The sequence below is a fragment of the Dreissena polymorpha genome, chromosome 11, assembly GCF_020536995.1.
Source record: "Dreissena polymorpha isolate Duluth1 chromosome 11, UMN_Dpol_1.0, whole genome shotgun sequence".
Classification (NCBI taxonomy): domain Eukaryota; kingdom Metazoa; phylum Mollusca; class Bivalvia; order Myida; family Dreissenidae; genus Dreissena; species Dreissena polymorpha.
Genome location: NC_068365.1, coordinates 26,087,083 through 26,637,133, shown reverse-complemented (window position 1 = coordinate 26,637,133; position 550,051 = coordinate 26,087,083). Strand labels below are relative to the sequence as shown.

Sequence of the window (550,051 nt, the reverse complement as noted above, 5' to 3'; positions counted from 1 at the left end):
CAAGGTCGTCTACAAACTAAGTACACGTAGATCAACGTGAATTTCTTGAAGCAGATATCGTATTGTTTTAAAAACCATTATTTATAAACCAAACGACATTTGCAATTTACTCGTATGCTCATATATTGTGCATTGCACGTAACACCCGAAAATGATTGTCTCGTATGTATGTTGACTTATTTAGTTCAAATTGCGGAATAACAGACACACAACTTGACTACAGTTCAATGCGGCACACCAAACATAATGATTACATTTAGTGTCAACGTCAGTTCACTTTGTTTTTATAGCCATTGGCAATTTTCATTGAACTTTTTTCAATTGCAATAATGCGTTGTCACCTCTTGCCCGGGTCTGTTTTCATCTTGCGCATTTATTGTATGGGAATGAGTGCATGTGGCACATGCTTACACAGGATTGAAGGATTAATAGAGTAGTTGAGATATTATATGAAACTCACACCCGAAATGCTAGCTATGTTTTATATCTACACCAATTCAGTAATTAAATGTTATTGTAATGTAAATTATTGGGTTTAATGTATTAAACGCTTAAATTGTATGAGAAATGAAAATGCCTTTATTCAAAAAGTGTCGAAAATATTATTATTCATGAAAATTGTAAAACACTTCAATATCAAAACAAAATACCAATTATAATTATGTGATGACATATCGGATGGAAAATCGTTAACATATTTAAAACAAACACCCTTGTATCAATTGTAAAAATGTTGTCATAAATTATGATTTTTACTTTAATTAATAGGTTTTGGTAGATTGTACCGACACCAACGTATCAATGTTATTGTTGTTTTTAAACACTCTGAATATTCAAATATTTACGAATTCAGAAATGTATGAGCGTATGAATATTAATGAATAAGGATATGTTAAGATGCACGTATAAACCATGCAGTTAATATAGGCAACGAATGGCGATTGTGTTATTCAGACATATCTCGAACTGAAGCGTGTCGGGATCCGAGTACTTATCAAGAGAAGAGATATTGGTGTTGGCGGAATGTTTTAAAGTTGCTGTTGATACTGTTTTGCCGTGTGCTACGTCATTAGGCGCATACATGGTGATGCCTGCATATATACCAGGTTTCCGAACATGCGATGGGTATTGTTCAATTGCTTAATGTGATATTCGCTATATTGACATATATTTTTAGAGTAACTGAGCACTGCATATAAAAGGTTTTTGGAGTAGTTTTAAGCGAATAATGTATACTTTTCAAGTTGTTAGTGTGAATTCTCGTATTCTAGATGTGTGCGAAGATTTGTATGTAGATGATATACCAATATTCGGTCCTAACATCCATATATGATGAACATATTGCATTCATGATTAACTTGTGCAAAAGTGTGTCTTTCCAAAACAACGGTAACGTTTGTGTTTTTGTCGTCGTAATCGATTTAAAATTGATATCATACAATCCGTTTGCTATTACCTCGTAAATCACCATATTTATTTTTTTTCCGCAACATAGACACTTATACGGATATCTAGCATATATCAAAGACAATAAGGAAATAGTTAAACACTAATAAACATATATTGAGTTTGCTTAATGTGTGACCCAACGTGTATTCACGCACTTTCACGTCAACCGAGTGCATGTGGTTGAACGGAAAATGCACGAAAACCAAGCCATGTGGGAAACATTCGGCTTGATTGCGTCTGTATTACCCGGTCATATATCAAGCGCGTCACAATAACTCACACATGTTAAGTAAAGAACCAACACATAATTGTATACCCGCGAAAACATGAACATGGATCGCTTGAGTAATTCCGCATTGTAAATGACGCGCGGAATGAAAGCATTCATATTTTTACAGGTTGTACGTTGGTGCTTATATTACTTGTATTAATAAATGTAATTCAGTTCACTGAAAAGCACGTGTACAAATGCGACAAGGTTAATTCACATGTGTTTGTTTAATAACTTGAACATATGTTCCCCCATAGTCTTTAACTGTAAACATAGTCTTCACAAACACAATCGCAATGTAGGAATGGCGTAATTAACATTAAACGGAAGTAATGAAACTGTATGATTTTATGGTCCTTAAAACGCTTAACGGTGTTATGATAATTAGACACATTGCCTAATTGTCATAAACATGTGTTTTATGTTTATGTGTATATGTGCACTATGGTTGTTAATCATGTTTATGATTTCAAGACTAAGGTTCAAAGGTAGAAAAGGTAATAGCAAATAACTGAGTCAAGATGTACCGCAATCGCTTCATTCTTATGAAAAATAGTGTCTTACTCTAGGGGATTGATTATATTGGAGACACACAACTAGCGCGATGGTAAGCTTCATAAAGTGGGCTAAACGCATGTGAGATATGATGCATTTGGCTAAAGACAAAATACTGAGCATTACACAGGACGTATTTAACTGTATACTAATGTTCAAAAAGAATCCAGTACATACAGTTTTACAGATTCTCAGATAAATGGAGCCAGAAATGATGGGTTGCCCAATATTATGACAAGTGTTCACATTCAGTGCTGAAAGACTCGTCTTTACATGCTTCGTTTAGAAAGCAATTTTTGCTGCTAAAGCTATTATTCACTGGCTGTTTCTATAAATAAGGTTTCGTCGGACACTTTCTTTAACACAAGCCATATTACTGAAAACAAAATTCAATGAATACAATGTTGTAGCAACAACGGCGTCTGTATGTGTTTACATCATATTGTTCAACACAGACGAACTAAATTATATGAGAGGTTCCATAATTTAGTCATGTCAAGCTCATGTAAACGGACATGTATATAGTGAGTATATTTATTCAAACTTATGAAAATAAATAAAATATATAAAAATCAGTATATATTAGGTATACAAATAATAATATTAGACCGTAGGAGGATTATTGACGTTCAAAACTGCAATCTATATTAATACCGGTATTGTTATATATATATTGTTGACATTATGAAGCTTTGTTAAAACTAAACACGTTTATATGATTGATTATGAAAATTATTGATTCACTAATTGGTGTCAATTCATAATTCACTTAACCACAGCTGTATATTCAAACTAAATGGTGACAATTGGCTCAAATTTTAAAGCAAAGAAATCAAAATTTCTACAATTTAAGTGTTTATTAAAAATCCTTCAACAATTATCAAAAGCTTTTACGTAATCCGTGGTCATAGTACATCATTATGATATATATCGGTGAACACAATTAAAACACAAATGAATTATTTTACATGTATAGCCTACACAGCCTTTGGCAATAAGTAATTAGCGGTTTGGTGCATACAGCGGTTGAATATGAAAGTGGTATCTTATCGTCATGTCTCATATCCAGGAAAGTTTAACCAAATCAAGTATGTATGAAAATGTATTGTTTGCATACCAACCATTCTTAAAAAATAAGGCGTTTCGGAAGCAATATTACAAAATACCGTTCAAGTATTGATTTAGCTTGCATAGTGAGATGATTGATTAGTTGATAATGGTGTACATGGGAAAAGTTTCCTTAAAGATCACGTATGTTTTATTGTACACTGTATGAATAGTAAAACATGTGTTGTATAAACACTACAGCACTTTTAACATTTTACAAAAAACAGCTAAAACTTTGGCTCTTTTATTTGTAATGTCTGGATACTAACGAAATTGTTGTTGTTCAGAAACGTCTTTGCGTAAACCCGAATTCATTAAATGTATAGATGTCGCTCTATTATAATTTAAGCAGACTTACTATTTTATGTCGAATATTTTTGTATAGACTTTTCGTTATCATGATTTGCTGTGAAGAAAGACAATATCTATAATCGACAATCAAATTAATGGAAAGCGTGTGTCCGCTTTTATTGAATATTCTGATTATTAACTAATTGCCGTAAGTTTGCGCACAGTTGTGAATGAATAACAACCCGCGATGTTATTTATTTTTGTTCGAGTATAAATATTTGATAGCTAAAATATATTTCCTAAAAAACAAACAAGGACTTAAGCAACGCATGTATATTATCATTAATGTGTATTTCTTCCTTAATTTTTCATGACATGTCCACTATATCCCCAATCGAAAACAATCTCCCCAGCTATGTCTGTTTTTGTAGTGTCAATGTATTTTCTCAAACGTCTACAAATATTGCAAAAATTTACAAAGCAACTACACTGCCAACGATTTACCATTTACTAGTTATTAACTAGTATGTGAACACACAAAACATATTATCCTTTCGCAGCTTGTCATGAACCTTAACAGTGTGAATTTAAATATCAAATTGACCACGGTTAAACAACATATATTAAACAAACTTATATTTCTGCACATTAGAATGAATGCGTCATTTCCTGAATTGTCACTTAAAAAACGCATTATGATTTTCTAAATAAGGGCATGACTTTATAACCTTATTTTGTAATTCATGTGCTCATCTCTCGTCAATTTATGTTCTCATTATGCTCTAACATCGCTCAATTGATTTGTTCTGACCTAAAGAGCGTCATATTACATAATGAAACTTATCATTTAAACTCAACCTGCAAACAATAATGAATTAAACATAAATTGATAAATACTATTTTGTTATAAAGAAGTTAAAATGTATTTTATAATCTGTCGTCACTTACATCATGCATAATGCCGTATCAGCAACTTAATAGAAACAAGAGATTTGTTTGTCAGAAACACAATGCCCCCTTCTGCGCCGCTTTGAAGCCATATATTTGAACTTGAAGGAAGACCTTTACCTTTCACCACTCAAAATGTGCAGCTCCATCGGATACACATGCATGTCAAATATCAAGTTGTTATCTCCAATATTGTAAAAGTTTTGACCAATGTTAAAGTTTTCGGAGGGACGGACAGACAGACTGTTAAAAAACTATATGCCACTCTTCGGGGGTATATATATGTGTAGCTTCATGTTTAATAAATGACTTTATATTAAATAATAGCCATTTACATTATTTATTACCAATTATGTTATGTACTTTTTTATTAAAAAAAATGCAAACCTTGCGTTCAATGCCCTTCATTGTCTTATGGTAAAGACTTAGGACTTCCATGGCCGACATGAAGCTGCTGACCTAATTCATACCCAGTCCAGAGTGCATCATTCCTGAAAAAACAAAATAAAATTACAACCATATATTTTTCTTGTGAATTAGATGTAATGTGAATGTAAATAACATATTGTATCAATAGCATTATATTTATTATGTTATTGTATTCTACCCAAATAAATTGCATGCATTACAAACAAATATTTGACAAGAGATGGATACTACACTTATGTTTTTTCAATACTGAACAATTACTTTTAAAAATATGCAAAACATGAACTACAGAAAGCAATATTAAAGTATGTGAATATACATTAATTATAATTATTTACACTTATTATATTGCTTTAATATTAACTACCATTCCACCACCACCAATTATTAGATATGACAATATAAACATGAATGACGCAATATAAAATTATTTAAATCAGCACATTAAAGGTGTTTTGATAAGGCACTGCACACATGATAGTATAATGTAGACAGCAGCATGCACCATTGAAAGTACTACTGTTGTTTACAGAGGTGTTGCTGAGGAGGGAATATGCTATGCCATAAGTTGAAGGATAATGTTAGGTATAATTGAGGTAATCTGACTATGTTAAGACTAATGGCTACACAGACTGACATAAGTATTTACTGCATATGAATTATCCCCTGTATTAACATAATATTGTATTAAATAATGATTGCATGGAGCGGGTACTTTTGAAACATCAAATATTTTGAAAATTTTATTGTATGTAGTTAAAACAAAAATGAATCTTTAATTAAAGTTGAAAAGATGTATACACATAGAATATGAATAATTGTAAAGTTAGTATATATCAATTTGCAAGTGTTAATAATTTAATTACAGGTGTATGGCAGTTGATATTTTTAACATGCCTATTGTAGCTTTTGTGTTAACAACAAATCCTGGAGGACCTCGTGATGCTTCAGTAATACGCTTACGTTTATCGCTTTTCATCTTTAGTTCTGATTAAATTCAGTTCAAAACCACAGAAAGAACACTGTTTCAATTGGTTAACATCATGATCCAATTCCACGATTCTTCTGACAGTAAAGTTGAATTTGGTGAATTGTCATTGTCTTCTACACTAACTTTGTCCGAATTTTGAACATCCGAAACATAGGTCTCGTTCTTTTTTTGCTCAAAATTATGTACTGTATTTCGTTGGATACATCGCTTTGACGATTATATGTTCCTATTTTTAATTTTCAAGGACAAAAACTGTCCATTGTTTTCCTTGCGTTCATTTTAAGCATGTTTTGTTGTTCTTTCGTTCTCACATTGTTTACATCATTTTTATCCAAATATCCGAAATGTATATGATACTTATTTGGCAGCCGGTGTTTTAGTTAAAACAAATTGGCGTGAAACTAAACTGACTCGTACGTCCTTTACTAGAGAAACATAAATATGCCTTTCAAATAATTAGTCTGTAATCGGAAAACGACATAAACCCATCGTATATGCATATATATAAGTGGTATAAAAAGACATCATTGCAGCGATAGTTTTCATGATATAAACGCCTCGACAAATTTGTTTTACAAAGATCTAATAAATGTAAGGGTTTCGTTCTGTGAAACAAACCGGACTTTGTTAACAACATCAACAAAGATATAAACGCAATTTATATATAATTAAGGTAAAGCATAAAAGTAGTAGAAATAGAAGTAGTAGTAGTTGTTGTTGTAGTAATAGAAGTTTTAGTAGAAATAGTAGAAGTAGTAGTAGAAGTAGTAGTAGAAGCAGAAGTAGTAGTAGCAGGAGTAGTAGTAGTAGTAGTAGTAGTAGTAGAAGTAGTAGTAGTAGTAGTAGTAGTAGTAGTAGTAGTAGTAGTAAAAGTAGTAGTGGTAGTAGTAGTAAAAGTAGTAGTAGTAGTAGTAGTAGTGGTGATGGTAAAGGTAGTAGTAGTAGAAGTTGTAGTAAATGTAGTAGTTGAAGTAGTAGTAGTAGTTGTTGTAGTAGAAGGAGTAGTAGTTGTATTAGAAATAGTAGTAGTAGAAGTAGTAGTAGAAGTAGTAGTAGTAGTAGTAGTAGTAGTAGTAGTAGTAGTAGTAGTAGTAGTTTTAGTAGTAGCAGTAATAGTAGTAGTAATTGTAGTAGTAATTGTAGTAGTAGTAGTAGTAGTAGTAGTAGTAGTAGTAGTAGTAGTAGTAGTAGTAGTAGAAGTAGTAGTAGTAGTAGTAGTAGTAGTAGAAGTAGTAGTAGTAGTTGTTGTTGTTGTTGTTGTTGTAGTAGTAGAAGTAGTAGTAGTAGTAGAAGTAGAAGTAGTAGTAGTAGTTGATAGTAGAAGTAGTTGTAGTAGAAGTAGTGTCCCACTTCATTTAATTTCAGACATGCATATTTCTTTCAAAGTAATATTCAGAACCACAGCGTTTTAGCAAAATGATATAGACGCATGCTTGTATGGAGATTTATATAACAGTTTTCCAATATCCAACTGTTTTCCCTTTCCATTTTTATTATATAGAACAGAACATAACAGAACAGCGGCATCCGATTTGAACCAGTGCACAGATCCCCTGGGCAACCAGTTCCGGGAAGGGTGCGTACTTTGTTGCCAAATTCACGTACTTTCAACACCGAGAGCTCGTGCGGAAGCAATGGAAATCAGGTACAAACTTTAAAATGTATGAAAAACTTCCACAAGAGGTACTAGCCAAGCGCCGTAAACTGGGTCCCAAGTTAAAAGCGGCTAGAGACGAGGGGAATAGGGCATGGATCGTGTACGATACACTCTATGTGGACGGACGCCCGGTACGTGACTAGGGACACGACGGAGGTGCGCTGTCAGTTCTGTCGTGGAATGTGCACGGTCTCACATGTGACAAGAAACAATCTACATACTTTGTAAATATTTTGTCATGTAATGACATTTTCTTTTTTATGAATTTTGGATAAATTCAAAAAGTAATGTTTCTGTAAATAGGTATATATGTCATAATTTTTACCGAAAATTCCAAAATAGAAATGCTAAAAGATGCAGTGGTGGATTAGTTCTTTATTCAACTCATTTAAAGTCACTATGACACAATAATATGGCTTAAACTTGATAAAACATTCTTCAATACCGATCAGGATATTTATTTATGCGGAACGTATTTATGGTGCGAATATTCACCTGCGTAAAATATTGTTAATGTCGATGTGTTTGATGTTCTGGAAAGTGACATTTTTACTTATATCAACAAGGGTGCTGTTTTTCTTGTTGGTGACTTCAACAGTAGAGTTTGTAATGAAAATGATTTTATAACCCATGATAAGTTTAATGTATTAATTGATGACAACGAATATGAACCCGACTGTACTCCATTACGGGCCTTTGTTGATCGTTCACATAATAATCATGGTGTTAAACTGCTAGATGTGTGTAAATCTCTTAACATTCGTATTGTTAATGGTCGTGTTGGCAATAGTAATAAATTTACATTTTTGTGACATAACGGTTCAACTGTGATTGATTATGTTCTGTGCATTGAACGTCACTTTTCATTGATAGGGGATTTAAATATTGGTCCATTTAATGAGTGGAGCGATCACGCACCGATACAATTAACATTGCTGTGTAATACGTCCAAAAATTGTTATGATAGATACTCAGAAAGTATAAATGGAATGATGCGTTTTTAAAACAGTTCCGATCTGGTTTAACTGCTAGTTTACCGAGATTAAATTCGATTGTTCATGATATAAGCTTTGACATTAGGCAGTCAATAAATAAGGCTCTGAATGATTTTACCACTGTTTTACGCAACGTTGCGGACCCATTGTTTTCTAAACAACGGATTGTTACAGTCAAATGTTACTTTGATAATGAATCTCCTATGAAACATTCTGATTGGTTTGACACCGAACGCATACGTATTCGCAACGAATATCTTGAACATCTGAGTCGTTTTAATGTTCGTCCGTCGGACTTAAATAAGGCACAATTATACGAAAGTAAAACAAGATATAAAACGTTTATACGCAAAAAGAAGTAAATTTTTTATGCGCGTAAAATGAATGAAAGTCAAAACCTAAAAAAATGTAAACCAAAAGAATTTTGGAAATACTTTAGAAAACGAAAAGATAATTTTAATAATAATTTATCATTAGACGAGTTGAGAAATTTTTTTAAACATATATAACGAAATTTTTGAGTGCACAAATGTTCAGGCGGAAGCTTTTTGTGAAAGTAATGATTTTAATATTCCAAATGAATCTTTCCCCGAGTTAGATCGACATTTAACCGTTAATTGTTTCTGCAGTTAAATCTTTAAAAAAGAACAAAGCGTATGGTAGTGATTGTGTTCTAAATGAATATTTTATCGAAAGTATTGATATTTTGTCAGCACATCTATGTGATATTTTTAATTCTATACTTAATGCAGTTTTTTTCCTGACAATTGGACTGAAGGTATAATAATTCCGCTACACAAAAAGGGTGATAAAAACGATGTGAATAATTATAGAGGTATTACTTTGGTTAGTTGTCTAGAAAAATATTTTACCACCGTTTTAAACAAGCGAATAGAGCAATTTTGTAGCGAAAATAACACTATTTCGGACGCACAGTTCGGATTTCGTAAGGGACGATCAACTGTTGATGCAATATATGTACTTATGTCTATTGTTCAAAAATATATAAATGAAAATAAAAGATAACATGTTATTTTTGTTGATATGATGAAATGTTTTGATTCTATTTATAGAAATGGCTTATGGTTTAAATTGTATAATAGTGGAATATGTGGACAGCTTTTAAGAATTATAAGAGATATGTATCAGCATGTTAAATCTCGAGTTAAATTGTATTCTAATTTTTCCGATTACGTTGAATACGCAGTTGGATTACGTCAAGGTGAGGTATTGTCACCTCTTTTGTTTTCTATCTTTGTTGAAGATTTGGAGTTGTTTTTGCAAAAGGATACAAATTGTGGCCTTATGTTTGGTGATATTGTTTTAATACTTTTACTTTTTGCAGATGATATGGCAATTATAGGTACTGGACATACAATTGGGAAAACATAGAAGTTGTGAGTGATTTTAACTACTTAGGAAGAGTCTTTAATTACACTGGTAAATTTATCTTAAATCAAGAACATCTAGTTGGAAAAGCGTTAAAATCTATGAATGTTATTTTGTGTAAGTGTAAGGAATTTGACTTAAGACCTAAGACAATGTGTCAGTTATGTGATGCCTTTGTGAGTCCTATTTTGAAGTATTCCTGTGAGGTTTGGGAATATACTAAGTCAAAGGAACTGGAAAGAGTGCATCTCAAGTTCTGTAAGCGGTTATTGAATGTTAAAATAAATACATGTAATGCAGTCACATATAGTGAATTAGGACGATACCCTTTGTTTTTTAATAGGTATTTTAGAATGATTAAATACTGGTTGAAAATTGTAACCTCAAACAATATAATTATTAAAACTATGTATTCACAATCTGTAGCAGATTGTTATAACGGTCATTTGAATTGGGCCGCAAATATCAGAAAATTGTTAACAGAATATGGCTTTGCATATATATTTGACAACCCTAACGTTATCGATCAGTATACATTTTTGAATGAAGTTAAAACCTGTATTATAGACACTTTTAAGCAAAAAACTATGTTTAAAATAGAAAATAGCTCTATGTTAAATCTATACAAGTATGGTTAACAATCACATGACTATGAACCATATCTTGATATTTTGTCCAAAAGTAATCGGTTGTTTATGAGCAAACTAAGATTTAACGGACTTCTTCTAAATATACAACTAGGCCGTTATAAACCAATTCCTAGAGAAGAAAGATATTGTACCTTTTGCAATTCTAGAGATATAGAGGACGAGTACCATTATGTCATTGTATGCATTTGTTATACTGTAATTTGAAAGAAGAATATTAAACAATTTTACTATGTTAAACTGTCTGTATTTACATTTACACAACTTTTGACCTCATGTAATAAGACAGATATAAATAATCATTGTAAGTTTGTTAAGGAAGCTCTAAACTACAGAAATGCACTTAATTTTGTAAATAACTAAAACACATTGTATTGTTTAGCAAAAACATGTAAATTCGTATAACTCTTTCATTTAATGATATGTCATGTTGTTTTATGTTTTATACATGTTATGTGTTGAAGACGATGTACATGTACAAGTCTTAAATAAAATGTTCTGTTCTGTTCATTTTTATTATAAAGAGAATACATGGTTGGTGCCGAGATGGAGAAAGTTTATCCGGTGAGGCTTAGAAAAATAAAATAGGGCGAGCTTAAGCTTTTTCGTGCCGAACCGGATACACTTTCTCTATCTCGGCACCAACCATGTATTCGCTGTATCCTGCTTCATTTTAATTTGTGTTTTTAACACATTTTATCAATGACAAATGATTAATCGACATAACAAAATAATTATTCAAGTCGGGCTTCCAACATGTACAAAACAATCCTTTCGACCAAATAACCACCGATTATGACACGTAAACAATAGTTCTACATTAAACTATTTTTTTTAAATAATTTCCTATTGGAAATATTAAAAGATATAAAAAATGAATCGAGAATATAATATGTTTATTGCTAGATATTAAAAAATAATCAACATCAAAACAAAAACTCAATTTTTGTTCAAGTTCAAGGTCGTTGACTGAAGCAAGTGACAAGTGTCTGTTAAAACGGATGAACAGTTACAGTAAATTTTACACTTCACGTGAATTATTTCATGTAAACTGAACAATTGTGGATATTAACATTTGCGCCTGCAAATAAGGATTGGACGCTTTGATTGATTCGTCCATCCATGTTAACGGAGACGTTTGAAGCTGCTGTCATGGTGGGAGTCCCTGAAGATGGCAGATTTGAGACGTGGACTGGACGAACATGTGGGTCAGTTGCTTCGGGAGGATATGAAGTTGCCTGTTGTTGGAGATGCAGTGTTCCTTGAACATCAGATGAGGTACAATTTTTGTGATGGTCGGCACAATTTCATTTTTCATCATTTTATTGTTGCTTTTATTTAAAAAAAAGGTTCTCCTTCTCTATTTTTTGTGAACTATTTATCATCTTCATTGGCGGCTGGAATTGTTTTTGGGGCTAAATAAAATGGATCATCAGGATTTTAATTGCATAGAGTTTGTACATGTTCACTGGGCATCTCTGTGGGTCACTGGTCGCCTAAACTTTAGGCCTTACTTTCCGGATTTCGGACACAATATCGCCTGTGCGTGTTTTTGTCTGCCTTTCATTCAGTTGAAGGTATTCAACCCCATTGGAATCTTTCTAAAGTGTTATATCACCCCATCTGTAAGTGAAAGTTGTTTCGTGTCAAATAAGGTAACATTGTATAAATTTAGTTTAAAACAGTATGACTAAACACAGAAAACCTGTGAAAACCCAGACTAAACCAAACTTTGCATCTGTTTTAAGGTCGTGTTTGTAGGTGTTTGCTTGATGTTAAAAACTATTACAGTGATAAATAATTTTAAACAAGAAACCGTCGGAGACGGGTGATGCTCCCCTAAGGTTTTTTGGTCACAATATTGCACTATATATTCAGATAAAAGGAAACGTCTAGTAGTTGGGGGGACAAGAATTGCACTATATGTACAGTTAATGGAAAATTTCAAAGGGCCATAACTGTGTGAAACACTATCCGACCAAAACCCGCTAATAATATGCACATCTCCTCTTGGTAGTGAAGCTTCCCATAAAGTTTCATTGAATTCCGGACATAAGTTGCTGAGAAATAACCCGGACAAAAATTTTGCACGCACGGAAGGACACATGGACAGACGAAGCGGCGACTATATGCTCCCCCCCCCAAAAAAAAAATAAAAGCATAAAAATATATAAACGTATGTTGGCTATTGTTAGTTTTCTGTGTTTAATTACTTGCAATCCATTATAATATGTTTATCATGGTTCAACTTTTGTTATTATAATCATATATTCACTGCAATTATTTGCAATAATTAATAATATAATGTGTTTTGAAATCTATAATAGGTAGACATATTTTAATAATTTTTTAATAGCGTTTAAATTGAACTATAGATATGTTTTTTTGAATCTCCTGTTTAATGGATAGTTTTGTTTTAGTACAGGACTTTTTATTTATAATACTTAATATTGAGACGCATCAAATGACATATGTTGTCTGTGTGAGTTTCATTTATTTTATTCTTTTTTAATTGTAACTTATTAGATATCAGTGATTTTATTTGCCCATTTAGGAAAAACACCGGTACCAGCCCAATCAGTAAAATATGTGTTAAAAAACACTGAAATTGGAAAAAATCTTCATATCGGAAAATTGGTGTCATTTAGTTTTGTCTCCCAAAGACTTAAAGATTGTTAACTAAGTGTTTTCAAGTTGTCAATATTATATTAATTTATGTTCAAGCTAAAGAGCTGCATAGGGAAACTATCTAAATGTTGCATTGAAAAAAAAAATTAATTGGGATTTTTTGACAGACTTTGCGATAATTGTTGGGTTTTTATGAGGAAAGTGCAATTTTCTGGTACTTTATAAAAAGCTTAATTGCTGGATATTGTGATCATGCTACATCTGTCGGGTAGTTATTGGTGATATATTTAATACTTATTGCAAAGCCATTCAATTTTAAAATCAGTTCTGTAGTACAATGGAGAACAACATGTCTTCATAAAAGATAGGGATATCTGAGTTCAAGTCTCAGCAGAAACTTTACATTTGACTTTGCAATATGACAGCTCAATATAATATTTGATTAATACGTGTCTGTTTTATGCATAATTACCTCAAATTATAAAATCTCCGTTGTTCCAAGTGCAACGCAATTTTAAAACTTCAATGTGTTTAATAATGCCTTTGGCGATGTACCACCAAGCATTCCAAGGTCATAGAGTATATCGATTTCCTCGTCACTTATTGGATCTGTGGCATTTGGTTTGTTGCCCTTTCCCATTTTTAAGAGTTCTTTGTTTTGCCTATAAAGCATCCCTTATCAGCTGAAAGTGATTGGTGTTGTTTTCTTGCATAATTTGTACAGGATATTTGTTGCACTTGAGTTTCCGGTCGATGCTTGAGATCATGTTTCTTATTGTGCTCGGTTCGTATTCAGAACCATCGCATTTTCTAACTGAAAGAACATAATTTGCCAAGTATTCATCCAACATATCCGGGCCTATGTCATGTATTTCCATTTTTCTTGTTTTGTCAATAAGAATCGTTTGAACTTGTTTACATCAATCATTGTTTTCTTTAGAGTGTTCTTGTTTTATGCTTGACATATTTGTTGTTTTACTTCTTCATTTGTTAGTTGTTTAAAACAGTCCTTTACATTGAGGGTTGAGGGCTTGTTAACTGGAGAGGTACTTATCAGATCACTTTCGGATGGCCCATGGCAGTTAAAGTCATTAAAATCAATGCCATACATAGTTTGGAAATCAGATAGACTTATTTCAGTGACATTTGTTTTCAAGTTTTCAACATTTGAAGACCTACATTTCCAATGTTCACCATGCCCGTAGAGTTTTCCTTATTGATTTCATCCTTCCTGTTATGATCAACATCTTGTTCCTTATTTTTGACAATTGCGTTTTTATTTTCTTCACTTTCAGCCATTAAATCTTTCCAAATTACATTAAAAAAAACATTCGATCAATACAGTCCGACATTTTTCATTCAAATATAGTGTTATTTTATTTTATTTAAATTTTAATGATATTTCTTTGAAAAATAAAAAAACAATTGCAGACGACCGAAAATAAGTGTGTATTAGTGGAGTGTAACCTTTCTATTTATATAAAGAAACACCGTATATTAAAAGTTATGTGTAAATAAATTTAAAGGCAAAATTTATTACTTCATTGCCATAACTTTGCTTAAAATTTACGCATGCATTACTTTTAAGATCATTTTGTTTTTACAAAACAATTCGCAAGAACTTCGCATGTACATTTTTTAAAAGGTCGAAAATTATAACGTTTTAATCGGCTCGTAGGAATACGTTATACGGTTAGATCGCGGTCACTTGAGGTACTGCCGGAGATCAACTAGTTTATCCGACCTTGCTTTATTCGGTCAATGTTTACAACAGAGGCAGGATAAAAAATGATAGTGCAGACTAAGTGTTTATATATTCATCTCTATCAGGAAATTGTATGGCTCATCAGTTGATTACGCCAGATGCTAGTTGCGAATATAGCAGAAAGGCTCTCTTTTCGGCTCTCTTGCGTGACACGACTCTTACAAAAGATGAAACGCTCGGGAGATTATCTTATAACTATGTGTACTTATTTATAACATTCCTTTTCCTATATTTCGAAAATATAATAAATCATTTTTAACGACACTTCAATGCACAACATTTATGTAGCAAAATAGTAATGCACTGAAGAAGCATCGTAGTCAAGCATGACATGACAAGAAAATGATTTATGACAATCAAATGTTCACTCTCACGGCATCATTATCTTATCTTTAAACAAATTGTTTAATTGTTTGTAGTTTTGTTTAGTTTGGTAATGAAAACAGAAACATTTTAAGAACAACATGGGATAAAAAGATTACAATGCAAGTGTCCAACATTGATAAGTTTATTTTTTTGGTTGCTATAAACTTATTTGCTTGCCAAACCTAGTGATATTTACTAATGCTGTTTTAAACACTAACCTTTATTTACTGCATTACAAATTCATTATCGTTTAAGAGGGCAGGTTCAAGTTGATAGCTGAGACGAAATGTGATTTCATTTCTTTTACAGAATAAGCGAATGTTTTGACTGTTATAACGAATATAACTTATTAGTACTGTGCTTTTTGTTTCATCTAATGTTGCTAACAAATACACATTATACAAGCAACACCATGTCAAAACAGATTGTTTTTAATTGTTATTGTTAATTTCTACTCGGTCGCTATATATTAACACTATCCTTGCAGCAAATAACCTCACCAGGGAATTGAACCACACGCCTACATTGTCCTTTTTCTCGCATACCAGACTGGCAGAGGCAACCGGTCAGACTTCGTGAGACAACAAATGCTAATAACGTCTGTCTTCAACACTAGCAAGGTGTGTTTCTAACGGACATCTGCATCTCCACAGTCGAAAACACTACAAATCAGACCGAAACGCATGCATATAAGTTAACAGTTTTTAGTTGTATTAGCGGACAACCTAGTTCAATATTTTGGACCAGTTACGGAACTGTCGGATTCTTAATAATTAGTGTAGGCATCCGTAAGTCTCGAGAGAAAATGGACTTGTCCATTAAGGTTGTCACAGTTGTTTTTGTGTGCAGTATTTATTGTGGATGTAAAGGCCCGCTCGGGAGTTGCAGTCTTTGTCGCAATTTACTCATATATAGGCCGAGTCGGCTACCGGTCGCAATTGTTTTCCATTTCTTATGTTTCGATCGTCGTTGGCAAGCTTACGAATCCTCACCTCCTGCAGACCAACAAACATAGCAACTCTCTATTGCATCGGTCCTGAGCATGCACTCCTAGGTGATGCAGTTTACCTGAATTGTTTTAGGTCGCGTTATCCAGCACATTGTTTTTTGTCACGGAGTCGATTTATGAAATTCCAAGTACGCGTTGGAGGAAGGGCATAAGAAAGGCGTTTAGTTGTTTCTCCTGGGGCGCATGCACGGTCCAGAATTTACTGGCATATAGAAGAGTGCTAAGCACGAAGGCCTGGTTAACAGAAATGTTGGTGTGTTTAGTAAGCATGCTGTTGTTGCACACTCTGAATAACCTGCCCGGAGTTTTTGAGTCATAGTCAATTCTCTGATTATTGTCTTCATCCAGTGAGGATATTCATTGATGATAGATCCGTAAAATGTGATCTTTCTTACGACCTCTAATTAATAGTTGTTGATGGAAATATGCGGTGGTTCGGCATTTTAAGCAATCACCTGTGTTTTCTTTAGGCTTCTCGTCAGACCGAGCTCGTAACATGCCTAAGAAAAGCGGTCCAACAGTCTCTGCAGTTCTGTTGTTGTGGAGGTGACCAGAGAAGCAATTTTTGCAAACAGCATGTCCCTGATGGTCATTTCCGTACTTTGCTCTTTGCCTTAAGTCGAGTCATGTATAACACAGTGCTGTCTGACCGTTTGCGGTGGTAGACACCCTTGTGGATGTTCCGAAGGTATGCTGCAGTAGGACAGCAAAGAAGATGCAGATGAGAGTGAGAGCGAGGACGCAGCCTTGTTAGACGCCGCTTCGGTTGTCGAATGCATCTGACAACGAGCCGTTATACTTCAATGTACCGTTTATGCTGTCGAGGAGCCAGGAAGGGGAAGAGTCGATCCCTGCTGAAAAGGTCGTATGCTTTGGTCAGACTGTTATCACTCCGCCCCTTCTTGATGGCAAGTCATCCTGATCAGTATTATGCAACAACGCAAAGTTCCACCAAGGATTCCAAGGAATGGAGTTTAAGATTTGTGACCGGCGCCCACTCAAGTCACCGAGCCGTTACATGTGCTCTTATTTCGGAATCCTGTTGATACACGCGTCTAGATGACTGTAGAATTATTATGAATTAAATTAAGTTCCTTTCTTCGTTGTTCGGATGTCGATATATCGATATATGCGGACAAAATATATTGAAACAAATCACACTTTAGTTGCAAGATACCAGTAAATACAACACAAAAAAGTAAATACAATAAAAATTACATATATTTGGTTTTTAAGACTAGTACATGTACATGTAGTAAGTAATATACATGTTATTATATGATTTATCGTGTTGACGCTGAACAATATCATAACACATACTCAATATTTAGCTTTGTCGGTATTTGCTTTATGTTTGTGTAAGCCATGCAGTGCGTGTTGTTTTAAAAAGGCCGTATATAATATTTGACAATGGGAACTTTACAATTGTACGTTACTAAGTTAAACGGACATAAGTTACGAAAATATATAACAAGCCTAAAGCAAATAACGTTTTAATTTCTTTGACAACATTCACACTCTGTGTGAGGCTCAAATTGTTGGCGAGAGTAGCGAAATTTCAAATAATTGTATGTACTTACTCCACAATTTTGTGTGCATGACGTCGCAGTTTTATGCACGTGACAATGTCACAATTTTTCCACGTTTGTCCCTTGAACGCCTTGATGTTATATTAGAAGTTTAGAACACATGCCTGTGAATAGGGGACTTCAGACGAAGGAATATTTGTAACGTTATTTTATAGTTAAAACAATGCGTAAGTGTATATTGTGTAAGTTTACTTACATATTACTTACTTTTATAAGTAACTGCAGCTTGAAATTGATATTTTATTATTTATTTGTTTATATATATTGCTATATGTATATATATGTTTATCAGTGTTGACATTTAAACTATTTCCTTTTGTCTTCGATATATGCTAGATATCCGTATAATTGTCGATGTTATGGAAAAAAAATACATATGGCGCTTGATGAGGTAATGGCACACGGGTTGCCTAATTTTATTTTTTATTTAATCGATTTCACGACGACAATAACACAAACGTTACCGTTGTTACGGAATGACACAATTATGCACACGTTTATAATAACTGCAATATGTTCATCATATATTAATGTTAGGACCGAATACTATTATATTCTCTAAATACAAATCTTCGCACACATCTAGAATAAGAAAGTTCACACTAATAAATCGAGCACTACAAATTTCCCGCGTAAAACTACTAACGAACCTTGCAAATGAAGTGATCAGTTACTCTAAACATCTGTGTCAATATACCGAAAATCACATTACGCAATTGAACAATACCTTTAGCATGTTCGGGAACCTGGCATTTACAGGTATCACCAGTTGTTCGCCTAATTTCTGTGCGCGTAGCACAAGACCATACAGTAGCAATACCAACTTTAACACATTCCGATAACATCAAACCCTCTACTCTCGGTAATTGCACTGATCTCGACACGCTGCCGTTCGAAATAGGTCTGAATAACGCAGTCAACATTCCTTATACGCGCATCTTAACACATCTTTATTTATTGATATACGTTTATACATTTTTGAATTCCTCATTATTGGGAATTTTCCAGAGTGTTTTTATCTAAACATGGATACGATAGTGTCGATACGATCTACGAAAACCTAATAATTTAAATAAAAAGGATTACAAATGACAACATTTCGGCAATTTATACAAGGTTGTGTGTTGTTGTTGTTGTTTTTTTACGAATTTCCATGCGATAGTTCATGTCATCGTTATAATTGGTGTTGATATCGAAGTGTATTAAAATTTTGCTATTCAAGAATTCAATTGAGGAAACCTTCCGAATAAAAGTATTTTCATTGCACATAAAATGTTAACGTTTAATACACTCCACCCAATAACTTACATTACAATGGCATTTAATTACTGAATTGATACATATATAAAACATAACTAGCAATTCGGGTTTTAGTTTCATATAATCTCTAAATTGTATTATAAATCCTTCATTCCTGTGACAAGTGCACTCATTCCCGTACAATAAATTTGCCAGATGAAAATGGTCCCGGGCAAGAGGTGGCAATCCATTATTGCAATTGAAAAGAGTTTCATGAAACTTGGAAAACACGGTGAACGGACGTTGACACTAAATGTAATTAATATATATGTTGTGCTTCATAGGACTGTAGGCAATATGTTTGTCTGTTATTCGGCAATTTGCGGTCAACCATTCGACATGCATACGAGGCAAACAATTTCAGGGTTAAGTGCAATGTGCAATATAAGAACAAACGAGTGTTAATGCAAGTGTCGTTTGGTATAATAGATAATTTAATTTCAAACACAACGATTGTAACTTTAAGAAATACCCGTTGATCAACGTTAACTGATAATATGTAAACACCTTGATGTATTGATATTTTGAAGATTATAAGGACTTTCCGCGTCTAATGTGACATTATGTGAATATGCCCCAGCACTCATGTTCATCATTTTGTTACTGAAAGATCTTTCTAAATTTTGATGTGGTCTTCTGCTGTGGAAGGATAGTCGGAGTTCGCAGAGAAACAACCATTATGCCCGGTATGGGGACCACAAAACCAAACGCAAATGCTTCCGAGGACGGGGATTTAACGCTAGATGAGAATCGCGTGTACCAACCACTGCGCGAGACGACCTTTATCTAGTGACAATACCCACTAGAACCTAAGGGCATAAGATAAGTAACCTTCAAGCATGTTTTCCTGTGAATGACAAACAACGAGTTTGGGAATTCCAAATTATGATGCATTATACGCATTTGACTTACGAATTCTTTCACATCGAGCATAAAATTCATGAAATATATACTACCATGTGTTTCTTTTTCCGAATATGCCTATTGTACACAGATTCCTTCATACAGTAAAAATGTGCACAGGCAAGACAACTTGTCAAGGTAAAACAGTACAGAGATATGTCTTAAATTTCGAGCAGTTTAAGCATTTTATTTTTAGGGACTTGAATGAGTTTACGTACTACTTTATAAATTGTCTTAGAGATAGCTTTCTGGTTAAATATGTAATCGGATGTTTCTGTATGTATGCTTGAAATTGTATGACATTGCGTAGATCATGGTCCACGCTCTAATACAGTTATAATTGCATGGCAGACAACTAAACTACAACAATTTCCGTGCAAATACCTAATAATATGTCTTTCTGAAATAAATAGCATTTTATAGTGAACTTAAATATTGAATTGGCGACACAACGCATTTTAGATCTCCGCGGGCACAAAACGTTTCGAAAACGAATTGCCTAAATTTAAACAGCTTATAGCATGTAGTCTTTATTTTTTGTATATACCATCTTTTTTTGTACTAAAATGCACAACAGCTTTATATGTCTATATTATACATATTATATGTGTGTTTTCATATGTTTGTTAAGTTAAGACTTACAACTGGCGATTGTTTTATAATTTAATTCAATTAATTACGTGTGTTATAAATAAATAAAAACACTTAAAATGAACAATACATAATTAATCAATTAATTAATAAAACCACGACAGGTCTGATCGCCTTTAGGCGATATTAAATGTAAGTTTGAACATGAAACAACACTTTATATGTACAATATTACTTTTAGAGGCAACTAATAGTTGAAACTGCAATTTTTGTGTTCCAGTATGAATCATATCGTCAACCTCCTGCATAATTAATACGATTACACAGAAACTATAATATTTTAATTGCACAGGCCTTAATATATATGCTATTTAAGTGCATCGTATTAACATGTTTTAATACTCACACTGACAGTTTGGAAAAGAAGCTGCGAAATAATTCGATAAGCTTAATCTAATATCTAACATAATTTCCGTACGGCCTAAAACAACCAATATGCCCTTAAGTATATAAACACAGTTGTTGTTGATTATGTTGGTTTTCCCATGAGTAATATTAAATAGCGCACATTGAATTTAAAATTAATGTTCTCTCAGCGACACATTAACTCTTTTTTTAATTGATTTACACCAAACGCTCAAAATCCAATTATGAATGTAAAGTTTTCGCATATGAAAATCAATACACAAATAGTAAGGGAAATATGTCATTTTTATTAGCTCGGCTGTTTCCGGAGAAAATTCGAGGTATAGAAAATAATAGGTTGGTGACGTGGATGGAGAATGGTTATCAAGGAAGTCGGAGGAAGTTATAGGGTGAGCCGAAGGCGAACCCGATAAGATCCTCCGACGAGCCAGATAACCATTCTCCATCCACGTCACAAACCTATTATTCTATTTATCCTGTCACATTTACAACATTCGTTGAAATGTTTCTAAAATATATAGTTTTCCAGTATTTAGTGTTTAAATATTTAATATGGGGAAAAATACGCCGCAGCAAAAACATTGGGACGTCACATCATGCAAAACGCTAAGACCAGCTTCCGTCTTGTTAAACAACACAGAAATCGAGTCAATCGTTATTAATTCAATACACAAAGACGAAATTATGCTGTTTAAATAATAATTTTTAAACAAACAGTACTTTACACGTATGTTGTAATTTTTTTAATTGAAAACAAGTATATTTTATAAATAGAAAATAGTACAGCCGTGCGCATGCGCGGACAGCAACTGACGGATATTCGAGGTCACATGGTCATCTCGCCTAATATCTTTTTGGATATTAGGTTACCTGGTTATCGGCTGATTTAAAGGCATGTGACAGGATAAATTGTCATATTAGCCAGCTCGTCGTGTCGTCCGCCGTTCACCGTAGGCGTCGTGCTAAAACCTTGACATTTTGCTCTAAAATCAAAATGCTTTCACCTACAACTTCATATGTAGATGCACCGTGATGAATTCTACACGCCACACCCATTCTTGGGTCACTAGGTCAAAGGCCAATGTCACTGTGATCCTTTATTCAAAAATGCACCCGCAGCCGAGCATTGGAACCCGTTATGCGGTGCTCTTGTTTACTTCATAGAATAATTTAAGCCACGATGCACTGGGAATTGCAATATTACAGTAAGGAGAAAACCACTATTTATTGTAACACACGTTTTCGATAAAATAGTATTCGTCTTGTTATGAAATTGTCATCCTGGCAAACTTTCTGCATATTATTTATTCAGCTATATTTTTTTGAAATATCCATCTACTTTTTACAGTTTGCTTTTCTTATCCGATTTTTAATTAACATTCGATTGCATTTAAAGGCATTGGAATTCAAACTACTTAATTTAAACATAATTTACGAGGCTATTTATTCTATATATGAGCATTGCACAGCATTTTTTTAAGATATCAAGAATCAACGATATTAAATATGAATAGAGTGAGGAAAATATATAAAATATTACACAACAAATACATATTACAATTACACAGTCAAACATATACATTAATTAAATAATATATTTTTCGAAGAACAAGCCGACATCAGGCCAATACGAGGCACTATTGAACTTCTCTCTCAGACTTATAGCGGAAAAGTATCTATACAGGACAGAAAGCTTACTTGACCCTCATTGAGTGTGGGATCATGGCCTCTTGAGAGTATGACACAACTTCAACATCAATTTAAAGCTGAACGGTCTTATGCAGAACCTGTACAAACGAACGCCACAAAAGAGACTAATGTTGCAGACTGGTGTCAACAAGCAAACGGTGTTCGACAAGGCGGCATGTTGCCACAAGATCTCTTCAACATCGATCTTTTGAAAATCAAGCGGGAGACACTCGAAGGAATAAAAGACAATGGAGCTTGTGTTCATAACAGAACGATTGACAACCTACGTATTAGTGCCTACATAGGCCTCGTGGCTGAACTTTGCAGTCACGTTTCAATCCTCCTGGATATATTGGATAGCGCATGCTCAAGTAACGGGCAAGTGATTAGCTTCACCAAGAGTTCGAAATCAAGAGGGAATGCTGCTCACAGGGAAAACACTACAACAAAAGGCAGCTTTAAGTATCTCTGTTCGACATAAACCACACAATGTGACAGTGGGAAAGATATCAAATGATAACATCCTTCAAAATGAGCTCAATTAGTGACAACATCTGACAAACAAGAACATTAATCAGGAAACTAGAATGAGACTGCCAATGCTCTCATTGTTCCGATTGCACAGTACGGTTGCTGAACGTGGACTCTAAGACAAGATGAGGAAAGACAATGCTTGTGTTAGAGATGGCAGCGCTCAGATAGATACATAGAAGCATGACGAAGATGAGAAATGACGACACCATGAAGGCCCTTAATCAGACAGAAACAATAGTACAAAGAGTACAGGTACGACAACACCAGTGGTTCGATCAGGTACTCTGAATGGACAACAACAGTATCACAAACATTATACACCACGGAAGAGCTTCTCCAGATACGATGATGGTCAGCAAATCCTAACATGGACGCAACGAGATCAATTGCGTTTATTGTCAAATCATCTTAGGGCCCACGTCAATGTGACAAAGCATAGAGATATGGCGAAGAATACGAAGAATATTAATATTAATTACAACTGAATTCAACTTAATATCAATGCATACAAGCCCATCGTATATATGAAAGATAAAATTGTATCTGCGACAAAAATATCAAAAACATGAATTGTGTATTATATCTCGAATATCTATTCCCATTACTATGGATGATATTGTTGATATTGACTAATATGGTGTCTTACAACAAGGGCAAATGCAAGGGGTATTGGCAAGGAAAACCACATTTCAATCTTGTACTATAAAAAACATATATTAACACTTATCAAGTAATAACAGTTACACAAACCCAGTGAGCTTGTGATATAGGAACAGCGATTAAAATAAGCAGTGCAAACTGTAAAACAACATTGCTAATATTGTGTGTGTAAATACTTTTATATATACATCATATATATTGTTTGTATATAAATCGACTCTTAATGCGCTCTTTTCCGAAAACATGTTTTAACAATTGATAGGAAATGCGCGGTATTTACCGAACAGGAATGAGTCCGGTATATTACTACATTAAATTTGATGAGTTCTATAAAAAAAAACGAAACAAAGTATGTGCTAAATGCATTTAAATTTGAGAAAATATACATATAAAAAAATGTGTTATGTTAGAATTTTGCTCGAATCAATAAATCGTAGTTTCTTCATATAATTTATAATTCTTTATTTAACTATTTGTACAAATAGTTTTTATTGTTTCATTAATATTTAAATATTTTTTTTACATGTACGTGTTTTTCTGTTCTAAAAGGACTCCAAAATGTTGTTTTTTTAAGAATAGAATGTTAACGATCACAACTGAACAAGAAATTATATAGGCAAATATTTCCATTATGATTTACTAGCATACATATTAAATAATGTGTGTTCTATAAAATAACTATATTATTTAATAAACACTGCGCGGATATCTTTACTGAGATGAGACATTTTTTTGTTTGAAAGCAAGCAAGCGTGTGTTAATTCATCTGTTCAATTACATCATTGATTAATATTCCATTTAGATACAGCCTTATATGAACAACACATGTGGGCTATATATTCATAGTATGACCAGAAAACATGATCGCTATCGGAAATCTTACTTGTTTAGAATACGTTGTTTTTTTGGTCGTGGCCTTGTAAGTCTTACTTTAAGCAACAGTGTAAGGACGACTAGAAATTATGTTTGAGCGATTTTTTATATCAATCGATTCAATATGATCATTTTTAATAATTACCGGTTAAAAAACATTTTTAAATTATGTATATGACATTATAAATAATAAAAAGAAAATTAATAATAATTATCTTTTTTCTTCTTCTTCTTCTCCTTCTTCTTCTACTTCCTCTTCATTTTCATCTTTTTATTCTTCTTTTCCTTCTTTTCCTTCTTCTTTTTCTTCTTCTTTTTCTTAAAACACAAATCGCTCACAATATGCAAATAATGATGCACTGTATGAAGCTGTGATTTGCCAAGAGTGATATCATATTGTTAACACTCCTGAAAAAAGCGTGTGCTAAAGTATAATTGTTGTAGTATAAGAAAACGGAATAGCTCAAACGAATCATTAAGTATTTAAGGACATATCCACATACTTAATCTATAATAATTTTTTCAAAAAAGCTGTATGTCCCGTTTATATAAATATGTTAAGAGAGCTGATTCAAATATTAATGATCGATTTGAGTTAAATAGCATTTAATTTACAATTTATGCATATTAAAAACCTAACAAAATAACATGTTTTTTCAGTTATTGTGGTTAATGATAGGAAAGAAAAAATGTACACAACACAAAAATGTTCTTATATGACTACATGTACACACATTATGATTAGTCTTTCATCGTAAATACGACATTCCATAATGTTTGAAGAAACAAAAAGCGAAAAAAGGTACATACATTTGCTTTAATCTTTTTCTTACATGTTACATTGCATCGCGTTCGATTTGTTTCAAAACCATTACAAAAACACCCGAAGAATGAAATCTCCTGAATAATGATTGTGATCCAAACTAATTTTTCTTTCAAGCAGTCGTTTGTCCTGTTACATCATCAAATAAATATATTGCACATGTTTCATCGGGGTATTGCATGCAAGAGCGTCGAGGAATTGTAATTTGTAACCTGATTTTGTTTTCGATATTTGCAATTATGGGAGAAAATTCAATACATTTTCACTAGCAATATGTTATATAATTATTGATTAATCATCGATTTTACCAAATTGAATATGATTGCAGTTGTATAAAATGATTTAATGAACTATTTATAGATACATGTCCTGCATGATTTTATTATCAGTTCATTACAATACATAACACAATATGTGAACAATATGAGTACATCCAGCAAGTTTAATGAGAGACGTTCGTTTTACCATTCGTTAGTAAATGTTATTCTTTTCAAACTTAAGTTGTCTCACAACTGACTGATCCTTTATGAAGAAGAATTATACTATAAAATGTTACAACTTTGCTTATCTGATTTTAATAGTGTTTTTATCCGTATCGTTTTGTTTCAAAACCACGTCTTAAACTTTACCGAATAATTAAACCCCAAGTGTTTTTCGCATGCAGTCGGTATGTCCCTGTTGTATCGTGATATCTTGACATACTGCCTTGGGCTCCAACGCGCTCGATCATCCCGGCATTGTGATGGTGAAATTTAATGTCGTTTTGAGTAGATAACTAAGGGTGACTCTTCGGTGAATGTTTAATAAATATTTTTCAAACATCATCGATTTATCAGACTATGAATTGAACTCAACTATGTTTTTAAAGGGGCCTTTTCAAAGATTTTGGCGTGTTTTGAAGTTTGTCATTAAATGCTTTATATTGATAAAGGTAAACATTAAATTTTAAAAGCTCCAGTTAAAAATCAAAAATAAAATTAAAAAAAAGGAAAAAAAAGTAGCCCGCAGCAGGGCTCGAACCAGTGACCCCTGAATCCTGAAGTAAAAACGCATTAGCCAACTGAGCTATCCTGCCAAGCATACATAAAATGCGTATTTTATACCATATATAAGCAATCTTCGTAGTTTCACAAATTTAAACGACAACAACAGAACTCTCCAAATTATTCAATCGTTTCGCGTTGCAACGCTTTATAATTTTTAGGTTTTTAAATCGTCAAAAGATGCATATTATGGCTATATTAGACCATGGCAAATGTTCAGTAATACATTTTCTTCACAAATATCATAACTAAACCGAAAATGTGCAAATCGGAAACAACTTTTTTGTAATTTTGTCAATTTACCAAACCGTGAAAAGATCTCTTTGAAATTATTGTATACATATGACCTATATATTTTGAATTCATAATTGAAAAACCTGTCAACTACTTACCACACCAAATGATTACACAATACACGAATAATACTGCTATCAGGAGATCAATTTTTTTCCACCGGCTAGTCTACTTCTAAAAAATCACACCAGCAACTGCCATTGCAATACATGATAAATCATGCAACATATTTGAAAATGAACAAAACAGATTATAGCTAGGATGACCGTCCTGGCACGGTCAGAAAAAAAATCGGGGATTCAAACGTTCTGTAAAAGATTTATTTAAATAAACCAATCTTTATCGTTTGAATAAAACACCTTTGAAATATTTTTTTGTATTTGTTTTTATAAATTACCGAAACATGTGTACAAATTAATAACGTGTTCAGTTGTTTTTGAGGCATTGCGAAATTTACAAATGCTTAGAGCATTTAGGGAAACATATTATGTGTAACAGCCATGGTTATATTAGAATTTGTTGTCCCATGGGATTTTGTCGGTGGTCGTAACCGTCTGTTAAACGCAGAATAACGCAATTCAAGCGTCGGTAGTTTGCTTAAAGATTAATATGTTAACACATCGACCAAAATAACACTATCAAATACATTCAAAATTGAATTACTACATGTGTAATATGTTTGTACTAATACCTTAGACAGGAAGCAAGAAAATCCATTTTTAAAAAGTTATATTTGTTATCATAATAACTTAAATGAAGGATCAGATGTAAAATTGTTAAAATTTGAAGACAATTAATGTCTTTAGGTCTTATTAAGACAATAAACAATAATACTCATAATAATTTCATATTTTTTGCAATATATATATATATATATATATATATATATATATATATATATATATATATATATATATATATATATATCATCACATAACTGTTGTCGTCAAGCAAAATTAAGTTCAAAGACACATCATTTTAAAAGTGTATATTAAATTAAAATGCTTCAGTAGCTACTAAAATATATTTAAGTGAATGCAAAACGGAATCGCATTCGGATTATTATCATGCTTGAATACATGGTATGTAATACTTATTTTGTATTCACTTTTTATTCGATTTCCTGTTGTTGGTGATTTGCTTAAATCTGACTCATTGTATAACCCAATTATTTCGTCATATTATCAATAAAAGGAAACAACACGTACACACGTCATGATAAGCCGGATTCATATAAGCAATTGCGAAACGGGGTTTGAATTGCCAAACTATTATACGGAATATGTTTGACACATGTACACCTTGTGAGTACAGTATTACTCTTATTTATATTTCGAAAAGGCGAAAATTGATATGTTCAGTTAGAAACCTATTAAAGAATAAATAATATTTTATAAACTGTTTGTTGCATTAAAGAGTTTAGATCCATATCAAATTTCAGCACGAATAGTTCATGATTGTTAGAGCGGGTTTTAATTAAATGCAACCAACATGTTCAACTTATAATACTTTTTTATACTTCTCAGTAAGGATAGTTATTACATATCTCATATATCACATATATAAATATTATGGTTTGGTCGCATCTATTAAAGCTATCGTAACCCATTTTGGTGGATCGATAATTCAGTAAAGTGCTCAATGTCTGCGTACGAAGAGGTCAGTACATTTTCATTTTCATGATGAATATGACACTGTTATATCAAATGATAGCATGTACACGGCCATATTCCGGGATTCTTTCAGTATATTTTCGGTACGTATCCCCGGGTACTTTGAAGTAACCTAATAGTAGGCGGGGAAACTAAAATTAGTTCCTTAGACGAAAAAAACAATACAGCACGAAGACCAGCGTATTGGCGTATTGCTTGTAACCAACAACTTAAATGAGGAAATAACAATGCAGCTATCTGTACATTGAAATCGTTCTTGTTTTTTGTTTCACTATTTGTTCAGTTATAATATGTATGCACAAATTTACATGTAATCCTTTCATTGTATCAATTCATTTGACTATGCCTTGATAATTGCATACAAGGGCCCAATTTCAAAAACTGTCTAGCTTACAAATCTCATTAACTACATTAAGTCGATAACGAATCGTCATCAGCTTACGATTGAAATGCCCGTTTGATTAAAATGATTCACATACAGTTAGATATACTATTAAAATAATATCGCGTTCATGGAATAAAAAATGATAATGTATTGAAACGAATACCTAAGACATTATGGCAGATTATCTGAAATGTATGAGAAATAAAGATTCGCTGTGTTAGAAATACAAATATTCTCTTGGTAGATTAACTTGGAAGAAAACGTTGGAACATAATCGACAGACATCGAAATTGATGGAACGTCTATGTCCTTTATAAATGTGTAATGATTTTAATACATAGATTCATATAAGTTATTGATCAGGCTGGACTGACTAAAGGTTTGTATGCATGATTGTAATATAATGCTCTGATTAGTTTTTCTTTAACTAAACTTAAATGAGAATTATCCGTCAGTTTATACGTGTGTTATCTGTAAAAAAAAAAGTACTTACATACATTTGTTTTGCCATATTTGCAAATCGTATTTCTTTTGTGTTCTTCATATGATTAATAATTTCACTTGCTATAAACACTTTTCTCGAACGTTTTAATATTTCTTAATGAGGTAGAGCATATAAAGAGAGTCTTTGTTCTAAGCTTCATATATTATCTAGCGAACTTCAAATAGCGAATACGTTAAAAATTCTTTTAATGTTTATAAATAGCATACGGATGATTGCAAATATGCGATAACAGCAATCACTACAACAATATTCATTTGCTACCACTGCGACAACAACAAGAACAAATTTTGTACCATATCAAAGACTACTTATTCTTCTACTATTTAAAGCATCGACGAATGCGACTGATATTCTACTATTTAAAGCATCGACGAATGCGACTGATAAAGATGTTAATTGGATTGCTGAATCGCATGCTACTGCTACTACTCCTTCCACCACCATCATAACCATCATTACTACAACTATGAAACTTTCATCACGTGCTAACAGATTATTAAGCCATGTATATGTACTGACCTTCTAGATAAAATACATAGGATTAAATATGCAAGAGATAACTAAATAGGAGCAGCAAGACACGTTCCGTTATTTATGGTAAAACGACCAACTTAAAAACTTCGATATTTCGAAAATTTAATAGCTTAACTACCCTTTCCCTTTAAAAAATGATTATACGATTTGCATATGTGTTAAAGTGTAATATATTGATAAAAAAATATATTACAATTACACAAAATATGCAAGAAAAATTGAACATTTATTTTTTACACATTTTATATAAATTCATAAACATTTGACAAAATCGTATAATCTTCCTTTAAGATGTGCCTCTTTGAGATAAAAGGTCAGCAAAAAAGCAATACAAAAAATCATAACTAATAGTTGTTTATTTCGCTTGAAAATTTGTTTTTTCACTATGAAATTGGCGAGCAACGATTTTCATCTCATGGGCTATTTCCTTTTGCCAATGTAATTTTCGTTTTCTAATGGAATTTTCTTGTTATTTCAGGCAGTTTTCTTTCATTTTTTTACGGATTTTTCAAATTTTGTTTTGTTACGTTATATATGTTAAATTATCAATTTTAATCATTGAACATGTATTTGTGCAGATTTTCGTTCACTGGTCCTTGATAACAAAAAATTCATTTTGTATTTATGGGAAAACATCCCATGGAAAAACAAAAAACAAAAACTCTCATGGGAAAAGGAAAAAATCCAATTTAATAAAATAATTTGAAATATATTATACAAATCATCGTTGAATGATCAAAAAAGCATTTTCTCGTAAATTTAAGCTTAACTGTTAATATTGTAGCGTTCTACTGACTGTGTAGATCTATGAGTGTTACTGTACAGATAACGGCTTAGTATATTCTGGGCTGTAAATAAAATGACTATAAGACAATGAACATTTTCAAACTGAATATTTATTCGCTATTTCCGCTCATCTTGTGTTCAAGAATAACATAATAAAGGACAATATTACACGTATGCAGGCGACCACTGGCTAACAAATTATGCGTACAATTTCCCCTGATCTTTTTAAACAGATGCAGATTGTTTCCAATATAGCGATATTAGGAATCTTCAATATATTCGACTGGTCAAAGACAAATCAATTCACACAAGTGCATTTATATAATACATGCAGATTCCATTTAAACAGTAACGTTTTATGCTAGACTGTTAGTGAAACTCTAAAGTATTTAGATATGAACCATTTAAAAGTTTAAACATTCAAAACCACGTACTCGAAAGAATTTAAAGTTGTTTCTGTTGTGTTATTTTTAATGACGTGGTGGTGGTTCCAATAGAAAAAACTGAGCGAGACTGACACGGAGCAAAAAATCGGCTCCTTATATACTCTGGGATGGGATCGACCAAATATCTGGGGCGAAAAATGGTCAAAAGGTGGTCATTGGCGAAATGACCGGTCAATGACGTCATTACGACTTAACTACATTCGAACGTCAACTTAAAAACCGACTGAGTAAAACTGACAAAGTCATCTTGAATTTTAAATAAGAATTAAACATGAGTTCAGATAAATTATGACAATTTACAAGAGCGGTGCATAATACCGTGAAATGATGTGGGCGTTTTCTATTCATTGCCGATAACCTTGACTATAAACAATTCAACCGTTTCGAGCAAAGAGTTTTTACGATTGCACAGGGATAATGACATCAACATGTAATGCGGAAAGGATCAAACATATTAACAGACGAAGTAGGAATTGTTTACATGCAATGGATATTACCAATCACCAATGTGAGTAAGAAGTTTAATAGATGCTTTAAGGATCAGTGCAATAAAATTTTGCGAGTCGTAATGTCACTTGCAATGAAACATCGAAACAAAAACAAGTGCAGGATAAAATACATATGAAGTATAAAATTGTGCTTATCAAATAATAAAATTTGATGAGCATAGTTTATACTTAAACAACGCTGGACACAAAAACACGCGGTGGGTGCCTGTTTAAGACGACAAAACAACAACATTGAAAAGGTAAGAGATATTAAAACAAACGTCTGCAAAGTCATTCAGAAATGCTGAGGCATTTCAATATCTTTAAGGAAAAACAGGTACTAAAGTTTGCGAAATGTCGGTTTCCTGTGGCCGCTCTAAGTTTGTTTGGCATGGAGCAACCATTCAATATTAAAAACTCTCGAAAACAAACAGCACAATATTCATTTAATTAATAATAAATAACAGCAAATTGCCTGATTTTCAAGCACAGAAAAAAAAATAATAAATAATAAATATAAGCGAACAAGCAAAATATTTGACACAAATAAATAACCACGTTCATACAGCATGCGCTGCAATTCAAAGACATAAAATTTTCATAAATTTTATATTGTGTTTTCTCTGTTGAATTTTATAATAAATACATATTATATATATTTGATTGGTAAAACACAAAAATCTTGAACATCTATTGACCTTAAATGGAAGCATTGTCGATAACCAGTAAAATAGCATCAGACGCTTAACACGTATATCCGTTTGTTTATACAAAAAGCGAAATTCAGCTCTAATTCACTTTTAACCTAATCTTCACCAAGATTCCCACATATATTTGTTTCCATTAAATTGAAGACAAGATCGATGTCCATTTTTACGACAGTCGCATATTTGTCTCGCATGACCTCGTGAGCATGATACAAACATCGTTATATATTTCGCTTAAGAACCATAGTTAACATCAGTCATAATTATATACTTCTTTCTTACATGATACTTTCTAAAGGATAATAATAATAAACATGTCTGGATGTGGGTTTCAAAATGCATTAAGCAACGCAATAAATCTATATTCGTGGTTGTTAACGGTGAACCATAGAAAGAAACGCAGGTGTTATTTTGTTATTAGTATGCATCATCAGGAAAATGTAAGAAATTTATCCATGGAACTCCACAAACAATTGTATAATAAGACTTTATTAGAACTTTCAAGACCCACTAGTGTTATTTAGATGACATAATGAAGAAACCATGAACACGGAAATGCAGTTATCGCATAACTCATTACATGAGCAGAAATAGTTTGAACATGGTGTCAATAAAAGATATATATTATATAAATATTACATGGCTGACAGGGTGACAGTAAATTTGTCAACTTGAGGAAATACTGTCAACCGAGGCGAAGCCAAGGTTGACAGTATTTTTCCGAAAGTTGACAAATTTACTGTCACCCTGTCAGACATGTAATATTTATTTTATTATACCGAATAAACTATTTAAAAATGAACAATTTATATGAACCATGAACAATTTTAATATTCAATAATTGAATTTAATTTCAGCAATGAACAACCATTAATATGTTGAGTGGTTCAGATTTACGGGCAGAGCAATATGAACTTCGCTTTATTCGGCACCGACCTAGTAATCAATTTATCCCATCAATTTTCTTAGTCGTCAATTATTTCTTTAAAAATATATTACAGAACCAGCTTTCCGTATTTTATTTTCATCACTCGATTACGCACTTTATGACGTACTTGTGTGACGTCATTTCGGTGACGAAACATTTTGGGACAACAATATGGGCGTGGTGGGGTTTTTTTAACAGTAAAATATTTGTTTAAAGCATCAAACGAATCCAAAACGTATTTCGGATTGTGTGTTTGTCATGCATAACACCTTAAGAACAGACACTGGAAGTGTATATCGTTGTAACTTTATTGTTATTAGCATTGGATTAAAGTTGCCTTTGAGGTAAGCGTGTCGTTTATACTAAATTGATTTTCTTTTCGACTCCTGTCAAAGCTTAAATAATGGCATTAATCTATTCTACAGCACAGTTTCAGCTGCAATCGATATTTTAATTATCCAAATACAACGGACACGCAAAACTGCGTACTGCGCATGCGCGAATGGGACAGTATAATTTTCGAACATTCCGCACGTGATTGCTAAGGCAGCGGGATACAGTATTTTTTTGTCAGTAAATGTTTTCCCGCTGGTGGCACGTGGTTGCTACGGCAGCGGGATACAGTATATTTTGGACAGTAAATTTATTCCCGCTGGGTCTGACAGTATTTCTATGTCACGATGGCCTATGGGAGTTTAGCATTGTAAATAAAAGTGAGGTATAATAAAAAATTATATCCGACAAACCTTAATTAGTTCATTTGTTCTGTTCAAGCAATACGAATTAACACATGTCATTTCTATTTCTTTGATACCCGATCCCGTTCATACACCTGAAATGTACCATACTCACTGTTTAATACTTTGTTTCAATATAAGGTAATATAAAATTGTTAAAACATGTTATTATATGTAATAAATCCACAATGCACTCATTTGAAAGCAAGATAAAATCCTGCTAAAGTTCAGAATGAACACAATTGATATCCGTGGTAATTTTCAACCAAAGCAAAACACATCGATTTACGAAATTACAGCCATTATATTAACGCTTCACACAACACTGTAATACATAAAACATGTTTGATTACTGAGTACAATTACTAGCTACTTTAAAAAGCATTTACAAAAGTAAGCATTATAAATGAAAGCAGATCAAGATAATCATATTTCAAAGCAATCCATTTGGGCAATGTTATAGGATTACTGTGCATTATTTGAACCTTCAAGAAACCATTGAATTATTGTAAACAAAGGATGAAATATAGTTTAATATGTATTTCACCGGCAAAGTACAAACATGTTTACTTTATTACTTGTGCAAGACTATTAGCCATGCGCCTCAATTATATAAATACATTAGCAAGTTCATATATACTTTAATATTTCGACAAAATTTAGACAACAGTGAACATGTAATTGAAGACAATTAGCGGTTGTTAAAGTATAGCATGCATTTTATCAAATGTCATTTTAAAATACTTAAATAAAGATCAGTATTTAGAGTAATTATTAATGGAACATTGCATTAGTTATTATATACATGTCGGGTTGCTGAATCTATATTGTTTAACTATTGTTCACCTATATGACACTCGTCATAGAATTAGTTTTTAACAAACCACACTGTTATTGTAGTTAAATCAAGGAAAAAAGCAAACACAATTAGAAACATAATGCAATGTAAGCTTGTTGAAGCTTCATGATTCGATTCAATTATAGTGAATAGTGTATTGAACATCTTAAACTTTGTTTGCACTCAGAAACAGTGCGAACAAACGTTTTGACTCTGTTGGAAGTAGTGAGTAGATTCAACATTGATATTGTCTAATAATTGTGCAAACTAACAACAATTATTCGGAACGCTCTATTAAAATTTGATTTGGATTATTTCTTGGAGCATACTATACAAACGCTTTTTCTAAGCACATGTTCCTAACAAATATGTTTTTAAATATAGTGTGTGTGCATTAAATGGGAATACATGTCTAGCATTATTGAGGTAATTAACGGATATTATGTTTATTGATCTTGTTGTTATTGATTGCTGCTGAAACATTTTTGTGTGAATAATATTTGTAAATTAACAAACATCTGATATAAAAGAGGATAAAAGTTATGTAAAGATATATTTTTCCAGTTGGAATGTGTTTGTATGCTAACGCGCATACGTAATGAAACAAACTAATCTATTTATGTAGTCTATGTGTTAGTAATTAACAGTAAGTATACTTCAATACGGGCTATTTATGCAGTAAGTTGCATTAAAATTCATGACGAGCATGAAACTAATGTATTTTTCTCCAAAACGTGTTTATAATGCAATCGGTCAAAAGAAACTAAGAAAACACAAAATAGTATGCTGATCGCATTTAACAGGCGTATTGTGCATACAGGTTATTTGAGGATGCTCATACATGATAGGCTTTCGGAAATACCATAAGGGAGCGAGAAAACAGAGATAAGTACGTTGAACATAAGTGTTTCCAGTTCATCCATTTCCTTATCAGATGAAAACTCGTAATTTTGACATGTCTTTACATAGTTGTTATACGTTTGGTTGTTTACACCATTACAGCAGCGCTTCTAACTGACAGAAGAGAGACATAGTATAAGCCTCGAGCTTCCTTCTCGATTCTGTCCAATTGTATTTTACAGCCTTTATGTAAAGCAATACTGCAATTCTACCTGCCTAGCATATTGCTAAAATATAATATATATGTTTGTATTGTATTGCTTATATGTACTTTCAATGAACTAAATAAATAGTGTTTAAACCAAAACTCGGAATGACATTTCAATCAATTAGCAGCCACGTTCACAGTAACATCATTTTTGCCATCTTGAGAAGGCACGTACCTATATTATTTATGCAGGAAACATACGATATGTTAAAGCCACACACCTTATTTGTCATAGTAAATTAAAGTATAAATAAAAAACATATTTAATGTATGCCAATTACAATATATATGGTGGTAACAAGGTATAAATCCGTCTTTTTGGCGCTTTAAGACTTTAAAATAATCGCGTTTGTCGAAAAGGACGTATACGTCTAGAAATCCTACTTTCGGTTTTAAAAGCGGTTCCATTTGAAAAATAATAAATTACTTGCTAACTAGGTTATAGATTTAATTTTATCCATGCCAATTATAATATATCTGGGGGTTAAAAGGCAGAAATCGTAGAAAAAAAGTTTCTCGAATGTCGACACTATTGCATATTATTTACACTTAAAGCCACACAGAAATCCACAGAAATATTTTCAGGCGAGATATAACCTATTCTAGGATTTATTTTAAGGCTGTGTTTAATATCTTATAAAATAGAAGTAAATAATAAAACACATCATTAAATAGAAAGATGTACATGTATTAGTCGCTTTCTTTGTGCGATCACGATTGCTTTAAGGGCCCCTATGGTTGACTGTGGTCAATTGAAATTTACAACTAAGAAGAGCTGATGCAAAGTAAGTGTAACTACCCGTCACGTTCAAATCATTGACATCTGTATTACCATATTACCCACTTAGCATTTACTGTTCAATTATTTTACATTTCGTTGTTGATTTTTGTCAATATCAATCCTCGAGGTGCTTTTTTACACACACAGTGGTTCGCTTTATTTAATCTGAGTCACGTCTCGAAGGCCTTAATGTATATATTTTACGTAATAATTTGGAAAAGAAAACAAACTTTCGATCAAACAAAATATGTTTTAGATCTTTTTTATTTCTACAGGTATTAACATATTTTACGTTTGATAACTTGATTAAAACGACAAATGTAGATGCAATATTGATATTCACATATAACATTAAATGAATAAAACGTTTGTAACAGACGAAACTCTACATACACATAGGTATACATTTTAAACGAATGTTATCGTCATAACTCACAATTGTGTTAATGTGTTTCAAAACTTTAGTCTCCGAATCCCATACGTGTATTTTCTTCGCGGTTTGCAAATTCAACGCAATAATATTTCTAGTCGTAATAACGCTTTCTCTTGTTCGCACGAGAACTTTGAACTCACATTTAAGAGCATGACTTCCTGTTTATTTCAGACAAAATGCATCAATACTTATGTACGCAGTTTCCCTAAATATGAGCTAGGTTGGTGCTAAGCAAAAAAAGTAGTAGCCATATTTCAGCCTTACGATTACAACCCGCATCATAAGCAAATAAAAAATATTGTTTATGGATGGGTGCTTATCCCTTGATGTATGGTAGAATACTTAAAAATCACAGGGAAATGACTCTAAATTAAGAAAATTGTTATCATGACACCCATGAAAGTTCATGTTGGACGCATGTATCGTATTTGAGATATGGCCCTGACAATTAACATCATACAAAAACAACAAAAGTCAATAAGTCTTGTTTAAGAAAGTGTAGGGTCATAGTTCTTGTGCAAGGTACTTTTTCTCATTGATTATATATATATATATCCCTTGAGTTTTACGTAGATATCTTATTAAGTTTCTGAGATATAGCCCTGAAAAGTGTGTGACAGACGAACGGAGGTACAGACAGACTGACGGACAACGCCATGTTGGCGAATAGATAGAATCTATATCTCTCCGTCTTTGGTGTGGGATAACAATAATATAATAACGCTAATTAATAATCATTAATTTATTTGTATCAACAAACATTATTTATTTATCAATCAAAGCTCATTAAACACTTACTTTCACCTAAAATTAAATGCTTCATTGTATTTCTTTTCATAATTTCTTCTTTCCAATCGCTACCCTCATAATGAGTATGAGTTATCGTTTATGTGTTTTGAAATATACTATATTAACTGGTTGAAAGTAAATAATTGTTCTGACAGGTATGAGTTTTGAAGTACAACTTAATTAATTGCACCCGAAATGTCTGACATGTTTTAACTTCCATTATGTATAATAATTCCTTGAGGCTTGGCTGATTTAAAGTACGCTTCCTGAGGTTAGGACATTACCCACATGACTTTCTCTGAATAAAATGATCTATATTTGCTTTTATTAAGTTATCCATATTTTTGGAAATGCTAATTTAATGTGATATTATGCAGTAGCAAAAATGATCAATTTAAAGACATATTTTGTTCCGGAACAGACTGTACATTAATCTGTTGTGGATATTTTACTGGAGAGCATGTTCTTCTATTTTTAGGAATTAGAAAAAAATAGAGAAAACTCTTCTCGTGAATTGACAGCACTAATTACTTGTTTAAAAGTGGATGGAAACTGCGAAGCAAGGTTATTGCAATGTTAAACTCACCGTCAATTATTAAAGAAATAATGATTTCGTCTGCGTGATACCAGCCAGATCATGAGATCTTTTCTCCGAAACAAGCATTCAAAACACCCACTTGTCATGGTACTTCAAAACATAATTTCTGCAAAAACTTTCCTATTTTCTTGAAAGAGGGATAATGACAAGTTTCCGAACACTTCAAGAACATGAGTTCCATAGAATCGGACTTTCGTATTTCTCTAACTTATGTGGTACAAAATATTAAAAATGCTTCAAATTTAAACAATTTATTTACGCTTTGTCATTTGTTTTGTTTTGAGGCAGAGTAGTGTTTAAGTCTTTTCATTATGATTTATACCGCATTTATATACCGGAGTCCATTTATATACCGGAGTCCATTTATATACCGGAGTCCATTGACGTGCCATTACCGCATTTATATACCGGAGTCCATTGACGTGCTGTGAAGCACGGAACTTATTTGTGAAACCGGCCATTCTTTGTATTGCTGGAACAGGATAAACATTCTTTATATCATGTAAAGGGTTATAGAGATCATCCTTAAAGGTAGGTATGGCTTCTTCAAATGAAACGAACCTTACCGTGTCTCTTTAATGAACAGGCGTTCACTAATTGCGATCTTAAATAACCATGATTTAACTGAATAACTGATACAATATGGTTCAGAAGACTTTTGAATATATATAAACTGTGTTTAACAGTGATTAGTTTATCAAAACAATCAATGAACTTGATATCAAACGTGTATATTTACCAACAAAAAGGCATTCGATCAAATAAAATGTGTTATTATCAAATTTAACAATTCATTTGAAAAGGAATTTCAATAAGGATATATCGCATTTTTATATCCAAAGCTGAGCATATTTTTTTTTATAAGATCTCATTTCAAAATATCCATCTGCATAATTTATAATGATATTTTTTATAGCTAAACGACATAACATTATCCGAAAAAGTACTTCTCCGCGAGTTTTCAAACAATCAATTACCTTAAAAATTGCGTAGCACAATACGATGTTAATATTTGTAAAACAATATTAAATCAACCTATTCGTCAAGATCAATGAATATGATCAATAAATTTATTTAAAACATGATATTTCACGGACCATGCCCTATAAATCATCATGATACTCTCAACGTATTATATCCTGAGCATTTTACATAAGTATAGTTAACTCATCAAAGAAGTATACATTCTTGGTGAGTGTTAGAGATCCCCTTTAATCGTCTAGTGCCGTGGGCATTTACTTAGCAAATATTAGAAAATCTACAAGTGTTATTAATTCTCCCTGAATTTTTCTCAGAGCAAGCATATAAAACAAACGGTCACCATGCCAAAAATATGACATCATTTTATGAGTGCCGAGTCTTGTCTTAGCTTAGATAATACCAGAACTTTAAATTATGACTAAAATTGAAGCTTAAACATGGTTTCGTAACTGTATGTAATAAATTTAGATGTAAGACAGTACCTGTACTTTTATAAAGCATATTCTCAAGCTGCTAAGACTCTGAATTTTACGACATAAGGCGTTATGTCTCCCTCATTAGTTTTAGCATACGTCTACTAAGTAATACGTCTTTGTAAGATAATAAGTTTGAAATCTTCAGCCGTACACGTCGTCTTCAATATTTGACTTTCAGAGCTCCTTTGTAAACAGACGTTATATTGCCAAGAACTTTCATTACAATTACAATGTTCATTTTCAAATTGATCGTGAAGTGCTTATTCCGGAAACATACACTGTTTCGCTTTTAATTTTGGTCAGAAGGGGTATTGGCATGCACGTTTCTCAAGCAACGCGTCTCTTTAGTGTAAGAGGCATTTCGAGGATTGATATTGACTGTTGTATCTGTTAAACAATAAATTCTTGACCAGGTGCATTATTTTCTCATTCAAGCGTCGTTCAATGAAACGAGGTGGTAAATGAATTATGGACTTTGTACAAGAAATAGCCAAAGAAAAGCATTTATAAAAAATGACTGCTGATTTCAGTTGTTTGAAGCATGGCTAAATTAAATGACGATCGTGAGTATTTAAGGCATCAACACTAACAAAAATGCTAAAATATTTTTTTCTAGCGAGTGACCGACTGATAACTGAAATTTAGTATAAAAGAAAGTGGTGTCTGGAGCGTTTCTTCGTGAGTATGTGCTTTCTTTGCTTATATTAATGTTCAATGTCCTTTATTTGGCTATTTCGCAAATCGATTTGAAGCAGACCGATACAAAAGTATAATCCCTTTTGCTCCGGGCATTATTTTGTGTTAGCGTCTTCTCAGTCTTAGAAAATTATAAACTCTGAAGCACTGTCGACAAAACAAATTTTGTCTGAGCCTTCACGCCGTCGTCTTATCGCTTGGTTAGTGTGTCTAGGCAAATGTGCACACAGGAATTATGCTTTTAACGTTTAAATCGGAACAATTGTATTTAATGTATACTGATTATATCATCAATTACCAGCGCTAAAATGAAATTTTAATTTGCTAAATAACCAATGAACGCCTTTCAGCATTATGATTACAGCCTTCGGCTTGGTCGTACCAACGTTTTTCGGCTGAACGGTCGGCCACTATAATGCGAGGGTGTCACTGACTGGTCTGTTTGTGTTTCATATGTGTTCAGTTTGAAAAACAATTCGAAGAATAACTATCTGTGGTTTTATCTGCACTTTTTTGCAGTCTTTATTTAAGTATCTTTTGAAGATGGGATATTGCTATCGATATATTCTTTATAATGCACTTCCAGTATATAATATTAGATGCGGAATACTTTAAAGCATTAGTAAAACATTGCGCGAGTTCATGTTAAAACGTAATACGTATTATGCTTCTACCGTACTTCAATCTATGTACTAGTATTCCACGATGATGTTTTGAAATCATATTTCTGCTCCAGCAATTAGCCGAATAACTTAAGAAATGTGTGTTTGCTCTAACTATTACCACAGATAAACCAAAACATGCAGTGCATTCTCTGTGGAGATAACTTAATTGAGACCTTACAAACGTTTAAAATCAACACAATGTCAAACATGCAAATAATCGTATATTTTAAATGGTTCAGTCTGCAATATTGTACAGAAATATGGTTATACGTTAAGTTAGTTTTGTTATGCATCTTTACCAAGAAAATGTTTTCAAAAAAGTTGCGTATTAAATTGTTATGACGGTAGTTGTGAATATTGTATTACGACCGCTATATGCCTCGGTAAACGCCATAAAATAGGATTACTTGTAACTAAATCTAATCATGACAAAACCCTGTCATCGAATAGAGTCTATAATAGGACATGCATGGTAATAGAGACATGATTTAGAAACATATAACGTATGCCAGAATATACAGCAACGGTATAACAAAGGAATGCCTCCGTCGAGCTAAACTTTCATTCACTTACGTTATATACAATATAATACTAGTTTGCCTTGTATAGAAAAAAAGACATTATGAATAGTATACGCACCTTATTATTTTTCATATGCGACTCAAATGCAAACCTTTGCATTTAAAAATCGTACCATTTTATAATTATATATATAAAGTCATGATGGCTTTTACATCTTAACATTTCTCGAGTGTAATATTTTAGTTCCCATTTTAAAACTCACGTCTAACTCGTCTCGGCTCTTCGAAACTCAATTTATTCACCCAAATAAATCCGATGCAAATTTAATTACCGAGGCATATATGTATCTTAAATACGGAAGTAAATACAGCTCGTAATTTGGTTCAGCACACTTTTTTCTGATAAATTAATGATGTAAATAACCTGATAACTATCACAAACTGAATTAAAACTACATGTTGATATGCACCTAAATCCATCCCACACACCCTAAACAACAAACACCTGAAAAATAATAGACATCAACTATTGACCTGAACAAATTTACATTTAATGGCAATAAGCTAGTTTTGAGACAGGATACAGACTAGCAAAAATCTGATTGATATTTAAATGAAGAAGTCTGCAATATAATTTATCAAATGCACTTGAAAATAATTTTCTTTCATTGAGAGCATTTAAATTGTTCATTCAAAGCCTTTTTCACGTTGATTGTGATTTTTAGTGTTAGTTTTATGTTAGTTTGATAACTGTATATAAATGACAATGTTTTTTAAGATAAACATTTCATTTAGGTTATATACGTATATAATTATTGCACTTTATTGATTATCGCGTACTATAATTGCTGTTCTATTTCCGTCAACAAGATTAGCTTTCCGTACCTTGCTATACATATTTCCCAAAATATTCTAAATCAGAAGAAATTGCAGGATCGTTCTTAGAGGTGACAAAGCCGATCCGGTTTTCGTTGAGTGGAAAATGGTTAGTTTTATTTTCGGACGAATTGAATCACCTATTAAGATCTACATTAAAACAACTGAACATTTTATACAAATTAAAATACAAGTCGGATCAGCATATTAGCAAAAATGTTCATGCAAGAAACGAACATGCATAATGGCAACACACATTTTTCCAGAGCGAAAAACACACGTTAAAGACGACAAGGAAATAAATGTATCAATAAAAACTAATATGCATGCACACTCACGCGATAAGAAATACAATCAAAGCGCTGTAGACGCTGAAGGCCTGGGGCTAGGTTTGTGTGACGTTAAATGCATTTACGATGTTTTGTCCAAATTTCTCCCTTTGACCGAATTGATACCGTTTGACCCTAGCGACTGAGTGCAAAAGCTCAGAGACTGTGAGACAACACAAAAATTGTGTATATACTACAGTGTACATAGACGGTGGAGGACAACACGATACTGGTTGTGGAAACGATAACATTTTGTTCAACTCTACAGATCTGGTAGAGGTTAGTCTACATAGGCGGTGAAGATATACAACAACAACAGCATGGCCGCGAAAAAACTGTTATTGTTGGCGTCAAATAAATCACTTTTAATAGCCTAAAATATCTTTCTATTACATAATTAACAGATCAGGAAAACACTCATTCTTCCTTTGTAATGTGTATACAAAAGAAAATCAACTCACCCCAGGTCTCACTTTTGCCGGTAGAGCCCCGGTCCATCCCGGTTTGCTAACGCTAGTCGACCGGCGAGGACCGGGATGATTCGTAGAAATTTTTCAACGCAGTCACACTATTTCCCGGTGCCGCCCCGGTTGAAGCCGGTCAACAGCCCGGTAAGGTCCCGGTGAACCCGGACTGGCAACGGTTTATCCCGGTGAAGCCCCGGCAGAGCCCCGATTGTCGCCGGTAGTGCCCTAGTGAAAGCCGGCAGCGTCCCGACATAGCCCCGGTTGTCGCCGGAAGTGCCCCAGTGAAAACCAGCAGAGCCCCGGTATGCCGTAATAACCGCCAGCAATCACCGTGTCTATACCGGCATCAGACCCCGGCAGAGCTACGGCAACGCCCCGGATTCACCCCGGTCGTCGCCGGTAATGCCCGGCGGAGCCAAGGTGAATGCCGGTTGCGTTCCGGCAGAGCTCCTGTTTTCTTATATACCGTAGCTATACCGGCACTCTAACGGCATTCACCGGGGCGTTGCCGAAGCTCTGCAGGGGCTGTATGGGCCCCGGTGGAGCTTCGGTGCCGTCCCGGTTGTTCCCGGTGCCGCGCCGGTCGTTGCCGGTCCTTCCCAGTGACTCCCGGTTCATCCCGGAGGTATTAAACATTTTAGTACTTTTCCGGTGGAGCCCCGGTTTTCCACGGTTCGTCCCGGTTGTCCCCGATGGAGCTCCGGTTCATCCCGGTAGAGCCCTGGTAGATCCCGGATCACGCAAAGGGGCTCCGCCGGCATCATAGTGAGACTGGGCCTTTACCCTGATAAAAAAAATGGTGTACAGGCTGTGTACGTTGTCGCCTGTAGAACTTTTCGCGCTCGATCTGCGCAGTGAAATATCATATTCGGTAACTTCGTATATTTCAGAGAATGATTATGAATATTTGTTGTTGTTTTTTTTTTCATTTTATTTTTTCTTGAATGTCTCGTTCACGCAAAAAAATAACAGCGTCTTAAAATATGCTTATAAATACATTTTTGTAATGTCTTCAAAAAATGTATCAGAAAAAAATTATTTTTACTGTCTCCGTAGACACTCGTATCTTTTCGGCCTTGACCGTCTAGTGAGGAACTTATTCTCGCATGAATATGCAAAAAATAATCAAAACTATGTCGTAGCCAATGCTTAGTATTTTTGCTTCAATAATAGCTTTTTACACGTTTTATGACACTGTCATGTTATACAGTGATGTTCTGTATTTACAAGGCGGGTTATTGAGATCTGCGAAGAACTTCGTTGATTGCGCATGAATTACCGCCAAGTGGTAAATCGGACTTTTGGGAATTCATTTATTCGTGGGTTTTGGCAGCCAGCCAATTCTGACTGTCTCAAAAATTTGTTTCATTACTATGGCCTTAGGGGCTACGCCCCAGGCCTAAAACACATTTAAAAAAATCAATTGTGCGCAAGACATGGCGACTTCAAGCCATATAAAAGACTTTCCATCCATCCTAAATCCATTTCCCCCGTCCTAATCTTAATCCAATAAACATGCTTAAAGCGGGTATATACGATTTTTTATATGTGTTTTATTGTAATATATTGATAAAATATGTTACAATAACATAAAATGGGAAAGAAAAATTATACATTAAAGCCGAATTTCATAAAATGCAACAAAGACAAATTAGCGCCCCGAGCCGATTGTGACGTACATATTTTCCTACAATAACCGAAGCATTCGTCTTTGTATTAGGATCGGAGTTAGTGTTCGTGTGTCGTATGAATAGATATCGTTGCGGGAATTCAAATAAACCGTTAAACTAAGTTTAGATTCACATCGTAGATGTATGGTATACATGCTGGCGAATTCGGCTGTACAGCCGTTTTCAATTTCAGAATTAAATATCTGGCTTTTTTCGCATTTTTCGACACATGTTCTTCTTAACTTTTATTTTAATTTATATTGAAATATATATATAATATTTGTTTACACATTTTATATAAATTCATAAATATTTGACAAAATCGTATATACCCGCTTTAAAAGTAATACCATCCGAAAATTAGTATAATAACTTGTATGGCATATCGCTATTCCATAATGAGATTCGCGCTATCGATTGCGGATAACTATACAAATGAAAAGACCGTTGCCTTGCTGATGAGTTGAAGGGGTCAATTAAGTATGGTAAACACTTTAATACATACTCAATATTTAGAGAGTAAATGTGTTAAGAGACGGGACAATGCACTTTAATACAAAATTTTGTGTCCTTAATCTAAGCTTGCATTTACTGATTACCGTTAAATTCGTTGGGAAAATTTAATATAGATTGACTGCCATCTTTTCTAATCACGAACTGCAATTTATTGTGTTTTAATAATGGTTTATTATAATTACAGCATGCATTAATACCCAATATACAAAATGTGTCGCTGTTAAGGTTTTCTAGGTTTCCTGTTTTAGACTATGACTATGAAGACCTTTAATTGTACAATGTTAACGTATGTACATATAATTGTAGTTCTACATTCTATGCGGCTTAAAAAAATTATACACATCGCAACATCCCTAAGACGCACATATCACAACATAGTAAAATTGTGTAAAGTACTAGACAATGTTAACACTTACAAACAATGAAGCGCTACCGCCAAGTGTGCTTTAGGAATGGTTTACCTGACGGTATTCGTAAATATTTTGCTAGCGTGTAAATATTAGTGGCGCGCGGTCCATATACGAAAATAGTGACCCGTTAATAAACTGTTAATTGCTTTACTCCTGGCAACGGACCTTAACAGTTCATATAGTTTAAGAAGGACACATTCATTTGAGACACAATATTGTTTTATATTGAACCCCACATAAAAAAATTATTTGAAAATATGTTTAATATGTTCTGATTATAAAATTTCGTCGAGAGTTACATTTGTTGTCAGAAATGTTATTTTTTATTATTTTTAAAATACAGTTAGGGCCTTTGTAATTTAAGTTTTAGATTAAAATTGTGTGCAGCTGATTAACAAGCTCAAATACTGCGACAGTCAGTGTCGCGTAATTGTATGTCATTTATTTGATACGTTCAAAATACACTGGCATAAAGTCCCGTTGTTCGTGTGTGCATTGTTGAAATACTAACAAATGCCGGGTTTCGTACGTGTCAGTTGAATAACTCGATGTTTAGAACCAGTTGATGAATAACAATGTGTAGAAGGCAAGGAGATATAAAGTATGTATTTAGCTTAATATTTATGATTTCTAACATCTTCTCAGACCGCATACGGTTTGGCAAACGGATTGCTTGTCTCTACGCTTTTGAGAAACGCGTTTTGTTATCGATTGTTTTAGGGTTACACTGCATAAAAAACGTGCTAGTTGTTTTACTTAAGATTGTCATTTGCATGAATAATTCTAAAGAACATTAAATTGTAAATGTTTGTAAACATATCGGATAAATATATTGTAAGGTGTTAGTGAAGGTATCTATAAGTGTTTCTAGAATTACCTGTCAGCTTATCCATTTGCGGTTAGATATATTTTCAATACAATTTTGTTTCGTGTTTTCATATTGACAGGAGTTATACCATATAGTTGTGTACATTATTGGTAATGCTTTTGCACATAAGAACAAAATATTGCCCCCATAATACGAGTACCGAGAGTTAAACGTGTGAGTGGTATACATTGAGCACTGATTATAAAATAACGTTGTAACATCTGTAAAAGTACATGTGCCACCATAAACTAGTCCAGAGAAAAATTAGCTTTACAGTGATAAACTGTTTCATGCAAACTTAATAAGTCATTATTAAAAACGTATATTTTCTTTGAATACCCGAGTCTTATAAAATATACTGACTGTCGTTGGTCGTCTTATAGTGTATATGCATCCAAAGTAATTACTATTTTCTTCGCTGAATATGAATCTCAATAAAGAATATGTTAATATAGTCAATGTGCATAGTAATGCAGTATATCAATACATGCAATAACACCTTAGATACTATGGTAAAATGGGAGAGCTCCCAGCGACGAAGAAGATTACTTGTAATTATTGAATCACGTTGGCTAAATAACATTTAAGCATTCGGTCGTTGTTAAGATTTTTTAGATGTGCATTTATCATTTCAATATACGTGGATTGCAGCATAAACAAAGTATTAAAACCTCTTAAATGTAACGTCTCGTGCATAATTCATTTGCTGCAAAGCAGCATGGAATGCTTCGTGTCATTTAATCAATAACAAGATTGCAATTGCCTTTTGCTTATGCAATATGTCTACATTGTAAAGTTGAGTTGCCGTAACATGGGATTCATCGACGAACACATAGAGCGCAAACTCTGCAGTGCGAAATAACTAAAACATTATATGGTTTAAATAGAGACAATGTTTCATTGATTTGTCCCATATTAATTATACATATTAGTTTTAAGAAATAAACATCCAATTAGATTGAATAATGATGTACATCCTTATGAGTAACCGGGGTCCGTTTCCATTAATACCAATACTACATGTGCATTTAATACTGCAAACACTTAATATCATTCTTTGCAACAAACGTATTGCATCTGATTTACTTAGTTTGGTAATATTACGACTTATAGACATATCTTGCTTTTCAAACCTATGAATATACCGTAAATGCTTATTCCCAGATATTTCTGGTAGTACATTGATAAAAGTGCATTCATGTGCTTGATTATTTTCTGACAAGTTCTTGATTCTTGGATCAATCGACCGCGTGTTGCTCATGTACGCTTAAAACTGTGTTATTTTTTATTAATTGTTCTTATTAATATTTCAATATATTTGAATATATTAACATGTATTAGAAATATTAACTCTAATGTTATATTGTGTAAGATATTTCCTGTCACGTTTTGGTAAGGTCTTCAGTTTCTACATAATAAAAAAACTCCTAAAATCTTCCAGATAATATATATTGTTTAAATTTGATTCAGTATATTACATTTTTAGAAACATTTTAGAGCAATTAAATAGTGTTCCATATTACTTCAAATAGTCGAAGTACTTCATTGAAGATGTAGATGTTTGATGTCATGACATAATCTAAAAGCACACACGAGTGTTGCGGATCAAACAAACCAGTTCATTCAAACCATTCAATAAATCAAAGTATACTTTGGAAAGCATCAGGTACATATTATCTTTATCAATCTTCACGCTTAATTGCTAGTGTAGTAACGCAAATAGAAATGCCTATTTGTGTACAGTGGAAACATTCGGGCGATATTTTATAGTCGGAAGTAGTTGCCGCAGAACGAAATAAATTTGCAAACAATTATACATTTTTGTCAAAGACATTATCAAACAGCCAAATACGGTCATCATGTAATTTTAGCAAATAACTAAAAACTAACTTCCTCTGCCATAATATACGTTTGTATAACCAAATTAAATCCCGATATAGGAATTAGTAAAATTAATCGGATGCAAAGAAAAGTGTGCTCATTTTTGTTCACTCAATGATTTAAAATGTGGCAAACGTCATGGAAATGTGTTGTGGACTTACCGACACATTCTGCCTATCAAGTTATCTTAAATGTAAAAACAAACGTAAAAAGTGTAAACGGTTCACACTAAAGTAAACAGCTTGCTCTGTTGGTTAATGTCTGTATGTTTCAAAATTACATAACATATTAAGAGTATTGCATTCCATAAAAACAAACCGAACACATAATCCTAGCTCGTACGCTGACACCGAGGAAAATTGTATAGCTTGCTTTGTATTGGAAACACACAGCTTAAATACTCTCTGACCTACATTTTCGTTAAATTAAGGATATTCATCATAAACCAAAACAGAATTGTTGTTCATATCATCGTCATACAGACCCATCTCGATTTGAAAGTACATTTTTGAAGATGTTCAATTGTTTATTTCGGTCAGGATTACATCGTTAATAACATATTTAAAAAAATCGGCGATGATATTGTGTGTTCCTATTGTTTTGTAAGGATTTGTTTTAGCGAATGGAACAAGAATCCTTTCGATTATGAAAGTGTTTGTAACATATTGTATTCAACGTTGAAATTAAAGTTAATAGAATACTCATTGCATTAACAATTTAATAGATCACATAACAGTTTGACATACATAATGAGGATTGAAAGTTTATCATAACCCTTTATTGTCCTAAGACATAAATCATGATAGTAATAAGTAAATTACGATATATACTTAATTACTCCCAACTGACATTAAAATAATTGTCAATTTAAACGAGCTCGAATACGTCAGATGCTGAAATGTAGTTACATTCAAGTGTATGTACCTGCAAATATTGTTAAAAAGCATAATTAAGATTGTGTCATTCACTTCCTTTTTGACTATCCCATTAACACCAAATATATTTATTCACTAAATATATAATTATTACAAGTTTTCGCTATCGATTTTTTTTTCATGAGTTATTTAACTGATTACATGTTAAAGGTGTCTCTGTACTGAAATAAAATTAAGCCGATGAACGAATATTTGCCTTCTTTTGCCTATATATTTATTTGTACCCAAAGCGCTAAGTGTAACGGAAATTAAGAAATAATCGATTTTGAGTGTGACACATGTACTATTTAACCCCTATCGTTAACACTTATCCCTGGTTTATGAACGTTCAAAACAATCTGCATCACATGATGATCGAGAATGAGCCCATTTTTAGGGACGATAACCTCGTAATAATTCCCTTTGTCTTATCTACATTGCTTTTGTTTCGTCTGATGTATAGTAAAACTCATATTGGCTTTTTGTTTCCTCATTGGCTATCTATACTTATTTTCATGATTATTTCGTCGCAAATGGAATTGCAGACGGTCGTCTACATTATGTGATTTACTTGATCGTCGAATTGGTTAAATTACACTTGAAGTTTTCTTATCAAAACAATCAAAATTTCAGCGGCAGAGGCAGGTCAGAAACCATTTGTATACAATGCTGTCTTTTATAATTGACAAGGAGCCGATTGACAAGCAGAGGCACAAATTGTGCATACTAATAATCACATAGCCTAACAATTTAAATAATTTTTAATAATCATTAACTATTTAACCACTTTATGGCCATATAGAGACCTGAACACCAAATCGTGGCTTTCTGAGTTTGCAAGATGACATTTTGTTAGTGCTTTCTGAGGTTTGCAAGATGACATTTTGTTGGTGCTTTCTGAGTTTTGCAAGATGACATTTTGTTGGTGCTGTATGTTAATCTGAAGCCAGAGTATTAAGGCGAGTTAAAAGCTTTTCAATTCAGTTAACTTGTTTCAAATAGCTCAATTTTAACCCGCCATTTAATATATTATAACTGAACACAAAACCGACATTCGTAATCGTAAATGCATTTAAGCCAGCAATATGCATTGCAGGTGACCTTCATGTGTCAGTAAGAGTAAAATGTATTCAATTATGACGTAATTTGTACCCATTCTTGGTTGGAAAGCCATAAACGTCGTAAGTTTCAAACCTTCATTTGAAAGCTACATCCTTGCTTTTAGGGCAACATGACATCAACTTTTAGGGAATGGAAAAGACAGGCCGTATCGCAATAGGTCTTAAAACGAATATAACAACTAAACGCTCAGGCAAATGTATACAACACGCAAGACACATGTTGCTCTGAAAACCAACTTTTTTAAAGACTGACTTAAAAGATTAACATAAAAAAGTCATGGTCGATCCAATTCTGCCTGTTATTCATCCTTTTCTTTTCACAGATCATCATATTGATTGCGGATAACAAGTAAGGTGATTTATTTACCACAGGGAGTTTTGCCGCACTGATAATGAGATTTGAATCTCAACGTGGTATACTAAAACCACATTACATGTCCAGTATTTAGGAAAGATTAAGCGAGACAACTCACTGTTCTTGTAAAATGATGGATCTGTCCCTCAAATTACCAAAGGAAACATACAAGTGTTGTAATATGCTTTTTTGGCACATGCGTGCATTTACCGTTCAATGACAGAATGAACAGTGTAACAAATGTTCCATAAACTTGTCATTTTACCTTATCGTATCTGGTATTTCTGTGTCGTGTTATTATACTAAGGAGCAAATGGTATTTTAAAGTCTTTAATTTACAAACTTACTAACATGGCAAGGTTGTTAAATAACATTTATTCCAAAACAAATTCTATCTTCTCACGGCATATCCGCAACACCAATACGCTTCGAAAAACATTTAGAGAGTTTCAGCTTTAATCAGATGACCCGTTTGATTTATTCATTACGTTGATAAAATATCTTACTCATAAATTAAAACGGAAATACGTCAATAATGAAATAGAACAAGCGGCGAGTTAAAGCTTATTAAACAACATTATACTACTAACAAACAAACATTCAAAAATATTATTAAGAAAGTATTAATTATTAGCTCTACTTGTGGTTGTTTGCTATGTTAGTACACCATTGCGCGTTATTTACTAATAAATTGTCCACATACATTTCAAGACATAATATTTTAGAATCAACATCATCACCAACCAATTCCGATGGGTAAAACTATATGATATAAATTGAAATCTAAAATAATACTTAAACTTCTTCCTTTGCTTTTAAAAAAAGTTTTATCGGAATATGTTATAAATTGGCTCCTTGAAATTTTATGACCGTCTAACTATTACTTTATGAGTATTCTACGGAATCCGGATAGGGCAAAGTTGATTTTCGCACAACATTCAAGCGACATTCGCTCGGTGCACGATACGACGCGAGACAATCATGCGACAGTGAAGATTTGTGTGTCACATATCGCGCTGGGTTTTAGAGAAAAAAATATCGCAGAAAATCTTGACTGTCGACTGAATTGTCGCGCGTCGTATCGTGCGTCGAGAGAATGTCGCTTAAATATGTCTTGAATGTCGTGTGTCGACCTTCGAGCGCGACACTCGAAATTCTCTCGACGCACGATACGACGTGCGACATTCGATATGATATATCGCGCAAATGTCGTCTGTTGAACTAAAAATCCCTAGGTCAACACGCGAAATTTTCTCGACGCACGATACGACGCGAGACATTCTCTCGACGCACGATATGACACTCGACACTATATCGATCAAATATCGCGCAAGTGTCGAATGTCGACCTAAAAACCACTAGATCGACACACGACATTCTCACGACGCACGATACGACGCGCGACAATCTCTCGACGCACGATATGACACTCGCACGGAATCCGGATAGGGCCAAGTTGATTGTCGCGTGTCGACCTTCGAGGACTACGCACAACATTCAAGCGACATTCTCTCGACGCACGATACGACGCGCTACAATCATGCGACATTCAAGATTTAAGTGTCGCATATCGCGCTGGGTTTTATAAAAAAAAATCTTGTAGAAAATCTTGACTGTCGACTCAATTGTCGCGCGTCGTATCGTGCGTCGAGATAATGTCGCTTGAATGTCGCTTGAATGTCGCTTGAAAGTCGTGTGTCGACTTTCGAGCGCGACATTGGACATTCTCTCGACGCACGATACGATGCGCGACATTCGATATGATATATCGCGAAAATGTCGCCTGTCGACCTAAAAATCCTTAGGTCGACACGCGACATTCTCTCGACGCATGATACGACGCGCGACATCCTCGCGACGCACGATATGACACTCGACACTATATCGAGCAAATATCGCGCAAGTATCGCATGTCGACCGGTGTGGGAGTAATCTTTTAGAAGATGTAGTAGTAGTAGTAGTAGCAGCAGCAGCAGCAGTAGTAGAAGTAGTAGACGTAGTAGTAGTAGTAGTAGTACTAGTAGTAGTAGTAGTAGTAGTAGTAGTAGTAGTAGTAGTAGAAGTAGTAGTTGTAGTAGTAGCAGTAGCAGCAGTAGCAGCAGTAATAGCAGTAGCAACAGCAGCAGCATAAGCAGCATAAGCAGCAGCAGCTGAAGCAGCAGTAGCCGCAGAAGCAGCAGTAGTAGCAGTAACAACAGTAGCAGGAGTAGCAGTAGTAGAAGTAGTAGTAGTATTAGTAGCAGTAGTAGTAGTAGTAGTAGTAGTAGTAGTAGTAGTAGTAGTAGTAGTAGTAGTAGTAGTAGTAGTAGTAGTAGAAGAAGTAGTAGTAGTAGTAGTAGCAGCAGCAGCAGCAGCAGTAGAAGTAGTAATAGTAGTAGTAGTAGTAGTAGTAGTAGTAGTAGTAGTAGTAGTAGTAGAAGTAGTAGAAGTAGTAGTAGTAGAAGTAGTAGAAGTAGTAGTAGTAGTAGAAGTAGTAGTAGTGGTAGTAGCAGTAGTAGTAGTAGTAGTCGTAGTAGTAGTAGTAGTAGTAGTAGTAGTAGTAGTAGTAGTAGTAGTAGCAGCAGTAGCAGCAGCAATAGCAGCAGTAGCAACAGCAGCATCAGTAGCAGCATCAGTAGCAGCTGTAGCAACTATAGCAGCAACAGTAGCAGATGTAGCAGCAGTAGCTGCAGAAGCAGCAGTAGCAGCAATAGCAGCAGAAACAGCAGTAGCAGGAGTAGCAGTAGTAGTTGCAGTAGTAGAAGTAGTAGTAGAAGTAGCAGCAGCAGTAGTAGTAGTAGTAGTAGTAGTAAAAGTAGTAGTAGTAGTAGTAGTAGTAGTAGTAGTAGTAGTATAGTAGTAGTAGTAGTAGTAGTAGTAGTAGTAGAAGTAGTAGTAGTAGTAGTAGTAGTAGTAGTAGTAGTAGTAGTAGTAGTAGTAGTAGTAGTAGTAGTAGTAGTAGTAGCAGCAGTAGTAGAAGTAGTAGAAGTAGTAGTAGTAGTAGTGGTAGTAGTAGTAGTAGTAGTAGTAGTAGTAGTAGTAGTAGTAGTAGTAGTAGTAGTAATAGTAGTAGTAGTAGTAGCAGTAGTAGTAGTAGTAGTAGTAGTAGTAGTTGTAGTAGTAGTAGTAGTAGTAGTAGTAGTAGTAGTATTAATATTAGTAGTAGTAGTAGTAGTAGTAGTAGTAGTAGTAGTAGTAGTAGAAGTAGTAGTAGTAGTAGTAGAAGTAGTTGTAGAAGTAGTAGAGGTGGCAGCAGTAGCAGCAGTAGAAACAGCATAAGTAGCAGTAGTAGTAGTTGTTGTTGTAGTAGTAGTAGTAGTAGTGATAGTAGTAGAGATAGTGGTAGTGAGACTGGTAGTAGTGGTAGTGGTAGTGGGACTGGTACTAGTGGTAGTAGTATTCGTTGTAGTATTAATAGTAATAGAAGTAATAGTAGCAGTAGCAGTGCAGTAGCAGTACAGTAGCAGCACCAGCACCACCAGCAGTAGCAGTAGAAGTAGTTGTTGTTGTTGTAGTAGCTGCAGCAGTAATCGTAGCACTACTAGAGTAGTAGTCAAAATTCCGGCATTGTTGCGTGATTGTTGCGAGTATGGTCATTTGGGTTCACGCTATTTTACACCCACGTGTTAGTGTTCACGTCACATTAAGATGTTTATTCGGCTGAAATTCCATGCAATCAACACACATGTTTTCTTCTGGTTCTAAGCTCAGAGTGGAAGCCCATATGTTTTTGTTATTTTTATTTATTTTTTATATGCTATCAGCTATAATAGAGACACGGATTTCAACTTCGTTTGCCGTAAAACTATTCCATCTTTACTGTAAACTATTGTCGACTTCGATCGCGCACTTATGTCTGGAAACGGAAGTTGTAAAACGCATGTTTGGTAGAGTAAGTGATGCAATGCGCTTTAGTTTGGATGGATTATTTAAGAATTCAGTATACTAACTATTTTGAGCATACTCTCTCAAAACGAAACATCATACAGTACCAAATTACATGGGAATACCAGAAAATATCGACGATTTTCGCGCACACTATCGAGTAACAAGACATTTATTCGATATATTGCTTGAAATGAAAGTGCTGTTTAGTTACGCTTGAAACTTCATGTACATTTCCTGAATAATTTTACTTCAAGTCCAACTAATTTTGCTGCGCCTGCTATCAAATAAACATTTTTTACTGAGAGTTTTCTTAGTGTTTCTTTAAAAAAAGAATATAAGAAGACTTAATTAATCATTTAATAAATACATGTTCATGGAATAAGAACCAATATGATAATTATGATGTGCAGCTCGCACTCAACATTGACATATGCAGATAATACCTAAAAGAGCCAACAATTCCAGTTCAAGTTATAAACTCTTGATGAAAAATCTGGAAAATGCATAGCCCAATGTTTATGCAGTTATTTGATACTGCTGCTACTGCTGCCTGCTGCTACTACAACTTCTACTACTACTCCTACTACTACTACTGCAGCTACTACTACTACAACAACGGCTACTACTATTGCCACTGCTGCTGCTGCTACTGCTGCTACTGCTGCTACTTCTATTACTACTTCTACTACTACTATTACTACTACTACTACTACTACTACTACTACTACTACTACTACTGCTACTACTACTACTACTACTACTACTACTACTACTACTACTGATTCTACTACTACTACTACTACTACTACTACTACTACTACTACTACTACTACTACTACTACTACTACTACTTCTACTTGCTGCTGTTGCTACTGCTGTTACTGATGCTACTGCTGCTACTACTACTACTACTACTACTACTACTACTACTACTACTACTACTACTACTACTATTTCTACTACTGCTACTACTACTACTACTTTTACTACTACTACTACTGCTACTACCACTACTACTACTGCTACTTCTGCTACTACTGCTACTACTGCTACTCCTTCTGCTGCTGCTGCTTCTGCTGCTAGTGCTGCTGCTGCTACTGCTTCTACTGCTGCTACTTATGCTACCGCTTCTACTGCTGCTACTGCTTCTACTGCTGCTACTAATGCTACTGCTGCTTCTGCAGTTACTGCTGCTATAGCTGCTACTGCTGCTACAACTGCTACTGATGCTGCTGCTACTGCTGCTGCTGTTTCTACTCCTGTTACTGCAACTACTACTGCGACGACTTCTACTACTACTACTACTACTACTACTACTACTACTACTACTACTACTACTACTATTACTACTACTACTACTACTATTATTACTACTACTTCTACTATTACTACTACTACTACTTCTGCTACTACTTCTACTACTACTTCTATTACCACTACTGCTACTACTACTACTACTACTGCTTCTACTTCTGCTACCACTTCTACTACTTCTACTGCTTCTACTTCTTCTACTGCTGCTACTACTGCTGCTTCTGCGGCTACTGCTGCTACTGCTGTTGCTGCTTCTGCTTCTACTGCTGCTACTGCTTTTACTGCTGCTGCTGCTGCTGCTACTGCTGCTGTTGCTGCTACTACTGATGCTACTGCTTCTACTGCAGCTACTACTACTACTACAACAACTACTTCTACTGCTACTGATTCTTCTTCTGCTATTGCTTCTACTGCTGCTTCTGCTGTTACTGCTGTTGCTACTGCTGCTGTTGCTGCTACTGCTGCTGCTGCTACTGCTTCTACTCAAGCTACTGCTACTACTACTACTACAACTATTTGTACTGATACTGCTGCTGCTGCTACTACTGTCGCTACTGCTGCTACTGCTGCTGCTTGCTGCTACTGCTTCTACTGCAGCTACTACTACTACTACAAACACTTCTACTATTACCACTCCTGATTCTCCTACTACTGCAACAACTACTACCACTACCACCGGTCCCACTACCACTACCACTACTACCAGTCTCACTACCACTGCCGCTACTACTACTACTACTACAACTACTACTACTGCTACTACTACTTCTTCTACTACTACTACTACTACTACTACTACTATTACTACTACTAATACTACTACTACCACTACTACTACTACTACTACTACTGCTATTCTACTACTGCTACTACTTCTACTACTGCTGCTACTTTTGCTTCTACTGCTACTCCTGCTACTTTCGCTACTGCTACAGCTGCTGCTACTTCTGCTACTGCTGCTGCTACTGCTGCTCCTGCTGCTGCCACTGCTGCTGCTTCTACTGCTGCTGCTGCTACTTCTGCTGCTGTTATTGCTGCTACTAGATGCCGCTTTTTTAACTTTAGCTGAAAAAGTTACTATAACACCTTGCTTGCAGATGAAAAAAATACTCCCACACCGGTCGACATGCGAAACTTGCGCGATATTTGCTCGATATGGTTTCGAGTGTCATATCGTGCGTCGAGAGAATGTCGCGCGTCGTATCGTGCGTCGAGAGAATCAAGCGACATTCTCTCGACGCACGATACGACGCGCGACAATTCAGTCGACAGTCAAGATTTTCTGCAACATTTTTTTTCTAAAACCCAGCGCGATATGCGACACTCAAATATTGAATGTCGCATGATTGTCGCGCGTCGTATCGTGCGTCGAGAGAATGTCGCTTGAATGTTGTGCGTCGACCTCGAAGGTCGACACGCGACAATCAACTTGGCCCTATCCGGATTCCGTAGTATTCTGCACAGTCCAATAACTTGCACATTACAACAACCTGCTTATCGTTAAACATATCGGACATGGCTCTTTTATGCCTCTTTATTATTACGGCTATCACAAAGTCTCGCAGATACACGTATTAACAAGGATTAACGTGTGGCCCAATACTCAGATTGGCATACCCCGATTGCAGGTCATTTATTCTTTAAACTATTAACTCGAAGCTGGTATTTATCATACCACCGCATTGATATCTGCCTGATATAACGTTGCCTGATATATTTTTTATATCATGGTCAACAGGAAGTTCTTGTATCAGTCAATGTTTGGAGTTAGGTGGGATTTTCAATAAAGACAACAATTTATATCAACATGAATCAGGTTCAACAAAACAAACAATTTGATACCAATAACGTACATATTTTATTCTAGTTTAAAATCATAAATCACAAAAACGTTTATTTTAAAAAAATCACAACAGCCCGCACTGCATAAGTTAAATGACGTCATCAATGGGGCAATAAATCTTAAATATCGATATAGTCTTTGCACTCGCAAATTTTGCACAAAAAGTCAAGACAAATGATAACTGTATGCTTATCCTCAACTATTTAAACAAACGATTTAACACGCTTATGTCATTATTGAAACCATCATCAAAATGTCAATTTCAATACACATCTCCACAATGGCGTCTCCAAACTATTCGGTGAAGTGTGTTCTTAGATTGTCGCTGCAGTCCATTCTTGATCTCCAATTCAAACGTTTATAATTAAAGCGGTTGTACTCTTCCCATTCGTAGAGCAAACAACTTTTTTTCTCTATACGATGTTTAAAATAAGCGATTATTCGTGTTGTCTTTTCGAACGCCGTTTCTACATGTATGTCAACGTGTAAAAGCCGGATCAGCAAAATCAGCGGGGATCCGTACATATTAAATATAAAGAAATGGATTGTTTTGCAGATGTTTAGGATTATGTGGTATGATAAACAGAAAAACAGGTTACTGTCCCATCGTTGTGTTATATATCAGGCTCGGCACGAATAAAATAACGGCTCGGCAAGCCTCGCCGTTATATTATTCTAAGCCTCGCCTGATATATTACAAAAAGATGGGACAGTAACCTATAATTCTCTATATCTGATGTTTATGTCAATTTGTTATTTTCGCAATCATGCATATATTTATATCAATGACGATTGAGATATGCAAAAAAAATATTTAAATGATATCATAAATAAAATGGTGTTACTTCAATGAAGAAATCAAACAGCAAGTGGCTTGAACCGAGATGTTTATTCTTATTGTATGTAGACTTATAAACCAATCCGCACAGAACCATTGGGATTTAACAAAAAAGTACATACCTTGTGTACATGAATGCATTGTCGACTGTACATAAGAAATGTATTTCAGGTTGAATAAAACTCATATTTCTGAACTTTTAATCTAGGTTTTATTATCAATGTCACATCTGTAAAGAAATATTAAGGTTGTTTATACTCGGTTAAACGATCCATTTTTCCAACTACTCTTTCCTGTTTATTGGTGTCGATGTGACGTTACTATCCTTATAGGGTTTTGAACTGGAAGTTTATTGGTGATCGAGTATTACAGTACATTGTATGTCTAAGTAGACATCCAAAGAACAAATACTGTTCGGAAATCCGTTTTAAAATTCAATTCAAAATACAAACAAAACAAAGGACAAATTAGAGGCTGGTTTGTGTTGTTAACGTTAACATTGTATCTATATGCAGTACATCTTATGTGATGTCAATGCATGGAAGTACACACGTTACACATGCATAGTATCCTTAGATTAAAAGTCACGTTCATGCTGTTTCGAAATGCAAACGTGATCTTTGTCATGGTATTATATATTATATGTTCGTGCTGGCTTGTAGTTTGTTCTTTGATTGATTAGCTGCAGACACACGCGCCATCAATGGCATATTTTGTTGCAGGGTTTACAGGACGACCGGGCTTAAATTGCCATTCGATTGCCGAAATTACATTTCGATTTATGTATTGAGGATGTATTTAGCATTACAGTCAGTACAGAATCCGTATATAAATGTCTTTAAATTGATTTTTGTATGCAAATATCGTAAACAATAACGAGTACACGATTGCGAGTAACGAAAATAGGGCGTCATATATTCGTTAAATGCAACATAACGAACATACGAGTAGGGTATTATTATTCAATAGTTGGTTCGAACGTTAATTTATTTTTTTAATAGTTTCGGTTATGTCTGTGTTAAAGAATTAAAAGCACATTTACACGATTTAATAGTTTTAAATTTGTTATTTGCATTATATGAAAAATTCATTTACTTGTGTTCTAGTTATCTAAGAATAAACGGTTTGATTCAGATATTGATGATAGTTATCTTTATTTGCATAAGTTTATTTGTAAAAAAAAAACGAAAATAAGAACCGTTTGCAACACACTGAAAACATTTTGTAGTCGTATATTTTTATTCCGAATTTCCAGAGTCAAGTTTTTTAAGTCCATGCGTCTCCGATAATTTACTGCATAACAGTGTTCAGGAGGCATGCATACAATCTGCAGTACATGACAGCTAGCGTCCTATTGACACAAAGGGTTTTACTACTAAACATCTCCGTAGTTACATACCTAACATCAGAATTCGTTTGTGAAGTTCATTCACGGAGTAAGGAATCAGATAAAAAAAAGTCAGATCTTTCTATGTTTACTTTTATGATAAGTGCCAATTCGATTGACATTGCCAACAAAGTGACACACATTTAATGTCTTGTGAAATATTAGAGCTAAACATCACTTTTAAACAAAACCAAAGGTAGTTTATGTTGTCATATGCACTCATTAACGCTCTTATAAAAAACGTTATATGTAATTTTCAAAGGTTAAATGTTTATGTATTCAATCAGTGTTTTTACTATTGATATGACAACTTTAATTTGTTTGTAGAAATACAATATTATTGGAGTCTACATGTTGTTTTAATAGTGCCATGATTTGTTTTAGTAGTGTTGTTGTCTCATTTTTTAATCAAATTTAAAATCACCGAATCACCCTGGAACTGGCAATGGCATTTTCATTTCCTCTGAGACTTGCATTAGCCGAGAGCTAATATTATCGTTCAGAAATAACCCTTCAATTCAATTGTTATGGGTTTACTGAGTGTGTTAATCTTGTCTGAATGTATGCATGAATGAAAATAATCTTATCGAACGTATGTTCAATTCACTTGTTGTGTTTGTCGAAGCGTTTTCTTACTATTTTTTTCTTTTTTGCTACCTTCTGCAGTTGGTTTAATATGTGCAATACATTGATACACTTCTGCGGTCCAAAATGATTGCAAGCGTGGGGATTTTTTTCTTACTGTTCTAACCAACCAATTTGCAACTGAGTACCTCAGTAAATACACTATATCACGCGCCATAGAATTTCACACTTGCTTCACGTATTAGTTTAGCAAATTATGGGGATAGACAAGTTTATTACACCATCTCTGTTTAGCGTTTAAAACACAAAATCCCTCATGTAAACCGTAATCTTTACTACGGTTAACGTGTCAACTTTCCCCTTGTTACACTGTATTTTAGGTCTTCTCTGAAAAAAACAGAATGCATATGGCATAAGTTCTATAAAGTTTATTGATAATGTTCTTCACATAAACGAATATAGTCTTCATAAATATACAATATATACTGCAGTAGATTGTATTATTTCCATCAACACAAATCTCATAGTTCTGCTGTGGTAAATTGTCATCTAAAAGGATCCTGGGTTTTCTAAATATGATATGAATTTATTTTGACAACTGTAATGCTGTCTGGCGACGGGATGATTTTACGGACTTTCGATAAGGAAAAATAAATTTATTTTTATGTACCGAAATAAACTAATTTATAAACAATACAAACACGTTATGCACATGAAATAACAGACACAAGTTGTTACTATAATTGATGAATTGTAGACAACACTTAAACGATGCATTCACTGTTCTGACAAGAACCTTAAGGATACCGTAATGTCTCCACCACCATATATTGAAATGCTGCAGATACGTTTAAAATACGTCAGTCTACTAGAAAACCAAACCTTTGTTTACTAAATATTAGAAGTATTTGCACATAATCAAAGATCAACATCAGTTATGTTTCGATGACGAGAACATAATCAACCCTGTGAGGACACATATGATGTGATCTCATGTGGTAAAATTTGTATCTACGAACACTATTATATGGTTTTTTTATACTTGCACGTAATAGCAAAGATTTTCTTCGGTGTATATGCGACTATTAAGAGGAAAAACAACACAACAATACTTTATCCTTTGTTTTTATTTTAAGACATGCACATTTAGCGTGTGTGTGCATATCAGTCCAGACTTGTTTGTAACTTAAAACTTGGAAGTTATGTTTGATTTCCTACAATTGTGAGATTATTCACAACCTTAAAAATTTCGAACGAAGCGAGTTCGGAAGATATTAAATGATTCTTATCTTCTTCGTCTCGTAATCGGAAATTAGATTGTTGTGTTAGAGTAGTTATTACATTAAATAAATCAATGTGTTAAGCTTCTGAAATATGATTGGCCCAAATTGTAAAATAAAACAAAAAAGACGATTGGTTACACTTAACATAAGCGTAACATAATTATCGATATAGTTTTGACTGTTCGATCTCGATTAAATATATACTTTTCCATTTAGCTCATTAACGTTTTAAGAAGCTAGCTGCTACGTCATTGCATAGGGAAGGGACAACAATGACGTCTTTTGTTTAGTGTGGATGTTATGTTTTCAGAGAAACGGTTGGTTAATTGTCTAGGGACTGTAATGTGTCATGCACGAAAGTTGTTGACATTCACTTATATATGATTATGTGTTTACAAAGGAACATTTTTGAATATCAATTGAACAAGTCTTGGTCAATATTCAATTTTATCGTAGACATGATACATTATATCATGCGGTATATTTCTAATTAAATTTTTTGAAAATACTGTTTATTATGAGAATCAAATATTTTCATGTTCGTTTACTTCTGGCAGAATATAAATCTAGATCGGCTTGACTTATTATTCTCTCATAAGCAGCCGTGTTTGTTATATATATGAGTTCACCTGCATGACGATATTAATTCACATGTGTTTGTTTAATAACTTGAACATATGTTCCCTAGAGTTTCTAACTGTAAACATGGTCTTAAAAACACAATCACAATGTAGGAATGGTGTAATTAACATTAAACGGACGTAATGAAACTGTATGAGTTCATGGTCCTTTTAACGCTTAACGGTGTTATGATAATTCGACACATTACCTAATGTTCATAAACGCGTGTTTTATGTTCATGTGTCTGTATGCACTGGGGAGGCGGAAAACTACAACGGGCGAGGCATGGTCAGGGGTGATAACCCCAAAAAAGGGTTAGGGTAAGGGTTAGGGTTAGGGGTCGGGTTAGGGTTAGGTATTGGTTTAGGCTAACCTAAACCCTAACCCGACCCCTAACACTAACCCAAACCCTAACCCTAACCCTCTACCCCCCCCCCCCCCCCCCCGTTGTAGTTTTCCGCCTCCCGTATGCACTGTGGTTGTAAATCATCTTTATGATTACAAGACGTAATTTCAAAGTTAGAAAAGGTTATAGCATATAACAGAGTAAACGTTTTCCAGAATCGCTTCGTTCTTTTGAAACATATTGCCTTAATCTAGGGGATTTGTTCTATGGGATACACACAACTAGCACGATAGTAAGCTTCATAGAGTGGGCTAAACGCAAATTAGATATGATGTATTTGGCTAAAGACAAAATAGCAGTAAAAAGTTCTGTACAATACACAGGACGTATTTGATTGTATCCTGATGTTCAAAAAGAATCCAGTACATACAGTTTTACATATTCAAGATCAATGGAGCCAAAAATGATGGGTTGCCAATATTGAGACTAGTGTTCACATTCAGTGCTGAAAGACTCGTCTTTAAATGCTACGTTTAAAAAGCAAGTTTTGCTGCTAAAGCTATCATTCTCTTGCTGTTTCTATAAGACTCACTGTCTTCAAATACGTGATAATTATAATTTTCGTGTAAATAATGTAAACATACAATTTGATTTAAACAATTGCAGCTAAAATTGTAATTTTGCGATACAAATAATGATATATTTTGTGTATACATACATTCTTTCTTATAAAATTGGATTTGTAATGCAAGTGTACACTTTATATTGAATAATTCAAGCATATGGCTAACGAAAGCTAAATATTAAATATATGAACACATTTAAAATGAAACCGGAATTAGATGTCATTATGCTTATTAAAACTGCGTCTTTGTTACGACACATTAAGGTTCATGTAGAGGCTTAATTTTGAAAAATGTGGGACCCCTAGCATTGAACTCAAATTTGACTAAAGGAAGAGTGCCACATTGAAAATATATACATATATGCTTTAAAGGATGTTTTTCCTTCAAACTGCTACCAATTTTGTACATCAACGTTTCATAACATCAACAAAATCAATTAAAATACAAAGCGATTTTAACAATAAAATATACATTATTTTCAAAAATCTGAATCATGTTTATTCACGTATTTCGGCGGAAAATTATATAACTTGTGATTAATATCGACATTGACGAGGGCAAGTTACGCTTAAATAGTAAAAAAAAGTTTACATATCTAGAAATATCAAAACTCGAACACATGTCATTTCATCACCATGGGGGCAGCCATTTTTAAATAAATAAAATAGAAAGAAACATGCTAAAAACTCACTCCTCGCCTAATTGACATTCCAAACGGTTGACGATGACAAATGCATTGGATTGTAATCTTTCCGTTGATGTTTGCAAACTGCATGATCAGACCTCACAAACACTCAAAAGAATAACTATGTAAGAAGCATTTCACCAATGTTTACAATCGTTGTCGAATCACATGTATTATATTATTGCGCATAAAACAGTACGCTTACAGACTTACAGAAAGATCGATACGTAACTCCGTTCAATTCATCACGGTATACTATTCTAGTGATAATATATAATAATACATCGCTTTAACAATCTAAAATTATAAATAATTCTTTTAAACGGAGTTTTTAAAAACGAAAGTGAAAACAACGGAAGTTGGATGGATATTCTGTGAGATGCACTTCGGCTCCAGAAAAACAATACATATAAACTAAAAAAGACGTGTGGGGGACAATTGTCAGCTGGAAAATATTTGAAATAGGTCAATTGATGATATCTCTACGTGGTCATTTCTGTTATTTTGTGCGATCTCTTGCTGATTTATGTTAATAGTTGTTTTACTAGTTGCCACCCAACTGTCAAAATACGTATGTGTTTTCTCAGGTATGTGTATACACATACCCGGTTTTCTCACCACTGCACGTGGTTTCGACCGATTTGTTTTGCACGTTTTTCTACGGAGCACAGCGATGGCCACGCTTTCAAAATGGGTAGAAGGAATCGAAATATAAAATCAATTGGTTTGCCAATGTCTTTATATTCCTTTACAATTTTATATATCGTCTGCAATCTATTTCAATTTGAGATGGTTTAAAATTTGCAATATGGTTGAGAGGTAAATAACAAAATTGTTAAGCCTTTGAAGTAGAATTGTGACTTTTATTATGCACCATACCTGGATTTTTAAAAAGTAGTTACGTTTTAGTTATTTTTAGAACTTTGTTTAGGAAATTTACCCAAAAAAGGCAGTTGAATAAAAACTCATTTGTTGTTTTATGACAATATTTTTTGTGAAATGTTGCTAACTTGACCTTGTATATGTATATAGCTTTGTATTTATTCAACTTCAGGTAGTGCATATCCTTCCTAACTTTAGATTGAGATTTTGTAAATTAGTGTAAAAATGTATTGGTTTTAAACCAAAATATGAATAAAGCACACACATATTTAATGTCAAAAATGTGTTTATGTTATTCTATCCGTCTTAAGCTTTAAAATGATATATAGTTTGACCATAGTGTACCACATTGAATGAAGAAAAACCAAAGCGAAGTTTTAATGAATTTTATCCCCCCCCCCATGAACCTTAAACAAATGTAAATTCCTAAAATTGGTTTTATTTAATTCGTTCAACAATAAAAAAAATCACTTGTGTTCGTATAATGACACATGTTTTGTGTCCTTTTTTAGTCAATGAATACAATGTTCTTACAGAAACTGTGTCTGTTTGTGTCACAACATAGTGTTCAACACAGACGCATTAACGTATGAGCCTTTTCATAATTTTAAAATGTCAAACTCATGAATACTGACAGTTATATAGTGTGTATATTTATTCAGACTGATACAAATAAATAACACGTGCGTTTTTATGAAAAAATCAGTATCTACTATGTAAACACATACTAATATGATAACGTAAAGAGCTATGTTGACGTTTCAGACTGCAATGTATATTAATACCAGTACGTTTATGTATATTATTGACACCATGAAGCTTGGTTAAAAGTCAACATGTTTATTTGATGGCTTATGAAAATTATTGATTCATTCATTAGTGTCAATTTACTCATCCAGAGGTGTATATTCATGCTTAATGGTGAAACATCGGCACAAACTTTAAAGGCACAGAAATCCAAATGTATACAATGGTAAGCTCATTAAAACCCTTTCAACAATTATCAAAAGCTATTAATTTAATCACCGTACTCCGTAGTCATAGAACAGCATTATGATATATTTCAATAAACACAATTAAAACACAAATGAAATGAATTTTATGTTCTCAGTGTGCACTCACATCGTTTAATTGATTTGTTTCAGTCCTTAAGAGCGTCAGTTATATAAACAATAATTGTAATGTAATGTATGTTAATCACTTATTTAAAAAAACAAATTCTTAGTTTTTAAATTGTATACTTAATTTAACAATCTATAACCAGTAAGTCTTATCAAAAAGGATGTTTTATGGATTATAGTCTGCCAGTGTTGTTAGGCATAAGTTAAATATATTCTGCACTTTCGTTATGCTATAAAGTGAGCGCTTTTATAAATAAATTTCATCTATTGTATGTCTAGAGGCATTAAATTGCACTCCAAATACGTGATAATTATAATTTTCGTGTAAACAATGTAAACATACAATTTGATTTCAACAATTGCAGCTAAAATTGTAATTTTGCGATACAAATGATGATATATTTTGTGAATGTAATATTCTTTCTTATAAAATTGGATTTGTAATGACTCACTTTGTAAGTGAACATGTATAGTAAGTGTACACTTTATATTGAATAATTCAAGCATATGTCTAACGAAATCTAAATATTAAATATATGAACACATTTAAAATGAAACAGGAATTAGATGTCATTATGCTTATTAACAACGCGTCTTAGTTAAGACACATTAAACAAATGTGAATGTTTGAAATCGGTTTTATTTCATTCGTACAACAATCAAATAATCGCTTGTGTTCGTATAGTGAGAGGCTTAAAAAAACTTCCTATTTCCTTGACCACACTTTCTGTCATTGTTAACAGTTAAGCTTCATGTTAAATTGAACGTAACTAATCAACTTTATCAAATATGGTCATGCTTTGTATTCTGGTAGTTATGGATAACACGTATAATGTCTTATTGAATGAACATAAGGTAGATTATTAGATTTCCAATGGGAGTAATAAAGTGCAGTAGTACACACGATCTAGACATGGTGTTCGTGATAATCTTCTCTGATTGTATAATACAAGCTATTTTAAAGTAAACAATTGTAAACACAATATCATACAATTTCAGATCCTCACCACATTCCAAGATAAAAAAAATAGGGTGTGTGAATTTAGACAAAATATAGTATCAAACGAAATGATTGTGGTTATTATACCTAGATGATTACGTCAAAACACATATGTATCAAAAAATTAATACTCTTTTCAGATGATAAGTTTCTTATCGGAATACGATATATTTCCATTATATATATATATGAATATGAGTGATATTATATGACATCATTAAAATAAATAGAAGTTTCAGATTGTTTTAATGAAATTACCTCGTTGACCCTTTTGTTTACGTAGATAAGGTACATGCATGTGTTTGTCCTGTGAAACGCATCGGCTTTTGTAAACAAAGTAACAAAGATATAAACGTAATTTATATAATGACGTTTCGACATCACATATAAAATATAAGTTCTGCCATAACACCGGGGGACATAATGTCCTTTGCAAGACTATGGCTCATAAGTCTATATTGCACAGACATATATATGTCATAAAAAAATTCAATTTACAATAAGACACTCCTACACGTTTTTCAGTAAATGCATTATTCTAAAACGGATGTATTGAAAAACGATTTGTAACAATGCTATTCTATATAATGACAGTACTTTATCCGTGGAGCTGCCACAACTATTGACTTAAACTCTTAGTAAGTAAAACCAAACTCTAGTTGATTTTTAAGAAATTGCCTTATTTTTGCACACGCAAAAAATACATGAGCATGAATTAAATGGAGTTTCTGTGTTTGCTAACAAATATATAACAATAATTATTCAGTGAGGAAATAGTAGTAGCAGCAGCAGCAGCAGTAGTAAAAGTAGTAGTAGTAGTAGTAGTAGTAGTAGTAGTAGTAGTAGTAGTAGTAGTAGTAGTAGTAGTAGGAGTAGTAGTAGTAGTAGTAGTAGTAGTAGTAGTAGTAGTAGTAGTAGTAGTAGTAGTAGTAGTAGTAGTAGTAGTAGTAGTAGTAGTCGTAGTAGTAGTAGTAGTAGTAGTAGTAGTAGTAGTAGTAGTAGTAGTAGTAGTAGTTGTAGTAGTAGAAGTAGTAGTAGTAGTAGTAGTAGTAGTAGTAGTAGAAGTAGTAGTAGTAGTAGTAGTAGTAGTAGTAGTAGTAGTAGTAGCGGCAGTGGTAGTAGTAGTAGTAGTAGTAGTAGTAGTAGTAGTAGTAGTAGTAGTAGTAGTAGTAGTAGTAGTAGTTACTAGTAGTAGTAGTAGTAGTAGAAGTACTAGTAGCAGTAGTAGTAGTAGTAGTAGTAGTAGTAGTAGTAGTAGTAGTAGTAGTAGTAGTAGTAGAAGTAGTAGTAGTAGTAGTAGTAGAAGTAGTAGTAGTAGTAGTAGTAGTAGTAGAAGTAGTAGTAGTAGTAGTAGTAGTAGTAGTAGAAGAAGTAGTAGTAGTAGTGGTAGTAGTAGTAGTAGTAGAAGTAGTAGAAGTGGTAGTAGTAGTAGTAGTAGTAGTAGTTGTAGTAGTAGTAGTAGTAGTAGTAGTAGTAGTAGTAGTAGTAGTAGTAGTAGTAGTAGTAGTAGTAGTAGTAGTAGTAGTAGAAGTAGTAGAAGTAGTAGTAGAAGTAGTAGTAGTAGAAGTAGTAGTAGTAGTAGTAGTAGTAGTAGTAGTAGTAGTAGTAGTAGTAGTAGTAGTAGTAGTAATAGTAGTAGTAGTAGTAGTAGTAGTAGTAGTAATAGTAGTAGTAGTAGTAGTAGTAGTAGTAGTAGTAGTAGTAGTAGTAGTAGTAGTAGTAGTAGTAGTACCAAGTAAGTGCCATACGTTGATAAGTTGATTTGCTTGCTATAAACTTAAATGATTGCAAAGCTTATTGAAATTTACTAATGCTGTATTAAACACTAACATAATTTTCTCTACATTCCAAATGTGTATCGTTTGAGAAGGCAGTTTCTAGTTGATAGATTGAACGGAATGTTATTTCGTTGCTTTTACAGAATGAGCGAATGTTTTGACTCTAATGACGAATATAACTTACACATACTGGGGTTTTGTTTCATCTTATGTTGCTTATTAAATAAAAATACTATAGATAAAGTAACCTCATGTCGAAAAAAAGATTGTTTTATTATTATTGCTAATGTCTACGCGGTCGCTAGGTATCAATATTATCCCTGAAGCAAACAACCTGCCAGGGAGTTTAAATACACACCAACAATGTCTTTTTTTCGCGCATACCAGACGGGCAGAACCAAGCGTCAATAACTCGTGGGACAACAAATGCTAAAAACGTCATGTCTTAATCACTAACATGGTGTGTTTCTGACGGACATCTGTATCTACACAGTCAGAAACACTGCACATTAGGCCGAAACGCATGAATATAATGTTCACATCGTTTCATATTAACCAAAAACAAGTTTCCCAATATATATTTGTAATATTTTTAATCAGATCCATTTGGTTTACAAAGATAAGTCTTAACATTTTTGGTAAGCTTAGGTTACTGAGTATTCAATACAGTTGGCAACACATCTAGTTCATTAAATCGTCTAAAAGAAATTCACCGGTTACTTAAATCATACTTTTGCTCAGTATCGAATAAGTACATAATATGTTTTAAATATGATAGATCTAAAATTATTTTCGAAGTAGAAAGAATCGACAGGTTGCATCATACAATATGTAGATGCTGGAACATTTAAAACCCATGGAAACATTTTAGTGTCCTTATATGTTGATACGACGGGGATATAAGGACTGTTTGTTAAGCAAATGTTTGCTATCAAATAAATAAATAAGTAGGTGTAATTCTTCATGCAGTTTTACTATGCGGTTTGACAACAGAAAAATGCAAACAATCGCACATTGCAAAAAAGTGTGCTTTTAATGGTAACTTTAATAGATACATTTATTTACAAACATAGACATTTTTGCCATAGACAATGGCAAAATTGGGTTTCTTTAAAACAAGAATATAGTACCAACAGCAAAAGAGGATCTATAAATTACAATGTTTGTCAGTAAAAGGAAACGTTTTCTTCTTGTTTGCGAAAAGACCGAGAAGAGCTGACATTAAGATGTCTGTTTCATCACATCTAAGTCGTGTTAACCTATTTAGTCTTGTATTATTGTGTTATGTATCTCGGTAAAGTAATGGCTTAAACTGATGCTATATGAAACGAATTGTGTGTGCATTCAATTATATGTAAATAAATATAGAAACAAATGAAACTTCAGAAACATTATCTGTAGAGAACCTAAACTATAACCATGATAAAACTGGTATCACCGCAAAGTTTTGGGGTTTTAAGCGTTGGCGTTTTCAGGGCTTGCCGATCCTCATGCTTTACCCCAAAATTAATAAAAAAAACAGACGTGCGTCTCAAATATACCTTAAGAGACAGAAAATGAAAACATCAATGCCAAAATGTGACACGATATTCGAATAGTACACATTTTAGTGGCCCAATAAGCGTGATAATTTCGTTTTTCAACAAAAGGTAATATAGCCGATAGACCGATAGCGTCGTCTCTTGCCAATATACATTGAGTATGAAAAGGAAGGATTTCCTCAAATTAATCTTAAATAACTTAGCTTTTGTTATAGGTATATTTTTCGAAACATAACCGATTTTACAGACATAATTCGAGCCAGTTGGCAATACAATAGCATCAACAATTAATGTCATCTCTCCTCAATCTCTATTATGCAGTATCTTTTTCCTTCATGAAAGGAGAAAAATATGTAACAGTGAAAAATCATAATTATTATTTTTTGTTGACACCATTTAACGTTTTTGCTATTTAATAAAACAAAAAATAGTTCTACAGCGATGCATTGTAAATTTTAACTGAGGTATCAATATTATCCCTGAAGCAAACAACCTGCCAGGGAGTTTAAATACACACCAACAATGTCTTTTTTTCGCGCATACCAGACGGGCAGAACCAAGCGTCAATAACTCGTGAGACAACAAATGCTAAAAACGTCATGTCTTAATCACTAACATGGTGTGTTTCTGACGGACATCTGTATCTACACAGTCAGAAACACTGCACATTAGGCCGAAACGCATGAATATAATGTTCACATCGTTTCATATTAACCAAATACAAGTTTCCCAATATATATTTGTAATATGTTTACACAGATCCATTTGGTTTACAAAGATAAGTCTTAACATTTTTGGTAAGCTTAGGTTACTGAGTATTCAATACAGTTGGCAACACATCTAGTTCATTAAATCGTCTAAAAGAAATTCACCGGTTACTTAAATCATACTTTTGCTCAGTATCGAATAAGTACATAATATGTTTTAAATATGATAGATCTAAAATTATTTTCGAAGTAGAAAGAATCGACAGGTTGCATCATACAATATGTAGATGCTGGAACATTATAGAGCCCATGGAAACATTTTAGTGTCCTTATATGTTGATACGACGGGGATATAAGGACTGTTTGTTAAGCAAATGTTTGCTATCAAATAAATAAATAAGTAGGTGTAATTCTTCATGCAGTTTTACTATGCGGTTTGACAACAGAAAAATGCAAACAATCGCACATTGCAAAAAAGTGTGCTTTTAATGGTAACTTTAATAGATACATTTATTTACAAACATAGACATTTTTGCCATAAACAATGGCAAAATTGGGTTTCTTTAAAACAAGAATATAGTACCAACAGCAAAAGAGGATCTATAAATTACAATGTTTGTCAGTAAAAGGAAACGTTTTCTTCTTGTTTGCGAAAAGACCGAGAAGAGCTGACATTAAGATGTCTGTTTCATCACATCTAAGTCGTGTTAACCTATTTAGTCTTGTATTATTGTGTTATGTATCTCGGTAAAGTAATGGCTTAAACTGATGCTATATGAAACGAATTGTGTGTGCATTCAATTATATGTAAATAAATATAGAAACAAATGAAACTTCAGAAACATTATCTGGAGAGAACCTAAACTATAGACCTAAACTATAACCATGATAAAACTGGTATCACCGCAAAGTTTTGGGGTACATATTCACTTAAAGAATAGTTTAATGCTCAGTAAAACATAATTATATATATAATCTTAATGTTTTGGCAGAATAGAGCTGTGAATGAATGCACTTATACAATTACAAAATAACAATGTTACGTCCGTGACAAATATCTGTAACGCATCATTTGCGAACATGAATTCGTAGGCTATTTGGTAACTATTGTCAAATATGTTTACTTAGATCTAAATTAGATAAATGCGCCTTAAGTTAACTGTCCAGTAGAGAAAATCTAATAAACACGAATAATGCGCAACAACCTGTATGTTCATACTTTGTTGCGCTTTTTACTCAGCATCGTGTGTTGTATGCACAGCAATTTCTTTTTTTTAATTTGTTAGAATTTGGTTAAATCTGCATTTGACGTAGTAATCCTAAGTAAAACATGTGAATACCAAATACAACCGACACTAGTACATGTCTGAGAGTCTCGAAACTACCAAGTGAACATGGCCACATGACTTGGGCATTACCTGCCTTGTAATTGTTCTTGAATTTGACAAGTGCATAACAGGCTGTTTGTAGTTTTTGAATTTGTATTGAATTAAACAGTTGTTCAAAAGAGATCGACATAATTGCTTCGGAAAAAATATGACTCTTGTAGGAAAATATAAAGAAACGCGGAGCAAGGTTCTGCTTCAATAATCGAGACGTTATCACATTATTTTCAAGAGTATGTGTACTGTCAAAAATTAAACAAATGGACATCAAAAGTAATTTTCTAGTTTAAGTTACAATAGGTCTGAACTGGTATGCAAAAACACGTAAGTATGTGCATGTCTTTGATAAAGAACAGCATCAAGTTTAAGAAATAGCACCTAAATCTGTGCCTTTACCAATAAGAACAATCGTTTGCCATGACATATTTTTCATTGTATTGACATAACATGTATACATACGTATCATATATGTTATTAGTTACACACATAAATGACACAAAATGGCGTGATGACATTTCTTACACATCAATCAATTATAAACGGTAGAAGTGGTTTATGAACATGTTTAAGCAAATATTGAACACTATGTAGATTCAGAACTAATTTAAACTCCTATACTTGGACTTGTTGTGATTATGTTTTTATAGATTACGTTATAAATGGTAAATAGTTATTATAGTTCTTACATAGTCCGATTAACCAGGGTAGAATTGTTTTATGAACATGGATAAGGAATATTATAAAACATATAGTTATGAGCCTTAAACTAAAAGGACTTTTGAAAAGATGGTTCTCGAAAAGTCAGGCGTATTTTAAATGTTACTGCGCAATTTCAATAGATGGTGGTTGAGAACACGTGTTGTCTGCAATTAGTCAATTTTAGTACAACATTTTAGAGTTTGTTATTGCATATGTGGACTTAATTAAATTGATAATATTGTATATAAATACGTTTATGACGGTAAATTATTAAGAATTCGCTTCCTTATCGAAAGCACGCACAATCATCCCGTCGCCAGACAACATTACGGATGTCAAAATAAATTAATATCATGTTTACTTAGCCCTGGATCTATAAATATGACAATAAATAGACGGAACAATATAATCCATTTGTTTTTATGTATTTTGCAATACTAAGTTCGATGTTATGAGAACATCCTATCATTTTTATACGACGTTCGCGTGTGCGTTGATTTTTGGCATACCTCTGGTAATACTGTTTGGTATTAGCCGAGACGGCACACAAGGAGATGGCAATTTTCATATAAGTATGCATTTACAACGCTGACATACGCATTTAATTATTTGGTATAAATTTAAGTATTACAATAATTGTAGTGGCAAAATATATTGGTATGCTTGTATATGAACAAATATAATATGTATTTTAAACGATTTATTGTTCTGAATTACCCGTCAATTATATTGTGTCAATAAATAATCATTATGGTGCGCTTTTCAAATGTTAGAGTTCTTTTGCAGATTTTAGTGCCATTTATTTTATATTTCACAACTATGTTTAAAGTATATAATGAAATGCATAATTTAAGTTTATGTCACACCAACTTCACTAGGCGCATGTCTTCATGTAACAAAGTTTAACTGTAGCTCAAAGGAGTTCGTGCTAGCTTCACCTATGTGTTGAAATTCTAGAAAAGGCTACTTGTTTGTAGAATATATAATATGTGGAATATTTTTACAGAATATGCGTATATCTGTTGATTTATAAAAGAACGGTAACAGCTTCAGTTTTCTTCATTGTCGTCAAATAACCGTTCGGGATCATTTGATAAAATTACTGTTATAAAACGATACTTTCTTGTTAAGACTGAGAGAATGTTACAAATTTAGTTTCCTGTTATCTATGACTAAGCATCTATGAACAATCTGTGAACACAAATACTGACTTGTTGGATAGGCATACGATTGTTTGCCGTATATTAGAAATAAAAGTCCATATGTTTTCGAAACTTAGATATACTTCTGGCATAACAGATAAAACATTTAGATAATAAGCCTGCGTTCTGAACCAGTAGCAAGAACTATAAAAAGTATGTGTCCATCAAGTAGAATATAACAACATATGTACATGTCAATTTATCTATACTAACACACAAGAGGGTAACTGAGGTCGATGACCTACCTCTTATAATTGGGAATTCATTCATCATAATCATTACGGATTATTATATCTATCCTTAGAATGCTTTTAATATCGATCAAACTCCGTAATATTATGAATAGATGTACATTAATCATGTTTCTCATGATACAACATGTTTGTTATCATAATACATTAAATAAACTGCGTCGACAAACAAGTTATTTAAGGTATAATGTCGAGTAGAATTGTGAGACCTATTTCAAATACGTTCTATACAGTCAGCCTATTGTGACCGTTGATATTATTTTCTCAATATGTTAACATTAAGAAGTCATTTTGGCAAAGATAATTCATTTGTGTTCCATGTTACACAATTTATGTGAACGTGGGCAAGCCATATGTGGCATAAATTTCACTTAAATTGCCAAATAATTACATAGAGAGCAAAATGTATATGAAGAAATTATAATTTTCAGCTTGTTGCAATCTACTCAACTGCTTGCATCTAGCTGTTTCTCTACATGTATATAAATGTTTTATATAGAAGGGTTTGAATGCATGTCCTTTAAATTGTTAATGTCATTTTACGTAATTGATTACCTGACTCGCTTTGCGTCAAAGTTTCCGTATTGTTACTGGTTATACTAGGTCCGATAATAACGCAAGAAAAAAAACACTTTTTATAAAGACGTCTTCCAAAAGGATTTAAAAATATTTATAATGAAACAAAATAGCACGATTATACGAAAGCATTTTGGGTAATGTTTGCAGCTACAATTTAAGCAGATATTGTTATACCGTTCCCGCTGCCTATTTTCATTCATCGTTACGTTTCTATGTGTTCTCGTTTTGCTTTTGTAAAAGTTGTTACGACAGCAGGCGTGGTTTTATAAATTAGTTTATCACGGAACATTAAGGAAGTGTGTTTTTTGCTATCAATGGCCCATTCTTTGGTTCTCATTTTGAGACACCATTATGATGTCAATGTAGATCAATATCATCTTTATATAATTATGGTCATTTATTGCCGAGAAGTAATTCACCGTTCACATTAAATATATATATATGGCAATACTTACACAAGTATTTGGCAAGACAATTACTGATAGATATACATGCTTTCCAATGATACCTTGTGTATGTGTATTATCCATTATGTGTATTATAATAAGCGTGTATGCATATTATACACGGATTACAAGCAGGGTTTAACAATATATCATGAGGCGTTTATAAGTGTTTTCAATCAATATGAAGCTCGCCATGGCGTAATTGATAAGGTGTCCGCCTAGCGATCGGGAGGTCACGGGTTCGATCCCTACTCAAGGAGCGTTCTCTAGACACCATAAACACCAAGTACTGGTTATAGGACCAGGAAACGGACTCGAGAGCGTTTCTTAAAGCCTGAGGCTTTCGATGCAATAAAATAATCCGCATACAAAGAAGTAAACATTTCATGTGTGTGTATTATTTGAGGGCAAATTTGATTAGTTATCTTGTTCTGACATTGTTGCAATGTACATACATACATGCACGTATCATGTTAATATTCGACGTTCAGTAAACTGTTTATATTTATATTGATTGAATGATTTGGTGTATACCATAAACACACATACAGAATGTAAAAATGTATACACAAATTGTAGATACATTACTCGTGCAAATGTTTTGCAGTGTACATTTGGTCCGTGTCTAATTGATAGACACGTACTCATTAAAAAAACGGACCTAGTCGTGATAACATAGAGAATAATAGGTTAGTGTTGATTATAGATCAGGTTTATCATGCGAGGCTTAGAAAACAAAAAGCACGAGCCTTGGCGAGTGCTTTTTGTTTTCGTGCCGAGCATGATAAAACTGATCTATAATCAACACTTATCTATTATTCTATTTATCCCACTTTTTTATTTTGTAAACCTTTTTGTTTAAACAAAATTAGTTTGACTGGATAATTTCGCTGAATTTATGACGTCATTTCGTCGAAATATTGACGTCATTTCCTGCCGTTGATTATATATGATATTTACTCAACGGGGCTTCAATCAACCGAATGCGCTGTTAAAGTGGGATAAATACTATACACCGCGTCGTGATGATAAAACGGCCTCCGATAAACCGTGTAGTGATGACATTTAACTAATATATACCTCGTAGTTATAGTACAATGAATGTTCTGTATACCTCGTTAAGATGATATCATGTATCCCTTGGTGATGCCCCTGGAGCTTTACTTTAATTATAAATAAATAAATAATGTTGTGTTCGTTATATAATAATATATATCGAAGGCCTACGTTATATTAATACGTTACACTCAAGTGTAGAAATTGTAGGATACAAATCCGTATATTGTCGTATCTTTTAAAACAAACAGCAATGTTCGCTTGAAAATAACTTTGAAACATGAACAAATATGAGTATTTAAAGCGGCAGATATATTCAATACAAATAACGTTTCAAAACTACGAGAGGCAAATGAGTAAATATTCCATGGGGAAGCTTTGTGTCAATCCAAGACTTAGTACGTTTTCTTCCAACTGCAATATTCAAATTAACCATCACACAATATTTATGAAACAAAAGGAGTACCTTATATACAATGAAACTGTGGTTATTCTCTTCGTCAGGCATCTAAGCGCGTGAATTTGCGCATACATCGCATTTTGTGCAGGAAAACTACCACATACATTTGAGGGACATCTATTTACAGATTTTACTTTAACAATTCTGATTAGCTCAGAATGTCGTATAGACACATTTACCCATTCAATTAATGATTTCTCCAATATGCTACCTCTTTACCACTTTACAACTTCCATTTTATCTGACCGGTTACTTAATGTGTATAGAACAACTCAAATACTTGTATTATGTTTCTTCACTAAAAGTACACCATTGATTTTGCTTCACAATTACACCATTTGTACTCGAAAATTTAATTTTTAAAGTAGTATTGTCTACAAACGTGTGACGGGCTTTGATTTAGTCAATTACAGCTCGTCATTTTATATCTGCCGACGTAGACTACGATGCATTTTGAGAAATTACTTCTTTCGTAAAATGAATTATTGCATTGTTTGATTTAGGTGCTAAGAACATTTGTTAGAAATTAGAAATTACATTGCAATATCGATTGATTGGGTCCCATGTTTAATTCGATATATCTCGTTGAATGCAAATTTGAAAATGACTGCCAAAACAATTTACAATTGCATGCAATAGAATAAAAATACAGAATATGTTCAATAATAATGTTTTGACGGTAAACGTTAAGCTCCATTTGAAGCTTTACAATTGCATAGATAAATTATCACCTCTTGCTTGGAATCACTTTCACCCGGTTAATATATTGTATAAATTAATGTACTTGTACATGTTCATTAAATATTACAAAAGATGCGCTTTCTAAAACACCATCACACATAGTGCATGTTACATCTCTTGTGTGTGTGTCAAACAGGGGTCATAAAAGGTCATTCTATTATCAATGGTATGCAACATGCAGTAAAGCCTTCTACTGTGACAGCATAAACATGACGGTAAGATAATACAGAGGAATATTGATCTGTACGGAGAGCGAGAGATTTTTAAATGTCTAAATGATGTAATGGATAAAGTGCCTCACTTGGTCACGGGTTTAATCTCCATTCGGGTAGTGTTCTCGTAATAGTTTCTACGAAACCGAGAACACTTTTTCCCAGGAAACGGATCCGAGAGTGTATCTATTAATTCAAGCATATCGTTGCAATCAAACTAAATTTCAAGCTTCAAACTAAAATAAAAATACACCAAATATTTCGTTGTGCACGTGTAGTGATACTCAAACTTAACATAGGACAGTTTCAGAGTTTACATATTTACATGATTGTGTTTACTTAATTAAATGACTAAATTTAAATTTGAATGCACGATATCGTTGTTGTTGTATTGTCTTTAGTTTTAGCACACTTTAATTATAATGAGAATGAAAAATAACATAATTAAATAAATAAAACTTCATGTGATTATTGGTTTATAAATTTCTCAAAATGATAACATGTTCAGTAGTAAAATACATATCCTATTTGGTCGAGCATGTCTGAGCCTACAGAAGCATTTGCAAATTTGGAATGAAAATATGAAACATCAGATCAAAAGAAAAAAGTTTGTATTGAAACAAAAATTCCATAGTACTTTTTGACCGCATTGGAACGCCAAGCTTTTGGCCATTTTTTTTTGTAAAGTTTTGTTCTATAATTGTTTGCCTAAATGAAGGTCTTATGTACGTGCAGTGATCTATTGTTAGTAATATAAGGCTAGCAGACTTAAAAAGGTTTAAGAAAGTAATTTAATACAGCACATTATGAAAATTTCGTTACACATACATGTATTGGGAGCCTAATTCTCGCCACTAGACCATACACATTATGACTACATTGTCAATATATATCAATATCATATATTTATGTCAAAAATAGCCTCGAGATAATAAGTCATTCACAATTCTAGTATCACGGTAGTCTGCACGATTTTATGACAAGAAAGCAGTCTAAATAATTATAATCCTTGAATGAAGCGTCTGTGTGATCACGTGAATTCTCGATATTTTAGTTTCCATTGTAATAAAACATAAGTATTACAAACGTGTAATTAAAAAGCATAATAATTCTATTATCTATGTGACATATTTATATGTTATATCCATACATGTCCATTCAAATGTGTAAACTAAATAACATGTTGGCACAATAGCAAAATACAAATTCACGAATAATTGTACAAAAAGACAAAAAATTACACACAATTAGGTATCTACAATACACTTAAAGTGTGGTAATAATAGCCGTCACAGACGTCTACTATGCAATTGTGTTCATTGGTGCGTAGAAATCAGTTCCAGGCAACGCCGGTGCAAAATTTAAAAAATCTAATCGACTAATATACTATATCAGAATTATATTGTGTCGTATAGCGATAATAAAACCTTGAATTTCATAATGCGTTACCTGATATGCTTCTAACGATATAATATTCTAGAAGGCAACCTTCAGTTTACTGTAACTTGAATGCTCTAGTAAATCGTAACTTAAACTTAACAGTGAAAAATGTCTAGTAGGCTACCACACTGGACATATCTCCAACCAATAAAGAATACTGGGAAATATAACATGCATCAGACGACTAACCGGATCATTCCGCAAACCTTTTTTTATTGGCCCATATCAGAGCATCTCAGAAAATCTCGTGATAATGCTGTACAACATGTATATAATAAAAAAATTAAGACAGAGTGTCATATCATTGGAAAACAACAATCAATAACGAACTTGGTGGAACGAATTGCAAATATGCATGCTGTAACCGTTTCTCACATTAACGTGTGTAGCACGGTAAATTATTTTATTTTTATGGATATCGCCCTTGCCCTAAAAAAGTACTTTTATCACTTAATAAAAGACAACAGTTTTTAAACATAATGAAGTATTGTATTATTCATTTTTCTTTGCGCTAAATTGTACTTTAACAACTACTTTTGTACATGCACTGGTACTTCATTTCATAATAACCACATTGAACTTATGTTTACCCACGAAAGCACCGAGGTCGTCAGCATCTCATCGGTGGACGCATATCTACACGGCAATTTACAGAAAAAAACTCTTGAAGAATTTTTCTTTAACTATACTGTTGTACTTTACCATTGCATTTCGTATGTTTACACGTACTATGCACTGCGTGAACCCTATCGTATTTTAGAGAATTATGCAGGAGTTCAACCAATTTAAATGGTTTACTGCAAACTGTCGAATGATTGCTAGATAAATTGAGTACCATGCGTCAAACGCTATATTGATTCGTTTAATGTAAATGGCAGTTCAATGTTTTCATAGCCATCGGTGTGTTTCATGATACGCTTTTCACTTGCAGTAATGCATTACCACCTCTTCCCGGAACTATTTCCATCTGGCAAAATTATTGTATTTGAATGAATGCACTTGGCAGATGTTTACTAAGTTTGTTTGGATTGTTTCGGCTTTTTAGATATTACATCAAATTATTGACAAAATTTAGTAATAACATTAGTAACATTAATAAGACATTAAGAACAATGGAAATGCTTTCTTAAGGCAAGCTTTTGCATAAAGTTAACAGATTGTATTCAATAATGCAACAAATTGCAATATCCAGAAAGAATTAAAATGGTATCATTGGGGAATATTTAAAACTGAAAGAACTGAAATTGTATAATTGGGGAATATTTTCTAAATATTTAAATAGCAAGAAAAGCAACAAAAAATGAAATAGTTATAAGATGGTAACCTTAATACATTGTTTTGCACCTGTTTTTCCAATGCAAATACGTTTATTTTTGTGTAATGACGACTTAAAAATTGTCCACAAACATGAACTTCTCTTGACAAGAAACAATAGGCATTCTATTTAAACAAAAACGTGGGAAAATATATACATAATGTTAAACAGTATACTAAGTATACATAATGTTAAACAATTTTAATAAAATACCTGTGCGAGCATAGGACAATAAAGAGAAATAAAATATAAAGCGTGTGTACGTTTTGTTGTTGTCAGTGTTTTCAACTATTGTATAATGTGTGTTATTTGTTAAAACATGATATTGTTTTGTTTTATGGTTAAAACAACTATCGTTACATTGTAAAATAAAAATTTGACTCGTCAACAAAAAAAGAATTTACTTTGAAGGGTTGCGAAATACTAGACAATTTGATTTCGAATGATATGTAAAGACCTTAAGATGCAATGTCTAAATATAACAACTTAGTACATTTAATTAGTCTATGTCTATCCTATGCCACACGTATTCTCTGTATTATCCACATGTTAATTAGCAAGGCAGCTTGTCGGGTTCAGTGTCATTCCCAAGAATGTGGACATCGCGTCGAATGAATGTAAGAAAATTGCTGTAAGTTGACCTGGAACTACTTGCGGGGACGAAATGAGCACACGTTGTGATTACTGCATATGATTTGCCCCAAATAGGTCTGATAATCAAATATATATAGGATCTGGCACGAGTTGTCATATCATACCATATTTTATTAAACGACTTCAGGAATTTTGTTTGAAATGACAACGAGTATCAGATCTTTTTTATCACATGCTTTTAAATGAGCAAATTAAATAAATATATACGCAAACATAACGATAAATACCGAATGTTGTTTACATTATGTGACGTTATTTGACGTTGCACCGTCATTTCAGCAAAATAACAAAATGCGATTGGTCAATCGAACGAAAACTAAGCCAATGAAAACGCTTAAAAGGATTTTACACATGTGTAAGATAAAAATATTAGTTATGGTTATATGACATGGGAAACAGGGTGTGGCATGTGATAAAAACATGTTCGCAAATAGCCCTTAGCGCAAATGGCATTAGTGCGGTCTCGTTTTCAGATGTTCGGAATTAAAATAAAAAAGATGGACAAGTATTAATATATTCCATATGACCGTTTATTATAAAAAGTATTAACTCATCATCTGTATTGGGTTTTTTAATAACGACGTCGATATGTTTTCCATTGAGATGTAATTTATTCGAATCATTGACAAAACAAATTGATAACGATAAAGACATGTATGCCAATATATCTAAGAAAAAAATGCAAATATTCAAAATGTGATTATAACAACACGTGTAATTACCCTGTTTCACGTCAACCGATTGCACATGGCTGTACAGCAAATGTACGAGGATCAAGTCATGCAGGTAAAATGTGGCTTCCTTGTGTCGGTGTCTCTGGATCAATGCGGATGACGACATACAAAACGAGAGTCAAGAGAACTCGCTCATTAGTAGTAAACTACCGCAACTACTGTAATTGCCGGCGATAAATGAAGCACAAAACGATTGTATTAATCCGGTCTGTGAATGACACGCGGAATGTAGGCATTTATTTTTTCGCATGTCATTGTGTTGATGTAGTATTATTGATATTCAGTAATGTTCTTCATTTTACTGTTAAAACTTTATCAAAACGGCAAAATGAACGTTTTTATTTTAAGACGATGTATTGAATTCCAGCTGATTATTGGGTAGAAAAAAATGCGAATTTAGTATTTAATGTATAAAGTCACACGTATTACAGACTGTACAAAAAAAAATAACATAGCAAACACTAAACTATAAAATAGCAACGCCCATAAATAAATGTATGTTTTAGTCAGCTGTAAACAGGTAGCTGTAGCAAAATTATTTTAATAGTTATTAATAATACAACCACCGGTTTGGGTGTTTTGTTTATTTCGTAATAAATTATTAAATATTCACGTAATACTTTGTTAATTGCATTCATCCACCCGTAGAATGATTACGTTAATAAAGTTTAACGCCAAATTCAAAAGCCAAGTACTGGCATACAAGTGCCACACGACACATGTTTATTGACATTAAAGCACTCATGTTTTCTCGATGGAAGTCTGCCTTGACGTTACAACTAGACAGATCGCGTGGTCCGTAAAGCGGGGAGCGCCGTTTCATTGCAATGCAAGAGATGTATCGAGCTGGCAACATTGGATCCACATTTAAGGGTTTCCGTTGGCGGTGTGCGTTTGGGAGATTAGACAATGCTGCTCTATTGATAGCGTTGAGACTTATTGATTGGTGAAAGATATTGGTGAAAATGGTAAAAAAATAACAAAGGTGGACTATATATTCCAGTATATGAGTATATAGAATAAAAACAATGAATGATACAACATATTTGAATGATATTGCGCATTTGCGTATCTGTGTATAAAGTTTGCCGATATAATAAAACATTCAGTTATTAATTAACTAATGTTATTAATGCTAGTTGATATCCTTTTTGAATTATCCAAGACATCTTGGCTTTTCAAATATTCGCTTTTTTCAAATAACGAACTAGAATTAATTCCTTTATCTAAACTCGTACATGTTCGTGCATTATCTCCACGTGTTGTTTATCATAGAAGTACTAAAAACATGTAATTAATTAGATTTTAGCCTAGTCCTGACTAATATAGTATCGGATTTACGTTTTGGGATTTCCGTTGGAAGTCTGAGTTGAGGCGATTATACAGTGCTGCCCCATGGATTGCGTTCAGATTTATTGATTGGTGAAAGACATTGGTGAAAATGGTAAAAATAATAATACAGAGGATTATATATTAACCAGAATATAAGTATATAGAATTAAAGCTAATAATGGTACAACATATTTGAAAGATAATGCGCATTTGCGTAACTATGTATTAAGTTTGCTTAATATAATATATAATGGAGTTATTAAGTAACTAATGTTATTATTGCTAGATAATTTCCTTTCTGAAATGCAGGACATATTGGCTTTTGAAACATTGGCTGTTTTCAAATTACGACCTTTGTGTATTTTCTTTATTTATACTCTTACACAATCGTGCATAATCATCACGTGTTGTTGAGCATAATAGTACTGGAAATTAATTAAATTCTAAATTAGTCCTGATTAATATAATATCAATGTAACACAAGTGTAATATATTCATGTCTACAGGTCGGTGTCATTTTCATAAATCCATGTCATTGACCAGTGTCCGACAAATCCATTGCCCGGAATCCGGGGGCTACCGATTTTTTTTATCGGGCTACTGAAATTTTCCATCTCACGCCCGCCGGGCTTCTATAAATCTATAAGAGCGGTCGCCCGGTTTATTGACAGACATACGTAAAATAAACACGTTGACCTTGTGTTTGTACACTGTGTATTGATTATAATCCGATAACAAAGTGCTATCAATTATCTTATCAGTCACCCATCACTTGCGGTAATGACGATTGTAAACAGTAACAGCGTATTTTAATCACTCAATCAGCATCAACATTTGTCGTCTGCTAATAATGTAATGAGAGCCGATTGGATAGTTTGCACACGTGATGAAACGTCATTTCGCAATAAGGAATTCTTTGTTAACCGCAACAATGAGTTTGACAACGTTTTTGATTTCGTTAATCAAGGACACCGAAAATTAAAAAATTAAAAACAACGGATTCTTCAAAACGGCCACAACACAGAAAATTAATAGTAATTACAGTGGTGTAAACGCGGTTAACACCTGCTAATTAGTTTGCATTGTCAATAATGATAAGAGGGACCGTCAACCACGAATGACGAAAAAAGAAAAGTTCTAGAATACCGTATTTTTTTACAATTATTAGTTTAAATTTATTAAAATATCAAGACTGGTATATCACATTACATAAAAACAGTTCATATTTTCAGTATTTTCGGTAATAAAAATTCACGATGTGAAGTAAATCGGGGAAATAGGTGACATAACGATATACACACTATAAATAACGCAAGTAGATTGATCATTTTATATATAAAATATATACAATTCACTACGCATGCACAATTTGCATTCCTGTGTTTACTACGTGACGATGATGATCAATCTACTGGCGGTTTTTTATAGTGAACTAGTAGCTACCCGCCTGTACCCAGTAAAATTTATTACCGAATGTACTGAAAATATGAAAACTTAACAACTGTTTTCAAGTAAAGTAATATACCAGTCGTGATATTTTTATCAATAAAAACTAATTATTGTAAAAAAAATACGGTATTTAAGAAATTTTCTTTTTTCATCATTCGTGTTTGACGGTCCCTTTAAAGGAGCGACTGTTAATAATTAAGTTAAGTTTGATTTAAATTGAGACAAACAGTGCTTTAATCATTTGATCGAGTGGTATATAAGAAGCACCAATTTTGTATATTTTATTATAATGTATTAAATTAGTTTTGAAGGTGAAATACGATATATGACTGGATTAATTTTAAGTGATTGGATTTATTAGCTATTTAATTTGGATCAATGTGCACATGTGTTTAAATATATAAACTCTAGGATACTTCTTTAGATAGATTGAATTACAATTGGATGGACTGTGGACCTGGGACACGCCATCTCGCAGGCCACAATATATCGTCAGCTACTGACTAGAAATGATATTGACTGTGTACAATAACTATAACAGTGTACTGAGTGCAGTATAATAAGACTATTTGATATTGGACTCATCTGAATGAAATCATTGTGTCACTGTGTAATACTGTTTCTAAGTGATTCGTTATGTCTACTACATGTCACATCAGATTACTTGTTGTATTATGTGTATTTAAATGAATAAATAAAATAAAATAAAGATCAATACTTGCCTCTAACCATTTTGTAGGTAAATTATATGGGCTACAAAATAATTTTATTGGTAGCCCAGTGGGCTACCTGAGAAATAAGAATTTTTTCGGACACTGCCATTGACGTACAGGTAACATATAGATTAATGAAGCTGAGATAGAAGTGTATACCTCTGATATTTTAGATTTTACAAAGTATTACCGCCAGCCATCCTTACGTACTCGCTTTAAGTTCAAGATGATATAATTTGTGTTTCAACAGTGTTTATATTCGGTCTGATATACCAGAAGCAGAGCATCTTCCGGTCGGTAAATGTGTGTACCGGTTATATGCGTATATTTTTGCTATTATCGATGCCAGTTTTGCCAACAGTCTATAATTGTGTAACAACAGGGGTAAATATAAATCGTAAATTAAGTTAAGAAAAACACAACACACATGTCAAGTTACAAACAATACAGGTATGAATATTAGTAGATATATTTATTTGAAATTAATTATCTTTCACATGTATACGACTGTCCTAACAGACACTCTTTTGCTCACGTTTTTTATCAAACAGATACGGAGGTCTGTATTTTCAGTGTTCGCTGATAAAGTTAGTCGGCAACCGATGAGAGAAGGTCGTAAAATGGAAGTGCATCATGTCTAGTTTATTGCAAAATCGTCAGGGAAGCAATTTTCAATCAACCACAATTGCCAATAAAAGCCAATTAAGTATCCCCGATGGCTTCTGTTATCCAATACATTTTTACTTGACATATACCTGAATTTACAGATCAGACAAATATTAGTCCAACAGGAGCTGTTTGTCAAACTGTTTATTAACCCTTCATCATTTCAGTGAAAATTGGACGAAAACTTAAATATTGGCAATTCAAAAAAGGTCAACTTTATATAACTCAAGGTCATAAAATTTTCTATTTTCTCGTTTTATGTATTTTCTTAATTCTGTAATTTAACCATCAACATTGGTAAAAAAATAATTATGACGTTTCTCCAAAAGAGACTAGATATCCGAAAAATAAGGCTAACATGATGGCCGTTATGCCATTCCAAATCCTTATGATTTCCCTTCGTGTTTTTGTTTTTAACTTAATGTAAGAGACCATTGTGTAGTGTCACCAATCGAAAGACAAAAGATATCATCGAGCAAAATTAATTCACCGTAGTGTTTTGAAGCACGCAGCGGTTTTAATATTCTTTCATGCCTTAAGCAACATTTCAACGGGTTAAATTAACAATTATTGCATCATGATAGGGACGACAAAAACTGGGAACAAAAATGCATACCGTATCCGATATGAGTTCGCAACATATTACAGAAAACATGTTTCAATTCATGTTACTTGAAATGCAATAAAAAAAGCTAAATAAACAGAGTTAGTTGATTGTGTTTGGAATGTGATGATGACGCGGAAAATACTACGTGAGTTAGATGGTTCTAATTTCTGGCTATCAAAAGTTAAAGACCGTGAGACTCATACAAAAGCTTGATTGGTAATATTCAGAGGGGATAATCACGTGACAAACAAGATGGCGACGCTCAGGGAGAAACAGGTATCGTTTCGACGTTTTAAACACTTTTTACGTGTATTAATTGTTTAAATGCCGCTCACTTTCTAGCAATATTGGCAAGTAAGGGATTAGCGTTAGCATCGTATTAATATTAGCTCCATATCTCTACTTAACTCGCTGCAAACTTTAAAAGAGGGTCAAAACATACCAGCTCCCGCTAAGAAAATTCGCAGCGAGTAAAATCGAGATAGAGAACGAATATTTATACGATATTAAAGCTTATCACTTTCTTGCCGATATTGCTGGAACGTGATAGGTTATATAATATGTTCAAATTGCATTTTGTACATATATTAAGTTCAATTTTTAGCGACGAACAGGACAGCACAACAATCACTGAAGATCAATTTATGAGGATTAAATTCGATAGTAAAATATTGTATCTGACTTTATTGCACACATTGTCATTAAAAAATTTGAAGGAATAAAAAGGAAATACCAAAAAGGTGGACATAGTTATCACAAGATTATCAGTTGTTCCTTTTTATACAAGTATAAACTTGGGATAACAAGGATAAATCACCTATTGCCAATACTGCACATCAAAACGGAAGTTAATAGAATTTCTAATAAAGTAAATCAACATACCAGGTGTTTGATTGTAACACATGCAATGATTTCCAAGCAATTAACATGTCACTTATAGCAGCCCGTACCTTCTTCCTTCTCGCCTCCCGGGTCCAAGCGTTTGCAGCGCTTGAGGGGTAACTGTTTCCTGTTTTACAGTGGGTACATTCCAGTTTTAGCACAATGTTCTTTGTGGTCTTTGCCTTCAAACCAATGCTTGCGTGAAGAAAAATAATTCTCATATGTAATTAACTTTTTTTTAACAGGGGTAAAAATTTGAAATGTTCAATTGACCAGCGAAAGATATTGTCCACACAGTTTCATATAAGCGTTTACAGAGAGGTGGAATTTTTGAAGTTATAACACGTTCAATAAGCAATATTGGATATGGGCAGCCAATAAAAAATCATTGTAATTTGGATCTAAAATAGTTATACCACTCTATCGATATACAAGTACAACTGACAAAGTCCAAGAAACGATCATACCTAAAGGGGCTTGACCATCAATTTGTAGGCCTTTTTCAATTTCTTTATTACATTTTTCAAATTGATAAGTGTTGCTTACGGAATAAAAGAGCACCGATGTGATAACGAAACAAGACTTTGAACAATAGGGCCATCGTGACTTCTGAGGGCTCCACTGAGTTTACGGACACCAATTGTTGACCTTCACCTGATAAAACGCACGCACATAGAAAGTGATAAAAATGATAGAAATTAATAACCAAGACATGTGCCAATAGGAGCGGACTCTCTGACATATCAATATATCTCAAAGCACCGCTTATTTCAAACACAAGCCGTTTATTGCCAATTTTCCCTAATGAACTCAATTTGTGACCTTGATGTTTGAGGTAATTGGACTATGTTTGTAAACACGACACTAAGTATCCTTATAGTAATCATGTGGGGTTAGTTGCTGTTTTAACAATGAAGAATAAATGAAAATGTTACAGTCTGGACAAGCTGTTTCTGAGAAAAATGGCATCAATTGATCTCTAAATGTGACCGTGTCGCCTGCGGCAGAGAGACAGATTTTAGACGCGGGTGTCCTAACAGTTTTCATAGGTGATGAATTATCTTAAAAAAGCACTATTAATTAAAAACAGAAACATTCCGAAGAAACAGTGTTTTTGCCAAAATGTAGATCTACGAACTCTAACATGATCCCTTTACCTTTGTGTTAGCGTGGCAAGTTTTACATGCCACCTGTCACATTACGGTGTATTCCATTTGTGCCAAATTATTTTCCTGAATATATCGCAATTATGGTGGAAAAAAGGAATGTACACGCTGTGGTTTGGCCATATTAGACTTTCCGTTACCTTGACCTTTACGGTAGGGATACCATTGAAAATGCGAAACGCGATACGTCGTCTTTACTTTTATGCCAAATTATTTCAGAATCCCTACGACAGTGCAACTGTTATAAGACCCGTTCTAAGAAAAGCAAACGAAATAAGTCGAAATTCGCATGGCAATAATACACAAATTATATTCAGACAAGTAAAGAGAACTATAATGAATACAATTGCAGTCAAAGGGGAGTAACGCGCGCCAATCCAATATTCAATATAAAAAAGAGTAATCTTAAACGTTGCAAAAGCTGAATTTATCACTGAAGTGGTAAGAAGTTGTTTTTTCCAAGATCTGACCTGATTACCTAGTTTTTTAATGCACGCAACCTAGATTGGGACTCAGATTAAACATTGTCAAGATAAACATTCTGAACAAGTGTCATCAAAATTTAGTCATAATTTTGTCCGTGGGAATGATATCTCTTTTTTGACAAGGTGACCTAGTTTTACATAAGTAACCCAGATCCGAACTCAGCCTGTAAAATGTCAAGATAACATTCCGACCTATATATGTAGTTTTTACTACGATTTGACCCGGTGACATAGTTTTTGGACGCACGTAACCGAGATTTTGAATATATGCTATACATAATGTGTTGTCTTGCATTAACATATATTGACTGAAATTGCGTTATCACGAATTTTGTAAATACTATGCCCGATATATTCAAATCATTTCTCACCAACAACATCAAAAAGATCCTTCTGTCATGGGCAGAAAAGTTCTTGTGAAAGGAAAGAAAGAAGAACAAGCGATGGGCGAGAAAAAGAACAAGCGAATAGGCAGGTGATGATGACGATGAAAGAGGCCAAGGAGAAGTTAACTGATGAGCAATTTATCACCTTCAATAACCACAGGCAGTAGTTAGAAGGCTAACAAAACCTTAAAAACCCTCACAAAGATCAGTCAACCCAAGGTTAATTCTATGACAGACGATGACGGGAATTTCTTGATCGAGAGTTCAGTTGTCCTGAACAAGTAGACTGAATACACCAGCGACTTCTGTAACTACCCGCTTTAAAAACATCCATTCACCTTCAGAACTATCCAAGACCAGAAGCGGACGACAAATCAGCAACCGATTTAATAGTAAAACCAAAGAATTGTGGACGAGCAGGCTGGATTCAGATCTGAGCGGAGCACAGTGGAAGCGATCTTCATTTGCAGATTCATCATTGAGAAACACCTGCGACACCAACGTGAGCTTTTAAACAACTTCAATGACTTTAAGAAAGTATTCGAAAGGGTGTGGCATTATGGATTATGAAAGTTTCTGTGAGGATTTATCATTGACTGAGGGCGGAAGCCAACTATCAAATTACTATACGGAAGCGCCAGCAGCGCAATACCCAATGGGCGGAAGGTGATTTGATCAGGTTGTCATTCAGTGATGTCTGCTCTCTCCTGTTTTGCATAACCTTTCCCTTCAGAAGATCATGCTCGACATCCACCACCACGCCTCTTTTTCCATAGGTGGTGGACCCATTTCAAAATTGAAATTCGCTGGGTGGCACCAGCAGTGAACTCCAAGACTTCAGCAACAGATTCTGTGAAAAAGCAGGAAGCTATGCGATGGAGGTCAGCACGGAGACGTTGAAGACCGTAGTGAACAGTACAAACAACACCAGTGCAGACATTAACATGAACGGCGATAAACAGAAAGAAGAGACCAGCTTCAAGTACTTAGGAGAAACCCTGCCCAAGGATGGTACCGCTGTGGTCTTAATAGGAATAACCATGGAAACAGAAGCGATGGCCAGACGTAACATGTGATAGACAAGCAACTTCATCAGATTCCCCACCAAGTACAGTTCCTCGAAGTTTTCATCCTTCTATACGGCTGTGAGACCTGGACGATTTATGAAGGCACATAAGGCAGGACACAGGCCTTTGAACAAAAGAATCTCAGAAAAATGACCAGCATCTCATACATGGAGCGCAATAAAAACAAGTAAGTCCATAATATAACAGCAACACGTGTTGGCCCCTTTTTTCCGACAATGAGAAGATTGTTCTTCTGGGCACGGTAGTGGGAGGTCGCCGTCGGGTTTCAAAAGAGAAGCTGGGTGGACAATGTGAAAGAGTGGACGTCCCTTCCCATAAGTGAGGTACTCTCAGCAGCCGACAACAGGTCTGACTGGCGGAAAATTTCTGTGTCGTCGTCCCTCAATACCCCCCCCCCCCCCTAAACGTCCAGACCTAACCAACACGGATTATAAATCAAAAAATAGGTAATTAAATGTGTTGTGACTTGTTTGCAACACCCTTTAAAAACGACCGTTTCGTCGAAACAACCGCGACTGCTGGTGAGCAGGCAGGCGACGAGATGTTTTTGTCCGGAACATAACTGTTTTTCAGCATTGATAGATTTTTAAACAACTTGCCATTACAATCAACATGATAAGGAGGAATGTCTTTCGCCGGAACCAGATGCCAGTTGCCTTCCAAGGGTTAGGCCAAATTCAATGTCGAATGTCAAATTTAGGAAATTTGTACTTGACACTATGTGTACATATCAGTGTTCATTATGGCTTGCCTTCAAATAACTTGGCAAAAGTGATCACCTCGAAAAGATTCAATGTTAAATGTCAAATTTAGAAATAGGTACTACCCGCTTTGTCCGGAGCATAACATCCCGCGTGGAGGGATATTCAAATAATTTGGCACAATGATACTTATCAGAAACCAAGGACTTTGAACTGTTTCAGAACAATTTCGGGTTGAAAATGGATCGTTCTTGAAAACATCTTTGACAGAGGGGAACTGTACAGTTGTAAAACGCACACTGATCGGGTAATATTGTAACCAAGGCCATCGGTCAGGATCAACATTCTAAGTCAAAGTTTAAATACAGTCATTTGGTACTTTAATCTTTACCTTAATATGATTATACTAACGGGCGTATCTTGCGACAATGGCACTCGTTTTCACAAATGAAACAGTTAGCCTTTAATATTGTTACACTGACTGCCTGTGCTTTTCTTTAACAACGTTTATCCAGAATAATAGCTAAACATGCCAGTAAATAATTTGAAAGAACATATTGTTCTCCGTCAAGCAAAATTCCTGCCTACTGAAAAACCCGAGCTTCTCTTCGGGACTCAGATCTATACCGTATCTAACTAGCTGCTACGAAGTCTTAAACATGTATTAACAAGAAATTTTAAATGCCGTATCATGCTTCCATTGAACATATTCGAGTATATATTTTTTAAGTTATCTCTGGTACATTTTTTGGCTGGCAAGTGGACGAAAACTGTAAATCCCCCGTATTTTTTTTAACAAGGCGTGTCACAGTATGCGATCTATTTCCAGAAGCAGAATATTTTCATTGAAGATATGCATTGACAACTAATAAAAGGACTGACACGCAATGATTAACAATTAAAAGCGTAATTACAAATTCGTTAGTTTTGACATCGAAGTGTTACCTGTCACCTAGGAATATAACGTATGTTACACCATCTGGCCATGATATATAATAATTCAAGTTATAATAATGATCTTGAACGATTTATTTTTTTTTTTTTTTTTTTATTTTGAATTACGATACAAAGTTATATAATTACAATGTAGACAATTTTATCGGTTGACAATTGTCCTGGTCGACACATTTACGAGTTGCCGATTGTCCGGGAATGCAAAAAATGCAGGAAGCCGATAGCCAGGGTGCCGTTTGTCAAACGGGGTATTTTCACGTGCATGCACAACGGAAGCGCAATGAAGGGGAAAAACTAAAGCGTGTTAGTGGCAGTTTGGGGTTTAATATGAACAACTATAAACATTCACACATAAGCGTTATTGTTGTGTTATTTATTTGTTGAACTGTATTCTATAGATTTACCATTCAATGTGTCTGCACACTTTAATGTTATTGCTGTGTTATTAATGTATTTTACTGAGTTTAATTGGTGTATTTAATATGTTAACCATTCAGTACTCACATGCAACATTAAACTGTACACAGTGAAAACCTTAATAAATCAAAATATGCTATTCTTTATCTTATTTTGCAAATACATACTTATCAAACCATGTTAAAACTTTGCCTTTTTCGATTTTCGAACGATTATCTTGAAAAATGTTGTTGTTTTTTTTTCATTTTGAATAAACTAAACTCAATGTTACAAACAATTGTTCATAACTTGCATTCGCTGTGTACATTTTAAATAAATGTTTGCTGGTTGTATATTAAACGTAAACTCTGTCGTCGACGCATTTTATTATTCCTAGTTACATGTATACGATGCCCTTCTTTAATTCGATTGTTATTTGACATTATTGCCGATAATCGTTATATCGTTTTTCCAATTACCTACATCTTGGAATATTGATGTATGAGACATGTATGCATAGCAAAGTAAAATCATTCGGGAACCAATAATTATGTCTGATGACGTTCGGCGCCAATTTGAGCACTCGTGAGGAATTACTGTAATTTAAACATGCGCATCGGTTTGTTTTCGGTAAAAAAAAATCGTTACGGCTGTCGAATTCACACGATATTTACAAACGTATTTCTTTTTAACTGTTCAATATAAAGGCAATTTCGGGTTGAAAAGGGATCGTTTGTGAAAACATCTTTGACAGAGGGGAAAATTACGTCAAGAGGAGATTTTCGATGTTTGGCGGGTCTCAAATATTTATAACAAAAACACCTGCTGTAAATCAATAAGACGAGTACGTCTAAAGTCACTGTCTTTGCTGATATCTAGGCTAACCATTGTGGTAAAAAGGCAATTACGATTGTTATCGATAAGGATGCTTTGAGGTTTTCGCTTTTAAAAAAGGTCTATGCGGTGCTTTAAATAGTCGACGCGTCGCAGCGCCGCGCAAAAAAAAAGCTTTGGTATAACACTTTATTGAGAGATCGCAGTTTTCCTATTCGTAGAAATAGTGACCTCAATCTTGACTGAAGTGGCTCAAGAATGAATCCTTAGTTTGCTGTGCATGTAAGGGGCATACAAACACAATTTCAGCACAACATCTCGAGGTAGACCTGCTTGATTTTCACGACTAGTATGACCGATCCTGACAACTCGCGCATCCAGAAAGAGTGTATGAGAATATGGCTTTTTATTGCGATTATAAAGGGAATATAATGTGTAAGAACCATTACTGTGTTTAGCTACCGATTATATTCATATTCAAGGCTATTTGAAATACTACTTTAAAATTTTACCATGTTCTAAGCTACTCAAGTTTTCCGAAGCTTCTTGAAAGATTGCAAAAAATCCAATTTCCAAATATGGTTCATCAGAAATCGACCAAATTTCCAAGCACTTTCTTGCCTTATGTTTATTTTGTTTTGCACAAGCTTTGAAACTGAACGACCATACAATATCACCATGACAAATACCTGATCGTTTGTTCTTAAATAATTAAGCGAAAATCAGGGACTGTTTAAGCACTCGGCTAACAAGGCTTCATTCTCAGGCCCCGATTTTAAGGGGCTCCCAACGGCAGGCCAGTTTCCCAATGTATTATCTTTCTTTATTACGCCATTTATCGACTATATCGGATTGCTGTAGAAATTTCCTTTGTGATTTTACCAGTTCCCCGATGCATATCCAATTGCAACCGTTTAGTACGTTTTGATTTGATCTACTATGCTATAAATTTTCTTTGTGTGTTGTATATCCATTCAGAACCATAAGTTTCTCTGTTTATTATACGACTTGTCCGTATGGTCATGAAAACATCTGGATCGTTTAGTTCGCTTTGATTAACTATGTTATCTGGATGCACCAGTTTTGTGGGCCTCTTAAGATACACTATTTCTTCTTTGTGTTATCGGGCCTCTGATGTATATCCATTAGTAGCGGAGCCAATCATTGGATTCCTTATATTGTTAACACCGTGTCTCGATTTTCAAGCTCATTTACCCTTTGTTTATTACCTGTACAATTTTGTTCACGCACCATTCCTCGGTAAGTCTACAGACAGATAACCACACTAACCGATGGGTCCAAGAAAGAACCATCACCAACATGAGTGAACTGCTGAAGTAAGATGGACGTCAACTACAAACAACTTTTGCAAACGTTGCCATCGCTGAACGAATATACTTAAAAAATCAAGTTATTAACTGTAAAGGTGAGAGGTCATTTTCAACATTGTCATGCGTGGAAACTATTTCAGGAACACTATGAGTCAGGAAAGGTTGACAGTATTGGGGCTACTGTCTATTAAAGGTAAAGTTCTCCGAGAACTTCACACAGCCGATCGATGACTTCGGCCAGCTGAAGTGTCGTAAAAGAGACTTATAGGATGGGACCCGTTGCATGTTTCACGTTTGTTAAGTTCAGTTAATAAAATAGTTATACACTGTTTAACTTGTTTTGCTATATATAATGTTACGGTCAACTGTGTACAAATGTAACTTTTCTGATCTTTGTAATTGTAGTATCAAGTATGATTTTTTATATACAGAAGGAGACCAGAGAAAAGGGCCCCCCTGTCCGCCCCTGGAGGAAATATAAGGGCTATAACTATATTAAATGTGTCTTATTTTTTATCTATAGCAATAACTTCAGGAAAAACTGAATTGAAGCGAAGAAAACTTATAAGACTTGATATATCACTGATAGTGATAAAATCCCCAACATACCGTTATGCGGCAGACATTCAGTCTTTAAACTCACTGCTGCATTTTAACTTCGACTTTAACATTATTGATACTTGAGAGCAAAACTCTGTCTTATAGTTATGCCATGTTGTTTTATAATATTTTATGCACACATAAAAGATTGTATGTCAGTGTACGCCTTCTTAAATGATAATTTTCTGTTACCATTATACTTGTTCACACCTAATATTTAATTACTATTTAAAGGGATCTTTTCACGCTTTGGTAAATTGACAAAATTGAAAAAAGTTGTTTCAGATTCGTAAGTTTTCGTTTTAGTTATGATATTTGTGAGGAAACAGTAATACTGAACATTAACCATGCTCTAATATAGCCATTATATGCATCTTTTGACGATTTTAAAACCTAAAAATTATAAAGCGTTGCAACGCGAAACGATTGAATAATTTGGAGAGTTCTGTTTTTGTCGTTAAATTTTGTGAAACTACGAAGATTGCTTATATAACGTATAAAATACGTTAAGAATGTGTACTCGGCGGAATAGCTCAGTCGGCTAAAGCGTTTTTACTTCAGGACTCTGGCAGGACTCCAGGGGTCACTGGTTCGAAACCTGCTCCGGGCAATGTTCTTTTCCTTTTTTTATTTTTTTTCTTGATTTTTTACTGGAGCTTTTACGATCCAATGTTTACATTTATCAATATAAAGCATTTAATGAATAAGTTAAAAAAATGCCAAAATCTGTGAAAAGGCCCCTTTAATACCATATGACGCCGTTTGATTCCGTTTATGTGAAGGATTATCTTTCGTTATACAAAGACTAACACCAATGGTGTTATTTCGTGTGATATTTTTTTAATTTAAATGGCCGTTGTACGAATACAGATGCTTATTAGTTCCGTGTGCAGAGAACTTTGCGACGTTCATTACGCAATCTACCGTTTCTAAGATGGCGGCGCCCATAGCGATACTAGCGCATATCTTCGGTCAGTTTTCATGATGGTCATTACCTTTCACCTCGGCTCGGGGCCAGCTACGCGTCTTCCAAAATATCCGAGATGCAGTTGTCCCTGCCCTGTATCAGTCAAGCTGATTCAGTTCAGATAAGTATTCAAATATCGTTTAACATTTGTGTCTGATTTTATGTTCTGGCTGTTTTCATTTAGTCTGCCCAAAATATCTTATATATTTAGTTATTTTTGTCTGAGTTAATTTTTAGTTCAGAATGGGGTTATACTTTTTTGAATAGTTACGACGAATTTTTATCAGTTTAGCAGGGTTTTCAACTGTCACAATAACAGATGTCATCACGTTTTGGCGACATAAATGATTAAAAAAATCCTTTCATGTCGGTCAATACTACCGTACCTTATTTATATGGTCAATGGGTTTATTCTAAAATAATTGTGATGTGGTTTGTTTGGTTATTGTTGTTTATGATTTATTTATTATTATTAATGGCAATTATTTGGTTAACTATTATAATTGTTTCATTAACATATCCCTTTTAAGTATGTAAATAATTATAGTAATTTTATAAGTCTAAAAAGCTTCATATACATATATATATTATTTGTATACATATGACATGTGTGCATATTTTGTTATAAAATCCTCTATACAATAAAATACTAAATTACCCAAAAATGCGATCATGACCTCATATATTCATATATTGGCGTAGAGCTATTTATATATCGCTTAAGGCATGAGGAAGTTTTGGTCAGAACAATCCCTATTTGGACAATAAATCGCTACATTTTGACCATTAAAGAGGCCTTTTCACAGATTTTGGCATGTTTTGCAGTTTGTCATTAAATATTTTATATTGATAAATGTAAACATTGGATCTATAAAGCTTCAGTAAATGTTATAGACGTATTTCAATTGTCCTTGTTGTAAATATATTTATTTTATAAATATATTTATTCTGAATGAAATTGAAGTAAAGTATGTTTAAAAGGAAACTTTGCTCTAATCGTTTAATGATTGGGCAGAGTAGATTTTAACTGTAAATATGATAAGTAGCGTTCTTTTGTAGTGTTTGATTAGTTTTCAGTATGTAGAGACTGAGTAGAAAGTTAAACTCTTTGTACTTACACTTTTTGGCTTGTCACGCATGAGTTTATTCACTCAACCGAGTCCGTGTGCATGAATGACTATTTCAATTGTCATTCTTTGCATACGATTCATGATATTAAGATGTATATTTATGTTTAACATCGTAAATATAATAAATTTAGGTAAATATGCATTTAATATATATTTTATATTCATGTATGTCGGTTGTATTATTGTATTTACTTAGTTTTAATATTTGTATTTGTGTATTTGTGTATTAATTCAGTTGGTATCTTAGCGTCGGAACACATCATTTTACATATAATTGAAATGTATACTTATTATTAGAGAGTCATTCTTTGCATACGATTCATGATATTAAGATGTTTATTTATGATTAACATCGTAAATATAATATATTTAGAAAGCCAAACGTGTTGGTTGAAGAATGAACCCTAGACGCCCATACGGCAACACTGGCGCCCAACAACAAGTCTTCGGTATCAACAGCGTTTGGAGCAGAAAAACGGTAGTAGCGGACACGTTACTACGGCGAAAATCCCTTAACAGACAGGAGCCTCAGATCGGTAGCAAGGAGGGGGAGGAGTCCAGGAATTTAACACAGCGATTCCTTGGAAAGCGGTTTTGTAATTTTCCCGGGAAGAAGGAGTTCAATTTTTTGCGCGGCATCGAGCTCGAGCACCGGTGTGAGTACAACTACGTATTTCTTGTGCACAAAACTTTGACGTCAAAACCGTTAAAGCGTAAGTACAGGATTTCACGTTGTGCTACGCAAGGATGGATTCACGTTCGATCAGGACGGAGAGTGATGGACACTTAAATTGTTGTGGACATTGTGTTTCGTGTAATTCTTGTGTTTTTGGCTTGTACTTTGTAAGTGTTCCGACGGAGTTTGGTGAGTGTAAATTTTTTTGTAATTTTTTTGCAATGTACATTTATCTATTTATTGTAGTTTCATTGTCGTAAATGAGTATTTTGAAATACCAATCAGTTGACTTACAAAAACAACAACAACATATATAGCTAATTTAAGTTTATGTGGTCATGCATTTTACGAATTGGTCGAGATAAATGATACGACCTTTTGTCAGCTCATTGGTAAATTCGTGTCATATGAAGTTATGTTAAGGAAATTATAGTATCTTCACGAGCACAAAGTTTATTGCATGGCTCACCACCTACAAGAAGTAATGTAGTGTATAGGTACATGTACGATTTAAACTGAATTATGTAGTTAAATGCGTGTATTTGCAACTGTCGTCTTACCGATAAATGCACGTGCTCGCGATATCGTAGCGCAAGAAGAACGCTATTTCGGCAGTGTGGTAAACACGCGATAGTAAACCAGTTGCGGATTCGAATCGAAATAAAATCTAACTTAGTAAACACCTGGTACAAAATAAAAGAGTTTTGATTAGATATTTGTGATAGTCAGGCTGTTGACTTAAAATAAGTTCAAAGGGAGGTAATACAGGTATGTTGAGATAACTGTTTCGGTATACGTGTATTGCAAAAAGGGAAAATGTGAGTCGTTATTATTATAGCTTGTGTTGGGAATTTGTACATGTTACGACGCTTTCGCGCCATTGCGCGGAACGTCACGTGACGTTAACGTCATATCTGTGAGTACGTTGTTTTGACAATGAGATTTGAAAAAGATTCAGAACAAGAGACAACGCTTTCTTCCTTGTATACGATCACAAGACATTTTGGTGCCGTGAACAGGATTCAGGGAAGAGCTCGATGATCTCCACGTTGATTACATCGGACCGCACGATTCCCTGCAGCCAGTGGATGCCATTCAAAAGCGACAACGAGCCGGTTTTCAACCGTGCGCCGGAAGTGGATGAGAGCGGCGATACATTCCTCAAGCGCCTGCAGCGCTCCAAGCTCCAGAGTCCAAATGATTCGTGTAGGCCGTCGGGTCATTGGTTTTGCTTCGAGGCAGTAGTGAATAAACGTTACAACCGCTGGAAACGACGCCGACGGAAAAAGAACTCTGAGCACCGACAGCCGGTCGTCGTCCCTGGCAGCTCTGACGAAAATGACGAAAGAAACTCTGTTATAGAACGAATCATTGACACCATGTATGAACAAATCCACGGGCCCGTTCCGCATACCCCGAACGGATCCAGCGACACGCCAAAGCCGGGAAAAGGAATCGTCCACTAATCTCATTTCCGGCGACGATGGTGAGTGGCAATTACGACGCTAGTTCGTCTTCTTTATCGACAGACGCTCTACGCGTCCCATACGATAACATTCGGCATATAGCAGACGGCTCTGTGTACACCACTGATACTAAAGTGTATTCCCCACAGGGCTACCGCGTTTAACCGGAAGCGAGCGACAGTGGCGCCACCTCGGAAGATATGTGTGCCTGGACGCACATTGAACAATACAAACAAGAGATACTGATGCGCCTTAAATACACCCCGAGGTGGTCAAGGGAAACGATGGACTGGTGCAATCAGCAAAAATTCGTGTTGGAAATAAATTGACAAACAGACAAATTACGAAACTATATTCCCTGTAAGTGAAGTGAAAATAATGAAACATAAAACTTGTGATTGATTTCATATACTGAACGTTTTCATTGTGTTAAGTATGTTGCAAATTAAGTGGTGTTTATATTTTGTTTAAAATGTATTTTCGTCCCAGAAATAACATTAATGTTGAATTTATAAAATTATTTGTTTAATGCTTCGATATTTTAAGTGCATATTCATGTATTTCTATGTGTTTATTCATATTTTGCGGCCCCGAGTATGTTGGGAATATGTACATGTTACGACGCTTTCGCGCCATTGCGCGGAACGTCGTGAGACGTTAACGTCATATCTGTGAGTACGTTGTTTTGACAATGAGATTTGAAATAGATTCAGAACAAGACACAACGCTTTCTTCCTTGTATACGATCACAAGACAGCTTGATTAAACGAAATTTGACTTAGGTAAAAATGGGAGATAATTGAACTTGAATGTAAATTAAGAAAAAGAGAAATAAATGCAATATGCGTGAAATATTTTTCAATTTTCTGTTCATTAAATAAAAATGAACTAAAATTTATATTCATAAAATAAGAAATATAGCCTAAGGATTTAACCTACGTTTTTTTCAGAATAAATCCCTAGTTAGCAATTTTGCATACACATTTTTTTATTAATGCAACCGCATTTTAAAGCATGGCTACGGGTAGCGACCGCGAAACAAGGGGGAGGCGTAGCAATATTGATGATGAACTGTTAGAATTACAAAATGCCAGGCAAATGTTTATTGAAAGGGGCAGACGGGGCTTACATGTTGAGAACCAAAGCACTCCTTCACACAATATTAGGCCCGAGGAGGAAAGAGATCAGTTTAAAACTCCATGCAGAGCTAATCCCAGTGGAAATGAGCACATACAGGAAAATGGGTCTAAAACTCCAGTTGCAACCAGACTTTCTGAGTCGTTGATAAACAGAGTGCTGTCTGAAATGAGTACTATGAGAACGCAAATAGAAACAGAAAATCAAAACAAGGATACCGACGTGAAAGCGAGAGAATTGAAAATAAAAGAATTAGCACTTGTGGAACGCAAACGCAAAAATAAACAGGAAGAGTCCCGTTTAAAGCAATACTTTGAAGAAAAGGAATTCGAGTTGAAAATAAAAGAAGCTAAATTCAAACGGAAGTGCATCGAACAAACTGAAAGGATTGCCGAACAGGAAATAAGACTACGAGAAAAAGAAACTTTATTACTTGAAAGAATAAGTAGAATTGAAAGGAAGATAGAGTTGAAAGAAGAGGAATTAATCTGTAGAGAACGCTTTTTGAGTCAAAAATAAAGAGAAAGTGGAAGCCCACAAACAAAGACATCACGTGAGGAAAACAAATATTAAGCTGATATTGAAAGTCGAATAGAAATGCTCGAAAGGGAGAAACATGGTATGGAATTCGAAGATAGCGACAATTTTGTACTACATAGACAACGTAGCTATCAGGATACAGCTTACGAGAAATTGAACTTGAGCGCATTTTCCGGGGTAGTACCAGTGCCTAAAAACGAGGTCTCGTTCGAAGACCTGAAACTGGAAGTGGACAATGTCAAAGTGATATATTCACAAAACGCAGTTAACCAGAGTCTCAGAAAGGGGCCAAGCTAAACGCAAAATGCTGCACATGAAACCGGAAGCTACAGTAAATGAAATAATGTCCGAACTGATAATTTTGGAAACGTCGAAAGTATCGACACTATGCTTTCAAAATTTCTTATGGCAGAACAAGAACAAAATGAGACCATATCCGAATGGGGTTTGCGTATAGAAGAGTTGTTGCTGCATGTTACGAGAAAGACAAGGCTAGACGAACATGAAAAGAAGGATATGTTGCGAAAACGGTTTTGGCGAGGATTACGGAATGAAGAATTGAAAAATGCGAACCGAGTGCATTTTGAAAGTAAATTCTCATACGAAGAACTTAATATTAAGTTACGAGAAGAAGAATTCGAGATACAAATCTCAAAGGAGAGAGGAAAGCAGAAGTGTAGTAAAGTTCATCAGAGAGCTCTGAATGCCAAAGACGAAGGCGATGAGTTACTGAAGCAACTTATCAAAAAGATGGAGGATTTAGAGAAAAAGGTTGATGACTTTAAAAACGAGCGAAACCTAGAAAGCAGTGACCATAGAAACAGAGATACAACCCAGACACAGAGGGTGTTCACGAGGTCATGGGCGTGGAAACCACTATGTTCCATATAACCGCAGTAAAAACGAAGCGAGAAATAGACAAAGAACAGAAAGCTCAACGGGCACATCAGAAAATAACAAACATTTAAATGTTTCGACGCCGCTGTTGGGGGTCAAACGGACGTTGCCGAGAGTGGTGACCTGAACACAAAGAGACATACATTATTTGAACGATTGATTGGTGCGTGAAATGAAGCAGAGGTCTGTGTAAATGGCTTATGCACCAAAGCACTAATTGATACCGGTGCAATGGTTACGACCATATGTAAGTCTTTCTACGAACGTTTGCTGCCAAAGCCAACACTTCATAGCATTGAAGAGCTATCGGTTACAGGGGCCAATGGTATTGAAATACCATAAATTGGTTACATAGAAGTGAGCATTACCATTCCTGACATAACTGAGCAAATATTTCATGTTCCAGTTCTTGTCGTGAGGGATACCGATTTTAATTTGGCGGTAGCAATGATAGTAGGAACCAATGTTCTTCGCTTCTTACAAGCGTTGGAGTGCGAAGACATTTTCCCCGCTTGGCAATCGGCGATAGCCGCCGTGTCGTTAAGCTCGTCTTTAGGCAATGTTGTATCGACGAGTCATCGACCAATTGAGATTCAGCCTTATCAAACATTGACATTATCGGGAATGGTACGGAAACTGGACAACGAATGCATTGCTATCACCGAACCGTCCGAATCTTGTTGCAAAGGGTTAGGCGTCTGCCCGCGGGTAGTAGTCTCGGAAGTGTTGGTACAACAGCCAGCGTGCATGTTCGTTTTTTCAACATTTCAGCCAACACAATTCAAATAGCGCCCAAATCAGCTCTGTGCGAACTACAAGAGGCGAAAGTGCTGCGCAACTGGTCACCCGATTCAGGGTGCAAGACAGAAATAACATGTAAAACTGAACCATCACAGAAAGAAAAAGATGATGTAATCAATGAACTGAAACTAGATTTAAGCCATTAAGAACCTGAAATGCAAGAATCCTTGAAAGATTTAGTTTTTGAATTTCAAGATGTATTTTCAAAAGGGCCCCTAGATTTAGGAAGCACCGACAAAGTCAAATATAAAATACAGCTTGACAGTCCCGATCCGTTTAAGGAACCATACCGTAGAGTGCCACCAGGCCTAGTCAGTGAGGTAAGAGAACATGTACAGGAAATGCTAGACATGGGAACCATTCGACCGTCGAACAGTCCATTTTCATCGAATGTCGTAACAGTGCGAAAGCAAGACGGGTCGATACGATATTGTCTCGATTTCCGGAAGCTTAACAGACGGACACATAAAGAAGCATACGCACTTCCAAGGATCGACGATACCTTACACCTGTTAGCTAGTTCCCGTTATTTCAGTAAACTTGATTTAAAAGCCGGATATTGGCAAGTAGAAATCGAGGAACAGGATAAGGAGAAAACAGCGTTCCAAGTGGGAAACCTAGGTTTCTATTAATGCAACCGGATGCCGTTTGGGTGCTGCAATGCCCCCGCTACGTTTCAGAGGCTTATGGAGGCATGCATGGGTGAGATGAATCTGCGAGAATGCCTCATTTATCTTGATGACGTCATCATATTCTCCGTCGACTTCCGGTTCCACATATTGCGTCTCAGAGACTGTTTTGACCGGTTAAGAGAACATAACCTTAAACTAAAGGCATCCAAATGTGACTTTCTGAAAAGGGATGTTACCTATCTTGGTCACGTGGTGAGCGAAGAAGGTATCAAAACTGACCCATCCAAAACGGAAGCCATCCGCAACTGGAAAGTGCCAACCACCATCAAAGAAGTGAGAAGTTTTGTAGGCTTAGCGAGCTTTTATCGCAAATTTGTGGAAAATTTTGCTACAATAGCTCGACCATTAAACGACCTGTTGGCTGGGTACGAAAACAAATCGAAAAAACGTCCATTTGTTTGGGGTCAACAACAACAAAAATCGTTTGAAACGCTCATGGACAAATTATGAACGACGCCTGTTTTTGCATATGCCAATTACAATAAGCCGTTCATATTACACACGGACGCATCTTTGAATGGTCTCGGAGCCGTCTTGTGACAGATGCAGGACGACAATACAAAACGGGTTGTCGCATATGCGAGTAGAAGTTTAAAACCGTCAGAGAAAAATTATCACTCCAGCAAACTGGACTTTCTCGCTCTCAAGTGGTCAGTCACGGAAAAATTCCATGACTATCTGTAGGGAGTTCACTCTGAAGTTCTTACAGATAATAACCCCATCACATATGTAAAAACTACCGCAAAACTGGATGCGTGTGGTCTCTGATGGAAAGCGGCACTATCAAATTACGATTACTGTATAAAATACAAAAGAGGAAAATCAAATATTGACGCCGATGTGTTGTCAAGACAACCACATGCGATACCGTTTTGGTGGGAAATACTGTCATACGCGCTGTTCTCGCGGCACACGTTGTTGCTAATACACCGATTGCCGAGACGTTCACAGACACACGGCACGATCAAACAAAGTGCCAGACATTAAGCACGCATGACTGGGCACACGGTCAAAATGCGGATTATGTTATTTCCCGCGTTAAATCGTTCGTAGAAGGCTGACATTTTCCCGACATCGTTGACTATAAATGTCAACCGGAAGCAGTCAAAAAGTACTTACGGCATTTTAAACAGTTACATATATCCAATAGTGTTTTATACCATCGCACTACATCAGAAGAAGATCGCAGTTATTAGATTGTTTTGCCAGAGTCAGCTCGACAAGAAATTTTCCGTGCGTTACACGATGACCTAGGTTACTAAGGGCGTGATAGAACTCTGTCTCTGTTTAAAGAACGTTTTATTGGCCAGGGATGGCGGCAGACGTTGCTTTGTGGGTTAGCAGGTGTGGGAGATGCCTTCGAAGTAAAAGCCCGCCGATCATAGCAACAGGGCTTGTCAATATTGAATCAAGCTATCCAATGGAACTTTTATGCATTGACTACTTGTCACTGGAAGTATCTAAAGGCGGATATTAGAACGTACTGGTAATTACCGACCATTTTACGCGGTACGCTCAAGCCTTCCAAACGAAAAACTAGACCGCTCGGACCACCGCAAAAGTGTTATTTGAAAATGTGTTCGTTTACTATGGATTCCCCGAAAAACTACACAGTGACCGTGGACAGAACATTCTATGGAAAGTAATCCAGAGACTTTGTAAGATTGCTGGTGTTAAATGCACGCGTACCACCCCATATCATCCACAGGGAAATGGCCAATGTGAGCGTTTCAACCAAACACTCATCAAAATGCTGCGCACACTAGAGTCAGAGCGAAAGTCCGACTGGAAATCAGCAATTTCGGCATTGGTACACGCATATAATGTAACAAAATGTGAGGTTACGGGATACTCTCCGTACCACCTTATGTTTGATAGGACACCATGGCTCGCCATTGACGCTATACTGGGCATTCTAGATCAACGTGTTGGTGGCGCCTCGCCATCAGAATATATGCGACAACTTAGCTGCAATTAGCCGACGCATACAAATACGCAAACCGATGCGCTCTAGAAAAGGCTAATAAGGCTAAACAACGCTACGACATCAGGGTACAGGAGGCGAAATTACTTTCGGGGGACAGGTGTCTTCTTCGGAATAACGGAATAAAGGGAAAACACAAACTGAGTGATATATGGTCTTCTGACGTTTACGTTGTATTAGATCAGCCTAATTTAAGTTTTCCCGTATTTCGCATTCAAAAGGAAAACGGCGATGTGGGCATTTAAACCGTCCACCGGAATCATCTGCTGCCGAGTTCCTTCTTACCGATACAGGAAGTGCAGCGTGTTTCGTCGCCCGACAAGTTCGCCACGGACGTGGATGAACGCGCAGAGAACACGAATTCCGACAGCCAGCAGTCGGAAGTGGAAACAGATACACGAAGCTTCAAACGGAAGGAGATACCACGACGCCGCAGCCAACGTCAGACCCGTCGGCCGGCGTGGTTTACATCCGGGAGTATCAATTGTGATCGGTGTTGTTACGTATTTGCAATAATGAATGAAGTACAGTGACACCATTATTTTAACATGTGTGGATTTGTATTGGAAAGATATACAGCTGTTAACATTCACTTCGGAGTATTAAAATTCAAATTATTGTATTATGTATTTATTTGTCTAATTATCATTGTTTTCAAATTGAAAATAAACAGTTGCAAACAAAAACGGTTATATTGTTGATTGTCATTATTTTTTAACAACGATTCTTTCATAGATATTTTAATCACGAGATTAATCAAACCTCGCTTTACAAGCGGTGTTTGAATTTTAATCATGTCAAGGGCGACATTTTCTTAGAGAGGGGAAATGTGTTATAGACGTATTTCAATCGCGTTGTTGTAAATATATTTATTTCATAAATATATTTATTCTGAATGATATTGAAGTAAATTATGTTTAAAAGGAAACTTAGCTCTAATCGTTTAATGATTGGGCAGAGTAGATTTTAACTGTAAATATGATAAGTAGCGTTCTTTTGTAGTGTTTGATAAGTTTTCAGTATGTAGAGACTGAGTAGAAAGTTGAACTCTTTTTACTAACACTTTTTGGCTTGTCACGCATGAGTTTATTCACTCAACCGAATCCGTGTGCATAAATGACTATTTCAATTGTCATTCTTTGCATACGATTCATGATATTAAGATGTATATTTATGATTAACATCGTAAATATAATAAATTTAGGTATATATGCATTTGATGTATCTTTTATATTCATGTCTGTCGGTTGTATTATTGCATTTATTTTGTTTTAATAGTTGTATTTGTGTACTAATTCAGTTGGTATCTTTCCGTCGGAACACAGCATTATACATACAATTGAAATGTATACTTATTATTAGAGAGTCATTCTTTGCATACGATTCATGATATTAAGATGTATATTTATGATTAACATCGTAAATATAATATATTTAGAAAGCCAAACGTGTTGGTTGAAGAAAGAACCCTAGACGCCCATACGGCAGCATAAAAAAAAATCAAGAATAAAATTTTAAAAGAAAAAAAGTAACCCTAAGCAGGACTCGAACCACTGATCCCTGGAGTCCTTGAGTAGAAACCAATTAGACCACTCGGCCATCCTGTATGACAAGTGTATTTTATACTTCTTATAATCAATCGTTGTTGTTTCACAAATATATTGCGACAACAACAGAACTTTCCAAATTATTCAATCGTTTCGCGTTGAAACACTTTATACTTTTCAGGTTTTAAAATCGTGAAGAGATGCATATAATGGCTGTATAAGAGCATTGTAAATATTCAGCATTACTGTTTCATCACAAATATCATAACTAAAACAAACATTCGCGAATCTGAAACAACTTTTTTTTCAATTTTGTAAATTTACCAAAACGTGAAAAGGTCCCTTTAACCTTTAAGTTTGACTTTTTTTACTTATATATTGATAGCCGCTTATGTTCTTTGGACATCGCATTAAAGTGAACAAGTGTACCTTTTTTTAATTCCTTCAATGCGTTTGAAAGTCACAATCCGGATGATTATTGCAGAAAACCCCTCCTTTTTTATGCTCTGTCGATAAAAAAAAAACAAGCCACGTGTCGTGTCAGAATTTATTAACATACATTGACTAAATAAAATAAAAAATCATTTATCTAGAAACCTGAATGTACTTCCTGCCTGAACGCATTATGTAAGGCCATTATGTAACGCCATTATTTCGTCCTTCTTTTGACGTTTAATATTCCTATACTTCAGGTATAATGCAGCACTTGCCTTGGTCGAGCATTTACTTTCATAAGATTGTAAAAATATAATACTTACTTTTCAAAAATCACATGAATTCTAACATTTGAATGGCCGTTTAAAATCAAAATGATTCCGTTTTGACCATTTCATGTGTAATTTTAGGTCGGTTTGACTTGGGCCGCTTATTGTCATTTACACAGGGTCGACAGTCGTTACAAAATATTGTGCACGATATTTGCTCGGTAAAATGTCGTCCGTCGTTGGAAACGTCAAGCATCGCTAGAATGTCGTATTTCGTGCTCAATGGGTATAAGTCGACAGTCGACAATTGCTTGATATTTGTGCCATTTAATGTCGCTTGCCGTCTGAAATGGCGCGTTTCGTATCATGCGTCGCTTTGAAGGTAGCCTGTCGCCCTTTGAAGTTGAAACACGACAATCAGAAATGGCACGTGACATTTAACACGACAAGCGACAATTTAAGACGACACTCAATACTCGATTTTCGTTGCAACATTTCCATGCAAATATAGAAGCGACAACGCGACAATTAAATGTTTAAATGTAGAATGTCGTCTAAAGGTTCATGGGGGGGATAAAATTCATTAAAAATTCGCTTTGGTTTTTCTTCATTCAATGTGGTACAATATGGTCAAACTATATATCATTTTAAAGCTAAAGACGGATAGAATAACATCAACACATTTTTGACATTCAATATTTGTGTGCTTTATTCATATTTTGGTTTAAAACCAATACATTTTTACACTAATTTACAAAATCCCAATCTAATATTAGAAAGGATATGCACTACCTTAAGTTGAATAAATACAAAGCTATATACATATACAAGGTCAAGTTAGCAACATTTCACAGAAAATTATTGTCATAAAACAACAAATGAGTTTTTATTCAACTGCCTATTTTGGATAAATTTCCTCAACAAAGTTCTAAAAATAACTAAAAAGTAACTACTTTTTAAAAATCTAGTTATGGTGGATAATAAGAGTCAAAATTCTTTTTCAAAGGCTTAACAATTTTGTTATTTACCTCTCAACCAAATTGCAAATTTAAACCATCTCAAATTGAAATAGATTGCAGACGACATATAAAATTGTAAAGGAATATAAAGAAATTGGCAAACCGATTGATTTTATATTTCGATTCCTTCTACCCATTTTGAAAGCGTGGCCATCGCTGTGCTCCGTAGAAAAACGTGCAAAACAAATCGGTCGAAACCACGTGCAGTGGTGAGAAAACCGGGTATGTGTATACACATACCTGAGAAAACACAAACTTATTTTGACAGTTGGTTCGCAACTAGTAAAACAACTATTAACATTAATCAGCAAGAGATTGCACTCAATAACAGAAATGACCACGTACAGATATCATCACTTACCCTATTTCAAATATTTTCCAGCTGAAAATTGTCCCCCACACGTCTTTTTTAGTTTATTTGTATTGTTTTTTCTGGAGCCGAAGTGCATCTCACAGAATATCCATCTAACTTCTGTTGTTTTCACTTTCGTTATAAAAAACTTTGTTTAAAAGAATTATTTCTCCTTTTAGATTGTTAAAGCGATGTGTTATTATTTATTATCAACAGAATAGTATACCGTGATGAATTTAACGGAGTTACGTATCGATCTTTCTGTCAGTCAGCATACTATTTTATGCGCAATAATATAAGTATGGTGATTCGACAACAATTGTAAACATTGGTGAAATGCTTCTTACATAGTTATACTTTTGAGTGTTTATGAGGTCTGATCGTGCAGTTTGCAAACATCAACGGAAAGTTTACAATCCAATTCATTTGTCATCGTCAACCGTTTGGAATGTCAATTAGGCGATGAGTGAGTTTTTAGCATGTTTCTTTCTATTTTATGAATTTACAAATGGCTGCCCCCACGGTGATGAAATGACATGTGTTCGAGTTTTGATATTTCTAGATATGAAAACTTTTTTTTACTATTTAAGCGTAACTTGCCCTCGTCAATGTCGATATTATTCACTAGTTATATAATTTTCCGCCGAAATACATGGAATAAACATGATTCAGATTTTTGAAAATAATGAATATTTTAGTGTTAAAATCGCTTGGTATTTTGATTGATTTTGTGGATGGTATGATACGTTGATGTACAAAATTGGTAGAAGTTTGAAGGAAAAACATCCTTTAAAGCATATATGTATACGTTTTCAATGTGGCACTCTTCCTTTAGTCAAATTTGAGTTCAATGCTTGGGGTCCCACATTTTTCAAAATGAAGCCTCTACATGAACCTTAACTTGTCGCATGTCGTTTTAAAGTGTCGAGTATCGTATCGTGCGTCGATTTAATTGTCGTGCGACTACAATAAAGGTTGACAGGCGACATTAAATATGGAACTAGCTGGAAGAACTATTAGCGAAATCTAATTGATCCACTGGTTTAAATTTAACTACCAAATCGATTGTATAGCACTCACAGAAGGAGTTAGCAGCGTGCGTGTATACTTGTAAGAATAATATTGTTTACATTCAATGCAAGGATATGATTTATCTAAAGCCACACAACTTATTTGGCATAATAAATTTAAGTATAAATAAGAAACAAATTTTATCTATGCGACTTAGAATATATCTGGTGGTTACAAGGTAGAAATCCGTCGTTTTTGCGCTTTAAAACTTAAAAATAATCGCGTGTGTTGAAATGGACGTATACGTTTAGAAATCCTACCATAGGTTTTAAAAGCAGCATCGTTTGAAAAATAATAAATTTCTTGCTAACAAGGCTATTGATTTAATTTAACCTATGCCAATTAGAATATATCTGATGGTTACAAGGTAGAAATCCGTATTTTTGTTTGCTTTAAAACTTACAAATAATCGCGTTTGTCGAAATGGACGTATACGTTTAGAAATTCTTCTTTCGGTTTTAAAAGCGGTACCGTTTGAAAAATAATAAATAAATTATTTGCTAACAAGGTTATAGATTGAATGACAATTTTGCAAATTTTCAAATTGCATCTATATGCATTAATTAACATGTATTTCATTTCAAGGTGTGTGGCTTTAATCATATAGGTATTTTAATTAGTTTATGTAAGATTAAATATTTATGCATACCCGTTTTACTTATTATTTAACAAAATTATTTAAGAGCAGAATATTTGATACCTTTTTGCTTATCTTATTCATGAACGTAAAGAAAATTAAGATGTTAGATATACGTATATTAAAGGCATTACTTGTTCACTTAATGACTAAATGCGTACATGCGTTTAAATAAACTCAGTTCAATAATTGAACTGTAAACTATTTAGACTACTATCGTTATATAAACTAAAGTTGTAATGCTGTTGCTTTGCTTATTGTACATATTTTGTTTAGATTGGCATCAACGAGGTTGCATCGACTTTCATAACGAATATTTACGGAAAGAAATGTCTGAATGTATTACAATTCAAACAAACGATGCTGAAGGTAAACAATTACGGCTTAAAATTCAAAGCGAACGACCCAAGTTTGAGGGTGACACTGATGTGAACGAACCACAGTTAGAGAATGCCACTGATGTGAACGGACAACAATTAGAGAATGCCACTGATGTGAACAACTTAAAGTTAGAGAATTTCACTGATGTGAACGGACTACGTTTAGAGAATGCCACTAATGTGAACGGACCACAATTAGAGAATGTCACTTATGTGAACGACCTAAAGTTAGATAATGACACTGGTGTGAACGGACCACGATTAGAGAATGCCACTGATGAGAATGACCTACAGTTAGAGAAAGACGCTGATGTGAACTACCTAAAGTTAGAGAATGACACTGATTTGAACGGCCTAAAGTCAGAGAATGGCACTGATGTGAACGAACCACAGTTAGAGAATGACACTGATGTGAACGATCCGCAGTTAAAAAGTGACAATAAGCAAGCTGTTCAGGTCACAGAATCATTTTATGCTCACTGTTCTAAGAATGCAGTGTGTCGCAATTCGCAGCAAAAGATGTTTCGGGATCAAGTAAATGAATCAATTGAAAACATTATGTTTTTACTACGAAATCGTTTTCCATGCGCACAACTCGAAGATATTCAGTATAAAACTACGTTAACATTATCAAAAACGGGCGAAAAAAATACAATAGTAGACACGTATGAACGAGGAAGGAACATGTCTGAATGTATTACAATTCAAACGAACGATGCTGAAGGTAAACAATTACGGCTTAAAAGTCAAAGCGAACGACCCAAGTTTGAGGGTGACACTGATGTGAACGAACCACAGTTAGAGAATGCCACTGATGTGAACGGACAACAATTTGCAAATGCCACTGATGTGAACAACTTAAAGTTAGAGAATTACACTGATGTGAACGGACTACGTTTAGAGAATGCCACTGATGTGAACGGACCACAATTAGAGAATGCCACTTATGTGAACGACCTAAAGTTAGAGAAATACACTGGTGTGAACGGACCACGATTAGAGAATGCCACTGATGAGAATGACCTACAGTTAGAGAAAGACGCTGATGTGAACTACCTAAAGTTAGAGAATGACACTGATGTGAACGGCCTAAAGTCAGAGAATGGCACTGCTGTGAACGAACCACAGTTAGAGAATGACACTGATGTGAACGATCCGCAGTTAAAAAATGACAATAAGCAAGCTGTTCAGGTCACAGAATCATTTTGTACTCACTGTTCTAAGAATGCAGCGTGTCGCAATTCGCAGCAAAAGATGTTTTGGGATCAAGTAAATCAATCAATTGAAAACATTATGTTTTCACTACGAAATCGTTTTCCATGCGCACAACTCGAAGATATTCAGTATAAAACTACGTTAACATTATCCAAAACGGGCGAAAAATATAAAATAGTAGACACATTGAACGAACTTACTCGGACCAATAGTATTGGTGAGGGTGATATTGTGATTGCTACTAATGATTCCGTTATGATTTTGGACCTAAATATGTTGCATAAGCGGCTCAAAGATTCAGGAACTTCATTTCAAGAATGAAAAGAAACCACGACGCAAAACTTGTGTGAAGCTATGTCCAAAAATGGACTAGAAATCGATGAAAGCATATCAGGCGAAAAGCTCGTAAGAAGTGTTGGAAGATTAATTGCAAGAGTTGTTCCTATTGCATGGAGAGACGAAGATGAAACCATGCCAGCATTAATGATCGGTAACCACATTGATTCCCGTGCATTACACTCTTTAGTAGGACCATATACAGGTAGATTTTTTTCACAATTTTTGAAACGTGAGGACAGACCTGTTGTTGTTAGGGAAATTGAAATCGGTGATCATTTGATCATTCACGGAAATTACTTTCATCCAAAGTGTCACGTTATTGTTGTAGAAAATAGTAGTATCACACACGCATTAGGTGTTATCCGTAACACGTATGAACGAGGCGTTATTGAAGACACGATCTATTTCAATAATGATCAAGAGTTAATCTCCAAAGTTATTTATCCACAGACTGCAACTGTACCACCGAATGTTACTGTTATAAGAGCCATATCTCAACTTGGACGGCACTTTTACGACTTGTTTGAAAACAACTGCGCAGATTTTGCGTATTGGTGTAAGAGTCGTTCTTAAGTTCCTTACACTAAAAAGTGTTATGTTCATTAAACTGTTATTTAAGTCAGAAGCAATATGTTATTTAAATATTCTTATAGTTTTAATTATTCTAAGTGTGTGTACTTGTTTTTACGGAAATTATTTCATAGTGTACGCATAGAAGAACTAGACATAGTTAATGCGAGATATATTTGTTTAGTGTGTAGGCTAAATTTAGATCCTTAAGTGTATTAGTTTTACATCGAACAAAAGATGAAGGCTCTCGAAACTAAACACAAAATATAATATGTATAATATAACCAAACGATTAAATGAAAGTACGTTACATTACATGAGATACCATGGCATTTTATCTCTTCGGCAATTTTATAAAAAGGCTAAAAAGAAACAAATCGCATGCTATTCGACAAACATTTTAGTTAAAGCAATACGATACGTGTTGGGTTTAAGTAACATGTAAGTCAACCTTACAAATACAAGTATAATTTTAGTGAATTACTGTTAACAATGAGTTAATTACAGGAACGATATACAATTTCAAACCATTGTCTTCGTTTCAAAAAGCTTTATTGTTTAAGACATTTTACACAAAATAGATAGACAATGCGATCTTGCCTATTATTGCTGATTATTTTTTGAAATCTATCTTTTCATATTTTGTAAAGACTCCAAGGAACAAAATTACAGCGTTGTGCGTGTGTTTGTGTGTACAGTGACAAGTGAATTTATATTTGAACGAAGCTTTATATAGTATTGTATAGTTGATTCTAGACGGTGAAAACATAGTAGGGAACATTCATTTTAAATGATGCGCGAAAGGGGTGATCGAAAAGAAATAACTGCAAGTAATGCAACGTGCGTAAAACGTGGTGATCATATAATGTGGCAACGGACATACGTTATAAAACACCATGCACTTGTCGAGTGCGTCAACCAAACAGCAGAGAAACTCCATATCATCCATAACACAAAACATGGTTTGTTGTTTGGTAGAATTGTTGAAAGAAAAAACATTACAACTAAGGAAGAAAATGGTACATTGTACAAATTAAATTATTCCAATGGGAACAAATATCCACCAAATGAGGTATTACGAAGAGCCGAACGATGTATAGGAATGAAATCGTACAATTTGTTCTTCAACAATTGCGAGCATTTTGCAGAATTTTGTGCTAACGGCAATCTAAAATCGACACAGGTCAATGAAGAAGTTTTCAGCGCGCTGCCTTTAGTCTTGTTTGAAATAAGCATTGCAATTATACAAGCACTAAAGACTGATTATATAGGTATTATTACTATTATTTTTATAAGGGATAATATCAGAGTTATTCTAGGGTTTTCGGTAGACGTCCCTCATTTCACAACTGTAATACATGCATGTAGTGGAGATTTCTTTTTAACATCTTTTCGAAGGTACGAAAAGCATATTGCAGCCTATTCTAAAACAGTTTTTAAAAGATTGACGGAGCATACATGGAAATATTGTATATACTTTTACCTTGCAGAAATGTTTTTCGCGTATAATTAAATATACTTCATGTACACGTATGTATATAGATTAAGAGTGATACAGGACAATATCTCAAACGAAAGTTTGGAACAATTTACCATACGAATGACTATAGATGTTTTATTTGCAACAACAAGCGGCTTGATGTTCTCTGTTGGAGGTATATACATAGCAAATATCCACCCGATAAGTGTTTTTGGCACCGCAGGAGCCTTATTTGGCTATCGTGGTACAGAGTTTATGTGTTCAAAAATCCAGTTTTCAATAACAACTTCCAGACGTATTAAGGTCTTCGGTACATTTCTTGGGCTTATTACAGGAGCGACAATTGGCACAATAGTTCCTCTGATTAGCAAACCAGTAGCGATTGTGGCAATATATACATGCGGGAGATGGTGTGGGCGTTTTGTCGGGGATCAAGTGAGCAATATGATAAACAATGGGATTATTACAGGAGCGACAATGGGCGAAAGACTTCTTCTGACTAGGCAACCAGCAGATATTGTCGCAGGATATACATTGGCAAGATTGTGTGGGCGTTTAATCGGGGTTTACGTCAGCAACAGGATAAACAATACACTGATATGAACTGGTGTATAATGAACTGAGTTTAAAAAATAAAAACTTGTCTTTGCGACAACATCCCATAAATTATTGTATTTTAACGAACAGAATATGTAGAATAAGTCTTTGAATATGGCTATTCACATATCCATTGACATAAACATAAAACCATCTTTGTTGCTTGCCATTTTGACCAGGAATGTGCACTTGTTTTGAACAGTAATCTTGGAATTGGACCTGACTGTATGTTCAGAGAATCACGTTCGCTTCAGTTATTTACAACATGAAATTGTTGTTTTCCTAGGTTAATGAATACATTTTTAATTAATCCACGCGTATCACGCGATTGTATTAATTTTGTATTGCCCTTGGCAATTTGTATTGTAAATTATTATGTCATTTATCCAACGTAAACCGTCTTAGAATGTTGACTTTTTTGTAGGGATGCAACCGGTTACACAAACATTAAGCGGTTAACATATAATACTAAACTACTGTTTAAATTTGTTGAAATAATGGGTACGTCAAACAAAAAAACAAATTAAAAACCTGAGCAAGTTTAAAGGTAGAGCCTTAACACATGATCCTACCTAACTCATCCTGGACATAGTTGTTTAAATATTAATTAATATTTTTCTCTTCATCTATACGTGTTTTTTCTCACCAACTCCTCTTTTATAACTTTTTAAAAACTGTATTTTGTTTATGGTTTTTATCCTCCAACATTTCTGTGAAATTAAACAATTGAATTCATTTTATTCATCATCTGTATGTTAGTCGAGCTTGACTCTAATAGTATAAATGCATAAAAAATCAACGCAAATGTGTGTGCTAACTTTCATTTAAATTCATTTTATTCATCACGTATTATACTTGTTTGTCTAACAAAACGCTTTATAACTCATTTTTACTCTTGTACTATGTTAATGGTTTCGTCCTCGAAATTGTATGTACAATTTAATAATTGAATTCATTTCATCCATCATTTACACATGTATATATTTGTCGCGCAATATTGTAGTTGCATATTTTGTAATTTGCAAAGACGGGTTTGTCTAATGTATTATTTATTTTCAATTTATTAACCATTTATTAGTTGTACAAAACTCTTTATAACAGTTGCATATTTTGTTATTTGTGAAAAATCAAACAAAATGTATATATATATATTTGATATACTTTACGCAATTAAGATTATATTTATCTTAACGCAATTAAGTTAACGTTAACATAAGTATATGTCTAACTATTGTGAATGACAAAAAACTGTAAAAACTGTGGATAAATATTTCTTGATGTAGGTTCTGATGAGTCGAAATAAAAAATAAAAATAAACAATACAGGAATAACAATGGAAATGACGAGCGCATGTCGAGGCTCGAACACATCACCGAGGGGGCGGACATTGCGGCGGCACAGGTCACAAGTAGGATCGACGACCTTGAACGCGAGCACGACATCCTTCGCGCGGATCTCGTCTACATAAAATCACAAAGTATGCGGAACAATATTGTATTCACTGACGTACCGGAAGTGGATAAAGAGACGCCTGAGATCACGGAGTCGGTACTTAGAAAACACATTATCGAGGCCCTAAATATCGCAAAAGAAACGGCGGACACAATTAAGTTCGAGAGGGCTCATAAGGAAGAAAGAGCAAAAGGCAAGCGATCGTGGATCGCGTATGAAGCCCTGTACGTCGACGGGCGACCAGTGCGCGATTATGGACACGACGGGGAAGAAATTATCATTATTTCGTGGAATGTAACTGATCTTACAGATTGCAAGAAAAGTAATCCTTCCTTTGTAAATAGTTTAAGTGAGCATGATATATGTCTTATGTATGAATCCTGGACGAATAGAACCAGTGATATTGATTTGAGTGGATACTTGTATTCTCACTTCTTTTGAAAATGTAAGCATAGAAAATCTCGTATAAATAGCGATGGCATTGTTATAAATATTAAAGAAGAATTAGTCGATGGTGTTGTTATTGTAAAAAATCATTATGATACAAGTGTCTGGTTAAAACTAGACCACACATTTTTAAATACTTCTGATGATTTTTAAAGTTGTGAAACGTATATCTGGGGGCATGATTCTCCAGTCTATATAACACATTTAATGTAGATTTATTTGAAATTTTAGAAAATGATATCTCTTATTTTCCTGAAATTGGTAAAGTTTTTGTTGCAGGCGATCTCAATAGTAGAGTTGGTAATAAATGTGATTATATCGTTCATGATAGAATTAATACTGTTAATGATGATGTAGATTACTACCCAGACGACGCCTCTGTTAGGGCCTCAGTAGTTCATGAATAATCATGGAGTAAAATTACTAGATTTATGTAAATCCACATGTCTGCGTATTGTTAATGGTAGAGTTGGAAAAAGCTGTAAGCTAACTTTTTATTCAAATAACTTCTGTCATCGATTGTTTATTGGTAAATGAATACAGCTTTACAATATTTCAAATTTTACCGTGCATGATTTTAACAAATTAAGTGATCACGCCCCATTACAGTATTTGAAAAATCCAAATGTTGTGTAAATTAATAGTTTTGTTCAAATGAAGACTTATTGACAATTGTAAACAAGAGCGGTATGGTAAACAGAATGGCAGTCCTGTATATGTATACAGTTTTTAAAACCTCTGTTGAATATGAAGAATATTTAGACTTACTTCCTAGAAGTCTGTGTTTATTTTTTGTAAGAATAAGAGTCTCTGCACACCCACTAAGAATTCGAACTGGCAGATATACCTAGGACAACATTCCACGAAACGAACGGTTTTGTTTATGTTGTAATGTTACTGATTTAGAAGACGAATACCATTTCATATGTATATGCCGATGTTACATTGATTTAAGAAAAAATATATTAGAAGTATATTTTATATAAACCCATCTGTGTATAAATTTCACAAATTATTAGTTTCTTGTGAAAGATTAGTAATTGCCAATGTATGCAAATATACCAAAGAAGCTCTAGTTATAAGAAATACGATCCTAAATAATACAGTTTAACAGATTTCACCACCCCTCGATAGAACTTACGTGGTTTTACCATATATTATGTTTTTTGTATTTTAATTGACACTATGTTATATGATGTAATGTTATTATTCGCATTAACGTGACAGAATTGTATGTGTATTTTTGAGTATGAATTAAGACATGTACTATTTTATAAGTCTGAATAATCTGTGTATGCCTGTCTGTCGATCTGTCTGTAAAGTTTACGTAAATAAAAAAATCTGTCTGTATGTATGTATGTATGTATGTATGTATGTATGTATGTATGTATGTATGTATGTATGTATGTATGTATGTATGTATGTATGTATGTATGTATGTATGTATGTATGTATGTATGTATGTATGTATGTATGTATGTATGTATGTATGTATGTATGTATGTATGTATGTATGTATGTATTTATGTATGTCTGTCTCAATATATTAATGCATAATGCATACCTGAGAGTAATAAATTAATTGTCTGTTATGTTCTTATTTTATCACGGTTTAAAAAAAACGTGCCGATTACCGTAAATAGCCCCCATTCACGCAATCCACAAATTACCTTTTGCGGCGAGTACAGCAAAACTATACTGCCAATCAACAAAACTTAATCTCTGATCTTTAACAATCAAGGTACTGGTTTGCATTGTTTAATTCGTTGATTCCCGTAGTCGGCGTGGCTTGTTGTTTGGAGCGGGCAATATCGATAATTTGCAATATGTCGATAAATGAATAGTTTATTTATTGATATTTCAATAGCGTAGTGCGTCATGAAACTTATTGTGCTATATTAAGCGACTCGTTGTTTCGCATGGACGACCTATAAATAACAAGGGCGAGAATACGATCCGCATGAGTTTATTCATATACATGTAATTTATTCCATGGAAAATGCATTTAATTTATTTAAACAAAGTTTCAGGTAAATCTTTAAGAGGTTAATATAACAGGTACACCGATCGTTCAGAAGGTAAATCGGTAAAACCGATTGACCTGTTGCAGCTATACTTTTTGATAAGTTGTGCATGACAATACGCTACAGTATTTACAAGTGCAGCGAATCGATATATTCAATGCATGTTTGAATAGTAAGAGATTTCATTAGTAGCTTGGATATAAATTTGTATGATTTTGTAGTCAATTTTAAAACAGTCGTCGTATTATTCTCTATTTTACGATGACGATTTGTTCCTATGCTGACATTCTTTTATTGGTCACAATCGTTAATTTAACCTGGTTTGCTTCTCATTGTGAATAATTTAATAATACAGTGATCTAGTTTAGGTCGTAACCAATTTATGGTCGCAGAGAACAGATTCTGTTCAGGAATACAAATGCTCGGGTATATAAATGTGACTAAGTCGCGAGGGTCTGTCCAGTTCAACATTTTACAGAAGCAACGTATTGTTAAGACAATTAGTGCTTAAAGTGTAAAAATAATTAGTTCAATTGACTCATACCCATGATTTAAGCTTTCCATAATGTCAGTTGTGTGTTAGACTACGCCTAGGTATTTCTTTAATATGGAATCAGACTGCTAAACTGCATGCTGCGTAAGGATAACACCTTCGTAAATACACCGAGAGTTATACATTGCATATATTCATGACTTTGTAAACATCGTGTTTGAATAAAATAGTTGACAATTTAAAATGGGACTTGCCTCTGTAAGTTGTAGGCGTTTTACCACAGAATGCAATAGTATTAGCTTAGCTAATCAGTCTGTTTTCCACTGAATGCCAGAATATGTTGTTTGCATATTTGCTTAATTATACGTTATTGGTACTTTTTAAGAACCAAATACATTTTTATAAATGAAATCGCTTTGTTGCAATCATCGTACGTTTAGAATCGCCTTTATCTCAAGTCGTTTAAATTTTAATTAGATCCGAACAAATCAGTGCATTGAAATTAATGCCAATCTTATCAAATGGTCTTTAAATGCACGTGGGACATATTAACAAGACACATCATGAAATCCATATACTTAATGCAAATTGTTTGTAAACAAACTATCCAACAAGAAAGTGCAAGCACTAGTCACGCTGGAGATTAATTTAGGAATAATGAAACTATAATAAAGATATGTATTCTTTTTAACAGCCGTAAGTTCTTTACTTAAATCAAATTACCGATTACCTATGCTATACAGGACAAAACAAACAAAACAACATTTAATAGATAAAAGGATTATGACATGTCATACATGCGTTTGAATTAGAAGCCTTACAATGTGCCGTTTACTGTGTAGTTTGTGAGGGACACATGTCGTTTTAAAGGTAAAAATAAGTCGTAGCTGAAACATGCCCATCTGATGCCCGACAAGAAGCGAGATTATTCCTGCGTTTTTACCGCGAAGCACATAACACGGGTTTTCACATAACAGCGGAATATTAAAACACCTGCGACCTAAGCACGAGAGTGACTCTTCGCCACCCATGTAATATGTAATAAAAGAAACAATACATCATAAACAATTCCATAAGAGAAAGTAGTGTTATAATTATCATCCGCTTGCCGCTGTATGAATGCAAAAAAAAACAAGTGACAGGACAATACATACGGAGTCAATTTATGCCGAACCTCACAGTTAGCTCATGCTTTTGCCACAAGATACGAGTAATAATAATGACCCGATACCGCTGCAATTCGAATTAAACTGCCGTGTTGAGATTAATAAGTCGACAAGTGACACTCGTATCAGCTCCCTAAATAATATGTCGAATTTGCCTAGCAGCGGCCTTTACAGTCCATGCGTGCACTCGAACACATTATACCGACACTGTCGTTGAACAGTCAGTGCTGCTTGAACCATCTTTGCGATGTTTAAGGTTTTAGTGGTATGGTGTTCGTACGAATGAATAAATATATTTTGTTAATCCACTGTTATACGTACACGTTTAAAGAAGACGCGATCGATTCATTGTAAGGGTGCGTTTGCCTCAATCCCCTTGCATTGGCCGTAAGGTGTTTTTTTCGGACCTCCTTTCAATATCAGAATAACGCAAGTCAATATCAGTATCTTCGGGTAAGGCGAGCTAACGATTGGAGGAAAGACACACGGGCGTCGTACGTCAAACGCAGGTTTTTGACGAAAATCTTGACGCAAGCTGACGTAAGTTTGACGAATACCGGTCTTAATGGGGCCTAACGCCTTAATCTTGGCCTCATGCACACCATTCTATACATAGATGGTGACGTCACTACGTTATTGTCACGGTGTGTACACAATGTCATGCACACAACATGCAACGCTAATGAGGTCTTGATTTTATGTTTTAATATACTTTGTTTTATTAAAATACCTTAAATTATTCTCGAGTTATTGAGCAGGAACATTTTGAACTTGGAGTATAAGGCACGCTTGCCAAACGTTTTAAGAGTGATCGTATTCAAGATTCGAACGTTAAAACAACATAATTTAGCGAATCAAACGGTCGTCTTTCCCGATCTTGAAATTTTCGAGTCACGATTTATTTTAGAAAATAAAACAATTTTGTTCGGGGGTTTGTGAAAGAGGCGGGCGGAAATCAGAATGAAAAAAGAAACATATTTCAGTGATTAAAATGGAAAATACTAGCTAGATTACGTGAAAATAAATGTTACTGGGTGTGTAAATGAATCCTAGAAATATAGCTGGTATTGTGGAAATATTGCAATATCCGGTTTATGTGTTTGTGCTGCTTTTTGTTGTTCTTATGGCATCAACCAGGTTGCAAAAATGTTCCGGTCCGTTTAAAAACATGGCTCACAGCTGAGGGGTGTTTTCCTTTTCCCAATTATCATGAAACTTGCTTAGAACATTTGTTCTAATAACATTAAAGCAAAGGTTTAAAACGTTTCCTGTCGGTTGAAGAACATGGCCGTCAAGGTGCAGGGCAGTTTTCCTGATTTGGCTGTAGTGAAACATGTAAACACTGTACAAGTCACATCGTTCACCAAATTATCATGACACTTTCTGAAAACATTTTTACGAATGATTGCTCGGCCGAGCTCTTGATTGTTTCTTGAAACATCACGAAAGCTGCCCGAAAAAGTTCAGTTGCGCTGGGTCTCAGATGAGCGTCCTAGTGCATAAGGTCCATTCGTCCTTCAAAGAAAACAAGGCGGATCGACTCTAGATGTTGATGGGACCTGTTAAATACCTACAACAATACTTGTTTATACGTAGCAATCCTGACATTTTGCTCAAAATATTAGTTAATGTATTTCAAAGTTAATATACCAGTAATAACTACATGTATAGACACAATGGGTCGCGAAACAAATTTCGCAACGGAGTTGCAATTTCCACTTATTTTACCGAAAAACATTTAATATTGGCGTGGTTTAATGATGTGAGTTTTTTACCCGAAGGAAACCAAACTTGACCACCAACCAATCTCACATGTCATGATGCGTCATGAGCGGGATTCAACTCTAGTAATCTGGATGAATAGCGTGTATATCAAACCGTGCGATATATGCCCACATCATAACACTACTAATTCATCTAAGAAATGATGTTTTAGCATCATAACACACAGAGCATAAGAGTCTCTGAATAGCTCTAACCGTCACAAGTTTGTGACCAGTACCTTTTGGGATCTTTTTCGTGAATCTTGTCAGAGTCTCGGATAAAGTATATGGCAAGCAGTAAACGCTGACGTACATAGTCACTCGAATAAAAAAGCTGAAAACGGGTCATATTAGTTACTAATTTAAAACGTACTTGTATTATTTTGTAGTGTTCTGATTAGCTTTAATGAATCTTAAGGCATACTTGTATTGTTCACTGAAGCCTGCCATCACAACCCATGGTCACGAGATAGCTCTAGATAGAGCGAGGGAAGGAGCTCAAACGCATAAAGAATGTACATAATTTAAACTTCTTTACGCGAATTACAATATCCATAGTTGTTCCTTTTAAGGTATTTAAAAGGTCCATCGTAAGGTGAGCTATTATTGTGGCATTTGGTGGCGAACTTTTTATCGTTCAGCACACATTTTAACAAATCATGGACTCTCATCGACAGATCTGTATCTAAGACAAAATATTGTGCGCATAATATAAGCATCATCGGCAACAAAGTGACGCAGTCATTCACGCTTAAAGATTCTGTAAAAAAAACCCATCGATGCCAGTACGTTTGTGGTCAAATTTAATCAAAACATTTTGAAGACCGTTGCTAAGCTTAGAAAAAATAATTCAATAATAGTCGTCTCTTTTGAATCACTACAATTTTGAAAAAGTTTTAAAATACTAAGTCAAGCAAATCGCTCTCACAGCGCCCCAACGTAGATGCATTCCGATGGTTATGGGTAATCGTGATGAATCTTCTCAACTCGTACTGGAATCCAACGAGAGATGTTGGGATTCGTCTAGAATTGGCACACCGAAAGCTAGCGTAACCCAACCATTACAGATCTACGAGATTTCCGTACAAGAGCTGTCAGAGGACAGCGCGCTCGACTATTCGAGGGCTTGACAGTATAACGTAAGCCATCATGGGGAAATTGTTCATATTCAATAATTAATTTGACGATCTTTAAAAAATAAAAAAAAGGAAATTTTTTTATATTTTTTTGGGGGAGGGGGTAGGGGGGGGTGAGATGGGGGTATAATGTGGGGTGTGGTAATTTATTAGATTAAGTTAAAAAAAAATGGGGGGTAGGGGGGGTGAGAGGGGGGTATAATGTGGGGTGTGGTAATTAATTAGATGTTTAAAAAAAATTGGGGGGGGGGTATGGGGGGGGGGGGGAAGGATTCTGGGTAGGGGTGTGGGGTATTGTTTGGGTGGAATCCATTGTGGTATTCAGCTAAGTGTTGTTTTGTCAAAGTAATAATAAAATGTCATCACAAATAAAGAAGTTATGGCAATTTAAGCAAAATGTTCAATTATCTAAGTGTAAAAGGGGCCATAATTATGTCAAAATGCTTGATACAGTGGTCTGCTCTTGTTTATAGGTTGGGGTCATGTTGGTAAACAAGTATGCAACATATAAAAGCAATATGTCAAAGGATATAGGAAATATTTGGGGGAGTACGCAAACTTTAACATAGATTTATCAATAATATGCATTTTCTAAGTATAAAAGGGGCAATAATTATTACAAAATGCTTGATAGAGTTGTCTGCTCTTGTTTAAAGGTTGGGGTGATGTTGGTAAACAAGTATGCAAACAAGGGACAAAATTGTCACAAAACCAGGTTTTCATTGTGAAAAAAAAATCTGATAAAGGGAGAAAACTCAAACTAAACTTTTGAAATGAACAAACAAAATTAACCCCCTTTGTAAGTTTGTTTTTAAAAAAAATCTATTTTTAGTCGTGGCGACCTTGACATTGGAGATATTGACGTGATTCTTTCGTGCGACACACCGTCCCATGATGGTGAACAAATGTGCCAAATGATTTTAAAATCTCACAATGAATGACATAGTTATGGCCAGGACAAGCTCATTTATGGCCATTTTTGACCTTTGAACTCAAAGTGTGACCTTCACCTTGGAGATATTGACGTAATTATTTCGCGCGACACACCGTCCAATGATAGTGAACAAATGTGCCAAATGATTTTAAAATCTGACAATGAACGACATAGTTATGGCCCGGACAAGCTTGTTCCGCCCGCCCGCCCGCATTCGCCAATCTAATAACCAGTTTTTTCCTTCGGAAAACCTGGTTAAATATAAAAGCAATATGTCAAGGGACAATGAAAATAAATGGGGTAGTACAAAAACTTTTACATTTTCTGCATATTTTAAGTGGAAAAGGGGCCATAATTATGACAAAATGCTTGATAGAGTTGTCTGCTCTTGTTTATAGGTTGGGGTCATGATGGTTAACAAGTATTCAAAATATGAAAGCAATATGTCAAGGGACAAGTAAAATAGTTGGGGTAGTACGCAAACTTTAACATTTGCTGCATATTGTAAGTGGAAAAGGGGCCATAATAATGACAAAATGCTTGATAGAGTTGTCTGCTCTTGTTTATAGGTTGGGGTCATGTTGCTTAACAGGTATGCAAAATATGAAAGCAATATGTCAAAGGATATCTGAAATATAATTTGGGGTAGTACGCAAACTTTAACATAGATTTATCAATAATATGCATATTCCAAGTATAAAAGGGGCAATAATTCTGTCAAAATGCTTGATAGAGTTGTCTGCTCTTGTTTATAGGTTGGGGTCATGATGGTTAACAAGTATGCAAAATATGAAAGCAATATGTCAAGGGACATTGAAAATAGTTGGGGTAGTACGCAGACTTTAACATTTGCTGCATATTCTAAGTGGAAAAGGGGCCATAATTATGACAAAATGCTTGATAGAGTTGTCTGCTCTTGATTATAGGTTGGGGTCATGATGGTTAACAAGTATGCAAAATATGAAAGCAATATGTCAAGGGACATTGAAAATAGTTGGGGTAGTATGCAAACTTTAACATTTGCTGCATATTCTAATTGGAAAAGGGGCCATAATTATGACAAAATGCTTGATAGAGTTGTCTGCTCTTGTTTATAGGTTGGGGTCATGATGGTTAACAAGTATGCAAAATATGAAAGCAATATGTCAAGGGACAAAGAAAATATTTGGGGTAGTACGAAAACTTTTACATTTGCACGCCAACGCAGACGCTAACGCTAAGGCCGACGCCGGGGTGAGTAGGATAGCTCCACTATATATATACATGTATTTTATATATAATAGTCGAGCTAAAAATCGTGGTGAATCAGCAGCGGATTCTTCAAGTGTTGTACAGCCATATTGGAATCCACAATTTGGAACACAGTGTCCAGACTCGTTACGATTATCAAGTCCACATTTAATCGATGCCTAGCGTGTCTCGTGCCACCGTTACGTGGGTTTTACTAAATTCATAGGAATTAAAGATAAATACATGGTCATGTAGGTGTAGCGAAACTCAAGTTCATCTCATGTCAGTTCAAAAATTATTTTTGTTTTGGTTGACCAAGGGAGACTAATGAGAAAATGTTAGTCTTGCTTATTTAAAGGACGTTAAAAATTTGATAAGTGTACACTGATTTGAATATATGGCATTATCAAAAGTGGCACAATGAAGTTAAATACAGTGGTATACATTCTATTTATAGTTTAGTATCCGGCATAACAGTCATTTGATGTTATCAATAATTATAATTACCGGTTTAAAAGCAATCGAATAAAGAAATATCAAATCAACATATTTGGCAAAACCTATTTTGTACTATCTAGCCTATAAAAAAAGACCACGCAGAATAACAGAAGTATATAAACAGTTGTCAGAACAGTTAGGGTTTTATGTAGTTAGGTTAATTACACAGTAATATAACATCAACATGATCGGAACACTTATTTATATATTCTAGTTATTAATTATAAGCATTTTTGTCGTTTTTCTCTTTATTTTTTATTTACAGACAGACAGCTTAAAACTGGATCATCTGGCCCTGAAAAATAAAGTAACATATATTAAACATATGGGTAAAGAATGATCTTCCTACAGTAACCAAACAAAATTATTTTGCACAACTACTTATAGACAATCCAAAAAGAAATCATGAACCATAGCATGGCAAATATACTTTAATTGCATAAAATAAAATATTTGTCAAGTTAAGTTTGTTTTTTCACATTAGTATTGCTCCCAAATAAATGCCCTTTTGGTGTAATTGCTGATAAATCATACAAATTTTACACCAATGAGCATCACATGTTCAAGGTTTTGCTAGGCATATAGTATTTGTACACAAATTAAGTTATACAGGGTATAGAGATCATGTGAAATCCCTTGATAGAACGTTTGCACATGAAGCAGTCATTACAGAAAAAAATGCTGACACAGTCACCATTGTTTTGCTGATTAAACATGCGACAAACACAGGTAAATATTGTAATTCATTATAAGTTGTGAAGTTGATACGTTCTTATCAAATATTTCCTGCTTCATGTACCCCAATACAGTATTGTTCATATAGTGTTTCTAAGTAACACAAAAGTGTTTATGTACTAAGGAGTATTGATGTACTTTCCATGCTACATAGTCTTTTGACATTTTTCGCAAGTAATAAAAGTCACCATCAATTGTCCGTTTTAAAGATATTTATAGCATGCAAATTTTGAATTTTAGACAGTCAATCAGAAATCCAGGGCTCAAAAAGAACCATTATTTTTAAGATGACTCAGGGCTATAGATAAATTTTGGGGTATATTGGGTAATCACTCCCTGTTTTTGACAACAATGGGGTTTTTGTAAATTCAATAGTTTAAGCAAAAATTTCAACCCCTACTTTTGAGCTTAATTAGGTTTTTTACCCCCGATTTGTTAACTCGATTGGGTAATTTAGGGAATGACATATATAATATAATAAAAATCTACAAAGCTTACTATATTATTTATACAAATGGAATTTTAATTTCTGATCAAAGTTCATTCATATTTGCGTTGAATAAGACAAAGTTCGTGAAAATATCGGCACAATTGATGAAGTTATGGCTGTTCAAAGCGATGCATCCCGTTTTCGGGTCATTTTGAGTTGAATACCTTAAATGAGTAGAATTTGGACGGGTCTACAAATAATTACAATAATGTCCCAAAGATTGATAACCACTGGAAAGACTGCGTTCTTTTCTTCATAGGACGGCACATAAACTATCCAGTACATTTTTGTATGGCAAAAAACTAGTCTAAAAAATACGCCCAGTGTTCGTAAGAATTGCGTTTCGTGATGCAAGGTTTTTTACAGGAATTACGTTATTTAATTTGTATTTGCGTTTGTGTACGCTTTATTTTGAATTTAATTACGTTTTTAGTTATTTTAACTGCTTAAATACGCTTGTTATCTATAGCCCTGGATGACTGGTTCTGTGGTTCACACTTTCAACACAATCAATTATTTTGATGTGTAGTACTGTACAGACGATAAACTTTGGGAAAAAAATTATCTTAAAGACCACAGATTATTACTTAATTTCAATGAGTCATGGTCATATATTTATATTATTTGTGATTTAAAATCTTTATAAAAATTATCCACTACTCAAGAGGAATATAACATATCAATAAGGATTGTGTTTTATATTATGTTTTTAAATTACAATGTAATTCATAAAATACTTTATGAACCTTTAATTAAAACATGACCAAATCATTTGTTAACTTGATGGTAAATACGATGCCTAATATGTGACCGTACTTTGTACACAAGACTTATCATTTGTACCATTTGTTTCATAGAATTATCAAGCTGGGTAACCAATGATAATGCCAATACAAATGTACCTAACATCATTATGAAAGTTAGCATTATTTATAACAAACATATGAGTTACACTTAGTTTTTTAATTTAACCCATGGAATAATTTCATTTCATTATAACTGATTGCACCCCATACCTTTCTCTTCTTGTCACCTCCCAGTTCAAAGTGTTTACAGCGTTTGAGGGGCAACTGTTTCCTGTATTTACAGCTGGTGCATTCCAGTCTCAGCACAATTTTCTTAGTGGTCTTAGCCTGAAAACCAATACATGTCATGGTGTAAAAAAAATCAACAGAGGTACAAATGTCACTGTGTAAAACAAATCAACAGAGGTATACACAACTCTCAAGTGTCCAAATGTTGAAGCGATTCAGGGCCCGTCCTGTCGTTTGCCATTTGAGCAATTTGCGAAAATATTGAAAATTTGGTGACACAAATGTCTGATTTGTGAAAATGCTAAAATCTCTTAAATGTTATGTTGAAAACGTCCACCATTTTAACCTGCACTGGTTTTTGATGTTCTTTGTGATTGTTATTGAAATGCACATGCAAGCTGGGCTAATCAACATTGAGCTGGCATTGACATCCGGTCATACATCAAAGACACAGTGAATATTGTGAAACTAGAGCTTTGTCACAGACGTTACGTATACCCACACATGCTGCATTGAAACACAATATTTTGCACGCTGTCTTCACAAAACAAGAGAAGCTAATTTATGGCGATTTTAAGAATTATTATGCCATTATCATTTCTGGCCATTTTGACCTTTAAATAAACTCTTGAATTCTTTCGCATGACACGACATCCAATGACTGTGAAACAAAATTAATGTACAGTCATTTTGAAATCTCACAGTGAATGACATAGTTATTGCCCGGACATGCTCATTTATGGCCATTTTTGACCTTTGAACTCAAAGTGTGACCTTGACCTTGGAGATATTGACGTAATTCTTTCGCATGACACACTGTCTAATGATTGTGAACAAATGTAACGAGTATTTTTTTAAATCTCACAATGACTGACATAGGTATGGCCAAGACAAGATCATTTATGGCAATTTTTTACCTTTGAACTCAAAGTGTGACCTTGACATTGCAGATATCGACGTAATTCTTTCGTATGACACACAGTCCAAAGACGGTGAACAAATATGCCAATTGATTTTAAAATCTCGCAATGAACGACATAGTTATGGCCCGGACAAGCTCATTTATGGCCTTTTTTGACCTTTAAACTCAAAGTCTGACCTGGACCTTGGAGGTATGGACGCAATTCTTTCGCATGACACACGGTCTAATGATGGTGAACAAATGTGCCAAATAATTATAAAATCTCACAATGAACGACATAGTTAGGGCCCAGACAAGCTCATTTATGGCCATTTTTGACCTTTGAACTCAAAAAGTGTGACCTTGCGATAGCGAGGCACTACTTTTGCATGACGCACCGTCCAATTGTGAACAAATGTGCCAAATGATTTTAAAGTCTCACAATAAATGACAAAGTTATGGCCCAGGCCCGTATTCACCAAACAATTCTTAGACTTAAGTCTAAGAATAAAGAAAATTCTTTAAATTAGAATATTCAAGAATTTCTTTAATTTTGAGTCAAACTCTGCAGTTAAAATCTCTATCTATATTATTCTTCATATAGAACATTTTGTTAATGACATAATCACCAGTGGAGGCCTGCATATATTCAAACACTGAACACATTTTTCTTGGTTCTAAGTCTATTCTTTATTCTTAAGTCTAAGAATTGGTTGGTGAATACGGGCCCCGGTCAAACTCATTTATGGGCATTTTGACCTTTGAACTCCATGTGTGACCTTGACCTTGGATATATAGACGTACTTCTTTTTCTTGACACACCGTCTGATGATGGTGAACACATGTACAGTAGATTCCACTTAATTGAATATCAGATAATCGAATAATTCGGTTAATTGAATAGAAATTGAAAACACCAAACCATTTGCATCTCTTCCCATTGTAAATATTCCACATATTCTGATAGAAAATATGGCATAATTCGGTTAATTGAATAGCCCTGGCAGCCTATTTTATTTTTTTTACCGATCTGAACCATTTTCAAACTCAACCGTCGTATCCAAGAAACAAATGTTCTGACCAAATTTCATGAAGATGTGGACCAAAAATGTGACTTCTTGAGTGTTTTAATATTTTCTAGTGTACACTATAATCCAGCAAAGAATGTCATAAATCTCCAAGGATACAAATCGTATTGAGGATTTTGACAGACGCGCTCAATTGACAGCCTTTGTTTTCATTTCACACCATTCATGTATGCAGCGTCTGTCAAGCATCACGTGACTAACAGGTGTAGTACATGTATGCGAGCAAGTACAATGCAAACACTGGAGTCTCCGGTGTGCAGTCAGGGGCGAATATCGAATGCAAACTGTCGAGTAACACATTTCAACAGTTTGTTGTCGCTTGGAAACAATTAAAGAGTGTGTTGCCGAAAACAAACTGTTGACGTGTCTTGTTCGACAGTTTGCAAAAGGTGATAGAATGTGACACTATATTCTCAGTTTGTGTATATAAACCTACACAAATGCGTCAAAGTAAATCATATCTAAACATGATGTCAAACAATCGAAAACGCACATTTGTCAAAACATCGCAGTCTTAACACTGCTGATCATGTTTTCACAATAACCAAAATTAAATCCAGTATTGACCAGATTTTCCGGTAAATCAGTACACAGAACATTATCTGTTTCAACACTAAACTACCTGAAAGAGTGTAACGTCAAAGATACAGCATTCTCCTTGCTACAAAGTTTTCCTTCGACAGTGTATATATACCCACGCTAATTTTCGCGCGCTTTTTACCAGGACAATACATGAGCAATAGATGTTGCTAGCTTAAGCGTTGGGTAAGCAATAAAATGAATATAGGAAAAATCATTACACGCACCATATGGCGTGACATTGTACATTGCTGCATAGTTTTCGCTAGCTTTTTGTTGGGGGCAAAGGAGATACATGTGGACGTTTTATTTAAAGCTAGAAAGTGTGTTTTGGATAACACAATTTGTATTCTCATTTGGGAATTCAACAAAACATTTATATTATATTTATAATGGATTCAATATTAAATTCCAATAATAACTTTTTTTAAACGCTTTACGTGTCGAAACGATGTTTTGATTATGCATGAAAAGCACAATTTCCAGGAAGATTACACCCGGTTAGTGATAACATTTGAAAATATAACTGATTCTGTATAATTTAATACTCCGGATAATTGAATAATCGGATGGGACAAATGGGTCATTCAATTAAGCGAAATCTACTGTACCAAGTCATTTTAAAATCTAACGATAAATGACATAGTTATGGTCCGGACAAGCATTTTGACCTTTGACCTCCAAGTGTGACCTTCACTTTGGAGATATAGATGTTCTTCTTTTGCCTGACACACCGTCCCATATGGTGAACAAATGGACCAAGTCATTTTAAAATCTAACAAAAAATGACTTAGTTATGGTCCGAACAAACTTTTGGTTTAAAACGCACTTAGTGTCCCAGAGACCTGGTTTTTTTACCCGGCATGATCCATATACAAACTTGACCTAGACATCTAGACAGGGACCGAAACTGAGGGGGAAGGGGGGGGATGTCCCGCTGAGACTTCCGAAATGTGACCCATTTTTTTATTGGAACTCTGATAAAGTGGACCCATTTAGATACAAGATTTTTGAAAAAGCATACCCATTTGTATACGATACCATTGAGAAAGTGGTCCCATTTTAATACAAGAAGTTTGATAAACTGGACCCATTTAAATACTATAATTTGATAAAGTGGACACATTTCATACTAGAATTTTAATCTCATTCATATCAATACAGTATACTTAATAACTTATTGAATTTGCTATTATATCTTTCTCGCTACTGAAATTTACTTTTTGATACCCATTTATATACAAGAATGACATTTATCATACCCATTTTGATACTGATTCTTTCAAATCTATATGCATTTATATACAAGCAAATTTCTAATTTCAATACCCATATCTATACTTAGATGCTCAAAACCATAGTGATACCCATATCTATAATTTTAGTCGAAAAACACGCCCCATAAAATCGGCACACCCCTATATACCCGTATTTAGGAAGTTACCCCCCCCCCCCCCCCCCGGGAGAAATGTTTTTCCATAAATCCTTTAAGTATTGAGAGATAATTACTTTGTAATATCACGACTCCCATTTTCAAGATCAAAATCTTGCTTAAATTAAAAGATTAAAGTGTTAAAGAATTGCATAAAAACATTTGGCTGCCATTGTTGTTGTTGTTGTAAGATTCAATGGATGCTACTCTGGTACAAGCTATGGTTCGCTAGGTGCTTGCAGCTAATAAGCGTTTACTTTCTAAACATCTTTTTGTCAGCACAGGAATTAAAAGATAAAATGAAAAGAAACACTGTTTGTAATATACATTCCAAATTGACCTGGTGACCTACGGATAGATGTATTTGACCCTGATTTGACAAGATAAACATCACGAACAAGTTTCATTACAATTGGATGAATAATCTGGTCTCAAAAATGAGCTAAAATTTGATGAAATGTGACACAAAAGGAATGACTACTGATGCAAAACAACAGGTGCCCACAGTAATTCACCATGTCAGACTCAGCGCTTTGTGCTCAGTTGAGCTTGAAATTAACATTTTTTTATGCAGGCTTGACAGTTCACACTGTGATGAGTTAGATATTTAATAGTTAGATAAGTAATACAAACAAACCTTTTTGTGGAAAATAGGCTTAGTCTGTCCACCATATCCACTCTGTTTTCTGTCGTAACGCCTCTTGCCTGAAACACAAAAAACACAAAAGGGACCTTAAAATTAGTGCATCTTTAGAACATTCAAACATTTAGCAACATTATTGTGTAGACTATTTTTCAGCACAATTAGTTTGTTTCTTACATGTAGAATAAAAATCATTTCAAAACCAGCATTAATAATTCCAGACATAATTTAGAGCTGCTTTAAAACAAGAAGAAAGTTCTAACAAATACTAACTTTGACAGAAACAGTGTACAAATTTCACTTTTAAAACCACTAGCCCGTTCGGGCTACCAGATGGAATTTTTCACTAGCCAGAACCAAAGTTTACTAGCCTGAACTGTTTATCACAAGGTTTTAAAAGAAGTTTACATTTTTGACAGTTCTGGATATAGTTTTTATTGCAGGTAAGGTGTAATTGATAAGGATTGCAAATAACAGTTCTTTGGTGAGTACAATGTGAAAAATTATCAACCAGACCATCTGTAACACCGCATGTGTATTCATCATTATATATATTTTTTATCAAGAACGTCGAAGATAAATTAAAATCAACAGATAATACTGTATCCGGAAACGACGGTCCAAAAACATATCAAGATATGATGTTTGCACGTGAAATAAAATATGCAGATCGTTTGACTGCCAAAAATGAAAAACAGTAAAAAGTAACCAAGCAAATACGCAATCAATATATAATTTGGTTGACTTATTCTTTTAAAATATGATAATGCAATGCTTTAATTCACCAATAGATCATTAAAAACTGAAGATGGTGGACATTTAAAACATTTGTAGAATTGTGCGGTTTTCTGAAAGTACAGCATATTGAACAACCTGGGTAGATCCGCATTTTAAATGCACTGTATAAAAAAATCGTCATTCAAACTCTTGTCATGTCAACATAATCGGGAGGGTGAGGAAACACGATACAACGCTAAATAAACGCTAAAGATGGTTCTAACGATGGATGAAAATATTTTTAATTTGCAAAAGTTGGAAAAATCACTAGCCCGATCAGGCTAGTAGATCGGGCTAGTAGCTAAGGAAATTCAGTAGCCCAAAACCAGATCAACTAGCCCCGGGCTATCGGGCTAGTGCGAATTTCAAACACTGCAGAAATACAATATTCAATGCAGCATGCCGTGTTGACCATGACAATTTCAATTTAAACAGTTGAGCACGAGGGACATGAGCATTTTTGCTGAACAGTAGAAACTTGCTTTGATATTCTAGTGCACGTACCTTGTGCATACAAAGAAGCCCTTCCAGTCTTGTACTGGGTGACCTTGTGAAGAGTGTGCTTCTTGCAGTTCTTCCCCTTGCAAAAGGTCTTCCGCTGCTTTGGTACGTTCACCTACACGAAAAAGGGAAAAACATTCTTAGACAGTAAGAGAATGTGCAATATGATGATGCAAAAGCGGGCACGTAGATTAGTAAATTCTATATATATATATCAGTAAAAGTTGGCACAAAGATTAGTAAATTCAAAATATATCTGTTTTGAAAAAACAACATAATGAGAACAGTCTGCGACAAAATTGTATAGTCTGAGCCCTTGGCTAAAAAATTGTACATTGAACTGTTTATTTGTTTCATACAGAAAGTTAACAGGTCAGTTGTTGTGCAAGGACGCATTTATTTTTGCTTAAAAGTATGAACACAATACAGCGATTTTCGTTCTCCTTTTGGGAAAAGTACCCGTACCGGTCCAATCGGGAAAAATTGAGTCGTGAAAACCTCAAAATTGGGAAAAATCGAGTTGTGAAAACCTCAAATTGGAAAATTGGTTTATTTGATTTTTTGCTCCCAAATACTTTAAAATTGAAAACCGAGTGTTTTCAAGCTGTCAATATTATATTTACCTATGTTCAAGTCATAAAGCTACAAAGGGAAACTAACTCAATGATGCATTTTCAAAAAAATAAATAAAAAAAACCTTTTTTTTTACCTTAAATTGGGATTTTTTTGGACAGCAATTGGGAAATTTGTAGTTTTTTCGTAATTGGGAAAGTGTTGTTTACCCGTACTTAATAAAGAAGGAAAAAAATCGCTGCAATAATAACGTAAATGGCAGAGTAATCCAAATGTTTAATCTCAGTGTAAAGCGTGACCAATAAGGGATAAGCCATGTGGATTTTCGACCAAAACCAGGCGGGCGTCATTATCCCTTAGGGGCTTTACAGTATTTTTATCTGTTATCTGAAGTGTTATCTGTGTATTCTGGAAAATGTTTCTTGCAATTTATACGGCCTGAAAACAGGAATTTAGAGTGCATTTGAAAATCAGAAGGGCAATTTTGTTCAATTGCCAATTGCATGAAAATCATATCTTTGATGGCCAACCAGGAATTGTTATCGCCCAATGCAATTTTGGCGATTTGCAACCCTAAGGTAGTTTCTTGTATACTATTTTTTTTTTATTTCAGTGTTTTTATTTCACCATTTCACCAACAGGCTGTCATCCTTTAAATTGTGAACATTTGTGTAATTTTTACTAAAATTGGGACATTTTAGTTATTTTTTATTTACCAATACTTTAATACATGTGTATTGACAAAGTGTGTTAAATATACATATCAATTAATACTATTTAAATATTTATTTACTTATCGTGCAAGTACCTGTTATCGAACAGCACCTATTATCGGACGTTTTGTTTTTGTTCTGTATGCACATGCGCAAAAGTGCGCATGACGTCACATTGATAAACAAATGGTAACACATGAAGTCCATGACCTACATGCCTATTTTGAAACAAATGCGCCAAAAACAGGTTAAAGGAATGCATTTATTGTTATTTACACGTTTTTATGTGTTTTTTGCTATTACTTTTTAATACATTTATCAAAACGTGCATTTACACACCAAAAAGCATATTTCCGTTTGCAATTTTGATAGTCCAAATTTTTGACGCTCTTAAATATTAAGCTACTTTTTATATGGGTAATATATAAAAAGTATCTCTAAATTCTTTGCGCGTCTTATAAATGAGACTACAATTTTGATTGCAGCACACGCATATTTGTTTGCCGAGTCCGGGTCACGTGATAGTCATGTGACTTTGTATATACTGGAGTAGTATTTATGAAGTGTCGGCTAATAGGTCATGTTTACATCGGCCGCCATTTTGTTTTGTCTGCTAGAGGTGATAATAACTAGGGCATCATTGTTATGAATTCTTGAAGGATTTTTGCTTGAAAACTTTACAGATAAGTTATTCAATGATTGTACTGTTAGTCATTTGTTAAAACAAAATGTTTTTGTCATTTTAAGTGTTTCAATTTTAAGGTAATTTAACGTAATTTCTAACTTTTCGATAACTGGTTATTCCACCATAGATTAAACTTATAGAGCTGGATAGGGAGATAAACTAAATGTTGCAATTTATTTTTTATGTCGCCTTAAATTGTTAATTTTAGGCAATAATTTGGGGGGAAATATATACTTTATATTATTATGAATGGGTGAAAATCACGTCTCCAAATAAAAACAAAAAACTACACTGCTATTCTTAGTTTTCTATGAACAAGATCAATAATATTTCAAACATTATGATTAAAACTATTTGATTTTTTTCCAAAACTGTATAACTATTTGATACATTTTAATTAGATCAGTGTACAAAGGAATGAAAACATGCACGTTTCAGGCAGTAAAGTAATTACTCAAAACATAAAATTCTTCATTGATTTAAGTTCAATAAAGCCACGCATCAAATAATGAGCTAAGTAAAACTAAAATAAATTTTTTGAGAAAAAATGACAGCTATAATTTCGCTAATCAACATGAAGTTTGAAAACAACCCGAGAGTTTAAAAATAACTTCATTCAATAACAGATTTAGATATGTTTTACGTTCTGTATTTAAATGGATGACAGACAGGTTCTTCAGGACTGAATGCCTACAGCTTAGCTTCAATACTTTCTGTGCAAGTCCACAGTGCAATGGCTAAAGACACGAATGTTCAATATAAATTGAGTTAAACATGACTATTATTACGCTCAATTTTAAAAATAGCTTTTATCTAACGATTTCGTTCAGATATTTGATCAGTCTGACAAGCTTTTACAAAGATCATTGAAGATACATAAAGCGATTTGCGATATCAGTGTGTTTACCATTTTGACGGAAACGGAAAAGGAAATAAGCGATGTTGAACGGTGTAAACTGCGGTTGGTTCAAGTAAATTCTCCGGCGGAAAGTCTAGCGTTTGTTGCAACAAACTTAACTATATAAACACTTGATTTTTTTTTTACTATCATGAGTGTAACACTGTAAGGGTTAATATTAATGTTAGTAAAGACCTTTTAAATAAAATATGTTAAAATATATCAAGATTGCAAGGCGTGACTATCTAAATTACAATACAGAGTAAAAATCCATACCACTTCTACTACGGGGCCGTCCATAAAGTATGTCACGCTCTAGGTGGGGGGGGGGGGGGTAATAAAGTGTGACAGTTTGTGACATGGGGGAGGGGGTGTCAGGCCATGTCTGATGTAAGTCACACATTTATTTTTATTGACGATTACTAATCTAGTATTAAAGTCATTAAAACAATGTGAAAGTTCTTTTAAGTGAAATTTTAATACGGTTTAATAGTGAATTGTGTTTTAGATAAAATTTGAAATAGGTATTCATTAAAAAATATACTACTACTACTACTACTACTACTACTACTACTACTACTACTACTACTACTACTACTACTACTACTACTACTACTACTACTTCTACTACTACTACTACTACTACTACTACTACTACTACTACTACTACTACTACTACTACTACTACTACTACTACTACTACTACTACTACTACTACTACTACTACTACTACTACTACTACTACTACTACAACTACTACTACTACTACTACTACACTACTACTACTACTACTACTACTACTACTACTACTACTACTACTACTACTACTACTACTACTACTACTACTACTACTACTACTACTATACTACTACTACTAGTACTACTACTAGTACTACTACTATACTACTACTACTACTACTACTACTACTACTTCTACTACTACCACTCAAAAGAAGAAGAAGTAGAAGAAGAAGGAAAAGAAGAAGAAAAAGAATAAAACTTGAGTAACCGACATTACAAATATTTAAATTTATTTTAAGAGAAAATAAGCTTTATTTACATCGTCCATAGGTATTTGCAAGTCGAGGCCGTCCTGCTCCTTACCGAACACAATAATATGTGTTAGTAGCACAAATTTTAGTTAGTATTTCCAGAAATGCATATAAACAAATTATGTCTTCTCATAATATATAAACATTGACGCATATCATTTTAACTATCTAGTAGGTTGATAAAGATTAACATTTCTATTGTATAGATGTAATACACAAATTTAAAAATGAGAGAAGAGAAAAAATAGGCATGTCGCCAGTGCACTATATTGTATTTTTACTTGTACATATTTTGTAAAAGTGACTGATATTGACTAGGGTTCATTGTATGAATATTCTTACAAGTGACCAATTTGGGAATTCATTATTTTGGTGAGTCGTATGTTTATGGATTTCACATGATAACAGTAGACTTCACCCCAGTCATGGAACATATGGGATTTTGTTTGTTTGTTTACTCATAAAGATATACATTTTAATTTCAAGGAGCAATATTTTGAAAGGATTCTTTTTTCCGTTAAAATTCCAAGAATCATGCCCTGGCAAGAGAGTGTAGGAATATTGAGTATTTACATTATTTAAAGTCAATACATTTGTAACAAGTTACACATGTTTGGATGTGCTCATAACCCCCAAAAAGATGAGTTTAAGTTTCTTCATAATTATTACAAAATGTGTATTTATTATCAGCACTTGGCATGACACATATTTAAAACACTTCTAAAGTCGCTGTTTTATTTGCTATTTTCTATGCACATTGACCGTACGTCGTCGATTTCACCGTTTCGACCTATAGAAACAACAACAACGAGGAAATGTCTGACACTGGCGTCGTAATTGTTGCTGCTGTTCGCACCCCTATCGGTAAATGACACTTTATTATGGAACTACAGTTGCTGTAACATTCGTTTCATTATAATGGGAAAATCGTTTGCTTAATTTTTAAAGGTTCACCTTAAATGGAAATACGAAATTTTAGAAGTAGTCGGTATCCGGATACAATATTTCGGACTATACAGGAGGACACAAGTTGATATCTATCCCTGCTTTAAATATATTTTTATAATTCTCAATGCTTTTGTGTGTTTATTCTTTACTTGTATCACACATGATACATACATATAGTAATTGTTAAAGGCATATATTTCTTCATAAATGTTTTAACCTTTGAGATTTTAACCAGTTAATTAAAATTGCCATCTTTAATACTTTAAATAACAAAAAACAAATCTAATCATCAAAAAGTTAAATCTTTCTTTTTTCTAACCCAGTGTATGTATACAAATTGTTGCAGTATCACTCATAATCACAGTGACTGTTAATTAAAATACATACATATTCTATAAATACAAATAAGAGAATTTACTGATAAATTCTCTGCATAACACCATGCTTTGAATAATAGCAAACCATTTACTCAATACTTATAACTTTCAGAAAAAAATAAACTGTACAAACCTACATGCAATAAATTGGCGTTTCATTAAATTAAGACATAATGTTTCTATCAAAATGATCAAAATACTTACTTGTATATTGCATTAATATTGGTGAGCAACTCTGACAAGGCTTTTTTCGCTTTTTTGGGAAGATAGCCCATGGCTTTGAAATTGGGAATTTTATTGGCATTTTCAAGAAATTGGGAAAATAAATTGGGATTTAAAACGTCATGAAAGAGTTCAACATCTCTTATCACAAACACCATCATGATCAACAGTTTATCTATAACAGGCCTCATATTTTGTCAAGGAAAACAATCTTGCATCGGGCATCATTTTATTGGGAGGCGCTTCATCTTCTGAAGAACTACTGCTTTAAACATGTTGAATATCAGTCAACACTTTGCTTTCGGAAATCAACGATGAGCGGATGACGATGCAAAAGAGTCACTTGTTATAAAATTGTTCTTGTTGGCAATGTTTATCTATTTAATGACGCTTGCTTAAAAAAAATACAGTTTTTGTTTGGCCAGGTTTTTGCGTAGGAATCTTTGTCATAAAATATTTGAATTGTGCGACATCTTTGTTTTCCATTCAGCAGAATCACAAAACACTTGCAGTTCATCGCAAATATAATAAGCACCTGAACAATATGGAGAATATCAAACACGAATAATGCAAACGTTATGCAAATTGAGGTATAGTGTAAAGCCTGTACGAGACTGGACCGGACTACGCTTCGTTAAAAAGCGAAAATGCTGATGTCATTAGCGGTTCTTTTCCCGATTGGGAATTAGCAAATTTTGGGGAAAAAAGTATACTTTTTGCGATTGGGAATATAGCAAGTTTTGTTCTGAACAGGAATTATTTCAGCTATCTTTGAGCTGATCCACTGCCTTTCATTCATACAGTAAGCACTATGGAATAATAAATTATATTAGCCATAACAAAGTTTTTAAGTATCATCAATTGCTTTAAATTTAACTTTAGTTTAAACCTATTTATTTTAGCTTGATGGCATCAGAAGCCTCAGGCTTTTAGAAACGCTCTTGAGTCCGTTTCCTGGGCCTATAACAAGTACTTGGTGTCTTCGAGGAAACTTATCCATTATGCCACAGCAAACTTAGACCTTTTGGGTGTGAGCAAAACTGATTTCACCAAACCAAAACTGGTGTTTCATCCACTGTAGTGTATTTACATTTCAGATACTTTGTAACTCATATCAGCCCCTGCAATCTATCTTTATTGCACACATATTTGAAGGCGGAGTGCATGTGTTTACATGACAAGTGAAAAATATAAGGCACTTGCCTGCAGGACTAGTGCATAAATGAAATATTTTTGTCTCCTTGTTTCATCTGTCTCAAATGCAAACTGCTGCTTGCCTTTTCCAGGCACATTGAATGGCAACTTGTCCAGTTTGAAAGCTCATGAGCTTGGAGCCATCTGCATCAAAGAAGTTCTACGGAGGACAGGCCTGGGTGGTGAGGTGGTGTCAGAGGTTATCATGGGGCAAGTCCTCACTGCAGGTTAGTTACCAGTGTGTCTTGCTGTGGCCTAAAAATATATATGCTAAAATTGTGACCCGTTATACTTTTTTGTGGAATGATTACATACTTTTTTGTGGAATGATTACAGTGTTTTTATTTCGTTCATATTTGGGGCCCAAATATGACCTAAAAATTCTCATTCATAGGTTTCCACAAAAGATACATATTTATATATATTTTTTATTCTTAACATTGTGTTCATCTCCCATCCAGCTCTATAAGTTGAACCTTAGTTACTATAATATTTAGAACACTCATTTTCTTTTTTGAAAGCAACAACAACACTTTTTACAATTTTAGTCAAAACACTGTGATTTTTCCACAATCCAAAGGGATCAGGCCCGATTTCCATAATTGTGAAAAAACACTGGGTTAGTTTCATTTCTGTGTGTGTGTTTTTTTTTCATCCCCCGCCAGAGGCGGAGGGATATTGTTTTGGCGTTGTCCGGCTGTCCGTCCGTCCGGCACTTTTGCGTCCGGAGCCATATCTTGGAAGTGCTTGGGCGGATTTCATTGAAACTTCGTATGAGTATATATATGCATAAGAGGATGATGCACGCCAAATGGCATTGTACACCATCTGTTAAAAACAGAGTTATGGCCCTTTTTATCTTGAAAAAATGCTTTTTACTATAGGCACTTTTGTGTCCGGAGCCATATCTTGGAAGTGCTTTGGCAGATTGCATTGAAACTTGGTATGAGTATATATATGCATAAGAGGATGATGCACGCCAAATGGCATTGTACACCATCTGTTAAAAACAGAGTTATGGCCCGTTGTATTTTGAAAAAATGCTTTTTACTATAGGCACTTTTGTGTCCGGAGCCATATCTTGGAAGTGCTTTGGCGTATTTCATTGAAACTTCGTATGAGTATATATATGCATAAGAGGATGATTCACGCCAAATGGCATTGTACACCATATGTTAAAACCAGAGTTATGGCTCTTTGTATCTTGAAAAAATGCTTTTTACTACAGGCACTTTTGTGTCCGAAGCCATATCTTGGAAGTGCTTTGGCGGATTTAATTGAAACTTGGTATGCGTATATATCCCCTGCTAGAGGCCAGAGGCGGAGGGATATTGTTTTGGCGTTGTCCGTCACTTTTGTGTCCGGAGCCATATCTTGGAAGTGCTTTGGCGGATTTCATTGAAACTTGGTATGAGTATATATATGGATAAGAGGATGATGCACGCCAAATGGCATTGTACACCATCTGTAATTAACAGAGTTATGGCCCTTGGTATCTTGAAAAAATGCTTTTTACTATAAGGTAATAGCATCTCCATTAACCCATTCAGCCCTAGCGTTCATCCGTCCGATTTGCACCCATCCTCAAACAAAGCATATGTTGCGAGGGATATCAATTCTACGAATTTGCGTGTTTATAAATGTTTCTTTTTTTGAGAAATGTATATTGGTTTTAATATTACCGAGCTACTCAACCCAACGATGCTATGCTCAGTGTTGCATGATAATATTATTTGGATGCCTTGAAATGTATTTAAATTGATATGACACAAAGTAAAAGTCAGATGTGTAAACTCATATTTCTGACTTATGTGTTACATGTGGTCATTGTCATGAAATATTGGTAAATTTTCTTCACAGTTGGATTGTGTTTGCATATTTCTGCTATTACAGGTGAAGGTCAAAACCCTGCTCGACAGGCTAGCGTTCTGTCCGGTGTTCCCTATGATGTTCCTGCCACAGGGGTGAACATGCTGTGTGGGTCAGGGTTGAAGGCCGTTGCCATGGGTTACCAAGCAATAAAGGCTGGGGACTCTTCAATAGTTGAAAACTTTACAGATAAGTTATTCAATGATTGTACTGTTAGTCATTTGTTAAAACAAAATGTTTTTGTCATTTTAAGTGTTTCAATTTTAAGGTAATTTAACGTAATTTCTAACTTTTCGATAACTGGTTATTCCACCATAGATTAAACTTATAGAGCTGGATAGGGAGATAAACTAAATGTTGCAATTTATTTTTTATGTCGCCTTAAATTGTTAATTTTAGGCAATAATTTGGGGGGAAATATATACTTTATATTATTATGAATGGGTGAAAATCACGTCTCCAAATAAAAACAAAAAACTACACTGCTATTCTTAGTTTTCTATGAACAAGATCAATAATATTTCAAACATTATGATTAAAACTATTTGATTTTTTTCCAAAACTGTATAACTATTTGATACATTTTAATTAGATCAGTGTACAAAGGAATGAAAACATGCACGTTTCAGGCAGTAAAGTAATTACTCAAAACATAAAATTCTTCATTGATTTAAGTTCAATAAAGCCACGCATCAAATAATGAGCTAAGTAAAACTAAAATAAATTTTTTGAGAAAAAATGACAGCTATAATTTCGCTAATCAACATGAAGTTTGAAAACAACCCGAGAGTTTAAAAATAACTTCATTCAATAACAGATTTAGATATGTTTTACGTTCTGTATTTAAATGGATGACAGACAGGTTCTTCAGGACTGAATGCCTACAGCTTAGCTTCAATACTTTCTGTGCAAGTCCACAGTGCAATGGCTAAAGACACGAATGTTCAATATAAATTGAGTTAAACATGACTATTATTACGCTCAATTTTAAAAATAGCTTTTATCTAACGATTTCGTTCAGATATTTGATCAGTCTGACAAGCTTTTACAAAGATCATTGAAGATACATAAAGCGATTTGCGATATCAGTGTGTTTACCATTTTGACGGAAACGGAAAAGGAAATAAGCGATGTTGAACGGTGTAAACTGCGGTTGGTTCAAGTAAATTCTCCGGCGGAAAGTCTAGCGTTTGTTGCAACAAACTTAACTATATAAACACTTGATTTTTTTTTTACTATCATGAGTGTAACACTGTAAGGGTTAATATTAATGTTAGTAAAGACCTTTTAAATAAAATATGTTAAAATATATCAAGATTGCAAGGCGTGACTATCTAAATTACAATACAGAGTAAAAATCCATACCACTTCTACTACGGGGCCGTCCATAAAGTATGTCACGCTCTAGGTGGGGGGGGGGGGGGGGGTAATAAAGTGTGACAGTTTGTGACATGGGGGAGGGGGTGTCAGGCCATGTCTGATGTAAGTCACACATTTATTTTTATTGACGATTACTAATCTAGTATTAAAGTCATTAAAACAATGTGAAAGTTCTTTTAAGTGAAATTTTAATACGGTTTAATAGTGAATTGTGTTTTAGATAAAATTTGAAATAGGTATTCATTAAAAAATATACTACTACTACTACTACTACTACTACTACTACTACTACTACTACTACTACTACTACTACTACTACTACTACTACTACTACTACTACTACTTCTACTACTACTACTACTACTACTACTACTACTACTACTACTACTACTACTACTACTACTACTACTACTACTACTACTACTACTACTACTACTACTACTACAACTACTACTACTACTACTACTACACTACTACTACTACTACTACTACTACTACTACTACTACTACTACTACTACTACTACTACTACTACTACTACTACTACTACTACTACTACTATACTACTACTACTAGTACTACTACTAGTACTACTACTATACTACTACTACTACTACTACTACTACTACTACTTCTACTACTACCACTCAAAAGAAGAAGAAGTAGAAGAAGAAGGAAAAGAAGAAGAAAAAGAATAAAACTTGAGTAACCGACATTACAAATATTTAAATTTATTTTAAGAGAAAATAAGCTTTATTTACATCGTCCATAGGTATTTGCAAGTCGAGGCCGTCCTGCTCCTTACCGAACACAATAATATGTGTTAGTAGCACAAATTTTAGTTAGTATTTCCAGAAATGCATATAAACAAATTATGTCTTCTCATAATATATAAACATTGACGCATATCATTTTAACTATCTAGTAGGTTGATAAAGATTAACATTTCTATTGTATAGATGTAATACACAAATTTAAAAATGAGAGAAGAGAAAAAATAGGCATGTCGCCAGTGCACTATATTGTATTTTTACTTGTACATATTTTGTAAAAGTGACTGATATTGACTAGGGTTCATTGTATGAATATTCTTACAAGTGACCAATTTGGGAATTCATTATTTTGGTGAGTCGTATGTTTATGGATTTCACATGATAACAGTAGACTTCACCCCAGTCATGGAACATATGGGATTTTGTTTGTTTGTTTACTCATAAAGATATACATTTTAATTTCAAGGAGCAATATTTTGAAAGGATTCTTTTTTCCGTTAAAATTCCAAGAATCATGCCCTGGCAAGAGAGTGTAGGAATATTGAGTATTTACATTATTTAAAGTCAATACATTTGTAACAAGTTACACATGTTTGGATGTGCTCATAACCCCCAAAAAGATGAGTTTAAGTTTCTTCATAATTATTACAAAATGTGTATTTATTATCAGCACTTGGCATGACACATATTTAAAACACTTCTAAAGTCGCTGTTTTATTTGCTATTTTCTATGCACATTGACCGTACGTCGTCGATTTCACCGTTTCGACCTATAGAAACAACAACAACGAGGAAATGTCTGACACTGGCGTCGTAATTGTTGCTGCTGTTCGCACCCCTATCGGTAAATGACACTTTATTATGGAACTACAGTTGCTGTAACATTCGTTTCATTATAATGGGAAAATCGTTTGCTTAATTTTTAAAGGTTCACCTTAAATGGAAATACGAAATTTTAGAAGTAGTCGGTATCCGGATACAATATTTCGGACTATACAGGAGGACACAAGTTGATATCTATCCCTGCTTTAAATATATTTTTATAATTCTCAATGCTTTTGTGTGTTTATTCTTTACTTGTATCACACATGATACATACATATAGTAATTGTTAAAGGCATATATTTCTTCATAAATGTTTTAACCTTTGAGATTTTAACCAGTTAATTAAAATTGCCATCTTTAATACTTTAAATAACAAAAAACAAATCTAATCATCAAAAAGTTAAATCTTTCTTTTTTCTAACCCAGTGTATGTATACAAATTGTTGCAGTATCACTCATAATCACAGTGACTGTTAATTAAAATACATACATATTCTATAAATACAAATAAGAGAATTTACTGATAAATTCTCTGCATAACACCATGCTTTGAATAATAGCAAACCATTTACTCAATACTTATAACTTTCAGAAAAAAATAAACTGTACAAACCTACATGCAATAAATTGGCGTTTCATTAAATTAAGACATAATGTTTCTATCAAAATGATCAAAATACTTACTTGTATATTGCATTAATATTGGTGAGCAACTCTGACAAGGCTTTTTTCGCTTTTTTGGGAAGATAGCCCATGGCTTTGAAATTGGGAATTTTATTGGCATTTTCAAGAAATTGGGAAAATAAATTGGGATTTAAAACGTCATGAAAGAGTTCAACATCTCTTATCACAAACACCATCATGATCAACAGTTTATCTATAACAGGCCTCATATTTTGTCAAGGAAAACAATCTTGCATCGGGCATCATTTTATTGGGAGGCGCTTCATCTTCTGAAGAACTACTACTGCTTTAAACATGTTGAATATCAGTCAACACTTTGCTTTCGGAAATCAACGATGAGCGGATGACGATGCAAAAGAGTCACTTGTTATAAAATTGTTCTTGTTGGCAATGTTTATCTATTTAATGACGCTTGCTTAAAAAAAATACAGTTTTTGTTTGGCCAGGTTTTTGCGTAGGAATCTTTGTCATAAAATATTTGAATTGTGCGACATCTTTGTTTTCCATTCAGCAGAATCACAAAACACTTGCAGTTCATCGCAAATATAATAAGCACCTGAACAATATGGAGAATATCAAACACGAATAATGCAAACGTTATGCAAATTGAGGTATAGTGTAAAGCCTGTACGAGACTGGACCGGACTACGCTTCGTTAAAAAGCGAAAATGCTGATGTCATTAGCGGTTCTTTTCCCGATTGGGAATTAGCAAATTTTGGGGAAAAAAGTATACTTTTTGCGATTGGGAATATAGCAAGTTTTGTTCTGAACAGGAATTATTTCAGCTATCTTTGAGCTGATCCACTGCCTTTCATTCATACAGTAAGCACTATGGAATAATAAATTATATTAGCCATAACAAAGTTTTTAAGTATCATCAATTGCTTTAAATTTAACTTTAGTTTAAACCTATTTATTTTAGCTTGATGGCATCAGAAGCCTCAGGCTTTTAGAAACGCTCTTGAGTCCGTTTCCTGGGCCTATAACAAGTACTTGGTGTCTTCGAGGAAACTTATCCATTATGCCACAGCAAACTTAGACCTTTTGGGTGTGAGCAAAACTGATTTCACCAAACCAAAACTGGTGTTTCATCCACTGTAGTGTATTTACATTTCAGATACTTTGTAACTCATATCAGCCCCTGCAATCTATCTTTATTGCACACATATTTGAAGGCGGAGTGCATGTGTTTACATGACAAGTGAAAAATATAAGGCACTTGCCTGCAGGACTAGTGCATAAATGAAATATTTTTGTCTCCTTGTTTCATCTGTCTCAAATGCAAACTGCTGCTTGCCTTTTCCAGGCACATTGAATGGCAACTTGTCCAGTTTGAAAGCTCATGAGCTTGGAGCCATCTGCATCAAAGAAGTTCTACGGAGGACAGGCCTGGGTGGTGAGGTGGTGTCAGAGGTTATCATGGGGCAAGTCCTCACTGCAGGTTAGTTACCAGTGTGTCTTGCTGTGGCCTAAAAATATATATGCTAAAATTGTGACCCGTTATACTTTTTTGTGGAATGATTACATACTTTTTTGTGGAATGATTACAGTGTTTTTATTTCGTTCATATTTGGGGCCCAAATATGACCTAAAAATTCTCATTCATAGGTTTCCACAAAAGATACATATTTATATATATTTTTTATTCTTAACATTGTGTTCATCTCCCATCCAGCTCTATAAGTTGAACCTTAGTTACTATAATATTTAGAACACTCATTTTCTTTTTTGAAAGCAACAACAACACTTTTTACAATTTTAGTCAAAACACTGTGATTTTTCCACAATCCAAAGGGATCAGGCCCGATTTCCATAATTGTGAAAAAACACTGGGTTAGTTTCATTTCTGTGTGTGTGTTTTTTTTTCATCCCCCGCCAGAGGCGGAGGGATATTGTTTTGGCGTTGTCCGGCTGTCCGTCCGTCCGGCACTTTTGCGTCCGGAGCCATATCTTGGAAGTGCTTGGGCGGATTTCATTGAAACTTCGTATGAGTATATATATGCATAAGAGGATGATGCACGCCAAATGGCATTGTACACCATCTGTTAAAAACAGAGTTATGGCCCTTTTTATCTTGAAAAAATGCTTTTTACTATAGGCACTTTTGTGTCCGGAGCCATATCTTGGAAGTGCTTTGGCAGATTGCATTGAAACTTGGTATGAGTATATATATGCATAAGAGGATGATGCACGCCAAATGGCATTGTACACCATCTGTTAAAAACAGAGTTATGGCCCGTTGTATTTTGAAAAAATGCTTTTTACTATAGGCACTTTTGTGTCCGGAGCCATATCTTGGAAGTGCTTTGGCGGATTTCATTGAAACTTGCTATGAGTATATATATATGCATAAGAGGATGATGCACGCCAAATGGCATTGTATACCATCTGTTAAAAACAGAGTTATGGCCCTTTGAATCTTGAAAAAATGCTTTTTCTATAGGCACTTTTGTGTCCGGAGCCATATCTTAGAGTGCTTTGGCGGATTTCATTGAAACTTGCTTTGAGTATATATATGCATAAGAGGATGATGCACGCCAAATTGCATTGTATGCCATCTGTTAAAAACAGAGTTATGGCCCTTTGTATCTTGAAAAAATGCTTTTTACAATAGGCATTTTTGTGTCCGGAGCCATATCTTGGAAGTGCTTTGGCAGATTTCATTGAAACTTGGTATGAGTATATATCCCCCGCCAGAGGCGGAGGGATATTGTTTTGGTGTTGTCCGGCTGTCCATTCGGCTGTCCGTCCGTCCGTCACTTTTGTGTCCGGAGTCATATCTTGGAAGTGCTTTGGCGTATTTCATTGAAACTTCGTATGAGTATATATATGCATAAGAGGATGATTCACGCCAAATGGCATTGTACACCATATGTTAAAACCAGAGTTATGGCTCTTTGTATCTTGAAAAAATGCTTTTTACTACAGGCACTTTTGTGTCCGAAGCCATATCTTGGAAGTGCTTTGGCGGATTTAATTGAAACTTGGTATGCGTATATATCCCCTGCTAGAGGCCAGAGGCGGAGGGATATTGTTTTGGCGTTGTCCGTCACTTTTGTGTCCGGAGCCATATCTTGGAAGTGCTTTGGCGGATTTCATTGAAACTTGGTATGAGTATATATATGGATAAGAGGATGATGCACGCCAAATGGCATTGTACACCATCTGTAATTAACAGAGTTATGGCCCTTGGTATCTTGAAAAAATGCTTTTTACTATAAGGTAATAGCATCTCCATTAACCCATTCAGCCCTAGCGTTCATCCGTCCGATTTGCACCCATCCTCAAACAAAGCATATGTTGCGAGGGATATCAATTCTACGAATTTGCGTGTTTATAAATGTTTCTTTTTTTGAGAAATGTATATTGGTTTTAATATTACCGAGCTACTCAACCCAACGATGCTATGCTCAGTGTTGCATGATAATATTATTTGGATGCCTTGAAATGTATTTAAATTGATATGACACAAAGTAAAAGTCAGATGTGTAAACTCATATTTCTGACTTATGTGTTACATGTGGTCATTGTCATGAAATATTGGTAAATTTTCTTCACAGTTGGATTGTGTTTGCATATTTCTGCTATTACAGGTGAAGGTCAAAACCCTGCTCGACAGGCTAGCGTTCTGTCCGGTGTTCCCTATGATGTTCCTGCCACAGGGGTGAACATGCTGTGTGGGTCAGGGTTGAAGGCCGTTGCCATGGGTTACCAAGCAATAAAGGCTGGGGACTCTTCAATAGTTGTGGCTGGAGGTCAGGAAAGCATGAGCAGGGTAACATTGTTCTTCTGTTTGGGACAATTTTCTTTAAACTTAGTCTTGAAAGTGCATAAATATTGTTAGATGTTTGAATTTATGTGCATTAGCATCTACATTTAAATATAAAAAAAATGCACTTACTCAAAAGTATACATGCATAAGATATTATCCCTAAACTTGGTATACGCATTCAGCTATAACTTTTCTGTTTGTCATTCTGTCAATAAATTTCTCGTTTAATCCAACCTTCTGTCTATTCATCAACAAAAAACTGTTATAGTGTAACAGCGTGAAAAAATACATAAGATATTGTGATGAAAATTGGTGTACATATTTAGCTATAAGTGTTCAGTGTCTCTATCTGTCAAATGTTTCCTTTGTTAATCCTTTCATCTTCCTGCCTGTCAGTAACAACTTAAATAACTGTAAAAGTATATATCATATAACTGGATGGGGCTAATTCTCAAAAATTGCTTAAGAAACTTGGTATACTTGTAATGGGCAATGTGGGAATAATGCAAGAGCAGAGTTAAAATGTCAGATCTCTTTTAGTTAGATTAGAAAATAAATGTATTAAATGAATATTCCTGTGCTTAATTGAAATTGGATTTTTATGAAACATTACATTACAGATAAAGGGCTAAATGAAGGTATATTATGCACATTTTTAATTTTTATAATTTAGTTTTTTTACCCTACATGTGGGGATAACTGTTTTGCATGCAGTACTGTCAAAGCCTTGTTTAAATAGGCAAAGCACTGCGTTCATATGCGGGAAGCCACCAAGTTTGGAGATGTGTCCATGGTTGACACCATGATGAAGGATGGACTCACAGATGCCTTCCACAACTACCCCATGGGAATAACAGGTATGACAAATGCACATGGACTTCCAGCACAAAGACCTCCATGATTACTCTTGTATAAAAAATATTTCTACAGACATTGTGCCCCTATGTCTAATTCAATTATGTCATTTTTTATTTACTGGCTTTAGTATGTGCACATATTGCATCATTTTCAGCTTAGATTCTTACATGTATTCTAATATAGATGACTGTGGTAAGTAAAGCAACATATCACATATGGATGTTCATGTTTTTACAGCTGAGAATGTAGCCAAGCAGTGGGGCGTATCACGACAGGAACAGGACACCTTTGCCTTTGTCTCACAGCAGAAATGTGCAGCAGCACTACAGTCGGGGTATTTCCAGAAAGAGATTGTACCTGTGCCTGTGAAAACTAGGACTGGTAATACAGGACATGGATTATTGACTAGGACTGTGTTCAAGTACATTTTAAAACCCTTTCCCACTGAGAAGCAAAGTGAAAATAGTTATGTGCAAACACCCTAAAACCAGAAAAGCCTGCGAGCAACTTGCAGTCTGTTCAAGTTTTATGCTGTTTGCTGCTCATCAGTATCTAATGTTTGGAGATGAAGCCTTAAATACTTGAATCTAGTAAGAAAGGTCTTAAATTAAATATAACTTTCTAAGGGACTACAAATTCGTGAAAATACGTGTCTAATTGGTAAAGGGTTTATCTTACAGTAATAGCACAATTTATGAAATGCCTTCCTTAGTTCAATAGGGAAATAACAAACATGTGATTTAAATTACCAAACAGTGAAGTTAACAGTGAACATTTTTTAACAATTGTTTCAGTTTCAATTTGAAATGATGTCATTATTTTGATATTACATGTATCGTGTTATTATTTCTGCAAAGTAATCCAATTTCATCCATTCCAACTGTCACAAACAGTGGAAAAGCATCACATAAAAAAGATAATTGGTTGGTGTTGATTGATTATTGATTTTTATGCCCCCTTTTGAAGAAAAGGGGGTATATAGTTTTCGCACTGTCCGTCTGTCAGTCTGTCTGTCTGTCTGTCACACTTTCGTGTCCGCTCTCTAATTCAAATAGTTTTCATCCCATCTTTACCAAACTTAGTCAGAAGTTGTATCTAGACAATATCTAGGTCAAGTTCGAATATGGGTCATGCCTGGTCAAAAACTAAGTCACGGGGTTACTTAGTGCATTTCAAGGATTTAGCATTGTGTCCACTCTCTAATTGAAGTAGTTTTCATCTGATCTTTATCAAACTTGGTCAGAAGTTGTACCAAGACAATATCTAGGTCAAGTTCAAATATGGGTCATGCCGGGTCAAAAACTAGGTCACGGGGTCACTTAGTGCATTTCAAGGATTTAGCATGGTGTTCGCTCTCTAGTTTATGTGGCTTTCTGATTTATTTTGATATTCTTAGACATTTTTATGCCCCCGAAGGAGGTCATATAGTGATCTGACTGTCCGTCCGTCTGTCCGTCACACTTTGCGTTTAGATTTCGAAAAATGCTCATAACTTCTATGTTGCTTCAGATAGCAGTTTCATATTTGGCATGGATGTGTATATGGACAAGGTCTTTCCATACACACACAAATTTTGACCCCTGTGACCTTGACCTTGAGCTTAGGGTCCGTGTTTAGGTTTCGAAATCTGCGTTTAGGTTTCGAAAAAAGCTCATAACTTCTACCAAGCGTTTATAGGGGGCATAAGTCATCCTATGGTGACAGCTCTTGTTTAGCAACTTTTGATCATAGAAAAAATATCTTCATTCATATCAGCACCACTTTTGAAGATAATATTTGTTTTTACTCTCAAGTTAAAATTGAAATTCAAATCTAAAACCAGCAAATATTCTCTATTACTGTTTTTCAAAATACACGTATAAGCAGTTAGTACTTTCTCGAATTAAGGTAATGACAAAGATTGTTCAAATATCTGCTCTTAGGTTCATGCGGATGTGATTACAAAAGTGCGAGATCTTAAACTTACCTTGAATATAGTTGTATTGTCATAGCCAGCTCGTCATGTCGTCCGACGTCCGCGTCGTGCTAAAACCTTAACATTTTGTTGAGTTTTTGAACATTGGCTCTAAAATCAATTTGCTTCCACCTACAACTTTGAAACTTCATATGTAGATGAACATTGATGAGTTCTACACGCCACACCCATTTTTAGGTCACTAGGTCAAAGGTCAAGGTCACTGTGACCTTTAAAAAAATAAATTCTGACAAGCTTTCATTTATTCAAAACTGCACCGTAGCCGAGCGTGGCACCTGTTATGTGGTGCTCTTGTTAAATCTCCTGCTGTACAAGGTTTTTCTTCACACAGGCATGCATGAAGTAACTACAGACGAGTTTCCAAAACCAAGAACTAGTCTGGAAGGGCTGCAGAAGTTACGACCAGCCTTCATAACAGACGGGTCAGGAACAGTAACTGCTGGCAATGCATCTGGTATATCATTTTACATGATAATAACAATTATAATAATAATAACTGTGATGTTTCTTTACACAATAATCTGCTAAATTTGAACAATGATGATGGCAATATCACAAATCAAAACAGTGTAACATCACGGTTGTCGGATTGTTTAAACAAAGACAGTTAGTGGTAAACAGTATAAAATATAAAATGCAAAATGTAAATTTATCACACTTATCAAACAAGTCCAAGTCCTCTGATATTGTACAGGCATCAACGACGGTGCAGCCGCCGTTCTATTAATGAGGAGATCGGAGGCAGTCAGTAGGGGGCTGGTTGTGATGGGAGAGATTGTGTCATGGGCCCAGACTGGGGTGGACCCAGCGGTTATGGGAACCGGACCTATATCTTCAGTGAACATGGCGGTAAAATATATACTTGTGACTCTCTAATGTGCTTCTTCAGTAATATCATTTTACCCTGCACAGTGATAATGTTGACATTGGATCATACATTGGATCAGAAAACAAGCTTGAAAACAATTTGTTTTCAGTATTCTTCAAATAACACATTTATAAAAAGTGGAATTTCGAAACATGAATTATTTGTTAGATTTGTATGAAAATTGTCCATTCTGTTTTGGGGTTTTAATAATCCATGTATAATAATAGTGTTGGAAACCAGATTGGAAATAATATGTGTAACCATTTTATGCAATGAATTATTCAATGTAAACATATTCAAGCGCCATGTTTCTATGGTATTGACAGGTGAAGAAGGCTGGCTGGGCACTGGACAGTGTGGAGGTGTTTGAACTCAATGAGGCGTTTGCTGCCCAGTCCCTGGCAGTGATACGTGACCTCAACATTCCAGCTGACAAGGTAGGAGATGCGGACTATTTGTACATGTTTTTGAAATTGCTTTAAGTTATTTTTGCCCACACACATGTTGATCTTATTATTTTTAGCTTGACTATTATATATGAAATATATATAGTGGAACTATCCTACTCACTCCGGCGTAAGCGTTCCCGTCAGCGTGCAAATGTTAAAGTTTGCGTACTACCCCTAATATTTCCTTTGACATATTGCTTTTATATTTTGCATACTTCTTAACCAACATGACCCCAATCTATAAACAAGAGCAACCCAACTGTATCAAGCATTTGACAGAATTATTGCCCCTTTTATACTTAGAATATGCATATTATTAATAAATCTATGTTAAAGTTTGCGTACCACCTCAAATATTTTCTATGTCCTTTGACATATTGCTTTCATAGTTTGCATAATTCTTTACCAACATGATCCCAATCTATAAACAAGAGCAGACAACTGTATTAAGCATTTTGACAGAATTATGGCCCGTTTTATACTTAGATAATTGAACATTTTGTTTAAATTGCCATAACTTCTTTATTTATGATCACATTTGATTCATACTTTGACAAAACAACACTTACCTGACATACCACAATGCACTCCACCCAAACCATCCCCCATGCCCCACCCCAGAATCCCCCCCCCCCTCGCAAAAAAATAAATAAATCTGTTTCCTTATTATTTAAAGATCATCTATTAAATGACCACACACCCACATTATACCCCCCCCCCCCCTCTCCATGATGGCTTACGTTATACTGTCAAGCACTGAAATAGTCGAGCGCCCTGTCCTCTGACAGCTCTTGTTCTTTTTGCCGTTGTTCTATGAATGCTGAAATAACACCATTATATGTTGTGCATGTGCTGTATTGTTTATCATTTGTTGATTTTCAAAATTAAAATTGACATAGATTGAAAAGTTTTGGTTTGCGTTTTACAACACCTGCTAAATAAAGTTAAAAACAAAAAGTTAATCTGGTATCACTTTATTATAAAACCAACATTTGTATCCCCCCCCCCCCCTCCTCTAAGAACCAGGGGTATTTTATTGCTTCGTGCATGTCATTGTTTGATTGGTCGTTCAGATGGTTTTTCTGTCAGTAGACCATTTTGTTGCCCTTGATATCTAAGGCAAGCTTTGATGAGAGATCACACAAATTGGTATAATGGGCGTCTATTGATTATTTAGGTCAAAGGTCAAGATCCCAGGCGCTTTAAATATGAAATTAGTTTCTGTACGATATTTTGAAACTCATTCTTTTATGATCATGCAAAGCGGTATGATGGTAACTTGAGGTGAGGAAGACGACATTGAAGTCAAATTGTTAAGTTTACAGGGGCTCATTACACAAATTCCATTTTTCCCCGTAATCACAGAACGCTTTGACCTACCATCATCCTAATTGCTAGAGTGGTTTATTGGGAGAAAAAGAGGATGTCTATTGATTTTATGGTCAAAAAATAAAAGGACAGGGTGGTCAGTGTGTCTTGTACCTTGAGATTATTTCTGCACTATATATAGGGAAAACTTTAACCTTTAATCATCTATATTTGGCATGCTGGATACTAGAGCAGAAAATATAGGGGCAAGATTTGAGGTCAGCAGGTCAAAGGTCACGGGTGCATGCAGTACTAAAAAATCTCTAACAGTTGCACATATTTACAACGTGGGCATTCATGTTTTACAAACATATCTTGTGTTGATCAGATAATGGGCTTTTAAGGAACAATTTTAATGGTTCTACTTGTGACCAGGTATAGAATAATACAACGGTCAGCACATGACCATCAAGATTAATTAAAGGGATGTATTATGGATGAGTTAAATTGAAGATTTAAAAATACAACCTGTTGCACATGACTACATAATATGAGTTATTTCCCAGGTATTTCCACTGTTACAGGTGAACGTTAACGGTGGAGGTATTGCCCTGGGTCACCCGATAGGGGCCAGTGGAGCCCGCATCCTGGTGACCCTGTTACACACCATGGAGAGGACAGGGGCAGAGAGGGGCGTGGCCTCATTGTGTGTGGGAGGGGGCATGGGTGTGGCCATGTGTGTCCAGAGGTAGCCCTAAAAGTGGATATGACGAGGCCAGGACAGAAGTGATTTGAGTCTTGTTCTGGAAAACTGGGCTTAGCCCATGAGTACTAATTAGCCTGTGCAGTGCTCACAGGCTAATCTGGGACAACACTTTAAAGTGTTTAAGCACAGACATAAAGCCCAGTTTTCACGGAATGAGGCTTATATATACTGTAAAACCATTAAATTTTGTGTGGTACGAATTTTCGTGGATTTCGTTGGTCCGCTGAACCACGAACCAAGTACCAACGATGATTTATACATTTTAAATCCGAAATCGGTCATTTCCGAATGTCATTTCCGACATTTTCTATTGTTGTCGGTTATCCGAGATATTTGTTTTTGTAATAGTTACTTCACTTCAGTAGGCCACATTTCACTATATCTATGAGTTTATCTTGTTTTATTCATCATCGTTAACAGTTTGCAGATTTATCACATATGTCAATTAGTGCCAATTTAAGTTAAAAGAGACATAACGGTTTTCACACGTGTATTTTGGGGACCTTATTACTCAATTGGTACAACTAGGGGACCGAGTGCGCTGAGAATTGCAAATATTGTCAAAACAACATTGATGGCAATTAGCAAGCGGGGACCCACAAGTGCGCTGCTTAATCGCTCTTATCGACAATTATCGGCAACACTTGCATGCTTCAGTGCACATTAACCTCAAGTCTTGCTGTCAACACAGATTAGCAGATTATGCTTCGTTATTTACTGGTTGTTTTAATAAAAGTTAAATTATTATCACGGCCAGTCTTCCTCAAAAATTTGAAATCCATGAAATTACCTATCAACGAATTACTTGTCTTTTATTTGAAATCCACGAAATTTCGTCTCAACGAATTAGTTGCTTTTTATTAATCCACGAAATTTCATACCTACAAATTTCTATATGTTTACAGTATTCAATAAAGTGTAGTTAATGAGCATAAAACATAGTGGTTATGGCATGGTATTAAATGTGCATTTTATGCATTAGGTACTAGGTGTATTATAATGGTCTTGGACACATGTGAAAGCTGACTTATTTACTATGAACAACAATTCCAAAAACTGTGATATTCATTTATGTGTACTGTTTACAGAAATTAGATCCTACAAACATTTAAGTGTTGTGTTCAAGTTTACAATTGCCATTTATCTAACCTTTTTGCCAGAAGCCATAAATGATATATTGTTAATTTATTTGTTGAAAATTAAATTATATGCCTAGTGATATTTAGTGGCACAAATGGTTTGAATCTCACCCTTAAGGTAAATGAATTGTTTTGTGGCTGCAAGATCAGTGCTATATATTATCCCTTTATGTACAATATCACTGCACAAGCTGCTGGGCTAATGCACAAATAAAGTACATCACATGTTCACATACGGTATTTGGTGCATAATTTCACTATCAAGATGAAATTTCATGTATACTTGTAATTTACATTTTCCAAAGTGAACTATTAATTACTTCTGTTCAAGTTGGTGCAGTTATTGCATAAACTATAATATTTGTTTACTTTTTTGTAGATGCTGAATTACTCCTTGAATCTTTGTATATATGTATATCATTGATAGTGTCAACATTTTCTATTTTGAATACATTAAGATACTAAAACATGATCATTAACGTTTATTATTTATGTTTTAAATCTTTATGCTTTGTTATTAGAAATTCAATAAATGCGATGTCTTGCGACATAAGCTTCTTCTTCTATTAGTAACTATTTTATATTTACTCTTACCATGGAAGTCTTTATGACAAAATCAATATACATCTAGCAACTAACAAATGTATACCATTAGTTAAAATACTTTTATTGTGTACATTTACATTTACACTGGTAAACTCATCACAAATATTGTGAACACTTTCTAAATTTCATCACATAAAAATATTTAGGTTTACTGCAATTTCAACTGATTTATTCAATTGTTACGCCTCAGATGGATCAGTTTTGAGGCATATAGTGATCACATTGCCTGTATATCTGTACATCCCTGCAAACTATAACTAAACTAGTGTTGAAGGAAATGAAATTGGGGCTTTTGTAAGAGGAAATGCTGAGTATGAGGTTCTTTATAATGTTTTTAATATTTGAGGAGTTGTTGCAATTTGCAAAGTAACTCGTGCGGACATATATTTTGACTTGCTGCTCATGGTGTTTTTTTCTTTGTGCAGATTATAGAACATAGTTTGACTTTCTTGGGCTTAACATGACTTGAAACGTAGTGAAGGGATTTTTTTGATACATTGGACTTCAGCCATTGTTTATAGGTAATCATCCACCTGAAATCCCAGTGACAACTAGAAAAGACTGGTTGGCAAGCATGAATATAATTGTTACGACTGGAGAGACAGTGGACAGCTTGGGAAGACAGCACCCGAGAGTACCTAGGTTTGGTAGACCAAAGTACACCCTTCATTAAAAAGGATCTCATTCAGCTTACTATGGACAGATATGTAGAGATACCACGTGAGAGAGAAATCGAGGATGGATAACTTCAAGCCAGACAACTAATTACACCATACATGCTCACCAACGACCTACAAAACAGACCATTAATTTAACTAGAGTTTGCGTTATTTGAGGAACAGTGTGCAAGAACAATAAGGGGCTTAATATCCACTGAGCAAATATGGGCTGTCCCCCAATTTTAAGGATGCAACAACGCAACGGCAGCATCGAAGGACAGGACCAGGTTACACCCCACTGTGTCCAGAATCTCCAAGTTCTATACGGGGATGAAGTGGACAGCGCAAGTTCAGATCATGTCACGATGGAAGGCTTGGAACATAGCAGCATGCTAGAACCTGGAGGCACTCAGAAAAAAGCAACAGCAAACAACAACAGAGAAGAGCAGATCAAGTGGCCAGCAAGCTGCCAGAAAAAGGAACTGCATTTGTATGAGGATGTAGACTGCCCTTGCCGGGAGGGTGGACCAAAAACTTGCAGTGATGTTAACAGTCATGCACAGCATAGGACTGAGCAGAATTGTTGTGTGCAACAGAAGAAAGGGGTATGGACAATGCTGATATTTAATCGACGACAGCACAAGATCAACTAACTCAGAGGGGCCATACAGCTCCACACAACTAGATATAAGGACTATTCAGAAGAAGACCAGCACAAGCTTTTCTTAGAAGAGCAGAAAAACTACAGAACAATATGGAAGGCCAGATCAAGAAAGCAGCCAACTTCACAGCTAAACCCTATCTGTTCACGAAGAAGCACTAATGTCTCCGGCACCACCAAGATATGTCTTTGAGTGGCAGGAATGGAGGGGCAGGTACTGAGAGATTGCCTCGTGTTTTATAAGTTACAAAGATGATTTGATGTGTTTATTAAACATCAACAATAGGCCTAAATTCTACTACATGTACTTGAATTGCAACTTTCGAGACCACCTTGCTGGTGCCATAGACTAATCAGACGAACTTTAGAACATCAGCATTCGCAGGCATTATGCCTTTGTAAAGACCACAATTAATTAAAGGGCGGTAACTCTCTTAAAATCATTTTAGTGTTAAGACCTTACATTTTGCCCATGTGCACTGTCAATGAAACTGTTCATTTGTTGCTTGGTCTAGCAGCTGATGCTTGCACTTGGACAAGCTGAACGACAGTTGCCCATGTGGGCAAGATTCCAGACTTGGGGGGGGGGGGGGGGGAGTCAACAATCTGGACAAGATACACCAACCTGGGCAAGTATTCAACTCCCTAAAGAAACAAGTTACCACAGTGTTTAGGTATTGCCTTAAGTCATTTTCAATCTGATTTTAAAGTGGTTCACCAAGGGTAACTCTTACCATAGGGGGTACCTAAGGAAAGTATTCAAGAAGAAAATTAAGAAATTCCTTGCATTAGGTAAATTCTTAGATAAGTAAGGGCATTTTATCCTAAATACTCACATGGCCCTGGGCTGATTGTTCTCAAAGGAGAGTCTTGAAGGCCTATAGGCACTGGAGTTAACCCTTCTTTCTCTTAAGTTGGATAGGGCAACTTCTGCTGGTGGCACTTCGAATGTAAGCAATTAATGTCTCCAATTGCCAGTCATCTCCCCAGGCTTTGTTTGCTGCACTCAGAAGACATGCCCCATGTCAATAGTTCTATAGCTATAATAAATCCTGCGAGGTGCACCATAGCCACACAGCTGGTGGGAGCAGCGGAGGTGAAAGAAGCGGTAGGACAGGGAGTTCCCAGGCAGAAATGCTGATAAGGTTGCAGAAGGATTGGAGATGCATATCTTGAGATTGTCAAATTAGCAAACCACATGAAAGTAGCCTTTTCTAGATTTCATTTAATGGGCATGACAACAGATATTCTGAATGTAAATGTCTAACCTGTGCATATTTAGGTTTCATTGGCTACATGTACCGATTTATTTATATGTAAATAATATATCTATTAATGCCGGGAAAACAAGGATACATTTAACCTATATTGACTATAAATAGACCCTATTTTCATGTTTAAACCATCATATAATATACAACCTCAAGCACAGAAGGACCACACTTCGCCCAATATCATTAAAGTAAATTTCCAGAATCTCGCTAAAAAGTGAATTATAGGACAAAGGAATGAACAGTGATAGAAAAAATATTGCTCATCCTGCCCATTTGTCCCCCCACCCCCCTTCCCCCTAAATTTATCTGATTTCCTATAAAGTCTGTAAAAGAAGTATCACTCTGTGAAAAAGCTGCTTAACGTTCTTAGAACCTTTGAAGTAATTAAATCAACAACACAGAATATTTTAGTAGTAACTTTATTGGAATGTTAAAATAATAAATACAAGATTTCTAGCACATGCAGTTAAGTTGGAAATCTGAAAATGATTTTCTAGCACAATATCCAGTCTGAACATGGAGCTAAAATATACCAGAAAATCTTCACATACTACGTATCTGACATACACAGGGTTTCTTGTGTGCTATAAAAAGGAAGAACACGTGTATTAAGAAATCAAAAGCGATGGGTGTTGTTTTTATTTAGACAAAACAAGCTAATTTTAAGTAGTTAAAGTGAAAGCCAATGTTTCATTTGTAAATGTACCTTAGCAAAAAAATACTTTATATTAAAAAAGTATGATTTTTATTAAATATTTAGAATGAATTGGAGGATAAAAGATTGATATAATATTTGAAAGTGTTCTTCTTGAATTAAATTTGTTTTTGTTTTAATATATCTGGCAATTGTTCATATTATTTAACATACTTCATAATGTCATATTTCTAACTGAATTAGTGTGCAAGAAATTGCAGTTTAATTATACATTGTACACAGACAAAAAAATCCTATAAACAAAAAAAGCACAAATGTCAAGACTTGCAATAATTTAAGTAGTTCAAGAAACTTGCAAGTGATTGTTTCTATGACCAGTAAGAATTAAAATAACTTGTGAATAAAACAGTTTAATGTAGGTGACAACGGTTTTCAAATATTGTACCAGGCAACGTAGTCACAACCTGTATTGTGGGGCGCACCTGGTATAATATGCGGGACATTTACAAGATTTTTAACATGAGTTCATATAATACATTATATCAAAAGAGCTAACCCAAGTTTAATCAAAATGCACATTGTTTTTTTAAACAATTATTTTGTAAATTTTCTTTTAACAATTTTTGTACAAAGTATTTTAAACCAAAATAGTAAAGATCAAATTTATAGACTGTGAGGCAAAATTATACAAATTACTCTTAATTACCGAAATTGCCTATTTTTATATTATCATATTTTATGCTTGTGTATATCATACCAATACCGATGAGTATATTATTATATTTAAATTAATTTATTCTACTCCATTAGTAGCACTGGGCTGAACAGGCTAGCAATAAGATTGGCCCTGCAAATTTAAATAAAACTACCAACATTCAGATATACAAGTGGAATACAAAGTCAACAATCTAACAGTTTTGTAGCAACACATAGCGTACAGTACTCATTGTTCCCATTATAAGCTTCAATGGCAAACATTATGGGCACATCTCAAAATGCTTACAGCACTTGAGGAAATTCGATGATTATCATCAAAACATGAAACATTGATATGTATATTTGTTATAAAACGTTAAACAGATATACAAACGATCATAATCAATATGAAAATACACAAATGATCAAAATATATAATCTCGTAGAAAAAGTACTTTTGAATATAGTTACACACCTTAAAGACAAACATGGCAACTTGAAATGTCATTGGCATTCTGTCAATAAAATTGCCTGTGTTAATGCAACATTTAATTGGTTAGTACATTAATAAAGACATGTACCTGTATATCAGTATTTAAAATATACATGTACTAACGGACTACTAACTACAATAGTATATGGTTTAAGATCCAATATGATCCAATAAATAATAATATATTGTTGTTTATCACTTATTAATGCTACTGTATTCACATTATTATATTGTGTAATGCATCTATTGACTGCAAACAAAACAGATGATTAAAGCATTAACAGGAGTTTTCCAAAACTTGTTGTTCCTTTTGTCTTCCAACAGTTCATTCAGTTACCAGAAACCCGTGTCTATCTGTAATATATCTGTGTTAAAATATCTTCTTTTAATTTATACATGTATGAAATTTTAAATAAATAATGGGAATTTCAACTAAAATTGTACAAGTTTTCTTTATTGTTTGTGCATAAAGTAAATATGCATGTAAGTAGCTTAAAGCAACTAATTTCACTAAACTGACAATTTAAACAGTGAGAGAAACCTTGCAAGTTTGAAATGAGAGTCAAGAGACAAGAAGTTGCCCCCATGTAGGATGATAAATCTTAACGGCTATGTAACTCATTGAAACAAGAGATGTGTTTGTCAGAAACACAATGCCCCCTACTGTGCCAATTTGAAGCCATATATTTGACCCTGAAGGATGACCTTGACCTTTCACCACTCAAAATGTGCAGCTCCATGAGATGTGCATGCATGCCAAATATCAAGTTGCTATCTTCAATAATTCAAAAGTTATTCCTTGTTATTGCAAAACTTCAACCAAGGTGGACACACACATACAATGACAGACAGACAGACAGGCCAAAAACAATATACCCCCGCTTCTTCGAAGAAGGGGGCATAAAAACCTTAGGCTTTTCATGATGCGGTTGCATTTAAATACAAGGGATGTAAGTATAACACTGAGCTTACATTGAAGCAATTCAATTTTTAAGGAAGATTTTCTGAACCCATTTAACACACAGACTACATATATATATTATATATATATACTACATAGGACGTGTGCTTGGCACGAGACATTTGGATATACAGATGTCATATATGCTATATCTATGAACTGTAGCAACCACAATGCGTAATAATTCTTAAAGTTGTTGTGAAATGTAGACATTTCTTAAAGTTTATAGTAAAATGTGTTGTGTCTCGGAAATGTAGTAATTCCTAACAACCCTGCAGAACCTGCCACAGTCTGCTGACACATTCAATATCTGGAGACTTCTGTTTTAAAATGTATTCAAAAAGTATTGTGTACTGTACGTTCGAAAACTTTTTTACATAAATTGATGATATCTCAATAACATGCTTAAAAAGATTACAAAGAAAGACGGGAAAAATATAATGAAAAAAGCCAAAAAAGTGCAACTAGCACACAATTATTGTTTAAAAAAAATGTGCTACTAAAGACTGAAAATCAATTTACAGTGCTCCATTTTATTAACACAACAGGTGTACAAATAATGAATTAAATTCACATAAAATAATATAAAATAAAATGGGTTTGAAAAAAAGTAAATCTGTTGTTTTTTTCATTTGCAAAATTGTTAAAAAAATCTCCAAATTAAGTTGATACCAATTTTTTTTAAATGTCTGAATATTACGCAAAATCCCAAGTTGTTAATTTAACAGATATAACATCTCAATATTTGTTAATTTCCCAAATTGTTCAATTATCTTCCTTTATGCTATTACTTAGACAAAATGCATCCTAAATGTCATGTGTTACAAATAAATGTATACATCAATACAGTTCAGGAAAAACGACAGAGCTTCAGTATTGTTATATGTATTAATAACAGACTTAAGCAAATTTTAAAGACGCAAACCCAAATTTTAAAGACGCAAACCAACTATTTTTGTTTTAGTATTTCAATCAAATGAATATAAATTATTAACAATTACATATACATTAAAGCATAAAAAAGAAGAACAAACATAAGTGCAATATCATCCTTATAAATCAATTATTGACAGTACAACATGTTTATAAAATTATCCACAACAATAACAACAACAACAAAGTCTTCTCAGTAATTCTGATCCACAGAATACTGTCAAACTTTTGTACCATATGTTAAACATAAGAAAGTCTGGTGTTATTTTGTGAACGAAATTGGTCACATAAAAACACTAGATATTAACAACTTTATTTTCCAAAGCAGATTAACAGACAAGTTGAATGATACAAAAATGATTAAAGATGATTTTGTCCTGGGTGAAATTTTAAACAAAGTTTTTGTCGGGTTGAGCAAGAAACTGAAGTATCGGCTGAACAATGTTACAGCAGATACAATGGTTTACCTCTCAATACTTGTGAACAATGTTACAGCAGATACAATGGTTTACCTCTCAATACTTGTAACAATGTTACAGCAGATACAATGGTTTACCTCTCAATACTTGTGAAAAGGCCAACATTTGACCTTTGTAGTGTTATAAAAACAACCTTTTTAAAAGGTCACAGACATGCACCTGTCACACATGCGGGGAGCAAATCAGCTACATGACTTTGTAAAGGTCTAATTATCAATACAAGTCTCAACCTACTTATTTTGGTATTCTTGAGTTGCAAATATTAAATTTTCTGAGAGAATGATCTTTAAAACCTCAGTTTTAGGCTAGAACAGTACACATTATTTTTGGACAATGCCTGATAGAACTATCTGTGTAGAGCAAGTACATAGTGATTCCATTTCGAAAATTTTCTATACTCAGATTTTCCATTGTCACTTTTTATGGTTGAGATTTCAACTGATATTGAGAACTTATGAAGTCATGTCACTACTTTTGAGTATAGTGCAAACAACTGAACACTAAAGTAGCAATCGCCTATAAAACACATGCCCCTGTAGATTAAGGGGGTGGTTTGAGACAAAGGGCTTGGGATGCACCCTTCTTAGAAGTGTATAAAAAAAATCTATTATAATATGTAACGTAAAATTTTTCTTTCAAAAATATAACAACAAATAAAAATTATTTTTTCGGACTTAGGTGTAATTTGTTGCAAACGATTTTGCATACACGCTAAAGTTTATGCTTTATTGTAGGAAAGAGCAATTCTTATCATCACATTTGAATCCAGAGTTTGGATCACAATCAACACACAATAAACCTGCCAAAATGTCTGCACTTAATAAACTAGTCGAAACTGGTTGCAACAACTTTCACTTGGTAACAACCAGACAATGGAAAACCAATGGTCACCGGCTGTCAGAGCTTTTTCTGGTAGGCTTTGATTTGAAGCATTATCCAAAATCCTGAATACATGGTTGGCATATAAAATAAATAACTTGCAAATTACGTTTTTAATGACAACCACTTTGTATTTTCTTTGGTTTCCATGGGAAAGAGAACAGGATTTTTTCTAAAAAGGTCCGTTGTCATGCACATATTTTCATCGTTATGGTGAGCAAAAGGTCTAGGTCATGCCGCTTCCACATTGTAAAAGTTTCTGGTGTCGAGACTCCAGTGGCAGGTCATCAAACAGCCGTCTCCTGGTCTTCAGAAACAACCATCTGGAAATGCTCCTGACCTGCAGAAGGAAATGAACTCTTGCTTGAGTGGCTGAACTCAGAGAACTTCTGGTTATGGTAGTTACTGGTTACGGTTACCATGGCTAAAATATGTAAACAGGTCTACACTGACAAAAACTTTGTTCTCAGTTTAGCCAAATCCATATAATAAACTCTATAATTAAAAATATTTGTCCAATCTTCACTATTACATTGACAAAAAAAAACACAGCCCATGTGATACACTCAGCTGTATTCTCATACTAACCATTTCATTTTGACGTCAATTAGTTCATTTTTAATTAGACAAATATGACTTTTACCCCTGCCTCAGATATGTTCAAAGAGAAATTACTCAGGAATGCATGGATTATTGGCCATGAAAAAAGGGTCCTGCACACATCGGCTTCAATGCGATGTCAAATTTAAAGTTTCAATTGAATTTCTTTAGAAATATAAAAGTTTGATACACAATCTTAGGACTCAAATATACCATCTTTAAACTTTGTTAGCCAGGTTTAAAAATTGTGGTAAAAGTTGTGCATCAGGTATTCTTATCCCCCAAAAATAATCCCTACATTGTGTCAATGGCTTAAACAAGTAAACGGGTCTTCTCATCAATATGATAATAGTTATACAATTGAGCCCAGCTGCCCTGGGAAAACCAGATTTGATAGATTTGCATTAAGTGTCATCCCAGCGTACCCTGTGCAGTTTGCAATTATGTTTAGACGAGACTTCCTTCAAACAGAAATTTCATGAAAGCGGAAAGTCAATTATGAGAGTGCCGACTGCACAGGCTAATCTGGGAGGACATTTCACGGGCAAGCATTAAGCCTCATTTTCACAGAGCTCGGCTCAAATGCATAAACTCATTCAATTAAAAGTATCTCCTATTCTTACAAATGATTTAAACCAGTCCACATTGATAATATCATCCATAAAAACATGCACCCCTTCCCAACCTACTCTCAAGGTATGCAGCCAGGTCCCTGTCGTCTGCCCTGAGAGCCTGCATGCGGGGTGTGTTACCCTGGCAGTCCTTCCGTGTCAGGCAGGCCTTCGCCTCCACCAGCACACAGCAGATTGTGCGACGCTGGTACCAGGCAGCTTTGTGTAATGCTGTTTGTCCTCTGAAATGGCGCAATAAAGAATAAATTCCACACTTTTGGAGAGATTATTTTCAAAATCCAATATTTTCTCAACCAAATCTCTTAAATGCTGCCACACGCTCCAAAAGATAGTTGTATATATCTTGGGGGGGAAATTACGCCATAAAAGGTGAATTCCAAAATTTTGAAATGATTTTTGTCACAATGCAACTTAACATCAAATCTCTGGAATGGTGTCATGCTTAAAATGACCATTCTTGAGGTGTTATTTCAAAAACCAACATTCTCTTTTATTAATAAATAAAATTTATTTGAATATTGCTTAAAACAATCTTCACAAATTAAATTAATTTCATTTTAAGAAAATATAAAATATTACAGGCAATGTTTCTTAAAAGTCCATCTTACATGAAACCTAATACAAAGGGAGTATAATTCTCATAAAGGGATATTTATTGGCACATCCCGATTACAATATTGTTTTTAGTACCAGACAAAATCATCCATTTTTCAAGTGTTTTTTTTTTAATTCAAAGGCTTGTTCAAACGCGTTACTGCAAATGAGCTATAACTGTTGCACTTACTTTTCATAATCCACCATGTCTAAAATTACTGGCGGCGCTGCAAAAGAAAAAGGCAATTCACCCATAAAACTCGGGAAGCGGACAACGACAACAAGCAAGGCATGGTATTGTAATGCGCATAGGGGGTTTAGAGGGTTAGGGTTAGGGGTCGGGTTAGGGTTAGGATTAGCCTTAACCCATACCTTAACCCTAACCAAACCCCTAAGACTAACCATAACCTAACCATAACCCATGGTTATCTCCCCTATACCATGCCTCGCTCGTTGTAATTGTCCTCTTCCCATAAAACTCAGATAAAATTGAATGAGCATGAAACTGACAACGCAATCTTTTCCCAACTTGCCTGTTGCATATTATAAAAGTGACAAACAATACTTCCTTGTGTTTTACTGGAAATTTATCATTGATTTAAACCTGGAAATCCCCTGTTTGAACATTGAACACTATTGAAAAATTATAATGTGAAATGGCAAGAAACTTCCTGCAATAGTCTTCACTTTAATCCTTTAAATACGTATTTTTTTGTTTAGAAAAATCTGAAGCTATTGCATCTATCATAACAAGCAGATGCAACAGTTTTACACTGAGCACCTGAATTGTATTATTTACGTTCTAAAGACGTACCATTCTTGATGAGGAATTTCACTATCTCTTTATGGCCAAAGCGCGCTGCGTGATGTAGAGCCGTCATGCCGTACTGGTCCGTACACAGCAGGTCCACGTTGCCTGTGTTGTACAGGTCCATGAGCTTAGAAGAAAAAATTGATGGGTTTGTTAAGATTATTGGCAAGTGGAATCACAAGTACAAATAATGAGTTCATTTGTAGTAAATAATACTCTTTTAGCATTAACCCTTTAAGCGCTGGAACTGAATTTTAAAGGCCTTTGCAAACAGTTTGGATCCAGATGAGACGCCACAGAATGTGGCGTCTCATCAGGATCCAAACTGTTTGCTATTCTGATAGTATTCTTTGAAAAAAATAGAAGAAAATGCTAATTTTAGAAATTCTGCAGACGACATTTTAGCAGACGACAAATTTCCCAGCATGCAAAAGGTTAATATGCACCATCAAATGATCCTTGTTCTATGAAAATTGGGCTAAATATATGTGCTAAAAGACTCCTCCAGATTATCATGTGCAGTTAACACAGGCTCATCAGGAATACACTTTCAGCCTTAACCCTTTGCATGCTGGGAAATTTGTCGTCTGCTAAAATGTCATCTGTTGAATTTCTAAAATTAGCATTTTCTTCGATTTTTTCCCAAAGAATACTATCAGAATAGCAAACAGTTTGGATCCAGATGAGACGCCACGTTCTGTGGCGTCTCATCTGGATCCAAACTGTTTGCAAAGGCCTTCAAAATTCGGTTCCCGAACTGAAAGAGTTAACTTGTCCGTGCATTAAGACCAGTTTTCCCCAAACACGGCTCATAATATCGACTTCTTGGTATTTTTATTTGGAAAGTGGTTAAATGCAATTAAATCCTATAAGCAGATGCCCTTTAAAAATGAAGGATTTGGAGCTAATTTTTACCTACCTACATTAGACTAAGAATAGAAGAATATCGTCCCTTGTTCTTAAAGGTATTGTTATATTGAATTTGATGTGGGATCCATCATTTTTATTGAGAGTGTTTTGAGATATAAACACCTCAAGAAATTAAATACCTGATACTGATATTGAAGTATATAATAACTCAATGCAAATGTTCTACCTTTTGAAGATCCCCACGTTTAGAGGCATCTATCATCACTGCAACAAAAGAAGAAAGTTTTACAAATTCTTCCTTCAAAAATAATTTAACAAATGAATAAAGAGTAAAACAACAAATGAATATCAATCACTGACAGATTTTTTCATCTTTTTTAACCGAAACATTTTTTAAAGAAATCAATCTTTTCCAAACTTAAACATTCAAACTTAAAGATAGTGATCCTACTGCACTTCGACCCAAAACTTGTAAAGTCACTTGAACCTTCTCTTAAACATGTCCAAACATGTTAACATGTAATAAAAACTAATTCTTCATAGTCCTTGTCAGTTGCTTTGATCTAGAAATGATCAAGAGTTTTAGAGCTAAACTAACTTTCAGTTGTTGACAGTGGTTTCAGTCTATCACTGTTGTTTTTTCCCTGATTTTGTTTACATTGTTCAGTGCTTTACAGTGGTTTACTATCGCCGTCCTTATTAACCCTTTCCCACGCAGAGCCAAAGTCAAATGGCTATGTGCAAACAGCATAAAACCAGAACAGCCTCCGAGTAACTCGCAGTCTGTTCAGGTTTTATGCCGTTTGCTGCTCATCATTATCTAAGTTTAGGAGATGAAGCCTTAAAAACATGAATCTAGTAAGAGAGGTCTTAAATTAAATATAAGGGACTACAAATGCGTGAAAATACGTATCTTAATGGAAAAAGGTTAACTTACTTCAATGCTTGACACTGGTTTCACTCTATCATCCCTTCTCTAACCTTACATTTATCACTGCTTGACAGTGATTTCTCTATATCACAGCTTTCAAACTTACTTTTATCGGTGGGTGACAGAGGTTTTGGTCTATCGCCAGTTGTGGTAAAGTGAAAGGGTTTTGCTGAGCTGGCAGCAGGAACATTAGGGGAGCCAGGCTCGGAACTGAAACAATGCCACGAGAAATATTGCTATTCATCAGAATGCTTATAAAGCAAAATTGTGACTGTATGAGCACTGATGTAAGAAAACTGAGCTTAATGAATGAGCGCTAAATGTTGTCCCAGATTAGCTTTTGCAGTCTACAAAGGCCTATCAGAGACGACACATACTGGATATTTTTATAAAACAGTGACATCATTTAAACCTAAATACCATAAAAGCTGAAATTGTTGTCCCTGATTAGCCTGTGCTGACTGCACAGGCTAATGTGAGACAACACTTGACGCACATGCATTAAGTCCAGTTTCCCCAGAACAAGGCTCATATATTCCCTTATAAAAGCTCCACATCGCCTTACCTTGTCTTATGTATAAGAATTATATTCCTGTCAGATTCTTAGCTGAATTTACCTTTAACCTCAAACCATTGAAGCCAGTGTATACCTTTTATGTATATTTGTTTAAAGATACAGGAAAGCTACACCTACAAATAATGTTTTGAACTAGTTTATATGAAACTAGATGTGGGCTGAAATTCATGTATTAAAACTCTCTTCAAGAAAATGTTATGTCCTTGAGGGTATTTAGATGGGAACAAATTGTAACTGCTTTTAAAAGAATTTTTTGGTTACAAAATAAAGCAAAAGTGAATAGAACGTAATATAAATTTAATGTTGTTAACACCATAGAAAACAAGATGCGTTTGTGAAACACAATGTCCCCCTATATGACGTCTGACCTTGAAGGATGACCTTGACCTTGACCCTTCACCACTCAAAATGTGCAGCTCCATGAGATACACATGCACTTCAAATATAAAATTGCTAGCTTCAATATTGCAGAAGTGACATTACATGAGCAATTTTGACCCATATATTTGACCTTGAAGGATGACCTTGACCTTGACCTTGACCTTTCACCACTCAAAATGTGCAGCTCCATGAGATACACATGCATGCCAAATATCAAGTTGCTATCTTCAATATTGCAAAAGTATTCATAAAATAGGCGATCTGGGCCACATATATTTGACCTCTGACCTTGAAGGATGACCTTGACCGTGACCTTTCACCACTCAAATTGTGCAGCTCCATGAGATACACATGCATGCCAAATATCAAGTTTCTATCTTCAATATTTCAAAAGTATTCATAAAGTAAGCGATTTGGGCCACATATGTTTGACCTCTGACCTTGAAGGATGACCTTGACCTTTCACCACTCAAAATGTGCAGCTCCATGAGATACACATGCATGCCAAATATCAAGTTGCTATCTTCAATATTGCAAAAGTATTCATAAAATGAGCGATTTTGGCCACATATATTTGACCTCTGACCTTAAAGGATGACCTTGACCTTGACCTTTCACCACTCAAAATGTGCAGCTCCATGAGATACACATGCATGCCAAATATCCAGTTGCTATATTCAATATAGCAAAAGTTATTGCAAAATGTTAAAGTTGGCGCAAACCAACCAACCAACAGACCAACCAACCAACAGACCAACCAACAGACCAACCAACAGACAGGGAAAAAACAATATATCCCACACTACTATAGTGGGGGACATTATAACAAAGTATATACAAATTCGTAAATGGGTAAAATCAAAATAAATGGATCAAGACAAATGCTTGATGGAATACACAATAGATTCAGTAACATGCAAAACAAACTTCTAATAATTGACTGAGATAGTGAAGATGTTTTTGTAATGCAGAAAATCATTTTGAAATGGCTCAGATAAAGAAATGTTTGTCAGAAGTAAAGATCTGAAAACTGGACTTGAAAATGGTTGTGCAACAAACCAACTCAATACTATGGAATCACTCATTTTAGTGAATCCAAATGTCCAATGATCGTACCTTGCTCAAATCAATCAAAAAGGAATGAGAAGATAGACAATACATTATTTCCTTGAGCTAGGACACTACCATAGATGTAGAATTCGCAAAAAACAAATCAGAATGATTTGGATTTGTCTGTGCATTTTGAACCTATTTACAAGACCTACCTAGTTTCTCATAGCAAACATGAAAACATGGTTTTGATAAATTTACATCCAAGTGTACGTGCCACAAAACCATGATGCAACTATGTTTGTTATGACTACCGAAACTAAAAGATGCCGGACCTGTTGTTGGAGCCAGGTTGGTTAGGTGGAGACAGAAGGTTTTCAGTGCTTTCCGGTCTCGGAATCTGGCGACCATCCAATCTACAATACAGATGCACAGGGCACTACGAGTTAGTGTCTCTCTAGACTTGCTGGGTTTGGAAAGCGATACTAAGTTGAGAGTTGCAGACTATTCAGCAGATCTTGTTCACTCACCGCATGGCGGACAAGGATCTAGTAAAGTACAGCTCGTGTGAAACAAACTTATAGTAAGATTTAAATAGCAATTGTATATTTCTGCTTGTGTTTTGTTTTTATTTTCGTGATTTGCTTAGTTTTTCTTTATTTTCTTAATTGCATAATTGTTCAGATTGAGCGTCATTGGCTGCAGTTTCCAATATACAATTACTCTTTAAATACTGAGCAAAATATCTTACTATATAATTACTCAATATTTAACAACTCACTAGCTAGAATTTAAACAATGAGTGACTCTGTAAGATTTGTATTCAGCTACCATTGCACAATAACAAAGATTTTCAAAAACAATAGTGACAAAAGATGAAAGTTCGACCCTGATGCAGAGAGAAAGAGTGTTTGTTTCACCTAAGCTAACTTGTGTACTGATAACAGATTAAGTTGGTGTTGCCAGGAGAGAGGGAAGAGGTGGAAGAGAATATACTGTTAGTTCAGGACAGAGGATGTGGTGATATCACATATAATATTTCTCTTTTCTTTTATTGTTTGCTTTTTTAAAATACTGTTTTGATTTTTTGTTTTATGTATATGCACCTTTTGCTGCGTCCTAATAACAAATAGTGCTTTTAATTTGTTACTTTGCTTGAATGATGATCACCTTTCAAATTAAATTAAATCAATAACATAAATTCCTTCACCTGAGGGGGAAATTATATGAGTGGGAAATTATAAAAGCAAGGAAAGACCTAGCAAATATCTAGCTAGTATTAAACACTTTTCAATTATTATCTACAATTTACACAAACACAAGAAATAAATTTAAACAAAAAAAGTACAAAGATCAGGAAAAACGTTACAAAAAATGTTAAATTATATTCAATCAACTAAAAAACAACTGGCACGCGAACTTGCTTTATAGTTGAACACATTTATGTTAAAAAGTATTAAAGTCAAACTCAAAAATAGGTACACATATTATATACTTAAATGAAAAAGAATCATGGAAGACTGGTCAAGACAACAATAGAAGTAGCAAAATACAAGCAGTTAAAAGACACATCAGCTCTAATGGGCATTTGTTACTATGCACATCAATGCAATGAAGAAATAAAACAGTAAAAGCGTAAGAAGTTTTAAAAATTATAATAAAGATTGTAAATATTCTATAATATTTTTATGAATGACTTCAAATTAACAGATTGTCATGCTATTTCAAATTATAAATTAACAATACTATTGTCAAGCTGACTCAAGCAATATGGTCCCCTACCGGTGAAACTCCACCATTTTCAACAATATTTCTAGTGTATTTGTTGCCATAGCAACCAGAATTCTTGACGTAAGAAAAAAATGAAATGACATGCATAATCTCCATATTGCCATCTATCCATATTTCAAGTTTCATGAAAAAATATTTAGAACTTTTAAAGTTATCGCAGGATCCACCATTTTCAGCAATATTTCTAGTCTATTTGATGCCATTGCAACCAGAATTCTTGACGTTGGAACACAATGAAATGACGTGCATAATCTCCATATTGCCATCTGTCCATGTTTCAAGTTTCATGAAAAAATATGAAGAACTTTTACAGTTATCGCAGGATCCAGAAAAGTGTGACAGACAGACTCACAGGCAGACACCCAGAGCGCAAACCATAAGTCCCCTCCGGTTTCACCGGTAGGGGACAACAAACAGAATTAATATTTTAAGCTTTGACTTGGATAGGCATTATTTTAACTGAAATATTTCCATATTTTAATGAACACTTCAACACAGAGCAGAAGTATAATACCGGCACTTCTTCGTTAGCTATGTGCAAGGACAAATAACTCACTTATGAGTGAATCACTGAGAATAAAGTGTCTTCACATCTAAACCTCATGGAAATTACACAAGTTTCAATTTTAACATGTGAGGAATATGAAAGTACTTTCAACAAACTTTTGCAGATTGAACAAGATGCGTTTGTGAAACACAATGTCCCCCTATATGACGTTTGACTTTGAAGGATGACCTTGACCTTGTGAAGGATGACCTTGACCTTTCACCACTCAAAATGTGCAGCTCCATGAGATACACATGCATGCCAAATATCAAGTTGCTATATTCAATATTGCAAAAGTATTCATAAAATAAGCGATTTGGGCCACATATATTTGATCTCTGACCTTGAAGGATGACCTTGACCTTGACCTTTCACCACTCAAAATGTGCAGCTCCATGAGATGCACATGCGTGCCAAATATCAAGTTGCTATCTTCAATATTGCAAAAGTATTTATAAAATAAGCAATTTGGGCAACATATATTTGACCTCTGACCTTGAAGGATGACCTTGACCTTGACCTTTCACCACTCAAAATGTGCAGCTCCATGAGATACACATGCATGCCAAATATCAAGTTGCTATCCTCAATTTTTATTGCAAAAGTATTCATAAAATGAGCGATTTTGGCCATATATATTTGACCTCTGACCTTGAAGGATGACCTTGATCTTGACCTTTCACCACTCAAAATGTGCAGCTTCATGAGATACACATGCATGCCAAATATGAAGTTGCTATCTTCAATATAGCAAAAGTTATTGCAAAATGTTAAAGTTGGCGCAAACAGACAGACCAACAGACAGACCAACAGACAGACCAACAGACAGGGCAAAAACAATATGTCCCCCACTACTATAGTGGGGGACATAAAAATGCACCACTTTACCAACTGACCAATAGAGTGATTTCTATACACCCTTTCTTAGTGTCACTACAATGAATAAACCCTGATGAATACTTAAATAACACTCTGCAAAGTGTGATTACCGTGGTGATTTTGGTGGGGTTACAGGCATCGAAAACGTGAACACCAAGTTCCTCGTTGGCTCGTAATTCTCTCTCACGAGACCAGTATTTTTGTCTAGCTGCGATTCGATGTTGTTGTTGGTTCTTCCCTTCAGGGCCATGTCAGGGTCCAGTATGTAGAGGTCTTCTGACGAGATGTCCGTTATGTAGTGAAGATTTTCCTGTGCTCGATCTATACGGAAGAATCTTTCTGCAGTTGTAGCTGAAAGAATAGCCCAACAGATTAACCCTTTGCAACTTAGATATGTATTTTGACATATTTGTAGTCCCATAGAAGTTTTAAAGGCTTCCTTCCCATCCCTTAGATTGTTATGAGCAGCAAACAGCATAAAACCTGAACAGACTGTGAGTTACTTGCCGGCTGTTCTGGTTTTATGCTGGTAGCAAAAGCCATTTTTACTTTGCTTCTTATGGGGGAAAGGGTTAAAAAAAAGTCTGGCTCAGAATTAGATGCATATGCTCAGAAAAATTATCAGCCAATCATACATAACTCTTTCCTGCTCAAATGTGCACTTTGATGGATTTGTAGTGCCTTAAAAAATCTATTTCAATTGAAGACCTTTCTCACTAAATGCAAGTATTAAAGACTTCATTTCTTACATTAAGATACTGATGGGCAGTGAACAGCATAAAACCTGAACAGCCTGCGAGAAGCCAACAGACTTTTCTAGCTTTATGCTGGTTGCATATTGCTTCTGAGTGGGAAAGGGTTAATTTCTTACTTCTTTAAGTTTAATGCTATTTAGCTTAGGCAGATTGCATTTAAAGCTTTTCATGTCTTGAGAACCTATTTTATTTCTGGCAGAACAGTACTCATGTATTTTATGGTAATGAGAATGATCCCTCATTGCAAATGGCACATATCTCTTTATTTTGTGTATCATTTGGCATAAAGTGCCTTGTACGTCTACACTTAATTGCGATGAAGTATTTGTAGTGTCAATTAAAGTTGTCTCCATCAAAATTTCAACCTTACATTGTACCATAGTATGTGTACCATAACACGTACATAAACGTAGACAATAAACATACACAGAATCCAATTCAGATTTCTATGCGTTTTATTTCTGCTTATTAACACAACACAACATTTTCAAAATGTTTGTTAAATACAAGATAAATGCGAAGCCCACAACGGGCCCATCCCGCGAAAGTAAGCAATAATGCATCTTCAATGTTCGACTGCCCGAGTAAGACTGTCCTATCAATATAGATATAAACAAGGAAAGCTTTGATAATTGTTTCGTTTTAAATTCTGATTGGCCGTGTAAAGTCAAGTGTCTACGTGTACAATTCTGATTGGCCGTTTATTAAGTCACTTGTCTGCAACATAACTATGACGTATGCAACGGACACATAACAAATACATACGGAAATGACCAAAGATTGACACATTAGGTAAGCAAATATTCGTGGCTGGATTTGATAACCAGAGGCTATAGAAATGTTGATTCAGGTGGCCGCCTATTCAAGAATGTATGTAATCTGGTAGAAATTTTGATTATTATATCAACTCAATAATGCCCCAAATGTGCGTTTTGTGTGCGTTATGTTACAACATGCACACTAACCCACTGAGTGACTGTCAGAGTGAGTTCAAAATATCCAGTGTCTAACTTTCTGTTGCAGGCATATAATAATACTTTCAAATATATTCATTGAAAATTTAAATTGAAAATACTCATTTAGTTCACATCAACAAGCATATCGAAATGTTTGTGATTATCTTACCACAACAATCAATAGTATTTAAAAGTTAATTATAATAGTGTGACATTTTTAAATACAAGAGATTCAAACTGGCTCCTACTGGAACCAGTGCAAGCAATCTCTAAACAGTCATGTCAATAACTTCTGAGTTTAATTTATTCTTCTGAGTTTAATTTGTTCTCTCCGCATACACAATCTGTTTTTAATTAATGAAAATGTCCTTGTTCTGAGAAAAGTTCATTGTTCCCCAGTATAATTACAGATAAGAACGACAGACCAGACTATTTATTGCCTTTGGGTCTCTGAGAAAAACACCTTAGAATACATTCAAGTACTAACATTTACCATAACATAATTAAGGGCAAGATGCCTTTCAAATGTATTACATGAACAAAACTTGTATAAGGTGGCAAGATTATGTGTGACCCTGACTACCAGTAATAACGATTTCATGACAAGGAGCCAAAATCAGCACTAATAATGTTTCACTGAATACTTCCTGAATAGTTCATGCATTTTCTGGGTGAGAATGCAAAAAGTAATTACATGTACTTAGTTCTTCACATTGACAGTTGAAGAAATAAAGAAAAAAGGTAAGTGTTGAATGCAGAGAAGTTTATTTAGCGCCGCTTAGACAAGACCTGAACCATGCACTAGCCTTGGCCAGTAGGTCATGTTTTTGTGACAAGCAAATATTTTTTTCTGTATTCAACACTAACCTGATATTTAATTTATGCTGTCATTTTCTCACAACTTTCATCAATATTGTGAAGACGTATAAACAAAACAAATTCACTAGAAAAAAAACATGAACATCAAATGACATCATGAAAGTAAAGAATATGACGTACTTGTTCTGCGCACAGCAGCTTTATCCAGGCAGTGCAAAAATAAAGCTAAGTTTATGCATCCGGGGCTTTATTTTGACAATGTACAGCTGATAAAAGGATAAAACATTTCACAAGCATACTAGATTAAGACTACATTTGAGATCTTTTCAACTGTGGAGCCAAGAGTCACAAACACTTACAGTTCGAGAAAAATCTTGAGTGAAACATGCACAAATATATCATATATTAATGAGAGAGTAAGCCGCACTTAAATACCTGTTAACTCTTTCAGTGCTGGAACCTAATTTTGAAGGCCTTTGCAAACAGTTTGGATCCAGATGAGACGCCACAGAACATGGCGTCTCATCTGGATCCAAACTGTTTGCTATTTCGATAGTATTCTTTGAAAAAAATCAAAGAAAATGCTTATATAACAAATTATCAGACAACATTTTAGCAGACGACAAATTTCCCAGCATGCAAAGGGTTAAAGTTTTAGGCAAACAAACATGGATCAACCTCCCAACCCTTGGACTATCAGTCCAAACTCTTACCAACTGAGGCATTGTTAGTTACTTGCTTATGTATGTGTATGTGGTAAACAAAATAACCATGAAAAAGTGCAAATTGGTTAACTGTTGTGAAGTAATATAGGATACTTGTTGATATTGGCGAATGATCAAATTTTTATTTAAAGAAAAATATATTTTTACCATGATCACTAAAATGAAAAATTTGATCATTTACCCAAAGCATTACATTATCTTTTTATTCCTTGCTTTAGTTAAAAAAATTAAAAAAATAAAAAAGCCAAAACATGTGCTCAAAAACTTGACAAAAGATCATAGTGGCACAAATATGCCATAATCTGTATGTTGTTTTAGCAAAAACATGGTAAACACAAGTCATGATTGTGAATATTTTGCACACATTTCATTATAATGTAAGGCGATATTGACACTGATTAGGCAAAATATTTTATGGAACAAAATTGCAATTTTTCTTTTATTTTCACACAGCAAATACTATATATTCTATTTAACACTGAAATATTTTCGTTCTCATTTAAAAATATATATATTCCACTGAAAAAATGTATAATATCAAGAGATGTGTTCGTCAGAAACACAATGCCCCCTATTGCGCCGCTTTGATTTTTTTTTTACCTTTGACCTTGAAGGATGACCTTGACCTTGAACTTCCACCACTCAAAAATGTGCAGCTTCATGAGAACGCCGCTTTGAAATTTTTTATATTTTTTTTTTACCTTTGACCTTGAAGGATGACCTTGACCTTGAACGATGACCTTGACCTTGAACTTCCACCACTCAAAATGTGCAGCTTCATGAGAACGCCGCTTTGATTTTTTTATTTTTTTTTACCTTTGACCTTGAAGGATGACCTTGACCTTGAAGGATGACCTTGACCTTAAACTTCCACCACTCAAAATGTGCAGCTTCATGAGAACACCGCTTTGATTTATTTTATTTTTTTACCTTTGACCTTAAAGGATGACCTAGACCTTGAACTTCCACCACTCACAATGTGCAGCTGTGCAGCTTCATGAGATACACATGCATGCCAAATATCAAGTTACTATCTTCAATATTGAAAAAGTTATGGCCAATGTTAAAGTTTTCTGACGGAGAGACGCCATATATTTGACATTTGACCTTGGAGGATGACCTTCACCTTCACCTTTCAACACTCAAAATGTTCAGCTCCATGAGATACACATGCATGCCAAATATCAAGTTGCTATCTCCAGTAGTGAAAAAGTTATGGCCAATGTTAAAGTTTTTTTCGGACCGACAGACAGACTGACTGACATACTGACTGACGGACAGTTCAACTGCTAAATGCCACCCTACCGGGGGGGCATAAAAATGATAATATGCTAAAAACAGCTTAAACCTCAGCTAGACAATGAAAAAGAAATTTTATTGTGCTGAAAGAACAGAATATTTTTTCATGAATACAATTCACGTGTAAGATGACATAGGTGATAACAAATTCAAGAGTATATATCATGATTGTTCACTTACAGTCAAGAAAGCACCATTTGTTGGAGATGGAGGATCCACTCATGTCGAGGTGGTCAGTAGACCGCACCATGTCCTGAAGTGATAGCGCTCACATGTGTACAGTCCATCAGAACAAGAACGTGTACAGTCCATCAGAACAAGAACATATGAGTCTCCCTCTTGGAATATAGGTCTTAATGCATGTGTCTTAAGTGTCATCCCGGACTAGCCTGTGTGGTCCACGCAGGAATATAGGTCTTAATGCATGTGTCTTAAGTGTCATCCCGGACTAGCCTGTGTGGTCCACGCAGGAATATAGGTCTTAATGCATGTGTCTTAAGTGTCATCCCGGACTAGCCTGTGTGGTCCGCGCAGGCTAATTCATCAGAAGAGGCTTATCAGGGATGACACTTTTAATTGTATTTTTCATTAAAAATGGAAGTATCCTCTTTGCAAACATTAATTTTAGGCTGAAAGTGTCGTCCTTGATTAGCCTGTGTGGACTGCACAGGCTAATGTGGGATGACACTTAACGCACATTCAATACGCCATGTTTTCCCAGAGTCCAACTCATGTATTTTGACTGTGAAGCAAGCACTTGTATACCTGACATAAAAATGTTATTAAATAAATAAAACCTTCTCAAAACATCACTCACAGTGTTCCGTAATTGAACGATAAACACTCACTCAATTTTCCGTAGACAAAGAACCCCTGTTAAATTACACAATAATTATTGCAAACATAATCATGGTCCATACAGAACAGCCCAGTAAAATATAGTTTCCATAATCATGTTAAATATATGGATAAGTTCATATTAATACCAAAATAATGTTTGCATGGTCATTGCTTATCTTCCTACACATAATTATATAATTCTCATGTGAGGTCATCAAACTGCTCATGCTGATGCAGCAGAACACCAAATCATTATTTATTGGCAATTAAAGAACCATAACACAACAATGATTTCTATAATAAATAACTGCATTTTTTCTGGTCAAACCTCAAGGGTGGAATTCATGCCAAAAGTGTAATGGATTACAATGAACTGATCAATTTTAATATGAATACAGGGTCTCACTGGTACAGCTCCATATAGTAGAGAACACTATTCACAACAGTTACTGTAATATTAAATTCTTAATAGTAATAAAATTATCTGCAGTTTACGCAGTTTGAGCGTTGAGAGCAAAACTATTATAACTGATGTTGAAATATCATGCAGATACAGCTATTTTGTGCTCAATACTCCAACTGTTCAATTATTCGAGCCAGTACATTCTGTGGAAACTGGGCTTAATGCACATGCTGTGTTGTCCCAGATTAGCCTGTGCAGACAGCTTTAATGGAATGTTCATAAAAAAAATCTCTTCTAAAAGAAAATCCAATCTAGTGGGGCAGTGTTGTCCCTGATTAGCCTGTGCAGACTGTACAGGCTAATCTGGGACGACAATTTACTCACATGCATGATGCCCAGTTGCCCTAGAACAAACCACATTTGTGAATCTACTGACCTGTTGAAGGCGGTTGATATGCAGCCGTACCTCCTCCAGATTGGCACTGTTCTCCACCACGATTATACCCACCGGTACCGCTGGGCAACCAGAAACACACACAAGGATTAAACCAACCAGGGAACCAGAAGGCACATGGGTCTTTACAGCAAATGGGACTTAACATGAGACAGGACTGAACAGTAAATGCCACATTTTTATGAGATGGGACTTGACAGTAAATGGGACTGTTTATGATATGGGACTGAACAGTAAATGGGACTTTTTATGAGATGGGACTGAACAGTGAATGGGACCTTTTTATAGATAGGACTTAACAGTACATAGGAATTTTTATGAGACGGGACTTAACAGTACATGGGACCTTTTTATGAGACGAGACTAAACAGTACATGGGACCTTTTTATGAGACGAGACTTAACAGTAAATGGGACCTTTATATGAGATGGGACTTAACAGTTAATGGGACCTTTTTATGAGACGAGACTCAACAGTAAATGGGACCTTTTTCTGAGACGAGACTTAACAGTAAATGGGACCTTTTTATAAGAATAGACTTAAAAGTAACTGGGACCTTTTTATGAGACGAGACTTAACAGTAAATGGGACCTTTTTATGAGATGGGACTCAACAATACATGGGACCTTTTTATGAGACGAGACTTAACAGTACATGGGACCTTTTTATGAGACGAGACCTAACAGTAAATGGGACCTTTTTATGAGACGAGACTTAACAGTAAATGGGACCTTTTTATGAGACGAGACTTAACAGTAAATGGGACCTTTTTATGAGACGAGACTTAACAGTAAATGGGACCTTTTTATGAGACGAGACTTAACAGTAAATGGGACCTTTTTATGAGACGAGACTTAACAGTAAATGGGACCTTTTTATGAGACGAGACTTAACAGTAAATGGGACTTTTTTATAAGATGAGACTTAAAAGTAACTGGGACCTTTTTATGAGACGAGACTTAACAGTAAATGGGACCTTTTTATGAGATGGGACTCAACAATACATGGGACCTTTTTATGAGACGAGACTTAACAGTACATGGGACCTTTTTATGAGACGAGACCTAACAGTAAATGGGACCTTTTTATGAGACGAGACTTAACAGTAAATGGGACCTTTTTATGAGACGAGACTTAACAGTAAATGGGACCTTTTTATGAGACGAGACTTAACAGTAAATGGGACCTTTGTATGAGATGGGACTAAACAGATGACAACAGATGAGTCTTTACAGATGTTACATTGCAACAAACGAGTCTTTACATTAAATGGGACTTTACAGCAGAAAGAATGTTACTGCAAATTGGACTTTGCAGCAAACAAATCTTTACAATAAATGGGAATTTACAGCAGAGAGAATGTTACTGCAAATTGAACTTTGCAGCAAACAAATCTGTACATTAAATGGGACTTCATAGCAGCTAGAAATTAATGCAAATGGGTCTTTACAGCATTATGCCACTTTACGCGCAAATGTGTCCTTACATTATATGAGACATAGTAAATAGAACTTTACATCAAATGGGTCTTTACAATATATGAGACATAGTAAATAGAACTTTACATCAAATGGGTCTTTACAATATATGAGACAAAGTAAATAGAACTTTACATCAAATGGGTCTTTACAATATATGAGACAAAGTAAATAGAACTTTACATCAAATGGGTCTTTACAATATATGAGACTTTATAACAATGCCCACATAAAGAAACTGTGCAAGTGAAAATCATTGTATATAAAATAGTACAATTTGTAGAAATCCATAATTATCAAACGGTTAGATGTAAGCAATACACAATAAACATATTACCGGTAATGATACAGAGTGTATTTAAACATTGTAATGTAAGTAATTAGTAATTACCATAACATATTAAATAGAAAAATATAATTATGTTAAACTAAATAAATAAAACTAGTAGTAATAAGTGCTGTTTTTAAATATTGCTAGATAACTAGCAAAAATTACAAAGAAATATGACACACTACACCTTCCTCCTGAAATACAAAGGTAATACAAATCCATGAGTTAAGTCCAATCTATGTTAGTAAGTTACATGTAAGTTACGTAATATTCTGAATGCGTGCAAGGGGGTGAAAAAGTGCATTCTTGGGTTATTTCCCTTTAGTGATTAACAAGCACAAAAAGGGTAGAAATACTGTTAGAAAGTCTAATATTCGGGAAAAAAGTAAGCCAATGTCTGTTAAGTATTTTATTTCAAACATGGTAATTTGAAAATTGTTATGATTATAAATTTCAATCCTATTTCTGTTTACTGTTTCTTAGTAAAAAAAATGTATACTTATTAAGTTAGAAAACATTCAGTTAAAATGTCATTATATACTATTACTATTAAACGCATTACATTGAATATCATTAATAATAAATGAATACTAATATACAACATGATAATTAATGTAAGAACTACACACAGATTTACCAAGGAGCCATCACCAGTTAAAAAGAAAATGAACCCAAAGAAATTACCAAAACATTATAAATGTGTTGATTTCAATGCAGTTTTATTTTTAAACGCAAATCACTGGACAGGAGCTTAACAATTCAAAAATATACACTGGCTAGCTTTTGGCAGGTTTGGAAAATAGTGAGTATACATGAGTATTTTAAAACCATGCTGTGTTAGAATATGAATTAATATTGGTCTAAAAGTTATAATTATTAATATAAGATATTATTAAAGCAGGCAAATATACCAATCACCCATCAATGTGAGCACAATACACACAAAATACAGGCCCCCTAGCTGACCATATATAATTCTAAATAAATTTTCAAAATGTGTTTCAAAAAAGCCGAAAAATATCTCAGGTTTCCACTGGGAGGCCTGCTTTGCGTGGGACACTAATAAAAACCGTGCCGTGTGTGTGAGTGTGAAAGCCAACTAGCAGGAAATTGGCTACATGGCTACAGGTCCTCGACTTACAAGCTGCCCTGAGTTTATCCTTGTCGTAATTTAACTGCTCATAGTCCCGCATACTGATACGACTCACTTGTATGCGCAACCGCTCGGGTACTGATGGCGGACTGAAAAAAGCAAATTCCGGACTGAGGCTGGATTGCACCAACTGTTCCTTGCCCAGTGCAGAGAGCACCCATGTGGTTACAAAGCAACAAGAGCTGAACATGAAACTGTTTTATCTGCTGAAGTATTCTTTATCCTATTACAAAAGCTAATAGGATGGAAGAACAACCCTGGACTATTCTGTTACTATTACCACACAATAAAAATCAATCAAATGATCAATGCAGTGCTTAGCATCCCATTGAATAAACAATCCATTGAATAATCAACCAATTGATAAAAACCTTTTGTTTAAATTGCAGCTTTATGGAAGTCCTATTTAGCACATACTTGTTCAATTGAAATTTTAAAAACATTACATTATTTAATGTTACAGTAAGCAAATGATGATAATTAGTTTAAACATATTTTATTTCCAAATTGACAATTACAAATAAATAACAATTCACAAAGTATTATATTGAAAAAGGGTTGGACCTAAAGTTCTACAACATTATCGGGGGTCTTTCCCTACATGATGATAATTGAAGCAAACATGGTTTTAACTGGCACACCAAAGCTAGCTTTTCATTTTCGAAACACATTTATTGAATGGCACTTAATTACTCATTAATTAGTAGAGCGAAACCAGAAATATTAAACTTCAGTGTTATTTAATATCAGTCTCTGATACATATGAAGTATCTCATACTTCTCAAGAGATATTTGAGCCAGCCTCAAGGCTTTACAATATATTTTTGAGCCAGTCTCAAGGCTTAGCAAGAGATATTTGAGCAAGTCTCAAGGCTTAGCAAGAGATATTTGAGCAAGCCTCAAGGTTATGAAAGAAATATTTAAGCTAAGCCTCAGAGCTTGCAAGAGATATTTGAGCAAGCCTCAAGGCTCAAGGTCTCAATGCTATTAAAGAAATATTTAAGCTAAGCCTCAGAGCTTGCAAGAGATATTTGAGCAAGCCTCAAGGCTCAAGGTCTCAAGGCTATTAAAGAAATATTTAAGCTAAGCCTCAGAGCTAGCAAGAGATATTTGAGCCAGCCTCAAGGCTTAACAAGATAATTTCGAGCAAACCTAAACCTTAACTGTACCAAAGCCTCCAACAATACTAATATTTTTCATCCAAATCAAATATTCTCTTTATATATCAGATAAAATAATTTCAGGTTCAACCTTGGATATGTTAAGATATTCATGTACAAGGGTTGTGAAAAACATAATTGCCTTCCATGTTTATTTTTTCTTAATCAACAGTTGATCATACAACTGTTGTATATGATTAAGATTATTTTTATTACATACATCATTTCTAAACTTCACTTTTAAAATGTGGTTTGCCTTTGTCTACAACGCCATTATATAGAACACTCTGTTTTATTTCATTGTTCTTACATATACTCAGAAAATTGTGGCAATCATACAGTTATTTTCACCATCCCATTTACATATAACTGTTTTTTTTAATCAGTGACCTTTGTTTGACCTTACTAGCCAAGTTTTGCATTTTGCCAGAATATCATTGCAACATTTATTCTGATCAAGTTGTATGACCATTAGGCAATAACAGTGGCCTCTAGAGTGTTCACAAGCTTTTTCCTTAATTTGATCTGATTCCCTATTTGTGATTCCATGTGTCACAGTTTTAAACAAGGGCCCAAAAAATGATTATGACAAAATTCTGACAAAGTTTCCCAAATATTGAGTAATAGATGTGGCCTCTTAACTGTTCATAAGTTGTTTCTTTAAATTGACCCATTGAACCCACATGACCCAACTTCAACTCCTTTGTCATGGCACTGGGACAAACACTTTGACCATGTTTAATAATGATTATGCAAAAAATGTTTCCTCTAGATTGTTTCACAATTGTTTGTTGTTGTTTTTAATTTGATATAGTTTATGACCCCTACAGACCCAGTTTACACTGAGATATCATAATGACAAATGTACCAAGCAGGTTTCATGAAGATTGGGAAGTAAATTTGGTATCTAGATTGCTCATAAGCTTTCTTTCTAATTTAACATACCTAGCTTTTTTACCTTTAGGTCATCTAGTTTCTAATTTGACCAAGATATCATTAGGACAACATTTTTTGACCAAGTTTTATGAAAATAGGGTGATAGATATGACCTCAAGAATGTTCTCAAACTTATTCTTTGATTTAACCCAGTGATCTGGGTTTTTTTTATCATACATAACCAAGTGTAAAACTTGTCCATTAACCATTTAGAATATGTGTTCTAAGAAAGTTTCATGAAGATTGGGCAATAAATGTGGTCTCTGTAGTGTTCAAAAGGAACATGTTAATGATGTATGGCGCACAATGAACGACTGACAAAACGCAATCACTAAAGCTTTTCATAAGAACATTTTGATCGATTGAACTTAACTGTGATTTCATAAATATGCCAATAACAAAATACAGTATCTCATAAAACATTTATTTATTTTCTTATTATTTGCCTACTTTAGCCATTACCAGAACATTCTTTTTTATTCCTTCAAATTTTCTTCTTCAGAAAAGCGTAATTTAATTATATTGCCAGTTCACTATCAAATATTTATAAAATTTCAGCAAAGTAATTCTTCAAAATAACTGGAGAGAATTACTGAGCTAAGCCACAGCATGTTGATGTGAAACTGCTAACATCTTTTGGGATTACTGTCAGTAAATGTCAACTTATAACTGGATTTCTTGTAGATTATGCCATGTCTGGAACTGGATCAGATTGGTAAGCTGTCATCACTCTTAACAAAACAAATCCCTGATGAATTCCATCTAACATATTTAAAGGTTCATGAAGAGGTAAATCAGATGACCACATTAAGTAGACACTAAAAATCTCCTGATATTTATATAATGTTTCCTGTAACTACAGTTTATAGCTGTACTTTAAGAACAAAATAAAAACCAATAATCTATTTGATGACACACGCTTTTGTTCCATGATAAAACGGTCCTCTGTGTTATGAAAGGTCTTTGAAGAATATTTTCAAGTGCAATTCAAAAGAAGGAGATTTAAAATCACTTATTTTCATTTGTGTGCTTTTGTTTCACCATGAATTTGTGTGTAACACAAAGTTGTGAAAACAAGTTTTTTGAAGGCACGCAATCTTGCAGCAACGAAATCAATAGCAGCATGTCACAGAAGTGACCATTACCCCTTCCCTGGCCACATTCATGTCATGTCGAAATATGTAATGATCATGTTAGAGAAATTTTAAAGACAGGGGACAGATGGAAACCGATGGTTAATTCAGTATATGCCCCTCTACTTTCTTGCAAGGGCTTTAACACTTTCCCACTCAGAGGAAAGGGAAAATGGCTATGTGCAAACCGCATAAAAACAGGACAGCCTGCGAGCAACTCGCAGTCAGTTCAGGTTTTATGTTGTTTGCTGCTCATCAAAAGCTAAGGGTTGGAGATGAAGACTTTTACACTTGAATTAAGTAAGAAAGGTCTTTAATTTAATTTAATTTTCTAAGGGACATCAATTCGTCAAAATAAATTTCTTAGTGGGAAAGGGTTAATGGCACAGAACTATATAACATGTACTTAATGCAACAGATAAACCCTTAAAACGCTAAAGATGGTTACGAAAAACTCGTACAATCTTTTAAAAAGCAACATTCTTAGCAACTTACTCGTTTGCTATTGGCACCGAGCCTCGTCGTTTTGGCTTCATGATCATATTCATCTGGTTGCGCAGCTTGATACGAATGATTGAGGGTGACAGGCGGCACGGTTCCCCGTCTACCTGCATAGGTATGGGCTTCTCCGTGGTCAGGATGACCTCTCTGCACTGAGTAAGCCTCTCACCATGACCTCCAATCTGCAGTGTGGCCTGACGAGGAATATGCATAGAACTATAGATTGAGTATTAAATTCTTTCCAATCTAAGGGAAACACTTGACCAAACAATACTTTATTTGTATTTTGTTTTGTTGATTTATTTTTTACACTTAAAGAAAACAAACCTTGAAGGATGACCTTGACCTTTCACTACTCAAAATGTGCAGCTCCACGAGAAGTAAGTAAGAAATTGAATGGAGAAATGATTTTTTTTTGTTTTTAATTTTTTACCTTGAAGGATGACCTTGACCTTTCACCACTCAAAATGTTCAGCTTCACGAGATACACATGCATACCAAATATGAAGTTGCTGTGTTCAATATTTAAAAAGTTATGATAAAACTTTAATGAAGGTTAAAATTTTAGAAAAGAAAAATACAATGATATTTGACCTTTGACCTTGAAGGATGACCTTGACTTTTCACCACTCAAAATGAGCAGCTCCATGAAATACACATGCATGGTAAATATCAAGTTGCTATGTTCAATATTGCAAAAAAAAGAAAAAAATGCAAAAATTATCAAACTTTAACCAAGGTTAAAGTTTTGGGACAGAATGACAAACAGACAGAAAGGACAAAAACAATAAACATAAAAACAGGGCTTTGAACTTATAACCCTAATTTCAATAGGGGTTATCTTCTGTCCAAGGCCAATGTGAAGTATCAAGCCAATCGGTCAATTCATTGACGAGTTATGGAGTGGAAACAATTTTCACACTTATTGTGACAGTGACCTTGACATTTGACCTAGTGACCCAAATTCCAATAGGGGTCATCAACTGTCCAAGGCCAATACATATGGGAAGTATCAAGCCAATCCGCGAATCACTTGATGAGTTATTGATTGGTAACAATTTCACAATTAATGTGACAGTGACCTTGACCTTTGACCTCGTGGCCCCAATTTCAATAGGGGTCATCTACTGTACAAGGCCAATGCACATGGGAAGTATCAAGCCAATCAGTAAATTAGTTAACGAGTTATTATTATTTGGAAACAATTTTCACAATTATTGTGACAGTGACCTTGACCTTTGACTTAGTGACCTCAATTTCAATAGGGGTCATTTACTCTCTAAGGTCCAGACAGACAAACTGACAGACATCAAGCAAAACAATATACCCCCTCTTCTGTGAAGGGGGGCATAAAAATCATGTTTCAAGCTTGTCATAGGTTCCTTGACAAGAATGGACCCTGATAATGACTACAATTCAAGATGGGCACTTACCAGTGAGGAGTACGTGAAGCCAACGACCTCCAGGTACCCGTCATCCTGTTTCTGGGGCTCAAACCCGGACGCATTGGGGTTGCCCCAGGGTAGGGTACCACTGCTGTATCTGCAGGCAGAATGAGAAAAGTATCATGCATAGAGCCGCATTCTTAGAAAACTGGGCTTATTGCTTTTGGGTATGGTTTTGTCGCAGATTAGCCTGTGCAGAATGCAATGTTGATGCAAGTAAAAGACACAAAACATGCATACTAGGCAATAGCTTCATTGCAAATCATGTTCAAAGTCCCACATAACCAATTAAACAAGTTTTTTCAAAAGCTGGATTTAAAGCTTTTAAGGTGTACAAATTGATCAATGGTGTTCATGATATGCACAACAGTCGTGGCAAAGTAAATAGCGGATAATTAAACACGCTCCCCAGTAATATTGTTTTCCATGAAATAATGAACACATAGCTGGTGGCAATTGAAAAATTAGCTCAATCTGCATTTGTTCAAAGCATTAACAATTAAGCAAACAACTGGCAGGAGTGTCCTTTACATTAATGTGAAAAGTGCAACAGTTATTGATAAATGATCAGTTGATAAAATCATGGTTGCAGGCTAATTGTTAAAACGTGTTTCCTTTACTGCTACTGTAAGTGACAAAGCCAACCCAACCCATTTGCGCATTGAATGAATAAACAAACATCAAAGAGACCTGCGTTTGTGAAACACAATGCCCTAGTATACTGCGATTTGAAGCCTCACAGCAGCTATTTTTAGACAATTTTAAAGTCCAAGGCTCAAAACTTTGTCAAAAATCACTTGACCGGAAAAACTCACACTATCTGTTAGTCATGTAGGTAGACTCACATACTAAAAATCAGCTCAATATCTGAAAGTATTGCTTATAAAAAGTCCGGAAAACAGAACGCAGGACAAATGGACAGCGGGACGGACAGTTCAACTGATATATGCCACATTACCAGGGCCATAAAAATTCATTTCCAATATGACAGGCTTTTAATGACATTTAGGTTTATTCTTCATTAAAATTAAGAATGGCAAAGTGCATACAACTGTGTGTTGTTTTCTCATTACGAAGGGAACTGCTTTACTTCACTCCACTTAAAGAGCTTTCATGTGTTTTACTGCATCTATCTTTATAATCATTTTTTCATTAGATCTAATTTCTAAGTGTTTGTTGAAATTCTGTGGAATTTCCTCTCCCTCATGAAAAAAACATTCCTGCTCTAATCATCTGAACATAAATTTTTAATATTCATTTTTTTATTTTATTACAAAACAATCAACAACAACAACAACAAAACAGGAAAATCCCATGGGTATAAAACTGTAAAATCTGCTCATGTAGCCTTCCAATACAAATTAGAATAGGTTATAACTAAAAATTAACTCTGACTTAAGCATTTTAAGCTGACAGATATCCTAAGTATTGGTCTACATGTACAATATACTTGTCTATGTGAACAATATACTTGTCTAGATGTACAATATACTTGTCTATGTGAACAATATACTTGCCTAGATGTACAATATACTTGTCTAGATATACAATATACTTGTCTATGTGAACAATATACTTGTCTAGATGTACAATATACTTGTCTAGATGTACAATATACTTGTCTATGTGAACAATATACTTGTCTTGTCTAGATGTACAATATACTTGTCTATGTGAACAATATACTTGTCTAGATGTACAATATACTTGTTTAGATGTACAATATACTTGTCTAGATGTACAATATACTTGTCTATGTGTACAATATACTTGTCTATGTGTACAATATACTTGTCTACATGTACAATATACTTGTCTATGTGAACAATATACTTGTCTAGATGTACAATATACTTGTCTAGATGTACAATATACTTGTCTAGATATACAATATACTTGTCTAGATGTACAATATACTTGTCTACATGTACAATATACTTGTCTAGATGTACAATATACTTGTCTAGATGTACAATATACTTGTCTAGATGTACAATATACTTGTCTAGATGTACAATATACTTGTCTATGTGTACAATATACTTGTCTAGATGTGCAATATACTTGTCTAAGTGTACAATATACTTGTCTAGATGTACAATATACTTGTCTAAGCGTACAATATACTTGTCTAGATGTACAATATACTTGTCTAAGTGTACAATATACTTGTCTAGATGTACAATATACTTGTCTAGATGTACAATATACTTGTCTAGATGTACAATATACTTGTCTAGATGTACAATATACTTGTCTAGATGTACAATATACTTGTCTAGATGTACAATATACTTGTCTAAGTGTACAATATACTTGTCTAGATGTACAATATACTTGTCTAGATGTACAATATACTTGTCTAGATGTACAATATACTTGTCTAAGTGTACAATATACTTGTCTAGATGTACAATATACTTGTCTAAGTGTACAATATACTTGTCTAGATGTACAATATACTTGTCTAGATGTACAATATACTTGTCTAGATGTACAATATACTTTTCTAAGTGTACAATATACTTGTCTAGATGTACAATATACTTGTCTATGTGTACAATATACTTGTCTACATGTAAAATATACTTATCTACATGTTCAATATACTTATAAAGGTTTTCTTCACATGGATTATTATATTATCAGCATTTACATATTTCAACGTGACAATTTTTTTCAACATTTAGCCCCAAACTACAGCTTGGTCAAAACAAGACATACTCCAGCACCTGTTTGTTCACTGTGTTCAAGGGCAAATAACTCCGAAATATTTGGATGATTGCGCACAATATTTAGATAGTTTTTCTTTTGCATCAAACCAGCATGATTAAACAAGAGATGTGTTTGTCAGAAACACAATGCCCCCTATTGGGCCGCTTTGAAGCCATATATTTGACCTTTCACCACTAAAAATGTGCACCTCCATGAGATGCACATGTATGCTAAATATCAAGTTGCTATCTTCAATAATGCAAAAGTTATTGCAAAACTTAAACCAAGGTTAAAGTTTTGGGACACACACAATGAATGAATGAATGACAAACAGACAGGCCAAAAACAATATGCCCCCGATCTTTCGATCCGGGGGCATAAAAACTCCTTGTCGAATGAAGTCAATTTGCATTTGACTGATCTTTCTCCGACACTTAAGTCCTGCTAATATCTACACATTGTTTTGTCAGCTATTTTCAAGAGTTAAGAATGCAGGAATGTGGGGATCAACGGTCATAATCAATTGTCTTGCACATCTGCCCTGCAAGATGATGACGTATTTGAAGTTTTATTTGAATTGCTTGAGAAATGTGGCTACTCCTGCTTCACAAACATTAAAGCTTTATCACCGAAAACCCCACCCAAAAAAATGTTGACTTACATTATATGTCACTCCAATAAAGACCTTCTCACACTTTGTTTTTTGGGCGCGGTTATAACGACACAATTAGCCTGACGCACTCAACTGGATTAACTTTTACCACTTAGATATGTATTTTCACGCATGTGTAGTCCCTTAGAACGTTAAATTTAATTAAAGACCTTTCTTAATATATCAAAGTTTTAAGGGCTTCATTTCCAACCCTAAGATACTGATGAGCAGCAAACAGCATACAACCTGAACAGACTGCGAGTTACTCGCAGGCTGTTCTGGTTTTATGCTGTTTGCACAGAGCCATTTTCACTTTGTTTCTGAGTGGGAACGGGTTAGTCTCAAATCACATTTTTAGTATTTAACTTCAGTGTACCTTGGTATGTTGAGGAACAAAAGGGAGTGTAACTTCATGTCCACAATCTTCTGTGTGAAGTCCACCCCATCACACTGGAAGGGTCAATAAGTAAATATAATGAAAGTGTCAATAAGTTATTATCATGTAAGTGCCAATTAGTAATTAAATGGTACATGCATTAAATGCATACTCAATTCCATAATAATTATTGCACATGTATTAATATATGTCTACAAAGACTTAACAGCTTAAACAGTCATTACAAATGACTTGATATATGAAAGTTTGCCGCATCTAACTCTGATAAAGTAATTGATGAAAGTCTAAAAAATCAATAAAATTTCATATTACAATATATAGGGATGGTTTGTATAGTATCAATGGACGAATACTTACGATAAGTCTTATATGTTCAGAAAATCCCCGCCAACTTCGTTTGAGCATGTCCCTGCCACCAGCCTGTGTTGTAACATAGATCAAACAAATAAAACCTTTGATGCTGTGAGTGTGACAAGGTGTTAAATAATCATGGAAAAGGGAAACTAATATTATACATTACTTTAGGGGTTCTTGGGCAGAGAAAAAACAGGTAAATTGTTTCCCATTCCAGTTATATACATAATCATATAAATATTATTTTTTTTACATTTAAACAAACTTTCATAACACAGAGGGTTACATAACTATTTAATTTTTTGTTTATAGATTTTGCTATTTGGAAACAAATAAAGTGGCAACATTCACTCTTAGTGGGTACTGCTTGGAAATTTAAACACTTTTTTATTAATGTATTCTATTATGTTTTAGAAGTTTCTAGTAACTACAACAGATGACCACACCTTAAAAATCATACCAAGTCTGCAACAAATATGCGCACACATTTTAAGAATCTAACTGTTGTATAGTCATTAATACATTCTTTTGGTAAACATTTTGCACCATGCAAAAACAAAGAATCATGTTATTTTATAATATTTTACCACCTTTGTCTGACATTCTTGTTCGCGTAATTCATGTAAAATGACACTGAAAAACTACCTTGTATCTACTCTGACACAGAAAAATTATCTTGTATCTACTTACACCTGCGTAAAACATTTTGTTTCGGAATCTGCTGTTGAATTTTTCTGGATTTGCCTCTGTAAACAGTCGAAATACATATATACAGTAACATAGCAAACATTTGTACAACTATATACAGTTATAGCAATTACAATACTTCAGGGAAATTAGGAAAGTATCCCATATTTGGCAATGTGTACCAATAAATGACACATTAACAGACAGAATTTATCGCCATCTCAACAATAGCACCAATCAATTCAAAGAAAACATCAATAATGTGCCAAGGTTACCAAAAATGCCATTAATAGAATTAAAACATCCATAGTAAAAAATGACACTTTGTAAAATAACTGGGAAAAAAATATTGTTTGGTTAGAGTTCGCAATTTCCAGGGTTAAATGCAAAAAAGTTGTATCATTCCTATGTCTTACATAAAAGACTGGCATTCAACTCTAAATTTCATACTTTAACAATGTCCACTGCTTTCAAGCAAACTGTGGGACGTCATTTACCAACTTGTTATTCGTTTACATATGAGGTCAACAATAAAAAATATGTTCACAAAGGTATGATGTCATAACAAAAGTATAATGCTAAGTCTAACGTGATAATAACAATGTGTAATTTCATTGTTTTTAACTACGAACAACTTATTTACAACATGCATGATATTCGTACCCATTTACTCTGATATCCCTTTTTCTACTTAAAGGTCTTATTTTTTTTTAAAGTCCAACATTGGGTGGTGGTGCGTACTAAACCATAATTTTTTAGACAATTAAAAAATCTAAGATTTGCCTATGCAATATCGCACTAGTTTCCATTTCATTTCGTTGTTGATTGATGAAACAAGACTATTGCCAAGCAATATATGTCCCCTACCAGCTCCACCATTATCAGAAATATATATATATATATATATATATATATATATATATATATATATATATATATATATATAGTTTTTAATATTTGTTGCCATAGCAACCAGAATTGTTGATGTAGGAACAAAAAAATGACATGCATAATGTCCTTATTGCCATCTATCCATGTTTCAAGTTTCATTAAAAATATTAAGAACTTTAAAGTTATCTCAGTATCAAGAAAAGTATGACAGACTCACAGACTGACGGACACACAGAGCGCAAACCATAAGTCCCCTCCAGTAAAACCGGTAGGGGACAATAAGTAACTATAACCGACAAGAAAAGTTGAGTAATCATGATTAAGACCTCTGACTACATACACTCAACCTTAGCCACAAATCTAACAATGATTGATAAGAATGCTTCTTATTTTTTATTATTTAGGAGTTGCGGTAAATTAAGTCATTCCTACTCACCCCGGGACTCGTGGAACTCCAGGGCCACATGAGCATCCGCCCCCAGACTGAAGTAGTTGTTGAACACGTCCAGGGGCAGCTTGTCCTTGACCTCTTCCTCGATGGGGTCATGGTCCGTGACCCCAGCATTGGGCTCCACTAGCAAGTCCCATCTGCAGACCAAAAACTATGCACTAATTTGGGCAGATTTTCCCATGTTTACATGGCACACAATTATAATTTTCTGACAAAATGCAAAATGACATGAATATTGTGTGTTTTAGATTGCACATATGAGTCTGTGTTTCTAAGCTTCATCAAATACTTCTGACAACAAACATAATCATGTATAATGTAAAGGCATATGATTGAGCAATGTAGATAAGCTTGTGTCCTAATAACATGCAACATCTTTCAGAAATAAATATTTTTTTGACGATTACAGGGCCCCACAATAATCCTTAAAGAGTTCAATTATAGAATTAATCTCTCTTTTATTTAACAAATTGAAATAAATGCTCAAAATTACATGCATTCTCATTGGTTAATATCTTGAGTTCAGACTAATTTGAAACAAAGTTTTTAGGAGTGTGTGGGGGGGGGAGGGGAAATATTTGAGCTGTACATTGTATTTTGTAATGGGTGTCAGTAATTATAATCACTAAATGAAACAAGTGTTCAGCGGTGGGAGACATATGCACCCCAAACATAACCTTGACCGTGACCTTTGACCTAGTGACCTCAAAATCAATAGGGGTCATCTGCCAGTCATAATCAATGTACCTATGAAGTTTCATGATCCTAGGCCTAAGCGTTCTTGAGTTATCATCCGGAAACTATTTTGTGGACGGACCGACATGTGCAAAACAATATACCCCCTATTCTTTGAAGGGGAACATAATAAGCAACACTGTTTAAGGAATAATATGTCGCTCTCATTCTTAGAGGTTAAATAATAAGTCAGATCGAATCCGGCTTTACCAACAATTTTCTCAACTGTTTAAGTATAAATATATGAGCTTCAGCTAAATCTATATTCAAGAACATTCCTAAAGCAATTTGTCCTTGCATCCAGTGGAAAAAAATTCACAGAGAAAACATATTTGTGTCCATTTGTATTTAATCTCTTAGATACATTCTCATTGTATCAATTCAGTGTACAGCAAAAGTGTTGAAAATATAGGGCCTAGCTGGATTTAGAAAACCTCATATTTGTAAGATCCTAAAATAGCACAAATGAAACACTTAACAAAAGCAATTTAATCATGATATCACATAACCACTTCAATACTTTTTAACCGCAGCTCTCAATTTAAGTGCATTTGATTCTTTTTTTAAAATACGTTGGAGGATTAGGTAATATCACTTGCATGCAAGCAAGTCTAAAATGAGCAGTTATTAATCACTAGATATAGCTAGAAGTGTCACTTGATCTGAATGCTGAAGGACTTCGTAAACTTTGAAATACTCTCACTGGTGATTTGTTAAGGTATTTTTCAAAATAGGCTCCATGGTTTCCAAGGAGATGACATTTAACTGAATGGTTCATGCAGATATTAAAGACTTAATGCCATGGAACAAAGCTCACACATGGTTGGTAATTGGAACAACATGAAGCAATTTACTTAAATTACTAACTGCCACAACAAAACCTTACTTGACATTGGCCAGTGAAATGCATGTGTGTACAGTGTCATCCCAGATAAGCATGTGCAGCCTGCACAGGCTAACCAGGGCCAATAATTTCCGCCTAAACTAGATTTTCCTTTACTAGAGACTTCCTTTGAAATAAAAATTCCATAAAAGTCATAAAAGCCATCCCTGATAAGCCATCCCTGATAAGCCTGTGTGATATGCGCAGGCTAATCTGGGAAGTCACTAAACAAACATACTTAACTCTTTCAGTGCTGGAATCGAATTTTGAAGGCCTTTGCAAACAGTTTTGCCCCGGATGAGACGCGACAGAATGTGGCGTCTCATCTGGATCCAAACTGTTTGCTATTCTGATAGTATTCTTTGAAAAAAAATCGAAGAAAATGATGATTTTAGAAATTCAGCAGACAACATTTAGCAGACGACAAATTTCCCAGCATGCAAAGGGCTAAGCCCAGTTTTCCCAGAAAAAGGCTCATAAGGATTCAATAACAACAGCTCACCTATCCAGTTGCACAACCTGTCCATCTTCCACATTGCATAAGATTTTGCTGATAGGTTCATCAGTGTAACCCTGCAATCACAGAAAAACACTGCATAAAAACACATACAAGTGTATGCAAATCTTAACTCTTTCAGTGCTGGACCCGATTTTTGATGGCCTTTGCAAACAGTTTGGATCCAGATGAGACGCCACAGAATGTGGCGTCTCATCAGGATCCAAACTGTTTGCTATTCTGATAGTACTCTTTGAAAAAAAATCGAAGAAAATGCTAATTTTAGAAATTCAGCAGACGACATTTTAGCAGACGACAAATTTCCCAGCATGCAAAGGGTTAAAACAGTATGAGCCATACTCTGTGAAAAGGGGGTTCAATGCATAAAGTGTTGTCCCAGATTAGCCTGTGCAGTTTGTACAGGCTAATCAGGGACGAAACTTTCCGCCTAAACTAGATTTTTGCTAAAAAGAGACTTTCTTTAAACAAACATTATAATAAAAGTGGAAAGTGTTGTCCTTGATTGCGGACTGCACAGGCTAATCTGGGACGACACTTTACGCACATGCATGAAACCCCCTTTTCACAGAGCGAGGCTCATATAATGACAAAATAATATAACCATGTGAACATAACAATATACATAAATCAATGGCAGATCTATACATTACATCATTAACTAGTCTGTATTTTTGTGGAGAAAATAACATTGGAAACAGTCAGTCAAAATGTATAAACAGCAATATATCAATTATGCATAGTTAATTTTAACTGATTTATTGTTGATTAATTGCATGGTTAGCCTATTACTAAATTATATTTAAACACTCTTATGTTATGGGTAGATATATTCACTATGTCCACCACTGTGCTGGCACTTTTAAACCTTTACCACTATCAAACGTATTTTGAAGCATTTGTAGTCTCATAGAACGTTAAATGTAATTAAAGACCTTTCTTACTAGATTCAACTTTTCAATGGTCATTTCCAATCCTTAGGTACTGATGAGCAGCAAACAGCACAAAACCTGAACAGACTGCGAGTAACTCACAGGCTATTCTGGTTTTATGCTGTTTGCACATAATAGCCTTTTTCAATTTGCTTCTGAGTAGCGTTAAACCAATTAATTACTGTCCACCACCTCAAGGCACTATGAAGGAAACCACAAGCAGCTTATTCTGTGCATTTAAATCAACCAGCTGCCTGATGCTTTCAACAATAAGTCAAGACATTTAATAAGAATGCATTCCTGGAATATTAACCAATTTGTCACACTTCTGTGGCACGCAATATATCATGGCTTAGAGCAATTAGATTTTCAAGACACAGAAGCTAACAAAAAATGCGCACAAAGTGCTAAAAAGATAAGAATGAAAGAAATATGTAATAATGTATGAAAAACATTTTGGTTCTAGACTACATGTATAAGCGCTTGTGCTGTATTAAATGTAATTCTATGTAAATATATTGCATAATATTATGTTATTTTTGCAGCTTAAAATTATGTCAATTATTGAAATGCCATATCTTTATTTTTCAACCACAATCCTGATTCAATATGAAATTTACACACTTTAAGGCAGTTAACATTTAAAGTAATCACAATATTTAAAGAGCTTATGACATATTCTTGAAAATCAAATGGCAACATTTATTCTTAATTATCAAGATATCAACATACACACACATTTATATATTGTAAGAAATCTATTGTTTTCTTTACCACACTTTAATACATGTATTTCAAACTAAAAATCTGAAGAATATTGACTATATTTATTGATTAATGCTGCATAAATGTATCAATCACTCTTATTTTTATCAATTGTATGTATATTTATATGATTTGTACAACGCCATTGAATATAATTATATAAATAGGCGTTTCATCAAATTAGCAAGTTTCAAGTTTTATTTAATCACTATGACCACCTGCACATGTCCTGTCATCAAGTAATACTAAATTTAATTTCTAATCCCAAATGGATGTTTTTTTCCAAGACGTTTAGTTATTATATTATAACAGCTCCAATTTAACCTTTCTCTATAAATTGCATTCTTACTTCTACATTAGAACCTTCGTAAACATAAACAGCAACAGAAATCCAAAATGGTCAACCGTAAGATCATGACAAATGACTCCTACAGTCATAAATCTAGTATTAAACACATTAGCAAGCGAAAATATGCAAGATTTAATGGAACTTTCTTGAGAGATATTTTTTAAATGGTCGTGATTTACAATAATATCGCAGGAGAGGTTTTAGCACGCATATAAGAGAATCTGACGTCAAACCACCAGATGAATGAAACTGCAAGTATTGCATGATTGACATGCTTGCCAATTATAGCATGAGGGTGTGTAACCCTTTATAGGTAAATCTCTTCTTAGCCTTGTCATGGACACAAGTAACGAGACAAGCCCCATTGAGACTTGTCATGTCCCCCTGCTGATCCCGTCATTAGCAGGGATACAACGTGAGACCTCATTTGTGAGCAGCGAGCTGATGGCAATCATGACCCGACATCAATCACTCTCAAAACTTGTCAATGGTACTGAGGATGTGACAGAAACTTTTGCATGAATGCAAAGGTTGTTTCATTTCTACTACAACTGAAAATTGGAGAAAAACGTGCTGAATACAGTGTAATTTTTTTCCAATCCCGATGCTGTAAATATCCCCACTTATTCATTAATATTGCATGCTAGAGGCAATCTCAACCATTCATTTGGTGTGGAGGATATTAGTTGTTAATTTAAAAAAATACAGTAACAAGTGCCATCTTGAAACAGAAATGCGGCTAAATTATGCTGCGGAAATATTATCATACGAATCTCCCAAGGATTGGTATCCAGTTATTGAGTCAATATTAAGATGATTTGCTGGTCTGCGTTAACGTTTTCTGGAAAACTTCATCAAGACAACATTAGTGACCTTTTCATAGGCTGTACTACCAAGCTGCGCAAATTCTCAATAATGTATTAACTCTTTCAGTGCTGGAACCGCATTTTTAAGGCCTTTACAAACAGTTTGGATCCAGACGAGACGCCACAGAACATGGTGTCTCATCAGGATCCAAACTGTTTGCTATTCTGATAGTATTTTTTGAAAAAAATCGAAGAAAATGCTAATTTTAAATATCATTATCAAATAAGTCCATGATAAAGTACAATTAAGTCAACGATTAAGTAAATGATTACAGAACTGTACAACAATTAATGACCACAGATTGCCATGGGAAGCAAAAGCTGATTAATAGACTCAATGCAAGAATTCGTCATTAAATTCTGTTGAAGGTTTCAGGAAAAGATTTAGTGCACAATAATTTCAGAATATTTAAAGACTAAATAATCTGTATGAATCATGATGATGTATTTAAAGTAGTATTTAAAGTAAGGGTTTCCTTGATTTCTGGCAAGACCATATTGAGAATTGTCCACTGAAGTCTCTAGGGCATTTTTCCTCCATTTTGGGAAAATAACCAATATCTGTGAAATTTGGAATCAAAGCACTGACTTTAAATTGGCAATAAGTATTTAATCTTAATTTTTAACTTATTATTAATAATAATTGATAACATTTTAAAAAGTAAACATAAATATATCAATTAAATGGATATTACAACTTCAATCTTATTTTTCTATCCTTAAGAGCTGTGTTTCCTTACATCTAAAAGTCAAGCCATCAATAGGGAATTTTAAGACTCAGGATATGGAAAAAAAACAACATTAATGCTTTTGGAAATATGACTGAATTACAGCCTTAGAATCAGCCAAAAACCCTTGAATACTATTGACTAAATGGAAAATAATGATCAACCAAATCTTTGTTACTTGCAGTCTTGACCCCAGCATTTTTCAATTTGACTCCTCAAAATTTCAGTCCAGGGGTCATTGACTCCTGGTTTTTAAAATCTATTGAAATTCCTGTAATATATTCTGAGAGTTGAATGTGAAGATATTGAACCTGGTCAACAATTCTATATCACCTATATCACGGTGTCTATACCACGTGACTTTTTCGGATCTGTGTTGGGAGAATAAAGCGTGACCCAGTTAACATTTTTAAGGATCTCTTTTTAAATATTTCACCATTTTTAATGGGACAAAGTGGAGAGCCCGCTCATTTGTAAGAGTTTTTTTATAGGTATCATGATCTTTTTAAACAAATAAGTATTTTTTCAGTAAAGTGCAACCGCACATTTGAACGGTTAAAAAAATGTCGGATCAGTGTGGGGACTTCATATTACAAACGGGCGGTTGCACTTTACTGAAAAAATACGCACAACAAAACGTCAATTGACATGTTACATTAAAAGATATCAACCTCGGGAGGGGACACCCCTCCCGAAGCCACCCATATAAGTCCCGGGGCGCCTGAGAAAAATCCTGTGGAAAGCACTGTCAGTTGTAAAATTTTATTAGCTTATGTTGTCTAAAACATAAACTTATCTAAGTAACAACATGTTTGGCTATGGCTTCTAAATATTCATCCACATTACTGTGGGACTGGGTACTCACAAAAGAATCATGAAAACCTTAAACTTAGCAAACTGTGCTGAACTTGGTTTGCTTTTCGAGCTCCTTCTTAGCAGCAACCTGTTCCCTTTTTTAATTCTGGAGTGTTCCCCACATTATCATGCATGTACTTACCCCGCCCCAGTTGAGGGTCCTTGCCAGGTCGTTGCCCGTCCCCAGGGGCAGTATGGCCACGGGGGGTGGGGCGGGCAGGTTGAGGGCGTCTATGGCACTGAGGATCCAGCCTGCTGTACCATCCCCACCACACACCAGCACGCGCAAATTAGGCACTTTTTTGTAGAGGTCCAGCCTGGTGAATGAAAAAAGTTTGGGAATTGCTCTGGGAAAACAGGATTTAATGCATTTGCGTGAAGTGTTGTCACAGTTTAGCCTGTGCATCCCCACATGCTAATCAGGGATGTCACTTTTATGGTGTTTTCTGGTTGGAGAAAGAATTTCTTAGCAAATAACCAGTTTAGGCAGACTACACAAGCTAATCTGGGATGACACTGTACCCAGGCGCATTAACATTTTCGGTGCAGGAACCGAATTTTGAAAGCCTGTGCAAACAGTTTGGATCCAGATGAGACGCCACAAAATGTGGCGTCTCATCAGGATCCAAACTGTTTGCTATTCTGATAGTATTCTTTAAAAAAAATCGAAGAAAATGCTAATTTTAGAAATTTAGCAGACAACATTTTAGCAGACGACAAATTTCCCAGCATGCAAAGGGTTAAGCCCCATTTTGTCAGAGTGAGGCTCTCAGTTTTTTTTGGAAAGTGCTCAACACACTTTCTGTTCCCTACCATCATCCAAACCATTCATCACTTAGATTGTACTTTGACGCATTTGTAGTCCCTTAGAAAATTAAATTGAATTTAAGACCATATCCTTACTAGATTCAAGTCTGCAAACCTTCATTTCCAATCCTAACATACTGGTGAGCAGAAAACAGCATTAAACCTTTGAAAGTTACTTGCAGGCTGTTCTGGTTTTATGCTGGTTGCATAAAGCAATTTTCTCTTAGATTCTGATTCGGAAAAAGTTATGCAAATTATGCACATTTAAGGTCCACCCTAAAGGATAAGACACAAAGCTACTTATATATCTTTTACTTTTAGCTGTTGCAAAAAACAAACACATTCTGATCTCTAGCATTAACTTAACTGCTTACATGCTTTTTGTTGAGGTCCATTCAATTGAAATAGTAGCTAAATTTTCTGTTCAGTACATACGGTATGTTCCATAAAGTCTTCTCCTTATTTATTTTGGGACTTATTGTGTATATTTGGAACTCAGATTATTTCCTGATGTAAAAAGGACATGATAACCAGTTTATTAGAGGACATTAAACTCGTGTAATCCTTTTTAAGAAGATACCAGGAAATTAAAGTTGGAATTATCTTAACTGTTTGAAATTTTGTAATATTACCCTGTACTAGCTACATATAGTCGAGTTACTGTCACTTGGTACATTCAACTCAACGAACAATAAACTTAAAGGGACTGTCAACGGCAATTGACGAAAAAAGAAAAGTTTTAAAATACCGTATTTTTTTACAATTATTAGTTTATATTGATTAAAATATCACGACTGTATATTACATTACTTGAAAAAAAAAAAATTCAGTATATTCGATAATAAAATTTCGCGGTGTGAAATCGAAAATACATCGCCAAAATAGGTGACATAACGATATACACACTGTAAATAACGCAAGTAGATTGATCATTTTGTATATAAAAAATATACAATTCAATATGCATGCACAATTTGCATTCCTGGGTTTACCACGTGACGATGATGATCAATCTACTTGCGTTATTTATAGTTAACTGGTAGTTACCTGGTAGACGTACCCAGTAAAATTTATTACTGAATATACTGAATATATGACCACCTTTTCCAAGAAATGTAATATACTAGTCGTGATATTTTAATCAATATAAAATAATAATTGTAAAAAAAATACTGTAATTTAGAACTTTTCTTTTTTCGTCAATCGCGGTTGACAGTCCCTTTAATTCATTCAATCTTCTACATTTCCTTCAAAAATCTTACTACCAGTTGAAGAAGAGAGATATCGAGCAAGTAAATGAAGAAAAAGAAACCCCAACACAGAACTAACAATTAAATGTGGGTATTTATCTTAAAAGATTTAAATTAACAATAGTAAAAAAGAAACACTATAATTATGCAACCAGATTACACAGTCAATTCAGATAGCTAAAGGCATTGCACGACACAAGTAATCAATCAGGTCTTACTTTTACTGAGAATCATTAGCTATTTCAATGGTCAAAATCAGCCAGTCCTTCCAATCAACAACTTAAAGTGGAAATATTTACAACAGAATGCTTATTTTTAGAACAAAGCCGTCAAATTGCCTTCTCTCTATTCCATAAAAGCCTCGCTTATCTCAAAAATAGCATTTAAGCGATATTGGAATTTGAAATTCCTAAAGACAGTACCACAATGGCGCCACTTACTACCAGAACAACAGCACATAATGTCATGATGCAACGATCATTAGGAATCAGGAGGCACAAAAGACACTTTCCATAAAGAACATGATATAACAGTCACCTTGGATAGAAATTTACTCATTTTAGTTGGGCACATGTGTTCAATCACAAAAAGGGATAGTTATTAAAACTATTCTTTTGGTTACAGTATTTCACTGTTTTCAACAGTATCTCAGTCATATCACTGAAGTTATTTAACCCTTTGCATGCTGGGAAATTTGTCCTCTGCTAAAATCTTGTCTGCTGAATTTCTAAAATTAGCATTTTCTTCAATTTTTTTTCAAAGAATACTATCAGAATAGCAAACAGTTTGGATCCAGATGAGACGCCACGTTCTGTAGCGTCTCATCTGGATCCAAACTGTTTGCAAAGGCCTTCAAAATTCGGTTCCCACACTGAAAGAGTTAACTGAATCCAGGAAAAGCTGGTTTAAGAGTACTACATATTTATACCAGTATTTAATCAGAAACAAGGGGGCCTGAAAGGCCCAAAGTTGCTCACCTGAGATAAAAAGAAATGACCTGTTCTTTGCACAGGTTAATGTAAGATAGCTTTGTTCCCAATAGTTAAAGAACACATAGAAACTGATCCCGATTGAAACTGTTCCAGAAATAACTAAGTTCAGAAGTAAGTTGCGAATCATCAAACTTATAAGAATTGGAATCATCCTCAACTCTGCTCTTTAAAAATCTTAGATGTTGGTAAATTTCCCAAATGTCCTTTTCTAGAAACTATCTTCAATGTCCAAAATATTAATTAATTACAAGTGACGCAGATTCTTTAAGCAGTAAAAATTGAGTTTTCGGGATGCTGATAAGCATTGTGCAGCATGTTTTACACACCCCCAGGCTAGAAGGACATTGGCCAATAGTCAACATCCAATAAAATACTTTAATACATCTTTTCTGGGCTTATCTCAATTTTAATTGGCTTTTGCGTAGTCTAATAGGAGTGTTGAGATTTGATTGACAGATAGGGATCTAAGACAAGGCATTTCAGCCCCTCCCTCTGTGACTCCTTACCTTAGACAAAGGAAACATGACAATTAACTAAAATTCATGTATAAAAATAAGAGTCAAAATAACACAAAACAACAAATAGCATATTCATGTTCCTCTAACAAAATTCTTCAGTTTGAGTATTAACATGACATATATTGGTTATCAGATGACAGACTTGTGTCATTAATTAGTTACTGGCAGTTGAGACATTAAACATCATCTAAACACTACTCAGAAAGAAATGAATTGCAGTATGTACACAAACAAAGTATATCAGGGTTCGCCAAAACTTGAAAAATCTGTCAGTCATTCGGACTGACAGACTTGAAATTTTTGTCAGTCCGAAACAGTTTCTGTCAGTCCCACTGTCCAACTAAACTATAACAGCAAATCACAACAAAAGAAGTACCTTTTAGATGTGTATTGGTTTTGATCACATTAAAATACTATAAAAACATGTCCAATGTCGATATAATTAAACAATTATTATATTGATAATAAACCACCTATAAACCAAAGGCATACTTTTTAGACTTCTTTTTGTCAAACTGTTTTTTAGCCTCCACAGCTCTACAAATCCGTGTTCTTAAAAAGTTAGGGTGACATCCAATCAAGTTTGACTTAAATGCACACACCCATTCACACTACTTTGGATGATTTCAATTTCTGTTTATTAGCCAATTCACAAGGTCTAAAACAACACCTATTATTAAAATATTTTCTCTAAGCTGAGGTGGTTGATTTCCAGGTTCAATTAAATGAATGTATTTCACACCTATTTCTTGATAGAAAGGCCCATGATAATAACCATCATTCATTCTTGTTGTCTGAAATAACACAAAACATATTGCTACAAACTATCAACAACAAATCAACACATAAATATCCCTAGGTCCGAATTTTAAAATATCCGAAATATAGTACATCGGGTGAAAAATCTAATTTTTATTACAGAAATTGTTGGTATGTACATTAAAATATATCATTCCCAGAACAATATAATAATGAAACTATTTAACAGAAATGCTCACAAATGCCTGTCGAAACAAGTTTTCATGCGGTTTTTGTCGTGGAGAAATTAAATGGAAAAAACAAAATGGCGGACGCACTCGGTTGCTTTTTTTAACAAAGACCATTGATTTTGAACTCGGATGTGATAGTCAATTCTAATCCAACTTTAAACATCAAAATGAAGGTAAGAAAAAAGGATTTTGACAGAAGTTGAACAAAAAGCATTTACCTTCTATTAATCCAATAGCACATTATACAATTTGAGTGATCTTTTTGAAACCATTTTTCATCCGATTGTGTCGGTCAGTCGGACCGATAATCTTAAATCACTTGTCGGTCCTGAGAAAAATTTGCCGGTCAGGACCGGCGGACCGACGGTTTTGGCGAACCCTGGTATATACACATGTAAATGCAAAATAATGACACCCTCTAGTGAACAAGATGTGTTTGTGAAACACAATGTCCCCCTATATGATGTTTGACATTGTAGGATGACCTTGACCTTGTGAAGGATGACCTTGACCTTGACCTTTCACCACTCAAAATGTGCAGCTCCATGAGATACACATGCATGCCAAATATCTAGTTGCTATCTTCAATATTGCAAAAGTATTCATAAAATAAGCGATTTGGGCCACATATATTTGACCTCTGACCTTGAAGGATGACCTTGACCTTGACCTTTCATCACTCAAAATGAGCAGCTCCATGAGATGCACATGCATGCGAAATATCAAGTTGCTATCTTCAATATTGCAAAAGTATTCATAAAATGAGCAATTTTGGCCACATATAATTGACCTCTGACCTTGAAGGATGACCTTGACCTTTCACCACTCAAAATGTGCAGCTCCATGAGATACACATGCATGCCAAATATCAAGTTGCTATCTTCAATATTGCAAAAGTATTCATAAAATGAGCGATTTTGGCCACATATATTTGACCTCTGACCTTGAAGGATGACCTTGACCTTTCACCACTCAAAATGTGCAGCTTCATGAGATACACATGCATGCCAAATATGAAGTTGCTATCTTCAATATAGCAAAAGTTATTGCAAAATGTTAAAGTTGGCGCAAACAGACAGACCAACAGACCAACAGACAGACAGGGCAAAAACAATATGTCCCCCACTACTATAGTGGGGGACATAAAAAGATGCATTAAAATGATCAGCATTATGTCTCCTTTACGGATGGTCATTATCTACTACACTAAATATGTACAGGTAAGCCAGTGCATTTTACTGGAGTCAAGGTTGCCATGGAAACAGTTTCATAGCACAGTAGTCTGCTGAGATTATTGATTTTCCCAATCCAATTGATCTTAGATGCTCAATCAATTTAAAACACAGTAGGTTTACTTTGCTTATCAGTAAAGATCAAAGATAAGACTCTACAGTGCATTAGTAGATGTACAGTTATTTTATGACATAGAAACAATAGGTTCATTAAATTGCATGCAAACTACTGTCTTTATGTATACCACATTTTATGAAGGAAGTACCAGGTTTATACAAGGGAGTTAACTATTAGAAAGTATGTACAGGTTATCTTTCTTTAACATTATGGCTTATCAGAACTAGACTGTTCACATATTTTCACTATATACATATAGAGAAAACTGCCCGACCGCCTGGCGGCCACGTTTTTCCACACATCATTACCATTTTCGAACTCGTCCAAGATATCTATAAAATCAATGTTTAGAAAAAAAAATGACGATTAAGGAAAAAAAAGTCACATCTAGAGTCCTTTTCGGAAACTGGCTTTAATTTATTGGTTAAAGTTATCGCCCTTGAATACTCTCTAATGAGGAGTTAACACGCAACTGTGACTGGAGAGCAAATTAAATATGGCGGGCAACAATAAAACGACACGATTTCCTAAGTCAACGGAAAAAAAGAGACATTACTGCTGTATATGTAGCAATTACCGAGGAAAAATAGTGGATTGACGCATTATAACTCTTCATAGATTTCCATCGGATGAAAAATTGAAAAGGGCTTGGATAAAACGTTTAAAAAATATCAGCCCGAAATTTTCACTGAAGGAGATGAATGACCGTCTTTGTTCGGCACACTTTGTTGATGGCCTCTGCAACAAAAACAACCCGGTGCCTAGTGTATTCACCATTCAAGACCGAGAAAAACGATTCAAAACAACAAAGGTTTGTGATAAATTATGTAAATAATCGTTAACGAGAAATAAAGTTAAGCGATTCACTAAAGTTGCGATAGGCCGAGCGTGGTAACTGGTTGACCTACATAAATACATTTGAAAAACTACAAAAGATATGCATCCAGATACATTTCTCTCTTTTTGAAAGACCTTTAATTCCAATACTGGCATTTCCATTTGTTGTTTTTAAATTAATACAAGAGCACCGCCTTGCGGGTGCAGACCGCTCATCTATTTTCTTTTTATAGGTGAAGGGACTCTCATTTTCAATCACAAAGGAGGGAGGGGTGGAGTGAAGAGGGGTGCATTGTGTGGGGGTGTGGACATTTATTACATTATCTTCCAAAAATGCCAAAAAAAGGGGAAAAAAAATCGGGAAGGGGGGGTGGGGGGTCGAGGGGTATGGATTCTTGGGTGCGATGGTTGGACGGTATTTCAAACATAAAATAATAAAAATAAATATTTGTGTTTTTTTAACCGTTTAAAAAAAAATTGGGGGGGGGGGGGTGAGTATAGTGTGAGGGTGTGGTGGTTATTTGTGAGATGATCTTAAAAAAAAAAAAAAAAAGAAAAAAAGAAAAAAATTTGGGGGGGGGGGGGGGGATTCGGGTGGGGGATTGGGGGGGGATTCTTGGGTGCGATGGTTGGACGGTATTTCAAACATAAAATAAGCAAAATAAATAGTTTTGTTTTTTAACCGTTTAAAAAAAAAAAATTGGGGAGGGGGTGGGGTGGGGGGGGTATAGTGTGAGGGTGTGGTGGTTGTGAGATAATATAAAAAAAAAAAAAAAAAAAAATAGGGGGGGGGGGAAGGGAAGTGGGGGGGGGGCACGGCGATGGTTGGGGTGGAGTTTATTGTGGTATGTCAGGTAAGAGTTGTTTTGTCAAAGTATCAATCAAATCTAATCATAAATAAAGAAGTTATGGCAATTTTAGCAAAATTTAATAATTTGACCTTGAGAGTCAAGGTCATTCAAATGTCAAGGTAAAATTCAACTTACCAGGTACAGTAACCTCATGATAGCATGAAAGTATTTGAAGTTTGAAAGCAATAGCCTTGATACTTTAGAAGTAAAGTGGATCGAAACACAAAATTTAACCATTTATTCAAAGTTACTAAGTCAAAAAAGGGCCATAATTCCGTAAAAATGACATCCAGAGTTATGCAACTTGTCCCTTTACTGTACCCTTATGATAGTTTGCGAGTGTTCCAAGTATGAAAGCAATATCTATGATACTTTAGGGGTAAAGTGGACCAAAACACAAAACTTAACCAAACTTTCAATTTTCTAAGTATAAAGGGCCCATAATTCCGTCCAAATGCCAGTCAGAGTTACATAACTTTGCCTGCACAGTCACCTTACGATAGTTAATAAGTGTTGCAAGTATGAAAGCAATAGCTTTGATACTGTAGGAATAAAGTGGACCTAAACACACAACATAACCAAATTTTCAATTTTCTAAGTATAAAAAGGGCACATAATTCTGTCAAAATGCCAGTCAGAGTTACATTACTTTGCCTGCACAGTCCCCTTATGATAGTTAGTAAGTGTTGCAAGTATGAAAGCAATAGCTTTGATACTTAAGGAATAAAATGGACCTAAGGCCACAATTAAAATATTGTTGGTTTGCCCTTTACCGACCCTTAATTTTACAGGTGGGTAGGTAGGTAGAAAAATTATTTTATTTTATGTTAGAAATTATATTTTAAATACACTAATAGTCTATGAATATTTATAACACTGGTATTAAAGCACTGTTGCAGTGTAAGAAGTCCTATGTAGCTTAACCATATCTTGTTTGCTGTTTTCTTGCATATATTAATATCAAATGCATGCTTGTGTGTTATTACATCAAATATGTGTTCAATAAATGATGTTAATTGCTCTGAATGTAAATAAAATATCTACAATAAGGAAAACATCAATACCACTTATTGTAACAAGATATTTATAAATTATGATATTCCAATGTAATTGTATAAACTAGCATGCATTGGTTTGGTTACTTCGGTTTGCAGTAAGTATAAAACTAATTAAAATCATTTTTCACTTGAATGAATGAATGAACAGTAAAGCAAACCGTTTAAGAAGGTATAGAAATCATTTGACTGACTGTGACGACCATATTTAAACAAAATAAATCGTTTCAATGTTTCATCTAAGTTCTAACTTCAGGTTAAAAGCGAAAGTAGATTAACATGTGCAAATATTTACTTCATTTGAAAACTTATCCATTTCAAACTGAAATCTTCCGTTAAATAATAATAAAAACAAAATGTTCAAAGCACAAGAGATGCTGTGCTTTTAATTTGTTTAGATCGTATTCACAATTGAACAGAAGTTTACATGTTGAACTTCATTGAAGGTTAACACTGTCCGCCATTTTCATGATTTTGATTGTTTTGACAGGAAGCAAAAATCTCTTCTATTTCCTGTGCAAAACAATTTTAAAAACTCGTAAATTAATTTCTTTTTACTGAAAATAGTTATACAATTTATGTTTAAACCATATGTGAAATGAAATGTGGCATGACATGTCTTTAAAAAAAATAATTTTGAAATCGGAACCACATGTACTTTATTGTTTTAAACAAAATGGCGGACTAAGTTGACAGTTTATAGACGCTTGCATAACTGCGCACCTCCTATTATTCCAAAATATTGACTACAGTATATGTCATTCACAGCTGTTGATAATGACTCCTAACACTTCCCATATTCATTTGGTTTAAAATCATATCTCGCAATATTGAACGCTTAATTACAACAACCAGTTTTGAAAAAAGGTCGCACATAAATCAACCTTTACAACAATAATTGTTGTGCAGACACCTTTTTTAAACAGAGGATTACTCCACGAGGTCGGATATTCATGTAAAAACAGTCATTTAATGAGCGAACGCATGCAATACATCATTAAGTCCATATATAATTAAGAGCGGTGTATGCACATATTCGTTATTGAACATATTCCTCTTAATTAAGCACAATATATTTAAAGAACATACTTTTTTCTCGTCGATGATAGAAGCTTGTCACCGTTCGCCAACCAATTTCACTCCTCTGCACTTAACCTACTGCAACATGGCTGAACTTGTCGAACGTTCGCTTCGCAAGTACACCACTTTGACGGTTGGGATTGGTGGAATGTTTAAGACTTCCTAGTCAAAGATCCTAGTAACAAGTGGGCTGTAAGCGAAATAAACAATACAGCCTTGTGCGTTCCGGCCGTTGTACCATTTACGCCCTTAGTCTTAGTTGAAATGACAAGTGATACTTGAAAAAATTGCGATTGCTATAAAGCGGCCCGTACATGTGTAGAAACCGCGCTCTATGAAACGGTTTTATTGGATGTGCGTGAAGTGTCGTCCCAGATTAGCTTGTGCGGTACCCTTCGTGTGTGTTTAAATGCCTGTAATTTAGTATGTGTTTGAAAATATTTTAATAGAAATAATTTGTGATTACAGGTTTTTAAGTTATAATGTTAAACACAAATTTGCACATTCATCATATTTTTCATTATTTTTGTCTTTATTTTAAAATATGTGTTTGAAAGCGGGTGCTGTTTAGTGTACATTAGCTTTTTGCACAAAATGAAATTGATATCTACCTATGGGTTTGTGTGGGTTTGTGTTCGAGAGTGCAGTAATTTTCATGGAATGAATACTTGGTATAAGGATAATTTATAGAATGTAAAGAACTTAAAAAGCCGATTCAAATAAAAGTATATGCTAGATATTTTATACGGGTTCTAAGATATCACATTACACTGAAACATTTTACTGTGAGTGCTTCAAACTTTTCATTCACTTGGTGACTTTTATTAAAATTAATAAGCAAACAAATACAACACCAATTTCACTATTTAAGTAAAAAAACGACGCGACTTTTCCCAATCTGAAAGGCCCCGGCCCTGTTCTCGAAATGGTGAAGAATTAAAAAAAAAATTTCTAACTTAGCCAAGTGACTTGCGGAAGTAAGTAAACGATGGACAATTTAAGAAACATATACTTCGTTAAAATGAAAGCAATTTTAAACATGTGTGTTCCCATACTGCTCGTCGGGTCCAAGAAATATATCCAAATCATCCCAAAAAATTAAATGCTGCAAGCTATAGATCCCGCAATTACGTATTTGCTGAGTGTTCTTATGTCATTTGCGAGCTTTAATTTGGGTAAATACATTCATATTGAACTGTTCAGTACCACTAAAGTTATAGTCAAAATTATACATTTTCGTGTAAATAGAAATAAGTGCGGATACTTTGTTAGCGGTGTAAGGGCCTCAGCAAAAATATATGTAAGTAAAAATAAATAGTTTGTACATGAAGAAACATCTGTTTGGACTCCGGACCATTTTAAAGGGACCTGTTCACGTTTTGATAAATTGAAAAAAAAAGAAACATAAAATGTTTCAGATTTGGAAATGTTCGTTGTAGTTTTTTTTAAGAAAACAGTAATACGAGAGTTGCTTTCAAAATGAACAAAAGGAATCCGTGTTTTTTCAAGTACATCCACGGTTTTCTCGAACCATTGTTGTGTTAGCAGATGTGCTAAATACTATACTTCAATGAACATGCAATTTGTCAATATTATTTAACATGCCTTATAAGAACATTAGTGAAGCTGTGAAGGGCATTGGTTTAGGCCTTTTGAGATGCAAATGCAGTTACAGAAGCTTTCAAATGAACTAAAATGATGGACCATGCTATTTCTTTGGGAAGTATTCGGAATATTCGACATGGCGCTATGGTGTAGCGCAGAACAACGCCTGGTGGTGCTACAAATTCAACTTCAAGTAGACGTCGATATAAGGTCACGCCTGACGTCGTATGCAAAATTCGTCGGTGGATCTCTAAAATCAATCCGCCGACCCAGAGAAAAAAGGCATTGGGCACAGGGATGTTCAAGGGAACAGTATACTACATCATTAGGCATGTTGTGAAATCAAAACTACGGAAGAAGTTCAAGGCTCATCAGCTCAACATGGCACAGATTCAGAAGCGCAGGGCCAGGTCTTGCAAACTATATATCTAAAGCTTAAATGTGGCAAGTGGAGAGTTTGTTACATCTGACGAGCGATGCTTTATCTTGGTGGAAGTTATGAAAGCAGAAGAGTATGTTATGTCAAAATGGGAGAAAACGTTGGCGATAAACTGAAGTTTGTAAAACGTGATGCGTTTGCCCGTGGCTTCATGGCGTGTGCTGCTTTATCGTCAAGAGGTAAATCAGTGATCAGAATAATTCCCAAAGGGACAAAGGTAAACTCAGAATACTATATCAATAAAGTTCTGAAACAATTTATACGAAAGGATGTACCGAGACTCTTTCCGGTGGATAAACACGTCATGACTTTCCATCAGGAAAGTGCATCTAGCCACAATTTTAAACGCTGTTTTCTAAAAAAAATATCAAAACATTAAGTTCATAACACCCGAAGAATGGACTTAAGTCTCTAGATGCGGCCCATATGTATTTTGGTATATGGGATACTAAAACGACGCTTACAGAATCGACACGCAAATTCACTTTCTGGTCTAAAAAGAGCTCTGAAGGATGAATGGCGCAAATTGGAACAAACAACCATCAACTAGACGTTGAAATCTTAGCCAAAGCGTTGCAGGATAAGTTACAATTGCCATGAATCTCATATTGAGCATTTGTTGAAAAAAAAATGTCTATAGATTATAAATTATTCATATTTTTGTTTTGTTCGTCATGAAATTGGGCACCTCTCGTACTGAACATAGATGATGCCCTTAAATATCTATTATTTGCATCTTTTGGCGATTTAAAAACCTGAAATTTATAAAGAGTTACAAACGCGATACGATTGAATAACTTGAAAAGTTGAATTGATATCGTTATATTTTGTGACATTACGAGGAATGCTTATACAAAGTATAAAATATGCCATGAACTATATCAGCATGGATGAAGGAGTGGTTAAAGCGCTAGACGTTTACTCCAAGTGTCAGTGGTTTGGGTCCAGGTAAGGATTTTTGTTTTATACTGGAGCTCTTTAGTTTCGATGTTTACATTTATCAATTTAAAGCATTCAATTACATACTTCAAACCAGGTCAAAAATCAATAAACAAGCCCCTTTAATATATACAGATTTATCATATCCGTATTATGCGGCGGCCACTAAAAAACGGAAACCGTCGCTTGCTGAAACAATAACAACATTATTTTTCTTAATTCATAACTCACTGACTCACTGATCTTTTTCCACGAATGGTCTATTTTTAGTTTGGTTTTGGAATAGTTTGCAGACAGATAAACTGCACGATGCTGAGTGTTTATATCGTTATTCAAAAACGTTTTCATGCCAACAAGAAGTGTCCATATTGCAAATTACTAGAAGTTGGTATACACATGTTTTAATAAAACGTACTTAACCCACCGCAAACGACAACGAAATGATGGTCAGATAATTTATCATTATACTCAGTTATACATGGTTAATTTGTAAATTCACACATTCATTAAAAAAATATATAAGAAATTACTTGACGTACACAGTATTACCTTTTTATAAATTATTCACTCGAAATGCATTCAAGTAAGAGTTTACAATAATTAATGAATCAAATTAACTTAATTGACTCGCGTCATGCGAAAATTGGTCTTATGCCATATGCGACCAGCGTAGCTTCAGACCTGCCTGCGCATTTGCGCAGTCTGGATAGGCGATACCCAATCCGCTAATGAGACCACGAAACCTTAGGTGACATTATAGCGGACAGCGTAGATCTTGGCCGCCCGTAGTTAAAGCCGATGTTCGCATGTCCGTGAATATAACGAATACCCATATAACATAATCTAAATACCACCAATAATTGTCTAATGTCAGATATTGCTGACAGTCAGATCCTCGGACTTGCCTAATTTACAAAAAAGGCGTAAAAAAGTTGTTTGTTTTCACCAACCCAATTGCACTAACGTCCCTACGTGTTTGTGCGAACCACACCCTGATTTTCGGTATTGCAATATTAGTTTTCGATCATATTCACTAAAATAACTATAACATAAAAGAAAACAATCGATCAACTTTACTTAACTGACTTCAAATTGACCAAAACCATATAAATATAATGTTAAATAAAGAGTGGGATGATTTCTGCATGTCATGGCATATTCTTATTAAAGGTAATCAATCGTAAAAGAAAAATTTAGAAAGCAAAACTAACTTTTAGTCGACCTACCTACCATCATGTTTGGCTATGTTAGTGAAACTTTCTTTTGGACTAACTATACGAAAACTTTGTACCTATGTGCTCTATAACCCCTAGATAATCTAACTTTCACCTGCTTTATTGGTAATTGTAGGCTCAGGAACCACTTAAAAGTACCCCGGGTACTCTGAAGTATACTACCATGTACCCCGGGTACGGAGAATACGCTTAAAGGCACCCGGCCATACTCCGGCGTACTTTTAAACATATTTCCACACATATTAACACAGCATGGACATGGGCCTATTTGTGTAGGTCCCTGGCATGAATAGTTAATAAAGACATACGTTAAGAGAAATCTAGAGAACACAAGTAGAACTATTTAAGTTTATTTAAGGCTCATTATTGTTCGTGTTAACATTTCAATCGTGAATTAAGATGTTATTAAGAAAATTTAATAAATAATTAAATTAGTTTAGTAAATATTGAGAACAGCACAAACAGCGTTTATTTCAGGCAATAAACTTTGATTTTACATGTAAAACGTTATTTAAATAAAAAATAAGAAAGTTATAGACAAAAGCTGATATGTCCTTTTCAATAAAAAAAAGTATGACATGTCCTGACATCTTACACAGTTTTGCAAACGAATAACTCCGGTACTTGTTCATTTAAAATCACAAAATTCATTTCCGGCTAGATATTTTTGTATTAGCTTGAGAGCGATTTTTAAATAAAAGATTGCTAAAAACCTCTATAGTTTTAGACTTAACTAGATACATAATTTTAATTTTAAAAAAACTATACCTGAAATCTTACAGAGAATAAATATTTCCGGACCAATTTTAGAATCACAAACTTCATTTCGGCTATAGATGTGTATATTACCTTTAAAATGACACTTACAAGGGAAATATTAATAACGAAATGGTAACTGTGAAGGCAAACAAAGATATGTACTATTCAATAAAAAAGCCATCCTCGGTCTTTAAGTACTGTTTATTGGAATAAAGCGGGTGTACACTATGATAACGTTGTAATCTGCCGAATTCTTCAGTACCGTTTTAGTAGCGGGTTACGTAATGGCCAATATGGCGGCGGTCAATTTATGGATTCTGGGATTGTCTATCGGAGCATATGAAATTCCAACCATCGCAGCGACCTAGATCGGTCAGGGGCGATAAGAATGGACAGGGATAACGTGCAGGAATAAATATTGCAGTCGGCTCTTTTATGATCGGCGAATACGAAAATAAAAAAATACGCTTTCAAAAATCGCAATAAAATTTTTTTGGGTCGGGGGGTAAAAAGTGGGTCGGTCGGTAAAGGGCAAACAAACTTAATTTTAATTTAGGCCTAAACACAAAACTTAACCAAAATTTTCAATTTTCTAAGTATAAAAAGGGCACATAATTCTGTCAAAATGCACGCCAGAGTTATCTAACTTTGCCTGCCCAGTCCCCTCATGATAGTAAGTAAGTGTACCAAGTTTGAATGCAATAGCATTGATACTTTCTGAAAAAAGTGGACCTAAACGCAAAACTTAACCAAACTTTTCAATTTTCTAAGTATAAAAAGGGCACATAATTCAGTCAAAATGCACGCCAGAGTTATCTAACTTTGCCTGCCCAGTCCCCTCATGATAGTAAGTAAGTGTACCAAGTTTGAATGCAATAGCATTGATACTTTCTGAGAAAAGTGGACCTAAACGTAAAACTTAACCGGACGCCGACGCAGACGCCGACGCAGACGCCGACGCCGACGCCAAGGTGATGACAATAGCTCATAATTTTTTTTCAAAAAATAGATGAGCTAATAAACATGATATCTTGAACCAGTGATATTGAACTAAATATAAAAAGTACAATAACTATAAAGTTATGCACAATGCCAGATTTTATGCATCATCAGCATATGTGTTATCTTTACGACGAATACAGCGATCTTAACAATTCGTGTCGAGAATGTCAAATCTAATCATTATAAAACAAAGGGCGAGTTGTTAAAGCGGCGAGTCGTTACATTACCAACAACTATGTATCATATTGTCTATTTTCAGGTGTTGGAATCTTTTTTTTTTTTGAAGCAAGTGGGTGTGATCAATTCACTGGGGAACAAGATCACTCAAAAGTCACGGATGGGTATGATCTACATGACGAAGAGCAAGGGAAAAACACACCATATCTATTTCCCGGCAACTATCTAGAAGGATCTCTTCAATTGCATGATTATTGTGGACCTGTCAAGTCAACAGTTCATAATGTTAATAAATGTGAACAGACAAATAAAGTGATCCCTTACATGTCGAATGATGAGCCAGAAATTTTTTATGCTAGACCTATTTCTGAAATAAGTACTCACGACAGACATGTGCAACAACTTATATGTCAAAATGAATTCAGACAGAGCCATCGATGTCTCTGTACAAAAGTCTTTAGTATCCATAGGGATTTAGTGCAAGCTACCCGATATCACAATTGAAGATGTGTGTAAAAATGACAAAAAAGTTATGTTTTATACTGGCTTACCCAATGGTGGAATTTTTCATGCTTTATTTGATGAAATGGGAGATGCCGAAAGAGCAACACAAAGTCAATCAACAGGAAATAAACAAGAGCACCGTCTTGCGGGTGCAGACCGCTCATCTATTTTCTTTTAAAAGGTGAAGGGACTCTCATTTTCAATCACAAAGGAGGGGGGGTGGGGGGGGGGGGTGGTGGAGTGAAGAGGGGTGTATAGTGTGGGGGCGTGGACATTTATTACATTATCTTCCAAAAATGGGAAAAAAAATGGGAAAAAAAATCGGGGGGGGGGGGGTGGGGGGGGGGGGGTGGGGGGCGATGGTTGGACGGATTTGTGTTAACCGTTTCAAAAAAAATAAAAATAGGGGGGGGTGGGGTGGGGGGGGGGGTATAGTGTGTGAGGGTGTGGTGGTCATTTGTGAGATGATCTTAAAAAAAAAAAAAAAAAAGGGGGGGGGGATTCGAGGGGGGGGGGGGGATTCGAGGGTGCGATGGTTGGACAGTATTTCAAACATAAAATAATAAAAATAAATATTTGTGTTGTTTAACCACTTAAAAAAAAACCAATTTGGGGGTTGGGGGGGGGGGGTATAGTATAGTGTGAGGATGTGGTGGTCATTTGAGAGATGAACTTAAAAAAAAATAATAAAAAAATTAAAAATTTAGGGGGGGGGGGTTCGAGGGGGGGGGGGGGAAGGGGGATGGTTTGGATGGAGTCTATTGTGGTATGTCAGGTAAGAGTAGTTTTGTCAAAGTATCAAGCAAATCTAATCATAAATAAAGAAGTTATGGCATTTTTAGCAAAATTTAATAATTTGACCTTGAGAGTCAAGGTCATTCAAAGGTCAAGGTAAAATTCAACTTGCCAGGTACAGTAACCTCATGATAGAATGAAAGTATATGAAGTTTGAAAGCAATAGCCTTGATACTTTACAAGTAAAGTGGATCGAAACACAAAATTTAACCATATATTAAAAGTTACTAAGTCAAAAAAGGGCCATAATTCCGTAAAAATGACAACCAGAGTTATGCAACTTGTCCTTTTACTGTACCCTTATGATAGTTTGCGAGTGTTCCAAGTATGAAAGCAATATTTATGATAGTTAAGGGGTAAAGTGGACCAAAACACAAAACTTAACAAAATTTTCAATTTTCTAAGTATAAAGGGCCCATAATTCCGCCCAAATGCCAGTTAGAGTTACATAACTTTGCCTGCACAGTCCCCTTATGATAGTTAATAAGTGTTGCAAGTATGAAAGCAATAGCTTTGATACTGTAGGAATACACAAAACTTAACCAAATTTTCAATTTTCTAAGTATAAAAAGGGCACATAATTCTGTCAAAATGCATGCCAGAGTTATCTAACTTTGCCTGCCCAGTCCCCTCATGATAGTTAGTAAGTGTTGCAAGTATAAAAGCAATAGCTTTGATACTTAAGGAATAAAATGGACCTAAACACAAAACTTAACCAAAATTTTCAATTTTCTAAGTATAAAAAGGGCACATAATTCTGTCAAAATGCACGCCAGAGTTATCTAACTTTGCCTGCCCAGTCTCCTCATGATAGTTAGTAAGTGTACCAAGTTTGAATGCAATAGCATTGATACTTTCTGAGAAAAGTGGACCTAAACGCAAAACTTAACCGGACGCCAACGCCAACGCCGACGCCAACGCCAAGGTGATGACAATAGCTCATAATTTTTTTTCAAAAAATAGATGAGCTAAAAAGGAAGACCTCGGCAACTACGAATGATTGATGACTTTTTCCTTGTTTTCATGCGCTTGCGACTTGGATTACTTGTTGAAGATTGAGCTGTCAGATTTAAAGTGTCAACATCAACCTGCTCTGTCATTATCAATAAATGGATAGATTACCTTAGTATTAAATAAGTTTTTTGCTGACATGGCCTACAAGAAATGTTATAGACATGACAATGTCTGAAAAGTTTCGTACTGTTTATCCACATACACGTGTAATAATTGATTGGAATACTGCCCCACCCCCTGGCGGCCATGTTTTTCAAGGGACCGGAACAATTTTTTAACTCAACCGACATAACATTTAGATAAACATTTTAACAAAGTTACATAAAGATTAGGCATCAAATGTGACATCTACAGTGTTCACAAGGTTTTGACCTAGTGACCTAGTTTTTGACCCAGCATGACCAAATTTTGAACTCAGTCGAGGAATCAATTGGACAAATGTTCTGACCAAGTTTCATGAAGATCAGACAATAAATGTGGCCTCTGGAGTGGTCACAACTCAAAATGTTGACGCCGCACGACGGACAAAAGGCGATCACAAAAGCTCATCATGAGCACGTTGTGCTCAGGTGAACTAAAAAAATGCTTATGATTGACAGGGAGACAATACATTCATAACTGCAAAAGGAACAAAAATCCTTGCTACCAAGGAACATGAAAGTTGTATTCAGGACTACCAGGGCATAATTTGCAAAGCGTACATTTTCATCCAAAAATTGAAATTGAAGTCATTTGTCCAATTATCAAGCTGCAGAAGTCCCTTGGACATCTAATAATCTGCATGTACACTATTTCATGAAACAAAGAATGTATAAATCTCAACAAGAAATCTGGTCACCTGTAATACTGAACCACACTTATGTTAACTCCACCCACAAGTAACTGTCTGCAGTGCATTACTCAGCAATCAGCAAATATTCATTTGACTCAACAGATGATCTACTTTCTAGTTTATCTGGCTTTTCAATCAGCCGTTTATGTGTCCCATTATTACAGTATAGGCTTTTCACAGGGTTGATTGACAATTGCAAAGCAAAAAGAAGCAGTAGCGTCTTGGTGTAATTAATACCGTCAATAACAAGGCCCCTTACAATTACTTGGTAACAAATATGTTTGTAAATGGTACTACGTAAGATGAAAAGAAAAATGCAAGTTTTTTTAATTCAAACTTTCAAAGTCTACACATTTTTTGAAAATAGTTGCATTCAATGTACATTTTAATTTGCTTGTTGTTTGTCGTTATTAACGTTCAGTGTAAATACCCCCATCCAAAAATTCACATTACACAGGTACTTCCGTCAATTGGCAAATGTTTGTTATTAAGTTTTAATTACAATTTTCATCAATATTCTCCATATTCTGCTTTTGCAAATAGAAGTCATAATTAAACTGGATTATCTGGGAATTGATAGAGTTGGAAAATGTATAAGTGTTTATAGCTATAAGTACAAACACAAGTTAATCTTGCAGAGTCCTGTTTGCTGATATAGCTTCTTAAAAAAAAACAACGATTGTACATTAAAAGTCTATGAGGTTTTATGGTATGGTTTTCCCTGTTCTTGTCATGAAACTTTCATTGTTGACATGATAAATTTCTCCCTAAACACTTGACGAGAAAAGACTTTTATTACGTTAATTTTTTGCTTTCTTCCTAGACACATGAACAGGAAAGACAGTTATTGCGTTCTCTTTGCGCTATCAATACAAGTGTTTCATACTGCAGAATAACAATTATCCCAAAGGAGGCATAATGTTCACGAAATACCACCTTCGTGGTATTATTTCTTATTTAAAATGTTTTCCCAAAGGACGATAATTGCAATTATCTCCAATTATTTTCTTCCTTATCACATTAAAACCATATGTTTTTAATTGTTAGTGGCAGCACAGGAAAACATATTTGTTGGTAAATGTATTACTTTGCTGCTTTTCTATGGCTGACAGTGGAAATATGTTTGCAAAAATGAAACGTAATCATGCAATTTAACATAAATGATAGCATTTCAGATACAAAGAATTAAAACAATATATTACAGTAAAACAGCGATAAATCGAGGAAGCACGGGACCGACAGCGATGCTCGAGTAATCGCAGGTTTCGAGTAATCCATGGTATTATTTGTTTTCACTGTCTCGGTTGATAATGCTAACTTCTGACCAACGCTTTATTTACATGTAAGACGGTGCTAGAGAAAAAAAGGCTTTGTAAAAATCGCTTAAGGTTATAGTATAATAAACAAAACAATTAAGATGATCGTAAATTCATTTAATTATTTTAACATACACACAAAACATAAATATAATCAGAAAAAGTCTCATCAATATTCACTGAACATGTAGCATTATTATTTTTTAAAAGCACACAAGGTACATACATGCGAATGAAAAAAAAGTACACACGGAAAACAACATAATCACTACATACTTTGCATTTTATGTACATTAGTCAGACTTGTGTTGCCGAAGTCAATGATTGAAGATTGTCGCAACCCATTAGCTTCCCGGAACTGATGGCGGAAGACGTTTCGCGATAATTATCGATTGCTGGTAATTATTTAATTATCATTAAAACTGTGTAGCTTTGATCTGCTTCTCAAAGGATGACAATTTGCAGTGTATCTCAAACTGCAACTAACTTCACACCTAATCGAGCGTCGTTTGTCTGCTTGATTGCGCTTTTTTCACAACTCGAATATTTTTAGCACCGACCAGACGAGAAAGCCTCCTCGAATAATTGCCAGTTAATTAGCAATCTCTTGCACGACGGTTACATTACATTCACCTCTGTGTTGGGCTCAAAACGGACTATTGTTATGAAAGCGTCTCATTCATGTCATGATCATACCAAGCGTTCATCATTGAGGTTACAGTATACTAAACAATCTCTTGCACGACGGTTACATTGCATTCACTGCATTAAAGAAAACCATCCCATACCATGATATCTTATATCAGTCTTAATTCATTATTATAAAATTGATATGGTTTCTTGATGTTAAGAAACCAACATACATACACACGTCGAAGCAATTCCTAACGTCTCTCAATAAACATTATGTTCAATTGTTGACATTTGTAAAGTGCGTGAAATGATTCCATCTGTGTAAATGGGAAATAAAATAGTTCCAAAGAGTTGCATTAAAACTCGCAAGTTTTTGCACGATTTATCGTACATTTAAAAGTCATATTTCTTAATTTAATGCATGCAATCTTAAATATCCAATCAAATATACATTGAATGCGTTTGTTCGGTTTTAGCTATGGCGTGCTGAGCCTTTCGCAGAGTTGTATGTGAGAGCAAGGAACGAAAACCCTGCGTGGAGATTGGTTAATTAGGTGTGAAATGCCTTTCAGGGACCGGCCTACGACCTCGAGTTATCAAAAATCGCATGTTTGAGTTATCGCGGGTATTTTTATATAGACATTAAAGGAAAATGCTAGGGACTTTCTTTAATGCTCGAGCAATCGCCAGTTTTCGAGAAATCGCCAGCTCTAGTTATTGCAATTCTACTGTATATTAAATCCTAAAAAAAAGCTTATGTACCAAACACTAAAAACCTGCAAAATGCCAAAAACATGAGCATCAAGCCCCACAGATATCAGAACTGATTGATAATGAACACCACATTACCTGAATGATGCTATAAACACTTATACAAGAGGCCATCAGGCCCTAAGGCGCTCACCTGAAAGCCAAAGGAACTAGACTATTCTGAAAAAATGCAAGCTGATTCATGAAGATTATTTTGGACCAAAAAAGTGACTTTTAACATGTTTTGTTTTATATTTGACCTTGTGACCTAGTTTTTGAGCTCATATGACCCAGCTTCAATCTCTGGCAAAATTTCATTGGGACAAATGTTCTGACCAAGTTTTATGAAGATTGGCCAATAAATGAGGCTAATATGGTGTCAACAAGTTTTCACTAAAGCCATATAAGGACAACTGTCCCCCCCCTGGCGGCCATGTTTTTCAACGACATAACCATTTTCAAACTCACTCGAGCTATTGTTAGAACAAATGTTCTGATCAAGTTTCATAAAGATTGGATAATAAATGTGACTTCTAGAGTGTTAACAAGGTTTTGTAGTAAATAGCCATTTAAGGAAAAATGCCACGCCCCCTTGCGGCCATGTTTTTAACGGATCTCAACCATTTTTTAACTTAGCCCAGATATTATTAGTTCAAATATTCCGACCAAGTTTCATGAACATTGGACCACAAATGTGACTTCTAGAGTGTTAACAAGGTTTTACCATACAGTAAAGCCACATAAGGAAAACTGCCCCTCCCCATGGCGGCCATGTTTTTCATTCAACTGGAACCATTTTGGAACTCGTCCAAGATACTATTGGGACACATGTTCTGACCAAGTTTCATGAAGATTGGACTAAAAATGTGACTTCTAGAGTGTTAACAAGGTTTTACCATAGCCATATAAGGAAAACTGCCATGCCCCTTGGCGGCCATGTTTTTCAACCAACCAGAACCATTTTCGAACTAATCCAAGATATCATTATAACAAATGTTCTGACCAAGTTTCATGAAGATTGGACTAAAAATGTGACTTCTAGAGTGTTAACAAGGTTTTACCATAGCCATATAAGGAAAACTGCCATGCCCCTTGGCGGCCATGTTTTTCAACCAACCAGAACCATTTTCGAACTAATCCAAGATATCATTATAACAAATGTTCTGACTAAGTTTCATGAAGATTGGACAATAAATGTGACATACATGCCATACGTCCCGATCTCGGCGGGACAGTCCCGCTTTTGGGCCCTTTGTCCCGCCGTCCCGCCATGAGACGATTTGTCCCGACATTCGTAAAAAACGATGTAAGGTGTATAGGTTCCCAATAAAATTCGCTATTCAAGCTCTGTTTCGCTAACACTTAACACCGCTAATCCCTTTATTGCCCCCCAATTAACAATCCGATTCTACTTATCGTGTGTACCAGTGTTGTTTATGACACCTTATCAGCGATTTATCGGCTAATTATTGATTTCATCAGGCATTCACACCATGGTGGTCTTCAAGATAGTGGTCGCTTATTGCTATCGATAGTTTTATTATAATAAAATAAATGTTGAAAATGTGTTTATTTTGTATTTGTTTGAAACGGTTTTAAAAAACAATTGTTTTGTAAAATTAATGCTACGTCATAAATGAGTCTTTTACATTCAATGTTTAGTTCCAATATAGCGGGATATTCCGAATGTGCAATATACCAAAATCGCAACAAACAGTCCAATAAGTGATACCCATCCTGTCTAGTGTAATTGTAATAAAAACAACGAGGTGCTATGCATGACAGTTTGACCCTACTCCAATTAAGCTAAAAACAACGAGGTGCTATGCATGACAGTTTGACCCTACTCCAATTAAGCCGCGACAATTGACAAGTAACAAACTGCGCATGGACACATGCTTAAAAAAACATCGCAACAAACAGTAAAAGAGTTACCCATCTTGTCTTGTGTTATTGGAATAAAAACAACGTGTTGTTATTAATGACAGTTTGACAATACCCCATTACAGCGCCTGACAATTCACAATTCAGTTTAATCTGTGTATATAGGAAGAAAACAAAATACGGAAATGTGTACGGCCGTGCATTCCGTGTGTAACTGATGTAACTGTTCGGTAGATAGTGTACTGTAACCCGTACTTTCAGTCAACTGGATAGCCTCCCCTGCGTTAAAGTTTGCCATTGAATTTAATATAATGAGTATTGTTGTCGTAATGTTCTAGATTTTGTACTCTTAAACAGATGAATATTATCTTCGTTGTTTGCTATTGTCTTATTTAATAAAACTGTTATTGTTATGTTTTAGATTTCATGCTTCATATCAGATGTTTTATGTCTTGAATAAAAGTATCAAGAGTTTTTGTTAGTACTATACTCAATACTGACTATAGTAAAGGTGGAATGATAGATCGTTTTAGGTGTCCTGCTTTTTGGTCAAATGTCCCGAAATTTTTTATGGAATGTCCCGCTTTGGACCTAAAAAATTATGGCATGTATGAAATGTGACTTCTAGAGTGTTAACAAGGTTTTACTATAGCCAATTAGGAAAACTGCCCCGCCCCCTGGTGGCCATGTTTTTCATCCAACCGGAACAATTGTTGAACTTGTCCAAGATTTTATTGGGACACATGTTCCCACCAAGTTTCATGCAGACTGGACTAAAAATGTGACTTCTAGAGTGTTAACAAGGTTTTACTATAGCCATATAAGGAAAACTGCCACGCACCCTGGCAGCCATGTTTTTCAACCAACCGGAACCATTTTCGAACTCGTCCAAGATATTATTGAGACACATGTTCTAACCAAGTTTCATGAAGATTGGACAATAAATGTGACCTTTAGAGTGTTAACAAGGTAAATGTTGACGACGCACGACGCACAACTCACGACGGACAAAAGGCGATCACAATAGCTCACTATGAGCACGTTGTGCTCAGGTGAGCTAATAAATGATACAAATCTTTCTTAGTATATTAGAGAAATTACTAATATTTACAAATGTGCATGATTTTCTAAAAAGACAAATACCTTACAGTGGATTCAATTGATCTTGTTTAAATAAAATTTTGCTCTTTCATCATAAAATTCGCCATAATTTCACTGGATCTTAAATTTGTTGATTATTTAAATGTCTCTTTTAAGACTTTGGACTTAAACATATGCAGAAAATATTATTTTGTGGTTGAGCATCAAAATCTATGACAATATGTGTGCGACAAATATTAGTTGATCTACATTATTATTTAGTCACATATCTCATTAAGAAAGGTTCAAAAGATACCATGGTCTGGCACTCGATCCTAGGTATTCAAATATGCCCAAGAACCACACTTTGGCATCAGCAATTCATCAGAGTATATTTTATGTCATGAATGAAGAATGATCATTGATACTCCTGCCAATACATTGACGTAAGAAACTGACCTTTTGTCTCCAACACAATTCATTGACACATGAGCCTGAATGTGATAATGGATATGAAGTACAATTCCTGTATTGTTATCAATTTGATCTACTTTTAATGTTTTTCAGGTCAATGTTGAAAAAACTGGGACCAACAAAATCAAGCCCTGAGCGTTAAACAGTTTTTATATTAAAGGTTTAGCAGATTCAGTGTCACAAACAGCTATTTATTGCAAACTTAACCCAGTTTTGGTCCAATGTTGCCACAAACATAAGTCACAAGTTTAAGGGCCAACATAATTTTATGATTACCTCTCAATTTATTAATGATTAATACATCTACCTTTTTAAGTAATTTTATGTCACCCCAATGTTGCTCTGCCATTACTATGGTCAAATACTTGTCAAGGGTTAAAGGGCCAACATAATCTCATGATGAATTCTACATCAAGCAATACAGCTACCATTTCAACTTATTCAAACTCACCCCAATTTTGGTCCGCCATTACTAAGGTCAAACACTTGTCGAGGGTTCAATAGCCAACAGAACTTATGAAGAAGCTTGCCGCCCTGGTTACCACCGGACTTCGGATTGATGAACACCAGTAGAGGCTTGAGCAGAGGGGAGGGAATGGGCTTGATGATGAACGGGCGCTGTACGTCTATAATCTCTTTAACACCGCCCTTACTCTTACGCTTCATCGATGATTTGTTTCTACTTTTCTTCCGCAAAGATGATTTGAAGGTGCCCTTTAACAGAAGTGATGTAAGTTATTGCTGATTTCTTATTTAATATGGCATCAGGTTTAGGAATGTGACTGCATAAAATAAGTATTCAGTTATCGGTGATTTGTTAATTACTATTACAAAATGTTAAGGAAGATGTCTGCATAATGTATGTATGAATAGACATGCAATTGTATGAGAACTACATGGCTGCATAGCAACCCTTCAGACAGTTGAAAAACTGAATAAGAAGCTGTTTCAGTGTAAAGTTTCAGGGACATCCAAAAACAAGAAACCGTCGGAAACAGGTGATGATCCCCAAAGGTTTTTTTTTCACAATATTGAACTATATATTTAGATAAAAGGAAACGTCTTGAGGGCACAGTAGTTGGGGGGACAAGAATTGTTTTATATAAAATTTCAAAGGGCCATACCTCTGTGAAAAATCATCTGACCAGAACCCGCTGATAATATGCACATCTCCTCTTGGTAGTGAAGCTCTCCATAAAGTTTCATTGAATTCTGGTCATTAGTTGCTGAGAAATAGCCCGGACAAGAATTGCACTATATGTACAGTTAATGGAAAATTTCAAAGGGCCATAACTCTGTAAAAAATCATCCGACCAGAACCCGCTAATAATATGCACATCTCCTCTTGGTAGTGAAGCTTCCCATAAAGTTTCATTGAATTCCGGTCATTAGTTGCTGAGAAATAGCCCAGACAAAAATTGTGCACGGACGGACAAACGAAGCGGCAACTATATGCTCCCCCCAAAGTTTTTTGGGGGAACATAAAAAGACTAATAAAAAAGCTGTTGTGCAGCCTTTATAGTAAGTAAATAAATATGAAATAGACATTTGTGCTGTGTAGCCTTCTCGGGAAAGAAACTAAACGAAAATTGAAATAGCTGCAGGATAACCTTTTAAGAGGTCTTAAACTAATTTAACAAGAGCTCTGTGGTCGGAGACAGATGTCCCCCTCCCCCCCCCCCAAAAAAAAAAAACACAGTGCATTTACACCCATCACTCAATCCTTTGATGACATATCCAGCAAAAACCAATTTAACATTTAATGTCACAGTGACCTTGACTTTTGAACTAATGACCCGAATTTCAAACAGGGTCATCTACTGTCCATGGCCAAAGCACATGTGCAGTATCAAACCAATAGGTCAATTCTTCGACAAGTTTTTGATGGGAAATGAATTTCGTGCTTATTTTAACCGTGACTTTGACCTTTGACCTAGTGACCACAATTTCAATAGAGTTCATCTACTGTTCAAGGCCAATGCACATGGGAAGTATCATGCCAATCGGTCAATTCAATGACAAGTTATTGATAAGAAACCATTTTCACACTTATTGTGAAATTGACCTTGATCTTTGACCTAGTGACCCCAATGTCAAACAGGGGTCATCTACTGTCCATGTCCAATTACGTGGGAAGTATCAAGCCAATAGATCAATTCGCTGACAAGCTATTGATTAGAAACGAAATGGTCTACTAGCAGTCAGATCGACCGACAAACCGATCCATGAACATCCAGCAAAACAATATACCCCCTCTTCTTCGAATGAGTGGCATAACAAGAGCACCGCATAACGGGTGCCAAGGCTCGGCTGTGGGTGCAGTTTTGAATAATTGAAAGTAACCTTGATCTTTGACCTAGTGACCCCAAAATGGGTGTGGCATGTAGAACTCATCAAGGTGTATCTACATATGAAGTTTCAAAGTTGTAGGTGGAAGCACTTTGATTTTAGAGCAAAATGTAAAGGTTTTAGCACGACCCGGACGTGGAACAAGACGACGAGCTGGCTATGACAATACCTCGGGTTTCCTCTGAAAACAGCCGCGCTGAAAATTACCGCCAAGTAAACTTTCAGAAATTTGAAAAACTGAAACACAAACTTCAGGGAGTTGTTAAACCAGCATAACACATGTCTATTGCTTCAGTGAAATCATTTTGAGAAGAAAAATAAAAACTATATAACACAATTCGCTTCAATCTGACAGTTACAAAAATCTGCAGTATCACCTATCTGGTAAGTTCTTAAACTTCATGAGATATTGCTGCAGTGAAATCATTTAAAAACAAGTGATGTGTTTGTGAAACACTATGTCCCCATATATTTGACCTTTGACCTTGAAGGATGACCTTGACCTTTCACCATTCACAATGTGCATCTCCATGAGATGCACATGCATACCAAATATCAAGTTGCTATCTTCAATATTGCAAAAGCGTACATTAAATTAGCGATTTTTACTCATATATTTGACCTTTGACCTTGATGTATGACCTTGACCTTTCACCACTCACAATGTGCAGCTCCATGAGATACACATGCATACCAAATATCAAGTTGCTATCTTTAATATTGCAAAAGTGTACATTAAATTAGCGATTTGACCATATATTTGACCTTAGACCTTGAAGGATGACCTTTCACCACTCAAAATGTGCAGCTCTATGAGATACACATGCATGTCAAATATGAAGTTGCTATCTTCAATATTGCAAAAGTTATTGCAAATGTTAAAGTTTGCACAAAGAAACACACAAACCAACCAACCAACCAACAGACAGAGCAAAAACAATATGTCCCCAACTATAGTGGTGGGGGACATAAAAATCTGACTTACAAATCTCTGCAATACATTTTTTTAAATGTAAAAGATACTGATAACTAAATCACTAGAGTGTAACCTTCTTTGGTAGTTTGATGATCCAAGATGGCGGCACAATGATGCCAGCGTGAACTCCTAGAAGACATTGCTCCTCTATCTGCTGCATCATGAAACAGGAGATTTTGTTGTGGTACGCCGCCTTGCACCAGGAACAGCTTATTGCTATGATCTCCTGAAATGCAATCCCATTTTAGCCATGCTAAGAAGATCGCTAATTACCATGAAATGTCATTGCGTTGTGTAAGGCTGCAGACAACAATAAAGCAATCTTATGCAGCGATCACCAGAAATGCACTAACATGTTATAGTCTGGCCAAGAAGACTGATAAACATCATGAGGCTTGAGATTTGATTGTGGTACAATGCCTGGTACCAGCTGATTGCTATAATATGATTTTGGTACAGGGCCTGGTACCAGCTTAGTGCTATGATCCTCTGATGTGAGAGACATTATAATCACTTTGTAGCTAAAATGTTTTCATAAAGTTGGATTTTTTGGCAGTATGCAACAGTCTGTCAGTCATGTCAAGCAGTTGGTTACTGCTCAGACTTTTCTGAGGAATAAAAATTACCAGTAACCCACAAATGACCTTCATGAAACAAATTTATACAGCTACAGCTTTACTTGTAGTAATTTCTTCAAACTGCATAAAAAACAAGAGATTGCCAAGCTATATTATCCCCTACCGGTGAAACTCCACAATTGTCATTAAAAAAATAAATTTTTATATATTTGTTGCCATAGCAACCAGAATTCTTGACGTAGGAACAAAATGAAATGACTTGCACAATCTCCATATTGCCATCTATCCATGTTTCCAGTTTCATGAAAAAATATGAAGAACTTTTTAAGTTATCGCAGGATCTAGAAAAGTGTGACGGACAGACAGACAGACTGACATACGGAGCGCAAACCATAAGTCCCCTCCGGTTTCACCAGTAGGGGACAATAATTATAAGCAACACATTTTGAATGCACAACTGTATGGACACTCATAATGTTATTAATACGAATACTATGATCAAAGAAGGCCCATTAATAGCGCACTAAAAGCTTCAATAAACAGATATGATCAATCCACTGTGAATCATTCTACGCCTCCTACAGAGGGCAGAAAAAAGGCCTAGATGGGTCTTTTCTCATTTGACTGGAGAGCTATGCATTAACTGGTATATGTTTTGTTGTCTCTCAGCACAATTTCTCTTTGATCCTTTTATGGTATTGTTCAAGCCGACATCTCAATTCTTAATCCCTATAGACAAATATTAATTTAATTCACTACCACCCACGTTTTGGTAATATTTATGACTATTACTATTGACAAAACACATCACTTAAATTGTTTTGACACATCTGGTAAGCATTTTTTTCATAATTTTCAATCACAAATGCCCACTCATATTTTAAGCCTTGGAATGATGGATTGTTGACAGAATAAAATCTCCATAGAAATAGAAGAAAACAATCTAAGTATAAATACTTTTTTAAGACGACAACCTTTACACTAAATATAAGACATAAAAAAGGAAACACAGGCCTTGACATTTAATAAGAAGAGCACGAAGGCCGTGTAGCATTCTAGTATACAATGGTGCATGAAGGCCTCATAGCAGATTTATGATGTAATATCCATTTCTTCAAGACAATATGCATTGAATCACTCATTCAGTCACTGAGTGACCATGGGCTGAAACCAGCCCACATAAGCTAACAAAAGCTTTCCAGCAATTTCTTTTGGATAATGCCAGAGCATTTTATAGGCAAATAGTTGCATCTTGGTCACAATTCTGGGTATCACTATCATGTTTTACTGCAATGCATACTTTGGTACAAATTCTGCAAGATCATAGAATATTTACATCAAACTTTTTGTACCATTTCTGAAATTAAAACAGATTTACTGCTTACCCATATTTGGGTACCATTTCTGAAAATACCAATAGCAGAACAACTGTTTTCAGTTTTGTTTTTAAGACCTCTCGCAGACAAATTCCAGATACGAGTCTCTGAATGGCAAAAACAATTGCCAGTTTTGATTTTTAAGGACATCTAAAGGTGTTAATACAGAAATAACTATTGTGAAAAAAAATCTGTATGCTTAGACATTTTTTTATTCCACCTACCAGCATACAAATGGGTGCAAGATTACAGAAGCAGGCAATATAATCTTTTAACACTATTCCATAAAAACCCTGAAAAACACTTAACACCTTTATATTTCCCTGAAGCATAAAAGCCTTGCATCAGACAAATTTGCCAACTGTCATGTCATTATGTCTTCTCACAAAATGAGCATATTTTTTAAAATCACTGTTTCAGTGAAAAACAAGAAAATTTGTTTATTTGATATCTCTGGATTAATGGCATTACGGACTGACAGACAATGCCTATTCTATATCCCTCCCTCTTTGGTAGTGGATAATGATGGAAAATGACTTGAGGCAGCAAGGCACACAAGTTGAACACTTTCTGTTGTGCTCTTGTCAATAGTCTGGCGTTGTGACAGAAGTAATCTGGGTTCCATGCCCTCTCAAGTCCAGCAAACTATAATTCCTTCTTGTTGAAAACACATGGGGGCTTTAGAAAATGGTTGGTTTTTATTGGCATAGGTTGAACTTATTTAGTCCGTTTTTGTGTGTGTACCGTTTTTAAATTCATAGCTTTAAACTTACCTTGCTTTGAAATGTGAACCTCTGCTGAAAAGACTGAAACAAAAAGGTGAAATATCATTTGCATAATATGTGGGTTGAATTTTCGAACAGATGAACAAACAAATGGTATAAGTCTAAAAATATTGCTGTATATTCCAGATCTCTAGTTTTGGAATTAATCCACCGGATCCCTAGAAACACACAGCACTGGCAAATGTAATCTATAGCACAAGAAGTTTCAATCAGATAAATATAGTTGACATTCTATGTAATTTTGTCATAAATATAAATTGGAAAGTTCCCAATAAGTTATTTTGTCAATATGTGGCAAATTCCATATTAGGTCTGTTGATGATATTCTATGGAATTAGTAACAACGGACGCAATGTTGTGCTAGGTGTAATACACTGTGTGCTAGGCCTGTAATACAATGCAACTCCAATATATCGCGGTTGAAGGGGTCCAAAGATTGCGATCGTGATATATCCGGCGCGCGATATAAATTGTAAGGTTGTGTATTCATGTATATGTATGCATACGTATTGTTATGCAATCTCAAAACAAGCTATTTACCTACCTTATTCAATTATGTGTTATATCCATATGTTATTCATTGGTATAAAACAAAACATTATTCCTTGCGAGTATTTTTTAATGCATATAATTAAATTTGTAATCCGAAAAACATTGCGGAGTTGTATTGTTCAAGAAAGCATGCACAAATTAGACCCATGTACAAAATGACGTCATTCATTCTCATGAAAAGCATGGAAAGCATGGGTTTTAATAGTATATAATAGTGCATTTTGACAAACTGAGGGATCTTTACCTCTAAATTAAAAGCAAGTAGTTTACACTGTATCTAACGCACACAGATTGTTGAGATAGGTCAGTATTGACTTGTGACATTTAGTTATAATTGTGTACACCTTCATGTGTGCACTTGTGTGTTTTGGCAGTTCAAAGCAAATTCAATACAGAATGGTAACACCTGAAATGACCTGTGATGTTTGACAAGAGGGGCTATTGTTTACCGTAGGTTTCCACGTATAGCGCGCAGTGTTTTACCTCCAAAATTCAAATTAAAAAGCTGATGCGCGCTATACATTGATACAACGCTATCCTGGCTGCTAAATTGGTAAAAAATATGTTGTGTAATCGTAAATAATCAAAATGGCCACCATGTTTTTTTCCAGAAAACTATCACCCTATAATCGTACAGACTGAGGGGCCATTGTCGAAACAACAAGAAGTCGCTACTGGTAGATATAAATGCGGTAGAAGAAGTTTTGGTAAAAAATAAATTTGTTTGAATAAACTTGCGGACATTTCTTTGTTTGTGTTTTTACACTTCTTTATTGATGAATTCCGATGGGGATTGTTGTCGACATTTCGGAGAGCAGGCAAGGGTAGGTGCGAACGAGGTCTTTTTTGCTTGTAACGGTAGGTGTGAAAGGGGGTCATTTTGCACTTCGTAATTGGCAGATGTTATTAAGTAATATGTGCCACGACTTGTTAAGATGCTAATTGACATTTGAGACACTAATTGACACTTGAGAACGTGAAGATATGCAATTGCATTTTGTGTGTATAAATATTGAAAGTTCAACAGTAGTGTACCTCAACAACTGTATCCCTGTCTCCAATGCGACATTCAAATTTACCAGTAATGCCCATGCTTTCCCCGAGGAAAAATCACACGATGTTCACTAATTCTTATTTTCTCATGTTTTTCACGAAATGCATGTGGACTTTTAATCTTTTGCTAGAAAATTACAAAATTGTCAGAAAAGTATATTGCTATGCAACCCATGCTCCTAATCATAATGACGCTTCCTATTTTGAATGCTTAATTAAGCTTTTCAATGCCCCGGATTATTGGATTGTGCAATAGTAAAATGGTGGCCATTTTCAGTCCGATTTGGTGGTTTTATTGTTTTTTAATATTTTTGTCTCCATTTTTGCATTTAAAAAACAGCCTGTGCGCTATACACGGGAGCGCGCTATACGTGGAATCTTACTGTATTGCAGTACACAGGTGTTAAAGTGATGTAATGTAAGCAAACAATCTGGTCAAAACTGGATTATGAATGTTGGATTAAAGTTGGTGAAAAAAGGGAAAAATACAGGCTTGAAACGATTTTAATTCATCAAATTCTCAGATTAAAACATTTTATTTGGGGATTATGCTTGTCAGATTTTTGGGAGCCATAGCCGATTCGCGATATATCGGACAACGCAATATAATGGACCTTGATATATTGGAGTTGCAGTGTACACTGTTTTGAGTGAACATATTTTTTTTAACAACCTAGCTCTGTCTTAAAATATAGTCCTAGCTTTCTCAATAAATCACCTAGCTGCTGTAGGTAAGCACAGAGTTGGTATACATGCTTCTCCCCAATAGTGCAATTTGTCCTCCCTGTGCATGCAACAGAGGGGGTAATCACGTGACAAACAAGATGGCAATGTCCATGCCCGTACAGGTATTATTCGCTGTTTAATTCCCTTTATTACTTGTATTTATTGTTTAAATGCCGCTCACATTCCAGCCATATCAAAAAGAAAGTGATTAGCCTTTATTTTGTATTTATATACCATCTTATTTTGACTTTACTCTCGATGAATTTTTTAGCAGGAGCTGTAACTGCATGACCTGCTCAGAAATTTTGCAGCGAGCAAAGTGGAGATATAAAGTGAATATTAAAATGATATAAACCCTATTGACTTTCTTGCTGATATAGTTGGAAATTGAGTGGCATTTAAACAACTAATACAGGTAATAAAGGGTATAAAACGGCGAATAATACCTGTCTTGGCATGGACATCGCCATCTTGTTTGTTGAGTGATACATGGCCCACTGATTTCTCCAAGTTCTCAAGCCACCCTTCTCAAGACCACATCAACATTCAATATCTTTCAGTAAATATTAATGCATCAAAATACGTATCTAAGTGGTAAAGGGTTAACAATCATCCAACTTTTGTAAGTCAAGTAAGTTCATTACGTAGGATTTCTGGGACACACTTAAGGTCCTCACATGACGCTGAACGACCTAATTCTCAAAATGCATGGCTTAACTTAATGTTAACCTTTACCACCTAGATACGTATTTTCACGCATTTGAAGTCTCATGGAAAGTTCAATTTAATTAAATACCTTTCTTACTAGATTCAAGTTTTAAAGACTTCATTTCCAACCCATAGATACTGATGAGCAGGCTGTACAGGTTTTATGCTGTTTAAACATAGCAATTTTCACTTTGCTTCTGAGAGGGATTAAGGGTGAACTTATTGTTAATCAAAGCTGGCAGTAAAGTCAGCTGGAAATAGGATAACGATGAAACTAATTAAAAACTCTGCAAACCAGAACAGTTATATAAACCAATGCCTCGTAAAACAACCAATAAAGGCAATAAGACAATGTATGCCAATATAAACTGATACATTAATTGGGTAAATCTAGACAATAATGTATTTTCCTCTGATTCTCTGAAACCAAATCAAAATGAAGAGGTCACTCTTCATAAACCTACTTAAACAACTTAGGGCAATGACACTTAATAAGACAAGAGGGCCATGGGCCCTATGGCGCTCACCTGAGACCCAAAGGAACTTAACTATTCTGGGAAGGTGGAGTTAATAAAAGTACTTCATGAAACATAAATATCATCATAAGGTTCACAAGAAGAAATTCGCTTGCCCCTGGAAATCATGCTCGTCAGAGCACCGGAGCTATTTTCAAAGTAAATCAAGATATTATATATGAACTTAAATGTGACTTATAGAGAGTTCACAATGGTTCACTATAACAATAAATAGAGAATACATGGTTGGTGCCAAGATGGAGAAAGTTTATCTGGTGAGGCTTAGAAAAAGAAAATAGGGCAAGCTTTAGCGAGCCCTTTTTCTTTTTCGGGCCGAACCAGATAAACTTTCTCCATCTCGGCACCAACCATGTATTCTATTTATCCTGCTTCATTAAAAATTATGCAGCAAACACATTTTATCAAAGACAAATGATTTATTAAGATAACAAATTAATTATTCTGGTCAGCTCCTACATGTACACAAACATTCCTTACGACCAAATTACTACCGATTATGTCACGTAAAAATAGTTCCACATTAAACTGGTCCTTTTAATACTTTTCCTATTGAAATTATGAGAAGAAATAAAAAATGAATCGAGAATGTGATATTTTTATTGTTGGAAATTGAAAACAATGTGCAGCAGCAAAACAAAAACTGATTTTTATTTGTTATCATGTGTCACAGCGTGCATAGGAATACACTACTTCCTGTTGACCGGAGATAGGAAAATTTATTCGACCCTGCTTTATTTGGTCAAGGTTTGCAACAGAGGCAGGATAAAAAGAAATCTGCCACCCACCTCAGGGCCTTGCTTTTAAACAAACTGGAACTATTTTAAGACTCACCTTGCAATGATATTTCCAATTAAAACAACAATCAACCCTATTTAAAACACAAATCTTTGATAATCACACCAAAACTACCGACCTGACATCAATAAACTGTGTGCCATAAGAATTTGTGTTCCACTCTTATCAGTCTGAAGGTCTTTGATGTGAGTTCCCAGCTAGGGCCTTTTTCTAGGGACTAAGGGCTTTTAAGCTGCAAGCCTGTTACATCACATTAACAATTCAGGCACAGTCAATATTGAATTAATCAGTTGCTGATGAGCAGGTGGATGAATGGGATCAATGGAGAAATAAGAGTGCATTCCTGACAAGCCATGCATTCATGATTGGAGGTCAAACAGAATTAAAGTTAAATACAGTTGTTTCTCCCCTAAGTAATTTTCTGTGAAATCAATATAACTACTTAAAATTTTGAGAATATTTAATAAAGGGTTTTCAGATGGCAAAAATATGTTTGTTGCACTTCATCCCCAACCAATCATAAACATAAATAATCCTCTTCAGAAAGGAACAAAGATAAATAAAAAATGTGTTGGCAATTTAACTGTATATCTTCTCGGCAGAATTAATATTCAGATGACTGCATGGAGATCATGAATATCATAATATGCATAAATTTCATTCAACATGTACATTGGTAATTTCATAGTAAAGTGTAAACAAGGTTACACTATAAAGCCATGTTTTTAAACAGACCGCAACCATTTAGGAACTCGGCCTAGATATCATAACAAGATATCCATAAAACCAATGTTTTGACCAAGTTTCATGATGATTGGACAACAAATTTTACTTCTAGAGTTTTCACAAGCTTTTTTTTACTATACAAATATAAGAAAAAAGACCCCCCCCCCCCCTGGTGGCCATGTTTATTTACTGATCCAAACCATTTTTGAACTCAACCGTCATTGCAAGGAAACAAATGTTCTGACCAAATTTCATAAAGATTGGGAAAACAATGTGTCTTATAGACTGTTCACATGTTTTCACTATATACATTATAGAGAAAACTGCCCCACATCCTGGTGGCCATGTTTTTCAAATGTTCATGACTATTTTCAAACTCGTCCAAGATATCCACATAACCAATGTTTTGACCAAATTTCATGATGATTAGGCAAAAAATGTGACTTCTGGAGTGTTCACAAGCTTTTTTACTATATAATTATAATAAAAAAGACCCCACCCCCCTGGCAGCCATGTTTTTTAACCGTTCCAATCCATTTTCAATCTCAACCGTCGTATCCAGGAAACAAATGTTCTGACCAAATTTCATGAAGATTGGACCAAAAATGTGACTTCTAGAGTGTTCACATGTTTTCACTTTATACATATTGAGGAAACTGCCCCGCCCCCTGGCGGCCATGTTTTTTCACTGATCTGGACCATTTTTGAACTCATCTGAGATATCAATGAAACCAATGTTTTGACCAAGTTTCATGATGATTAGGCAAAAATTGTGACTTCTAGAGTGTTCACAAGGTTTCTCTATAGCCATATAAGGAATACTGCCCCGCCCCCTGGCGGCCATGTTTTTCAACGGACCGGAACAATTTTTGAACTCAACCAACATATCATTAAAACAAACATTTTGACAAAGTTACATGAAGATTGGGCATCAAATGTGACTTCTACAGTGTTCACAAGGTTTTTCTTGTGTTTGACCTAGTTTTTGATCCAGCATGACCCAGTTTCAAACTAAGTCGAGGTATCATTGGGACAAATGTTCTGACCAAGTTTCATGAAGATCGGACAATAAATGTGGCCTCTAGAGTGTTCACAAGGCAAAATGTTGACGACGGATGCACGACGGACGACAGACTAAAGGCGATCCCAAAAGCTCACCATGAGCATGAGCATTTAAAATGCAGTGCTAACATATATAACTGTAATTTATTCTACATGGCATGGTATTTTACAAGCGCATGCTATTACCGGTAGTCGTTGATACAACTGACGCTATTTTCGGACACTTCAAATTTCAACTCTTAAGTTTTCGGTCACCTCTATTTTGTGAATATTTTTCGCATCTAAGTTTTCAGACAAGAATTTTCATTGGTCAAGTTTCAATTTGAAACCAAGATTGCAATAAAACATCAAAGTTGAGGAAAACTGTTCATGACAGGTCAATACCTAAACGCAAAACTATTGTTTCTGATACAGATTTGTTCAGGATAGACAAAAATAATTGTTTCCCACTTAATTCTCTTTATTGCACTTACCTTTCCACACTGTTTGCACTTGCCATCCTGTCTCCGCCGGTGGACCCAGTGGTGGCGCATCAACTGTTGCTGAAAGAAGAATATAATAATTATGGGCAGTTTATAAGAGTCGCTCAAACATATAAAAGTGTAACAACAGCCGATATAAATGTGGTGCATGCAAACCCAAGGTCACTTAGACATGTGACTTCAAATTGACCACTCGCCAGCTGTCAATCAAACTCACGTAATAATCAATCAGATTTCGTTTATTGCGGCCACATGTTCCGACAAACATAGACTGTCAAAGTAATGGAATAAGCGTTTTATGAAAACACAACTTAGTGGGCGGAACGATCTCGTATATGGCGACTGGTCAATTGAGCTTCAAACAAATGTTCCATAGTATTATAGTTCTATTTCAATCATGATAACTTATATTTTGCCTTATTTTGCATATTTGTTGTATATAACTGAGAAAAAGGCATTAATTTTGTTCAATGCATATATGACATCAGGCTTCGAATTTAACACTTTAGATAGATCAATGTTTGCACCAACTTAGTTCAATCTGGGAATGATAAATACTATTTTAAATTTATTATGTATACACTATTTTTCAAGTCATACTTTAAAACTTTGAGAAAAACACCATCTAATATCAATAATAAATTAACACTTCAAAGTTAACCAAATTCATTTCAAATATATTTTGTTATGGAAGGCGTAAAGTCATACTGATGTCATTTGCATTTGTTAAAAAAGTCAGACTCGAAGGCAGGAAATGCTTCTTGTGCAAATAGCAGCTTGTAACTATAAGCAAATCATAACAATGAACATAACTATTTATTTGGTATATATTATGTAAGGTTTTAAAATATGTTCAATTTACATAATAGTAATGTCAGTAACACATTAGGTTACACAAAAATTGGTGATTAAACATGGAGGAAAAATTTTAGTTATAACAAAGAAGCAAGAATACAACTCATACCAATACAGTAGCCAAATTAAACAAGAATCACTTCAGAACTTGGTAAAATTTAAAACAAAAGTTAGAAGCAAAACATCCAAATATTAAATCATATTTCGTCATTTTACTGCAGAATATTTGATCGAAACAATACACTCTTTAAATATTCAAGGCTCAATTACATTCAGCATCAATGTAACAAAAATATTGTCATTGATAAATATTAACTCAATATAAACAGTTTAAGGGACTTAAGGTTATTCATATAAACAATTAGAACAAGTCCATAACATGTTAATTTTCCATTTTTTTCACGTTTCTGACTGATGCTCTGGTCAGAATTTCTTTCTCAAACAATCAAAATATTTGGATGGTCTTTCTATAAAAGTACATTGTTCAAGCAACATCATGTTAAGAGAAAGGAATGGAACACACTTGTTAGAGGACCACTTTGCAATGTTACACGACAAGTACCAAGCCTTTTAGCCTTGCATTTTCAAAAGCGATTTTTTTTAAGTTTTCACAATAAACAAGTAAAGGAACATGATGTTCGCAGCAAATATCTTCCTTCTTAATAAAGTACCCGAAAACAGCACTTTCCGATTGGAAAAAAAACCTGCAAATTTCCCAATTGCTGTAAAAAAACAACAACATTCTTTTGAAGGTTTCCAATTAAATAAAATGCAACATTCATTGCCTAAACCTAAGTAAATATAATATTGACAACATGACAACAATCAGTTATCAATTTTTAAATATTTGTGATAAAAAAATCAAATATCTAATTTCCCAAAATGAAGCCTTGATGATGCGAAATTCTTTGAATTTCATTGTTTTTGGCGCATTTTTTTTTTCCCAATAGGGCCGGTTCCTGTAGTTTTCCCAGTTAGGCCAAAATAATTGCTGTGTCCCTAAGGCGGGGGTTTTGATTTTAACCCCAGGGTCATAATTTGAACAAAATTGTTAGCAGGCCACTACACAATGTACTAGACAATTTTACATAAAATATTAAACCTATGACCCTTGTGGTTTCTGAGATTCTTGCAGTTTTCATTTCAAAAAATAATTTTTAGCTCTGGTGACCTATGTATGCAATGGACCATAACAATTTGAGCCAATGGAAAAGAGGGTCGCATAAGGAATGTTCCAGTTAAGTTTCATTGAAAGTTGTCTATGACTTAAGGAAAAGTCATTAGAAGAACATTTTTACCAACATGCTCATGCATGCACGCCCGCACGCTTTGAAAGTCACAGACAACACAATTTCCTAAAAATTCCCTGTGAGCACTTTGTGCTCACATGAGCTTAAAAGAAAACAAAAAGGCATATTACGTAATTTCCAATTAATGGTTCAGAATCAGTAGGGCATATGCATAATCTTGGCAACTTTTTTGAGACTGTGTTGCAAAGATATTAAATCTCTTACTTCAAAATTGACAAAGGAAATTACTTGTTATTTCAATTAGCAGTGCAAACTATCGACAGGAAAGGAAACCATGACAGGAAATGAGATTAATTCTGAATGCGGCTAGAGAGATAGGGAGCATGACGTATAATGCTAATATATCATAACGTCAATTGTGCAAATTCCTATTAAATTCCAAATTTAAAGGTTATGTGAAAATTGTCATCGATGAAAATATACCCAAGTTCAAAGCATTGTAATCATATCATGATTTATTACTCATTGAGTTTAAGCCCATTAGGAAGTACCATGATAGAACTTAAGCCCCTAAAAGATCAATCTGTTTTCACTTATCTTGTTATCAATAAGAGGATCATTACCAATTTAGGAATGATATTAGAGCTTCCAGAAATGTCATGATAGAAACAGTTGAAATCGAGATTAATTCCCATATGCAATTATGTTCAGAGCATCCAACCAGAACCTCTGTATTCCGTTAAATACTGAACAATGTTCTTCATATTTGATATATTACTCTGAACATCCATTGTATATACAGTAATGTAATTATTATACAAGAGCTCTGCGGACAGAGAAAGATGCCCCCCCCCCCAACAGGGCCTTGACACAGGATTCTTTGCAACCTAACTGACAATAAGAGTTAATCGTATCATATTAGTGTGACTTAAATAAGTTTTAAGTTGACACAGAATTTTGCACTTCTGTTTAATCATGGTTATAGTAAATGGGTAGAGAATATTATAGTATTATAAATAGTGATGTCACGATGATTGAATAAAATTGATTAATCATTTATGCTTGAGAAAGTCAGGAATAATCCATTCTCTTCCAAGAAAGATCAATGTCGCAGATTCAGTAGATAAAATATTGAAAATACTGATATTGAGATAAACCCATTTGGCAGTCATTGGTTAGCATACGTCTTAGTTATTACACAGTTTAAAACACCCATTTATTGTGATATGAATCTCATTTTTCAATTATTTGAAATAATGTGACCTTGACCTTTGACTTAGTGACACCAATTTCAATAGGGGGCCATCTACTGTCCAACACCTATGCATATGGGAGATGTCAAGCCAATCAGTCCCTTGTTCACAAGCTTATGATCGGAAACAATTTTCACTCATAGTGTGACAGTGACCTTTGACCTAGTTGCCCCAAATTCAATAGGTTGGAAACAATTTTCACTCTTAGTGTGACAGTGACCTAAATTGACCTAGTTGCCCCAAATTCAATAGGGGGCATCTACTGGCAAAGGCCATTAGCATATGGAAAGTATTTACAAGCCACTTGGTAAATCTGTTCATAAGTTATTGTTGAGAAACAAACTGGTCTACAGACACAGTCTACAGACACACCGACAGACCAACCGACATCCAGCAAAACAATATACACCCTCTTCTGTGAATGGGGTGCATAAAAATGAGGGAGGGGATGAACATGCCATTTAACCCTTTGCATGCTGGGAAATTTGTCGTCTGCTAAAATGTCGTCTGCATGAATTTCTAAAATTAGCATTTTCTTCTATTTTTTTCAAAGAATACTATCAGAATAGCAAACAGTTTGGATCCTGATGAGACGCCACGTTCTGTGGCAGTCTCATCTGGATCCAAACTGTTTGCAAAGGCCTTTAAAATTCAGGCTTCCAGCAGCTTAAAGGGTTAAAATATGTATCTCTTTCAAGATGCAAACTTTCAACCATAATAGATTTCCATAATAATTTGACGAAAGCATCTAATATGATCTTACATTTGAATCTCTAAATTTGCAATATTAAGTTCTATTTGCAGAATTGCATTTACATACCGGTATATGTAATAGTGATTGCTATTTGCATACGTTTGAAACAAATATATTTGTTCTCTTCTATTAGCAAAAATGTATATTCCTACACTTAACATAAAATTCATGCTATTTTATATTTGCATAAATTGATATCACTTATGAGGATAATTATTGTTCTTCCCTCTTATTTCCTAAAGTGCTTAACCCATATTGTGTGACTTTTCCATTTATATTACTCAATTAAACAATTATTCCAATGATCTTCAGTCCTTTTCTGTTTCCATTTACTACAAATAGCATCTCCTAGCATTGACGCTCACGTGAAAACAGTAAATAAAAGAAAATGTATGCATGCATGACTTCACAATGACATTTCTGGAGCACTAGGGCAATGTCCCCACTGTGGATTATACAATTTATTTTCTGTATTTGCTCCTTCTTGACATTTGATGACAGCCTATGGAATCAAATGTTCTATTCTTTTACCAGGACTCAGACACAATTTTATATCATGAATCAATAGACAAAATACTGTCTGCACATGAAAATGTCACAATTTAAGATCAAGTGGTCGTTTACAGAACTTATGCAGAATGTCTTTCATGGATTTTCAGACAATTCTGGCATCAAAAAGGGCCTATATATAATGTTTCGAGACATTCTGAAGCACAAATTTGATGATGCAACCACACTTTGTTCAAAACTTTGCAAAATGACAGATCAAAGGAATGACCAATAAATATGTCGCAGAATACCCGGGGTCTGTATTCATTGCAGAATACCCGGGGTCTGTATTCATTGCAGAATACCCGGGGTCTGTATTCATTGCAGAATACCCGGGGTCTGTATTCATTACCAATTCATCGTAAGATGCTTAATTTGATATCAGTAAACATTCTTTAAAAAGCTCCTGTGTAAAAAAAGAATTGAATTAAGGAAAGAAAGGATTATTAACAAGCAAATTTGTTGAATTTATATTTCCTGCCAGATGATTTTTTGTTTATTGATGGGTGCGGAACTAATTATTGTTTTTATTAACTGCAATATTCCTCATAAATATCAGTACACCCTGAAGGACTGAAAACATCACCAATTCTATATCTCTCAACCTTTGGCAAGGGAAATAATGCTATAGACTAAACCAAGCTGCCATCAAGGCTAATAAATTCATTTATGGATTTGAGTCTTCATATCAATCCATGTATTGTCACAAAATATAATGAAAACATCAGAGGCACTCCAAATTATTTAATATTTGTGCATTTGATTTTTTTTACATTTTGATAATGATTACTCACAAATAACAAGAAACCATTGGAGACGGGTGATGCTCCCCAAAGGTGTTTTTTTTGTCACAATATTGCACTATATATTCAGATAAAAGGAAATGTCTTGAGGGCACAGTAGTTGGGGGGACAAGAATTTTTATAGAAAACTTCAAAGGGATATAACTCTGTGAAAAATCATCCGACCAGAACCCGCTGATAATATGCACATCTCCTCTTGGTAGTGAAGCTTCCCATAGTTTCATTGAATTCCGGTCATTAGTTGCTGAGAAATAGCCCGGACAAAAATTGTGCACGGTCGGACAGACAGACAGACAGACAGACAGAGAGATGCACACACGGACAGACGAAGCGGCGACTATATGCTCCCCCCAAAATAAATTTTGGGGGAGCATAAAAATGTAGTTTAGGTCTATGTCATAAGCATATTAGTTTGCTCCTTGATGTACATGGTTTAGTTTAATTTACAGAATATGCAACACAATGTTGACAATTTTTAATTCGGTCAATCTGTTAACAAGTTCCTTTAATCCTGGGTTTCCACCATTAAATCATTAAAAATGTCCTGATTTTAAATAATATTTTAGGTTTCTAAATTAAAGAAAAGCTCAAATAAGAAATGCTAACAATAGTGCCATTGACTAGAGAGCTATCAACACTAAATTATTTAATGCAATCTCTTTAAAATTATACTGAAAACTAGGACTATCAACGACTAACTATACAAAAATACAGTAATAATAAAAATTATAAAAATCCTTGCACAAGTCCTTTTGTGTTTTTTTGTGGATTTCTTTTTTCTTCTTTACTACATAATTGTTTAATAACAGTATTGGTGAAATGCTGATAAAATGAAACATACTATTCTTAACTTCACAACATCATGATCAGAAGACACAAAAAGAGCACAACACCACCAGTTTGTTAGTATTTAAACAAATCCTCACAAAAGTTCATACTCAAATTTGAATAATTAATGCAAATAACTTGACAAAATGAGAAAAAGACTTGTTAACATGACCCGCATCATGCAAATATAGGGTCTAATGACAATTGCGGCAAGTGTTACAGCTCCAGACAAGCTTGCCCAATGGCATAGTCTGTTCAGGGCTTTCCCTGTCCACTATGAAGGTGGCATAGTCTGTTCAGGACTTTCCCTGTCCACTATGAAGGTGGCATAGTCTGTTCAGGACTTTCCCTGTCCACTATGAAGGTGGCATAGTCTGTTCAGGACTTTCCCTGTCCACTATGAAGGTGGCATAGTCTGTTCAGGGCTTTCCCTGTCCACTATGAAGGTGGCATAGTCTGTTCAGGACTTTCCCTGTCCACTATGAAGGTGGCATAGTCTGTTCAGGACTTTCCCTGTCCACTATGAAGGTGGCATAGTCTGTTCAGGACTTTCCCTGTCCACTATGAAGGTGGCATAGTCTGTTCAGGACTTTCCCTGTCCACTATGAAGGTGGCATAGTCTGTTCAGGACTTTCCCTGTCCACTATGAAGGTGGCATAGTCTGTTCAGGACTTTCCCTGTCCACTATGAAGGTGGCATAGTCTGTTCAGGACTTTCCCTGTCCACTATGAAGGTGGCATAGTCTGTTCAGGACTTTCCCTGTCCACTATGAAGGTGGCATAGTCTGTTCAGGGCTTTCCCTGTCCACTATCCCTGTCCACTATGAAGGTATGCAAGGTTTTGAGGTCTCATTTGCAGACAGGCAGCTCCAGTGAAAAGCCTGCGCTCATGATGCACAGGCTGGTCTAGAGGTACATTACAGCCAACGCGGAACAAACATATTTCGCGATCCGCAGTGTCAAGGTGCAACGAGTCTATGCCAAGACGGCAGTTTAAGCCGCGTCAGTATGCGGCGGAACGTTGCATTTCGACGCGATGCTTCGCATCTGTCCGCCAAGGTAAGACGCGTTTCGCGATATGACGCCGAGTCGATGTGCATCAAAAAATAAAAATCTTATAAAAATGATTAGTTAGTCAATTAAAGAACAATTATAAATATATTTAAAATCATAATTAATTCAATATATCTATCACTGAATATTTACTATTTTTCCCGTCGCTACTCATTACCCAATAATGCCTTATATTCCAGTTTTAAAGCAAAATTCTGGTCAATATTTACGATTAAAGGCTTATGAAAACGTGACAATAATAACTATGAGAGTAGCGCAAATCTAGGTTTTGATGCTACACAAATGTACATGTAGGTGTATATCTTTGCACTCGATCCGCCAGTATGTATGTGGCGGATTTATGCAGCGAAAGTACAGGAGGTTAATACAGGCTCGGCGTCGTTGCGCGGATCGATTGCCGCATTCCTCGGCGATTCGCCTCATGAACAAGCGGCCGCCGAGTACTGACGTTCTGGCCGTGGAGTGACCGAGGATAATGTTTGTTCTGCGTTGGCTGTACTGTACACTGACGGCATATGGCATTACCCCATTGTCGCATGATTCAGGTCATTTATTAAGTCATTGACAACAGGTGAAAAGGCACACTGGTTACAATTTGTTGCACTAGCTATTGCCAGTTTCAAATGTGTGTACAGTTTAACCCTTTGCATGCTGGGAAATTTGTCCAGTCTACTAAAATGTCGTCTGCTGCATTTGTATCATAAGCATTTTCTTTGATTTTTTTTCAAAGAATACTATCAGAATAGCAAACAGTTTGGATCCTGATGAGACGCCATGTTTTGTGGCGTCTCATCTGGATCCAAACTGTTTGCAAAGGCCTTCAAAATCCGGTTCCAGCACTGAAAGATTTAAGACACTAGTTTTATATAAGTTCAAAAATCTATAAAGAGCCAAACACTTAACAATCTTTACCAAAAACAAACACTTAGTAGAGCTAAGTAATGTAAGAAATACATTTCAATTGTTCATAGTTTATTGGTTTATAAACAATTATTTGGAGGTCTGATGCACAGCTCTTGGTTGAGAAGACCCACAAAAATTAGTTTCCAACAAATAAAACTTGTTTCACGAAAAAACATTTTGTTTGATTCTAAAATGATTTTATACATATATGAGCAAATGAAATGAGGTCTTCATTATACAATCCTGGTCTCAGATTAGGGTCAAATCTTTCTGCTACGTTAACTAGTAGTCTTGCAATGCTAATTTTGTTCTCTGTCAATGGGCAATTTAGCAAACAACATAATAGAAAGAAAAATAATGCAGTGTTCAAAATATAAACATATTTTAATTTTATTTTTTTTGTAACATAACGCACACAAAACGCACATTTGGGGCATTGTTGGATTTATATAATGATCGAAATTTGTACCACATTTCATACAATCTTAAATAGGCAGCCATCTGGATCAACAAATCATTAGCCTCAGGTTATAATTACCGGACACGAATATTTGCTTACCGTATGTGCCAATCTTCGGTCATTTCCGTATGTATTCGTTAGGTGTCCGTTGCATACGTATATTTAGGTTGCGGACACGTGACTTAACAAACGGCCAATCAGAATTGTACATGTAGGCACGTGACGTTACAAAGCCAATCAGAATTGTACACATAACACTTATCAAAGCTTTCGTTGTTTATATCTATATTTATGGACAGTCTCACTTAAACGGCCGAACATACAAGTCGCATTATTGCTGGCTTTCGCGGGATGGGCCCATTGCGGGCTTCGCATGTATCTTGTATTTGACAAACATTTTGGAAACGTTGTGTTGTGTTAATAAGCAGAAATAAAACGCAAAGAAATCAGAAATGAACTTTGTTGGTTACTGTGTCTTTTCCACGAACGATACATAATTACGTGACATTTTAACACAAAATAAACATGCACTGCACTAATATGAAAATTATGCACATGTGCAGAAGTGAGAAACACTTATCACTGGTTGAGTGAGTTATAGTAAAGGGGATTTAAGTCATCACTCCCATCACAAACTCCACAGCACACAGGCCACACTAACAAACTGACAAATGGAAGCCAGACTGGCTTATCTGCGTAAAGAATAAATGTGCTTATAAGTCATTCTGGTTCCAATGGGACTAGCTTGCAATTTAGGCATAGACGCCAATCCATGTTTGGTTTGTAGAATAATTAGATCCGCGTCATGCAAAATGGGTCTAATGCCATAAGTGGCCAGCATAGCTCCAGTCCAGCCTGTGCATTAACCCTTTGCATGCTGGGAAATTTGTCGTCTGCAAAAATGTTGTCTGCTGAATTTCTAAAATTAGCATTTTCTTTGATTTTTTTCAAAGAATAATATCAGAATAGCAAACAGTTTGGATCCTGATGAGACGCCACATTCTGTGGCGTCTCATATGGATCCAAATTGTTTGCAAAGGCCTTCACAATTCGGTTCCAGCACTGAAAAGGTTAACACTGTCTGATAAGGAGCTACCCTGTCCCTTTACAAGACCAGGGAATCTTGCATGACATTACAGCTGTCGGTTCATTGTGATTCCAAGAGCTGAAATGCCAATTTTACTTCAAAACAAGGACTAGTTCTATACCTGTGCACAACAGTTCACTGTGTCCCATGTATTAAAAGTTTCAAGGCAGCAGGCATAGAATTTTTATCAAAGCAGTCCTGCAAATAATAACTTTTGATTTACATTACACTATCCCTTTTTGGGACCAATAACATTTGTTTTGACCAACATTCACTAACTTAAATTTGAAAAGCCTTCAAAAAGCTTAAATTTAAATGTTGCTCACATTTATGTTTATGGCGTTTAGTCAAGAAATATTGTTAAATATTCGATAATTTTTTACACTTAAAAAAGTTTTATACTAATTGTATTAAGGGTAATTTGAGGTAATTTGGCCTGCATTCACCAACCAAACATTAGACTTAAATATGAATTATTATACATGGATCCAAGACAAAATTACTATCAACATTTGACTTTTTATACGGCTACAAATGCTGCTTAAGTCATAATTTGATTGTTTTAAATGATGAGTTGTTTTTGAGAAGTGTTAAATTCCATGTCATATTGAACTGTTTTATACTGGTAAAACAAAACAGTTTTAAGAAAATTCATTATTTTCAGGCTAAAGTCCAAGGATTGTTTGGTGAATATGGGCCAAGACCTGCAAGCTGCAGACCTGCAAACACATGGGACTTGCGAACAGTGGACAAAGGAACAGTGGACTAGCAGGACGTGTTGGACTGTGTGAGTTGACAGTGAGTGTGGGGGACTTACGTGAGGTTTGTAACAATACGGAGGGGTAAGTACAGGGTCTGGCTACAACGAAAGAGAGTGGAATATTGTAATTATACTGACGTACATGACCAGGCCCATTCCCATTCTAGAAAAGGGAATACAACAGTTCCGTTAGCATGCTGGTATGAATAACAACACTTGCAACCAATATCATAGGGCATTTATCCTATTACTTCTGCCACATCAATCACATAAAATTAGCTACACTCAGTCAATCGCTATTTTAAGGACACATTTGATCTTAATTGTTTCTTTAAGAAGCTTTGTAATTCAAATTTAAAGTTAAACGAAAATAATGGTTATTATTTATGCAGTAAACAAAAACAAAACCCAGTTCAAACTGGGAAATTAATTTTGTTAATGTAATGACACCGTTTACATGATAATGAGCACAGAATAATAGGATAAATTTAATAATAGGATAAATTTAATAGAAGACAAGTGCAAAAAAATTAATAAATTGTATCATGCTCAGCAATAATAAAATTTTGGGTGCTAGGTACATCTCTTGATTGGTTGTTTTTAAGCCTTGATGGATATAGAAGACCTTTGTCCCACACTCAATAATTTACCTTCCCTTATTTATACAATGTGGAAATTTTCAGCTATATGTTCTGAGCTACATCATAATGTTAAAAATAGGAATTACTTTTCCGTGTTTAAATGTATACCTTAATGTGATTAACTTGTTTTAATCTTACATATGGCATGTGTCACAAAATGTGACATTTGTAAATGCAATAAAAAAAAATTTGCTAACTATATTCAAACCATGTGAAATGGCTTCAAGAAACTGCAAATACACTGCGAAAAATCTCAACAAGAGTGTCATAGGCTCTATAGGGTTCTCACCTGAGACCCAAAGGAACTAGCCCACTCTGAAACAAGAAATGTGAGCTGTTTCATGAAGATTGGACCACACAAGTGACTTCTAGAGTATTAACATGTTGTGTTTTTTTGTTTACCTAGTGACCTAGTTTTTGAACTCATATGACCCAGTTTCAATCTCAGTTTCCTGTACTGTACCGGTTCTACACAACAAACAGACTTGAGAGTGTTTTAACAACCCTGAGGCTGTTGATGTAGTAAAGCTAAAATAAGCAAGCAAATTTGTTGAATTGATATCCCCCGCAAATATGCTTCTGGACACAAAAGTGTTATATTTGACACTCAAAAAAGCATTTTTTCAAGGTACAAAGGGCCATAACTCCGTTCTTAACTGATGGTGTACAATGCCATTTTTGTGCATCATCCTCTTATCCATATATATACTCATACCAAGTTTCAATGAAATCGGCCAGAGCACTTTCAAGATATGGCTCCGGACACACAAAAAAGCATTTTTTCAAAATACAAAGGGCCATAACTCTGTTATTAACAGATGGTGTACAATGCCATTTGGCGTGCATCATCCTCTTATCCATATTTATACACATACCAAGTTTCAATGAAATCCGCCAAAGCACTTCCAAGATATGGCTCCGGACGGACGGAAAGACAGACGGGCGGACCGAAGGACGGACGGACGGACAATGCCAAAACAATATCCCTCCGCCTATGGCGGCGGATAATAGGTCAGGATTAATGTTTATGATGATACTGGATGGCACAATCCAGGAGTATAAAACAACATACCTGACCTCAGTTTCCAATAAACCCAAGCATGCATTTCTATTGAAGATATTTCTGTAATTTGAGCCAATGTTTACTACAAGAAAATTTTCTCAAGAATTCTTCTCCATGATTTACACAATTTCTTTATTAAAATCAGTCCATATTATATTTCTTTCACAGAGATTATCAACAATAAATTATGTGTGTTATTACATAACAGTCTGACACAACGCTTTCATTAATTCTAAAAACCAATATCGTAGTTTCTTTTAGTTCCAATAAACGGCCTAATGGATAATAAATTAAAATGAATTGATCATGGAAATGCATGTCTGTTGAACTCTAAGTATAACATTCTTACTATATATTCTGGTTTCCTTCTCTTTGTTAAAAAAAGAGCAAATATTTAATCAAAACAAGAGTACCCAGATGCTCACCTGAATTCTTGTCATAATTAGTAATCATTGGCAATATATAAGCACTGAACTTAAAATGCAAAAACTGTTTATAAAGCGGGTTCATGGGGTGAACCACGTTATCCTTGCATTATTTTAGTTTCAGTGTAAAAAGGATTCTACCAGCAAAGTTAAATACATAAAGAATATAATATAAAAATGCTTTGATTACCGATATTCAAAAACCCATTTTTCTTAATGTTGCCATCCCTGGCTCCCAGTAATTACTGTATGAGACTATATCTTTCAATTGTTTTCAGATCATTATAGGTTTGTCCAAAAGCATATAAACTGAACTTAAAAGGATTTTCACATGAAAAAATATGCATGTGCATAATCAATTGAATAATTCTGTAATGACAAATGGTACTCAATAACTTTGATAGATGTTAATTTCTAAATCGTTAATGTATTAAATGTCTTGGATATATACTCCAGGGTATTTCTTTCAGACTTGTGTTGGTAATTTATGGATACTGTGGATGTTTGTAAAAACAATTGAAAAGATCTATGATTGAATTGAAATACATCTGGGACTAAGTGATCAATGCCTCTTGCACCTTTAGTGAAACATTAGAAGAATGTTTTCTGCATCATATTCCTAGTCAACAGACTGTCTGTCAAAGTAGGGATTTGAAGAATAATTGTCTGATATCCTTGAAAGAGCAGGTGTTTAATTCATACTGTGGGATTTATTATTATAATAATAATATTTAGCTCTCTTAAGTATAATGAGTGTTTAGATTAACTGAGCATAATGTGCTCATAGGGAGTTTTTGTGATGGCCTTAATTATTCCCATTGTTTGTAATCATGGTCAACATTTGCCTTCAACACTAGATGCCACATTTATTGCCCAATCTTCATGAAACTTGGTCAGAAGATTTTTCCCAATGATATCTTGGATGAGTTTAAAATGGTTCCAGCTGCTTGAAAAACATGGCCGCAAAAGGGGCAGGTCATTTTTCCTTAAATGGCTATAGTTAAACCTTGTGAACACTCTTTAGAGGCCACATTTATTGTCCATTCTTCGTGAAACTTGGATTTGTCCTAATTTTATCTTGGATGACTTCAAAAATGGTTGCTGTTGCTTGAAAAACATGGCCGCCAGGGTGCTGTGCATTTTTCCTTGTATGGCTTTAAAACCTTGTTAACACTCTAGAAGCCACATTTATTGTCCATTCTTTATGAAACGTGGTCAGAAGAAAATTGTCCCAATGATACTTGTGTGACGTTTGCTACAGATCAGAAGATTCAGACAAAGAATAACTACAGAAATTTTAGAGGTTACTTTTTTATCAAACAAAATGAATTTTGGTATTAATATTTGTCTCATGATTAGAGTTCTTTTATGTCAGTTACAAACATTATTTACCTCAATATCATTTAAGTATGCTGACATCATTTCATTCCATAATACAGGCATATAAACCCTATTTAAACCTGACTTTTGTATGAAAAATACACATCTTTGGCCAATATTAACAATAAATGTGTTCAATATTTCATAAGCCCAACATGTGCATTTTTTTTAAAGAGTTAAGTGTACTATGAATTATGATAAGGGGGTTTTCCAGTTGAACATCAGCAAATCAGGTTACATGAGGTGCACTTGTTAGGCAATGTTCAGACATTATAACAGCCAATGGTACAGTGAATAAAAATAAAATTTAAGGCAAAATGTACACATTATTTCTGAAACCGGAGCAAAACTGAAATTTTATTTCTATTATAAAACAATAATAAATTCTATAATGCCTATAATAAAACTTGCATTTGGAAGCATATAAATTGTCTGACTTACTTATTTGATTTCTCTTTGTCTGTCAGGTTTTCAATTGCATAGCAGACAGTATTACAATAGATTATCAGAATATAAATGTCAAACACGCCCAGTGTGGGTTAGCCTCTGATCGATTATAATGGAGCAATAAATCAAGCAACTCGCTGGGTGACACTATATTTTAATTCCCTGAAAGTAGTGAGACGAAAATGAAAGGTTAAAGAAAAATCTAGATCCAAGATGCTCTCACAATATACGAGATTCCGTGTCATATATTCACTTTTCAGTGTATTATAATACAATAACATGCAATGTGCATGTACAATTTATTGTATTAAAATATAACAAGAGGGCCTGAAAGGCCCAAAGTCGCTCACCTGAGATAAAAAGAAATGACCTGTTCTTTGCAGCCCAAGATATCAATGAAACACAATAATGTTCTAACCAAGTTTCATGAAGAATGAACAACAAATGGCCCCCTGGCGGCCATGTTTTTTTTAACAGACCTGAACCATTTTTGAACTCTTCCGAGATATGTCCAAATTTCATGAAGATAATGTGTCTTCTAGACTGTTCACATGTTTTCACTTTATACATATAAAGAAAACTGCCCCACCACTTGGTGCCCATGTTTTTCCACTTATCACGACCATTTTCAAACTCGTCCGAGACATCCACATAGCTAATGTTTTGACAAAATTTCATAATGATTAGGCAAAAAATGTGAATTCTAGAGTGTTCACAAGCTTTTTAACTATATATAGGATCCCCCCCCCCCCGCCCCTGGCGGTCATGTTTTTTTTCAATTCAAACCATTTTCGAACTCAACTGTCGTATCCAGGTGTGGTATTGCGGTCTCGTTTGCTTACGCAAGTGAACCGGTCACGGGATGGTTACGGGTTATGTTACTTTGTGAGCACTTATGTAATGCGGAAATATTTATTCGACAAACACTTATTTCCGGTCAGGATGACACCGCTGCCGTTTACTTAAATATAATTTTATAAACATATTATTCAACAGTAGGCTGTTTTACACTAAACAATTAAGAAATATGAAAATGTATCGATTTTATATTTCATTTCATTAATATTGTGTATCATTCATTACCGTTTTATTTTCAATTTTCTGACATTGTTTTACCCGGGTGTACATTGTCCAGGGTAATCATGGAACTTAGGCTGGAAATCCATGGTATAACATGGAATTCCATGGAAATCCCTGGAATTTGAAACAGTTTCCAGGGTTTTCCAGGGTTTTGTTCTAGAAATGTCCATGAAACGTGGACTTTTTTCCCAAGCATTTTCCAGCCTTGGATGGAAAAGCATGGAAAAGGAATGGAAAACGCTGGATTTAGGCTGGATAACCATGGAAAATATTTCCAGATAGCATGGAAAGTGGAACATAGAATTATTTAAGCATGGAAAAGACTCAAACATTTTCAGCTGACCCTGGAAAAAACTTAGACTTAAGAGGAGAAAATAACTTATAAAAATGCAACACATTTTATTCAAAGTAAATCAGAGTTCAACAATTTACACAACATATGAATAAAACATAAAACAATGTGCATAGTTTGGGCAGAAATAGTAGTAGTTATAGTAGTAGTAGTAGTGGTAGAAGTAGTAATGCTGAGGCTGGCAGTAGAATATGTTGTAGGAGTAGAAGTAAAAGTGGTTGTTGTATAAGTTGTACAAGCAGTTAAACTACTGATAATTATACTATTGGTGCAAATTAAAGTGACAGTAGCAGTAGTAGCAGTTATTATTGTGTTGTTGTTTTAGCATTTACAGGAATAGTAGCAGTAATGGTAGCAATAGTAGAATAAATAAAAACTAGAAATGGCGCGGCAGAGGCCGACGCGTATCCCCACGCCGAATGTTTGACCTAGGTGTGCCCCAGGGTTGGTAATGGGGCCATGCATAGCTGAGATTGACCGTATTGTCATAAGAGAAGTTCATCATCAATTAGAAGTGAATTGGTGTAGAAATGAAGAAGTTATAGTAAAAGGCAATTTTGGGTGGGTGTGACATATGTGGGCAGGGCGCCCCAGGGTTGGTAATTGTGCCATGCATAGTTGAGATTGACCGTATTGTCATAAGAGAGGTTCAGTATCAATTTGAAGTGAATCGGTGTAGAAATGAAGAAATTATAGTAAAAGGCAATTTTGGGTGGGTGTGGTCTATGTGGGCGGGGCGCCCCAGGGTTGGTAATGGGGCCATGCATAGTTGAGATTGACTGTATTGTCATAAGAGAAGTTCAATATCAATTTGAAGTGAATCGGTGTAGAAATGAAGAAATTATAGTAAAGGCAATTTTGGGTGGGTGTGGTCTATGTGGGCGGGGCCCCAGGGTTGGTTATGGGGCCATGCATAGTTGAGATTGACCCTAATGTCATAAGAGAAGTTCAGTATCAATTTGAAGTGAATCCGTGTAGAAATGAAAAAATTATAGTAAATGGAATTTTTTGGTGGGTGTGGCCTATGTGGGCGGGCGCCCCAGGGTTGGGATTGGGGCCATGCATAGTTGAGATTGACCCTAATGTCATAACAAAAGTTCAGTATCAATTTGAAGTGAATCCGTGTAGAAATGAAAAAATTATAGTAAATGGAAATTTTTGGTGGGTGTGGCCTATGTGGGCGGGGCGCCCCAGGGTTGGGAATGGGGCCATGCATGGTTGAGATTGACCGTATTGTCATAGGTGAGGTCCAGTATCAATTTGAAGTGAATCGGTGTAGAAATAAAGAAGTAAATGTAAAATAACCTAAAAAAATGAGTGATAATTTCTGACGCGGCCCCACCCCAACCCCTATAACTTTTGACCCAGGGGTCAGATCAAAATTCCAAATAGTGCAGGGTCGCACATATGCTCATAGCTACCATGTGTGTAAATTTCAAGGTTCTAGTGCTTTAAGTGTAGGAGGAGATAGTGGCCAGGACGGACGGACAGACGGACGGACGGACGGACGGACGGACGGCGGAGATCACCACAATATCCCCACCTTTTTTTCAAAAAGCGTGGGGATAATAACAATACTAGTAGCAGCAGTAGTAGTAGTAGTTAAGGAAGTAGCATTAGCAGCAGCAGCAGTAGTAGTAGTAGAAGTAGTAGTAGTAGAAGTTGTAGTAGTAGAAGTAGCAGCAGCAGCAGTAGTAGCAGTAGCAGCAGCATCAGTAGGTAGTAGTAGCAGTAGTAGTAGCAATAGTAGTTGAAGTACTAGTAGTAGTAGTAGTAGTAGTAGTAGTAGTGTAGTAGTAGTAGTAGTAGTAGTAGTAGTAGTAGTAGTAGTAGTAGTAGTGGTAGTGGTAGTAGTAGTAGTAGTAGTAGTAGTAGTAACAGCAGCAGCAGCAGCAGTAGTAGTAGTAGTAGTCGCTGCAGCAGGAGTTGTAGTAGTAGCAGCAGCAGCAGCAGTAGCAGTAGTAGTAGTAGCAGCAGCAGCAGCAGCAGGAGTAGTAGCAGCAGCAGCAGTAGCAGCAGCAGTAGCAGTAGTAGTAGTAGTAGTTGAAGCAGTAGTAGTAGTTGAAGCAGTAGTAGTAGTAGTAGCAGTAGTAGCAGCAGTTTTAGTAGAAGTAATAGTAGTAGTAGTAGAAGTAGTAGTAGTAGTAGTAATATAAGTAGAAGTAGCAGTAGTAGTAGAAGTAGTAGTAGTAGTAGTAGTAGTTGTTGTTGTTGTGGCTGTTGTAATAGTAGTAGTAGTTTTGCAGAAGTAGTAGTAGTAGTAGTAGTAGTACTAGTAGTAGAAGTAATAGTAGTAACTTTCAAAGCAATGTCTACAAGTTTAAATTCCTTAACCCTGTTCAAGGTGTATACACACTCAATATTTAACTACAGTCCAGGTTTGCAATTAACAAACTATCTGATAAACCTGTGTGTGAGTCAGATATGTCTGCTGCTAATCTATTGGTTATAAAATATCACAGCCTTTTCTGATTGGCTGAGTTCAAATACAGAAAGTTTACCTGTTAGATTGAAATTCTGGAGCAGGCGTATTGTAAAATATGCAGGTTAAACTTGTTGTTAAAATGAAGTTAATGTAATGTTCACAAACAGTAGAGTTAATGAGTTTTTCCATTAACAAGAATTTCTTAAAATAATAATGTATGGATATCATTTGGAAAGTGACATGAAATGTTGTTAAAAAGTGATGCATACAAGTGTTTCAGAAGTCTGTCTAGGAATAGGACAACAACTGAAGGTTTGTGCTTTTCATTATTTCTAAATATTCCTTTAAATTTATTCTTCTTATGTCATCATTGTAGACCTTTTTTATGTGACATTTTAGGTAAAAGTATGGCAAATATAGAAGTTTAAAAGCAGCTGTCACACACATTTTCACTAAGTGCAGTTTGCAGCTTGATAAAGGAAGTCCTATGTGGAGATTTTAATAACCTTGAATGTAGTATCGGAAGTTTATAATGCATGGCTAGGGAACTGAGGCTAAGGGAGTTATGTGCTGTGCATGATGAGAAATCAATGCTCATTAATGCTGTTAATGTTTATAAATAAATTAATTTAACCAATAGCATTGTTTTTTAGGTTTCACTGTGCATTTTCATACCAATAGAATTACACATCATTCTAATTATAGCAATAATAAATTTGTACTAATCATACCTACAAATTTTGTTATGCTATGCTTTGTGATGTATTAACTTCATTGTAAGTTATTATTTAAAGACCATTTTACTAAATATTTAAAACAATACTTGAATTATTTTCTATATACATTTTCATTATGTGCTTTAACTGTAGCTGACCAGTTGATGAAAGATACTGCAGAGTTTGGCAGGGAAATAACCCAAGACAGCAAAGCGGCTCTTTTGGCGCATTTACTAAGAGGACTAACATGGCCACAAATTCATGGTAAATATTGTTATGCCCCGGGCTTATATAAGTAATTTAGTGTTAACCACCTGAAAGTATTTTGTCTTTTTGGTATCCAATATTTTGGTCTAGTTTCAATTACAGGTTATTTTTATATGAATTAGCAAATTAGCATAACTTTCATATAGCAATATCTGAATATTAAATTCCTATATACATGTATGTTTGAGTTTCCAGATACATGCTAGTGTACCCTGTTTTGGGGCATTTAACAATATAAATTTCAAAATAAAAGAGAGTCATATAAAAATATAAGTTAAATCACCAATTTATTCACTTGAAAGTCTCAGTTTTCCTGTGTGGTTGCCTGTTTGCAAGTAGATTAAAGCCCGCTTGCAAACTTTAAGAGAATAAATTTCAGTAAATGGAAAAGAAATAATTGCTAACTACTTAGGATCGTAAATGTTCGCTCAAATACAAAAAAGCCACATGTACCGAATTGAGCAGTGATATGAAATATCTAAAATAGATTAAAATATGAATGAGCATTGAAGTATAGATATTCAATCATATGATTGCTGCACATTTACTTTTACAGATGAATGTAAAAAACTTATGACTTTCTTGTAATATTGTTTGCTTTGTTTTTCTTTCAGAGATCATGCAGGAGCCGTACAGTATAACAGCAGTACAAGTTCTATAAAAGATCCACGACCTACTGAAGCCCAGCTAATTAACAAAAAAGTTTTTAAAAACTGTAATTTTATCCCACCTGGGTACTTATAATTTACTAAGCTGCCTACACAAGTTTTAGACTTGCAATTATATTTTAAACTGTCACTTGGAAAGTAATACATGTACATGCATTATGTTCTGAATTTCTTTGAACAATAAAATTATATAAAAGTATTTTAATGAAATTGAGCACCTAAATTGCATTAAAGTGAAAGAAGCTGAGAAAAATAGTATCCTTGTGCTCATGGGCAGCTACATATATTGTGACAAACATGAATTAGCTAAAATAACTTAAATTTTTCATTTTGTTTCTTGTATATCGTTTGTACAGGGTTCGTGAATTGTTACTGTATATTACTTGACTTGCTTGTATTTTGTTACTTTGAATACATGTTGTGAAGGTTGCATTATACTTTTTAACTTTTAAAGTAGCGCCTGTTCTGTTATGTAAGGGCCTGATTTATGATAATGGACATAGAGGCTTTGTAAGCATGTATTAAACAACACTTGTTTGATCTGAATAATTTGTTAAATAAATGTAACACAATTTGTAATCTGATGTTATATTTTGATGAATTGTGAACAAAATAATACATCGAAGAAACTAAGGCATTATGTTGATTTTTTGTTTAGTTTTAATCTAACCTTAAATTATGATTTATTTAAGCTGTGATTATTGTATTCATTTAATACATGATTATTGTTTTTAGACCAGAAATTTCTTTTTCTATTCAGTGACCATGGTAAACGCTGGACAATTTTCCATGTTATACCAGGCATCCATGGAATATTAAACAAGGAAAAACCCTGGAACATTTTCCAGGGTTTTCCAGCCAGCATGGAAAAAATACCGTCCGAATACTCCATGTAATCTTGAAAACCCTGGAAAAAAATCCATGGTTTTCCATGGTTTTCCAGATTACATGGAGTATTCGGACGGTATTTATTCCATGCTGGCTGGAAAACCCTGGAAATTGTTCCATGGTAATTATTCCAGGGAGCCTGGAAAACTATGGAAACTATTCCAGGCTATTTCCACATACCATGGACAATTTTCCACCCTTTTTTTCTAAATATTGACGCTGGAAAAGGCTGGAAACTTAGTCCGAATACTCCAGCATCATATTTTCCATGGATTTCCATGGAAAACCCTGGACAAAGTACACCCGGGCAATACAAAAAGCCTGAAAATGATTAAATCTTGATAAATGAACTCTGCAAATAAGAAAGGTAATAAATCTTGACTTTGAAGGTTATTCTGATTCTAATTTCTATCTCCAGAAACTTATAATTTAAATTCTTTCTTTATTTTTTTTAAAGAGTATCCATTTGATATGTGTTAACATATCTTAAATATGATTATATAAAGTGAATTATTATGGAATCTTGTTTTGATATGAAGTTCCCATTTAAATTACATATTTTTTGTTAATTGTTAAAAACATGCATTTAATACTCCTTCTGTGAAATAAAATATATCAAACACTTCAACTAGCTTGTATAGACAATCCCAGAATCAATAATATGGGCGCCGCCATATTGGCTATTACGTAACCCGGGATTAAAAACGGTACTGAAGAATTTGACAGATTACAACGTTATCATAGTGTACACCCGCTTTATTCCAATAAACAGTACTTTATGACTTCGCACAGTAGGATTGAAAACAAGTGAAACAGGAAACCAAGTGTCGATATGTATCACATCGTAAATCAATATAATTTAAATAAAAAATATACACGATAGATTCATAAAATATGTGTCTCTGCAACAATATTCAGTGACAACACGTAATGTTTAAGGCCGAGTTGGCATTTTTAAGCATACCTTTCAGTAATGCCTTTGTCTAAAATTTAACTATTTCTTTATGGAATAAAATTATTCAAGTATAGTTATAAAGGCATAGAAATATCTAAAGTCCGAAGTAAACGTTGTGATTTTAGCGTAAATAGTGCCGGAGATATTAACAAAGATCTATCAATATATAAAGATTGGAAACATCCATTCAGACCAATTTTTTTTTATAGATCTTTGATATTAATTAGATAGATTTAAGGTCGATGTAGACAATTATATTGATTTCTGCCTTTGTTTAAGCCTATATTGTTTCTTATTAAATGTCATACTTTCTATACTTTCCGGAGATATTCATTAAGAAACATTGTCAGATTAAAGACTGAAGACGACTTCTTTTATTGAATAATACATATCTTTGTTTGTCTAAACAGTTACCATTTCGCTATTAATATTTCCCTTGTAAGTGTCATTTTAAAGGTAATATACAAATTTATAGCCGAAATGAAGTTTGTGATTCTAAAATTGTTCCGTATATCTTTATTACATTGAAACTCTGTAAGATTTCAGGAAGAGATTTTTTTAAATTAAAATTATGTATCTAGTTTAGTCTAAAACTAAAGTGGTTTTTAGCAAGCTTTTATTTAAAAATCGCTCTCAAGCTAATACAAAAATATCTAACTGGAAATGAATTTTGTGATTTAAATGAACAAGTATCAGAGTTATTCGCTTGCAAAACTGTGCAAGATGTCAGGATATGTCATACTTTTTTATTGAAAAGGACATATCAGCTTTTGTCTACAACTTTCTTATATTATTATTTAAATAACATTTTACATGTTGCCTGAAATATTATTAAATTTTCTTAATAACATCTTAATTCACGATTGAAATGTTCAACATGAAAAATAATGAGCCTTAAATAAACTTAAATAGTTCCAATTGTGTTCTCTAGATTTCCTTAATGTATGTCTTTATTAAATTTTCGTAAAACGGTCTAAATTTACGCTTAAAAAATACAAACGCGAACAAAATAAGTGATTTATTTTACTTTAATTACGGTTTATTAATGACAGCAACACACATCTCTTGAAAAAAAACATCATCGATAAAGGCGTGAACAAATTCGCTGAATGGGAGACGATGTTCCAAGTGTGGATTAAAAGCGTTTATGGGTTTGCCCGTGACACCACATGTCTGCACATGTGTAGATACCGAAATTAAGATAAGATATCACGCGTCACCTTTAAATAACATGTTAAATGACAATCAAGACCTTATTTATGCCAGGGACCTACACATGATGTCCATGTCCATGCTGTGTTTTATTACTTTTAAACGAATGCAAATGAACCTTATTTCTACTATATAATTACGTAATTTATATTTTTTTTAAAACACGAACTATTATGTGCTTGTCAGATAAATAACAACAACTCTTTAAATCCTCAAATATATTTGATAAAACCGTTTCGCTTCCTTGTTTTGCGTAGGGACCTATACACACATATATAGGTCCATGTTTATTTCTTCAGTACCGTTTTGGAGGCGCCCGAGAGTATTCAGGGGCGGGTAATCCGGGAGGTATCGATTTCTGGGATTGTCTATTACTGACCACTGATATTAACATCGGGCATAGAGCACAGTGAGAGGTTAATTAAGTACTTAGGAATCATAATTCTGTCAGTCTGTGGTCATTATCAATTTGTTTAGGGCAACTCATGCTGGTTTTCTAACTGTATCAGACACTAAAAAGGTAGGCTAAGAAAGCTGAGTGGTAAAAAGTTACTAACTGCAATTATCAATATATGCAGGGAATTTCTCAGAGATGGCTTATCAGTAATAGTTCCCATTATAGATTTATTTGCTACAAACTGACAACAAATGTGACAAAACAATAAATGTGTTTTTTAAACCGTTTCAAAAAAAAAAAAATTGGGAGGGTAGGGTGGGGGGGGGTATAGTGTGAGGGTGTGGTGGTCATTTGTGAGATGATCTTAAAAAAAAAAAAAAAAAAAAAAAAAAAATTAGGGGGGGGGGGGGGGGTGGGATTCGGATGGGGGGAGGGCTGGATTCTACAGTGTGTTGGTTGGACGGTATTTCAAACATAAAATAATAAAAATAAAAATTTGTGTTTTTTAACCGTTTCAAAAAAAATAATTTGGGAGGGTGGGGTGGGGGGGGGGGGGGGTATAGTGTGAGGGTGTGGTGGTCATTTGTGAGATGATCTTAACATAAAAAAAAAAAAAAAAAATTAGGGGGGGGGGGGGGGGGGGGGGTGGGATTCGGATAGGGAAGGGGGGATTCTACAGTGATATGGTTGGACGGTATTTCAAACATAAAATAAAAATAATAAATATTTGTGTTTTTTAACAGTTTCAAAAAAAATAATTTGGGGGTGGTGTCGGGTGGGGGGGGGGTATAGTGTGAGGGTGTGGTGTACATTTGTGAGATGATCTTAAAAAAAAAAAAAAAAAATAAAATAGAGGGGGGGGGGGGGGGGGGCGGGAGGGCACGGGGGATGGTATGTCAGGTAAGAGTAGTTTTGTCAAAGTATCAATCAAATCTAATCATAAATAAAGAAATTATGGCAATTTTAGCAATATTTAATAATTTGACCTTGAGAGTTAAGGTCATTCAAAGGTCAAGGTAAAATTCAACTTGCCAGGTAGAGGAACCTCATGATAGCATGAAAGTATTTGAAGTTTGAAAGCAATAGCCTTAATAGTTAAGAAGTAAAGTGGATCGAAACACAAAATTTAACCATATATTCAAAGTTACTAAGTCAAAAAGGGCCATAATTCCGTAAAAATGACAACCAGAGTTATGCAACTTGTCCTTTTACTGTACCCTTATGATAATTTGCGAGTGTTCCAAGTATGCAAGCAATATCTATGATACTTTAAGGGGTAAAGTGGACCAAAACACAAAACTTAACCAAATTTTCAAAGTATAAAGGGCCCATAATTCCTTTCAAATGCCAGTCAGAGTTACATAACTTTGCCTGCACAGTCCCCTTATGATAGTTAATAAGTGTTGCAAGTATGAAAGCAATAGCTTTGATACTGTATGAATAATGTGGACCTAAACACAAAACTTAACCAAATTTTCAATTCTCTAAGTATAAAAAGGGCACATAATTATGTCAAAATGCCAGTCAGAGTTACATTACTTTGCCTGCACAGTCCGCTTATGATAGTTAGTAAGTGTTGCAAGTATGAAAGCAATAGCTTTGATACTTACAGAATAAAATGGACCTAAACACAAAACTTAACCAAAATTTTCAATTTTCTAAGTATAAAAAGGGCACATAATTTTTTCAAAATGCACGCCAGAGTTATCTCACTTTGCCTGCCCAGTCCCCTTATGATAGTAAGTAAGTGTACCAAGTTTGAATGCAATAGCATTGATACTTTCTGAGAAAAGTGGACCTAAACGCAAAACTTAACCAAAATTTTCAATTTTCTAAGTATAAAAAGGGCACATAATTCTGTCAAATTGCATGTCAGAGTTATCTTACTTTGCCTGCCCAGTCCTCTCATGATAGTAAGTAAGTGTACCAAGTTTGAATGCAATAGCATTGATACTTTCTGAGAAAAGTGGACCTAAACGCAAAATTTAACCGGACGCCAATGCCGACGCCGACGCCAAGGTGATGACAAAAGCTCATAATTTAAAAAAAAACATTGATGAGCTAAAAATGTCATTATACTAGCAAAATATGCATTTTGAAGTATTTACCCTTTAAGTGTTTTGAAACCAAGGGGTCTAACAAATTCTAGAGCAGAAGTAAAAATAGATTGGGAAACATGACTCAGCAGGTTAAACAAGGGAGATAGATACTGCAAAATTGTGTACATGTTGTCTTTCTTTCAGCTATCTCTTAGTTGATAGGATTACCATAAGTAATAATGACTAAAACAGTTATGTTAATTATGAAAATTCTGTGTTATGAAAAATTAAATAATACAGTTAATGGTACATAATAATGACATAATAAAACCAAACTTTACTACACAGGAAACAAATGTTCTGACCAAAGTTCATGAAGATTGGGCAACTGAATTAAATAAATAATTTTAAAGAGGTTATGAATTAATGGTGTTATTTATTTTTAAGAATCTATAGATTATTGCAAGTTTAATATGCAAAATAGGAAGGATATTAACTTAACATTGTCTTCATTGTAAGAATACATTAAAGCAGCACTTTATAACATAACTAGAGTGTTAACAAGGTTTTACTATAGTCATATTTGAAAAAATGCCCCGCCCCCTAGCGGCCATGTTTTTCAATCAACCGGCATCATTTTCAAACTCGTCCATGATATCATTGGGATGAATGTTCTGACCAAGTTTCATGAAGATCGGACAATAAATGTGGCCTCTAGAGTGTTAACAAGATTTTAATATAGCCATATAAGGAAAAATGCCCCGCCCCTTGGCAGCCATGTTTTTAAAGCAAAGGCTACCATTTTTTAACTCATCCAAGATATCATTGGAACAAAGTATCTGAGCAAGTTTCATGAAGATTGGACAATAAATGTGGCCTCTAGAGTGTTAACAAGGTTTTACTATAGCCATATAAGGAAAAATGCCCCGCCCCCTGGCGGCCATGTTTTTCAATCCACGGGCATCATTTTCGAACTCATCCAAGATATTATTGGGATTAATCTTCTGACCAAATTTCATGAAGATTTGACAATAAATGTAGCCTCTAGAGAGTGAACAAGGCAAATGTTTACGTCGCACAATGGACGACGGACAACGGACGACGGAAAAAGGCGATCACAAAAGCTCACCATGAGCACGTTTTGCTCAGGTGAGCTAAAAATATACATACCTATCTATTGTTCAAAAAGTTAACATACATAAAAACCTACATTGCAACATAAAACAAGGGCTGTTTGTAAAACATGCATGCCTCCCATATGGGCTGTCAGTTGTAGTGGCAGCCATTGTGTGAATATGTTTTTGTCACTGTGACCTTGACCTTTGACCTAGTGACCTAAAAATAAATAGGGGTCATCTGCCAGTCATGATCAATGTACCTAAGATGTTTCATGATCCTAGGCCTAATTATTCTTGAGTTATCATCTGGAAACCATTTTACTATTATGAGTCACTGTGACCTTGACCTTTGACCTAGTGACCTGAAAATCAATTGGGGTCATCTGCCAGTCATGATCAATATTCCTATTAAGTTTCATCATCCTAGGCGTAAGCATTCTTGAGTAATCATCCGGAAACCATTTTACTGTTTCGAGTCACTGTGACCTTGACCTTTGACCTGAAAATCAATAGGGGTCATCTGCCAGTCATGATCAATGTACCTATGAAGTTTCATGATCCTAGGCCTAAGCATTCTTAAGTTATCATCCGGAAACCATTTTACTATTTCGAGTCACTGTGACCTTGACCTTTGACCTAGTGACCTGAAAATCAATAGGGGTCATCTGCCAGTCATGATCAATGTACCTATGAAGTTTCATGATCCTAGGCCTAAGCATTCTTGAGTTATCATCCCGAAACCATTTTACTATTTCGAGTCACTGTGACCTTGACCTTTGACCTAGTGACCTGAAAATCATTAGGGGTCATCTGACAGTCATGATCAATGTACCTATGAAGTTTCATGATCCTAGGCCTAAGCGTTCTTGAGTTATCATCCGGAAACCATCTGGTGGACGGACCGACGGAATGACAGACCGACGGACCGACATGTGCAAAACAATATACCCCCTCTTCTTCGAAGGGGGGCATAAAAAGCATGAACTTTACCAGCAATCACTTTAATCGATTTGCTTTTACTAATGAAACAAATATTTTCCACCAGTTCAAATAAGAATTTGTTGCACAGTTCTTTAATAAATATTATATGTATCAACATTAATTTTGCTAACATTAATTGTGTTAATTAAAATGTTAAATCTGCCTTTGCTCAATTATAAAAAACTATGTACTCAAAATGTTGATATATATATGCTCTTGTCATGTATTAATCACCTGAGATTTCTATAATAAGTCTGGAGTGCATTATAATACACTTGATAATAGACTGTGGGTGTCACTATGTTATCAACAAAAACAACAAACACAGCAACAGGTGAAACTTAATCTCCAGTATTCTCAAATATCGGTTGCCATCCCTACTGGAAGCAAACAAAACAATTAAGCATTTGCAAAATTGTTCAGTTTACTCACTTTAAATGTCAGAAAAAATATAAAACTAACATTGTTTCTCAGAATGCATTTCATCACTTTTGTCCACAGATAAATGAAGAATAAAAGTCATCACAGAACATGTTATCCCCTGTTACCACCATCTGTAACCAGAGTATTGAAGGCATCTTCTGATTTCAAAGTGATTCATTTAAGACAATACTGCACAGGGCACTTGGTAAACATGCTGTCATGACATGTGCAAACATTGCATGCATTCATAGAAATTAACAATTTGACCAAGCAAACCCAAATACATGTGCATATATTTGCAAGCCTGAAAAAAGAAGACTGTCTATAAAAATTTAGAAATTCTGAAAAATCTGAGCATGCATGATTACAAATGTATCATCTTGTGCTTATCTCAATCCCTGCAAATTTGATTCTGAATAATAATGATGATAACAGATATCATCCATGACCATGCATAAAGGGTTGCAATGGAGGTTGCTATGGTAGAAATAAATGAAAACAACTTACCTCTCTATAGTTACGGACCCCGGCCTCTCGGAATGTTGGCTTGCATTTAAGGTTTTTCTGTAAACATAAACCTTTGTATATTATAAAACGAATGTGTATAGGCCTAAAATATCATTTAATGATGTATTATTATAAATGAGACAAAAATGAAAGAACTTTAGTATCATGAGCTATGGGACAGTAACTCATCAATATTTAACTAAGCAACTCTCCAAATGAACACAGAAGTACCGATATACAAGAGCACTGCGGTTGGAGACAGATGCCCCCTCCCAAAACAGGGCATTGACACAAGAGTTTTGCAAAAAAATGACCATCAGAGTTTATTTTATCATATTAGTGTCACATTGACCTTGACCTTTGAACAAGTGACCCTAATTTCAATAGGGATCATCTACAGTCAAAAGCCAATGCAAATGTGAAGTATTAAACCAATTGATCAATTTATTGACAAGTTATTTTTAGGAAACGATTTTCACACTTATTGTGACAGTGACCTTTGACTTAGTGACCCCAATTTTTATAGGTGTAATCTACTGTCCAAGGCCAATACATATGGGAAGTAATTCAAGCCTATCAGAGAATCAGTTGAGGAGTTATTGATCGGAAACAATTTCAATATTAGTGTGACAGTGACCTTTGACCTAGTTACCCCAATTCAATAGGGTCCATCTACTGTCCAACACCAATGCACATGGGAAGTATCAAGCCAATCGGTCCTTCAGTTCACAAGTTATTGATCATAAACAATCTTCACTCTTAGTGTGACAGTGACCTTTGACCTTGTGACCACAATTTCAATAGGGGCCATCTTATGGCAAAGGCCAAAGAACATGGAAATTATCAAATCAATTGGTCAATCCGTTCACAAGTTATTGATCAGAAACAAACTTGTCTTCTGAAGACTGACAGACCGACAGACATCCAGCAAAAGAATATACCCCCTCTTCTTAGAATGGGGGCATATGAAGTGAATGATAAAAGTCACAAATGCCTTGACAAAATTAATGTACACTCAAAACAGACAGAACCTAGCTTTAAAAGAATTATAAACAGTGTATGAACACATATTGTTGTTGTTTTAATTAGAACACAGGCAATAAAAACACAAATCACTACTCTCACAAATATTGTTGGTCTCTGGTGATCAATAAGCATGGGAGTTTTGTTTGGTTGAAAATGAAACTATTGTTTCTGCTATGAATGTCTGTTACAGATACATAACATTTATCCTTGCCAGTAAAAAGCATTCTAGGCCACGACTTTTTTTTTTATTGGTTTACAAAAATTATTTTGAAAATGGTCCATCGGGCGGTCGAAAAAAAAAAAAAAAAAAAACATCATTGGAAAAATAAGTTAATACTAATAACATCAGAACAAAGACATCATATCTTTTATAACCTTAACACAGAGACGAAAAATCTAATCATGCAATGAAACACATCTATATCTTCAAATGAAATGAGTCACCTAAAAGCACCTTTTGTAACATCAGGCAATTTTAAACACTCCATTAAATGACATGCGTTCTTCTCCCATTAAAACGAAAAACTGCGCTTCATTTCCGTAATTCGATGCGCACCATTACGCAATGCGATGCCCGTTGCATAAATCTTATATAAGATAAACTACTCATACACAAAGTTTGTGTTTGCTCTTATTGGACTTATGACATCGTCCATGAAAAAAAATCGAGGTAGATCGATCCCCGCGTCGTCGCGGTAATGTTTGTTAAAGTTGTTGTTGTCGTGAAAACTCGTTGATTTACAACGCAACACGTCTTTTTTAAACTGACGCGAATTAATACAATCATATTTGTCAACTTGGCTTTTGCTTTATTTTGATAATTTAATCCAAAGTTTAATGTTAGCAAGTGTTTTTACTGGAATTGTAAACAAGGAGCCAGTTAAAGTCTTCTGAAAATGTGCAGTCTGTGTGAATTGACAGTTTGACGTCATCAAAGGAAAGCCGCTTGCTGTCTGAAGCAATAAAGCGACAAATTTCGCGCCGACAAAATTGGCTTCCTTTGTCTAGCAATCAACATGCCGAACCAATCGTGCGTTTGTTTCTCAATTGCAATCCTCCAATTTAATAATAGCACGTGCATAGCTCCGCCTTCGAATCTTTTGCAGAGAACGGAGGCGGAGTTTAACGGTTAATTGAGCTAGTATTTTTAATACGCAAGTTGAGTTCCGATTTGCCGAAATTACTCGGCCCTAAGCATTAAAACGACAAATACATTTATCAATGATTTTCCGAGATATACCGATTTGTTCCGATTTCCAAACTTTCTGTACAGTTCCTATAAACTATGGCGGACGTGTTTACAAAATTCCTAAACACATATATCGTAAATAATGGCAGTGTTTTATTGGATTATTTATACTAATTATCAAATTGCAAGGTAATACTTTTTTTATCTACTATAATATCGGGTATGTTTAATATAATAAACATGTTAAACAATATAGTTGCGTCACAGACTCGGAAATAAATTTTGATGCGGTCGACATTTTACTGACGCTGATTTTCCTATTGTCTGTAATTAAATAAATTTTGAGAAGTGCCCATAAAAGGACTGGTACATACTGTGTCACATTGAAAAATATCCCGATCTCTGTAATATATGTGAACCAATCGTTGATTGTACTTACTTGATTTTATTCGCAACCGTACTCAAACCGGATCGTTTTTTTTTCTCGTTTCGCTCGTTTTTCAGTGCGGTCGGGAATAAAGTATATAAAAAAAAGACGATTTTCCGATTTTATTTTTTTTTCCCATTTTCCAAAAATTAGGGTCGGCGGTTTTGTAAACCAAGAAATATAAAAGTCGTGGCCCTATGGACAAGGTATTTTATGATATAGAAAAACGTGCCTAAATAACTTTGACACAACCCATTGTGGCTTTTGTCAAGTTGGTCCTTTACATTTTATACTATCCCATTCATCATTCAATATTCTTCTATCACATATAAAATTAATGGACATGCACACTTCTAAACATTTCTACAGGGGTCATGCCATCTATGTGCTGCATACCACCTAATAGTATAAATTTGCTTCATATACATAAAAAAATTATCAATTTAAAAATTCAAAACACGAGGTCCACTTCTGAACTGTTAGTTAACTTAATCATATCGCTTTAATGCTGTCTTGTAAATAGAGAATATTATGTGAGTTTTGGATCAAGATCAAGTTTATCATGCGAGGCTTAGAACCGATGTAGCGTGAGGCTTGCCGAGCGCTAACATGGTTCGAGCCGAGCATGATAAACTTTATCTTTATACGAAACTCACATTATATTCTATTTATCCTATTATTTTCTTCATTTTTTCCATTACTAAATATTAAATATTGCATTTTTGACAATTTAACATACCGTAGTTGGCAAGAACATATTCTCCAATTTTTGGAAAAACCCAAATCTGATCTAAAAATAGCGATAGTATAAAGTCAAAGTTTATACGATCATTGTTGTACTGTCCATTTTCATCTGGTAATAGGATAAAATCCAATATGGGCAACAAAATAATGTATTTTGAAGAATTTCAGCTCATTCATCAATGAGGTTAACAAAATAAAGTATAGATGTAATAAACAAGTGTGTATCCCAAGTCCATTATTGTTAGAGAAATCATTTAAATGAAGTGATTTGTCCAAGTTCAATCCATTGATGGTGAAAAGTTTGGCCTTAAATGATTCTGTCTTAAGAGCTCCCTGGTCAATTGGAAGAGGCTCAATCTTAAACGATAACAAACAAAATATTACAATATTTACAATGATTTGTCTCAAATGCAATCATGGTGAAAGGTTTGTAATGATAAAAGAATTTAGGGTTATAATACAGCAAGGATGTTTAGTTCTTGAGTGATACACTTACATATAGAGCTCTAGAGCAGAGCCTTTCTCGTTATGTTAGAAGACTATAAGAAAGGACATGACAAACAAGAGATTGCCAAGCAATATTATACCGGTGAAACTCCACCATTGTCAGATTTATATATATATATATATATATTTGTTGCCATAGCAACCAGAATTCTTGATGTAGGAACAAAATGAATGACGTGCATAATCTCCATATTGCCATCTATCCATGTTTCAAGTTTCATGAAAAAATATTAAGAACTTTTAAAGTTATCGCAGGATCCAGAAAAGTGTGACAGACAGACTGACTGACTGACATACTGACTGACAGACAGACAGACGGAGTGCAAACTATAAGTCCCCTCCGGTTTCACCGGTAGGGGAAAATAATATGCCCCACCACTGAAAGGCATTGGTAATAGAATACAACAAAGGGCCATAGGCCAATTTCCAGTACAAATCTTGAGGTGAGGAAAGCTAAAAGTTATCCCTTTACCACTTAGATACTTATTTTGACACATTTGCAGTCCCTTTGAAATGTAATTAAAGACCTTTCATACTGTATTCAAGTTTTAAAGGCTTCATTTCCAACCTGTAGATACTCATGAGCAGCAAACAGCATAAAACCTGAACAGACTGCGAGTTAGTCGCAGGCTGTTCTGGTTTTATGCTGTTTGCACATAGCCATTTTCTCTTTGCTCCTGATAAGACAATAAGATTAATTCATCTCCTGTCTCTGTATTGCAAAATGATCTTATACCATTAAATTGCAAAATGAACTTTTCATTTGGCAATCAACTGAGACGACTTTATTGACAAATGTGTATAAAACAACCGTATTGCAAAATAATCTTTAAGACAACTTTTTATTAAAATTTACAGAGTTTGCTGTACTGTGACTGCATTATTGCAAAATGTACTGTGACTGCATTATTGCCAAATGTACTGTAGCTGCATTATTGTGAAATGTACTGTGACTGCATTATTGCAAATGCACTGTAGCTGCATTATTGTGAAATGTACTGTGACTGCATTATTGTTAAATGAACAATGACTGCATTATTGCAAAATGGACTGTGACTTTATTGTTGCAAAATGAACTATGACTGTATTATTGCAAAATTTACTATGACTGTATTATTGTAAAATTTACTATGACTGTATTATTGCAAAATGGACTGTGACTTTATTGTTGCAAAATGTACTATGACTGTATTATTGCAAAATGTACTATGACTGTATTATTGCAAAATGTACTATGATTGTATTATTGCAAAATGTACTATGACTGTATTATTGCAAAATGTACTATGACTGTATTATTGCAAAATGTACTATGATTGTATTATTGCAAAATGTACTATGATTGTATTATTGCAAAATGTACTATGACTGTATTATTGCAAAATGTACTATGACTGCATTATTGCAAAATGTACTATGATTATATTATTGCAAAATGTACTATGACTGCATTTTTGCAAAATGTACTATGATTGTATTATTGCAAAATGTACTATGACTGCATTATTGCAAATCTTTTAAGAGGGCCTTATTGTGAAATGAAACAATGCCTCTTTATTGCAGAATGGACTGAGACCTCCTGTATTACACGACAGACATGATCCAAAATGGTGTGCTACAGAATTAAATGAGCCATGCTCTGTGAAAACACGGCTCATTATGCATGTGCATAAAGTGCCATCTCAGATTAGCCTGTGCAGTCCGCACAGGCAAATCAGGAACGACATTATCCGCCTAAACTGGATTTTGGTTTAAAAGAGACTTCCTTTAAACAAAAAATTCCCAAAACTGTGGAAAGAATTTTCCAGGATTAGCCAGTGCAGACTACAAAGGCTAATAAAGGACAATACTTTTCGCACATGCATTAAACCCCCTTTTCACAAAGCAAGGCGCAAATAGAGTACATGGGTAAGTCAGGCAGCAGACACTGTTACCTTCAGTGGAGTTTCCTAGGTGATGAACAAAACAACAAATAAATTACAACACTGAACGGATATCAGCCATGTAAAAATGTACAAAACATACTTGAATGAAAACTAGACTTATAACAAAAACATAACTAATTATCAAATATGTTGATCGGTAAATAACTGGGCAATGTGTGGGTAACTGGGCATGAAGATAGTGTCTTGCAAGGCAAGTTTTTGTCGTACTGAATTGTTGGTACTGTTGGACTAATTTTGATAAGATCTGTCATATGATATATAACTTACCTGGTTTTATTTAGAGCACAAGTGCACAATGATTAAATTCCCTAAATTACTAAATTACTGAAAGATATTTTAATCTAAAAAGATATTTTAATCTAAACATAAACCTCCAATTTGGAAAATAAAGTTACGGAACATAGAATTGACCAAACGAAATGACAACAGGTAAAAAGTACAGTAAATCAAACTATCATTTTGAAAATGGTCAATATATTCACTAACTCCAACAAATGGTAAGAAATTCAATGTGCTACATAAACATAAGACAATGGTTCTACAGTTCTATATGCTAACAATAGGGAAGTAATTGAAGCAGAAGCTACAGTTGTAAGGAAAGTCATTCAAGACACTGCAGCTTTACAGGAACAACTTTCAAAAAGACCATTCATGACATTTAAGCAGGAACTAAAATTCTATATTTCAATTCAAATGATAGTCAGTCAGAAGTACAGTTGAATATGAAATTACACTACATCAGGAGCAATTGGCCATTGTGCCTTCCTAAATACATTTAACACAGTTTCACCCTTTGAAATCATCATATTAAGAAATTGTTAAAAGCAGTAGGAATCAAAATGGCACTGTTTCAACTGCTATTGTATGAAGTGAATTTATCAAACAAATCTGGGGGCAAAAATACACCCTTCCTCCCTCTGCATTAAAGCTTTTCTTCTCCTTCCTATACATAAAGGCAAAATATAATTGAAAAGGAGGAAAATAAGCAGAAAGGAAACAGAATCACAGTGTTGATGTCTAGCTCAAATTTAAAGAAGAAAAGTACCATGACAAATATCTACAGGGCAGGTGCACAGTCTGTAATGTTGGTGGGTATCCATAGCAACAACTTACCGTCTCCAGTATAGGAATGCAGCCCACATGGGCAACTATTTTACATGCCATGCACTTCTTTCTTGGCCCCTTGTTCTGAAATTGGAAGACTGTTTTTTAAACAAGATCAACATGTTTGTCTGAATTCATTTACCTGAGCAATAGACTTATTTTCGATTGAATGAAAGAAAACAAGCATATAATTTCTTCACAAAATTTCAAAATAAGAAGTGATGAAGGTTTTCTTTCAAGAAAAAAAACAACAAGAAACCGTCGGAGACTGGTGATGCTCCCCAAAGTTTTTTTTGTCACAATATTGCACTATATATTCAGATAAAAGGAAACGTCTTGAGAGCACAGTGTGAGGGACAATAATTTTTTTATAGAAAATTTCAAAGGGCCATATCTCTGTGAAAAATCATCCGACCAGAACCCGCTGATAATATGCACATCTTCTCCTGGTAGTGAAGCTTCCCATAAAGTTTCATTGAATTCTGGTCATTAGTTGCTGAGAAATAGCCCGGACAAGAATTGCACTACATGTACAGTTAATGGAAAATTTCAAACATTTCAAAGGACCATAACTCTGTGAAAAATCATCCGACCAGAACCCGCTGATAATATGCACATCTCCTCTTGGTAGTGAAGCTTCCCATAAAGTTTCATTGAATTCTGGTCATTAGTTGCTGAGAAATAGCACGGACAAAAATAAAAAATTGTGCATGGATGGACAGACAGACAGACAGACAGACACAGACAGCGACTACATGCTCCACCAAAAATAAATTTTGGGGGAGCATAAAAATCACTAAAGCTTTATTATTTTCAAAGGTGAATAACATAAAAAGATGTTTTTTTTAAAAATATGAGCCTTGCTCTGTGAAAATGGGGCTTAATGCATGTGTCTAAAGTCTTGTCTCAGATTAGCCTGTGCAGTCCACACATAAGGCTTTTCAGAGACAACACTTTCCACCTTAACCCTTTGCATGCTGGGAAATTTGTCGTCTGCTAAAATGTCTTCTGCTGAATTTCTAAAATTAGCATTTTCTTCGATTTTTTTTCAAAGAATACAATCAGAATAGCAAACAGTTTGGATCCTGATGAGACGCCACGTTCTGTGGCGTCTAATCTGGATCCAAACTGTTTGCAAAGGCCTTCAAAATTTGGTTCCCGCACTGAAAGAGTTAACTGGATTTTTGTCAAGAAAAGTCTTAAATTCCTTCAAACAAAAAATAATCAAGCCTGTTTCTAGTTAAAAACCAATGTGTACTTTGAAAGATATTAATATTAAAGACAGTCAGGTTATTAACAAGAACTCAATATTATAGCAATCAATTATCAATTTTGTCAACATTCATGTACTTTGCTGTTTGTGCCTGTTCAGTTCATGTCAAGATAAACTGTGTATTTACATTTTTTTAAACCGCATACAATTTATGTTAAATACAACCAGCATTCTTGGAATTAATTTAACATCTAAAACAAAATAATTATGTCCATTATTTGTTGGGCTTTTCTATGCAGTCTTAAATTAAATGCAGGTCACAGTTATATAAACACTTATGAAAATCGTGTATCGATATTATGTTTGCAACTTGATGTACCACACAATCTTGTTCCATGGCGTAGCAGAAGTCACCGGAAGCGTTGGTATCCAACCATATATGCTCACTGTTCACGGCATGCTCCTGTAACAGCAGAGAAACTTATTGTAAGTACAATAAGCTTGTATACAGTTTTTTTTATATACTGTGAAACCAATATTATTCGTTGGACAGTTATATTTGTGGATTTTCATGGGTGCACTCAACTACAAAAACACCCGTCCAACAAGTGTTTAGGTCTGAAGTCTAAAAAATAATGCATTTGAGATCCAAAACAAATGACAGATTATATAAATTCATGAAATTTCATGTCAAATAATTGCCTTTCAACAAGGTTTGATTGCCAGATTAAGAATCACTCATCACAAATTAGAGCTTTGTCACAAACTTGATTTATAACCCTGCATTGGCAAATGACTCGGAAATCTGTGGATCATTGGGCAAGAAAAATGTCTAGCACATCATTCAACATGTTATGGTGATGACATTCTTGAAGTTTCAATTTAGTCATTAGGGAAGCATTGCCCCGTATTCTGTGAAAAGGGGGTTTAATGCATGTGCGTAGTGTCGTCCAAGATTAGCCTGTGCAGTCTGCACAGGCTAATCAGGGACGAAACTTGATACTAACTAAGAAGATACTTTCTTGAAACGAAAAATAGCATAAAACTGTACACAGTCCATCAAGTCGAAAAATGTCCCTTTATGACTTGGGGTTCACACAAGTGTACAAAGTCCATCAACTCCAATTGTTCCCTTAATGACTTTGGGGTCATACAAGTGTACACAGTCCATCAAGTCCAATATTGTTCCCTTTATGACTTGGGGTTCGCCAAAGTGTACACAGTCCATCAAGTCGAAAAATGTCCCTTTATGACTTGTGGTTCACACAAGCATACAAAGTCCATCAACTCCAATTGTTCCCTTTAAGACTTGGGGTTCACACAAGTGTACAAAGTCCATCAACTCCAATTGTTACCTTTATGACTTAGGGTTCACACAAGTGTACAAAATCCATCAACTCCAATTGTTCCCTTTATGACTGGGGTTCACACAAGTGTACAAAGTCCATCAACTCCAATTGTTCCCTTTATGACTTGGGGGCCGCACAAGTGTATACCATCATTAAGAGAGCAATTATAATAATTATTACATGGATTTCACAATGTCTGCAGCTTGACATTCAGACTTACAAATAAGTGACAAATCAAAGCACACATTTGCATTTTGGAATTGCGTCTATTTGTGGTTTGGGTGATAAGAAAAACAGCGAGATAAAGTGTCAATCAGGTCAGAATTTGGTGAAATACAAAATAAACACTCTTCACTCTCTGAACTGCTATAACTAGTAATCTATGAGGTCATAGCATGAAGCCATTTATTGTATATGGTGAAACCACTATTATAAATTGAACTCTTGAATTTTGAGCATTTTTGTTGGTCCTATCAACCATGAAATACAACGTCCAATTAATGTTCAAGTCTGAAGTCTTACATTGGAAATTATTTTTAAAAGATCCACAAATTTTATATTAACGAAAAATGCCATATTTTATTAATCCACCTACTTTCTTATCAGCGACATTACCAACCAGTCAGTGCTGGTTTGTTTTTTTCACATATTCAACCAAATTTAAAAAGCCTTGACCTCAACTATCTTAAATAAGCCCCATAGCGTAGACTGCCACTACTATGTTTCACTTACCAACCAGTCAGTCCAATAGCATGGACTGTGACTACCATGTCTCACTTACCGACCAGTCAGCCCCATATCCTAGACTGTCACTACTATGTTACACTAACCGACCAGTCAGTCACATAGCCTGGACTGTGACTACCATGTCTCACTTACCTACCAGTCAGCCCCATATCCTAGACTGTCACTACTATGTTTCACTTACCGACCAGTCCGTCACATAGCCTAGACTGTAACTCCTGTTTCACTTACCGACCAGTCAGTCCCATAGCCTAGACTGTAACTCCAATGTTTCACTTACCGACCAGTCAACACAAGAAGCGATCTGTCTGTGCACAGGATTGGAAGGCTCCCCATAGTGCGGGTGAAGGTATGTGGAATGGTTGAAGGCATTTTTAGATATTGCTTTCCTGAAACACACAGAAGTAGGCAAATTAAACTAGAGCTTTGTCACAGACGTGACGAATACCCCCACATGCCGCATTGACACATAATATTTTGCATGTCGTCTTCACAAAAAACAGCGGACACCATGCTCAATTTTAAAAACGCACTAAGTGACCCCTTGACCTAGTTTTTGACCCAGAAAGGCCCATGTTCTAACTTGGCCTTAAGATCATCTCCATATAACTTCTGACCAAGTTTGGTGAAGATCGGATGTAAAGTACTTGAATTAGAGAGCGGACACCATGCTGAATGTTAAAAAACGCACTAAGTGACCCTGTGACCTAGTTTTAGGCCCAGAATGGCCCATGTTCAAACTTGTCCTAAAGATCATTTAGATAAAACTTGTGACCAAGTTTGGTGAGGATTGGATGAAAACTACTTGAATTTAAGAGAGCGGACAACATGGTGAGGTTTAAAACGCACTAAGTGACCCCGTGACATAGTTATTTACCCGGCATGACCCATATTCAAACTTGGCCTAGACATCATCTAGATACAACTTCTTACCAAGTTTGGTGAAGATTAGATGAAAACAACTTGAATTAGAGAGCGGGCAACATTGTGATGTATAAAACGCACTTAGTGACCCCGTGACCTTGTTTTTGATCCGGCATGACCAATATTCAAACTTGTCCTAGACATTATCAAGATACAACTTCTGACCAATTTTGGTGAAGATTGGATAAAAACTACTTGAATTAGAGAGCGGACAACATGGTGAGGTTTAAAACACACTAAGGGACCCTGTGACCTAGTTTTTGACCCGGCGTGGCCCATGTTCGAACTTGACCTACACATCATCTAGTTACAACTTCTGACCAAGAGTGGTGAAGATCGGATTTAATTTACTTGAAATAGAGAGCAGACACCATGCTCAATGTGTAAAACGTACTAAGTGACCCCATGACCTAGTTTTTGATCTGGCATGGCCCATGTTCGAACTTGACCTTCAGATCATCTAGATACATCTTCTGACCAAGTTTGGTGAAGATCAAATGAAAACTACTTGAATTAGAGAGCAGAAACTTAATACGGACCGACAGACAGACCGACCGACTGACCGACCAACAGACAAGTTCACTCCTATATACCCCCCCCCTAAACTTCGTTTGTGGGGGTATAATAAAAATCTTCTCTTTATTCTATGAGTGCATCACATGTTAGAATGTTTGTTATGGTGCAGTATTTTGTCATGAGAAAGCTGTATACACATACTGTTATACTCTCTCATTTGCCCGCACCACTCTGTCAAAGTTTACACCTATGCAGAGTAATTTACAAATACTTACCAATCTGTAATGACATAAAGTTTTAAGACAGATCAACAAACAAAGAGACACAGTCTGATCAGACAAATCAATTGTTATACAGAATTTTACCCCACCCACCTACAGATCTTGGGTATTTTATGGAGTATAAAGGCGTTCTTTTTAAAATTCTGATCTGTGAATGTTATTATACATACATGTAAAATTCAGACCAAAAACACCCGCAAATATTCCTTTTCCTTTTTTTCTAATGACATTTGATCTGGACAGTTTGCCAGCGATTATAAAATAGACACTGAATACCCATCGCAATTAGGCCTCCAGGAAATTACAGGGGATAACCGATCTGCCAGGCATTTAATGGCAAACATGAGGCTTTACCTAGTACCAGAAAAACAACACAATTATTTCTGAAACAGTAGAGCATATCATGGATGTCTGATGGCATTGTATATTAAAACTTTGTCTGAGACAAACAGAAGAGGATATGTTTGGAGAGAAAAATGCAGCATTGGACATGGATACAAATGAGGTGTCTCATTAATTAACAGGACTATGACATTTTTCTCTCCCAATATATCAAAGTAATAATCAAGAAGCATAGCTAAAGTTGAAGGAATGTGAGTTTTTACAATGCTGTATTGGATCTCATTTACCTCTTTCTTAGATGGTTAGGAAACTTTGACAGATTGTAAAGTAGAGTCCAAGGAGATTTTTCAAGGAAAAGCCAAACAACTTCACTAAGGTAACCAACCCATAATGGACTGAAATAGTAAATGGGTTTTACTCTAAGACCAATATAATTTTTCAAGGAAATGCATAAAATTCCTATAACAAAAGCAATATGATGTAGATATGAAACAAATTATTGGTCAAAAATATCTCTTCCAAGAAAAAGGCCCAATGATTCCAGGAATGTAACCATGAATAAATTGCACAATAACATGCTACATGACGATTTTCTTATATTCCTTAGGGGGCTTTTAGCATCATGATAACCTAATTTACAGACATGAATTATTTCAAATGTACCCAGAACGTGACATGCAAAGGAATATAAACACACTAAAATTGCTTTTCCTGTCAATCTCAATATAAGACGTGTTGTGTCTTTTAACACGCCTTGAAGTTTCCGTGAAATATTATTATTTTATATGATTGAACATGTTAAATCTTTGATTCCCTTTACACGTTTACAGAAATTTGACTACCCAGATGCTACAAGAACACTTAAGATGCTGACAGTAATTTGTAAATATGTCCAAAGCTCTGCTTTGCCACTATCAAGTATAACTGAAAATCAATGTTTAAAAAGACACACAAGTTTTAAGCTCAAGTTGCAGATTTATCCGTCAATCAAAGTAAACGTATTGATAGGCGCGTTCTTTGAACAAATCTGTTTTAGTGGTTTGTCTGGCATTGCTATTTGATTCCATTATTAACAGTATCGAGAATCATCGCGCTCATGCTTAATACATAAGTCAATAAGGTGGAATAATTATTGTTAAATTAATCAAAAAAAATATGTATCATTGTATTGTTGAAAACACATTAAGAATCTATTATTGACATACCATAATTATATGCTGAATATCTTCATTTAACATATTTCTGGTCTAAAGAAAATACCAGGTCACCTAGTTCACGGATAGCGTCTTTATTATATAACGATTATTTTACTGGCCACAAACTCCAGTGATGACCTGTATATAAACTCTGACATTCACACACTGGCCGCGAACTGACCAGATACCTCGAGGGTTAAAATGCAATGCATTAAACATGTTGACAGGAATATGGAAGTAAGTACTAAATATGAGAACATAGCCTTTAAGTATAAACGCTTTTGCGCAAGCAATCCTCTGAAAATAAAAGGCGCACCCACAAACTGTATTGATGTCGAGAATTGAGTGTAAAACTGTTCTATCTATTAAGCCTTTTCACTAGAGATAAAATTGTTTCATGCAGTAAAACAGTGTTACAAAGACGCGGATATGTTTCCAATGTCCTTGTGGTATACTCAAATCAGCCAATGGAATAAGTGAAGTGTATTCATTCGTACCTAGCCGCGGGAAATTTTATTTGAATTTTATTGGACACTTACAAAGGTAAGGTGAAAAGCTAGCTAAATACAGCTGCGCCGAAAAAGCTGAAGTGCCAAATTGTTAATTTACATACTCTCTAAACAATTGAGTCCCTCCCTAGAAAGGACGGTACCATACACATATGCATTTAGCCTGGTTATCCCTGAGAGCTGTGATTATTCATGAATGAACAATTTTGAACTGAAAGATTCTGGTCAATCTATTGTATCACTCATTTATAAAAACAATAAATGTGTATGTTCTTACCAAATCTGATAATACATGTTCTGTGTAACACATTTTGCTAGAAGGATAAATTGAATGGCATCAGCTTATGAGGACATTTGGCATTTATCAGATTATGCACTAATTATCTGAAGTCTCTGTTTTGAGGCATAATAATGTTTTTGAAGAGACATACAGCTGAGCATACATGCCAGATGTCCCGATCTTGGCGGGACAGTCCTGCTTTTGGGGTGTTTGTCCCGGTGTCCTGATGTAACACTATTTGTCCCTACATTTGAACAAAACGATATACGCTCTTTAAGTTCACAATAAAATTCCCTATTCAAGCTCCGTCTGGCTTTAATTACCATCGCTAATCCCTTTATTTCCCCCTATTAACAAACCATATCTACTAGTCGAGTGACACATTATCAGCGATATATCGGCAAATTATTGATTTTATCGGGCATTCACACCAGGGTATTTTTATGATAAGGGTCGTTAATTGCTAGGGATAGATGCATCGTAGTGCATTAAGCAGATTGCTTTTGTATTTCATGGCCCAAATCAAGTCCAAAGATACTATTATTACGCGGTATTCAGTGTATTATATGTCAAACAAATCGAGCGCTGACCGATACCAGAGACATAAATTTACTTTCTTTTTTGGCTGATTTTCAAAAAATAATTTGTACATATTGCATCAATCTAAATTTAGAGTTAATGGATGATTGGTTGAATAAAAACAGTGCTCGATGTGTGCACATCCCGTTGAACGTTGCCTTATAGTCACAAATGGGTTTATCTGCATAGTGCACATGCTTGTTTACTTCTGGAAAATGGAGAACGTCTGTGTTCATGCAATTCTAAACACATTTATCATCAATATTTGCCAGAAATATTGAGGTTTTGTAAGTAATAAGCTGATTACTGACTTCAGTAAAGGTGGCATGATTGATCGTTTTAGGTGTCCTGCTTTTTGGTCAAATGTCCCGACATTTTTAATAGACTGTCCCAATTTGGACCCGAAAATTTCTGGCATGTATGCAACTGAGAAATAAAGAAATAACTCTTACATGCTTATATAGAGCATAATAAATTCATAAACTATGTCGACAGCAGAGCTAAGAAGTCTTTTTTTTTTAAAGATTTCTTGTAATTTACTTATCCATAGTTGACTAAAATAGTTGAATAAATCAGGAACTCTTTTAACATGCCATGGGTTACATACAACTAACATTTGATACAAAGGAAACAGTTATGGTGAATGGACAGGTTCTGATTAAAAATGCATTTGCTGATTAAGAAACACTAATGGAATAAAATAATTTGGTTTTACTGAGATGTGTGTGGATCATTGGTTAACTTCCAAGGTTGTTTTTCAGAGACTGTCCTGAACAGGTCTCGTTATAAAACCAATAGTGACTGATACAACAGAGAATCTGTATTTCAGACAATTGAAAATTGGATGAATCCCATGTCTTGTGCTAATATCAATTTAAACCGATTTCATTACTGAAAAAACATTTCAACAATTTTGCATGCTCATCATTAATAACAGTTTTGAATATTAACCTGTCACATTCAATTTATGAATTTTCATTTCTACAAACCAGGATACATGTAATTTTCCACTGAAAAGCAAAGTGAACCATTTTCACTATGTGCAAACAGCATAAAACCAGAACAGCCTGCAAGTAACTCGCAGTCTCTGTAAAGGTTTTATGCTGTTTGCTGCTCATCAGTATCTAAGGGTTGGAAATAAAGCCTTTATAACTTGAATATAATTACTATATTCAAGTTTTAAAAGCTTTTAAATTAATTGTAACTTTCTAACTCACGGGTACAACAAAAACTTGAACATATAGTTTCTAAGTGGTAAAGGTTATTAATAAAAACAAGAGCACCGCATAACGGGTGCCACGCTCGGCTACAGGTGCAGGTTTGAATAAATGAAAGCTTGTCAAAAAATTTTTGGTCACAGTGACCTTGACCTTTGACCTAGTGACCCCAAAATGGGTGTGGCGTGTAGAACTCATCATGGTGCATCTACATATGAAGTTTCAAAGTTGTAGGTGGAAGCACTTTGATTTTAGACCCAATGTTAAGGTTTTAGCACGACGCGGACAGCGGACATCAGACAGCGGACGGTGGACGACACGACGCGCTGGCTATGACAAAACCTCAGGTTTTCTCAGAAAACTCCAAGCTAAAAATTACCAGGGCACAAAGCTGATAACATGTGGACCACTGTATTTTATTCCCTGACTGCCAAATAAATGTTATCAGCCGATTTGTAAATGATCTGACTGTCCCTTCTGAGCTTTCAACAAGGAATTAAAACTTCTTTACAAGGACATCTATTGCTTTACATTTTATAACATATACAGTAAAAGACTGTGTATTATGTGAACCCAATCATATAGCATGTACCTTTATACTTTTTGAAGCATTTAAAATGATAAAGAACAAAAAGAACAATTAAATTGTTTGTTGTTTGTTAGCAGATAATGTTATTATATATCTGTTATATGTTTTTGTTATGAATCACATCAATCAACTGAATTTAAAATTCCTAAGTAAATGCAATTTTTGTTCAAGAATGTCTATCGTGGAAATAGAAAAAGACAACAGACATTAACAAAGTTAGGGTATTGACAATATGCATTGGTACATCAGGTTATCCGAAACAAACATCTGTTTAAGGATATCCGATGAGCCGGACAATTTTCTCTCACATTTGCATATACCTTGTTTGTATTCCTCTGCGGAATCACTGGGGATAAACAGGCGGAAATGAGACAACTTTAATCTTGTCAACTCCATTAATATCGGTCAGTTACGGAAGACAATCTGTGGGTAATTATACGGAAATAATGTTAAACTGGTTACGAGATAAGCTTCGGAATTATTTCAAATTATTTCCAAGATTGAGCCTTCCAATTATTACTTCGTTATTACACTGACTTCCTTTGGTGATGTGGAAGTGAGGAGTCCCTCCCGTCAGTATACTATTGGCTAGTCAAAATCAAATAAAAATTGTACTGGATTAACTGACTGTACTGCTATAATACTATAGTAATAATGTTATATTATAAATCATAAATGCAATTCTTCTTTGCTTACTGTTCAATTGTATTGCATAGGTTACTTTCTTACCTGAAATTATGAGCACGTGTCATATATAATATTGACTCTCAAAATAAAACATTTTTCAAGATTTTGCACTATAATAATCAAATATTCAATTAAATGAAACTTCAACTTCAGATAAACATTTCTATATTTCACTTGTAAAACAGATTTATATTCTGTCCAACTCATTTTGGAATGTTTTATTGCAAAAATTAATGTGTTCCTCGTGAAATGAAAAACAACGTTCTTGTCTAAAATCTTGTCAATGAGTATTACATTTTGTGCACCAATTGGGATTTAAACTATTCAGGAAATAACAAAACAAAAGTTATAACTCATCAAGGATTGATATTTAGCACTTTGCTTTTCAATTATGTGCCTCAGATTCACTATTGTAAATGCACAATACTTTCCTTTATAAAAATAAATATATATAATTATTTATTCATTTATTTATGAAATTATGCATGTATAGGTCAAATAATAGCTGACATTTCAAGATGAAAGTTTTTAAAATAATGAAAATATATTTAAATCCATTTAGTGCTTAGAAAATATAACTTTTTTGTTTGGGTGCATAATAAATATAACATTTGTTGTTGAGGTATGATCTGAACAACAAAGACCATGACGTGAAATATATAATTAAACTATTTTATTTTGGTGAATGCTTAAAACATTTTTTAAACAATACTCTTGTCAAGCAATATGGTCCCCTACCGGTGAAATTCCACCATTATAAGCAATATTTCAGATCTATTTGTTGCCATAGCAACCAGAATTCATGATGTAGGAACAAAATGAAATGACTTGCAAAATCTCCATATTGCCATTTATCAATATTTTAAGTTTCGTGAAAAAATATGAAGAACTTTTAAAGTTATCGCAGGAACCACCATTTTCAGCAATATTTCTAGTCTATTTGTTGCCATAGCAACCAGAATTCTTGATGTAGGAACAAGTGAAATGACATACATAATCTCTGTATTGCTATCTGTCCATGTTTCAAGTTTCATGAAACAAGAGATGTGTTTGTCAGAAACACAATGCCCCCTATTGCGCCGCTTTGAAATAAAATTTAAATATGTAATATGGCAGGTTTAGAAATTATCTCCCTTTTAATGCTTATTACTTCCCTTGGATTGCATTTTTTTACTTTGACCTTGAAGGATGACCTTGACCTTTCACCACTCAAAATGTGCAGCTTCATGGGATACACATGCATGCCTAATATCAAGTTGCTATATTCAATATTGCAAAAATTATGGCCAATGTTAAAAGTTTTCGGGCGGACAGACGGACAGTTCAACTGCTATATGCCACCCTACCAGGGGCATAAAAATATGAAGAACTTTTAAAGTTATTGCAGGATCTAGAAAAGAGTGACAGACTCACAGACACACAGAGCGCAAACAGTTTCACTGGTTGGGGACATTAAAATGTATCAGCACAGCAAAGCAGCACAACAAAATGATTGGGTGCATAGGAAATTGAATTTTGTTGCATGCTTTATAATGCACATGAAAATATGCAAGATTCATGATGTCAGGAGTTTTTTAAACGTATTAAGCCATAATTAACATAAAAGATAATGCTTTTCCAGTTCGATTTAGATGATAGTTGGCGCTATTTGCGTTTTAATGTTATTGATGATACTGATTTAAGCATCTCGGTGCAGACATGGATTTAAACATTATTAGGCTCGGGGTCAAAATGCAATCTCAAATTATCATACTTTTACTGATAAGAATGCTTGCAGTGCTTAAAGGACATGGTGGATCAAAATTTGGAATGGGTTCTGTGCCCTAATATTTAATGCTAACTGGAACATTGTAAAACAAGATGTCTTTGTGAAACACTATGTCCTCCCCCCCTATATTTGACCCTTTACCTTGACCTTTGACCTTTAAAGATGATCATGACCTTTCACCACTCAAAATGTGCAGCTCCATGAGATACACATGCATGCCATATCAAGTTGCTTTTGACCTTTGACCTTGAAGGATGACCTTGACCTTTCACCACTCAAAATGGCACTGCCAAATATCAAGTTGCTATCTTCAATATTGCAAAAGTTATGGCCAATGTTAAAGTTTGATGCAAACAAACCAACAAACAAACCAACAGACAAAAACAATATGTCCCCAAGTATAGACTGGGGGACATAAAAATGCAAAAATTGCGACAAGATCTGACAGGAGCTTTTATTGTTTTCAATGCATCTGCACTGACAGTATCAAATGGTGCTACCAATTTCCTTCTATTTTTGCATCCATGACAACATCGTAAGGTAAGGTCTTAGTTAGTCAAGAAGATTGAAACACTTCAACAACAACAGCAGCAGGTGCTCATTTGAAGAATAACAAGCAAATTCGTTGAATTGATATCCCCTGCCAATATGCTTCTGGGCACAAAAGTCTTCTGGACGGATGGACAACGCCCTTTGACCTAAATGTGTTACCTTGACCTTAGCCCCTAGGATTACGGGTGTTGAATGTGAAGCCCCCCCCCCCCCCCCCCCAGAAGATTGAGAACAACTATGGCAAGTTTCATGGCATAGTAAAGGAATTACTAAATAATGAATAATTCATCAAATTTGTGACCTTTGACCTCATTGTGTGACCCTGACCTTAGCCCCTAGGATTATGGGTGTTGAATGTGAAGCACCCCTAGATGATTATATATAAGAACAACTATGGCAAGTTTCATGGCTCTGGCTCATGTTTTGATGCAGATAAAGCTCTAAGCATATATTAAAAAGCATTTTTTCAAGATACAAAGGGCCATAACTTTCTTATTAAAAGATGTTGTACCATGCCATTTGGCGTGCATCATCTTCTTATCCATAATTTTTACTCATACCAAGTTTCAATGAAATCCGCCAAAGCACTAATCCAAGATATGGCTCCGGACGGACGGAAGGAAAGAAGGACGGAAGGTCAACGCAAAAACAATATCCCTCTGCATGCCTATGCTGGGGGATAAAACACATAATATTCATGCCAACCAATTTACATGATTTTTCAACATCAATAATATTTTCAACAATATCTTCCTTGAAAGCAAACAAAGACCTTGACTAATGTGACATGTGCCAATCGTTATCAAAAATGGATCTTTAACCCTTTCCCACTCACAAGCAAATTGAAAATTGCTTATATGCAAACATCATAAACCCAGAGCAACCTGCAAGTGACTCACAGTCTGTTCAGGTTTTATGCTGTTTGCTGCTCATCAGTAACTAAGGGTTGGACATGAAGCGTTAAAAACTTGAATCTAGTATTAAGTAAGAAAGGTCTTCAATTAAATTTAACTTTCTAACTACAAATGCGTCAAAATACGTATCTAAGTGTTAAAGGGTTAATTTGCAAACAAAAAACCTTGACTGATATTACATTTACCTTAAATGTGTCTAGAATACTCATTTAACTTGCAAACAAAACCTTGACTCATTTACCCATTTTAAAGTCTCTATCCATATCAACACAAACAATCACATATGCAGGAACTTCAAAACGTGCCAAGTTACAAAGTTCATCATTTTCAGGGACTAATTCTTTTTATTGACAGGCGATAATGACAATCATGACTGAGAAAATATCAAAGGATTTAATTTCCCAATAACACAGAGTATTATCGGGACATTCCTGGACCAGGTTTTACTCATGTCAAGGCAAACAAAATCCAAAGAATCAAACAAAAGATAAATGGGCTTAAAGGGACATGTAAACTGTAATAGCAGGATATATTTTTTACAATATTAATGGCAACGAAAAATAAAAGGGCCATGATGGCCCTGAATTGCTCACCTGACTAACCAAATACAATCCCATCCCTGATTTCATCAAGATAAACATTCTGACCAAATTTCATAAAGATTGAATGAAAACTGTGACCTCTATTGTCTACACAAGGTTTTTCAATTATTTGACCTAGTGACCTAGTTTTTGACCCCAGGTGACCCAAATACTATCCCAACCCAGATTTCATCAAGATAAACATTCTGATCAAATTTTATAAAGATTGGATGAAAACTGCGACCTCTATTGTCTATATAAGGTTTTTCTATTATTTGACCTAGTGACCTAGTTTTTGACCTAGTGACCTAGTTTTTGACGTAGTTTTTGACCCCAGATGACTTAAATACAATCCCAACCCAGATTTCATCAAGATAAACATTCTGACCAAATTTCATAAAGATTGGATGAAAACTGTGACCTCTACTGTTTACACAAACAAATTGTTGACAGTTTTTCTATTATTTGACCTAGTGACCTAGTTTTTGACCTCAGATGACCCAAATACAATCCCAACCCAGATTTCATCAAGATAAACATTCTGACCAAATTTCAAAAAGATTGGATGAAAACTGTGACCTCTACTGTCTACACAAGGTTTTTCTATTATTTAACCTGGTTTTTGACCAAGTGACCTAGTTTTTGACCCAAGATGACCCAAATACAATCCCAAACCAGTTTTGATCAAGATAAACATTCTGACCAAATTTCATAAAGATTGGATGAAAACTGTGACCTCTACTGTCTACACAAGGTTTTTTTATTATTTGACCTAGTTTTTGACCTAGTGACCTAGTTTTTGACCCCAGATGACCCAAATACAATCGCAACCCAGATTTTATCAAGATAAACATTCTGACCAAATTTCATAAAGATTGGATGAAAACTGCGACCTCTATTGTCTTCACAAGGTATTTCTATTATTTGACCTAGTTTTTGACCTAGTGACCTAGTTTTTGACCCCAGATGACCCAAATACAATCCCAACCCAGATTTCATGAAGATAAACCTTCTGACCAAATTTCATATTAAAACTGTGACCTCTACTGTCTACACAAACAAATTGTGTTGACGGACGCACGCACGCACATACGGACGCCGGACATCACACGGTCACATAAGCTCACCATGTCACTTCGTGACAGGTGAGCTTAAAAATGCCTTCCCTGGGGTTCCATCGCAGGATATCTTGATAAGCAGACTAAGCCACCACGCTACCACTACTACACGCAGTGAATTTAAGAGGGTTGTTTAAACACTTTGTAAGTAAGTAACATGTTTTGTTTAAATAATTATTCAAAAACAATTAATAACACTTCATTATTTTTTAGATTTTGATTGACGATTATAAATGTTTATGGATGGATGCAAAACCCTTGATATATGATCTAGTCATAAACAAGAGCTGAGTTCGTGAAACACAATGCCCCCTACTGCGACGCTTTGAAGCCATATATTTGACCTTTGACCTTGAAGGATGACCTTGACCTTTCACCACTCAAAATGTGCAGCTCCATGAGATATGCATGCTTGCCAAATATCGAGTTGCTATCTTCAATATTGCAAAATTTGACCTTTAACCTTGACCTTTGACCTTGAAGGATGACCTTGACCTTTTACCACTCAAAATGTGCAGCTACATGAGATAAGCATGCATGCCAAATATCGAGTTGCTATCTTCAATATTGCAAAATTTGACCTTTGACCTTTTCCTCAAAGGATGATCTTGACCTTTCACCACTCAAAATGTGCAGCTCCAAGAGATGTGCATGCATGCCAAATATCGAGTTGTTATCTTCAATATTGCAAAATTTGACCTTTGACCTTGAAGGGATGACCTTGACATTTCACAACTCAAAATGTGCAGCTCCATGAGATACACATGCATGCCAAACATCAAGTTGCTATTTTCAATATTGCAAAAGTTAAGACCAATGTTAAAGTTTTCGGACGGATGGACAAACGCCATATATTTGACCTTTGACCTTTCACAAATCTTCTAACCAAGTTTCATGAAGACCTGACAAAATATGTGGCCTCTAAAGTGTTTACAAGGTATCTCTATAGCCAAATAAGGAAAACTGCCCCGCCCACTGGCGGCAATGTTTTTCAACAGACCAGAACCACTTTTGAACTCAACCAACATATCATTAAGACAAACATTTTGACAAAGTTTCATGAAGATTGGGCATGAAATGTGACTTCTACAGTGTTTACAAGGTTTTTCTTTTTTTTAACCGAGTGACCTAGTTTTTGACCTGGCAAGATCCAGTTTCGAACTCAACCGAGATATCATTGGGACAAAGCTTCTGACCAAGTTTCATGAAGATCGGAAAAGAAATGTGCCCACTAGAAAATACACTGTATTATTATGAAAACATTAATAGTCAAAGGAAAGTAACTACTGTTAACTTAAATGCAATATTTAGAAGAGTTGTCTCGCATGTTACATGACCTTAATTCATGCTGTTTACAAGCCTTTTTACTATATAAATATAAGGAAAACTGCCCGTCACCATGGCAACCATGTTTTTCAACGGACAGGAACCATTTTCGAACTCAACTCTCATATCAAGAAAACAAATGTTCTGACCAAATTTCATGAAAATTGGGCCAAAAATGTGACTTCTAGAGTGTTCACATGATTTCACTATATACATATAGAGAAAAACTTTGCCTACTGGCGGTCATGTTTTTCCACCGTTCTGGACCATTTTCGAACTTGTCCGAGAAATCAATAAAACCAATGTTTTGACCACACTTTCATGATGATTGGGCAAAAATTGTGACTTCTAGAGTGTTTACAAGGTTTCTCTATAGCCAAATAAGGAAAATTGCCCCACCCACTGGCAGCCATGTTTTTCAACGGACTGGAACCACTTTTGAACTCAACCAACATATCATTAAGACAAATATTTTGACAAAGTTACATGAAGATTGGGCATGAAATGTGACTTCTACAGTGTTTACAAGTTTTTTCCTTTTTTTGACCTAGTGACCAAGTTTTTGACCCGGCACGACCCAGTTTGGAACTCAACCGAGATTTCATTGGGACAAAGCTTCTAACCAAGTCTCATGAAGATCGAACAATAAATGTGGCTTCTAGAGTGTTTACAAACAAATGTGGACGGACGGAGGACAGACGACGGACAAAGACCGGTAACAAAAGCTCACCTGAGCAATCAGGTGAGCTAAAAACTTAACAGGACCAAAGTTGTCCTTGTGACAACACGCCCCCTTAGCTTTGGCAATATTCATGATTGATTTGTAGGTTTTATGGGATCAAGGAAATGTGTTTCATATAAAGAACAAAACCAAATACAGCTATTTCAAGGTTGCAATTCCACCTTAAGGGGTATTTTGCAGCCAGCAAAATTAGAAAGAAGATTGAAATAATGAGGTTGTTATTTTTTTATCTCACATGCCCTAGTTTTATGGAGCCAAAATTGGAACATTTTGTGAAGATCTTCTGGACAAGTGGACATTTAACCTCAGGATAACTAAGCAGCTAATACAATCTTAATGTTAGTCTGTAATGCATGCTCTACACATACCACTGGGTTTTTACATCAAATTGTGCTAAATATTGTCATCACAAGAAATGTATTAATATACATAATATATATATAGGAGTTCATCTTTTTTTCAAAATATTAACGATAGAGTGAATTGTGGGATATAATTACACTCTCTAATGATAGGTAAGATCCAAATGACGTAAAATTGGGACATTGGCATTCGTAATGATCATATCATGCGTCAATACAAAACCCAATGTGCGCTAATGAGGCAGTGTTATTATTCATTTGGCACTGGGACACTGTTCTTCTTATATTATAATATTATTATTATTACCTATCAACAAGTAAATTTTAATTGAACGCAACATTTACAAACTTTTGTCTGAACTAGGGTGAAAGTGAAAGTAAGTTTCTATGAATGATAAAAAGTTTAAATGTATCTGTGTATAGTTACTTAAACAATTTATTTCATACCTTATTTTAAATGTGCTTATTAAATTAAACTTGGTTTGGTTTAATACACGTACCATGGGTCAAAAAACACAAAAGCGGCTTTTTTAAAAAAACATGTTATAATAACAATTAAGTTCATTGGAAAAAATTAGCAACCATGGATATAAACCAAATCATATTAAGAGCGTGACAAAATCAATAGATCTTTATCCCTCATAACATGTCAACAACACTTGCCTAGCCAGTGTTGTAATTATCCCCTTAGGGGATACTTGTATGTGACGCTTAGTTTTGGCCAAACCAAGTTTAAATTGCTATTTATTTAGTAAACTTATAGAACAAGCATAGTTTTTATTAATGTCCAGACAAACTGCTTTATGTTGTGAAGGAACGTCCCAAAAGCAAGACTGTCAAGCAGAAATCTGGACGTATGAAACATTGGGACACATGGCAATTATGCAACAGCTAAAAATGTGTCGCAACCAGGTTATAATAAACTACACTACGCGACCCGCGATTTTTGCTGCGATTCTCGCATCACCGCGATCAATGCAACGTCACAAATCGCAGTGATTCCGAGCGACAAAAATTTTTATGTGATGTCTCACCGATTCCATAGTGACCATGGCGCGATGTATCTCGCTGTAAGGCAATCAGCGCGAATCACCGTGATTCACCTTTTTTCGCGATAAAAAGAAGTCGGCAACATAGGAATCAGTATATGCCTTCCGCAAACTACTAGGCTACATTGACCCACAGACCTTCGACAGCCAATTGGTGTTGATCTGTTGTGTAATGTCAATAAGGTGTGAAAAAACTCACAAGTCAGTGTTTATTACATGTATTAAATAATCCCTTCAGAGCAGTAAGTGTAAGAAAAATAAAATTTATGAAAGAATCCAAACAATATATTTACATGCTAAAGCAGTGTAACTGTTAACAAATATTCACTTTCATATTTACCCGTAAGCAGTTAGTTCCCGGGAAGCATGTTTTTTTACATGCTACGTATGACGCAATAAAACATTAATTTGTGCATGATCGTATTGCATTCAATCTAAATTTAAAAAATTTGAAAGCTGTGTCCAATAAGGCACTGTACTCTTTACACTTCTGAAAAATGGCGTAGGCATATGTTGTGTTAATGAAATTCCTGAACATATTTGTCGTCATAAATGTTTAAGATTATTTTTTCGTAAGTGATGTTGTAATTATGTTGGATTATCGGATAATTGTTCACATGAGAAAAGCGGTATGTATACAGTAATCGATATGATTCGGTTTATATACATGAATTGGCAAAACACCAATGTCACAGATATCCACTGCGATCACGGCGTATCGCGTTTAATTTCGGCGAATCAACACAAAATTGTGGAGAATCACTGCAAAGATTATCTTGCTCTTGCGCGACGATGGAGTGACAAATCACGTGAAATCTCGGTGATTTTCCACACAAAAAATGTCCACAGTGATTCTGCAAATTAGGCAAAAATCACAGGTCGGGTAGTGTATGATCACAAAGTCTGGTGTGAAGTTTTGATTTAGTACTAACAATACTTCAAATACAAATTTAAAGTTCTGGACAGACACCTTACCTTGGATCTGAATTTGGAATGGCCTTGTAATGTGACTCTTGCTCAGTCGGTAAATTGACATCCACTGAACTGGATCGTATCTGAATAGCAACATCCAAAACGTCACCACTATCAAAGGACTTCTGTCTTTGTACTCCATGTTTTTGTGAGGATTTTGTGTTTTCATTTCCCATGAACCACGCATCCATCGATGTTGATCGCTGCTGTTTTATATTTGGCACTGCCAAGGTAACCGCATTTATATAGTCATCGTCGTCGTCATCATCATCATCATCGTACTCTACCTCTTCTGCATTGTTGTCATCATTATCGTTTTCGAGGTCCTCATAGTTCTCGTCATCCTTGCTGTCAATGTGCGGTAGATTTAGTCCGTTGAGGAAGTCCAACACCATCTGATTTACAGGCCTAGGATTTGGGCTTTGACTGCGGCTACTCGGCTCACTGTAGCCGTTCTGCAAGCTTTCAAACGACTCCCTTGTATTGTTGATCCTGCAATTAAGGGAATCCAAGTTATCCTCGCAATCTGATTCATTCCCTTCATCTTCCGAGTCACTGAGATAATAAAACCCAGAGGGTTCTGAGAGCGAATCTGCGGAGGTGGAGGTGTAGCTAGTGCTTGATGTGAACGAGATATTATCACTGTCAAGTACCTTATTTTCCATTTCCTGAAGTTCAAAAGCTTTTTCCCTCTCCCTGTCCTCTTGTTCCTTGGCCTCCATGTGTATGCAGTGAATGCACAGCTTTGGAATGTCCAGGGAAGACCGTCGAGCTGGGTTCTTGGGAACCTTGAGATTCGATTTCCGCGAACCCTCTGAGATACTGTCGTCTGACGTTGATGGTGACACCTGCAGGTTGCAAGAAGAATCCAAAGAATGACATCTGCGGTTTGTTTTTCCAGGTACTTCCAGGAATTCTGTGACGTAGGAGCTCTGACGCTGAAGCGAACTCGAGTCAAAGCTTGAGGATCTTACTCGAGACTCTGCAGGTACGTCCAGTGTCTTTCCAAGGTCAATGTCGTAACCATCGTCAATGCACTCAGACTGACGCTGCAGGCATATCTTTGGTATTTCCACCGAGGGAGACACTGAACGAGATTTCTTGAAAATCTTGTTCATTTTCCCTTTGCACTTTTTCTGAATTGAACTCATTGTAATGGTATTATCTCTGCACTTTAATAATACAGGGAGCCAAGTCCACATTCATTTACTTCAATATCCTTGAACAAAGCAGCATCCATGATATATAATGAGACAGTTGTTATACTCCACTTTGTCTTAATGGAGCAGCAATCATGATGTTTGTCCACATGTTAAAATGCCCGATTTTCATGTTTCATGTACTTTCACAATAAAAGCATAATCTATTACAAAAGTACATCTTCTGTCACAGTTCAAGCTAAATGTATGTAATGGATATACTTGCTATGGGCATTGTTCCATTACTTCCAAGTTATAAATAATAATTATTTATCATGGAAAACCTGTCTTGAATACAGAAATCATCCAAACAAAATGTGTACCTACTTAGGAGTTCAATATTCCATTTAAAAAGACATGGTTATGAAAGTGTAACAATTTTAGTCAACATTAGAGAAACAACACAAATAATGGGTTCCATCTGACATCAGAAACAAACATAGTTGAACAATCATAAAGCAGATCATAATTATTTTTGGCAAAGACAGGAATTGTACATGCACGTAATGCATATTAAAGACTACCCTACATTCGAGATAAGAACAAGATTTGAAGGATGTGTAACATATGAGCCTGGTGCAGCCTGTTGCTTATCAGTATGTGCAATTCATTGATGACCGGGTTGATAAAAAAATTGCAGCGGAAAAACATAATTATGTGGGGTGTGCATGGTGAATTGGGGTTGTATGTTTGTAGGAGTTAAAATGAACGAGCCTAAGGGATTGGGGAATATTTGTGCCATATTGTCTCAACCTGCTGTCATGAAATTATTTAATGCTTTATCTGATATTGATCACAGACATTATAAGAGATCATGCCCTTCATAATTTACATGTACACCATCTTTTGAAATCAAAGGTCAAAATTTAATGTAAGATTTATATATAAATAATATAATACATTGTTAGTTCGTTGGTAAGGGAAGCATTCTGTAGCAAAGAAAATGAACCCCTTATAGGACTTCTAAGGGATTCATAGCAAAGGAGTCTGAATGGATTTCCACATGAATTTGTGAAACATTAAACTAATAGAACAAAGCACAAGGAAATTAAAAGGCTAATGAAAGTGCTAATACACTAAATGCAGTTAGGTCTGAAGTCTGGAAAATTCATGAAGCCACCTGATAGTCTTGTTGTTATCTGGTCAGCAAAGAAGTTAATCATGATCTAACCACCTGTTAGCATCCAGGCATAGCTCAACAGGTTAATAGTCCCCTCTTGATGCAATTACCATTACTGATGATCTCTATTACTCATTTATCGGCTAATTACAGTTCATCCACCAGAAATCATGGACTTTCCGATAAAGATTATGTTAAAGAGTAAACTGTACCCCTTAACCTTTTGTGTCAAAATATGTTTAACCCCCTGACCTTCAGCTTCAAAGAGAACTCAAAATTATAAAGGGTTTTGGTGTGCAAATATAAAAATATGCACTGCTGAGAAGTGTTTGTTTGCTTTAGTTTGTTTTAAAGTTTTTAACTTTTATATCATCTAAATTCCATTGTTTATGGGTAATTCAGAAGCCCCTTGTGACAACTTCTAAAAGCGTATTATCACACAAAACATATTTTAAAATTACACAAATACCTCCTAGTGAGACGATGGCACTTGTGAGTGATATCATTTTTAAAATGCCAGCAGCACAATTCTTCTCAAGTTCTCATTGAAAATCAAATAACCTCATCAATATTTCAGGCAAACAAAACAATAACTCTCTAACAACAATTGAACATTTTCTGAAGTTTCCAGGATTGCACTATACAATTTCACCGTGTTAGCTTACAAATCATGTTACATGGCACTAACATGGCACTTGTAGCGGTGTTTCAATAACTCAGGGCACTCAGCATTCAGTACAGCAAAAACAAAACCCACCAATGGTCATAAATATTTATGAAATACTGAATTCTGATCCAGTGAACATTGTTAAAATCAAATTAAGCTTTAACCAACGGAAGTTAAAAGCAAAATGGAAATCGAATTGCAACGCAATATGTGATGCAGATAATTTTTACTTTGCGATGGGTTTATATATGACATTTCATTATTATATACTATCAACAGAATTCAAGCAAACACGCTCTGACTATAATGAAATATGTAATAAACACGTTAAAAAATGTTATTTAACCTTTTACCACTTAGAAACCTTAGTTTTCACGCATTTGTAGTCCCAGTTAGACAGTAATATTTAATTGAAGACCTTTCTCACTAGATAAAAGTTTTAAAGGCTTCCTTTCCATCCCTTTGATACTAATGAGCAGCAAACAGCATAAAACCTGAACAGACTGCCAGTTTATACTCACAGGCTGTTCTGGTTTATGCTGTTTGCACATAGCAATTTTCACTTTGCCTCTAAGTGGGAGAGAGTAAATGTAATTTTTTTAAACTTCAGATCTTAAAAGTAGCACTTTGTAACAAACATGACTTATGACCATGCAGCGCTTGGTCAGCATTCTTAAATGGCATATTTAAAAATCATCAACAGAATTAGCGAAAGACCGTCACAATTTACAGGCCAGACTGGCCTACCAGGAGAAGAAATTCAGAGGCCAGTTGAAATTTCGAACGATAATCCTTAACTGTTAGCTGTATTTTTCTTCGCGAGAAGACTGCATTCCAATTTTCAAACACTTGTTCTGTGACATTCAATGCATACATTTCCAAAAAAAGAGTTGTATTTGTATCTAAAACGTATGCTCCATCGTAGAACGACACGCGCTTTTCATTAATCCATACTAATTATATGACGTCCGTCGTTAATTCGATTGTTATCTGTCCTTTTCGTTAAGCATCATTATTTCTTTTTATTGTCCGCCATCTTGGATCACGTTAACAACATGTGTGCAACGAACGTAAACTTGTATATGTCTGACAACTTTCTCGAACCAATAGTTAAGTATGATGTCGGTCGGCGAGACGCTCCGTTAACGTTTTGAATCGCTTTCGGAATTTATCTATGCAGTTTGTTACGAAATTCAACGAATTATATCCGGAAATATCATGAGTCGGTAATCACGAAAAAATGTAGTTGTGAAAACTGCAAGATGGTTACACAATTTTGAAGCAAAATTTGCCGACCAGTAAGGCCGACGATTTTACATTTCACCGTCGGCCTTTTATAAATGTTCGTCAGCAATGGCCTACGGGCCGACGGGCTTTCGCCATGTCTGCATCAAGGTTCAGATAACTTCAAGAATGAACAAGCGATGTGTTTGTAAAACGCTATGTCCCCATATATTTGACCTTTGACCTTGAAGGATGACCTTGACCTTTCACCACTCAAAATGTGCAGCTCTATGAGATACACATGCATGCCAAATATCAAGTTGCTATCTTCAATGTTGAAAAAGTGTACATGAAATGCGCAATTTTGACACGTTGACATACATGTAGAAACGGCGTTCGAAAAGACAACAAGAATAATACAGTAAAACTGGGATAACTCGAGGAAGCACGGGACCGACATCGATGCTCGAGTAATCGCAGGTTTTGAGTAATCCATGGTATTATTTGTTTTCACTGTCTTGGTTGATAATGCTAACTTCTGACCACAAACGCTTTATTTACATGTAAGACGGTGCTAGAGAAAGAAAGGCTTTGTAAAAATCGCTTAAGGTTACAGTATAATAAACAAAACAATTAAGATGATCGTAAATTCATTTAATTATTTCAACATACACACAAAACATAAATATAATCAGAAAAATCTCATCAATATTCACTGTACATGTAGCATAAATATTTTTAAAAAGCACACAAGGTACGTACATGCGAATGAAAAAAATACACACTGAAAACAACATAATCACTTCACACTTTGCATTGTATGTACAGTAGTCAGACTTGTGTTGCGCAAAGTCAATGATTGAAGATTGTCGCAACCCATTAGCTTCCCGGAACTGATGGCGGAAGACGTTTTGCGATAATTATCGATTGCTGGTAATTATTTAATTATCATTAAAACTGTGTAGCTTTGATCTGCTTCTCAAAGGATGACAATTTGCAGTGTATCTCAAACTGCAACTAACTTCACACCTAATCGAGCGTCGTTTGTCTGCTTGATTGCGCTGTTTTCACAACTCGAATATTTTTAGCATTGACCAGACAAGAAAGCGTCCTCGAATAATTGCCAGTTTATTAGGTGTGAAATGCCTTTCAGGGACCGGCACACGAACTCCAGTTATAGAAAATCGCATGTTTGAGTTATCGCGGGTATTTTTATTTGGACATTAAAGGAAAATGCTAGGGACTTTCTTTAATGCTCGAGTAATCGCCAGTTTTCGAGAAATCGGCAGCTCGAGTTATTGCAATTCTACTGTAGCTTATTTTAAACATCGTATAGAGAAAAGAAGTTGTTTTCACTACGAATGGGAATAGTACAACCGCTTTAATAATAAACGTCTTGAATGGGAGATCAGGAATGGACTGCAGCTACAGGTTTAATCTAAGAACACACTTCACCGCCATTTTGGATATGTGTATTGAAATTGACATTTTGATGATGGTGTCAATATCGACATAAGCGTGTAAAATCGTTTGTTTAAATAGTTGAGGATTAGTATACAGTTATCATTTGTCTTGACTTTCTGTGCAACATTTGCGAGTGCAATGACTATATCGATATTTAAGATTTATTGCCCCATTGATGACGTCATTTAACTTATGCAGTGCGGGCTGTTGCGATTTTTTTAAAATAAACGTTTTTGTGATTTATGACTTTAAACTAGAATAAAATATGTACGTTCTTGGTATCAAATTGTTTGTTTTGTTGAACCTGATTCATGTTGATAGAAATTGTTGACTTTATTGAAATCCCACGTAACTCCAAACATTGACTGATATAAGAACTTCCTGTTGACCATGATATAAAAAAATATATCAGGCAACGTTATATCAGGCAGATACATGTATCAATGCGGTGGTATGATAATAAAGAATATGTGGCTAATCGCGCCTAAAAGTGTACTCCTACACATGAAGACCTTGTGTCCATGATGTAGAACACTTCAATTGAATCACTTGAGAACCTTGGATGTTCTACAAACTTATATAGTTCTTCTTGAATGCTCTGAGCTTTTACTGTACATACGTACAGCAGGACCTGGAGGGTCAATAGCTGGGAGTTGGATTATTGCAACTACAAACTTAAAGTATGATATACATACAAATCCATGTACTTACATTGACAAAAAATCACTCAAACACACCATCTCTCAGACTTAGCATCAGGCAGGTGTTAATGACCAGAGACAAACAACAGGGCCTCTGTGAACCAGTGCACAGAGTTCAATTCCACTAGTAGACTTGATACTTAAGAATGTGACAAAGTCCTGAAGGAGAGGTCTCCACTTCCATTCTTCATTCCTGACACATTTGTAATGAGTCTAATGCAAAAACTGGAGACCATTTGGCTGTCTCATACACTGTTTAACACATCCCCCAATTCTGAGGTCTATCAAAATGGACTTTCTACATTTCCATTTAAAACTTTAAATAACCAGGTTTGCCCCAGGACTAGATACAAATGGTTTGTTCTACCCTGAAATCTTTGGCATTTAAGGTCTTAAGTGCTCAGTTGATAATTATTCATTTGTTTATCATTAGAATGTAATGACCACACCTCCCACACTTCCGGTAAGAATTTCATCCCTAGGGAGATACTAACCCTGTGCTTGAAACATACAACACATAAAACATTCATAGCACATAGACTTTTAACCTGGCAGACCCAATTGCTATTATGACCATTCATGTGATAACATTACTCCCATGTTGAACAATGAAACCAACATTACCAATAATTGATTCACACAAATATGAATGTTTCACCCTATATTGTAACAGCCAGTACCAGCCTCTGCGAAATGTTGTTCATGACTTCATGAACACTTCAAGCCAATCATGAACTGTTCTTGACAAGTTCCTGAGCTCGGTTCACGAACTTTTGGACATGAACTGTTCTTAGAAGACGTTCATGAACAGTTTATGAATTATTGATGAACACTTCGAAGTTCATGAACAGTTCTTCATCTATTCATAAATACTTAGTGATGAACATTTCATGAACAATTATTTCTAATGACTTTTCTGAGACAGACTTTGAGGATCCATCATGAATAATTCATGAATTCCTTTGTGCTAGATGTTTTATACCTATTTTCGAAAGTAATATTGAAATGTCTAGCATACTAATCTTGTAAATTCTTTATTTTCATACTGATTACTGTTAGTAACATTTAAGTTTATTATTATTATACTTAAAATACTTGATCTTTACATACTTTATACAAGTCATGATAACCATGTAAATTTCATCTACTTGTAAGCTTCTTTTTTTTTTACTTCAGGCAACCAACCATATTTGCACAAGTTCAGCCAGACATCATTCTTGCTAAAAATTATCTATTTTAATTAATCAACCAACAAGATACAAAACAAACCAGTTCTTTAATTACTTTAATTTGAATATTTTTGCCTTTTTTAAGAACTAATGAAGAACCTTTCATGAATCGAAGAATTCAAAAATGGTTCATGAAATATTCTTGACTTGGTTCATCTAAAAAATAATTAAAACTATACATTAGCCTGAACCATTCAAAAGGGTCACCAGTAAAAATAAAAAGTTCCTGCTTCACAATTAAGGGTACCCACATTTGCCAGAAACACCATACTAAATTTGCGACTTTTTACATGTGAGCATATGCAGGAGTTCAAATGTTCAAGAATAGATAAAAATGAGTAAAAGACTTGAACATTTGACAGGGGAAATAAAACAATTCCAAATTAAACAAGGGACAAAATTGTCACAAAACCAGGTTTTCAGTTGAAAAAAAGTCTGATAAAGGGAGATAATTCAAAATGTGTATTATTAACCCCCTTGTGTAAAATTGACCTTGATTTCAATTAGAAAAAACAAGAGATGTGTTCATCAGAAACACAATTCCCCCTATTACCCCGCAATGAAATATTTATTTATTTTGACCTTTAACCTTGAAGGATGACCTTGACCTTGACCTTCCACCACTCAAAATGTGCAGCTTCATGACAACACCGCTTTGAATTATTTTTTTGACCTTTGACCTTGAAGGATGACCTTGACCTTGGAGATATTGACGTAATTCTTTCGTGCGACACACCGTCCAATAATGGTGAACAAATGTGCCAAATGATTTGAAAATGTCACAATGAATGACATAGTTATGGCCCAGACAAGCTCATTTATGGCCATTTTTGACCTTCAAACTCAAATTGTGACCTTGACCTTGGAGATATTTATGTAATTCTTTCGCGCGACACACTGTCTAATGATGGTGAAGAAATGTGCCAAATTATTTTTTAAATCTCACAATGAATCTCACAGAAAATGGCCCGGACAAGCTCATATATGGCCTTTTTTGACCTTCAAACTAAAATTGTGACCTTGACCTTGGAGATATTGACGTTATTCTTTCGCGCAACACACTGTCTAATGATGGTGAACAAATGTGCCATATAATTTTAAAATCTGACAATGAACGACAAAGTTATGGCCCAGACAAGCTCATTTATGGCCATTTTTTACCTTTTAACTCAAATTGTGACCTTGACCCTGGAGATATTGACGTAATACTTTTGCGAGACACACCGTCTAATGATGGTGAACAAATGTGCCAAATGATTTTTAAATCTCACAATAAACGACAAAGTTATGGCCCGGACAAGCTTGTTCCGCCCGCCAGCCCGCCCATGCGCCAACATTCGCCAATCTTATAACCATTTTTTTTCTTCGGAAAACCTGGTTAAAAATATGGCATATTAAATCATTCAATTATACCAGTTAAAAGGAAAATAGCTTCATCAATGAATAGTGATTAATAACATAAAACTTATTAGTATATACAAAATATAAACATGATTTTGATGGTCGATTTTTGCATACCTCCGCCAGGTTTGGAATAAAAAATACCCGCATGGTATTTGTGACCCTGGGCTGACAGTCTGATTCTTTACTATAGACCTTTTTATGATTTTATATTCTGTAGAGCACATGTGAACAGTATACCTCATACCAGAAAAGACCCGGAGGCAGTGCATAGTGTTCAATATTCTCAAAAATGCTCCAGAAAGGGAAATGGCAGTGTGTTGAAGACATGGACAAACACTTTGAAAACTAGCCTCTGTGCTAAGCCTGGCAGTCTGTGGCTGATGACATTGTTTGTAGTCTCTCATGTTTGCTTACACTTATGATAACCTTTGTTTGACCTCAGTTCATGAACTCATGAAGAATATGTTCATGAACTATTCACTGACAGTCCGTGAACAGGAAATGAGCCATTGAAAAATAGAATAAAAACGTTCATGAACTGTTCATGAACAGCAAACCCTGAAGATTTTTTCATGAATTTTGTTGTTCATGAATAGTTCAAGAACACTTCATGTCATAAGGGTTCACAAATAGTTCATGAACACTTTATGCCATTAGGGTTCAAGAAAAGTTCATGAACACTTCATGCCATAAGGGTTCAAGAATAGTTTATGAACACTTCATGCCATTAAGTTTCAAGAATATTTCATGAACACTTCATACCATTAGTGTTCATGAACAGTTCATGAACTAACATTTCAAGAACATTTCACTGACATGGCTCATTTCCTGTTCACTGACTATTCATAAACTTGGTTCATGAACAGTTCATGAACAGTTCATGAACATTTCACGAATAATTTGTGAACTGCAGAACAACATTTCGCAGGGGCTGAGTGAGGTAAGATGTGAGGCTCATTATTATAACCTAGAAATCAATGTGTTTGATATTTAGGTCAATATGTTGATTGATCAGGGGGTTTTCTGCTATGTAAAAAAGGCCGTAAAACGGACCCAATCCCAAAGGTAACGGACGCGATCCCAAACCCAAATTATGAAAAAAATCCCAATGTCAAAACACCCCCCCCCCCAAAAGTTTTTTTTATTTTTTTTAAATTTTTTTTTAGAAAGGTCTTATGACCTATGATTTTTAGACACTTTATCTCAATTTTATTTTTTTCAACAACCTACAAAATACATAACCATAATTAATATGATTTCTATCCAAAATGGCCAGATAAAGACCTGTTAATTGTGTCAATATTTGTTGATAAAAATCACTATATGGTCCTATTTGTTGATAAAAAATTCTCAAATATGCCCCAAATCGATTAAAAAATTCCAATATGACCAGACTTCTTTTTTACCAAAATGGCTGGTCCTGGAAAAAAACGTGATTTAATAGATAATCTTACATGTACACATAGGTTTTTACTGACGCTCTTTTTAAAAGAAGGGAGATGTGCCAGGGGGCGAGGCCACATCGTGTTAGATAACAATGTTTTAAAAATAATAAAAAATTTATGAAATGTAAAATGCTTGCAAAATTAGTCAAAACTTGCAACTACCGGACACAATTTAGACAAGTTATATTTGCTTGCTGACAAGTAAAATATGCTATAAACTGAACCATTGACGAGGAAATAGTTTTAAATATTTGCAGAATATGGGTATAGGCACAATCTAAGTGACCCGTTTTAATACATAGTAGGACATAGACATATACTGGCTAAAAAATTGCGGAACCATGTGCAGGGAAATTACATGACACACAAATCATGGTCTGCTGGCCTATTTGGAGTAACTTTCTGTGACAAGGCAATTTTCCTGTCAAGGCAAACTATGGACAACAAGTAACGGTCTGTCAAAGTGTGGACAGTGAGCGAGTAAGAATTGGTCAGCCAAGCTGGCAGAATAATAATTGCTGCATACAATTTCTACAATTTCCTTCAATTTTCTATGCGTAATTCGTATACATAGCTTATGATTGTGTTTATTTGATCTGCCCAATATACTCAGGTATAATAATTTGTGGACTTGAGTATATGTGTTTGTGACAAAACATTGCATCAAATAATGGAGGCAAAGAACAGTTGAATTGGCATGATAATGAGTACGATTACTACAATTTCTATGATTTCATGCTTGCAATTGGACACAGCAAATGTTTCCATGTGATATGCCCAACATTATAAGTGGTCCATAGACCATAACCTAATAAAGACAATCTTTGCATGCAATATCATACAGAACCCTTTATTGCACAATCAGCCTAATTTTATCTAGACCATGAATGATTTCTACTCGCAATCCTATGCAATGCATGTCTATATTTGATCAGCTGATCCAAACTCTTATTTCATCCAGACCACATGACAATATAAAGTTTAATTATAATTCTGCCCAAATACGGGAAGTAATGTTAAAAAGAGTCTCCAATCACCTGCTTATAGAAAATTCGTTATTTTATGGGGCATGACCTGAGGAAGAATCCCATCAGTTCTGAACCAATGAAAGTTTTTTACTATTGTCATTATGGGACAAACGTTTGTTAATTTAATAGCAGTATAATATTATGTGGTGTTTTCTAATAAATTGTATAGTTATTTGTTGTATCATTCCGCTCCGTGAAATCAACTGACAGGATGGTGCAAATGAATCCCATCAGTTCTGAACCAATGAAAGTTTTTTACTATTGTCGTTATGGGACAAGCGTTTGTTAATTTAATAGCAGTATAATATTATGTGGTGTTTTCTAATAAATTGTAAAATTATTTGTTGTATCCTTCTGCTCCGTGAGATCAACTGACAGGATGATGCAAATGAAATGTCCAGTATACCATTAATATTCCAGAAAGAATCACAGAGAACATGAATCACGAGATTACATATATATCCATTGCATGACAAACAGCAAATTAAAAAGAGTCTGTCTTCAGAACCATTCGGTCATAATAATTAATAGGTATGCAGAATAAAACACGCACACAAATAGTTGAGCTGTGCTCTGTGAAAAGGGGGTTAAATGCATGACTACATAAAGTGTTGTCCCAGATTAGCCTGTGCAGTTGGCAAAGGCTTATTAAGGACAACACTTTCTGCCTAAACTGGAGTTTTGCTAAAAAGAGACCTTGTTTACACGAAAAATATCATAAAAGTGGAAAGTGGTGTTCCTGATAAGCCTGTGCAGACTTTTGACAATCTGTTTAACCCTTTGCATGCTGGGAAATTTGTCTTCTGCTAAAATGTCTTCTGCTGAATTTCTAAAATAAGCATTTTCTGTGATTTTTTTCAAAGAATGCTATCAGAATAGCAAACAGTTTGGATCCTGATGAGACGCCACGTTCTGTGGCGTCTCATCAGGATCCAAACTGTTTGCAAAGGCCTTCAAAATTCGGTTCCAGCACTGAAAGGGTTAAATCTTTCCCACTAAGAAGCTAAGTGAAAATGGCTATGTGCAAACAGCATAAAACAAGAACAGCCTGCGAGTCACTGCATGCAGTCTGTTCAGGTTTTATGCTGTTTGCTGCTCATTTAGTATCTAAGGGTTGGATAATGAAGCCTTTATAACTAGAATATAGTAAGAAAGGTCTTTAAGTACAATTAAAACTTTCTAAGGGACTACAAATGCGTCAAAATACGTATCAAAGTGGAAAAGGGTTTAACAGCACAAAGTACTGCCAGTAATTTTTTAGTTTTATATTTACAAGTCTGTGCAGTTTGGATTTGGATGAAATTGGGAGATGAAACATTATTACCAATTGTTTATAAGCGTATGTTTAACTGCTTTTTTTTATTTATGTTATAAAATGCTTTGGAACTATAATAAACTCAATAAACCAATTATTAAATTTATTGGAAAAGTTGTGGATTCTTTTTTTTAAGAAAATTTTGGAGCTATTTTGGGCAAAAAGTTTTTTGCCACTGAGCATTTTTTCACTTTTGGCCATTCCAGGGAAACACTCCTGTAATAGGCTGTAATTTTGAACAAAAAAAAATCACTCACTTCGTGATAAGGCCAAAAAAATTAGGTCCGTTTCTGGTCTCCTTGCAAACACAAAACAGGGTTAGTAGGTGCTAAGAAATTTTTTTGTTCGGAATGGAAGGCTACTTAAGCTTCTAATAAGAAATACATGCATATATATATATATATGCAGGGATCATATTTTCCCACAACGTCAATCGGTCTGGATTTAAAATGGGGGGAAAAGTATTCGAAAAATTACATCCGAAAACCATACATGCCTGAATTTTTCAGGTCCAAATCGGGACATTCCATAAAAAATTGTCGGGAAATTCTACCAAAAAGCAGGACTCCTAATACGACATTCCACCTTTACTTTAGTAAATATATTACTTACAAAAGCTCTTATTTTCGGCCCAATTTTGTGTTTTAGAAATTCGTGAACATTTCGTTCATTATTCTCCGGAAGTAAACACACTCCATAAACTGAATTGTGGGGGTGCCCCATATGCCTCGATTTGACATCCAATCAGTACTGGGATATCCCCTTGAACATATGTAAATTGTGTGACGCGATGTGAGCGCATCGAGCACTTTTCTTATTCAACCAATCGTTAATTAACTCTTAATTTAGATTGATGCAATATGTTACAAATTATTTTCTGACAATCCGTCGAAAACGAAAGTTAATTGATGTGAAACATCAATGCGTTGGTCAGCATCCAATTTGTTTGATGTACAAAATCCGTGTTTTGACAGGTTTTATAACTGTAGGTGGTATAATATACAGGATAATAGTGTCATTGGCGTTTATTTCTGTATGATATATCTTTTGATAGCAATTAGAGACCTCTATCATAAAAACACTGTCGTGTGATAGTCCAACATGTTGACGCTCTCAAATATTAAGCTATTTTTTATATTGGTAATATTTGGAGCGTCCAACCGGGCTGGCATTTAAAATGTGTTGCACTTTTTTTCTTCTTTGTCTATATTATTGCGCAAGGATTCTGTGCGCAACATTCAAGCCCCGATATAAGACACTTAATATCAACAGATTGCGATAATATTTACATACCTGTGTAGATAATTCATTTCTCGATTATGTTCCGTAAAAATTATGTAATGACACTTTGAATTTTGCACGCCTGAGCAATTTTAATCCAATCACTATTCAATTTTTCAATATCCCTCGATTCGCTCGCTGTGTATCAGATATAAATCGAGAACATGACCTCGATGTAAAGCATCTGGTTTAAAGTGGAAGAATAAACAGCGTAAAATACAGTTTGCATTCATCTGTTGTGGTGCAGAGCGTTACATAGTAAACCGATGTTATACTTGCCTTGATTAATTTAGCATTGTTTTTTTTCTAAATTGACAATTAAAACGTTCTGAAATAAACTACGTCTTTTATTTTTATACTGTACATAAATAATATTGATACAGATCCTACAGTATACCGTCCTATGTAATGTAGAATGTAAGTTCATAAAACAACACAGACAGAGGTGCGAAAAAGACATGCATAAAAACTTGCTGAAACTTAGAACAGTAAATAGAAACTGCACCATATCTGTTTTGAACATATGCTTATTAAATCGACAAAGATTAGCATACTAGATCTAGTTAGGTAAAAGTCAGGTGTTAAAAGCTCATTTACGCAAACACGTTACACCGTAATGCCTTCTTCTGATTGGTTCATATTTAAATCAGTTTCATGACATGGCAACAGGTCAGTGATTGTTTTGCAATTTAAGCAGAAGTTTAACTGAAGAATGTATGCCTTTCTAACTTCAAATCGACGATATTTGAGGTAAAAATGGACTTCTGAATTAAAACTAAATGAGTTGGTAATGACATTTTGCAATTTTACGCAAATTGATGAAAATTTAAACTTGCTGGTTTCCACCACAAAAAGGTCCTTCAACGATGAGACGTTCCAAAGAATTTAGCCCATATAAAAAGTATCTCTAAATTCTTTGCGCGTTTTATAAATGAGACTATGTGGTGTGAATGCCTGATAAAATCAATAATTGCCAATAAATCGCCGATAAGGTGTCAAAAACAACACTGGTGCACTCAAGTAGCAGAAGCGGGTTGTTAATTGGGGGGCAATAAAGGGATTAGCAATGGTTTTAGCCAGAGAGAGCTTGAATAGTGAATTTTATTGGGAACTTGTAGACTTAACATCGTTTTTTACAAATGTAAGGACAGAAAAGGACCGACTGTTTTGGATTTTCAATCGGTCTTTCATGACCCCAATCAGTCTAGGACCGACAAAACCAAAAAAAATATGATCCCTGCATATATGCTTTGTTTGCCTGATATTACGTCTTATATGAAGGAAAATGAACGATATTTTTTTTCCTTTTTTTTCTTTTTTTTTGGCAACCCCAATAAAAATTTGAGGGTCGGCGCCGATTCGGGAGACACGGTCGGGAGACCCGAAAAGGACATTTTTTTTTTGGCCTAATAAAATGGATGTGTATGTGGATTCCTGATAATGACATAACATTGAGAATTGTACACACATGGGACAATAGTGTCATGATACATTTCTGATAGTTGTTAAACAATAGCAAGAAAAGATATTTTATTACACACACTTGAAAATAAAAGCTCCTTACAGACAGTACAATTCCATTCCTGGGAAAATAAAATATATGTCTAGAGCAATTGTTGTCCACAAAAACAAACACGCCTAATGCCACATTAATTGATTGGGAAAAATGGACTGATAGAAATGAAAGAATAACCATAACAATCTCAGAGATTGATGGATGTATTTACTTATTTTTCAGAAGCCAGCACTTCAGAAGGTGAATATAGATAGCCTTTGACATCTCAGTTATTTGTTATAGATTTCCAGTTTTAAACTTAAAATATAATTGGCCTGTTCAATAGATCAAGCACTTTTCCCTGATGGCAGGATGAAGGAAGATATTAATGCCTATCTAAAGAAGTACACCTACGGCTAATTACATTTACAGCTGCTCACTTCGTCATGCATTATAACACAGAGCAGCACGGAAAGCATGGATTTTAGATCCACATGGCCCCCACTTTAGGCATCATAATATTCATGGACTTGTAATGGAGCTGGCCATCAAAAGCCAAAAGGGCTTATCAACATTTAAGAAGAAAAGTTTTTTGGATTCTTAGATTAAGGCAGTTAATAATAATAATCTGTTTGATTAAAGGCAATAAGTACAAATTATTGTAAATACTATTACATCATTTTAATTCAAAGAGAATCAGTGAAAACTATGTCATTTGGGTCAAAAGTATGCATGCAGTCCTGACAGCAACATTTGGGTCAAAAGAGAAGAGAATAATGACACATCTATGTTACATTTTTGTTTAAAATGAATATTGCAGACACCTGTTAGGACCTTAATTGGGTCACTCTAAACTTTGGCATTAAATTGGGTCATCAGGGTATAATTGCATAACAACTGTAAAACTTTGGTAAAATATAATAATTGCACACTAACATACCATTGAGGTAAAATATGCATACAAAAGTGCCATTTAGATCCAGATGCACACTACTTACACTGTGTCAAAGCAAATAATACATAAAATGATGCCAATAATTTAACACAATCTAAAACATTTTGGTCAAATGCAAACAAATGCTAAACAATACCCACAAATTGGCTTTTAAACATTGAACAGGTAACCACGTTGGTCAAGAGTGAATTATAACAAACAACAGTGTCATTTGGACACATTTTTGAAAAAGCAACTGTTTCATTTGGGTTGAAATTGAATTCATGGAGAACAGATGAAAACTAGCGTTTTAAACATTATAATTATGTAGGCTCCAAAGATACCTAGTGAGCTCTGAACCAGTAGCTTATTTATTGATATAATTTTGTTCTTGCTCTTGGCAAGTGGTTGAAAGGGGTGCGGTGCACAACAGGTAAGTGGAATAAAACATGAGAACAATAACAAATCAACTTGAAAAGCTATCAGAGCAATAACAAAATCACACCTCCCGAAGTGGATGTGGCGGGACTTGATAATTGTTCAGGTACAGCAGATAGCTGGGGAATGGTGAAGACATAAACATACATGTAAAAATCTCAATGAACAGTTATCATGTCCATTATAATATCTAGAATATCAGGATAAAATGCTGGACCTCAATGGCTATAAATATAATGATAATTGTTTTGTTTATTATTCTGATTAATAGGCAATACATTGCAGTGAAAATTGAATACAATTATTTAGTTACCGGTATGTCTCTCATTTCAATGTTAATTGTCAAAGAATCCCAAGTACTCATTATTATAACTACAGATCACTTTGATTGGACTTTGGGCTCCAAAAATATCTGTCATATATGAAAAGTTCTTTTAATTAAAAATCTGTCAAACATTTCAGTTAAGAATTTAATAGAAGTTCTTTGATGTTGACTTGTTTAATATGTTGAATACGGAACAGCAGAATTGAATATATTACGCCCTTAACATTAAACTTGGCTTAACAGATTTTGTAAAATTACATTAATCTTATTGACTCATTTAAAAAAAACTTAAGTGATATTTATTAGGAAATATTCTATAGTTATAATATATACTTTATTTAAATATATTATTTTGCATCTTAATAAAGGCCACTGTAAATAAGTGGTATTAACTGATAAAGATATTAACTGATACATAATTACTTGTTTTCACACCTTGTATTTTTAGATTTCTACAGCCTAGCCCGACTAAATGACCAATTAAAGCCATAAGATTTAATTAAATCCTTAAAGGGTATATGAATAAACAAGGTTTCCGGTTAGATGCTGATCTGTTATAAACTGTATATACAAAATCATTGCAAATACAGCCCTTACTATGACACGTTCATTTTTATTACAAAGTAAACTCTTTTAATTTTATTCTGTCTACTATTCAGACATCCTGGTATTAAATATGCTGTTTTAATACACATTTCTAAGTCATAGATAAATGTTTATCTATTTATTAACTTATTTATCTTTACTTATGATATTAATATCCAGGTGAATCTATCTATAAACTTATGTACCTTTACCCTTCGTTATATTAGCACCCATAAGCACAGTGTGTCTCAAATAATTTTTTACACTCAAAAAGCCATTTCAACTCAAAATATATCTTGAGTTTTAACAGCCAATGGTATTGAAATAAATATTTTGCTACAAAAATGCATTTAGCACCAATGTGTTCAAATTATTTTCACAAAAATCTTAAATCAATATTGCGTACACTTCCATAGTATTCAGTCTTCAACTATCTGTAAAATATTTAATCACTTAAGTTTCAAAATAATTACAAATTAATATGTAATTAAATACATTTAAATATTTAAAAATCATCTTCATTCATTCCTTAAAAAACTTCAAATAAATATACAATTTGTACAAGAAATGATTATTATGAAACAGTTGACAGTGTCCTTATGGCGCATGTGCAATGACCTTGACATGATTGCTCATTGTTGCTTATCCCTTTGCATGCTGGGAAATGTGTCGTCTGCTGAATTTCTAAAATAAGCATTTTCTTTGATTTTTTTCAAAGAATACTATCAGAATAGCAAACAGTTTGGATCCTGATGAGACGCCACGTTCTGTGGCGTCTCACCTGGATCCAAACTGTTTGCAAAGGCCTTTAAAATTCGGTTTCAGCGCTGAAAGGGTTAATTGTGGGTATTTGAACTAATAATCAGCAGAATGATTGGCTTTAATTGTGAGAAGAAAGTAAACAATGTGATAAATACTTATCAATCTTCTTACTATAAATTAGGCCAGAATTTTTTAATGAAATGATTTTCGGACACGCCGACTCCAATTTTTGACGAAACCAAAACAATAAAAAATAAAAATCTCGATTTTTTCGGATGCCAAAAGGTGGCTTTTAAACACAAAACGCTTGCCGGGTTTTAGAACTAGTTCAAATGAATTATAAATCATTGTAATAAACCCAGTTTTAATTTCCCACATTAATATGTGAACATCCTTCATCATGTACATGTGCTGGAATTTACCAAAATTAGCTACGCCATCATTGTTTGTTCAAGAACGCTATGTACAACGCTTTCATCAGCAAAGTCTGCTAATTTCCCAATAATTATGCAACCGTAAAATGAAATCCTGAAGAATGGAATCGATTTGTAAGTAAATATTTCATTATTTCTTTACAATTTTATAAAATTGATAGTATTCAAATGACTAAAAATTATTATGAAAGCAATAAGAAAAGAACGATTTTAATTTAACAGGTGCTCGAAATGCTTAACTCATTTATGCCTATTTACTTTAAACCTTCCATATTTTACGCACAAATACAGTCATATTTTAGAGAATAAAATTTTATGTGTTGTTTAATGCAGTTGTAGTGAAGAATTTGTGCATATAATATGTGTTTTTTCATTATTTTCAATGGGTACGAAATGGGTACGAAACTTCTGTTTTGTTCCGAACCGGTTCATACCAAAAGTTCAAAAATCGCAAAATCAACTGTTTTAAAACGATTTCAAACCATGAATGCCCAAATAAAATAGTCAAGTTTAAGGGGATTATTATCGGATTAACGGCTCCTTTATGACATTGTACTATCAATTATATTATCCTGATATAAAATGTCACAAAGATCAATAATGATAACGATTATTTCTTTAATTTAATAATTGATTTCTTTAATCAATACTATGACAAAAACACATGTTATCTTGTTTCAACAGGCATTTGTGAGCATTTATGTTTAACAGTTCCATTATTATAATGTTCTGGGAACGAAATATTTTAGTTAAGATACCAACTATTTCTGAAATCAAAAGTAGGTCTTTACCTCGATGTACTATATTTCGGATATGTTAAAATTCGGACATATAAAGATAGTGATATTTATGTGTTGATTTGTTGTATGTAGTTTGTAAATATATGTTTTGTGTTATTTCAGACAACAAGAATGGATGGTGGCAATTATCCTGGGCCTTTCTGTCAAGAAATAGATGTGCAAAATATTTATTTAATTAAACCTGGAAATCGATCATCACAGCTAACAGAAAACCTTTTTACAGTAGGTGTTGTTTTAGAATTTGTAAAATTTGATAAACAGAAGTTGATGTTTATCATGTCCAAATGACCAAATGTAACTGTTTAACAATTTGAATTGAGATGTTTTATTTTCTGATGTTGGATATATTTTTCCTTTCAGATGATGTATATTTGTGTGATTCTAGGTTGTAATAAATAATTCTGAAACATTTATGCAGCATACTGTTACATAATTGTTAACGTTATAATATAATGTTGGTTATCTGGTTTATCAAGTGGAAAACAAACTTATTTATATATATATAAAGCTTATTAGGACTTATGAAGGTACTTGTTGTTACTTCTCAAAGTAATAAAAATATAGTCAATGCCTTTATTCATAAATGTCGTAAGGTTCCTTAAATGATTGTCCGTATTAATAAAGTTGGAATTACCTGCGGTTTTCACACCGCGATAAAGCGGCGACAACTTTTTTTGGGCCAGTTCCACGCACGAAGTCCGCAATACGCACAGGTGCTATGACCAAAATGCTCAGCAAAAAAAATCACCAACAAGTTTATTATGGACAAGTGAAAAAATTGCATACCTTTTGAACCGTTAAGATATTTTTTTAATTCAAACTAATTTAAAAACTGCACATCAAGACCTACAGTCTGATTATGATCATTTTGCACATCAAAATGTTTGAAAACAACCAGTGTTGTTGCTTATTAAAAAGAACTTCATACCATAACATTTTTAAAATGAGTGCATATTTGGTCACCCATCTTTTTTTCTTTTTTTTTCCGTCCTACCCGACACTTTTAGAAAAAAAATCCAAAATCATTTAATTAAAAAATTCTGGCCTTAAATATTAAAAAACAGCTATATGAGGATGGAAGATTATTTTTAAAGATCAGCATCAGTGACACAATCAATATGACATGATTGTTAAAATTATTGCTGATTTAGATATATTTAAGGACTTATCTAACCAACAGTTATAGTTTAATCAAATATTGTATAAAATTACAATACAACAGGCCATTAGTACCATTAAAAACCCTTAGTTATAATTGAGTAAAGTATTGAATACACTTAAAGGTTAATTTATTGCATATTAGAATTCTAATAATATTTTTTCCATGTAACTGTCATATAATTTATTTCAAATGTAAATTCACTTTCATGTGTCAATTTACAAGCATGTCAACATTTGAGAGTGACTTTTAGCATTTTACTTAATATTGATATTTTCATACAGTAAATTGCATATTAAATACAACTTATTTAGTATAAAACTGGAAGGATGTTGGAAAACGATCAATGCCATAGCAACAGAAGATGTACTTTTCAGAATTGTAACAATATTATACCACACAGCTCTACCCTTTCGGTGATATTATTACACACACAAAGTATTCATGGTCTTTACTGTTATATCACACTAACACATGGGTCCATTCCATGAATGTTGGTGGCAAATGTAAACCATGGATTGAGAACAGTCCACTAAAAAAAACACACACTTTTAACTGATTCAAGATCCCTCAAATTAACTGATGCAAATGTTTCTGACACTTCAATCACTGAATTCCAAAGAAACACCAGAAGAGACTTTCAGTTCATTCTCTCCCATCTCCAGTATGATACAAACTGCTTGCAGCAACAGTACCACCACGTCTCTGACACTTCCTCTATTGGAAATACAGGAGACTTGTTGTCAATATCACAGCCATCTCATGGAACACTTTTACTAACATTACTGGATTTGTTTTGATCTTGCAATATTCTATAACAAAGGTGTAATTGGATTCTGCGCAATTAATTTTACATTTTTTGTAAAGCAACTGTTTAATGGAAAACACATGGGAAAAACATGCAATTATAATGAGCGTGTCTTATTATTAAAGCTGTAGACTATTGTGTTTTGTCTCTGTAATGACCCCATGAACTTGCTTGTCCTAATCAGAAAGGTGTTGTCGGAAATGTCATACAAATGGGGAACATTGACTATCCATTTGAGCCTCGCTCAGTGAATAGGGGGTTAATTAAGCATGTGCGTTAAGTGGCGTCCCAGATTAACCTGCGCATTGTGCAAAGGCTTATCTGAGGGATGACACTTTCTGCTTTTATTGTATTTTTCCTTTAAAGAAATACCCTTTTTGACAAAAATCCAGTTTAGGCAGAAAGTGGTGTCCCTGATTAGCCTGTGTGGACTGCACAGGCTAATCAGGGACAACACATTATGCACATGCATTAAACCTCATGTAACAGAGCATTAGCACCATATTTTTTTGTTGCTTAAGTCCCTAACGAAAGGCTCAAGTGTAAAATGCTTTCATTAGTTGACATTTTATATTGAATGTTTTCAGGTACAATTCTTCCAAAACAATGTGTAAATTAAGTTAATTAAAGATACTTATACTTCTGTTTGCATGACAATTTTTATTATTTATTCAATTATTCCCAGACATTTACATGATACAACTATTTAAGGCTGCTATGTCGTTTGCAAGTTGATTTGTCTGCCATTCATATCTTTTATTCCTCAATTGTATCAAATGCCTGGATGTCTGACAGTAAACAACCACAAAAACCACAAAATTGACATACTAACGATTCAATACATCATCATCTTTCTGAAATATAGAAATGTCAAATTGTGCTAAGACAAAATGACTCAAAACTGAAATGTTTCATGACGTAATTATAAGTTGTCTGCCCTAATATTTATATATTACTTTAAAGTGCATCTAAAAATAAATACAATGAATTATTTCCATCATAATAATGGCAAAACAATAATGAAGAGCTCAAAAAAGAATAAAATCTCATTTCAATTCTCAGACACTTTGTACCACTTGAGAACTGAACAACCTTGCAATAGTTCCAACTGTGTTTATGTTTTTTTTACCAAACCTATTTTCAGGATATTTCATGAAGGCAGTTCACTAACCTATCAACTTCAGGCCATTAACACACAAAAAAGAGAAAACACAAGTATGAATACCAGTTGTGATTATTAAGGTAGACCTTGATTAAATTTGGCCAATTTTGACTGTCAATCGTGAAATATTGCCAACAGTGAAAACACAAACATGAATTCAAGGCTTGAATTACTAAAAGATTTACTCTGATATTCGTTGAACATTGCATGACCATCACAGGCATTCGGCATTAGCTACTACCCCCCATGACAAAAAAAGTTTGTTGAAAATTTTATTTTTTTTACTTATATATATTACAAGGTATGTGACTTAGACACTTGAATTGCTGATTTCGGCATACCAGCCAATTTCCGAAGCTCACTTCTCCATCAATTTTCAACCGATTTGCACATTTCCGGTATCAAACAACGCAGAAGACATCATTCTAAATGAATAAATCAATGCATGTTCGCATAAGTCTACCGTAAAGCAGTCATCAAAAACAAACTTGCAACAACATTTCCTTGAATCGATCTGATTACCATGAAAATACATTACAAACGTACACACTTCGGTGAAACAGTCATTCGCATTGTACTTATACATTTCATACAAACAAATACAATCAAAATTAAACAAATGTATTACTTACTAACATATATATCTCTCTATATCCAATATGTGGTGAAAATCAGCTTTCCAACTATTCAACAGATGCCTTTCACTATCGCTACGCTATTTCACAAGAATTGTGACACCTCCGTTATTGACCAATGAAAGCACAGCTTTGTTGAAAACTATTTTGAACTCGACACTGGCGTAGCATTTGTGAAAGGCATTGGTTGAATAGTTGAAAAGCTGATTCTCGCAACAGATTGGAGTTTAATGGATTTATACGTGAGTACGTGTTAATTTGTTTTATTTTCATTGTATTTGACTGTATGCGATGTGAGATTACAATGCAAATGACTGGCCAACCAAATTATGTACAATTATGTAATGTATTTTCGTGGTAATCAGATCGATTCTTGGATATGTTGTTGCAAGTTTGTTTTTTGATAACCGCTTTATGGTAGACTTATGAGAACATTCATCAATTTATTCATTTAGACGGTGACAGTGATGGAATTTTTGTCTGACCCCTGGGTCAAAAGTTATGGGGGTTGGGGCGGGCTGGGTCAAAGATTTTCACTCATTTTTTTATGTTATTTTACATTAACTTCTTCATTTCTGCACCGATTTACTTAAAATTGATACTGAGCCTCTCTTATGACAATAAGGTCAATCTCAACTATGCATGGCCCCATTACCAACCCTGGGCCACATAGGCCATGCCCACCCAAAATTGCCTTTTACTATCATTTCTTCATTTATACACCGATTCACTTCAAATTGATACTGCACCTCTCTTATGACAATACGGTCAATCTCAGCTATGCATGGCCCCAATTACAAACCCTAGGGCATCCCGCCCACATAGGCCACACCCACCCAAAATTGCCATTTACTATAATTTCTTCATTTCTACACTGATTCACTTCAAATTGATACTGAACCTCTCTTATGACAATACGATCAATCTCAGCTATGCATGGCCCCATTACAAACCCTGGGGCGCCCCGCCCACATAGGCCACACCCACCCAAAATTGTCTTTTACTATAATTTCTTCATTTCTACACCGATTCACCTCATATTGATACTGAACTTTTCTTATGACAATACGGTCAATCTCAACTATGCATGGACCCATTACCAACCATGGGGCGCCCCTGGGTCAAACATGCTGCGTGAGGATAAACGTCGGCCTCTGCCGGGCCATTTCTAGTTGTTTATATGTATATGTAAATGATGTTGCGCTGAGAATATGCTTAAGTTGAAATACTTCAAATATTCAGTTTTGTTCTGATAATCTCAGAGCTCACCTGAGTCAGGACTCTCTAGTTACATCTTCTAGAGTTGAGCTTTAAACAAATTGATAATGATATGGACACTAGGCCCAAGATAGTCACATAATTACAAGTACTCTTTTGCTCACTCAACTCATTTCACCAATGAAAATCATAGATAAAATGTAGCAAGCTTTTTTATTTCATTGTTTAATAATTTCTGTGCAAACTTAGTTTGAAAGTTAAAATGTCTGTAGACCTATAAGGACCAGATGTTTTTCTTGCCATGATATATAAACAGTGCTCCAGCTAGGCTTAAATCGAACGGCGCCGCGCCCTGCCCTCCCGAACCTCCGCCCTGCCCCCCCAAACCTCCGCCCTGCCCCCCCCCCCCCCTAAAAAAAAAAAAAAAAAAAAAAATTTTTTTTTTTTTTTTTTTACATATGATAATTCATAAATCTCTTATTACATTGTAATTAGTTTAATCCTCATTGTAGACATTATATTTGAATGGTTTAATAATTATGGGAATAATACAATTATTTATAACATATAAATTAACATGCAATAGAAAGCATTCCAGAAACACCCGCGCGCTCGAATGTGCCCTTTTCACAAAATACTGCGCGTCGAAAGTGCCCTTTTCACAAAATACTGCGCGTCGAAAGTGCCCTTTTGAGAAAAAAGCCACCCTGCCCTTTTCAAATCCTAGCTGGAGCACTGATAAATGTTATCATCCTTGTGCAAGTCAGCATGTGTACTTTACTGGACAGAGATGAAAACGGACTCCATCTTAAATGTAAAAGCAACACTAGATCAGGTGCTTGACATGAACACAATTACCAACATAACCATTTACTGACAATGGGAACACTGAACCAGTTACATTAACGCCATCATGTCATTGACCAAACACCACCATCCACACAGACTGAACAATGACCAGAATCCCGCTAGACCAACGATAAAAGGAGGAACTAATTTACAAAGAGGGTTGCACAAACACCCCTTGATCAAATAACAATTCTCTACATACCACCAAAACAATTTCCTTTTAATTCGCAATATGTCCAAATAGATGGAGAATGCTCCACATAATTGGATTTGTTAGTAGAGCTAATCCAATCAGCCAGTAGTCGGCATGTGGCTGCAAATGGTTTCCACAAACACGGAAAAAAATCTCACTGAAAAAGCGATCGCTAACATAACTTAGATCAAGAAACCCGTTATGTCCATTTACTGAATAATGGACATTTTTGTGTGGTTAGTTTACGACTTTGATTTGCTATTTATGGATGCCTGGGCAACACCTGCTTACCTTTTTTTTTCCTTATGGACAGAGATTTTGTGGAACATGTCAAAACTCAAAATATGAATACTTGTAATTTTTTGTGTTAAACTTAGTTATCGAAACAATATTGTCATGACTACCCCTTCTATAATTGAAGCATAACTTGTAAATTGAACAAAAATAACGCTCAACCCTTGAACAGTCTGATATGCAATTTGACACATTTGTAATCCCTTAGGAATGTCAAAAAAGGGCCATGTTGTTGTTATTTTGTCTAATTTATCTCTATAAATTAAATTGGATGATAAAAAGTGCACACACATCTCGACCCGTGCGTTACAACATACTCTTTATAAGTTTGAATGGCTTATGTTGATTTAAAACTTGAGATTAATTTTCAAAAATGAGTTGCGTCTTAAATTATTCAATAGTGAACAACTCCAGTGCCTTCAGCGCTTTGATTAACAATCATCATGGTTAAGTTCTGCATGTTAATATTATACAATAATTACAATCCCATTTCTTTTACAAAGAGTTAGGACAAAAAAGGTTTAAAAAAATTTCCATACTTAAATTAATGCCAATTTTCTTCAATGATTTAATTGTTGATGCAGAATTTGTGTGAGAAGGCCAATGAAAAGAACAATGTCAACTCCAAACTCAATTGTTGGGCCCATCAAAACTAGTTTTACTGTTAGTGTAACAGCTGCAGCTAAATTTGGCTATACAGAGGCACTTTCCCAGGGCAATAATGGACCTCAATGTCACCACTGGCACTCCTTAAGATGACATTTCACTGTAAATTGCTCATACTTTATACTTCTTATTTTCCATTGAGCCTCCGTAACTGGTCCCAGTCCACAGAAATATTTCATAGTTGGACATTTTTCTCTCCTCTATACTCTCTTAAGGGACGTTCTGTAACATTTCTAAAGCACAAATTGAGGGCTGAGCACTTACTTTAGATACTGTGAAACCATTATTAATTGTCAGGCATTAATTTTCATAAATTTCGTCAGTCGACCGATCGGCGAATTTAAGATCCTAACGAACAATCATGCTCTATGTTTGAACAAAAACAAACACTAAGTTGAACAATATTTTAAAATTTTACCGTAGACATGAGGCATTAAATTCCAACATAATCCATGCACACATTCACTGCTGTTTCGTAATCAAGATTAATCCGGTTTTGACACAAAGAGATGTAGATTACACAAGGTACTTAACTGACACGTTACACTTCTTTTAAACGCGAGTGCAGTACAGCTGTATCGAATGCGTTGACTTTGTTTATGTAGAATTGTAATGAATTAGCGCTAATTGTTTATAACTTTATTACCCATTAGGTGCATTGTGTTTTTCAGGGGTGTTGCATATTAGCCATCACGCAGCGAATGCCGATGAAAGACAATAAACCAAATGAAAAGATGACGATGTGTGATCAACATGCGTATTTATCACAAATTAATAAAGAATATTTTAATTGCTGTTTGTTGTTTGATTGTTTGCGTTTAACCACACTTATTACTATTTTATGTGTATCAATTTATTTATTTTAAAATTATTGACATTATTGATTTATATACCTGTAGTTTACTTTTAAAGAACAAACACACACATAGAGTTTATAATTTTAATGTTGATATCAGAATAAAAACGCATTTTATTTGAAAAAAAAAAACACTTAACAAACTGGAATTTCCTAACACTAGTTATAACTCATATTGTTCGCACCTTCCCTAATTCGTGCCGATAAAGGTACGATTGTTATCAGTATGGCAGTTATAATAATAGAATAAGACTATTTGGCAATTGGCTTCGTTGTAACAAACACTCGTTAACGGTTATTCGATCCCACTTGTCCGCTAATCATAACAATGAACGTGTGAATGGCATACATTAAGAGGGTCCATTACTGTCCCTTGATAACAAAAGACTAGTTAATTGGCATGTGACAAACAGGCCCCACCTCCTGCAGTGATTCTCAAGTGTGTTCCCGCATTCGTACCACGATTTTCGCAACTGCGATTGATCGCGAATATGTATTACACACACATCGGATATTGACTGACGCATTTTTTTTAAATTCAAAATCAGAAATCGGCGAATTTAAGTGCTGACGAAATCGTCATTTTTATAAAAATGACGAAATTTTGTGCTGTCGAAAATAAATGGTTTCACAGTAGATATTTTGAACTATAGTAACTGAAATATGAATGCTTTAGCAAATAAAACACTTTAACAGTCAAAATGCCAACTGCTCACAGATTTGTTTCCACTTTTTGTAGTAATTAATAGGAAATATTATGTGACTTGATAGGTTATATTATATGACCAAGAGGTAATATTATACGACTAAGTGGTAATATTATATGACTAATAGCTTATATTATAAGGTATTATCATATGGCTGTCAGGTAATATTATAAATTACAAACATAAATATTGAATTATTTTTGATCTATACAAGACAGTATTTACATTCTATCATGACTTCATTAAGCTACGTACATTAAACAAATGTCATTTAAGTCCATTTTTTCAGGCTATTTAACATAACAACAGATTACAGACTATGTGATATAGATTTCTGATCTGGTTTTCTGTAATATTGATCCCGAAAATATGCCATTAAAACAGTCAGATTATCTATAGATAAATCATGAACTGTATTATTACGATGAGACAGAAAAATATGCACACAACATGTGCATAACTGTTTATAGAACAGGTCACCCCTTATCAAATCCAGCTTTCTCCTGATGTATATTTTTACAGGCCAATACTTTTAATTTAAATGCATTGTCATAAATGTTACTATTATACCTGTATAACTTTGCTAGCCATAATGATCAAGGGCAAATAACTCAGTAATGTGTGGACCACTGGGAATCAAGGAGGTCCTGCACATCTATGCTTCATGATGATATCATATGTCAAGTTTCAATTAAATCTCCTAAGAAATATGGATGCAGTTTGCTTGACAAACATCTTTTGGACAGTGTCAAACAAACCATTAATTAAATACAGAGTTAACAATGTCACAAAAATAAAAAAAATCACTACCTCTAAAATCTGATATTTTTTTCAATATATTTATTTTTTCTATTTTAATAAGAAAATAAAAAAGCCTATAGAAAATATACATGTCAAGTCAACAGTGCCCTCAGGGATTACAAAAGTCTCCAACCTGCAGCGAAGAGTTGATGGATGTTAAAGCTCCTTGCAGCGAAGAGTTGATGGATGTTAAAGCTAACACTATTATGATGGCTAATCACATTTTGTTGCATGTCAATGAGAGAGAAATTCTCTACAATTCAATTAGAAAACTCAACAATCCCGCTTATTGAATGCAAAGCCCAACAGCGCCTTACGTAAAGACCATAAAACACAAAGCTGCCAATGGGCTGTCCACTCCAATGGTGCACTTCATCTTTCAAATTAAAGCAATTAATGTGTGCATCAGCTTTATAAATAAAGTGTCTGTTAAGTATAGCATTACACGCACATTCCCTGACTTATATGACACCTTTATGGATGAATTTCTTCACTTAGAAGTTTGTCAAGTAGCAGTCAGATTCTGTTTTTCCTATATATTAAACAAGGATACATATCTCACCTAGAGAAATACCAAATTCAGTTATGGAAGCTTTTTTCGGCGTAAGCTGTATTAAGCCAGCTTTTCACCCTGACTTGACCTTTGTAAGTGTCCAATAATACTCAAATAAAATTTCCCGCGGCTAGGTACGAATGAATACACTTCATTTATTCCATTGGCTGATTTGAGTATAACACCAGAACATTGGAAACATATCCGCGTCTTTGTAACACTGTTTTACTGCATGAAACAATTTTATCTCTAATGAAAAGGCTCAATAGATAGAACAGTTTTACAATCAATGTTCGACATAAATACAGTTTGTGCGTTCACCTTTTATTTTCAGAGAATTACCCAGCGCAAAAGCGTTTATACTAAAGGCTATGTTGTCATATTTAGTACTTACTTGCATTGCATTTCAACTCGCGAGGTTTCGGGTCAATTCGCGGCCATTTGTGAAAGTCAGAGTTTATAAACAGTTCATCACCGGAGTTCGCAGAAGGGGTTGCGATCATTGTGTTACACCGGTCTTACTGACAATAACGTAGTGACTGTAATGCATTGCATTCCAATCCGCAAGGTATCAAGGTGCATGATAAGGACCAATTTTGATAAAATTAATTAGAAATATTTATCCATTTAGACCAGTTTATTAAGCATGAGCACAATAATTCACTATACTATAATTATGCAATTAAATAAGATTCGAGTATTGCCGGCTGACCTATATGCACTCGTTTATTTTCATGTTTCTTGTTTTTTCTATTCTGTAAATATAGATATCTGAGTAATAATATCACATAAAGCAAAATAAGCAACAAAATCTGGCGCAACACCCCGTAATTGATTTGCTTATGATGTAGCTAAGAACTGCGCAGAACAAAGGCATCCGCTACTTTTTATCTCATAGAGATAACTTTTGATCGTTCATAAACATCGACCACAATCAACGCCGTATATCTTTTTTAAAGATATTTCTTGTTATAATTTAAATACCCTATAATTGTAATAAGAATTGTTAAAGGTTTGTTATAAATACCAGTAAGAGTATATTGAAAGATAGACGTAACAGACTTGACATGCCCTTCAACTAAATATGTCACATGTACCATTCAAGTAAAAATAGCAAGCAATTCCTTGACTTGATATCCCCGGCAAATAAATTTTGTTTATGGATGGGTATAGAACTAAAAGAAAAGGTATAAGTGAAGGGTTGTTCCCTGGGTGTTGAATGTGAAGCAACCCCAGATGATTGAGACTAACTATGGCAAGTTTCATGGCTCTGGCTCATGTGTTAATGGAGATTATCTGAAGCTCTAAGCTTATATTAAAAAGAATTTTTTCAAGTTACAAATGGCCATAACTCCGTTATTAACAAATGGTGTACAATGCCATTTTGCATGCATCATCCTTTAATCCATATATATACTCATACCAAGTTTCAATGAAATCTGCCAAAGCACTTCCAAAATATTGCTCCGGACACAAAAGTGCAGAATTTTCAAGATACAAAAGGCCATTACTCTTTAATAATAAATGCTGTACAATTCCATTTGGCATGCATCATCTTCTTATCCATATATATACTCATGCCAAGTTTCAATGAATTCCGCCAAGGCACTAAATGGGTGTGTCGTGTAGAACTCATCAAGGTGCATCTACATAATATGTAGATTATTCATATTATGAAGTTTCAAAGTTGTAGGTGGAACCACTTTGATTTTAGAGGCAATGTAAGGTTTTTGTTAAAGTTGTATATTAGAGGTCGCATTGACCTTGACCTTTGACCAAGTGACCCAAAAATGGGTAGGGTGTGGCGTGTAGAACTCATCAAGGTGCATCTACATATGAAGTTTCAAAGTTGTAGGTGGAAGCACTTTGATTTTAGAGCCAATGTTAAGGTTTGATATTAGAGGTCACAGTGACCTTGACCTTTGACCTAGTGACCCAAAAATGGGTGTGGCGTGTAGAACTCATCAAGGTGCATCTGCATATGAAGTTTCAAAGTTATAGGTGGAAGCACTTTGATTTTAGAGCCAATGTTAAGGATTTAGCACGACGCCTACGGCGGACGGCGGACAAGCTGGCTATGACAATAGCTCGGGTTTTCTCCGAAAACAGCCTCGCTAAAAATCAAAGGTAAAACTAATATAACCTCAGAATACAAATTACTTTTCTTTACACTTTCATTATCTTCTGGAATAAAGTATGGATATAGAAAAATTGCAAATGTCACATCTTTACTTACTTAATCACTTTGCCTGCTAGCAGATCTATTGGTTGAAGTGCAGCATTCCATTATCTATGTTTTAAACAATTCTCTTCAACAATCATTCTTGTAGAACTACTTAATTTGATTTGATTTCAGTAGGGTTAGTTAAGCTTAAGCATTTTTTTTAATACTCAAAGACTCCTTAGAAAAATGTTCACCAACGGAATGAGAAATGGAAATACAGTCCAACCCCTCTTAAGCAGCCAGTCAAGGGAAACAGCCAAATTGGCTGCTTAAGCGGGGTGACCTCTTAAGAGGGGGTTGGGTTATAGGGAGTCTGGAGTTGATGAGTGCATGGCCAACTGTTCAATTTTTGTATAAACAAAATCGTAAATATGTGTAAATGTACTAAACAATGTATAGACTTAAAATAATTTTATTTCTTCCATTCTAAAATCAGCTATAAAACAACATTTTCATTCAAAAAAATATTCTATTCATCTTTCTAATCATCATCAATATCATCATCATCAAAATCAAGTCAATGAAAAAGAATCATTCTCATGATTCATTGTTTACACAATGCGCGTTGTATGGCCCCAATGCACTTACGATGGGAACAGTTGTGAATCAGTTATGCATGAATAACTCCCGTGTCACTATAAATCGATAATTTAATCGGTTTATTGCAGTTTTATGGCTTTGAATACCTACCGCACGAATTGGTCCCGACAGTGATCTCCTTCACGATAAAATCGTGGCCAGTTACTTAAGAGACTGATAATAGCAACCGGGTGTAATCCTCCTGGTAATAGTGCATTTCATGCATAATATTATAAAAAAACGTTTTTTCACCGCGTAAAGGGTTTTATCAAAATTAATATTGAAATCATTGTTAATATAAAACAAATATAAATGTTTTGTTTTATTCCCAAATGCGAATAATAATTTGTAATCCGAAACACACTCCCGATTGTTTAATGTTAACGAGACGTTTACAAATTCTAACATCGTGTATTTCCTTTGTCCCGACAAAAGCGCGCGAAAATTATGCACCAATGTACAATGTCAGGCCATACCCATGGTTCGAAAGCATGCGTGAAATGATATTTGGATAAAAACTTTGTAGCACAGAGAACATGTAAATCAGTTGATTTCGGTTAAAAGTTTCGTTGTTCTTTTTAACTTTTAATTAGCCGATAATTGTCATAAATTTGTGCTTGAAATAGTATGAGCTACAAATAATAACTTATAAATTAAGAATCTCCTTTCCAGTAATAATAGGTGATATTCGCACGTGCGGAAATAAAAAGATCAAACGGTCGCATATTGCTTTTAACCCAATAACCCGATAATCCGCCGCTAATTAATTGCAATTTGCAAACTGGCTGTCAAAATGTTTATCACACCTCACGCTTCAGAACTACAGAGCCTTAACCGCAGAGTGGAAGTACGTATCGACTTTTTCGCCGTTGCGTCGTGTAATTTTGCCAATGTACATGACTGACTTACTTGCGCGTGACCACTCATATGGGGGGGGGGAATTTAACATTTGGGATGCAAAATTTCATCAATCATGGTTATAAGTTAAACAAAATAAAATAACAATACATAGAAATAAAAAGTGAAAACGCCAGAGAATTTGAAGACAGGAACATTAAAAACAAATCAACAGTCGTGACTGACAACTAACTCAACAGTAACAATAACCTTGACCCCTCGAAATTGACCCTTCAGGCCCAATAAGCAATCAAGTTAGGTCTTCATGCAAGCTGCATACAATTCCAGTGGAAGACCTTCATATAAAATTAAGTAATTGCCACAGAATTTTAGAATCAGCAAATTTTCTATGAGAATACATGTTTTGCTCATTGGGAAAATAGTGTCTTCTACTATCAAACACAATGCCCCCGACTGTACTTTATAGCCGTACAGCAGCATTTTTTTAAAAACTGTCCGAGGCCCATAAATGTGCCAAAATTCAATGGACTGGAACAAAACTCACACTTAAACTGTAAGTCATGTATATAGACTAACATATCAAAAATCAGCTCAATATCTGAAAGCATTGTGTACAAAAACTGCCAAAAAATGGAATTTCTGGCCGACAGACGGATGGACCCTCTATGCTCAATGTTTTGGAAAATTCTCACTTTTTTCAAGCCATCATTAGTTTTTACCGAGTTAATTGTTGCTATATATATATTATACTGAAACTTGCTTTTTGAAAATGTGACCTATTTTAGCATTTTTTGTCTGTGGAACACGTTTACAACCATCTTTAACTTGCTTCATTATGAATAGGTATTAATTTTGTACATGCAACTTATAAAAATTAGAATTATTCATCATAAAAAACCATTACTAACTAACTTCATAATGAAGCAAAATGATTTGTGAATGAAACCTTGTTATTACCATCACCTATATACATCACCTATCATTAAGAGTTATCATTAAGAACTGGCTTATGCATAATTCATTAAGAACTATCATTAAGAAATGGCTTATGCCTAATTGTGTTCATTTATGAACAAAGCAAGGCTAACTTTTCATGGTATGGCTTTCTTCTAATGAGGGCAAAGAGAAAATGAGTTTGCTGAAACTGATTAGGTATATTGTTATGAACTCTTAATAAAACAAGACTATTGTCAAGCAATATAAGTCCCCTACCGGCTCTACCATTGTCAGAATTTTTTATAATTTTTTTTATTTGTTGCCATAGCAACCAGAGTTTGTGACATAGGAACAAAATGAAATGACATGCATAATGTCCTTATTGCCATCTATCCATGTTTCAAGTTTCATGAAAAAATATTAAGAACTTTTAAAGTTATCGCAGGATCCAGAAAAGTGTGACAGACTGATTGACTGACTGACTGACTGACTGACTGACTGACTGACTGACTGACTGACTGAGACTGACTGACTGACTGACTGACTGACTGACTGACTGACTGACTGACTGACTGACTGACTGACTGACTGACTGACTGACTGACTGACTGACAGACTTACGGATACACAGAGCGCAAACCATAAGTCCCCTCCGGTGAAACCAGTAGGGGACTAATCAACTTCTGTACTCTGGCTTTCTCACTAATGATACCATTGTACAACAATTATATGTCACCTTCAAGAAATCCAAATTACAATTAGAATTAAGGATATTTGTCTCACTAGAATGTTTGTTTTTTTTATCTTGTTTTGTACGATATAAAAGGAACAAAGTACAAATTATAAATCCAAAATTATGTGCTATCAGCAAGTTGTTGGAAAGAAAAACTAAACCATTACTAGCAAATTACCGAGTCCGTACTTTCTTATAATACTATTATATTAAACATTGAAAAGGTGCAATGCCAAATGACCACATAACACTGAGCATATCAATAGTGTACTCAATAATGAACCGAATAGTGATTCTGGAGTTTAAAAAGTATGCCACTTTTCAATTAAAAATGTAAGAAGAGCATAATATGATTTCAATATTAATAAATGTAAATACACAAAAGAGCACAAAATACTAATAAGGGAAATAACTAGGCAAAAGCAACTCAATGAAATCACAACGGTTGCTTCCCTTGACAGATTTATCCCCAGCATTTGGATATCTTAATGCCACCTATCAAATGCTTACAGAAAACAGATTTCAGAAGATATGAGGCTTCTACAAACAGAGCCGCACTCAAGGAAAGCATGGCTTGTTGCATGTGCGTAAATTGTCGTCCAGGACAAGCCTCTTCAGTCTAAACTGGCTAATCAGGAAGAACACTTTCAGCTTAGACTAGATATTCGTTTGGCTCTTTCAGTGCTGGAACCGAATTTTGAAGGCCTTTGCAAACAGTTTGGATCCAGATGAGACGCCACAGAACGTGGCGTCTCATCAGGATCCAAACTGTTTGCTATTCTGATAGTATTCTTTGAAAAAAATTGAAGAAAATGCTAATTTTAGAAATTCTGCAGATGACATTATAGCAGAGGACAAATTTCCCAGCATGCAAAGGGTTAGACTAGATATTCGTTGAGACAGATTTCCTGTAAACAAACATATTACCCGTTGCGGATTGCACAGGCTACACTTTGTGCATATGCATTAAACCTCATTTTCTCAGAGCAAGGTTCATTTATATTGATTGGCAATAATATGCAATCATAGTACACTGACATCACATTTGACGATGGCTTGGGAGAAAATCTTGTAAGTAAAGTAAAACTATGTGAAATCCAAGCCAACTTTTAGGCTCAAGAATAGAGTCGATTTGCACCAAACTGTTTTGAATCTCCACATTTATATATATAAATGCATTTCTTACAACAAAATAGTTTGCAGGGTAATCAACATTTCATTAGCGTTCATTAATGTTAATGCCGTTTTAGAATAAATTGAATAATTTTCAGTGGACAGGGGCTCTACACCACAAATCCTCAAATGGTCATGTCATAAGCTTCTTTGCCCACTCCAAATCTGCTAGTCCTTTCCCAATCAGAAGCAAAGTGAAAATTGCTACATGCAACCAGCATAAAACCAGAACACCCTGCAAGTATCAGGATTTATGCTCATCAGTACCTCAGGATTGGAAAAAAAGCCTTTCAAACTTAAATCTAGTAAGAAACGTTTAAGTCTTTATTTATTTTCAAAGGTACTTAATCTGAATTACTAAATTTTCTAAATCTGCAATCCAAAAATTCTCGCTCAGAAGCAAAGAGAAAATTGCTATATGTATCCAGCCTAACTTGCAGTATGCTAACAATCAGCCAAACTATCAGCTTAGAGTTATCTTCCCTTAAGCTGGGTTCCCACTGCCGATCAGATCAACTCGATCAAGCCCGACCAAGCGGTCGGATACTGGTCTGGTTCGGTCGGCATGAGTGGTCGGGGGCGGTCGGGTAGGTCGGCATTGGTCGGGCTTCCTACCCGATATTTTTTGACATGTAAACAAATATCAAGTAGCGGTCGAGTAGGAAATGGATTCGAGAAGCGCTCGGGAAGTGGTCGTGTATTAGTCGAGTAGAAGATCGAGTTGATCGTGAAGCAATCGTGTGACGATCGGATTGAACATCTTTTACACGATCTGTATCCGATCTGCTCGATCTCTACCCGAGTTATTTTAGATCGCAAACAATCCACTCGACCTCTATTCGATTTGATGTACAGATTTACTACACTGCTACCCGACGGCTACTCGACCCAACACGATCACTTCCCGATTGCTATTCGACCATACAAGAGCTCTTTACCCGATCCGCTCGACCTCTACCCAAGTTATTTTAGATCGCTTTGTATGCCTTGGTACGACCATCACTGTCTGGTCGTGTGAAGATCTGGTGGCGATCGAGCTGAGATCCACTTGGTCGAGCTGAGATCGTATAGGGCTCGCGTATAGGTCGAGATGATCGAGCGGAAATCGGAAAGATGGTTGAGTGGACGTCGTGGATGAGTCATGTGGGGATCTTGTGTTATTGCCAAGAGGTCAGGAAGAAGTCGTGTATACCCTTTTTAGTCGAGCTTGGTCGGGTTTGGTCGGGAAATTTCAGTGATCTGGATGATCAAGTTGATCAGATCGGCAGTGGGAACCCACCTTTAAGGTGTTATGCTCTTTGCTTCTCATGAGTACCTCAGGGTTGGAAAAGAAGCTTGAAAAACATGAATCTAGTAAAAAAGGACCATTTGAATTTATGATGAATTACAAAGCCAGCAAAGTGCGTATCTGCATGGTTAAGGGGCTAACCTGCCAAGGCTGGATGTGCTAAAGGTCCTATGACGACGCAGTCCACAGCAAAACATGTTCATAACATGTTACCTTCTTCTAAAGGCACTCTACTGACCAACTGCTCCCAGCCCCCAGGAATACAATGAAGGCACTCAAAGTGTACACTTACCTGAAACACACAAAACAATATCATTTCATCAACACGGTTCAATAATTGTATCCAGAGTGACAAAATAAACAACAATTCAAATTGTCTATTGTGAGTAGTCATAGCTAAAATTGTGACATACAGACCATTAGAAGCTTCAGGCATAGTTGTAAATACATACTTAACCCTTTGCATGCTGGGAAATTTGTCGTCTGCTAAAATGTCGTCTGCTGAATTTCTAAAATTAGCATTTTCTTGGATTTTTTTTTCAAAGAATACTTTTAGAATAGCAAACCGTTTGGATCCTGATGAGATGCCACGTTCTGTTGCATCTCATCTGGATCCAAACTGTTTGCAAAGGCCTTCAAAATTCGGTTCCAGCACTGAAAGAGTTAAAATCCTATCAGCCGTGCTCTGTGAAAGGAGGTTTAATGCATTTGCGTAAAGTGTCCTTCAAGATTAGCCTGTGCAGTCCCCACAGGCTAATAAGGGACATCACTTTCCACCTAAACTTGATTTTTGCTTAGAGACTTTCTTGAAATGAAAAATATCATACAAGTGGAAAGTGTTGTCTGCACAGGCTAATCAGCTGGGACGACACTTTACACACATGCATAAAATCCCTTTTTCACAGAGCACAGCGCATATATAAAATCATAAATATGATTCATGATATAACTATGTAAGGGTTTCCATTCACATCATATTCATCAAAATAAATTATAAAGTTTCATGCTGATAGAAAAAACAAAAAAGTGAATGAAACGTGACCAGTTTCAATCTTGTGTGCATGATGCATAAGGCATGTCAAATACATCATTGGACATCAAATGAAGAGAAATGTAGGGGTTCATTCAACATGCAAACATTGTAATATCAATTACCTAAAGGATGTTAAATGAGACCTGTTACATCATACAACCAGGCTTGCCAAGGATTACTGTGATTTATATTACATGAAGTTGGTCGACTTCACATGGCAGACAAAGAAAGAAATCTTGTCAAAGATTTAAATATCTTAGCGTTTAATCTTCATTCTGAAAACAGATAACATTCTGAAAAATAATTCCATTCACCCTGATGGCCTTATTGTTGTTGTTGTTTTTATAAACAATAGCATGCTGCTTAAAATATAGTGGGGTCTTGGTCTCTCAATTATATGAATTTTTACTCAAAATTCAACATGTTTTTTTTACACAGCCCACTCTGAAAAGATACAATGGTATATTCGTTTGCCACTCAGAAGCCAAGTGACAATGGCTATGGCAACCAGCATAAAACCAGAACAGCCTGCAAGTTAAACTCGCAGTCTGTTCAGGTTTCATGCTGTTTGCTTCTCATCAGAATCTTCAGGTCAAAAATGAGGCCTTTGAAACTTGAATCTAGAAAAAAAGATCTTAAATTAAATTTGATTTTCAAAAGGACTACAAACAAAATTCATATTTGGGTGGTAAAGAGATTAACAAAGTGGCGGCAGGCATCCTATTTCAATAAGATTATTTCCTTGAATAAATGCAGTTGGTTCCATCAACTATCCGAAAATCAAAAGATTGACAATGCCATGTTCTTCTTGTTTGATCAGTCTCACCCAGTGTAACCATTCATTGAGAAAGTCTTGAGAAAATTCTTAGTAACAAGAGTAGCATGCTCTGCGTATTAGGGACAAAGTGAAAGTAACGCATCACATACAGGTATAGAAATATGTGATGATTTAAATGTTTGACAATAATAACTGCATCAGTATTGATGTGACCCTACTCTTTTTTTTAAAAGGATGAGAAAACTATGCTAGTCAAGTATATAGCACTCACTTTTGTTTATTAACCCATTCAGTGCGGGAACCGAATTTCAAAGGCCTTTGAAAACAGTTTGGATCCAGATGAGACGACACAGAATGTGGCGTCTCATCAGGATCCAAACTGTTTGCTATTCTGATAGTATTCTTTGAAAAAAAATGAAGAAAATGCTAATTTTAGAACTTCAGCAGACGACATTTTAGCAGACGACAAATTTCCCAGCATGCAAAGAGTTAAACATAAAAGGTTGCCGGGATGCTATAGATATGGTGTCCTCCTAGCAACCGAGAGGTCACAGGTTTGATCCCCACTGTGGGAGCATTCTTTAGATCTCCCCCTAAGAACCAAGTACTGGTTCTTAGGGCCCATGAAATGGACTCAAGAGAGTTTCAATAAGCCTGAGGCTTTTGATGCAATCAAGCTAAAAGTAGATACAAAATCTGACAAAGTTTGGTGCAGCTTGGATGAAAACTACTTGAATTTAAGAGAGCGGACACCATGCTCAATGATTAAAACGCACTAAGTGACCCCATGACATAGTTTTTGACCCAGCATGACCGATATTCGAACTTGACCTAGACATCATATAGATACAAAATCTGACCAAGTTTGGTGAAGATCGGATGAAAACGACTTGAATTAGAGAGCGGACACTTAATACGGACCGACCGACAGACTGACTGACAGACAGACAAGCTCACTCCTATATATCCCCCTAAACTTCATTTGTAGGGGTATAATAAACAGGTTTAAACTAAACATAAAAGGTTAGCTGGGACTTCAGACCTCCACTGAATGTAATGCCGGATGGACACACCATCAGACGGACGAATGGACGGACATTGCGACTGCATTATGCTGAGGGTATAAAAACAATAAACAAATTTCCAACACAAAAAGTACTCCAAATCCTCAGCACCTCATAGCTATCATTTCAATGGTAATCATACATGTCATGTCAGCATGTAAGAATGAAATAATTTTAATATCATCTGATGTTGTAAATAGGCCAATAGACAAAACATTTTTTATTGGCAAATTAACAATAACAAATAAAATTTTAATTCAACTAAACAAAAATATTCAAAGTCATAAAAATATATAAAGTCAAAATAACTGGGCTTTATAATCACTTAAAAAAGACAATATCAAAACGTGTCTTCATTTATTTGTTTTCCTTCTTTTCCTGCCCAAGGTATTACAAGTTCCCATTTCAGATGTGCACTCATGATTCTTCTCTTAAGCTGGCAATGTGCAAAATCGTGAGAAGAAATACTGTGTGGTTTCTATTTTTAGAAACACTGATCTTCAAATCAGAATTTATTAATCTTTTGGATTTCTGTTTTCTTGAATTTATGAACTGCAAAACTCTTGTTATCTCGTAAAAGTGACATCTGAAAGCCTATCATTAAAGGGGCCTTTTCACAGATTTTGGCATTTTTTAACTTATTCATTAAATGCTTTATATTGATAAATGTAAACATTGGATCGTAAAAGCACCAGTAAAAAATCAAGAATAAAATTTAAAAAAGGAAAAGAACATTGCCCGGAGCAGGTTTCGAACCAGTGACCCCTGGAGTCCTGCCAGAGTCCTGAAGTAAAAACGCTTTAGCCTACTGAGCTATTCCGCCGAATACACATTCTTGATGAATTTTATACTTTATATAAGCAATTTTCGTAGTTTCACAAAATTTAACGACAAAAACAGAACTCTCCAAATTATTCAATCGTTTCGCGTTGCAACGCTTTATTTTTAGGTTTTAAAATCGTCAAAAGATGCATATAATGGCTATATTAGAGCATGGTAAATGTTCAGTATTACTGTTTCCTCACAAATATCAAAACTAAAACGAAAATTTGCGGATCTGAAACAACTTTTTTCAATTTTGTCAATTTACCAAACCGTGAAAAGATCCCTTTAAAGCATCGGTGTAAAATGTATTGAATTATATCAACCTATGTTTCAAATTATCAACATCAAAGTATGTGCAGTTGTTTTAAATGAACCCAAACAAACAGAAACTGTTGTTTTGTTGATAAACCATTGACTTTGTATTCACGGGTATAATCTTGTTCGTACAAGTTAAATAAGCATGAGGCTTACATCAATATTATACCATTTATAAGTATAATAAGTGTGTGTTTTTTTACTACAACCATTGAAAACAAATTCTATGCAATAACATACATGAGGCAGTACAGTACCTGATAATTAATTCCATGCAAGTGTTGAAGTTTTGTAACCACTGTTCAAACACGGACTCTATAAGCATCATCATTTTGAGCAGTTATATCGAAATAGAATGTTTTCACTTGTTAAGAGGTTTTCCGATATTCACATTCATATATTACAAGTCTAAGCAATTAGTTAACAAATTGTTATCTTCTGATGAAAAAATTATTTCAGGAAAAAACATTTAAGCATTGATATCATAAAGAATAAATATCTGCAACTTTGAGGAAAAAATCCAAACAACATTTCCATCACCACTTAATTCCATCTCTTAGATATTCACTCAAAAGGGTTATCAATAAAATATAAAATATGTCTGACAGTAGAAACACACTATAATATCCCAGCTGCAAAAAATCATTCATTTACAGCTATAAATAACACACATTGTTGCAAAACATACAAATTAAACACGCAACCCCCCTTTCACTACATTTTCGTCAAACAATAATTACAATGCTTGTATGTAAGCAGATACAATGGAAGTGATTCAATTCAGCAATAAAACCTGGGCCACTCATGACATCACGATTAGACATTAGCCAGCTATTTCATGACCTGCCATCATGCTTTATTTCATTTTGAGGTAAAACAGCATCATTTATCATGGATACTTCAATGACTTCATACACAAAAAGTGGCCAGATAGACAAGTTACATTGTGAAGGGATGGGGCGGGTTCTTGGCAACAGGCATATACAGTTTGTTTAATTAATGTTTCTTGTTTCCGTTTTGTGTTTGCACTTTAGGTATAAATTGGTGATCTTGTGCATGCATTCTAGAAATAGATGTTGTGTTTTATTTACAATAATATTTAGGATGGTCTGTTTGATTGTACAATGATAAGCAAAATGTAAATATGAAGAAGCAAACAAGTCAGTTATTTTTTGGCCTATAAGTTCTTAATTAACAACACTTATGATGTATTTGTTTTTATGCATATATAATATAGGAAATTCAGATGCACGAATACTTAATATCTTCCTGTTTTCACGTATGTAATTTACATGCAGGAACACTTTATATGTTGTTTTATTTCACGCATGAAATTAAGATGCAAGAACACTTAATATGTTTTTTTTATGCAGATAATAAGGTGCTCTAACACTTTGTATGTTTTTGTCTTAACGTATGTAATTGGGCTAGTATTCCATCTATCCGCATCCGTATCCGCATCCGTATCCGCGTCCATATCCGCAAAATCATAATACCGACACTATATTCCATTTATCCGCATACGTCGAATGTATCTTTCTTTTATTATACGTATAAAACTGAAAATTATAATTGAGATGATTATTATGAAAGACAAGCGTGAATTTAAGTTAGAATTAAGGTACAAATCATCATTCTGTCTGTAAAAGAATACAAATGGTAAATACATGGAACATCTTCTTCTAGTGCCTTGGCTATGCTTTTCCAAATATTTGAATTGAAATCAGAGTCCCGATATGCAGAACTCAGCAGCGTTGGTTGTATAATTCCGGGTAATTTTTCAGGAATTTGATTAGTTTTTCAGTTTATTTTTGAGTTGACAGCCCCTTCATCGTGCTAAATGCCGTCAGTATCTTGTCCGCATCCGCATTAGAATGCTCACTTGAGTGTTCTTTTGCGGACGCCTATTGCGCCTGCAGATATGCGGATGCGGATGAATGGAATAAGCGCAGTGCATTTCAACTTGTAGTATTTTTTGCGGATGCGGATATGCGGATGCGGATACGGACAGATGGAATACTAGCCAAATATGTTGTCATTTTAATGCATGTTATTTAAATGCCAAATGTTATTTAATACATTGTTGTCTTTTATGAAATTCAGGTACCTTAGGAATTCATGCATGGAATGTAGGTTCCAGATCACTTCATATGTTGTTGTGTTTAAAAAAAATATCTAAATCTGGAAAACAAATCTTTATCAAAATGACTATGAACTATCATGATTATTAATGTAATATCCTTTCATTATACCAGTTTTTATTATTTGTAAGCGTTATAGCTCACAAATAATGAAGACCGAATTTTGCAAATCAGTATGCCTTTGCTACGCTACAAACCGTAACCCGTGACTGCCTGTGTGGATAACTCCAGTAAAACTTAACAGACGACAGAATGCTAAAAGCATCTACTCTAACCACCGTATCTGCCTGTTCTCACTGGTACAGTACATAGTGTGTATTTAACAGCTTGTAAGACAATGTTGGCCAGTCTAGTGTTATCATTGAAATCTGTACATATTGGCTGCTTTAAGGGAAAACAGGGCTTAATGCATGTCAAATAAGATTAGCCTGTGCACACTGATAAGCTGTATCAATGATTTGGAAAAAAAAAACACATCTCGACCTGTGTTTTAAGACACACTCTTTATAAATTTGAATGGGTTGTGGTCATTTCAAACTTGCGATATAAAAAGCTATAACATAATTTTGAAAACTGAGTTGCGTCTAAGATTATACAACAGCGAACAAATTCAGTGCCTTCAGCGATTTGATTGTTAAATGGCATCACAGTTTAAATGACAAACCATTGTATATAAAAAAAGATGAATAACCATAAGACCATAACCTAGGTCAACCATGTTTTTTCATTGTTAACCATTGTGTATATCGACCAAGATTAGATGGCAATGAAAACATAGTCAACCATGGTAAAACATGGTTTTATGACCATGAAATATTACATTAGCCCAAGGTAGTCCGTGTAAAAAAACACATCATTTTCTTCTGGATATTTATTACTTTCAAGTATTGCAACCCAATGATGACACATGGCTTGTAAAAAAACGATGAATAACCATAAGACCATGTTTTTAATAACCTTGGTCAACCATTTTGTTTCATGGTAGACCATTGTGTATATCAACCATGGTTAGATGGCAATGAAAACAAAACATAGTCAACCATGGTAAAACATGGTTTTATGACCATAAAATCAAGGTAGTCCATGTCAAAATTACCATCATTTTCTTCTGGATATTCATTCAAGTATTGCAACACAATGAAGACACATGGCTTGTAACTAGAACATGATTGCCACATGGCTTAAATGGCATGATTTAAACCAATAATGAAAGACAAATTACAATCATGTCATTCAGTCTGTCTCCATAGAAGCTGATTAGAGCAATAAAAAAATTAATTCAAACCTTTCTAAATCTACTTTTGACTTGTATGAAACATGTAGCAAGTTTTTTTTATTACCAAATGAATTGTAAGCAAGGGCTGTTTGTAAAACATGCATGCCCCCACTGGGCTGTCAGTTGTAGTGGCAGCCATTGTGTGAATACGTTTTTTGTCACTGTGACCTTGACCTTTGACCTAGTGACCTGAAAATCAAAAGGGTTCATCTGCCAGTCATGATCAATGTACCTATGAAGTTTCATGATCCTAGACCTAATTATTCTTGAGCTATCATCTGGAAACCATTTTACTATTTTGAGTCACTGTGACCTTGACTTTTGACCTAGTGACCTGAAAATCAATAGGGGTCATCTGCCAGTCATGATCAATGTTCCTATGAAGTTTCATGATCCTAGGTGTAAGCATTCTTGCGTTATCATCCGGAAACCATTTTACTATTTTAAGTCACTGTGACATTGACCTTTGACCTAGTGACCTGAAAATCCATAGGGGTCATCTGCCAGTCATGATCAATGTTCCTATGAAGTTTCATGATTGTAGGTGTAAGCATTCTTGCGTTATCATCCGGAAACCATTTTACTATTTTGAGTCACAGTGACCTTGACCTTTGACCTAGTGACCTGAAAATCAATAGGGGTCATCTGCTAGTCATGATCAATGTTCCTTATAAAGTTTCATGATCCTAGGCGTAAGCATTCTTGAGTTATCATCCAGAAACTATTTTAATATTTCGGGTCACTGTGACCTTGACTTTTGACCTAGTGACCTGAAAATTAATAGGGTCATCTGCCAGTCATGATCAATGTACCTATGAAGTTTCATGATCCTAGGCGTACGCATTTTTGAGTTATAATCCAGAACCATTTTACTAGTTTGAGTCACTATGACCTTGACCTTTGACCAAGTGACCTGAAAATCAATAGGGGTCATCTGCCAGTCATGATCAATGTACCTATGAAGTTTCATGATCCTAGGCCTAAGGGTTCTTGATTTATCATTCGGAAACCATCTGGTATACGGACCAACCGACCGACGGACATGTGCAAAATAATATACCCCCTCTTCTTCGAAGGGGGGCATAATAAATGTAGTTGATAATGTGGAATGAAATGGCACAAGATCTGATCAGAACACTTCTGAAGCACAAAATCTTGAAATGTTCAAACCTTGCACAAATATTAATAATCCTAATGAACATGATAATTTATGTGCACTAAATGTTCAAATTTGATTAATTACCTGCTGAACAAATCAAAATTGATATTCTTCCATTAGGAACATTTCAAACAGCCAGCAATACACTAAATTCTTAATATTTGTTTCGTGACAAAATCAGTGAATATGTAAGGGCTTTTTGGCTGATTGTATTGCCGTTATAATTGAGACATATTCCTTTACAGATAAAACAATAGATGTGCTTGTCTGAGAAACACAATGCCCCTACTGCGCCGCTTTGAAGCCATATATTTGACCTTTGACCTTGAAGGATGACCTTGACCTTTCACCACTCAAAAGGTGCAGCTTCATGAGATACACATGCATGCCAAATATCAAGTTGCTATCTTCAATATTGCAAAAGTTATGGCCAATGTTAAAAGTTTTTAGACGGACGCACAGACTGACGGACAGTTCAACTGCTATATGCCACCCTACCTGGGGCATAAAAAAAAATTACATACATTGCAAATGTAATGTTGACCATCTTTAAATGCTGATTGACCAAATAAACACATTTGTACACAGTAATGATCCAGAAACCATAGTACCTCAGATATTAAAATAATTGACATCCCTGTAGACAATAGTTTTACACTCAAACCCAGCTCAACCTGAATATACTCACAAAACCAAATACAGAGTAGATGTACTTACAAAATGCATATGTCACATGACCTGCAATACATTGACTTACAAACAAATGTCCATTGTCACACAGGTAAAACAAGAGACAAATATGCCTATTTAAAATCTACACCAAAAATCCTTGCTACAAGTGTACTATTACACATACTGACAGACAGTGTACAAGAGTTTGGTATTTCATCAATGTAAACACTATGGTATCATTAAAAGGCATACACAATGCGGAGATTACATTGTGTGGACATACATGTACACAATGTCTGAACACCTTATTTGTTCTATCAGATAGGCTGCCTTAATTCAATGTCAAACCATTCACTGATAACTACCATATCAGCAGATTATTTCTATAGACATGCACTATTTTAATTAGAATGAAAACCAAACTGTATAACTAGCATTACAGGTATTTCATATTTTCATATGAATCACAAAGTTGCAAACAATCATAAACAAAACAGTAAGCACAATAATACAACTCATGATTTCAATACACTTTTTATACAAAATACAATTTTTACTCAAAACAGTTTCTTCATTTTCTGCTCAAATTAAATAAATTAAAGCAAAATAATATTGCAACATGTTAAAGGGTGTAACAAGATGGATGCAACAGGTCTAAAAGCACCATTTGATAGGTGCTATACATATGAAAAGCTGTTATTAGGTGGACGCAACATGTGTAAAGACACCATAACATCAAGTGTAAAGCTCCATTTTACCCTTTCAGCGCTGGAATCGAATTTTAAAGGCCTTTGCATTTTAACAGTTTGAATCCAGATGAGACGACACAGAACGTGGCGTCTTATCAGGATCCAAACTGTTTGCTATTCTAATAGTATTCTTTGAAAAAAAATGAAGAAAATGCTTATTTTAGAAATTCAGCAGACGACATTTTAGCAGACGACAAATTTCCCAGCATGCAAATGGTTAATAGATGCTACCTATGGAAAGGCTTAACTTGAAGATCATTATAAACTGCAAAGACATACTATACTCAAGCAACATGAGTAAAAAAGTTTCATTTGAAGATCATTTTGTGTAAATAATTGATAGGGTAGGTGCAACATGTGAAAGGTTTCATTTGATATATAGAAAATGTGTTATTGGCTTTATTTGATGGATGCAACATGATCATTAAGGTTTCAATTGACGGATGCAACATGTGTCAGGTTTCATTTGATGGATGCAACATGTGTAAGGCATCATTGGATGCAACATGTGTAAGGCTTCATTCGATGGAAGCAACATGCGTAAGGCTTCATTTGATGGATGCAACATGTGTAAGACTTAATTGGATGAAACATGTGTGAGGCTTCATTGCATGCAACATGTGTAAGGCTTCATTTGATGCAACATGTGTAAGGCTTCATTGGATGCAACATGTGTGAGGCTTCATTTGATGGATACGTCTTCATTGGATGCAACATGTGTATTAGGCTTCATTCAATGGATGCAACATGTGTCAGACTTCATTTGATGGAAGCAACATGTGTAAGGCTTCACTTGATGGATGCAACATGTGTAAGGCTTCACTTGATGGATGCAACATGTGTAAGGCTTCATTTGATGGATGCAACATGTGTAGCTTCATTTGATGGATGCAACATGTATAAGGCATCATTGGATGCAACATGTGTATTAGGCTTTACTGGATGGATGCAACATGTGTAAGGCTTCATTGGATGGATGCAACATGTGTAAACGCTTCATTAGATGGATGCATTATATGTAAGGTTTCATTTGATGGATGCAACATGTGTAAGGCTTCATTTGATGGATGCAACTAGTGTAATTAGGCTTCATTTGATGGATGCAACATGTGTATTAGGCTTCATGCGATGGATGCATCATGTGTAAGGTTTCATTTGATGGATGCAACATGTGTAAGGCTTCATTGGATGGATGCAACATGTGTAGGCTTCATTGGATGCAACATATGAAAAGGCTTCATTAGATGGATGCAACCTGTATAAAGTTTCATTTGATGGATGCAACATGTGTTAGGCTTCATTCAATGGATGCATCATGTGTAAGGCTTCATTTGATTGATGCAACATGTGTAAGGCTTCATTTGATGGATGCAACATGTGTAAGGCTTCATTTAATGGATGCAACGTGTGTAAGGTTCCATTTGATGGATGCAACATGTGTAAGGCTTCATTTGATGCATGCAACTAGTATAATTAGGCTTCATTTGATGGATGCAACATGTGTATTAGGCTTCATTCAATGGATGCCTCATGTTTAAGGCTTCATTTCATTGATGCAACATGTGTAAGGTTTCATTTGATGGGTGCAACATGTGTAAAGCTTCATTCGATGGATGCAACGTGTGTAAGGCTTCATTTCATTGATGCAACATGTGTAAGGCTTCATTTGATGGATGCAACATGTGTAAAGCTTCATTCGATGGATGCAATGTGTGTTAAAGGCTTCATTTGCTGGATGCAACATGTGCAAGGCTTCATTCGCTGCAACATGTGTAAGGTTTCATTGTATGCAACATGTGTAAGGCTTCATTTGATATATTAAACATCACAGTGTAAGGATTCATTTGATAGGTGCAACATATGATGGGCATCAGCAACCCATTTATGCCTTAGTAATAGTGTCTAGATAAAAGGCCTTGGCAAACAGCATAGACCCAGATCAGATGCCGCATGATGCGGCGTCTCATCAGGGTCTGCGCTGTTTGCTTAAAAGAATTTCTGTAAGAGAGATTCTAAATAAAGAAATAAATATACTAGACATCCCTAATTTTGAAATAAATTGATCCAATTTTGTACGATGGGAGAGTCCACTAGGAATAAATGGGTTAAATATATTCAACCTATGTAAGGCTTCATTAAATAGATGCAACATGTGAAAGACTTAATGTGAAATATGCCACATGTGAAAGTCTGCATTCAATAGGTGCAAGGCTTCAATTGATAGATGCAACATGTGTCCAAAAGCTTGATATTATAGGAGCAACATGTATAAGATTCAATTTTAACCCTTTCAGTGTGGGAACCGAATTTTAAAGGCCTTTGCAAACAGTTTGGATCCAGATGAGACGCCACAGAACGTGGTGTCTCATCAGGATCCAAACTGTTTGCTATTCTGATAGTATCCTTTGAAAAAAATCTAAGAAAATGCTATTTTTAGAAATTCAGCAGACAACATTTTAGCAGACGACAAATTTCCCAGCATGCAAAGGGTTAAGATTCAATCTTAAGATCATCACAATGGGTCATCAATAGTATGTCAATTAATCGTCCATACTTCAAATCATTCATGAGGTTGCCCTTGGGTCGCGGATATGGTGTCCTCTTAGCCACCAGGAGGTCAAGCCTAAGATCCCCACTGTGGAAGTGTTCTTTAGATCTACCCCATAGACACCAAGTACTAGTTCTAGTCCCAGAAAATGGACTCGAAAGTGTTTCAAATAAGAAGCACGTACTTTAAACGTAATCAAGCTAAGAATAAATAGGTTTAAACTAAACTTATTGTCCATACCATATATCGACTTGTTCATGCAATCCCAAAGCAAGTTTTTACCAAGCTCAAAACCACTCCATGCCCTTCATGATGGCAAAAAGTTGACCATGTCAAACAGCAATTTTTTTTTTGCCCAATAAGGAAAAACTGTGCGCAAAAACCCCTGAAATTTGGAAAATTGGCATTGTGAAGGCTACATATTGGGAAATTTGTGTATTTGATTTTTTGCTCCCCAATACTTTAAAACTGATTTGCTCCCAAATACTTTAAAATTGTTAAACTAAATGTTGTCAGGTTGTCAATATTTTATTACTTAGGTTCAATCAATAGAGCTGCATAGGGAAACTAACTGAATGTTGCATTTTATCTATAAAAAAGGGGGAATTTGTAGTTTTTTCCTAATTGGGATACTGCCGTTTTTCGGGACTGTATATTTTAAGAAGGAAACAAATCACTGTCAAAGTTGTTCATGCACATCCTAAAGTGTACGAATGCAACAGACAGGCTCACATGTGTGGCCAAGTTCAAAGGCTTGAAACTAATGTCTTACAAAAATAAACTAATTATTTAACTTCTTTCCTGATTTATAATTTCAAAATAATATCTTGCATAAATATTTAATGATTAATATAGACATAATGAATCATTTCACTCACATCTATGTTTGAAATGATCAGCCATCACAACATTTAATGCAAATTGAAAGCTCCGTGAAACTGTCCAAGGTTTTATCATACTTTTTACTTTAAAACTGCAACTGCCTTTTTTCAAAGCAAATGCATAGCATATTTTTTATTTTGTCGCAGTTAAGTTCCGATTATCATTTACCAAGTATAACTGCATAATAATCACAATTAATCTATATTCTCATTTCTGTATAATACTGAGATTTTCCCGCTAATCAACTAAAGACTAAACCAGTTGAGAAATGGCTGACAAGGTACCATAATCTATGAACTTTTGGTATTTTTACAATATTTGATCAAGATATCTGATTAAGATCAGTTTTGATCTATAGAACTTGTTTCTAACATTACCTCACAAATGGATCAAGTTATAATAACTTACCAATTATTAATTCTTCCGACATTATGCCAAAGGTAAGGTAAATATTTAATTTGAGTACACAAATTATTATTTATTTAAGTCCATGGAACATCGCAAATTAAACGATCAAATATATTGGATTATATGTATAAAAACACTTTTATGTGAAAAAAGCATTATACACAGTTTTACCTGTTGTACATATTAATTTTGACAAATTATAAATAACTTAATAAACACTTGCATATATAATACTATTGCATCATATAAATTAATTTTACTTCAAAACTGCATGTTAAATTAGATTTTTTTATCCACAACTAGAGCTTTGTCACAAACATGACAAATTACCCCCAATTGCTGCATTGACACAGAATATTTTGCATGCTGTCTTCACAAAACAAGAGAAGCTTATTTATGGCAATTTTTAAGAATTATTATGCCATTATCATTTATGGCCATTTTGACCTTTGAACTCATGAATTTTTTCACATGACACGCCGTCCAATGACTGTGAACAAAATTAATATACAGAGTCATTTTAAAATCTCACAATGAATGACATAGTTATGGCCCAGACAAGCTCCGGATGACACACCATCCAATGATTGTGAACAAATGTACCAAGTAATTTTAAAATCTCACAATGTATGACATAGTTATGGCCAGAACAAGATCATTATGGCCATTTTTGACCTTTGAACTCAAAGTGCGACCTTGACCTTGGAGATATCGACGCAATTCTTTCGCATGACACACCGTCCAATGATGGTGTACAAATGTGCCAAAGGATAATAAAATCTCACAATGAACGAAATAGTTATGGCCCAGACAAGCTCATTTATGGCCATTTTTGACCTTTGAACTCAAAGTGTGACATTCACCTTGGAGATATCAACGTAATTCTTTTGCATGACACACAGTCCAATGATGGTGAACAAATGTGCCAAATGATTTTAAAATCTCACAATGAACGACATAGTTATGGCCTGGACAAGCTCATTTATGGCAATTTTTTACCTTTGAACTCAAAGTGTGACCTTGACCTTGGAGATATCGACATAATTTTTTTTCATGACACACCGTCCAATGATGGTCAAAACAAATGTGCCAAATGATTTAAAGTCTCACCATAAATGACAAAGTTATGACCCGGACAAGCTACCTTTGACCTTGGAGACATCGATGTACTTCTTTCGCATGACACACCATCCAATAATGACCCCGTGACCTAGTTTTTGACCTGGCATGACCCATTTTCAAACTTGACGTTGACATCATCTAGATACAACTTGGTTAAGATCGGATGAAATTTTGGACAGACCGACAGACCAACCAAGTGACTCCTATTCAGCCCCCATTACCAATGTTAATGGGGATATAAGCAATAAAACCTTGTCAAGCCTGCAGTTTAAAAATACAATTAAAGTGATGAAAAAAAAACAATTTCTGTAAACGACAATTAATTGAAAAATGCTTACTATACTACAGAATATTAACAAAAAATACATCCAGAACAAGAAATGACCAGTAACTGTTTTGTTTGAGAAAATCACCAAAATGGTGATGTCATTCTTACTTCATATTCACATTCTAAGGTGTTATGTGTGACTTTTGACAGTTCAATTGTTTATGTGAATGACCTGTAGATTCACGTGACTTTTTATTTCGAGTGATTAATAATAGTTTATTTTTGCATAAACCAATAACTTAACTGCTAGTCCCTATTAATGTTCTGTCTACTAGTAAATTACAGACTCCTGAGGGTGATGGTGAACGTTGGAAGATTAGTTAGCAAGTTAGCGTCTAACTGGATACAACACTTTAACCCTTACGTACCCCATTTAGCTGCCTCCATAGTGTAATCCAAGCTACCATTAATGTGTGAAACATGCAGGATTTTCAGTTTGTAAATCACATCTTTGAATGAAACTGGTACTTCTATTCTATATCACATGTAAAAAGCATGGTATTCGGTATTTAATTTCACACCTTTATAGATTGAAAACCTCTACACATTCAGTTCTACTTAATCCCTCCTTCAAGGATTGGTTTACAAAGAATGGAATATAAATCCTCCTGAACCAAGTAAGTATAGATTTACACACACACACAGAGTACAATATCCTCAGTCAATATTCCAAAGGTGCATGTATGATACAAAATTTCAAGTTTCACAAGTCTTAATTTTAAGCAGGAAGTTTTAACAATTATAAACCTAAATGAACTTTCGAGAAAGTGCATTTCTACATGCAATCTACCCCATAGACTAAGTTTAACTTCAGGCTAGTAACATAATAGTTTGTATACTTAAATTCAAAAGGTTTCTATTTACACTTTAATATATTCACTTCCACCCACCACTATCAAAAACTCTGCAAGACTAAAATCATTGAGGATCAATAATGCATGATTTTCAATTGAAATGGTTTAACAGTTCACTATATACCCAGCCATGTAGTACACATGATTGTGCATTACACTGTACTCAAAATCAACTAGGACTACACTCCCACAAGTTTATCTTCTTCATCAATGATAAAACCTCACTGCAGGATAAGTTGTACCTTTAAAATTATGGGAACAATTTTAAAATATTATGTCAAAAAAAGAAAATACTGAATTTGCATGTTACATCATCCCATAATGTGTGCTTCAGTTAAGAAGTTTACATATAGCTAAACAGGTCTCCCATGATAAATCCCATTAAAGTGGTTTTTAACCTCTCTTTTTGTATGGTCACCATTATAAAGTCAATGACCTTGATTTAATCATTGACCTGCAAATTCCAATAGAGAAACCAAAATCCATGGATAGCCATCTTTCAACACAATAAATACTGTTGATAATAAGTTATTATAGCCTATTGAACACCTTAAATTCTTATGTCATATGAATGTAAATTGGAACAACTAAACAAGAGGGCCAAGATGGCCCTAGTTCGCTCACCTGAGAGGAGTCGGTTCATTCAATCAAATGTCAAACTTGACCTAGATATTGTCCAGACACACATCCTGGTCAAGTTTCATCATTATTTCATCTGCGAGTCATGATAAATGTACCTAAGAAGTTTCATGATCCTAGGCGAAAGCATTCTTGAGTTATCATCCAGAAACTATTTTTCTAAGTTGAGTCACCGTGACCTTGACAGCCATTGTGAATACGTTTTTTGGCACTGTGACCTTGACCGTTGACCTAGTGACCTGATAATCAATAGGGGTCATCTGCCAGTCATGATCAATATACCTATGAAGTTTCTGAACCTAGGCATAAGCGTTCTTGAGTTATCATCCAGAAACCATTTTACTATTTCAGGTCACCGTGACCTTGACCTTTGACCTAGTGACCTGAAAATCAATAGGGGTCATCTGCGAGTCATGATCGTTGTACCTATGAAGTTTCATGATCCTAGGCATAAGTGTTCTTGAGTTATCATCCAGAAACCATTTTACAATTTCGGGTCATCATGACCTTGACCTTTGACCTAGTGACCTGAAAATCAATAGGGGTCATCTTTGTGTCATGATCAATGAACCTATGAAGTTTCATGATCCTAGGCATAAGCGTTCTTGAGTTATCATCTGGAAACCATTTTACTATTTTGGGTCATCATGACCTTGACCTTTGACCTAGTGACCTGAAAATCAATAGGGGTCATCTATGAGTCATGATCAATGTACCTATGAAGTTTCATGATCCTAGGCCTAAGCGTTCTTGAGTTATCATCCGGAAACCATTTTACTATTTCGGGTCATCGTGACCTTGACCTTTGACCTAGTGAACTGAAAATCAATAGGGGTCATCTACGAGTTATGATCAATGTACCTATGAAGTTTCATGATCCTAGGCATAAGCGTTCTTGAGTTCTCATCCGGAAACCATCTGGAGGACGGTCGGACCGACATGAGCAAAACAATATACCCCCTCTTCTTCGAAAGGGGGGGGGGGGGGCATAATGAGAAAATTCCCCCTTCCCAGCAGCCATGTTATTCAACTGACCGGAACCATTTTTGAACTCAACTCGCGTATCAAGGAAACAAATGTTCTGAGCAAATTTCATGAAAATTGGGGCAAAAATGTGCCTTCTACTGTGTTCACGTGTTTTCACCCTCTACATATAGAGAAAAATGCCCCACCCACTGGCGGCCATGTTTTTCCACCGATCCCGACCATTTTCAAACTCATCTGAGATATCAATAAAACCAATGTTTTGACCAATTTCATGATGATTGGGCAAAAATTGTGACTTCTAGAGTGTTTACAAGGTTTCTCTATAGCCAAATAGGGAAAACTGCCACTATATACATATAGAGAAAAATGCCCCGCCCACTGGCGGCCATGTTTTTTCTTCGATCTCGACCATTTTCGAACTCATTTGAGACATCAATTGAACAAATGTTTTGACCAACTTTCATGATGATGGGCAAAAATTGTGACTTCTAGAGTGTTTACAAGGTTTCTCTATAGCCAAATAAGGAAAACTACCCCGCCCACTGGCGGCCATGTTTTTCAACGGATCGGAACCACTTTTGAACTCAACTCATTTAGACAAACATTTTGACAAAGTTACATGAAGATTGGGCATGAAATGTGACTTCTACAGTGTTTACAAGGTTTTCTTTTTTGACCTAGTGACCTAGTTTTTGACCCGGCACAACCCAGTTTCGAACTCGGCCGAGATTTCATTGGGACAAAGCTTCTGACCAAGTTTCATGAAGATGGGACAAGAAATGTGGCCTCTAGAGTGTTTACGAGCAAATGTTAACGGACGGACAGACGGACATACGACGGAAAAAGACCGGTCACAAAAGCTCACTTGAGCAATCAGGTGAGTTAAAAATTTTCATAAATAGTATGTTTTGGCGAAACACTTTAAAGTCTAATTTCAAATGGAACACCTAAAATTCTTCTTTTATACTGAAAACCCAACTTTCTAATGAGAACGCACCAACAAAAATTCAAATGGCATACATGTAATGGGAAAACTGCAAATTGTTATGCCCACAGCTCCAGATAAGGATTTGTGAAATTAGTAACGGTACTGCCACTGACAGAAAGAAAAGGAGTAACGCTTAAAATCAATTAGTACCTGTACTACCATATCCAAAAATACATGTAGTACTGTACTACCCGTGTTCTATTGAAGGGTGTATAACTGACTTTACAGAAACATTTGCAGCAATTATAATAAATACATGGAGCTTCTTAAACAGTTACTGTATAAGGTTTTCCATTCTGAATTATGATGCAAATACAACTACACATTAAAACTCATGACTAATACTATTTCTTCATTTTTCTTGACAAGAAAACACAAGTCAACTAGTAAGCTAAGTAAATGAACACTTATTTTACTGTCTCATCCGTTTCCCATTGTGTTTTCTAACGTTTTAAGCCGACGATGCAATAAAATCGTTTAATATCGGAGGGACAATGTCTTTTTCTGGGTTTACAGATTTAATGTCAGGATGATTAGACGACACCGTATGTAGTCATTATATGACAACAAAGTGTTGTTTTGAACTGCTTTCGGTTAAACCGGCATTCCATTGCGCGCAAACATATTGTTTTTGACGGATTAATACGTAACAGGAAACCATGCGACAGAATAGGCGTTAATATATGAACCCAGTCTACAACTTTTCGGTAATTTAAATTAACGAAAAGCGCCGTTAGGTTAGAGACCAACAAATCACGCCTCGCTGACGCAGACGTATCGGTATGGCCAGATTGTTTTCGTAAATGCGTAAAACGGATATTAATGTCGTAATTGTACGTCCAGTTTATAAAAATAAATGCGTAAATCTTCATGAAAAAGGCGTATTTACGGCTGTACGGCCCTTATCTGGAGCTCTGGTTAAGCCATATTAAACACCTAAAATTTGAATATCATATAAAACAACTAAAATTCAAGTGTCTTCAAAAACACTTAAATTATAATGTTATATGAAACAAGACTATTGGCAAGTAATATAAGTCCCCTACTGGTGAAACTCCACCATTTTCAGCAATATTTCTAGTATATTTGTTGCCATAGCAACACGAATTCTTGAAGTAGGAACAAAATGAAATAATGTGCATTATCTCCATATTGCCATCTATCCATGTTTCAAGTTTCATGAAAAATATGAAGAACTTTTAAAGTTATCGCAGGATCCAAAAAAGTGTGACGGACTGACAGACTGATAGACGGACTGACAGACAAACAGAGCCCAAACCTTAAGTCCCCTCCGGTTTCACAGGTAGGGGACAACAACTGCAATAAATACCACACATTTGCTCAACATGTAATGTTGAATTGATATTTGCACATACAACATGCAATTATAAGGTATAAGTTTTCTCTTCAAACAGCTGGAAAAAAACATACTACTTGAATTTGTTCATCATTCATTAAACTAGAACAGTTATCATGTATGAGCAATGAAGTCATTTAAAAATGCAATTAGATCATCTTCCAGCAGCTTTGATTAAAAGTTGAATCTTCAAAACCAACATTTTTATTACTTGGCCAGCATGAAAATCTACACTTAACACCGCTTATGAACAGGCATAACATTCAGAAGTATTTATTCAGTTTATCTCAATTAAAGGCACACAATTGCTGGTATAAATCTTCCCTTCTAATATAAAGCTTCATATAAAAGCTATATATATATATATTCCACCTCATTTATTACAGGCTATTGTCCATGTGGCTTTTACCAAATAAAAACAATAATTGTGTTGGAATTTCTTGAATATCAATTTTGATCTTGCTGCAGTTGTTTGATTTTCAAGTAGATGTGTTTGCATTCTTATCATGACATACATAATCATTATTTTCCCAGACTGTATCATTTTATTTTGGTGCCTTGTTTTTAAGTTTAAATTTAACAAACACAATCCTTTTTAATTTTTTTTAAGAATAGTTAATATGAACAAGTCTTCAAATACAATCTTTACACACACACACAGTCAATATTTCATTTCAGCCCATGTAATCATGTAAATATTTTTGAATTTTTGTCCACCTTTGAATTTATAACCACTTGCTGAAGCATGAAACATGTAAAGGGAAGCAACTTACATTCACATTAAAGTATAAGGATAAAACACTTACTTCCCTTGCACCCCCAATTGCATTCTGTAGAATTTTGTTTATTATAGCAGTTATGATTGACATTAAGGGAGTCAATACATGTGGATTAAACATTACAATTTGGCTTTTATCTCCCTTTGTTTGTCAGAAAAACTTCCACTTCCATGTTCAAAAATGAATGTATTATTGTATGATTGTTAAAGTCAAAGATAGTTTGTTTTTTTCTCACTTTTTCTTTTTGTTAATCATTATTTGCTTCATAAAAAACACCATGAGCCTGGAACATTCAATACCAGTAAACCCTATCAAACATGAAACAGTCTGTCAGCTATGTACACCAACGTGATTTACATACACCTGTTATTTACGACACAGGTGACAAAACAAACATACAATGTCAGTACAATCTTATTGCAGGCCGTAACAAGTGGTCAAGCACTATGGACATTGTTAGAACACTTTCAATTCTTTTTTGGCATAATTTTTACATTTGATGAAAAAAACGCACGCTTCACTCATGTCAATCCAAAACTCAACATTGTATGATTACTGTGAATTGCATTTGATTTTAGATAGTTTGTAACAAAATTCATGATAGATTTCTGTTCTGGTATTCCTAAGATCACATGCAACAGTTCTACTGTTTACTCCTGGCAAACAGAGATAGATTCAAACTACGACTATTTACATTCTAAAACCATTTTAACCCTCAAAGCGCTGGAGCTGAATTTTAAAGGCCTTTGCAAACAGTTTGGATCCAGATGAGACGCCACAGAACGTGGCGTCTCATCAGGATCCAAACTGTTTGCTATTCTGATAGTATTCTTTGAAACAAGAGCACCGCCTTGCGGGTGCAGACCGCTCATCTATTTTCTTTTTAAATGTGAAGGGACTATCATTTTCAATCACAAAGGAGGGAGGAGTGAAGTGAAGAGGGGTGTATAGTGTGGGGTTGTGGACATTTATTACATTATCTTCCAAAAAAGCAAAAAAAAAATAAAATAAAATCGGGGGGGGGGGGGGGGGGGGGGGGATTGGGGGGGCGATGGGAGGGGGGGGGGGGTTTGGGTGCGATGGTTGGACGGTATTTCAAACATAACAGTTTTAAAAAAAAATGGGAGGGGGGGGGGGGGTATAGTTGTGAGGGTGTGGTGGTTAATTTGTGAGATGATCTTAAAAAAAAAAAAAAAAAAAAAAAAAAATGGGGGCGGGATGGGGTGATGGGTGGGGGGGGGGGGCTAGTGTGAGTGATGACGGATGTGGTCTGTCATTTGTGAGATTATCTTTAAAAACAAAAAAAAAAAAAATGGGGGGGGGTGGGGGGGGGGGTTGGGGGGGGTATAGTGTGAGGGTGTGGTGGTCATTTGTAAGATGATCTTAAAAAAAAAAAAAAAAAAAAAAAATTGGGGGGGGGGGGGGGGGGGGGGTGGGGGTGGGGTGGGGGGGGGGGGGGTGGGGGGGTGTTTTTTTATAGTGTGAGGGCTGTGGTGGTTCATTTGTGAGATTGATCTCTCTTAAAAAAAAACTAAAAAAAAAAAAAAAAAAATTGGGGGGGGTTGGGTGGGGGGGTGGGGTGGGGGGGGGGTGGGGTGGGGGGGGTGGGGGTGTTGGGGGTGGGGTGGGGGGGTATAGTGTGAGGGTGTGGTGGTCATTTGTGAGATGATCTTAAAAAAAAAAAAAAAAAAAAAAAAAAAATTAGGGGGGGGGGGAGGGGGAAGGGGGTGGGAGGGGGGGGAGGGGGGGAGGGCACGGGGGATGGTTTGGGTGGAGTCTATTGTGGTATGTCAGGTAAGAGTAGTTTCATCAAAGTATCAATCAAATCTAATCATAAATAAAGAAGTTATGGCAATTTTAGCAAAATTTAATAATTTGACCTTGAGAGTCAAGGTCATTCAAAGGTCAAAGTAAAATTCAAGTTGCCAGGTACAGTAACCTCATGATAGCATGTAAGTATTTGAAGTTTGAAAGCAATAGCCTTGATACTTAAGAAGTAAAGTGGATCGAAACACAAAATTTAACCATATATTAAAAGTTACTAAGTCAAAAAGGGCCATAATTCCGTAACAATGACAACCAGAGTTATAAAACTTGTCCTTTTACTGTACCCTTATGATAGTTTGTGAGTGTTCCAAGTATGAAAGCAATATCTATGATACTTTAGGGGTAAAGTGGACCAAAACATAAATCTTAACCAAATTTTCAATTTTCTAAGTATAAAGGGCCCATAATTCCTTCCAAATGCCAGTCAGAGTTACATAACTTTGCCTGCACGGTCCCCTTATGATAGTTCATAAATCTTGCAAGTATGAAAGCAATAGCTTTAATACTGTAGGAATAAAGTGGACCTAAACACAAAACTTAATCAAATTTTCAATTTTCTAAGTATAAAAAGGGCACATAATTCTGTCAAAATGCCAGTCAGAGTTACATTACTTTGCCTGCACAGTCCCCTTATGATAGTTAGTAAGTGTTGCAAGTATGAAAGCAATAGCTTTGATGCTTAAGGAATAAAATGGACCTAAACACAAAACTTAACCAAAATTGTCAATTTTCTAAGTATAAAAAGGGCACATAATTCTGTCAAAATGCATGCCAGAGTTATCTAACTTTGCCTGCCCAGTCCCCTCATGATAGTAAGTAAGTGTACCAAGTTTGAATGCAATAGCATTGATACTTACTGAGAAAAGTGGAACTAAACGCAAAACTTAACCAAAATTTTCAATTTTTTAAGTATAAAAAGGGCACATAATTCTGTCAAAATGCACGCCAGAGTTATCTAACTTTGCCTGCCCAGTCCCCTCATGATAGTAAGTAAGTGTACCAAGTTTGAATGCAATACCATTGATACTTTCTGAGAAAAGTGGACCTAAACGCAAAACTTAACCGGACGCCGACGCCAACGCCAACGCCAACGCCAACGCCAACGCCAACGCCGACGCCAAGGTGATGACAATAGCTCATAATTTTTTTTCAAAAAATAGATGAGCTAAAAAATCGAAGAAAATGCTAATTTTAGAAATTCTGCAGACGACATTTTAGCAGACGACAAATTTCCCAGCATGCAAAGGGTTAACAAGCTGGGTTATAACACTGTCTTAAATATAACACGGGTAAGTCTTGGTGCCCATTTTTATCTAAACTTCGATTAATTTTGATCCCAAAACTTTTCTTGAAATTCAAAAAAGGCGGCGCCCACTGTGCTGATTGCATATTTGATTAAGTATAATCAATTAAAAGACTAATAATTACTGGGGAATTTGATAATTCATGTGTGATAATCGATTGTTTGCTGCAAATAAAGGTGTGAAAAATGCACATGTTTATCTGTGTTTCACGCTCTAATGCTGTGCCTATTTATGAACTATTGATCTTTTGAATAATTGACAGCTTTGACAAGTTTAACAAGTCATGTTTCATTTCATTGCTATTGTAGACAATTTTTCCAATTATTATTATGTCAATAAATTTAAGTAGATAACGAAATGTTTTGGTCATATAAATCCCGCACATTTTTTAAGTCCACAGGACCGAACGTCCTTTGGACTTTAAATACTTTTTGAAATGTCTACACTAACTGAAGAAGAGCATTTCCTGCTTAGGTACCGTAGGTTTCCACGTATAGCGCGCAGGCTGTTTTTTAAATGCAAAATGGAGAAAAAAATATTTAAAGACAATAAAACCACCAAATCGGACCCAAAATGGCCGCCATTTTACTATTGCACAATCCAATAATCCTGGGCATTGGAAAGCTTAATTAAGCATTCAAAATAGGACGCGTCATTATGATTAGGAGCATGGGTTGCATAGCACTATACTTTTCTGACAATTTTGTAATTTTCTAGCAAAAGATTAACAGTACACGTGCATTTCGTGAAAAACGGGAGAAAATAAGAATAAGTGTACATCGTGTGATTTTTCCTCGAAAAAGCATGGGCATTACCGGTAAATTTGAATATCGCATGGGAGACAGGGATACAATTGTTGAGGTACACCACTGTTGAACGTTCAATATTTATACACACAAAATGCAATTGCATATCTACACGTTCTCAAGTGTCAATAGGTGTCTCAAATGTAAATTAGCGTCTTAACAAGTCGTGGCACATATTACTCGATAACATCTGCCAGTTATGAAGTGCAAAATGACCCCTTTTCACACCTACCGTTACCCGCAAAAAAGACCTCGTTCGCACCTACCCTTGCCTGCTCTCCGGAATGTCGACAACAATCCCCATTGGAATTCATCAATAAAGAAGTGTAAAAGCACAAACGAAGAAATGTCCGCAAGTTTATTCAAAAAAAAATTTTTGGACCAAAACTTCTTCTACCGCATTCATATCTACCAGTAGCGACTTCTTGTTGTTTCGACAATGGTCCCTCAGTCTGTACGATTATAGGGTGATAGTTTTCTGGAAAAAACATGGCGGCCATCTTGATTATTTACCATTACACAACATATTTTTTACCAATTTAGCAGCCAGAATAGCGTTGTATCAATGTAAAGCGCGCAACAGCTTTTTAATTTGAATTTTGGAGGTAAAACACTGCGCGCTATACGTGGAAACCTACTGTAGATACAAAATATTATAATTTCACTAATAATCTTCAAGTGTGGCATTTTTCTTAAACATGTGATCAATTTGTTGTGGCGTTATTGTATAGCAGAATAAGGTATAGATGTCGATGTCAGCTGATGGTGACAGCACGGAAAGGAACTATATATTGAGTCATATCCGCAGCGAAACAAAAGTGTCAGAACCACTGTTATAGAATCTGCAGCTCTGAATAGGCGTATCAGACGAAGGGCTATAGATTTCTGTTCTGAATGTCACAAGGTACGGCTGCTGATGAAAGACCCATAGAGAGTTCTGATGCATGGCATTGATAATTAGTCTGCAAGAGCCATTGATCTTAAGAGATATTTTAAGCTTTGAGATGAAATATCTAGGAAATGATCTGCTTTTGTTCTTGGAACAGGATCTGTCAATGGACTGAGATTTAAGAAATACCAGTAATCTTTGGCTATGCAACTAAGAAAAACATCACCACAGGTTTGCAATCCAAATGAAGAAAAAGATCTGCTCATTTTTTTAGGATATAAATTGGGTTTTACCACTCAAATCTTATTTTATTTTTTTTATAATTTTGTAACAAAATAATATAATACTTGTCAAACACTGTGGTAATTAAAGCTGACATGCTTTTTTCATTTAACTCCAAGACACTATTTACCACTTAGATACATATTTTGATGCCTTTGTAGTCTTTTAGAAAGTAACATTTAATTAAATACTTTTCTAACTACATTCAACTTTTAAAGGCTTCATTTCCAACCCTTTGTTATTTAAGAGCAGCAAACTGCATAAAACCTGAACAGACTGCGGGTTACTCGCAGGCTGTTCTGGTTTTATACTGGATGCAAAAGCAAATTTTCACTTCGCTTCTTATGGGGGAAAGGGCTAGTTACTGAAATTACCTTGTAAGTCTGAAATTAAATGGTAAGTCTAAATCATTACTAATAGTAACATTTACTAAAGAAACAGTCAATATATGGAAGTTTCATTTATAGACATATATATCCAGTTGCTAAGCTAGATACAATGAGAAAACACTCGCTACATGTAATTTACAGAAATAATTAAGCTAAACAAGCAAAGTTTTTAAGTCACAATGATAAATAATTATAATATGAATGAAATTTAATAATCATTTTTAAATAGGAATAAATGCATTTTCCCATTTTCCTTTGGTTAACACACAAATGGTGCTAAATATTTAACAAACATATGTATATATATTTAATCATTTCCATGAACTACATTTGATACTGGAGTCTCTGACACTATAAACAATCATCTAATCATCTAATCATCTGGCAAACTCAATCACATTAGCTTGCGTGTCATTTTGTCATAACACTCCCACCATGATGGGAAAAATGCAACAGAAATACCTATGGCAACACATTTGGCTGCTTATGATCTAATTACTGTTTTAAGCTCATTACCCCAGCATTGCCAGTAGCGGAGAGAGCGGAGAACGAGCTGTAAATTGGAGCTTAATGCCTAATTTTCTAGCTATCCAGAATTATTTTGTTTCCTATTTATATTCTCAACCTTTTTCTAATTAAATATCATTGCACTGACTCTGTCACTCAGAGAACACCCCAAGGTATGCTTACCATAATCAATTCCCTGATCAAATTATTGGTCCATAAATTTGTGGTTACAATAAAATTTTAAGAAATATTTCTTTTAAAAGAGTATGTTACCTTTGCAAATCTGATTGATAAGGATTAACTCTTTCAGAGCTGGAACCGAATTTTAAAGGCCTTTGCAAACAGTTTGGATCCAGATGAGACGCCACAGTACATGGCGTCTTATCAGGATCCAAACTGTTTGCTTTTCTTATAGTATTCTTTGAAAAAACTGGAAGAAAATGTTAATTTTAGAAATTCAGCAGACGACATTTTAGCAGACAACAAATTTCCCAGCATGCAAAGGGTTAAGACATTTGGGCAAAAGACTGGGAAAGACTGGTCCTAATAGTATGCCAACTTTGTTCAACTATTATTCAGTGAATGGGTTCCTATACTATGTCTGTTTGTGAATACTTAAATTATGTTTTGGAGGAAAAAAAGGCCCCTATTAGTACACCTTTCGCCTAATATTACTGAGTGCAAGTACACCAGTACATAGTCGTTTAATACCCAAAAAATACCATGAAAAATTGCAAAGGCGCATGCACATCTATATGACATCTGCGTAAGTGTACTCAAAACATGTCATAAACTAGAAATGGCGCGGCAGAGGCAGACGCCCCAGGGTTGGTAATGGGGCCATGCATAGTTGAGATTGACCGTATTGTCATTAGAGATGTTCAGTATAAATTTGAAGTAATTCAATGGACAAATGAAGAAGTTAATTTAAAATAACCTAAAAATGAGTGAAAATCTATACCCTAATTTCTCCTCCTCATCCTGCTCTCCTAACAAATCTAATAATAAATGAACTTCACTGTAGTCAATTATGTACATGTCATCCTAATTGGAATGACTTATGAGATGACTGAACATGCTCTCTTATAGCAAATCTTCTTGCTTTTGTTTTGGAAAAGTTATGTTTTGAGGTTAAATGGTTGACTAAATAGTAGCGTCTCAGAAATTTCTATCGCAATCTTGTACACAACAATGAATATGTTGAATTTCATGTCTGTCTTTGATGTGCCTGTTCAAAGTCCATCTTGCTTTAAATTGTTTCTCACATTTGTCCCACTTGAACACTTTTACAGATTTTCAGTAATGAGTCTAAAATTGTAATAGCACAAATTGAAAGTTTCAGCCCTTTTATAGATTCTTGAGGCTATATTCCATGAGTTTCTCATGCTTTTTATGCTTGACTGCATTCTATCTCTTCTCTCATATACAGGTGTCCCTTTGCGCCAATATTTTATAATCCCTTGTATAAACATTAGATTGAGCTAAACCATTTCACAGATTAGTTAACACAAACAATTTTCTTTTTCACAAACAATTGAATACTAAATAAATCTCTGCGCCACTACTGTGTAACTTTTTTTTTTTTTTTAATCTGAGTTTATTTACAGGTCCTACCGGCCTCTTCACGAGGTCTTTGAGGTCCGACCTGGAATTACTGTGTAACTCTATGCGCCACTTTGATTTATTTATTTTTTTATATCATTTGGCAGGTTATTTACTTACCTCCCTTTAAAGCTTATTACTTCCCTCGGATTTGTTTTTATTGACCTTTGACCTTGAAGGATAACCTTGACCTTAACCTTTAACCACTCAAAATGTGCAGCTCCATGAGATACACATGTATGCCAAATATCAAGTTGCTATCATCAATATTGCAAAAGTTATGGCCAATGCACCATACCGGGTGCATAAAAATAAGTGAAAATCTCTGACCCGGCCAGCCCCAACCCCCATAACTTTTGACCCAGGGGTCAGATCAAAATTCCGTCACTGTCACCGTCACACATATGCTCATAGCTACCATGTATGTAAGTTTCAAGGTTCTAGTGCTAATAGTGTAGGAAGAGCAGGTGGCCAGGACGGACAGACGGACGGACAGACGCACATCAATACAATATCCCCACTTTTTCTCCGAAAACGTGGGGATAATTAGCACATGAATGCTTTTATGATTTCTGTGTGTGTTTACTAAACAAGTGGGCCTGAAAGGCCCAAAGTTGCTCACCTGAGATAATAAGATATTATTGGGACAAATCTTCTGACAAAGTTTCATGCAGATCAGAAAATAAATGTGTCCTCTAGAGTGTTAACAAGGTTTTACTATAGCCATGTAAGGAAAAATGCGCCCCCCCCCCCCCCCCCCCCCCCCCCATCTGGCAGCCATGTTTTTCAACCAACCTGCATCAGTTTTTAACTCGTCCAAGATATTATCGAGATGAATCTTCTGAACAAGTTTCATGAAGATCAGACAGTAAATGTGGCCTCTAGAGTGTTTACAAGACTTTACTACAGCCATATAAGGAAAAATGCCCCGCCCCTTGGAAGCCATGTTTTTCAAGAAAACATAATTATTTTCGAACTCATCCAAGATACTATTGAGACCAATCTTTTGAAAATGCCCCGCCCCTGGTGGCCATGTTTTAAAAGCAACCAAAACCATTTTCAAACTCATCCAAGATATCAAAGTGACAAATCTTCTGACCAAGTTTCATAAGGATCGGTAAATAAATGTGACCTCTAGAGTGTTTACAAGGTTTTACTAAAGCCATGTAAGGAAAAATGCCCCGCCCCCTGGCGGACATGTTTTTCAATCAACCGGCATCATTTTTGAGCTCGTCCAAGATATTATTAGAATGAATCTTCTGACCGAGTTTCATGAAGATTGGACAATAAATGTGGGCTCTAGAGTGTTAACAAGATTTTACTATAGCCATATATAGCCATTTAAGGAAAAATGACCCGCCCCTTGGCAGCCATGTTTTTCAAGCAAACGTTACCAAATTCGAACTGATCCAAGATATCAATTAGATCAATCTTCTGACCAAATTTCATGAAGATTGGACAATCAATGTGGCCTCTAGAGAGTTAACAAGGCAAATATTGACGCCGCAAAACACACAACGGATGACGCACGACGGAAAAAGGCGATCACAAAAGCTCACCATGAGCACGTTGTGCTCAGGTGAGCTAAAAATGCCCCGCCCCCTGGCGGCCATGTTTTATAACCAACCAGCATCATTTTCGAACTAGTCCAAGATATTATTGGGATGAATCTTCTGACCAAGTTTCATGAAGATTTGACAATAAATGTGGTCTCTAGAGTGTTAACAAGATTTTACTATAGCTATATATAGCCATATAAGGAAAAATGCCCCGCCCCTTGGCAGCCATGTTTTTCAAGCAAATGTAACCATTTCGAACTCATCCAAGATATCATTGAGACCAATCTTCTGACCAAATTTCATGAAGATTGGACAATAACTGTGGCCTCTAAAGAGTTAACAAGGCAAATGTTGACGGCGTACGACGGACAACGCACGACGGACAAAAGGCGTTGTGCTCAGGTGAGCTAAAAACATACAGATAAGTCATTAGAAAAAGTCTTAATTTGTCTCCCCTTACACCTCATTTATATTTATATGATGTCTTGTTGCAAATGCCATATAAGATGCTTTCCATAATTTGTATTATGTTCGCTTTTTATCCATATATACAACATATCGCAATACACGACACAAACTATCAAGAAATATTTTCCATTGCGCATTTACACAAGTTAACCAATAGAATGTTTAATTCCCACTATTTTTTATTTAAAATCAAAATTGTCTTTACATATCAAAATATACCTATATGACGTCTGCTTGCGTATACTCAGATGATGTCCCGGGACAGGGCTTTTCAGCGATTCTTCCTCATCGTCACTTTCACAGACGCCGAGGTGGTACTCACGATGGGACCAGGCACCCTTTGCCATTCCGTAGAAATCATCTACGCCCTAGCATTGTCATACCTGTTGCACAAATAAACACATTTAAAATGTTGGCTGCCAGGAATTTCTATCTAAAGCAATCGAAATACAAGGGCTGTTTGTAAAACATGCATGCCCCATATATGGGCTGTCAGTTGTAGTGGCAGCCATTGTGTGAATACGTTGTTTGTCACTATGACTTGATTTGTCTCATTATCAAAATGATATGGACACAAATATTTTTAAGAAGTTTAATAAATCAGAAAACAAATGTCTAATTAGAAGTCTACAAACTGACCAAGTAAATTGCAAACCCTGCCATCTTTGATGGACTGGCCATAATTAATATATACCATAAATCAAATTGATGACGAAGAACTTACTGTTAATGTCTTACTAAATAAATAAGGCATGATGAATAATTTAAATTGCAAAAAGTATAAATAATGGGCAAATACTTTATTGAAGTCTTTTTTTAAGTATGACCACTATTGAAAATATAATTATGTCAAAGACAAATAATGAAAACAGAATTCTGCCTAAATGACAAAATTAATGAAGGATAAAGCAAGAAGTGATGTTCAAGTTACTTCAACTCTTCCTGGAGACGTCCACTGAGCTTAAATATGAATCTGTAGCATGATGTATTCTAAATTGATTTACTGGCAAATGACCCCATTAATATCAGCATAATATATAATTTCTTACATTAAATTAGGTACTTTAAATCTCAGCTGAGAAAGCTTTGGCTTAAATTCAGTACATATTTTCACAACATTTAAACAATCAAAGTAAATTATAAACAAGCTAACATTGTGTGTGTATCAGAGTTTATTTACAGGTCCTACCGGCCTCTTCACTAGGTCTTTGAGGTCTGACCTGAATAACAAGCTAACATTTACTTCCAATATGACTATATATAGTGGTTATATGTTATAAAAAGGGTTGGTCGCAATTCACATATTGTAGCCACTTTTAATGCAATTAAGTGTAGTGTATCAAAAACATTTTCTGCTCCTTGTGTTTACTTTCTTACAAATTTGAATATGTCAGAAGTTTTGTCAAAATCAGTTGTGAATTTGTGATCAACAACATATATATATATTTCTGATTGCTTCCTTGTTGTAACAATACTTGGGGGATAACCTACATGTTTTTCAGATAGGATTTCAACACCAGTTGTCACTTTATACCATATTTTATTTGCAACAATGAGTTCAGAAAGTTGTTTATTATTCAGTCATGTATTTTACAACCTATGGCTTTTGGATTGGAAAACATGCAAGAAAATCAAGGTCATTAAGAAAAATGAAATATTATAAACATTATTAAATTATAGCATTATTCCATTTGTATCTCACTTTTATTAACATATTAAAATACCATATTTAACTGCAATTGAATAATAATGAAATTTTACTGAAATGTATCTCTAATAAACTGTTTTGTTATCAAAAATTACTGATCAGTTTTAGGAAATTTTGGTCTGATTATTATGAAAAATCATTGATTTGTGCAACTAAAGAAACAGTCCAATTTTGGTGTTATTATTTAACCCTTTTCATCTTAGATACCTATTTTGACACATTTGTAGTCCCTCTAAAGTTAAATATAATTAAAGACATTCCTTACTTGATTCAAACATGCCATAAATTTTCAGACCTATTCAAGAACATTGAGCTAAATTTTCCGGGACTTTTGCCGATTTTCCGGGACATATATATATGTATACATATAGCGATATATATAGACATATATGCATTTTTGATACGCATTTTTTTCAAATTGTAAATTGCTAAGTTCGAAAGACTATCCGAAATACACAAAATCTATTAACATCAAATTAAAAATTACTACTTCAATTACTAGATATAAGCCACGTGTTTCTGTGTTAAAAAAGAGCAACAAATTGCTTTTGTGTACATGTCACATATCTGCAGGAAACGCCTGGGCATATCCACGGCCGCATAAAAACTTTGTAGCGCATTTGTTACTATTTAAAGATGTGATGAAACAACGTCCAATAGGGGCAGGTTTTTTCCACTGAACAGGCGTAAATCGCCTGACGTGATGATCATTTTTTTAAACAACACCAAATACACCCACACTTTCCATGCAACGTTCTACATCTGCATAATTTTCGCGCGCTTTTTATTGAGACAAAGGATAAAGCACTGTTTATTTGACGCTAGAATTTGTTAATGTCGCGTAAGCATTAAAAATTGGAAGCGTGTTTCGGATTACAAATTGAATAATGTTCATTTGAGAATCAAATGAACCATTTACAGTTGTGCGTAATTAATTCAACAAACTGCCATAAAATCACACGCTTATGAAAATTACTTCACTCGTCGACTGCATGATCTTACTGCAGGTACACTGCTTACGAGTGTTGTCACTCATTCAAAGCGTGCGCCAACAAACTGCCATAAAATCAGTATATTAAAGACAATTAACAAATACATTAAACAATGCTGCCTTTTCGGTTTGACTGCAAACGTGAGACAATTGATATGATAACGGGACCCCTGTTAATTGATCGATTTTGACACATAGCGTAGTCACCTATTCGGGTAGGCATTGCCATGGAGACTCTGCAGATTAGTGGGAACACAGTGTTTCGAGGTGAAGTTAAGCCTATGATAAGGTATATGTTTATATGGATTTTGCAAAATCTGGGACATTTGACAGATTTCCGGGACTGCAGGACACGTTCTTCATTTCCAGGACAATCCCGGACAGTCCGGGACGTATGGCATGTATGCTAGATTCAAATTTTAAAAGCTTTATTTCCAACCTTAACATACTGGAGAACAGCAATTTGCTTTGTGATTGGGAAAGGGTTAAAATATAAAACATAAGTGTACTAACTGAGACTTAGGATAGCTTACGAACGAATTTCCATGCCCAAGTTTATTAAAGTTATATAATGGTATGGAATAAAGAGAATTTTATTTCTGTTTAATCACATGCTTTTAAACGAACAAAAATCTATACATATATACTCTACAATAAATTCAAAAGTTGTTTACAGATGGGAAGTAATTTGACATTGATGATTGCATTCTGCTAGCTGAATGATAATTCCTTATAATGTTCCACAGCATGTAGGGCAGAAATTCCAAATATTGTGCACAAACTATATGTAAGATTTTTGAGTGTGTTTGACTGTGATTTGTCGTATGCAATTGCTACATATGTTTATTTATTAAAATCAGTGTCACTGTTGAAAATTTTAAATCAGCAGATAGAATTATATTGTTAAATTATTGATTGGTTAATAAAACATAATGAATTCTGATTTATACTAACAAATTCCGGTAAATATATGTACGATAAAACAATCAACAATTAATTTTTAAACAATTAACACCTTATATATAACAAAACGTTTAAGTGACAACAGTTCATAGCATTTTATTCTTGGATGTTACTTTGAAATTTGAACATGACTGCAACTGGTTTTAATATTCCAATTCAGAAGATAAAAAATTCATTTTATTAATAACTAAAATCACTTAAAAAATATTTTAAAATATTACCGTAAAATATTTGTTAAACAAGATGTGTTTGCGGAACCCTATGTCCCCCTCCCATATATTTGACCTTTAACCTTGAAGGATGACATTGACCTTTCACCACTGAAAATGTGCAGCTTCGTGAGATACACATGCAAGCCAAATATCAATTTGATATCTTTAATATTGCAAAAGTTATGGCCAATGTTAAAGTTTGACGCAAACAAACAGACAGGGCAAAAACAATATGTCCCCCAGTATAGACATGAAAAATCATTATGTTCAACACTTTTGTAAAAACCTGTTTAATTATAATCCAAATGTATCTATTTCACCCAAGATCGGAATCTGTCAGATTTCATCACAATATGCTCAACTTCACAACACCAAATGCACTTTAAAGAACTTTTTAGTTTATGCACAACACATTCAAGAACAATTCATGAAATTGAACAAGAAGATAACACAACATGTTTAGAGATCATTCACAATTTTTAGAGATCATAAACCATTTTCAGATTTCATGAACTGTTCATGAACTAATTAGCCCTTTTTTCATGCCCCCCCCCCCCACATATAACAGCCTTTTTACCTGAATATATAATTTATGGAAATATAACTGTGATGCACTTTGTAGAATCAAGTCCTCAATAACCTATAATCGTCTGTAGAACTCTAGAACTGAGATGATGCTTGATTCTCAACAAGGAAAATCTATCACATTCTGTATGTATTAATTAGCCACTATTGGGAAATTGACATAGTTATTGCCTCTGATTTGAAGTTGACATGCAATCATATATTGGAAAAATTACTTCTTAGAAAATCTTCATGATAAAAAAAGAAACTTTTTTCCCGCATTAATCTTGAAGGGATTTGTGCACAGATTATGGATTGTGTTGAACCACCATTCTAAGATTTATTGTTACAATTAATAGTGTGTTTTTAAAGAAGAACTACCGGTATTCTCAAATAAAAATAATGTAAGATTCCTCCATTATGATTGATAAAACAGAATCGAGAACATTTTGCTGATTAATTAAATAAGAAAACTAATTTCCCATTCAACCCATTTATGCCTAGCGTCTAGAAAAAAGGCCTTGGCAAACAGCGTAGACCCAGATGAGGTCTGCGCTGCTTGCTTAAAGAAATTTCTGTTAGAAATGTTCTAAATATAGAAATAAATATAGTAGACATCCCTAATTTTGGAATTAAATTGATCCAATTTAGAAGAATGGGAGAGTCCACTAGGCATAAATCGGTTAAGCAACAAGATCTGAAATAGACCAGTCTCTGGTGGATTTAGTGCTTTAACCCTTTCCCCCATAAGAAGCAAAGGGAAAATGGCTTTTGCAACCAGCATAAAACCAGAACAGCCTGCCAGTAACTCGCAGTCTGTTCAGGTTTTATGCTGTTTGCTGCTCATCAGTATCTAAGGGTTTGAAATGAAGCCTAAGAAACTTGAATAAAACAAGGGCTGTTTGTAAAGAATGCATGCCCCCCATATGAGCTGTCAGTTGTAGTGGAAGCTATTGTGTGAATATGTTTTTTGTCACTGTGACCTTTGACTTAGTGACCTAAAAATCAATAGGGGTCATCTGCCAGTCATGATCAATGTACCCATGAAGTTTCATGATCCTAGGCCTATTTATTCTTGAGTTATCATCAGGAAACCATTGAACCGTTTTGAGTCACTGTGACCTTGACCTTTGACTTTTTGACCTGAAAATTTATAGGGGTCATCTGCCAGTCATGATCAATGTACCTATGAAGTTTCACGGTCCTAGGCTTAAGCATTCTTGAGTTATCATCCAGAAACCATTTTACTATTTTGAGTCACTGTGACCTTGGCCTTTGACCTAGTGACCTAAAAATCAAAAGGGGTCATTTGCCAGTCATGAGTATGAAGTTTCATGATCCTAGGTGTAAGCATTCTTGAGTTATCATCCGGAAACCATTTTACTATTTCGAGTCACTGTGACCTTGACCTAGTGACCTGAAAATCAATAGGGGTCATTTGCCAGTCATGATCAATGTACCTATGAAGTTTCATGATCCTAGGTGTAAGCATTCTTGAGTTATCATCCGGAAACCATTTTACTATTTCGAGTCACTGTGACCTTGACCTTTGACCTAGTGACCTGAAAATCAATAGGGGTCATTTGCCAGTCATGATCAATGTACCTATGAAGTTTCATGATCCTAGGTGTAAGCATTCTTGAGTTATCATCCGGAAACCATTTTACTATTTCGAGTCACTGTGACCTTGACCTTTGACCTCGTGACCTGAAAATCAATAGGGGTCATCTGCCAGTCATTATCAATGTACCTATGAAGTTTTATGATCCTAGGCGTAAGCATTCTTGAGTTATCATCCGGAAACCATTTTACTATTTCGAGTCACTGTGACCTTGACCTTTGACCTAGTGACCTGAAAATCAATAGGGGTCATCTGCCAGTCATGATCAATGTACCTATGAAGTTTCAAGATCCTAGGCCTAAGCGTTCTTGAGTTATCATCCGGAAACCATCTGGTGGACGGACTGACCGACCGACGGACCGACATGTGCAAAACAATATACCCCTCTTCTTTGAAGGGGGGCATAATCAGAAAGGTCTTAATTAAATATGTCTTTCTAAGGGACTACAAATGCGTGAAAATACGTGAAAATACGTGAAAATATGTATGTTAGTGGTAAAGGGTTAAACTGCAGATAGCTAATCCAGTCTCAATGTTGGCATATTGCAGTTAGTCAATAATAACCAGAAACCCCCATCAGTTCCAAGGAAGCATGATTTGGTGGAGCAATAAACCATTTAACTGGGGATACAAACCAATAAAACTCATTTAAATTATTTTTAGTTACATTGTATGAATACGGCATGAACCACAAGTCAATATGGATTCAATTACATCCACCATTCTTAAAAGCATTTTGCCTTAAAAGTGTTCTATTACATTCTGTCATATAAAAGCAAAATTGAGTCATAAAAAAGCAATGTGGAGTTTTGTTTTGAATAATATTTATGCAACTGAAATTGTTACAACAAAGAAGCATCAGTTAATGTAAAGTTAAAGTACAGTTCCCATAATGGGGAAAAGCAAGCATTTCGACACCTTATACTCTGACCAGTGTTTTCCATAAACATTTGAGTAGCCTGTTATATTTTCAAAGAAGCCCGCGACTAAAAACGAAAACATGTGTTTCATGCCTTTTTTAAATAGATAATTTGGGGAAAAGTAGCTGATGCCAATATTGGAAGTAGCTGATGAAATAGCCAGCTGCTGGTGTTTCCGAAGAACTGTACTGCTGTGATTATTTCATTTGCTTTAGTCTGTTTATTTGCATGATGCTGTTCTCATTTACTTATTTTTCAGCACTGATTTATTTAACTGAAAGCAATGCTTCTTGAGGTAGGCACAGAAAGACAAATACTTGATCATCTTGGTCAGACATTGAGAGACCATAATATCGCCCCATTGGTGAAAAAAAGTACCATGTGCCTTCTTATTTCAATGCCACATGGTACCTTTTTGCACCAGGGGGGGCGATATACAGTCCAGCTCATGCAAAACCAAATTAATAAGTCCGAGGCTTTGCCGCGGACAGTTTTTTTTTTTTCAAAGTTTCTCCACATCCTCAACGAGTATTCGCTCCGCATATTGTCGAGGCACTAATTATTATGGCCCCCTTGGAAGGAGAGGGGGTATATTGTTTTGCTGGATGTCGGTCATTTCCGATCAATAATTGTCAACTGATTTACCAATTGTCACGATACTTTCCATGTTTATATGCCTTGGACACTAGGTCAAAGGTCAAGGTCACTGTAACAATAGTGTGAAAATCGTTTCAGATCCATAACTTGTCAACATTTTAAACTTTGTAATAAACTAACACAGATGCTAAACACTAACTGTCGACTGAGTTTATCTCAATTTCATTTTTTTCAATGATTATCTTCTAAATCAGACATAGATTGTTTCAATAATGAAGAAACTGAACAAAACGTAACGATAACAATACAGGTTGTTCAATTTTTATTTTATTACAAGGAAATGTCAATGCCAAATAATTTGCAAGATACCCCCGTACTTCGATTGTAATCCACTTTTAATAGAAAATAACATGATTCCAATGTTGTACATGACACGTGCAAACCACGTCAAGTGATTTATGCATGTTGGAATTGTCATGACGGGAGAAGTCGCATCTATGCGGTTGGGACAGTTGTTAACGTATGTATTGGGGAATCGATAGACTCGAGATAATACGAATCTGTGTGGAAAGGGGTAAAGAAAAATATAACTCTAAATCTCACTCAAAGTTAATATTACAATCAGTTGTGGTTTTGTCATGGACTCAAACTTATAATAGCATAAACAACACGCAATTATCACTCCTCCAGGTGCGGGATCCTACAGCTAGATGGGAACAATGTTTCATTCTATACTCGGCTTCTAAAAAGACAGAAAAAAACTGACATGTGCATGGGTATAAAATACATGTTCAAAATTGGAAAAGGACACACTCTTTGATATCTGCTAACATTCCCACATCCTGGGAAGTGTGTGTGTGGGGGGGGGGGCACTGTTTGCTTGTATAGGTCCGAACATAGTTGTCCTGCATTTAATAAATAAACTGATTCAAAACTCGGAATCAGTTTCTATCCAAGGTAAAATATAGTAAATAAAAATGTCTGCTAAGTGACCCGATATAATATCATCACTTTGCAGCAGAGTCAAGATGCGGCAGACACATCAGGCATTCACACAATAGGACTTTTGAAGTCTGACTGACACTTCTGGGCATTCACACCATAGGACTTTTGAAGTCTGACTGACACTCCTGGGCATTCACACCATAGGACTTTTGAAGTCTGACTGACACTCTTGGGCAATCACACTATAGGACTTTTGAAGTCTGACTGACACTCATGGGCATTCACACCAAAGGACTCTTGAAGTCTGACTGACACACCTGGGCATTCACATCAAAGGACTCTAAGTCTGACTGACACTCCTGGGCATTCACACCAAAGGACTCTTGAAGTCTGACTGACACTCCTGGGCATTCACACCAAAGGACTCTTGAAGTCTGACTGACACTCCTGGGCATTCACACCAAAGGACTCTTAAGTCTGACTGACACTCCTGGGCATTTACACAAATGGACTCTTGAAGTCTCACTGACACTCTTGAGCATTCACACCAAAGGACTCTTGAAGTCTGACTGACACTCTTGGGCATTCACACCAAAGGACTCTTGAAGTCTGACTGATACTGCTGGCTATTCACACCAAAGGACTCTTGAAGTCTGACTGACACTGCTGGCTATTCACACCAAAGGACTCTTGCAGTCTGACTGACACTCCTGGGCATTCACACCAAAGAACTCTTGAAGTCTAACTGACACTCCTGAGCATTCACACAAAAGGACTCTTGAAGTCTGACTGACACTCCAGAGAATTCACACCAAAAGACTCTTAAAGTCTCCTGGGCATTCACATTAATTGGACGCAAGCTTGATGTAAGCTTTAAGGTTTTTGTCACACTTTAAACTGTTAATACCAAATTAGGTAAAAGAAGTTTGAAACAAGGGTTGTTTTCACCAGTATAGTCTGGGCAGGTACTTGTACATGTAGGTGTGATGATAATTGGCTGCTATTTGCCAGTTTGACATGTTGATGTTGCATCAATAAACGCCTCATAACAGGGGCCACGAAGCCAGTAAACTAATTTGTCAACTGTAAAAACAATACCCAATATGTCAAGTTACCAATGAAATGATTTAACTTTCTATATGTGCAAGTGCACAAATCAAATGCCCTATCATTAAGCTGCTAGATTTTGTACTGTTCACGTCAAAGAATATCCATCCTGTACTAATATGTAAGGATTTATTCAATTTGAAAACATGAAATGTTTGTCATTTATGATGATAGGCTTGGTGTAATGAGGGGTATAAAATAAGGGAAGATTTGATTAAACGCCGAACAGAAACCACTTCTCCTTTAAGTGGTCTCACTTCTCCCTAATTTGGACTCACTTCTCCCTGATTTCAGCAGAGGGAAAACTTCTCCCTCAAGTTTTAACCTAGGCTGAGCCCTGATAACCATAACAAATATTTTAATCTGACACATGTATAATAATGCTTTTTTGTGTTTTCATTAGCTTATAATTTTTGTTTGAATGACCAATATCATGACCTAATTTTGTTGAAATTACATTTTAAAGACCAGTGAGGTCAGGCAATTTTTCAGGTATATTATGACACTTTTGCAAATATTAATTTCCTTTGCTATTACAGACGTATATGGTAAAAAAAAAATCTCACACACATTGTCATTGCATACCATGATTTTTTTAACTTGGCCCAGAAATGTGTTAATATCCTTGCCAAAGGCAAGCTTACATACAAAATTCCTCATTTCACATCGACAAGATGCATTTAAAGAAAGCCATGAATTTTAAGTGTGAACATTACAATACAATTCAAGAAATTGCACATGCACTTATCTTAACAAGACATGTAATTTGTTGGATTAGTAAATATTTACATAGAAAAAGTAGACTTCATGCAAACTTTACATTTAATAATATAACACAAATCAACATTAACCTTTTATAATCAAAGCAAAATTTGAGTAAAAAAACAAATCTTTGATGGTTTCCTCTGTCATTTTCAAAGGTTACATATTGCAGTGATGCAACTTTTTGTTTGGTTTCTATTTCAATTCTGTAATTATACAAGTAACAATAAGTAAAATTTTAAAGGAACTTACTAATCACATTACTGGCATTAATGATTTTATCTTCCTGATTGCCTTTTGTTACTACATATAAGGTGACTGTAGTTTAAAAAAACTTCAGCTACACCATGATTCCTTTAGAAAACTTGGGTGTACACAAAAGGAAGCAGTTAGTAAGTTGAAACCTCACATAATCAAGATGTATTGCCAATATGAATATATTAACACAAATCCTTGCACAAAGCTGTACAAACAATTATCTATTTACATGTATATTGAAGGCTCTGTATTTTGGTAAACATGTAATATATGAATAAAATAATTTAAGTAACCACTTTATATCAGTCTACTATACCTTCCATTGTAGAATGCTTTTATGATATGGCATTGAATAAGTAGAACAATACATATTTATATCCCATTGATGTATAGATAGATTTTCTGTAATTAATTTGCTGAAATAGATGGTTCTGTTGACGTGTTTTGTATGATAAGCATGCATTACTATTACCTCAGCTAAAATTCTGCCAATTCATTACAATGGTTACTTAGCAGCGCTATAAAAAAATAAGGTGAAACATATTTTAATGTTGCCAGGGTATTTTCCTCTCATATAATGTAATTTGTACTTTAAATTTGTATATACACTGTAACTCCAATATAACGCGGATGACGGGGTCCAAGCCAAGCAACAGCGTTATAAACGGACAGCGTTATAAGTTTTAAGCTTATTTATTTATATTGTCATGCTGTGTTGTCATCCGCAAATACATGCATATAAATCGAATCGAACGATAACAGTATATATACCGCTTTTCTAATGTGCACATTTGTCCGATAATCCAATATAATTACAACATCACTTAAGAAAAAATAATGTTAAACATTTATTACAAGAAATATGTTTACGAATTTCGTAAACAAATTCATATGCCTACGCCATTTTTCAGAAAAATAGTACAGTGCATTATGGGACACAGCTTTCATTGGACGAGCGAATTTAAATTTAGATTGAATGCAATACGATACATGTACAAAGTAATGTTTAATTGCGTCATACGCAGCATGTAAAAAACGTGCTTTCCGTGGACTTTCTGCAGGCAAAAATTTAAGTGAATCTCTGTTAACAATTACACTGCGTTAGCATGTAAATAAATCGTCAGGATTTTTTAATTTACTTTTCGTCTACGTACTGAAACATTAAACATACACAAAGATCTTTTTATGTATCAAGCTTGTATAGCATATATGATATAATAAACGATAACACACTTACACAGCCATAGTTTATACAATGAAATACAATACACGATAAATATAAAACAAACAGGTAATCGTTTTAAATAACTTTAATTTGATTATTATTTCGCTTGCACTTACCTTATTGAAATTAGCGCACCGAACCGCTCTGATAGGGAATACATGTAATAAACACGGACTCGCGAGTTTTCAAACCTTTATTAACATTACACAACAGATTAACACCAATTAGCTGTCGTGTGTCTTTTAACCTCTAATCGATTAAAATCAGTTAAACGAACGGATAAAGCAATCAAGCTGTGATCGCGGGCTTCTTTGAATTTTCTGAAAATACAAGTAGTTGCATAACATGGATTTGAATCAGAAATGAAAGGTTGGAGTTATATTGGACACAGCGTTATAACGGACCACACTATATTGGAGTTACAGTGTAATGTATAAATATTTCACAATCTTGACCATGTAAGCAAGGTGGTCTCCTTTTTTATTCAAACAGTGTAGTTAAATTGTACTCTTAGTTTCGAACTTTCATTGTGACTTATGAATAAATATTTCACTATCATGGGAATCATGGTTCACTGTAAGCTGGAAGGTAAATGATACTTCAAGTGACACACATGCCCATAAATTATAGTCTAACCATTTGATAAATTGATAACAATTGCATTGCTAAAATATTCATTAAACAAAAATGTTTGTAACTAATGTGACTATGATGAGACACTTTCTGTGCATTTCTGCATGTACAACAATTGACACACACAACAATTCCCTTTGCAATTTATTTGTATAAAGAATGCAAGATATTTGGTAAAGTAGTAATGATGTGCCAGGTAAATTTTTAGGATTCTAAAGTGCAAAAGAATTGCACACAATAACTGCAGCATTTAACCCTTTACCACTTAGATACATATTTTGACACATCTGTAGTCTCTTAGAAAGTTTAATTTCAATACAGACCTATCTTACTACATTCAAGTTTTAAACGCTTCAATTCCAACCCTTGGATACTGATTAGCAGCAAACAGCATAAAGCCTGAACAGCCTGCGAGTTACTCTCACGCTGCTCTGGTTTTATGCTGTTTGTACATAGCCATTTTCACTTTGCTTTGAGTGGGAAAGGGTTAAGGGACTGCAAAGGTTTTTCAATCAAGCAATTAGCATAACTATGTGTGCAAAGGCATGGAATTATAAGCATCATGTTAATGAAAACATATTTTATAAAGTGTATGAACATAATTAACATTGCTTTATTTGCAATGCAAAGCATTTGCAAGTGGTAACATTAGTAAAGTGATTAAATATAATTTAAGCTTCTGATAGAGCTATTTAATACTGTTGGACCAAATTGAGGAAACAAGTAAACTGTTTGATCATCTTGTTTCCATTCCTTACTTTCAGGATATATTCTGCAAATACGTGCTGCAAATATTGTGTTCATTTTCTAATGATTAACCCTTTCTCACTCAGAAGCAAAGTGAAAATGGCTTTTGCAACCAACATAAAACCAGAACAGCCGAGCGAGTAACCTACAGTCTGTTCAGTTTTTATGCTGTTTGCTTCTGATGAGTATTTAAGGGTTGGAAATAATGCCTTTAAAACTTGAATCTAGTAAGAAAGGTATTTAATTAAATTAAACTTTCTAAGGGACTACATATGCATAAAAAAAAAGAGCACCGCATAACAGGTGCCACGCTGGACTGCGAAAGCTTGTTAGAATTTACTTTTTTTAGAGGTCAGTGACCTTAACCTTTGACCTAGTGACCCAAAAATGGGTGTGGCGTGTAGAACTCATCAAGGTGCATCTACATACAATGTATGAAGTTTGAAAGTTGTAGGTGGAAGCACTTTGATTTTAGAGCCAATGTTAAGGTTTTAGCACAACGCCGGCGGACGACACGACATGCTGGCTATGACAATTATAGCTCGGGTTTTTTCTCTGAAAACAGCCTCGCTAAAAATTACACTCTGCATAATACCATATTACAGGGTGGGAATTTGCTGTTACATTCTGATGTGAAACCATATTAATCATTACTCATTCTTAATTGTCTTCTGACAAATTGATAGCCCCATGCAAAAAACAAGCTGCCTAATTCTTATCTGCCAGACAGATTGATTTTATTTCAAAGCATGTTACCTCAAACAGATGGTGTATAAATTTTTTAACAGTTACTCATTTTTTCTCAAAATGGGGGAGGGGGGGGGGAGTGCCAAGACCGCTTTACAAAAACCACAAAAACAGATAAAAAAGCCCTGTCAATGTACTGCTTGTTTAAAATTGTCTACATTTCCTTATGCCAGCTGGCATGATGTAAAAGACTTTAAAGAAAGATTATGTTGATAACAAATTTTCACCCAATCATTTTTTTGCAGGATGATTCAACTGTGTTTAAGGTCAGTCTGTCACAAATGTGACACAGCCCAGTTAGCATCAATGATAAACGTGCCTCATAAACTTCAAAGCTTTTCATCATCCATTCCCTGAAGAAGGAAAGCTCATCCACAAGTGCAATTAAACAATCCGGCTTCCATTTCCTGAGTGCTGAAACGGTGTCCTTTGACTAATAAATCGTTAGCAGAAGATTTCTAATTGGCAAACCACTAAGACCCACGGATTGATGACAGAATCCAGCCTTCATCCGCGTAAGGCCTTTCAATTAATAACCTTAGCATGACTAGAACTGGAGATATCCAATGATCAATACTTGCTATGTCATCAGTTGATGATATACGCTCGGGCAGGACAAGGGGAAATCCTTCTGGTATTAACTTGTCCAGTGGCTTGTAAATGAGCAAACACTATTCAAAAACAATAAAAGAATCCCTAGGATCATGGGACCGACAAGAGGCATTACGATGACAAATCCTTCAATACATCATCCAGAAATAGTTTTCTATTCAAATCCTATGAGCATCTAATGGAGGAAATCCAGAGATACAATAACAGTCTATTATGTAAAGTTAGAATACGGCATTAATTCTAGAATGGACTGTTTCAGCACCGTATGGGCAAGCCCCCTTTGCTCATACACCGCACGGGCAAACCCCCTTTGCTAATGCACCGCATGTGTATGAGCAAAGGGAGTTTGCCCATGCAGTGCATGAGCAAAGGGGATTTGCCCATGCGGTGCATGAGCAAAGGGGGGTTTGCCCATGCAGTGTATGAGCAAAGGGAGTTTGCCCATGCAGTGCATGGGCAAAGGTCCATCTATTTTTAATTGATAACTCTATAATTTATGGCTTTAATCTTTGTTTTTATGACCACTGACATGTGCATGGTCAAAACCAAGCAAATGAAGCTGTAACAGTCCATTCTAGAATTAATGTTGTATTCCAACTTTACATAATAGACTGTCCAATGTAAACACATTGAGACCATCTGATTGTCAGACAATGTATTCTGTTCATCTTATGCCAGGGTTGACTGATAACAAAAGTTGAATTAACCCTTAAAGCGCTGGAGCTAAATTTTAAAGGCCTTTGCAAACAGTTTGGATCCAGATGAGACGCCACAGAACGTGGCGTCTCATCAGGATCCAAACTGTTTGCTATTCTGATAGTAATCTTTGAAAAAAAATGAAGAAAATGCTTATTTTAGAAATTAAGCAGACGACATTTTAGCAGAAGACAAATTTCCCAGCATGCAAAGGGTTAATCAAGTTGTAAGGCTTATTAACCTCAATATTTGTTCTTAAAAAATAAATTAAAGAAATGTGAAGAAGAAATTCTGCTTTCCTAAAGATTGAATGACAGGTTTATGTGTTATTTAATCACAAAACATGTACGGCATTCAGCCATAAGACATGTTTACTACTTTCAGTCACAAGCACATCTACCTAGTTTTGCCATTATAGTAGCATACCTCCTTCATTACGCAACAAGACATGCCTATCTCATTCAAACTAAACATCTCTACATCATTCAGTCACAGGGCATGTCTACCTCATTCAGTCACAAGCCATGTCTATCAAAATTCTCATTCAGTCACAAGCACATCTACCTAGTTTTGCCATTGTATATACCTTCTTCATTAAGCAACAAGAAATGGCAACATCATTAAGCCACAGAGCATGTCTACCTCATTTAGTCACAAGCCATGCAATGTTTTTTTTCATCATTTTGGGAATGGGGCCGGGTCCCTTTAGATTGGGAAAATTCGTGGCGTTTTGAGTATAATTGAGAAATTAGTGGTGTTCTTGTTTTGCTAACAAATGCTTCAAAATTGAGGATACAAGTGTGTCCAGTATTATATTTACTATTATAAATACTAAGGTTGGTCTTATATGGATGGAGATGAACAAAATATTGACATCTAAATACTATGAAACCATTATTATTCTTCAGACATTAATTTTCGTCTTTTTCGTCCTTTGACCGATGGACGAATTCAAGATCCTAACGAACAATCATGTCCCATATTTGAAACAAATAAGACTGAATTACCATAGGCATGAGGCATTTAAATCCAGCGTAATCCACGCATATACACAGGGCTCGAAATTAACACTCGCACACTCGCACACTCGCAAATGCGAGAAAAAAAGATTGCAAGGTAAGTTATAAGCCACTAGTATTTTTTGCAAGTAAAGAAATAGTGAAAAAAAAACGAGTTATATTGCTAAATGCGTTCGACTGCGTGAACGCTAAACCGTAGGTCAATATTTTGAACGTCCGAATACCCATATGCGTAAGAGCGCACCTTGTTTGTAGACTGGTATACTTATAGTACAGATACCCGGATGGTATTGATACAAAGAACATGAGTCAGTCGACTTAATTCACACTCAAGTTAAATCCGATTTTAACACAAAGGTGTGTACATTATACAGTGTACTGACAACTGACATTTCCTGTAAAACGCGAATGCAACTAGAAATGGCGCGGCAGAGGCCGACGCGTATCCCCACGCCGCATGTTTGACCCAAGGGCGCCCCAGGGTTGATCATGGGGCCATGCATAGTTGAGATTGACTGTATTGTCATAAGAGAAGTTCAGTATCAATTAGAAGTGAATGGGTGTAAAAATAAAGAAGTTATAGTAAAAGGCAATTTTGGGAGGGTGTGGCCTATGTGGGCGGGGTGCCCCAGGGTTGGTAATGGGGCCATGCATAGTTGAGATTGACCGTATTGTCATAAGAGAGGTTCAGTATCAATTTGAAGTGAATCAGTGTATTAATGAAGAAATTATAGTAAAAGGCAATTTTGGGCGGGTGTGGTCTATGTGGGCGTGGCGCCCCAGGGTTGGCAACGGGGCCATGCATAGTTGAGTTTGACCGTTTTGTCATAAGAGAGGTTCAGTATCAATTTGAAGTGAATCAGTGTAGAAATGAAGAAGTTAATGTAAAATAACCTAAATTTTTTTATAGTAAATGGATTTTTTTGGTGGGTGTGGCCTATGTGGGCGGGCGCCCCAGGGTTGGGATTGGGGCCATGCATAGTTGAGATTGACCCTAATGTCATAACAAAAGTTCAGTATCAATTTGAAGTGAATCCGTGTAGAAATGAAAAAATTATAGTAAATGGAAATTTTTGGTGGGTGTGGCCTATGTGGGCGGGGCGCCCCAGGGTTGGGAATGGGGCCATGCATGGTTGAGATTGACCGTATTGTCATAGGTGAGGTCCAGTATCAATTTGAAGTGAATCGGTGTAGAAATAAAGAAGTAAATGTAAAATAACCTAAAAAAATGAGTGATAATTTCTGACGCGGCCCCACCCCAACCCCTATAACTTTTGACCCAGGGGTCAGATCAAAATTCCAAATAGTGCACCGTCGCACATATGCTCATAGCTACCATGTGTGTAAATTTCAAGGTTCTAGTGCTTTTAGTGTAGGAGGAGATAGTGGCCAGGACGGACGGACGGACAGACGGACGGACAGACGGACGGACGGACGGATGGACGGCGGAGATCACCACAATATCCCCACCTTTTTTTCAAAAAGCGTGGGGATAATAAGGCTGTATCGAATGCGTCGACTTCGTTTAGGTATAATAGTTTTGATTAGCGCTAATTGTTAACAACTTTATTACCCATTGTGTGTATTGTGTTTTTCAGGGGTGTTGCAGATTATACAGCCAACACGCGGCGAATCCGGATTAAAGACAATACTATTAAACGGAATTAAAATATGACGATGTGTGATCAACACCTGACTGAAATATATTCTGCGCTTTTATTACAAATTAATAAAGAACATATTGATTTGTGTTTGGTTGTCCGTGATTGTAATGGAAAAAGACTAATTGGCAATTGGCTTCGTTGTTTAAAACACTCGTTAACGGTTATTCAGTCCCACTTATTCGCTAATCATAACAAAGAACGTGTCAATGACATAAAATATTAAGGGACAGTTACTATCACCTGAAATAACAGACTTGTTAATTGGCAAATGCCAAACAAGGCCCACCTCCTGCAAGTGACTACCAAGTGTCACCCCTCTTTCCCCAGTACGATTTTCTCCCAATCGCGTATTACATGTATTACAAACATTACAAACAAATAGGACACTTTTTTTTCAATACCAGAAATGGACGCATTTAAGTGCTGACGAAATGGTCATTTTTTTTAAAAGGACGAAATTTTGTGCTGACGAAAATAAATGGTTTCACAGTAAATAAATTGTTTTTTGTTTTTTTTGGAAACCTTCCATTGGGAATTTTTAGCTCCCTTTTGGGAAAAATATATACTTTTTTAAATTGGGAATGGGTCCGGTTACCGGACCTAATTTTGAATGAAAAAAAACACTGCCATGTCTACCTCATTCAGTCATAAAACATGTTTACCTCATTCAGTCATAAGACATGTCGACCTCATCCAGTCTCAAGCCATGTCATCCCCATTTACTCACAAGCCATGTCTACCTCATTCAGTTACAAGATATGTTTACCTCATTCTGTTACAAGCCATGTCTACCTCAGCGCATTCAGTCACAGGACATAATTACCACATTCAGTCACAAGACATGTCTATCCCTCTATCTCATTCAGACACAAGGCATGTCTATTCATTCAATCTCAAGACATGTCTGCCTCATTCAGTCAAAAAACATGTCTACCTCATACAGTAACAGGCTATTTCTTCCTCATTCAGTCACAAAACATGTCCTAGTAACCTCATTCAGACATAATACATGTCTACCACATTCAGCCAAATGACATGCATACCTCATTCAGTCACAAGACTTGTTTCCCTCATTCAGTCACAAGACATGTCCTCCTTTTCCACTCATAAGACATGTGTGCTTCATTCAGTCATAAGACATGTCAACCTCATCCAGTCACAAGTCATGTCTTCCTTATTCAGTCACAAGACATGTCTACCTAATTCATGTTTACCTCATTTAGTCTCAAGCCATGTCTACATTATTTAGTAAAAAGACATGTGGGGCGTGTTCAGTCAATATAAGGACATGTCAACCTCATCCAGTCTCAAGCCATATCTACCCCATTCAGTCCCAAGACATGTCTACATCATTCAGTCACAAGACATGTTTACCTTACTCAGTCACAAAACATGGTCACATCATTCAGTCTGTCGCATAGTTTGTCGAGACACAATTTACAATAAACGTAAACAAAGTCCAATTCTGTTTTCTTTGCGTTTTATTTTTGCTTATTTAGTTTTTACACAACGTAAAATATTCTGAAAAACATTCAAGATAAAGCGAAAGCCGCAACAGGCCTCCCTTGCGACAGCAAGCAATTATGCGCCTTCTATGTTCGACTGCACAAGTAAGACTGACTCTTTACTAACAAAAAACAGAAGTTGATTTAACATATGCAATTTTGAATGGCCATTGTTAAAGTCACGTGTCTGCGATGTTAAATTGATTTAACATGTACAATTCTGATTGGCCATTATAAATATGTCGTTTGACCGACTCTCTTATGTTCGTATTCAATGAAGCGGTAAGCAGGTGCTAACCAGAATTTATCTTATTTGACAATGTCAACGAATATTTTTGATGGCTTTCCAAGATAAGTATATTTGGACTGTATTTCATAACTAATCTTGTGTGACATCTTTAAGTATATACCTATATGCAGTGACATTTTGATTTGAACCGTGATAACTGTGGTACATTTTAATATAAACTTAATTACATTCTCTTATGATTTGGTAAATTTTTAAATTAAGATTCTATAATTTTATTTAAACCAATATTTTGATCAAAATTATATTACTTAACTTTACAATAACAATTATATTCTTTATAATTTAACATATATTAAAACTTTCCAAATTCAAATATTCTATTATTAATAATTTTCAATGAAAGAGTTATTAATAATTTCCAATGTATATATTAAATTTCATTTATAGTTGTAATATTCATCAATAACGTAACAAGTCACAAGTAATGTCCACCTTATTCAGTCATAAGACATGTCTACCTCATTCAGTCACAACCAAATGTCTACCGCATTCAGTCACAAGATATGTCTACCGAATTCAGTCACAAGACATGTCTACCGCATTCAGTCACAAGACATATCTACCGCATTCAGTCACAAGACATGTACCTCATACAGTCACAAGACATGTCTACCGCATTCAGTCACAAGACAATGTATGAATACGTAACTTAAGTGTTATAAAAGAACCTGCTGGCCACAATTACATAACAAATGCAACAAGGAGACAACTTACTGACACAGTCTGCCAAGTTAACCCTTTCAGTGCTGGAACCAAATTTTAAAGGCCTTTGCAAACAGTTTGGATTCAGATGAGACGCTACAAAACGTGGCGTCTCATCAGGATCCAAACTGTTTGCTATTCCGATAGTATTCTTTGAAAAAAAATCGAAGAAAATGCTAATTTTAGAAATTCAGCAGACGACATTTTAGCAGAAGACAAATTTCCCAGCATTCAAAGGGCTAAATGATGTTACATATCAGCAATAACCTGACCTTCAAACTGAAACATGACCCTCAGCAAGCGGTTCCTCATGGCTATATTTCTCTCATATCCCTGATGACTGATTAATGTGAACATATGCATAAAATAAATTTTGTTGCGAGTGTAGACAGTGTTTTTCATGGGTTATTTTCATTCATCACAAATGTATTACAAAACAAGAGATGTGTTTGTCAGGAACACAATGCCCCCTATTGTGCCGCTTTGAAGCCATATATTTAACCTTTGACCTTGAAGGATGACCTTGACCTTTACCTTTCACCACTCAAAATGTGCAGCTCCATGAGATACACATGCATGCCAAGTATCAAGTTGCTATGTTCAATATTGCAAAAGTTATCACAAAACTTAAACCAAGGTTAAAGTTTTAGGTTAAAGTTTTGATGACAGACAGACAGGCCAAAAACAATATACCCCCCCCCCCCCCGATCATTCGATCCGGGGGGGGGGGGCATAAAAAAGATATGAAGCACACTGAATATTTACATGGTTACATGACAAACTTAAACATAGTTTAAAATTTATTGGCCTTTGGATTTTTAAATTATTACAAGAAACCGTCATAGACGGGTGATGCTCCCCAAAGGTTTTTTGTCACAATATTGCACTATATATTCAGATAAAATGAAACGTCTTGAGGGGCATAACTTTGGACAAAATAATACGATGGATGGTTTAGCAACTTAAAAATTTCAAAGGGCCATAACTCTCTAAATAAATCATCTAACCAGAACCCACAAATAACATGCGCATCTCCTCAAGGTAGTTAAACTTCCCATAAAGCTTTATTGAATTCCAGTCAGTAGTTGGGGGACAAGAATTGCACTATATGTACAGTTTATAGAAAATTTCAAAGGGCCATAACTCTGTGAAAAATCATCCGACCAGAACAGGCTGATAATATGCACATCTCCTCTTGGTAGTGAAGCTTCCCATAAAGTTTAATTGAATTCCGGTCATGAATTGCTGAGAAATAGCCCGGACAACGCACAGACAGACGAAGCGGCGACTATATGCTCCCCCCAAAATTTTTGGGGGAGCATGAAAATGAACTTGTTCACAAACTTGCAAGATTTTTGACAAAATTAATATAAGTAAATGAATTTACCAAAAAAACTTGTTGAAATAAGTTATGTGAAGGTATTAGCAAAATAACATCCGGGAACTGTTAAATCCTAAATATCATAACTTCACAGTGGATACACTGTATAAAACTGTCAACTGTGAACTTAAATGTCAAGCTGCTATATGTGCTATAAATCACTCATAGGAAAACAATGATAATTAACAGAGACAGGAATAACTGAATGTAGTGACTTGTTCATGTTTTGTTATAATAATTTTGCAAATTATTTTTGCCAAATTTTCCCATACTTAACACTCATATATCACAAATATTGAAATAAATCACAGCATGATAGAATGCTTATCTAAGCTTACCACACCACACAACATTCACATTTCATAATGGTGAAAGATACTACCAGTTGCAAAATAAGCTCATGGCCGATCAACTCCCTGGAAAAACTTGATAACAGGGCATATTTTCCATTGATTTGGGGTGAAACTATATCTAATTGGAAGGTATTTTTGCCAAAAAAACAAGAATTAGTAACTAATCAGCAATTCAATTAGCATTAAAAAGTTCAAGTATAACCTGTGTTTGAATGTGTAGGTTTTCTGATATCCTGCACAGCTATCAATGTTTTTATAAATTATTATTTTGTTGTCAAGAAATAATCATTTAATGCTTCATTCTAATCCTGAAATTATAAATTATAATAAATAGTTAATTTATTTCTGTTTTAGCTCATTCTCAGATCCGGCCCCGACCTTTACCACCAATAAATATATGAAATTACTATTATGATGAAAACATTCTTTTGTATTCATCCAAGAATCAGGATAAATACAGTAGATGAAAAATATATCTCAATAATTTGCTGACATGTTGTACATTAACTCATGAAACATGAGCTAAAATAAATTGCGAATGAATTTATAAGAATACAGTACAAACCAGCAATGAAATAAAAAGTTCTCACAGAGTTCAAAAGTATCAGTTTATTACATTACCACAACTTACAACCTTCCCCAAGCCCCCTGATAGAGAATACAATACCATGTTGTTGTTTTTCTCCATAAAGCCTAAAGGTTTCTGTTTATATTAAACACTACAACGCATATTTCCTGGAGCGTTGACTAGTATACTACATACGCCAGCTGAGAAATCATTTACCTACTATAACCCTGCATCTATAGAACCTGAGCATTGGCTGTTCAACTACTACTTTATTGAACACTCCACTAGGAATATTTAAAGAAAGTTAGAGATTGCTCGCCAGTGATTTGATTGGCAGGTCATCAGGATAGAGACATCTATTGGGGCTCTTTAATACCATCAAAAGACTATGAATATGACTTTGGGGTCGCAGTGATGTAGTGGATATGGTGTCCCCCTGTCCATCGGGAGGTCACAGGTTCAATACCCAGTGTGGGAGCGTTCTTTAGAATTCCCACATAGACACCAAGTATTGGTTCTCGTCCCAGGAAACAGACTCGAGAGTGTTTCAAATTTGGCAATCAAGCTAAAATAAATAGGTTTAAACTAAAAGACTATGAACATGATCAGCCAACATCCGTCTTCAGTGGAGCAAGATTTAAAATATAAGAGCACATGGTGATGAACAAACAGGACTGGGCTAATACCCCGTAAGCAGGGGTCATCCTGAGTAATAGTGCAGTCCTGTTCTTTGGCAAGGTCAAATAGTTTATTTTATTGCTCAACCCATATGCACATGCATAAAGAATTGTCCCAGATTAGCCTAATAGCCTGTGCAGTCCGCAGAACGCAAAATAAATATAAGCGGAAAGTGTTGTCCCTAATTAGCCTGTGCAGTCGGCAAAACACAAAATAAATAAAAGCGGATTGTTTTGTCCCTGATTAGCCTGTTCAGATTGCATAGGCTTATCTGGGATGACATTTCACACACATGCATTAACCCTTTCAGTGCGGGAACCGAATTTTAAAGGCCTTTGCAAACAGTTTGGATCCAAATGAGATGCCACAGAACGTGGCGTCTCATCAGGATCCAAACTGTTTGCTATTCTGATAGTATTCTTTGAAAAAAAAATCGAATAAAATGCTAATTTTAGAAATTCAGCAGACGACATTTTAGCAGACGACAAATTTCCCAGCATGCAAAGGGTTAAGCCCGGTTTTGTCAGAGTGAGGCTGAAATGCATTTTTCTTCAATCCTGTCACTGAGCATAGTTTTGACCTGTAAGTTATATTTGATATTACAAACAATAAAATATAAGTTAGTTGCAGACATTTGCTGGTTGAAAAAGGTAATTCCAATCAGCACCGGAGGCTCAATTGCTTTTGAAAAGATATAAAGATAATAGCATTATAAATGAAGACCCCCCCCCAGTACAAAAAACTCTCCCATGTGAAATATGGGCTTCTAGATTCAATCTATTTAAGCAATATTTTATGATCAAGATCATGTATCATGAATATCAAACAATCTCATGAGCAACAAATGCCATCAACTAAGCAATTTCTTTCAGTATCAAAGATCTTCAAGTGGAGATTGACCATCTAAGAACTGCCGTCCTTCCTTGTATTGTCCTTAAGATTAACTACCTCAATCTATTGTGAGGGCGGGGTAACATGAAGTAGGAAGAGGAGACAAACATCTCATTGTTCATGGAAGTGTTTGCAATCTAAAAACATGGAAAGACCACAGACAAAAACTACAAGAGAGGAGAAGGGGGGAAAGTATTACCAATTCTTTGACATCATAATAAAACACACTGCAACAAAGTAGCTGGGACTGGTAAACTGAACCATAGACTCTGTCCATAGAGAAAACCATCATTTAAAATTTCTCCTACTCTTTTTGTTGCTCAACATTCAAGCTAATAAAGGCATTATATTAATGTTTCTTTAGAAGTTTTGCCTGTGGAATTTGTATACACCAATGTTAAAGTTCCTAAAGTTATCTAACTTTTCCCTGCTGTACTTTCTACAACAATATAATTACAACTTTCTACATATGGGCATGGGATAGGTATAATAATCTAATTTATTTATATACTTGTATCTAATTTAGGTGCACATACATAAATTTGACACCGACAATTCTTGTATAGCATTTAGCAGTGGCCTTTGAAATGGACACAAATTGCTTGAATGTAGTTGTTACTTGTCAGGACACTTGAACAACTGCCAGATGCATGTATACCTCTCACACTATTCCAGACCAGACAAGTATGGGATGGAGATTCCTGGAAATTGTATATTTAATCTGAGACAAAAACTTACAGCCTCATTAAAAATTAACAGTCCTTCATTGATTTTTGCCCCAAATAGTGCTTCTTCTGCAAATTGCACTTTGAGATATTCAAAGAAACTGCATTAAACCTATCACTTTTTACATATTTCAGAAAAAGCTGAATCACACAGAATATTAACAAAAGCTGTCCAAAGGCAGATGGCTAGGCCATTCTTCCACTTTAATAGAAAGTTGTACATCATTTTCTGTCACTCACCTGATATAATTACCACAAAGGCAATTGATCATAAATAAATGTGGTAACAGACCTGTTTACCCTACCAATTGCTTCTCAGTAGTATGGAGGGCATCTCTCAGTACTTTGGGGCTGTTGTCAGTAGTTTTAAACTTTTCAATCATTATGAGCATTAAAACACCATGACTGGGTCACATATCAGTTTAACAGTACATAAATCATTAGATGAATTTACTTGCTACATGTAATAATAAAATCTGTTAGGTGATTTTTTTTTTTGCTTTGATGTTTTACAGCCTGTGCCATTTGGATTGGGAAAATTAGCGCGATTAACCATGAAATTGGAAAAAATAGCGCTATAAACCATGAAGTTTGTAGACATTAAGCATTATACATATGATAATAAGTAACAAAATTAAAATTGTTTTTAAGTGCATGTTTGACAGCATTTTATATTATGAAGTGCTGCTTCAATGTCTTCTTAAAATCAAGAAAATCATTTAGTTAATATCCATCCACATGCATATTAAACTTGCAATAATCTTTAGATTCTTAAATACACCAATTGATCATAAGCTCTTTAAGAGTAGCTATTAATTTCAGTATTTAAAAAAAAAAAATATCATAAGGGGAACACATAAACAAATATTGGCAAACATCCTTTAGTGTTCTTGTTGAGTAAATGATGTATTAAATGGAGTTAGAATAATATATTTTATTTGTTTACCTTTCAATATCTTGCACTTGACAACCTCAGTTCAATGCTATTTCATTAAACTGTACAGCGTAACAAACATAATAAAGCAGAATATGCATATGAATCTGATTATACACAGATCCACCAACATATAAATCAAATCATGTTTGTCTCTTTCCATTTTCGAATGATACTCATCTTATTATAATAAATGCTCTAACTTTGTGAGTAGACTAAAGTCTAAACTCCAATTTTCCAACACTCGTTTCCGTGACGCACATTCACTGTGCAGATTTCTGAAAAATATTTGTTGTTGTTTTTTAAATCTCAAACGTAGTATGTTGTGTTAATTGACACACGCATTACATCATTCCCTAATGACCATATGATATTATCCGTTGTTAATTTGAATGGTATTTATTATTTTCGCTGTTAATCGCAATTTCTCGTCTGCTTGCCACCATCTTGGACGTGTGTAAAATTCCTGATAAATCGACTATCGTTGGTATTCTCCGCAATAGAAAGAGAGATGTGTATACTGGATGGCAACGTAAAATCATATATATTCGGCTAAATTTGCGAACCAATACGCAAGTCAGTTCGGTGACGACTCGACAAGCTCGATCAGCACTCGTTCCCCAGGAGGCTTGTATTTCAACGTTTTTTTTCTACGCAAGCGCCAAGATGATTATGATTGATAAATTACCCGTTAAGACCGAAAATAAGCGGAAGTACTATTAAAATCTGAAATTTGACCATTTTGATCGATGGATCCGTAGTTTTTCAGTACAAATCCATAGTGCGTAGTTTAGCCAAATAATCCGTAGTCACTACGGAGAATCTGTAGAAGTAAACAGGTCTGTAGTAATTATATAACACTCCATGTATAGACAAACAACATGTAACAAGCAGGCCATTGGCAAATTAAACAATAATTGTTACCATGCCAGGAAACTAGATTTGCTTCTAAGTTCTTTTTACCATTTAATTTATTTGCATTTTATAGAAAACAAAGTCTGTATCTACAAGTAAGATTCCTATGCATATAATAAGTAAATTACAGCACAATACCTCCTTCCCAATTCAAGAAATTGTGCAGTTATATATAATTTTTCTATCTTTAGCAGTAATAACGTTTATACAACTGTCCCCAAATGCAATCCCAACCTACATGTAGGTATGTGTGGAAACTACCAACAAAACAAAATTAAAGCAGAATTGCTGTACCAAATAAACTTACTGATCCAAAAACTATTTTTTAATTTTTAATAACAGTGACCTTGACCCCACTGGCCCCAAATGCAATCCTTTCATTACAATGTCTCCTTTATTAATTGACATTTTTGAGACCAAAATGTTGCTTTTGTTCAAGTAAAAGTGACCTTCCCCATGATTTAAAATTGCAATCCAAAGCTAGATCTCATGTCCACTAGAGATAGAAGTCGTTGGACGCATATGTTAATCTGAATTTCTAAGAACAAATGGTACACTTCAGTAAGGGGCATATTGGTAACTTTGATAGATTAAGCTCTTTAACAAACACAAGGGATATAATCATGCTTGAAGCAGGGTTCGACACTAAAGCACGTCCGACAGACATTGTCTAGTAAGATCGGTGGTCGGGCTAGTAAAACTGTGGGTTAGCTTGTCCAACTGGTCGTACATACAAAATCTATACTGATTCATATAACTATAACTAACCGAAAACCTTTTTCTCTTAATGTGTAAAATAACTATTGTATCCGTTATTTACATCAGAACAAAACTAGCATTTATAAATAAACGCGGAGCATTCACATGATTCATTGCTATTTTTAGATGCGAAGGAGAGCTTCCCGTAGAAATAGCTTGTTTCCATTGGTAAAGTTGTCATGAATATTAATGATTTTCTGCAGTGTCGTTTAACTTTACATCATGTTTTTACGACTTCTATCGAAAATCGGTATCGTCAATGTAAACATTTTGGCGTAGCAGACGAGAGAATGCAATTTAAAGAATGGCTTTGTTCAAGATTGGATTTTCGTCCGACACATAAGTTAATAAAGAAGAATCCGACAGTAAAACTGACACAGATTATGATGGAAAAAGGGCCTTGGAACTGTGGTAGCATGGAGCACAGCAGTCAAGGAGGCCAGAATTTGATAACCTTTAATAAATGTCACCTCCTGTACAGACATCATTTGTTTAACTGGTGATAAACATTGAATTTATAACAAACAATTTATGTCGTTAAATAGTTTTATTTTATTTTTTACTCTGTGCATCAAAATAACTTTCTTGTGATCACTAATATTTACTGATAAAACCTGATGAAACAGTTACACGACACAATTGTGTTTATTTGCTATGTCATTTATGGTCTATTAGACTTAAGATTCAGGCTAGTACATTTTAAGAGGAGCTGGTCCAATGGTCTGGCTGTAAAAAAAGTTAATGTCGAACCCTGCTTGAAGGCTGGTATAAGTTATAGGTCTTGGTCAGTGAATTTTCACAAATATCCTGAACACATACGAAATGTTTAATTTCAATATATGTACTTAAAGAGTAGGTGAACTCAAATGTTTACCACAAAACAGTCTCAAAGAAGGGTAGTTATGGAACTTGGTCAGTGACCTCAAACATTACAATGACCCTTAACACATATTTGATGTTTCAAAAGAATACCTGTTGTAGAGACAGTTATTTGGAGATTTACCCCACAAGATGACAACAAACATATGTGTGGAATCAGGGGAAAAATGCAATGTTGGGATCGGGAAATTTTTGTCCACTGATTTGGGAAAAACTAATTTAATATCTCTGAAAAATATTAAAAATAAGACATATAAAAATCCTTTATAATACATTTACTTATTTTTTTAATTGTACTTGAATTATTAAATTGAGATTTAATAATATTTGTAATTAGACACTTCTTTAGAAAAAAAGGATTTTTAAAATATTTGTTGAGGGGGGAAGGTCAGCATGTTTTATTTTACCATTATGCTTTGGGCATGAGTCCATTTAATTGACCTGTAAATACGCCAGGAAAAAGCCTGGTAGTAAACATTAAATATCTGTACCAGAAACAGTAATATTGAAAATTGCAAGTTAACCCTTACCAACCAAATTTCAAGAAGTACAAAATTAAAAAATAATAAAAATTGCATGTCAGTAACCTCACACAATGAACAAATACACAGACATATATAAGAATGCAGAAAAACTGTCTAAATACAATCATGTACAAATAAAGATATCAAGATTTGACGCATGAATATTTGAAGACTTTTAAGATTGTCTACATATACATGTGGCTAAGTTTTATCTCAATTATTAATAATTGCGTTTTGGCAAGCTATTGAACATACTACTTTTCTGTTTATGGTATTAAGTTACTTTATTAGCATAATTGAAAAAAATGCCAGAATACAAATTACAATTACACCAACTTGTGTGGGTGTAATCTGAGCAAGTATGCACATAATCTGGGGCAGTAAACCAAAAGCATGTATGACAATGTCACAATGTCAAGACCATATTTACCCATTAACCACAAAGAAATATAGACTGAAAACATCACATGGATATACCATAAATGACAGCAAGCCATGCCATCTGGTTTAATTACACAGCCCATCATAAAATGATACACCCACACTTTGTATAACCATTAATAATATTAATCTCACTTTAATCTCTGTGTCAACTGCAGCTAGATGACAGACTGCATCCATTATTTATTTTTATATCTCCCTAAACAGAATTCCACTCATTAATATTTGCTGATCATTTAATTAAAGATTAATTAAAAATGAATTATCATTAAACAGTGGAGATCAATTTACCTTGACTTTAAGTTAACGCTTGAAGTATTAATCCAAATATCCGTTGTTTTATTTCATGGCATTAGTCGCTTATGACAAACTTTTGCGATCGTCTAATGTAAATTTGATGACAACACTTGTAAATTCTTAACTGTACAGAAAATGCGATATCCTCAGCGAAACAGGAACCAATGTTTACATCAAACCGCCATCTTAGAATATTGCACTCTGGGAATTCGCGTAGGTGTGGGCGTGTCAGATTGCAATAAAATACCTGTAAAAAAATAATCGATTAATTTTTCTTTAGCTTTAAAATCCATGCGAATTGTTGTTGTTGATTTTTATTTTTATTGATACTCAACTTAATAACCATTTATGAGAAACACATCGTTTAGGATCTTGAACGATTTTCCCGCCATTTGTCATATAGTTTCCTAATGAAAGGTTACATTTTCTTGAAAAAATGTCATTTTGTTATTCTCCCAAAGAATCACTGTTTCATCCTAGATTCACAAGTGTCAAATTATTTCTCTTGCCAATCCCCGTTATTTAATAATTATAATCAAGTATTGCAATACAATATGTTTTAAAGGAAAATAAAAATTGGTTAAGTTGCCCATGAGTATATCTATAAGCAGTGCCTTATTCCAGGATAGACTTTGGAATCCAATTGTAAACATGCTTACATGACTTTCTAATGGGATGTCACATAGGAGTGAACATATAAGGGACCATTATTTATAAATAGCAGTTTTAAACAAGACTATTGCCAAGCAATAAAAGTCCCCTACCTACACAGGATCCACCATTTTCAGCAATATTTGTAGTTTAATTGTTGCCATAGCAACCAGAATTCTTGACATAGGAACAAAATGAAATGACGTGCATAATCTCCATATTGCCATCTATCCATGTTTCAAGTTTCATGAAAAAATATGAAGAACTTTTAAAGTTATCGCAGGATCCACCATTTTAAGCAATATTTCTAGTCTATTTGTTGCCATAGCAACCAGAATTCTTGACATATGATCAAAATGAAATGACGTGCATAATCTCCGTATTTCCATCTGTCCACGTTTCAAGTTTCATGAAAAAATATGACGAACTTTTAAAGTTATTGCAGGATCAAGAAAAGTGTGACAGACTGACAGACACACAGAGCGCAAATCATAAGTCGCTCTCCGGTTTCACCGGTAGGGGACTAAAAACAACATGCGTACTGTTTACAGCATTATTACTGTTTCTTTTATAAGACACTCTGTTAAATTTAACCTATCCAATTATTTTAGGTTGTATTACAGACTAGTTTTAATTTAATGTGTCTTACAGTCATAGAGTTATGTAAAAACGAATTATTACAAATTAACACAGAGCCACAACTTGTGACATATGAATTGCATGGTGCGTAACTGTTCTTACGCATGGCACTTCTCAATGATATCTTTTGAACTATAAAGATTCAAATGTTAAGCTTGAGTGCTACTGAAGATATTAAAAAAGAAAGACACAAACATTGTGGATGGACAAACAGCCAGGGTGATTGCAATAGAGCTAAGTCTTTATTGTATGAGCATACTGATTAATATGCTCGGTAAAGATTAAACATCGTCATGATCAAATATGCACAAAGCTCAATGTAGGGTAACTACATGTAGTGAACGCATCCCAAGAAATAATTTCTTTCATTTTATTACAGAAAACACTTCTTACAAAAAATGAAAAATAAACTATAAATAACATTTTTTAACAACATAACATTTAACAAAACAGTAAGTTATTAGACATTTTTATGTCATGGACAATGATAAATTCTGATAAAACACAGTACCAACTGTGCCATAACCCGAAGTAGACTATTGTTAAAAAGTCACAATGTGATTAAACACAATCCACATGGCTTCAATGGCTGTAATTATGCTATCATAATTTAGGACAAAACATCACTACATCCAATAAACCGGCATTCTTTGTAAATGAAAAGAGAAAATGAACATGACTTTCCAAACAATTTTAAGCCAAGTAAACCTTGCACTTAATGAAACATTAAAAAATATTCAAAAACATGACATTATGTTATCTTTATCAACGAGTTATAAAAATTAAAATGGCTATTTAGTTCATTTGGTATCCAATGGAACACTTACCCTGCACTTATCAATTATTTAAGCAATTCAAGCAAAGGGCTTTACACAAAAGAAATATGTATTCTTTATCAACGACAAATAAAAATAAACATGATTTTTTGAGCCACAGAAAGCATTACATAAAATGAAGATAATGATATTCTGTAGTAATGACACATGAAAATATATTCTTATAGTCTTAACCAATAACAAAACTAACATTAACATAAAATGAACAGCCACTAAGACTTCCAGGAGAATCCGGTCGGCGTACACACCAACTCTTTCATTGCGGTAACCCTGTCAGATATCGGCACATGTCGGAACAGTTTCGAGGACAGAGAATCACTCTCATAAGCATTCAGAAGGTCTGTTGCCTTCCCTTCCACATTATCAATCTTAGCACAAAGAACATCATTCTTCCCAGCTGGACTAGAATTACCAATATCATTGCCACCGCACACCCACTTTTCTTCTTCAGAGTGGAATCCTTCAGTGGTTGTTTCTTGGCTCTCACCCTTGGCTTCTTTCACTTCAGGACTAGAACCCTCAGTGCCTATTCTTGCACTCAAAAGTGCACCCAAATTCACAACTCTTGGAAGGATATTGAAAGGTGTGGTGAGATCATGATTGTTGAACACCATGCCGAAGTCTGCAGCCTGACTTGTGTGGTACAAGGCCACGAGGTGCTGGCAGTGGGAGGGCAAGATTGGTCCACTCACCTCCACTATGTGCGCCTTCATTATGTTGCCTTCAGCATCGCTCTGCTTCACTGCAGTGTGCTTCACCTAAATCGCCATAAACACAATTATTTTTATTGATTTATTAGGGACTAATTCATAGATTATTATAGTTAAGAATGCCATCCCATTTCGAACATTAAAGGTTAAAGCATCAATAGTCACAGGCTCAATTATACGGGGATAACAAGAAAAGTGCCAGGATCTGTTAAAAATAAAGGCCAGCACCCTAACCAGTCGACCATTCAGACTTTCAGACCTGTCTGTAGATTTATATGCAAGCCAAGTATTACCTGAGATATTCAAATAACAACAGAAACACCCCTCATTATTTCATCCTTTCAAAGAATCATATATATTTTCTCTACTTGAGCTGATGATCATTTAGTATTAATTTATAGTGTATTCAAATGTATGTAAGGTTTTTTTATTTTTTATTTTGTGAAGATGTCACACAAATAAGAATTGTGTATGTATTTTCTATAATAGAACAAAACAAGACTATTGCCAAGCAATAAAAGTCTCCACATTTGTAAGAAATTTCACCATTGTCAGAATATTTTTATTATTTGTTACCATAGCAACCACAATTTTTGACGTAGGAACAGAATGAAATGACGTGCATAATGTTCATATTGCCATCTATCCATGTTCCAAGTTTCATGAAAAATATTAAGAACTTTTAAAGTTATCGCAGGATCCAGAAAAACACACCATTTTCAGCACTATTTCTAGTCTATTCGTTGCCATAGCAACCACAATTTTTGACGTAGAAACAAAATGAAATGACGTGCATAATGTTCATATTGCCATCTATCCATGTTGCAAGTTTCATGAAAAAATATTCAGTACTTTTAAAGTTATCGCAGGATACAGAAAAAAGACAATTTTCAGCACAATTTCTAGTCTATTTGTTGCCATAGCAACCACAATTTTTGACGTAGGAAAAAAATTAAATCACTAGCATAATTTCCATATAACCATCTATCCATGTTCCAAGTTTCATGAACAAATATTAAGAACTTTCAAAGTTATCGCAGGATCCAGAAAAAAACACCATTTTCAGCACTATTTCTAGTCTATTTGTTGCCATAGCAACCACAATTTTTGACGTAGGAACAAAATAAAATGACGTGCGTAATGTCCATATTGCCATCCATCCATGTTCCAAGTTTAATGAAAAAATATTCAGTACTTTTAAAGTTATCGCAGGATCCAGAAAAAAACACCATTTTCAGCACTATTTCTAGTCTATTTGTTGCCATAGCAACCACAATTTTTGATGTAGGACCAAAATGAAATGACGTGCATAATGTCCATATTGCCATCTATCAATGTTCCAAGTTTTATGAAAAAATATGAAGAACTTTCAAAGTTATCGCAGGATCCAGAAAAGTGTGACAAACACACCATGGCTTTTTTTAAAAAGGAAGAAATATATTTATTTTAAGAATTATTTTGGTTAACCACACAATGTTTCCCAGCTTTTTGTATGACCAAAATTCCCTGATTTTTCCCTGATGGAAAATAAAAATTCCAGGATCATAATTTCAAACTATTTCTTGTTTCAGACACCCTCAATAAATATATATATATATAGGTGCATCACAGCTGCTATATAAACAGAGAGAAAGAGAGAAAAAAGTAGGTATTTACTAACACATGTAGTACACTTAGCTACATGTATACTACAAAGCCACCATAGTCATGCAGATGAATCAATTAGCTATTTGTATTGTATAGACTTTTCGACACAGGTCGGAAAAGTCTGACCAAACAAAATTCCTTGATTTTTCCCTGATTTCAGGAATTTTTCCCAAATTCCCTGACTTTCCCTGACTGGAAAAAGTAAAAGTCTTTTTCCAGGTTTTCCCTGATTTCCAGGTTGGCTGGGAACCCTGACAACAGAAGTACTATCTAACTGTGTTGAACCAACAAAGCCCAAAAAAGTGTTGCCTCATTAATTTCTGAGCTAGTATCGCAGTCCCTACCCTGTGAGATTTCAGAGTGGCCCCTATAAAGGGTTTAGGACTCAGAATGGTGGGTGGTAGGCCCGCCTGTATCCCGCTGGAGGCAGTGCAGGTCCTACAGTTCAACAGGAAATTAAACAGCGCCTGAACGTTGGGGCCCTCTACGGACACTAGGGATTCTGGTCTGTTGTCAATCACCCGGAAACCCTCACGCTGACTGTACACTTGTCAAGGTAAATAGACAAAATGAGGCAGATGTTTACAGTATTTGTGGAAACAATCAAATTCTTACATGACAGACACATATTTTTTTTTCAAACAAAGAAGAAAGATAAACACATTATTTAGAAAATTCACATTTTGATATGCTTCTATCTCAAAACAAAAGAGTAAAGACTTTATTGCTTAATTCTTCCAAAAATGCATATCGTTGTTTCTTAACCCAACACCAAAATGTCAACTGAATTCAATAATCATTACACTAATGGTTAAGTGAGAAACTGTCACATAAGTGTATCTGCCTACCATTTTCTTGTCAGAAACAGAGCATTACAGGTTACTGCCCTATTGTTTCTATATGACGTGATGCTTAGAACAAAATAAAGGCAAGGTAAGCTGTTTTTATTTATGCCTATAATAGCCTGATATGTTACAAAATGATAGGACAGTGACCTCTTATTATTTATATCATACCTTTAATCCCCTAGTAAAAAAATAAATATATAATGACATCGCTTAGAAGCTGCACTTTTAGTGGGAATGATTATTTTACCACCTTTGCCAAGATTATCATGTCATGAGCACTTTCACTTCATACTTATCTTCTCTTTTTTTTAGCTCATATAGCTCATATGAGCTTCAGAATAACTTTTTGTCCGTTGTGCTTTGTCTGTCATGCGTCACAAACATTTGCCTTGTTAACACTAGAGGCCACATTTATTGTCCGATCTTTATGAAACTTGGTCCAAGAATAAGTCCCAATAATATCTTGGTCGAGTTCAAAACTTCGTCATGTGTGGTCAAAAACTAGGTCACTGATCAAATTCAAGAAAACATGGCATCGAGGGGGCAGGGCAGTTTTCTTTATATTACTATAGTAAAACCTTGAAAAAAACTCTAGAAGTCACATTTATTAGGCCAATCTTCATGGAACTTGGTCAGATTGTTTGCCTTAATGATAAATCAAGTTCAAAAATATTTCCAGCTTATAGAAAAACAAGGACGCCAGGGGGCGGGCAGTTTTCCTTATATTGCTATAGTTAAAACTTGTTATTTTAAGTCCAATCTTCATGAGCTTCGTGAGAACATTTGTTCTTATGATAGCTTGGGTAAGTTAGAAAATTGTTTCCTGTCTGTTGAAAATCATGGCTGCTGGGGGAGCAGTATAGTTTTCCTTACATGGCTCTATTTAAACAATTGTAACACTCTAGTTGTAAGGAGGATGTTGGAGCACAATAATAATGATTTTGATGATAATGAGGATACTGGTAATGGATTCAGAAACATTAACAACAACTAAAATATCTAATTAATATTATTGCATTACTCAAATTAATTATTGCCAGTACTTCAGATTGTTATCTTTACTTTTGCAGAAATTCAGCATAGTGGTAAAACCAGTAAAACAATAAGTATTGTTAGATATGAATCCTATTTGTGTTGCTTTTGTCTAAAATATAGAATATCTTATGATCTTGATATAAACTAGTTTTATTGAATCTGATTTGCTTTTACTTGTAACATAGTTGGTATTTATAAATTAATAATTGTAGAAAATTATTAATAAATCTTTCATCACAACAACCATCATTTCATAAATAGGATTGTTGAATTTTGGAGATTATTTATAGATGTTTAATAATAAAGAATAGAATGTAATAGATGTTTAATTATAGAGAAAATGATGGTTTAAATAACATTATAGAATCTTTATTTAAATATTCACCAAATCATAAGAGAACGTAATTAAGTTAACATTAAAATGTATAACGGTGCAAATCAAAACGTGACTGCCTATAGTTATACACTTAAAGATGTCAAACAAGATTAGTTATGAAACACAGTCCGAATATACTTATCTTCAAAAGCCATCAAAAATATTCATTGACATGGTCAAATAAGATAAATTCTGTCTAGCACATGTCGACCGCTTCATTGAATCGAAACATAAGAGAGTCGGTCAATCGACATATTTATAATGGCCAATCAGAAAATGTATACAGCCTGTTTGGTCAGTTTTGATTTTCCATTTTTCTAAAAATATAGTCTAAGTTTGAAAATCCAGTAGAGCAGTCACGTTTTCTTATCGTGGTGGCCATATAGGCCACTGTGCTGTAAAATTGTATTTCACGAACATTAGCTAGTGTTGTATTAGAAAATATTCAACAGAAATAAAAATCGCGATGAAAAGAGAAATGACCTTTGTTTGTTACTGTGTCTTCTCCACAAACAATGTTTAATTACGTTACATACTTAAAATGATGACTTTATAGTTAATTCCAAGTAATATGATATACCTCTAAACATTGACAATTTTTAGGTTTATCAGGTAGATATCAACATAGTGGTGTGATAATACAAATTCGAAGTAAAAACACATTGATTTTCAAAATTAAACTATTAATTATAACAAATTTCATACCACAAACCAAAAAAAAACACAACAAGAGATGTGTTTGCCAGAAACACAATTCCCCCTATTGCGCCGCTTTGAAGCCATAATTTGACTTTTGACCTTAAAAGATAACCTTGACCTTCAAACTTCACCACTTAAAATGTGCAGCTCCATGAGATACACAGGCATGCCAAATATCAAGTTGCTATCTTAAATAATGCAAAAGTTATTCCATATTGCAAAACTTTAACCAAGGTTAGGCAGGCAGGGAGGCAGGCAGGCAGACAGACAGGCAGACAGACCAAAAACAATGTACCCCCGATCATTCAATCCGGGGCATAAAAATAAAAGATAATAACATCAACGCAAGACTAAAAGTATGATCTCCAAGGATACAGTTTGACTTTCTTGGGGTCGAGGGAAGGGAACTGTTTCTTGTCGAGGCCCATGCTCTCCAGCCAGCCTGAGGCAGCCTCATCAGTGTCAGAGAGGTCCTCGTCTCCACAGGTGTTCTCCCTGAAATATGACATAGGAATGAGCCGGGCTTTGTGAAAAGGGGATTTCATGCATGTGCGTAAAGTGTCGTCCCTGATTAGCCAGTACAGTCTGCTCAGACTAATCAGGAACAAAACTTTCTGCTTTTTTCTTTAATGAAAGTTTCTTCTTAGCAACAATCCAGTTTAGGACGAAAGTGTCGTCCCTGATTAGCCAGAGCAGAATTCACGGGCTAATCTGGATCGACACTTTATGCACGTCAATATCAATATCAAGTTGCTATCTTCAATATTGCAAAAGTTATTGCAAATGTTAAAGTTGGCGCAAACAAACAAAGATACACACAAACAAACCAACAGACAGGGCAAAAACAATATGTTCCCCACTATATCGGTGGGGGACATAAAATACTAAAAACATTCAAAATGATTAACTATTTGGTTATGCCTTCATTCACAGAATTGGCATAATTGCACATGTAAGCTGCAGTTACCTGTTTTCAAAAGCATAACATTAAGCAGACCAAGAACCATTTGATATACAATGGCAGAAATGGCATATCAAACAATCCTTTGCAAAGTGGGAAAATGACTAACTGGTCAACAAACATTTGTTCATTTTGATAGATTATCAATTTTGTGGCAACTTGCGATCTGATACAATATATATTTTCCTTTGTGGCAGAGCCACTTGTGAAAATCCTAATTTGTCTGATTATTTGTGAATACAAATTTACCATCTACCAAAACCAACAAATATTCTCAATGTCGTAATAGCATCTAGTGATTTATAATAGCTTTTTTAAAGATATTCAATTTTTACTTGTTAGCTAGAGTGTATTAGTTTCATGGAAAATCATACAGCATCATGCTTTTTCACTCAGATATTCATTCTTAGTTTAGATGCTGAAGAAGAAGTTTCTTAGAAAACAGACTTGAAAGTTCAAAAGGTATTTAATTAGGACTGGTTAGAAACATGTGGTTATTCTAAATTCCTACTCATGCCAAATATACTACCACAATATTTTCAATAACAAAATTTATGCATGACAGTTTTCTTACATGTAACCGCAATGCAAGGGAGAATACTCATTACATACTTATCCTCTGCAGTGTTGTCTTCCCCTGCCAACTGGTCTGATTCAGCATCAATTGTTGTCTGAGGACTCTTTGACTTGGCCCCTACTGGCAGCGAAAACTCAATGCCTGGACAAAGCAAAATTGGCATTATAAAGAGAATATGGCAAACCGTAAATTATAACCATAAGATTTTTGGATTACATTCATTTACTATCTGCAATATTTGACCAGTGCATAATACCAATTCGTCTTCCATGCTTCCAAAATGAATCAATGTTTTCTTATCAATTGTACTGCAAAAATAAATATTTATCAAAAAATCTATATTTCACAATTCTTCGCCTTGGGAAACCAGTCTTAAACGTTTCACACAGTTACCGGTAACTTAAATTCACACAAAGACAAGGCTACTACAAAACTAACTAGAAGCCATTAATGTCGATCCCATAGTTAATAACGGTTATAAATCATTTAACAAGCTGTACCATGCTCATGTTTGATCTTTTGCCATTATTGTGAACTTGACCTTTCCCCAAGGGTTGAGACACCTTTTCCACATAGTGATCATTAAATTGTGTGGTCAAATGTTCTTTTAAATTGCATGATAAATGATAAAGTTACAGTCTGGACAAGATGTTTTATGGAGAGAATTTGACAATTGAACTAAAATGTGACCATGACCTTTGATGATGTGAGACGGGAGTTACAAGCAACACCTATCTTCTAATGGTGGTCAACTGTGGTAAGTTATTTTAAAATTGCAGTATGAATGACCATGTGAAAGTCGGGATAAGCTGTTTTATGGCAAAATGTTACCTTTTTCGCCTAAGTGTGATATTGACCTTCCGAAGTCTCCTTATGGTGGTCATTTGTGTTCAGTTCTTTAAAAATGGCATGATAATTGACCAAGTGACCAAGTGAAAGTCCAGATCTGTTTTATGGTCGTATTGGATCTTTGACCTCTTAGAATAACTTGAGGTAGGGTGAAGAATGTCAATCAAGACAATGATGGTGAACAATTGTGATTAGTTATTTTAAAATTGCACAACAAACAACAAAGTAACAGTCCAGGCAACTCGCACCCAAACATGCACATTTACTTGACCATTTTGACATCTATATCTAGAGTTCACAATAAAATAAGAAGGCCAAAGACCCAAGGCCCTAACCTGAGACACAAACATTTCCAAATGGTTTTGCTATACGCAAATAAAAAACTGGTGATCATGAATCCATGAACAGGAACATTATCTAACTCAACAAAGAAGTAACTTATGTTCAGAGAAAGTTTCATGAAGATTGCCCAAATGCAACTTCTAGATTTTACACCATCGACCTGGTGACCCTGTTTTTTACCCATGTGACCCAGTTTTAAACTTGGCCTTGAGTATTCACAACGCTAATGTTCATGATGCAGAACAAATGTGAAGCACAGCTAACAGGCAAAAGGCAATCACAAAAGCTCACCATTTGCACATTTTACTCAGGTAAGCTAAAACGGGACAAATAATTAATTTATGATACATATTCTTGCCTTCATTATCTAGTGATTCTCTGAAGCCTCTTGTTGTCGGTGTTACCATTGCCACAAGTTTAGACTGGCTACTGTTGTGAAACAGCACTGTAAACTGGTGTGTGCACAGGTAGAAATAGGGACACAGTCCAGACCGAAGTTGGTGATATACAGAGGTGAAGCTTTGCTCCCTGAAATGTACATGTAATGCATAAAGATAATGTACAGAAATAACAGATGACCGCAAATAAGTCACTCTTAAAACTTACTTCTTTCAAAAAATAGATGTTGGAGAAAATTGTTTCACCATATGAAGACATATACAGATATTTGAATGAAGCTTTTTTTCACCTGTTGATAATTTTTCAAACAAATAATTTATTCATATCATAAGTGCTTTGCAGATCTCCTTTACACAATACAGGTAGCTTGTACCCATGCAAGTAATCAAGACCATGAAAATCTAGTTCAAAAATATTTTTTGTAAATTTTAAGAAATTTAAATATCTTTGCCCCCCTTTACTACGTGTAACTACTATTGCAATTTTAAATTTCTTTAAAACAGCATCAAGCTAATTTCTTGCTTGTTTGAATAAGGCATTTAAGAACCAATTAGGCATAAATAATGATAATGACTACCAATCCACATATCAGCTTCATTTACTATGCATTTTACTTACCAGTCTACCTGTAGACCTTTTTGAACATCTTCTTGCAGAAGGTATGAAAATGAACTGAAATAGCAAGAATTAACATACCTCATTCAATATTATCATTTATTGTTTGAAATCCCTATCAAACATAACAAAAAAAGTTTGACACACTACACTCTAAAATTGCTATTAAAATGTAAAATTATGTTATTATAGCAAAATATGTGTACTTAAAGTGAATAAAATGAATCATAAACAAGGTTATGTCACTTTAGTGATGAAGAATACCCCCTGATGCCATAGTCGTTCTATATGGCATGATGTTATTAAATGTCTAAGTTGAAAAGGTGGCACTTCTGTAATTTCAATCATAACTGTTTTTGATACTTACCAGGTATTTTATTTATCCCATCATTTTCTCCAGTGGTTATGTCCTTACTAAACAATAGGGCAATAGGCCTTTGACCTCAAGATACACCAACTGTCCAAGACTTGAACTCGCAACATTGATATACATGCTGACCTTGTTTGATGAAGAGCAATTCAAAAATTTGACCTCATGACCTAATTTTTGAGACATTCATGACCCAGATCTAAACTCAGCCTAGATATTTTCATGATAAACCTTTCACCAAACTTTCATAAAGATTAAGTTATAAATGTGCCCTCTGGAATGGTAACAAAGTTTTTTATGCTTTGACCTTGTCACCAAGTTTTAAGATGCACATAACCAAGATTTGAACATGGCCTTGATATTGTCAAGATAAAATTTCTGACCAAGTCTCAGCAAGATTTAGGCATAAATGTGGCCTCTTTGGTAGCTAGGTTTCTCTAAGAATCAACTTGGTGATCTAGCTTTCGGATGCCTGAGACCAAGATTAAAACTTGGCCAAGATATTTTTAAGATAAACATTATGACCATTTTTCATCAAGATTGAATAAAAAATGCATCCTCTTGAGTGGAAACAAGCTAAATATTGACAACAAACGACAGACAATAATTGACAGCAGACAAAGGCTAATCACATTAGCTTACCATGACTCATTTGTGCTGTGATGAGCTAAAATGTGAGTGTTCACAAGTGTTCACAATAGCCATATACCGGTAAGAAAAGAGACCTGTGGCCAGGTTTTTCATTGGACTGGAAACATATTTGAAATCTGCTGAGACATGATTTGACTAATGCAGGGTTAAAAGTTGCCAAACTGAAAAATGTGAAACTCCTCTTTTTTTTTGCACAATTACACTCTAGAAGTTATTATAGAAATAAACATATTATTAAAAAAAACACTTGTTTGCAAGTAATAATCAATGTAAATATCTGATGCTATTGAGAACCTTGATAATAACTTTGCGGTCTAGTTTTTCAACAGACCAGAATATGTTTTCCAATCAGCTGAGATCCCATAAGACACAATTTCTGAGCAAGTTTCATGAAGATTTGGCAAAAAAGATTTTACTATAGCCATATAAGGAAAATGTGCCATGTTTTCAACAGGCCGCTGGTACTAGTATGTGATATCAATAAAAAAAATCTTCTGAGCAATTTTTATGTTTCAAATCTTCAGTTTTAAGTTTACCTTGTGACCTAGTTTTTGACCCAGTTTCAAACTCAGCCAAGAGATCATTTGGAAAAATGTTCTGACCAAATTTTATGTGGCCTCAGTGTTAACAAGGTAACAATTAACAAAGTACGATGGATGATAGAAGACGGACAAAAGTTGATCACAAAAACTCACTATGAGCATGTGGTGCTCAGGTGAGCTAAAAATGTGGTAACTAGAGTGTTCACCAACTAAACTATGAAGACACACGCATGATGACGCTTGTTAAAGAGCAAAAGCTAACCGTGACCATTTTGTGCTACTATGACTCCACACCGCAAGACTCCACACAAAGAGCGATCACAAAAGCTAACCTTTAGCATTTTTCGCTAAGATGAGCTTAGAAAGAGATGAAAAAGGCAAAATAACACCATAAATATCCAATTATATACCGAAAAAAAGCAATATGATGTGATTATTGTGCAAGTATTCCCTTCATCCCAGCAATGCTGCAATAAAGCAAAATTCATTCAGTTGGTGTTAACTTCAACCATGTATGCCTGATAATGTTGTTGCATTATGCTGGCATAATGCTGAATACAAAACTCACATAACTACAGACAGGTTTAAAATATAATTTCCCATAAAGGTGGGTTCCCACTGCCGATCCGATCAACTCGATCATCCCGATCACCGAAATTTCCCGACCAAATCCAACCAAGCTCGGTATACACAAATTCTTCTCGACCTCTTGTCGATAACACACGACCCCCACACGACTTATTTACGACGTCCACTCAACCATCTTTCCGCTCGATCATCTCGACCTGTACGCGAGCCCTATACGATCTTAGCTCGACCAAGTGGACCTCAGCTCGAATGCCACAAAATCTTCACACGACCAGATCGTTTTGCATGTGAGTTTTGTTTTAGGGACATGAGCTCGTGTATGGTTGAAAAGCAACCGGGAAGTGATCGTGTACGGTTGAGTAGCCATCGGGTAGCAGTCTAGTAAATAGGTTGAGTGGATCGTGTTGCGATCTAAAATAACTCGGCAAGAGGTCAAGCGGATTGGGTACAGATCGTGTAAAAGATGTTAATCCGATCGCCACACGATCACTATCAACTCGATCTTCTACTCGACTAATAGACAACAACTTCCCGAGCGCTTCTCGATCCATTTCCTACTCGACTGCTCCTCGATATTTTTTGACATGTCAACAAAAATCAGGTAGGAAGTCCGACCGATTCCGACCTACCCGACCGACCCCGACCACTCATGCCGACCAAACCAGACTAGTACCCGACTGCTTGGTCGGGCTTGATCGAGTTGATCTCATCGGCAGTGGGAACACAGCTTAAGGGAAGATAACAGTTTGGCTGATTGTTGAGTGCTATTACTGCCCATCTGTATTCAAACTAATAAGCCAATAGCTACAATATAGCTGGTTGAGCTTAAGAATTTTTTTTAAGGCAAACCTGCTAAATTGTAGCTATTGGCTTATTTTGCAAATGACAGAGTAAGCACCGAAAAAAAGGAAACTAATAGCTTTACAGACGAAATTAGCCCATTATAGTTAGTGTAAGGCCAATAAACGACACAAAGGAGCACAGTTCAATGCTGTGTACCTTGACTTGGCCTCATCAGCAATCCTTGGGAACAGCTTCATCCAGGGTATGTTGGGGTGAACCCAGTACATGCAACCTCTCTGGAACGATTGCTTCCTCTCTGCCAAGCTGTCAGTCTGGGAAAACAGACACACACACGTGCACATAGGCTTGTTGATGGAAGTTATTATATGAGCCCATTTCTTGGAAAACTGGGCTTAATGCATTTGCATAAAGTGTCGTACCGTGCAGTCCGCTCAGTCTCATCTAAACACAGGCAGAAATTATTGTCCCAGATTAGTGGTCTGCACAGGCTAATCTAGGATGACATTTTACGCACATGTATAAACCCAGTTTTCCTAGATCATTATTTGATTGCATTGAAAGCCATTTGCTAGAGATCATTCAAATAGTGGTTATTGAAACCAGGGCATCATTAACGATAGGTGGACACCATGTAAAGAATATAACTGCCACTGCTACTAAACAGGCTGAAGATTATACATAGATTAATAAGATTCAGAAATATTGCTTAAATGCTTAAAATATTATGTAAATAGAAAGGGCATCGTAAAAACCTGGATGCAATGTTTAATGTAAATACTACATTCCTTGTATTGAACATGTTTTGTTGCATAAAAATTATTATTACTTCTTACTGTGATTGCATAAACATCTTTTAAATAATTTCTATGCAAACCCGGCATTGAGAATCTTGAACAAACTGAGTGACTCCATGAGATTCGTCAGCTGTTCGAATCTGGACACACCAGTCCAGGGGTCGGCTTGACACCACTCGAACTTTGGTCTTTAACGACCAGTCCACGGGCAAATATGAGAAGATTTCTGGCTCATCTTGCACATCTATTGTGGCCTTGTTCTGTAACATGAAGTACATGTATTGAAGATAATCTCCAAAATGTGGAATTGCTGTTGTACCTGAACAGAAAGAGAATTGCTAAATGCAACTTTTTTTTCCATAAAAATTGTATGACACTCATGGATTAATGTCTTAGCTCCAACAAATTGTTCAGAAAGAAGGTATGCAGGGGTAAAAAGATATCTAGACAATTTATTGTGATCACAACAAGTCTAATAAATCACAGCATAATACAAATTTGCTGATTTAAGCAATACACCACCTTATACATACATACATACATATATCAGTACACATACTCCTTCCCAACAAATGAAAACTATTGCATAAAATGTGAATACGGTAAAATACTAAAAGTCTCTTCTAAACAAATTTCTAAAACAGATAGTGTCCTTTCTGATAATCCTGTCAAAACTACACAGGCTAATCTGGGATGATACTTTACGCACATGCATTACGCCCGCTTTGCCCACAGACCACCTCAAGATAATGATAGTTTCTGCATGTCTATGCATTAATTCATGTAATCTACCCATAAAGATAAACACTTTGATATTACAAGTAAGCCAAACATACTAGGTTTATGTCAAAGCCACTGCTATAAATTGAGTCGCGTTCTGAGAAAACTGGGCATAATGCATGTGCCTAAAGTGTCGTCCCAGATTAGCCTGTGCAGTTCCCACAGGCTAATCAGGGACAAAACTTTCCACCTAAATTGGATTTTTGCTAAGAAGATACTTCATTTACACGAAAAATGTCATAAAAGCGGAAAGTGTCGTCTCTGATTAGCCTGTGCGGACTGCACAGTTATATTAACTTTTAAAACATACTACATAATGCAAATTACTCAGACCAAACACAAGCACATAGCACATGTTGGTGTGCTTCTATGTTGCTGGCCTTAGGCATTAAATGCACAAGTACCTTTGTGGTTAACCCTTTCTCACTCGGAAGCAAAGTGAAAATAGCTATGTGCAAACAGCATAAAACCAGAACAGCGTGCGAGTAACTCGCAGTCTGTTCAGTTTTATGCCGTTTGCTGCTTATCAGTATATAAGGGTTTGGAAATGAAGCCGTTAAAACTTGAATCTTGTAAGGAAGGTCTTTAATTACTTTTAACTTTCTTAGGGACTTCAAATGCTTCAAAATCTTTGTCCATTAATGGCTGTGTTAACTTACAACTGTGTTTTTTTGTAATAAATAAATGCATAAAAGACTGCTTTATCCAAACAACTTAAAGGCATGGTTATAGATTTCTGTGTAATAGCTAAATTACCTGTTTAACAGCTTCTTTTGCTACAGGATCTTCTGGTATTGTATCCAGACTCGGCGCTGGTGTGACCTTGTCTGGGCCTTTTTCATCAATATGGCTTGTAGTGGGCTCATCCTAATAAAATAATGCAAACATGAAAATAATTCATGATGGTGTTTTAAAAGACAGCAGTCACAATATAATTTATACTTTATCGAATGTCCAAGTTGAAAACGGGTCAAAAGTTTTGTAATTTTTCAAGGAGGAATCTGGATGATATAGTAACACATCTAAACTTCATCTAATATGGAACAATGCCCGCAAGTTTGACTATTTGGATAATCATTATGGTACAAAGCGGCCGAGTTCAAAAAATGCATAACTTTTGTTAATGTTTATGTATCAATTGTACATGCACAACTTCACATAACATAGAAACAAAGCCTGCAAGTTAGAATATTATACTTAAATTTTAGGAGAAAGCCTTTTGACGAGTCTGTGTCTATGAACAGACAGATAGACTTCAATGGTGATGCCAGTATATCTCATTAAAATAGCATAATGATTTTTTATTAATATTTCTTAACGAATTATTATTTTAAAAATAATGTATCATTTATAGCTTGAAATGGACTAAATAATTTTATCCAAAATAGTTCAAAAGAAATTCTTCCTTTTTAAGATTTTTGGCCAATGCATACTTGTTTTTGCCTCAAACACTTTTTTTTAAATTTAAATTTCTTATTAAAATATCTTTGAAAGGAAATGTCAACTCTATAGCTTGAGAGAATCTTCAAGATTTCAACTGATATAGCTCTATGTTCCGTATATTGCCTGGACGATTTAATTTCCTTAAAAAATCTAAATAAACTTTAAACTACATAAAACATAGCCATTTTATATTCAATAATTACACTTATTCAATAAATTTACATTTTGTAACATAATGGTCTTGAAAAAGCATCCATGGTAGAGACACACAAAGTCATTCTCTCAATTGGAAGTCAATTACACATTAGTGGATATAAAGCGTTTATTGGTATGACAATCAAGATCAGATAACGTCTGTCACCTTCACATAACATGTAAAGGGAAAAACAAAATCTTATATACATGTATCCTGAATTGTGTCACTTAAAACGAATGCAGATGAAACAGATCCATTACCTAATAACTGATAAAAATAATTTAAGAAAAGGACACAAGATGTTATCTGATGGGGACATCTTAAAGACATCAGTGGTGGTGCCTTAGGGATGACAGCTCTTCCCCGTCCTGTTAAAACTATTCCTTAAAAAGATAATGCAGGAAACTCTCTATGACCACCACACCTCTATCTCCAGCAGTTTAAAACCAATCTCCAACTTGAGATTCGCTGCTGACATTGACCACATGTGTGGCACCAGACGTGAACTTCAAGATCTCACCAACAGACTCTATGAGAAAGCAGGAACATACAGGATTGAGGTTAGCACAAAGCAGTCGAAGATCATGATAAACAGCACAACCAATATCAGTGTAGACATAACCATGAATGGCAAGAAGTGATCTGTTTCAAGTACATGGGAGTAAACATGTCCAAGGATCATGCAGTGTTCTCCGAAAGCACCTGCAGCTGGCGATTTCACCGGTTACATTCAATCAAGATGCTGGCTACTATCCCAAAAATATCAATTGAAAAGGTGCAAATACACCTTTTTTATTGTTAAGTCGCTGGCTACTTTGAAAATATAACTGGCTTCTAAAATCTCTCTGGAGAACAATCGTATGTTTCTAGTACTGCTGAGGTCTGTATTAGAATGCCATGTTGACCGCAGTGATGGCCAGATTTAGCAGGTTGTGGACAAGCTGCTCCCTCAGCTTCCCCACCAAGTAAGGCTCTACAAGTCCTTTACAGTATCCATACTACTGTCAAACTGCAAGACTTTGATGCTTCACATGGTCACAGAACACAGGATACCAGCCTTAAATCACAAGTGTCTCAGAAGACTGTTCTGCATCTCCTACATAGAGCACAAGACCAACAAGAACCTCTGAAAAATGACTGGAACACTTCTTGGTCCACAAAAAACCCAGGTCCCTGCTGGAGACTGTCCAACAATGAAAGCTTGCTTACTTTTGACAAGTCAACAGACATGACTCTCTGTGCAGGGCTGTGCTTCATGGCGCGCTTGAGGATAATTGCTGTCAAGGAAATCAGAAGAAAAGCTGGATTGACAATGTGTAAGAGTGTACATCACTCCCCATGGATGATTTACACTCAGCAGCCCACAACAGAGTGAACAGACCTGACTGGTGGAGGATTTGTGTATTGTCATCCCATATCCCCCCCCCCCCCCCCCCCACACACACACACCAGACCAGTCTGATGATGTGATGTGATGATAAACTGTTTCTTGCAATCTTATGTTAATTGTATTATTTTACCAGTCCGATGAAAAACATGATTACCATAATTGATAACATGATGACATAGTTCATTGAGTAACTGAAATATTGGGTGCTTGGAGAAATTACTTGAATTTGTAATACCAGTAATTTGTGATTATTGACAGATCTTTGGAAGAACTTAAATATCTTAAAAGAAAACATCTATGATTATGACATAGTTTTTGCGCATTTGAATTTGCTTGAGTAATATTATCTGCAATTTTGGTATTTTGTACATTCTATGAACCTAGTGAGATAAGGTCATAGCAAAAATATGGGAAAATGTACCATAATTATTATGTTTCTACCTCAGGATTATTGGCAGAATCCAACATGGTAAAAAGTTGACAACTGAGTGGGTCTGAGACTCCTTCCACATTTTCTGTACACACACGTTTCGTTGCAAATGGATGAGGACTATCTTTATAAAATGGATTCTTTCTTTTTACTGACTTGGATGGGGATTTATAAATAATGCTGGTTCTTTGATCCGAGTCCACTTTAATGCGTTTCTGTGACACAGACTTTCTGCGTCTGTTTTTCATAATATCTGAAGGCCTTTTCCATGATGTCTCATCGACTGACATGTTTCTTCCGTCTAAACTTTTTATAATTTTCTATAAATTCAACAGGTTTACTGGTTATTTACTGAGTTAAACTGCGAAATTGCGACAAAAAAAAACTGATGTTTCCTGAGGCTTAATTTTCGTTGAAAATTAAGCGTCTCGCGACTTGGGAAAATGATTCAACCGGTGTTATAGTAAACATACGTGATCATGGACGTAATTTTTAGCATTTCTAGTGACTATGGCTATGTCATCATTGTTATTTGTTCCACATGGGTACTTCTTAACTGGCTTGAGGGTAGAGTCTTTCAAGCACATCGTAAATATGAAGTGCCGGTGAGTTGATCTTACAATATAATATTACCTGTGTAAATAGTCCTACCCTGTTCTAGTTTTTTACCTGATAAACTATGTGTAAACTTTTGTTCTAATGAAGAGCGTTTGTCTACATAGAAACAGACTCATTCAATAATAATATTAAACAGCTAGCATTTATAGCAGTCAAATTGTTCGCGATGGCAGACATTAAGTTAACGCTCCCAGCAGAATATGGGTGGATTGTGTTGGTTATTGTTGCCTCATTTGTCATGATTATGTGGCTTGGCTCCAGGGTGGGTGTAGCAAGGAAGAAATATGAAGTCAAGGTATGTCATAATTCTGTCTTTAAATGTTATAGTGCAACAGGAGAATTTGTTTGCACGTAGCCAACTCTTTTGAATCTGTGTCTGTAAATACAAGATTGAAGATGTACTTTCAGAATTTTGATGTATTATGCTTAAAGACTGTCTTATATACATGTTACTAAAATTCAGCACGGTTTACTTCATAATGGCCTCTGAACTCAACATCTTCTGAACAAGTTTTCATGAAAATCTTTCAAAGATATCTTTTCTCAATTTATAACTAGGTTTGGTGGGGTCAAAAACTAGGCCACTATACAGTCGATTGGTGTATAACGGATAGCTAAGGACTTCGAGTCTCATTTCAACGTAAACACCATGCATTCAGTAATTAAACCATTAAACCTAGATAGACTCATGTCTTGCCTATTGAAACATGCCAGCGGTTTTAAATTTCCGAAAAAATATTATTTGTTTAAAGCGCGAATTTCATGGTACACTGATTCAGCCATTACCGGATCGCTTAGGTCTTTATTGGATTACATGTGTATCGTGTTATTTCTTGAAATTTGACACAGCATTTGTAAAAAATAATTGCAATATATGTACATTTCCAGAAAGGAAATTCATTTCTGCGTTTAATAAGACCAAGTTCATGGAAATCGCGATGTAACCTATATTCAGGTTATTTTGAGTTGAATACCTTGTTATATATATAGATTTGATAGTGAAAAATATGTTTTCAGAGAAATCGATTTTTCGTTATAATTTGATTATTTTTCATTTAAATGATGTTTTCACTAATTAATATCATAGCCACACGCTAACCACATGTGTATTGGAAAACTTCAATTGAGTTTATATTTATTTTGAGACAATCCCCACATTCCTGAATATGGGTCACCACATGTCGGTTATTCACTAAATCCCGAGTTGCAGCTTTCATGCTTATTTTATATGGTACGCATTAATTTGGTTTCTGAGCATTCTAACTTTTGTAAAGGACACATAATACTAAAATATTACATCAATGAACATTATGTTTACCAAACAAAATCTGCACTTTTCCTGTTATCACAAAAACGGTGCGTACATAACGTGACCTTGTTTTGCTTTCGAAAAAAGAAACAGTTGTAAACATTGACACACGTCAACAAAAACATGAATCGACTTAACAATGATAGGCTTTTTGTATTCAATTCATAGAAAACTATAAATCTTAACATAAATAAAAGTATTTTGCAAGAAACGTTTAACCTATCTGTTACTCACTAAAATCCGCTATACACCAATCGACTGTGTGTGTATTTATATATATATATATGGAGAAAGATATGCGTGAACAACCAGATACACAGACATACAAACAGGCATACATATTCCTATACTGTGAAATCCCCATCCCCCCAAAAAAGATGGTTCATCCACAGAAATATATACCCCACACTTTTACCGCAACACATCTTCCAATGTTAGAACAGTTTTTACATACACAGAAGGGACAGTTACATGAACATTTATTTACAAACATGAAACCATAGTTGTATTTGGGCAGGATCTGATCAGGATTCATAACTACCCTAACACTATGTTAGAGACACAGCGGAAATACGTTGGATCAAGGAGATACAGTGAAATTATGAGTATTTTTGTGTTTCAAGGGAGATAATTATATTTCACAAAACCGTTATTTCCGTTTTCCGGGATCTATTAATAGATACTCATTCACAGTCGATTTTTTTTATATATATGGAGAAAGATATGCATGAACAACCAGATACACAGACATACAAACAGACAGACATATTACTATTGGAGACTTTGGCGTGTGCGCAAAAATGGACTTCCACAGTGTTCACAGGCATTTTTATATACACATATATATAGGTTAAATTTTTAAAAAATGCCTGTGAACACTGTGGAAGTCCATTTTTGTTCATGCAATCATCATAAAACTTGGTGAAAACATTAAATTTTGTTTTTATAATATCTCAGCTGAGTGCAAAAAGGTTTCTGTTCTGTTTAAAACAAGGCTGCCAGGCACCAGGGGTTCCTTATATGGCTTTAGTAAAATCATGTGATCACTTTAGAAGTCATATTTGTGTACAATTTTTATGAAATTTTATATATATTATATATATGTTGAATTAAAAAATGTTTTCAGTCAGGGCTCCCTCTGGCTCAAAATTTTCTGTAGCCAAATTTACCTTTATATGTCTTAATTCCTATTAAAAGTGACATGTTTTGCCCAATAACCATTCAGGTTACGCAGAATATTTGTTATTACAACATCTCAGTTTTGTTCAATTAAAGTTTCTTGGTAAAAAACAAGGACAGGTGCCGAACGCTTTGGCCTTCTTGTTTGTGATCTGTAATTTTTTTAAGTTAAATTATCTCAGAAGAATATTTAATTCAACCACTTGTGTCTTTATTTCTTAATCAAGTCCTATTGTTGTCTAGAATGGTTTATCAGTATTATAATCATATTATACATTGACATGCAATTCATTTACATTTACTTTGTAACAGTTAAGTATTTAAACACATTTATTAAATTTCAATTATTTATTATTCATTGATATTTTGATTATTTATTATTTCAGTACCCCAAGATGTACATAGAGCCATATAACCATGTCTTCAACTGCATACAGAGGGCCCATCTAAACACGTATGTAAAAAAAAAAAAAAAAATATTGAAAAAATAATGGTGTTTCTGTATAAGACTTCATTAAATCACATGTTTTTGCAATTTGTCTTTTTATTCAGTCTACTTGTCCTTCTCGTTGTATAAATTTTGAGAGCTTCTATTGAAGAAATACTAAGGACCCTTTAAAACAATAATTGATTTATTTGTGTAACAGCCATTAAAAAACATGTCATTTTTTAAAGTGTTTGTGTTTTTATTGTAATTACATGTGTAATTATTTTTTCTATAAATAAAAACAAAACAAAAGACAGATAACGACTTATTACTTAAATTATGAAAATGTTATAACATGATGTTATTTACCAGCATATCTCTGACTTAAATTATGCATATATTTAGTAATGAACCTCCCATAAACAAAGTGCTTGTCTATTTTCAGACTGGAAGGGTACCCTACATTCCTGGTGTTCATAGTGTTTGGTGGTCTTATTTATCCTGTATGTTATGTTCCATTCTAGAAAGATACCCACATAGTTTTCCGTAGACAAAACACACAATTTGCAAGTTTTGAATCTCCAAAAGAATAACACCAATACATACATATTTTTTAACTATTAAATTTAGTTTTCATTGGAAATATCGAAAATTGATTTGAGTATGAACTGTAAGATTTAGAGAAGGAGTCATTTAGCATGGAACTTCTATGTCCAGATTGAAACTTTGTCATTTATTTATCAATTTTAAAACTTTCCTCAAATCAACAAAGGGCAGTGTCCAGGTCTGTTATTAATAAAATATTGAAATACACTTTAAAATTACTTTAATTTTGGTATAACCTTTTCACACTCAGAAGCAAAGTCAAAATGGCTATGTGCAAACAGCATAAAACCGCTGATTCCAGACAAATGCATAATATCAAATGTCTTAAATAAAAAAACTAAACTAAAGCTCTGACACAATTTATGTACTCAAATTGTGGCTTTGTTGTAATGTGGTGTTTAGTTCTTGAAACAGCATAATTTTTTCAGCGTCTGAACGCCATAGCTGGAGTAATTTGGGTGGCAGCTAGAGTTGCATACGCCATGGGATACTACACTGGGGGTAGGTTCCAAGAGCAGAAGAAAGTGTTTACATGCTTGCATATGGTGCAGTATTTATGTTTTTGAGCACAGTTGTGGCCAAAGAGATAACATGTTTTGGTGTTTTAAAGTTTTATAGTAAAAAGCCTGATTAAATCTAACACGGTTAATGCTAGTTTTTAATATTATCTTATATTATTCTTGATGGTCTTTTTGAGTACTCTTTAGAACTCTTATATTTTTCTTAGTTATTAAATACTAATACTCATTAACTAATTGATATCTCACATAAGCATAACACTTGACTGTCAATTTTTATGTCCCCCACCCACTATAGTGGGGGACATATTGCTTTTACCCTGTCTGTTGGTCTGTACTTTGGTCTGTTTGCTCCAACTTTAACATTTGCAATAACTTTTACAATATTCAAGATAGCAACTTGATATTTGGCATGCATGTGTATCTCATGGAGCTGCACATTTTGAGTGGTGAAAGGTCAAGGTCATCCTTCAAGGTCAGAAGTCAAATATATGTGGCCAAAATCGCTCATTTTATGAAAACTTTTGCAATATTGAAGATAGCAACTTGAAATTTGGCATGCATTTATACTCATGGAGCCGCACATTTTGAGTGGTGAAAGGTCATGGTCATCCTTCAAGGTCAGAGGTCAAATATATGTGGCCAAAATGGCTCATTTTATGAAACTTTGGCAATATTGAAGATACCAACTTGATATTTGGCATGCATGTGTATCGCATGGAGCCGCACATTTTGAGTGGTGAAAGGTCAAGGTCATCCTTCAAGGTCAGAGGTCAAGTATATGTGGCCAAAATCGCTCATTTTATGAATACTTTGGCAATATTGAAGATACCAACTTGATATTTGGCATGCACTTGTATCTCATGAAGCCGCACATTTTGAGTGGTCATCCTTCAAGGTCAAAGGTAAAAAAAAAATAAAAAATCAAAGCGGCGCAGAAGGGGACATAGTGTTTCTGACAAACACATTTTTCAATATTGAAGATAGCAACTTGATATTTGGCATGCATGTGTATCTCATGAAGCTGCACATTTTGAGTGGTGGAAATTCAAGGTCAAGGTCATCTTTCAAGGTAAAAAAAAAAAGGGTTTCAAAGCAGCGTTCTCATATAGCTGCACATTTTGAGTGGTGGAAGTTCAAGGTCAACGTCATCCTTCAAGGTCAAGGTCATCCTCAAAGGTATAACAAAAATCAAAGCGGCGTTCTAATGAAGCTGCACATTTTGAGTGGTGGAAGGTCAAGGTCATCCTTCAAGGTCAAGGTCATCCTTCAAGGTCAAAGGTCAAAAAATAAAATAAAGCGGCTTTCTCATGAAGCTGCACATTTTGAGTGGTGGAAGTTAAAGGTCAAGGTCATCCTTCAAGGTCAAGGTCATCCTTTAAGGTCAAAGGTCAAAAAAATATATAAAAAATTCAAAGCGGCGTTCTCATGAAGCTGCACATTTTGATTGGTGGAAGTTCAAGGTCAAGGTCATCCTTCAAGGTCAAAGTTCTAAGAACACTTTTTTTCAAAGCCGCGTTCTCATAAAGCTGCACATTTTGAGAGGTGGAAGGTCAAGGTCATCCTTCAAAGTCAAAAGGTAAAAAAAATAATATTTCAAAGCGGTGCAGAAGGGGACATAGTGTATCCGACAAACACATTTCTTGTTTCAAATGTCTCATCTTGTCACTGGCTTGTCTAGACTGTATATTTGTATAGGTTAGCCAGAGTAGTAAAACCTCTTCATTTTGGTCATTATACAAACTGATATTTCATACTAACCTTATTCTGGCTATTTCATAATATTCGTGTAGTACCGGTATATAAAAATATTGTAATCAATTTTAAATAAGAGTTGTCTCCCTTATACTACAGTAGACTCTGCCAATACCGGACTCTCTGAATACCGGAACTCTCCCGATTCCGGACGGTCGGGCCAGTCCCGTATTTTCTCCTTCTATTTCTTTGTTAAAAAATGTTGAATAAACCGAACTCTCTGAAAACCGGAAACCGGACGGGTATCTCCGTAAATTTGGTCATTTTCAACGTTAAATACATTGAGTATACCGGATGGTCTAAATTCTCAAGATGCCCGAGGCGTGAAATAACAATACCTAGTCAGCACAGCGGGTGCGGTGTCACACATTTTGCTCGCGCAATTATCGATAATTGGATTAAACATACCATAAAGGTGTCAAATCGTTACCGCGCTATGGGAGTCCGATTAAGTAATGTAAAACAAACTGTGAATGTCTATAATAGACTCGCGGTATCACCAAAAAGTGATTGACTCGATCGTTTTATTTATTATTTATTATCGCCTATGATAAACAATTTAATTAAAAAATTAATGCATGCTGTTGCGACGATCACTTTCTTGTGATCATCTCGGTTATTAGCTCATCTATTTTTTGAAAAAAAATTATGAGCTATTGTCATCACCTTGGCGTCGGCGTCGGCGTCGGCGTCGGCGTTGGCGTCGGCGTCCGGTTAAGTTTTGCGTTTAGGTCCACTTTTCTCAGAAAGTATCAATGCTATTGCATTCAAACTTGGTACACTTACTTACTATCATGAGGGGACTGGGCAGGCAAAGTTAGATAACTCTGGCGTGCATTTTGACACAATTATGTGCCCTTTTTATACTTAAAAAATTGAAAATTTTGGTTAAGTTTTGCGTTTAGTTCCACTTTTCTCAGTGAGTATCAATGCTATTGCATTCAAACTTGGTACACTTACTTACTATCATGAGGGGACTGGGCAGGCAAAGTTAGATAACTCTGGCATGCATTTTGACAGAATTATGTGCCCTTTTTATACTTAGAAAATTGACAATTTTGGTTAAGTTTTGTGTTTAGGTCCATTTTATTCCTTAAGCATCAAAGCTATTGCTTTCATACTTGCAACACTTACTAACTATCATAAGGGGACTGTGCAGGCAAAGTAATGTAACTCTGACTGGCATTTTGACAGAATTATGTGCCCTTTTTATACTTAGAAAATTGAAAATTTGATTAAGTTTTGTGTTTAGGTCCACTTTATTCCTACAGTATCAAAGCTATTGCTTTCATACTTGCAAGATTTATGAACTATCATAAGGGGACGGTGCAGGCAAAGTTATGTAGCTCTGACTGGCATTTGGACGGAATTATGGGCCCTTTATACTTAGAAAATTTAAAATTTGGTTAAGATTTATGTTTTGGTCCACTTTACCCCTAAAGTATCATAGATATTGCTTTCATACTTGGAACACTCACAAACTATCATAAGGGTACAGTAAAAGGACAAGTTGCATAACTCTGGTTGTCATTGTTATGGAATTATGGCCCTTTTTTGACTTAGTAACTTTTAATATATGGTTAAATTTTGTGTTTCGATCCACTCGAAGTATCAAGGCTATTGCTTTCAAACTTCAAATACTTACATGCTATCATGAGGTTACTGTACCTGGCAACTTGAATTTTACTTTGACCTTTGAATGACCTTGACTTTCAAGGTCAAATTATTAAATTTTGCTAAAATTGCCATAACTTCTTTATTTATGATTAGATTTGATTGATACTTTGATGAAACTACTCTTACCTGACATACCACAATAGACTTCACCCAAACCATCCCCCGTGCCCTCCCCCCCTCCCCCTCCCCCCCCCTATTTTTTTTTTTTTTTTTTTTTTTAAGATCATCTCACAAATGACCACCACACCCTCACACTATACCCCCCCACCCCCCCCCCCCCCCCCCAATTTTTTTTTTGATTTTTTTTTTTTTTTTTTTTTTTTTTTTTTTAAGATCATCTCACAAATTATCACCACACCCTCACACTATACCCCCCCCCCCATTTTTTTTTTAAAACGGTTATGTTTGAAATACCGTCCAACTATCGCACCCAAACCCCCCCCCCCCCCCCATTTTTTTTTTTTTCGCTTTTTTGGAAGATAATGTAATAAATGTCCACAACCCCACACTATACACCCTTCTTCACTCCACTCCTCCCTCCTTTGTGATTGAAAATGAGAGTCCCTTCACCTTTAAAAAGAAAATAGATGAGCGGTCTGCACCCGCAAGGCGGTGCTCTTGTTTTAAAAGATCTTATAGCCATGTTTTTAATATAAAGGAGAAATGTGCTATCAAGCAAAGAGTGATCTTGGACTTTTTAGTGAAATCGTAAACTTCAAGAATTAGTAGGTTTTGAGATTATGAATATCTTGAAAAAAATCTTAAAAAATAATTATGACGCTGTTGTATGCTTGTGTGTATATTCAATATAATAAATCGTGTATCTACAACAATCTTATTTGTGTCGTCACTCGCCTATATGACAAATGCCACGTACGTACATGTATAAAGCACCACGCTACTTTGGGATTAATCAAAACAAGTCGGTATGGAATATATTTTTTTTTTAATCGATTAAAAACACATTTTTTAAGAATGCAATTAACATCATCAGTACCTGCGTACAGTTATCACATGCTACATGTAAATGTGTATGGTTTGTTTTATTTTTATGTGATTCTGTACACAATGCATGCCATGTATATTTCGGCAATATGCAAACTCTTGGTAAACCGGAACTCTCTGAAAACCGGACGATCAGGCCGGTCCCGAGACCGTCCAGTTTACAGAGAGTCTACTGTAGTATATAAAACTTCAATATGGATGATGTATATGTAAATCTTTATTATCCATACAAGTACAATATTACTTTTAGCAAGAAGAATAGTCTACTTTTATATGACGCTTTGAAAATGCCCTATATAATGCCATATATAATATAATTCTAGAATCTGATCTTAATCTGATTTTCAGGGTTAGTTTTTTCAGGCTAAAACCTTAACTGTATTTCTTCAATAGATATGAAAACCAAGAACTAAGTGAGGGTTTAAAAGCAAATCATACCTACCTATTGCTTCCCATTTCTTATTTAATCAATCTTGTTATCCCTTTTCTAGTATGAGCTCTCCTTTGCTTCCCATTTCCAATCAAAACTATATATTTCCTTCTATTTCCAATAAAAACATATCTTTTTTTCAATTTCAAAAAAATATCTATTGCTACCCATTGCAATCAAAACTAGCTATTCTACCCATTTCTAATAAAACATTTAATTACTTGCCATTTCTAATCAAACTATTAATTATCATTATTATCACATTGTATTGCTTCCCATCATTTCAAATCAAAACTATCTATTGCTTCCCATTACCAGTAAAAACTATCTTGCTTCCCAAATACCAATAAAAACTATCTATTGCTTCCTATTACCAATCAAAACTATATTGCTTCCCATAACCAATCAAAACTATCTATTGCTTCCCATTACCATTAAAAACTATTGCTTCCCATTTCTGATGTCAACATTTTTCTCCCATTTTTACAGACCCAGAGAAGCGCATGTGGGGAGCCTTTGGCTACATTGGCCTTCTCATCATGCTCGTCAGCAACATCATCCTGGGCTTGAAGCTGCTTGGAGTGGTTGCCATGTGAACAACTGGCTGTAGTGTCATGTGTCTGATTGTGCTACAAGGGACAAGTGCACTGATTTCACACTGGGTGGTTCAGTGTTTGATTGAATGAATAGTAATGTAATCTAGACCTGTATACTCAGTGCTCAAGATAAAATGCATGTACTCATAAATACTATAGACTCTTAAGATCACAGTATCACATGCAAAGGAATGTTTTTCCATCATATTGATTTGTTTCTTTTTCTAGAGAACTTTTTTGTTTACATATATTAAAGATATAAATTGCAATATTTATCATTCAAGTACAAAGTAGCTGTTTTAATGCAATATCAAAACGTCTAGATTTTTTGCTTTTGTGACCGGTCTTTGTCCTTCGTCTGTCTGTCTGTCCGTCCGTCCACATCATGAAACTTGGTCAGAAGCTTTGTCCCAATGAAATCTCGGTCGAGTTCTGGTCAGTTGAATAACATGGCTGCCAGGGGGGGGGGGGGGGGGGGGGGGCAGTTTTCCTAATTTGGCTATAGAGAAATCTTGTGAACACTCTAGAAGTCACAATTTTTGCCCAATCATCATGAAAGTTGGTCAAAAGATTGGTTTTATTGATATCTTGAACGAAATGGTCCAGATCGGTGAAAAAACATGGCTGCCAGTGGGCGGGGCATTTTTCTCTATATGTATATAGTGAAAACATGTGAACACTCTAGAAGTCACATTTTTGGTCCAATTTTCATGAAATTTGGTCAGAACATTTATTTCCTTGATATGAGAGTTGAGTTCGAAAATGGTTCCGGTAAGTTGAATAACATGGCTGCCAGGGGAGGACAGTTTTCCTTATTTGGCTATAGAGAAACCTTGTAAACACTCTAGAAGTCACAATTTTTGCCCAATCATCATGAAAGTTGGTCAAAACATTGGTTTTATTGATATCTTTATTCTTTGACGAGTTCGAAAATGGTCAAGATCGGTGAAAAAACATGGCCGCCAGTGGGCGGGGCATTTTTCTCTATATGTTATATAGTGAAAACATGTGAACGCTCTAGAAGTCACATTTTTGGCCCAATTTTCATGAAATTTGGTCAGAACATTTGTTTCCTTGATATGAGAGTTGAGTTTGAAAATGGTTCCGGTGAGTTGAATAACATGGCTGCCAGGGGTGGGGGTGGGGCAGTTTTCTTATATTTTTATAGTAAAAAAAGCTTGTGAACACTCTAGAAGTCACATTTTTTGCCCAATCATCATGAAACTTGATGAAAAGATTGGTTTTATATATATCACATAATAAATGCCATAATTATTTTTAGATTGTCCAAATTTTCATTATATTATACAAAATCCTTGTAAACACTCTAGAGGTCACAATTTTGTTTCAGATTTTATGAATCTTGGTCATAATATTAATTTTTGAAAGCAAAGTTTGATGTTTGGTAAGGGGGGTCTACTCAAAATATAGGTCTGTCACAAGGTCAAATCTTACAAAATGAAAATCACTCCATATGCCAGAGTTTTGGTTCAATAATGATGAAACTTGACCAGGATGTTTGTCTGGACAATATCTAGGTCAAGTTTGACGTTTGGTAAAGATTGAATGAACCGACTCCTCTCAGGTGAGCGAACTAGGGCCATCTTGGCCCTCTTATTTCAACATTTGATATTGTCCATTATAAATGTGGTCATATTAAGATCATTCTCATTTAAATTAAAGGTATATTAAAACTATAATAAGGTGTGGGCAATCTAGTTGGATCGCTCTAAAGGAAGGAAGTTGTGTATCACATATTTTTTTTGGTGCGGTGACCAGACAACTCGTCCCACTGCCAACTCGCCCCAGGCCAACTCGCCCCAAAAATAAGACTAGTCACCCCAAATTTGTTGGACAACTCGCCTCAACCTTAAGACAACTTGCCCCAATTTATTTTTGTACAGTTTGCGAGGCATGTATGTATTTTAATAAATTTGTATTTCATCAGTATTTTGAATACATTTGAATATAATTAATACAGGTTGCCTGAAATGTTGTGTGGGTTATTTTTTACTATTATTATATACAATTATTTTGTAAATGAAATATTTGTTAAGTTAGCTATGCTAGTTCTTTGTTTATTTATATTTAATGAAATTATCAATACATGAATTCGAACATTATACTTCGTTTGTTTTTTATTTTTACTTTTTTATTTCATATAGAAAAATTATTTCATGATTTAATTTTTTAGATACGAACTTATTTGATTGCTTATATATTATTCTATAATTATAAGTTGAAATTAGCTTTTATACACGGGCGTTAAATAAAATATCAATAAAGTAATTCCTTGTCAGTCCTCTTTGAAAACGTGTGAATTGTCAAACAGTACTTTTTCCGGCATGCGTTCGTTGTCTTTTCACGAGTTTATTAATGAGACACATTGCATCCTAGTTTGGTGTGATTAAAAAAGAAAGGAATGCCATTGTGTCCGCGCTGTTTTGAAAATGTGTGAATTGTAAAACATTAATTTGCCGGCATGGTTTCATTGTCTGTTCACAGATTTATTAATGAGACGTATTGTTTTGTAGTTTTGTGCGGTTAAAGAATCATTTCAAAGTAAACGAGCTTAATCAGACAAAGGTGACAAAGTGTGATATCCATATAAAACAAAGCCCCATATAAGGTGAATACTACAACATAAACTAATTTAATTTTATTCAAAACCATATGGTGCAGGTACTCATTAGAACCGTCTCAATGATACGGTTCTAAAGAGTTTTATGTTTTATATTATAATTATGTTTCTCCACCGCGTGAGTAGACTAACATTTTGTATTAGCGGGTCTTGTTTGAATGAGGCACTTTTAACAGGTAGCTGATCCTACATCTACTTACTCTGCTATGTTATACAAAAATGCATCATTTTCTGAATGCGAATGTTTTTGGAGAAAGTGGAACATCATGCACGTTTCGTTAACGACTAATGAGTTTAACTTTAGATTGAATTCCATTCTTAAGTATGTGCCGAAATTAGGTCAAATCAAGTTCAGATTTTTGGTCAAAAGATGAATTCTATCATTAATTATAAGTACAGGTAGAAAATATATTTTTAATTATTTATACAAAGTATATATATGCAATCAGCAACGCAGCTAGTGCTACTCCCAACGCCATCAACAGAAACAACAACAGCTCGGATCATTATATAAAATACTGAACATTTTACCACCACCATTACTTTTTCCCCTGAAACAACAACAGCTCATATCGTTATATAAAATACTGAACGTTCTACCACCATCATTACTTTTTCCCCTGAAACAACAATAGCTCATATCGTTACATAAAATACTGAACATTCTACCACCACCATTACTTTTTCCCCTGAAACAACAACAGCTCATATCGTTACATAAAATACTGAACATTCTACCACCACCATTACTTTTTCCCCTGAAACAACAACAGCTCATATCGTTACATAAAATACTGAACATTCTACCACCACCATTACTTTTTCCCCTGAAACAACAAGAGCTGATGTCGTTACATAAAATACTGAACATTCTACCACCACCATTACTTTTTCCCCTGAAACAACAACAGCTCAGATCGTTACATAAAATACTGAACATTCTACCACCACCATTACTTTTTTCCCTGGAAATGATTCATTTTTATTTAATATCCTACCTTTTTGTAAACGGCTTGCCAATAAAATCAATTCTACGCTATCTATTATGTGTTTTCTAATAATACCAAAACCGACTCAGACAAAGACATAGCAAAGTATTTCAGGTATATCTTAGGACTACCGACACAACTTACTTAGTAAGGAAGATATTTGATAATATAGCAGTCCAAATTAAGGAAACGGATATGATACGTTGCTTAATTGACTATCAAAAAAGTTAAAATAAAGAAGAATACAGAACAGTAGTATAGTCTAAATGAGTAATAAATCTTGTTTGAACCTGTATGAAATTGTTATGTTAAGGCCGGTTTATGCCTCCACACACTTAATACATATTTTGGTGAAAGTTAAGAAATAAGTACCGGTACAAATCATAAGCTGGATCGTTTGTTTAAATAAATCTATAAAAAAAATAAACGTTCTATTAAAATTAAATCAGATGCGTCGGAAGCAAATTAACTTTGGGGCGGCGGACGGGGGGGGGGGGTCCCCCTGATTTTTTTCCTTCAAATTTTAGCATCAAATGGTGCATTCTGGTGCGTTTTTATGCCTTATACACGTCTATTGCAGGCATATTCTGAATGAAGTTGTGACAGACAAACGATGGAGAAGTAATCTCTATATGTCGCCGTTTGTACATTGTAGCAGGCGACACAACAATAGGGATAATATAACGTCAATACTGATTAAACATATGCTAAAAGTCAAATTAAGATGCTAGTATTAAGTTTTATTTTATGTACTTTTATACATGTATGTACAGTAACAATATTACCATATCGCATGAAACATACAACTATAATGTCACAGGACAATCAAATGTGAACGCTATCGCAATCAATTATGGTAATTTGTCTATAAAGTTGTTTTTTAATTTTCAAACTGACCGGCAGCCATACAGGTACCACAAGGTTATTTTTACATTGAATACTGAACCATATAGATACAGTCGATTGATGTATAACGGATAGCTAAGGACTTCGAGTCTCATTTCAACGTAAACACCATGCATTCAGTAATTAAACCATTACACCTAGATAGACACATGTCTTGCCTATTAAAACATGCCAGCGGTTTTAAATTTCCGAAAAAATATTATTTGTTTACAGCGCGAATTTCATGGTACACTGATTCAGCCATTACCGGATCGCTTATGTCTTTATCGGATTACATGTGTATCGTGTTATTTCTTGAAATTTGACACAGCATTTGTACAAAATAATTGCAATATATGTACATTTCCAGAAAGGAAATTCATTTCTGCGTTTAATAAGACCAAGTTCATGGAAATCGCTGCACAATTGATGAAGTAATGGCTGTTCAAAGCGATGCACCCTATATTCGGGTCATTTTGAGTTGAATACCCTGTTATATATATATATAGATTTGATAGTGAAAAATATGTTTTCAGAGAAATCGTTTTTTCGTTATAATTTGAATATTTTTCATCAAAAATGTTGTTTTCACTAATTAATATCATAGCCACACGCTAACCACATGTGTATTGGACAACTTCAATTGAGTTTATATTTATTTTGAGACAATCCCCGCATTCCTGAATATGGGTCACCGCATGTCAGTTATTCACTAAATCCCGAGTTTCAGCTTTCATGCTTATTTAATATGGTACGCATCAATTTGGTTTCTGAGCATTCTTACTTTTGTAAAGGACACATAATGCTAAAATATTACATCAATGAACATTATGTTTACCAAACAAAATCTGCAAAATTCAAGAAACCATTCGTCTGCACTTTTCCTGTCGTCACAAAAACGGTGCGTACATAACGTAACTTGTTTTGCTTTCGAAAAAAGAAACAGTTGTAAACATTGACACACGTCAACAAAAACATGAATCGACTAAACAATGATAGGCTTTTTTTATTCAATTCATAGAAAACTATAAATCTTAACATAAATAAAAGTATTTTGCAAAAAACGTTTAACCTATCCGTTACTCACTAAAATCCGCTATACACCAATCGACTGTACCACAAGGTCATCACACTTTAAACTTTCCAAATGTAGACAACCGTGTTTCCTTATACTGGACAAATTCATCTGCGACTTGGCGTAAAGGGAATATCGTTATAAAATTAAGAGACCGATTATTGGCGGGTGATGACAATCAACAATACACGTGTCAAAACCGCAAAAGCGTGATAACCTTGCTTCGTGGATAATATATTTTCAAATATACGGGTATTGAAATGGAAAAAAAAACATGAAAAAAGGTCGGTGCCGAAACTTCATTTTTTGCCGAAAATATTGGGGCGGCATGCGCCGCCCCTGCCACCCCAGCTCCGACGCCAATCGAATGGCTGTCGTCAGATTTGGCTATACGTCTCACTTATTTAGGATTTATGAACTATTGTTTTTTAGTAACTATGATGTATCGGTCAAGCGTGCAATGTAAAGTTCTTGTTCTATATTCTGTTCCATTTCCTTAGCCGGGTCTCTAGGACTTAATCTAGAACGTCGAATACTTTATAAAGATCAGATCGAGTGCATACGGACATAGTTCGGAGTTTAATTCTTGATAAGGTACTAGTATGTTGTATTAATAATGGCTGCTTGATTTCTTTTGACGGTTTGGGCAATTGACAAAAATGAAAAAAGTTCGTTTTAGTTATGATATTTGTGAGAAAACGAAAATTTGCGAATCTGAAACAACTTTTTAAATTTTTGTCAATTTACAAAAACGTGAAAAGGCCCCTTTAAATTGAAGAATACTGATGTATAATTTACATCTTCGAACATCGTTATTTCATGTTGCATGCGTAATTACATTTTTCCCCCCCTACTGGGTACGTACTGTAAGAGTTTGAATTAAATAAACACACATTACTTTGCTCAGTACATATAGATAACTTAAAGGGGCCTTTTCACAGATTTTGGCATATTTTGAAGTTTGTCATTAAATGCTTTATATTGATAAATGTAAACATTGGATCTTAAAAGCTCGAGTAAAAAATCAAGAATAATATTAAAACAAGGAAAACAAAGTAGCCGGTACCAGGGCTAGAACCAGTGACTCCCGGAGTTTTGGAGTTAGTCTGAAGTAACATCGCATTAGCCCTCTCGGCTATTCCGCCGAGTATACAATTAATAAGTATTTTAAACCTTGTATAAGCAATCTTCGTAGTTTCGTAAATTTAAACGACAACAACAGAACTCTCCAAATTATTCAATCGTTTCGCGTTGCAACGCTTTATAATTTTTAGGTTTTCAAATCGTCAAAAGAAACATATCATGGCTATATTGGACTATGGTAAATGTTCAGTAATACTGTTTCCTCACAAATATCATAACTAAAACGAAAATTTGCGAATCTGAAACAATTTTTTTCAATTTTGTCAATTTACCAAACCGTGATCAGCTGTTTTTGACGAAGCGATAAACATTATTTTTTTCGTTGCAGTTATTTTTTTTTAAATTCAATATAATACATACAATGTATACATGCATATGATCATACAACATAGTGATTGTACAAAGCAATAAAGTTCAGACATGTTATACAAGATATGCTAATATATATTTTTTTTAAAGAGAAAAGAAAACAACAGCAGAAGAATAGTTTTGAAAAATGATGAGTTGTATGAAGTCGGACGCGATAAACATGGTGAAATACGAGCTGACCTACTTCAACGGTCGCGGGCGAGCAGAGGTATGTCGCCTTCTGTTTGCGACCGCGGGTCAACCATACACGGATACAAGAATAGAGCAGGCAGAATGGCCGAAACTAAAACCAAGTAAGAACAGTTGGCAGATCTCCACTATGATAAAAAGCTAAAAATACAGTTCCCGGAATGTTTGTATGACTTCGAAGGTTTATTCGGTTGTTGTTTTTTGTGTTCAGGAAGCCCGTGCACAATGTGCTCATTTGGAGCTTATTGTGAGCATCCTTTGTCCGTCATGCGCGGTCTTAAGTCTATATTTACTTTTTCGCACACTAAGGACAGCATACACATCCATTTTTCATAAAATTCAGCCATATGGTATATCGGCCGATTTTGAAACTGGACATGTCAGTTAAAACACTTGGTAGCTTTAAAGAAAGCTCGTGAACGCTCTATTAGTCACATTTTATTTATGCAATGTTTGTAAAACCATATCAGAACATGAGTTCTTCGCTTAGTTAGAAACTGGTTCCGGTATGTTGAGAAATATGGCTGCAAAGGAGTGGGTCAGTTTTCCTTATACGGCTAGTGTTCAGTCGAATCGTTATGACAATTACTCAGAACATTTTTTTCTGAGTTTACTATGCCACCAATGCACAATAACACTTGAAAACATTTTCATATACTAGTATACCCCTGACAGATTACACTTATCAACTCCAATGTATTATATTCCTAACCGATTACACAATTTTCGCCCCACCCAGTGCGCCTTCGTCCGAGATTATCATGCTAATTTGCACTGTATTATCATTCGTATTTCACGCCCACTTGAAATTTATTTTGATCGAATTGTCGTTGAAAAGTGTTTGAAAAGTAAAAACAAAATCGATCGCTTGTGTATAAAAAGTATTATGAAGCTATGCAGATTTCCTTATAAGGCAATTGTAAAATAATTTTATCACTCTTAAAGTCATATTTGTATTAATCATCGTGAACCTTGCGTTAAACATTTTTGTTCTAATACTATATCGACTTATTTCTAACCTCGGTAGGCAAAGATCAAAAAAACCGTCGGAGTAGTCCAATTCATTCCGGTTTCAGGGTAGATTCCAATAGCGTAGGATCCCCTTATCATAAATCGAGTTTATATACATGTGAATATGATTAGCCTATATGTATTCATACGTTAATTATAACAAATCGATAGCATTCAATATGCATTCAATATAAAAAAACATAAAGGCGGTAGGTGGACGGATAAATTTTCATATACGTTTAAAAAAGCGGCATACTATGGACACACATGCAACGGCCCAGTGGGCATCCAACGTTGCTGCAACGTTGTATTTAGGTTGCATTCGAACGTTGCAGTTTGGTTGTACCAATGGTCTATATGAAAGTTTTCCCGACGTTTTTTCGCAACGTTGCTGCGACGTTTTTTCCTAGCGTTCCTGCAACGTTGTATTTAGGTCGACTTAAAACGCAGTATTTTTAAATTCTATTCTACGGAAAAAAAACGTCGGGAAAACTTTCATATACACCATTGTGACATTCAAACTGTAACGTTTGAATGCAACCTAAATACAACGTTGCAGCAACGTTGGAAAAAACGTCGGGAAAACTTTCATATACACCATTGTGACAACCAAACTGCAACGTTTGAATGCAACCTAAATACAACGTTGCAGCAACGTTGGAAAAAAAACGTCGGGAAAACTTTCATATACACCATTGTGACAACCAACCCGTAACGTTTGATGAAACGTCCGGGTAATGTTTTGTATGCAACGTTGTGTCAACGTTCGGTAATGGTTGCCGACGTTGCGACCTAAATATTACGTTGCAGCAACGTTCGCACAACGTTTGATGCCCACTTTGGGGCGATGTCCCCGAGAACGGTGTCAGACCATGCTCAATTATTTTAAATGGCATTATAATGAGACGTTTGAAGATGTTTCTGGGTTAAACATTTCGGTCAAGTTCAATATGTATCTATATCTTCTGAAGAACTTCTGAATTATGGCCATGAATTAAAACAAGTAAAACTCAGTTTATTTTTAACAGTTAAAATCTGATTATCATAAAATTTAGCGATACTAAATTGTGTGGGCATAATATCTCGTTAAAGGTAGATAACCAACCAGATGAGCGACTTCTGAAAGGGGCCTTTTCACAGATTTTGGCATATATTGAAGCTTATCATTAAATGTCTTTAATTGATAAATTTAAACATTGGACCTTAAAGTCTCCAGTAAAAAACATGAACACTATTTAAAAAAAGAAAAAAAAGTAATCCTGAACTGGGCTCGAACCACTGACCCCTGGAGTCCTGGAGTAAAAAGTATCCTGCTAAGACCACTCGACCATCCGTGGTCATGCTTTGAGCGGATGTATTTTTTACTTATATAAGCAATCCTCGTAGTTTCCCAAAATATAACGACAGCAACAGAACTTTCCAAATTATTCAATTATTCCAAACTATTCAATCGTTTCGCGTTGCAACGCTTTATAATTTTCAGGTGTTCAAATCGTCAAAAGATGCGTATAATGGATATTTGAGAGCATGGTCAATGTTCAGTATTACTATTTCCTCACAAATATCGTAACTAAAACGAAAATTTGCGAATCTGAAACAACTTTTTTAATTTTGTCAATTTACTAAAACGTGAAAAGGCCCCTTTAAATAAAACTATTAAATTATAGTGAGAAAACAGTGTTCGCTCTGTCGACAAACAGTTAAAAGCGTATACTTGGTTTGTGGGCATGATACCTCTTCATATTTCGATAACCAGATACATCTCCTAATGAATGAACCTTGCATTCTTTATAAACATGGAAAAATAACTTTGTCTGATCTTTATCTTTTTAAATCGGTTTATCACGAAACTTTGCAAAATAAAATATATTTGGACAACATCTTTGGGAAATTCGATAATGAAAACTTTCAAAATTGACCTTGCAAACATGCAATATTTTGTAACATCTTGACACTCTTGTGTTTTTCTGCAGAAATGCCGCAACAGACGATTCCGGTATTAAAAATAGACGGTAAAACCCAAGTCTCGCAATCGTTGGTCATCGCCCGTTACCTAGCCCGCGAATTCAGTAAGAACCATTTGTATTTGTTCAAACTTAAGTCTACCGGATATGTATTTCTCTTTTGATGTATCAGGTTGTTTTTACAGTCTTTACTTGATAAATCAGTGGAGCGGTACCGGCGCTGATATTCCTTTGAAGCTTCAATACTTCGCCTTGTACTTATTATAGTGTTTCTATTTAGCTCCAGAGTGAATGTACATTTTCTAAACTCTATTATTTTTCAATGACGTTTGTTATATGAACCATCGAAGCTCACAAGTGCGCTACTCACGATAAAAATATTTCAGAAATGGACGGCGGGAGCTCTCTACAAGCGTTGTTTGTGGATGAATTTGTTTGCACAGCATTAGATCTGTTTGAAAACTACGCAAAGGCAGCGTTTTCTCCTAATATGGTTAGTACTAAACATAATCATGTGACAATAACTGTCAAAGAGGAAGTTAGATTTCTTTTTTTAAGCCGCCCGAGTTGATATTTCTCAAAACAAGTTGGTAATAATAATACTAATAAAAGCTTTATTTACAGAAGGTTACACATAAAGACAATGCCACATTATATATATTATGCAAATGAATCAATACTTTTTTACAATGTGGCCTTCTTAAACTAACATACACAAATAGGTCTATAACAAGTAAAACATTTAAACAATATGTTCTTACACCAATACATAACACACATTTTGCCTTTTAGACAGACACACATGAAATGTCATTGATTAGAAAAAAAAACAACAAGAAAAAACACCACAACATATGACATATTATGGATTAGAAAATAAATGTGCTTTATATTGCCTTTTAAAAGCAGAGATAGAGCATGCCATTCTTATTCCAATCGGTATACTGTTCCAAATATCCATGCTATGGTATGAAAAAGCTCGGTTCTTATAACCTGTATTTGCTTTGGTATGAACAATATCGCTATGGGTGGCAGATCTTAAGTTGTATTTTTTATTTTGAGAAAAAGTTATAATATTATTTAAATATTCTGGAGTCTGATTGTTGACACATTTATATATCAAGATTGCCGTGTGGTATTTACATCTATTATTAAACGAGAGCCAATTAAGCTGTAAAAACAATTCTTTGGGTGGTGTTTTTGTAAAATATTCACTTTTTAAAAATTGGTTTTATTAGCGTTGCCCCAGATCGTACAACAGTAATCGAAACATGTTAGTATGTATGAATTATGAAATAATTTCTTCATATCAAAAGTGAGATAATTTGATATCTTTTTTAGTAGAGTTATTTTACTGCTTATTTTAGAGCATGTTTTATCAATGTGTACTTTCCATTGCAGATGTTTGTCAATATAAAGTCCTAAAATGTTATGGCTAGTGACATTTTCAATAGCATTATTATCTATTTTTAGATCAAGGTTGATATTCTTAATTTTTTGTTTTGATCCAATAAGCATGAATTTTGATTTACTAGGGTTTATCATCATGTTATTGAGGGTGCACCATTTTTGTATGGAATAAATATCATTTTGTAAGTTAGTTTGAATTTCTAAAGGATTGGCCCCTGTAGCATGTAGTGTCGAGTCATCAGCATACAAGTCTATGTCTGATTAGTTTAGTAATAACCCAATATCATTTATATAAATTAGAAACAAGAGAGTGCCCAAAATAGAACCTTGAGGGACACCACTCTTAATAGTAAGAGGGGTAGAAAAACTAGTTCCTAGTTTAACGCATTGTTGTCTTTGACTTAGATAAGAATGAAAAAAGGACGAGGTACCATCCAAAAAGTGATGAAGTATTAGTTTGTATAACAGAATTTCATGGTCTGATAAATCAAAAGCTTTTTTCATGTCAATAAAAACAGAACCAATACAATTACCGTTATCTACATCTTTGAGCCACTCATCAATAAGTCGAATCTGTGCTGTTTGGCAAGAATGATTTTCTCTGAAGCCTGACTGATGTTTATTCAACACATTTGTTATTCGAAAGAATTTTTTCAATTCATTTGAAAGATGTCTTTCGAATATTTTGGATATAGTTGGCAAAATTGAAATCGGACGATAGTTATTACAGTCCTCTCTGTCTGAGTCTTTATATATTGGTAGACATACGCTTGTTTTAACAAATCGGTGAAAATTCCTGTACGAATACAATTATTAATTATCGAGGTAATTGATAAAACAATATGCTCTCCACAGTATTTTATAATGTTTGCACTCATCCCGTCGAGTCCCGTAGCATTGTTAACATTTAAATTGCCAATTATTATACTTACTTCGAGAGGGGTAATGTAATTTATAGAAAATTCATGCTGTTTTAAAGATTTGTCGAGATATAAGTTCAAATAGGCAAAGTTTTCTTCGCGAAATTATAGCTTATCAACAATATTTGATATGTTTTTAAAATGCTCATTTAAGGCTACTAGGTTCCTACTTTTGTCCTCAACACACACACCGTTCACTAAATTTTTTTTGGCAAATTTACTCCGCAGTTTTGATCATTGTCATTATTAGATATCATTTTCAAATTTTTCCAAATATTTGTCGTACTAGTACCATTTTTAACAGCATTGTTGTAATATTCTTTCTTGCTTTTGCGAATTAATGCCGTAGTTTTATTTCGTAACAGTTTATAATTGTCCCAGTCTTTAATTTTGTGGAAGTGATCTCTATCGCACATACTTTTAATAACTTCTTTGTTTATCCTTTTGGGCATATGTGTGCTTTTTATTCTCTTTTGCTTGTAAGGGGCATGCTTTTCTAAAACGTTATTTAAAATTCTATATAAAGATTGAAGGGACATATTTGGATCGTGAACAGTTTCAATTAAGTTTAGTTGCGAAATTGAAAGATCAAATTGAAAATCAGATATTGAAAACTTTTTAAAGAATCGATATCTTATATTCGAGTGAGTGCCTTGTTTCGAGATTTTATAGTTAATTTCCCTTGTCATGCATACCGGATATTGGTCGCTTATAGATATTTGTGGGTAATATTATCTCAACTGACCTGAATTTATCAGTATTCGTCAGATACATTCTAAAGCTTAACTCTTCCATACTGATTTTCGCAAAAAAATGTGCCAAAAAATGCCAAAAGCATCAAAAATACGAAACCTAATCATGTGCATAACGGAATCCTCAATACTATAACATGTGACGTACGCATGCTTTGGGTCACGTGAGCGCCAATTTCACGTGGTTTCCACTTCCGCGCATTTCAAAACAAAGAAGAACTACTAAATAACACAAGCAATTTACAAACGAGTTATGTCTACGGATAGCCATATCAAAGTGGTTATAAATCATGTTTTGTCTTAATGGATAAACGAGGATCTTTGTTTATTGAATATCATGTTCATAAAAAGTCAGAATGCAAGCTGATTGCATCATTTCTCAGATCAGAGCGAATTCAATAAGGCCGAGTTGTGGATTGAAAACAAAAGGAGTTTTTATCAAGCTTGATGAAAGATTATTGAAATTTGTCGAGTAATATGCATAGATATTGACAAAAAAATCACGCTGCAGAAACATTTCGCTGCCAAGTCCTGTCTGTTTGCTTGTCCCATTGTAAACGGGTAATTACATGATTATTCATCATTCATGCAAATGGCGTTGTAAACAATGATGCAATGGTAACGTGTTTTTAAGTGTGACCCGCGCGTGTTAAAATTTAGATTATGTCTGTGCATGCATGCACAGAAATTGAAAAGCCCTATCTTTGTACAGAATTTGGGCATTTCTTGACCGATTTTGACCAAATTTTGTGCACATCTGACATAAATACAAACACTTTTTGGCTCATAACGGTAATCACTTTTGTTGCGACACATAACAAATTGGGGAAAATATACCAACATCAACTCGGGCGACTTTAATGATTTGTGTCTGGGTGCATGCCTGATTCTCGAAAATGCCTCAGGTGCCTGTTAATAAAAATATTTATAATCATATTAAAAAGCCATACGTTTGAACACCTTTGAGATCATAATTATAATATACAGCTTTCAGAACTACGGATTGTGATCCAGACTCATAAAAATATCTCGATTGGAAAACAGAAACATATTAAAGTACACAGATTGAAAATACCGATTTAATGTTTATGGAGGTGTTTGTTAATACTTTGGGATTATTGTTGATTATTTTCAGGAAGAAGACATGAAAAAGTTCAAGTCCGAAACTCTTCCCAAATTTTATAAACTGTTAGACGCAAGCATTTCCAAAAATGGCAAGAACGGCTTTGCAGTTGGAAGTTCTGTAAGTATTTAAAACGTACAATGTATGAACAAATACAAAAGTCTTTTTGAAGTTTTTTCCATCCTCAAAAAATGTTCCTTTTAATTTCCCTCCGCTTTAATGTCCATTAAAATCCATGCGATATATTTCTGCGAAAGACTGTATTTATATTATACCTGCCAATGACCATTGACAAACAAAGCACGTGTTCATTTCCAGTCCCGTTCATGCTCAGTTTGGGTTAACCCCCTTGAACAAAGAACAACTGTAAACTTGTAGTACTCTGTATTTGTTTTCTCCTAACTGTTTCATAGACATTCGATGGATATTAATGCACGGAGTCCTTGTATTGACTAATATATGTTAATGAGTGATTACGTCACTATCCATGACAGTTGGGACGGGATAACTCAATAGATGTAACTATTATGTTTATAAACAATCACACATGACGGCACATTATAGCTTAATCTATTATCATGTCATTTAGACCGCTCCGGGTTTCATACTTTTCCTTAATTTGTGTTCAAGGATTCATGTCAATTATCTACCATCACAAACATAAACCTTTTGAATTATCAAAATTCAAACTCATGTTATCTCTTGATAAATCGTGCAACACATGTGCAATTATAAGGTATATTTGATTTAATTACACATTACTAATTTCCAATGCCGTTTTGATTCAAGAAGGGCATTTATCATGTACTGGCTTTCGCAAGAGCACTTGGTACTAATGCAACTGCCATCCCCTGATAATTGTAAAAAAGTTTACCAAAAGCTGTCTTAACACCGCAAAATGTTGACATTGAGAACATTAACATACACACACTTTACTTTAATTGAGATTTGCATGTTGTGTGTATTTCAGGTAACGCTGGCGGACCTGTATGTGTACAATGTGGTGGAGAGTGTAGGGTTGGATGAGCTCAAGGACTACAAGAATCTCAAGGCCAACAGGGACAAGGTGGAGAGCATTGACAAGATCAAGAAGTATCTCGCTTCAAGGGTTAAAACACCTTTCTAAGTACATGTATCCACAAACAATCAGGTTTCTCATGACCTTCCGGATCCCTGTGATATCAGGAAAATGGCCATTCAATTACTGTTCAATTTTTTATTGGGGCAATAACTTATTGTTATTTGTAGCATATGTTTGTATATGTGTTATTTAGAAACACCATTATGTGAAATTGTCTATTTCAGGGAATGTTATATTATATTATTACATTGTGTCTTCAATATTGTGTATGCAATTTTACATTTCTGATTGTATTCTATACATTTTTAATACTGTGTTATATGTATTAAATGAAACTCAATGCCTCGACACGTTTGTATTTTTTAAATAAATCAACATGTACTTTATCAGAAATGCAATATCAGTTGAAAAACAACAACGCCAAAATGAAAACTTCTAAGCGAAATTATTTATATTCCATTTGGATTCAAAATACATAAATATGTCAAATGTTTACCGTCGATTATTTTATAAGATATACTGTATACTAGATAATAGATATGCTATCGACTATGCACTCGAAGACCACATGTGGTTAGCGTGTGGCTAGGATATTAATTAGTGAAAACATCATTTTGAATGATAAATTATCATATTATAACGAAAAATCATTTTTTCAGAATTTTTTTTTCATATATATATATATATATATATATATATATATATATATATATATATATATATATATATATATATATATATATATATATATATATATAACAATGTATCCAACTCGAAATCATCCGGAAACGGAGTGCATCGTTTTGAACAGCCATTATTTCATCAATTTTGCAGCGATTTTCATGAACCCGGTCTTATTCAACGCAGCAATGCATTTCCTTTCTGGAAATGTATATATCTTGTTATATTTCTACACATGCTGTGTCAAATTTTAAGTAATAACGCGATACACAATTCACTTGACCCAGTTAACATCGATCAGACCGTATTTATGAATGAAATCTCCAATTGTTAAGACACACCTTCGCAATTGACCAATGAAATCACTCGGGTGTTTAAAATGTAAGTTAGTTGAAATGTATGTAAACAAAGGTTTCAAAATGCGCTGGACAGTTAGTTTTGATGCATAGTGCAGCGGCAAGCACGGTAAGAATGTTTTTTCTTACGTTTTATTGAATAATGGTACCGAGGTCCGTGAACTTTGCAGGGAAAATGCCCTTTACTCCGTGAAGATTTCAGTCATAAATACAGTCTGATCGATGTTAACTGGGTCACGCGAGTTTTGTATCGTGTTATTTCTTTAAAGTTGACCCAGTATTTGTAAAAATATTGCAAGACATATAATTTCCAGAAAGGAAATTCATTGCTGCGTTGAATAAGACCAAGATTGTTAAAATCGCTGCAAAATTGATGAAGTAATGGCTGTTCAAAACGATGCACCCCGTTTTCGGGTGATTTCGAGTTGGATACCTTGTTATATATATATATTTGATAGTGAATTTTTTTTCAGAAAAGTTGATTTTTCGTTTATAATATGATAATTTATCATTTAAAATGATGTTTTCACTAATTAATATCATAACCACACGCTAACCACCTGTGTCGAAGACCAGAGTTGTCCGAGATATGACCAAGGACGGTTACCCATATGTGCCTTACGCAATCTGGAAAAACCACCCAGAGTTGCTGCCCATAGTGAATTCAGCAATTAGAGCGATAGGCCGTATGTTATCAAGATTATACGCGGAACAGTGTCACAAGTGCTCAAGATGGTGTGCCGATATTGTTCAACATTTATTTTTCTTCTGCACGTATAATAATCCCCTAATAGCACGAATGATTGCACTCGTCATTCAAACTTGCGCGGTATGCGCAACGATTGACCCTGTACGTTTATATGGACGGTCTTCACAAAAATAGTTTCTTAGTTTTGGGTAAAACAAACATTTATCTTACAGGGGCCTTTTCACAGATTTTGGCAGGTATTTAAGTTTGTCATTAAATGTTTTTGTATTGATAAATATAAATATTCGATCTAAAAAGCCCTAGTTAAAAACAAGAATAAAATTAAAGAAAGAAAAAAGTAACCCACAACTAGGCTCGAACCACTGACCCTTGGAGTAAAAGTCTACGCTTACACCACTCGGCCATCCGTGCTCATACTATGATGTATTTTATACTTTATATAAGCAATCCTCGTAGTGTCACAAAATTTAACGACAAAAACAAAACTACAATTTTTTTTCCAATCGTTTCGCGTTGCAAAGCGTTATAATTTTCAGGTTTTTAAATCGTCAAAAGATGCATATAATGGATATTTTATAGCATGGTAAATGTTCAGTATTACTGTTGCCTCACAAATATCATAACTGCAACAAAAAATTGCGAATCTGATTTTTTTTTTATTTTGTCGATTTACCGAACGTGAAAAGTCCGCTTTAACGTGGTACATTTGCGTTCAAACTATTTTTTTTCATGAAGCCATTGTCCAAACGCTTCTTACAAGCTTCTCATAAGCTGTATGGTTGCTTCGGCAGAGCTTTGTGTGGAACTATCACTGTTAGCAGGTTGTTTTTTAGCTACACTGTTTGCGTTGTGCGTAAAGTTGATAGACCGACTTAATGGTTTGTTAATAACCATTTTAACTATGTACACGGTTAAAGAATACTAGAGACAAATCAATGGAACATTAGACATTATCATATTGGCCATGAATAATAAATGGATCATTATTTGCCATGTAAATATTTGTTGTTATTATTCAAGCGCGGTAACGATAAAAAGCTTCTTGAACGTCATAAGTGACCCATTTTCCAGATAAAAAAGTTCGCTTGCGAAAGAAAGCGTCATATGTGTTTGTCCGTCAAGTGAGAACGTTGTTCTGCTAGTCTAGTCAATCACGTCGAACATTGTTTTGTTAGTAAAGTCAATCTCATAAGGTGTCATTCGACTATGAACATATTTGATTTGCCATGTCAATAGCATACGTCCTTCGACTATGAACACTGTTTTGTATGACACGTCTACCACATAATGGGGCAGTTAATTGTGACCTTTTTAATGACAAGTCTACCACATAATGCGTCAGTTGAAAGTTAACACTATTGCGTTAGGTATGTCAATCATAAATTTGTAAATAAACAATGTCGACTTTTTGCAGTGTTTTGTTAGACTATTGAACTACCATGCCTCCATCGATTAATACAACTCAATCATCATGACCGGATAGCTCACTTTACCTCTGATACAAGTAGAGCAGTTGTCGATTATGATATTGATATAGAAATGTGCGTTAATACAGGCAAACCAATAAACCCAGGAAAACTTAGAAAAATCCACCTTAACAAACGAAGACAGCCCATCATATTATGCGTCCGTCAACCGTTAACCCATTTATGCCTAGTGGACTTTCCCATCCTTCTAAATTGGATCAAGTTATTTCCAAAATTAGGGATGTCTGGTATATTTATTTCTATTTTTAGAATATTTCTTACAGAAATTCCTTTAAGCAAACAGCGCAGATCCAGATGAGACGTCGCATCATGCGGCGTCTCATCTGGGTCTACGCTGTTTGCAATGTCCTTTTTTCAGGACGCTATGCATAAATGGGTTAATACTGTTTGGTTAGACATGTCAATCACAAAATACGTATGTTGACTTTGACAAGTCAATCGCATGTTTCGTTAGACAAGTCAATCACATATTTCGTTATTTAAGTCAATCACATAATGCCTCGTCAGTTGTGATCGCTATTTTGTGTAACAATTAAGTCATTAATAAAATGCGTGCATCGACTGTTTCGTTAGATTATTCAATAACATAATGCAACCGTCGAATGTAAAAGTTGTTTTGTTACGCAAGTAAATCACGTTTTGTGTGTGTTGACTTTAAAAACGCACCTCTAATAGTTCTAAGACACGTGTCAATAGCATGATGCACCCATAGTGATGCACTCGTCGTATGTGAACAATGTTGTGTTAGACAAGTCAATTACGTGGTGAGTATGTCGACTCTTACCAATGTTTTGTTAGACAAGGCAATCCTGTAACACCGTCGACTGTAAACACTGTGTGTTTTTTTCAGCCAAGTCAATCACATAATGCATATGTACACTGTTTTGTTACAGAAGTTAATGCACATGTCAAATGTGAACACTGTTTGGTTAAACAAGTGAACGACAAGTCAATCTAGAGACGTATGTAACATCTGCGTCTCTGGTACATGATAACAAGGCAGCCGTATTGTGAATCCATCCAGTGTGAACGTAAGCCTATATGATCACATTTACATTGACTTTTGTCAATTATAAACACAATACTTTATTTCTAAATTAATGTATTTTGATGGATCGAATAAAAAAGTAACATCACTATCTAAATCATGTATTCGGTAAATTTTCAACAGATATGAGTCATTCAAATTCATCAACATGAGATATTGCATCAGGAAAAAAGGAAGAATATATAAAATATCACAAACAATCAATATATACAACTCGTCGTTATATACAAGAATAGAGAGGTAATGAGCAAATTACACATACACGTAACGAACTTTTTGTCACGCAATTACCCATGTTCACGTGATATCACTAATTATATTTTTTAAAAATACAATAATTATATTAAAAATACATAGTAATAAATACTACTACTATTTCTAAAACTATGAATTATTGATCAATTGATTACGTCCAGTACTACTGCTGCTGCTATGCATCTACTATTTCTAATAATAATAATAATAATAATAATAATAATAATAATAATAATAATAATAGTAATAATAATAATAATAGTAACAATAATAATTGTGATGCATTGTTTTTACTAAATGGCAATCAAACAATCAACATTATGTATGTTATTAAGGAAATAAATCAAAATTCAAAACACACAAATCAAAACAGCAGTATATACAAAATAATTTCATAACAAATACGAACGGATTAAAGTTTCATATGTCGACCGTTCGTATCTTATATTTTTATTGATTGTGGCATATACACATTTGGTCCCTTAAATGCAGTCAGTATCAACACAGTTTCATATGAAAAAACCGTGTAAGGTTTGGAACAGATAATTTACAGCATTGTACGAGAGACCACTTTAGGAATTCGGTATTGATAATTACATCAAAGCAAGTGAAAGCATTGTGAGGAATTTGCTTTTGATAATTACGAAATAGAAGGAAGATAACTGTTGCAAGTTTGTTATCGATAATAACAACATAGCATGGGACACACTGGTGATTTTGTTATATATAATTAAATACAAGTAGGTAAGACCACTGCGACGAGTTTGGTATCGATAATGAAAGCATAATAACAGGGGACACCACGGTGGTTGGTTTGATATCGATAACGCTGAGCTGAGATTAGTAATTACAGCATAGTAGGGGAGACCGCTATTGTGAGTTTGGTATAATTACAGCAAATCATAGGGACCACTGTGTTGCGTTTGATATCGAAATTTTCAACATAGAAGGACAATCAATCTTTCAAGTTTAGTATCAATAATTACAACATAGCAGGGAGAACAATGTATTGAGTTTAGTATCGATAATATCAGAATATCAGTGAAAAAACATGTGGTGGGTTTGATATCGATAATAACAACATAGCAGGGGGGGGGGGGGGACACACGCACTTTGGTGAATTTTTGTATCGATAAGTACATCATAGCAGAGAGACCACTGTGGTGAGTTTGGCACTGATAATAACAATACAGCAGAGAGACCACTGTTAGACGTTTGGTATCGACAAAACAACACATCACGGAAACCACTGTAATGAGTAAGGTATCAATAAGAGAGCGATCATTGTGCTGAGTTTGATATCGATAATTTGTGCATCGAAGAGCAATCACTGTGCTGAGTTTGGTATCGATAATTGGTGCATCGCAGAGCGACCATTGGTATCGATAGTTGGTGCATCGCAGAGCGACCACTGTGCTAAGTTTGGTATAGATAATTTTTGCATCGCAGAGCGACCACTGTGATGACTTTGGTATCGATACTTGTCGCATCGCACAGCGACCACTGTGATGAGTTTGGTATTAGTAATATAGAGAAATATTCTACCCAACTATTGCTTAAAAAAAACACGAATCAATGTTCAAGTTCTAATTTGCTACGTATCACGATATTTGGCTTGTTACTAACGTTAAGATAACAAACGCAATAACACTGGTCATTGCCATATCCATTTTGTAACAAATATGTTGTGTCGCGAAGCATTTTATGCATAGACCTGAATACAAGCGTATGTGTTCGGTGGTCAAGGTAAGTCCCATTAAAGTAGTGCACAGAAGGGTATATAGTGATAGGTATGAAACATCTACAAACTTAAAATTTGATTCTTATTTACATTGTGACGTCTGAACGTGTGGTGTCTGATTACGGACTTAATAATCATAATAAAGAATAGCTCGCATGTAACAAATTTAAAAAAAAAACTTCGTTGGAACATAAATCAGAGCTTAAACATGAGCATACCAAACGAAACGGACCAGTCAGTGGATGACCCGAGTCCGTGTTCACAAAGCGCTTAAGGCAAATCATAACGTAAGATGCACTTAATTGATTTCAGATAAAATTGTCTGCGCTATATTTTGGTCTTCTTATAGACGGATAAAATATTAATAATTTTTGCAACATTAATTTGTTTAAATGATAATATGAACACAGGTCTAAACACGAATTAGTTATAGCCTTAGGACATTTCATCAATTTAAATAATGTCAGAAGTTGTACCTAAATGGCTTATTGAGTACGGTTCCTTAGAGTATGGATTTTGATAATATTTTTCAGTCTTTGAAGTTTGATATGTGTTTTGTTTTTATCTTTTTACAATTAACTTGTAAAACATTCCAGAGATATTACGTTGTAACAGAAACAATAATTTATACTGAAAATGAAACTTTCATGCATCTTAAGAAAAGATTTTCCTTCGGAGATTTGTGAATCCCCGCCCTGGTCTTGCAGTTAAATAGTGATATATGACATGGACCACAGTATATACAACGATGAAATGAAAACCTCGTCGTAATCGAAATTGCAATTAAATAATGTCTGTATGTCTCTCCATAAGTGCGATGACGTACACGAAACCGATCTCGCGTCTAGTCTAACCATATGCTTGACTGGAGTGAATGTCCAGAGTACAGCTTACATTCCACTATTTTCGAAAGCCTTAACACACGAGCAGAAATGATTTTGTATAATCTTCTTTATAATCAAACTAATTTTGATTTTCCATTATCAACCGAACGTTTAAAAAAATATTTGCTTATATACGCCATAATACTGTGATGACGCGAATGTTCCCTTAGTGGCGTAATAACGTCTCTTAATTTCTTTCTTTACGTTTTTGGCGTTTTTGACGCTATGTAATACCGTTCGACCTGATATAGGCCTACGAGACCGCACCTGCGGTCCCGGAGCCGCTCGAGAAACTCTTTTGCCACGTCCAACACTGTCAACCCATCTTCGCATTCGCATAGTATCACAAATGTATACAGGTCGGCGTCGACAGTGGACTTGAAAAACGTCACACGCCGTAGTTTCAAGCGTTCCGGACATTTCCACAAAATGAAGTCCGCTCCACTCCACGTTTTCCACGTTTCTTCAAGCCGCTCGACGTGTCCGTCCGTCTGGAACACGGACATGAAGTAGACACTGTCCTTACTGACTGGAGTCCGCGGCAGGGGTTTCACTTCGTTGCGTAGAATATACTCGAGTTCGTCATAGACACCTGCGAGAAAAAAATAATAGTATTATGTTAATTTATTGCAAAGAAAATGGTGTCAATGGTGCTCAAAGAGCTGCAATCCATATTCATGTGCAGGAACGCGGTTTATATATGTGAAATACTAAACAGCAAAAATAACATGGAGGTAGTTTGTGTCGGTGTGAAAACACGTTAACACACATTATGAATACAACTACAAGCGTTGGTGTTATATTCCTAAATATAATAATTAACGAAGCATATCGGACGTATATATTAAAAATTAGAACAGTATAAGATGGGTAATGACAAAATACTTGTGCATTGTTATTGTTGTTTTGCAAACTTTTATTCTAGTTCGATCCATTGCACTGCATGCACACTTCCAACAGCAACTAGAAATGGCGCGGCAGAGGCCGACGCGTATCCCCACGCCGCATGTTTGATCCAGGGGCGCCCCAGGGTTGGTAATGGGGCCATGCATAGTTGAGATTGACCGTATTGTCATATGAGAAGTTCAGTATCAATTAGAAGTGAATCGGTGTAGAAATTAAGAATTTATAGTAAAAGGCAATTTTGGGTGGGTGTGGCCTATATGGGCGGGGCGCCCCAGGGTTGGTAAGGGGCCATGCATAGTTGAGATTGACCGTATTATCATAAGAGAAGTTCAGTATCAATTAGAAGTGAATCGGTGTAGAAATGAAGAAATTATAGTAAAAGGCAATTTTGGGTGGATGTGGCCTGTGTGGGCAGAGCGCCCCAGGGTTGGTAATGGGGCCATGCATAGTTGAGATTGACCGTATTGTCATAAGAAAGGTTCAGTATCAATTTGAAGTGAATCGCTGTAGACATGAAGAAATTATAGTAAAAGGCAATTTTGGATGGGTGTGGTCTATGTGGGCGGGGCGCCCCATGGTTGGTTATGGGGCCATGCATATTTGAGATTGACCGTATTGTCATAAGAAAGGTTCAGTATCAATTTGAAGTGAATCGCTGTAGAAATGAAGAAATTATAGTAAAAGTCAATTTTGGGTGGAAGTGGTCTATGTGGCGGGGCGTCCCAGAGTTGGTAATGGGGCCATGCATAGTTGAGATTTACCGTATTGTCATAAGAGAGGTTCAGTATCAATTTGAAGTAAATCGGTGTAGAAATAAAGAAGTTAATGTAAAATAACCTAAAAAATGAGTGAAAATCTCTGACCCGGCCCCAACCCAACCCCATAACTTTTGACCCAGGGGTCAGATCAAAATTCCAAATAGTGCAAGGTCGCACATATGCTCAAAGCTACTATATGTGTAAGATTCAATGTTCTAGTGCTAATAGTGTAGGAGGAGATAGTGGCCAGGACGGACGGACAGACAGACAGACAGACAGACGGCGGAGATAACCACAATATCCCCACGCTTTTTAAAAAGCGTGGGGATAATAAGGCTAGCATAATTAACATGATTAAACCACCTATGTTTAAATAGTTAGATTTCTTTCGATGCGTTTTATACAACGCTTATCGATAAGTTTAAGAACAATATTTTCCATGAGAGGTAAATCTGTTCCTTTTATATGCATATCTACATTGAACATAATAACAAAATGTGCCTATATTATTTGGTCAAAAACGTGAATGTTCAGATTCTTCTGCTTATATATGGCGCGCATTCAGCCATACTTATTAACATGTAAACACACAATAGTGCATCAATGTACAATACATCAAATTGCCCCACAATTCAATTTCTAGAAGCTTGCTTTTATCTGACGGCATTTAATCAGAATTTTTTTGCAGTCTAACGATTCGGCTGGCCAATATCAAATGTGGCCGTTCTTATACGGACGCTTTGTTTTCCAGGGGCGCACTCACGCAAACGTTATATTTTGATCAAGTGACTGGATGTCAAATGGTCACGTATGAGTACTGACTTCCAGAATTCGTTTCACGGGCGTTTGACGTTGTAATCGCCAAGAAGCAACATGGCATTGTCAGTAAACAAGCAAAAACCTGTCAGTAAACCAGAAATGTGTATCTTGTTCTGTGATATATTTCGCATTCGTTTTTTGCGGCAATTTTATTTGGAAGTGCTATACAGACCCGGTCAAATATTATTTTGATGCCACACTTTCTAATTGCATGCCATTTCAAATATTTGAATCAGGGACGTAGAAATACACGCTTCTGATTGACTACACTCACAACGTTTGGACGCTTGCCTCTAACCACCAGCAACATCACACGTTTACAATATATATGAGCCTCGCTCTGTGAAAAGGGGGTTTAATGCATGTGCGTAGAGCGTCGTCCCAGATTAACCCGCACAGGCTAATTAGGGACGACACTTTCCGCCTAAAGTAGTTTTTTGCTAAGAAGAGACTTTCTTGAAACGAAAAATATCATAACAGTGGAATGTGTCTTCCCTGATAAGCCTGTATAAGTTCATGTTCTCAAAAACGACGCCATACTGTTACTGGTTTTGAACTTGTGAAATTTAAAGACGCGTGTGCGTGATTTCTTTTATGATATATGAGATTATTTAAATACTGGCATGGTAACCGATTTATCACGTATCCTATATTACTGATATGTGAGCCAATTACTGGACCCCCCCCCCCAAATTTGCAAGGAGGTCTTTATGGAGCATCCCACTCTGTCAAACTTATCGCATTACCTCCTATGCTGTATCCACTGCCGTCACAAGTCAACCCTTCAGAATTTGGCAGGATTATGATATCAATATATTAACTCTGTTTTTGTCAAATATAAATGAAAATCGTGAAATTATCTGCTATGTATGTCCTGAGCCTTATTTCATTCTGAAGCAGTTCACGTAACTTGATTAGAATGAATCTTTATGACCAATACTTCGCTGCAAGTTCATATAATTCCAATCATGCTAGACAGATGTATTCTCTGAAGAAATCAAAGAGAAAGTACACGATCATCTGAGTGAACACGATTAAATTACAGAGTCTGGAAATATCGTTTTCTTTATTACCTTTATAATTGTGGATATGCTAGCTCTACGGATATCGCGGAATGATTTAACCACAGATATACATTCGAATATATACTATACCGAATAGAATGAATAGGAATTAGATACACGAAAAGATCCATTTATATAAAAACCTGATAAGTAACTAAGCGTGCATATTTTGTTGAATAATTTTATTTTATTATGTTGATGTTGTCATCTCTGATGTTGATTCAAGTGTCTATATGAAAGGCAGGGACTATTTTTATCTCACAAGGAATCGTTCTATCTCAAACATCCCAGTAAACGTAGTTATGCAAAATGTATCGTTGTGTTTATTTGGTCGATTGTTCGCAATTAGTAACTCTAGTTCAGCGCATCACAGCGGTCAGTCCCTGATTATATTAGACAAGCTGTGAGGTTTACATGTACTCGATGCAATCCGTTGTAATCGTGCACAATAGTGCAAATGCCAACAATTGATTTGAATATTAGGAATCAGACGGGCACAATGGCAGCATTAATAATTTTATGACTAATTCCAACACCAGATAATTACAAGTGCTAACCCATAAGTCTTTTTACGAGTATCTACCACTCCCAAATTAACCAGCAAAATCGTTATCAGGCTATAAGACTGATTAACCTACGTATATACATGCATCAATCATTAGTAGTACCTTCCTAAATGTTGACCAGTTCAGACAGGTCGGAACACTTTCATAATTGTTTGCTACAACAGGTTAGTACCAAGTTTCCAGACGGTATACATAATTGTTAATGCGTCATCACGTTCGCCATTATGATCCGTTCAGTCAGAGGTAATCAAGACGATATTTGCCCTATGTTATGCTCTTTATTTGTTGCAGATTTCTTCTCTTCATTTGTTGCAGATTTCTTTAGTTCGTAAGATGTACTTACTACTTACCGTACACGTCTGTTCTATCTATATTTACGAAATTAAACAACCCGAATCATATTAAATAATCATATTCATACACCGTTATCACGTTAACAATACGCATACGAGTGCATTGACATTGTTGTACTTCGGTTTTACTTGACGGCTCACTAATTCTGAATTTGATCCTTCAACAATATCATGGAGATCTTTCGCCGCATAGGAACAACATAGCATTGGGGATTCCTGCAAAAGCAGGAAGTAGGATTGATATTGAGTAAACTTCAGTGGCATTTTATTATCTATACCCATCAAGAGTATACTAATGTGTACATTTACAGTAAAGCGTGATGGTGGGGAAAGAATCGTGTTTCGAAACATTGATAACGATACGTTTAATGTTTACAACCGAGTGGATCTTGTTACGATCTATCAAAAGTTGCCCATTTTAACACTCGAATAGATCGTGTATCTACACCATGAAAAATCTATAAAGTCTTTCAAAAAAGTATGTATCAAGATTCGTTCGAGACAGACATGCACACTTACATAACATGCCGCGTTTTTACTAGTAGACGACATAATAGTATGTCACTTGAAAACAAACCAGTGTGTCACTAGCAAACATACCTGTATGTCACTAGAAATCAAACCAGAATGCCACTAGAAAACAAACCATCACTAGAAAACAAACCAGTATGTCACTATAATACAAAACCAGTATGTCATTAGAAAACAAACCAGTATGACACTAGAAAACATACCGGTATGCCACTAGAAAACACACCAATGTGTCCCTAGAAAACAAACCAGTATGCCACTAGAAACAAATCAGTATGTCACTAGAAAACATACCAGTATGTTACAATCCCAATATGCGTGCTTGCCATTATGACCCATCTGTGTTTTAGTCTATTTGCAACGCAAATAGACTTTTGTAATACCGCATTTCAAAATTACAGGGAAACGGTTGTCCTTTTCCATGCCTTCCCTGATTTTGGGCAGACGAAATATATATTTAATATAGTATTTCTTAATTCTTACAATTTTTCATTTAGAAACTTTGTTTTAACATTTTCTTTCAAGAACATTGCTTACACCATTTTTAGTGAATTGTTCAAAGACCGTTTTACGTCAAAAGTCGTTTTTATAAATTAAAACAAATTGCGTTCGTAAAACTGTTATTGGCAAAAGCGAGTTATTTTTAGAAAATTACCATCAACAAGGCAAACTTAAAAGAATTACGTCCAGTGAAAACAAAGGGAGACAATTGCATTACTTCTTCATGCGAGGTATGGGACTTTTATTTCTTGACAAGTGTCTTGTTCTTCATAAAAACTCTTTGTGACAGCCTTTTTCATTTTCATTCAGACAACTAATCCTTTAACATTTACTTAAGCAGAAACTCCCCTGCATCTTTCAAAAAGACTTTCAACGCCATAGGCGTTCTCGTTCTGAGTGGATGATTATGCTCCCTGCATGGCATCATTCGACTGCGTAGCAGTTCGCGATAGTATCTACTTGATTAGCACAATTCTATCCTGATCGCATTGGCATAATTCCAATCATGATATATATATGTCATCTGTTAAGCAACGGATTTACATGATTAGCTGTGTGTGTAGCATTTAATTATAGCCTCATGAATGAAATAGTAGTATCCATTTACATCAATATAAATATTGCATAGATATATTTCGATACCGCGACATCATTTACATAAATATGCGACTTTCAATATCTAATGATGACATCGGGACGCCCGCTCAATTATTCTACAATACGTCAATAGACCAAGGAACTGTTTTTATATGATATATCTTGTGACCATTTAAATTACATTAATGCACCATGGAATCATCACCTCTAAAGCATATGTTGAGTGCACGATATAATTACGCACCGGAGAGTTCCCAATATGCCTAAACAACAAATTAGCAGAAAGTCAGATAGGTCAAATGATTAACGACACATTTGTAGGAGCTTCATCAAATTAAACATATTTGTTTTGATTTAATTCTGTCAATGTAAATCAGTAGAAGTATAGAACTTCAAACCACATTCAGACGTAAGACCATGTACGTGGTTGTCCGTTTGATGCATTTGTCGGCGCACTGACTGATATGAAAGTAATTCTAATGAAAATGCAATATCATCAATCAATAGCAGGAGGAACTCTTAAACTATAGCATGGAACACACTTTAAAGAAAGCATGGAAGACCGCCTAAAAACTTGTAAACTATAGCATGGAACACACTTTAAAGAAAGCATGGAAGACCGCCTAAAAACTTGTTAACTATAGCATGGAACACACTTTAAAGAAAGCATGGAAGACCGCCTAAAAACTTGTTAACTATAGCATGGAACACACTTTAAAGAAAGCATGGAAGACCGCCTAAAAACAGCATTATGGATCTTCTAACAATATCGTGGTTTAAACAAATTGGGCCGTGCTCTGTGAATAGGGTGTTTATGGCATGTGCTTAAAGTGTCGTCCCAGATTAGCCTGTGCAGTCCGCACAGGCTAATCAGGGACGGCGCTTTCCGGCTTAACTGGATTTTAGCTAAGATGAGACTTTATTGCAACGAAAAATATCATACAAGCGGAAAGTGCCGCCCCTGATTGGCCTGTGCGGACTGCACAGGCTAATCTGGGACGATACTTTACGCACATGCATTAAACCCCCTTTTCACAAAGCACGACTAATGTATGTTACCACCTATAATGTGCGGGCGTTAATAACAAGTGCTTATTTATATCCAATAAACACATGTGGTGAATAAACTCAAGAATGCTCGAATATCTTATCAAAGTCTGCACTATTGCACAAACAAGACAAGTGGTTCTTTACCATGTGGTTCATTATTACGTAAAAGCGTGCCACGCTTATCAGGTTCTTTACGTATAAATAATGCTAAGTAAGTCTCATTAACTTAAATATCAATTGACAACTAAATTGCAGATCATCGTGCTCAATTTGCTTGTATGCCACTATGCGCATCCTATAGCGTATTTCTGAGCGTTTGATTGTGTTTACACCATGTGTGTGTTCGTGTCTTATTACCGGTGAGGGCAGAGCAAATTATATAATTATCAAAAAGCATTTCACCTCACCCCATCACAGCCTTACCAACCCACCCAAACCCACCAACATGGGTGTTTCTTTTGTCACAGTGTAAACGAAAACGTACAATACAGTAACTGTGTGCGCTTGGGAAACCAGGGTCCGTATTCACCAACCGATTCTTAGACTTAAAAGAATAAAGAATAGACTTAGAAAAATATGCTCAGTATTTGAATATATCCAGTCTACCGCTGGTGACTTTGCCATAAACAAAATTTTCTTCATTAAGCATGATTAAAGGGATCTTTTCACGGTTTGGTAAATTGACAAAATTGAAAAAAGTTGTTTCAGATTCGCACATTTTCGGTTTAGTTATGATATTTGGGAGGAAACAGTATTACTGAACATTTGCCATGATCTAATATAGCCATTATATGCATCTTTTGACGATTTAAAAACCTAAAAAATATAAAGCGTTGCAACGCGAAACGATTAAATAATTTGGAGAGTTCTGTTGTTGTCGTTAAAATTTGTGAAACTTCGAAGATTGCTTATATACCGTATAAAATACGCATCTCATGTATGATTGGCAAGATAGCTCAGTTGGCTATTGCCCTTTTACTTCAGGATTCCGGGGGTCACTACTGGTTCGAGCCCTTCTGTGGGCTACTTTTTTCCTTTTTAAAATTTTATTTTCGATTTTTTACTGGAGCTTTTAAAATTTAATGTTTACATTTATCAAAATAAAGCATTTAATGACAAACTTCAAAACATGCCAAAATCTGTGAAAAGGCCCCTTTAAGAGAGAGGCGGTTAACGCCAAGTTTTGACTCAGAATAAAAGCAGCCCTTGAATATTCCAATTAAAAGAATATTCTTTATTCTCGGCATCCCTTTAACTAGACCTTAAAGGACATTAACCGGGTGAGCAGTTTGTATGGTAAGTGTTTTTTTTTATCGTCAATTAAATCTTCAGCAATATCCACATACATTCATGTTGATCTAACATATGTGATGAAACGTGTTCTATAAATATATTTACTATACCGCTTTATGCCTATTAATATATATATATATACTACTCCCAGATCACGACACAAGTACCATGTTCAACATGCTATGCTAATACTAATATTCTGAACATCATTGTCGTGAAATAATTAGCAGGCGTTGAGCAATAAACCAGGACTTAATGGTTTCCATGCCAGAATTGTCTACAGCGCGTTTGGTTGTATATGATAACGCCTATTACACTATGCATTCCATTTTCATCCCCCTGCTTATTGTCTTAGAAATTAGTCCCAAGCTACCCGGTCACAAGAACATTAAAAACTTAGCGCAAGAAATCAATAAGTTACAAACTTGTTACAATTACGGACGATCGGGCAAGAGAGTAGTTCAACATTATGAATCAACAATGAATTGAATCCGTTTATGATAAAAAAAACACTGTAAAACATATTAAGTGTTAATAGGCTAGCGGACTAAAAAATAAATTCGCGTAAACTAAATGCGGATTATTAAAGTAGCACCATTTAAAAAATTTACACCCTTTTAGTCAACTGCATTGATGTATGGGGTTATTAACAAGTTACAACCGCCAATTTGATGCTCGGGGATCGCTAGTAACTGAAGTAAAGTTAGATTGATTTCGAGACTTTGAATTGCCCGACCAATGTTTTACTTTCACGACTATGAATCAATAACGACCGGTATGCATACACATCCATGCGCTCCATAGATAACAGGTAGAATAATAAAGATTGAATAATTATTCATCCTAATTTAACTGATCATTTAGATTAAGTTAGAATCCTTTCTGTTATACTTGTACTGCTTGATGTGCATTTCTTGAACAACGTTTTTTTTTCTTTCCTCGTCAACAGTCTTTCTACGCTGTCAGCTTTCTTTGATTTTCATACGAAATTCCAAATTCGTGCTCATGTACGCTAATACATGTGTGATCCGTCTACGGTGGGATAATTAGGTTGATTTGTGCTTCACGGTGCTGCTTTCGTTTCTGGCACAGTTTTCATGGATACATCCAGGGAACGAAATGTGTTCACTGCATATCGCACACATCTGCTAGGTAAATAGTAAATAAGCAACACACATTACCACACCAGTGGTTTGTACAAGATATATGGTATCTGACACGAGTTGTCATTGTGAACGACACGTATTGAACTAAGTTCGTGAACTTTTGATGCGCTAACTCACGCATTTTCTTGACGAGTTTAATAAAAAATAAAAAATACTGTACGGTCAAAGCGTTTAACAACTGTTTTATCACCTATTTGTACGCAAGCATGCTTCTCAAATCTTGTATATCTGTGAGAGAAATGTTTTCAAGTGAAGTTCGCGACGTCATTTCGTTAAAATGAATGCATGTGATTGGTCAGCAAAAAAAGAGCAGCAAACGAAAATACCCAAAATGTCATCTTACACAAGTTTTGTAAAAAAAATAATATTGTATATATGGGAAACAAGACAAAGCACGTGACAAAACGTGTTCTTTCTCTTCCGCTGTATATAATCTCTCTCATAGATATGTGATTGGCACGAGAAAATATGCAACGTTATTGATCATACTGATTTGCAAAAGCTTGTAAATCGCTTTTTAAGCTCTGTATTTGTAAAAAATCTGATTGATTAAAATTACTCCATTTTCTAGTATTAGGAGATTAATTTCCCGCATCAGCAGGTATATCAGTATATGTTTTTTTTCTAACAAACTTGTTTTTTATGTCTGACAAAATGTGTACAATAGTCTAGAATCTATACAAAAGGACGACACTGGACTGTATTTTCCAGTACTGCAAGTATGTTGCTCAGCATTGCAAGATGGTTGTCCTAGAACATGTAGTAGGTTCCGGACATATTGCAAGTATGTTGTTCAGCATTGCAAGATAGTTGTCCTAGAACATATAGTAGTTGCCGGACATATTGCACGTGTGTTGTTTAGCATTACAAGTTAGTTGTCCTAGAACGTATGTTGTTCAGCATTACAAGATAGTTGTCATAGAACATGTAGTAGCTGTCGGACATATTGCAAGTATGTTGTTCAGCATTGCAAGATGGTTGTTCTAGAACATGTAGTAGGTTCCGGACATATTGCAAGTATGTTGCTCAGCATTGCAAGATGGTTGTCCTAGAACATGTAGTAGGTTCCGGACATATTGCAAGTATGTTGTTCAGCATTGCAAGATAGTTGTCCTAGAACATATAGTAGTTGCCGGACATATTGCACGTGTGTTGTTTAGCATTACAAGTTAGTTGTCCTAGAACGTATGTTGTTCAGCATTACAAGATAGTTGTCATAGAACATGTAGTAGCTGTCGGACATATTGCAAGTATGTTGTTCAGCATTACAAGATAGTTGTCCTAAAACATGTAGTAATTGCCGGACATATTGCAAGTATGTTGTTTAACATTGCAAGATAGTTGTCCAAGAACACGTAATTGTTGCCGGACATATTGCAAGTATGTTGTTCAGCATTACAAGATAGTTGTCATAGAACATGTAGTAATTGCCGGACATATTGCAAGTATGTTGTTCAACATTGCAAGATAGTTGTCCAAGAACACGTAATTGTTGCCGGACATATTGCAAGTATGTTGTTCAGCATTACAAGATAGTTGTCATAGAACATGGTATAGCTGTCGGACATATTGCAAGTTTGTTGTTCAGCATTACAAGATAGTTGTCCTAAAACATGTAGTAATTGCCGGACATATTGCAAGTATGTTGTTCAACATTGCAAGATAGTTGTCCAAGAACACGTAATTGTTGCCGGACATATTGCAAGTATGTTGTTCAGCATTACAAGATACTTGTCCTAGAACATGTAGTAGTTGCCGGACATATTGCAAGTATGTTTTGGGCACTTAACCCTTTACCTCATAAGGGCAAAGTAAAAATGGCTTCTGCAACCAGCATTAAACCAGACCAGCCTGCGAGTAACTCGCAGTCTGTTCAGGTTTTATGCTGTTTGCTGCTCTTCGGGAACTAAGGGTCGGAAATGAAGCCTTTAAAACTTGAATCTAGTAATAAAAGGTCTTTAACTAACTTCAGCTTTCTATCGGACTACAAATGCGTTGTAATATGTATGTTAGCGCCAAAGGGTTAAGATGCAATTCTCAGACATTATAAGCAAGTTGTATGCCTCATATAGTACGCTGTGCGTTAATGAGCGACCCTTGTCTGTCAGTGTCAATTGTTTTCCACAGAGGAACACTTCTTCTTCACTAAGAACCAGCTGAAAAGTAGATTTTATCCCATTTTCATCGCGACATTGACGGTATAACACGTTGTGGAATATACTTGCTTGTATTCAACACTGTGGAATATACCTGTCGCGTGCACGGACTACTTTTTAAATGACGTCATGCGATATACGCTAAAATTAGGTCGATATTGTTTTATTTGGTTTATTGATCGAATTATAAGGTCACCCATTAAAAGAAAATGTGCATATTTTGCAGAAAAATATATATATATGACATATTCACCAAAAGAAATGTTGAAATAAAATATAAAATTACACGATTTTTGTTTTGTATTTTTTTTATTTATATTTACTTTACCACTGAATGATTTTTCATAAGATACAAAGTCGACAAAACTTAAGCTTCAAAATTATACGACTTTCAACCTTTTAATCTAGTCATATGACATAATTTTTCGCCATCCGTATAATGAATCAGCTGATTGATGGCGTCATAAAATGACATACTTATTGCGTCATTTTCCCCATTTTTTTGACGATTTATTATAAACGCGACTTATTTCACATGTTTTCTACATGTACTGTATGTCGATGAATTGTCAATTGATCACATTTTCATTATTTCGTGTAATGTGCATTGTTTATAACCAACGCATATACTTTTGACATTTAACTTAAATATTAAGAATGTACAACAAGCCATACACATATCGCACAGTTCACGAATAATCTGCTATGTTTGCTTTCCTATTTCACGTTAGGCATAGAGCTGTGTAAAGTATAAGATGGTAAAAATAGCACTACACTGGAATTGGGAACGTCCCATTTTGTACACGGGTATTTTCTACTCATTTATCTGTTGTGTACTGGAATGTTTTCCATTCTTTGTGTATTTATATATTAAATTATTTTCTCGTACAATAAGGGCACTTACCATAGATAAATAAAACATTGTGCAAGTTTAAACATAATTATGTTTGTATGCAGAAATCTGCAAATGCAACCGAGTTTACCAACGGCTATTATTAGATAAACTGCTCCGGTTCATTGGAACAGTAGTAATGTAGAGTACATGACGTAGCGTGTGACGAAGAAGAAAGTTTATCGCGTTCATAAACTCATTTGAATAAAGTGATTTATTTAATGCTTTCCGGTGGTTTATAGAGAAATATCAGTGAATTAAAACTGATAATTTCACTGTTTCAAACAGTGAAAATTATCAGTGAGAATTATCGATAATTTTCATTGTTTACTGTGAAATGACGTCATTTTTTTGACGAAATGACGTCATTATCCCAGGAAAATTCGTTAGTTAAACTCTTGAACAATGTTTATAAACTGTGAAAAATGCATTAAATAAAAAGAAAATTTGTTGGATTCGGTGGATTATCGACTTTAATTCACTCGTGATCATAGAAAACATATATTTTCACTCGTGGCTGCGCCACTCATGAAAATATTATTTTCTATGATCACTCGTGAATTAAAATCGATAATCCACCGGATCCAACAAATATCCTCTATATAATGGCATAAGGGTCTTTATTAAACTATGCTAAAATAATTATTAAAGACCCTAGATGCAAAATCGTCAATTATTGAGTTAAATGGATTATTAGATGGATTTTAAAGGATAATTAAAGGTAAGATACCAGTTCTTACGTGTTTTGATTTTTGTTTGTACTTTTGTCGTTCCCTGTTCTCGGGGAAATGATTTTAACATGGGCGCCATTGATGCATCGGATCACACACGGCATACCCACAACATTCTATAAAAACAAGTTCTGCGTGTCCTTAAATTCGTCGTTCGAAGTCGGAAAACGTATTGCCCTGTATATTTTGTCAAATAAAGTGTCAGTCGCTGCGATTGTCTGTTTACTCGTCAAAATTGTCAAGGTCTTCGATAGCTAAAGAAACTTCAGCGTACAGTTTATTTAGCATTGACAGACCTGTACAAAGTCGCGCCAGTCAAAAATCATAAAAAGCGACATTTAAAGTTATGGTAGCCAGAACTAGGTCGTCGATGGTGTACATGTATGTTGACATCGACAGCATTTTGTCAGGAGCAATCGCCGCCATATTGGATTTTGATCATTTTCTTTCGAAAATAAAATGAATAATAGTAAAGTAAAATCTTCTTTTCGCGGTCGTAATGTGTTAAAATTCGCATACTGCGTAAAATTGAATGTAGGCACATGGTGATATTTTTACTTGTTTTACAGTTTGTGTGTGAATTTTTTAAAGACTATTTTGCGTACCAGAACAAATACATGTATATCACTACGCATGGTTACATTTGTTAGATTTTAAGCGCTTTTATGACTGAATTAAAATTATTGTTAAGGTTATTAGATCTATTTATGTTAAACGTCACGTTGAAAAAATCAAATGGGATAAATAGAATACTAGGATTAGCGTTGAATACATAGAAGTTTATGTTGCTCGGCTCGAACACCGAAAGCGCTCGCCAAGGCTCGCGCTTCCGGCGTTCTAAGCCTCGCAACATAAACTTCTCTGTATTCAACGCTAACCTAGTATTCTCTATTTTCCTTCACAAATGCAATCAATTATTATAACACATGAGGCTATAGTTCAGTTTTGGAAAGAAGCTTCTATTTTAGAAATATTAAAATGAGTCTAGATCAACAATATGATGAAATATGAATACATCTCAAACGAAACAAAAAACAACACCAACGCATGAATTTGTAATGAAAATAGCAAAATATGAAGATAAACAAAATTATACCTAATTATACAGTTTTAACTTTATTTTTGAATTTGATATTTTAAATACAGAATGCTAAAACATGTAAATATTGCAAGAGTACAAGCCAAATTGATGTATCTTTTAACTACATTTATTTAAACAAGTCAAACAATCTTCAATTACAAGCATCTATACAACATTACTGTTATCCTCATGTGGTGTGATACAAGTTGTTATTCAAAACACTTAAATAAATACATCGCATACGTTTATTGTTTGTACATAAAATGTAAGTTATTAAATCGCTAATGAAGTGTAAGTTAAGTTAATTGCTATATAATATACTATTATAAAATAAATAAATGACATCACTTTGTTGTTTGCTCATTTAATGAAAGTACTATTTTCTATGGAAAATAGATTGGTGTTTTAATCACATTTTTTTAACTGTATTATTAATAAAACTACGGCCGTGTTTACTTTTCACTTTCGGCCTAATTGATTTACTGGCATGCAACCGTCTTGAATGATATGTGTTCGAAAAAATAAATTACGATTTTTAACCATTCTAAATGAGGACAAGGGAAGAAGGAAGTGTCATAAGTACCTAAATGAAATACTAATAAAATTGCTGCAAAATCTTTTATGACTTAGAAAAGAAGGAAATATAGTTGCGAAAATAGATGACAAAAGGCAAAACTCTCGAGGTGCATAGGTATGTAAAAAAACTGACACATATAAGCGGCCTACGCCCGCCACTTCCCTGTGGGCTTTTGTCCGTTTAATGCAAAATGTTCGCCACGGGTATTGAGCGTCCCGCAGCGACTGTATCTAATCTTAACATGATACATCGCTTTGATTAACATCCAATTAATAAATTATGAGAAATTGCTGGGATAAATTGAATTTGACATATATAATAACGATTCATAAATGTCGTATTGAACTGTCCTTGGCATACGTTCGGAATTCCTATTCTAAAGACAAAATAAAAAGGAATATTCTTTAAAGTGGTATTATGGGTATCTAACAGTGTATGCTATGTTTATACGTGTCTATCGCAATCGTTTTTTTTTATTTTCGGTGTTTTCACTTCATATACTCTTATATTTGTTAATGCAGCATCATACTAAAACAATATTCCGGAAAGAGAACAATAATGCATTTGAATATTAAGCGTAATTTCGTTTTGACTACTGACGACAGAAATGATTCGATGTACGCTGTGAATATAAATTTAGTTTAGTCCAGATTCGTTCATACGACACAAAGACACACTTTTGTTTTACGGATCATTTCGGCTTAGAGGACTGGGTGAGTTATGTAAAATATCGAATATAATATATTTTTTTTTTATAAACAACTGGTAGCAAGATGAGTTGCAGATAATTGCCACATTTAAACTAACTCTTTTGACATGTCAATTCTTTTCAGCTCAATTAAACAGTGAAAATTGCCCATAATATCCATTTAAATTGTCACAATGAGTGTTAAAAAAAATAATTTTGAATAGTTTAGTCTATTCCTCAACTTAATAAAACATAAAACACTACAAATCTAACCCTATATGACGTAACTAAGGTCGTTGTACATGCACTCGAGTCATCGGTTTTGTTTCACACACAATGCCATATCTGTCCCAGACGGATTAGCATGTTTTGTGGAAAAGAAATCTGTGGAATAGCACGCCCTGTTTTCTAATCTTGAGTAAGTACCTGGAAATCATGCATACAACACTTCTCCCAATACTAGCCGCCCTTGATACGGGTATCATGGGCTGCATGATTTGTTCAAAGACTCACGTCCAGTGCTCTGAATACATTAAGGAAAGTCTACCATAACATATTCCGTTACAGATACATACATACTAGTAAATTTTAGCTTTGATCTAGGAAACAATTATCAAGAATATGCAATCGGCCTGCCATGCTTTCGGTGTTTGAAAAAGATGTCTTAAAACACATTTCAATAGTGTAATGGATAGGGTTCGACCCCCTCTGGGAGCATTCTCGTGATAATGCCAAATACAAGTTCCGGGTTATCCCCGGAGATAGACTCGTCGATATAAACCAAACACTTTCAATGTAATTGATATACAAACAAAAGGTTTAAACGAAAACACTTCGCCATTTTAAAATCGACTTTCTTAGTGCAAATGTTAGCGACGCTTTCTTATTCCACATTTGGTTTTTTTAGGGACGATACTTTAAATTATAAAGATCATAACACTTAAAACGAGTTTGCATTCCGAACAAAAGAGGGTTCCAATTTTATCAGTTTCCAAGTACATGATGTTTTACGTACCAGGGGTCCATTTATCGCACGATCCATAGCCTCAGGGCACCAATTCTCGAACGATTTTATGCCGATTTTGTTTGATTTGTCAAACTGTTTCATGTTTTTAAAATTAATTTAAGCTGATATTTTAGGTAAAAGACTACTCTTTCTGAAACTATGAAATGCTAAGAAACAAGCGTTAATAACTAAACCTTACCGTTGGTCAAATGAAGTTGGTTCTGTTGACATTTTGCAACCCGTTTGGAACCATTTATCGAACGTTCACTAAAGCAAGCCATCAGACATTTGCAACACACACATAAACTGGTATAATAAATTTATTCACATTGCAACTGACGTGGATAATCCTTACTAATATATTTTGTTCATTTAATCGAAAGATTAATACTAATTGATACTTTGGACAAACATTTTCCTTTTTTGACTTCTCTAGCACAGACTGAGTATTTATTTGATTTTCTTCGTGTCATTTGTCTAAAAGAAATAAAAAGAAAATCATAATAGGTGTATTATATTCATGAATAAAATGATTTTTTATAAATGTGGTTGAATGTTACCAAGTTACGAGTTGGCTTTAGTACGTGTTGACGATAAAACAACTTAGATGTTTGCAACCTAATCCATTAAAATAAAAATAAAAAACAGGGCAAGGTCAAGGATGTAATCGCTTATTTTGACAGTTGTACAAAGTGAAAGGTAGTAAAAAGCCTTAAAGGGGAATGAAAACGTCGCTCATATTGTTAGAATCTTATACAACTAAACATTTTGATGACTTATAATGATCTAACTGAATTAACCACTCATTTATCTGATCAAATATTATAATTTTACTTGGTTCAATGAATCTTCGTCTGCAGTTGCGTTTACGAAGAAGAGGCTGTTAAGTTGGAAGTTTGCCAATAGAACGTATTGGACTTACTTAGAATAGGACCCGATTTCAAATTCAACGCTTCCATCAAGAGTAAATTTTATAATTTATAAAAATCGTTCGAGAATTGGTTCCGTTCGAGAATTGGTACACTGAGGCTAATTGAAATAGATCGCGTGCAGTTGATATTCAAACACAAATAGTAATTCCAAATGTTAAAAGATGTCCATCCAATGTAATGAATGCTATTCTACATTCTACAGTTCCTCAGACCTTAGCAAAATGACATGGTGCGAATTCAAACTTTCGACAACCAAATGTCGAAAGATAATCCTTTCAGATCAGGACAGACTTCTTTAGAGTTGGCAGTTGATTACTTTAATGAAAGCCAATGGTATAAAAAGCAATATCAGAAGAAGACTGTACTATTACACTACCTGAGGAGAGAATGCGACTGGGCCCATTCCGGGGCGATGGAAGCTTGCGGCAGTTGCGAAAGACAGGGGGTTTGTTGTTGTTGTTCACTGCTGGAATGTTCGTGGCAGGAGCGAGGCTCGTGCAATACACCGCGTAATCCACGTACTGGAACGGGTCTGGAAAACATGACATCAATATTATTAATTTACATTGAATATTTCGCAACAATTGTTTTAATATTGAATATACAGTTTCCCAAATTTTGCGGTCAAGTACTAATTTTAAGCGATGTTTCCATGATCTATAATACATTATTTATACTTAAAAGCTGTTAAATGGACCGTCAACCACGAATGGCGAAAAAAGAAAAGTTCTAAAATACCGTATTTTGTTTTACAAATATAAGTTTATATTGATTTAAATATGACGACTGGTATATTACATTACTTGAAAACATATTTTCAGTGTTCGGTAATTAAATTTCGCGATGTGAAATCGAAAGTACGTCGCGAAAAAAGGTGACATAACGATATACACACTATAAATAACGCAAGTAGATTGATCATTTTACAAATAAAATATAAACAATTCACTACGCATGCACAATTTGCATTCCTGTTTACCACTTGACGATGATGATCAATCTACTTGCGTTATTTATAATTAACTGGTAGTTAACTGGTACCTGTTCCCACTACACTTTATTACCGAATATACTGAAAATATGAAAACTTAACAACTTTTTTCAAGTAATGTTGTATACCAGTCGTGATATTTTAATCAGTATAAACTAATAATTGTAAAAAAATACGGTATTTTAGAACTTTTATATTTTTCGTCATTCGTTGTTGGCGATCCCTTTAAACGTAAGTTTAACTTGTTTAATACAATTTTTCTACCTGATAGAAGTCACTATACATGAAATACGCATAGTGTATCAACATATAAAATAAAAATGCTTTACCGTCACAATACAGTATTTAATACTTATGACACGTCCTAGACATTAATGTTTTACTATTTCTTTCAAAGAAATGTCATTATCTACACGTCCTTGGGGAAATATTATTATATTACACAATCTCCATCATTAATAACATTTCAATATTTTTTGTTGCTTGGTAGGTTTTCATTAGTTAATTCAATATGATCTATTGTATTCATAAGATATCAACCATTGGTTGTCGGGTTGCTCAATCAATTAATTATTTATCCCTGATTGATATTCTATGAATAGTTTGTACTCGTTGGTCTAATAAAAGAATGATATCAAATTAACTACATTGTGCTGATAATTTTGATCGACATCTTAGTTAAAACATAATGGGCTCCAATTTACATATACTGATCTAAAATAGCCATCTTGTAAAGAGACACAAATCAAAAGAGTTCATTTTTTGAAAATATGTCATCACCGACACAATCCATACCACCAGCATCATTAACGTAACCGCTACCATCATTGTAAGTATGGTTGTTTCCATGGTCCATATCACCAATTTTCAGTGCAAGGCCCGGCTTACTCAGGTGGTCGAGCCCTGAACTGTTAATATCCGCGGTTTGCGAGTAAGTGAGTTCGAACCCTCGCCTTACCTCAACTATTATGTTCGGATCGGAGATACAAATCACTTCTACAGGCATTACCCTCTACTTCTCAAAGACAATTGGAAGTAACCGGTATAGAATGCGCACAGTATGCATATAAACCGCTGAGAACTTGCTCAATATTTCGTTTACTGATAATTTTTATATGTCTTAAATACTGTTAAACGGTGACAAATATTAACATACAATTAAACCAAGCACTTTCTCGCATGTCGAGCCATACACTATTTCAGTAAGTGTTTTATACAATATATCAGTGACTGGTATTACTAGTCAGAAATCGATACACGTTATGCGGAGACATTCCCAAAATAACAGAAAACGACTCAGCGTAATTTAAGCACCATTTCCGAGACAGACTGAATCCATTGTCAATTGTGAAAATGTCTTTTCTGTGCGAATAAAATGCCCAAGGGAATATGCCAACAATCACATATACATCACGTTGCAGAGGAACCGAGTAAGATGGAACGCGTTTTGTGTCGAGTCGTTTTACATAATAGTCTGCTGTCTGTATTTGTGATCACGTTTAATAATTCCCACTGAGGACTTTTTAATAATTCTATTTTACAGTGGTCAACTGTATTGCACACAGGTATTTAGAATACTTAAAAACTGTATTTACTAAAATTGGAAACTTTTATGTGTGGGGGTTTTATTTGAAAAATAATAGGAACACACCAATCATTAGGAAACAAACGGTCACGTTCAACGAGGAAATTTAAAGAACCTAATATGTCATCATGGAATCGATTTGAGTCGATCACAAATCTAAATCTAAAATTTCAAATTGCAAATCAAAAGAACGTTATTTGATACGTGCACTGGTTTTAGCAATTCACAAAAATGATATCCTCGAGCACTTAAATTCATATAGGAACATATAGACGGCTATTTTACTCTTACTTACAGATGCTTATGTAGTTGTTTAGTCATAGTGTTCATAATATTGTAAATTTATTTCATTAAATCTAAATTACAGGTTAATTTAACAAACAGTATTGATCGTATCTTCGATCAGGCATCTCGGAAGTAATGTATTTATTAAGGCACACATGCATATTTTTGCTCACCTCACATTATATTTATGTAATTATCAGTATTCAAACTTAAATAAACAACACACGTTAGTAATGACGATACCGTTTCCTGTTCATTTACGTGCAAATAATGATTGCAAATACGCTTAAACGTTATAAAGTATATACACACCCGAACAATCAGCCAGGCGATACAACACTACAAAAATGTTACATAACTTTGTAAAGTATATACACATCCGAACAATCAGAAAGGCGATAGAACGCTACAAGTGTTACATAACTTTATAAAGTATATACACATCCAAACAATCAGAAAGGCGATAAACGCTACAAGTTTTACATAACTTTATAAAGTATATACACATCCGAACAATCAGCACGGCGATAAAACGCTTAAAGTGTTACACACCAACAGGGAACGGGGATATAAATCAATTAAACAGACATCTTTATAAGTTTTATAATAACCAATCGAAATATTCAAATTCTTTAGTTATACATTGTGGATAGCTTCGTAAAACCTATAGTCACATTTAAATATCGGTTGGTTTTGTTGACAACAGCATTATTACAATAATTGTTAATATGTATAATTATTGATATCGTTTGTTGTTGTTTTTTTTTCAAATAAAAATTATCTGTGATTCAAAATATTTGAATATTGCATCCGTGATAAACATTTATGGCTACTACATTTTAGATAGCATTCAGCAATAACAATCATATCAGACACGTAACACTGAAAGCATTAGCTTGTATCAAGAATAATGCATGTGTGTTACATGTTATGCCGAACAATCCATTGAGCACAGGACTGTATAATGGGTTCCGGTCCAACATTTTATGCAATCCCGAAGAAAATCGTCTGCAATTTTCATAAATTGAACGAATCGTAAATCGCATCCAGATGTTTATTGTTGGCAGACTGTTTTGTAAATAACGAGAAAACATTTATTTATAGGCGATTTGGCACCGTATTTTCCAAGTCTCAGAAGTTTAGAATAGAACAGTTTATGGCATCCGCAGATCGAAGAGCCGTTGTATTTGATATCTTAACATAAGCTATTATTTTGCCAGTATTTTCCATGCTCATCTATGTAAGACTATGAAGCGAATAACTCTATAATAAGATCGTGATTGAAAGTGCTTTTCAGTGTAGGTGACTTCCATTGCGTGGACTTCTTGAGCTAAGTATGCAGTGGGAAATTTGAATGCACAACATAATGAGCAAAGTTTCTTATTTTAGGGCATGCGCAATGGCAAAAAATGTTTGATGTCAATCAATAACTGTTTACTCATTTTTAGGGGATATAAGGTACATACTAATTTACATAATTTATTAGGATACAGTTATGAATACATGTATTATCCCACTACAATTGACGACAATTGTAAGAGTCGAGTCAATAATCATTTAGCCATAAGAAAAAAACGAATCTTTGGTTAAACTTAAAGTGCAACGTTATTTTAGCTCGGTTGCATCTAAAGCCTCAGGCTTATTGAAACGCTCTCGAGTCCGTTTCCTGAGCTTAGAATCAGTCGGTCTACTTGGTGTCTTTGTGGGAGATTAAAGTGGAGATCTTACTCGTGACCTCCTGGTCTCTAGGCGGACACCTTATCCATTACACCACGACGACCTTAACACCACGGCGACCCTTATGCAACGTAGACTTTTAATTTACCAATATACATAATGTTGACCATTTTGTTTATAAATCGCCTTTACAAAGCACGTGTATGTCATTAATTGCATCCCTAGACAACGACAAATCGGCATGTCCGAATGTTTATAGATTAAGTCTGTAATATTGGTCCGTTTTACGGCATTCCACAGGAGCATAAAGTGGGAGACTTCTTATGAGAATAGTTGGCATTTTTCTTTTTAATAACCTCATTTCACTTTATAAATTAATCAACCAAATATGTTATACGTATTCAATGTTAAGTTTAATGTATCTTAAAGCAATCTTCCCGTACATAACCTGGATGTATTTCTTATACTTAATAGTGTAACTTCCTCGCAACTCTGAATAATAAGGTTAACGTGATCTCCATAACCCAGTTTGGACTGAATCATTTACGTTTATATACACTTGCGAAGAGAACTTGCTGAAAGGGTTATGAAACATTATAAGTAACAAATCCATTTAATGTGCTCAACTGTAATAAATATTGACATGTGTAGACGTTTGCAGACAGCAGTCACTTTGCTGGCTGTGAACGCGATATTTATATATGCGCACTTAGTAAATATTGCGCCAAAATAACGGAATATGAGTCCATGAGTAATTTGAGTAGATTGAGAATTAAGGTTAATGTTATTGCATTTCATCAATTCGTTTCGATGTGCCTATGGTCACTTTGCGTTGCCAATAATCACAACTACGTTATAAAGTGCTACATGAATGACATCAAACGTTCGAGATAATTGAAACAAGCTACTCTTAACCACCGTCCATACGCCTTTTAGAATATTCCTTTTATTGATAAAACAGTCTGCAAATAATCTGCGTATGGACTATTTACGGTCTTGCAATCTCGAAGAATTTTCGAAGATTTTATTGGGCATTGCAGCGGATTTTCAGACGAACTCCCTAATCGGTCTCTGGTAAATGTAATTGTTCCATATGTATCATAAAACACACCAACGAACAATACTCTAATAAAAACCATTACTTTCAGTGTAACGTGCTTGATTGAAAGTAACAGCTGTTTCTTTCATATTTGGTAGAATACTTGGTGAGCATGCCCACGATATTAATAGTAATTTGATTCATTTTAATAGTTATTTTAAAAGAATGTTTTTTAAAAAAAAACAAGATGCATTTATTTACAGCATCTGCGAAATGAAATCAATGAATATATCAATTGAGAAAAAGCCTAATTTGAGCTATCAATGTTTTTTTGCTCAATCCACCGTTTGGCGTCACTGGAATGTTATAGACATATAGACGCACTTGTTGATTGAACTCAATATAGACTTAAACAAAATACGATATATTGCCATACAAGTTGCCACTACAAACTATACATGATTTGAAATATTACATATGCAACAGTGTGCATATTATTCACAGAAATTCACACTTGCATGGTTATAACCACTATTTCTAGGGTAAAAATAAAGTTTATACCACAATTATACCACAATGTTATTAACAGTATGAATTAATTTTGCTTTTGCATGTGAACAATTTCTTATTACGTATGCCTTTTCACTGTTTACATTATCCTCAAATTTAAAGTCTTGAAGACGTTTTCAATTTGTTGCAATGCAGTTCAAGCGAAATCTATTATGGTTATTAAGAGTTTCCAATTTACATTTTACCATGTCTTATGTATTAGTCAATCATTCTTAAAAAACACATTCAACACAATATTGGTTATTTATTAAGGACTATAAAGGTCAAAACATGGGTTGGACAACGACCCCGAAAAGGCGTCATAATTACAACATTGCCGGTGATTTTTGTCGCAGAACGCAACAATTCTTACTCTGGTCCTCGGATATGAGTCGCATTTGTTTTAACTGGAAGAAACCCCCGGGGCATATTTGCACAAAAAAGACATTATCACAATTGACAATTTATACAGTCTGTCTAGGCAAATGCACTTAAATTAAACACAGATGTTTTCTCTTTTAGTTTGGTAATGTATCCGCATTTCACGAATCGATTTCTGACGGTGATTTATTTAACCTAAAATGGTGTATGTTTTAGCAACGTCCATCGGGTTTTGTGACCAGCCGTTTAATGAATGCCCAAAATACATTAATTCTTACGCGGGCCTGTAAGTGTACTTTCGAGTAATACGATTGAAGATGCATGTACATGTATATGTACATATCAAGTGGAAGGCTTAACAGTGTCTTCTTACAAGAGCTTTAGATGGTATATCATTCCCGGCAATGCCCACATTTTGACACTTATCAAATAATTCTTGATTTTTAGGCACAGTTCATCCGTTAAAAATGAAATTGTAGCAAAGACGAACAGGCATGAGAATATCATACGTTATACTGTTTAGAATTTATGCACGTATCAATCGATAAACGCCGTTAATTAGGTATACAGTTATATAAATTCACAACAATAGAAAATCCAGAATTTAATTTGGCAGACTCTATTCGATAAATGCAAATTGACTATTCGTATTGATGACTTGCAATATACGCGCCAATAATTCAAGCTATTTAAAATAAATACGAATACGAATCAATAAATCGGAAACACGAATTGGGAAGACAATTACAACGAGCGAGGCATGGTATAGAGGAATAACCCTGGGTTATGGTAAGGTTAGGTTTAGGGTTTGGGGTCAGGTTAGGGTTAAGGTATGGGTTAAGGCTAACCCTAACCCAAACCCGACCCCTAAACCTAACCCTAACCCTTACCCTAAATTTCTAACCCGCCCTTGCGAATAACAATACCATGCCTTGCTCGTTGTCGTTGTCCGCTTCCCACACGAATTAGTTTGTCCCAATAATTAAAGTGATTAATTCCATCCGTGTTGGTACAAGATTTGATCATTTTGGGAAAACGGTACTGCACTCGTGATTAAAAGTTAGGTAACCCTTAATAAGATTTCGTACTTCAGTACTTACGTTTTGACACTCGAAATAAAGGCTAGCTTTGATTAATTAAGTAAAAAGGACGCCTAAGATTTGATTTCATTAGTGCCAAATATTAAATAAAATAAAATTTAATTAGGGAAATGTAAAGGTACTAAAGCAGAATTTAAAGACACCATACTTTTTCAATTCTCACGACCGTTAAATAATACGATAGTACTTGATTTTCCCAAAAATCCAGTTTGGAACTAATCATCCGCATACATTTTCCAACGCGAAATGCACTTGTTTTCCAAGGCTTGTATTTTTTTCCGGTAGCAAAATTGTAAGGTTCGAAGCTTTGAGCAAATATTTGCATGATGCGGCGTCTCATCAGGGTCCGCGGTGTTTGCTTAAAGTAATTTCTGTAAGAAATATTCTAAATATAGAAATAAATATACTAGACATCCCTTATTTTGGAAATAAATTGATCCAATTTAGAACGATTGGAGAGTCCACTAGCCATAAATGGGTTAATATCTATAACACGATTGTACTGTTGATGTAAACTACATCAAAGGTTCAATTATCTCAACAATAGATCGGCGATTTAAGATCTGTTGTAATGCTTTAGTAACGCGGATGCCTGGGTCAAATTTACATCTGACCTTATTTACATAGCGACAAGGAAACGTAAGTAGATAATTAGTTCGTGGTTGAAACAATACTTTGACATTTAGAGTTAAGAGAGCAAAAGAACAACGCACCGGTTGTCATGTGTAGTCACATAGTCAGTTGCACCGAGAATGTTAACCCATTTATGCCTAGCGTCTAGAACAAAGTCATTGGCAAACAGCGTAGACCCAGATTAGACGCCTCATGATGCGGCGTCTCATCTGGGTCTGAGCTGTTTGCTTAAGGGAATTTATGTAAGAAAAATTCTAAATATAGAAATAAAATATACTAGACATCCCTCATTTTGGAAATAAATTGATCCAATTTAGAAGGATTGGAGAGTTCACTAGGCATAAGTGGGTTAAACTGAAGAAACACGACTGAGCTGAGGCATTTAGGTTAGTAAGTTGAATGTTGATAACTTATTATTATATTCAATCTGCATGTACACATACATGTAAAACGTATGAGTTAATTATGAAAGAATGTGTTAACGACTAAAAACAATTAGCTGTTTTATTAGCCTTTTGTCATAAGCCGTTAAGTAAAAATAAGTAAATGTTCGGGTAAACTATTTCTCTAGACATGGAATATTGGTATGGTTTTATTATTTTGCGTACACTTGTTTGTTATATGACATGATGACATGTACAAAAATCTTTTGTTTAGGGGGGGGTAGGACATTTGTAATTTCCACGACATTGTAAAAATAACGCTTGTGTTGTTGTTGTTCTCGTCTTAAGAAATGAATGTTTTTGTAAAAACTGCCTGACCTCTACGTGATCTCGCCATGTCAGGTCTCAAAGGTAGCATCGTTTGAGGCAAACAGCATACATTGTTTCCTAATGGTGCAATATATATATATATATATATATATCAGGCATTTCCCCAGGCGGTTTTAACACAGCGGCCCCGCGGTGCTTGGACTTTAAAATATTTTCCGCCGCGGCGCTTGATTTTCCGATCATGTCGCCGCAACGCTTGAATATTTCACAAGCGCTTGTTGTCTGCATTCATGCCAACGACCAACCAAAACAAGCACGCGCTAAATATCGTGGTGGGCATAAAGACTTATATAAGAGGTGTACACGTTTTACGGTTCGTCTATGGGGGTCAATAATTTTTGTCCACTAGAAATGGTCGATATCGATCGAGTATACCGGTACACGTTGCGTAATATCATTTAAAGGTATCCTTTTTTGTTTGTTTGTTTTAGTTTAACTGTTAACAACTATTTCATTGGGTGTTTTAACAATAAACAGTGACAGGCGTTTGTTGCGGTAGTGGTTAATTGAATTTATAATTACAATTAAATGGAGTCCACACTATTTTCTCGATGGCGAATATAAATTAACAGCATCAAATTTTTCATTATTCACGTTCAATAGGTTCTTTGATATTTAAGGAATACGTTATATACATGCAACCATTTTTTCTTAAGTTATTGTGCATGATAACATGATTAAACTTAGGAAACGACCAGTGATTGTGTCTGGGGAATCTGCAATTACTTGTTTCTTGGTCAAGACTTTTAATGAATCGTCTTTGTAAGATAGTGCAATAAGTTCAAGTGGAAGTGTCCAGGACGTTGCCAGTAGTCCTGAGATCATAAAGCAGGCGATTCAAGCAACACGCCAATGTGTTCGACAGTAGTTGGAATCAAGATTTTCCATAGGTCACAGAAGCTTGACGGAGTTAAAAATATTTCTACTGACCTTTATGTTGTTTTTTTTTAATTTGTATGGACAAGAACTTAAAACGAAACCGCAAATGAATAATAAATGTGTATCATTCACTGAAACAGTATATCAAATAGATGTTTTTGCAATAAAGATTAGACACTTACAACATAAATGTAACTTTAAAAACATGAAAAAGACTTTTAATAAAAAACAGTTGTTCGATAACTAGCCCGCCCTTTCGTAGGTATGACGTTCTCTGTGTGCATTCGTCACATGTGATGACCAGTGCGTTTATCAGTCGGTACTGCTCCGTGGGTAGAGGTGCCTTGCACAAGGGACTCACTAAGCCGCCATTAGAAGACAATGACCCAACCCAGGCCAAACAGCTGAGGGTAAACCGACTGAGAAATCTGGTTGAGCAGCTTAAAGATCTATGCCCTCTACAGAAGAGTACCATGCTGGCAGCCTTCAAGTATTTGAGCTGGTTGATGAAGCAGGAAATTCCTCATACAACAAAATATATATCCCTCATAATAATCTAGGTAAGTTGTTCGCCTGCTCCTCCCTACATATACATCTTCAGCTGGAAAATGCTTGACTCGGCTGTAAAGAACACACGTACAAACAAAATATGCTTTTTAGCTTAAATATCTCTTTCTATTTAATTCGAAACGATTTAAAAGATCTAATGTCAGAGTAATTAACACGTTGTGCGTATTTAAGACTGCGAGAGGGGCTTCAGCTCAATGAAAAGGGTATACACTTGTTCTCGCCTAAAGTCTGCAGTCCTCAGCGCTCTGATGGTGGTCAGCATAAAAGAACTAGATATTGAAGCAGTGGACTTTGGAAGAACGGTTGATGTCTGGCACCAGGAGAAGCTACGGACAACATTTGTTTTTTAAATTTAACAATGTATTTCTGAGTACTTATGGAAAAATATGTATTGTTGATGTTTCTTTCAATCATTTACGTTGAAATGCCTATTGCTGTTTTGCTTGTTGTTTAATATTATAATATTTGACATAAATGAAATAAATTAAGACATCATAAATAATAAAACAATATGTTGTGTTTTAATTGCTGTGTCGCCGCTGTGCCTGACCAAAATCCTGGGGAAATGCCTGATATATATATATATATATATATATATATATATATATATATATATATATATATATATATATATATATATATATTGCTCCAAAAAAGACCCCTATATATTGTCACAATGAATAACCCACTTGAGGCGACCACAGACCTTGCTGAACCGAGATGCGAGTGTGTAACCTCTTCGTGGTAATATGAACACACAAGATACTAATTGTACAATCCTGGGGCCCAAATTATCATCTCGCTCAGTACATTTTCAGGATATTATAATGTTGCGACCTGGTGTAATGGCGTATGTCAGAGAGAAACTCGACGAGGTCAGGAAGATTTTGATTAAACAATCTTATTGGTGTATGCTCTTTATATTAAAACGAACTGTGTGAATGAAATATGTAAACTTTCCGCTTTTATGACATTTCTCGTTTAAAGAAAGTTTCTTCTTTGCAAAAATAAAGTTTAGTCCGAAATTGTCGTCCCCGATTTGCCTGTGCGAACTACACAGGCTATTCTGGGACGGCACTATACGCACATGCATTTACCCCCCTTTTCACAGAGCACGGCCCAAATGTAAACATAATTTGAATTAGCATTTTTGAATGATCATACGCCCATAAAGCCCATATAATAGCACTGCACACATGTATTGCATGACCTGATGTATTCGAATATACTTACGGTCTGGATCTAGAGCCTTGAGAAGAATTCCCTCCAAAAATGTCGGCTGCCGGATGTTGGCGCGTGCGTGCTGCTTCCAATCCCGCTGTAAATGTTCTTCGTTGTCGTAAAAGCGGAATCGACCTTGGATTTCATGGCTCGACCTATATGACATGATTTTCATCGGTCGTCCCGTTTTGATTTTCGGATGAGCTAGCTTTTATAAAACCAGTTTGTGATTGTCGTCGGCAGACTTTAATCGGAGTGTAAGAGATATGTTATTCCACTCAATTCTGTAATTCCATCGTGGAACGAAACTTATGTATTATTCTTGCATAGGACACGTTTTGTCGATTCATAATCGATCACCGAGCCGATGACAAACCTCGATAGAGTAAATAATAGAGCATATAATCCCACACCAGAATCAGAAATACCAGTGAATGTGAACGAGAAAACACGCTGTATGACCATTGCGGTCATGTGTACATTATTGACCACTGGAACAACATGGTGCTATTTTGGGACCAACCGTACCAAACTCCATTTACCGTGTATAATCCGTTCACAGCCACACAATCCATACAATCTCCTATGCAAATGATGTTTTCCGTTCCCTACACCACCGCACTCAGTCACTCAACGAGATATTTTTATTGGAACCAGAATGACGTTCCCGGCAGGGTAAATCTAGATGGAATAACGGTAGTAGTAAGAGAATCACCCACTGCTGTCGAAATTCCGACTATTGCTCCAAGCTCCAGAAGCGTTCTACGCAGGACTCAATATGCGCTCTAATATCGAGCCGCTTGGATTTACGACGAGTAAGCGATATCACTAGATTGGCATCAATGAAGTCGCAGAGATATTCCGAGAAATATTATTAAGTATTCATCCCAAACAATGAGTAGCGTGGTGCGAAATAATGAGAAAAACGCAAAGTAGTGTCAAAACCAATAATGGTAATTTCAGAGAAGGCGCCCGGTAGTCCGTATTCAATTCGAGGTTAATAGATAACGAATGTTATCATCGCTTCAATGAAGATTGGACAAAATTTTAACAAATCGTGCAAATTCTGGAAACGGCTTTTCAGATGGATAAGTATGGTCTAATTGTCATAATACGAACGCACTTTCTTAAACATTGGTCTTACAAGATTTTCTCTCGTGGTAATGTTTCAGATGTTTCATTAATATTATATCTAGCAGAGATTATGAATGCAGTATATAGAGAGGTGCTAGAAAACTCGTGATCTTTATGTGTTCTCGTCATTATTTGTATACATTATATCATCAGAATGTTTGTTTGCACATGTAGTTATACCTGAATTTATTATTGAAAATAATTGCTGTAAAAACGTTATGCGCAATATACATATTAATATGCCATCGTTAAGAATTGTTTATAATTAAAAATATAATGTTCTATTGAATATTTTTAAGTTATATCTGACAATAATTGTAACTTAACGTTTTTAGGACTGCCGTCTATAAATGTCGGCTGAAAACAGTTGGATCGTGGTAAATAATTACACGGAAGAATAAGCAATGACTTTAATTAACAACTTTATCAATGAATAATTCAATGGCAGCTTCACGGAATTCAGTTTATTGAAATTTCTCTTCTATGAGGATAATAACTCGCTGAACTGTCTTTAAAGTGACACAATCAAGGTCATTGCAGTGATTTGGTTTTAAATTGTTTTAACCCATTAATGCCTAGTGGACTCTCCCTGCCTTCGAAATTGGATCAATTTGTTTTCAAAATTAGGGGTGTCTAGTATATTTATTTCTATATTTAGAATATTTTTTACAGAAATTCCTTTAAGCAAACAGCGCAGACGCGTCTAAATCAAACATAGAATGCATTGGCTGTTATTTGATATCAGTAATCAGTGTTGAATACCGCACTATTGGCAAATATAATCTTAGGCGTTTAAATGTATTGAATAAGACGAAAATTACATCCCCTTTGGTATGTATGTGCCGCTTGGGGGCGCTGTAGAAGCACAAGGATATTCGTGCACAGTTGAACTGTGGTCAAGTTTTGTCACTCATCCTTGGGAACTCGCATGGTGTACATGTTATTTTATTGTTATTTGTGATTATTTCATATTATGGAAATTACATATGGAACTGAATAGTTGATAGATGTATCGAACTAAATTCATGTTGGATTAAACTGTATGATGACCGAGGAAACGTTTATTATTATACGCGCTATTATTTGATGTAAATTCTATTAGGGTTGCTAGGATGTCAAGGTTCATAAGAAACAGACAGCCGGTATGTGAGTCCCAGTGGCTAGAACAAAACAAAACAGAGTTCTGTTTGTTTTATAGGCGAAGGAGGGGTGTTAGGGAAGCATGTCCTTCTTTAAGGACATCAACTTTGTTAACATGTAAAGGGCTGTTCCCTTTAGTAAAATCTTTCAAATATTTCAATAGAATTGCGAGATCGCTTTTAGTAGATTATGCTACCTAACCTGCATTTTAGGGTAAGATATCGCTTTTCTCGAGCAATTTTCATTTTACCAGTGTCGCTCGTCAAGAGATTACACACTTAATTTAGTAGACAACTTGAATTGCGTGAGATATGTGTGACGTCGAACATATCCATGAATATTCCAGTAAACAAGTTAATTGCCATTTTAGTACAAGGTTATCCGTACTGTAAGGAGTTTTTTTTCACATTAGAAATACAGCGACAGGCCAGTCAAAGGCGATTGCTAAAGACATCATAAGAACGGACTTAAATCACCTGACTTTGAAGCAACCTTTAAGGAGACGGGCAAAGCCAAATGCGCTGTCACATTTCGAGGAGACCTTGACAGCGGCACATTTTATCCTGTCAATGGAAGGCAAAGTCCTATGAATTGTTTCTTATGTCTTAAAGCTTACTGCGGTACCGGATCGATACAAGACATTGCATACATTCCGATAGAGTAGGGTATTCTATGGGCAAATATGAATTCATTCCAAACATTTGTCATGATCAGATAGCAATTTGAGACCATCATGCAATTCTCTTTTACCGTTGTTCTTCATTATAAGCTACAATTTGCATTAATCACGAATGTGCAGTTTTACAATAATGATTAAATGAGCCGTGTTCTGAGAAAACTTGGCATAATGCATGTGCGTAAAGTGTCGTCATGATAAGCCTGTGCAATCCACACAGGCTAATCAGGGACGAAACTTTCCGCTTTTATGACATTTTTCGTTTAAATGAAGTATCTTCTTAGCAAAAATCCAATGAAGGCGGAAAGTGTCGTCCCTGATTAGCCTGTGCGAACTGCACATGCTAATCTGGGACGACACTCTACGCCGATGCATTATGGACAGTTTTCTCAGAACGCGACTCGTATGATTAAATACATCAACATATCAAAGTTGATTATCATCGCTAGATCAACTTTAACAGTTTTTTTTATTTCGACCTGTTCGTTGTTTATTCAAGTAAACTCAGCAATATGAACTACCAGAAACAAAATGCGAAAGTCAATGCTTGTGAAAACGATGCTTTAACTAACACAAACATAAATATATGTTTTGATATGTTTTGGTATGCATTAGTATTTTCATATTGAGCCAATAAATATGAGCCGTGCTCTGTGAAAAGGGGTTCAAATGCATGTGCGTAAAGTATCGTCCCAGATTAGTTTGTGCAGTACGCACAGGCTAATCAGGGACGACACTTTTTTTCTAAACTAGATTATTGCTAAGAAGACACTTTCTTTAAAGGTGTCTTTAAAGAAAAATATCATTAAAGCGGAACGTATCGTCCCTGATAAGCCTGTGCGTACTTCACAGGTTAATATGGGTCGATACTTTACGCACATGAGTTAAACCTCCTTTTCACAGAGCACGGTCCATTTAATGTTTGTATTTACATTTGCATTTTTTATGCCCCGCTTTCAGGACCGGCGGGGGAGGACGGGGAACGGGGACATGCATATTTGTCCTTCCTTTCGTCTGTCAGAATTTCGTGTCACATGTTGAAATCGATAAGAACGGCTTCTACAATGAGAATATAAATACAATTCTAAAAGTTTACACATAAACAAGTCAACTAGCGACTCACCATATCTGTGCTATGTTTTCTTTTTTTCCGGATAAATCAGAAATACATGTAATCACATTATTAAGAGAGTTGTGAACCCAATATGCATTGCGGACACCTGTCTACTTAGAGATGTATTCCTTCAAATTAATCATGCAAATGTAAATCAAGTTGTGAATATATCGGTGTATCTAAACAATCAAAGTTCAAAGTTTTTTTGCGATCGACAAAAGTACCGCGAAATAATATCTTCACCAGTTTATCAATTATATTTTTGTTTATATCGATTTTACAAATTGTAGCGTTTTTTACTTCTTCTAAATATCTATGTCATAAACAAGTGTAAATTCAGTAGACCGCTTCTCCAATAACATTTAATGAATAGCAAATGTATATAGTAAATATCTAGTTTGCGAGTTTTACGGCAATCAATTATCAGATTGTGGGCTGGTTCCACTGAATATTTAATATGTAGCTCGCGACAATTATAAAAGTGGAACCTGTCTAACCGCTCTTAACTGGCAGACCGTTGTTTGACTTTTAGGACAGATATGACATAGACTATTAAGTTTGCAAGTTATTTAACTTTCAGGTCATGGAATGCTCCGGTGAACCGAGTTGTATACACTGTTTTGCATTTTATTGCGCTTCAGTTTTAATTCATTATGCGGTTTTAACTAGTCGCGTTAAATTATCCATTCATTTTTTAACGTAAAGTTAACCGACTTAAATATAAGTTGTTTTAAATGATAAACATGTATTCGACATGTCAAGCCTACTTTCAAGACAACTTAATAATCAAAGTCCAAAACGTACTGACAATAAATACACTGAAAACACAAACACTGTATCAGTTTACACGTTGTTTGATTTTATCAAGTAGAACGAGCACCAAACATTCGTAAAAGCAGACACATTCATATTGTCGTTTATGAAAAACTGAAGAAGGGAAACTTATCTAAGTTTTGGAAAACAAGTTTAAATGAATAAACAAGAGATGCAGGGGAAGGGTAATAATGATTCCTTCTCGCATATAACATGTCTGTATAATTATGCCTTTTGTACGAATTGCATTAAACCGTATGTAGCTTTTATTCTCCTTAACTTCTGTTTTTCTCTTTTCGCATATGCAGTCTGATATTGGTGAAATAAGTGGAATCATGAAAAGTTGAAAACTTACGTCTTTTGTCACTCCGATGTATGTATGTACATCTTCTACTTATTCTGTAATACAAATCTTCGAATGCAAACTGTTCCAGGCATTTATTAAAGGATGGGAAAGCCTTTTGACGTAACTGATTCACTTGCTCTTTTTTTTAAACTCAGAAGTAAATATCTCATTTCCTACGTTTTGAATACAAAAAACAACAGGTCACCTGATATGTAGCGTTGTTTCTTTACAACGTACAGTGAAAAGATCGGATTTTTAAACATGCCTTTAATAAATAAAATCCTATTTAAATCAGTATATAAAACAAAATGTATTTTGCGATGAGATAATTATTTGCAATAAGTTTTCAATAAGCGTGTTATTCTCGAAATATACTGTTGATAATGCACGTCCCGTTAAGACATTTATTTAAAGGGAGTCGTTCAAAGTTTGCAGAATGACAATTTCCTCAATATGTTCCATATATCAAAAAAACAAACAACAACAGTGCATGCCCTTTATTCAAAAAGCAAAATACCGCTACTGACTGACAATATATTAAATCATCGAACCTGGAAACTAATACAGCGTTGTAACGCTTTTAATCGACAATTTAACAAAAACTTGTTTTACCCAAAAAGTGTGTAAATAGCCGTCCCGAAATTCAAAAGTCGTTGTGGTCTAGTGGTCGAGTGTTAGTGGTATAGTGGTCGAGTGTTAGTGGTCTAGTGGTCGAGTGTTAGTGGTATAGTGATCAAATGGTCTCATGGTAGCGCATAAGCTTTCGCTTCTAAAGGTTTTGAGGTGGAACCCCAGGCCCGGTACAGTTTTGTATCTTTTGCCTTGCTCCTACAATGATTTAAAACTATCCCAAATATTATATTGAAGTTACCAAATTCATGATTTTTTTTTCAAAAATACGAAAATCTGTCAACAAGTCCCTTAAAAATCCTTAAATGATGCATAGTGGCGTAAATAGGTGTGTTTAATTCTTTGTTCGAGGAAAATAAGACCAAAACTGTATTCATCCGGACATGAAAGAAAACGCAACGTTAAATGTAAAGCTTTACGATGTATTACAATACTCACCACTGGTCAATGTATTATTCAGGAATTTTGTAAAACAGGAAACTGATGTGTGACAAGTAATATATTGAAAATTTAATAGAAATATTGATTTCAAGAAAGTATACATTGTCATGAATATGAAATGGGAACTGTATACGCTTTGTACAAGAACTTTCTCGGTTTACATCAGATAACTTTATGTTATACAGCTTAGAAAGTAACGTTACACTTTCCGTCGCAAGGAATGTTCTGTCTATACAAGCATCTTGAAATCGATGGATAATGGGCTCACTTAATACTTTGTGTTTTTTCCAATACCAGCTCAGACATCCTAAAAATTCTTTACAGACAAGCGATGAAAAGTTAATAAATAATATACATGTATTTGACATATTGATCCAACTGCAGCTTTACATATATATCTATAATGTTATGGCGATTAATGTTTCGTGAGTGGTTTTAGTATTAATTTTTTCACATACAATGATACAATGTATTACTAACAACTGATTTTGTTCTTGTATAAACATTTCACGACAAAGCTATACATCGTTTGACTTAAGATGTACATATGCAGAAAATGTGGGCTAAATGACAAACAATGTATTGCAAAACCGTGACAAAAGCTATCCGATTAAATAAAGCAACCACGGTTTTTTATATGGTTCTTAACACGCTAATATGATGGTATAGTAAATAAATAATTGAAAAACTACAATATGTTGACTATGAAAACAAACATCTGAGTATTTTGTTATACACATATCTGATCATTTGCATTATGATTATATTAAAAAAGTGTAAAGTATTTACGTTTTATAGATTATACCTTATACACTAATATGATGATTAAAATGAATCTATTTATATTTATGACTTTTCGTGGACATTTATTTTCTTTGGTTTAACATGTAAAATAATGGTGGTATGGATGCAAGTTACGTTTAAACGTATTAATAAAAGAAAACGCAAATAATTTTGATTGCTGAGACACGTTATAGCAAATTCACATGCATATTACATAATGGACGTATAAAACAGACACAAATGTATAAAAAAAATATACACATGTAAACAGATAAATGATTTATAAAAACAGCACATATCACACTTGACAACAACCTATCACAGATTCACAACGTGTGGGTATTCTGAACACAACATATATCCACGTCATATGATCCTTAATGAAATCAAATTTCGAACACTATATTCTAAAAGTAATGTTATATAGCGTCCATCACTGAAACGACTGCGTTACGATGACACTCGAAATGCTGAATGTTCTCCACTTTATCTGTAAGTCTTGTCAGTTTTTTTACTTGCTTAATATCACAACACATTTGTACATCTTATTTATTTATTCTGTCATAAGACGGTTCACTAGCATAATAATTGGCATTTGCGTAGCCCCCTTTTCTTAAAGTTCTTTTAGCCCTATGTCGTTTGTAGATCATAAGCATCACAGTGACAATAATTAAAAATGCAACAAACATTGCGCCTGCTATAATAGCGTTAATGGAGCGAGTATGCATCGTGTGATCGCCATTCCTTCCATCGAAGCAAACAGCAATAGAAGCTTCCCCACATAGAGCCACGGCATCCAAGTCGACGATGCGTTTACCGGCAAAGGGCGTGTTGGCTCCTTCTGGGCATTTGATATTGTTTACATCCAGTGGTTGCTGGGTGGTGTTGAGCCAAGTCGCGAAGCCAGCAATCTGGCAAGTGCAGTTGAAAGGGTTACCTTCAATTTTAACTTGTTCGAGACTTTCAATGCTTTCTATGTATTTTGTTTCTTCGTCGCTCAGACTGTGAAAATTGTTGAAGGAGATATCGAGTAGCTCCAGACTTGTCAAACAGCCGTCCACAGAAAAATACGAGAATTTGTTGTTAGCAAGAATCAACGTCTTTATATTGAATGCCTTGTTGCAGAGGAAGCCTCTAAAGTCCTCTGTGACAGTGTCAAAATGGTTTGCACTAAGGTCAAGCACTTCGAGAAATGTCAAATTTGCGACATTTGGTATCATTTTCTCTGGCATGCAAAGCTTACCCATGGTGTCTGGATGATTGCAGTTGCGCATGTACATTTCTCTGATGTTGAGCAGTGGCTGGAAGACATCGCCGATGCAACGGACTGGGTTGTTCGAAAGATCTACGACATTCAAATACGGCATATTTCGAAATGCGTTCATGTCCACTGTAGATATCAAGTTTCCAGACAGATTGAGGTACACCAGGTTATCCAACTGTATTTGAAATCCACTGAATTCTGTAAGTTGGCCATTCGTTATAGAAATTCGAGTCGTCGTGTACTTGATATAAGGAGACAGTTCGTCCATATTCGTAAATCTAGCGCCTTTGCATGTCACAGCCTTTTCTTTGCAGAAACAGTTTTCAACGACATTTTTACAGCGGTCTGCACGAAGCAAAGATGTTGTTTTATCTGTCACTTCTGTTGTATTTGTCCCTTCGATTGCAGAAACGCTCCAACTACATATCAAAGTCACTAATACATTAACAAGTATTCCAACGCCCGCCATTCTGCAAGGTAGACTTCGCCGTTTACATGCTCTCTATGTTATACTCCATACATTCACTATTGATCAACGCTATTGCCGTTACGAGGCCTAAAATAGCTGTCGGTCAAGGCCAATCACGCATTCAGTAAATATGTTAATGTTATGCTCTCTGTAGGTTACGTTAACTGTCTCTGTTAATAAACATCGCATGGTGGTAAATTAACATGTTTGCTACGACAAACAAGACATTTAATTGTTTTAGTGTTTGCCCGTCGACTTTATGTCGAGTGCCAAAATATAAGTTAAGGTTTACTCGATTTAAATACCTTTAGCACGACCGTGCTAATTTTAAACCCACTCAATAATTTTAAATCAATAATCATAAACTATATTTTATGATATTTTGTTTACGGTACAAATTATTTCCAAATAAATGTTAACGATATATTCATGTGTGCATTACGAATGTTTAGTATACATATATATTTAGCATGTGGTTTAAACTGGTTTTGCGGTACAACACTCAATTGTAAGTTGAGTGGTATACATCTGTTCGTAATTTGTCGGTCACATATATTTTTCAATTTCATGCGTCACGCAAGTAGGCTTTAAAAGTGCAATCACTTGATAAGCATTGGTTGCATATTGGTTTTGGTAAATACCATTGTAAGGAGAAATTTTAAAATTAACAAGCGAGACAGATATACAGTTTTTCTTGTTCAGTTTTTCTTGTTCGCAAGATAATCTATAAGTTTTCAAATCCAAGTTTGTTTGGTAATATACGTGTACATTCACATTAAGTTTAATTTGAAGTCCACACATACAATATAGTTCATGAATATTTTACCGTGGAACGTGGAAGGTCTATATGACGTCGGTTAATCGTTAGACACAGTAAAATCAATGTCTCACTGTATACTGATCGTACATTAATTGATTTCTAATACTCTTCACGCGTACAATAGAATGCCAATAATGATCTCCATTAACGATCCGTGAACGTGAGGTATTTTTCCAATCAAGGTGAACTGACACTAAAACTAAACTAAACAAATAAATAACGCACGAACATACATTTATTATACTTTTTTTCTCGTAAGCATTCAACCAAGTCCGGAGTGCATCTTTAGTTTGATGTAAATGATACACACTTTTTAAATCTGCATGCAGGAAAATGAAAAGTATAAGGATTGGAAACGTTTCATTTTATTGATTGCCACTGGTTAGCGCTCAATGACATTTTTTCCGATAGCTTTATGGTTTTTCAAACGTAAATTTATGTTGCGGGAACGTAAATAAGCCAGTTTGAAATATCTACACAAACGAAACATTGGAACACATAAACGCAATATCGATAAGACACACATTTATTATTGCGCAAATGAATGCAATCTCGACTTTTATACTTATTTATATTATGTATTTCGGGACTTTCAGCTGAGTTTTCCAGATAAGATACGCGTTCTTTTGATTCCTGTAGACACATCATTCCAACTGAAAGCAATCAGTAACAAAACACATACGTAGTATTGGCTACACGTAGATACATCGACGTAGGAACATTATTGGCTAACTTGTACAGTGCACCGACACATTAATACACCGCTGTAACAACAAAATGGTATCTACCTTTTTTTGCTAACGTTCAAAATTTGGTCGCATAGCTTTGAACGTTAGTAGATGTAACTAGTGTATGAATTATTTTATTTTCTGTATTGACATTTGTAGCTTTGGACAATTTTGTTATTAGAGCATCGTTTCTATGCTCTTATTGTGCATATATGTTTTGCAAGAAATATTATCATACCTATTGCCACGTGGCCTTCTTACCTTCGTACCAACATCTATAGAATGTGGGTTTATCAGTAATTTGTAAATTTAACGTTGAAGTCATTTATTCTGTTAATACTGATCATTTGCGATCATGCGGCTTTTCCGTCGTTAGACTTTGGGTCTTTTTGTTATTTATACCTTAAGCATTTTAGCTAATTTATAACTTTTACCATTACGCTTTTCATTTGTAACATTAGCCATTGTGATAATATGGCATGCGTATCTAAGCCTTCAGAGGCATGCATTTATAATTCTATTAACATCATGGGGGAATCGATAATTTTTAACGTTATAATTGTTTGTCATTTGTACCTCATATCTATATTTATCATGGTGTATGGTCCTGGTAATGATGTTAAAGTGTCGTTATCGGCGTACTAACTGTTTACCCATCTTTTTACCTTAAATGACCTTTACATAACGCCAGAAGACCCGAATAAATTCAACCCATTCATTTGACTGATTTGAGCATAATACCTCGGAACAATATTATAGCAACATCATCGCGTCTTTGGAGTAATAGGATTTAACACTGCTCGGTGTAGGGAAATGCGGACTACCACCTGCGTGTTCTTTCAGGGTCAGTGCTTAGTCAGTAAATCGTCAGGGGAAGACGGAATGTGCTATTAAAAATGCCCTATGTTGATAACACAATATTGCTTTAAATAATTATATCAAATAACACGAACTTTAGGTATAGAACTTGATGAAAACATATCGGTAAAAGCAAATTGTCTTGTATAGTGAGACATAACTAATGAAAAAGTAAAGTGGCAATGATGGAAGGGAACTCGTTTAATTAACTAGCCACACATGTGGGACGTACGCGGCAAGTCTGTCTGAAAATCTTGCCTGCAAGCCAAAATAGGCTACCGACATTGCCAGTTTGCTATAAATAACACATTTTGTCTCCAATTTTCAATCGGAAAGTATCGTTGTTTGATGTTCCATTTACTAGACGCAATGATATTTTTAAAGACCCACGGCATGCGAAAATGGGTCTTATGTGATATGCGGCTTGCGTTGCTACAGCCCAGCCAGCGCATCCGCGCAGTCTTGTCAGGATATGCATACTGAGGAGGATACAAAGGAGATACCACGAAACCTTGCGTGCTTTTTAATATAGGAAAGCGAAGCCCATGACAAGACTGCGCTAGTGCGGAAAGCGTAGCTTATCACCAGACTGCACTAGTGCGGAAAGCGTAGCATATCACCAGACTGCACTACTGCGGAAAGCGTAGCATATCACCAGACTACTCTAGTGCGGAAAGCGTAGCATATCACCAGACTGCGCAAGTTCGCAGGCTGAGCTTGAGCTACGCTGGTCGCATATGACCACGATGACATAAAACCAAAGTTCGCATCACGCGGATGTAACAGTGTTATTTGAATGTGTGGAAAGAAAACTGCAACTTAATCAAATATAAATATATCATTTGTTTCTATGACGAAGATTTAAATTCATAATAAGTCATGTGAGGACAGATATGATGTGATCTCACGTTGTAAAATGTATATCTGCGAACACTAGACTATTTTGTAATCTAATATACGTGCACTTCACAACAAACATATCATGCGTCGGATATGCAACTACTAAGTGGAAAATAACACAACATTACTTAAACCGTTGATTTTAATTTAATTACTTAAACAAGTACATTTTCTGATTTTATTTCAAAATCATGATTAACGCCGAATGACTTAAAAACAAAGATATTTCTTGTTACTTATAGACTCATATAATTTTCAAGATAAATTCGTCTTCTGTGGTATTGGCTATTAATTGACTTTGACTGTATTTAAATGTGACATGTATTTATATGGAAGTTGGATATATATATACGTCATTTGGATAATTTGAAATTCAAATTTTGTTATCTAACTTACTTGCGTAAAAGGCTAATATCAACCCATATTGAATTATGAACTAAATAGCTCGTCAACTGGAACGGAACCTCTCAACTATGTAGCTTTCGAAATCAGAGAAATATTCATTTAGTTATTTTCAAATAAATATCCCACCTTTTAAATGTGATTTAAATGGGAGAACATAGCATTCGCTTAAGATTAAAAATCCGTATTAATTTACCAACGTTATCTGTTTACCATTGACCCACTTCAAACGAAAATGGGATGCGTGCCATACACAGCCAGAAAAGCTCCGTAGTAGCCTGTGCGTTTGTACATTATGGTCAGGAGCGACGCTGTCTATTAACCCTTTGCATGCTGGGAAATTTGTCGTCTGCTAAAATGTCGTCTGCTGAATTTTTAAAATTAGCATTTTATTCGATTTTTTTCAAAGAATATTATCAGAATAGCAAACAGTTTGGATCCTGATGAGACGCCACGTTCTGTGGCGTCTCATCTGGATCCAAACTGTTTGCAAAGGCTTTTAAAATTCGGTTCCCGCACTGAAAGGGTAATGATACCACGGTTCAGTAAGTGACTTTACATGGTATAAGACACATTTTTGCACGACGCGGCATTGAAGATACTGTTATATCTATTAAATGTTTAACTCTGCAATCGTGATACATCGGGAGGCGGAAAACTACAACGGGCGAGACATGGTCAGGGGTGATAACCCCCCAAAAGGATTAGGGTAAGGGTTAGGGTTAGGGGTCGGGTTAGGGTTAGGGTTGGGTTTAGGCTAACCCAAACCCTAACCCGACCCCTAACACTAACCCTGACCCTTACCCTAACCCTCTAACCCCCCCCCCCCCTTGCGCAATACCATACGCCCGTTGTAGTTTTCCGCCTCCCTGATACATCGGCTATCTCCGGACTCCTCCGCAAGATTTTTGGAATAAATCGTCTGCTAATCCAGAGTAAACTCTTCGGTGTCTTCTTCATAACCCCACAAGAGTAGCCTCGCTTGCTTTTCGTTGGTTTATAGGATTTTGGACACCTTGTTTGCCACACTTCTTTCTGGTCTCCCAAGTTATGGCTCTTAATTCAAACTACATTTTACGCACAATGTTTAAAGTAATATTTATTAAATTGACATGAATTTTATGGCGTCATGTGCGATCAGTTTATTTTTATTTTGCTTCAATTAAACGCCGTTTTGGCATTTTTTTTGTTTAAACGGTTGATTTAAGATTTTTACATTTTAGCATTTCTTGATATGTGTTATAAATAGACTATAACTGTAAAGAGGTACAACTAGTGATATAATTTATATTGTATCATATAAAATATAATATTTAACTGTTATGTTTGCACTGGATACCGTAGAAAAAGCATGTTTAAAAAAAGAATCTTCTATTGACAGCAGAATTGATCATTTGAAAACTCATATACCTATACGATTTTGCACTTGTTTACATGCGCTAATGTGTCGTTTTATTTTTATAATCAAACAATTAAATGTACATCATTTTGCAACGTTTTTCTATTCCCGGTGTTTAATCGTTTACAGAAATAACCTTTCGATATTTATAGTCCTGGCTATTTCCTGTCTTCCTAAAATAAAGAAACATATTATCCAGCAAACAATACACACATATAGAAACATTTCTGCTGATTAACAGTTCGTAAAAGTTACATAACAGTGATTGGAACAAAACCAACATTATATTATATTATACACTTCACTTCAGTAGAAATCGACATCACTGTACATCCGTAGAAATCTACGTCCACGTAACACAGTTGAAATCTACGTCACTTCACTTCAGAAGAATTTATCAGCGAAAGCATTTATCATTGTATTATATTGCCAGTTTTATGCGTAATTGAAAGTCATTCAGACTAAAATTATTGTTTACACATGTTTTATGTCAAATAGAATATTTACGTTTCTACTCCGATGCGATTGTGATTTGTTTTTAATATATAAATGTTAATTATTGACTTTAAACTCAGTTAATGCAATCAATTTGTTTTGGAAAATCTAGTTGAACATGCATTTTCACCGTTTTCGATGTGTCGCTTTGGTTTAAACATATTTATTCTAGAATGTGTGTACAATATATGTTAAAAACATCTTGAGTTTAAAGAATTGGAACGGTAGCAAAGCTATTAGATGTGTCTCTTTAAGCCGTACTCATGTTTAGTTCGAGTGATAGTTATTTTATTATAATTGTATAAGCCTCGCTCGATCGACCGATTCTACACCATAGACGTGTCATTTGACAAAGGCTGTAATGGAATCAGCCGCGTGTTTAATATTTGCCATGGTTTACAGTGTGAAGTAAGTCAATATTTACTGGAGCTTCTGAGCGTTTGTTCGAACAAGACATTAAGGATACATGTGGTAATATTCGATACCGTTTTATTGGTATTATCTGCACGTTGCTAAACATCGCTGATATTGTTTATGAGTTTTATATTATTTGCGGGTTTAGAGGTTTATAATAGAGAAAATGTATACACAAATATCACATGGCTGAGCAGCGAGCTAAGTCAAGTAATATCACATGGCTTAGCAGCGAGCTAAGTCAAGTAATATCACATGATTGAGCAGCGAGCTAAGTCAAGTAATATCACATGACTGAGCAGCGAGCTAAGTCAAGTAATGTCACATGACTGAGCAGCGAGCTAAGTCAAGTAATATCACATGACTGAGCAGCGAGCTAAATCAAGTAATATCACATGACTGAGCAGCGAGCTAAATCAAGTAATATCACATGGTTGAGCAGCGAGCTACATGTAACTCGAGTAGTAAGTCTCGCTCTGGAAAAAATGGACTTAATGCACGTGCGTTTATTATCGTCCCGGATTAGCCTGTTCACTCAGTACAGTCTAGATAGGATCGGAAGTTACCGCCTCTATGGTATTTTTGCTTTAAATGAACACTCTTCTATGCAAAAATCTAATTTACGATGACATTGTCTTCCCTGATTAGCTTGCTCGTCAAACATTCGTTATAGATTGAGCGATCACACCTTAATTAATGCTGAAACTTAAACATACTATTTTCGTAATGTGCACATAACAAATTATACTTTAAATTATCTGAACTATTTTCGAGACTTTCCCATCAACAGAAATGGTATGGTAATCCATTCAATGCATCAATTCGAAAATAAAGTAATAACATAATTACAATTTAATTTTGTCTGAGCTAGTTTTATCGATGATTAACGCTTTGCCAAATATGGTCATGGGTTTTAAAAAATCGCAAGGAATCTAGTATCTCCAGATCATGAGTTATCAAAATGGATTCACCGTCCGAATCATAACGTTCAAAATCATGCAAGTGAGCACTAGTTTGACATAAGACTGACTTGTAAAGGGTCATACTTGCAGATGTCGATATTACAAAATATAAATAACATCAGTCAATATTGTAGTTAGATTTCTATCTCTTTCATGTAAATTATAGTTTTTCATACATTCTGAAATGTAAGTTTTATCTAGAGATATATTTTACAATATTATGAATTTTAAATCTAGTCTGTGTTACATGTTACATACTCTATTTTCTGTGAATGTGCATTAGAGAAATTTAAAGGTAATCACTATTTTACCTGCCCACCTGCCTACACAGTTCTATGTTTTCATGCGTCGTAAAGGCGAAACAAACTTTTTGTGTTTTTATGTGTTTTTAGTTGTTCGCTTGCGGATAACTGAGTTAGTGGCATACGTTGCAAGTCAGTCTGCTCTTAACTACGCTAAGAACAATAACCACCGCATCTGCCTGTTTATACTTCACCACTGGTACAGTGCAGACAGTGAGTGTGTTTTTTTTAATAATAGTGTTAAACAGCTTGTACGACGACATTGGTTAGTTTGTCATTGAAATCTGTACATATTGGCTGCTTTCATGGTAAATAGGGCTTAATGTATGTCAAATAAGTGGTGTTCCAGATTAGCCTGTGCGCACTGATTAGCCTGTGCAATGCACACAAGCAATTGAGGACGACATTTTCTTATTTTATGCTGTTTTTCGTTTGAAGAGAGTCTCTGAAACTGGGATGATAATTAATGCATATGCATTAAGCCCTGTTTTCCTAAAATGAAGCTTAAATTATCTTTTCTATTAATGCTTTGAAAAAAGAAAGAAGATAAAAGTGATAAAAACTTCAAAGAAACCTCGCTGACAAGGCAAATACACAAAATCACTTTAAACTCAAATAAACAACCAAAGAGTTCTTAACTTTAACCTTGTGGCATTTTAAGTAAACATCTAAAAGGGACATTTTCACAGTTTGTCATTAAATGCTTAATATTGATAAATGTTAACATTGGATCTTAACAGCTCCATGAAAAAAACAATAATAAAATTAAAGAAACAAAAAAAAAAATACCCTCATCTGGGCTCGATCTCTGACCCCTGGAATAAAATTCTATCGTTTAGACCACTCGGCCATCCGTGCTCATACACTGAGAGATGTATTTTATACTTTACACTAGAACATACATTGGGAAACGGAAGCTGAAGAAAACCACGATCGAAACCCGCTGTATGAATTCTGTATTAACTTTATATAATACAGATCAAAAGCAAAGCGTATTTAATAATGTCACAGAACGATAATGTATGCCTTTTTTGGGACTATTTGTAATGTATTGGAAAACCCAGGACATTAAACAAATAAAAGAAATATGTTTTATGAATAATTAAATTTGTACAAATATAACAATCGAGAAGCATTGAGCAATAATAGTTAATGAATAATTAAATTGGATAAACAATCTGTTATTTTATTCAAGCTCTCAGCTATTTATGGATTGTTTGATAAACAATATAATTGGCAGAAATAATTCCTTTGTTATCTTTGTTGTCCTTTTTTCGACGACAGAGTTACAATCGTTTAACATTCTCGATAGAAAATGCATCAATCAGTTCATACGAATGTGCAGTAATTTTATATAAAGAAAACAACTGTTTCATCGAACCACATTTCTGTTAGCTAACAGTTATATTTTTCATTTAATGTATATAACAAGTTTGAACTAATGCGACACATACATGAAGGTATTCTGTAAGACAATTCAAACAATAACCTTATAGGAAGTCTTTTATGGACTGCGTTACTTTCAATTAATAACATTTGTATGTATATTTTCTTCCGGTACGCTTTAAATGCTAGTTTAAGTCTCGGAGACTTAATATAAATGAAGGGTTTATTATTACTACTCACGCACAGTTGAAAGATTTTATCTTTTGAACGTTTCACTTTGCATTTTCAGCAGAACTTTAAAGAATTGAAAAAATCTTTCATTGGTGTATGAACTGTCGGAAATCTGACGCCTTGTTTGCAAAAACACCGATGGTTTGATGGATACATCAGGCGTAATTTTCTCGATATTTAATTAAATGATGAATAACCAAGCCATACAGTTCATTTAAAAGCGATAAAAGCTGTAATTGAAACAATGTAAGTGTCAAAAACGGGCTTCCATTTGCGTGGTATGAATCGTGTTTCAGTTTCGGTTTCATTTTCGTCTAGCGCCATAGCAATCTCTTGCACGACGGTTACATTACATTCACCTCTGTGATGGGCTCAGAACGGACTATTTTGATGAAAGCGTCTCATTCATGTCATGATCATTCCAAGCGTTCATCATGGAGGTCACAGTATACTAAACAATCTCTTGCACGACGGTTACATTACCAACTCATACCATAATATCTTATATCAGTCTTAATTCATTATTATAAAATTGATATAGTTTTTTGATGTTTACAAACCTACATATATACATACGTCGAAGCAATGCATAGCGTCACTCAATAAAAAATATGTTCAATTGTTTACATTTGTGAAGTGCGTGGAATGATTCCATCCGCGTAAATTGGCAATAAAATAGTTCCAAAGAGTTGCATTAAAACTCGCAAGTGTTTGCACGATGTATCGAAAATTTAAATTCCTATATCATTATTTTTCGCATCTGATCCTAAAAAATCCAAATCAAATATACTTTGAATGCGTTTGTTCGGTTTTACTCAGTTTCTGGGCAATATGTCATGCTGAGCCTTTTTGCAGTGGTGTATGTGAGAACAAGGAACGACAACTCGGCGTGGTGATTGGCGCCATAGCGTAAAAGTTCGCGCCAAACTTTCACATGAGTTTTCTATAAACGAAAAGCAACACCGTAAAGACATCATTGACGTCATTGAGTAACTGTATATAAAAAGGTACTGCTGGGATGAATTTTTACGTTGTACCTTGCGGATTGAGTGGGTTCATCGTTTATTAAAACATGTCATGTGGGCGGTTTATCCAATCAAAATCCATCGGTGTAAATGAAAGCAGTTGTAATTACACCCTTATAAAGGAGGTTAACATGAATTATAAAATATCGTGCACTCAGCTCTCGTCATTGGTCTCGAGGAACATAATAACGTTGCTTTTAATTTGTCCAGACAGAACTGAAAACATAATTGCAAGTGTTGCATATCTAGGTAACGAATAGTATCGTCATTCGATGAGGGCTTGGTGAATAAAGTCGTCTGCGTTTATGCAAATTGGGTGTATTTTTTCGGACTGTTCATACACATAAAAAATGCAGAAAATGCTTTTGCAATTCTTATGTGAATACACTTTGTAATGACCTACTAGTAAAAAAGTTAAACATTCAATAGTTTGAGATGTGTAGTGAATGAATATATATAATAGCTTTAAAAAGAGAAAATAAATTAATCTTGCATATTTTGACATGGAAATCGAAAGCATTGTGTACCCACTTACTCACAGTCAAATTAAAATGTGTAAACAATAACTATTGTTGTGACAATTCGTAAATTTGGCTTTTTTTCATTCTCTGTTGAAAACAGTAATATAACTAAAGGCACACAACAAATGCTCGACACCTATGTCATCGAACATATATGCTGGGACAATTCATAGCAAAAAGAATCAAACCAAACTATAAAACAAGAACTCTATGGTAATATGAACCAATCGATGTCTTCAAAAAATCATAGAGTAACTTCTAGATCAACATGCCTAATATAAAAAAAACTACACGATCGTTTCATCTTCCGTTTTCGGGTCCTGGAAGTACATCACAAATCCTTGCCGCATATACCGTGTAATAAACATGAGAAACATCTCCCAGCCTTCCTTCACTTCCTGTATAAACTCCTCCCCTATCACGCTCTCCCACGTGTCAATCATACACTTTGAATACAGCGTAAAGAATTCCTCATTGAAGCCTTGGAAAGTTGCGTGTTTGGCGCCCAGAACTATCAGATAATGTTGAGTTTCTGTGGTGTCGCTTTCCAATTTCTCAATGACGTTATCCAACGCAGACATAAAGTTGTCCACGTGTTTCAGGAATTCAGGACTGCTGAGAAGTTCTTCGTCGGAAATCGTCCTGATAAAGTTATGGTACAGTTACTAAGTAGCTTTCTAAGTGTGTTTTAATGGATTAAGCAAAATGAATTTTGAAAAAATAAATCAGACTCTGTTATATTATCGATACACTTATAAACAATCAACTTTTTAATGACGAGTTGAACAGAATATCTTTAGTTTCTAAATAATTTAAATGCAAAACAATACGAATTCCTTTGTTTGCACAACAAAATTGATTAACAATCAGTTTTTAAAACAATTTCACACTTTTTATTCGCCAACCAATATTATATAAAAACAATTTATAAAACTACAAAAATTAAACAAAATGCGAAGAAATTCAAACCTGTCTTTTTTAAACATTGCCTTAACGGCTGGTTCAGCGTTGAATATATGACGGAAAAAGTCCACGCCGGTCTTCTGTCGATCACGTGACAATATAGGCCACGTGCTTTTGATGGAGTCGATCTCGTGCTCTGAGAACTCATCACCATAGCAATGCTCTTCGTCCTCCTCAACAACGTCTTTCTTGCTGTGGTCACACCCCATGTCATTATTCTAGTATTTTTGCATAGAAGTACGCCATCTTTAATTCGGGTTTATACGATGTACAGTGCCACTGCTTAGCCTCAGAATTAGTATTATTTTCACTTGTAACAAAATGAATCAATCGGTATGCCTCATCGCTGTTATTTCGATTAATGGAGAAACAACAACAGCAACTGCAGAAAAAGAGGCAATATCATTCAATTATACAGTGTTCATTGTTGTTTGTTCTTATTCCTGTTTACAACCACAACGCGAGAGATCACAACACTAAACCGTTACTTAATCTCCAACATGTGATTGGCTCAAAGTGAAGAAGCGATGCTCAAAGAAAAATTCTCTAACTAAAGACATCTATTCCAATCAGCGTCTTATCATGTTTAACGAACGGAGTGAAAAATACCGCTGAACCGATGCCAATTTGTAGTTTGATATGACTTCTCGTTTCGTATTCACAAATACTCAGAGAAAAACCAACGTACTGTAGTTCTTTTTGTAGTTGGTCCTTACCGGAATGAAACAATAATCTGTCACATGGTATTAATTTTCAATCATCAACCTCTTCACACAATATGTTCACGCACACGGTAGATCGAATGATTAATAGGGTGCAGGTAGTTCCAATGAAATGGCACTGAAAAAAACCAAGTAATTGAAGTGTTTGTACGAGTGTCGATACCAATTTGCTAACTTCAGAGCGGCAACCATCGAATATATAGTTAAACAAACAGTTGATTCCAATACAGCTTTTGTAAAATTACACGGCAGTGGTAGCGGCTCATTTTATCGAGCACGGTTTTATATAATTATAAAATAATTATCACTTGAATATTTACTGCGTTACGCTTGAATCGATAGAGTGGTTTCCATGAAATACTTCACGAAAAATCGAGTTAGACGAACAATACAACTTGCAGTACACATTTTTGTATCCATTAGGGATACGTATAAATTGACACAGGGCAAGTTTCACTCTTTCTTGATATATTTAGCTTAAATAGGCTTTTTCTAAGTTTGTTTTTTACAAATTGGCTCCATTTTCTTTAACTAGAAATGGCGCGGCAGAGGCCGACGCGTATCCCCACGCCGAATGTTTGACCTAGGTGTGCCCCAGGGTTGGTAATGGGGCCATGCATAGCTGAGATTGACCGTATTGTCATAAGAGAAGTTCATCATCAATTAGAAGTGAATTGGTGTAGAAATGAAGAAGTTATAGTAAAAGGCAATTTTGGGTGGGTGTGACATATGTGGGCAGGGCGCCCCAGGGTTGGTAATGGGGCCATGCATAGTTGAGATTGACCGTATTGTCATAAGAGAGGTTCAGTATCAATTTGAAGTGAATCGGTGTAGAAATGAAGAAATTATAGTAAAAGGCAATTTTGGGTGGGTGTGGTCTATGTGGGCGGGGCGCCCCAGGGTTGGTAATGGGGCCATGCATAGTTGAGATTGACTGTATTGTCATAAGAGAAGTTCAATATCAATTTGAAGTGAATCGGTGTAGAAATGAAGAAATTATAGTAAAGGCAATTTTGGGTGGGTGTGGTCTATGTGGGCGGGGCCCCAGGGTTGGTTATGGGAACATGCATAGTTGAGATTGACCCTAATGTCATAAGAGAAGTTCAGTATCAATTTGAAGTGAATCCGTGTAGAAATGAAAAAATTATAGTAAATGGAATTTTTTGGTGGGTGTGGCCTATGTGGGCGGGCGCCCCAGGGTTGGGATTGGGGCCATGCATAGTTGAGATTGACCCTAATGTCATAACAAAAGTTCAGTATCAATTTGAAGTGAATCCGTGTAGAAATGAAAAAATTATAGTAAATGGAAATTTTTGGTGGGTGTGGCCTATGTGGGCGGGGCGCCCCAGGGTTGGGAATGGGGCCATGCATGGTTGAGATTGACCGTATTGTCATAGGTGAGGTCCAGTATCAATTTGAAGTGAATCGGTGTAGAAATAAAGAAGTAAATGTAAAATAACCTAAAAAAATGAGTGATAATTTCTGACGCGGCCCCACCCCAACCCCTATAACTTTTGACCCAGGGGTCAGATCAAAATTCCAAATAGTGCAGGGTCGCACATATGCTCATAGCTACCATGTGTGTAAATTTCAAGGTTCTAGTGCTTTTAGTGTAGGAGGAGATAGTGGCCAGGACGGACGGACAGACGGACGGACAGACGGACGGACGGACGGCGGAGATCACCACAATATCCCCACCTTTTTTTCAAAAAGCGTGGGGATAATAAAATAAAATAATCCGTACACACACGTAACTTTTGTTTATTATTTATTATTTTTTCTATTAAACTAAACATGTTTCGACTATAGCCTTCATCAGTGGTATCAATGTAAAAAAAAACAATAAAGGAAGTGACGTCAAAGTCATACATTAATGTTACGTCGTTTAGCGAAAAAAAAACAAAACATAATGTTAAACACATATTGTATTATACAATGCTAGATCAGTCTTGATACACCAGCCTATTAGTAATAATATAATATAATTATGAAAAGGCATTGCTATAGGCAAACATCAAATGTATACGTGAATTATGTTTACGTTCTATGTGTTATAAAGCAATTTATTATTGAGACCCTTAGGAGTCATAGTTTTTCGTTTATGTATTCAAAATGTTTCTTTGCATAAACGGTATAGATTGCTGTCAACAACATCAATATGTACAAAAGAGAAATCTGATACAGTGCAATCATTGTAAGTAGATCAACAATGTGCAGCAACATGTGAGATAGGATTTATTGAACAGTTTTTGATATCAAATCTATCATTATTCATTCTGCGGGATACATTTTGATTAGTTTGCCCGACATATTGCTTACAGCAATTTTTATATGTAATCAGATATACATGTATAACATGCGTGAAGAACAATCAACATCATAGTGTAAATCATACGATAAACCGGTTATACTGGTATTGAATAATAAACATATGCTAATATTACTGCAGTGTGTGCATCATTGTCTATTACATTTACCAGGTAAATGTATTGGAGTATTGTAATGAGACCCTTAACATTTCACTGTTACATATATTCTTAAGTCGTTTATAGGCTTAAACGATTGTAGGGCTTTCACGCTTTCCTTATCTTATAATCTTAATAAATCTCAGTATTTGTGTAAAATTTAAGCAATATAAGAAAGTGATGTGTTAAAACAGACAGTAAAGGGTATAATTGAAACAGTATTTTTCTGAGTAACAAATAATGAACTATACTGAGTCATATTTTTTTACTTAAAATACCATATTGAATAATAATAATACTATAATTATTATCCATATTTTCATAATTATTTTATGATTAATTATCTCATAATAAAAATAATTATAGTTTCATTAGCCTCTACACCTACAAGTTATTGAACTTAAAATAAAAACTGATAAAAGAAATAAAAAATGAAACAGATATCAATGAATACAGCTAGAAAAGTCAAAATTTACTAACTTGAAAAAAAAATCCGTAACATTTTGTCACAAACTCGCAGAATCAAACCTGTAAACATACATGTCTGCAATGTGGGTCAATAGAAGCTTCCTGCAAGTTCTTGCACACAAACTGATGACGTCAGACAGGACCTGGGAGGTATGTCTAATTTGTATTTTGTCTTTTAACATAAACAATTAAATGTGTTTAGTAAATATGTATTGTTCCTGTTGAAACATAACTTGAATTATTACTGTTAATATTTAGAGGATTTTTCTAGACTGGTGTTGAAGTAAATTTGAAAGGTTAACGGTGTTGATTAAATTTGTAGAACTAATAAACCAATAAAAAAAAACTAATTTACGGAACTGAACTTTAACTTTTGAGACAGTTTTTACAGTGTGGACACAAACATGTGTCGCTCCTCCGGATGACAGTTTTTGGTGTGGAAAATGCCAAGTGGACACTGCGTGGACATTGGTCACAGTAGGCCCAAGTTACAAGTTTTAAATATGGTCCGGTATTTTCATTTGAGGGATAGAATTGACCACATACGCGGCATGCTTCGCCATTATCGTCGCTCTCACAGTCGGTAAGTTCGTCTGAATTGTTTTGATTGTTGAGTCCACTTGTTGATGGCTGTAGCGGATCAGATGATACACTAGATTTCTTGCTTATCTTCCTAAGCTTCTTGCATTTTTGCGTGTTTTGTCTGTTCTCTTTCTGATCTTCATATTCCAACAATGTTGCGATGCATGATGGATCTGTAATGTTTCTTCCGCCGGGGTTTAGGTTTTCTTAGCTTCGGGGATTTCGTGCAGGTGCATTTACATTTGCAGGTCTTGAGGGGAGCTTTGCCTGCGTTTTCAACTTTCGTTTGCAAGTATTTATTAACAGCTTATTTGTCGGATTTCAATGCATTACCCTTCTGGATGGGTGTGCTGACTCTGAACGCTTCGCTCGGAAATAATTTCTCGTGCTCAATTGCGTTGCTGTGCAAAGGATGTATTCCCGTTTTCTTAAAGACAGCTACGATGCTGGAGGGGCTCGTGGCTCTAAGATACGCCTTGCATGCAATTTCAGTGATTTCGTACTTGGTGAAGGATCTTCCGATGTGACTTCTCATGAACGATGCACATCCTCGGTAATAGTACCCTTTAAATGGTCCAAACATTCCCACATCTAAGGGCTGAAGAATATGGGTGGTATGCGCCGGCAAAACAAACAGGTTTATATTGATATGCTAGAATGTGTGGCTTGTATGTCCATCAAATATGAGCAGTATCGGCTGGGTTTCATTGGCACTTGATCTGACATTGGGAATGAAATGGCTCTGTAAATAGTCCTTAAAGGTTTTTGCGTTCGACCAGCCAGACTCAGACATAACAATCCTGGTTCCTGGTGAACTGCCTTTGCTCAGGTCTTCGTTTTCCTTTGAAGATCAAGTATGGGGTCAGATGATTTCCGGCGGTGTTTGCGCATCCTATGACAGTTTTGTATGTCGAGCGAGGAGACGTAACTGACTGCGGTTTCCTAGTTACTGGAGCAATTATGTTTGGTGATCGATTCTCGGGTTGAATGCCTGTTTCATCTAGATTGAAAATGAACTGCGGCTTGTTCGACAAACCATTGTCCCCAATGACCTTGCTTAGGCTGTTAAAATAGTTTTTAATTATTTCTGGAGTTGACGACTTAGCCCTGTTTGTTTAAAAATGAACTTGGTTTTACAGCACTTATTCGTTGCTTCCATCTCTGCAGAAAAGCCATACAGCCAGCAGTTACTGAGCGGTTTCGAGTGGGTTCTCCTGCCTAAAGCTTGGGCTAATTCTCCCTAAAGTTCTTTACGTTTGTTGTTGGTAATTCCGTAGCCAAGCTGAGATAAAACCTCAACATGTTCAACCAGGGAAAGCTCCTCTTCAGACGAAAACAATGTCACCTCGTTCTTCAAGTTAGCAGGATCAATGCGACCTTTAATTCGATCTCTTAGGGTCTGAACCGGCACGCGAAACTGCATAACCGCCTTCCGAACAGAAACTTGTTCAGTCTTGACATAATCAACTGCTTTGTTAAGAACCTCTGGCGTATAATTACGATATTTTCCGTAGTTTTTAACAGACTTGGGACGAGGCCGAAGTTTTAGAAGGAAAATAGGATCTTTGTTTTATCTTAACTTTACAAATTAACTAAAAATTTCGTACTAAAATGACTTAAAACGCATAATATAATTAATGAGGGTTTAATTAACATTGTCATATTGTTTAATCATACATTCACTGCGTCTTGTTGGATAAAGTATTTGGGGAAACTAATGTTAATCACATAACAACGACACATTTATTTAACGTTAATTGAATCTTAATTTGATCTCTATGAAATCTATCGAACACATAGCAAATGATCTAACCGGGCCTCTCGACCAAGGGAAACAATCATGACTGAATTTCAATTTCAAAATGGCGGATCTCTACCGGCAGCGAAGATATTTTGTGGATTTTTAACATTTTATCAGTATTTCTATGGAAACAAAGTGAGAATTATCAATATTTTGTGTATATTTATAATGCAAACGTTGGATTTTTACAAAATATACCTGTTTTTTTTCTGATAATTTTCGCTTATTCGGCTTATGCAATAATGGCTTGCACTCTTGAACAAAGTTCGGACACACGCGTTCGTTCCTTGCTTACTCATCGACGTCATTAAGTAATGCACGAATTTGTAAGGCTGTCACATTGAATTTGTATACATGTATGCATGTGTTTCTGGCGCGTATTTGTGGCACTGCTGTTTTAGCGCCATGACGTCATTTGCTGTTATTTATTTAATGACGTCAATTTACAATTGTTTTGTTCAGAAACAGAGAGAAAATGTAGCCAATTTGTAAAAACAAACATTGGAAAAGCCTGATTAGGCAAATTATATCACAGGTAGCAGGATCACGTGACTTTTGGGGGTTCCCCGTTTTAACTTTTATGGATTTATACATGAAGGTAAGTGGTGCTTTATTTCAAATAACTTTTTACAACAAGTTTTCTTACGATTTTCAACTAGATCTAGTGCAACAAATACAGATTTTTATGCTGCTTATGGCAATTCGAAATACGTCCGAACTTTATTTAAGAAGCATGTGTTCTTGTTCAAAAATTCCATTTTTAATGCATTCATGATTCAGGGTTATGATTCAAGCAAAATGAAATTTTGTCACGGATTTCAGACGTATTGAAGGATTTATTCTTATATCTTTTATGCACTATATATTTTTGCAAATGTATTTCAATAACGTGAGATATATTTGCAAAAATGATGTTCTTAACGGTGTGTTTACATTCTTTCCGGCCCGTGTGTAAATCCCTGAAAACCCCGTTGATTCTACACCCTTATGAGGAAAGAGTGAAACTTGGTCTGTGTCAACTTGCAATATTCAAATATACAAATGTCTTTGCATACACATATACATTAAAATTCAACCAGATAGACTTACTCTACATTACCCCCCCCCCCCCTCCCCCCCACACACATAAAAAGAATTCGCTTTCGAGTACAGTCTTACACACTTTATTTAAAATTTCATTTTTTTCTTATTAGAACATTAAAGGTATTTGTAAAAGTGTCGACGAACATATAAGTAGATTGCTTCTGCTTCATTATTCCCACATTTTGTTTTAATTTCGACAAGTATCTAACCAAATCATACTTGGCGTAATATACGTGCATGACATTCACATGATTTTATAAATCAAATACCTAGCTACAACATAACCAAATTATTTGGATTGCATTTAGAAAACATTTCAGGTAAACTGCGTCATTGATACGTTTGTAGCGTTAATTTTTGTTTCAGACAATTAAAGCACGATGCCGTATTTTTTAAAATCACATTGATACAACATTAGAACTATACGTGTAATTAATAAACGTTGCATTTAACTTTATATCATTTCATTAATATTCATACATCTTAGATATCTTGAAGTGCAAAAATAACAATCAGTGAAGGGTAGTTTGAACTTTCAGTTTAAAAGTACATTCATGTCTTTATAATAACACTTTGACATGATACAACATGCCATTCACTGAGTGTTTTTTTCTTTAGGGAAACTTTTCGCGTTCACATGCTTGGTTTATTTTTGCACTTTCGGAACAAATTCTCTGACGGTAATGTTCATGGATACATACAATTATCGATATGTTTTAATTAATCTCAGTGCTTAATTATTGGCAGGTATTATTTTCTTTACAAACAAGGTTGTCTACTAGTGCGATTTACATTAACTTACCGCTGTCCTGAAAACATAAATCCGTTTTAAATACATAAATGAACAGGAACAGCCTACGGCCAATCGATTTCTCCAGAGAAAACGTGTCATTCTCTACAAGTTAAATAAATCGAGTAACATCATATAATGGAATTAAATTGAAATCGTTAAGACGTTTATTCTTTTTTTGACAAAGATTTGTATCTCAATTATTAATTGGATAAAATAAATGTTCATCGAGCACATATTAACAATCATCATTTCGTTTGATCAAATTATTAATCAGCAGATATACTTCCGATATATTGTTTGCTAGATAATAGATTTCCGTGTTTTCAGAAGCCAGGATCAGAATCGATAGCATATGTTTGGAAACGTTATATGAAGACAAAATTCAATTTATTTTAATGAAGAGAGAACTGCAGAAAGAACGGAACATCAATGTGTTTGCAATTGATTCATTGTGCGATAGTAATAGTGGTTTCCTGTTGCAATCATTTCAGCGGCCAAACCAACATAATGCGTGATTGCATATATTTTGTGTTTTATGCTGCTATTTGGTAGCACTTTCTTTGATACGAATGAAACCAAAACGAACGAACATATACAACCAACATAAACAAGGATTTAGTTGCTTATTGTTTTTTCACTTGTTTTTTGAATTTGTTTAACGATAAACCATGGATTAACTTCAAGGTATATACCAACAATATAAAATTTCCATTAAACTGTTCCAATAATCTTTATTAAGTTTAATACGTCAGCTGCATATGCACAATTTTCTATTGTTTTTCAACAAAGTCTTATCATTCTTCTGTTCACGTCATCTTAAAAAAAATGACATGTATATCGTTAATGGCTTTCTTCATTAAAGAAATAAGGTAGTTGTACACAAAACACATTAAACAATCTCTTATTGTGTTGTGTTAAGTAATTCATATATATGCGCCCTTACTTAACATTTAGGAAAATGACTTTGTTAACGTATGGTATACGTATTTTTATGTGGGCGGAAAAGATAATTACAGATTGAGCAATATCTGCAATTTATAATATGATAACATGAGACTGAGACTCTGTTCGATTTAACGAAGCTACATACACTTAATATATCTCTTCTGCACGCACATGTCGCATCGTAATATTTTAATGAATTCACTAAATCATTCAACCAATCTAAGGCAAAACGTAAGGTCTTCTTAAGGCAATTGACTTGTTTGTGAACTACAATAACTGCTAAGACTCCGTAATTGATACCCACTCTTGATTGTGTGCTTGCCTTATACTTGAGAGAAGAGTCAATCATACATACTTGCATCATGCAAGACGTGAGTTGCGGATTTCGCGCTCTAGATTGATACTTGATTATGTCTTCAATTAGCAGTGAATGCCTATATATAATAGCTATTAAAAGAAAACATACATCAAACTTGCATATCTTGACCATAAGATGATAACGGCAATTGAAATAAAATGTTATAACTACAAAATATAAATCAAATAAATATACACACATACTGACAGTCAAATTAAAAAGGGTGATTTAAAAAAAATTGTTCATCTTTAAAAGCGTATGTTTCTTTTTTTCATCGTCAGTTAATAATGGTTATTCAACGTTAGACACAAAAAAGATGTTCACTGTATACTAGCATGTCATACAACATATATGATGGAACAAAGTTAGACACGTAAAATGAAACCAACATATTAAACAATAACTATATGGCTACATGAACCATCAACTGATTTCAAAGAATCACAGAGTAACTACCAGATCAACATGCATGAAATAGGTTAATAAACAATTGTTTCATCTTGTGTTTTTGTGTCCTGTAAGTAAATCACAAATCCTTGTCGCATATACCGAGTAATGTACATAATGAACATTTCCCAGCTTTCCTTCACTTCTTCTATGAACTCCTCTCCTATTACACTCTCCCACGTATCAATCATGCACTTTGAATACAACGTGAAGAATTCCTCCTTGAAGCCGTGGAAAGTTGCATGTTTGGCGCCTAGAACTATCAGGGAATGTTGAGTTTCTACGGTGTTGTATTCCAAAAGGTCAATGACGTTATCTAGAGCAGACATGAAGTTGTCCACGTGTTTCAGGAATTCAGAGCTGTTGAGAAGTTGATCGTCGGAAATCGTCCTTGTTAAAATAATGATAAAGTCACGTGTTGTTATATGAGTATGTTTTAATTTGAGCAAAACGACGTTGGATAAAGTTACTTAAACTGTGTTATGCTAGCAATACAATTTGCAATGATAAACATTTAAATAACTGGTATGTAACAATATGTTAAACTTCTAAATTATTTAAGTGCAAACAAAAGATATATACGAATGTTTTGTTCTGACAAAACATTTGTTCGGACAATACAAAATATTTCCTACCGGTTTGTAAACCCAACTTATACGTTGTACATGCAAAATAATTTTTTTAGACATACAATCAAACGTATAAAATGAAACGATATGCGAACACAGTCACACCTGTCCTTCTTAAACATTGCTTTAACGACCGGCTCAGCGTTGAATATGTTACGGAAAAAGTCCACACCCGTCTTCTGTCGATCACGTGACAATATAGGCCACGTGCTTTTGATGGAGTCGATCTGGTGCTCTGAGAACTCATCAGCATAGCAATGCTCTTCGTCCTCTTCCACGATGTCTCTCTTGCTGTTGTCGCACCCCATGTCATTGTGCTACCCTTGATTAGAAGTACGACCTCTATAATATGGTTTCCGATTAGTCCAGTGAAAATGCGTAGCCTAATTGTTTTTATTATTTGTTAGGAAAATAAACCAATTGTTTAAGCCATAATGCCATATCGCTGTTAGTTTGATAAATGACACAACAACAGCAAACAATCCAATGCGATGCAATTCAGTTATAAATTATTCATTTTTTTTTGTTCATAATTCTTTTTAAACCCACCAGAGAAACGCAACACTGCATCGTACTGAATCTCCATATTGTAATTTCGCTAAACCTGAAGATGCTGTGCTCAGGAAGTTATTTCTCGAAGGCACTTACTCCAATAATCGTCTTATCATGGTTAACGAACTGTGTGTACAATAACGCTGTTCCGAAGCTTGTTTGTTATTCGATGTGATGTTTTCGTTTAGGTGCCGTAAATTCTTCGAGGAAAAAAAAACTTATGTTAATCAGTTTTGTGGTTTGTCCTACTTGGATGGAAAATCCTTTGTAAAATTACCATCTTTTTTCAACACAAGTTTTATCCCACAACATATATACATACACAGTAGCGCGAATGATTAAGCGGGGGCAGGTAATTCAAATAAAACGGCATTGAAAAGTTACTAGTACTAAGTGAAGTGTTTACACAAACGTTCATGAGTGTCAATACCAATTGGGCTCCCCCCAGAGAGTAAACCATAGGACATATTTAAACAAACAGTTGATTCCACTAGAGCTTTTGTCAAATTAGATTGCTGCGGGAGCGGCTCAGTCTATCGAGCGCGGTTTTTATATAATTAAAAAATATTTATTCCTTGGAAATTTCCTGCGTTCAGCTGAATCGATAGAGAGGTTTCCATGAAATGCATCACAAAAATCGAAGACGATGTAAAATAAAAAGTTCAGTATTAAAAAATACAAATGTTTTTGTTTATCATACATAAACATGGTCTTACCAGTTAGACTTATTCTACTTTACCTGAAAGCAAAACATTAACTTCCATATAAATCATTGCTCACTTTACTCAAAATTCCCGAATGGAATTGCAATAAAAACTGTATTGCATTCTGATAAGAATATTAAAAGTTTGTGTATAATAGTTGGCGAACATTTAAGTAGATTTCTCCTTATTTATTTGCCAAAATTATGTTTAATAGGTTTCAGAAAAATCCATTGGATTAAGCATCCGCACGTTATCTTTCAACATTTACAGCCCAAAATATACGTATACTTTATTAACTCTCGATCGACAGGTATCTTTCCAAATTTTTCTGGACGTAATATACTTGCATGACCTTCACATGATTTAAGAAAACAAAGTACACAAACATAGTTTATTGGATTGCATCCAGTCAACATTCCAGGTAACCTGATAATATTGGAAGGAATGAGTCATTCTTTTGATTTGGCCATTGATACGTTTGTAGCCGTTATTAATTTTTCACACGATGAAAGCAAGAAGATGTATTTTTAAACATTGATATAACATTACAAATGAACGTTTAATCAATATACTTCGCACTGAACTGTATACTATTATTGCATTTTTATCCATACATCTTAGATGCTTGAATTGCAGAAAGATAAACCCTGAAGGTAAACTTGAACATTCATTTTCACAAAAACTTTCATGTGGGTTTATAATAACACTTTGCCTTGATACAAAATGTACTTTATTGAGTTTAGTTTCTGTGGACATTCCGTTACGTGACGTTTAACGTGTGCACATGCTGGTTTTATGTTTGCACATCTGGAAAAAAATGATTACGATAATGTTCATAGATGCATACAATTATCGATGATTTAACATTAATGTAAGTGCTTAATTATTGGCAGGTGTTATTTTCTTTACAAATAAGGTTGTCTCCGAGTGTGATTTACATTAATTAATGCTGTCTTGAAAACAAACATCCGTTTTAAATGAACAAGAAAAGCCTACAGCTAATCGATTACTCTAAAGGAAACGTGTCATTCTCTTAAAGTTTAATATTCCAAGTAACATCATATAATCACATTAAATTGAAAGCGTTGAGATGTTCATTCCTTTCTCGACAAAGATGCGTATATCTTAATTATAAATGGGATAAAATCAATGTTCAGCGAGCATCCTCGTTTCGTTTGGTCAAAATATTAATAAGCAGAAATGCTTCTGATATATTGTTTCCTATATAATTTACCGCCGTTTTTTTTTCAGAAGCTAAAGTTTAGGCAGGAAACCGTAATCGAAAACATATTTTCTGTAAACAATAAAACACTAGAACACGAAAAACATTCTATGGAGACACAGTTGAATGCATTTTGATGAAGATAAAAATGGAGACAGAAATAAACATCAATGAGTTTGAATTGTTTCATTCTGCTATTTGTAGTAGTTCCATGTTGCAATTATTTTAGCGGATAAACCAGCAGAATACTTGATTAAATGAATTCTGTTTTAATGCTGGAACTTGGTAAAATATTCTTTGATACGAATGAAACCAAAACAAAGTATACAAACAACATAAAAAAGCATTCGATTTGCTTCTTTTTTTTAACTTTGTCCATTGAATAATTTGTTTAAAGTTAACACACAAAAAAATCAGTGTTATAGCAAAAACAAAAATTTCAACGAAAGAAGTGATCTGTTAATATAATTTGTTTTATTTTTTGTGTGTCAAAAAAATATTCCATGGGAATTTCCCGCAACGATATCCGAACATTAACGAGCGAACGCGAGATTTTCTTCGTGCAGCTTATGAGAACTGCGTCGTGCTTCCGACGCTGCTCGAAGACAATCTCGCGTTCACGTTTGGCTATTGCTATAAGGAATACTGATATTTTATGGGTTAACTTTATTTTACGAAATTTGTAACGAAATATTCATTGATTGTGAGTCTTTATGTGGCTTCAAATAGATTGAAATCAATGTATTACGAAAATTGGTTTCACAATTCATTATACTTTTTGTCTTTGATTAAGCGGTTTCAGAGAATTAATGTCATGGTGTATATGTATTATATGATGAAATAATTTTGCAGTTTTAATATTACAATAGAATAAGTAAGTTCGTCTGTATTTATTTTTGATTGGAGTGTAGTGGTAGCGTTTGGCGATATTTCAATTGTAAATCCCTTTAAAGAGAAAACGTAAACTAGCTGTCGGTTTGTGCACAGTTTCTAGGTTTGCTCATAATTTATACGAACGGTAACGTTATGGTGTACTACAAATAACAGTATAGATTCGATAAAACAACAATAAATTCGTGTCACATTACATCTGAACACTAGGAGTGTCAACGATCTCAATCTACAAGTTATGCTTCACTCGAATAAACATATAGATTCTTGATATCTTTAATTAAATATTGTGAAGCACAGTTTTAAAAAAAATATTGTTTGGAATTGCGAGATTTGCAGATCCACAATTTCTCTAAAATTTATATTGCTGTCGTGAAAAACACATTTTTATATACTGTTCGAGTTTGAAAATGTTTACTACTTTACAACCAAAAACATTTTCCTAAGTCACATAGTTTTATAATAATGAAAAAAACAACATTGAATGTTTGTTAAAAAATAGACCATTGGCAGTCATTTAGTATAAAACTCGTTAACATGTGTATGAATTCGCGGCGAAGCTGTCAAAGATGCTTTGTAGCCTCAATTGTTCGGTGTAAATTTTCATAAAACAATTGAATTCTAATAGAATCAGAAAATATCTATTAGTAAGTGGATTGTAATGCACGATAAATTTAATGTATAAATATACATGTGGGCTTCGTCTAGTATTAGTAAATAGCACATGAAGACAAATTTAGAACAATTGTGGGATTATAGTACCTTTATTTCAAATCAACTTTATACCTATATCGTTTACGGTTTTTGTTTTTAAAGAAATTATATTGTTGAATATAATACACATTAAACAATGTAGAATTACGCTGTGTTTAGTTATTAATAGATCTACGCTTTGGTTTAACATTTAGGAACATTTCTAAGTCAAATAATCGTTAACGCATGGTATATGTGCAGACATGATAATTCAGATTAAGCAATATATATAATCTATTATATGATAACATGAGACCGCGACACTGCTCCATCAAATGAAAGCTACATACACTAAATATATTTCATCTACACACACATGACGCTGCGTAACATGTTAATGAATTCACTTAATCAGTCGACCAATCTAAGGCAAAACGTCAGGTCGTGTAAGGCAACTGACTTGTCTGATAACTACAAACATAAGCCGCTAAAATTCTGTCCTTTGATATCCATTCTTGATTGTTCGCATACCTACTACTTCATGGGAGAGTCAGTCATACATAATTGAATCATTCAAGAAGTAAGCTGCGGATTTCGATCCAGATCGATACAGTGTTATTTTATGAGTGTTTTCCTATGGCTTTAGACATGTGTAATGAACGTATCAGTGGCTGTTAGTGAACATTTTAATTTAAGAGACCCATACTTAACAAATAATTACATCTTCGTTCAGTTTTCCTTAAACGCTGCATATTGGGTAATATGACCACATAACATGTTTTGCTATTCCAGATTAGCCCTCTGATTCACAAATGTATAACACGAGCTGTCATCATAGGATGGCATATGCCTCCGAAAAACGCTTTTTCGAAACCTATTCGCAGATTTTCGAAACCCTAACGCGGACCCTAAGTTCAAGGTTAACGCCAAAGGGGCCAAAATGTGTGTGCGCATGGAAAGGTCCATGTACACATGCATACCAAATATGAAGGTTACATCTGAAGCGACATAGAAGTTATGAGCATTTTTCGAAACCTAAACGCAAAGTGTGACGGACAGACGGACAGACGGACGGACAGTGCGATCACTATATGCCCACCTTCGGGGGCATAACAAAAAACGACCGACGCGTTTTTGCTAATGAGGCGTTACTTGCCCAACTGTACATTCAACGATGAAGTGCAAAACAATGATTTTCAATTCGTAATTGAATACAAATTGCAGTTTAGCTATCAATATAAACGTAAACATACAATTGGGTTTGGATGAGTAGTGAATACATATGTATTATAGCTAGTAAAATAGACCATACATTCAACTTGCAAATTTTGACCATGAGATTATAACGGTAATCGAAAAGCGAGGTAATGACTACAAAATATAAACGAAATATTCGAAATAAATGTAGCCACGTACTGAGAGTCAAACGGCAATTCGTTAACAATAACTAATTTTGCACCAGTTCGTTATTTTTTGCACCGATTCGTATGTTTTTTATGTTTTTGAATTGTCTGTTGAATACAGTAATTCAACTTTAGATAAAAAAAATAGATGTAAGATATGTAAAAGTTTGTAATACAACATATATGATGGAACAGATAATACTTAGAATGATATTAGCTATAACACAAAAAGTGTATGGCCACATGAACCATCAAATGTTTGAAAAGAATCACATAGTACCTGCCAGGTCAACATTAATGAAATAAAAACTACAAAATCGTTTCATCTTCTTTTCTTGTGTCCTGAAAGTACATCAGAAATTCTTGCCGCATGTAATGTACATGAGAAATATTTTCCAGCTCTACTTCACTTGCTGTATAAACTCCTCCACTAGCACATTCTCCCACCTGTCAATCATTAAAATTGAATACAGCGTAAAGAATTCAAGAACTTCAAGGAGTGCCAATACCAATGTGTCTTACCTCTCAGCATAAACCATTGAAAATATTGAAAATAAAAAACAGTTCCTTCCAATACAGTGGATATATTTCAGAATTTGATAGAAAACCAGGTGTTATAATTTACTCCCAAACTATAAACACATCATTAATTAACTCTCACGAACGACAATTATCCATCCAAATCATAAGAGACGTAATATACTTGCATGATCTTCACACGAATTTAGAAAAAGGTTCATAGCTTCAAAATATCAAGCATATTATTTTGACTTCATTCAGACATCATTCTAGAAAGCTTTATAACATGGAATTGGTCACTGGTTTATTTTTGTCATTTATACGTTTGTAGCCGTTATTCATTCTTCAAACCAGTAAAACATGACCATGTTTAGTTTTAAATCACATTGGAATAAAAACATTAAAAATTATTTTTTATGTATAAAACTCGCATTCAACTTCATACTATAACGTTAATATAAATTCGTCTTAGACACTTAAACGTCTAAAGGTTATAAATACACGTAGGTAAACTTGAATATCCAGTTTAACATAATTTATATATACATGTGTATTTACAATTACATAGAGAATAACAGGTTACTGCCCCATCGATTTGTAATATATCAGGAGAGGCTTCGAATAATATAACGGCGAGGCGTGCCTAGCCGTTATTGTATTCATGCCGAGTCTGATATATTACAAAACGAAGGGACAGTAACCTGTTTTTCTGTTTATCATACCACATTTTCCTAAAAATCTGCAAAACAATCCATTTTTTTTTGTTCAAAATGTACGCTGATTTTGCTGATCCGGCTTTTACACGTTGACATACATGTAGCAACGGCGTTCGAAAAGACGACACGAAAAAAAGTTGTTTGCACTACGAATGGGAAGAGTACACCCGCTTTAATTATACACGTCTTGAATTGGAGATCAGGCATGGCTGCAGCGACAAATTTAATCGAAGAACACACTTCACCGAATAGAGACGCCATTTTGTATTGAAATTGACATTTTGATGATGGTGTCAAAACTGACATAAGCGTGTTAAATCTTTTGTTTAAAAAGTTGAGAATTAGCATACAGTTATCATTTGTCTTGACTTTCTGTGCAACACTTGCGATCGCAATGACTAAATCGATATTTAAGATTTATTTTCCAATTGATGACGTCATTTAACTTATGTAGTGCGGGCTGTGGTGATTTATTAATAATTAACGTTTTTGTTTTTGTTTTGCTGAACCTGATTCATGTTGATAGAATTTGTTGCCCTTATTGCAAATCTCACGTAACTCCAAACATTGACTGATATAAGAACTTCCTGTTGACCATGATATAAAAAAATATATCAGGCAACGTTATATCAGTCAGATATCAATGCGGTGGTATGATAAATGCTGATATAAAACCACATGATCTATATTGAGTGCATGTTTATTTTGGGACATTCCACTATGTGGCCGTTCTTCGCATGCACATGTCAATAAAAGCACGGATCCATACATTTTTTGACATGTTTTGTTTTCAATAATCTTAGTGCTTGATTATTTGCTGGTTTCATTTTTTACCACCAATGGTGTGTACAAGAGCCATTTCCATTAACTTATCGTTGTCCTGAAAACATAAACCCGTTTTAACAAGACTATAGCCAAGCAAAAGAAGTCTCCTACCGGCTCCACCATTGTCCGAAATTCCACCATTGTCAGAATATTTTTTTTGTTGCCATCGCAACCAGAATTTTTGACGTAGGAACAAAATGAAATGACGCGCATAATATCTTTCTATGTTGGAAGTTTCATTAAAAAAATGTGAAGAATTTTAAGAATTAAAGTTATCGCAGGATCAAGAAAACCACCATTTTCAGCAGTACTTCTAGTCTATTTGTTGCCATAGCAACCAGAAGTTTTGACGTAGGAACAAAATGAAAAGACGTGCAAAAAGTCCATGATATTGCCATCTATCCATGTTTCAAGTTTTATTAAAAAATATGAAGAACTTTTAAAGTTATCGCAGGATCCAGAAAACCACCATTTCCAGCAGTATTTCTAGTCTATTTGTTGCTATAGCAACCATAATTTTTGCCGTAGGAACAAAATGAAATGACGTGCATAATGTCCATATTACCATCTATCCATGTTTCAAGTTTCATGAAAAAATATGAAGAACTTTTAAAGTTATTGCAGGATCCAGAAAACCATCATTTTCAGCAGTATTTCTAGTCTATTTGTTGCCATAGCAACCATAATTTTTGACGTAGGAACAAAATTAAATGACGTGCATAATGTCCATATTGCCATCTATCCATATTTCAAGTTTGATGAACAAATATGAAGAACTTAAAGTTATCGCAGGATCCAGAAAACCACCCTTTCCAGCAGTATTTCAAGTCTATTTGTTTCCATAGCAAACAAAATTTTGACGAAAGAACAAAATGAAATGACGTGCATAATGTCCATATTGCCATCTATCCATGTTTCAAGTTTCATGAAAAAATATTAAGAACTTTAAAAGTTATCGCAGGATCCAGAAAAGTGTGACAGACTCACAGACTGACGGACTGACGGACTGACGGACACACAGAGCGCAAACCATAAGTCCCCTCCGGTGAAACATAAAATGAACAAGAAAAACCTACGTCAAATCAATTTCTCGAGAGAAACGTGTCATTCTCTCACGGTTCGAACTATCAAATTATATAATGTAATGACATGAAGCTAAAACCATAAAGCGAGTCTTTCACCATATATCCTCGTTTCGTTTGGTGCAAATAATAATCAGCAACATGCTTTCGATGTATTGCATGCTAGATAATAGCTTTCAGTGTTTTAGGCGCCCGAGTTGAGCCGCGAAGATCACAATCAAAAGCATATTCTCTGTAAACAATCAAAGTGTGGGAAATGAAAACCGTCATACGAACACACGCCATTTTATGAGTTTGAAGAGAAATCTGCGGGTAGAAATGAGCAAAAACTTTCGGGCTGCAATCATTAGCGGATAAACAGCATATTGCGTGATTGGAAATAGTATGTTTGATCGCTGAACTTGGTTACACACTCTTTGATACGAATGATACCGAAACAGCAGAAAATTATCGGAATATTATTTTAATCACGGCTATTGATTTTTTTTCACGTAAGGCATTTATATAGGTGGTTACCACGTTACACGAAACGCGTTTTTCCAACACATAATCATTATATCTTTTGGCACTTAGACTTACCGATTAAAAAATATATAGAACTGAGATGTTAAACAAATCAGGACTTCATTGGTCGCAAGAAGGCATTGCATATTTCTAAGTATATTGAGCTGAAGGATAACTCCGTGTCTATTATAATGATATGAGACAATAATTTCATAATAACTATGAGACAGTTTTAACATCACCATAGATGCACACACATACGTCTTTATGTGTTTAAAGTGGAGTTTGGTGGTAGCGGTTACATGCATTCTCAGCTTAAAGCGAATTGATATACGGTTATATAGTTTCGTTGCAACAGTTGATATTCTTGTTGCCCATTTTTGCACAGTTTCTAGGAACGTGTTGAATTAATAAGCACAGTTACCTCACATTTCATATTGATTATTAAGATTGGATACATTAACAATATATTCGTTATATATTGGACATGAAAAGGTAAGAGTTAAAAATTCTTAACTACCAATACTGTAAATATTGTCGCCTGTTCTTAAAAATGTTTATCACTCACTATACAAAATTTCTGGCGAAGCCAGAAGGTCCATATAAGCTGAGTCAACCTAATGAAGGACCTCCGTTAGAGGACCGTACGTAACGTGTTGTTTTATACCTATAACATTAATAATTTGCGTTTTGGAGGCAAAAAAAAACATTTTTAAAATACAAATAACCCAATTAATCCGTTTATAACTACTTAAGTATACAAGTAATGACTTAACTTAAAATTTGTATGTCATTGAACGATTATCATTCAACGCGTGCACATTTAGGCCGCAGTAGCTGCATCGTCGTGCCTCAAACGCGTGCACATTTGAGCCGCAGTAGCTGCATCGTCGTGCCTCAAACGCGTGCACATTTAAGCCGCAGTAGCTGCATCGTCGTTCCTCAGCGTGGCTACTAAGCAGAAGTTCGTGTGGAACAGGTAGATCTACTTCAGGACATGCAGAAGCATATGAGGTAACACAATAAACAACCCGAATAAACTATAATTCAATTTTTATAAACCCAATGTAATGAAATATTCGTCATAAGTTATTCCTTAGGTGCAGTATGTATACCAAAAATCGAGGTCGATGTCAGAGTAATTGATCATAAAAGTTTGCTCGCAAATGAATCCGGTGTACAACACCTTAATTTTATCAGGTTATGCCTCACAAAAGGAACGAACGCATATAAAGATTACATAGATCATATATATATAAGTAACAACTTATCAGACAATGAACTTGTCGCATCTTCAGTGCGATATGTTTGGCACATTACAACATTACTTGACAAAAATTGCCATTGCAGGTTAATGCCAGAACTGGGCGCAGCACAGTGGAAAATATTTTTAACTGCATAGGCATTATTGAGAAACATCTGCAACTCAAACCTGAGCTCTTCCACAACTTCATTTACTTTAAGAAAGCTTTCGACCGCATGTGGCATGATTGCCTATGGCAGATTAAGGAGGGGTCTCAACATTGACGAAGGGCTAGCGCAAGTCATCCAAGAACTCCATAGAAGTGCCAGCAGAGCAGTACTTCTCAATTGACAGACTGTTTACTTTCTTAAGACGTCAGTGGGCGTCCATCAGGGATATCAGCCCTCCCTGTCTTGTTTAACTCGAAACACAATTCAGGAGATCACCCATGAATACCACCCCTCAATCTCCATCGGTCGTGGACTCATCTTAAACTTGAGATTCGCTGATGACATTGACCTCGTAGATGGCGACTGCAGTTTACTCAAACGGACTCTCTGAAAGAGAATGAGAATACAGGAAGAAGTTCAGCACGGCTACGTCGAAGATCACGGAGAACAGCAGGAACAACACCAGTGCAGATATCACAATGAAGTGACCAGCTTCATATGGTTTTGGTTAACGCTGTCAAAGAATGGTATCAGTACCGCTGAGGTACGATTAAACATTGCAATGGTGACCGCAGCAAGTCAAGACTGAGCAAGTTGTGGACAAGCATCTTCCGTAGTTAGTACAGGCTCTACAGGTCTCTTGTAGTAACCATCATACGGTACGGTTGTGAGACATGGAGGCTTCACGCAAACACAGAACACTTGATACGTGGGAATCTCGATCCTCATTACTCCCCCCCCCCCCCGCCAAATGTCCAGACAGGTCAGGTGAATGATGATGGTTATGATGCAGGGCCACGCTGTTAATAAAAATTAACTCTGCTACAAATTATAACGGATTTTGTTTTGAGAGCTTGCGATAGGTCCGCTGCGGCGAAGTGGATATGGTACCCGCTTGGCGACTCGGAGGTCGCGGTATTGATCCTTGAAGTAGAAGCGTTCTTGAGATCACCCTTTATTATTTTATTTTAGCGGATGAACCAGCAGAATACTTGATTAAAAGAATTCTGTTTTTATGCTGGAACTTGGTAAACTATTCTTTGATACGAATGAAACCAAAACAATACAAAATATACAACCAACATAAAAAGGCATTCGGTTTGCTTTTTTTTTTTAACTTTGTCCATTGAATAATTATTTTAAAGTTAACACACACAAAAATCAATGTTATAGCAAAAGCAACAATTTCAACGCCAGATGTGATCTGTTAACATAAATTTAACGAGGTACAAAATGCTCGTTTTTATTTTTTGTGTGTCAATATATTCCATGGGAATTTCCCGCGACGATATCCGAACATTAACGAGCGAACGCGAGACTGACTTCGTGAAGCTCATGAGAACTACGTCGTGCTTCCGACGCTGCTCGAAGACAATCTCGCGTTCACGTTTGGCTATTGCTATAAGAAACACTGATCATTAATGGGTTTACTTTATTTTACGAAATATGTAACGAAATATTCGTTGATTGCGAGTCTGTATGTAGCTTCAAATGGATTGAAAGCAATGCATTACGAAAATTGGTTTCACAATTCATAATCCTTTGTGTCTTTGATTAAGCGGTTTCTGAGAATTAACATCATGGTAACTATGTATTATATGATATTTTAATTTGCAGTTTTAATATCTCAATAGAATCACTCAGTACGTCTGTATGTATTTTGATTGGAGTGCAGTGGTAGCGTCTGGCGAGATTTCAATTGTAAATCCCTTGAAAGAAAAAACATATACTGGCTGTCGGTGTGTGTACAGTTTCTTGGTGTGCTCATAATTCATACGAACGGTAACGTTATGGTGTACTACATATGACAGTAAAGATTTGATAAAATAGCAATAAATTCGTTTAAGATTAGACCTGAACACTACGAGTGTCAATGATCTCAATATACAAGTTATGCTTCACATAAGACTCGCACGAACATATGGATTGTTGATACCTTTGCTATATAGTGTGAAGCAAAGTTTTCGAAAAATATTTTTATATATTGTTCGAGCCTGATTATAATTAACCACCGCCTATAACATCGCATCATTCAATACAAATCTTTCAACTTTACACCCAAAACCATTGTCCTAAGTCACACAATTTTTCAATATTGAAAAAGCATTGGATGCTTTTTGACCTTTATTGTTTGGAGAAAATTATAACACAATTCTAATAGAATCAGAGAATATCTATAAGTAAGTGGATTTTAATGTACAATAAATTTAATGTATAATTATACATGTGGGCTTCGTCTAGTAAATAGCACATGAAGTCAAATTTAGAACAATTGTGGGATTATAATACCTTCATAGCAAGTCAACTTAATACGTATATCGTTAATGGTTTTCGTTTTTAAAGAAATAATGTAGAAAAAAAAAGAAATAATGGTTTTGAATATAATACACATGACACAATGTATAATTACATTGCGTTACGTTATTAATAGATCTATGCACTAACTTAACATTTAGGAACATTTCTTAGTCAAATACTCGTAAACGTATAGTATACGTATTTTATGTGTGCAGAAATGATAATTCAGAGTGAGCAATATATACAATTTATAATATGATAACATGAGACTGAGACTCTGTTCGATTTAATGAAAGCTACATACACTTAATATATCTCTTCTGCACGCACATGTCGCAGCGTAACATCTAAATGAATTCACTAAATCAGTGGACCAATCCAAGGGCAAAATGCCAGGTCTTGTAAGGCAACTGACTTGCCTGATAACTACAAACATAAACCGATAAGATTCTGTACTTTGATATCCACTGTTGATTGTTTGCATACCTACTACTTTAGGGGAGAGTCAGTCATACATAATTTAATCATTCAAGAAGTAAGCTGCGGATTTCGATCCAGATCGATACAGTGTTATTTCTTGATTGTTTTCCTCTGGCTTTAAACATGTGTAACGAACGTATTAGTTACTGCTAGTGAACATTTTAATTTATAAGACCCATACTTAACAAATAATTACATCTTCGTTCTTTTTTCCATAAACGCTGCATTCCGATTGGGTAATATGACCACTTAACACGTTTTGCAATTCCAGATTAACACTCTGATTCACAAATTTATTACACGAGCTGTCACCATAGGATGACATATGCCCCCGAAAAACGCTTTTTTGAAACCTAAACGCAGATTTTCGAAACCTAAACGCGGACCACCTTCGTTGGCATAAATAACGACCGACGCGTTTTTTGCTAATGAGGCGTTACTTGCCCGACTGTACATTCAACGATGAAATGCAAAACAATGATTTTCAATTCGTAATTGAATACAAATTGCAGTTTAGCTATCAATATAAACGTAAACAAACAATGGGGTTTGGATAAGTAGCAAATACATGTATTATAGCTAGTAAAATAGAACATACATTCAACTTGCAAATTTTGACCATGAGATTATAACGGTAATCGAAAAGCCAGGTTATGACTACAAAATATAAACGAAATATTCGAAATAAATGTACCCACGTACTGAGAGTCAAACGGCAATTCGTTAACAATAACTAATTTTGCAGCAATTCGTATGTTTTTAAGGTTTTTGAATTGTCTGTTGAGTACAGTAATTCAACTTTAGATACAAAAAATAGATGTTAGATACGTAAAAGTTTGTCATACAACATATATGATGGAACAGATAATACTTAGAATGATATTAGCTATGACACAAAAACTGTATGGCCACATGGACCATCAAATGTCTGAAAAGAATCACATAGTACCTGCCAGGTTAACATAAGTGACATAAAAACTACAAAATCGTTTCGTCTTCTTTTCTTGCGTCCTGAAAGTACATCAGAAATTCTTGCCGCATGAATCGTGTTATGTACATGAAAAACATTTCCCGGCTTTCCTTCACTTGCTGTAAAAACTTCTCCCCTAGCACATTATCCCACCTGTCAATCATTAAAATTGAATACAGCGTAAAGAATTCAAGAACTTCAAGGAGTGCCAATACCAATTTGTCTAAACTCTCAGCATAAACCATTGAAAATAAAAAAAAAACAGTGCCTTCCGATACGGTGGATATATTTCAGAATTTTATAGAAAACCAGGTGTTATAATATGATTTATACCCAAAATATAAACACATGATTAATTAACTCTCTCGAACGACAATTATCCATCCAAATCATAAGAGACGTAATATACTTGCATGATCTTCACACGAATTTAGAAAAAGGTTCAAAGCTTCAAAATAACAAGCATATTATTTTGACTTCATTCAGACATCATTCTAGAAAACTTTATAACATGGAATTGGTCACTGGTTTATTTTTGTCATTTATACGTTTGTAGCCGTTATTCATTCTTCAACAAGTACAAAATGATGATGTATAGTTTTAAATCACATTGGAATAAAAACATTAAAATTTATTTTTTTATGTATAAAACTCGCATTGAACTTTATATTATAACGTTTATATAAATACGTTTAAGACGCTTTAACGTCTAAATGATATAAATACACGTAGGTAAACTTGAATATCCAGTTTAACATAATTTTTATATTCATGTGTATTTACATTTACATAGAGAATATCAGGTTACTGCCCCATCGTTTTGTAATATATCAGGCGAGGCTTCGAATAATATAACGGCGAGGCTTGCCTAGCCGTTATTTTATTCGTGCCGAGTCTGATATATTACAAAACGATGGGACAGTAACCTGTTTTTCTGTTTATCATACCACATTTTCCTTAAAATCTGCAAAACAATTCATTTTTTTTATTTAAAATGTACGCTGATTTTGCTGATCCGGCTTTTACACGTTGACATACATGTAGCAACGGCCTTCGAAAAGACACGAAAAAAGGTGTGTGCACTACGAATGGGAAGAGAACACCCGCTTTACATTGTAATTATAAACGTCTTAAATTGGAGATCAAGCATGGACTGCAGCGACAAATTAAATCGAAGAACACACTTCACCGAATAGAGACGCCATTTTGGAGATGTGTATTGAAATTGACATTTTGATGATGATGTTAAAACTGACATAAGCGTGTTAAATCGTTTGTTTAAAAAGTTAAGGATTAGCATACAGTTATCTGTTGTCTTGACATTCTGTACAACACTTGCGAATGCAATGACAATATCGATATTTAAGATTCATTTTTCCAATGATGACGTCACTTAACTTATGTAGTGCGGGCTGTGGTGATTTATTTAAAATAAAGGTTTTTGTGATTTATGACATTTAACTATAATAAAATATGTACGTTCTTGGTTTCAAATTGTTTGTTTTGTTGAACCTGATTCATGTTGATAGAATTTGTTGACTTTATTGCAAATCTCACGTAACTCCAAACATTGACTGATATAAGAACTTCCTGTTGACCATGATCTAAAAAATATTTCATGCAACGTTATATCAGTCAGATATCATTGCGGTGGTATGATAAATTCTGATATGAAACCACATGCACTCTATTGAGTGCATGTTTATTTTGGGACATTCCACTATGTGACCGTTCTTCGCATGCACATGTTAATTTTTTTTTCTCTGCTTGAAAACATTTTATGTCAATGCAAGCATGGATCCATAAAATTTTTGACATGTTTTGTTTTCATTATTCTTTGTGCTTGATTATTGGCTGGTTTCATTTTTTACCACCAATGGTGTGTACAAGAGCGATTTACATTAACTTATCGTTGTCCTGAAAACATAAACCCATTTTAAAAAGAAATATTAAATGAACAAGAAAAGCCTACGTCAAATCAATTTCTTGAGAGAAACGTGTACGGTAATTCTCTCACGGTTCAAACTATCAAATTATATAATGTAATGACATGAAGCTAAAACCATTAAGCGAGTCTTTCAGCATATACCCTCGTTTCGTTTGGTGAAAAAAAAATCAGCAACTATGCTTCCGATGTATTGCATGCTAGATAATAGCTTTCAGTGTTTTAGACACCCGAGTTGAGCCGCGAAGATCACAATAAATAGCATATTCTCTGTAAACAATCAAACTGTGGGAAATAAAAACCGTATAAGAACACACGCCATTTTATGATTATGAAGATAAATCTGCGGGTAGAAATGAGCACAAATGTGTTTGCAATTGATTGATTTTGCTTTAGAAGAACTTTCAGGCTGCCATCATTTTAGCGGATAAACAGCATAATGCAAGATTGGAAATATTATGTTTGATCGCTGAACTTGGTTACACACTCTTTGATACGAATGATACCGAAACAGCAGAAAATATAAAACCAATCTTCAAAAAGTTTTCGGATGACTATTTTAACCACGGCTATTGAATTTATTCACGTAAGGCATTTATATAGGTGTTTACCACGTTACACGAAACGCGTTTTTCCAACACATACTCATTATATCTTATGGCACTTAGACTTACCGATTGAAAAATATATAGAACTGAGATGTTAAACAAATCAGGACTTCATTGGTCGCAAGAAGGCATTGCATATTTCTAAGTATATTGAGCTGAAGGATAACTCCATGTCTATTATAATGATATGAGACAATAATGTCATAATTACAATGAGACAGTTTTAACATCACCATAGATGCACACACATACGTCTTTATGTGTTAAAAGTGGAGTTTGGTAGTAGCGGTTACATGCAGTCCCAGCTTAAAGCGAATTGATATACGGTTATATAGTTTCGTTGAAACAGTTGGTATTCTTGTTGCCCATTTTTGCACAGTTTCTAGGAATGTGTTGAATTAATAAGCACAGTTACCTCACATTTCATATTGATCATTGAGATTGGATACATTAACAATATATTCGTTATATATTGGACATGAAAAGGTAAAAATTCTAAACTACCAATACTGTAAATATTGTCGCCTGTTCTTTAAAATGTTTATCACTCACTATACAAAATTTCTGGCGAAGCCAGAGGTCGATATAAGCAGAGGCAACCTAATGAAGGACTTAGAGGACCGCACGTAACGTGTTGTTTTATACCTATAACATTAATAATTTGCGTTTTGGAGGCCAAAAAAAACATGTTGAAAATACAAATAACCCAAATAATCGGTTTATAACTACTTAAGTATACCAGTAAAGACTTAACTTAAAATTTGCATGTCATTGAACGATTATCATTCAACGCGTGCACATTTATGCCGCAGTAGCTGCATCGTCGTGCCTCAAACTCGTGCACATGTGAGCCTCAGTAGCTGCATCGTCGTTCCTCAGCGTGGCTACTACGCAGAAGTTCGTGTGGAACAGGTAGATCTACTTCAGGACATGCAGAATCATATGAAGTAACACAATAAACAACCCGAAAAAAACTATAATTCAATTTTTATAAACCCAATGTAATGAAATATTCGTCATAAGTTATTCCTTAGGTGCAGTATGTATACCAAAAATCGGAAGTCGATGTCAGAGTAATTGATCATAAAAGTTTGCTCGCAAATGAATCCGGTGTACAACACCTTAATTTTATCAAGTTATGCCTCACAAAAGGAACGAACGCATATAAAGATTACATAGATCATATATATAAGTAACAACTTATCAGACAATGAACTTGTCGCATCTTCAGTGCGATATGTTTGGCACATTACAACATTACTTGACAAAATTGCCATTGCAGGTTAATGCCAGAACTGGGCGCAGCACAGTGGAAAATATTTTTAACTGCATAGGCATTATTGAGAAACATCCGCAACTCAAATCTGAGCTCTTCCACAACTTCATTTACTTTAAGAAAGCTTTCGACCGCATGTGGCATGATTGCCTATGGCAGATTAAGGAGGGGGTCTCAACATTGACGAAGGGATAGCGCAGGTCATCCAAGAATTCCATAGAAGTGCCAGCAGAGCAGTACTTCTCAATTGACAGACTGTTTACTTCCTTAAGACGTCAGTGGGCGTCCATCAGGGATATCAGCCCTCCCTGTCTTGTTTAACTCGAGAGCACAATTGAGGAGATCATCCATGAATACCACCCCTCAATCTCCATCGGTCGTGGACTCATCTAAAACTTGAGATTCGCTGATGACATTGACCTCGTAGATGGCGACTGCAGTTTACTCAAACGGACTCTCTGAAAGAGAATGAGAATACGGGAAGAAGTTCAGCACGGCTACGTCGAAGATCACGGAGAACAGCAGGAACAACACCAGTGCAGATATCACAATGAAGTGACCAGCTTCATATGGTTTTGGTTAACGCTGTCAAAGGATGGTATCAGTACCGCTGAGGTACGATTAAACATTGCAATGGTGACCGCAGCAAGTCAAGACTGAGCAAGTTGTGGACAAGCATCTTCCGTAGTTAGTACAGGCTCTACAGGTCTCTTGTAGTAACCATCATACGGTACGGTTGTGAGACATGGAGGCTTCACGCAAACACAGAACACTTGATACGTGGGAATCTCGATCCTCATTACTCCCCCCCACCCCAAATGTCCAGACAGGTCAGGTGAATGATGATGGTAATGATACAGGGCCACTCTGTAAAATAAAAATTAACTCTGCTACAAATTATAACGGATTTTGTTTTGAGAGTTTGCGATAGGTCCGCTGTCAATATTAATAAAGTTTTATTTACAAGAGCAATATATGAAAATATGATACAGAAAATAGCATACGTCTAATATTTCAAGGTAACTTATTATTGTGTTTGTATTTTATTTCACGGTGTAACAGTCATGGGGTTAACATATTTTTACATTCAGACACTAGAATCCTAGACAAATTGCAAAACTGAGGTGAGTAGTCAAAGGGAAACAAGTCGGTTTCTTCAGAGAGCCATAGTTTATTAAGTTGTGCTCTTTAACCATTTATTTACTGTTAAAATCATTCTTGTCAAATTTTTACTACAGTGTCGTATGAAATGTTACTCGTAGCTTTATGATTCTCAACATATTACCCGATTAACTCATACGAATATAAGAAGAACCATAAAACTGATGTTTTATTAATTGCACAACTTGTGTCCATATTTTTATTATAAGCACTTCAATCTCATTGCACAACTTTACGTATATGACTCTTTTTTAATATAGGACATAGTCAATACTTTTATAAATGTATGTACATATGTTTGCAGTGTGCTCGGGCTAGTTTTTATTTGATTTACAGTTTATTTCGAGTCAAAGAGCAATAGAAAATAACATATTTTCATCCAATCACCATGTAACTACTCGACGGTTAGATTCTTACCAGAGCAACATAATTGTAACTGTCTGAGGCAAGACGATTTGAAACAAAATAAGTGTAAGCTACACCTCGTATAACTTTAAAAATATACTCTACACGAAACGGAGTGTAACTTTGCAGAGCAAATAGAAGTGTATCTCACACCTGATACTGCTGATGATAATGTCATATTCTAAATTTCAATTGAATAACTTACATGATAATAGGTGCTACCTTATTTACGGGCAAAAGCTTATTTGGTGACCATGTAATGTAATTTTTTTTGGACATTATGATGTACAAAACATGACAATTGTTTCGATACAAACATAATGGATCCAAACAATAAAATCGTATTTTTTGGCTGGATGAAGCGTTCTACATCTGCCAAGCTTTTAGATCTAATATTTTATAATTGTGTGCTTAATTAACCCCTAGAATTCAAAGATAGTTCGATGGCTGCGGCGAAGTGGATATGGTATCCGCTTGGCGACTCGGAGGTCTCTGTATTGATCCTTGAAGTAGACCTTGAAGTTGAAACGTTCTTTAGATAACCCTTTAGAAACCAAATACTTGTCGGACCAGAGAAACAGATTGTTTAATTATGTATCCATTCAACTAAAGCTGTTGATTCTTGCATAACCTTCAATTAATATAGGTGTTAATTATTGGCAGGTAATATTTTCTTTACAAATAAAGTTATCTCCGATTGTGATTTACATTAATGCTGTCTTGAAAACATAAATCCGTTTCAAATACATTAATGAACAAGAAAAGCCTACAGATAATCGTTTTCTCTTAAGGAAACGTGTCATTCTCTTAGAGTTTAATATACCAAGTAATAATCATAAAATGACATTAAATTGAAACCGTCGAGATGTTCATTCGTTTCTCGACAAAGATGCGTATATCTTAAATTGGATAAAATCAATGTTCAGCGAGCATCCTCGTTTCGTTTGGTCAAAATATTAATAAGCAGATATGCTTCTGATATATTGTTTCCTCGATAATTTACCGCCGTTTTTTTTCAGAAGCTTAAGTTTAGGCAGGAAACCGTAATCGAACACATTATTTTCTGTAAATAATAAAACACTACAACACGAAGAACATTCTATGGATACACAGTTGAATGCATTTTGATAAAGAGAAAAATGGAGATAAAAATAAGCATCAATGAATTGCATTGATTCATTTTGCTATTTGTAGTGCTTTCTTGTTGCAATTATTTTAGCGGATGAACCAGCAGAATGCTTGATTAAATGAATAATGTTTTAGGCTGGATTAAAAAAAAAATTCTTTGATACGAATGAAACCAAATCATTATAACATATACAACCAAAATAAAAATCTGTATTATAGCAAAAGCAACGATTTTAACGCCAGATGTGATCTGTTAACATAAATTTAACGAGATACAAAATGCTCGTTTATATTTTTTGTTCGTCAATATATTCCATGGGAATTTCACGCAACGTTATCCGAACATTAACGAGCGAACGCGAGATTGACTTCGTGAAGCTGATGCGAACTACGTCGTGCTTCCGACGCTTCTCGAAGACAATCTCGCGTTCACGTTTGGCTATTGCTATAAGGAACACTGATTTTGTATGGGTAAACTTTATTTGCTGAAATATGTAACGAAATATTCGTTGATTGCGAGTCTTTATGTGGCTTCAAATGGATTGAAAGCAATGTATGACGAAAATTGGTTTCACAATTCATTATCCTTTGTGTCTTTGATTAAGCGGTTTCAGAGAATTAAGGTCACGGTGTCTATGTATTATATGATTAAATAATGTGCTGCTTTAATATCACAATATAATCACTAAGCACGTCTGTATGTATTTTGATAAGAGGGTAGTGGTAGCGTTTGGCGAGATTTCAATTGTTAATCCCTTTAAAGAAAAAACAAACTGGCCGTCGGTATGTGCACAGTTTCCATGTGTGCTCATAATTCATACGAACGGTAACGTTATGGTGTACTACATATAACAGTATAGATTCGATAAAACAACAATAAATTCGTTGCAGATTAGACCTGAACACTAAGAGTGTCAACGATCTCAATCTTCAAGTTACGCTTCACATAAGACTCGAATAAACATAAAGATTCTTGATAACTTTGACTAAATATTGTGAAGCACAGTTTTCAAAAAATATTGTTTGGCAGTGCGAGATATATGGAGATCAAACAATTTTCCACCATTTTTCTAAAATTTGTATTTGTGGATTGTGAAACATATTTAAATGGGAATATTTAAAACGATTCTTGAAATATATTTACGTTTTGAAACATGGATTGTTCACATTCTTGGAACATATTTTCAAGTATCTGTTCTGTATTGCTGTCGTGAAAAAATCTGTTTCTATATTGTTCGAACTTGAAAAATCTTTCCACTTTACACCCCAAAACATTGCCCTAAGTCACACACTTTTATAATAATGAAAAAAAATTGACTGTAAAAAAAATACACCATTGATAGTCATTTAATATAAAACTAGTAAACATGTGTATGAATTCGCGGCGTAGCTGTAAAAGATGCTTTTTGGCCTTCATTTTTTGGTGTAAATTATAAAACAATTAAACTCTAATAAACTCAGCAAATATCTATAAGTAAGGGTATTGTAATGTACAATAAATTTAATGCATACATATACATGTGAGCTTCGTCTAGTATTAGTAAATAGCACATGGCGGCAAATTTAGAACAATTGTGAGAATATTGTACCTTTATTACAAGTCAACTTTATACGTATATCGTTAATGATTTAAAGAAATTATGTAATTGAATATAATACACATTAAAAATGTATAATTGCGTTGTGTTAAGTTATCAAAAGATCTACGCACTAACCTAACATTAAGGGACATTTCTTAGTCAAATAATCGTTAACGTATGGTATACGTATTTTTATGTGTGCAGAAATGATAATGTAGATTGAGTAATATATACAATTTATAATATGATAACATGAGACCTCGACTCTGCTCCTTTTAATGAAAGCTACATAAACTAACTATTTCTCTTCTGCATGCGCATGTCGCAGCATAACATCTAAATGAATTCATTAAATCAGTCGACCAATCTAAGGCAAAACGTCTCGTCTTGTTAAGGCAACTGACTTGTCTGAATACTAGAAACATAAACCGATAAGATTATGTACTTTGATATCCACTTTGGATTGTTTGCATACCTACTACTTCAGAGGAGCGTCATTCACACATAATTGAATCATTCAAGAAGTAAGCTGCGGATTTCGATTCAGATCGATACAGTGTTATTTTATGATTGTGTTCCTATGGCTTTATACATATGTAATGAACGTATCAGTGGCTGCTAGTGATCATTTTAATTTATAAGACCCATACTAAACAAATAATTACATCTTCGTTCTTTTTTCCATAAACGCTGCATTCCGTTTGGGAAATATGACCACTTAACATGTTTTGCAATTCAAGATTTACCTTCTCATTTACAAATTTTTAACAAGAGCTGTCACCATAGGATGACATATGCCCCCGAAAAACGCTTTTTCGAAACCTAAACGCAGATTTTCGAAACCTAAACGCGGGTCCTAAGTTAAAGGTTAAGGTCAAAGGGGTGAAAATGTGTGTGCGTATGGAAAGGCCTTGTCCATATACACATGCATACCAAATATGAAGGTTACATCTAAAGCGACATAGAAGTTATTAGCATTTTTCGAAACCTAAACGCAAAGTGTGACGGACAGACGGACAGACGGACAGACGGACGGACAGTGCGATCACTATATGCCCACCTTCGGAGGCATAAAAAACGACCGACGCGTTTTTTGCTAATGAGGCGTTACTTGCCCGACTGTACATTCAACGATGAAATGCAAAACAATGATTTTCAATTCGTAATTGAATACAAATTGCAGTTTAGCTATCAATATAAACGTAAACATACAATGGGGTTTGGATGAGTAGTGAATACATATGTATTATAGTTAGTAAAATAGAACATGCATTCAGCTTGCAAATTTTGACCATGAGATTATAACGGTAATCGAAAAGCCAGGTTATGACTACAAAATATAAACTAAATATTCGAAATAAATGTACCCACGTACTGAGAGTCAAACGGCAATTCGTTAATAATAACTATTTTTGCAGCAATTCGTATGTTTTTGTAAAAATGTTTTTGAATTGTCTGTTGAATACAGTAATTCAATTTTAGAACAAAAATAGATGTTAGATAAGTAAAAGTTTGTCATACAATATATATGATGGAACGCATAATCCTTAGAATGATATTAGCTATAACACAAAAACTGTATGGCCACATGAACCATCAAATGTTTAAAAAGAATCACATAGTACCTGCTAGGTCAACATTAATGAAATAAAAACTTCAAAATCGTTTCGTCTTCTTTTTGTTGTGTCCTGAAAGTACATCAGAAATTCTTGCCACATGAACCGTGTAATGAACATGAGAAACATTTCCCAGCTTTCCTTCACTTGCTGTATAAACTCCTCCCCTATCACATTTTCCCACCTGTCAATCATTAAAATTGAATACAGCGTAAAGAATTCCTGATTGATGCCCTTGACCGTTGCAATTTTGGCACCCAGAACTATCTGGCAATGTCAAGTTTCTGTGGTGTCGCAATCTTAATTTTCGATGACTTAATCCAGAGAAGACATGAAGTTGTCCACGTTTATCACAAATTTAGAACCGTTGAGAAGTTATTCGTCGGAAATCGTCCTTGTGAAAATAATTATAGTCACGTGTTGCTATTGAAGTATATTTTAATAAATTAAGCAAACCGACGTTGGATAAAGTAGCTTTGACTGTGTAATGGTATCAACACAACTGTAATAATAAACATTTATATAACGATTTTGAAAGAATATATTATTCTTCTAAACTATTTACCTGCAAAAAAATGTGGAAATATAACGATAGGCAAAAAAGTCAGACCTGTCCATTTTAAACATTATTAACGGTCGGTTCAGCGTTAAATATATAATAGAAAAAGTCCTCGTCAGTTCTGTCGATCACGTGGCAATATAAGGCAAGTGCTTTTGATTGAGTCGAACTAGTGCCCTGAGAACTCGGCACCAGAGCAATGCCATTCATACTCCTCTACGTTCTCTTTCTTGCTGTGCTCATACCCTATGTCATTGTGCTATTGCCCTGGCATAGACGTGCGCCATCATTAAATTGGTTTAATATTATGCACAGTGCTAATGCATAGCCTCCGATTAATATAAATAAATAAATAAACAAATATATACATACATATATATATATATATATATATATATATATATATATATATATATATATATATATATATATATATATATATATATATATATATATATATATATATATATATATATATATATATATGTATGTATAGTAAATTTTTGCAACATGAATCAATGGGTTATGCCTTACCGCTGTCATTTCTATTATTAAAAAAAAGCAGCAAACAATCACACTCAATGGCATTTAGTTATAACTTGTTCCTGGTTTTTCGTTCAAATTCCTTTTAAAAACCACGCGAGGGACGCAACAGTAAATCTTACTTAATCCCCAACATGTGCTCCGGTTCAAACTTAAGTAGCGATGTTCAGATAAATTTTCTCTCAGACATTTATTCCAAACAGCTCCTTATCGTGTTCAAACGAAGAGCAGCAGTTTCGATGCCAGTTTGCTATTCGATGTGATTTTCCGTTTATCAGCCGTTAATTCTAAGAGGAAAAGTATTACTTCTTTTGGGTGGTAGTTTCTTTTCTCTGGATATTCATCTCCTTTAAAAAAATTTTTTTTTAACACAAATATTCACGCACAATATGTTCACCTTAACAGTAGCGCGCATGGTTAAGCGGGGGTAGGAAGTTCCAAATTAAAAATGAACAGTAAATGAAGTGTTTCCAAGAATTTACGGGAGTACCAATACCAATTTGTCTTACCTCACAGCAATAACCATTGAAAATATTGAAAATAAAAAACAGTTCATTCCAATACGGTGGATATATTTCAGAATTTTATAGAAAACCAGGTGTTATATATGATTTACACCCAATATATAACCACATCATTAATGAACTCTCTCGAACGACAATTATCCATCCAAATCATAGACGTAATATATTTACATGATATTCACACGAATTTAGAAAAAGGTTCATAGCTTCAAAATAATAAGTTCCTAAAAATAAGCTTATTATTTTGACTGCATTAAGAAAACCATTCTAGAAAACTTAATTACATAGAATTGGCCATTGGTTTATTTTTGTAATTTATACGTTTGTAGCCGTTATTCATTCTTAAAACAAGTATATCACATTGGAATGAAAACATTAAAATTTATTATTTATGTATAAAACTCGCATTGAACTTCATATTTTAACGTTTATATAAATACGTCTTAGACGCTTTAACGTCTAACTGATATGAATCCACGTAAGTAAACTTGAATATCCAGTTTAACATATATATTCATGTGTATTTACAATTACATTCTAATATGAAACAACTTGCACTCTATTGAGTGCATGTTTCTTTTGGGACATTCCACTATTTGACCGTTCTTCGCATGCACATGTTTTCTCCACTCGAAAACATTCTATGTCAATAAAAGCATGGATCCATAAAATTATCGACATGTTTTTTTCCATTAATCTTAGTGCTTGATTATTGGCTGTTTTCTATGTTTACCACCAATCGTGTGTACAAGAGCGATTTACATTAACTTATCGTTGTTCTGAAAACATAAACCTGTTTTAAAAAGAAACATTAAATGAACAAGAAAAGCCTACGTCAAATCAATTTCTCGAGAGAAACGTGTCATTCTCTCACAGTTCGAACTATCAAATTATATAATGTAATGACATGAAGCTAAAATCATAAAGCGAGTCTTTCACCATATATCCTCGTTTCGTTTGGTGAAAATAATAATCAGCAACATGCTTCCGATGTATTGCATGCTTGATAATAGCTTTCAGTGTTTTAGGCGCCCGAGTTGAGCCGCGAAGATCACAATCAATAGCATATTCTCTGTAAACAATTAAACAGTGGGAAATGAAAACCGTTATGCGAACACACGCCATTTTATGATTATGAAGAGAAAACTGCGGGTAGAAATGAGCCCAAATGTGTTTGCAATTGATTGATTTTGGTTGTAGTAGAATTTCGGGACGCAATCATTTTAGCGGATAAACAGCATAATGCGTGATTGGAAATATTATGTTTGATCGCTGGAACTTGGTTAGACACAGCAGAAAATATCAAACCAATCTCCAAAAAGATTTCGGATGACTTTTTACCCACAGCTATTGAATTTTGTAACATAATGCATTTATATAGGTGGCTACCAGGTTAAAAGAAACTCGTTTTTCCAACACATAATCATTATATCCGATGGCACTTAGACTTACCGCTTAAAAATATATATAGAACTGAGATGTTAAAAAAATCAGGACTTCATTGGACGCAAGAAGGCATTGCATATTTCTAAGTATATTGAAGAAGAAGAAAAACTCGGTGTCTATAATAATGATTTGAGGCAATAATTTCATATTTTATATAAGAAAGTTTACACATCGCCATAGATGCACACACGTACGTCTTTATGTGTTTAGAGTGGAGTTTGGTGGTAGCGGTTAGATTTACATGCATTCCCAATTTAAATCGAATTGATATACGGTTATATAGTTTCGTGGCAACAGTTGATATTCTTGTTGCCTGATTTTGCACAGTTTCTAGGAATTGTTGAATTAACAAGCACAGTTACCTCATATTCCATATTGATTATTGAGATTGGATACATTGACAATACATTCCTTACATATTAGACATGAAAAGGTAAGTTTAAAAAATCTTAAACTACCAATACTGGAAATATTTTCCCTCGTTCTTAAACATGTTTATTACTATACAAAATCACTGGCGTAGCCAGAGGTCCATATAAGTTGAGGCAACCTAATGAAGGACCTCCGTTAGATGACCGGACGTAAAGTGTTTTTTTTATACCTATAACATTAACTATTTGCGTTTTTGAGGCCAAATAAACCATGTTTAAACACCAAAATAACCCAATTAATCCTTTTATAACCAGTTAAGTATACCAGTAAAGATTTAACATAAAATTTGCATGTCATTGAACGATTTTAATAATCATTCAACCCATGCACATTTGAGCCGAAGTAGCTACATCCTCGTGCATCAGCGTGGGCACTACACAGACGTTCGTGTGGAACGAGTAGATCTACTTGAAGGAGCACTCGAAGTAACAAAATCAACAACTCGCCTAAACTATAAAAACTTTTTATAAACCCAATGTAATGCAATATTCGTCATAAGTTATTACTTAGGTACAGTATGTATACCAACAATCGGAAGTCGATGTCAGAGTAATGGGTCATATGAGTTTGCTCGCAAATTAATCCGCAAATTAAGCACCTTAAGTTTTATCAGGTTATGCTTCACAAAAGGAACGAACGCATATATAGATTACATAGATTAGATATATAAGTAACAAAGTATCAGACAATGAACTTGTCGCATCTTAAGTGCGATATGTTTGGCACATTAAACATTAATTGACAAAAATGCCAATGCAGGTTAATACCAGAACTGGGCGGAGCACAGTGGAACATATTTTCAACTGCATAGGCATTATTGAGAAACACCTGCAACTCTAACCTGAGCTCTTCCACAACTTTATTTACTTTAAGAAAGCTTTCAAACGCATATGGCAAGATTGCCTATGGCAGATTAAGAAGGGGTCTCAACATTGACGAATGGCTATCGCAAGTGTAAGAAACGTATACATTTCTTAAATAATGTCGATGGCGTCAGTGTATGTAATTACGTGACGCGCCCTTTTTTATACGACGTTGACGTCATATGTTATTATGACGCTATTGTTATTGTTGTGAAGACCGTTTACGGACAGAAAAATGAATTGGAACTTGGATGTTTAATAAGGACTTTCTGACACCAGTATCGGTAAATAATATTTATATTTGTATCAAAATGAATTTATTGTTTGTTTGAAATAATACGTTATTATTCAAGTCAGTATCGGTATTTTTTATTGTGCGTGAACTGGATTTAAATGTTTTGTATAAATGTAGATCTATGTTACTTATTGATTGTTTGAGATCCGAATTTATGATTTAAATGTGTGTGTGTATGTTTTTATTATGTAATCCCTGTTGTTTCAGAAAATCGCTACGTCGATCAATAAACGTTTTGAAATAAGCGCATACTCGTTATTTAAATTATAGTCCCCCCAAGTTCCAACAATTCTCGATAACGTCAACAATACTCGATCACGTCAACAATACTCGATAATCTTCACGCAAAAATGGGGTCGGAGGATTAGCAGTGACTGAAACGTAGCAGATCAACGTATCAGGCACAACTTACGAAAACGTACAGAGAATTAGAAGTACAGATGAGTTCGCAGGAGAATGCTGAGTCGGTGACGGCGCTTAATGACAAACTTGTTGGAAATTCCGGGAAGTGCATGACGAAGTTCTTAAATGCTGCCAACCTGATGAAAAGAGTCATACGAAGATAGTTTTGACACTAGTTTAAAGAATTTTGAGGAGTTCAAGGATAGATATTCGCAATGGAGATCGGCAATACTATCGCTTGAGGATTGTGCACAAAGTTCGATGGGAGACAGTGTCAAATCAGCGTCAACGACGTCTTCATCATCTAGGTCACGGTTAGCGCAGGTCAGACTACAAAAGTTGAAAGCGCAAAGGCAACTGCGACACATCGATGAAATGTTCGAACTCGAACAAGCCGAGCACGACATTTTACGGCGAAAACGGATACTTTCCCAAAAGGCGGAAATACAAGATGCTGAAGACGAAGAGAAGATTTTGACAGAAGTATTAAATGACGATGACAGTGGAAAACATCGTACACTTTCCGGTGACGTTATACCACCAGGGCACACTGTGACTTACGGTCGAGACGGGGATCTGGCTGATTCGGCGTTCAGAGGTAGCAGGACCTTCCTGGCGGATCAAACTTCCGGTCGAGACGGCGATCTGGCTGATGCGTCGTCCAGAGGTAGCAGGACCTTCCTGGCGGATCAGACTTCCGGTCGAGACGGGGATCTGGCTGATGCGGCGTCCAGAGGTATCATGACCTTCCTGGCGGATCAGACTTCCGGCGAGACGCGGATATGGCTGATGCGGCGTCCAGAGGTAGCAGGACCTTCCGAGCGGATCAGACTTCCGGTCGACACGGGGATCTGGCTGATGCGGCGTCCAGAGGTAGCAGGACCTTCCTGGCGGATCAGACTTCCGATCGAGACGGAGATCTGGCTGATGCGGCGTCCAGAGGTAGCAAGACCTTCCTGGCAGATCAGACGTCCGGGCGAGACGGAGATCTGGCTGATGCGGCGTCCAGATGTAGGAGGACCTTTCTGGTGGAACAGACTTCCGGTCTGGATGTGGATCTGGCTGGCGCAGGGACCAGGGGCAGGATGACCAATCTTGCGGATAAGACTTACGGGCGGGACGCGGGACATGTCTACTCGGCGTCAAGGAGCGCATTGGCGGAAAAGACTTCAAGCGGAAGCGGCGAGCCGGAACCAGATTTTAGTAGAAGTTTTTGTTGCACTAGTAATATTGACATTGTATTTCAACGGTTAGTTAACACATTCAACGGTGGGTTCAATTTTCCAAAACCAGAATTGTTTTCCTTTAGCGGTAAAGTGACTGATTACTGTAAATTTATCAAGAATTTTGAAACCAATATTGAGACTAAAGTGTCTGACAGTAGTCTGAGACTAAGTTATTTGATACAGTATTGTGAGGGAGAGGCTAAAACAAAGTGTTGCATTGAAGATTGTGTGTTGCTAGATCCGGATGTAGGATATAAGCGAGCAAGAGAAATTTTGCAATCAAGGTATGGAAGGCCTCATTTGATAGCTAAGCGATACATTGACAAAATTGTACATGGACCGATGGTAAAGGCGAACGATATTGATGGTTTGTTAAAATTGTCTCTAGAATGCAGAAATGCGAAATTGCTCTATACAATTAGGTTCCGTGTCTGATGTTGACAATACGGAAAATCTAAAACAGATTGTAAGGAGGCTACCTATGCACATGAGAACAAAGTGAGTTGAAACAGCCCACATTATTAGTGAGTCCGGTAGAGAGCCTCGCTTTGCTGACTTGTCAAAATTTGTTGACGAGCGATCATGCGTAGCTAGTTCCATGTAAGGTGTGGATATGTTAAGAGAGCAACTGACAAACAAGTCATGAATACAAACAAAGTCAAGGTCACAAAACTTTCAACAAATAGTAAGTGTGTTAGGCAGTATGTTGTAAGAAATGACTGTTGTTGTTGTTCAGGTAAATGCATCGATTTGTAACAGTGTAAAAGGTTCGTACAGATGTCTCTCAGTGAGCGTAGAACATTTGTAAACAAAATGAGACTATGTAACAATTGTTTCAGAACAAAACACTTTGCCAAGCAATGTAGGATTGAAAGTGCATGTACTGTACCTGAATGTTATTTAAAACACCATTTTTTGATGCATAGTTGAGTTGGCAAAAGTCAAACGAGCCGCATAGCTACAGACACGTCAGTAAACTGTGCTTCTGCAAAAGGGTCTGTTATTAAGAATTGTCTCGGGATAATACCTGTAGCTTTAAGAGCATCCAACGGTAATGCTTGTTGGACATATGCCTTGATTGATGACGGCGCCGACAAGACTCTGTGTGATGAACGGCTGTTACGTCAACTCAACGTGGAGAGCAGGAAGATAACATTCACCATGTCAACAGCAAGTGCCACGGACATTCTACAACATGGACACGAGGCGGATCTAGAGGTCAGTCCGCTCACCGGTGGTTCTCCTGTTGGCTTCAGGAACGTTTGGTCTGTGAAGAATTTGCCCATTTGTATGAGGAAGGCTGCTGACAACGTGGACATCCGACGTTTCCGATACTAAGACGGCATAGATTTAGCGCCGGTAAACAGCAGTGAAGTACGATTGCTGATCGGGACAGACACACCAGAAACCCATATTCCGATTGAAGTGCGCTCCGGTGGCATTGATAAGCCGTATGCCATTCGTTCTCGCCTTGGGTGGGCAGTAAGGGGACCAGTGACCAGTGACGCGTCTCCGAGTTCTGTGAATGTCAACTTTCAACAGAGCGACGTAATTCTACAGCAGCAACAGGAGCATATGTGGACTACCGACTTGAATGACAAGTCACGTGAGCACAAAGAAGCCATGTCCGTGGAAAATCGCCGTGCCTTGACCATAATGGAGGATGGACGTTACCAACTTACTCTTCAATGGCGGTCGGATGACACATATCTCCCGAACAATCTTCCGCTGGCGCATGCGCGATTGTTCCAGTTAAAGCGAAAGCTTGCACGTGATGAAAATCTTCACCGGATGTACACTTCAGCGGTCGAAGACTTCATAGAGAATGGGTACGCTAAGGAAGTACAGCTGGATATCTCACAGTCGACCAAGATTTGGTATTTACCTCACCACCCTGTACCGAACGTGAATAAGCCTGGCAAGGTGCGCGTTGTGTTTGACTGCGCCGCAAAATATCAAAATGTGTCGCTGAACAGTCAACTCTTGAAAGGACCAGACTATATGAACAGCCTTATCGGTGTGTTAATTCGTTTCCGACAAGACAATGTCGCCATAGCAGCGGACGTTGAAGCGATGTTTCACCAAGTACGGGTTCAAAATGAAGACAGAAATGCTCTCAGGTTTCTATGGTGGCCTATTGGGGACTTATCTCGAGAACCTAAATACTACAGAATGAAGGTACATATTTTTGGAGCTACATCTTCACCAAGTTGTGCAGCATATGCATTGAAACACACAGCAAAACATTTCGCCCACTTTTATGACGAAGAAATAGCAACTGTGGGGGATAGAGATTTTTATGTTGACGATTGCTTGAAGTCGGTGGCAACTGAAGAACAAGCGGTTAAGATATCGACAGATCTACGAAGTATGTTGCAATGTGGTGGGTTCCGACTGACGAAATGGATGAGCAACAGCAGAAAGGTGATAGAGACGATGCCCGCAGAAGAGCGCGCGCCTTCAATTAAGAATTAAAATCCAGACGACAACTTACCATGTGATCGCGCTCTTGGTGTCACTTGGGATGTCAGCACCGATGAATTAAGTTTAGGGTCGAGTTGGACGATAAGCCCATGACAAGACGAGGTTTTCTTTCTGTAGTCAGTGCGATGTTTGATCCGCTTGGACTGATCGCCCAAGTGACACAACCAAACAAAAAGATTCAAGACGTTCGTGGGCAATAGGGTTGCCGCCATCCATGACGTCACACAACCAGAACAATGGCGTCACGTGAACACAAAATATAATCCAGCAGACATTGCCTCTAGAGGTATTGATGCTAGTGATGCTAGTGACAGAGTCAGCATTAACATTTGGTTGAACGGACCAGACTTCCTGTCACTTTATCAAAGCTTGTGGCCAGAATCGTCCAAAATTTCGCCACTTCCGGAAGACGACGCGGAGATTAAGAAAGATACAACGGTGCTGGTCACAACTACAAGGACTGTAGATTTGCTCCTGTGCCAGTACTCATCCTGGAATAAACGTACCCGCGGTGTTGCATGGCTGCTTAAATTTAAAGAATTCTGTGTACGAAAGTATTTGAACAAAACTCCCACAATGGAAGCCCAGAAACTCACGCTGGAGGATATACAGAATGCTGAAAAGTCAATTTTGCAATATGTTCAAAGGAGGCATTATAACGAGGAACTAGCACAACTGTCTACTTCAAAGCCCGTGAAAAAGGGGAGTAGCATTGTGAGACTTAATCCAGTCTACCACAATGGGTTAATCAAGGTCGATGGACGCTTGTGTCGGCATGACGAGCAGAAGATGATCATATTGCCCAGCCAACATCATGTGACGTCGTTTATAATTCGTCACTACCACGAGACATCGGGTCATATGGGAGCGCAGCAAGTATTATCGTCTACGCGCGAGAAGTATTGGATCATCCACGGACCCAGTACGGTAAAGAAGACAATCGGAAAGTGTTTCGTTTGTAGGCGGTAAAGAGGAAAATTGGGCCACCAGAAGATGGCGTCACTTCTCAGTGAACAGACAACACCAGATAAGCCCCCGTTTACTTACGTCGGTGTAGATTTTTTTGGCCCACTGAATGCCAAGGCTGGCCGTTCAGTGCTGAAGAGGTACGGGTGCATATTTACCTGTCTTTCATCAAGAGCCGTACACCTAGAAGTGGCACATTCGCTTACCACGGACTGATTCATTTCCGCCTTTCAAAGGTTCATCAGTAGAAGAGGAACACCAGAGAAAGTTTTTAGCGATAACGGTACAAATGTAGTCGGCGGGAAACGAGAGCTACAAAAATGCATGACAGAATGGAACCAGTTGAAAATGGAAAGCCATTTGCTTCAGCGGGAGATTGAATGGCACTTCACGCCGAATATTTAAAAAATATATTTATCGTTATATATATTTATTTTAAGAAAACTTAAAAAAAATTGGGCTGTCAGTTGTAGTGGCAGCCATTGTGTGAATACGTTTTTTGTCACTGTGACCTTGACCTTTGACCTAATGTAAGTTATCATCCGGAAACCATTGTAATATTTCGAGTCACTGTGACTTTGACCTAGTGACCTGAAAATCAATAGGGGTCATCTGCCAGTCACGATCAAGGGGGGAGTGAGAGGGGGGTATAATATGGGATGTGGTAATTTAAAAGTTAAAAAAAAATAATTTTTGGGTGGGGGTGGGGGTGGGGGGTGGGGGGAATGGGGGTGAGAGGGGGTGGGGGGGGTAGGTGAGTGGGGGTGGGGGTAGGGGGGTGAGAGGGGGTATAATGTGGGGTGGGGTAATTTATAAGATGTTTAAAAAAATATTTTTTTTGGGGGGGTGGGGGTGGGGGGGGATAGGGAAGGGGTGGGGGGTAGGGGGGTGAGAGAGGGGTATTATGTGGGGTGTGGTAATTATAAGATGTTTAAAAAAAAAATTGGGGGGGGGTGGGGGAGGTGGTGGGAGGGTGGGGGGGGGTAGGGGGGTGTGGGGGTGAGAGGGGGAAATAATGTGGGGTGGGGTAATTTATAAGATGTTTAAAAAATGGGGGGGTTGGGGTTGGGGGTGGGTAGGGGGGAGTGAGAGGGGGGTATAATGTGGGGTCTGGTTATTTATTAGATGTTAAAAAAATTGGGGGGTGGGGTTGTAGGGGGGAGTGAGAGGGGGGGTATAAGGTGGGGTTATTTATTAGATGTTTAAAAAAAAATGGGGGGGTGGTGGGGGTGGTAGGAGTTTGGGGGGGGTAGGGGGTGTGGGGGTAGGGGGGTGGGGGGTAGGGGGGTGGGGGGGTAGGGGGTGAGGGTGAGAGGGGGGTGGGGGTGAGAAGGGTTGTTTAATGTGGGGTGTGGTAATTTATTGCATGTTTAAAAAAAAATTGGGGGGGGGGTGATATCCTCTATTCATTAAACATGAAATTTAAACATATTGCATTTGTTTTCCCTGTATATAAGAAAGATGTAATAGTGTATTACCTCCCTTGTCCTGCTTATATTTATATTAATCAACAAAATTAAACATTAACACAATATTTAATATACAAAATATACAAAAAATCTCATATTCTGATAATATTTTTACTGATCCACTGTATTTTACTCAAAGGATGATGTTTCATTGGACTGATAATTATAGATTTAGGATTACAGACCAGTTGCTTCAGTAATATTGTTCAGAGTTTGCCCTGTTGGCCGCGTATGCATTCTTGAGTTATCACTAAACAACCATTTTACTATTTCGGGTCATCGTGACCTTGATCTTTGACCTAGTGACCTCAAAATCAATAGGGGTCATCTGCGAGTCATGATCAATGTACCTATGAAGTTTCATGATCCTAGGCCCAAGGGTTCTTGAGTTATCATCTGACAACCACCTGGTGGACGGACCGACAGACCGACCGAAAGACCGACATGAGCAAAGCAATATACCCCCTCTTCTTCGAAGGGGGGGGGGTATAAAAATAACTAGGAGACACAAATTAATGAGAACGTTCAATATGAGTTTAATACAATAATAAAATATCCGACTAAACATTAGCTTGATCAAATTTTAGTTTACTATTTCACTCATTTATTTAAACAGTACATCCATGTAATGTATAAAGTAGTCTAAGCACTGCGTGGAAACTGATACGTTTACTCGTACCGGTAATTGTTTCAGAACTATCGCATGGGTGGATTGGTCCAATGAAAACATTTTCACATACTGAAGACAAGATGGGACTTTCAATATTTTGCTCATGTAACAATGTTTATACCATACGTTTTCTTAATATTTAAAGTGATATTATGGGCGTTTTTCACTGTTGAATTGAGCTGAAAGAATTAACAGGTCAAAAGAGTAAGTTAAGATGTGGGTACTGACCAATTATCTGCAACTCATCTTGCTACCAGTTGTTTATAAAAATATATATTATATTCGATATTTTACATGACTCACCCAGTCCTCTAAGCCGAAATGATCCGTAAAACAAAATAGTGTCTTTGTGTCGTATGAACGAATCTGCACTAAAACTAGATTTAGATTCACGTCGTAAATCGAACCATTTCTGTCGTCAGTTGTCAAAACGAAAGTACGGTTGATATTCAAATGCATTATTTTTCTCTTTCCGGTATATTGTTTTAGTATGTTGATGCTGCATTAACAAATAGAAGTGTATATGAAGTGAAAACAGCAAAAATAAACAACGGTTGCGATATACACCTATAAACTGTAAGGTGCCCATAATATCACTTTATTTTATGCTTTCCGGTTGTTTATAGAGAAATATCAGTGAATTAAAACTGATAATTTCACTGTTTTAAACAATGAAAATTATCAGTGAAAATTATCGATAATTTTCACTGTTTATGTTTAATGACGTCATTTTTTTGACGAAAAAACGTCATTTTCCCAGCGAAATTCTGTAGTTAAACTCTTTAATTATGTATATAAACTGTGAAAAAAGCATAACATAAAAAGAAAATTTGTTGGGTTCGGTGGATTATCGATTTTAATTCACTCGTGATCATAAAAAATATATTGTGCGCCACCTAGCCAATGTTTACATTGTCAACAAGCCGACTTACTTTCGTTTTTCATTGAAATACTATTTTCTGGGTGAAAATGAGAGGAATACTGGTAAGTTTGTTCATTTTCTTCGTTATGTATACATTTTTAATTAAAATCTACTAAAAAAATAAGAAAAAAATCGGTATTTGTCAACCTTTTCATCAATGTTTACAAGTTCGTCTGCCTATCAATTAGGTCAGACAACACACTTTATAAAACGGTTAACAAAAAGTAATTCCTATCAGTTTTGTTAATAGGTCAGGCTCAACACTTTCATTTAAACTTGTGAATACAGAAGTATTTACAATGTTAACAATGACAATCAATGAAAGATAATTAACCAGATCTTTTTGATTATTTTCAGAAAATGAAACAATTCAGAGACAATAAGCCATATGACAGAAATAATAAGCAAAGAAAGAAACTGGGTCCACTTGACATACTGCTGTGATGTAAGGGTCCTGAGAAAGAGACAGCACATTTTTGTGCATTCACTGTTCTGGTGAAGAATGAATGACAAACTCTGTTTAATCAAATAAAACAAAAAATGTATGAATAAACTTGAAAAACTGTAACATTTAAACATTGATATCCCTTTGCAATGAATATGGTAATGAATTTGACATTTTAGTGTAAAATAACCTCAATTATGTTACGGTTAACCAATCTCCACGCAGAGTTGTCGTTTCTTGCTATCACATACAACTCTGCGTAAGGCTCAGCATGCCATTTTGTCTACCAAATAGGTAAAACCGAACAAACGCATTCAATGTATATTTGAGTGGATATTTAAGATCACATGCATTTATTTGAGAAATATGACTTTTAAATGTACGATAATTCGTGCAAAAACTTGCGAGTTTTAATGCAACTCTTTGGAACTATTTTATCGCCCATTTACGCAGATGGAATCATGCCATGCACTTCACAAATGTAAACAATTGAACATACTTTTTTATTGAGTGACGTTAGGAATTGCTTCGACGTGTGCATGTATGTTGGTTTCTTAACGTAAAAAACATATCAATTTTATATAATAATGAATTAAGACTGATATAAGATATCATGGTATGAGATGGTTTTCTTCAATGCAGTTAATGCAATGTAACCGTCGTGCAAGAGATTGTTTAGTATACTGTAACGTCAATGATGAACGCTTGGAATGATCATGACATGAATGAGACGCTTTCATAACAATAGTCCTTTCGGAGCCCAACACAGAGGTGAATGTAATGTGACCGTCGTGCAAGAGATTGACGGTAAACATGTTTGACCTAATTACCGCGACTCAAGTGATGTTATAAACTAGGACTAAAATGGCCGATAGTCATTCGTATTTTTCAGCGTTGTTTCGTTTTCTTTGTTAATTTTATGCTATTTTTATCATTTCTGATAAACACTATGATGGGGTTAAATGAAAACTATTTCATTTGATTGGTTAGTTGTGTTTTGATGTTTTATTTCCGAGAATAAGATTAAGTACCGCGACTCAACAGATGAACAGTATAACACAAATGCACTTTTTGAAAACGCATGAACCAATTTTCGGGAAACATCAGTGTATACATACTATTCCAATCCCCTTTTTAAAGAAAATATAGAAAATTCATATAGTGGAGTCACCTAAAATTGTTTTGATAAAGGCTGTGAATAAAAAGGTCAGTTGGTTTTCCGTATCCGTACTTTTGTTTAGCAATCGTTGTCTCGTTGATAGTAGCTGTGACTCAAGTGAAACCAAGAAAACTAGTGCATTAAACACGTCAACTGTTGCGGTATGTTAACATTCTTAAAGTTTCAGTACTTACTTTTCCTTTGATTTTTAATTTGCCAGATGGGATGGGGAAAGATAAATGTAATTTTGAATTTTAAAAAGTAGTGGTGTAGAAACGCTGGGTAGACTAAGCATTGTTGCATATATCAACAATGAAATTGTTCAAGAAGTGTTATAAATTGTTTTATTTGTTTAATGTATTGACTTCACTCTGTTTATGCGGATACTTTGATAACAGATGGCACTTCGAAAACAGAGAGCAACAAAAGCCACGCGCGAGAGGTACGTTCATCATTTTGTTTTTTTAAAGTTATATCATAAAGATAAGTTTTTTAGACAAGGCACATGGTCGAGTTTATAAATGGTGTATCCTTTTATATTGTGAAGAAAAAAATCACGAAAGAATGGTAGATTTTTCGCTAAAAAATAGAAAATTCGGTCGGAAAACAGCATCAACTGGTTGAACAGTAAACATTTCATTAAAATAAAACTACTTAAAAATATTGTACCAAATTGTTTGATATCCCAGCATGTAGAGTAATAGAGTTAAACGAATTGAAGATTTTTTCATGATTTGCTTGAGTTAGAACAATATATATTATATCAATATAGTGAATTTATAACATATTACATGATTTAGTACAATATATATTTTATTCACAGTGGCTACACGTACGCAGGCTAGGGCCCTCGTACTTTAATGCCTACGCATCAGAACTCCTAAATGCTGTATATTGACGGATCTTAATCTTTAAGTAGCAGTTTTAGCAGAGTGATGTTTCATGCCATGCTATCTAATATATAAGTAAATGACCTTAGTACCTTTATAAGGACATAACTATACATGCTTTAGATCAATCATTTCGCTTCAAGGAATATTAGTTAAAATTGTTTAAGCTCGTGTACTATGCCAAGATACGGCGGTTAGGTGACTCGAAAACTGACAAATATATGGTCATATAGGCGGTTCTCATCAGACATATCGAATTAGTTTCACATTTATTTTTCGCATTTAAAAAAAATCATACTAATATTCCAAAGGAATAAAAAAAGTTTGGTAATTCGTTTTTAATTTTCTTCAGTACATACATTTTTAAGCATTGCATGCTTACTATAACAGTATTCCACGGCGAATTTTTGCATTTCTGATTCACATAAAATAGTGTTTTATATTTGGTAAAAAGTGTCGACTAATCGGGAATAGAAGTGTCATTGTGATTGGGATGATCGGTTAAAGAAGTGTCCATTAAAATTTGGCATCCGACTCTTTAAACATTTAAATATTCTCAAATACGTAAGTACACGAAAATGTAACATGTTGTGACATTTATGGAGACCCGGTATATTGAACTTCATTTCGAAAAGTAAGCACGTTCTTGGTTTATTTCCAAGTATTTTTATTTTGTTGAAATATGTACGGATCATCCAATTCATGCTGATTATCGACGGAATTTTATCGTGTTCGTCTATATAATCCACCGTTTTCTGCGAATTTCTTTCTTCGAAATACGAAGTGCTATACCATTAATCGACCAAACAATGTCCCGTGTCTGAAAACCGAATGAACAGAACATAAATGTGAATAGCTGAAGAACTCTCCACTCGGGCGTGGCTTTAGTTGTTCTCTGTTATCGAAGTGCCATCTGTTATCAAAGTATCCGCATACCCGGCGTGTGACTTTAAAACTACAGTTTACAGGATAGTCTAATCTGAAATCGGGGCCTTTGATATCAACATCGAACAAATCGGTCAGTGTTCGGTATTTCATACGCAAAGTATATCGAAGTGATACACATTCCCAAAAAAACAAATTTAAGCGTGTTATCTTTTATTTTTATGCGATACGCAAATAGAGGCAGGTGCAGCTTTTTTATCAAAATCTGATGACGGCGTGTCGCGTGTAGGAACCATGTTCCTACCTTTAAAGTCGAATTCTCACTTTGGTTTCAAGAGTCATATTTAGCCATTAAATTTGTACCTTTTTCTTTCATATTGAAACTTAATATAATATACAACACATGTTCACGAAGTATATTGATTTCCTACTCCATCTAATTAACTTGGACATGTGATGATACTTTCTCACTGATGGGTTACATTGTGGAAAAAAACATACGCTAACGAGTGGGCACAAACAACGCCTACACGTTTAAAATTCCTTTAAGTTACACGGAATGTTACATGAATGAAACTTCCATTGGCGACTAAAACGGGTCAAAGTTTATTGTACGTAAAAATCATGTTTTTTTCCAAACTTGCCCGGATCCGTATGATAACTATTGCCATTAAGCAATATGTTCGTAGTTGCTGATATAGGCCATAGTTATGGGAAATATATAACCATGTATGTGCTCAAAAATGGCCAGTCCCTAATCTTAAATTGCCACAAGACATAGTTTGTTAATTTTACATGTTGTTTATGTGTTCCACTGAATGTAAAATAATTGAACAAAAATTGATATTATTTAATGTTTGTCTAGTTATTATAGTATGAAGCAATAAGTTTCAAATTGTCATCATGAATATTTCGTTGAACAAAGATTAATCTAAGCAAAGTCTACATTAGGTACGGGACGGGATATGTTTATTATATGGCGGTTGTCCTCTGCCAAGTTAATTGAAATCATGCGATTGGGTTCAAATTTGGCCCCATATTGGTTGTTTGTTGTTTAAATTATACGTAAATAGAAAAAATTCTACAATCCTCTCCGAAAGCTCCATATCAGGAGGTTTTGTATTTGGTATTTTGCATGTGACATCATAAGGTTGTCCTCAATGGAGTTGTTTAAATCTTTTCTCTGGGTTCAAAATTGGCCCCACTCGGATTGTAACGTGTGTCTCTTATATGTATATAGTAATAAACTTGAAAACATCATCTCCTCTTAAACCACGAGATCCAAATGTTTTGTTAGAAGCTTGCATCATGGGATTGTGGTCCTCCACCAAGTTTGTTCAAATCATTTAACTTGGGTCATAATTGTTCCCACGAGGGTTCATTGTTATCCTATAATGTACTCAGTCAAAACTTAAAGAAACATCTCCTAAGACAGTCAGGAGCAGAAGCTTAGTATAAGGCATGTAGCATCGTATGGTGGTCCTTTACCAAGTTTGTTGAAATCGTGGCCATGTTGTCGAAAATGCACAGGATTTGGGGATAACTTGATTCCTTATATGCACATTGTGTATACTCTAAAAATAATTTGATGTGCACCGAAATAAACTCGATGTTTTGTATGTGCTATGTAAAATAATATGATGGTCGTTTACCACGTCTGTTCATGCCCCCGAATCAGACATGGATTTTAAACTGGCCATCGCTCTGGTGATTGTACTTCAATTTTCACCGCACCTGGGAACGAGGTGCCTTTGATTAGTTGTTATGGTCAGTTTTTATTTTTAAAACACAACAACATCAAACAGGAGAGTAATCTATAGTCAACAATGACATCTTGTTTAAAAAAAAATGCGAAGAGTTTAGCTAACTAGCACAAAGTGGTCAAGTTTAGCTATTGTGTTCAGTTTATGCCCGTCGTCGTGAGTCGATGATTAACACGCGCATTTTGTAAGGTCGTTCTCTGGAGTGGCAAGCAATAAAAATGAATAATCAACTGTTTATATCATAATATGATTAAACTTAGAATAGCTCACTAAA

General features: G+C 35.0%; 9 protein-coding genes and 3 long non-coding RNA genes across 31 annotated transcripts; 4 read left to right on the top strand and 8 right to left on the bottom strand.

Annotated features, from left to right (window-relative positions):
• Positions 1-128,465: 128,465 nt before the first annotated feature.
• On the bottom strand, positions 128,466-140,353 carry LOC127849710 (uncharacterized). Its single transcript, XM_052382456.1, has 5 exons — positions 140,345-140,353; positions 136,419-136,530; positions 135,132-135,199; positions 130,477-130,593; positions 128,466-128,530 (listed from the first exon to the last, which is right to left on the bottom strand). Exons 1-5 carry the CDS (start codon positions 140,351-140,353, stop codon positions 128,510-128,512), a joined length of 327 nt encoding a protein of 108 aa, XP_052238416.1. The 3' UTR covers positions 128,466-128,509.
• Positions 140,354-141,101: 748 nt separating this feature from the next.
• LOC127850710 (acetyl-CoA acetyltransferase, cytosolic-like) lies at positions 141,102-160,307 on the top strand. Of its 2 annotated transcripts, none has more exons than XM_052383985.1 (9): positions 141,102-141,200; positions 149,915-150,049; positions 152,202-152,383; positions 153,120-153,237; positions 153,476-153,619; positions 155,545-155,667; positions 155,908-156,062; positions 156,408-156,518; positions 158,423-160,307. In XM_052383985.1, the coding sequence occupies exons 1-9, from the start codon at positions 141,152-141,154 to the stop codon at positions 158,588-158,590; spliced, it is 1,185 nt and encodes a 394-aa protein (XP_052239945.1). In that variant the 5' UTR covers positions 141,102-141,151; the 3' UTR covers positions 158,591-160,307. The 2 variants fall into 2 exon arrangements, with proteins under 2 accessions (XP_052239945.1, XP_052239944.1); XM_052383984.1 differs by lacking the exon at positions 141,102-141,200 and adding an exon at positions 147,844-147,942.
• A 3,039-nt stretch (positions 160,308-163,346) lies between these two features.
• On the bottom strand, positions 163,347-397,469 carry LOC127850702 (diacylglycerol kinase zeta-like). 8 transcript variants are annotated; one of them, XM_052383960.1, is made up of 32 exons: positions 395,974-397,469; positions 366,346-366,509; positions 298,051-298,539; positions 281,824-281,932; positions 279,830-279,913; positions 278,247-278,321; positions 277,122-277,136; positions 271,295-271,351; positions 253,453-253,473; positions 242,727-242,795; positions 236,084-236,116; positions 233,430-233,582; positions 230,483-230,745; positions 205,007-205,181; positions 200,358-200,428; positions 198,223-198,374; positions 196,899-196,954; positions 196,212-196,274; positions 195,834-195,907; positions 192,079-192,187; positions 190,640-190,839; positions 186,904-187,025; positions 183,936-184,015; positions 182,437-182,509; positions 177,813-178,053; positions 174,821-174,901; positions 172,584-172,687; positions 171,773-171,810; positions 170,680-170,803; positions 170,056-170,092; positions 169,329-169,492; positions 163,347-168,379 (listed from the first exon to the last, which is right to left on the bottom strand). In XM_052383960.1, exons 2-32 carry the CDS (start codon positions 366,471-366,473, stop codon positions 168,327-168,329), a joined length of 3,513 nt encoding a protein of 1,170 aa, XP_052239920.1. In that variant the 5' UTR covers positions 366,474-366,509; positions 395,974-397,469; the 3' UTR covers positions 163,347-168,326. The 8 variants fall into 8 exon arrangements, with proteins under 8 accessions (XP_052239920.1, XP_052239919.1, XP_052239922.1 ...); XM_052383959.1 differs by lacking the exon at positions 253,453-253,473 and adding an exon at positions 253,368-253,409 and having other exon boundaries at positions 186,904-187,004; XM_052383962.1 differs by lacking the exon at positions 253,453-253,473.
• LOC127850716 (uncharacterized) lies at positions 184,024-186,895 on the bottom strand. 9 transcript variants are annotated; one of them, XR_008035423.1, is made up of 3 exons: positions 184,895-186,895; positions 184,510-184,824; positions 184,024-184,404 (listed from the first exon to the last, which is right to left on the bottom strand). It is a non-coding gene; the product is annotated as an uncharacterized LOC127850716 (long non-coding RNA). The 9 variants fall into 9 exon arrangements; XR_008035418.1 differs by having other exon boundaries at positions 184,024-184,369; XR_008035422.1 differs by having other exon boundaries at positions 184,024-184,369; positions 184,580-184,824.
• LOC127850717 (uncharacterized) lies at positions 261,783-263,407 on the top strand. The gene is made up of 2 exons (XR_008035427.1): positions 261,783-262,103; positions 262,721-263,407. It is a non-coding gene; the product is annotated as an uncharacterized LOC127850717 (long non-coding RNA).
• LOC127850718 (uncharacterized) lies at positions 269,964-270,406 on the bottom strand. Its single transcript, XR_008035428.1, has 2 exons — positions 270,216-270,406; positions 269,964-270,070 (listed from the first exon to the last, which is right to left on the bottom strand). It is a non-coding gene; the product is annotated as an uncharacterized LOC127850718 (long non-coding RNA).
• Positions 397,470-397,625: 156 nt separating the features above from the next.
• Positions 397,626-415,589, bottom strand: LOC127850706 (protein downstream neighbor of Son-like). Its single transcript, XM_052383973.1, has 10 exons — positions 415,163-415,589; positions 412,449-412,559; positions 410,993-411,172; positions 410,314-410,429; positions 407,167-407,220; positions 406,508-406,677; positions 404,994-405,099; positions 403,796-403,915; positions 400,807-401,002; positions 397,626-398,863 (listed from the first exon to the last, which is right to left on the bottom strand). The coding sequence occupies exons 1-10, from the start codon at positions 415,439-415,441 to the stop codon at positions 398,318-398,320; spliced, it is 1,878 nt and encodes a 625-aa protein (XP_052239933.1). The 5' UTR covers positions 415,442-415,589; the 3' UTR covers positions 397,626-398,317.
• Positions 415,475-427,394, top strand: LOC127850715 (microsomal glutathione S-transferase 3-like). 2 transcript variants are annotated; one of them, XM_052383993.1, is made up of 5 exons: positions 415,475-415,756; positions 418,644-418,711; positions 419,130-419,187; positions 419,719-419,791; positions 425,165-427,394. In XM_052383993.1, exons 1-5 carry the CDS (start codon positions 415,631-415,633, stop codon positions 425,269-425,271), a joined length of 432 nt encoding a protein of 143 aa, XP_052239953.1. In that variant the 5' UTR covers positions 415,475-415,630; the 3' UTR covers positions 425,272-427,394. The 2 variants fall into 2 exon arrangements, with proteins under 2 accessions (XP_052239953.1, XP_052239952.1); XM_052383992.1 differs by lacking the exon at positions 415,475-415,756 and adding an exon at positions 415,788-416,064.
• Positions 427,395-431,291: 3,897 nt separating this feature from the next.
• LOC127850713 (glutathione S-transferase-like) lies at positions 431,292-441,168 on the top strand. Its single transcript, XM_052383987.1, has 6 exons — positions 431,292-431,455; positions 432,464-432,666; positions 435,547-435,642; positions 435,924-436,030; positions 439,755-439,862; positions 440,713-441,168. Exons 2-6 carry the CDS (start codon positions 432,501-432,503, stop codon positions 440,866-440,868), a joined length of 633 nt encoding a protein of 210 aa, XP_052239947.1. The 5' UTR covers positions 431,292-431,455; positions 432,464-432,500; the 3' UTR covers positions 440,869-441,168.
• Positions 441,169-445,237: 4,069 nt separating this feature from the next.
• Positions 445,238-478,021, bottom strand: LOC127850712 (uncharacterized). The gene is made up of 3 exons (XM_052383986.1): positions 477,347-478,021; positions 466,028-466,183; positions 445,238-448,576 (listed from the first exon to the last, which is right to left on the bottom strand). Exons 1-3 carry the CDS (start codon positions 477,507-477,509, stop codon positions 448,185-448,187), a joined length of 711 nt encoding a protein of 236 aa, XP_052239946.1. The 5' UTR covers positions 477,510-478,021; the 3' UTR covers positions 445,238-448,184.
• Positions 478,022-483,630: 5,609 nt separating this feature from the next.
• Positions 483,631-486,498, bottom strand: LOC127850709 (SLIT and NTRK-like protein 2). The gene has a single exon (XM_052383983.1). It carries the CDS (start codon positions 486,142-486,144, stop codon positions 484,957-484,959), a length of 1,188 nt encoding a protein of 395 aa, XP_052239943.1. The 5' UTR covers positions 486,145-486,498; the 3' UTR covers positions 483,631-484,956.
• Positions 486,499-496,706: 10,208 nt separating this feature from the next.
• LOC127850714 (neuroglobin-like) lies at positions 496,707-508,506 on the bottom strand. 3 transcript variants are annotated; one of them, XM_052383991.1, is made up of 2 exons: positions 507,949-508,506; positions 496,707-497,229 (listed from the first exon to the last, which is right to left on the bottom strand). In XM_052383991.1, exons 1-2 carry the CDS (start codon positions 508,149-508,151, stop codon positions 496,875-496,877), a joined length of 558 nt encoding a protein of 185 aa, XP_052239951.1. In that variant the 5' UTR covers positions 508,152-508,506; the 3' UTR covers positions 496,707-496,874. The 3 variants fall into 3 exon arrangements, with proteins under 3 accessions (XP_052239951.1, XP_052239950.1, XP_052239949.1); XM_052383990.1 differs by lacking the exon at positions 507,949-508,506 and adding an exon at positions 497,557-498,357; XM_052383989.1 differs by lacking the exon at positions 496,707-497,229 and adding an exon at positions 506,381-507,604.
• Between the last annotated feature and the right edge of the window lie 41,545 nt (positions 508,507-550,051).

Excerpts from the sequence above, each read along its gene's own strand:
- LOC127850710 (XM_052383985.1), top strand. The coding sequence starts at position 141,152 with ATGTCTGACACTGGCGTCGTAATTGTTGCTGCTGTTCGCACCCCTATC. Across the intron at positions 153,238-153,475 it reads CTACCCCATGGGAATAACAG|CTGAGAATGTAGCCAAGCAG; the intron begins GTATGACAAATG and ends ATGTTTTTACAG. Across the intron at positions 155,668-155,907 it reads AACTGCTGGCAATGCATCTG|GCATCAACGACGGTGCAGCC; the intron begins GTATATCATTTT and ends GATATTGTACAG.
- LOC127850714 (XM_052383989.1), bottom strand. The coding sequence starts at position 508,151 with ATGGGGTGCGACAACAGCAAGAGAGACATCGTGGAAGAGGACGAAGAG. Across the intron at positions 507,605-507,948 it reads GCAATGTTTAAGAAGGACAG|GACGATTTCCGACGATCAAC; the intron begins GTGTGACTGTGT and ends TATTTTAACAAG.
- LOC127850712 (XM_052383986.1), bottom strand. The coding sequence starts at position 477,509 with ATGAAAATCATGTCATATAGGTCGAGCCATGAAATCCAAGGTCGATTC. Across the intron at positions 466,184-477,346 it reads CAAGGCTCTAGATCCAGACC|ACCCGTTCCAGTACGTGGAT; the intron begins GTAAGTATATTC and ends CATGTTTTCCAG. Across the intron at positions 448,577-466,027 it reads CAGTCGCATTCTCTCCTCAG|GTGTCTATGACGAACTCGAG; the intron begins GTAGTGTAATAG and ends TTTTTCTCGCAG.
- LOC127850702 (XM_052383960.1), bottom strand. The coding sequence starts at position 366,473 with ATGGCAAAGGGTGCCTGGTCCCATCGTGAGTACCACCTCGGCGTCTGT. Across the intron at positions 187,026-190,639 it reads TCGGTGCCAATAGCAAACGA|TCCGGAATTTGCTTTTTTCA; the intron begins GTAAGTTGCTAA and ends ATCCAGCCTCAG. Across the intron at positions 170,804-171,772 it reads AACGTGGGGATCTTCAAAAG|CTCATGGACCTGTACAACAC; the intron begins GTAGAACATTTG and ends TTTTCTTCTAAG.
- LOC127850715 (XM_052383992.1), top strand. The coding sequence starts at position 415,936 with ATGGCAGACATTAAGTTAACGCTCCCAGCAGAATATGGGTGGATTGTG. Across the intron at positions 419,188-419,718 it reads TTGGTGGTCTTATTTATCCT|CGTCTGAACGCCATAGCTGG; the intron begins GTATGTTATGTT and ends TAATTTTTTCAG. Across the intron at positions 419,792-425,164 it reads CATGGGATACTACACTGGGG|ACCCAGAGAAGCGCATGTGG; the intron begins GTAGGTTCCAAG and ends CCATTTTTACAG.
- LOC127850709 (XM_052383983.1), bottom strand. The coding sequence starts at position 486,144 with ATGGCGGGCGTTGGAATACTTGTTAATGTATTAGTGACTTTGATATGT.
- LOC127850713 (XM_052383987.1), top strand. The coding sequence starts at position 432,501 with ATGATGAGTTGTATGAAGTCGGACGCGATAAACATGGTGAAATACGAG. Across the intron at positions 432,667-435,546 it reads ATGGCCGAAACTAAAACCAA|AAATGCCGCAACAGACGATT; the intron begins GTAAGAACAGTT and ends GTTTTTCTGCAG. Across the intron at positions 435,643-435,923 it reads TTACCTAGCCCGCGAATTCA|AAATGGACGGCGGGAGCTCT; the intron begins GTAAGAACCATT and ends AAAATATTTCAG.
- LOC127850706 (XM_052383973.1), bottom strand. The coding sequence starts at position 415,441 with ATGTCAGTCGATGAGACATCATGGAAAAGGCCTTCAGATATTATGAAA. Across the intron at positions 407,221-410,313 it reads GCTGATGAGGCCAAGTCAAG|TTCATTTTCATACCTTCTGC; the intron begins GTACACAGCATT and ends TTGCTATTTCAG. Across the intron at positions 406,678-407,166 it reads AAAGGTCTACAGGTAGACTG|GGAGCAAAGCTTCACCTCTG; the intron begins GTAAGTAAAATG and ends TGTACATTTCAG.
- LOC127849710 (XM_052382456.1), bottom strand. Across the intron at positions 130,594-135,131 it reads AGCCTATTTTCCACAAAAAG|GCTAAGACCACTAAGAAAAT; the intron begins GTTTGTTTGTAT and ends ATTGGTTTTCAG. Across the intron at positions 128,531-130,476 it reads GAGGTGACAAGAAGAGAAAG|GGCCAGATGATCCAGTTTTA; the intron begins GTATGGGGTGCA and ends TTTATTTTTCAG.